Source organism: Pan troglodytes, chromosome 16 (genome assembly GCF_028858775.2).
Source record: "Pan troglodytes isolate AG18354 chromosome 16, NHGRI_mPanTro3-v2.0_pri, whole genome shotgun sequence".
NCBI classification, from domain to species: Eukaryota; Metazoa; Chordata; class Mammalia; order Primates; family Hominidae; genus Pan; species Pan troglodytes.
In genome coordinates, this window is record NC_072414.2 from 54378386 (window position 1) to 54955101 (window position 576716).

At 43.7% G+C, this 576716-nt stretch overlaps 1 protein-coding gene, 1 non-coding gene and 1 pseudogene across 17 annotated transcripts; all 3 read left to right on the top strand.

Annotated features, from left to right (window-relative positions):
• Positions 1–2667: 2667 nt before the first annotated feature.
• TLN2 (talin 2) lies at positions 2668–453131 on the top strand. Of its 16 annotated transcripts, none has more exons than XM_024349234.3 (59): positions 2668–2794; positions 65719–65861; positions 203029–203104; positions 260568–260739; positions 263386–263483; positions 265312–265441; positions 266472–266624; positions 269133–269275; positions 270957–271084; positions 287021–287084; positions 288414–288518; positions 299685–299840; positions 304640–304741; positions 306123–306199; positions 309513–309693; positions 310579–310692; positions 312934–313042; positions 313819–314027; positions 314593–314691; positions 318913–319080; positions 320330–320624; positions 323726–323892; positions 328141–328269; positions 329384–329497; positions 331572–331685; positions 334162–334296; positions 336776–336904; positions 338887–338989; positions 348702–348910; positions 350041–350160; positions 351175–351372; positions 352455–352594; positions 360159–360252; positions 362202–362291; positions 364110–364232; positions 365575–365718; positions 367337–367498; positions 373482–373622; positions 374073–374254; positions 375362–375494; positions 378103–378204; positions 382747–382917; positions 388551–388697; positions 392920–393021; positions 395547–395666; positions 404417–404563; positions 407903–408069; positions 408995–409178; positions 412139–412264; positions 412425–412541; positions 417372–417557; positions 421697–421804; positions 431293–431398; positions 432262–432386; positions 445292–445417; positions 447504–447566; positions 447658–447885; positions 450626–450751; positions 452265–453131. In XM_024349234.3, the coding sequence occupies exons 4-59, from the start codon at positions 260604–260606 to the stop codon at positions 452391–452393; spliced, it is 7674 nt and encodes a 2557-aa protein (XP_024205002.2). In that variant the 5' UTR covers positions 2668–2794; positions 65719–65861; positions 203029–203104; positions 260568–260603; the 3' UTR covers positions 452394–453131. The 16 variants fall into 16 exon arrangements, with proteins under 16 accessions (XP_024205002.2, XP_063650240.1, XP_054522963.1 ...); XM_063794170.1 differs by having other exon boundaries at positions 447658–447840; XM_054666987.2 differs by lacking the exon at positions 65719–65861 and adding an exon at positions 231737–231861 and having other exon boundaries at positions 2707–2794; positions 447658–447840.
• Positions 435845–435929, top strand: MIR190A (microRNA mir-190a). The gene has a single exon (NR_031991.1). It is a non-coding gene; the product is annotated as a microRNA mir-190a (primary transcript).
• Positions 453132–565421: 112290 nt separating the features above from the next.
• On the top strand, positions 565422–566471 carry LOC101059021 (Y-box-binding protein 1-like; annotated as a pseudogene).
• Positions 566472–576716: the final 10245 nt, after the last annotated feature.

The following is a 576716-nucleotide window of genomic DNA, read 5'->3' on the forward strand; positions in this document are numbered from 1 at the left end:
TTTAGAAATAACTCTTTTTAGGTCTAGGGAGGCATCTCAATTTCAGAAAAATTAGTAAAGGTTACTGGTAAAATTGCTTTTACTTCTACTGGGGAAATTTTTGAAAAATATAATGCTAGGACATAGAATGGTTAGTTGATTTCTCTAAAAAAACAGTAAATGGTTTTTAGAGCCCTAAGAGTGGTTAGAAAAACCAGGAGCTGTAAAATTAAGAAGTGTCCAAAGCCAATTGGTTTGAAGCTAGAACTAAAGCTGAGTTCTAGGGCTGATGTTCTTTCTCACTGGGGGAAAGAATTTAATTGACCTTGGAAAGCCACAGAATAGTGCTATCTGGCTTATTAATGCCCAAATATTCAGACACCTGCACCTCACCCTTGTGAATGCCTTAGGATTTAGCTGGAACTTTGAAAAGTAACTGAACCAAACCAAGGCTATAACTCTACAGGATCTCAGCATCCCAGAATTATGCTGACACTCCAAAAGGAGAGAGAACTTTTCAAATATCTCAGGAACTAGTAAGATAGGTAGTGAACAAATAAGGCTATTTTCATAAAGCAGATTTTTATTGAGTACTTATTAAATACTATGTGCCAGGCTCCTTCAGGCACAGAGATACAGATGAGGTTCTTGCTCTCAAGGAATGTAGCTTCTATTACTGAATGGCATCCCGCTAATGGGTAGTGGAAAAGTGTGGGGATACTTTCAGGAGGATGCATTAAGTAATGGAAAATCTTGAAATCCAGGTGTCAGAAAGATTTTGAGATGCTTGATAGGAAGCTATTGGGCCCTATGAACGGAGGACTAAGTGGAAGGGGAAAATCACTTTAGTTGCAACCATTTTTTCCTCTCCTTCTTGATGAGCCTCTTATGTAAACCTGGCATTTGGACCATAAAAATATGGTTATTCTTTGTTAGTAAACCAAGGAACAATTTAGGTGGCATTAATTTAGTGAGCTTATTACCAGGGTCATACAGAAATCAATAAACATGTACTTTTTAATCAACCCCTGAGGTGGCTTGTTGCCACCACTAGTTATTCTGTCAGACTGGTGAATGTTTAAAAAGGTGTGGTGAACAAAAATACTTTACCTGTACAATAAGAAATTGTGCCCTGCAATTTTTAGGACTTTCTCAAGTTGCCAAGTAATTGGTTCTCTCACTGTGCATTGATAATGTATACTTTGTTAGCTTTACAGTTTATTTTCTGCAATAAGTTACAAAGTTGTACCCTAAGGTTATCTTTGCTGTTATGATACAGTCCGGTTCATCAGCCTGGTTAAGGACAGGGTATTGTTCTCACAGAATGTCCAGCCTTATCCAATGTTCCAACGGACTTATTAAAAATAATTTCAATTTACAAAATCAATTCACTCTCCGGTTTATGGTGACAGCAGTTTCTTTCTCTGAGAAACACTAAAAAGTTGCCAGCAGTTCCATTTGAGTAACTGAATAGATTTGCTACCTATTTCCTGGTCCATTCTGTATTGGGATGGAAATAATGTCGTCTTTCCTTTTTTTTTTTTGTTTTGTTTGAGACAGAGTCCCGCTCTGTCATCCAGGCTGGAGTGCAGTGGTAGGATCACCGCTCATGCAGCCCCCGAGCTCCCGGGCTCAAGCGATCCTCCCACCATTCTCCCCAGTAACTGGGACTACAGGCATGCGCCCCCACACCCGGCTGATTTTTAATTTTTTTTGTAGAGATAGGGTCTCGCTATATTGCCCAGGCCGATCTTAAACTCCTTGGGCTTGAGATCTTCCTGCTTTGGCCTCCCAAAGTACTAGGAGTAAAGGGGTCATGGCTAATTCTTGTTTTTTTTAAATTACTAATGTGTCCCTTACAGATAAATAAAAAAGTAAAATTACCCACAATTCCACCAATCACTGAGAGACTTATTGGTGTTTATCTATCCAGTCTTTTCTGCCTTTCTCCATAAATCAGTTTTTAAAAACAGGACCATACGGTACATAGTGTTTTGTCTCCTCACCCCCTTGAATAACCTTCACATTGTTCCATGGTATTTACTAATAATGACTGTAAATGTAAGAGGTATATAACTGACTTTATTCAGGGCATGGCAAGCAGGAGTGAATTATTTTCTTCTTATCAACACAGCACGCCCCTACCGCCACTCATCCCTATAGTCGTTCTCTAAATTCCTAAGTGACACCTGACCAGCAAGGTTTCAGGGTCCTTGTGCTGAAAGGAGCAGGCTCGCCTGGGGTCACGGCCCTCCGCTTCGCAGCGAGACCCCACCGCCCACCACGGCCCTCCAGTTAGCCACACCTCGCTTCCCCCAGGACCGGGCCAGAGGTCCCGAGAGGGCACTCTGCGGACCTAGGGGCCCCAGCCCACAAGACGCTGTGTCCTCCAGTCATCCCCTTTACACAGCAGAGCCCCAATTCTGGGAAGCCGGGGTCACCCCGAGCCTCCCTTCCCCGTGACAGCTCGGCCGGTGCATCACTTTCCCTCGCGGACCCTTTCAGCATCACCACGCGTGGGAGGAAACCCAGGAGGGGCGCCTGAGCCTCGGTGGCGGCCCAGCCCCGGTGCCGCGCGACGCCGCGGCCGGACCGGCGCCGCGCCGTCCCCGAATGATGACGCGCTTCCTGCCCTCCCAGCGCTCGCGGGCAGTGCGCTCGCGCTCGCCCTCGGCTCTTGTTCCGCGCCCGGAGCCAGCGGCGGCGGCAGCGGCTGAGGCGGCTGCGGGAGCGGAGTGGTCGCCCAGCGCGCGGGGGGACGCGGGCTGCACTCCCGGGCAGGCGCTCTGCAATGAGACAGTAAATGCATCCCCCGGTAAGGCGCACGGCTCACTCGGGTTTTCCTCTTCCTCCAGCTGCATGCACGTTGCATGAATTTCTCGTGTCTTTTCCCTCCCCTCTCCAGAAGGAAAATGTGGGGTTTTTTTTCCTCCCTTTTGCTTCTCGTGAGTGATGCCAATGCAGGAAAAACCCGTAAAGCTCCCAGATTTGATGGTCTAGGAGGGCTTCTTGCAGGAAAATAAAAATAAAATGAAATTAATGCACCTGTCTATTGCACATGTATGTTTCACTGCACTGGACCCGGGCGCAGCGGTTTGCAAACAGCCTCGCAGCCGGCGCCAGAGAGCGGATTCCTGGCCGTGGGCAGCCGGTCCCCTCTGGGGCTCTCGCTGGGTTTCCGGTAACTGGGCTTTGAAAAGCGGCCCCGCCTGCATAGAGTGTCCCCTCGACCCCAGCCGGGCCCCCGCGGCAGAAGAGTTGGCGCTGGAGGAGCAGCTTCATTCCAGCACTGGCCGCCGGGACTCCAGCGCCACTTTGCAAACAAGTCTCCCGCCGAGGCTCTGGGCTAAGACAGCCCGCCAGTGCGGAGTTCCTTCTCCAGTGCCGGACACTCGGACCTGCCGATCCCACGACTGCCCTTTACTTGGCAATCTCGCCACGGGCGAACTGCTGGCCGCTGAGCGACGGGGGCAGTGCCGGGCCGAGAGCGGGGACAGGCTTTGCATCCAGTGCGGCTGGCCTCACACAGACTCAGCAGCTCCCTCTCCTTCCTCGGTCCCACGAGCTGAAATTTTGCGCCCATTGGAAGCTGGAGGGACCTGGAGACGAGTATTTCGGGATCCCTGAGGGGACCGAGGAACGACTTTCGAGGGCGCCATATTTTCAGTGGGTCTTGACTGCGGAGGGGAGGGGGCGAGCAGTTTCTGGGTCCCGGGGAGAGCCCCGCGCCCCAGTCGGAGAGGCCTGATCGGTTGTCGCCGGGAAAGTTTGCGCGCCGAGGCAGGCGCGGAGGCGGCCGCGCAAGGCGCGCACGACTGCTGTCCCCGCAAGGGCGCGCGGACTACAGCGCGTCGCCACGCCAGCCGGCGGGGCTTGGGAACGAGAGCCGCCGTCACGGACAGCGTGCTGGGCTTGCCGCCTTCCTCTGTCCCGCCTGGACCCGGCCTTGGGGCTCCGAGGCTCAGGGAACACGCCCCTCTTCCCCGCAGCTACCGCTGCCCGGGTGCTCAGCCGGAGCCGTGCGCTTGGCGGCGTCCCGGGGCTGGGCGCCGAGTGTAGAGCGTTCTCCCGGTGCCCGGGCTCGCCTGGGTGCTCCGAGGGGCGCGGTAGCTCACTTCCTGGGGGAGAGGAGGCGCCTTGGTTCGTGGATCGGGACCAGGGCCTGGCCTGTGGTCGCCCCGAGGCCGCCGAACAGCCTGAGCTTCCAGTCGCCTCTTTGGCTTTAGAGGCGACAGCAGTAGCGCCCGCGGCTGCGTGTTCTGCTCTCGCAGCTCGTAGAGGCGAGGAAAGGAGGGCGTTTCCAGAAGTTGGGGCTTCAGGTGACGCGTGGGGAAACTTGGATTCTTGCTGTCCTTGAAGAGCTGGGACAACTTAGGCCAGAATTCCTGTGTCTCATAGTGAAAACTTCTGGTTCTTTCCAGAAGATGAGAGAGGAATGAACTGAAGTGTTGGCGTTGTCAAAGACATAATTAAAGACGGTTGGGTAGGGATGATGTCTTGGAGAAGTGGACCCCAAAATACACGTAAATTGCCCTGGTGCTGTAAGTACCACTTACTTTTCCATTAATAATACCTGGGTGTGTTAAGTTGCGGCATTGTAAGGTTGCACGCTGACCTCCCTTCTCCAGAGCTTGGAGGCAGCGACCTCTCTAGAGTGAGGGGGAAGCGGGAGTGGGGAATCTTTACTTTTGAAATAGACTGTGACCTCTGCTTTGTGATGGGACAGGGCACGGGCGTGTTTGCCGACCTACAGACAGCCAATTGCAGGAACGTGTTCTCCTTGGAGTGTTACCGAAATGATGTCATAGTATTGAGGTTTTGTCGGCACTTCCGGTCTTCTTCACTGAAGAGGCTAGAAGGGACCACAGAAACCTCTGGGGTTGGGGGTTAGGTGTGCAGAGAGAGGGGAGAGGCTCTCCTGTGGGAGATGTGCCTGGAGATGTTAGGTGTTAGGCAGCTCTTTCCCTGATTCATTTCATGAAGCGCCTGCAACAGTGACTCCGATATGAATGTCAGCCAAGATTTTACCTACCTTGATTGCTTATTTGGGACCTTTATGCAAAATCAGAGGATGGCGGTGGGTGTGACAAGTGGCCTTGAGAGAAGAGGGATGCCTACACGAATGCCTTTTTTTTTTCATTGAGCACTAGAATAGTGGAAAACACCCAGAGCCCAAGATATATTTTTCCAAAATTAGCATAGCTGATTTAGAAGAGAAATCAGTTGCAGAAAGCCTCAATCCGTTTTAAGTTTCCAGTCTTAGAGGGAGCACCTTAATCACAGAAACAGGTCTCTTCAGATTGGGGAAGCCACTGGTTTCTTTCTGCCTTTGTAACCATTTAAGTTATCAGGGAGATTCCAAAGAATATTAGAGGGTTTCTCTTTTTGGCATTGATGTGGAGCTTCTACCTCCAAAGAGAAAGCGAACTTTTAACAACTTGACCCTGTTGAATGAGTTACTAGGGATATTCTGTACAGGCATAGGCTATATATGTGTTTTGAACTCATCTACTGCTGACTCATTCAGGTTTTTCCAAACACTGTTCCCTAGAGTATTTTAAAGTGAAATTAGGGTTTAGGAAGAGGTGAGTATGTTATTTTCTAGTCAATATCTGTCTTTTCTCTCTCAAAATTAACCTGATTTCCCCTCCTTCACCCCTCACTCCCAGAACATCATTAGTTCTCTAGAGCAGTAAAGGAAGATTACAGGTGGTGAATGATATAAATTTTTACCAACTATGCTCAGAAAAAAACTATGCATCTAAATAGGTATTTATGCATTTTAGCATTATGCTTTCTAACTATGTATATGCCACATATATTTTATACATGTTAAACCTTACATAATAAAAAAGAGAAGCTTTATTGCAAACCCTCCAATCTTTATTCCCAAGTTTACTACCTTATTATTTTTCTTTTTTTTAAATGCCTCTCTCAACAAATTGTTATACATTGTGCTTTGTTGCCTCTTGCCTGATTCTTTTTTTTTTCTTTTTTTTTTTTTTTGAGATGGAGTCTTGCTCTGTCACCTCAGCCTTCCAAGTAGCTGGGACTACAGGCACGCACCACCATGCCCAGCTAATTTTTGTATTTTTAATAGAGACAGGGTTTCACCATGTTGGCCAGGCTGGTCTTGAACTCCTGACCTCAGGTGATCCACCCGCCTCGGCCTCCCAGAGTGCTGGGATTACAGGCATGAGACACCGCACCTGGCCAACCTGATTCTTAATCATCATAACTTAATGGCTTGACCAAAATTCTTGCATTTTTTTCCTTTTAAGATTTTGTAACTTCAAAAGGTTAGAAAACGAGTATGTGTTTTGGAAAGTTGCCTGTTTACCATTCTGTCTAGTGGTGTTGTGATGTGTGTGTGGCATGTCCAGACTCTTGAGACAGTGTCTACAACTTGTGATCTGTGACATTACTGCTCCAGAACTTTTGAGTCATAATGTTTTCTTGATGATTTTGAGTGGTGGTTGGCCAGTACAGGAAGTACTCAAAAAGAGCTAAATAATTCAGTTATTTTTATTAGGTACAAAAATTTTAAAGACAAGAAGGAAAACATAATAAGCAGGCCTGGAATTACAGCTTAACATACCCACTGGTGCCTTTTTAATTACAGTACTTTCCCCAGAACTTTTTAATCGTATTACTTTTATATCTAATAAGGAGACTAGTTAAAACCTAAGCCACACATAACTATTACAAATAATAGGGATAAATGGTGGGTATGACCAGATGTTTTGCCTAAAGTTCAAAGAGTTAGGGAATGTGAACTCTGTCAGATTTCCCCTGCAGGGCCCACACCCCCTCCTCAATAACCTGGAGAAAGGCAAAGAAGTCAGGGTGGAGGAGGGGAAGATAACATGCTTAAGGTAGACCTCTCGTGTGTTGACCACCCTGACAATCTTTGGCTTGGGGCAGGTGCCATTTGAATAACAGCTGGTGGACAAGGTTGGGTACAAAATGCTTTAGTTGTGAGAGTCTTTATATGTCACCCAGAGCTATGAATTAGGACTGGGCTCATTTGCCACCCATTTCACAGTGGAGTTTCAGAGACAGTGCCAAGACCATGATTTTGTTTTTCTCTTAATCAACAATTTAATTTCAGTCAAACTGATGCTGTTCTGAAAATGTAGAACAAGGAATGAACATTTGTATTTTCTTTTTACTCTTTTAGCTGCAGTTTTAACAAACTTAATTCCCTACGTCTGTTATTCACTCATTCAGTGTATGTTTTTGAGGGTTTACCATGTACTTTATGCTGAGAAGATATCCCCTGCCCTCACAATGCCCACACATTGTGTTCCGAGGAGGTGATACTCTTTTGTACTTTGTGTATCTAGTAGCCAGGGCGGGGGTGGGGTAGAGGGTGGGGAGATGAGAATGTGATGAAATAGTAACTGAAATACAACATTATAAAAAGATGAGAAAAGGATGTGAGCAGGCAGTTCCCAGAACAAGGGATGCAAATTATTGCGTCTCTTCTTACCTTCTCTAGTGGACAGAGAAATACAAATTTAAAAACAGATATTATTTCCTGTCCATACAATTGATACATCTTTTAAAAGGTTGGTAATACTCTCTGTTCCACGGGGCAGGGTGGGAATTCTCAGACCATTGATATAAGTGTGAATTGCTACAACCTTTTGGAAAAGCAGATCATTTCTGTGAAAGTTTGGAGCACACATGCCATGTGAGCCAGCAATCCCACATTTGCAGCCTTGTTTTACATTAGGAAAAACATTGACATGTAAGGATCTGTGTGTAAGGGTGTCTGTTGTAGGATTTTTTTCAGTAAATAAACCAGAAGCAACAAATGTTCATTAGTAAAACAAATAAAATAAGGTACATCCATAGTATGGATTATTTTGTGAGGGTTGTGCATAACATAATTAAAAATAATACATAAAATAAAAGCTAGTTGCAGAGTATCATATGTATGTTGCATGACCGTATTTCTGATTTTTTATTTTTATTTTTATTTTTTTGAGATGGTGTCTCACTCAGTCGCACAGACTGGAGTGCAGTGGCTTGATGTGGGCTCACTGCAACCTCTGTCTCCTGGGTTCAAGTGATTCTCCTGCCTAGGCTTCCCGAGTAGCTGGAATTACAGGCACCCGCCACCACACCTGGCTAATTTTTGTGTTTTTAGTAGAGACGGATTTCACCATGTTTGCCAGGCTGGTCTCGAACTTCTGACCTCAAGTGATCCACCCGCCTTGGCCTCCCAAAGTGCTATGATTACAGGCATGAGCCACTGTGCCTGGCCTTATTTCTGATTTTAAAAAAGAAGCCCTATGTATATGACCTTGGAGAAAGATGTGTAAGGACACCCAAAACTTAAATATTGTTTAAGATTAGCAGTGAGGAGGGAGAGGTAATTAACTTTCTCCATGTACGCTTCAGTTGGTTGACTTGTTCAAACACGCAGGCTTTTCTATATGAAAACAAGTTAAAAAATATTTGGTTAATGGATAAGAAACTCACCAGCAACCATTTAGAAAAAAAGGCTGGGAAGTATCACGCTTACTTTCTCTGATGCCTCTCATTGTAATCTCTTATCTCTTTGGAAATTTTCAATTAATTATTTTGTAAAATCTTTGATTTCTCAACTTTTAGTAGAGTATACCTTCAGTGTAAAGGATAGCTTCAGAAAAACTGTTTCCCTCTGCCCCAGGAGGTGGTGAAAGTAAGAGCTCAGGAAAGCTCTTACAAGCACTCTCCTTTATCTTAACTTTCTCTGATCCCATGCTGAAGGAAGACCAACAGTGGCCCCTGCAGGGAGAGCTTCTGGCCAATTGAGAAGCCTTTCTTTTTTTTTTCCACTTTTAGACAGGGTCTAGCTGGAGTGCAGTGGCATGATCTTGGCTCACTGCAACCTCCACCTCCTGGGTTGAAGCAATTCTCATGCCTCAGCCTCCCAAGTAGCTGGGATTAAGGGCATGCGCCACCACTCCCAGCTAATTTTTGTGTTTTTAGTAGAGATGGGGTTTCACCATGTTGGCCAGGCTGGTCTGGAACTCCTGGGCTCAGGCAGTCCACCTTCCTCGGCCTCTCAAAATGCTGGAATTACAGGCATGAGCCACGGTGCCTGGCCTGAGAAGCCTTTCTGGATAGCAGCAGCATCTCCTCAAACTTGGTTTTCCTAATTGAGGCCCAGAGAGGGCTGGGTTGGTGTTTGAATCCAAGTCTCTTTCCATACGATCTCTGGCTTAGCTGGCTGTTCCACCTCTACCATTTTCAACCCAGCCTCCTAATGTGATTTTTGAAATCTTGTTAGAATGATGAGTTTTTGCCAGTTGCAGCTAAAGCCAACCTTTCAAAAGCATTTCACATTTTATTTTTATTTTTTATCTGAATAATATTTTTAGAGACAGGGTCTCTCTGATGCCCAGGCTGGAGTGCAGTTGTACAATCACACCTCACTACAGCCTCAAACTCCCGGGCTCAAGTGATCCTCCTGCCTCGGCCTCCTGTGAAACTGGCTACGGGAACTTGCCACCATACCTGGCTAACTTGTATTTGATATTTTTTTGTAGAGACCATGTCTCACTGTGTTGCCCAGAGTGGTCTCGAACTCCTGACCTCAAGTTATCCTCCCACCTTGACCTCCCAAAGCACTGGGATTACAGGTGTGAGCCACCACACCCTGCTCTACATTGAAAAAAGTACATACTGTGTGACTCTCTGAATCCTGATGGGAGATCCAGAATCTCAACCCACTGGAAACCAGGGCTGTGCTGCACAATTTGAAAACCATGCTTGAGATTACATCAGTGGTTCCCAAACTAAAATGCGTGCAAATCACCTGTAGGGCTTGTTAAACCCCAGATTATTGGGCCTGAGTTTCAGATTCCTTGGGTCCTTGGTGGGGTTTGATTTGCATTATTAACAAGTTTCCAGAAGAGTCTTATCTTGTGGATCACCCAGAGAGGGCTGGGCTGGTGTTTGAACCCAGGTTTCTTTCCATACGATCCCTGGCTTAGCTGGCTGTTATGCTTCTACCATTTTCAACCCAGACTCTTAATGTGATTTTTGTAATCTTGATAGAACTGATGAGTTCTATGGAGAACCACTCGTTTAGAGGAACTAGCTACCTCTCTTCCATGGGTCTTGTGCTCTTTTCCATGTTATGTTATGGATGTGATATGGTTTGGCTGTGTACCCATGCAAAATCTCATCTTGAACTGTAGTTGCCATAATCCCCACGTGTCATGGGAGGGACCTGGTGGGAAGTAATTGAACCATGGGGGTGCTATACTCATGCTATTCTCATGATAGTGAGTGAGATCTCACGAGACCTGATGGTTTCATAAGGGCCTTTTACCCGTTTGCTTGGCACTTCTCTCTCCTGCTGTCATGTGAAGAAGGATGTGTTTGCTTTCCCTTCCACCATGTTTGTAAGTTTCCTGAGGTCCCCCAACTGCCCCCTGCTCCAGCCATGCTGAACTGTGACTCAATTAAACCTGTTTCCTTTATAAATTACCCAGTCTTGGGTATGGGTAATAGAGTAAATTGGTACCGCAGAGAGTGGGGTGCTGCTATAAAGATACCTAAAAATGTGGAAGTGACATTGGAACAGTTTGGAGGGCTCAGAAGAAGACAGGAAGATGTGGGAAAGTTTGGAACTTCCCAGAGACTTGTTGAATGGTTTTGATCAAAATGCTGATAGTGATATGGACAATAAATTCTAGGCTGAGGTGGTTTCAGATGGAGATGAGGAACTTCTTGGGAACTGGAGCCAAGGTGACTCTTGCTATGCTTCAGCAAAGAGACTGGTGGCTTTTTGCCCATGCCCTAGAGATCCGTGGAACTTTGAATTTGAGAGAGATGATTTAGGGTATCTGGGGGAAGAAATTTCTAAGCAGCAGAGCATTTAGGAGGTGACAGAGCATAAAAGTTTAGAAGATTTGTAGCCTGACGCAGTAGAAAAGAAAAACCCATTTTCTGGGGAGAATTTCAAGCCAGCTGCAGAAATTTGCATAAGTAACCAGAGACCTTTGCGGCAGCCCCTCCCATCTCAGGCCCAGAGGCCTAGGAGGGAAAAATGGTTTCCTGGGCTGGGTCCAGGGCCCCCTGCTGTGTGCAACCTTGGGACTTGGTGCCCTGCATCCCAGCCGCTCCAGCAGTGGCTACAAGGGGCCAAAGTACAGCTTAGGCCATTGCTTCATAGGATGCAAACCCCAAGCCGTGGCAGCTTCCACTTGATGTTGGTCCTGCAGGTGTGCAGAAGACAAGAATTGAGGTGTGGGAACCTCTGCCTAGATTTCAGAGGCTGTATAGAAATGCCTGGATGTGCCGCTGCACTCTAGCCTGGGTGACAGAGCGAGACTTCGTCTCAAACAAAAAAAAAAAGAAAGAAATGCTTGGATGTCCAGGGAGAAGTTTGCTGCAGGGGCGGAGCCCTCATGGAGAACCTCTGCTAGGGCAGTGCAGAAGGAAAATGTGGGGTCGGAACCCCCACACAGATCCCCATTGGGGCACTGCCTAATGGAGCTCTGAGAAGAGGGCCACCATCCTCACACCCCAGAATGGTAGATCCACCAACAGCTTGCACCACATACCTGGAAAAGCTGCAGACACTCAACACCAGCCTGTGAAGCAGCTGAGAGGGAGGGTGTACACTGCAAAGCCACAGGGGTGAAGCTGTCCAAGGTCATGGGAACCCATCTGTTGCATCAGTGTAATGTGGATGTGAGACATGGAGTCAAAGGAGAGCATTTTGGAACTTTAAGGTCAAATGACTACCCTATTGGATTTTGGACTTGCATGGGGCCTGGAGCCCCTTTATTTTGGCCAATTTCTCCTATTTGGAATGAGTGTATTTAGGCAATTCCTGTACCACCTTTTATCTAGGAAGTAACTAACTTGCTTTTGATTTTACAGGCTCATAGGTGGAAGGGACTTGCCTTGTCTCAGATTAGACTTTGGACCTGGACTTTTGGGTTCATCCTGCAATGAACTAAGACTTAGGGGGACTGTTGGAAAGGCATGATTATGTTTTGAAATGTGAGGACATGAGATTTGGGAGGGGGCAGGGATGGAATGATATGGTTTGGCTGTGTCCCCACGCAAAAATCTCATCTTGTAGTTCCCATAATCCCCACAGCAGTGGGAGGTAATTGAATTATGGGGGCGGTTACCGCCATGCTGTTCTTGTGATAGTAAGTGAGATCTCACGAGATCTGATGGTTTTATGAAGGGCTTTTCCCCCTTTGCCTGGCACTTCTCTCTCCTGCTGCCATGTGAAGAAGGACATGTTTGCTTCCCCTTCTGCCGTTATTGTAAGTTTCCTCAGACCTCCCCGCCATGCTGAACTGTGACTCAATATACCTGTTTCCTTTATAAATTACCCAGTCTTGGGTATGTCCTTATAGTAGTGTGAGAATGGATTAATACAGGTGAAAGTTAGAATCTCAGTCAAGGGACATTTAATGCAATTCTGCCAATTTCCCCAAGCTGGGAAAAATTAATATTTGAGTCATGTTACTTAATTCTTGTCTGAATTTGTTGTAGATATTTGGGGATTTAATGATGTTTTATAGATAGATGTATGTTTCATCAGCAGTGAAAGTGAGAATTCATGGGTATCATTTTAAATAGTCTATAGTGAATTCTCTTGGGAAAGAGGAGATTCTGATTCCTGGTTTTTTTCATGTCATACATGCATATTCAAGATTTTATGTCATTGATTTCTTTTAATAAAATGTTGGCTACATGTGAAGGGCATTGAGAATAATATGGTGACCAGATGATAAACGTGGCATAAATTGTGTCACAATCCGATCATTCATGCATTTTTTTTGAGGAAATTAAGCGCAGTAGCCATTTATTTCAACAAATGTTTATTTCAGTGTCAGCAAAGGGGTTATGTTTCCGGATTTTATTTTATTTTTTTTTGAAGTAGGGTCTCACTCTGTCACCCAGGCTGGAGTACAGTGGTGCAATCTGGGCTCACTGCAGCCTCTGCTTCCTGGGTTCAAGCCGTTGTCCTGACTTAGCCACCCAAGTAGCTAGGATTACAGCCATGTACCACCATGCTCGGCTAATTTTTCTATTTTTAGCCGAGACAGGGTTTCACCGTGTTGCCCAGGCTGGTCTCAAACTCCTGAGCTCAAGCGATCTGCCTTCCTCGGCCTTCCAAAGGGGTTTTGTTTCTAATGATGCTTATCAGTGACACATAAGTGTTTGGCTGTCCTCTGGGACCCTCGCTTGTCTGGATGTCCTTGAGAGACTTGGATGAACCAGAGCTCAAGCAGAGTATTCCCTAAAAAGCTTTCCTTCTCACTGATCTCCTAGTTCTAAAATTTTTTAGCAGGTGAACGTTTATTCTGTTTTCAGCCACTTAGTTTTAATTTGTTTTGTTTATTTTTAGAGACAGGGTCTCGCTCTATCACCCAGGCTGGAGTGCCAGCCACTTAGTTTTAGAGCCTTGAATGTTTTTCTAGTGATTTCCTAGGTCAGCTCTAAGCAAAGCAGAATTGGTAGTGATAGTGGAGTGCAGGAAACAAAGAGACCTGGAAGGGAAATTGTCATGAAGGAGGTCATGTTTAAGTGGGGCTTTGCAGGATGGGTTTCTTCTGCAGTGTTCCTGGACCTAGCTGCACATTGGAATCACCTGGAGGTTCTGATGTAGTTGCTTTGGGATGGGGCCTGGGCATTGGTGGGTAAGTTCTCCATGTGATTCTAATGTGCAGCCAGGGTAGAGGACCACTCGTCTACAGTCCTCTGAGTCACCTTGCTTCATTCTTTGGAGATTTTAGCATCTGGCCCACAGTCCCTCCTCCCATCAATATTTTTGGTGACTTGAATATCTATATAGGTTGTCCACCCAATTCTCAACCTCTTAGTCCCTTGACCAACTCTCTTTCAGTTATCTTTTCCTCTACCCTGCTTCAGCCATCGCTCACATGGTTATCTCTAGACCACTGATTCTAGACAAGGAGGATATTTGGCAATGTCTAGAGACTTCTTTTGGCACAACTTTGGAGGAAGAAGAGATGCTACTGACATTCTAGTGAGGCTACTGAACACCCTGCAATGCACAGGACAGCCCCACACAACAAAGAATTATGCCATCCAAAATGTCAGTAGTCCCAGGGTCAAGAACCCTTACTCTAGTGTCTTTGAAGTTTTTTTTAACCCCAAGCCATAGGAGAAATATATCTTATGTGATGACCCAATACAAACACACAGATGTTTCACAAAACAGTATTTACTCTTACTGGGTATGATATACTTTCATACTTTTTGTTGTTTCATTAAAATAATAAGATGCTGTTTCTGACCCACTAAACTGATTTCACTACCTACTAAACTTGCACCCCATTATTTGAAAAATGTGGTTGTAGACCTAATCATTACTGATAACTGCACCTCCAGCAAAATCTGGACAAACTCACCAGTCTGACCGTCCCCTTTTCTCTTTTGTCTTATTGCCTCTAGTACTCGGTTCCACCTAGCTTTCACCTACAAGGGCTTCTGACCTGGTGGCCCTTTCTTTTTCATTGTTCATCATCCCTTTCTTGTCCTCCTTACCCAGCTCAGATTCTTGCATATACCCTCAACTACCTTGACCTTTCCCCGCTTTGTCTTACTGTCCTCGGAAAGAAAACCCTATCCTTGGTTAAGCCCACCCTCTGCTCACTCTCCTTCAGCTACAGGCTGATGATCCTGCCTAGAGAAAACACATATCTCTCTGCATTGTCTTGCTTTTAATTTATGGCCACAAACCTCAAGGGGACTCTTGACACTTTCAGGTCCACTATGTTTCTATACCCACTTCTCAGCTGATGACCTGGCTTATTTCACTGAGAGAAGAAGCAATTAGAAGCTACTTTCATCATCTTCCTATACTAAACTTACTAACCTACCAGCACACACGTGTGAATGAGATCCTGTCCTCTCTTGGCTTTCATACTTGCAGCTATCTCCTTTCCCTTTTGCATCATCAGTTTCTCACTCTGATGGATAGTCCCCATCAGAAACATGCAGTAGTACCTGTCATCTAAAGGAAAAAAACAGCAGGCTGGGTGCGGTCCCTCACGCGTAATCCCAGCACTTTGGGAGGCTGAGGTAGGCGGATCACGAGGTCTGGAGTTGGAGACCAGCCTGACCAACATGGTGAAACCCCGTCTCTACTAAAAACACAAAAATTGGCCGGGCATGGTGGCGTGTGCCTGTAGTCCCAGCTACTCGGGAGGCTGAGACAGGAGAATTGCTTGAACCCAGGAGGCAGAGGTTGCAGTGAGCCGAGATCGTGTGACAAAGCGAGACTCCATCTCAAAAAAAAAAAAAAGAGAGGAAAAAAAAAAATAGCAGGAAGAAAATACTCTTGACCCTGTGTCCTAGTCTGCTGTTCTTCCATTCCTCTACGTGCCCTTCATAGTAAAAATATTTGAAAGAACTGTCATACTCGCTGACACCATTTCCTGCTCTCTCATTGTTTCTTGAACTCACTCCAATCTGGCTTTTTGCCAATTTTTGTTTTTTGTTTTGCCATGTTGCCCAGGCTGGTTTCAAACTCCTGGGTTCAAGTGATCCGCCTGCCTTGGCCTCCCGAAGTGTTGGGATTACAGGCATGAGCCACTGTGCCCCTCCCAGAACCACACTTATTAAGGTAGTGGCAATACCCATGTGGTACAATCCAGTGGCTAACTCTTTAGTTGTCATCTTCTATAGGCTCTCCTCAGCATTTGGCCAGGTCATTGCTTTCTCTTTGGAACCCTTCCACTGGCTTCCATGTCACAACCTGGTTCTCCTACCCCCTGGCTTCTCCAGCTCCATGCTTCTTGCTGGATGTTTCTTCCTGGCTTAAAGTTGGGGGCGCTCTCTCACCTTTCTCTTCATTAGGAATCTCTCCAGGATCACCTCTTATGAGGTCACGCCGGCATCCCCTGGCCCCTGTTCTCAAGCTTCTTCCTTATTTTTCTATCATTTATTATTCCCTGATATTACATACAGGACTCACTTATTGTCTATCTCACTGCATCTAGAATATAAGCTCCAGAAGAGAAATCATCTCTGCCGCTGTATCCCCAAGTGCCTGCAAGAATGCCTGGCACATGATAGGTACTCGACAAAAAATTCTTAATGATTGATGAAGGAAACTTGCTGGTTAGAGGTTAGCCTTGGATGAGGGAATGGAAGTCTTTTCCAGACTTGAGCTAAGGAAGAGCGTAACGTTGAAGTGGAAAGCAGTGTCTCATGGTGCAGTATTTTTAGGTCATGTGTTGAGAGTTAGGGGTTCAAGTATTGAATGAAGAAAGCACATCCTTATTAAATACTTGTTGAGTGGTAGAAGGCACCTGCAGAGGACAGCTGGATGGAGACAAATGGTTGCAGTTCTCATCTTTATCTCTGAAGGGGGTACTTAAGCAGTCTACTTGGCAACTTTTGTCGCTGGGTTGAAGATGATAAATGGACTTGTCTGAAGTGTTTATCATGGACCTTAATGTTCTGGTGACTTGTTTTGGTGAATCACTCATCCCCAGAGTCCACTTCTTCACAGGGGGAGATGTCTCCTTCTTCTCCTAAGCATTTGAGCTCATTGGGGAGTTCACTGGGCCCTCTCTGCGCTGCTTTCAGACACCCAGGTTAAAAGATCCCCAAAGCATTCTCGTCCTGTGTTTAAATTAAATCTCCTCTTCTTTCTTCATTTGCATTGCTTCAATATAGTCCATTTAATTACTTGGCACCGCACCTAGGTCCTAGTTTCATATAAGTGAGGCTATTTCCCAAGTGTAGCCCGAGGTCATGCATGGTGGATCTTCCAAGAGGGGCGTGGATTATTCCTGGGTTTGGGAGATTACATGGAGAGTACTTTAAGAGGCTTAATTTTCTCCTTGAAGGGCTCTCTACTGGACTCAACACCTGTCACTCCTAGGCTCTCCCTGATGGAGTTAAAGGAGCTTGCCCTGTGGGTAAGACATCAGCCAAGGGCAGCCTGAGGCACGCCACAAAGCAGTTAGGTTTGGTACACCCAAGAAGACAGGACATTTAGTACACCCAGGAAGACAGGGCAGATGTCTGTGTGGGACAACTCAGTGACTCGAGGGAAGTTTACTTTTATTGTCAGTATTTATTTTATTTTAAAGAAAGGTGGTTGGAATGGTTGTAGGTGGGTGTCTCCCTTTGACAGGGAAAGAACTGAGGCTCAGAAGGGTGTGACGCTTGACAAAGCTGGCACTAGAACCCTGCTTCCTCCTTTTCTAGGGATGTGCTGTTGGAACCTGTCTGTAATTCAGGGTTGCGGTTCTTAGCCCTGGGTACGCTTCAGAATCTCTAGGGAAGCTTATTAAAACTGCTAGTTCCTAAACCCCACCTGACTCACTAAACTGAATCGGGAGCCCTAGGGAGGATCCTAGGAGGGTTTCCTGTAGAGGGTGAAGGCAGCCAGGGGACTGGGGACAGGCACCCTGCAGGGCAGATGCCTGCTGGCCATGTACACTTGACAGACCCAACTCCTTTCTGAGACACAACACCCATCTCAACTGACTGTGTCGCAGTTTGCTCCTCACTCCTGCACCGCTTCTGGTTTCTAAGACCCTGTAGGGCTCCATTTAAAATGCATACAGAAAGGGCTTTTTATTTTCTTTGGGGTAATTTAATTTTCTGGCATTTTCCCAATGTGTTTTGTCCTACTTAGGTGAGAATGAAAGCTGCATTTAGTGTGAGGAAGTCACCTCTCTGAGGGCTTTTATGAGTCCTCTTGATTAGGGTCCCTAGGTGAGGCTGAGACTGGCTCTGGGGTGGGGTTTGGGTTTAACCAGCTCTTGGAGAAGCTGGTGGGGAACCAGAAGCTGGCCTGAGTGCTGCTCTGACAGAAGGAGTAGAAGGGTACAAGCTGGCTGCGCAGGGATGGATTTTAACAGTAATAAAGGATGGTAAATTGTTGGCTGGTTTTTGCTGGTGAACTTGTCACATGTTTGAGTGCCCCGATCTTGTGACAGTAGCTATAGGCTGGAGACAGCCCAGTGGAGCCTGCAGCAATGCCTTGTCGGGCTGAGCTGCCTCTTTGATGAACCTCAGAAGTTGTTTAGATGGAGCTTTATGAATGTGCCTGGTGAAGGGCCTAGAGCAAGCCCTGGGGAATCCGAGAAGCATCAGGTGGCCGTATGCCTAACCATAGGGACAGGAGAAGGGCATTTTTCTCTTGAATTGGAAGCTGACATGATTGTATTAGTTTTCTAGAGCTGCTGTAACAAAGTACCACATACTGGGTGGCTGGGATCATAGAAATTTACTGTGTCAGTTCTGGAAGCTAGAAGTCTAAGAGCAAGGATTTATTCCTTCTGAGGACTATGAGGGGGAGCCTGTTCCATGCCTCTCTGTGTTTCTTGTAGAAGGGCATCTTCTCCCCGTCTCTTCATTGTTGTCCCTCTGATGCAGGGCAGACGAGCCCCAAAGTGGGGCTTAGTCCATGAGGGTTCTTGGCTTTGCCCAGGAAAGAATTCAAGGGCCAGCTAGAGGTAGAGGAAAACAGCTTTGGTGAAGCAGCAGTGTTACAGCTTTGGCAGTGCGACAGCTCTGTGCCTGCTCCTGCAGAGTAGCACTACCCCACAGGCAGTGTGCTGACAGTAGCAGCTCAGGGCAGTTTTGCAGTCATATTTATACCCACTTTAATAAAATGCAGATTAAGGAGTGACTTATGCAGAAATTTCTAGGGAAGGGGTAGTAACTTTTGGGTCATTGGATCATTGCATGGAAAGGGATGGTAACTCCCAGGTGTTGCCATGGCAATGGTAAATTGACATGGCATATTAGTGGGCATGTCCAACTGAAAGTTGCTTTCACCCTGGCTGTGTCTTAGCTAGTCCTCAGTCTGATCTGTAAGCCCTGTCTCCTGCTTCACCTCTATCCTGTTGTGTCTGTTTCTGTGTTCAAATTTCCACTTTTTATGAGGACAACAATCATATTGAATTAGGGACACCCTAATGATCTCATTTCAACTTGATTCTCTCTGTAAAGACCCTATCTCCAAATAAGGTCCCATTCTGAGGTTTTAGAGTATTGGACTTTAACATATTTTTTGGGATGGGGGGTACAATTCAACCTGTAACACAAATTGTCAGACTGCCTTCTGTCTCAGAATCTGCATCTGACATGGAATGCTTGTCAGTGAAGTTACCTTTAGAGGCCAAGGGACCCTAATTGTAGAATTCCCTTAAGTAAAGTCAACAAAGCCAGCAGGTGCAGAATTCCACAGTTCCCTTAATTGTGGAATTCTGCACCTGGTGATTTTGTTGATTTTACCTTTTATTAAGGCCTTGCACATTGATTACTATCATAATCCTGTGAGGTATTATTATTACTACTTTGAGGAAGCTAAGATGTAGCAAGGCTTGTATACTAAATAGTAGATAAGTTTGACTGAAGCTCAGATCTCCTCAGTATCATAGGTTTCTCCCCGTAATACCAGTGAGTCTCAAACCTTGATATGCATAAGAATCTCCTAGGCAACTCATTAAAAATACAGATTTGGGAGGCCCTGTCTGAATCAGAAGCTCAGGTTGCAACCACAGAATCCATATTTTTATTGTTTCCCCCGGATATTTCAATGCATTCAAAGATATGAGAACAAATGTACCCTATCATGGACATAATTTAGAGGGGAAAAGCCACCATCACCACCAAGTTTTCATTTGATTTTTGTTAGCTGGCTTGCGTCGGAATCCCTAGGAGATGTCATGGAAAGGTGCTTACTGGGCTGGGTGCAATGGCTCATGCCTGTAATCCCAACACTTTGGGAGGTTAAGGTGGGTGGATCACTTGAATTCAGGAGTTCAAGACCAGCCTGGCCAACATGGAGAAACCCCATCTCTACTAAAATACAAAAATTAGCTGGTGTTGTGGCGGGCGCCTATAATCCCAGCTACCTCAGAGGCTGAGGCATGAGAATCGCTTGAACCTGGGAGGCAGAGGTTATGGTGAGCTAAGATCACACCACAATACTCCAGCCTGGACAACAGAGTGAGAGAGTGAGACTCTGTCTCAAAATAAATGAATAAATAAATAAAAGAAAAAGAAAGGTGCCCACTGGAGTCGGGGGCATTTCAAACTGTAGAGCCCAAGGGGATTGTCTTCTTGTACAGTACCCCTGCCACCATAGTTGTGAGCAAGGTCTGAGCTCTTTGTCTGCCCACACCATGCTAATTGTCCCTCCGTTAGTGGAAAATAAATCTGGCTTGAACTTTCTGTGCTACACAGATGTACCTTGTACCACAGTGGAGTGGCGGGTGGGAGGTAAACTGAGAGGGTGTGGCCTTAGATAAGTCACTGTGTGCCTTATCAAAACAAGGCAAGAAAAAAAGTGATCATTAAGTATTTATTGTTATTGTTATAAAATGTGTTTGTATTAACTAAAGTGTGTTCGAGCATGCACAGTGCAGAAGAAACACCTGGATAAATTTTTTAAAACAGGCCTGCCTGGGCCCCAGCCCCAGAGATTTTCTTTTAGCAAGTCTAAGATGGGCCCCCAAAATTCTGAGCTGCTGGTCAGAGGACCACACTTAGAGCAAGCAGCCCAATATTAATGCAATATTGTCACTGTATAGTTCAGCTTTTGATATTACAATGACCGTCTCTCTGAATAATGAAACTATTTATAAGCTTTGGCCACTAGCCTGTAGATTCTAACCCATGTTCAGGACCAATATCCAAATTATTTCACCATATTAACTTTATTATAGTGATTATATAGTAAAATACATGGTTTCTTAGCTAGGGTTATGTTTCTTAGAGTGTAGTCTTTGGATCACCACCATCAGTATTACCTGTGATTAAGGTTAAGTATTGTAACTGCCCAATACCTGGAGATTTTAATTTGGTAGTCCAAATTAATTGTATGGTCCAAGAACTTGTAGTTTTCTTTTCTTCTTCTTCTTTTTCTTTTTTTTAATTTGTAGAGACTAGGTCTTGCTTTGTTGCCCAGGCTGTTCTTGAACTCCTGAGCTCAAACAATCCTCCTGCCTCGGCCTCCCAAAGTGCTGGGATTACAGGTGACAGCCAGCATGCCTGGTCCTTATTTTTACTTACTTATTTATTTTTTTTTTGGGGGGACAGGGTCTCACTCTGTCTCCCAGGCTGGAATGCAGTGGTGTGATCTCTGCTCACTGTAACCTCTGCCCTCCAGGTTCAAGCGACTCTCCTGCTTCAGCCTCCTAAGTAGCTGGGACCACAGGTGGCACCACCATGACTGACTGTTGGGGATTTTTTTTGTAGAGACTGGCCATGTCGCTTATGGCCAGTCTCTAACTCCTGAGCTCAAGCCTTCTGCCTGCCTCAGCCTCCCAAAGAGCTGGGATTACAGGTGTCAGCCACTGCGCCTTGTAGTTTTTATAATCAAAATATCCTTAGGTATACTGAAGTTTAAATGTCACTGAACTAGGGTTTGGAAATCAGTCCTGCTTATTACCAGAAGCCAGTCACACAGTAGGGTTATAAATACTGTTAGATTGTTTATATTGGCATTTGTTTCCATTTTTTTCTGGCTGTTGCAGGGTCTCATTCTGCAACAGAGATGTAATCTTAATAGATTGTTAGCTTTCTATTTGAATAACCATTCCCCTTCTCATTTTTTATAAAAGCTCATGCAATTCATTTTAAGATAGCCTTTTAAAAAGTTACGTTCATTGTCAAAGTAAATTCCTTTGGAGCATTAATAGTATGTGAAATGTATTTTAGATTTTTGGAGTTAATTCAAGGAGGCTTTGTGGTTTTAAACTGCACAGGTAGTTAGGAATGACCATGGTTGAAATATATGTATATTCTTGGACTCTGCATGCATATTTCACAAATTGGTAAATGCTTTCATATGGGAGGGGGAGGGTTGGGAGGAGATACTTTATTCATAGAAGAGATTCAGTTTTCTTGACCAGTGTAATAGATCTTGGTATTCTAAGTTCTGTGCTTTGCAGATGTTTCCACAAATGAATTTTTTCCCCCTAAAGACAAGATTTTTAGTTGTATGTTCTTCCTTCTGGGAAAATGAGGAACCTTTATTTTTAGAAATGGGAGCTAGGGCCAGGCGCAGTGGCTCACGCCTGTGATCCCAGTACTTTGGGAGGCCGAGGCGGGTGGATCACGAGGTCAGGAGTTCAAGACCAGCCTGACCAACATGGTAAAACCCCGTCTCTACTAAAAATACAAAAATTAGCCGGGCGTGGTGGTGTGCGCCTGTAATCCCAGCTACTCAGGAGGCTGAGGCGGGAGAATTGCTTGAACCCAGGAGACGGAGGTTGCACTGAGCCGAGATCACGCCATTGCACTCCACCTTGGGCGACAGAGCGAGACTCCATCTCAAAAAGAAAAAAAGGAAAAAAAAAAGGGAGCTAAAGTTAATTTTGTGTCTTTGGGTCATATATACTCACATCATTTTATATCATGTATTCTTGAAAAGTTAGAGATAAATAAAGTACTTTAAAAACTGCAGCAAGATTTACAGGCATTTGTCAAAATTTATAGAACTGTATCCCTAAAAAGGATGAATTTTACTCTACATAATTATACTTTAATAAACCTGATTTAAAAAAAAAGGTATCAGGGGAAGTTGTCACTTTAGCCATGCTTTTTGTGAATTAGTTTGCAAAGTAAAGATTCCTTTTGTGAAGCACGTATTCCCTCAAGGACCCTCTCTGTTTCATACTTGTTTGAAAACTGTTCTTTGTGCATTCTCTCCGTTAGTGCTTAGTGGGCTGGGTGGAGTGGAATTGGTGCAGGGCTACTGAGGGATGGGCGCAGCCTCTTATCCATTACTCTTAGTCATTTCTTTCTTAGAACCACATCTGGCACATGTGGGAGTTCACAGAGGTTTGGGGGATGAATTAAACCATCAGACTGATGAAGAAGCCGAGGTGCAGAGAGCGAAGGGGCTTGTTCAAGTACGGTGATAAGGTAGCGTAAGTGGGAGAAGAGTCCTTTGGTCTTCTGACTCCTAGGCCAGTGCCCTTCCACTGTGCATTCTCCAATGCATAGTGTATCTTGTAAATTCGTGTTTTATAGTTTGGGAGTCTTTTAAACCAGGGTACATCCATTTGCTTGCTGTGGTTGTGGAAGCAGCCTATTCTTGTAGAAGAGCCCTGGCTTTGGAGTCATTCATCAGTTTGGCACATCTTTTTCTGGGTGTCTACCAAGTGCATGGTGGATACAGCCTGAAACAAAACAGACCTGAGCCCTGCCCTCATGGATAGCACAGTCTGGAAGCGTATGTGTGGACCGAGGCATTAAAACAAACCAAAGAGGGATGAATGCTGCAAAGGTCACAAACATGCTGATGTGGGAACCCACCGCATAGTGGCCATAATTTAGTGTGACCTTGGACAAGTCACCTAACCACTGTAAGCCTTAGTGTCCTCATGAGTAAAACGTGTATATCATCCCCAAGTAATGAAGTTATTGCAAGGATTTAGTAGATGATGGATGTAAAACAGATAGTTCATGCTCCTGGGCACATGGTAATTAGATGTTATTCCTCCTTAGAGAGTGTGAGTAATGGGTGTGTGTGTGTGTGTGTGTGTGTGTGTGTGTGTGTGTGTGTGTGTGTGTTTTGTTCCCGTGCTGCATTGGCCCTTGTAGGCAACCTCAGGATAGAAGTTTGATATATTTTTTTTTCTTTTGGGTCATCTTAACAATGGGGAGATATATTGGAGGGCTCTGCAGGGTTTTGCCCATTGAGGTTGAGGTTGGAGCAGAGCTTTCTAGTCAGGGAGCTGAATTATGCTAACAGGTGAGCTGAGATAGTGAATGATGCCTTTAGTCCTCTTTCCATTCCTCTGGGGCTGCCAGGACTTAGGCCCTACTGACATGGTAATTTTTCAAGTATGCCAGAACTTGGAAAAGTTTGGGAGATTATTCATCTCTCAAAATGGGGGCCCTAGAAGCAGGGGCTAGGCTGTTAGATTTTAAGTTAACTAAAGAGAAAAATGGAAAGGAGACAAGGGGACCCACGGGTTGTGTGGGAACTTTAGAAGAGGGATGTGGATGAACTAGTTCAGGGTTTCCCAGACTTCTCTGATGATAAGATTCATCTGAGTACTAACTCAAAGTAAATTTACACAGCTCGCTGGGCATGCTCTGGCATATTTAACAGTTAGCCCATGTAATTCTTACCAGGGACTTTTGGGAAACACTGGGTTAGATCATAAGTCTCTTTGTCCCTGCGATTTAAAATGGGTCTGTGGACCAGCAATTTCAGCATCACCTGGAAACTTGTTGGAAATGCAGAATCTTAAGTTAATCCAGACCTACGGACTCAGAATCTTCATGTTAATCAGATCCCGAGGTGAACTTGCATGCATACTAAATTTGGGGAAAGGCTTGCCTAGAGGACTGGGACACCTGTCAACATTTGAAACCAGTAAGGTGGTGGTAACAAGGGCTGATAACCTTTTTGAGGAATTGGAAGCGATGGAGGTCTGGGATTTGAACTCAAGTTTCTGGCTCCAAATTGAGTGCTCTACTCAAATCCTCTTGAACCTGTGGTCTTTCGTCATCTCTGATGGCAGGGTGCTAGCTGTCCTTCTGTTAATGTTGACCCTGGAAGAATGATGCCCAGGGAGACAGGAGCATGTGTTTTTTGGCACGACTGGGACCACCCAAATGTGTCACAATTCTTGGCATCCATTAACTGTCAGGACACCTTCTTCCTGTCCCTGGGTAAAGACTTACATTCAAATGTAACAGTCAGCAACTTTGAGTTCTTGAAGACCTGTGGAGGTTTACATCATACCAGCAGTGGGTCCTTGAAAAAGTTGTTATATTTTTGTCCAAGGGCAGGATCAGATGGAGTACAGTTTTTCTAATGCTCCCCTAGACTCTTAAATCCTCCTTCTCTAAGCACAATGTCAGAGGAAATACCCTGCGAGGCACTTGCCAAATGGCTTGAAATAAGCGTCCGTGCACATTTCTGAAAAGACAATTAGAAGCTTATTTGAGGAACTAAAGGCCTGCTGTGCTAGACATTAGTTGGAGAGAACTCAGTGCCAATTTGGGAAACTCTCCTGGGGGCTCTTTCTCATCACAGCCCCTGTTTGGAGAAGCTGAACTAGAGAAGTGGAGAGACTGCAAGGCTTGGGAGAGTGGAGGATAGGGAGGAGGGGAAGAGGGAGCGATGTGCCCTCGAGAAAAATGAACAATGCCAATGTCTCCTCCAGGGAGAATCGAAATCTTTGCAGGTAAAATCAAGTGGAAAAGGGAAAGTCATTATAAGTTCATCAACACTTGAATTGTGTTGCTAGTTAGCACTGGTATCCTGGCCTTGGAAGACTCTTTAGCAAACTGAGCCCTCATGAGGTTAGTGCCCTGCCCAAGGTGACACATGGGGTTAGATATAAAGCCTGATCAGAATCCAGGGATCTTATTTAGTCCATGCACTGCCCCTTGTGCTCTGCTGCCTTGGAAGATGCTAAGAATGTAAAATTACAATGATTGGATCCAGATGTGCTGGCCCTGCCCCCACCCCCAAGCTAACATAGTGAGTTTTATTGCTAGTCCATCTGAAGTGTACGAGGCATAAAGATCAGGAAAGAAAAATCTCAAGCCAGTAAATATCCCTATTGTTGGGGATGCTATACCCGGCTGTTTCTCTTGGCTTGACGCGCCAGATAGAGCGACCTACGGAACACAGAACAGGGAAAACCTCTGCACTGTAAGTGGCAGGATGTTTGTGTTCAAAGTCATGGCGTGAATTTATATGCTATTGCCAAGGTCTGCAGGGACAGGTGCACATTAAGTTTTTAAAATTAAATTGTAGAAAGGCTGAAACTTTACAGCGATTCTTGTAGCATGAGTAGGGGATCTGAAAGGGCTCCAGTGCAGAGGCATGGGGTGGATAGAGGCATTTTCTGTGATGAAACACCAGATTGCTTGTGCAGAAAATCTGAAGCCTTTGACGTTTATGTTGCACAGTTCAGCAATAGATTACACATTGTCTTGGTTAAAAATGGTTTAATGTGTATGCCTATTTTATTTTTGTCCCCTAGATTGAGTTTTGAAGGCAGGAACCAAGCCCTTTATTTATCTGGCAGTCTGAGGGTATGGTAAATGATTGGAGCCATCTGGCTGCAGTGGTCAAGGGAAATTGCCTTGGGAAGTTGAACTTGAGCTAGAGGCCAAGTGCACTGAATTTTGGTGTCTTTCCATGTGGTTTTGGCTGTGGCAGCTGGGCCATTACAACTTCATAATCATATGTCATATTGGTTGAACTCAGTGAAGTGTTAGCAAAAAAAAAATATATATATATATATATATAATTTGAGAAATTAAATCCTTTTAGATGATAGTAGGAACAAGTAAGTGGTGCTTGAGGTTTAATTTGATTTGAGAATGTGGGGGAGGAGAGTGAGCCTATGCTTTGATTTCAGTCGTGGAGCACTGGTGTTCCAAGGGGATTGTGTTTGAGAACCAGTGGGCTTAATCTTGCCACTGAATCCAGTAAGAAGCTAGTTTGTCCTTCAAGTAGAGGCTGAGGTGCTGTGTTCAGCAGGCTCCTCAAAGTGTAGTCCAGGACCAGTGGCAGCAGCAGTATCACCTGGGAACTTACTACAAATGCAAATTCTCCAACCTCGCCCCCAACCTACTGAACCATACGCTCTGGGCTGGGGCTCAGGAACCGTTGTTTTAACAAGTTCTCAGGGGTGTTCTGCACACAGAGGTTTGAGAACCGCTGTCATACAGTATGTAACAGCAAAAGTGATTTGGACGTTCAGTCTAGTGGGTCATTTCCCAAAGCATTTCATGTTTGGTTGCCTGCTTGTTCTGGTAACACAAGCCAAGTTGACGGGGGTAAATAAAGTTAGATTTCCACTAGTGCTTAGTAATAATTAATGACAGCTCCAAGGTCTGGCTGGACGGAACCCTCGAGTCTACCTCCAACTTGGCTCTAAAAGCAGACTCTGGTTGTGACCCAAGGAGGAGTAAATAAAAGAATTTTTCCTGTCAAGCATGCCGTTTAAAATTTTTATTATTTATTTATTTATTTATTTATTTATTTATTTATTTATTAGTGAAATGGAGTTTCGCTCTTGCTGCCCAGGCTGGAGTGCAATGGCGTGATCTCAGCTCACTGCAACCTCTGCCTCCCAGGTTCAAGCAATTCTGCCTCAGCCCCCCGAGTAGCTGGGATTACAGGCGTGCACCACCATGCCCTGCCAATTTTTGTATTTTTAGTAGAGACAGGGTTTCACCATGTTGGCCAGGCTGGTCTCAAACTCCTGACCTCAGGTGATCTGCCCACCTCAGTTTCCCAAAGTGCTGGATTACAGGCGTGAGCCACTGTGTCAAGGATGCCTTTGATAGTCATGTTCCTGTTAGGGACAGAGATGGACAGATTTCTGGGAGGAAAGGGTAGGAGAGGTGCCCGAACTGACTGACAGCCGTGCAAGTTTCTTCTGAGGAGATGTAGCAAGTGGCAGGGCTGAGACATGGACATGGATGTTTTTCACCTGTGTTCAGCTGGCTGCATGATAGCAAAAATGTTTGATGAACATTCTGCTGCTGAAAGGACTTTTTCATTGTAACAGTTGAAACAGAGCTCTCTGTTTAAGAAACGTTTCCTGGTGGAACAAATGATTCCAACTGAAACAAACTAAATGTTGAGATAGGATTTACTTTGACTTTGAGGGGAAAGAGGACAGCTAACAGTGCCCATTCATTTAACCCCTGCTTGCCTCATTCTGGGGAAACAGCAGCCCAACAAAACAGGAGTCCCGCTCTGCTGGGGTGACCCAGAGGAAGAGGCCCGCTCCCAGGCGCTCCTGGCACAGGGAACAGTATGTTCCAAGGGTTGGGCCAGTGGGCTCACGGTCGCTGGGTCTGCTTCCTCTGTTTGGAATTTGTGGTCTTTGCAGTGTGTGAGGCTGAGAGATTGTCACTAAGCTATGTTCAGAGGTCCACGTGTCAAGTTTTAGGATCTCTGAGTTGTGGGGGGTAGCCCTCCATGTCCATGCAGTAAATCACATCATAAAACTTAAAGGGACCCTATTTTAGTTGAAGATGTAATTGGCTTAAAACTAATTTAAAGGGAGTCAGGTCTGGGTGGAAGTTGGGATGATTCTGTGAAGAATGTTGGGGAAATATAAATTGAAAACAAAGTTGGTTGGGCACGGTGGCTCATGCCTATAATCCCAGCATTTTGGGAGGCCAAAGTGGGAAGATCGCTTGAACTCAGGAGTCTGAGACCACCCAGGGGAACATGGGGAGACCCTGTCTCTACAAAAAATACAAAAATCAGCCAGGCATGGTGGCACATGCCTGTAGTCCCAGCTACTTGGGAAGCTGAGGCAGGAAGATCACTTAAGCCCGGGAGGTCAAGGCTGCATTGAGCTGTGATCACCACTGCATTCCAACCTGGATAACAGAGCAAGACTCTTATTTCAAACAATAAATAAGTAGATTAATTAATTAAAAACAAAATCCCTCTTCAGTCCAGAAAACCTCTCCACAAAGGTAGAAGAGAAAGAACCCAATCTTATTATTGGCTAAGCTTTAAGCCAGAATGTGATGTGTATCACAGGCAATCTGCTAAAGGAATTGCAGAAAGGGAAAGAAATATTGCTCTTTTGTGTAGCTAAGTAGATACAACTCATTATATTTATGTTTTCAAGATTAAATTGCTAAATTTGTCGCATCTTTGAGGCTGGAGGTAGGGTTTGCAATTTGGAGTCAGGTGACAGCTGAAGTTAGGCTCATTTCCTGCCCAGAATATAGCATTATCTTCCTTGATATTACATATCAAAGAGATGACTCTCAAGCCATGGCGAGAAAGGCTTGTTTAGCATTTGGCCTGACAGGAGCCACCTTGCCCCTTTGCCCAGAGGAGGGTGGCTTGAGTGTCTTGGAATTCGAGGCTTGCTCTGAGCTCATGAAGGCTCCTAGAAGACCGGGCTCTGCCTGCAGTAAGGGTGTTGATCTTTGATAATTACCTCCCCTTGCTGGCCTCAGGATTCTCACCTGAAAAATGAGGAGTTGGACTGGAGTGCTGTGATGCCATGGCATGGGGGCTCTGTTCCCCTCCCCATTTCCCCAAGCTGCCATTTCTCCGCTTCGTATCTCCAGAACATCCCGGCCAGCAGTTGCCCAGTGGCTCAGAAGCCTAACAGATCTATTCCGCAGATCATCGAGTTACAGAGCAGCTTTTGGAGTTGATGTTAGGGAGTGCTGTGGAGATGGCATCAGGTGTTGGGGCACCCTTTGGCAAGGTCACCTCCTCCTCCCCAAGGCATGAAGGTCTCTGGGGACGATTCTGCATCTGATAGTTGTCTAGTCCTTGCTCTTCCTATCTGGCTTATTCTGCCTCTGTAATTTTATTTAAGTCATTTAATTTGCCTGTCACCCTCTCCAGCATGCTTCCTTTAGCATCTTTGTCCCTTCTTTGCTCTCCAGTCAGAATCAGGGAAAAATCTTTGTTTCCTCATCAGCTTCATTTCTGGGCCATCTCTAGAGGAAGTGGTAAGGCTTTACATGCTTTTTAGACCAAGCGTATTATGCTTCCTCACATGCCAGAAGCAGCTTAGAAAATTGCTTTACCGTGTCCTCATTAAGGACTTTCCAAGAAACTTTGAGTTAAATGACAGTGTTCACATATAGAAATGCCCTTTCAGATACTGCTTCAGTTACTTGATTCACCCTTCAATTACTGGATCAGAAAATTGTTTTCGCTGCCTGATTCAGCCCTCCTGTGGGAACCTCATACTTTGCATCTGAGTTCAGGAAGAACTGAATCGAGTCTGCAAGGAGGTTTGTGAATTTAGAGCTAAGAAAAGCTTCTCAGGGCTACAAGCTCTGGTGGTAGAGATTACGTACTCTTCTTGACTCTCAGCCACAACAGTGCCTGTGGACCAGGGGGCATTGAAGTAGCACCATTGGAGGAATTATGCATTCACTGGGACAGAAATGTAAAAGCTAGGCTTGTCAGGCCTTCCCCTCCCTTTTACCGCTCTGGTCCCTTTTCCCATCCCACATTCACTTTCAGAGCAGGGCGTGGTTGTCCCAGTGCTTGGCTTTGCCACCTCTGGTCGCTTGCCCCCTGGTCTGTCTTAAGTTCTACTTGGTATTTAATGTAGAGAGGGTACACGTTGCTTTTCCCCTGCTTATCCTTGGATCCTGATGTGGCAAGGTGAGGAAGGAAGGGTCTCCCTGGGAATAGCTGTGGACAAGTTCCCATTGTGACTAATCTCAGATTCTGTATCTATTAAATCCACTTAATATGTCACCTACAAGATGGTAGAGACCAAATGGTTCAGTGGATGTTGTATGCTGGGTGCAGTGGTTGACCCACAGTGGGGGCTCTGGGAATCTGCCTCCCCCGCTTTCTCTTGGTGAGTCCTCCTCTCTCCCAGTTGTGCCTGGTACACTCCCACTCATCCTTAAGACACAACATTGCAATGATAGACTGTTCTAGAATCAACACAAATCCCTCATTATTTTGTCCTTTGAGTTGCTCTTATAGCTTCTGATAATTAAGAAAGGAAAGCATTTGGTGTGGAATAACTTGGAAAGAGAAATCCTTCGACCTCTGTTGTCACTGCCCAGAATGGTTATTGAACACTTGAATTGTGGCTGGTGGGACTGGGGAGCTGAATTTCTGATTTTATTTTATTCAAATTTAAAACTAGTTATTGGAAAATGTCTCACGTGTCCGTATGAAGAGAACACCAAACAGGCTTTGTGTGAGCAACAAGGCTGTTTATTTCACCTGGGTGCAGGTGGGATGAGTCCGAAAAGAGAGTCAGTAAAAGGTGGTTGGATTATCATTAGTTCTTATAGGTTTTGGGATAGGCGGTGGAGTTTGGAGCAATGTTTTGCTGGCAGGGGCTGGATCTCACAAAGTACATTCTCAAGGGTGGGGAGAATGATAAAGAACCTTCTTAAGGGTGGGGGAGATTACAAAGTACATTGATCAGTTAGGGTGGGGCAGAAGCAAATCACAGTGGTGGAATGTCATCAGTTAAGACTATTTTCACTTCTTTGTGGATCTTCGGTTGCTTCAGGCCATCTGGATGTATATATGCAGGTCACTGGGAATATGATGGCTTAGCTTGGGCTCAGAGGCCTGACAGAAAACTTTTAAGTACATTTGGAATAACTTGGGTATGTGAATCAGCTTTTTCAGCTATAAATATTATGAGATCAAAATAAAGATCAAGCACTTCCGATGAAGATTTAGCATTCAGATTGAGATATGTGCTGTAAATGTAAAACACACACCAGATTTCAAAGGCTTGGCAAACAAAAAAAGAATATAAACTATTCCACTAATTTTTATATTGGTTACATGTTGAAATGATAATATTTTAGATATATTGAGTTAAATAAAATATATTATTAAAAGTAATAAGTTCACATGTTTCTTTTTATGTTTTAAAATGTGGCTACTGGAAAATTTAAAATCACATACATGGCTCACATTATATTTCTACTGGACAGTGTTGCCTTAGGCCTTGGCCTGTCTAAAACTGGCTTAAAGGCCACAAGACAGCTGTTGGTGCTGGAAGTTCCTGGAGAGTGATGCTTTCTGGAGTCTTCCTTAGTGATCTGCCTACATTATGTATCAGAGCTGCCACTACAAATAGGAACTATTGGAGCACCCTCCTGACCTTAATACGATACCTCTGGGAGCAAGTTGGAGAGAGCACCTTTTTCTAGAAAGGTTGCACTGAAGAACCTTTGAAGAAGAAAGGTTAGAAAATTGCTTTACCTCTGAAGAAGCAGAGGTCTTTTTTTTTTTGGGGTGGGGGGAGGGGTTGGTGGGGACAGTCTTCCTCTGTCACCCAGGCTGGAGTGCATTGGCTCACTGCAGCCTCGACCTGCTGGGCTCAAGCTATCCTCCTGCGTCATCCTCCTAAGCAGCTGGGACTACAGGTGCACCCCACCAGACCTGGCTAATTTTTGTATTTTTAGTAGACCATGTAGTCCAGGCTGATCTCAAACTCCTGGGCTCAAGCGATCCTCCCACCTTGGCCTCCCAAGGTGCTGGGATTACAGGCGTGAGCCACAGTGCCCCTCCTGAACTCTATTTCTTGACAACCCAAGGGGCTCCTTATCCCTGTTAGGTTTACTTCCTCAAAGATGGGCTTCTGCCAGGGCTCTTTGAGATTCCCTGTTGATCCCACTTTGCTTTGTTCTTATTTCTTATGTTAGGACCTCAACTGAAGAACAATAACACCAATCAGCCTTATAAAACTGGGAAATTAAAAGTGCTGACTTACTTTATAGTAGACTTCCTGAAAGCTGTGTGGTCTACAATTTAATGTATTCATAGTGGAGTGGTGGGCTGGCATCAACTAATGGAATTGTATTTAAAATTTTTAAATGCTTAATTTAAAAGATAAGACTGTTTGTGTTAAATATTTTCAATAGAATTTCATGTCATTTTGGATGGTAATGATTAACCAGTCCAGATTTTTCAAGAATTGACATTATGTTAATAGGTGATTAAGAAAACATTCTTGGAGCACCCCTGTGTGTAGATATCCTACCTGCTGTATTTTTTTTTTTGAAATGGAGTGTCGCTCTGTCACCCAGGCTGGAGTACAGTGGCGTGATCTCGGCTCACTGCAAACTCTGCCTCCTGGGTTCAAGCAGTTCTTCTGCTTCAGCCTCCCGAGCAGCTGGGACTACAGGCGTGCCACCATGCTTGGCTAATTCTTGTATTTTTAGTAGAGACTGTGTGGCAGGCCAGGTCTCACTAACAACTATTTCAGTACTGAGTGGTTAAGTTAAATATTAAAAGCCAGTGACTTTATACAAAGGCTGGGATGTAGCAAAAGCCCATCAAGAGTTTTGCCTAGGCCTTTCCTGGGCCTTAAAGCATGACAAAATAAGGAAGGAATTCTTAACAGGACCCATTTAGGATTAAACAAACTTTATTGTGGGTCTGAAGAAACTCCCCAGGCCTCCACAAACAAGTTTATTGGGGGTCTGAAGGAACTCCTCAAATCTCTGTGATTTAGCAGGAGACAAGATAAGGGTAATCACCCCAGCACCTGGATCCATTTAGATTAAGTAAATTTACTGAGGCTCCAGAGAAAGGTCTTCAGGACTAATACCTTAGTTATAGATTAAAATAAGTTAATCACTTATGTCATTAGATGAATGCACACTTACACGTAGACATACATATAGTTTAGAAGGTATATAACCTCTGGAAAACTTCATACTTTTGAGTTGGTTTGGCGATAATTTCCAGGCCTTCTCTCTGTAACCAGTTATAGAGATAAAAACTCCCTTCCTCACCAGTTCATCTGCATCTTGTTACTGGTCCACGAGAAATAGCATTCCGACCCTCAGTTTGGTCTGGGAACAACGGGGTGTTTCACCATGTTGGCCATGGCTGGTCTTGAATTGCTGGCCTCAGGAGATCTGCCCGCCTTGGCCTTTCCCAGTGCTGAGATTACAGGCATGAGTCACTGCGCGCAGCCCCTACTTGGTGTTTTTTAAGCATAGAGAGGGGTGTAAAATGTCATTTTACTAGGGGGCAGGTTAACACAGCTGTACCTTTATGTACATATGAAGGAAAACAACTTGAGGTTGTATAAGGAACTTAAAATGAGTGTTGTTCGTGGAATACTATACAGCCATAAAAAAGAATGAGATCATGTCCTTTGCAGGAACACAGGTGGAGCTGGAGGCCATTATCCTTAGCAAACTAATGCAGGAACAGAAAACCAAATACCATATGTTCTCACTTATAAGTGGGGACTAAATGATGAGGACATATGGACATAGAGAGGGGAAAACACACTCTGGGGCCTATTGGAGGGTAGGGGGTGGGAGGAGGGAGAGGATCAGAGAAAATAACCCAGGCTTGATGCTGGGGTTATGAAATAGTCTGTACAGCAAACCCCTGTGACACAAGTTTACCTGTATAACAAATTTGCACATGTAACCCTGAACTTAAAAGTTAAATAAAATTACAGGGGGAAATTTCTTTTTAGCAATATTAAGTCTTCTGACTTAAGCAAGAAAAAAAAGTGAGTGTTGCTGAGGGTAGCATTAGGAGGAATTATTACTGCATTGGATAAGATTTTAGGGAATCATTCTTTGTGTCAGACTTGCCTATCGGGCCAGGTGCAGTAGCTCACACCTGTAATCCCAGCACTTTGGGAGGCCGAGGCAGGTGGATCACCTGAGGTCTGGAGTTCGAGACCAGCCTGACTGACATGGTGAAACCCCATCTGTACTAAAAATACAAAATTAGCCGGGCCTGGTGGCACATGTCTGTAATCTCTGCTACTCGGGAGGCTGAGGCAGGAGAATCAGCCATTGCACTCCAGCCTGGGCAACAAGAGCAAAACTCTGTCTCAAAAAAAAAAAAAAAAAAAAAAAAGACTTGCCTATCAAAGTGTTTTTCAAAGTGCAGTCCAGGCATCAACCCTCATCAGAGGTGAATCACCTAAGATGTTGTTTAAAGTGCAGATGTCGTGGATGGAGATAAGGCCCAGGAATGTGAATTTTTAAAACTTCTGTATTCCCTAAATGGACACACTGATGGGCACATGACTTCAGATTGTTTCTTGTGCAGAAGAATTAAAGCAGTTAGTTGCTATTAATATAAAATTATAGTTTTTACTGTATTACAGTAATTGTCTACCAAAATTATCTGAGCATTAGGCCATTTACTATGCAGCTTTTCAGACCAAGACAGAGTTGAGAGGAGCCCCGGAGGTCTCCAGATTGAAGGTACCAGGGATACCTTCTCTTAAGAGTGTCTACCCTTGGTCCTTATCCCATCTCCTGGCACTCCAGCAGCAATGCAGAAATGCCTTCCACAGGAAGGCTCCAGAACCACTCCCATCCCTCTGCCATCTTTAATCAACCCATCTTCAACTCCTCCTATGTGTGGTTTCTGGATTTTTCACCTTCTTGATTCCATCCTTTGGAGACTGGTTTTCAGTTCTGGCTGCTCAGAAACACTTGTGGAAACTCGTAAGCTGGTGATGCCTGGACCCCTCTCCTGGAGATGCTGATTTAGCTTGCCTGGAGCAGAACATGGGTGCTGTTTTTGAACACCGGTATTGGGAGACCACCCAATCACTCAGACAAGCCCACAGACAGCTTCCTTTGGAGGCCCCTGCATGGTCTGCACAGTGTAGTGCAGCCTGCAGCTGGCTTCTCCCAGGGGGAAGAGGTTATCCTGATGCTGCCCAGGATCACATTAGCTCTAGGATCACATTAGCTCTTAAAAAGTCATTGGGACCTGGTGCGGTGGCTCACGCCTGTAATCCCAGCACTTTGGGAGGCCAAGGCAGGTGGATTGCTTGAGCTCAGGGGTTCAAAACCAGCCTGGGCAACATGGCGACACCTCGTCTCTACAAAAAAATTATCTGGGCATGGTGGCGTGAGCTTGTAGTCCCAGCTACTTGGGAGGCTGAGGCAGGAGGATCACCTGAGCCTGGGAGGTCGAGGTTGTGCCATTGTACTCCAGCCCAGGTGATAGAGTGAGACCCTTTTTTAAAAAACAAAACAAAACAAAACAACAACAACAACAAAAAGTCACTGGGGAGAAGGGTATGACCTGTGTCTCCATGTTACCAGCACCTATCCCTGTACCTGACCTATAGTAGGTGTCTTGCAAATGTGCGTGAACATATGGTCACCCGAAACCACACATCTTTTTCACATGAACTGCCAGTAAAAATCATGCCTTCCCCACCTATACTGATGAAATTGATTTTTTTTTTTTTGAGATGGAGTCTTGCTCTGTTGTCCAAGCTGGAGTGCAGTGGCATGATCTCGGCTCACTGCAATATCCGTCTCCTGGGTTCAAGGAATTCTCGTGCCTCAGCCTCCCAAGTAGCTGGGATTACAGATGCCCGCCACCACACCCAGCTAACTTTTGTATTTTTGTAGAGACTGGGTTTTTCCATGTTGGCCGGGCTGGTCTTGAACTCCTGACCTCAAGTGATCCACTTATCTTGGCCTCCCAAAGTTTTGGGATTACAGGCGTGAGCAACCGTGCCCGGCCTGAAATTGATTTTTAAGACATCAAATTCAGGGCTTTAATTGACTCTGCTTTCATTTGGTAACTTTCCCTCTTTTCAAAGGCTGACCAATGTTGACGTTAATTGCAACTAGATGTAATCTGGGTAGCAAAATGGTTAGACATTAGAGCTCTGCACAGGGATCTGAATCCTGGTTCAGACATGGACTTGCTGTGAAGCATCGCATAAGTTCCTAACTGTCCATGCCTCGGTTTTTTTATTTGTAAATATGGATAATAATAGTAACTACCTCAGTGGGTTGTGGTGGGATTCAGACGTTGCATATGAGGCACATAGCGTGGAGCCTTAAGCCTAAAGATGGTAGTGATTGGGGTGGTTGTGGGGAGCCCACTCATGTCATGATTTGCCGTACCCTACGCTCCCTTTGAGGGCCATGGATGAAGCTTTTCTTAAGGGAGGCAGCTGGCATTGTGAGTGGCTGAAGAAAGGAGAAAGGAATGAGGCGCGGAGTGGTGAAGGCCTCAGGCAGGCTTGGTCCTGTCTTCCTTGAGTGAGATCTGCAGTGGGTAGGGAAGGATGGCTCTGGTGTCAGCAAACAGCAAGAACACTGTACTCGTCTGTGTACACACACCTCCACCTGCATCTCTTGCTTTCTCCTGGGACTATACCAAGCGTCTTGCTGCTGACTGCTCATTAGGCTCACCTGGGAGCTTTTAATCCACACCAGGGCCTAGCCCCGTCGCACACAAGTTGAACCTGAAACTGCCGTCCAGGCATCCCTATTTTTTTTTCCTTTTTTTTGTTTTTTTGAGATAGAGTCTTTCTCTGTCACCCAGGCTGGAGTCTAGTGGCCCAATCTTGGCTCACTGCAATCTCTGCCTCCCTGGTTCAAGCAATTCTCCTGCCTCAGCCTCCTGAGTAGCAGGGACCACAGGTGCATGCCACCATGCCTGGCTAATTTTTGTATTTTTAGTAGAGGTGGGGTTTCACCCTGTTGGCCAGGCTGGTCTTGAACTCCTGGTCTCAAATGATCTACTCACCTTGGCCTCCCACAGTGTTGGCATTACAGGCATGAGCCACCGTGCCTGGCCTTTTTTTTTTTTAAGAGATAGTCTTGCTTTGTCACCCAGCTTGGAGTGCAGTGGCCTGATCTCGGCTCACTGCAGCCTCTGCCTCCCCAATTCAAGTGATTCTCCTGCCTCAGCCTCCTGAGTAGCTGGGACCACAGGAGCCTGCCACCATGCCTGGCTAATTTTTGTATTTTTAGTAGAGGCGGGGTTATGCTGTGTTGGCCAGGCTGGTCTTGAACTCCTGGCTTCAAGTGATCCGCTTGCCTCTGCCTCCTGAAGTGCTGGGATTACAGGTTTGAGCCACTGTACCCAGCCCCTATTTGTCTTAAAAGCTTCCCAGGTGATTCTAATGTGCTGCTAGGGGATGAGCACCCCTGGGGAATACTGCCTGCGGTTGATCTCCAGCAGATTCTCTTGTGTCCTCTGAGCTCTACCTTGGGACGTGCATCCTCACAGCCCGGTAACTCCCCTTCCTGCATGGGGCCCCTTGACCTCGCCTAGCAGTTGCAGTGAGGGGCATTGACTTCAGTGGGATCCTGTCATAAGACAAAGGCTTCTTAGCATCACGGAGCTGCGTGGATTTTTATAGAGGAGGATTAGATGTTACCAGAGACCTTTACCAAGAGGACTGGGAGAATTGTATCAGCTTTTTAATATTAAAAGGGAGTGAGTCTTCCTGCTTTGGTGTTTGTCTCTTGTACTGTCATAATTGTGTTCTGTTGTATGAGTGGTATGAAAATGTTTACATAGGATGTGTCCTCCTTGGGTTTAATTTCACCTCGTGCAAGTGCTGGTACTCTAGGTTTGGAGTTTCAGCCTGCCTGCCTTCTGCAGGACTCAGTTGGTATGCAGCATGTGTGTGCATTGTTGCTTTTAGTAATAGTTGCTCAGTTAATTTACCATCATTGGTTGAGGGGAGAACCTACTTATTGCCCCACATAGAATAAATTATTCTTTGTTGAGAGCCTTCAGCCCAGACTGCATTAGAGCTGCCAGGATAAACCACCACTCTTTTGTTTGTGGTCTTCAATTTCTAAGTCCCCTTGACCTGTTAACTGCTTCATTAGTGGGTGAGGGAATGGGGAGTTGGTTATGGGAACTGCTTTTCTCCAATGCCAGGAAAGCCTCTACTAAGGTATGGCCCAGCCGTATCTCACATTTCCATGGAAGCATTTGTTCTAAGACCCTGCCTGAGGAGGGCCTTGGAGAAGCCATGGGGTGGTGTCCTAGAGGTGACTCCCACTGTCACTCCCTTGCTCCCTGCATCCTTTGAGGGGGCTGCCAAGTGCCTGTATCGAGGCTGAAAGTAGGGTAGGTACAGCCTGTAAAGGTTTATCTTTTTCCCTCTCCCCATTTCATTTCAATGTTTCAGCAGGCATTTATTAGGCCCTATACCAGACACCTTGGGAGGCAGAGAGGAGCAAAGCCGTTGCTGCCCTCCTGGGGCTGCGCCTCTAGTCTGGGAGCCAGGTCTGTACCTCAGTGCCTTGATTCTGGCTGGGAGGAGACAGACGGCTGCTGTGGGCTTTAACTGGCGGGGATTGGGATAGGGGAAAAGAGGTAATGTGGACAAGAGCCTTTTAGACCCAGACAGACCTCAGCCTGGTCCAGGTGGTGAATTCTTTGTATGGTAATGGGGACTAAGCCTCAAGTATGGAAATTTGCCTAAACTAACTGCTAGTCAGATCACTGGGGGCCCCGGGTGTGGTGGGAGCGAGCTGTTCATTCAGTTTTGTCTTTCCACTGTGGTTTCTAGTTGGTCCAAAGCTTCATGGTATTTTTTTCATTCCCTTGGCAAACATTTTTTTGGGAGGCCCTGCCTTGTGGCCAGTGCTGGGGACAGAGTTGACCACAGTGGCTGCTCTCCAGGGGCTGAGATTCCCAAGTCTCCTGGGCCAAGTGTGGTCTGGGAGCAGCTGTGTCAGAATCACTTTCTGTGCTCGTTAAAATGGCAGATTCTTTTGCCTCACCTCATGCTACTAAATCTGCATTTTTATTAGTAACAAGCCACCCAGACGGCCCCTCTCCATTTATAGCTTAAGCAAAAGGTAGAGAAGCTTTGCTCTGGTAAAGGTGACAGAAGGGGCTGGCTCAGAGATTCTTCGGGAAGCAGGGCCAGCAGAGTGTTTTGAGTGACTGGAGGTATCAGGAGCACCCCCGAAGTTATTGGCCTGGGTACTTCAGTGGCCAGCATCAGTGATGGGCAGGGAGGGTGTGCATGTTGATTTTGAGGTCTTTCTCTGCATGATATCCCTCTGGATCTTATTTTCTATTTTCATCCACAAACAGGATTTATGGGTCTGAAGAGGAGGGCTGGGATAGTGTGTGTCTCCTGGGAACTGTGGGAGTAGTTTGTGGGTCCAGCACAGATCTATGGCTGGGCACAGAAAGTTCTGTCTACTTGGGGTTACTTACTTTTATTCTCCTTGGCCTAAGCTTCTAATACCTTGTCCTTAGTCTAGTCCCTATTCTGAGGTGTCCTCCACTTGCTGAGTGACTTGGAGTGAGCCCCCCAAGTGGGACTTGAAGGTGGCAGGAAGAGGAAGGCAACGGGAGGAGGGGGCGAGGGGGTATGGAGTTGGGGTGAGAGCTGGGCAGGATTTAGCCATGTTTACCCTTGCTGGGCCTGGGGGTGGATGAGACCAGCCTGGCACTCCCACCCCTCCCCTTCCGCAGCAGCATCCCTTCCAGACTGTGACCCTCCTTTGCCCTCCAGACGATGCCCTTGGGATCTGAGTCCCTGGTGACCCTGCCATGTCTCTCTGGGGCAGTTGGCAGTTTCTGCTCCCTGGCCATGCCATGCAGACAACAAATATGTAAATTGGATTTCAGCTTTGGGGGTCTCTTCCTTGGGAAGCCTCGACTCCCTATTTGTTTCATCTTGGCTGTTGTCCTCCAAACTCTGTAGTAATTACCCAGCTTCTTACCTGAAAACTGTGAGGCTTGTTCCTAGGGCTAGGCAGTGTCAGATACGTGGAAGTCATCAATACTTCTTTGTAGAGGGACTTACGTGAGGTATATGACACGTATCTTCCTCACTCTTCTTGGAAGGTAGGATCTTTAGGGTCTGTAAGTGGGAGAAGACATCAAGACCCTCAGCCTTCTGTTCTTGAACATTCATCATTGTGCCACCACCCCCCCCTCCACAATTCTGCTGGTCTTGGGTTTCACAGTCCCAAGAAAGGAGATTGATTTATTTATTGGAAGACAAATAAGGTTTAATAGTTCATAAATGTCACCTTTCCCAGGTAGGTTTGCATTTCTTACAGGGAATTTGAGAAATTAGGTGGAAGAGTAATGGGAAGAGGGATGGAGTCGTGTTTTGCCATGGTGGCCTTAACACCGGTGACAGCTGACCTGCAACTTGAGTCCAGTTAATGCACACAGTAAAGGTTTCCAACTAGAAGCTTATTTTGTTTGTTTGTCTTTGTGGATGCACAGACATTTCCTTCTTTACTTGGTTCCTGTGGTTTGCGTTTAGTGTAGACGTAATGTTTGTCCCTCTAGAATTTATTTTAAGAATAACAGTAGGAGCAGGATTGTAAACTTGGTTCAAGGAAGAAAGCACGTGAAGCCACGTGCCTTGATCGCCCGGCCTATTAAAGCCAATTTCACTTCTTGCCCGGTGTGTCTGGAGTGGGTTGATTAAGTTTTGCTTTCCATATTCTCAGGTGAATCTCTTTAGATTCTTTCCCACAACTGAATGTGGTAAATGCTTTTGAGAAGAGGAAAAGCTCTTTTTATGAGAGTTACCTGTGCTTATTTCTCTAAAGAGATGGCATGTGAAACCTGGCAGGTACCTCTGGGAAAAGTATACTGACGCATGTGCCAGGTGTCATACGTCGTGTGTTAAAGTGTGAATTCTGAGAGTGCCACTGTAGTTTCCAGTAGGTAATGTTATAATGTGTGGTTATTAATAATATGAATTTAGTATGCAGTAATTCTTGATCCTGACTGATCTTCAAGAATCACCTGGGACGGCTTTGAATATCCAGATTTCAGAATCTCACCCAGACTCACTGACTCAGAGCTTCTGGAGTGGGACCTGGGGCCCTATTGAAAGCTTCTCTGGGGGGGACAGATATCATCAGCCTGACTTCCGTCTGGAGACCGGCCCTGGAGCAGCATGCCAATTTTGACAGGTCACCAGGCCAGAGCTTGTGGCTCTGGGCGGGAACCGGGGTTGGGGGGGCGGGGGGGTAGTGGTGAGCCCTAAGCAATCACTCTGAGGGGTGCAGTGATCTTGTGATGGTACTGTTTCAGGAAGGAGGAGGAGAAGATGCCTGGTAGCAAACTGAAGAGAGGCCTGTGTGTTTGGATGGTTCTGCCTGGGATATCTGAGTTTGCTGTTCTGGGAAGCCAGGAGGATGAACTGATTCATCGGTTGGTGAAAGCCCCTGAACCTTTCCCTTTAGGTGCTTCGAAAATCGAAAGACTTATCGTTTATGAAAAGCACATGTGTTAAGATCGTGTCTAGCCAACTCTGCATTGTGGTTTCTAGCTGGTGAGACGTCTCCCCACCCGACTTGAGACCTGTCTTGGCCAGGGTTTAGTTACCCCCTCTAATTTTTTGGCATGCTGGGTTTGTAGTTTAGCAGGGAACTTCACTCTGGCCGATGTATTTAATTGCCGGTGTGTTTTGGAGAAGCTAGAGAGAGGAAGTAGTCTGGAAGTTTTCTTTAGACATGCCAACAGGTTTGGATTAATTTTGGGTGGGAACTGGAAGATGCTGTGGCCCCTGGTCAAGGTTCCTGGGGTGGTTTGGTCATTTTTATCGTGAATTCCTAAAACATCAGGCACACCACTATCAGAAATACCAGAAACTTTCTAGAAGCAAACATAACTTAATGCTGAAGTGTTTGCATCTGTGTGTAGTTTCCTTGGCAAAGATTATTCAGGCCCATAATAATGTAATTGAGATAATATGTTTTCCTGAGAACTGTCGTGTCCTTTCAGCCTGTACGTGACTTATCCAAGATCACTGGTTAAGGTTTTTACATAACTGATATAAATGCAGAGACTTCCTGAGAGACCTGGCCCCAACTGATAAGAAAAAAGGTTTTGATTTTATGATGATTCCAATTTAGTGATATTCCTAAACTAGTTTATCCTAGTTCTCCTTTGAGTCCTCTGGAATGTATATATAAGTGTACAGATTTTAAAAAGGAAAAAATTAGGTCTTTGTGGCTATGTTTACATATTCTGAACACTTATTGGACTTCTGTTGTAAGCTAGCATTTATTGGTGTTTCAAAGGCGGAAAATTCCATTACAGTTCAATTGACTTTGGAGAACATACCAGTGTCTAGAAAGTTAAACAACTGTTTTGTGTCTTAAGTGGAAAGCAAATTTGTATGACTTTGGAAATAGTGTATCTGTCTTATTGGGCCAATCATGGTTAAATTGAAGACATGGAAACTATCAAAAACAATTACAACTGTTATTTTCTGTCCAAACTCTTCCCAGTTAGAGGAATCTTGGCCTCAATTAGAACTTTAGCTTCTGTTTTGTTCGCTAGATGTTTGTCCTCTCAATTACCCTTAATCTGGATTATTTGCGAGATAGCAATTTTTGTTAGGAGGAGGTAGCACTTGTTTGAGTTAATGATTTGCACCACATTTTTGGGGATGGTGACTTTAATACTTTAATTCTGCAGGAGTTCAGATGTATAGTGGACAGATCTCATCTCTGTTTGAGACTTAGTCAAACGAACCAATAAATATTTATTGAGCATTTACTGGTACCCTGCATTGTGCTCAAACCCCATGTCGATCATGAGTAAAGTATAAATCATGGCCCGGTATGTAAGATTGAACAGTAAGATGGTTAGAGGGAACAATCACAAGGTAATGTAGAAGTGTGAGTAATTCAGGGTAAATTGTTTGGGACAGTTACTGAGTGATACTCACTTTAGCCATTGGAGAGATCAATTTGGTCTGGAAGTCTCAAAGGCTTCCTGGAGGAGGCGAGAAAGGTGATAAACAGGAAAAGCCAAAAAAAAAAAAAAAAAGTACACAAAAACACCCAGCTCCTTCCAGGATGATAGTAATAATTTGGATGATCAAGCACAAGGGAGGATCTGAGAGACTGATACCTTGCTCTGGATTCTTGTTGAGAAATAATGACCTTGAGCTGACTTTTGAGCCCCAGGCCCACTGAGTGAGGCTTGAGGGGAAACGACTTTTAACAGGTAAACATCTCTCTGAAGGGCTCCCAGGGTTTAAGCAGAGGACTCTGCCTACCATAGTGTCCCCAGTCCTTGGTCACAAGCCTGCTGGAGCATGTGAAACTGTGTAGAGCTTTTCCCTTTGGAGAAGGGAAATATACTTACATATGTGCATATACATTAAAGTGAACATTAAAAAAAGACCTAGTTCAATAACATTTTTGAATCTGAGATGAGAGCAGCACAGCAGTAGGGATAAACAACTAATTAAGGCCGAATGTTCTCTACATATTTGTGGAATATAATTTGACTGTGCACTGATGACATGTTAAACACAAAATTAGATACTTACATAATTAGGCAATTTAAACATGTGTCATATCCCGAAGTCACCGGAACAGGTAATGGTAAATGTGACCATACTGCTTGTTTGGTTTCTCAGGGTTTGTGCCTGGAAGGATCACATGTAGCCTGAGACTCTGGAATTTTGAAACCAAACATTGACAAGTGGCTTGTTTGAATTTGGTAGTTTAAGTTTGGATGCTGAAAGAATCTTTATAGCTCAGCAAACATGGACTTGTGCAGCTTTCTTTAGCTTTCTCCATTTGGAAAAACATTCAGAAAGAAGAAAGGGAAAATGGCATCAGTCGTTCCTCAAATATATAAATAAAATAAAGGAAATTTCTAAAAATGGAAGACCAGAAACCCATGTATATTTAATTCTATGCCTCTGTGCAGCTTGGTGTAAATATTTTGTGGATTTCATCTCTACTGAACAAAATATCAGGGATACAAATGTAGAGTGGGTGAGCTCTAGGCCTTGGGCCCCGGGCATAGTCCCAGGCCCATCTCTTGCTCTGGGTCAATGGGACTTCTGGAACGCTCCTTGGAAAGGACATGTTGCTCTTTTAGCTCCTGAATGCAGACAACAAATTCACTTGTGACTCAGAATCATAGCAGGCCTCGTCCTGGTGTAATAGCAGTTGGGCTATATTCCTTCAGTGTCTCAGTGTGTGTATGTTTAATTAAATTTTTTTACTTTTTATTACTGTATCTTTATTAGATTTTTTATCGAATTTTTTATTACGTCCTCTGGAAAAGAAACACTCTGGGAAAGTAATCCTCTAATTGAAGACAAAATGACCATTTTAGTCTGTTTCATGATGCAAAACTAAATACCTGAGACTGGGCAATTTTCAAAGAACAGACATTTATTTGTCTCAGAGTTCGGGAGGCTGAGAGGTCCAAAATCAAGGTGCTGGCTTCTGGTGAGGGCCTTCTTGCTGTGTCCTCACATGGTAGAAGGGCAAAAGAGCAAATCCACTCCTGCAAGTGCTTTTATAGTGGCATTAATCCACTCATGAGGTTGGAGCTCTCTTGACCTAAACACCTCTCAACACTGTTGCATTGGGGATTGTTTCTAACATATGAATTTTGGATGGTACACAGGGTACCATATTGAGATGATGTATGTGAAGGCACTTTGAAAAGAACCAGAGGCATGCTAATGTGTGTTATGTGATTTGATTTAATTTAATTTTTAAATGTTTTGAGGTTTGGGTTCTTAGAGGTGAAGAAACTGCAGGAGGTGTTTTATGGAGCTTTTACTGTGTTCTTGGCAATTTACTAGGAGTTGTTTTGCTCCTTCGAGTACATGTATTTTGGCCATGACTAATTTAAGGTCCTTTGGTTTATGCCCTAGAATGCATATTTATAGAGTTTCTACGCCTCTTGTGAAACATGCTGACTCCAGAAAATCCCTCACATAACTGGCAGGGGAGAGAGAAGTGTCTGTGCCCTATTTTCCTACGAGCCAAGGAGAAGCCCTTGCCAGGCAGGCATGGGGAGTACTCATCCAGATGTGTTTGACATAGTTTCTGAAATAGACCACAGCATATGCCACTTGGTTTCTATTTTAAGATAGGTATGTTGACAGAGGCATTGGTCCCCAAATAGAGGGGCAGAGGGTGTGAGATGTGTACTCCTAGGGAGAGGAACTGGGTGTCTTTATTTGGTGATGTGAATTTCAACCTGAAATACAAATCATGGTGTTTTCTGGGAAGAAGACTGCAGCCCTGACAGGGCTCCAGCCTGGGCGTTTCATTCAGAGGCTCTCACCTATACCTGTTGCTGGCCACAGGGACCCAGGGGACAATCTGACACAGAAGCCTGAGGGTTTTTGCCTTGTAACTTCTTGTTGTATCTGAATTAAGTCAACTCTAAGGCTGTGGTATCCCTCTGGACTAATCGATTCCTGGTCCAGGAGGCCTGATTCCAAAGTTCTAAAACTCCATAGGGCCTGCTAAGAACCAGAGGACAAATCCCTGTACCACCTGACTGTTACCGAGGCAGATCTCTGGGGCATACCACCTCCGTTTCTAGTCTTGGTGTTAGCCAATCTCAGGTATGTGAATTCTCTATTTAATCCTCTTGACTATGGACTGTGATTGTGTTACCTGCTTGCTTCGGGTCTGCTCACAGACTGAGTTGTGTTTTCTGCTTTTGAGTCAAGGTTGTCACTCACTGTTTTTTTTCCCCCAGATGGCCTTTGTACATAAGGGCCCCTGTTCTGGTGTAAGGGATACTAATCTTATCATACCTGCCTCAGTTATTTGAAGCTTGAATGAATCAAGTCTCCTGTCCAGATTCACTTCCCTTCTTGTGGATCACTTGAGATCAGGAGTTCAAGACCAGCCTGGCCAACGTGGTGAAACCCTGCCTCTACTAAAAATACAAAAATTAGCCAGGAGTGATGGCAGGTACCTGTAATCCCAGCTACTCAGGAGGCTGAGGCAGGAGAATCACTTGAACCCAGGAGGCAGAGGTTGCAGTGAGCCAAGATCACGCCACTGCACTCCAGCCTGGGTAACAGAGCAAGATTCTGTCCCCCCCCGCCCAAAAAAAAGATTGTCTCCCTAATTTAGGCTCATCTGTCCTCTTTTCTTTTTAATACAATTTTAATTTTCAAAAAGTTAAATTTCACATGTAAAAATTTTAAAAAGTAGAGGCATGCAGTGAAAAGTAAGTTTGCTCCAATCCATCCACTAAAAACTAAGGTCTCTTCCTAAAGGCAACCACTGTTAGTGGTATTTGTATATTATCCTGGAAGTGGTCTATGTATATGTGTCTTTATGTTCTGACTCCCTTCCCCTCTGAATATATAGTATATAAGGTGTGTGTACTTATGCATCTTACTTAAAAAAAGTTAACATTGTGAGTTATATCCTATTAGATTGTATAGAATAGCCTCATTCTTTTTTAACAGCAGTTTTATATTCCATTATAGTATATTCCATTTCGTCTTTTAACTGGCTCCCTATTGACATTTGGGTCTTTTTTTTGTCTTTTGCTGATGTGTGTGCACTCTTGTGCATGCGCGCGCTCTTTCTCTTGCTTGCAAGTGTGAGTACAGCTGTGGGATAAAGTCCTAAAACGATTAAGTCAGAAAGTATGTTCATCTTTAATTTAATATTGCTAAATTGTCCTCCAAAGAAGTTGGATCATTTTTAATCATTTAACCAACAATGTATGAGAGTGCCTGTTCCCAGGAGTCCTCGCCAACACAGTGTATTGTCAGACTGCCTATATTTGCCAATCCGCTAGGTGAAAATGGAATCTCATATCACTTATGATGTGTGATGTGAGGTTGAGCATTTTCTTTTTCCTTCAACTTTTAAGTTCAGGGGAACATGTGCCGGATATCCAGGTTTGTTACATAGGTAAATGTGTGCCATGGTGGTTTGCTGCACAGATCAACCCATCACCTAGGTATTAAGCCCAGCATCCATTAGCTATTCTTCCTGATGCTCTCCTTTCCACCCCCAGACCCCAAAGTGTGTTGTTTCCCGCTATGTGTCCACGTGTTCCCATCATTCAGCTCCCACTTATCAGTGAGAACATGCAGCGTTTGGTTTTCTGTTTCTGCCTTAGTTTGCTGAGGATAACGACTTCCAGCTCCATCCATGTCCCTGCAAAGGACCAAGATCTTGTTCTTTTTTATGGCTGCATAGTATTCCATGGTGTATATGTTCCACATTTTCTTTATCCAGTCTATCATTGATGGGCATTTGGGTTGATTCCGTGTCTTTGCTATTGTGAATAGTGCTGCAGTGAACATACGCATGCATGTATCTTTATAGTACAATGATTTATATTCCTTTGGGCATATACTCAATAATGGGATTGCTGGGTCAAATGGTATTTCTGCCTCCAGATCTTTGCAGAATTGCCACACTATCTTCCGCGATGGTTGAACTAATTTACACTACCACCAACAGTGTAAAACCATTTTTCTCCGCAGAAGTTGACTGTCTTTATATGCTTGAGTCATTTTTATTTCTTTTTCTCTTCACTTTTTGTGTCTGCTGTCTGTTTGTCTATTGTGTTGTCTTTTTCTTATTGATTTGTATTTGATTTTTAAAATTATTTTTATTTATTTTTTTGAAATGGAGTTTTGCTCTTGTCACCCAGGCTGGAGTGCGATGGCGTGATCTCGGCTCACTGCAACTTCTGCCTCCCGGGTTCGAGCAACTCTCTTGCCTTAGCCTCCCAAGTAGCTGGGATTACAGGCGCCTACCACCTTGCCTGGCTGATTTTTGTATTTTTAGTAGAGATGGGGTTTTGTCATGTTGGCCTGGGTGGTCTTGAACTCCTGACCTCAGGTGATCCACCCTCCTTGGCCTCCCAAAATGCTAGGATTACAGGCGTGAGCCACCACGCCAGGCCTTGCTGTTTATGTATTATGGAAATTAGCATCTGTCACGTGCTGTGAATACTTTCCCTCATTTTGTCTTTGTCACTAGCTTTTTCACTGCACAAAATTTGTTTTATGTAGTCAAATTTATTAATCTTTATGAATTTTGGATTTTGTATCATGCTCCATGATACCACTGTTGCCTGCCTTCTCCACTCTATCAGGATGTTTCTTGTGCCTACTTGTTTCAAACTTACGTCACAAACACATTTCTCCATACTTCCCATTGCTTTCTGCATCACAGATGTCCCGCTAACCTCCTGTTTGACCTGCAGTTCTAATTCAGTTGTCTGCCTCATCATTTATTCAGTCATCCATTGATCTATTAGTTCATTGATTCCACGTTCCCTCTGAGTTCCAGGCACTGTGCTATGTGTTAAGGATACAGTGGTGCGCATCTGTCCTATGCTCAGGAGCTCATGGAAAGCATAGCCAGGCTTCCACTTAGGTGGAATTCAAACTCACAGTCCTTGGCAACTGCAGGGAGTGCTGTGCGGGAGGACCTGGTGTTCTACTCTGACCTGGGGTGAGGCAGAGGGCGATCAGGGAAGACTTCCTTGAGGGAATGTGTCCAACCCTATAGCCTGAGTGGGAGTTTGCCAGCCTTTCGTGAGCAGGTGGCAGGATGTCAGTGGAGGAGGAGGAAGAGAGCTTTCCCTACTGAGAAAGCTGCCTAGGGAAAGCCTTGCAGTGGACAGGAGCTCAATGTGTTTGAGAAACCAGTGAAGGCCAGTGTGGCTGGAGCAGGCCTATGAGAGGAGGTCTCAAGGGACTTGGAGGAATCAGGTTGTTTGAATTGTTGAAGAGTCGTGTATGGCTTGGTTATTTGCTCCATGATTCTTTGATTTCTCTTTATTTATTTATTTATTTTAGAGGCAGGGTCTCACTCTGTCACCCAGCCTGGAGTGCAGTAGCACAATCATAGCTCACTGCAGCCTCGAATTTCTGGATTCAAGGGCTCATCCTGCCTTGGCTTCTGAGTAGCTGGGACTACAAGCATGCATGCATCATCGTGCCTGGCTAATTTTTAATTTTGTTTTGTAGAGACAGGGACTAACTATGTTGCCCAGGATGGTCTCAGACTCCCAACCCCAAGTGATCCTCCCGCCTTGGCCTCCCAAAGTGTTGGGATTAAAGGCGTGAGCCACTGTGCCCAGCCCAATTGTATGATTTCTCTTTTGTATACATCCTCTAATATTTCAGTAGAATTCCCAACACATTGGTTCAATGGACTTTTTAATCACTTTGGCTTTCTTTCATTTGCACAGTTTTGTTTCATCTCTCATTGATTATGAGCCACTTGAGGAAAAATACCATCAAGGGCTCTTAAGAGGGCGTCTCCCATGTTGGTGTACAGCCTGCTAGAGGTCTAGGAATCCTTTCTGAGGAGCACATTCATCAGTAGCAGTGTATTAGGAGTTATGGGGGACACATACAAGTTTCATCTTTAGTTTTATCTCCTGGTGATTGGTGGTGGCTGCTGAGAGAGATCATGAGGCCAGGTCAGCTTCCATGGTCAAGAGTATGGTGATGGATTAATATCTGCCACACTATGGAGGTGGAAGTTACTGCCACATTGCCTCCTATGTGCCGTTTGTGATCTAGAACATTAATTATAAAGGTGATATTTCTTTTCTTTTTTGTTGTTGTTGGACTTTTTTTTTTTTTTAATTTTTTAAATTTTCTTTTTTTTTTTTTTCAGAAAGGGTCTTGCTTTGTCACCCAGGCTTGAGTGCAGTGGTGTGAACAGCTCCCTGCAGCCTTGAACTCCCAGGCTTGAGTGATTGTCCCACCTCAGCCTCCCAAGTAGCTGGGACTATAAGTATGAGCCACCACACCTGACTTTTTTTTTTTTTTTTTTTTTTTTTTGTAGACACAAGATCTCACAATGTTGCCCAGGCTGGTTGTGAACTCCTGGCCCCAAGCAGTCCTTCTCCCTCTGCCTTGTGAAGATTATAGGTGTGAGACACGACACCTGGCTGAAAGGTGCTATTTCATCCTGCCCCTAGGTGTTTGCTGGTATAGGTACATTTGGGCAAGAGTCATAATCATAGTACCTTGTGTCATCTGGAGCCATTCTTCTTACTGACATGAGCTGCTAATCCTAGCTGCCTAAGGATACTGATGCCTCTGTTTTAGCTCAGGTTTACTTTTTTCCTCTGTAAAACTGTACTTTCAAAAAACACAATGGGGGTGTGTGTGTGTGTGTGTGTGTGTCTGTCTGTCTGCCAATTGGTGCAGTGGCCTCTGCATCCTGAGCTATATTTTCCCCTTGAAATGATCAGGGTTAATAGCATCTGCAAAAATGTATTGATTAACATAGTCATGAATCATTTATGTGACAACTGGCAATGCAACGGATTGATTTACAGACTTTTGGGTGTAGGAGGAGCACCAGACATCTATGGACCATCCCCTTTCCCACTCTCGCCTCTGGTGGCAGCAGATGCACCCTGGTCCCCAAGAGCTCACTGGGGAAGGCAAGTGTTAGAGAGGATGTAGTGGGATGAGCTCAGGGCCAAACAGCATTGAGAGAACCATTACAAGCCAGCCTTGGTCAGGTAGTCAAACTTACTTCCAGGATGTCTGGCAAAGAGCCATCAGTTGCTGCTCTAGAAAGTCCACAACATGGCCTAATCCAGTAGTGGTTATTTAAGGGAAAACAGGGGCACTGGGGAGCAGCCAGAGCACATCCTTGCTTTTTGCACATTTGGCAGGATGTTTAAAGGGAGTGGGGGCTATTACACTTCTCCCTGTGGAAATATGCCATATCCTTGTTAAGTTGAAGACAGCCTTGTCTGTAAAGCTTAGACTATCTGAAAGGTCCTTTCCTATCCAAATTCCAGTCAGCCTCATTCCCCTCTGTAGATGGAAGTGCACCTTTATCTGCTGATATTTTGTTCTAAACATGTCAACCTTTAAACATTAAGGAGTTGGTGATCTCCTTACCTCTGGCCACTTGCAGCATTTATTTATCCCATACAGTTTGGTGCATAATCAGTCAGCCCATGTTGTTTACAGCGTAGCAAGTGTAAGAGGGAAGTAGGGAGGTAGGTGGGGCCAACATTCATGTTTAGGTTCAAGCCTGAGAATAAGGATGAGCACAAGGCTATTGAGACCACATAAATCCCCTGGAACAATGCCTTGTCCAGTAAATGGCACTCTGCAGAGTCAGTCCTCTTCACCCTGCCAAGTTCCCCTGTGTATGATATGCCTGGACCAGGACAGATGCTCAGGTGATCCCAAGGACCTAGGGAGGGAAGGGTCCCCTGGCTGAGCAGGCCTCAACAGTTGGATCCTTCTAGCAACAGCTGTGCTAGCACATGCTGGACTCGGATTAAAGTCATACTTCCTACTCTTAATTTCCTGTTTCTTTTGTACTTAGGATTTAATGATATGGTTGTGATTTAGATGTTGCTATCTGTAATAGGGCTTTTCTTTATTGTTGAAAAGCTAATTAGGGAAAAAGATAATTATATGTGGTTGTAAATATATGCATTATATGTTTATGCATATGTATACAGTATAATTAGAATCAAGGATAGTAAATGCCTGACCCCTGTGCCATCACTTTTTCTCTTGCTGTCATGGCAGACATTGCTAGAAGATTATGACACTTTACTATGTACCCTAGGAAAGGCAGCCACTGCCAATCGATTGGAGTTGTCACATGTGATAAAACCTATTTGTCAGCCTAGATAAAACCTGTTAATAGATTGATCCTGGGATACAGAACATTTGACCTATCTGAGCCAGTTGTTTTTTTTTTGAGATGGAGTCTTGCTCTGTTGCACAGGCTGGAGTGCAGTGGCATGATCTCAGCTCACTGCACCCTCTGCCTCCTGGGTTCAAGCGATTCTCCTGCCTCAGCCTCCCAAGTAGCTGGGACTACAGGTACCCGCCACCATGCCCGGCTAATTTTTGTATTTTTAGTAGAGACAGGGTTTAGTCATGTTGGCCAGGCTGGTCTCGAGCTCCTGACCTCAGGTGATCTGCCCGCCTTGGCCTCCCAAAGTGCTTGGATTAACAGGTGTGAGCCACTGTGCGCCTATCTTAGCCAGTTTTTATGGGTTGGGTCAGCATGCCACCAGCCTCTGGAAGACCCACAGTGAGAATAAATGTTTATTTCTGGTGAATGGCCAGTCAGTGACTCTCCGATTGTGAAAACCTCTGGCTAGTGTTAGACTTTTTCCCTTTGGGTATGCATTGTCCTATGTGAACATTGAGACTTTTGGCCTTCATTCCAGTGAGCTTACAATTTCGAAAGTTGATTTGGCTTGCAGTCAGAGGCCATTAATTAGGGGGCAAGAAGATGTTTGGTGTTTCTGTATTTCAGCTGTCTCTGGGTTAACCAGGGTCAGGGTTTTTCTAGGGACAGGAACTCCCTGTGCTGAAACAGGGGCGATGATACCATGCAAGGCAGGACTCCCAGGGCAGTGACTGGATTTTAGACAGGGCAGGATAACCTGGATGGTCTCTTCATTTACTTGGTTTAGGCACGTTTGTATTTACTCATTTTACAGGTGTTCATGAAGAACCTGCCATGTGCTGGACACTGCTGTCTATCCCAGGTTCGTTTTATACCTTGGCTAACCTGTCTCCTCGATCTCGTGGTCTTCCTGTCTTTCAAGTCTCAGTTTGGGCCTCTCACGCACTTGATTCTTTCTGCCTCTCAGAGGGAGAATGTAACTTAATGTTAGCATTTAATTAATGCTGAGTTGAAACATTGATTTATGGTATGACTTACCTCTTTAAACTCCTTGCATTTAAGATTGAGATAGAGACCAAATTTTCCCTAATTCTTACATATCTTCCCGCTCTCCTTTCTTAAGTATATGGTACAGGTTTCATTCATTGGGAGAACAGCATTGTGAACTTGGCAAGAGCATGGTCCTGGCTGCAGATCGGGAAATACAACCAAATGGCAGAGCATTTTTTCTGTAATAGACTCCTAACCTAACGGGTGGGGTGGTGTTTGTGCCAAACGCCAGGGAGGACGGTGCTGACTGTCCTCACTGTCCTCCTCTGCTTTGGTGAATGTTTCCATGGCAACCTCTGTTGCTGTTCTCTTCTACCCCTATCCCTGTCTTGCCCTTGGCTGTGGCCTCCTGGATCCCCGCAGCAGGAATTATTGACCGTCCTACTTCTACTTAGGATTGATACCTCCCTTCTAAAGTAGAGCTGTCATGGAAAGCAGCATATGATACCGGTGTACATCTCTTATCCCTTCAAAAGTTTAGCTCCTTGAGGCAGTTTCAACCATTTTTTGTATCCTCCCCGTGTGGTGCTCAGCAAATACTGAAAGCACGAATGACTGTGACAGCAAATACTGCTCTGAAGGAAGCAGTCTATGAAACAGGCTATTTCTATCCTGGAAAACGGCCTGTGGAAACAAAGCCAAGTTCTGGATATAGTCACATTGGTATATAATACATGGCTGGTTCATCAGGTGCTTTATCCATCTCCTGCCCACTTCACATTCATGCTCTGGGACAGCGTTTCCTGATGAAGCTCATTTCCTAGTGAAAATCCATCAAACTAATAATGGGTCAGGTGTGGGTAAGTGTAACGTGGTTCCAGTACAAGCAGAGATGGATTGGTCATGAAGATTAGCTTTAGGGCCCCTCACATGGAGGGATCCCTTCCAAGGCCCTGTGCTCATTTGTATTATTTACTTATCTAATATTTTTGAGACACCGTCTTGCTCTGTCACCCAGGCTGGAGTGCAGTGGCACAATCATAGCTCACTGCAGCCTCGAACTCCTGGGCTCACGTGATGTCTGCACTTCAGCCTCCTGAGTAGCTGGGAGTATAGCCACATGCAACCATGCCTGGCTTTTTAACTTGTGTGAGCTTCATGTGAACCCACCCCTGAATACAAGTAAACAGAAAACACTGAGGTAAACTAAAGATAGAAGAAACCAAGATATCATTTCCTACTCTCTTTCACAGTCACTCAACGCTCCTGACTCCATTGTCTGTTGGGGCGGGAGGACGTTCCCCACACAAAGCAATTCTCCGGCAGATTCTTCAGTGGACAGCAACTGGATGTCCTCTAATTTAACTCAATTTTTACACCATCTACCTGGAGATACAGGGTCAGATCACATAGGTTGAGGGTTTAGCCCCACAAGATTGCCCACTTCAGATGCCAGTCCCCACTGCTGGGAAAGGGAGAGGGGCCAGAGGTTAAATTGATCAGCAATGGCCAATGATGTGATCAGTCATGCCTATTTAATGAGGCCTCTATTAACAACATGAAGGACGGTTCAGACAAGCTTCCAGATGGATAAACACGTGGAGGTTCGTGGCGGGCGGTGTGCCCCCCGAGAGGGCATGGAAGCTTCACACCCTTTCCCTCATACCTCGCCCTAAGCATCTCTTCTATCTGGCTGTCCATCTTTATGCTTGGTAATGTTGTTAATAATAAAAGGGTAAAGGCAAGTGAAGTGTTTCCTTTAGTGCTGTGAGTTGTTCTAACAAATTAAGTGAACCTAAGGATGGGGTTCAGCCTGTTGGTCAGAAGCACAGGTCACAACCTGGGGCTTGTAGGGGACAGTCTTGTGGAACTGAGCCCTCCACTCCGACACCATGTCCAGGTGGATAGTGTCAGAACTGAGTTAAATTAGAGGATGTGGCCTGGTGTGTTGCCTCGTGCCTGTAATCCCAGCACTTGGGAAGGCCGAGGTGAGTGGATCACCTGAGGTCAGGGTTCCAGACTAGCCTGGCCAACATGGTGAAACCCCGTCTCTACTAAAAGTACAAAAATTAGCTGGTGTGGTGGTGCGTGCCTGTAATCCAAGCTACTCGGGAGGCTGAGGTAAGAGAATCGCTTGAACCTGGGAGGTGGAGGTTGCAGTGAGCCGAGACTACGCAGTTGCACTCCAGCCAGGGCACAGAGTGAGACTCTGTCTCAAAAAAAAAAAAAAAAATTAGAGGATACCCAGCTGGTATCTGCTGGAGAGTCACCTGGGAAACTGCTTGGTTGCTGTGTGAGGTTGCTGTGGGAGGAGAAATCCCCATACATTTTGGTGACCAGAAGTATAGTATTGAGTGTACTGTGTGAGATAATAGAAAAAAAAAAATTGTTTTTTCTTTCTCTGTATTTTAATACTCAACCTTCAAAATAAAATCAAAACAGAAACATTTTGCTGCTGTAGCAAATTACTACACATTTAGTAGCTTAAAGCAACACACATTTATTAACTTAGGTTCTAGAGTTCAGAAGTCCTAAACTCAAGTTGTCAGCAGGGCTGTGATTTTTCTGGAGGCTCTAGGAGAGAATCCATTTCTTTGCTTTTTCCAGCTTCTTGAGGCCGCCTGCAGTCCTTGGCCTAGTGGTCCTATCTTCCATCTTCCGAGCCAGCAGTGCCACATCTTCTAAGCTCTCTCTCACCTGTCCTTCCACTGTCCCACCTCCTGTCTTCTGACTTTGGTCCTCCTACCTCCCCTCTTTTCAGGACCTTTGTGATTACACGAGGTGCACCTGGATAATCCAGACTAATCTCCCCATCTCAAGATCCTCCTCAATCATGTTTGCAAAGTTCCTTTTGCCATGTAAGATACCATTCACAGGTTCTGAGGATTGGGGTGTGAATATTGTTGGGGGGCCATTGTTCACACTACTGTAGTTATAATTTTAATATTAAATTTGTTATATTCTTTGGCAATCCAGTTTAATAAATGCCTTCTGTTATCTCTTCTGATAGCAGTGTTTGGTTTTTGTGCCCTTCCTGCTTCCTTAACTGGTTCTAATATAAAACTTTAATTTGTTTTATCACCATTAACAATTTCTGTTGGACACTGACATTAATTGGCAAAAGTTCTGCATCTTTGTTATAATACTAACACTTGGGCAATAGGAACGTATTTTGGGCTATGAATGAGCTTTTTATTAAAGCTGTAAAGGAAGATTTCTTTTCCTCTTCATCAATTTGTATTCCCAGCTACCTCAAAGGAGGCCCAATCAATGTCTATTAAAATTCCTGAACTTCAAACTTTAGATTAAAGGAGCATTGGAAAGAGATTAGATGAGAGTAGGGTATGGACATTCCTCCCTCATTTTCCCTGATTTCACCTGCTGATTAGAGAATCTGAGATTCAGTCTGTAGGGTGTGTATAAAATGGGAGTCTGAGCCAGATGCAGTGGTTCATGCTTATAATCCCAGCACTTTGGGAGGCAGAGGACAGAGGATTGCTTGAGCCCATGAATTTGAGATCAACCTTGGTAACGGCGAAACCCTGTCTCTACAGAAAACAAAAAATTAGCCAGGCATGGTGATATGTGGCTGTAGTCCTAGCTACTTGGGACATTGAGGTGGGGGGATCCCTTGAGCCCATGGCAGTGAGCCATGATTGTGCCACTCTGCTCCTGCCTGGGTGACAGAGCAAGACCCTGTCTCAAAACAAATAAAGGGGAGAATTTGTTTTCTAGCAGTTCATTGATGTTAGCAGTTTATCATCCAGTCAAGAACCTTTATTGAGCACCTACCGATGTGAGCCTTGGAGGGATTTTAATAGCTAATGGTGGGGTGGAGCCGTTTGAACCTATAAAGAAGTCTGAGAAGCCAGAGAGGGAGAAGGCAGGCCAGGGAAATATTGAGGAGGAGGGTGAGGCTAGTAATTCTGGATGCTGCTTAGAGGGCAGGACGAGGAGATCTGAGAAATGGGCCTTGGTCTTCGATGATGTGAGGTCACTGGTCTCCATGGAGGTGACAAATCCCATGTGGACCATATCTTCAGATGACTTCATTCTCTGGATGCAGTGGTTTGAATCTTATGTAAGAAGTAAGTTCCATGAAGCGGCATAGGCCTTTGTCTTGGAGCTTTTGTGAATTCCCAAATTTGTGAATACTCCCATAGCATATAACTTAACCTATAAAATGGAATAATGTAGACTTTGAAGATTTTGAATTGGTCCATATGTCTGCTTTCTAAAGAACCTTCATTTCTTAGTCCTTTTGCCTTTGTCTCCATTTCCGGCACCAGCACAAGGCTGTTAGTAACTGGTGCTGTCAGTGGTTCTTCACCGCACGGTCCTGACTCACTCTTGTGTCATGAACAATGGTGAGGCGTGTTGAAGTCATTTGCTTCTAATTACTGGCTAAGGCTCTAAACTTTTTGGATGACTTACTAGAAAAAGGCAGCAAGGCAACTATTGTATTACTGCTTTTCCCATGTGTGTATTCCAAAGTGCTTTACTGAGTGCGGCAGGAGGGGTAGAAGCAGAGCCAGCTGCTGCTGGGGTGCATATGGTGTTGGATGCTGACAAAGGCATGTGGGGTTGTGCAGCATTGCCTGTCATCTGCAGTGTTGGTGCATGTGTATGTTTGGGGGTTGGTTGAGAGCCACTGGGCCTTACTGATGAACTAAAAGTACAAAGAACCACTATGCTTTAACAAAATTACAGTTATTATGTATCATAACCATGGAGTTACCAGGCAAATGCCCAGTGTCAGCTATCCAGGTCAAGTTCTGGGCAAGAGAGAGAATACCAGGCTTGGGGATACCAGGGGTCAGGGAGGCCTTACTGGCAGAATTGATCTTTAAGATAGAACTGGAGCTGTTGAAATGCCCAGGCTGCAGCACCTGCAGGTGTGACCCAGCTGACCCCAGGCCTTCAGAGCAGTCATTCTTATCCCTGCCAGTGGATAGGAATCACCTGTGGCTTTACAGTCACCTCCACCTCCACCTCCACCTTTGGAGGTCTTGAATCTGTATTAGCAAAAAACAACTCCCTTTCTCCTGCCCCCAAGCAACTCTAATGTATATGCTATATATGTTAGAGTTTATCTCATGATACTTTTATGCTGGTGGAGGAATAAGAGGTATCACAGTGTCATCAATGGAACTCTTTAGAAACAAACAGTGACTCACATGCATAATACACTGGTGCACACACACACCCTTAAGTAGCATTTGTTTGAATATAATCAAGCCTTACATAGTGTGTAAGTAAACATAAATGTAGCTGTTTGAGAAGTAAAATGCTGAAACTATTAATGTGATGTTCCAATAAAAAGTCAGTCAAGCGTCTTATTCAGCTATACAAATTACAGATGTCAGTATTAGATTTTTTTTTTTTTTTTTGAGGGTGGGTGTTGGGGGAGACAGGGTCTTGCTCTGTCACAGAGGATGGAGTGCAATGGCCCGATCACAGTTCACTGCACCCTCGACTTCCTGGGCTCAAAGAATCCTTTCACCTCAGCCTCCCAAGTATCTGGAACTACAGGCACATGCCACCACTCACGGCTAATTTTTAAATTTCTAGTAGAGATGAGGGCTCACTGTGTTGCCTAGGCTGATCTCGAACTCCTGGGCTCAAGGGATCCTCCCAAAGTGCTGGGATTACAGGCATGAGCCATCGCCTACTGGCCCTTTCTTGATATTCTTGATACTGAGCTCTGTAGTCTTTTTTTTTTGTATAAATTTATTTTTATTTTTATTTTTTTGAGACAGTCTCTCACTGTCGCCCGGGCTGGAGTGCAGTGGCTCGATCTCCGCTCACTGCAAGCTCCGCCTCCCGGGTTCACGTCATTCTCCTGGCTCAGCCTCTAGAGTAGCTGAGACTACAGGCGCCCGCCACCCACGCCCCGCTAATTTTTTAAGTAGAGACAGGGTTTCACCGTGTTAGCCAGGATGGTCTGGATCTCCTGACCTCGTGATCCGCCTGTCTCCCCAAAGTGCTGGGATTACAGGTGCGAGCCACCGCGCCCGGCTTAAGCTCTGTAGTCTTAAACTCCTAATAAGCATCTGGAATCTTCTGAGCGCTTAACTCCCATTTTAGCAGAGCTTGGGTCTTCTTTTTGTATTTTAATTCCTTGTAATTGGTATGCCTCTGTCCTACTGCCTGTGGTATTCAGATCACTAGACTACCTTAGATTCCTTTACCTGCTGGAAAACCAGCTGGAGTCTAGAAGAGTGCTTACTTAAACCACAGAAGGAACATTAGCTAGTGAGTGAGACCACTTGGGTTCTAGTCATGGTTCTACTGTTGACTTTTTTGTGACTTTGGATGATCCGTTTTACATCTCTGGACTTCAGTTTTCTTATATAAAAAAATGAATGGAACTTTACGTGATCGCTGTGATTTTAAACATTTTTTTGTATTCTAAGACACATCTGTGATTTTTACCGTTGGGTCTAATACTTTCAAATCAAACAATGTATTCAGTATCTCCACAAGGGCTGGACTGGGGGCTGTAGGGTATTCAAAGACATGTAAGTTGTGCTCCTAGCTCAAATGAATATTCTACTTAAGATAATATGTAAATACACACAGAGCTAAAGAACACAAGATTAAATAACCATTCAAACCAGACATGGCATAATTAGTTGTTAGATGAATGGAATAGATCAGCGTTTCCCAAACTCTAACGTGGATCATCAGTTCTGCAAGAAGTTAATAGGGCTTCCTGAACAAATGGGTTTTAGGTCAGTGGAGTTTAGAAAATGTTGGGTCAAACAAAATCAAACAGTTTATTTGTTAAAGGCTTCTTGGGGCCTTTAATAAATTAATCTCCATAATGAACGCATAGCTGCATAATCTTTGGTTTCCCAGACTTTGTTCAAGAAGCCTTTATTTATTTATTTATTTATTTATTTATTTAATTAGGAACTATTCACTACTTGAATGAATGCAACTTGGGAAGCTGGTATTAGTGCTAAGTGTGTTAGGAGTTTAAGGTGAGAGAGGTAGTTTCGACCTGGATGGCCAAGGAAAGTTTTACGAGGTAGTGGGTCCAGAACGTTGGGGTGGGTTGCACAGTGGGAGAGGCTGGGAGGAGCACTTGGAAACAGCATGTGGCTGAGCTGTGAGACAAGTGAATGGAATGGAGTGGTGGATGCTTCACACTTCAAAATCTCTGAGGCTCAGTCTTTCTCCTGAAAGTGCTCCTTGGACAGAGTTAACTTTACTTTTTTTTTTTTTTGAGATGGAGTCTCGCTCTGTCGCCCAGGCTGGAGTGCAATGGCGCGATCTTGCTCACTGCAAGCTCCGCCTCCCGGGTTCACGCCATTCTCCTGCCTCAGCCTCCCGAGTAGCTGGGACTGTGGGCACCCGCCACCACACCCGGCTAATTTTTTGTATTTTTAGTAGAGGCAGGGTTTCGCCGAGTTAGCCAGGATGGTCTCGATCTCCTGACCCCGTGATCTGCCCGCCTTGGCCTCCCAAAGTGCTAGGATTAGCCCGGCCCAGAGTTAACTTTTCTCCAGAGTTCCAAATCCCCAGAGGCTATGAAGGGTGCTCGGCCCCGCCCCACTCACTCTTGTGCATTTCTGGTTTTGTTCCTGCTATGTCCCATTACAAGCCAATTCCTAGGCTTGCTCAGTCTGACAGGCTACAAATGAGGTGCTCGTGACACCAGAATAGAACTTGGCTATTCCTCACTGTGAGTGGGCCAGGACTGAGCTTCCAAAGGCTGGCCAAGGGCTGGCTGCCACTGATGCAGAATCCTCCCAGGAGGAGCCCAGGAATCTGTATTTCCAACAGGCCCCAACGCCTTGGATTTAGGAGACGAACTTGGAGCAGAAGCAGCATGGCTCTGACTGGGCCCAGGGAGCCTGCATAGTGCCTCCTTACATTAGATTTCATTGGATCCTCTCAGTTGTCCTGGGGAAGGCTTGGGTGATCTATGTGCTATCGGCTCCAGTCCACAGCACTGAGGAGTGACAGGATTCCCAGTCAGGGCCTAATTCCATATAGCTGCTCTTGAACAAGTACATCCCAATGCTTTACAGAGTTAGGTAGCAGTTATTGAGTCACTTATTTGCAAATGTAGTTACAGAAATGCATGATCATATTAGAAGGGTCCAGGGAGGAAAGAGTTAGGCTTGCACTGGGCAGGCTGAATGAGCTTCACTTCTGGATTCAGTTTATTCTGTTGTGTGTTTGCTCCTCCTCCAGTACGCTCTCTGTCATGTGCTGCTTTTCTAAAACCTGTGTGGAATTATTTATTACAGAGAGATACCGGGTTTATTATTTTTAAGGGCGAGAACACTTGACATGCAGGGGGAGGGAAAGACATTGACGTTGTAATCCTGTGGTGTAGCTTATTTTTAATCACAGAGAGAAATGCTGAGGTTTGTTTTAACTGAGATACAAAATGTTAGAAATAAGCTTTGGTTGTTAGGAATAGTAATTCACAGAGCGGTCTCTAGATTCACTATGTTAGCCCAAATCTGAAGCAAGCAAGTTCTTTTAAAGCCCAACATCAGAACTCATGTACTGACCTAGTTTAAAATGTTAAAAGTGCAGCTCATCCCATCAGGAGGAAACTACTATAGAGCGTGCTCTTTGAGTTTCTCCTTTATTTGTCTAGGGGGCTTCTTTTTTCCTCAGAGAGAGGGCATTAGTTGCATAATTTTGCAGGGCAACTGGCTTCTTATTCCTTTTGCACTCCTTAGTGGTGTCTCAGCTTTGCAGTTTTAGGGGGAAATGAGCTTTGATGTGTAGTAAAAATGATAACTGATTTTAATATAAAATAGTGAATGCTGGGTATTAAACTCTTTGGCAGCAGGAGACATAACGTGTCAGAGAGCATTAGTTTTCAAAACCTGAAATGAAGTGGCTTAACTCGTCAACAGAAGCCCTGGCGATGCAGCAAGTCTTAAGAGGAGGGGACCCAAATGGATTGGTGAGTGGTATGGGGAGGGGTGTCTGGGGCTGTAATTCCTCCATGCGTACGTCTTGAAAAGTCTTCTGCATGACCCAGATCTTTAGTTTCTAGGGGAGGGTCTTTGTCAGAGTTTGGTCCTGATGCTGAAGAGCTTTCTTCCTGTTCCTCTCTCCTCTGCTAAGATCCTTGGGGCTGCAGTAGTTGCTTGATAGCCCAGTAGATGAGCTGGCAGAGGGCAGGAAAGTTTACACATTCTTGTGCAACACCTTTTGCATCAGGACTGCTCTAGTGTTGAGAATCACTGTCCTCCGAGTGCCAAATTCTCCTTTAAAAACAGGCTGATATGGTATGGTGGCTCACCTTGTAATCCCAGCACTTTGGGAGGCCGAGACAGGAGGGTTGCTTGAGCCCAGGAGTTAAAAAAATAAAAATAAAAATTGCTGGACATGGCCTGTAGTCCCAGCGACTTGGGAGGCTGAAGTGGGAGGACTGCTTGAGCCCAAGGAGGTTGAGGCTGCAGTGAGCTATGATAAAGCCACTCCATCCCAGTTTGGGTGACAGAGCCAAACCCTGTCTGAGAAAACAACAACAAAACCTTGGCCAAAGCTATGCAGAGAAAGGACAAGAGAAAGTTGGCAGGTAGCCATATTTCCAGGCTTAGCATTCACAATGAAAAGTGCATGGTTCCATGATTTTCTGTCTTTATTTTCTGAAATCATGACTACTCCCTTGCTTCCTTCTTGCTGTTTCTTCTCTGTCCTGGTTGTAAAAGAATTTGGGCTCCTGCTGGAATTCTGCCACTGTCACTCTCTTGCTCACAAACCTTCAGTAGCTCTCAGTTGCCCCCGTACCTGGACCCCAACTTACTTTCCTAATGTTTTCTGCCGTCTCCTGCAGAATCTCTCCTCTGGCTTCCAGGCTCTCTCAGCTTCCAGGCCGGCCTCTCAGTGTGTGTCTCAGTAGTCTTCACCTTGTGGCTTTTACTCATACTCCTTGCCTGAAACGTTCTTCTCCCACCAACCACTAGATCCTACCCTTGGATGGAGCATGAGCGGGGAATTATTGTTGCTTGTGCACTGGAGTGTGATACCTGAAGCCGAGCCAGGAGGCAAATCCAGAAGCTGATGGTGTATCCGAGTCACCGTGTTTGTAGAAAGCTTATCCTTTAGTTAACTTGGGCACGAGTTTAACTTGTATGTAAATACATATTCAACATAGATAGTCGCCTGTAGGAGATACAGTTGGAGATTCAGCTTTTTTTTAACCTACCATCTGTGAGTATAGCCCTACATCAAGTGGCCCCCATCGTGTGTGTATGTATGTATGTATGTATGTATGTATGTGTGTGTGTTTGAGACAGGGTCTCACTTTGTCATCTGGGCTGGAGTGCGGTGGCATGAACGCTGATCACTGCAACTTTCACCTCTTGGGCTCAAGATATCCTCCTGCCTTAGCCTCCTGAGTAGCTGAGTACTAGCTCCTGTGTGCTACTATGCCTAGCTAGCTAATATTTTAGAGATGAGATCTTGCAATATTGCCCAGGCTGCTCTCGAACTCCTGGGCTCAAGCTGTCCTTCTACCTCAGCCTCCTAAAGTGTTGGGATTATAGGCATGAGCTACCATGCCTGGTCCATATATCTATATATATATTTAGCTCAAATGTTGTTTCTCCGTTTTTGTTCTTTTAATGTATGGTCTGAGGATCCCTGCCTTTACAGTTGCCTGGAGTTCTCTCTCTTTTTTTTTTTTGGTAGAGATGAGGTCTTGCTATGTTGCCCAGGCTGGTCTTGAACTCCTGGCCTCAAGTGATTGTCCTACCTTGGCCTCTGAGAGTGCTTTAGTGGATTATAGGTGTGAGCCACTGTGCCTGACCTGCCTGGTTCTTGCTAAATTTGAAGATTCCTGGGCACTACTGCAGACCCAGAGCAGAGTCCAGGAGGGACCAGGGCACACTGTTGTGATTCTAAGGGCCGTGTGCACCACAGCCCCACTGCTAGCCCCATGTGTCTGCAGACTGCCCCATGTGTCTAGGGCATGGTGTGAGGGGCTAGTTGTGGCAGTCTCGCCAGGTCAGGGTTGGGTGGGCAAGTAAGGGCTGCTGAGGAGAATCTGGATTCTTAAGAGGGGTTGGCTGGGCTGGGCACAGTGGCTCACACTTGTAATCCCAGCACTTTGGGAGGCCGAGGCGGGTGAATCACAAGGTCAGGAGATCTAGACCATCCTGGCTAACATGGGTGAAACCCCGTCTCTACTAAAAATACAAAAAATTAGCTAGGCATGGTGGTGCGTGCCTGTAGTCCCAGTTACTCAGGAGGCGGAGGCAGGAGAATCGCTTAAACCCAGAGGCGGAAGTTGCAGTGAGCCGAGATTGTGCCATTGCGATCCAGCCTGGGCGACAGAGTGAGACTCCGTCTCAAAAAAAGAAAAGAGGAATTGGCTCCACAACCCTGATTACCTGCCAGGGATAGACCAGAACTGTGGTGAGGGAGCCTTTGCTGCTGTCCTCAACTAGCTTTTGGGCCTTGCAGAGGTCCATGGGCTTCACGAATGCTTTCTGCCTTTGACTCTGTTTTATCTTTTGATGGTACATATCAAGCCGCTAGAGTGCCCCAAGTCTTGTTTTGTGTCAAACACCCTCCAAGGCAGACGACCTGCAGTTTTAGATCGTATACTTACGTGACCTGATGCCTGCTTTGGGGTCTCCAGAGTCAAAAGGGGTGTGTGTGTGTGTACGTGTTGATATTCTTGGGCAAAGGGTGATTCTAACTGCAGAGACCATGCATACTCCAGCCCCGAGGCTTTCCTGTCGCCTGTGGAGACAAGCTTCATTGCCTGTGGGGTTCTGGTCCTGGATCATTTCTTAGAGCTGAGCATGGGGTGATGCCAAGGCCCTTGGGACGCACCAAGGGTGAAAGAACAGTGGGATTGTGAGGGTGCTTCTGCAGGGAGCCCTGAGGCCTAGACAGACAGGAGCCAGGCGGGCTTGCGAAAAGTCCATCCTAGCTGCAAACCTGCTCCTCCCTCCGCCCTGGCCTTCCTTGCATTTCATTTGTATCCTGCTGATTTGATTTCCTTTTGCATTGTGTAAGGTTCTTAGTAGATACCTATTCCATGAAGTTAGAGATGAATTAGACACAAGAGAGAGAAAGACCTGGCTAAACTGGAAATGAGAAGGAAGTCGACAGTTTAAAAACACATTATGGTAAAAATGAACATAACACGAAATTTACTACTTTAACCATTTGTAAGTGTATAGTTGAGTGGCATGAAGTACATTCACATTGCTGGGCAGCATCACCACCATCCATCTCCAGAACTCTTTCATCTTGTAAAACTGAAACTGCCCATTACTGCTTATCCTCCTTCCCTCCAGCCCTTGGCAACCACCAGTCTACTTTGTCTTTGTGATTTTTGACTACTCTAGGTACCTCAGTCAGTGGAATCATACCGCATTTGTTTTCTAAGTTCACATTTTTCTGTGTCGATACTTTAAGCCCAATAAGTTAAGAGGAGAAGGGACTTGACTTGCCTCTCCTTTGGAGGCAATCCTCCTGCTCCCTTCTGCCTGTCCTTGTTGCCCAGAGTGGCGGGGCCAATGTACTGCTTTACCTAATCCTCTGTGTAGAATGGGCTGGCAGCTGGGGGCTCTCGAAGTTTGCTTCCAGCTGTTCTTGGGATTTAGTGTTTTCTCTGGAATGAAGATGAAGCAGGGTTGCCAGATAAAATACAGGCTGCCCAGGTGAATTAAATCTCAGATAAACAGTCTATCATTTATAGATAGACTGCATGGGAAATACTTATACTGCAGAATTATCTGTGGTTTACCTGAAATTCAAGTTTAACTAGATTTGCTGCATTTTTGCTGCTAAATTTGGATGATCCAGTGGTGAACACACAATAAAGCAGCTCATTGGTAAAAGGGCATGCAGTTGGCTAGAAAGATTTCGGGAGATGGGCAGATTTGATGGTGCAGAGAGAGAGGCCATTTGGCATTGTCAACCTATTTTTTTTTTTTTTTTTTTTGGTAGAATATTAACTTGGATCCTAAAGGTAGGATTGGAAAGTAGCTGCATAGACTCCTGTCATTTGTTCTTCAGAGAAACAAGCAGCTAGTACTGGCTAATGAGAATATGATCTGCACATGGCAGGTGCCAAAAGTGTGCTCTAATACAAGGCCCTTTCTTCCTTTGCAGGTGCTGGGCTACCTGACTGCTAGCAGGGACTGAGGGAGGGCAGTTCTTGAAGAGTTACCCAGATCCAGCTGCTTATCTGCCCCTGGCCATGGTTTATGTTGTTGACTGATTGCACCAGCTGCTGAGAGGTGGTTTTATGTAGTGTGAGTAATTGAAACTTGGTTCTAAGTTTCCCTCTTGTCCCTTCCTGTTTAATGAACAGTCAGCTGTCCTCGAATTTATTTTTTGGTGGTACTTTGAATCAGCCCCCCGTGTGAGAATTCAACAAAAACGCAACTGATGCAAAGCATCTGCACTGAGTAAGTCCGGGCAGCATTGAATCCCTCTCTCTGTGTTTTCTGTGTGGCTGTTTTTCACTTACCTTCTCCCCTTTGGGTCTAGGTTCCTGTGGCTGGTTTGCTTTCTCCTCAGTGTTTTGGAGACATAAAATGATAGTTCTCAGGGTTTGCAAACAGTGTGAGCCCTTCCTGCAGCTGCCGGTGGGTAGGTGGATAAAATCAGTTTTGCTGCTATTGTCCACAGGCCAGGCCCACCCCCAGGTGCCAGTGGCTGACCCCTGGCCACCTGTGCGGGAGTGTGAGTGGCTGCCTGCTGCAAGGGCCCCTGTGGCTCAGAGGAGATGGGCACACGCTATGCTCCCTTCAGAGCAGTGGTAGACATGCTTTATTTTGGGGTTTTGAAGCCCTAGCATTTAGTGGCTCATTTTGGCCTTTTTCTTCCCCTAAGGGATTCTGTGATGTTTAATGACTCAACTCTGATTGTACTCCGGATGTTTCTTTTCCACTGATGTCAGTTTATAGAGCAGTCCTCCAGCAAATGTTTGTGTGGGCAGGAGGCAGAAAGGGAAGGAAGAGGTGAGGGGGCACTTCGGGACCCCAAGAATAGGCTTCAACTGCTGCCCCACACACCAGGGAGGCCAGGCCCTGACATTTTAATGCCCAGTGCTTTTGCTTCCAGACCCATTGGAGGGGTCTGGTTGGGGCTTGGATGAATGGGACCTGAGAGCCGTCTCCTGCAGGGCTGCTGGTTCTCTGTGAGAACTTTGGGATGCCAGGTGGGGCACCCTCATGGGGTATGGGATTATTTGTAGGTCTGGTCATTAGGGGTGGGATGTCTGGCAGATGCCTTAGAGCAAGTGTATCAAGAAGTGGGGTACAGCACAGGACCCTGTGCCCCATCCTTCCGTGAGTCCCCTTCTGGCTTGTCTCCATAGGACTTCAGCTTAACACAGGGAGTGAGGGAGAGGGCAAGAGCATGGGCAAGAGGGAGGGTTTAGTTTTGAGCAGATAGATCCAGCTCCTAGTTTGCCTTAGACCCTGGAACACTGGCTTCTTTCACTTGGCCCTTTAGAAGAGTGGCCCAGAGTAGCCTAGCAGGGACTGAACTCTTTCGGATGGCTTCCAGAGCATTGTTCCCAAGAGCCTCCCTTCTGCCGACCCTGTGACATCAGGGCAGGTGGGGAGAGAAGAGATAGACACTATCATTCCCCTAGTCCCAGGTCCCTCCACACAGCTTATTCCTCACTTTTCCTCCCCCCGGGGGGCTGACAGAGTCAAACTTGTGAAATACTGAACACAGGGGTTTTGTGGTGGGCAGTTATGTCTGTTACTAAGCACAAGGAATTTGAGCAAAGGAGGGAGAAAAATAAATAACTATTTTTAAAGGGAACCATTGTATTCAATGGACTCCTCCTTTTTGAGGGTCTGTCGTGGGCAAAAGATTGTGGTGCCTCCTGAGAGTGATACAGAGGCAGTGAGTCCCCGACTCTGCCTGCAGGAGTGTGTAGGTCAGCAATATTGCAGTTTCCAGGTGAGGAGAGAGGTGCTCGATGGAGGGGACGTGATGGGGAACTCAGGAAGGGGTTCCTGGAGGTGCACTTCAGCCGCGCCTTCAGCAATCTGCAGAATGTCAAAAAGCCAGTGGGAGAGGGTGTTCGGGATGGGAGAGACTGAATAAACCAAGACAAAAAGATGGTACAGCGCAGTGGGAGTCAGATAGCACAGGGGTTGGTTAAAGACTGGGGCACCGCAATGTATGGGGAGCAATGTTTTTGTTTGTTTTTTTGACCACTGGCCTAGTGTCGGTTGTGAGCTGTCTGTTGACTTTTAGAAAGAGTAACCTATACCTCGTTCCTACTCATCGACTTCTGCAGTTACCACTATGCCAGAGCGCCATTCTGGAAGGCCTCCAGCAACCCTTTGGTGGCCAAATCTCACAGTTTGTTCCCAGGTGCCCTGCTCGGGGCTGCCCATCACGGGTCACTGCTTATCATCCTCTAACACCCTCTCTCCCTTTTGCCTCTGGGACTCCATATGCCTTGATGGGCCCTTTTCCAGTCCCCTTCTGCTATCTCTCTTGACTCTGACACACATCTCCATTCCCCAGCGTCCTGTCCTCCGAGCCAGTACCCCTTCTCTACCGCCGCCACCTGTTCCCTGTGCCTGAGCTTTACATCTTGGCCAGGTGCAGGGCGTCTGGCTGACACTTTGCTTTTGCAGACCAGTGCAGCCAGCCCTGCTCCTGGGGGTTACGAGTCTGCAGTTGTGAACCCCAGAAACCCAAAGAACTGAAATTCAGTCCACAGACATCTATTAACCTGCTGGGTGACAGAGTAAGACTCTTAAAAAAAAAAAAAGAACCTTACTGGATCAAGCCCCCAAGGGGACAAGTGACAAGTAACAGCCCTGATCGTCCGGGGAGTACCTGCTGCTTCTCCAGCCTTCCTTTTCCAAGGGCCTCTTCACTGGAAAGCTCTGAGTCAGATCTAAATATCCAAGAAGGCCAGACTTCTTTTTGTCCTTTTCTGTAATCTGAAGCTTCTCATCTCTCTCAGCCTCCTACTTCCTAGCAATTTGACAAAAGGTGAAAAGCGTTTCATCGGCTCTTCAGAGCTGCAGCAGTAGCAGCTGCAGCCTCAGCCACAGGGAAGGTGGAGGTGCTCTTGAGTGAGTCCTCCCCACCGTTAAAAAGGCAGGGCTGGACCTGAGGGATTTATGTGTTCCCTGGGTGTGCGTCTTGTGCAGGCGACTTTGAATTTGACACCCCTGTCACATAGCCAGTGCCTGAAAACCCTGAAATGATTCTTGGTATTCAGAATTCACATTGGGTAGACTTAGGTAGTATTTATAGCATTCCCAAGACAAGTTATTGCCAAAGGAGGTAGTGACACTTCTCAGGGCCTGTGTAGGAGACACAGAGCTGAGTAGACTCTTTCTCTGGCTAATTTTAGATTCCCAGTGTTGAGGTTGGGAATGAGGGCTTGTCACATAGTTAGTATGTTTTCAGAGGCTCTGATCTCCCCGAGACTACAAGTACAAAGGCTGTGTGGCCATTTCTGTTTCCTGGGGTTTACTCTTCTATCCGTTGTCTCACTGCACAGGTTCTCCCTGGCTCTGTCTCATTCTGCTGCCCCATGGCAGAAAAGGGGGGCGGTTCAGGGCTCCTTGACATTCTGGCATTAGGCCACCAAGCTGTGGGATGGGGGAATTCAGGGTGGGGGAGAATTTGACAGTAGGGCATCGTGCCTCACAAGCTACTTTTTACAACCTGTGAATGCTTGACACACTGTTTAGTTTGCCTGTGGCCCTGTCTACCCTTGGTCAAGGGGAATCTCCCTGGGGAAGGTATTAGCTCAGGTTGCTATTGGAAAATGCTGTGGACTGGATGGCTTAAACAATAGAAATTTTTTCACGGTTCTGGAGGCTGGAAGTCTGAGATCAGGGTGCTAGCATGATTGGGTTCTGGTGAGGGCCTTCTTCCTGGTTTACAGGCAGCTGCCTTCTGGCTACGTCTTCACATGACAGAGCGAGAGAGGGAGAGCGTGCGAGCGTGCATGCACAGGCAGGCTCTCTGGCATCTCCTCTTAACAGGGCACTAACCTCATCATGAAGGCTCCACTGTCATGACCTCATCTAAACCTAATTATCTCCCTAAGGCACCAGCTCCATCCCCCTTGGGTTTAGGGCTTCAGCATAAGAGTTTGGAGGGACATGATTGAGTTCATAGCAGGGGTTCTTGGAGGTTTTTGAGCTGCAGATTCTTTAAAGCAGAGGCTGGTGACTGCAGAGGAATTGGGCCCCGTCTTCCTTGGGGGTCAGACCTCCCGTGGCAGAAGTGCCTTTTCCAGTGACCCAGGGAGAGTTCTTGCTGGGAGAGAGGGACAGCATTCTGGTGGCGAGGCAGGGAGCTGGCTGGTTTGTGTTGGGGTTTTCCACATGTCTAGATGATAAAGCCACGGCCAGCAGAGGGACTTGACAAAGGGGAGGAGTGCAAGAGGGTGCACAGGCAAAAATGCTGCACCTGCGTGGGAGCTGGTTGGCAGGCGAGGGAGTCCTGGGGGCTGGATGGAGCATGAAGTCCCATTTTGCCCAGTTCATTGCTTGGCTTCAGGTCCCCTCTCCTGTGTCACCTCCTGCCGTGAGCACCTAGAATGGATTCCTGCGGGTTTTCCTTTGTGTTGCTTGTCATGACTTATTTACCTTGTATAATTAGCCATGTTTTGGAAGTTTGGGATGGTTTGGAAGCAACTCTGCCAGAAAACTGGAAAAAAATGTTTTTCAGTTGACAACGACATGATGGTCAGGTCTGGTCAATGGTCCCTCATCCACAGTTGTTGGGCCTTGGCGTCCCTTTCCTGGGATTCTGAAGTTTTTGTATGAGTCAACAATAGAGCCTTTATTGCTGGTGGCTCTCAGAGCGCCACCTCTGCAGTGGTGTGGGCATCTCGTTGGTGGGAGTCAGGGCTTATGTAGCGATGACCAGTGGGGACAAGGCTTACTCTTGTGCCCAGGCCTTTTTTCCAGTGTCTCTCCATGCTAAGGGTCAGGCGGGGTCACTCCTCCACCCCTGCTGCCCGCCGCCTCTCCCTGATTCCTTGAGATGGGTGTTAGAAATAGTACATTTGGAGTCTCTTTCACATTGGCGACTTGGCTCCTTGTGCCTTTCCAATTTCTCATTCTGAGCTGGGCTTAATGAGAGATGGCACATTGATTACTTGTTAATAAAGAGATGTTGCTGGTTGGTCATGGTTTTTCTTTGCCATTCCTGGAGTGTCTCACAAACCTCTAGGAGGGAGAGAGATTCCTCTTGAAGATACTTGATTAAGAAGTATCTTCTTGAGGGGGCAGCCTGGGGAACATGGCGAAACCTCGTCTCTCCAAAAAAAAAAAAAAAAATTTAGCTGGGTGTCATGGTGCGCACCTATAGTCCCGGCTGCTCTGGAGGCTGAGGTGGGAGGGTCACCTGAGTCCAGGAGGTCAAGGCTACAGTGAGCCATGGTGGCACTGCTGCACTCCAACCTGGGCAACATAACGAGACTCTGTCTCAAAAAGAAAAAATAAAAAACTCAAGGATGATGCAGGGCTTGAGTGCGACTCTCCTTGCATGTCCCGGCTTACTTAATCAGCATTTCTTCCTTTTTGCATCCCTCTCCTACCTCTGCCCTCCTCTCTGGTGGCTAGAAAACCTAAGGAGGGGAGGTTATTAGTGGCTAAACCTCTATTTAGGGGTCTGCTGGTTTATGTGGCACTAGCTCTATGTGGAAAGCAGTAGACTCTATTTTTTTTTTCTTTTTTTGGAGACAGAGTCTCACTCTGTCGCCAGGCTGGAGTGTAGTGGCGCAATCTTGGCTCACTGCAACCTCCACCTCCTGGGTTCAAGTTATTCTCCTGCCTCAGCCTCCTGAGTAGCTGGGACTACAGGTTCCTGCCACCAAGCCTGGCTAATTTTTTGTATTTTTAGTAGAGACAGGGTTTCACCATGTTGGCCAGGGTGGTCTTGATCTCTTGACCTTGTGATCCACCTGCCTTGGCCTCCCAAAGTGCTGGGATTACAGGTGTGAGCCACCACGCCCGGCCTTTTTTTTTTTTTTTTTTTAAAGTAAAATGGAGATCAGTTTGCTGCTCTTTCTACCTCACAGGGCAGACATATGAATAGGATGACAAAATAAGAATGCACTTTATTTTAAAAGGGGCTGTGTCTTATAAATCAGTAACGATACCTGTATACTATTCCTCAAGCCCTGAATGTCCTAGTAAGTAAAAAATTTATGATAGAGGAAAATTTACTGGAGTTTGAGTAGGCAAGTGTGTGCATGCCTGTGTGTATGAGTGTGTGAATGAACATGTGCAGGTGTGCTAGGCAAGTGAAGTCTGAACTTCTGTTTTTCAGGTTGACAACATGCAACCAACACTTGTTTGGGCCCTTTAGTGCAAAAGAATATGCAAGCCCTTTTGCTTGCTAACTTTGAGTTGAGTCTTAGTAGGTGTCCTGGGGCAGGCTTTAGTTGTTTTTCTTTCCTCCTGCTGAATGTGATCCTGTTCCAGGGGCTTGTTCTTTGGGTCACAGTTGGCCTGGGGCCACTTAGTGTCTGAGGTCCTAAGCTTTGGAGTGAGCCAAAGCTTAGCCAAAGCGATTGCTTTGTTACTCATGTAGTTTTTTCCCCCTACCTCAGAGAGGATTTTCCCCTTGAATGATCAATTTTCATGAAATAATTTAAAAGGAAGAAATTACTAGAAAGAGGCAGCAGGTGACCCACGATTGTTACTCCCCCTCTCTGATGTGATCCAGGACCTCAACTCTGTAGGCTCTGAGCAGAGTTGCGGCTTCAGATGTCTGCCAAGGTGCTGCATCAGCCTCAGGCAGTGACATTCCTACTACCTGTTTCCATTTAAAGCCACTAATATTTATCAGGACCTATACTTTCTAGGACTGCAAAGGTGGAAGAAGATTGCAGCAGCCAGCCATGTGTCCTAGCAGGTTTCAGCTTCGGGGTGCATTTGATGTGTTCACACCTCACCTGAATAACTAGCCACATGGTTTTTTTTTTTTTTTCCTTGAGATGGAGTTTTGCTCTTGTTGCCCAGGCTGGAGTGCAATGGCATGATCTCAGCTCACCGCAACCTCCGCCCCCAGGTTCAAGCAATTCTCCTGCCTCAGCTTCCCTAGTAGCTGGGATTACAGGCATGTGCCACCACGCCTGGCTACTTTGTATTTTTAGTAGAGACGGGGTTTCTCCATGTTGGTCAGGCTGGCGTCAAACTCCCAACCTCAGGTGATCCACCCGCCTCGGCCTCCCAAAGTGCTGGGATTACAGGTGTGAGCCACCGTGCCCGGCACTAGCCACGTGGTCTTGTGTGAAGAGGCAGGTGTTGTGTGCCACTCATCCAAGGGAAGCTCTGTGTCAGGTGCCAGTCCTCATGATGGACAGGAATCTTTAGCTGGCTTTATTAAGAAAAATAAGAATTCCATGTTTATTTCAGATATGTTTTCTCTCTTTGCAATGAAGTTTTGTTGAAATAGAGCATAGAGAAATGAACACAAATCATAACTGGACGATTTGATGAATTTTCACAAACTGAACTCACCTGTGTAACCTGCATCCAGCTCAGGAAATAACCTGATCAGTATTTCAGAAGCCCCCGATACCCCTGCTGGTGCACCGCCTTCCCACAGTCATAATCTCGACTTAGTTTTACTTGTGTGTGTGTGTTTATTTTATTTTATTTTATTTTTGAGACAGAGTCTCGCTCTGTCGCCTAGGCTGGAGTACAGTGGCGCAATGTCAGCTCACTGCAACCTCTGCCTCCCAGGTTCCAGTGATTCTCCTGCCTCAGACTCCCAAGTAGCAGGGACTACAGGCACACGCTACCATGCCCGGCTAATTTTTGTATTTTTTAGTAGAGACGGGGTTTCACCATATCGGCCAGGCTGGTCTCGAACTCCCTCGTGATCCGCCTGCGTCGGCCTCCCAAAATGCTGGAATTACAGGCGTGAGCCACCGCGTCTGGCCAGTTTTGCCTGTTTTTGAACTTAGTGTAAATGGACCTGCCCAGTGTGTCCTCTTGTTTCTGGTTTTGTTCAACATGATGTTTGTGAGATTTGTCTCCATCTTCGTGTGAGTTGTGGGTCTGTCATTCTCATCGTAATATGGTACTCATTCATTTTGTTCATATTATGTACCTGTTCTTCTGTACGTAGGTATGTAGGCAGTTTCCAGACTCTGGCTGTGATGTATAGAGCAATACGAATAATGTTATTTATGTCTTCAACACGGATGGGTTTATACCTAGACGTAGTATTTAGATGTGTTTGCTTTGCTTTTCCTAGTGCATTCATTTATTGAGTAAATAGTTACTGAGCATCACTGCGGGCCGGGCTCTGGCTCAGGCCCTAGGGGTGAGAGCAGAAATAAGACAAGCAAGGTGTGTTAGAGGGAGAGGAAGCAGTTGTTTTGGATGGTCTCTAAAGAGTCGACATTTCAGCGAGGGCTTGAAGGATGAGAGCAAGGCCAACAGGTAAAAGGCGCCTACTCCATGCAAGGGGAAGAGCATGCACAGGATCACTCACAGAAATTGCTGCTGGCTCAAGAGTGGCCTGGTGAGCGCAGAGTGACCAGCTGTTGGCTAGACCCTATCCAAGCTGAGGAAGTCATGGCCTGGGACATTTAACTTCTCATTGTTGGAGTCAGGAGGAAGGGCTATATCTGTCTGTACTTTAACTAGGCCGGGCGTGGTGGCTCACGCCTGTAATCCCAGCACTTTGGGAGGCTGAGGCAGGTGGATCACAAGACCAGCCTGGCCGATATGGTGAAACCCCGTCTCTACTAAAAATACAAAATACCACTTTGGGAGGCCGAGGCGGGCGGATCACGAGGTCAGGAGATCGAGATCATCCTGGCTAACACGGTGAAACCCCGTCTCTACTAAAAATACAAAAAATTAGCCGGGCGTGGTAGCGGGCGCCTGTAGTCCCAGCTACTCGGGAGGCTGAGGCAGGAGAATGGCGTGAACCCGGGAGGCGGAGCTTGCAGTGAGCCGAGATCGCGCCACTGTACTCCAGCCTGGGCGACAGAGCGAGACTCCGTCTCAAAAAAAAAAAAAAAAAAAAAAAAAATACAAAAATTAGCCGGGCGTGGTGGCAGGTGCCTGTAGTCCCACCTACTTGGGGGCTGAGGCAGGAGAATTGCTTGAACCCGGAAGGCGGAGGTTGCAGTGAGCCGAGATTGCGCCACTGCGCTGCAGCCTGGGCCACAAAGCAAGGCTCTGTTTCAAAAACATAAATAAATAAACATAAAAAATAAATAAAAATAATAAACTAAATGATGGAAGAAGGAGCACCAGTGTGGGCTGCTTCACAGAAGCCCCCAGGAGAGGACCAGGAAACATGTACTTTGCTTTGTGCTGTCCACAGTTGGCCCCCTGCCTGGGTCTTCTGAAAGGCCCGTGGGCTGTCCACTTGAGGAAACTGGCTGGACACATTGTTAGGGCCATCTGTTTTGGAAACCAGCACTACTCTTGGGTTCCTGGTTTTTAACCAGTGATTCATCTTCCCTGGACCCTCAGGGTCCAGATTCCCAGGCTGAGAGTGTGCCAGGCATGTTAGCATCTTGGGGATGGAGGGAAGTCTGGTTAGCCAGAGGAGACCCCTGTTATTAGGAGACAAGTGAGGTAGTGCTATAGGCTGAATAATGAGCGACCAGAGCTGGAGGAAATGGCCTGGCGCTGTGGGTGTGGCTCTTGCCAGCTGGGCTCTGGGCTTCCCTTCCGGAAGCAGAACCGGTGTGGTGTGAGGCTCTGGTGGGAATGAGACCCACATGCAGGCTGGACAGCATCCTCTGGCCATTTCTCTTTCCCTCGTTCATTGCCTTGTGTCTCATCTTTAATGAAAATGCCCTTGTTAGGAAATTGTCTGGTTCTGGGGAAAATCTCTCCTGACCGCACAGCTGCCACCCCCATAGGGAGGAGGATGTGGAAGGAGACACTAAGGACAGCGCCAGACTCTCTAGAGCTCCCTCTTTGCTGAGCAGCTGGCTGATGGCCGTGGCCACGGGGGTACTTATTCCCCGTCAGAGTAGGGGCGCCTCTTGCCTTTCCCCCAACCCCCCTGCCTCTGGCAGCCCTTTTCTGAACTTCTTTGGATGTTTTTCTAGTGTATATTTTCACCCTCTAATTTTATGAGTGAGGAAAGAAGATAAAAGGCTCTTGTGTCTTTCATGAAGCTCTTGAAACTGTCCCTCTTACAGAGCAAGGCTACAGCCACCCACTGACTTCCCACTTTCTGACCGTCCCCCCACCTCTGTGTTCCCTTCTGGATCTCTTCCTCCCTTCAAAAGTCAAACTGCAGTTCTGTGTTTTGGATATGAGTGGTGAGAACCGTTGTTGTTAATTGACAGGTCTTTATTTCCTGATTGATTTCTCTATTTCACTTAGCTTGTAAATCTGAAATGATGTAGAAAGCATAAAAGTTTGATTCTAGGGAAGCCTAGCCACCAAGAAGGTACCTTGTTTCCATGTTACCTTTGTTAATGCGATGTGAGTGCATTTTTAAGAGTTAATCTGGAGAAATGTAAATGAAAACCACAATGAGATACCATCTCACGCCAGTTAGAATGGTGATCATTAAAAAGTCAGGAAACAGGCCGGCCCGGTGCCTCACGCCTGTAATCCCAGCACTTTGCGACGCCGAGATGGATGGATCACGAGGTCAGATCGAGACCATCCTGGCTAACACGGTGAAACCCCGTCTCTACTAAAAACACACAAAAAATTATCCAGGCGTGGTGGTGGGCACCAGTAGTCCCAGCTACTCGGGAGGCTGAGGTGGGAGAATGGCGTGAACCTGGGAGGCAGAGCATGCAGTGAGCTGAGATCGCGCCACTGCACTCCAGCCTGGGCAACAGAGCGAGACTCCGTCTCAAAAAAACAAACAAACAAATAAAAACCAGGAAACAACAGATGCTGGAGAGGATGTGAAGAAATAGGAATGTTTTTACACTGTTGGTGGGAATGAAATTAGTTCAACCATTGTGGAAGACAGTGTGGCAATTCCTCAAGGATCTAGAACTAGAAATAGCATTTGACCCAGCAATCCCATCACTGGGTATATGCAAAGGATTATAAATCATGCTACTATGAAGACACACACAAACGTATGTTTATTGTGGCACTATTCACAATAGCAAAGACTTGGAACCAACCCAAATGTCTATCAGTGATAGACTGGATTAAGAAAATGTGGCACATATACACCATGGAATACTATGCAGCCATAAAAAAGGATGAGTTCATGTCCTTTGCAGGGACATGGATGAAGCTGGAAACCATCATTCTCAGCAAACTATCGCAAGGACAGAAAACCAAACACTACATGTTCTCACTCATAGGTGGGAATTGAACAATGAGAACACTTGGACACAGGAAGGGGAACATCACACACTGGGGCCTGTTGTGGGATCGGGGGAGTGGGGAGGGATAGCATTAGGAGAAATACCTAACGTAAATGATGAGTTGATGGGTGCAGCAAACCAGCATAACACATGTATGCCTATATATCAAACCTGCAGATTGTGCACATGTACCCTAGAACTTAAAGTATATTTAAAAAAAAAAAAAAAAGTTAATCTGACACCTGACTTGTGAGAGGTAATTAGCCAGAAGTGTTCTTCAGTCTACTAGGGTACCCAAATACTTTTTTTGCAATTAAATAATTGCAAAAAATTTTGGTGTTGTTGGGTGATGGATCACTTTTATTCTTGTTCATGTTAGCAGCCAGCTATCGGGCATTCTTGAAGTGCTCATTTTAAATGCAAATTCTTTGCACAATTAGGAGGAAAATGAAATTGTTCTGGCTCCTAGCACTCACTCTGCATTTTTGCCATTCCTTCTGATGGCTGAGGGGAGGGCTCATGACTAAATCACTCAGCATCTTTGTACTTGCTGAGAGGAAACTTTGCCCTGGGATGTTAACCCTCTGTTGCCCATGGGCACTATGGAGGTGCATGTGTGATTACTCAGAGTTTTCAGTAGTCTTTTTTCCCCCCTTAAATGATCTTTAGATTTCCTCTCTCATTTGCTTTAATGGATAATGCATGTACTTGGGAAACTTGTGGTGAGCGCGCTTTTTTTTTTTTTTTGGTTTTTGTTTTTAAGGCAAATGAAATATGTTAAGCCCTTTAGTTCTTCTACTTGGCAGCAGCAGTATGTGCTGTTTCCTTTTAGCCTTGGAAGATTCCTCTGGTTCTCTCTCTTTGCTGGGAGTTATCGCTTACTCTCCCTTTGGCCTAGCCCCCCTATCCCAGCTTGCCACCTGGAGAATCCGTGGCTTGGTGTGTGATAATGGGATTCCTGTGCGGTGCGGCTGGGGAAGTGGTTCTGTCTCCGACTCTTTCAGAGAATGAGTGTGATGATAATTGTATGGAGGCAGTGAAAACTGTAATCCTCTCCCCTAGTCAGGCCAGTTATATTCCTTTTCCTGAATGTGAAAATTTTACATGTAAAACAGTCCCCGTGTTCTGTCGTTCTCGAAACTATCGGGTTGTGTGTGGAGGGGTTTAGCCTCTCAGCTAAGTTGTTGTCTTCCATGGAGCTGTGTAAACAGCTGGAGCCAATTGAGAAGGTTTTGGGAATGGCAAGGTGGTAGCACATTTTCTCTATCCATGAAACAATGGCTTTAATACTAAGTCTGTCCCCTAAGATGGGGTAGTGAGCTGATTTTATGGTTGCAAAGTATTATGAAAATGGAAAATTCTTACATGTACATTGAAGGCAGTTGCAGCTGTGCTGTTTTTTAATTTTATTGTAAAGCATTTTTTTCTCTTCTGCTTATGCACTTCTGCAGAGCAGAACATAGAATTGGAAATGAAGCTTCCATGTCTGTCCTTAGTTTGTTGGCTGAATAGAATCATAGGTTTTAGGATTGGAAGGAGTTTGTAGAGTCCAGGAACTCCTTGTGTCTCCTTCCTGTGGACTGGGAGGTCGCGAGGGACTGGCGTGGTGGCTGGTGATAAGGAGAAAGAAGTTGCTTTTAGCATTGCTCCCTTTTCCAGAGGAAATGAGATGGGGCTTTGAGAGAACTGGTGGGAAATGCCCCCTGATCAGGGGAGGTGTGATGAGAGGCAGCGGCTGCCAGCCTGGAGAGCAGCCGTACTTTAAGCCCTGGATAATTAATGAGTGGTTGAACTCAGTCTAGGGGTTGCAAAACCTCCGAAATAGGCCAACCTCTCTGTTTAGTGACAATGAACCAGAGACCCAGGAAGGTCCGGTGGTATGTCCAGACCGAGAAGCCTATCAGAGAACGAACTAGGACTCGTGACTTTGTTCTAGTCTTCTTCCTGCTTCCTGCATTTTAGGCTTTCTCAGTCCTCAGCACTGTTGCCATTTGGGGCTGGATGATTCTTTGTTGTGTGGGGCTGGCCTGTGCATCGTAGGGTGTTTAGCAGCATCCCTGGCCTCTCTACCCAGTAGGTGCCACTAGCATCCCCACCCCCTTTCAGGTGTGATAGCCAAAAACGTCTCCAGACATTGCCAAATGTTCCCTGTGGGGTGAAATTGCTCCTTGTTGAGAACCGTTGCTTTAGAGGACTTATGATGCCCCTGGGAATTTGTAAACACAGCTTTTATATTAGCATGATCCCTTTTCTCCTTTTGCTTTGAAATATAAAATGCACAGCTGAGATATTTAGTATTTACTGTAGCCCTTCCAGTAGGTAACACTGGCTGAAAGCCTGTTGATAGGAAAGTGGTCAACACAGTTCTGTATTAAACCGTCTTGTGTTTGGGTTGACAGTTTTCCCCTAAGGAGATTTGATTTTGGTTTTATTTTCAGGTCTGGGATGCTGATGATACTGGCTCTGACCTTGTCTCCACTAAGCAGCTTGTACTTTTAATTTTTGCAAATGGCTGTGAATGGGGACAAAGTGCCCAGTGGGTGGGGAAGTTGTCAAAATATTCCAAAAGCCAATGAGATCTCAGCATTCTGAAAGCCAGTGAAGAATTAGCCCTCCGTTTTGTGAGCCTTGCCTCAAGCTTGGGGGAGGACACTCACCAAACTAAACCTCCCTCAATATAGAGATGTGTGGGCAGATTTTAAAGTTGACCATTGCTTTATGAGTTACGGAATGGCTGTGGGTGCCTGTGAACTGGATGGATGTAAAGTGGCAAAGAGCCCTACACCAGGAGGCCGGAGTTCTGGGTTCTGTGCCTTGGCCTGCCTCCAAGTCTTTTGGTCAGGTCACCAAACGTAATTGAGCAGTAGGTTATTGTCTGTAGGAGAAGGAGAGAGACAAAATTTTTGCTTCCCAGATAGGGGTGAAGTGCTAAGTGGTGAGCCTGGATTTGTGAAACCACAGGATAAACCTAAGATATCTTATTGGAGCCTTAATTTTACTCAGGTAATATGGAAGACAAGAGATTATTTTAAGGCTGGCTGTGGTGGCTCACGCCTGTAATTCCAGCACTTTGGGAGGTCGAGGTGGGTGGATCACCTGAGGTCAGGAGTTCGAGACCAGCCCGGCCAACATGGCAAAACCTCGTCTCTACTAAAAATACAAAATTATCTGTGCATGGTGGTGCATGCCTGTAATCCCAGCTACTCGAGAGACTGAGGCAGGAGAATCGCCAAAAGGTAGAGGTTGCAGTGAGCTGAGATTGTGCCATTGCACTCCAGCCTGGGTGACAGAGTGAGACTCTGTCTCAAAAAAAAATTAGTGTGAAAAAAAGCATGCACATATTGAATAATTGCAAAATTTGCATGACATGAATTTAAGCTAGAACACAGAACTTCATAAAGGAAGGAAACCTCAGACTTGCTGTGAATGGCTTCCCTAGTGTCAGGTGGCCCACCCCTTTAGTCCTTTGTGGAGTTTTGGCCAGATAATTTTATAATCCCTGCGGGGCAGATCTCCAAAGTTCCTTCTGCATCTAAAATTTCTGGTTGGAGCAGAAAAGACACATCCTTGGCATAGTCTTGGGTAAGTTCACACACTTATCACCAGGCAGAGCCTTAGAAAGAATAAACAACAATAATAAAGGTTGTCTAGCTTTTAATAATCCAGACCCTTAAGTTTTCCTTCCGTCCTTTTGGTGTAAATTGGAAAGCTGTTGCGAAGGCTTAAATAAATTTAATATATTAAATAAATTTTTAAAATAAATTTATTAAATAAATTTCCAAAATAAATTTTGGAGCAGGCCTCATTTTGGTGTGGGACCCTCAGAGCTTAAGCATTGCCACCTAAGAGTTGACCTAAACTAGGAAATGAGCCAGAGGGTATAGCATGCTGATTTAAACTTCTTTGAAATGCCTGCAACAGAATGATGACAAGGGTGTTGGCTGTGGGGTCCGTGTGAAAGTTAAATTACTGACATCCCCCGCACAGCTGGGATTTACTAAGCTGGGGAAAGTTAAGATGTTAAGACACTCCAGCCAGTCAGTTTTCATTTCTGAAATTATTTAATGTTACAAAGGAGTTGTCGGCTGGGCGTGGTGGCTCATGCCTGTAATCCCAGCACTTTGGGAGGCCAAGGCAGGCGGATCACAGGGTCAGGAGATTGAGACCATCCTGGCCAACAAGGTGAAACCCTGTCTGTACTAAAAATACAAAAAATTAGCCGGGTGTGGTGGTGGGCGCCTGTAGTCCCAGCTACTTTGGAGGCTGAGGCAGGAGAATGGCATGAACCCGGGAGGCGGAGCTTGCAGTGAGCTGAGATTGCACCACTGCACTCCAGCCTGGGCGACAGAGCGAGACTCTGTCTCAAAAAAAAAAAAAAAAATACAAAGGAGTTGTCTTTTGATGTTGATGTTCATGACAATTCTTTAGAAATGAATGTCAAAGGCTTCAGACAGGGATGCTCATTTCCATGCTGTTTTCTTGAGAGAGATAAGGCCAGGGCCTGGCAGGTGAGCAGAAGAACACCTACGAATACAGCAATTGTCCAGAAAACGGCTGCTGTAACCATTTGTCAACAATTTACCTTATGTGAGATGACTTTTCTATGTGATGTAATAAAGATAATTTATAATGTTTTCGTGAAGGCAGGAGTAGGTGGTAGAGGGGGTTTTTCTTTGTCTTTTCTTGGCGTGTAATTGAAACAGAGCTTGGACTAAATGAGAAACATTTGTGTTGGAAAAAAGATTCCAGAAGCTTCTTGACTAGAGTCAAAAATTGCTTCCTTGTTTTATTGTGAGCATGTAAGCAGACTTCTCATCTAAGACAAGTGTTAAGAACATTACCATTTCTGTCTGTTCATGAGCAGATGCATTTTCTGACCTAGGGAACTGTCTACATTGTAGACCAGATAGCACACACAGTGAATCAGAAGACAAAGTGTGTGAGTTGATCTGTCTCAAAAGAAATACATGGCTTTTGTGTGGATTTATAAATTCAGTCCCTTTCACAATGCTGCTTACCCAAAAGCTGTTCTTTATAAAGAAAAGTGTGCCCGTGCATTTTGAAGTCCCAAGCTTTTTTAAATTGGCCCCAGAGGAATGCTGGAGTTTGCAGAGGAAGACTAGTTGTTCTGCCATTGGGAAATAGGGCCTGAATGGATGGAGCAATGTGACTGAATACTTTGTGTTGGTGGAGTGTGCAAAGAAAAACTCTCCTCTTGTTCAGGCTGCTTGTGTGCTTGGCTTGATTCTGGAGTTGGCACTCTTGAGAGCCACCCACAAGCACCCTTAAAGCACTAACACACAGACAATTCCTAAGTGGATGCCTAATGAAGGAAATATTTTAATCCCTTTGCTCTTACTGGCTCTCTTCTAGCTAAAGTCTGGTAGTTTAAAAAAGCAAAAGCCAAATTAAGAATACAGAACCCACTCCTCAATATGTCACCTTCTTCAAAAGTAAAACATCCTGGTGGATTTTGCCATCTTTCCTGAGCTCAAAATGGGCATGGCTCTTGCGTGTGGGTGTGTGTTTGTGTGGGGGTGTGTGTGTGTGAGAGAGAGCGAGAGAGAGAGCGCATGCACATGTAAGTCCAGCATTCTTCGTGATTGACTCAAAACAATAGCTTTATAGGGAAACCATTGCTAAGAGCTCAGGAAAAGTAAAGGCCTGCCAATTCCAGAAGGACAAAGGGTTTCAGCAACTAACATGGGAACAAAATGATCTCATGCCCCTTTCCCACTGAGACTGCACATAAGTGGGATCCTTCTCAAATTCTGAGGGCTCACTTATAGACACAGTCAGTGTTTCCAACCTATGGGACCCATTCGGGAGGATGGCCAAACCAGGAAACAGATTCCAGAGGTAGCTCTTTGATGTTTAACCCAGACAGTCAACCGACCCGGGCTCCTCAGCCAAGGAGGGGCTGAAACTCTTCAGTGAGGAAAACGAGACCCTGGCTTATGCTCAGGCATTAGTCACTGCATCCAATGGCGAGTTCCCTTAAGTCAAAGGCCTGGGCCAGGGCTGACAGTGGACCTTTGATAACAGCTCTGCATCTCTGGGGTGCTAGGCTGCCAAACTTGAATTCCTAGTGACTCACACTAGCTGGCCCTTCACAGGCCTCAGAGAGCACAGGCAGGAAGAGGCCACAGGCTCCAGGCCTCCTGATGCCCCTGCCCCCAGCAGCCCTAAGAGTGGCCTGGAGCAGGTGCTGGGGAGGTGAGAATGGTATGCAGTTCTCAAGTGGCAGGTGAGATCCGCATGCAGCAGCTCTGGGACAGCCCCCAGCCACTGCCTTTGTTACCCAGCGAGCCAGTGCAGGCACTGTGCTGGGAGAGAAAGGTGGGGGCATCTTTGAAGGTCTAAAAGTTTGGCGACACCTCCCTGCAGACAATAGTAGTTGTACTTTCAGTATCCTTGGAGAGAGAACATATCAAGACAAAAAGGCTATCGAGTGAATTCATATTTCATTAGTCATAGTAGGCCTTATGTACATTTTAAACGTAGCAAAATATAATTCTGGGACATTGCTAATTTGTTCTGTAGACAATACTTGACATATATATGAAGAATCTCTTGAATATCTGACACAACATGATAAAACTCCTCTATTTTGCTCCAAACTGGGGTTAGGGTGGGGGTAAAAACAAACACAAGGCTGGGCATGTGTGGCTTACACCTGTAATCCCAGCACTTTGGGAGGCTGAGGCAGGAGGATGGCTTGAGCCCAGAAGTTCCAGAAGAGCCTGAGCAACATGGTGAAACTCTGCCTCTACAAAAAATTAGCTGGGCATGATGGCGTGTGCCTGTAGTCCCAGCTACTCGGGGGACTGAGAGGTGGGAGGATCACTTGAGCCCAGGAGGTCGAGGTCGAGGCTGCAGTGAGCCGAGATCATGCCGCTGCACTCCAGCCTGGGCAACAGAACGTGATCCTCCCTCAAAACAAAACACAAAATTTTTGCCATACTTAGAGGCAGTGCTGTTTGTAAGAAGCTTTAGGTCATATATGAAGATAAGAGTATGTTTTTGAAATTATCTGTAACCTGCGTCACCTCCTGAGTTTGGGTGTGCTCCAGTGTGCTACCCCAGCCGCACCCTGTATGTGCCTTTCCTGCATCTTTGCATGGCCCTTACAGGGAAGTCCCCTCCACTGGCCCCTTCATACTGCTCTAGGATTTTCTGTTCCCTTGTCTCTGTCAGACAAGAGTTCCCTGAGGGCAAGAACTACCCTTTTCTGCTGACACCCCAGCCCCTTATCTGGGGCCTGGCACCCGAGAGAGTCATGCTATGGAGGATCTGGAGGTAACTGAGATGAAATATAACAGTTGGTTGAGGGAAGGGTGAGGTTGGCCCTTTCACATTCGGGTTTGAAAACTCAGGACTGTAATGAAGACACAAGACAAATTCAGTAGTCTTCCCAAAGGCTGCAGGCAGGTGCACAGCCTAGCCTCCCTCATCAGTCAGTCAGATGGCAGCAGGAGGATGGGGGGCAGAGGCAGAGGGATTCCTTCTTTCTAGCGCCTTTCTGCCCAGCTCGCAGTGGTGCATTTCCTGCCTCCTTTCTTCCTTCTCCCCTGCGCTTGACATTCTCCACTGCATTCAGAATAAAGTTCCAATATCTTACCTTGGGATAGGAGGCCCGTCAGACTTAGATGCTCACCCGATTTCCCCTGATTCAGCTCCTGTTCCCACCTTTCCCATGCACCCACCCCCATATGAGTCAGTCCCAAGGACTGCTGTCTGGGAATCTCCTCACCCCACCACATCCTGCATTGTATTCACCCACTTTGGGGTCTGTGTGCAAGTCATTTTTTCCAGGACCTCTCCCCACGCCACCTATCTGATAGATCTCTTTCTTCCCCCAAACCCAGCTCCCATGCTCCCAGCCTTCGAGATGACTCCTTGTGTCTTCCTCATCTTTGTCCCATGGGGAGAACCCTCATGCCAGAGGGCTCCTTCTGTGTGCCTTTCACCCACGCTAGTGTGAGTTCCTGATAGGCAGGGATGCGGCTCCCTTCGCCTCTGGACCCTAGACAGCATCCGGCACGAAGCTTAGCAAACAGTGAGGACTCAAATAGGCACTTCTCCCGTGCTTCAGCCCTGCACTGAGTATGGGGTGTGGGCCATCCAAAACTGGGTTCAAATGTTGCTTGATGTCATGGTGTCAATTTTTGGCTATTGTAACTAAAACATAATAAAAATGACAGCTTTGTTTACTAGTGAGATTTACCAAAAAAAAGTTTTTTTGGATGACATACTCTTGTTCAAATGATTAGGAAAGGAGTGTGCCTTCCTTATTTGGTCAAAATAGTAGTGGTGAGTGTGGGAAGGGTTAGGAATTGAGACACACTGATCATGCCCCTATAGCCTTTACCTATTTCTCCGACCGACGGATGACTTGAGCATTCGTTGAATGAGCAGAATTCCCCTGAGGAAGGTAAACTGACTGTGAGTGAGGTGCTTGGAGGAGGAGAGGCAAGGAAGCCAGGCCTCTGTGTGCAGCTGAGGAAGGGGGTGGCCCAGGGTTCCTCCTAAGTCTGTGGCCATGTCTGGTTCTTTGCTCCTTTCTTAGCTGTCAAAGGTGCCTTAATGAGACTGTTCCCGGTCACAGAATGTGCCACAGGAAATAGGCCTGCAGGGTGTGTAAGAGGAAAGACCAGTGGGTTTGCAGAAACCCGACACTGGCTTTTCCCAGACTGGGAGGCAGCCTCAGAGGTCAGCGTGGCATTAGCCCAGAGCACAGGACTGTCCCAGGGCGTAGACTTTTAAAAATGAAAGTGTATTTATAGATGGTGGCCCTGGGGACAGAACTTCCAACTGTTCCTTGTCAGGCCCCACCCCTTCACAGCACTGGGCTCACTTCAGTTTTATTGGTGTGTCTTAAAATGGGATTGGGAATAACACTGAGAATAATGCTTGGAGGTCCCTGTCACTAACACAAAACTGTCTTTTTTTTTTTTTTTAAGTGCTCGATTTCCATATACATACAGAAGAGTATGCAAAATGTAGGTGTAATTTAAAGAGTAACATGAACATCTGCGGAGCCAACAACCAGGTTACAAATACCTTAGAAGTCCTTCTCATCTCAACTTTTAATTTTAACTGATCTTTGCTTTTCGTAGTTGCACTACCTATGTATGCATTCCTAAACAATGTATGCTTTTGCTTATTATTCTTATTTTGAAAAATTGAGTACAAAGCACAAACCCTGTGTTTGTAAGGGAAGGTTCCTACTGAAAACTATTAAGTGAAGAATCCTAGCAGAAGCAGAGGGCTTCAATAGTTGTGTGAGCTCAAAGGTCATACTTCTCTTTCATCAGTGCTACAAGAAGCCGGTTTCCTCACTGGATCCTGCTCTTCCTGTGCATCCCTTTGTAATTAGGGTTGCCATTCACAACTGCATTTACAAAGGAGTTGTACAGGGCCAGGCATGGAGGCTCACGCCTGTAATCCCAGCACTTTGGGAGGCCGAGGCAGGTGGATCACCTGAGGTCAGGAGTTCGAGACCAGCCTGGCCAAAGTGGTGAAACCCTGTTTTTACTAAAAATACAAAAATTAGCCAGGTGTGGTGGCATGCATCTGTAACCCCAGCTACTTGGGAGGCTGAGGCAGGAAAATCGCTTGAACCCCGGAGGCGGAAGTTGCAGTGAGCCCAGACATGTGCCTTTGAGCTCCAACCTGGGTAACGAGCGAAAGTCTGTACTAAAAACAAAACAAAACAGAACAAACGAAGGAATTGTACAGCATTCAGAGAGACTTATAAAAGAGGATTCCTTTTAACATGATAATTTAGCAGGGGTCCTAAACCTGAGGTTCAGAAAAGAAATTTCAGAGGGCTCATGAATCCTTGAAACCGAAGGCATAATTGTCTCTGTGTTCTCCTTTTTGAGTGAAAGCATCTATCATTCTCAGAGGAATTTGTCATCCCTTCTCCACCCCTTTTTCACTCAATAAGAATAAGGGATAATATGGGCCAGTCTTGGTGGCACATGCCTATAATCCCAGTGCTTTGGGAGGCTGAGGTGAGAGGATTGCTTGAGCCTGGGAGTTTGAGACCAACATAGTCAGACCCTGTCTCTACAAAAAATAAAATAATAAAATAATTAGCCAGGTGTGGCAGTGCATGCCTGTAGTCCTAGCTACTCGGGAGGCTGAGATGGGAGGATCACTTGAGCCAGGAGTTTGAGGCCGCAGTGAGCTATGATTGCACCATTGTCCTCCAGCCAGGACGGGAGAGTGAGACCCTGTCTCAAAAAAGAATAAGGAATAATGTGGAGGTGATGGTAGTGTTTTGTTTTTTAAATGGACCCTGAGGCTGTTGACGATTCCTTGAAATATGTTTGGTTTGCTTGTGTCTGAGTCTTCATTGGCTTCTCACGTTTGAGAGTGAAAGGAAAATGAGCTGTAGGTTAGACTCTGGGCTGTCCCAGATGGAATCCTTGACGATGCTGTGGGTGGCCTTGCAGCCTTTGACTGTTCTCTGAAATCTGCATCTCACTCTCTTGACCCAGAGTAACTAGAATGCTAATGGAAAAAAAAAAAAAAAGTTGGACTGGTTGCTGCAGTTTCAAAACAAATGACCTCACTGCCTGAGTTCTACGCTATGCAAAAGAAACCCTAATTTTTGCCTTATAAATAATAATGGACCTTTGGGGAAATAGAGCCAAATACCCATTTAGTGAGGGTGGGGTATTTGGCTCTGTTTCCCTGAAGAATCATTTAACGATTTGTCATTGCTGAAGCTTACTCCCTAGAAACAGAATGCAACCACTGTGACACCAACTTAGTAATTATTTCCTAAGAGATATGGTAATTTAAATTTATAATGACTGACTTTCATTTCTTCAAGTTAAGAAAATAAACTTTCTATAAGCCGACTTAATGGGGACAATTTTCAGTTCTGTTCCAAAAGTGTAACAGAATTTTTGAGTTTTCTAGCTGAAGGACACCTGAGTTTTATCACGCTCCTCATTTTATAGATGAGTTGACTGAAGATCTGCAAAGTTAGGTGTGATCTGCTCGAGGTTGCATTGATGTGTCAGGGCTAACCGAAGCTAGAATGCAGGGGAAAGAGGCAACTATTTGGATGATTATATTTAAATTAATAACCCACCAACCTTTAAAATGCATGATTTTTTGTGGTCTCCAAGCATTTCCTGGGATGGTTCTGGTCTTGGGTCGGTAAACCTGATGTATGGAACAAGAGCTTTTCTTCTTGTTCTTATTCTTTATATCTCATAAATTCAGATTTTTGAAAAAAGTTTTTCGGTTTCCCTCTACAATTTTTAGATTTTCTTCCCCTGCTCAAATGTGAACAGTTCTTTCTTGAACTTTGTTTTTGACGAAAACCAGGAGTTTCAGTTTGGCTGGTGCAAGTCATTTGGGATTAAGGAGAGAGAACTGGGGGCATGGTTAAGATCTGGAACTGCAGGCTGCTTTGTCTCTTCAGTTAGGAGTCAGACAGAGTAAGAATAACATTTGTTTAGAAACAGAGTTTTATTGGAGTGGTAATTTACAGGTAAAATGTAAGCTTTATAGACTTGATTCTGCAATTCTATTCCTGGCCTTGCCGTTCCTCGCTGCTGATTTAAGGCAAGGCCTATCTTCTGAGTCTTGGCTTTTCTCATCTGTGAGAAGAGGGGCTTAGGCCTGAGTATTTCCAAGGACCCTTGGCAGCCATATGACTGGACTCCACGGTGGGATATTTGCAGAGAGGCTTCTCTGGAGCTGCTGCCTGTGGGCTGGCACCAAAACTGGAGGCAGAAGGTTCCAGCTGCGTTGCTGCACAGAGCCTCAAGAGCATGAACCAAGAGCATGAACTCAAGAGCAAGAGTGTGGCATTTTCCCCTCCTCCTGCTTTGTCACCTGAACCCCAGCAGTGTTGTTCAGTGCTGGGAGGATGTTGCTCACCTGCTGACACGGCTACCTGCACTGACACATGTCATTTGTGTCTTCTCTGCCAGTGTGCTGCTGCAGGGTGACATCTGGACTGGCCTCCTTGTCCCTCGGATGCTCGGCTGCCCAGAAGTTTCTGGATCAACTTGTTGAAAACCATGAGTAATCTTCATTTCTACTTCGCAAGCAGCTCTAGACCTGTGGCATCTCCAGCCAGGTCTGGCTGATGGACTCCTGCCCTCTGTGGCCAGCCTCTCTCACACCCAACTCCAAGAGCCTGGAAGATGGCAGCAGGGACTCCGTACGGGGCCCTTCTGTTGCCCCCAGCAGTCATAATGGTTTTGGGGCCTTCTGAATCTACCTTCTTGGAGCTACTTTGTTCCATCACCAGAGCCAAACCTACAAGTCCTGATTCTCTTCTTTGGCAGTTAGGGGAGTTTTGACCACTTTCCTACCTTTCACTTTGCTTCAGCCACAATGGCCTGCCTTTACTGGCCTTTGAGAAAGCACCCGCTTTATGGTGGCAGATGCAGGTGCCATTTTCTCTGTCCAACATCCTCTTGCCTGGCATGTACCTTCTCATCCATCATGTCTCATCCTAATGCCACCCCCTTTAGAGATGCTTATCCGACTACCTTGTTTCATTGTCTTCCTCCATCCCCAGGTATGCATCCTCTTTCTCTCTCTGATCCTTCCGTGTGTCTGTCTTTGCACTTACAACAGGTTAGATCTCTTTAGTCATTAGTAGACTGCCTATTCATCCATTCATTCAACAAATATTTCTTGAGTATTTACTATGTACCAGCAGCTGAGATAGGCACAGTCTGTGCTGTCTAGAAACTTCCAATCCATGAAGAAAGACGAGATCAAGTAAAAGCCTAAGTAAACTGTCATGCTATTTGGGCAGAGTGCTTTGTTCTAATTACTCTAAAGCATCCTGGGCATCTTGTTAAAACACAGATCCTAACTCAGTAGGTCTGGGTGGGCCTGAGAGTCTGCATTTCTAACAAGATACAGGTGATGCTGCTGCCTTCTAGACCACACTTGGAGAAGTAAGGCTGTAAGCTTTTTGATGAAAATAAGACTTGTCCTGGAGTGTGACTCTTGCCGAACTGCCTGGGTGGATGTGGGTAAAGTTACTGGAGACCCTCAGGGTTTTGTCTGGCCTTGGAGTCTCTTCCAGCTGCAGGAGACTGAGTGGTCTGAGATGTGAGCCTGATTGAACAGTAGGGGAACCTGTTACCATCACCTGCATCTATGTGCTTGTCCTCCTTAAGGTTATCATAGGTTGTAGGTTTGTCCATTGAACCCTCCCTTAAATATTGTGCTTTTCACATTCACTTGGTGGAATCCTATGGGCTCTCTCTGCAGGGTGTGTTCTGTATAAGTCAGCATTTCTGAAAATACTGCGGGTGTTTGGTTTTTAAGAGCAGACTGTATCTGCTGGGCCCATGGGGCACTTGCAGTGAGATTTTGAGAATGGAGACCATACTGGAAGCTGGCGACTGGGGCAGAAACCTTTGAGCAGGTAGAGTGAGGGCAGGTCAGATGCAGGGCACTGCTGTCAAAGGAGAGCCTTGGGTCCAAGCAGCAACTTGGCCCAAGGGTTGTGCTCCTGATACTGGCAGGTTGGGGGGTGGGGGGATGGAGGGCGGGTGCAGGGGGGGCAGAGGGGAGTGGGGCGTTGCAGGCTCAACATTGTCCAGCTGCTGCAGTGGACCTGCTCAGAAACGTTGCTTTACTTTCATAAGCAGCTAAATTGATTCTCGCCCTAAATAGTTAACAGCATTCTCGGAGTACTTCCAGTGTCCTAGGCCTTGGGCTAAGTGTGTGGCACACGTTCTTGTAACTTAACCCTCCCTGCAGCCCAGGAAGCAGGTGCAGCCTCTGATTTACAGAGGACAGGACTGAAGGAACTCACCCAGTGGGTCACACAGCGAGAGTGTGCAGTCAGGATCCAGCCTGGACTATCAGACCTCATGTGGAGTTCCTTCTCTTGCTTTTAACCCCTGCATCATGACTAGAAGTGGGATTTTACAGCTAGTGGCGAGATGGGGTCGCTTATTATTTGCATCCTAGGTTATTTGTTACTTTCTTCTTTTTACCCACCCTCAGCGTAGACCCAGATAGGACTCTCCCCTGTATGGCAACTTTAAAATGTTGCTTCTATAGCACTGTGGCTCCTTGAGGTGGGGGAGAAACTTGGACAATGTGGGGGCAGACGTGAACAGGGAAGAGAGAAAGGGTGTGTTCATTTTGGAGGCAGACTTCTTGTCTACCTCTGCCCACCTCCGCCAGGATCAACCGGAACAGCTCTCCAGGGGGACTCGATTGTTTCTGGTAGTCTGGAGAGCCAATGCCAAGACCTGGTCCTCGAGGGCTCAGGCTGGGAGGTAGGAGGTGAGGGTGGGTTAGGGGTTGATTCAGTGTGTTCTGATGACTGTTTTCTTGCCACTCAGTGGGATTTCTATGTCAAAGACAATCTCCAAGTGACCTCACTCTGGTCAGAGTTATTTCATCTATTCTATATTAGATACACAGTTCTAGTGTCTTAAGTGTTTTAAATTTTCATTAGGCTTCTCAACTTTTGGCTTCATGTATATGCTTAGTTCTGGGCTGGGCCAAGCCACCCACCAAATGCAGAATTAAGTTGAACCTACTTAGCCCGGCTTCCATGGCCAGGTATGTGTTGTAGTTCTTATGTTTTAGGCAATAGCAGATGGGAAACATGCTATCACTTTTGTGTTACAAACTCTATTCCTAAATCCATGCGTATACCCCCTTCTGGAATGCTGGGATGTCCATCTAGTGACAGGATCGAATCAGATCTTAAAAGCAGCTCCTTCTTGCTTCTTTAGACTTAGTGGGGCTAAGCTTGTCTTTCCATCTAGTCAAGCCTCTGGAGCTTGTGGGAGCTGGATTCAAATCCCAGCTCTGTAATGTGATAACCTTGTGCCTGTGTGCATTTACCTGGGCCTCAGTTTCTCATATAGGCATCAAGGACTGGTACCCTCTATTCTCTGGGCTTATTTCCTCAACAGTAAAGGCGGGAGATGATTTTATTTTGCAGAGTTGTTTCAGAGCTATGCCCTTAGACTGGTGTGTACTTACCCTGGCTACTCATCCTTCAAGGACTGTCTGAAGTGTCCCCTTCCAGTTGCATCTGGCTGATCCCCTCTAATCAAGCACTTTCCCATTGTCTGAAGCAAACTTCTTTGTCTTTATTTTTATTTTTTTGAGACAGAGTCTTTCTCTCTCACCCAGGCTGGAGTGCAGTGGCGCAATCTTGGCTCACTGCAACCTCCGCCTCCTAGGTTCAAGCAATTCTCCTGCCTCAGCCTCCTAAGTAGCTGGGGTTACTACTGGGTGGTGGCTTGCACCACCACATCTGGCTAATTTTGTATTTTTAGTAGCGACGGGGTTTTACCATGTTGGCCAGGCTGGTCTCGAATTCCTGGCCCCAAGTGATCCGCCTGCCTCAGCCTCCCAAAGTGCTGGGATTACAGGTGTGAGCCACCATGCCCGGCCTTCTTTGTCTTTAGACAGTGAGCCCCTTGAGGGCAGGGACTGTGCTTCATCCTTGTGTCCCAGGCCCAGCACAGGACTGTGAGCTCGATAAACATCTGTTAAATGAACTCAACAAAGTAATTCCCTTTTTCCATTTGCTTGCCTAAAGCCAGCTTATCTGAAGAGTTACTAATAGGCACCACTGGTGAATACTTGAGCAGACCCAGGAGTGGTGATGGTGGGCCAGTTGGTCTCCTGTCATTGCAAGCCTCCTAATGAAAAGTCAGCACATGTTTCCTTGTCTTCTGTGGACTTCAGGAGTGAAGACCTCTCTGGGGTCTTCAGTTATTTGAGTAAAAGGGGAGAGCAGGTGGGTGGAAGGTGTTGGATGAGTATCTTAAGAAGTGTCCGCTCCTTCCTCTAACTGATTTTGTTTATATATCTTATTTGTTTATTGTTGTTATTTTGAGACAGAGTCTCACTCTGTCGCCCAGGCTGGAGTGCAGCGGCGCAATCTCAGCTCACTGCGACCTCTGCCTCCTGGGTTCAAGTGATTCTCCAGCCTCAACTTCCCGAGTAGCTGGGAGTATAGGTGCCCGCCACCATGCCTGGCTAATTTTTGTATTTTTATTAGAGACAGAGTTTCACCATGTTAGCCATGGTTGACCAGGCTGATCTCGAACTCCTGGCCTCAAGTGATAACAGCCACCTCGGCCTCCCAAAGTGCTGGGATTACAGGCGTGAGCCACGGTGCCCGGCCTATATTTCTTTAAAATGTCTTCTTATTTTACAAAGTTAGAAAAGTAATTTACAACCTGTTGATATATTTAAAAATAAGACAAAGAAGTAAACATTTATAAAAAGGGAAACAGCTTTTTCCATAGTAGTCTTCATCACCCTGGTAAGCTGCCAGTGCTTCCAGTCTTCTGGTCCTGCGTTGCATGCCCTACGTTACCACACTTGGGACTCTCTTCCCTCATTGTGCCGGGATGTACTTTTTTTCTTTTTTTGAAGAAGTCACAATGTAATATAAATTTTAGATGGCCAGAGACACAAGCCCTTTCCCTTTCTGATACTGTGCTAAAGTGTTCAGACCTTTCCTGCATTGCTTTCTTTGCTTCCTGGCTCTGCCTCAAGGTGGGATTCTGTCAATCTCCCCTCATTTGAAATGTCCCCACCCCAGAGCTAGCACTATTGACAGGGCAGTTGGGATGAGGGGCACAGAAGAATTTTACCTGCAGCCTGTGGCTGAGTACCCATGCGTAACCCCATTCCAACGAACTAGTCCATTTTTTCATTTTATTACCTTGTCTGAAATTATGAGTCCATAGAGACGTCTAATCACAATTCTCTTCCTCATTTGGGATCCTGAAGGGCATGTTTCTCTTCATTAAAAAGCATGATTTTTCTAATGAAAGGAATGATTTAACTGAGAAGTTGCAAGTTGTTCTTTTTTTTTTTTCTCTTGCTGAGAGAGTCTCACCTGGCTTAAAAACAACAAACTATTAATGTTAACCACATTTGCTTTTTGTGAGAAGGAAAAATATTTTCAAGGTGGTATCAGAACTCTATATTACGTAAAACACTTGTGACCCCTTGTGTGTGGGAAAGTATGTGTATGTTTTTTATTTATTTTTTGAGACAGGTTTCAATCCATCACCCAGCTCACTGCAGTCGCAAACTCTTAGGCACAAACGATTGTCCTGCCTCAGCTTCTTGAGTAGCTGAAACTACAGGCACATGCCACCATGCCTAGCTAATTTTTTATTTTTTGTAGATACGGGGTCACACCATGGTGCCCGGGATGGTCTAGAACTCTGGGCTCACACGATCCTCTCACCTCAGTCTCCCAAAGTGCTGGGATTACAGGCGTGAGCCTCTACACCCAGCCAAGAAAGTGCTTTTTTTAAACGAAAATAATATTGTTCTGTATAATGCATTTAAAAAACTAATATGGATGTTTATTTCTTACTAATACAAATTTATCCCATATTTAAAGACTACATATTATTTTTCTTTTTCTTTCTTTCTTTCTTTTTTTTTTTTAAGACGGAGTCTCTCTCTGTTGCCAGGCTGGAGTGCAATGGCGTGATCTCAGCTCATTGCAACCTCCGCCTCCTGGGTTCAGGCGATTCTCCTGCCTCAGCCTCCTGAGTAGCTGGGATTACAGGCGCCTGCCACCATGCCTGGCTAATTTTTGTATTTTTAGTAGAGACGGGATTTCACCATGTTGGCCAGGCTGGTCTCGAACTCCTGACCTCAGGCGATCCGCCCGCCTCAGCCTCCCAAAGTTCATTATAGGAGTGAGCCACTGCACCTGGCTATTTCTTTATATTAATTCTTACATATTATTTTTATATAAAAAGATAAATTATGTAACCACTCATTCTTCCGTTCCTGGGTGTCCCCCACCCCTTGCAATATATAAAAACATATTGCATTGCACATTTCTGTAATGCCACTCTGTAGACCCTTATGGACAATTCTATAGAATTTCAAGGTCAAAGGATATGCTCCTTTAAAAATGTCCCTTTTAAAAGATGATTGAATTGGCCGGGCATGGTGGCTCGTGCCTGTAATCCCAGCACTTTGGGAGGCCGAGGCGGGTGGATCACCTGAGGTCGGGAGTTTGAGACCAGCCTGACCAACACGGAGAAACCCCGTCTCTGCTAAAAATACAAAATTAGCCAGGCATGGTGGTGCATGCCTGTAATCCCAGCTACTCAGGAGGCTGAGGCAGGAGAATCGCTTGAACCGGGGAGGCAGAGTTGTGGTGAGCCGAGATTGTGCCATTGCACTCCAGCCTGGACAACAAGAGTAAAACGCTGTCTCAAAAAAAAAAAAGGTAGAATTTACATCTCCAACCATGAGGGCCCTCATTAGCACAGAATGTTATTAATCTTTAAACTTTTTTTTGCCATTTTAAAAGCAAAATAAATACAAAAGAGTTAAAAAAAAAAATGGCTGTTTCAGATCTGAGAATTCATAGGGCTTCAAAGTCTTCCAACCCGCAGACCCAGCGGTGGCCAGGATGCAATTTCTGGTCTTGTGGTTCAGCCTTCATGGCCTCATTGTGGGGTTTCCCTGTACTTCCCCAGCCCTCCCTGAGGGTTTCTCTTTCTGCACCCCTCCTGTTCTTCTTGTATCCACGGTGCTTGGTGTTGACAGATGCTCAGGAGCGACCCCTTCTTGTGCAAGTGTGAATGAGAGCAAAGATGGGTGTCAGTGAGAGACTGCTCCTAGTCTGGGCCTACAGCAGCCTTGCCTGTCTTCCTTGCCCAGTTCCCTTCCTCTGTTCTTCCTCAGAGGGAAGCTCCTTTGCTGGCTTGCTGTGGTCATCCTGGTCTGTCTGCATTAGCTGGGATCTCTTAGGCACCAATAACTACTCTGATGTTTGTAGGAAGCACATTTCTTCATGGCAGAGTCACAGCCTTTCTCTGTCATTCTGCAGGTATCTCTGGCAGATCTTGCATTTAACAGGAATGGACAATGACTGGATTATAAAAGGCTGATAAGATTCCCTGCAGGGTGAGCTCTGCTGACCTGGCTACCCACAACAGGCTGCTTCCTTCTGTGTTGTAGCCAGCACCCTTCCTGGCCCAGTACTGTACCAAGGTACTTAGAACAGATCTCTTTCGGGCCAGAACCATTTCTAGTGCAAGTTCTTGGTTTAATTGGCTGTTTCCTTTAAAAATGATGTTCTCTATCTTTGGATGATCTCTCAGACAGCCAGCCTCTGTTTTAAGTATGTGAAATGCAAATCATCAAAAGCAATTGCTGCTCTTTTTTCTGGGTCTACCTTGGGCCGCCTTGACCTCCTTCCTCTGGAATTGCTCTCCTGGTGGGTATATTCTCTCCAGCTGTTGGTAGACATAAGAAGTAGGAGCTCCAAATAGGCTCCACTCTTAAAATGTACCATCTTGATAAAAGCTATGAGTCTTGGACATGGGTCTTATTAGTTGGGACAGTAGCTATCTCCCCCAGATGTTTTGTTCAATGGAAACATTTCAGTGATAAAAATACCTTCAAACTCCCTTCTGAGAGCAGAGGCAATCATTTAAGTAGCTCCTGCTGTGTAGCTGGAGCAAGCCACCACACCCATGGATTACATTTGGCAGTGTGTCTTTGGCCAGCTGCATGCCTCCCAGCAGATAAAAGGGCAGTGCATAGAGAAGATGTTAGGGAAAGTGGTGGGGTGGAAGTAGGGAGGAGGTGACCCTTGTGCAGCAGCTGAATTCCCAGGGTGAAGTTTGGGCCCTGCTGCCTCCAGTTTACTGTCCAGCTGCTGCTGCTGCTTGGGCCTGCAGTGCTGCGGATGACTGGGATCTGGAAGGCGGCTCTGGTGATTTGTAGGATCAGAGGAAGGACAAAAGCTGGGTCAGGGTGGGTGTGGCTGCTGGGGGTAGTTTACTGATGAAGTGAATTGGACTTGGAGACTTGAATGCTAGTGCTCTGGGCCGCTGGTGTCTGCCAATGACTTCGTCAAAACGGAGCAAATTTTATTACTAAAAAAAGAAATAATAGCGTTCTGGTGGCAAAGTATCCTATGAAACAAGAGCATATGGTACCAAGTAAGTTCAACTGAAACAGGGGTCATTCATTTTGTGAATTATCTTTAGAGATCCGCTGGTCCAAGGACCATGGTTTTTTTTTTCTTTTTTTTGAGACGGAGTCTTGCCCTGTGGCTCAGGCTGGAGCGCAATGGCGCGATCTCGGCTCACTGCAATCTCCACCTCCCCGGTTCAAGTGATTCTCCTGCCTCAGCCTCCCCGAGTAGCTGGGATTACAGGCGCCGCCACCACGCCCGGCTAATTTTATGTACCTTTTGTAGAGACAGGGTTTCACCGTGTTGGCCAGGCTGATCTTGAACTCCTGACCTCATGATCCACCTGCCTCAGCCTCCCAAACTGCTGGGATTACAGGTGGGAGCCACCACACCCGACTGGACCGAGGTTTTTCTGCTGGTGCCCCAAGGGCTTTGTGGGGCCAAGAGTGGACTCCAGGCTCCACTCACCTAACTTCTCAAAAGGGATGAAAACTTGCTCATTTCTGGTGATGGAGTAGGGTCTGCTTTAGTTTTTCATTGCTGCTGCAACAGATGACCTTAAACTTGTGACTTGAAACAACCCAAATGTATCATCTTACAATTCTCACTGGGCTGGAATCAAGTGGAGGGCTGCCTTCCTTCAGGAAGCTCCAAGGGCGAATCCATCTCTTTTGTTTTTTTCCAGCTTCTAGCGGCAACCTGCATCACTCATCTGGGGATACCATTCCTTCATCTTCAAATCCAGCTATGTGGTATCTCTCTCTGACCCTCCTTTCATCTTCACATCTCCCTTGGACCACAACTGGGAAAGGTTCTCTGCTTTTCAGGACCTTCGTGCCTACCTCGGGCACCTAGATCGTCCAGGATAATCTCCCCATCTCAAAGTCTTTAACTTGATCACCTCTGCAAAGTCCATTTTGCCATGTAAGATAACACATTCACAGGTTCTGGAGAATAGGACATGGACATTTCTGGGGACCATAGTTCTGGCTGCCACAAGGTCAGGTTTACCAGGCTTGCAGGGAGATAAGTGGCCGAAGCAGGTCCAAGGGTCAGGGCTTCAGCCCTTTCCTTTCTGCTGTTTGTTGTGCTGTTCGATGCCTGGCAGTGTGGTCTCCGTCTCAGGCTGCATCCTTCACTGCAGCTACTTTGTTCCTGGATGAGAGGCTGTGGACATGAGAACAGGAGTCATCCCTTCCCATGGGAAAAGGGCAGAAGTGTGGGGTGGGGGTAAGTGGTTGTGCTCTGAGAGCTTGACCTTGCTCTGGAATCCTTTATGGTGATTGTCAAACTAGCTTAAATGAAGTGGGTGGGGACATTCTCTTCCCTCCCCGCTCCCACTCCCCTGCTTAGTTAAATCAGGTAACCTTTTCCTACACTTCTTAGGGAGACCTCACGCTTGAAACTTGCCTCCGTTCTGAGCTCCTCACCGCTTCCTGGCTCAATCTGTGTGTCTGTCTGTAATGCCTAGGAGCTGGATCTGTATGGCTGAGTTTGGATGGGTGTCCAGTTGGCTTGGGAGTGGAGAGGGGCACCATCACCTGGGTCTGTGGGTTGGAGGATGGTGACAGATGAATTTAATATGGGGTGCTTTGCCTTATTTAACAGACGTTACTGTGGAAACACTTGGTGCAAATCGAGTGTTTTGAGCGTGTTGTTTTAAAAGACTTTAAAATGATCTCAAACTTACAGAAAAGTTGTAAAAAAAAAATACAAAGAATTTCTATATAGCATTACCTAAATTCATTAATTATAAACATTTTGCCATACTTATCATTCTCTGTATTACATACTGTTTTCTCTGACCCATTTGAAAGTTGCACCATCATGCCCCTTTGCTGCTAAATACTTTAGAAAGTCTTTCCTAAGATCAAGGACATTCCTTGTCTTCTTTTTCTTTTTTGCTAGCCTGTCCTTGCTGGCAGACATTCCTTTCATAACCACTGTTCAATTAGTAAAACCAAGGCATGTAGTACTATTATCCAGTATGCAGTTCATATCCAAATTTTGCCACTTCACACAATAATGTCCTTTATAGTAATTCTTCTCCTGCCCTAGGATTCAATCCAGGATTACGCAGATTCTGTACTCAGTTGTCATGTCTCTTTAGTCTCTTTTAATCAGGAACAGTTCCTCTGTTTTTTTGTTTTTGTTTTTGTTTTTTTTTTGCCATTCACGACGTTGACATTTTTAAAGAATACAGATTGGCTATTTGGTAGCTATTTTGGTTTGTGTGGTATTTTCTCACTATTAGATTTTCCACAATTACATCTATTTTTGTCGGGCATGCTCTATAAATTATGTTTTGCATCCTTCTCAGTCCATCACATCAGGAGGCACATGATGTCCTTTTGCCTCATTACTGGAGACATTAGCTTCAATCTCTTGGTTAATGTAGTGTTGAATTTGCATAACATAATCTATCTGTTGTACAGGAGTTGAGCATTTAAAATCAGGAGTTTAAAGAGGGCATTGTCTTCTAAAGCTGTGTCTGGTTTGCAAGGTTTTTTTTTTTTTTTAATGTATATTGGATTTTCCTAAAGTGGGCATCCTTGTTCTTTGCAGGGTCTGCTCTTCGATACAGGTAGAAGGGCTAATGTTCACAGAGAGCTCATAGTGAGGAATAAATTGCCTGAGATTTGAACACACCGTTAATCTCTGCCCTTGTAGCAACTGTGAGATCCATCCCAGAGATAGAAGCATAAATGCAGTGTTCACAGTGGGTTCCCTTTGACTATATCTAACTATCCTGGTTGCCTTGGAGTTCCTAGGAGTGGAAAAAATAGATTAGGACATGGAAAAGTCTCCTCCTAGCACATTTGACAGTTCTGTCAATGCTGAAGATGATGGTCCAGGCTGCTGTCACTGCATTTTCTTGCTTGTGAATCTCTTCTCTTCTGTCGTTGACTTATTGGGTTGATTCCGTGTGGTCAACTTGCGTGATGTGTACATACCAGGCTAGTCAGACCTGCCCTGGCTGCTCATTCACCAATTATGAGATTCCTTGTAGACGTGATTCTGAGAACTCAGGAGGCCACCATGTAGGAAAGGTGTGCTTCTTAGAGCTCTGGACGTTTTTAGTTTGATTATTGCCAGTATTATCTTGGGTCAGTGCTTCTCAAACTAATTCCAGCTTGTGAATCATTTTACAATTGAGTTGTTTACAAATGCCCAATTGTTGGGCATTTGACCTTGCTGACCCGCAGACCTATTGTTCCCACTTGTCATTATAGAAGCAAACACTTGCCGGGTGCGGTGGCTCGTGCCTGTAATCCAAGCACTTTTGGAGGCCAAGGTGGGAAGCTCACCTGAGCCCAGGAGTTCAAGACCAGCCTGGGCAACATAGGGAGATCCTGACCCTATAAAAAATAAAAACGACACTTTGGGAGGCTGAGGCAGGTGGATCATGGGGTCAGGAGATCGAAATACTACTAAAAATACAAAAAATTAGCCGGGCGTGGTGGCAGGCGCCTGTAGTCCCAGCTACTTGGGAGGCTGAGGCAGGAGAATGGCATGAACCTGGGAGGCGGAGGTTGCAGTGAGCTGAGATCGTGCCACTGCACTCCAGCCTGGGAAACAGAGTGAGACTCCGTCTCAATAAATAAATAAATAAATAAATAAATAAATAAATAAATAAAATGAAAATTTGCCAGGCATGGTGGCACGTGCCTGTAGTCCCAACTACTCAGGAGGCTGAAGTGGGAGGATCACTTGAGCCCAGGAGAGAGAGGCTGTAGTGAGCTGTGATAGCACCACTGCACCTCCAGCCTGGGCAACAAAACGAGACTCTGTCTCAAAAAAGAAGAAAAGGGAAAAAAAAGAAAACCACAAACACATGGTCACATGTAATCCACTTTAGGATTAATAGAGAAAATGGTATTTTGTAAAATGAAATAGGATAATTGGTCATACAAAAAAATAAAAGTACATTTAGGAACAACAGTGTGTCTTGACTGTCCTCCATAGTACAGTTATAAATCTGGGCAAACACGTAAAGGAGGAGGACACGGTCCCTGATCTGCCGAAGGAGTACAGATACTGGTGGGAGTAGAATGGGGACATCTCTTAAGCTGAAGAGGTCAGGAAAGGCTTAACCAAGCAGTGGGTCTGAGCTGAGCCTTGGAGACTGGAGTGAGGATGGGAATTGTTGGTAAGACAAGGGCAGTGATTATAGATTCACATTTTGTAATAAAAGTTCATCCTTGCAGACCACCAGCAGGATCCAGTGGGACTACACTGTGAGAATCACTGCAAAATGGCCAGAATTTATGTTTGTGGGAAAATCTGAGTAATTATTGAATGACTACCCAGCATTGCCAATTAAAACAAAACTTGGATGAGACCAGTCTTCCAATTCTGTCTGATGAAACATAAACGGAAAGCCTTTATAATGTAATATTACTGCCTGAGTGATTATTTTCAGAATACAATGATCAGCCAAATGGCTTCTAATTGATCTCAAAATATTTACTGAGCCTCTCAGTGTGATAATGTTCTGCTGAGTTGCTGATTTACCCCCAAAAGAAGACAGTAAGAATATGAGCATTCCAAGACCAATAAGATACACATGCCGTGAATGGTTAAATATATAAATATAGGCCAGGCGCAGTGGCTCACGCCTGTAGTCACAGCACTTTGGGAGGCCGAGGTGGGTGGATCACGAGGTCAGGAGTCCAAGACCAGCCTGGCCAATATGGTGAAACCCCGTCTCTACTAAAAATACAAAAATTAGCTGGGCATGGTGGTGCATGCCTGTAGTCCAAGCTACTTGGGAGGCTGAGGCAGGAGAATCACTTGAACCTGGCAGGGTGAGGTTGCAGTGAGTTGAGATTGTGCCGCTGCACTCCAGCCTGGGTGACAGAGCAAGACTCCGTCTCAAAAGCAAACGAAGAAAATATAAATATAGAATGCACAACTCCATGAATGACATGAAGGTATACACAGGGGTCCTCTTTTGCTCCTTTTCTTCACTTTTTCTAAAACAGTCCTTTGGTATCTTCAATGATTCATAATCTGTGAAAAACCAAACAGGTTACACAACAAACTCAGGTGCAACTTCTCAAACAGCCTAAGCACATGTGTCCCAAATAATTAAACAATTTATCTCAGAGGCACTTTTAAAAATAACACTGTGCAACCATTCCCTTCTAAGAAACCTTCCCTGAAACTTTTCATATAAACCATTAGTAATTGGTGAACTGGTAATTTCTGGATCCTGACTTTATTTTTTAACACTCTCCTTCTCCCCTCCACCCTGCCCCCAAAGCACAAATACCTCATCCTGGTGGTTTCAAAGTAAAGTCTACAAATCTTCAGTTCTCCTCCCTTTAAGGGACAGAGCCTGATGCCCTTCCCCTTAGATGTGGGTTGGATTTAGAAGTGAATCACAGTGTATAGAATCAAGTGGAAAGGATGGCATGTGATCGCAGAGACCAGGTGACAAAAGGCACCGTGTCTTCTCCTTGTTCTCTCTCGGATTGCTTCCTCTGAAAGAAGTCCGCTGCCGTATTGTGAAGGTGCTTCAGCAGCTGATGGAGAGTCCCATAAAGTGGGAAACTGCATGTTGCCCATTGTCAACAGCCATGTGAGTACCCCATGTTGGAATGGGTCCTCAGCCCTGGCAAACCTTCAGATGATTGTAGCTCCTGCCCACATTCTGAGTCCAACTCAGTGAAAGAACCACCTAGTTACGCCGCTCTCAAATTCCTGACTCATGAAGTCTGTGAGATTGTGTTTATGTGAAGGCATTGCATTCGGGGGTAATTGGTTATGCAGCACCTACAATAAATAATAGACATTAGATCTTCAGCAGTGATTTTAGCATGTTCGTAGTGAGACTCAGTAGCACTGAGACATAATCCACAGGGATTTTACTATTATAAGCATTGTTTTGAGGCTTTTAAAGTGATAGCTAATATCATGCGATAGATATATTAACCACTTCCCTCCCCTGGTGTTTATTTTAAAGGGATTCTTACTACAATTAAATTGATTTATGGATTCATTTGTTTATGAATTTTTTAAAAATTATTTGTTCTGGCAGTTGTTAATGCTTGAACTTACTTATGGGGGTTATCTCTATGTGACTTGGGATACATGTTTGTCTCTATCCTCAGAAGAATTAGCTGTGGCAGTAGGGCCTTCAGCACATCCCAAAGACAGTTGGTTGGAAACGCAAATACACTTGGGCATGTATTCCCAGAGATTGTGCTTGTGTCTAAATTGGAGTAAAAATTACAGGCAGCCTTAGGAAAATACATTTGGAGACATTCCGTCTTCCCCAAAAAGATGTTAATTATTTAATAACTCCTTATCTTACACCTTGGTATTAGCAGGAGCTTCTTGGTGTTGTGTGTGTTTTTACTTTTTAAAGACACAGCTATATGTCACTTGCTGTTCTACCTGTGGAATTTTTTGCATGAGGAAGCTGCTTTGGCCAGGTATACATCACTTTTTCTACACAAGTCCTCTGTGTTTGATACAGAAATGCTAGGTAAATGTGCTAGTGCTAGAAATGCCAGAAATAATTTCCAGGTTCCAGCAAGATTGCTTTGGGGTCATTCCCACCTTTAACACTGAACCCCCCAAATCTGAGATAGGTCTCAGTCAATTTAGGAAGTTTATTTTGCCAAAGTTAAGGGTACACACCGTTGACATAGCCTTAGGAGATCCTGATGACATGGGCCCTAGGTGGTTGGAGCACAGCTTGGTTTTATTCATTTTACAGAAACATAAGACTTCAAAATATGTAAGATGGTCAGGCGTAGTGGCTGACGCCTGTCATCCCAGCACTGTGGGAGGCCGAGGCAGGCAGATCACCTGAGGTCAGGAGTTTGAGACCAGCCTGGCCAACATGGCGAAACCCTGTCTCTACTAAAAATACAAAAATTAGCTGGGCATGGTGGCACATGCCTATAACCCCAGCTACTTGGGAGGCTGAGGCAGGAGAATCATGTTGCTTGAACCTGGGAGGTGGAGTTTGTGATGAGCCGAAATTGTGCCACTGCACTCCAGTCTGAGTGACAGAGCAAGACTCTGTCTCAAAAAAAAAAAAAAAAAAAATATACACACACACACACACACACACACACATTTATATATATAAGATGTACATTGGTACCTTCTGGAAAGGTGGGACAACTGGAAGTGGGTGGGGGCTTCCAGGTCAGAGGTAGATAAGAGACAAATGGTTGCATTATTTTGCATTTCTTATTAGCCCTTCCAAAGTAGGCAATCAGATATGCTTTTATCTCAGTGAGCAGAGGGATGAGTTTGAGTTGTTTGTCCTTTGTCCACAAGGAAACTCCTTGTGAGGGAGGTAAGTAGATAGCTTTTTTTTCTTAGTAGCTATCTTTTTTTAGGAATAGAATGGGAGGCAGTTTTGCCCTAAGCAGCTCCCAGCTTGACTTTTCCCTTTGACTTAGTGATTGGGGGGTTCCAAAATTCATTTTCCTTTCACAACTCTTACAGTGTGGTAGTGCTTGAAGTTTCATAACAGTCAGAGCAGAACCTCACTGCTTGCTTCCTGCTGAAGAGAGGAATCTCTGTCCTTCAGTGGATGATGTTTTCTGTGTTCTTGTTCAGGAATTTACAAACTAGAGGAAGCCTTATCTCACCAAGGGAAAAAAAGACAAATAATTGGCCTCTGAGAATTGGGGCAGGGAGCAGGGAGTATTAGTAGGGGCGTCTTTTTCTCTCAATTTCTGGTATATACATATGTATTTTAATAATTACTAAATGTCTAACAGAATAAATTTATGAGTAAGCTAAGTTATTCAGATGTATTTTGATAACTTATTTATTATATAAATAATATATGCTATTATAGATAAATTAGAAGATTTAGTCCAGTAAAAGAAAATAAAAACTGGCCGGACGCGGTGGCTCACGCCTGTAATCCCAGCATTTTGGGAGGCTGAGGCGGGTGGATCATGAGGTCAGGAGATCAAGACCATCCTGGCTAATATGGTGAAACTAGCCGGGTGCAGTGGCTGATGCCTATAATCCCAGCACTTTGGGACGCCAAGGCGGGTGGATCACAAGGTCAGGAGATCGAGACCATCCTGGCTAACACGGTGAAACCCCGTCTCTAATAAAAATACAAAAAAATTAGCTGGGCGTGGTGGTGAGTGCCTGTAATCTCAGCTACTCCAAGGCTGAGATGAGAATTGCCTGAATCCGGGAGGCAGAAGTTGCAGTGAGCCGAGATGGCGCCCCTGGGCGACAGAGCGAGACTCTGTCTCAAAAAAAAAAAAAAGAAAAAAAGAAAAAAACTATTCCAATAATCCCAATGTCTAGAGATAGTCTGTTTTTAAAATAATGAATTTTGCCCTATGTCAGTTTCCTTTTGTGATTTTTTTTTCAACGCATTTCCCCCCATAGATTCAGAATGTCCCAAACTGTGAAATTTATAAATTAAAATGTATAAGTAAGTTTTTATTTCCCATTCATTTATTCCAAATAATTGCCTTTTGTTATGGTAGAATTTGAGTAATCACAGAATTCTACCATAACAGATTCCACAGAATTCCATAGCAGAAAAATCTTGGTAAATCCTTGTGTCTCTAATAGTCCTTGAAAGAGGATTTTCAATGCTGCTTTGGAAAAGTGGGGTAGCCCAGGACGTTCTGGCTACTCTTCCTGCTGTCACTGACATTTGAGGACTCGGAGAGTTGTTGTGGCCTTCCTGTTAGGGGTGGAAATATTGGAGGGATTGAAAATCTGGAACTCACTAATTGCATTTGTGTTCCCTCCGGCCTTCTTTGGGGGTGCTGGGTCGGATGTTCATGGTTCAGGGAGAGACAGATGAAGGGCGTAAATCATGATCTGGGAAGTCTGGTCCCCGAACAGCTGTCTGCCAGCTGCTGCACTGGAAACTGGGCAAGTACGAGTGAGCTTTCCTCTGATGGTCTGAAATTGTCAGAAACAGCAGAGCCATGCTCCAGGTGCTTCTTGCCGGAACTGAGTTCAAATCTTGCCTCTCCCACCTAATGGCACTGACTACAGGCCAGCTATGTTGAAGCTTCTGGGTCTCAGTTTCCTCACGTGTCAAACACTGGTGACATACCCACCCCTGTAGGTTTGTTGTGTGGTGGGTGTTAACAACACACATGCCTGGCTCATAATCACTCATAAGGCCCTGTCCTCCCCTTGCTGTTGTATCATTACAATTGAGTATAGGATGGGTTTGAGCAGATTATTGTCAGGAGTGTCTATTCTAAGCTTTCGTTACAAAAGGTCCCCCAAATCCACTCAGCTTTCACGCTCTGCCACGTAGGAAGCTGGCCCAACACCATGGAGTTTCCACCCCGCCGCTTTTTTTTTTGAGATGGAGTCTCACTCTGTTGACCAGGCTGGAGTGCAGGGGCACAATCTTGGCTCACTGTAGCTTCCGCCTCCCGGGTTCAAGCGATTCTCCTGCCTTAGCCTCCCGAGTAGCTGGGACTGCAGGCACACACCACCATGCCTGGCTAGTTTTTGTATTTTTGGTAGAGACACGGTTTCACCATGTTTGCCAGGCTGGTCTCGATCTCCTGACCTCAGGTGATCCACCCACCTCGGCCTCCCAAAGTGCTGGGATTACAGGCGTGAGCCACCATTCCCGGCCGAGGTTGCCTCTTAGGTAAGTAAATAACAATCTCCTTGTCTCAAGGGAGGACACTGCTGATGAAGAGTTTTTTTTTTAGATCTGTCAAAATTATGGATACCACCCCCCTTTGTTTGGGTGATCCTAGGATTCTTTTATTTTCAAGAAGACAACTGGGAGGAAGCCATGCAGGAGACTGGCTGTGGTAGTTTTCATGTGAATTTTTATCTTCAGTGCTTTTCATGTCTTCAATTATCCAAGTACCCCAAGCCTGTGGTTTGCCTCAGTTTGGGTGGGCATAGCCAAGGGGGCTCCAGGGCCGTCCAGCCTTCACTCAAGGATGACTTTCCCTAGGCTGAGGGCAGTGGACCCTTGACAAAATTTAATTACCATCTCTGCTTATGGCTGGACCTCAGCTGGCAGGGTCTCGGGGGCTTTAAACAAAAGTATGAGCCTCTCCAGAAGTAGATTAGGGAGATTTGCATGCAGGCCAGGGATTTGTACATGGTGTTAATTCTCCTCCAGGCAGATATCTGCTTGGGAAAGGGCTGTGTGACCCTATTTAGAAAAATGGCTACACTTTGTTAACCTTTTTTCCCTTAAGAAGGAAAAATCATTAATGGCAGAAGTTCAGGCCCCAGAGGGGATTTTCTGGGTGATTCTTTGTTTCAAGAGTCATGTTTCCCCAGATGTGATTAAATTGTCCGTAACTTTTAACTCTTCCCTCCCCCATGCTTTAGTTGAAAAATAAAATCTCTGTTCATATTTCTTGCATATCATAGGCTTATGTCTCTTTCCAGCTCTATAAGTCAAGGCTAAAGATTTTTTTTTAAGGAAGAGGAAAAAAAAGACATTTATTTGAGAAGACATTTTTGTGTGTGCCCTGCTCCCACCATGCATTCATTCGGTGCTGGAAAGTGGTTAGGGGATTCTAAGCAGCCCCCTTGCTATAGCTGGACTGTGACGCTGTCCCTTACTGTCAGTCTGCTTGGCTCCTCCAGGCTTGATGCAGATGCTGCCCGCTCCCCACACAGCCCTCCTTTTTCTCTGTTCCCGGAACACTGTTTGCTTCTGTTACTGAGAAGGCAATACTGGGTAAAGGAGAACGATGCACGATGTGGAGCTGGAAGACCCAGGCCCAAAGGCAGCTTTTACCACCTCCTAGCTGTGCTACCCTGGGCCCCTGAGCCTAGAGTTCCTTCACTGCACTTGCAATTGCACTGTGCAATGCCTTCTCAGTCTCCTGGCTAGAAAATGGAACTCCTGGAGGACAGGATGTTGTTCATCCTATTATTTCCAGTCATTTATCTAGTCATTCATTTCTTTATATAATGACCCTCCTAGGACCTAAGAATAGAGAGATGAACGCGATACATGTGGTAGGAATTGTAAGTTGCTGCTGCTTTTTGTTTTTGTTTTGAGTGATCCACTGATGGTTGAGAAAGCCTAGGATCTTTCTCCCCAGAGAGAATACCACTAGAGAGGGGGCAGAACATGACCCTGCCTGTTGACCCCAACTGTGACACTTCTGAAACCAATCTTAGGAAAGCCTCTCATGGGAATGGCATTTCCAAGATTAGGGGTAAAGTGGGACCTCCCTGTTGAAAAGTTGTCCTGCCCTCTGTCAGCTAGACATGCCATAAGCAAGGGAAAGAATGACTTTTAATGACAGGGGTAGAAATTGGGAGCAAGAGGCTGAACACATGGAACAGAATTTTTTGAAGTGCCTTGTTAAATGGAAAGTAGATGTAGGAAAATTTGAAATGCTGGTATTTCAGATGGGCCCAGGCCTATCACCTATTCCACCTGGAGAGGGTATACTTATATTACTCCTTTTTCCAGAAGCAGTTTGTGTGTAAAAGCCCTAAAGGGCCACATTCCACTTGATCCCTTTTATTAACGAAATTGTACTTTGCAGCAAGGTGGGGTGTGGCCACAGAGCTCTTTAAAGATGGGAGCCTGGAGGCAGGAGGTTGGCTAATTGCATGTTGCCTTTTGGCTTCTTTCCAGTCTTTAATCATGGATGACCTCTTATCTGTAAGTTCTAGGCCAAAAAAAAAAAAACAAAAAAACCTTCTGTTTATCTTCTTTGTGTGCTTTTTATGAAGCTAAACAGATGATGATCATGATCTAAGCACTAGCTTTGGAAAGCAATTGTAGTGGATGGAAAGGGTCAGGGTGGATTCTACGCCAGATGTCAGCCTGCAGAGGCTGTGATTCCAGGCTTCACTTGGTTGAAGTGACCAGTCTGGCCAGCTTTGCTAGGCCTCCTCTTTCTGACTCACTGTTCCCATGGATCTCTGGAAGCTGCTGGTTCTTACCTGTCTACGAAGAGAAGCAGCTTATTTCCTGGGGTGAGGCATGCCCAGAGAAGATTTACTTCTCAAAAGGCCTACTTGAATGTAGTTCACAAGCCTGGCTGTGCCTCAGCATCACCCGTACAGCTTAAAAAGAAATTACACGGAACCACATCTCCTAGAGATTCCCTTTCAGATAAGGATTGGAATGTGTATTGTAAAAGAGCTCCACCCGTGACTAGGATGGGTGTCAGGACTCAAGACTGTCTACCTTCCTCACCCACACTTTGCAGAGAGTGGGCTGTGGCCCAGCAGCTTCCCGTCTTCTGGGAGCTTATCAGGAATGCAGATGCCCAGATTCTACCAGGCTTCTTGCATCAGAACCCACTGTTTAAAGGATGGAGAAGCCCTGCTCCAATATGGCATGTGGTATGATCAGTGCCTGATTGTTCCCGGAAATGGAACATTGACCTTATGCATTGATGGCTGTGGTTTACCAATACCTATGCTCCTAAGAACTGGGCCAACATCTGCATAGATCCAATTTTTAAAAATTATAATGTGAATCGTCTGTTATGGATCGCAACCAACTTCTAAGTTGCTTTGCCTTCTATTGTCCATTATACACACATCAATGGCATTCATTTAAATATACTTAATTTGTAAAATGAGCTGTGTTCTGTAGGCAGATAGGAGTATTTGTGTTCTGCCTTTATTGCATGTACACAGGCAGAGCACAGGCCTCTGCTCCTGGTGATGGTAAGTAGTCTCCATTTGTGCCTCCCTCCCCTCAGATGGAGGTAATTTCTTCCTCCTCTGGATTATGCCTGTCCCTTACCTGTGTGACTGTGATTGCACTTGCCCTGTGTGTTGGAATTTTTTGTTGACATTTCTGACACCCGTGGGAATGAGGCCCTTTTTATTCATAGCTGCATCCCCTGTGTCTAAGAGGGCATACTTAATGCATAGCAGAGATTCAATAAATGTTCGCTGAGGGAGTGGATGAATGAGTGGGGCTGATGATTGAGAACTCCCAGTATACCCTACATATGGACTTGTGTTTTCTCCATTCCTTCCTCCCCAAAATATCTGGGGCAGCATGTGAGAGTCTCTTCATTTTCTATTGGAAATTGGAGTACTTGAATCCAGAAGTTTAAATCTATGAAGGTGAAATGCGGTTAGGCTAAGTGGATGGACCCTTAGTTAGATCCTCTCTGGGTGATTTGTTTCCCCAGTGGTACTTTCCTCTGCTCCTTCTGGAACTCCAGCAGTTGCTCTTTGCCCTCCAATGGCTGCAGGATGCCTGCTTCCTCTGTGTGGGAAGAATCCTATTTCCTAATCCAGCAGGCATTTTTGTTGGTAATTCTGAAAATCGTTTCTCAGGGCTCTTTCCTAAAGTTGTGGCCACCCAGCACTGAGTTAGCCACAAATGGCTCAGTGATAGCAAAGGCCTAGTTGCAATATGATTTTTTCTCCCTGAGGATGGTTTTATGCTGAGAGATTCTACATTCAGTTTTAGTAGAACTTTAAGCAATTCATATTTGAGAAGATACATTTATAGCTCTAAATTTTTTTAAGAAGAATGATTTCCAGTGCTCGTCTGGTTCCTTTTTTCCATGGTGGGGTTTTGGCTGCTTTTATGTTATATAGCATTGTGGCTTCCCTATGCTGCTGACCAAGCATGGACAGTTTTTGCTTTGCTGTTTTAAAGCCAAGGAAAGGCCCATGCTTCCTGTCTTGAGAGATTTAACGTATGGAATTTGGCCAGGTGTGGTGGCTCACACCTGTAATCTCAGCACTTTGGGAGGCCAGTGTGGGCAGATCGCTTGAGCTCAGGAGTTCGAGACTAGCCTGGGTAACATGTTGAAACTTTTCGTACGAAAAGTACAAAAATTAGCCGTGATCATGCCACTGCACTCCAGCCTGGATGACAGAGTGAGACCCTGCCTAAAAAAAAAAAAAAGGAAAAAAAGTCTGGAATTTTATACCTGTTAAAAATATAAATAAGAATTAGATTTTTAAATTCTGAAGTAAATAACCTGGTTCTTCTTACTTAACCTGAATTTGCTAAGTATCTCTTTATGATTCTGAATGGTTAGATACTGCCAAGGCTGACCCTAAACATTTGTATAGTTTTAGTATTCGATCCTTGAGTAGTCACTGGTCAGTTCCCCAAGGGTCGACTTGCCTGTTGTTGTTTTAGTGGCTACTTGGAATCTGCCTGGAAGGCCTCCTGAGGAGTTTGTTGGAATTATGCATATACAGTAATCAGAGTTCTGAGTGTAGGCAGAAGTATCTGGATTTCCTAGAAAGTGAGGGGCTGCTGGACAGTCTCTTCATTTGCCAAGGGATATTTTAAAATAACATGCTTCTGTATCGGTGGCTGTGTTCTAGAGAGCTGGGGTCACCGTAAGTCTGATGATATCCCAGTGTCTGTCACAGGAAAGTGAGGTACATCCACGTATCTACTGACCCTCAGTATCTGGTGGGATATCTTTCCCACAAAATTTGCTTCCTAGGAGGGTTTTTTTTTCCTTACAGTTCTTTTCATATATAAATACTAATCAGTCACCAATTCATTACGTTTTAGGAACGGGAGAGTCTGTGAATGACATGAAAAATTATTAAAAGGAATTTGGCAAAACTATTAAAGGAATTTACCCACTCTAAAGAGAGCTGTACAGGGGTTATTGTTCTTGTTAAACAGAGTAGAGGTCAGTTAGTGGAATGTGGAGAGTTTAAAGTCATTGCTGACTTAATGACTAGTGAAAGACCAAGAAGATATGGTCTTTGCCACTGTACTTCTTAATGACAGAATCAAAGACTTACTGTGTGGACTTTATGGAAGTCTCTAGGAGTAAACTTGATGACAGAATTTTTTTTTTCTAGGCCATGTTTATATTTTCAATCTGTTCTTTCTGCTCCCTGGGACATTATTTTTATTTATTACAAAACATTGACTAGAGGGACTCACGCCTATAATCCCAGCACTTTGGGAGGCTGAGGTGGGAACATCACTTGAGCTCAGGAGTCCAAGATCAGCCTGGGCAACATGGCAAAACCCCGTGTCTACCAAAAAATACGAAAATTAGCCAGGCGTGGTGGTGCTCACCTGTAGTCCCAGCTACTTGGGAGACTGAGGTGGGATGATTGCTAGAGCCCAGGAGGCAGAGGTTGAGGTGAGCTGAGATTGCACCACTGCACTTCAGCCTGGGTTACACAGTGTCTCCAAAAAAATAAAATAAATAGAGAAATGGCCTGGATATGGCTTGAAACCAAGCCTCTTTTAAGCAAACATATTTTAAAACTGGGGGGAAAGGAGACAGGGCCAACATGCCAACTGATGAATGTAGTTTGCCACACTTTACCAGTCCTTAAATTAGCAAGGTTTCTTTTCTTTGTTTTTGAGACGGAGTTTCGCTCTTGTTGCCCAGGCTGGAGTGCGATGGCATGATCTTGGCTCACCACAACCTCCACCTCCCGGGTTCAAGCAATTCTCCTGCCTCAGCCTCCCGAGAGTAGCTGAGATTACAGGCATGTTCCGCCATGCCCGGCTAATTTTGTATTTTTAGTAGAGACGGAGTTTCTCCATGTAGGTCAGGCTGGTCTCGAACTCCCGACCTCAGGTGATCTGCCCGCCTGGACTTCACAAAGTGGTGGGATTACAGGCATAAGCCACCGCTCCTGGCTGCAAAGTTTCAAAGTTTCTTTAACAAAACAAAACAAACAAACAAAAAACAGTCAAAATTACAATTCAGGTGAGGGAGGAGGAGTGAAGGTCCAAAACAGATGGTGGGCGTTGGTGGTTTTCTCTTGTTTAAAATGAATGTAGGCCAGGCGCAGTGGCTCAAACCTGTAATCTCAGCACTGTGGGAGGCCAAGGCGGGCAGATCACCTGAGGTCAGGAGTTCACGACCAGCCTCGCCAACACAGTGAAACCCGGTCTTTACTAAAAAATACAAAAATTAGACGGGTGTGGTGGCGCATGCCTGTAGCCTCAGCTACTCAGGAGGCTGAGGCAGGAGAACTGCTTGAACCCAGGAGATGGAGGTTGCAGTGAGCTGGGATTGCACCATTGCACTCCAGCCTGGGTGACAAGAGTGAGACTCCATCTCAATAAATAAATAAATAAATAATAAATAAATAAATAAATAAATAAATAAAATGAATGCAGCAGGGCTTTCTGGCCCAAATTGCTCCACAAAACTTTGATTGCTAGGGAACAAATATTCATTGTCTCCAGTGTGCTCAGTACATAGGCATTGTGACTGGCCTCCATACTGCAAAACAAGAAGACACCTTTGCAGTGGATTAGAATGTTTAAACTAAGTTCCAGATGGGTCAGGCAGAGTCTAACTGGCCTTTGGACCCTTGGTGTCTAGACAAAGCCAGGCTTATAGTAGGCAAATGTAAATGGAGGCAAGGGAAGAAAGATTTCGTTAAGCAGAATTATCTGAGAAATGGCTGAGAAAAGACCCGAATATCTGCTATGGCAATCTCAAGTGACATCAATGCCCACTTGGAGTTGGGCACAATGTGAAATTCCTTCTTGAGGGAGCGCTGTTGGGAAAGGAATTTTTGCCTCAATTGGGCAACTTTTTCCTGCTATTTAATATGCATACTCTTCTTGAGCAGTTAAAGACGCAGAAGAAAGATAGTATTGTTTCAAGACAATTCTCCCAGGCTGCTCTTGGCCATCTTTTCTGAGTGTGCAGGCCCCACCACAGTCCCTGCAGCAACACAGTTTTGTTTGCTTAGAATTTGGTAACCTAAGGGGGCTTGAAGTCCCGCCAGGGCACTTCTGGTCCTCACAAATAGTGCCACTGAAAAACGCATCTTGTGCAAGTTTCGGAGCTTAGAAATATTCTGCTTAAATGTGCAATGCGCCATGGGGCATGTTATAGACCATCTCATTGAGCAAAAGATAAATGACCTTTCTCAGAAGGCTGAAGGAGCTTGGGACAGGTAAGCCTCCCTCTGTTCATTGTTTAAAAAAAGGAGGAACTTTTATCTCTACTTCTTGCTTCTACTTGGCCAAAAGAAGTGGATTGGGTCATCTTTTGGCATCAGGGCTATGCAAGTCCCTTTTGTTCCTATTTCTCCTGGGCAGGCCACATGTGTCTCTCTTTGCCTGAATTTCTCAAGCCTCCAGCTGAGGCCAAGGGCAGGGCTGGGGTGGACACTCATGACTGGCCATTGAGAACCCCCATCAATTTCATCCTTGATAGACTTGTACCAAAAGAGCGACCCTCCCACAAGGTTGCTGGATACACTTAGTTGTTTGGTTGGCTCTCAGAAAATGAAGCTTGCACTCACACTGCCCCGGGAAAACGTTAATTCCTGGTTAGGGCTTTTCATGATTCTGTCACACTTTGAATAGTAAGACCACTTGCTGTGGTGCAGAATATCTGGATTTCAGAAGTGGCTGAGAAATATTTTTTGGAAAGGAATAGTCACAATTAGAGGGACCCATCCACACTGATGTGACAGAACCTTTGGATGTTGTTTTTTCTTTAATTGGACATAGTTATATCAACAGGATTTGAAGGTGGTAGATGATTGCATGCTCTGACTAATGAAGGCTCACTGAGCTTTTCATGTCTTTTATTTAATTTTAAGTATCTATTTTGAATAATCGTGTAAGCCTTATGCCTGATTTTTGAGATGATTATTTCCAAGGTAGGGAACTAGTGAATGGGCATCATTTCCATGGAGGGTCAAATACCAAGATACTAGCTGAAAGCCAATTAAGATATAGTTTGGGCACCTTGGTATCAGTGGGTTGGATACCACTGCACGTGATATGGCTTTGTGACCTTCCTCGCTCTCTTTGTCCTAAGCCTATGATGGGCCTTATAGGAGAACTAGTCACAGGTGGCTCTACCTTTAAGAATATGCCTGTGTAATGCATGGATGATTGGAAGGCATTGCCACAAGTTTCTTCAGCTGAAGGAAGCTTTACGGAGTTGTGGGGCTTATTCTCCTTGACATGCTGCTGCTCCTTTTGTGTTTTCATTTTAAAACAAAACATGTATTGTTTTTCCTAGGGAAAGGCACAGTAGCTTGAATTTACTATATTTGACAGCTTTTCTCAAATGCTTTCAAAACATGGAGTTGCTAGAAAACAAAGGTTTGAACTGCTGACTTCCTCTTGTGAGAATATTAGTTTAGTTTTGGAGTTTTAAAATTTCTAAGGAGGAAGAATGTCTTTGTGACATATAGGACAAGCACTGGGAGGGGAGTCAGCCAGGGTGTCAAGCCTGTGCAGCTGCCTGGTGCCTGACCTGGGACAGATTGCTCTAGGCTGCAGGCATGGGGTTTATTGCCGAGGCACTGGGGCTGGTGATACGAGGGGTCTAAGTGGTGAGTTTCAGGCAGAAATCATCTGTACTCTTGACTCCAAAGCTGGTAATCATGACTGTATTGATCCATAAAGACTCATGATGTATCATCTGTGCTTGGCTTCTGGCCTGGCTAGGGGAGAGGAGACGGGGCGTCATCTGGTTCTGCATCCGGATTTGGAGATGGAATTTGAAAACACACAGGCAGGTTATGAGAACTGCCACTTGCAAGAATGCAAGTGAGTGTGAGATAGAAAGGCCCGGTGATAGATGGTCTTGGGCTTCTCTGTTTTCCTATCACCTGTGTCTCCCTTGCTTGCTCTTGTACTGTTTGGTAACAACTTTGAGGTGAGTCCTTTCCTTTTGGCTGTTAAAGAGCCCAGAGGTGGGTTGGAGGAAAACAGCTTTGTGAAGCCTGCAAGAGTTGACTTCACAGTTCCGTTTGCTGCGTTTTCAAATACTGCTTTATTAGCCACCCCCTCTTCCAAGGCCAGGTGATTTGTGCCTTATGGCCTGGCCACTCTGAGTCATAGTGCCTATATTTGTGTGGCCAGATTTCAGACTCTGCTACAACAGCGTTAACAAGTTCCCTTTATAGCCATTAAAATATATGTACATCTATTATTCTTTATTATAAAAGTAATATGTGTTCATGGTAGATAATCTGTAAATATAGAAAAATAAAAAGATAATAAAAGTCACTTACTCAGTGAAACCAATGCACCTACCCTCCTAGGAAGTGGCCATCAGTCCTGTGTCACCAGCACTAAGATCTGAACTAACCACGTGCAGATACCTGGGATCAGTAGGATTTCTTCACATCTTTGTGTGTGCTGTGTAATTATTCTACCCTGAGCTCGAATCCTCCACTTCAACTTTTAGCACTGATTTCTCCGCTTAACCCACGTATGCTTTATACACAGAGAGACTTCTTAAGTGATTAGTGATTCAGTCACTGCCACAGTCTATTAAAGCTTCTTAGGGAAGTGATTTTCCTTCTGTGGTGTGAAAAGGAAATAACAATGTCTGTCTTGCTCTTTAACCTGTCTCTTCTTGGAAATTCCCAGGCATCTTGGAAGCCATGTGTCTGCCCTTGGCTGTGCTCTGAGGACCTCCTGCAGTATGCCTGCCCCATTTCCTCTCTTGGCTCTTTGCCAGCTTGTGGCCTTTCTAGAAGGATATTGTCCTGTTGTGAATTTTCATCATCTTTATTGGTTTCTTCTCATTCCTCTCTGTTCTTTGAGCTTGTCAGAGAACCTGGAAGCCTCACTTAGCTTCTGGGAGCAGGTCCTGGAGCTGGGCTCACCCCTTCACCAGTTGTTTTTCTCTCTCCTGCCAGCCTCCCTTTGATTCTTAGTTTTCAGTGAACTGTACAGTATCAAAGACCCTGGAATCTGAAGTAGCAAAAAGAGTACCGGGATTTGGGCGCCACATCTGCCTGTTTCTTCATCTGTGCTTTTTTGAGCCTTTTAAAAAAATCAGTGGAATCAGTTCCATGTAAGGTTCATGAAAGAACTGTGTAAAATTGTAAATTATTTTGCAGAGATTTGCTGTTTTCCAGCAACTCCTCCCTTCTTGACACACAGGTAGTAGCTCTAGATTTTGTTGTTGTTCTTGTTGAACTCTGATAGGTCTCTCAAATAAAAGGAAACAGATACCGTTTTTATAGATTAGAAGACAACATTGTTAAGATGTCATCTCACCAAATTGATCTATAGGTCCACTGCATTCTCATTCACAATCCCAGAAGGGGGTGTATGTGTTTGTTTTAATAAATCAACAAGCTGATTCTAAAATTTACATGGAAATGCAAAGGGCTCAGAGTAGCCAAGTTAGTTTTGGAAAAGAACATAGTTGGAGGGCTTACACTACCTGATTTCAAGGTTTACGTCAAAGCTATAGAAAGCAAGACAGTGAGGTATTCGTGTAAGAGCAGCCATATTAGATGGATGGAACAGAATAGAATCCAGAAATAGACCCACACATGTATGATCAATGGATTTTCATCAAAGTTGCCAATGTAATTCAATGGAGAATGGTTGGGCTTTTCAACAAGTGATGCTGAAACAGTTGGGTATCCATATGGAAAAAAGTGAACCTTGATCCTTAGGTTACACCATATACAAAAATTATCTTGAAATGGATCGTAGACTTTAAGTAAAACTTCCAGTAGTTCCATTAGGCTATTTATTTATTGTTGTCAGTGCAAGGGAGGAGCCAGAGTGCTAAGTGCTGAGAGGGTAACAGGAAGAAAGGTTAACAGAAAGTAGTTGGTGGTGTGTGTGTGTGTGTGTGTGTGTGAGAGAGAGAGAGAGACTCTGGGCCATTCTAAACTCTGCCCCACTGCTCACTTTTTTGTTGGGTAATAACATTAAAAAACAGAAACATGTTTTTTTTTGTTTTTGTTTTTGTTTTTTCGAGATGGAGTCTCACTCTGTTCCCCAGGCTGGAGTGTAGTGGCGCGATCTCAGCTCACTGCAACCTCCGCCTCCCAGGTTCAAGCGATTCTCCTGCCTCAGCCTCCCGAGTAGCTGGGATTACAGGCGCCTGCCACTATGCCCAGCTAATTTTTTTGTATTTTTAGTAGAGACGGGGTTTCACTGTGTTGGCCAGGCCGGTTTCGAACTCCTGACCTTGTGATCCGCCCACCTCGGCCTCCCAAAGTGCTGGGATTACAGGCGTGAACCACTGTGCTCGGCCAAAAACATGTTTCTTACTGGTACCTTCAGAGGATAATTTTTGGTTCTCCCACCTTGCCCTCCTCTTCCTCTTATTTTGCAAGCAAATCTTACTTTAGCTTACACACTGTGCTGATGAAGAGTTGTCTTAAATCTGGCTTACATTGATTTAAACCTATTTTAAAATGTGCTAGGAAATCCTGGCATCATGTTAGTAAGCAAGGAATCCTTCTATTTAGCCAGTGTTCTTCCAGAGTTCCTGTCCTGAGTTTCTGCCCACTGGAGCCCACCTGCCCTCTAATTGGGGTCTGCAGGCGTACATCCTTGCACAGCTCTGTAATTTATCTGGTAGCCTCAGGCTGGAGTGTTTCCTGGACTTCTCAGAACTACGATGTTGGCTCTGTCTTATGCACAAATATGTTAGGTAAAATTTCAAGTCAATCTCCCTCTTCCCTGTGCTTGGTTAAGGATTGATTTGTGACATCTGTAGGGAGCAAATTAAGGAATTTACAACTGGTACATGAGGAAGGGGGAAGGAAGTTCTCCCTAAACTTAATCTGTAACATAGTTTTTGACCTTGTCTGCCTCTATGATGGGGGGCGGACGGGGAAGGGGAAGGGGAGTGTCTGCCTCTTTGGGTAGCCTGAACTTACATTAGCCAAATGTCATTGAACCTCCATGACTTGAGGCTAGTTACGTGATGGCTGAGTCAATGCCAGGTCTAAGATCATTCTTTCCTTTATTCTATTTATGGAACTAATATCAAGAGAGCATTTACTTTTTGGCAGGCATTGTTCTAGACGCGGAGAAAACAATTTTGAATAAGACTCATAAAGATCTGGCCCGAATGGAGCCTATATTCTGGGAGTACAAGTTTCCTGTTACTTTCTCTCTCGTGTCTTTCTTTAAAAGCCCAACACAAATCTAGGAAACTGTGATATCTCCAGGAAGAAGGGACCTCTCTGTCCTCTGAAATCATTTGTGTGTTGCAGGTTCCAAGAGTGTGGCAGTGGTTATAGCACATTATCTAGTGGCTGCTGGTATGAGGGTTTAGGCTACCCTCTGGGAAACTGGACTGGGTCAGACCTTTTTTGGGTGTGGTGAGGGGCAGAGAGTGAGGAGACTCTGCTATGGTGCCTTCCAAACAGGAAATGTTCAGCAAATATTTATTGAGCAAATGCATATCTGCATGAGGTAGTCACATGGGTGGTATTATAAACACCAGACTGGATTCCAGGTCTTCAGATTAACATTTGGAATTCCTAGGAACTGTGCTGAACCTGGCAAAGATGAGAGCCCTCCTGCCAGGAGATCCTTTAGTTTGTTTCTGGAGCATTCCCAATATGAAAGCTCTCCCATGGAGGTTGGGGGAGTTTTAAATTGCCAGTGTGTTTGAAACAAGCAACATTGTCTTCTGACCTTTCCCTAGGGTCTTGCATACTTTGATATGGCAGAAGCAGGCGTTGCTCTGAAGTTATAAATAACTAAGCAACTTGAGAGTTACACTCTAGGGCCCCAAGTTAAAACAGCTGATTCCACTCTTGTTGTAGAGCAGGAAACTATCTTTTCAAAATCATGTGTGAGCAGCATGGCATTCAAACAGGATATTAATCTTCCTAGAAATTTTACCAGGAAAGCAGAATGCTTCCTTTTCCTCCACCCTTATTTTTATTTTTTATTTTTGCTTATGTGTATCTGTCATTTCAGCATATGTGAAGTGAATGACAAGATATTTGTTGTTTTTACTGGTGACAGATGATAAATATCTTCATTTCTTTTTAGCTTAAAAACACTTGCTGAACTTTGGTCAGCTGATGTAAGGATTAGAAATAATTTTAAGATTATTTAATCTCGTTTTCCCCCAAAGAATTGATCCAGAAATTGGTATAAAGTCAGAAGGAGAAAAAGAAGGATGAGTTTCTAAGATAAATGTGCTCAGATAATTGCTTTTTATTAAAAGATACTGTTCTTTTTACTTCTTAGGTGTTGAAATGTCTGTTTTTAGTGAGATCGTGCTTCGAGGTTGGTTTCTCAAGACGAAGTTATCAGTCAGCACAGTTTGGGAAAGGTGGGGGTATTCTGCTATGGAATACCAAAGTCTGGTAACTGGTCATCTCATTGAGACCCCCGTGTGATGCTTGAGTTGCCCACCTCCCGCTACCGAGTCCCCATCAAGTAGGGATGTTTATACAGTGAGTCTCTTGCCCTAAGGCTGGTCCTTCTTTGGGCACCTTTGACTGAGTTTGGAGAATAATTGCTATTCTGTGGAAATTTCATCATCATAACCCAGGCAAGTGCCTGGGAGGCAGAGCACAGGTGGGTGGGGGTAAAATGCAGAGTGGGCTTTGGATATCAACTCTGTGATTTCTGTGGCCAAAGCAGAAATGCCCATGAGCTTGAGTTAGTGCAGTGAGTTAATTGCATGGTAATTAAATGCTAACATGATTGATCAGAGGAACTGTGTAATTGAAGCATAATAAAATGTGGCATGCTTAGTAAGCAATTGAGTTGTCTTCCCAAGGATGTAGGCAGTACTGGGCAGAAGCACAGATGTCTTGAACAAGCGGTACAGCGCACAGTTTTGCCCTTTTGTCTTCTGAGGAAGATGTATGGGACTCTAAGGAGTCAAATCCCACATTCCGTACCTGAGAACGAGATTCATAACTGTATGTGAGATATTCTTTATTTTGTAGTACTTTGCATACTTTTTGGTATATAGAATATTTACTTGTTATCATTGGTGAAATTTCAAGGTTTTTTTTGTTTATGGGTTTTTGGGCTTTTCTGTATGTATTCTGGAATCACCAAGAGGCTTCCATATTGAATTTTCTACAGTAGCTCTCTGAATAATCCTTAATTGATATATTTGGTAGAGATGAATGAAGATACCATTTAATCATGGTGGTAAATTTAAATATATGATGTTTCCTTCTGGATGAGTGACTATTTAAGCCCTATAGATGATTTTTAAAAATTATTTTATTTATTTATTTATTTATTTATTTATTTATTTATTTAAAGACAGAGTTTCTCTCTTGTCGCCCAGGCTGGAGTGCAGTGGTGTGATCTTGACTCACTGCAACCTTCGCCTCCCGGGTTCAAGCGATTCTCCTGCCTCAGCCTCCCAGGTAGCTGGGACTACAGGCGCGTGCCACCACACCCAGCTAATTTTTGTATTTTTAGTAGAGACGGGGTTTTACCATCTTGGCCAGGCTGGTCTCGAACTCCTGACCTTGTGATCCACCCGCCTCGGCCTCCCAAAGTGCTGGGATTACAGGCGTGAGCCACTGCACCCGGCCAAAGCCCTATAGATGATTTTTGAAACAAATTTTTCCTTTCGAAAACATCTGGACAGTTTGAAATAAAAATGACCAAATTTTCTATCAAGTTGAAAAGAAATTTAGAGAAATACGATTTATCAAATAAAAAAGGTAATACCTTGGAATGAATGAAAAAATTAGCTAAATTTTTCATAACTTAGGTAGCTGTCTTAAATTATTCTGGAAAATATGGGCCAAACTTTGAGTTGAATTTTTAGTACAGCATTTAGATTCATGTTTCTCTATTTAGATTTTTTTGTGTGTGTGTAATATTACTTTTAGAGCAGTGGAGGTCTCTACTATCCATTGTTTAATCTGTTCCTCTTGTGAATAGAATAATAATCAATTACTCCTAATCAGTATCCTTGGTATTTTTGTATATACATGTGATAGTAAGAGTTACATTTATGTGGATGAATTTACTATAAGCCAGCCTGTAATCTTAGTGTTTTACTTATTTAGCTTCCTAACATTCCTATGAGGTAGGTCCTGTTTTTATCTCCATTTTACAGATAAAGAAACTAAACTATAGAAAGCTTAAGTAAGGTGCTTAGGATCCCATAAGCCAGGAGTTGGACCAAGATGGTCTGGCTCTAGGATCTGTGATCTTAACCATTACCCTATGCTTCCTGTCTGCGTGTACTGGACATTCTGACTATGATGGCTTTGGAGTGGTTCAGGATCTTGGACTAGCTACTTCATAAAAATGGATTGGCTTATTTTCCGTAAAATGTCTTGTGTTTGTTTTGTTGTTTTGAGAAATGACCTTTGTATGTTAATACTTTAGTTTGCTAGTAGAGCCTATTTGTTTAGTCATGGCTAACAGCATTTGTTACAAGTGATTCCATTGATTGAGCTCTATTTCTGTTACTTTCTAAGTGTTTATCGTGTGATAATAAAAACATACCCAGCTGGCATCTCAAATCTGACTTAGCAAACTTTCAAGGTGTCTTCTAGCAGAATCTAGATTCCAAATAGCAGCCCAGCCTTGAGATTGAACTTCTGACACAGCAGTGTGGGTGCGAGGGTCATCCTCTCTCCTATCTTCGGCATAGCTTGCCTGGAATGCACATGCGCTGCTGAGAACGGCCCCGCCTGGTCCTCTGGTCCCCTCCTTGTAACGTCTCACTGATTACACAGAACCAGGGAGGAGAGGGGCTTTCGGGGGCTTGTCAGGTCATGGCCATCCGTGCGCCTCCTTTACAGACAGGACCACTGAAGCCAGGGGAGGCTGTTGGGCTTGCCTGAGCCACCTCCCACTTCCCTGCCTGGAACTCCCTCCCTTCGCTCTGCCTCCTAATGCCTGGGCTCCGTTGAGGTGGAGAGAATCCGGTGGCTTTGGATTCCGTGTCCACACCCAGTTGTTTCCCAGTCAGAAAAAGAAACATTTAGTTTGGGGTTTGGATAAGGATATTAGTTTCAAATTAATCCTGTACTTAAAACATTTTATTTCTGTAAGTCATGTGAAAAAAAAAATGTTTTTAGCGAATAGGGAAAGTTTTTAAGACAATTGGGATCTTCCCGGTAGTCTGTATTCTCTTCATTCTTTGTGGGGTTTGTTACTGGCAGCCTTAGTAAAGCATCTTGCAAAACGGGGGCTGGTAAGATGTGGTCCCAGTACCCTAAATGGCTCGTGTTCAGCTTCCCTTCTCATGACAGGTGCTGCCAGCCCCTTTGGGTCAGCACTGGGCACCCACCAGAGCATGCCATTTTCCTCAGGGGCCCTGGAGAAGGGTTCTGAAGTGGTGGCTCTTGGGTGGTGAACCAGAGGGTGGGGCCCTGGGCTTTGGGATCAGCTAGGCTTGGGTGTCGCTTAGTAGCTTTATGCAAATCATTTCATCATTCTGAGCTTCAGTTCCTTAAGCTGTAAAATGGTGCTTACCTTATGCAGTAGTTGAGATAATTTAGATGCTGAGATGGCATAGAAATAGGTATATGATGATAATATATGTATCATATTTAAATCTTGCCCAACACATAGTAAAACATACTACTTTGAGCTGGGCCTATGGCTTAGCATGTCATTTAATGTGTAAGTTATGGGTATTGTAATTTGGGAGCCCCTATGGAGCCTCTGTTCTTTTATCCCTACTAATTCATGCATGGTGATGTTTTGCCTGCTCCAGGGCGATGCTGTGGCAGGTGACTGAGGGTTTGCTGACCTTGCAGGAGAGACAGTGAGTGCCTGGGCACCAAGCAGTGCCCTTTCTCTGCCCTGCCTGCCCCCAGTGCCTCCAGGTCCTTGGAATGACTCTCTGAGAATTAATAGAATGTGTTTTTATGTATGTGAAAGAAGACAACCCCCAGAGAATCCAGTTACATGCTATAGAGTGATACCACATGCTCTTCCTAAGTCTAGGAAAAGAATTGTATCTGGAATGAAGTGTAAAAGTTAAGACACAAAGATTGTCCTTTGGCCCCAAGTACAATTTGAAAGCATTTTGACAAGAACGTCTTACAATATTAGTGGCTTGATTATTTATTTTGTGCTGTTCATATCTCACCCAATGCTAGGCTCTACAGCTAAGTCGTCTTTCTGTCTTCACTGTGGAGTGACCTCTAGACGTTGACCCCTCCTGTGGTTGTACTGTTTCAAGCTGTTTTGATAAGGCTGAACTAGGATGATCAGGGCATGGCAAAACAGCTATTAGCAGCACTTGTTATTAATGACATATGAACGTGGTAAAATATACGGGCTTCTGATGAGTCTATTAGTGTGTTTTTTTATGTTTAGGAATGTTTCTAAGTTGAAGAGCTGAGGAGAATATAAGAATGACTCCATACTTTTCCATGAAAATTCAACACCTGTCCTCAGAACAGCTGGGTCTAGCTCCAAATTGCCCACTGTAGTCTTGTGAAAATTTCTTTGAATTCTCCCTTTTTTTCTCAAAAATACTTGGATTTCACATTCTATCCCATAGTGCATTTTATTTGTTTTTATGTTAAAATGCTACTTTTCTTCACAAATGTTAGAGGAGGGGTGACTTGCCTGGAAGAGGTGCCATGTTCATCTTGCAGCTCCCCTACCTGCTGTAGGCCCTGGGGGAGTCTCCCTCCCTACCCCACCCCCAGCGTGAGAAGCGGAGTCCTTTCTGCCACTGACAGAGGGATGTTTCTGGAAGTAAGCGGCATGCTTCATGGAGTTCACCCCTGAATTTTGAGGATTGACCCCAATTTCCTTAGTTATTTTGAAATTTCTAGAGATTGGTATATCTAACTCAGGATGAGATCATTTATGTTTAAACCATTCTTTTGAGCTAGAGTGGAATGAGTGATCCCATTTTTCTGAATTTCTTGCCTTTAGTTAAAACAAAAATAGGTGTTTAACTTGCCTTCAGATGATCTCTTCTGGGTGTTTTTCTGAGAAGCCACTCTCAAAACCCAGCAGTAACCCTGGTCGATTTTGCACCTGTGCCTGAAATGCTCCCTTGCCGTGCCCTGGTGTCTAGTCCTGGTCAGTGCACTCAGGAGGCTTGCAAAACTGAACTCTAGTCCTAAATATTCCTCTTCCAGCACTTATTTCTTCAGTCACAAAGTTGCTTTGCCCACCCAGCTGCTGTCCTGGGTCACAGCTGGAAGCAGAAAAGTCTAAGCTTAGTATACTTTGGATGATGTTTTTTACACTTTTGCCACATGACAGACTCTAGAGCCCCTCAGCATCTTTTTGTGTGGTTTGGATCTGCCACAGGAATGGGGAATTTTAGTCTTTTAATGGTGAAATTACTACATCATTTCTTGGGCCCTCTGACTGAGCTGGTTGTCTATTCTCAGAAGAGGCTCACTTCTGGACCTCTCGGTTCAGAAATCTGCTCTCTCTTAGTGGAAAATTATTTCTCTTCCTTTCTTTGTTTAACCTTTCCCCCGTTCTGGATAACATATTGATCCTAAGTAGCATAGTAACTCTAAGAAGTCACCCAAAGTCCTACAGTAACTTAAATTGCTGTAGAGGCTACTCATAACTAAATAGACCACTCTGTCTTGCCCTTTAAGATACTTATGGTAGACTTAACAAATTTAGATGGTAATTGCTAAGAGACATGATGTGCTCTTTCCGAGTGTACATTTTCTTTCTTCTCATGGATGGTATTTGAGGTTCTGTAATGACATTAGTTTGACAGACATAGAGCCAACCATAAAAAAATTCATGGGTTACCCTTGCATTGAAGTAAGTCAGTGAAACGAGTGGCTATTTGTCCAGATGTTATTTGTCCACAGTGTGTTCCAGTTTCTTGGAAGGAGAACCATCCTACACAAATCCTCCATGCTGCTCTGCTGGTTTGGATCAGGATGTTTTGGGCATCTTCAAGACTTCCCTCTCCTGTTTGGATTGGTAACAGTGTCTGTTTCCCATTCATCTGGCCTGCAAAACTGAACTCTAGTCTTAAATCCTCCTCTTCCAGCACTTATTTCTTCAGTCACAAAATTGCTTCAAGCCTGCTTTCCTGACCTCCTGATTCAAGGATTCTAATTTCTTCTAGGTAGCTTTGATTGGTGCCCCGACCTCTAATCTCTCAATATCCCCCTTTCATGCATTCAAGTGGCAGCTGCTACATAGGCATTCCCAAGTTCTCCACTTTGCTGCAGCTGCCCTTCCTGCCTTAGGAGCCTCTGGTCATGCTGAGTCCTTCTCACAATGATGACCTAGATCCTCCATCTCTCCTGACATGGTCCAGCCACAGCCCCCTCCTTACTGCTTTGCAGGCCCTTTGCTGTGCTTTTCCTTTGCTTGCTGTGCCTGTCTACCTGTTGCCAGATGTTGAGGGCCACCTTGTTTTCCAAAGCCAGCTCCAGTGATCCCTCTTTTGTGGTCCCTACCAACACCTGCCTGCCAGGTGGGAAGTGATAGCTTTCCTGCTCAGCATCTGTGATGCGTTGTCTCTTCCTAGTGCTGGTGTCCTTTGCTTTGTGTTAGAACTTTCTGCTCTGTTGTAAATGTTGGATTTCCTTCCTGTTTCGACAAGGAAATGTCTTATAGCCTGGGGTCAGCTGGAACAGTGGAGGGAGTGTATCCCGTAACCTTGTTGACCTTTACCTTTTGCTAAGGGCAAGTCACTTAACCTCCAGTTACCCATTTATGAAATGGCCCATCATTCTTCCCCTGAAGGGTGATAGTGATGATGAAAAATGAGGTGTAACAGATACTAAAGAGCCTAGCAGAGTGTCTGGCATATGGACAACTCAGTAAATGCCAGATCCTTCTCTAGGTTTCAATCCAGATAGGGTCTAGAAGAAGTTCTACACAAAATTGGTGCTAAATAAATATTGATGGAATTGCAAACCCTTTCAGAACCTGTTTGGCATATTGCAGCTGCAGATTAAATGGTGTAAAAGCCTGTAGCCTTGTGTGTTGGAGCTATGACTCTGGCTCTGTTTCACTGATTTCTGTCTTTAGTCTAGGGCAGAGAATATTCCAGATCTCTTACAAGTTAACCCCTCCGCCCTCTACTAACCAAAGCAAAAGAAATTCTTGTCAAGGAGTTGGCAGAAACCTCAACATTAGCTTTGCTATAACTTGAAAGACACAACTTTCTACTTTTTTGTATAATATATGCGCACAGCACACACTGTACCTAGCTGCTTTACTTTGGTCACCAGTTGCTTGTTGGCTACTAGCCTAGTATGCGAACACCTCCAGCTTTTTTAGTTCTTGTTGGTAATTAATTTCCTAGAGGCTCTTATTACTTGAGAACAAAACTTTTGAATACATTATGAATGAGGTTTTACCTGATGTCATTATGTCAGTAGTATTATGAAAAAATAACCATAAAACTTTCTTCATTGTGGCAGTGATGTATAATTCTGTTGAAAAGATCAAATGTCTAATGCTCTTAAGAAAAATCCTGAGTCTCCCGTTACAAGTACGTATGGCATGTTGGGAACAAAGTTTTAATGCGGTGCTTTTTTCCCCTCTCAAAGGTCTTTTATAACCTGTTTTAGGCAGATGATCTTGTTTGATTAAGAGTGGTAATTAATTCACAGTGGTCATTAGCATGTAAATATAATGTGACCTTCACATACTGTAAGAAGAGATTTTATTTTAGCAGTTCATGGGCATTGACTTTTGACAGAGGGAAAGAAAGGGAAATTGTATCAGTTAGTTTGGTGTATTATTTCAAAACATGGAAATTAATTTTGTGTCAGGTTGTAATTGTAATTGAAGTGTTAAAAGACTTCGAGAGTGGTAAATTGCATTTAATCTCTCAGTAGTCCTTAAGTGAGTATTCAACAGTTATCTTCCTAAATAATTGGCATTGCTAATGAGAAGAGTTAAGTCAGTTTCTATCTTTACCCTGTTGGAGTGTGGAATTAACAAACTGGGAAAATGAAAACTTTCAACTTTCCCAGAAGAGAGTAAATATGCAAAATGCCATTTAAAAAAATATACCTCACTTACACCAAGGAGAGCAGAAATGTAAGTCTGGAACATTTTGTGGAGAGGAGCAGGTATGAGGCAAAAGTACAGACCTAGAAATTAAGAGCACGTGAACCTTGGAACTCCCTACACACTCTGTTTCCTTCTCTGTCAAATGAAGCTGCTTAGCTAGGAAGATCTAAGGCCCATTTTAATGCCAAGATTTTTATTATTTCTGTTTCTCTGATTTTTTTCATCTTCTATTTAAATCTATGTGGTAGATGGCTATCTTCAGTCATCCTCCCAATATAATTTTAATCCCCCCAAAAGTATATTTATCGTATCAGTTAGCTCTTGCTATTAGCTCAGACTGTGTTGGTGAGATTGATCCATGTTGTTTGCATGACTGGTTTGTTCATTTTTATTGCTGCATAGTAATCCATTGTGTGAATATACTATAATTTATCCATTTTACTGTCACTGGAAATTTGCATAGTTTCCAGACTTTGGCTACTCCAAAGAGCCAGCAAGTTGTGGTCTTGTTTTCTGGCATACCTGTGTGCAGGAATTTAAAACTTTCTCTTTCTCCTTTTCTTTGAAATGTAACTATAACAGATCCTATTATGTGTTGGATTTAGTAAACTTTGTGATGAGTGTTCTCCCTGAAGGAGAGGGCATTTCTTACTTAGATACAAGAAATTATCCTTAGGCTTATCTGTGTAGACATACTACCAGTGACTAAAGGATCACTGAAAACATGCATACAGTTTCTAGTTTTTAATTTGATCTTCATTTTAAGTGCCTTCTGTGCATGTTGGGTGTTTTTTGGTGTTTTTCACACATCTGATTTTTTTTCAGACATGTGTTTTTATATCAGACTCCAGTGAATTCTTTTGGTAGTGGACAGGTTGTAAAGTATAAATAAATCCAGCAGAACATACTTGCCATTCCTCTTGTAGGCACCCTCTGCCTGTCCTTTATGTGTGCTGGGCTTGCCCCACAGCAGCTGTGGTTGCTGGCATGTCCCGCTGTGCAGTGGCTCGCTGCTGCTGAACCCCCTATGCAACAAGATCCTGGGTGGGGAAGGGCAGCTCAGATGTGATGTGGCCAGGACTCGAAGGGAGCCAATCAAGTGTGAATTTCAAAACTGAAGACATTTGATTAGTGTGACTCTACTTTGTGGATCATCCAATGCAACCATCTCTTTTTACAGGTGGAGACCTGGGTTTAGAGAGGTCAAGTGACTTGTGCAAGTAGAAACCATGTCTTTTGCTGCCGTTTCCGTTGCAGCTTATATGAAATTATTATTTATAGTTTAGAGGGTAAGGCAGTATGAAAAGAAGACAGTGTGCTCACAATTTATTATAGTTTTTGGCAATAAGAGCTTCTAAATTAGGTCCAGAACAACATGTGAGTTTGCCTTCTTCTTTTTGCAAATGACATACAGCATCCTTTCCTCTTTGGATTATGTTTTCAGTGTTTTTATATGGGTCATAGGTTTATTTTGGTCCTAATCACATTATGCAGTTAGGAGTTTTGCTGCTCTGCCTGAAGAATTCTACATTTTACTCTATTTGTGTTGACTACAAATAAGACAAAATGTGTCTGTCAGGTGAAGGAACATATTCACTCTATGGTGTTGGTAGTGACCTATAATTATCTCAAATCTTTTGATTTCAACTTTGGGTGCATGCTTGCTTCTGGACAGCTGTTGCAGCCTTGATCCCCTCCCCTCTTGTCTCTTTTCTTCCCATGGCTGAAGGCCTGGTGGTGTCCTTCTGCCTTTGGTACCATCAGTCTCTGCCCACCCAGCTTAATTGGACAGAAGCTCTGGGGGGCAGGTGATCAATCATACCACGACTCATTTGCCTGTGCAGTCATTCTTAGTAGCTTTGCCTCATATCATTTTGAGAGCAGAAAGTTTTTTTGTAGCTGCTTGTTTAAGATTTTAGGTAGGAGGTGAGGTAATTGCATGAGGCAGAATTAGGTATTGATAAACTTGGTCCTGAGTTTTCTTGGAAAGTTGTAGGTTGACTGGAGTGGAGGGAGATGTGGGTTTCACTGGAACTATCCAGTGATGGGATTGTTCTGACTATGATGCTGTAGATTGAAGATATTGCTGCTCCGTCACCATGTGGCACCTCCTCACTGTTACTATTTCATTGAAGATCAGTGGATACGGATGAAAGAGCTAATAATATTTCAGTGGCTGATGGATGTTCTGAAGCCAAGGATGGCGAGAGGTTGCTGCTAATTCAGAGATTACCAAACCTTCGCCGTTCCTCCCACTTGGTACCTTGGAGTCCCCACTTTCTGCACCTGTGCCTTTCATCCTTTAGCCTCTTTGTCCAGTCTTACTACTCCTTAGGCTCACCCTTGTCCCTTTGTCCTCTTCCTTTTCCTTCATACCCTGAACTGCTGTTAGTAGAAAATCACAGTAAAGGTTCACACATTTGTTGTACTTGGAATAAAATGGGATGTTTCATGTTTTTGCTTGAAAAATAACTGAGTTAAATCCTTATAGATACAAACATAAAGATATCCCAAACAAAATTGTTTCTACTTTTAAGTTTGCTTGGGGGCCATGGTGGTTTACCCCCACTGCATTTGCAGAGCAGTGGAGAAAAATGAGGTGGTGATTGCTGTTTTGCAATGAACCTGAATAATTATTCCACACCCCCAATATTTTAATTTTGTACCCCTTTTGTAAACAAAAAAATGACATTGGCCAGGAGAATGAGGACTCTACTTACATTCTAATTTGTTTTTTAAAAGTCAAACACACCGCTAATGTTATAAGAGAACTGGTGCTTTGTGGCTTACCACATTACCCACTTGGAAAAACAAACATGTTAATTCTAAGGAACATACTGATTTGATGGTACAAAAGTTTCCCAGACCTGTTGGGTAAGTCTGTTTGTCTCTTTCTTTTTTTAAATGAAATAATTATGGGAGACTCTGTAGCCATGTCCCAGCTCTGCCACTTACTTAAATATCCCTGGACATATTACTTGAACTATTTAAGCCTGAATTTTCTCATAAGAAAAATGGGATTAATAATTTTACTTAGCCATAAGATTGTTGTGTGGAACGAGAGTAAAGCACTGACATCAGACTGAGCACATAGTAAATGCTCATTAAATATTAGCTAGCAGCAGTTTTTTTTTTTTTTTTTTTTTTTTTTTTGAGATTGAGTCTCACTCTGTCGCCAGGCTAGAGTACAGTGGCGTGATTTCGGCTCACTGCAACCTCCGCCTCCTGGGTTCAAGCGATTCTCCTGTCTCAGCCTCCTGAGTAGTTGGGACTACAGGCATGCGTCACCACATCCCGCTAGTTTTTGTATTTTTAGTAGAGACGGGGTTTCACCATGTTGGTCAGGCCGGTCTTGAACTCCTGACCTTGTGATCTGCCTGCCTCGGCCTCCCAAAGTGCTGGGATTATAGGCGTGAGCCATCACCAGCACATTTCTTTATAGTTATTTGTGTCGGAGGCAGGAAGGAGCCACACAGCTTGGAGAAGTAGGAGGAGCGTAGGTTTTGAAGACAAATAGACATGGGTTCAGATTTCAGCTCACTAGCAAGTTTGGTATGACTTTAAACTTGTCTGAGCCTCAGGTTTGTCAACTGAAAATTAAATTTCTATCTACTTTATCAGTGTTTTGAGGACTAAATGGGCTAGAACATGCAAAATATGGTGAACGGTGGAGAGCCATGACCTGCAATGTTTTTTTTTGTTTGTTTTTTTGAGATGGAATTTTTGCTCTGTCACCCAGGCTGGAGTGCAGTGGCGCGATCTTGGCTCTCTGCAACCTCTGCCTCCCAGCTTCAAGCAATTTTCCTACCTCAGCCTTCCCAGTAGCTGGGATTACAGGTGCCCGCCATCACACCCGGCTAATTTTTGTATTTTTAGTAAAGACAGGGTTTCACCATGTTGGCCGGGCTGGTCTCGAACTCTTGACCTTAAGTGATCCACCAGCCTCAGCCTCCCAAAGTGCAGGGATTATAGGAGTGAGCCATGGCGTCCGGCTTGCAATGTCTTTTTTAGTGTGGATTAGTGGTATAATGATTTAAGATTTATTGGGCACTTTACATGTGCCACACACAGTTCTAAGCAGGATTAGAAATATTAACTTGTTTAAACTTCACAGCAATTCTAAGAGGTAGCTACTACTATTGTTCTTATTTTATGTATAAAGAAACTGAAGTTTAAGTGGTTAAGCAACTTGCCTAGGGTCATAGACCTCTATGTTATAGAGCTGGATGAACTTGATATGAAGGTGGAGTCCACAGTATTGACCACAGATCTGGGGCTTTCAGGTGAGACAAACCCTTTCCTCCTGAGTATGCTTTTTATATAAAAGGTAGACATTTCCCCAGCAATTGAAGTTGGCCGTCTCAGTACCTTTGGGTGGGGGTAGTTAAGTACCTCTCACTTACATTGGTAAATACCTCATAAATATTAATGACAGCCCAAGTCAACTCTTGGCCTGGACCATGCTGATTTTTCTGTTAGTGTTCACACCTTTATTTTAAGCTTATCCCTGGTGGCTCATAAATGAGACACTGAGGGAATTTGTTTCCTGTGCCTTTTCAATGTAAATTATTAGCTGCAGATGATGATAGCATATTAAATAAGCTTAACCTTGGAAGCTTAGCCTCTTTGCAGAATAGAGAACTGTAAATTGAAGACTCCAGTGTTCTCTTACTTTTACAGGCTGATACAGGGTATGCCAGCTGCTAGGATTAGGCTAGGAAGCAAAAGTGATTGGTAAAGGAGAGTGGGTCTTGTCAGTGGTGTATGCAGAAGGAAGAGTATAATGTGTAGCAGCAAATTTCTGTTTGATGGTTGAGGACTATAAAATTGGCTACACAGTTTTCAGTGAAAGACATTTTCTAGAAAAGAGTGTGTTACATGCATATGAAATTGAAGTTGTATTTCTAGGAAAATATTCCTGAAACTTTAAAAAAGTTTTTTAGTTAGTGTTTGTATTACTCCGTTTTCATGCTGCTGATAAAGACATACTTGAGACTGGGTAATTTACAAAGAAAAAGAAGTTTAGTGGACTCACAGTTCCATGTGGCTGGAGAGGCCTCACAATCATGGTGGAAGGCGAAAGGCACGTCTTACGTGGCAGCAGACAAGAGACAGTGAGGACCAGGTGAAAGGGGTTTCCCCTTATAAAACCGTCAGATCTTGTGAGACTTATTCACTACCATGAGAACAGTATTGGGGAAACCACCACCATGATTCAATTTTCTGCCACCAGGTCCCTCCAACAATATGTGGGAGTTATGGGTGCTACAATTCAAGATGAGATTTGGTTAGGGACACAGCCAAACCATATCAGTGTCTAAAATCAAGTTTTGAACTAAGAGCTACAGAATGTATGCCATTTCTCTCTGGGGATCTGAAGTCTTCATTGTTGTACAGTTGTATGCCTCCCAAAGTTGTGTTTATTAATTGTCACTTCTGATGGAAAATGGCACATTTCCATCTCCGTGCTTCTTAGAAGAGCCTGCAATTTACCCCTGAAGTTTGTTGAAGGCACAGAGCTGAGTAATGTCTACATGTGTGTAAGTGTACATATATGCACAGGCATACAGCCTTTCTCTAAGGGGTTAGAAAAGATAACCTTGATAGCTTTCATTTTGAATGTGTGAGGAATACAGAATTGTGAATAGGTTTTGTTATATCTACTCCTCTGTTGGCAACGGGACACTAAGTCAACCTTTTCTTATTTCTTCTAAACGGGAAACATAACTACAGCATGGAGACCAAGGAGGTGGTTGGAAAGATGACCATATATGTTGCTAAGCGGAAAAAGTAGCATTATATTGCAGACTTAGGAGGTCCAGTATTACTTACTTAATAGTTGTTTATTTTTTTAAAGTGTATATCTGTTTTAGAAGTTCTATCTCTTAAGGGAGATAGAGCGATTTAAAAAATAATCTCTGAGGGCTATCTGTTCTTACTCAGATATTTTTTAAGGACCTTTTAATTTTTATGTACTTGTTAAATTTTTGAAAGGAGTATGTGTTTAACTCCTTACATACTTAGTCCTTGCCAGGGTGAATGGTTAAATTAGATGTGCAAAAAGCTCCACATCATTGCCTGCTGTTGGCTTGGGTGGAAGTAAGGAGAGCATACTACTTTAAGTTTTCACTTTCTTTTTTTCTTCTTACAGTGTCATTCCTTTGTCCCTCCCATAGATTGACAGGGGAGTGTGTCTGGTCCCTTGACTTCTGGGCCAAACATGCTTAAACTGCAAATCTGAAGCTTGAAGGGAAAGACGATCATAAGAATAGTTTTGTGGTGAATTGTAGATCACATCCTACCCTTCTCTTTCTCCTACCCTTCTCTTTCTCCTTTATGGCTGAATTTTTGACATCTGTGCAGTGCTGTTGAGAGCAAAGAATGGCTGGGGCTGGGGGGCCGTGAGGGTGGGGGGTACAGGGGAAAGCCCTGGAATAGGGTTAGGGTGTTGTTAACCAAAAAACCTAACTCTGTAAAATATTTAAAGAGGTTTATTCTGAACTGATATGAGTGACCATGGCCTGGGAAACAGTCTCAAGAGGTCCTGAGAAAGTGTGCCTGAGGCAGTGGAGTTTAGGGAGACAGTTCGGGGGCAAGTTACAGGTCATAAGTGGATTCAAAGATTTTCTAATTGGCAGTTGGTTGAAAGAGTTAAGCTTTGTCTGAAGACTTAAGTAGAAAGAAATGCTTGAGTTAAGATGAGGGGGGTTGTGAGGGTCAAGGTTCTTGTTTTGTTATGCAGGTGAAGCCTCCAGTTAAGCAGCCTTCAGAGAGAGATGGTAAATATCTCTTTTCTGATCTTAAAAGGTGTCAGACTCAGTTAATCTCTCCTAGATCCTAGAAAGGTCTGGCTGCATTAATGGAGATTCCCCCATGCAAATGGACATTTTCCGCATGCAAATTTCTCCCATGAAAGATGGTTTTGCAGGGCCATTTCAATATATGTCAAGGAAATATATTTTGGGGTAAAATATTTCCATTTCCTCAGTGTCTGCTCTCTGCCATGTGACGCTATACCACAGTCAGGTTGGAATTTGGTATCTTATTGCTGCAAAGAGTCTGTTTTGTCAGTCTTTGATCTCTATTTTAGTGTTAATACTGGTCGTTTTGCCTAAACTCCAAAAGGGAGCTGGTATAAAGAGGCGTGTCCAACTTCCCTTCCCATCATGGCCAGAAATTCAGTTTTTTCAGATTTCTCTGGCGTCCTCTTGGCCAGCAGGAAGACTGTTCAGTTGGTGGAGGGGCTTAGGGCTTTGTTTTTGGTTCACAGTGTGGATGCATGACTCAAGGGGTTGATGCTCAGCTCTTTGACATGTGGTGAGACCCTCAAGGGTCAAAGAAAGCAGGATGTGTCCACAGCTTGAAATAATCCCTCTTCTATTTTAGAGGGAAGATACCAATAAATAAAAAAAGAGAATCTGTGTCAGTAAATCCTTTAAAAAACATTGGGGGTGGTTTGACAAACTGTACAGTTGGTTGGTTTCTACACTTCATCCAGGATTGGTTTCTGAATAAAGTTTTGGCTGTGGTGGTCCATTCTCGTGGATGAAATACGGGTCAGCTTGCTGAAGCATTGGCACAACTGGCATATGGATAGGTCTGTGCTGAATCCTGGCTGCTAGAACAAGTACGCTGTGAGCTTTTTGCAGTTACCTGTTTCTGATGAATTTGTAGCTGAAAATCTTGTCACAGAAGTTGCTTTTCAATAGAGGTGGGTATTTCCTTGTTGTTGTTTTTTTAAAAAGCAAATTTCTGACTTGTTAACCCCCGAGGCTTTCTAAGAATGTTCTTCTGTTTGGCAGGTTTTCTTGCTGGTTTATTCTGCCTTTTCTTGTTGTATTTTTTTCTGCCCTGCAGCTGACATTTTGAGGACAGAACGACTCCCAGGCGTCAATTTCAGAGTTCAAAAACCAGAGAAGAAAATTGCATCTTCTCTCTCTCATGTGCAGTTAACTTTGACTTTGACAAAGATTCACTCACCCACTGGGATGTGAGAGAATGTTACAGAGGATTTGGAAGCTGCTAATGAAATGAGTGGTCTGCCCTGAATGTGGCTTACACACACACACACACACACTCACTCACACTCATTCACTTCCCTCTTCCCACCCCCGACAATTCTATGGATCCTAGGGCTGGGATAAGTCCTCAAAGGTTATCTATAGTTTAGATACAACTCTTGCCTGCCTTAAATATGCTTAAATATGCCAAATATTTCTCAGGACCAGAAGTTTATATAAAGTGCATCATGGCACAGCTGTTCTTACAGAGCCCCGAAGCCAGCAACAAGGGGAGATAAATTCCAGAGAGAATGAGTTAAACTGGGCAATTAAGTTGGGGAAGATAAAATGTTTAGCTGACATATGACTTAAGATTCTCAGTGAGGTATGGACATGCTGGTATTCTCCTGCACTTCTCTAACCATAAAGTTCTGGAATAAATACTTTGTACAAACCTGCCTTCCCTTCTGCCCCATACTGCTTTCTGATTAAGAGAAGGGGGTCAGAGGGCTTTAACTCTATGCTAGTGAATAGCTGTATGTCCTTAGACAAGTCCAGGACTATTTTATTAGCAGCTGGCAGCTTCAGAGCTGAACACTATGCTAACTATGTTATATGTGCTTTATATAAGGATATATAGAGAGAGAAGAAGTTGGCTGAATCTTGGAGGGAAAAGTTCACAAATCCATTGGCGTAAGTGGGAGAATTTATCCCAGTAATTGATACATCAAATGGGCAGAAAAATAAATAATAGAGAATAACTAGCTTGATCTAGTGGACACACATAGAACACAGCTTTCACAACTTGGAAAGTACATATTTTTAAAACGTGGTACATTTATGAAAAGTGACAGTGTACACACCTCAATAAATGTTAAAGAGGCAGTGTTGTGTGGGCCTCTTAAGTCAAAACCAATTAAGTTAGAAATTAAAGACAAAAGGCAACTAAATTGCACAGTGCTGTATGAATGTGAGATATGCTTTATTCCTTTCCTATATTGAACGTACCGATCCCAGCTGGGAAGAGCTCAGTCTTGGGGAGCTAACCCAGAACAGAGCAATCTGAGCAAAGCAAATTTATCCAGGTTACTAGTATTAGATGCTGCTCCTATTTCCTTTTGAGGGACCTGGGGTGAAAGGTGGTTTGTGGGAACCACTATCTGCTTCCCAGTTAGGCATTTTGTAAACATAAATCCCAATCCTTCCCTTTTCTTAGGAGGAGAGCCCTGAAAACCACCTGGAATTCTTTGTGTGTGGGAATTCTGGGCTATTCCAGCGTTCCTGTGCCCTGATAACATAGCCTTTTCAATGCTGGGAAATAAAACTGTCTTACTGGTTCATAAACTAAAATCATCAGCTTTCACAAAGCTGTGAGTAGAAACTTTGTCAACGGCAGATTTTATACTCTGAGTTTTTCTGTTAACTTAACAATTTAACAATTCTCATTCTTAGAGGGTCTTGCAGGTGTGTGCTTGTGTGTGTAGGAAGCAATTTAGGCATGGACCTGCCTCATCGGGGTGCTGAGACAGCGTGCTGTAGAGAGAAGACGCTGGGCTCAGAAGCAAGCGAGACTGTGTCCCCTGGAACAAAAGCCAGTCGTTTCTCCTTTCTGAACCTTGGATAGGACTTCAGATCCCTACCTTGAAGTAGCCTCACTACCTTGAAGTAGCCTCAGAAGGAGTAGATGAAACCACCATGAACTTTAAACAGCCCTATTTTGGCATATAGTAAATGTCAGTAAATGATACCTATTGAGATTGTCATCTGCAGCTTCATTCATTCAAATTCACAGCTTTAGAATTCAGAATCAGTTGGGCTGCCTCATACATGCATTATATGCTTGCTTTTATTCATTCCTACAGATGTTTGAGAAATAGTGGTAGGATCCGGAAGTTCATGTTGGTATCCTTTGTCCATGGTGAGTTCCCCCAGCAAATGAATAGAAGAAGAAATTTGATTGAAAGGATTTTGAAGTTGGAAACGATTTTCCTTCTTTCATTTTGCACTCAAGGGGAAAAAGGTCCATAAAGTTAGAATGATTTACCTTGAGTCATAGTTAGCTAAATAGGACAAGAGCAACATGGTGGAGCTCATCCCCATAGTCATCATGATAGCATCTCTGCATGTGAATTCATTTCACACACTCCTTTTGTAAACACTATTGCAGTCCAATTTTACATGGTGACTGTAAGGCACTTGCCCAAGGTCACACGGTTCCTTCCCTGAGCTGTGTAGCTGCAGATCTTACCCTTCTACTCAGAGCCCTGTGTGCATTGTCTCTCACATGTGTTTAATCAGTTTATTAAAGTTGATTTGCTAAGGCCATCCACGTGTCCTCAGGCAAGCTGTCATCTTCAACAAAATGAGGGTGATGTATAAAATGTTCTCTGATCTCCCTGAAATGTATACCAATCTCTTTGAGATGATTTAAAACCAGCATGGGATTAACTTGCGCATACAGATTTATGCAACTTGGTTCTGCTGAAATTTATTGGATACATCCTGCTGTTCACTTCCGAAATGGGGTCATTCACTCCTCCCCTGGGGACAGCCATACCCCACCTTCTCTAATCATACTTTCTCTGGCCATTGGCAGAACAATGTGTGAGGTTAGTACAATGTCTTTTCTGTGGTAATGTTGCAATTTAGTTTGATCTTTTTCTTGGGTATCAGAAATCGGTGAAAACATAACTGCAGTCACCCTTTTCTTGTCAATGTTGGTTTCCTCCACTTTGTTCCCTTTTATTACTCCTTCAGTAACAGGGTTCTGGATACCTTATAGAAAATAGGACATTTGCTTAGACTTGTGGGCCATTCTGTCTGTAAGGTCCCTTTAGGTAGTGAAAGGGCAGCTGGATGCTGCCCTCACCTGTTCCCCCCCCGCCCACACTGCACCCCTGCTTCTAGCTCAGGCCTCCTTAGTCAGTGTGCCCCTCATGCATCTTGCTGAGGAATTCTGGCAGTCTGTCAGAGCTCTTGGCAGTGTGCTGTGGGATCTATAACTCTGCCACCAGTGAGAACTGCTGCAAGGGAAGCTGGAAGAAGGGTAGATTAAAGACTTCAGTTTTGCATTAATGGTGCAGGTGGGGCAGGAAGGGTGGCTTGGAGTAGGCAATGATGTGGTTGGTCATGTAGATTATATATTTATTATTTTTTCTTATATGTTACATACTCAATTAACAAACTCAATAAGCAAAAGATTTAAGGGAAAAATAATTATTTCCTTTTTATTTGAGACGGAGGCTCGCTCTTTCACCCAGGCTGGAGTGAAGTGGCGCAATCTCGGCTTACTGCAAGCTCTGCCTCCCAGGTTCAAGCGATTCTCCTGCCTCAGCCTCCTGAGTAGCTGGGATTATAGGCATGTGCCACCATGCCCGGCTAATTTTTGTATTTTTAGTAGAGATGGGTTTTCACCATGTTGGCCAGGCTGGTCACTATTTCCTTTCTAATGGTGATTAAAACATTGGTACACTTCCTCTGAATGAAACCATATGAACACATACAGCCATCATTCTTGTGCACTCTGACTCAATGGTATGCGTCGCTGGAACTTCGCTTCCGCATCTCCTCACAGTCCCTTCTGAGCCCCAGTGAAGCCAGCACCGTGAGCCAATCCAGGCCCCTGGTTTGGAATGCCTAGTTAGTTACAGTCATCTCAGGGGCCCTTCCCTCAGCAGGTCAAGAGACATTCTCTGCTGGGCACGACCCCTTAGAAATCTTAAAGTTGCTCTACTTTCAGACAGAAGCAAACATTTTAAATCTCATGTTTTCTCTATCAGCTTAAGATGCTGGCCCAAAAGGATCTCCCTTAGACCCTATCCCAAGTCATCTTTATTTCCGTTTGGAAGTTGGGAAATATTTTTTATTTCCATGTGAGAGGTAATGTAGGGGTTATAGATGCCAGCCCCTGTTCTCAGGGTCCTTATCCTATGTGCCTGCAGACAAGCCATGAATACTTGGAAAGTGAAGCACTAGCATTCACAAAAGTGAGGTGTATGTTTTGATACTGTAGCATTTGTGCACATGTACCAATCTACAGTCTATACTTAGAGTCTGTATGTATAGATGTATATTTACAATACACATACATGCATCTGTAGGCAGCCACATGTTGTACCAAAGAGACATGACGTCGAGCTTCCTTTTGATGCTTGGGAAGGCCTCCAAGGGTTAAATTGTTGAGACAAGTGCCTTCAGGGATGGGTTGGATTTTGAGATTGTAGGTGAGGAGTGCATACCATAGCCAGTGGGATTGGAGAAACAGTGTCAGGTGTTTGGTGTCAAAATCCGAAGTCTTCTTTGGACTCCTCAGGGATCATTTTAGGTGGTGATGATGATGAGCGAGATTTGGCCTCTATGAGATATATGCTGGGTTCCCTTGTGGGTTTCTTGGCTGGTTGAGCTGGGACCTTTATCCTTGTATTGCTGAGGCTGGGGATAAAATTCCCAGTGCCTCTGCATCAGGAAACCATTAGCTGTATTATGCTAAAGCAAACCCTGTCTAAGGAAAAGCCCACCTGGTTTATCACCCGCTGTTGGGTGGAGGTGTTTGAGCAAGACAGGAGGGTCCCTGGCCTCTCACGTTGGTGACAGCAATATGTCACAGGCAAAAATGATGACCTCATAGCCTTAGAAATAGTGGTAAGTCATTCCCAAAGATGGACATGCCTTGGAAATTTTACAGAAAACGTCTGTCATCTCATTCCTGCAGCAAAACAAGTAGACCCTGTTTGACAGATTTTACTTCAACTGGGAATGCATGCACAATTATGTCTGTACACAGTATGGCTTTAACTTTCAATTCCAGGGCTGGGCTTTTAGCTGGTGGGTCTTGTCCACTGCCAGCCTCTTTGTCTCAAGGGGAAAGATGCTTTTGTGATGATAAAAGTACAAGATGACCATTACTGAAAGTACTATAAAAGTGGAGGAATAAAGTAGTTACTCTGAATCCTATAGCCACTAACCATTATGATAGATTTCCTCCTAGTCTTTTTCTCTGTGTATATTTAAAAGTTTATGACTTTTCCAGATTATAAAAATACATGTGGAAAATATAAAAAATACTTTAAAAAATCACATGAATATATGACTTACCCTGGAGATAACCACTGTTAACATTTTAGTGTGTTTTCTTAGTTTTAAAAATAGATGGATATGTGCATATACTTTTGTTCATTAAAATTAGTTTATTTTTATATAGTTTACTTTCTGTTAAATTTTATATTTTTCAAATATTGAGAAAGCTTATGAGGTTACTGAAGCCAAAATATAATTTAAATTGATAATTTGTTAAATGGATATGTCAAAACTTATGTAATCATTTCCTGTATTTGTCATAGTGGGAAATTATCTTAATGCTATGGTAGCCTCCAAGGACACTATCCCAGAAGTCACTAACAGAAAGGCTTACAGATCAGATTAAGGTGATTGAGTCATTCCATTGATTAAGTGAATTTAAGCATACAAGGAGAAGCAAGAGGAAGGAGACGGAGTAGGTTAACAAACTTAGGTCCATCAGGGTAGATGGACCACACTGCTTGTATCCTGGCTTGGGCATGTCCAGACTCTATGTCTGCGACACTCTGTTCCACACCAGTGGCATGGTCATGAGGGCCAGATCTGAGAATGAGCAAGGGTACTCAAGAGACAGAAGGTGCCAGGAGCCCACATACTTCCTCTGTTAGAGAAATGCAGGGGCTATGTCTGGCAAAGGTATCACTTATTGACAGCCCTTCTTGAGTGTATCCAGAGCTTGCTTTTTTTTTTTTTTTTTTTTGGCATGTCTCAGGCAAACAAGTCGGGTCAGAATGTCACCACTGGGTGGCTGATCTTGGATATCGATGAAGACTGAGCCACCACTTGGTTTTTCTATCCCTTCCAATCTGTGTTCAGACTGCATACGCTCTTCTGTCTTCATCTATGGCTGCTGTCTCTCAGCTGTGTGCTTGTTTACTTTCTGTACTTCACACACCTTAGGCGTTTCATCTGTCCCATTTGGTTTTGTTGTCTTGTTCTCTACAGCAGAGCTGAACATCCTTAAAACACACATTGCACTGGTTATTTCAACTTTTTACTCATAAGTAATACTTTAATGGAGTCTTTTCATATAAAGCTTTATTAGTATTTGGGGATGGATTATCAGAAGTGGAATTACTGAGGCTGAAGTAACATTTACAGGGCTTTTTTTGTGTGTGTGTGTGTGACAGCTTTGCTCTGTTGCCCAGGCTGGAGTGTGGTGGCATGATCATGACTCCCTGCAGCCTCGACTTCCTGGGCTCAGTTGACCCTCTTACCTCAGCATCCTGAGTAGCTGGGACTACAGGTGTGCACCACCATGCCCAGCTAATTAAAAAAATTTTTTTTTGTAGAGACCGGGTCTGTGTTGCCAGGGCTGGTCTCGAACTCCTGGGCTCAGGCAATCTTCCCACCTTGGCCTTGTGTTGGTATTACACGTGTGAGCCACTGTGCCCAGCCTTTTTAGGGCTTTTATCGTCTACTGTAAAGTAACTATTGAAGAGAGAAATAGGGGAGAACTCTTATTGCAACTTTACACTCAGGTGGTCTCTCCTGCCCCATCCCATCTCCAATCCCTGCCCCTCCCTTGCCTCTCTTGTTTTTTCTTATTTTTTTTCTCTTACTTAAAAGCTTAAAAAAAAAATAGGACAGTACATCCACAGAGGGCGGATAAGTAGGGAAAATAATTATGATTCCTACCTCTGTCTCTCAGGTACCAGTTTCCTTCCTCACAGGGAACCTTCCCTCATGGTTTATGTGTGTATTTTTAAGCACAAGTGATAGTATACCACATTTACTTTTCAGTATTTTGCTTTGTATTTTGGAAATCTTTGCACATAAGTAAATATAGGACTTCTGGTTCAGGAGATTTAAAAAATGCCTGCATAGTATTCTATCATATGGATGCACTGTAACTTATTCGCCCAGTTCCCTGTTGATGGACATACTTTGGTCTCTGATATTTTGTTATTCTTAGGCCAGGCACCAATGGCTCATACCTGTAATCCCGGCACTTTGGGAGGCTAAGGGGGGGGCGGATCACCTGAGGTCAGGAGTTCGAGACCAGCCTGACCAACATGGTGAAACCCCTTCTCTACTAAAAATACAAAAATTAGCCGGGCCTTGTGGCTTGCGCCTGTAGTCCCAGCTACTTGGGAGGCTGAGGCAGGAGAATTGCTTGAACCCGAGAGGCGCAGGTTGCAGTGAGCTGAGATGGCATCACTGCACTCCAGCCTGGGTGACAGAGCGAGACTCTATCTCAAAAAATAAATAAATATTTTGTTATTCTTAATATTGATGAACAAATAACATTTTGCGTATTTGTGAATTTATATTTAGGAGAAATTCCTAAAAGTAGAATTTTTGGGTCAAAGGAATATAAATGTATTTGTTTGTTTGTTTATTTATTGATTCATTTATTCATTCATTCATTCAAGATGGAGTCTCACTCTGTTGCCCAGCCTGGAGTGCAGTGGCACAATCTCAGCTCACCACAACCTCTGCCTTAGGGGTTCAAGTGATTTTCCTGCCCCAGCCTCCAAGTAGTTGGGATTACAGGCACGCACCACCATGCCCGGCTAATTTTTGTATTTTTAGTAGAGACAGGGTTTCACTATGTTGGCCAGGCTGGTCTCGAACTCCAGAGCTCGTGATCTGCCTGCCTCGGCCTCCCAAAGTGCTGGGATTACAGGCGTGAGCCACCATGCCTGGCCCTAGAAATACAAATTTAAAAAATGGATAGGCATTGCCTAATTTTTCTTCTTGGGGAAAAGGTGTAAGAGAAGTTCTGTTCCCAGGACTTCTGTTACCGACACTGTTGTACTTTCTGATCTTTGTCTTTCTGACACATGAAAAATAGTATCTTTTTAAATTTTGCATTTCTCTAAGTGGAGTTGAACGTTTTTTGACTTGCTTGTTGAAGAACTGTCCTATTTTCTTTTCTAACAATTATACTTCTGTGCCTTTTTTTCCTATTAGGTGGTGTTGGGGTCTATTATTCATTTGTTAGAGCTCTTAATTAAGTTAGTCCATTGTTTTAGTCGTGAATAATTTTTCCTATATCATTTGTCTTTATAGTATGTATTGCCATTCAGATTTTTTATTAGATTTAGACCCAGTATTCCCACTTTTGAGTGTTTACCCAAAAGATTTGAAGTCAGTTTATGGAGATCTCTACTCTCATGCTCATTGCAGAGCTATTCACAATAGCAAAGTTCTAGAATCAACTGAAGTCCCATCAACAGATGAATAGATAAAGAAAATATGGTGTATATTCACAGTGGAATACTATTCAGCCTTAAAAAAGAAATTTGTCATTTGCAACAACGTGGGTAGAATTGGAGAACATTATGTTAACTGAAATAAACCAGGTACAGAAAAACAAGTACCATGTGTTCTCACGTGTGGAATCCTTGATCTCATAGAAGCAGAAAGTAGAATGGTGGTTACCAGGGGCTGGGCTGGTTGGGGAGATGATGGTCAAAGGGTACGAAGGCTCAATTAGAGGAATGTCTTTTTTTTCATATGCTTTGGGTATATTGCACAGTGTGGTGAAGTGAATATAGTAAATAAGAATGTATTGGATGTTTCAAAATTTCAAAGTAAATTTCAGATATTCTCACCATAAAAATAAATATTTGAGGTATTGAATATGTTAGCCTGATTTAATTATTCCACATTGTGTTCATGACATCACATATACCCCATAAATATAGTTGTAATTTGTCAATTTAGAATTTAAAATAAAAAATTTTAAGTTTAATTCAGTCGAAGGTATCCATCTTGTCTTATGTGGCTTCTAGTTTTTGTATTATACTTGGGCCTTCCCCACTGAACCTGAAAACATGGTAGATTTTTTTCCCCCTAATACTACTATGGATTTGATGTTCATCCCCAAATCATTATCTCTGAGAGGGATGGGCTAGAAGCCTGTTTTTAGAGCCTCGGGTGAGCCTCCTGAAGCCGTCTGTTTGGGAATCATTGTCTTGTCGTTACGTGTGGGTGTCCCCCAAGTGGTGTGATCCATCATGGAAAGAAGAGTCTGAACTGCTTCAAATATCGCACACTGGGAATAATTATTTTTTTGTTTTTTTACTTTTTTCTTTTTCTCTTTTCTTTTCTTTTCTTTTTTTTTTTGTGAGACAGGTACTCACTTTGTCACCCAGGCTGGGGTGCAAAGGGGCAAACAAGGTTCACTATAGCCTTGACTTCCCAGGCTCAGGCAATCCTCCCGTCTTGGCCCCCTGAGTGGCTGGGACCACAAACACGTGCCACCATGCCTAATGTCGTGGGTTGTTTGTTTGTTTTAGGGTTTTTTGGTTTTTTTGTTTGTTCTGTTTGTTTTTTTAGTAGAGACAATGTCTTGCTATGTTGCCCAGGCTAGTCTCGAACTCCTGGCTTCAAGCAATCTGCCCACCTTGGCCTCCCAAAGTGCTGGGATTACAGGTGTGAGCCACTGCATCCAGCATTACTGGGAATAATTTGAATTTACTGAAAGTTCATGAACTTTCATCAGGCCAGTGGATTGTTTTGTGGTTCCCAGACCCAGCCAGCAGCCAGCTGCTCTCCAGAGCCCTTTACGACACGCTGCCCACTGTCCCTGTTGGCAGCCACAGTCCTGTCCTGGAAATGGGACCCAGAACAGTCCCTGCAATACTCTTGCAAGAGAGACCAGACCTTAACCTTTTTTTAGAAAAGCATTGCTCTTGCTTCACGTGACAAATGGTGATTTAGCAACAAAACCATGCCTCTCTGTTTGTTTGGTTTTTGTGAATTTGCTTCCATGGTCTGTTGAAAGGGCCTCAGCTATAGTGTTTTAGCCACAATCACTTACCTGCTGTGTGACCTTGGATAAGGATTCCACTTCCCCAGTCAGTTCTTCCTCAGAACAGTGGGAAACGAGATGCCCCACAATTATGAAGATTAAGTACTGAGTCTGATAATTTTCATGTAACTGTGTATCTAGATCAGATGGCAGTTAGCTTCAAAGTTTTATGTGTGCAGGAATTCATGGGGAAGGGGTTGTTAAACGTGGATTCTAGGCTGGGCGCGATGGCTCACACCTGTTATCCCAGCACTTTGGGAGGCCGAGACGGGCGCATCGCTTGAGGTCAGGAGTTTGAGACCAGCCTGGCCAAAGTGGTGAAACCCTGTCTCTATGAAAAATACAAAAAATAGCCAGGTGTGGTGGTGGGCACCTGTAATTCCAGCTACTTGGGAGGCTGAAGCAGGAGAATCGCTTGAACCTGGGAGGCAGAGGTTACAGTGAGCCGAGATTGTACCATTGCACTCCAGCCTCGGTGACAGAGTGAGACTCTGTCTCAAAAAAAAAAAAAAAAAAAAAAAAAAAAAAAAAAAAAAAAGTGGATTCTTGGGCCCAGGAATGGGATCATCTTCAGTGATTCTAAGGCAGGTAGCCCATGTTCCACACTTTGAGAGCCTTAAGTTAGATTCAGGGAAAGCTGGTCAGGGGGATGTTTTCCATGATGGCTCCCCCATCCCCTAACCCCTCCCTCAACAGTGATCTGTCTGTTTCTAGCTTACGTTTAGTTGTAAGAGCCCTAATTCAGGTTTTTAGACTCCAAGGATCATTATAAATATATATAATAATAGATAAGCACATCTATATAGAAGGAGAGGGAAGCAGACAGACACTAAGAGGATTAGCTGCTTTTTGTTCTGAGAGTAATTGTATTTTTCTTTCTCATCTCATGGGTTACTTAAAGAAGTGAAATTTACCCCCCATAAAAAATGCCAGGAGGGTTTGAATTATGATGGCAGGTATTTAGATGTCTTTCTTGGTGTTAGCAGATGCTAGGACCAGGGCTGTAGGCTTCCCTGGTGCTTTGGCTAAGGAGAGAAGTTGGTCTTTCTGTCCAGCAACCTGTGGGCAGCTGTGTGGAAGGGCCCCATGCAGCAAGCCCTGTGGATTACTCTGAGTCTGTGGTGTAACATGCATCCCATTTGGTAGCTTTTAGGCTCAGGTGATTGGCTGCTGTTTGCTTATGGTGTGAGCCACAGATGGTTGCCCATTGTCTTAATTAACAAGAAGCAGTCACTTGGCTCTGGGATAGGGGTTACTCCGGTGCTTCCAAATGTTAGTGTGAATATCAGTCACCAGGGGTTACAATGTGGATTCTGATTCAGCAGATCCAGTAGGAGCCTGAGGATCTGCATTTCCAACAGGCTCCCAGGTAGGGACCTTATTATCCAGGGACCTCACTTTGAGTAGCAAAGGATTAAAAGTCAGACAGATTGACCTATATTTAAAGACTGGCTCTGCCATTTCAAGCTGTGCTACCTTGTGTGACTTTGTTTACTTGTTACCTTGCTGAAGGTGTTTCTTCTTTGTATGACAGGGACAGTACAATTGAATGGGATAAAGCACCTAGCTGGACAAGTGTCAGCATTCCAACCAGACAATAGTTTATAAGATTAGAAAGAAGTAAGGAACACCAATAATTGGATGGTCACCAAAATATATCAGAGCAAATAAATTTTGAACAAATCAGGAGGCTTACCAATTGAATAGATTTTTGAAAGTACCAAAGGAAAGAGTTCAGTACGAGGTAATGCCGGTGGTCAAGATGTTTTTCCTGGTAACACATGTTTATTGTTCTTCCTGTCCTGAGACCTCCGATAAATAGTTACCTGTACAAACACTCTGTGTAAGCCAATATGATCTAGCAATCTGGTTTGCTTGGAGAGTAGAGGTTTTATGAGAATGAGATTTCTGATTCCTAGGTTTCATAATTCAATACATAGAAACTAACTTGTTTTTTGGTAAGCTTTTTTTTGGAAATAATAATTGTTATTTTGATGGAGGCATGCAAGGATATAGGAAAAAACCAAATCAGTTTCTCCTAATATCCTCTTAACAACACTCAACACAGAATACTTTGTGACCTCTGGTCACAAGGATGTGTAGGGATTTCTCCCCACATACTCACCAAGCAATTCTCCAGGGGATTGATTCTCCTGCAGACACCAGCTGAGTATCCTCTAATTCAATTCTATTTTGACACTACCTAAAGATAGTGTCAGGTCCTACAGGTTGATGGCTGAGTCCCACAAGACTACTCTCCACTTGAGATGCCAGTGGCCAGCACAGATTGTGGCCTGAGCTGCTGACTGACAGGCTATATGCTGGGGGTTCCCATGACACCCTTTTTGGACTCAATTAATTTGCTAGAACAGCTCACAGAACTCAGGGAAACATCATGGAAAATATGCATAGGGTGAAGTATGGGAGAAGGAGCTTGGAGCGTCCATGCCCACTCCGGGTGGATGCACCACCCTCCACGAACCTGCATGTGTTCAACTATCTGGAAGCTCCCAGAACCCAGTCCATGTGAGTTTTTATGGAAGCATCGTTGTGTAGGAGTGATTGGTTAAATCATTTGCCATTGATGATCAAGTCAGACTTCAGCCCCGCTCCCCTCCTCTGAGGTTGGGAGTGGGCCTGAAATCAGTCCCAACCTTCTCATCAGGTTTTGTGACCAGCCCTTATCCTGAAGCTGGCTAGGGGCCCCTGGTCATCAGTCATCTTAATAGCACACAAAGGCACTCTTACCACTCTGGAGATCCCCAGCGCTTCAGGAGCTATCTGTCAGGAAACTGGGAAGAAGACCAAATATATATTTCACAGTACTGTGAGGCAGTTGCCTCTGTTCTTTCTGCTTCTCTACACAGAATTAGGAGATGTGGGTTCTGATCCTGGCTCTTCCCCTAAGTGGCATGCGACTTCCGGGAAGTCCTGCAGCTCTGGGCCTTTGCTCTGCCTAAGCTCTGTGAGGGCACAGGGTTTGTCTGCCTTATTTGCTGCTAGGTATGGTATCATTTTGGAAACTTGAGTAGATTTTAGTGAACTTCCCTGTGTGAGTAGAAAGTAGGGTAGATGTGATTTTACTGTTTGGGAGCCACATTCCTTTGTGTTAGCTGTGTGTTAAGAACACTTGCTGTTATTCTTCCTACTGTTCTACAGGAAATTAGACGTGGCTGCCCATGGGAGTCATCTGGCACTCAAGTGCCACTGGGGCACTTCCAAAACTCAGAAACCTCCCCAGCACTCCCAGATTCTGATGTAATTGATTTGGGGTACAGCCTATGCGTCAGGATTTTTAAAACCTCCCTAGGTGATCTATGGCAGTGGTGTGGTCCTGGCTACTTGGGAGGCAGAGGCAGGAGGATTGCTTGAGCCCAGGAATTTGAGACCAGCCAGGACAGCATAGTGAGACCCTGTCTGTGTGTATACACACACACACACACACACACACACACACACAAACACACACACACACACCCCTCTCTCCAGGTAATTCTGGTATTTAGCCAAGATTGAGTATTATTGGGTTAGATAACTTGATTTTTTTTTTTTTTTTTTTTGGAGACAGTGTCTGGTTCTGTTGCCCCGGCCAGAGTGCAGTGGCACAATTGCAGCTCACTGCAACCTCTGCCTCCCAGGTTCAAGCAATTCTCCTGCCTCAGCCACTGGAGTAGATGGGATTACGGGTGCCTGCCGCCACGCCCGGCTAATTTTTGTAATTTAGTAGAGACGGGGTTGCACTATGTTGGTCAGGCTGGTCTCGAACTCCTGACCTCATGATCTGCCCGCCTCAGCCTCCCAAAGTGCTGGGATTACAGGCGTGAGCCACCGTACCTGGCCAGTATGTTTTAAAGTTATTTTAAATTTTCATACAATAACTCTTATGTGTGTGTATGAACCGTTCTCACTTTTGACAAATGCGCAAAGTCTTGTGACTGCTACCTCTCTCAACGTTTCTAACATCCAGTTTTCACAAATGTACTTTTGGAGTTTTGCTCCTTGGAATAAACATTCGGCCTTCCTTTGACATTTATTATTATTGTTACTATTATTGCTGTTACTTCCGAAATCCAGTATCTTAAATATTGTTTAAATTTCATAACTGTTTCCTAGCCCTTCTTTGCCATGTAGTTTGGAGACCCTCATAATCAGTGGTTTAGTGGTTTACAGTGTTTGCTGCACAGTAGAATCACCAGGGGATCTTTTACAGCTACAACAAATGCTCAGGCCTGGGCTTTTTTAAAGCTGCTCAGGTGTTGCTAATGGGCAGCCAGGCCTGAGAAGGATTCTCTAGGATTCCCCCAAGGCACTCACTTCCAGGTTAGAGGTCACAGGTCACAGGTCTTGTCAATTCCCTCTTCCCTTCTCTCATCCGTAGGGGCTTCTGATATCTTGCTTTTTCTTCTGTGGCACCAGTTTGGGTGCATTTTTGAAAAGAAGGAATCCAAGAAAAGGACTAATTAGTACATATTGATTATTGGAGATGGTTAAATGCTGTTAATAAATTTTTGTACTTTTGCCTACCTGCAGTGGAATCCTGCCGATCTTGACAGCACATGTGTTTTGTCTGTCCTCCCTAGGGTGTCTGAACAGCGCTGTAATAGTGTAGATGGTAGATGTGCCATCTGTGCGATGTGATATCATCTGTGGGCATGAAGGAAGAGATGCATGCCCTCTCCTTGGGCCTTGTAAAGTCAGCAGGATGCTTTCCTGACCGAGCTATTCGCAAGAATAGGTGCTTTAATGGTAATTTTTAAAGAACTGTTTTAAAAGTTTTCGTAGACATGGAATAATTGTACATGTTTATAGGATACAGAGTCATATTTTGATATGTGTCATTATCAAGTCAGGGTAATTAGCATATTCATCACCTCAAACATTTATCATTTCTTTGTGTTGGGAACATTCAAAATCTACTCTTCTAGCTACTTGAGAATATACAATAAGTTCTGGTTAACCACATTCATCCCACAGTGCTGCTGAACACTAGAACTCACTCTGTCATTGTAGTGTGTTTTTTTTTTTTTTTTTTTTTGACGGAGTCTTGCTCTGTCGCCCAGGCTGGAGTGCAGTGGCTCGATCTCAGCTCACTGCAAGCTCTGCCTCCTGGGTTCATGCCATTCCCCTGCCTCAGCCTCCCGAGTAGCTGGGACTACAGGCACCTGCCACCACGCCCGGCTAATATTTTGTATTTTTAGTAGAGACGGGGTTTCGCCGTGTTAGCCAGGATGATCTCGATCTGACCTCATGATCCGCGCACCTCTGCCTCCCAAAGTGCTGGGATTACAGGCATGAGCCACCGCGCCTGGCCTGTCATTGTAGTTTTTAAAAGGTGTTTTCTAAACAGGTGGTGTTCAAGGAAAACCTTCACCTCTAGGACTGACAAGCTCCTTGATATTTGGGGGTTGGGGTCTAATCTTCAGTAGTACTTAGTCCAGAAGCCAAACCAGTTTACCTGGAGGTCTCAGCTCCTAGAAAGTGGAGTAATGCCATAAAGTATCTAAAACACTGTAAAAAAGATGATCTTATTTGATATTTATATAACAAATCTATTTTATGGATGAAGAAACTGAGCCTCAGGGAAGGAAGTGATTTACTTGCTTAGTCCCTCAGCTGAGCTTTTCTCTTTTCTCTGCCCACAGTCTTGATTGCTCAGCCAGTGTAAGTTAGGGTTATCTGAGAGGTGGAATGATGGATGAGAACGTTAAAGGATTGTTTGAAGAGTGGGTTGGGAGGTGCAGTTGTACCAACTTCAAACCTGATTGACTTCCCTGCTCCTGTGCTCTGGGGAGTTTCTGGTCTCAATAGCCCAGTTCAAGCATCTAAACAGGGCATCCTTTCCTTTTGATAGTGTTGAGGAGGCTCCTCAGTGTCTTGCCCATTCCCTCATTCTGCCACAGTGCTCCACCTCCCACACTGTTAAGAGCAGCAGCCTTGGCTGGTCGTGGTGGCTCACGTCTGTAATCGCAGCACTTTAGGAGGCTGAGGCGGGTGGATTGCTTGAGGTCAGGAGTTCGAGACCAGCTTGGCCAATGTGGTGAAACCCCGTCTCTACTAAAAATACAAAAATTAGCTGGGCATGGTGATGGGCGCCTGTAACTCCAGCTACTCAGAGGCTGAGGTGGGAGAATTGTTTGAACCCAGGAGGCAGAGGTTGCAGTGAGCTGAGATTGCGCCACTGCACTCCAGAGTCTGGGCAACAGAGTGAGACTTTGTCATACACACACACACACACAAAAACACCAGCCTTTTCTTTGTTTTTACCATTCTAATATCCTCTCCATTCTTCCATCAAGAGCTCAAGAGTAATATAGTAATGGCCCTTGGATATTAAGCACCTACACTTCTGGCCTATTAGCCCTAATTCTTATAGGACCACTTCAAACTATTGTCATCAATACTTTGCATTGAATGCGATATAATTACCCAAGCCCTCAGAGCCTAAAGCATCAGATTGGAACTCAGCTGTGTCAGATGAATAAATTATTTTCAGGTTGTACAGCAGAAAGTTCCTTTCTGGGACATAGGTACATATAGCAACAAATTCTGTCCCTGTTGTGTAGGCTCTAGGACCCCTTTCAAACATCGTTCCTCCTTGGGTTTAGATTTGGGGTTTTAGTTTGATTTCTGAATCTACAGGATTTAATGTGCAGTTTCTAGGAGGCAAAAAGAAGTTAGTTGTACCTGTAAATTAGAATGTTAAATTCTCCCCTCTAACGTCTTTCTATGTAAGGAAGTATATATCCACTTGATAGACTCAGGCCATTTGTGAATCAATAAACCTAGGACTGTCATTCTGAAAAATTGTTACAATTTCTAAGAACAAATGGAATGCTTTAAAAAAATGTAGGGGTAAGTATATCCCATTTGATCTACTTTGGAGAGAGGGTAAGTGCTTTATTACCTGCTGATTACCATAATAAAACATCTCTGTTCTTCAGAGAAACATAAAATGTAAGAGATCTTAAAGTATAGTAGCTTACTTCTGGTAGGGGATTTAGGAGATTCAGTTGTGATTTGCAAAGGGAGAATACCCATGGAGTCTAAATTTCAGGGCCAACCACAGCAAAAACCATAGCTTACCTGCCGGCAAAGATTTGATGACTTTCTCTCCCTGCTCTTCCCTTCTCCACCCTTAGCCAAATTAGAAGCAGACATTTTAGGGAGCTTAAGCAATGAAAATCTGAGGCAGTGCTGATAGAATTGAGGCATGCTTTCTTGGAAGCATTTTCATTTTTATACAGGTAAGATGTTGGGAGTGGGAGAAGGTTGTCCTGTTACAGTAAATCATGTGTGTGCCAAGATTGAGTGGTGGGTGGGGTTGAAACCTTGGCTCGCTGTGCTGTGAATAGTCCTTAAGGTGGTGATGGTGGCATTCTCAACAAATCTGTCACCTAGTGGGCCCATGTCCAGAAAAGGACAGCATATATGATTGAAGTGATAGTGCACCTTCACTGGGAGGGGCTGTTCCAGAGATTAGAGGTCTGTAGGCAGACTAAGACAAGGGCCTGATGGAGGATGTGATTAAAGTCAGCATCCCTCTGAAAGGGCATCAGCAGAGGGAGTGCAGTTTGTCTACCAAATACCTGAGCACTGGAATTAGTGGGCATCTTGGAAACTAGAAGAAGGTAGTTCCAGTGCCTGGTGGGGCCGGGTGGGTAACCCGAGGGGCTCATTATCTCAGGTGAACCACTCGGACATTGAGCATCTACCTGGCATGAAGCACTCGTTGGGAGAGATTTCTAATGTTTAAGGAGTGCTTCTTGCTGTCTATCTGGCCATCATCTACCCTTTTCTTTGCTTTTATTTATTAAACATTAACTGAAGACATACCATGTGCCAGAAGACCATTAACTGATGACATCCAGGCCCCTTTTAGGCACAGGAGACCAAAAAAAAAAAAAAAAAAAAAAAAGACTAAAAGTCTATTTTGACTTAACTACTAAACCTCCAACTGCTCATTTTGCAGATGCATGTAAATACTTACACTACAATAAATAAATTCAAACGAACTCATCACTGTGCCCCAGGGGTCCATTAAATATAAAAAATAAAACAGGCTGGGTACAGTGGCTCACACCTGTAATCCCAGCACTTTGGGAGGCCGAGGTGGGTGGATCACCTGAGGTCAGGAGTTTGAGACCAGCCTGGCCAACATGGTGAAACCCTGTCTCTACTAAAAATACAAAAAATTCGCTGGGCATGGTGATGGGTCCTGTAATCCCAGCTACTTGGGAGGCTGAGGCAGGAGAATCGCTTGAACCCGGAAGGCAGAGGTTGCAGTGAGCCAAGATCGCACCACTGCACTCCAGCCTGGGTGACGGAGTGAGACGCCATCTTAAAATAAATAAATAAATAAACTTTTTTTTTTTTTTTTTTTTACATGAGTAAGCGTCTTGGCCTTCAAAGAGTGCTCTGTAAAACTGGGAGTGACCTAAGAACCAATTACATAAAATGAGGTATGCAGGTAGAGAGAGGTGCAGGGTGTTATGAGAATATGGACAAGCAGCCCTTTCTCTGAAGGAGGGGAGGAAAGAAGTGTTAACCATAATCTGGCCATTTTGGGACTGCGATGGGTGGTGTTGAAGAAGGCAGGAGGTGAGAAAATGCTTGCAGAAGCCAGGACCTGGACTTTGGAACTCTGAGAAGTCCAGCATAGTGGGAGTTTTAGGAGTGGTGAAGGACTTGAGAGATAAGCATGTGCCAGAATGCAATGGGCCTTTCTGCCTAGGGCAGCATTTGGATTTGATCTCGAAGGGCCTTAGTCAGGGGATTCACTGGGTCAGGATGCATGATCCGGGTGGAAAGGCAGAATTAATATACTCATGGGGAAGATCACCAGGGAGTTCAGACAGTAACAGAGCCAAGATATGCTCATATGTCCCTAATGCTTCATGGGGGCACATTGGGATCTGGAGGTATTTCCCCAGTCCAACTCAGCTCTGTTATTCCATTGAGTTTTGCTCTGGTCCCTGCTCATGACAGATCAAGAGGATGACTACCCAGGTCAGGTGAGAGTCATGTGCTTTAGGAACTAGGCTGTGAACTTCTAAAGTCAAAATAAGAAACTGACTTAAATTTTCGCGCAGGGCTGCTGAGATGACTTATATTTGGGGCTGGGGATGATGGGCGGTGGTGAAAAGTGGGTAGGTAATCAAGAGTCACCCCGAGTAGATGATTTTTATACCTGTGTTAGGGGTATGAGGTTTCACTGAACTATTCTCTCTACTTTTGTATATGTTTAAAAGGTTCCATAACAACATTAAAAATAGGAAGAATAATAGCGTCACGGATTTTCATGAGAATTAAATGAGGTAACACAAGTAAATATCCTGTATTGACTATTGCTATTATTGGCCACTGTCTTGGCTGAATTTCACCTTCCTTCCTCATTCTGTTATTTCTTGCTCTCGACTTTCTTGGCCTATTCTGTTTCCGGCCTGGAATTTGCCTTGTGGATTTTGGACAGTTTAGCTTTTCTGGTTTTGACCCTGGATGGTGCTCCCAAGGACACTGCCTGTGTATCTTCTCTGGTCCATCCTGCTCAGGGAACCACCCCTTCCAGCTCCCCAGTCGTATTGCCTACCTGGGGTCAGCCCCACTGGATTGAACCTTGTTTGCTCAGGGGTGTGTGTGTGTGTGTGTTGGAGGGGAGAGGAAGGGATTGAGATGGAAAGAGAATGAGCCACAGACAGCACACCTGACAATATCCCCCTTTATACAGTGGGTAGCTTCCTGAAATGTTTTGTGACAATTCAGTTTTCATTGCATTATATTTTTATATATAGGTGTGTATATATACAACAGTAAAGTATGTGAATCTGTGAGGCCATAGACATTATTACATGGATATTTATTGTAACTTCAAGATGTTTGTTTTCATTTTGGATGGGCCCTTGACTATCAGTGACTGTCAGCCTTTTTATGTATTTATTTTTGGCTACTCCGGCTGCTTTGCTATATTGTGGATTATTTGTGAACAAATATTTTAATATACTAGATAAAAAGACTATTTAAAGGAACCCTTGGCGAATACTTTCATAAGATGCAAAGAGTGTTTATTTAGGACTCGTTAAGTGCCAGACATTATGCTGGGCCCTTTCTTGTCCCTCACTGATCTGTAAGATAATCCTTTTGAAGTAAGTGTTATCTTCATTTTTACTTTTTCAAAATCACATGCTTAATTCAGTTGTCTTCCCTTATTTGAGGGGGTTACGTTCCATTTAGTATTTTCTTTTTTTTTGAGAGAGAGTCTCGCTCTTTCGCCCAGGCTGGAGTGCAGTGGCGGGATCTCGGCTCACTGCAAGCTGCGCCTCCCGGGTTCACGCCATTCTCCTGCCTCAGCCTCCAGAGTAGCTGGGACTACAGGCGCCTGCCACTGCACCTGGCTGATTTTTGTATTTTTTAGTAGAGACGGGGTTTCACCATGTTAGCCAGGATGGTCTCGATTTCCTGACCTCGTGATCCACCTGCCTTGGCCTCCCAAAGTGCTGGGATTACAGGTGTGAGGCATCGCGCCCGGCCCCATTTAGTATTTTCAGACCACAATTGACTGCAGGCAACTGAAACTGCAGATAACGGGAAAATACTGTATATACTAGGATCCTTTTGGTTGCAAGTAAAAGAAGACCTACCCCAGACTGATTCAAATAACAAAGATAATTTACTGGTTTTTGTGACTGAGAAGTCCAACCATGGAGTGTGTTTCAGGTATGGTTCAATCCAGGGATTCGTGTTGGTATTAGGGATCTGGTCCCTTGTCCTAGGACTGTCTTGGCTCTGCCTTCCTATGTATGTGGGCCTCACCATCATGCTGTCTTCAACTCATGGTGACAAAAACAGCCTCAGAAGATTCAGGCTTTATGAATGAACGCCACATCAACCATAGAAGAGCCAGCAACTTTGACCCAGGATTACAAGCAGAAGTCATGAAATTCACTAAGACTAGATTGACTCAAGTCATGTGTTTGCCTTAAACCAGTCATTGTGGCCAGAGAAATGGACTGGCTACAGTGACCTGGCTTGACCTAGGATATGTGACCTAGGACATATGTCAGCTTCAGAAATATAATCAAGGAGAGATTGTTTGCTAGGAGGAAATGAGTGCTGGAGAGGCCATCCACAGATGGCCACTACAGGGACAGGGCTAGGATGGGCATGTATTGCTCTCTGTCTGGCTCCAGAGCCTTTTAATTTTCCCCATAGCAGTGTTTAATAGCTTCTCTGTTGGTGCCATTCCTCAGGAAGCCTTTGGTCTTAAGTTATTCCCTAGTGGTTGCCCACATCATCAAATTGTTCAGAAACTATATTCTCAACTCTAAAACAAGGAGGTTGGACTTCATTAATTCAGCATATATTTGCTGAGTACCTACTATGCCAAGCTCTAGGACAGGGGCCGGAGATATAATTATGTGCAATGTGGACATGTCCTCTCTCCTTTTAGGGCTTATTGACTAGTAGAAGAGACAGGAATGAAAAATGATGAGACAGATGTAAGATGGAGCTCTAGGCCAGACGCGCTGGCTCACGCCTGTAATCCCAGCACTTTGGGAGGCTGAGGTGGGTGGATCACAAGGTCAAGAGATTGAGACCGTCCTGGCCAACATGGTAAATCTCGTCTCTACTAAAAATACAAAAATTAGTTGGGCGTGGTGGTGTGCGCCTGTAGTCCCAGCCACTGGGGAGGCTGAGGCAGAAGAGTTGCTTGAACCCAGAAGGCGGAGGTTGCAGTGAGCCAAGATCGCGCCACTGCACTCCAGCCTGGTGACAGAGCAAGATTCTGTCTCAAAAAAAAAAAAAAAAAAGATGGAGCTCTAATACACGCCTGGCTCTTACCCTTATCAAATAGTTAATGAATGAAATAATCACACAAATATATAATATTAAACTGTGTTAAACTGTGTTCAGGCTACAATGGGGAGCTGTGAGAGCATCTCCAGGGAGGACTGTAATAGTAAGCTGAAAACCCAGGATAGGGCCTTGGGCTATTCAGAGGCTGGGGCTGGCGTGGAGGGTAGTAGGGCCCATGAGGTCCTTTCTGGCCTTGACAGACTCTGATGTCGTCAGAATTAATGAGGCCTCGGTCCTGATCTCTGAGAGAGCTGTAAGATAAGTTAGCTATCACGCTTTGTATAATAATCATTTGTGTTCTTAGAGTGGCGAATCTCCATTTGAGCCTGCTCTTCATGTTCATCCAAATTTCGGATTCCTTAAAAATGATATTTCTTGTTTCTCCAGACCTTTTAAAAAATATTGTGGAAGGTTCTTCCCTGTAATAGGTGAGTCCTGGTTGGTCCAAGCCCAGTTCAGTGCCTCTTCCCTAGTCTCCCCCAGCCTCCCAAACTCATAGCGCCTCTTCCTCTGGGTTCGCCAACACTCGTGGTCTCTGCCTCCTGTGGGGCATCTGCTTCCTTAGCCATCTTTCTGTGGGACTTTTCCAAAAGGTTATAAGTGGTGATTACTGGAAAAGGAGGTGTGGGTTGCTCATGGATTCCTAGAATGGCTTGTCTCCACAGACACCTGGAAGAAAAACCAACAGTGTGTGTAGAAGGAAGGATCATGCTTTCCTGAAAAAACAGACAGATTCCATAGTCTTTTAAAGGTTCTAAATTGAGGCATGCTTTGGAATAGTTTTCATTTCCTGGAGACCGCTTCTAGCTTATCTGCCACTGCGCCATCCTACATTTTTTCCATCAACTCTGTCATCATCATCTACCCTTTTAAGAGAAAAATCTTTTAAAAGCAAGTGGGAGTAGACAAGCTTTTTTTTTTTCTTCCCCCCCTCTAATCACAGCCTGAAGTTTCCTTCCATTCCTAGAATGGCAGGTTCTAATGGAAGTAAGAAATGGTGTCAGGATTAGCTAACTTTATTCTTAGTTTTTTTTCCTTATCAATGCTAGTGGCAACACAGTGATTGTGTTAATAACCCCAGACTTGTGCTAAGTGGAGATTTGGGGATGACCTCACTTTTTTTTTTTTTTGAGATGGAGTCTCGCTCTGTTGCCCAAGCTGGAGCGCAGTGTCGCGATCTCGGCTCACTGCAAGCTCCACCTCCTGGGGTCACCCCATTCTCCTGCCTCAGCCTCCCAAGTAGCTGAGACTACAGGCACCTGCCACCACACCCAGCTGATTTTTTTTTTTTTTTTTTTTTGTATTTTTAGTAGAGACGGGGTTTCACTGTGTTAGCCAGGATGGTCTCGATCTCCTGACCTCATGATCTGCCCACCTCGGCCTTCCGGAGTGCTGGGATTACAGGCGTGAGCCACCGCACCCGGCTGTTATGCTTTTTCTTTTATTGACTGATGTGTACAGAAAAATTGGGGGGTGAAGAACAGTACATTTCTTAACTCTTCCAAAAATTTCTTGTTGCAATAACAAGGCACTGAAACAACACAAAAAGTCCACATTTGTCTGTTGAAGAGGAAAGAGGGAAAGAGAAAAAGGATGGAGGAAAAGGTGGGTTATCAGGCTAGGAAACATTTCCAGTGAGGCAGCATCTTTTTAACCTTGCATTTGCGTAGTGTCTCTTGAATCCAACTCTCTTTCTTTCTCTGTCTTTGTGTGTGTGTATGTGTATGTGTGTGTGTGTGTGTGTGTCACTGTGTCTCAGTGTGTTCTTTCCTGGGTTTTGTGGCAGGGTTCCAGGGATAGCAGAGCTGCAAATCTCCTGCAAATTTGCATATCCTTTTTATGCTCAAGTGAATCAATAGTGAACAATTGTTCCCTGTTCTTGGACAGCAGCCTGAAATCCATATTGCTCTGTGTGCATTGGTGAAATTTGGTAATCTCAGAACTCAGAACTCGAGCCCAACCTGGCTGAGGTGTAGTGGCAGGGCCTTATTCTGACTGGGCACTCAATAAATATTTGTCAAATGGATATCCGGAATATCAAACCAAAGTTGGGGGTGTTTGTATCCCAGACTGTTGCTGTCACTTCTTTCACCATGCTTGGGAGAGAGTGCCAGAAGAGGACTTGGCAATGTCTCAGCGTTCCAGGTCTTTGGACTGTATTTCCTTTCTGTGCTCTGCTGGTTCTGTGAAGCAGTAGAGCCAGAAATTCAGGACATGAGGTGGGGCTGGAACATTCTGGAATCTTGGAAACTTGATGAAGTGGGAGCAGCTGTTTCTGATTCTTGGGGTAAGAGCAAGTCCTCTGCTTTGACACAGTGAGGCTGGCCTGCCTGGCACAGTGTGGAGAGGGAGGTCGGCACTGATTTCTGTCTTCACTACCTCTGACCGGGGCTCTTTCCTGACCTGTTGGTGACAGAAGGAGTTGCTGCAAACCACTTGGCTTTGATGAAATCGATTCTTGCTGGAGATTTTCCTTTAAGAAGCCTCCAGACAAGTGAGCTGGGGCACGGCTAATCTTCATCTGTGTTGGGTTCTTGGAGTGGATTGAAAAGTGCTCATAGAGATATTGTGATTGGTGTTTGGTTTGCTTTTTCTCTGATTGAACAGCAACTATTTGGATTCAGCCTTTTGCTTGTGCTGTGTTAATTTTGGTATTTCATTTCTTGCTCCATAGTTGTGAACTACTAAGATGTTCTGGAAAGGCAAACCAGAAAGCTGGGAAGTGTTCTGGACTGGCTTCTCAGGAGATAGTCTTCCTGGGGGCATGTTGTCTGAAGGTTTGTTTTTTCTATCCAGTTGCAAGGACAGCATAGAGAGCCCCTCTTAGCATAAAGCCAATGAGAGTGTGAGTAGTTTATGAGGCCATCTTGGCACCATGGCCAGTGTGGAGGAAAGGCAAAATCAGTTTGGTCAGTGGCCACACAGCGAAGGCGGAGTCCTTTAGAGCAGGGGGAGCTTTGAGATCTATCTCTAGCAGCCACATGGCTTACAATAAAGCTCAACCTTGAAAGCATTTACAGACTAGAGCAATGAGGAGAACGAATCACCTGGTAGTAATGTGAGATGCAGAGGCCATGAGGAGGCATGCTGCATTTCTGTTGCCAAGCCCTTGGTCCGTAATACTGCAGTTTGTTTACAAGCCCCTGCTGATAGTCTGTGGACCTCTTGAGAACCTATTTAGGAACCAGGAAAAGACCAGCGTTAATCAGGGAGGAAAGGGGATAAAGAAGCAGTATTGAAACACTGAATCTGGCCGTTTACCAAAGAAACTGCTATTCCTTATGAAGGGAGGATTAACTGTTAATAAGCTCCCAATTATTATAGGTAAATATGTATTTGTAAAGATACCTGCTTTATTCTGTAGATCACTCATAGTGATTTTTAAAATTTTTCAGCCCTTTCATTTCTCTACTTTGTTGAAAAACATGTTCAGATACTGTTAATGTTGACCCCAACTGGGATGTCAAAATCCTTGTGCAGATAAGGGACATGTCATGCCACACATACAAAAGGATTAGACTGTCTAGGGTAGTATCAATCTTGTGGCTACGTTGACATCTTTGTGGCTTGTATGTGAACACACACACACATTTTGTCATATTCAGTGGACATAGTACTGGGTCCTGCATGACCCCTCAACTTACTCATGAGCTCCTGATCATCTCTGTGATGGGGGTAAATCCCAACCTCTGTTTATTCATGTTCCTCATTTAAATCTCACAGATGTACTCCCCGAGTGCTCGGAAGGGATCTGGAGCTACAGATATGAAAGGGGATATAAAAGACTTTGAAGATGGCTGGAGCCTATTTTTCGGTGGATGCCTTGGGCTGTGTTTTTTCATGTTTTCCATTCTGGTGTTGCCCCCAGGATGATATTTGAAAGGTGTGGATGTTTACTTTTTAGAACACAGGAGTTAGTCTTGCATCTTCCTTGGAAGGACTTCAGCAATCTGCAAATGGAAAGTAGCCTGATAAATTTCTGATCCTCATCCAGCTGTTACTGCCAGTCTGGTTGTGAAATGTGACAGGGCCGTGGCCAACTGTGTGATGTTGGAATATGTTGCCTCTGAAATTGCTGTCTATCCTCTACATTGCTATGTGAATTAAGAAGTGATCAGGAGGTCTAAATCGCATTTTGCATCTGCCTATACAGGAGTTATTGGTTTTCCATTTATCACAAGATATTCTTCCAGGGGCCCTTTGCAAGGGGTTGCAAACATATGGAGCTTCATTCCAGCCCGAGACTATGCTTGTGGAAAGATACTTAAAAGTATAAAATAGGACACAGATGACAACTAATATCGATAATGAGACAAGAAAATTATGGTCCTGGATGTCTGCCCTCGGAGGGATTAGGACTCCAGCCTGAGTCTGGAAGACCAGACCGGATTTGAAAAATGGAGAGAGCAAGGGAGGAACATTTCAGGCAGGGGAACGACACACAAATGAGGAGCTAGGAGTGGATGGAGTATGTTGGGGACAGTTATAGAGTCTTACAAAGTGGGTTTATGTATGTCCTAAGAGAATCGGGTAAAATGGGATGGAAAAGTAGGAGTGGGGTAGACATCGTAACGCTTTGGATGACAGAAACCCCAAATTGGCTTAAACAATAAAGACAATGCATTGGCTCAATAACTGGAAAAAGACCTACTTTTCAAGTTGCGCACAGGGTTCTCTAGGTGTGTCTTCCTAGGCCTAGATTTCCTGGTGCTCACCAGAAGGCAGCTAGCAGTAGCCAGGGTTCCCTGGTTGTTCCCTCACACCCATAAGCATCAAACAAAAGACCTGACATTTATTCCGCCTAACTAACATGGCAGCCAGGGGAAATGCCATGTGCTTAGAATTGGGTTCCTGTTCATCCCACAGCTAATCAGAATACGGTTGAAATTGTGCTGATTAGGTTATGCTGGTAAACATCAACCTCTGGAGCTAAGTTTGGGGCCAGATCCTGTGGCTGCTACATAGTGATTTCCCAAAGGAAAATCTATCCAGGCAGAAAGGAATGGTAGGATGGAGGGTGGATTTACAACAAAAATAATGTCGACTCAAGGATAAAATTATGGGTGGATTTGAATCCTAGGGTAAATAATCTTGAGGAATCCAAGACTTTATTCTATAGGTAGATCCACTTGGAGTTATTACTGTATCTGTCTTGGTCCTTGACAGGAGTGTGTAATGGTTTGCCACTGGTCTTAACTATATCTGCTTATGCCCAGAAAAGTTCTTTGGTAGCTAATTTGCTTTCTTATCCTCATCTGCTTTAGCTGTTTAGTAGGACTGTACATGTAGAGTCAATTAGCTGCCTTTAATTGAGACCCTACGGAGTGTAAAACATGAATGGCTTTGGAGGGAGACCTTTCCTTCTTCCTGTAGGGCTCCCTGAGAGCCATACTCCAGTTACTTAAGATTCTTCTGTTCGGTTATTCCATTTAGTCTTCCATTTGTTCACATTAACACTAATCACAAATCATGTGGGATCGCTGAAGTTTATTTATTATTATTTTAATTGAGACAGGGTTTCACTATGATGCCCAGGCTGGTTTCTAATACCTGTACCCAAGCAGTCCTCCCACCTCAGCCTCCCAAAGTGTTGGGATTACAGGTGTGAGCCACCGCCCCTGGCCACTGAAGTTTAATAGTGCCACTCAGAGGCCTGCCATGCATGCCATCCATGCATCCATCCATGCATCCATCCATGCATCCATCCATCCATCCATCCATCCATCCATCCATCCATCCATCCATCCAGTGAGTTCCTGCTATGTGCCAAGAACTCTGCTGGCCACTAGAGGCGAAATCTAGGTATGGCACATGGTCCCTACTCAAGAGCTCCAGTCTGGTTGGGGAATTTGACAAATCTACAATTTTGAATTTATGTGGTATACACTGTATGTAGTGTGCTGTGGAAGTTTAGAGAAGAGCGGTTTCTCTCAACCAAAGGTGTCAGCTGATAACATTGTTTAGTAGAAATGATGTTTAAAATGGGCTTAGGGAATTGGGTAGGGCAGGGGGCAGATGTTTAGGCAGAGGGAAACATGATAAATGAATCAAGGCCACAATGATGTCATTTCCAGGAAGCCACAGGTGTTGTTTTATAGCTAAGTCTTAAATAGCTGCGAGGTGGAGTGGAAATGCAGATTCCCAAGCCTGCCACCTGAGATTCTGATCAATCGATTGGGAATGTGGTCTGGGCAACATACTTAAATCTACACTTTCTAGCTGGTTCTGATGATGGTGATCCAAGGAGTACCAGTCTGGGGTAAGAATTCAGGTATGGGGCTGGGAGGGTTGAGGGATGAGGCTTCAAATGTAGGCTGGGGTAGAGGAAGAGCAGGAGTCTGGAGAGAGTGGTCAGAGTGGTTAAGGAAGGATGGAGGAGAGCTTCCAGGTCTGAGTGGTCAGCAGGATCTTGTAGGAAGTTAAAGGCATCAGCCAGCAGAGTATGTAATGTCCAACAGAGCATACTTACAACAGGAAATAATAGTTTAGGTTTATTTTTGCAGAGATGAGCTAAAACATATTTACAGGGGGGAAAATACCTCTCGAAATAATGACTTGGCTCTAAACTCATGCAGCCGAAAATTCAGGTTCCAAACTTCAAGTGCAATTCTTAGTCTGCAAGTCGGCCTCCCAGTTGGAAATTATTTATCTTTGTTATATTAGCTCAGTGATTTTGGAATGCTCTTGAGTAACTTTGGAGGCCACTCTACAAATTGCTTGATTCATTATTTAAAAATATGATCGATTCAAGACAGAATAAATGTTCAGAATACTGAGTATTTTTCAGTATTCAGAATAATACTGAATCCACATGGGTGGTGCATTAAAGGGGGTGTGCAGCATTTATGCAGTTAAGGATATTTGGGGGGTCACTTAAATTGGGCCTCTTTTCATAGAATTGTTAAGACATTGCAGGACATTTTAATTTCTTCCCTTAGACAGGTAACCACAAGAATCTCCTCAAACTGTTCTTGATTTATTCTGCAAACTGCTTGGAGTTCCCCATCTCATGGATGGTGTACTGTAGACTAGAGGTCCCCAGCCTTTTTGGTTTTTGTGGAAGACAATTTTTTCATGGACCAGGGGCTGCAGGAATGGTTTCAGGATGATTCAAGCACATTACCTTTATTGTGTACTTTATTTCTATTATTATTACATTGCAATATATAATGAAATAATTATATAACTCACCATAATGTAGAATCAGTGGGAGCCCTGAGCTTGTTTTCCTGAAACTAGACAGTCCCATCTGGGGTTGATGGGAGACAGTGACCGATCATCAGGCATTCAATTCTCATAAAGAGTGCACAGCCTAGGTCCCTCGCATGGGTGGTTCACAATAGGGTTTGCAGTCCTATGAGAATCTAATGCTGCCACCTGTCTGATAGGAGGCGGATCTCAGGTGGTAATGTGAGTGATGGGGAGCAGTTGTAAATACAGATGAAGCTTCGCTTGCTTGCCCACTGCTCACCTCCTACTGTGTGGCGTGGTTCCTAACAGGGCACAGACTGGTACCGGTCCATGGCCTGGGGATTGGGGACCCCTGCTGTAGACTATACTTCTTAATTCCTGTGCAAGGATGATTTTTACTTACCTGGTGTTAAGAACCAGAGTTCAGGCAGGGCGTGGTGGTTCACGCCTGTAATCTCAGCACGTTGGGAGGCCGAGACAGGCAGATCATGAGGTCAGGAGTTTGAGACCAGCCTGGCCAACATAGTGAAAGCCAATCTCTACTAAAAATACACACACACACACACACACACACAAATAGCCACATGTGGTGGCAGGCACCTGTAATCCCAGCTACTCGGGAGGCTAAGGCAGGAGAATCACTTGAACCTGGGAGATGGAGGTTGCAGTGAGCTGAGACCGTGCCATTGCACTCCAGCCTGAGCTTCAGAGCGAGACTCTGTCTCAAAAACAAAAACACCTAGATTTCTGACTGGCTCTATGTTTTACAATATTATTACCCAGCTACCATTACAAGCTCAGTGGAAATGACTCAAAAAGTCACACTTTTCAATAGAGCTTTTTACTGCTTTGTGTCTTACATTGCATTGAATTCATTAGTTAAGTTTGAGAACAAGGGGCCACCTAGCAATAAAGTATGACAGCTGCTTCATCCTTGACATTAAAATTATTTATTGTTTTAGGCTTTAGAGTGTGGGTTGATAGAAGGTACAAAAGGCACACTTAAAGACAAAACATTGACTTTATTCGTCAGTTAGCCCAGTTAATCTTGACACTGTTCGCTTTTTGAGTCAGGTACTTCTTTGTTGTCGTGGGCTGTCTTGGGCTTTGCTGGATGTTTTGCAGCATCCTGGTTGCTATCTGCTAGACCCAGTTTTGACAATCAACAGATGTCTCTAGACATTATCAAATGTCCCCTAGGGAATAAAGTAACCCCTGGTCGATAATCACTGAGTTAGCAGAGACAAGAAAGCCTTTTATGGCTATATTTTTATTCTGTTATTAATCTGTCTTTTGAGAAATTTGTTTTGACTATTAAATACATACAGTTGATTCCCATTATTCACAGATTCCATATTTGTCAATTTGCCTACTTAGTGAGATTTATTTGTAACCTACAAATTCATGTTTCAGGCATTGCTGTCATTCATTGACTTATGAAGCATGAAAAATTTGAGTTGATCAATGTGCACATTCCTAGCTGAGATCACACAAGAAAACACTCTACCCTCTTGTTTTAGCTCTCATACTGTACACAAGTGTCCTTTTTGTGATCTATTTAATGTCATGTTTTTGCATTTTTATACTTTTGGGTGATTTTGCTGTTTAAAATGAGCCCCTGGTGTAGTGCTGAAGAGCTGTCTGGTGTTCCTAAGCTCAAGAAGGCTGTGATGTGCCTTAGGGAGAAAATATGTATGTTAGATAATCTGCATTCATACATGAGTCACAGTGCTGTTGCCTGGGTTAAATGTTAGTGAATTGACAATATATTAAAGAAGCCTCTTTAAATAGAAACACACATAAAGCAATATTATGTATTGATTGGCTAACAAAAATTTTGTGATCAGAGGCTTGTAGGAACATAACCTTGTATTTCCCCTAGGAGCAGAGGTTCAGTATTTGCTAATTCAGTATTCATAGAGACTTCATAGAATATAACTACTGCAAATAATGAGAATTGACTATGTGTTTATTTTTCTAGCCTGTATGTCAGAAGCCTGCATTTTAAGGATCTCACGTGATATGTGATTAAACAAGATTGCTTTTCTTTCTAAAAAATAGTATATCCACATTATAAAAACTTTTAAAATAAATAATTGCTGAGTCAAAGGATGTCAGTATCTTTAAAGCTCCCACATACATCATGAAAAAGGTTGAACTGATTTACAGTGCCAGCTTCAGTATATCTTTGCTGGCTGGCATTATTTTGCATTTTTCATATTATTTAAGAATAATGGCAGCTGGGCACAGTGGCTCACTCCTGTAATCCCAGCACTTTGGGAGGCCGAGGCAGATGGATCATCTGTCAGGAGTTCGAGACCAGCCTGGCCAACCTGGTGAAACACCATCTCTACTAAAAATTAGCTAGGCGTGGTGGTGGGTGCCTGTAATCCCTGCTACTCAGGAGGCTGAGGCAGGAGAATCACTTGAACCCAGGAAGTGGAGGTTGCGGCGAGCCGAGATCACGCCATTGCACTCCAGTGTGGGCGACAGAGTGAGACTCCGTCTCAAAAAAAAAGAAAAACAAATGGCAAAATTGATTCATGTTAGAGAAAATTCAAATTACACAGATATATTTAAATTACAACTTAAAATCCTTTCCCCTTTTTTACTTTTTCCCACCTTTTCCCCATGAGTGTTAAGAATTTGGTACATGTAATTTTCAGGCCTTTTCAGAAAATGCACATAAAAATAAATGAATTTTTTAAATAAATGCATCTATATTAAATACCCCTAATTTAATATAGAAGGGACTGAATTTTTGCCTATTATGTGCCCTTAGCATTATGCTTTGTTATTGCATATAATTTAGGTGGAAAAATGCTTCCTTATTATTTATAAAATACTTATTAAAATGCTTAACTTGTCAAGAGAAATTATATAATGATGCTTCTGTTTAATAGCTGTGGTTTACTTTTTATGCTGTGCAATTAGCTTGGGATGCATATCTTTTAATCTAATCTTTTTTTTTTTTTTTTTTGCCAGTAGCTAGAGCTACAGAACATAACACAGATTCAGTCTTGCAGTTTTATTATTTTCTTTCACTAGACTTGACAGAGGATTTCAAGAACTCAATTTTCAGGTAGATAAGTAGTTAATGACTAGATGCAGTTGGGTAAACATTATCTAGGATCAACCAAGATGCTTAATCTAAATTATTACAACAGTTGTTTGTGGAATGAGTACAATGTGAGGAAAACACTTTAGTGTTAAAGTGATTCTCTAACCCCTGCCCCCTCACTGTGGCAGGAGAAAAGAGGATATTAAAGCTTGGTTGATGCTCATTCATGTATTTCAGGGAATATAGGGACTATTTAATAGTATGAATAGAATTTCCGTAGATAAAGATTTCCTTGATCTAGTATGAGGAAGTGAGACCTTGTACCAGCTGTTGATACCAGATATAGAATTTTAGTTGAGTTTTAAGCCCTATTTATACCAGAAAGCTGTAGTTTTAACTTAAGATGACTTAGACAATAAAAATGCTACTGGGAAAGAGATACTAAAATGTTCACAGTTTTGACTGACAGAAAAACTCAGGAGAATTGTAGAACTTTGAAATAAGTCAGATAAATCCTTTCTAGGATGATGGGACAGAGAAATTGTAAAGGTTTAGGATTACCTGTTTACTGCTTAGAAAAAAATAAAAAATACACTTTTACCAAGGCCAGTAAGAACTATTTGCTGGAACAAATGGAAAAAGCTGGATAATGCTACTGACTGAGTTAAGGGGATAAGCCACCCAGTACCCAGGCCTCGGTTTCACCTAACAAGGAGACAGGCCTCGAGCATTGGTAAGAGCCATAGGATTCTATTTTCCAGTGAGAGAGTACCACTTACATGATAACTTTGCACCTCCGTCCCAAATTCAGCACTCTAGCAAGATGCCAGGAGTTCTCCTTGCAGGTGTGGAGAAAACTTAAGGGTCTGGCAGAGATGTAGATTTAGAAAATTCATGTACACTTGCTTTGCTGTGAAAAATTCACAGAATTTTTGAAGTTTATAAATTCTATTTAGAAAGAAAAAAAAAACACCCTTCTCACTGGTTAGGAATTAGGAGATTTCTTCCCTGTGATATTCTTAGTTTACTCTTGGGGTGATTTTTGTTTGTTTACTAGTGCAGGTATTCAGATAGTCATCTGAATCCTACAGGCACACGCTTTGAAGTGCGAAGCTTTTCCTCCAGAACATCTATGGGAGAGGCCCTTAGTAGAATGTTTAAAGGAAAAATATTTCAGATAATTGTCCATGTTCCTTTCTTAATTTTATTCCTAAAAAATAACCAGCAAACTTTTTTTTACGTTACTAATTTTTCATTTGTGAATATTTATGAAAAGACTCAGTTGAAGTGTTCCTTTATATTAACCTTTTTTTGTGTGAAAAAGATTTTTGTTTATAGCATGAATGAATTCTCGCTTGCTCTGAAAGATTTAAACATTATAGAAAGCTTTAGAGTAAAAGTAATAGATTAGATTGTGTCCCTCCTCAGAAAATCCTTTGTAAATAATATCACTTTCTTGCTGTCTTTGAACTTTGTTTATGAAATATAGGTTTTAACTGTGGCGTTTGCCACACCTGTGAGCTTTTCTTTATGTCTTCTGAGTTTTGTAAATATACTTGATATTCTTTGTCTCTTTTTCTGGTAGTTTTAAAAATATTTATCTGTCTAGTCTACCTAGGATTTGTTCTTGTGTATGATAGCAGTAGAGCTGCAACTTAATTTGTATGTGGATTTTTACTTTTCCCAGTATAATGTGTCAAACAGTTTGCTCTTTTTGTGCCAGTTTTAAATATCTTTATTGTATCCTAAATATCAATGTATTTGCTTTCTATACTCTCCTGTTCTAGTGATAATAGAATATGTCTATTTTCATAATGCTGTCACTCTGTTTTTGTTACTGTAGCTTTGTACTATATTTGATTTTATGAGGATATTTCCTTTCATTATTCTTATTTTTTAAACTTTTTTTTTTTTTTTGGTCATCCTAAAGGTTTTTCTCTTCCAGTTGGACTTTAGGATTAGTTTTCTGAGTTGAGATGCTCGTTGACTTAACGTTGACTTATGTTGACTTCACAAACTGAGGAAGAATTGTTGTCTTACAATATTGAGTCTTCTCGTCTGGGAAATGGTAGTTCTCTCCATTATTAGTATCTTTTTGGTTTTTTTTAATGTCATGTAGTAAAATTTAAAATAAGATTGGTTTGACATATATGTGGGTAGGTTTATTTCTTAGGAGTTTTTTTTTCCTTTCCCCTCCTACCCTTCTTTCTATTCCTATTTGCTATTATGAGTAGAATTTTTTTAAATGCCATTTTCTTTTTTTTCTCTTCTCTTCTCTTTTTTTCCTTTCTTTTACAGGGTCTCACTTTGTCATCCAGGCTGGGGTGCAGTGGCACGATCAGGGCTCACCGCAGCCTCAACCTTCTGGGCTTGGGTGATCCTCGCACCTCAGCTTCCTGGGTAGCTGGGACTACAGGTGCACGCCACCATGCCTGGCTAATTTTTTGTACTTTTTTTTTGTAGAGATGGAGTTTTGCCATGTTGTCCAGGCTGGTCTCAAGAGATCCTCCTGCCGCAGCCTCCCACGGTGCTGGGATTACAGGTGTGAGCCACCATGTCCAGCTAAACAAATGCCATTTCCTAAATGGTTCCTGTATCTGACCATTTGTAATCCACTAGACTCTAGGCAGACAGGCATTCCATTTGCAAATATAGAAAGTTTTACTGCTACTGCCTTCTTTTGGGTACTTTATTTTGTTTTTCTGTCTGCATTGGTTAGAGGGTGAAATAAAATATTGAATAGTAATAGCAGGCATCCTTGTCTTCTTCCTGATTTTAATGGGGCACTATGTATAACTCACCATTTGTTTTCTCATTTCCATGCATTTCTGAACTTTTCTTTATAAGGAAACATTTTGATAAGAAAGTATCAAATTAACTAATCGGGAAAATATTTAAGTCAGTTTTCGTTTTTTTCAAAGGATTTGGCAGTGATATGAGATGTGCCAAGAAATAAAAAAGGTTTTATGATTGATCAAAAACAGATTCTCCTATTTGTCTCTCCTTTGAGGAATTCCCCATGTATAGGAGCATGTTAAAACATCTGAAGACTCAATGCACTACACAGAACCTCTGAGAAACCCTAGGAACACACTTTGAGCAAGGTGGTCTTATTTTTCTTCAAGGAGGATGTGAGCGGGATCAAGGGTTCTCACCAGTGTCAGTGACCCAGGCTGGGGTGGAGTCTTGGGGTATGGAAGTCATGTTCTCCAGAAGTAGATGGAGCCACCTAAGTGGGCCCTAAGAGCCAATTGGTAGGGCTGAAATTCAGAAAATCTTGACTAATTGTCAGGTCCAGAGGGTCTTTGGAGGCCGCATGGAAACAGTGAATTTAGAGATGTCACGTACCAAATATAGAAGAGGAAGAGAATGACACACAAGATGTGTGATGTGATAGTGCAGGACTCTGGCACTTTTACATGGCAGGGGTCCTTATCTGTGTTACTGAAGAGTGGGCTGGCAGAGTTAAAGCCAAAGGCTTAGAATGTAACCTCAAACCTTGTCACAACTATTCTTTCTTGCTAGTAGATTCAACTACCTGGGAACACTGCAGTGGCGTGATCTCGGCTCACTGCAACCTCCACCTCCACCTCCCGGGCTCAAGCGATTCTCCTCCCTCAGCCTCCCGAGTAGCTGGGATTACAGGCACCCGCCACTACACCCGGCTAATTTTTTATTTTTAGTAGAGACGGGGTTTCACTATGTTGGCCAGGCTGGTCTCTAACTCCTGACCTCAAGTGATCCACCCACCTTGGCCTCCCAAAGTGTTGGGATTACAGGCGTGAGCCACTGTGCCCGGCTGGGAACACTTTTATTAGGTAAACTTCAAATTACTGTGTGTACCTAAAAGCCACAAGCCCTAGTACCTTTAAATGAAAGGTTTTGCGCCGGTGGTTCTTGGAGCCCTGTGTTCTGCAGAGACGCCTCAGTGGACTGCAGGGTTGTACAGCTCCTGATCTCGTTGCCTATTTCAGCCAAAGCAGCTCTGCTTTTATGCATCTCTGTTGCTTATTGGACTTCTAAGTGGAATTATATCTGAAGAAAAGACTTTGCTAAAAAATTTGAAAGCTATCATTGTAATTCGTTTTACTAATTTAAATCGTGTTTGTATGGGTGATACTGATCTTGTCTACAAAACTGTGGACATTTTGTATCTCAACTCAATTTTGCATTTCTCAAGGAAAATTTTCTGGCATGAAGGATTTAAAAATGACTTTGTCATCCATCTGATGTAGATATTATAGGATTTCGAATGTGTAGGCATGTGTTTGGGTCAGTTGTGTGCATGTCTTATTTCCTCTAGTAAATGGTGAGCTTCTTAAGGACCTGCTTGTATCTTATTTATTTTGTTTTGCATTCCTGCTCCCACCATTACTCCTGAGCACCTACCACATATGTTCAGGATGTAGTTCCTATAGAAGAAGAAAAATCATTTTCTTCTTCAACCTTCATAGATTCTTAATTGGAACAGACCCCGTTCTTAGTTGGAACAGACCCCCTGTAACAAAAGACAGATTTAACAAGAGAAAAACCAAATTATTGACATGTATATTTTATATATACATGGAAGATACCCAGGGAATGAGTAGTTCTCAAAGAGAGGTGCCTTTGAATTCTAGCTTATATAGCATCATCAACAAAGAACAGTAGGTTTTTAGAGAAGTGACAACACTAAGGAAAAGGATTTTGAGTCCTATGGGCAGCAGCTTGGGGGAAGGTAAGTAACTGCAGATAACGGCTAGTTAGCAAAGTTTGTTCACGTAGTTCCCTCTGGTACCATCTCCAGGCAGAGAAGTGAGAAGCATCTAAAGCTGTCCGCGGTGGTTAACCTTTGTTCTCCCTGATAAAAGAGGGGCAGGATACCTTTCTTCTTTGTAAACACATGTCCTGCTTTTAGGCAGATACAGGGAGAGCAGGGAAGCTTTCCTGCATTTGCTTCTTCTTAATTGTCTTCAGCCCAATAATCCTTCATATTTTGGGGTGGCCTATTCCGGTCTCCCACATTCCTGATTCTCTTCAAACCCCTGTGAATGAACATCCACTTTCCCTTCAGCTAGTGATGTCACTGAGAAGGCAGGAGAGGAGAAATTCAGAGGGAGGAGTCCTCCAGCAGCCTGACTTCCCTCTTGACTCTCAGTGTGCAGGCGAGTTGTTAAGAGAGCTCTAAATAGCCTCTTCTGGGGATTGCTGCATTTTACTAGGATCACCGAAAATTGAGGCGGGAGAGCTTGCCAAGAAAACCTCTCCCAGTTCTGCGTGGGCTACAATCTAAGTAACTGAGGCCAGCGGATGTGGACTGAGCCTAGAGGAATTGTGGTAAGGAAGCCTTGTTTCGTGGTGGGATTATCAATGTTGTCCCCGATGTTCAGCTACACCCTTCCTACTCTTCATGGCCAAATTGGAAAGCTGGCTCTTCTAAGCAGCTTTGTTTGGCTCGCGGTGAGCTGTGCTCTTTATTCTTTAGCCAGACCATGTGCATTATATCACTAGCACTTTCTTGTGCTCGTGCCACCTATTCTGCAACTATCTAATAGAGGGTTTGGTCTTCCACACTAGCTCTGAGGTAGCACTGTTGCCATAGCACCTGACATATACTGAGTGCTTATTTTAGGCAAGGCTCTTTCGTGGCAATGGAAACCCATTCATACCAATTTGGTAAACAAGGAAGTTTCCTGTATGCTTTTGGAAACAAAGGGCCTTGGGGATCACCAGAACTGGGGACTGAGGCACTGAAGGTGCTCTCCTGGGCTCCCACATACCTGGTCCCTCTTTTGGTGGGGTGGGGGGCGGGGTGTGCTTTATCTTATTATCTAGATGAACTTGCAAGGTCATTATTACCTCCCAGTTTGCAGTAACCTTCTGTGGCTGTCCTAATCTTTGTGACTTTGTAATCTTCCAACCGCTGAACTAGAGTTCCACCAAATAGAATGGCTCAGTTACCAGGAAGAATTCCACTGGCCAGAATTGGCCTATTTGACCGAGACCACACCAGTATGAGATCCCTGGCCTGGAAATGGATTAACTGCCATAGGGTCAGGGCTCTACCCCTGCCCAGATGGCTTCGGAGAAGTGGGAAGGTAGGGCAGGTCCCTGGGGACCAAAGGCAGCTCCTTTGGGCTGGGCAGACCACAAAACACATCTCTTACATTATTTAAGTATTTGCTAGAGAAAATGATTCATCCTAATTTCCAATTCTAATACTCCGTGTTTTTTTGTTTGTTTGTTTTTTTGAGACAGAGTCACGCTCTGCCACCCAGGCTGGAGTGCGGTGGTGGTATCTTGGCTCACTGCAACCTCCACCTCCCGGGTTCAAGTGATTCTCCTGCCTCAGCCTCCCAAGTGGCAATGACCCAGGCTGGGGTGGAGTCTTGGGGTATGGAAGTCATGTTCTCTAGAAGTAGATGGAGCCACCTAAGTGGGCCCACCTAGCTGGGATTACAGGCACCCGCCACCATGCCCAGCTAATTTTTGTATTTTTAGTAGAGACAGGGTTTCATCATGTTGGCCGGGCTGGTCTCGAACTCTTGACCTCAAGTGATCCGCCCGCCTTGGCCTCCCAAAGTGCTGGGATTACAGGCGTGAGCCATCATGCCTGGCCAATACCCCATGTTTTGATGTGAAATTTTTCTGTGCCTCCTGTCTTTGGTTAAGAATTACCAGGCATTCTAAAGTATGTCTTCACCTGTCTGGACGATGCCCCTGCCCTGCTCCTCAGCCCTTCTTTGGGGGGTGGACTCTGCCTGAATTGCATAATGAAGGCTGTCAGAGAGGAGGGCAGCTCTGCAGGTGATGAGACTTGAGGACAGTGTGTCACCCCTTCCCACTCATCGAGTGTGCAGAACTGCAACCGAGGCAGCTGGAGCCAGGAGGCAACGAGGGTGCTGCAGACACAGCCTAAAGAGTGGTGCCCACTTGCGTGGCTCTTTCCAGAGGGAAAAAATGATTTGCCTCTCCATTTGTAGAGAATGTCGCTGCTTCCCATTCTTCCTCTACACAGAAGGAAAGGGAAAAGAAATCATTATTCCAAAACAAGACGGAAGAAAGAGAACTAGCCCCTTTCAGGAAAGTCAGGTTTCTGGCAGGGCTGTGCCTTGCGACTTCATTAGACCCATGTGTTATTTTGAGTGGCGGGAATAATAGGACTTGCACCTAATCAAGGAAAGGAATTCCAAACAAAAGCTTGGGTGGGGTTTCCTGGGCAGAAGCGTGATATTGTAATAAATGGGAAGCAGGGTTCTACAGTCCAATCTCTGGTCTGATTACACAAATTATAGCAAAGGGCCTGTTTTCAAAGGAATGTAACACACCCCGCCGAGGCCCCTCCTCAGCGGGTGTGTCTTCATTTCCTCAAGCTCCCTCCTTAACAGCTAACGCCTTCGTGAGAGGAGCTGAGGGCCCTATGCGGAATAATTAAGATGCCTTCTTTAGGGTCTCTGCCTTGGGGCCATTTTACAGGTGAGTTTACCTTATGCTGAAGTCCTTTAGGGACTCCTGTGGCTAACTTCTCCGCCCTTCTCTTGCATTACTGAACAGAAAGCGAGTGCAGGAGCCTGACCTTCCAGTCACAATTGCGAACATTTCCAAGCACTAATGAGCCAAGCGCTTTCTATGGAGTTGAGGAAAGCATTTAGATGAAAAGTCTCTCTCTCTCTCTCTTTTTTTTTCCGCAAAAGGTGTATCATCCCTTGCCACTGTGCCTGATCGCCTGCTGCTGTCCTTGGTCTTCAGATCCCCACCCTGGCCTCCTCTCCTTCCCTTTCCGACTCCCTGGGCCCAGCCAGTTGAGCCACTGAGGAATTCTCCCTGCTGCTTCCTCTTGCAGTATCCTGCTCCCTACCCCACTTTTTCTTTCCTTTCTTTTCCATCTTCAGATTTTAACATCCTCTCCTCACGAAAGCTCCCTGTCCTTTTCCTTCCTGGACTGTCCCTGAGTCTCTGTTAGATCCCTGGAGCACCCTGCGTTCACGTTTTGAGTTGTTATCTCACCTAGTATTAAATGATACCTTTGCTTCTTTTTCCTTTTCAACTTATAAGCTCCTCGAAGTCTAGAACTGTCCATCTTCAAATTCGCGATACCTGGCACATAATAGATACACCCGAATAGTTTGGAGATATTGTCTCTTAAACAAATGATATATTCTGATTTTATTTTTTAACTACAGCCAATTTATGCCCCATAGCAGATGTATTTCTATTATAGCCCTATCTATGTAGTATTAAAGATTTTTTTATACCATTTTGGTTTGTTTTTACCCATGTATCTTGCTGCCTTCTCTCTGTTTAACTTTAAGATTCAAGGAGCCCAGTAACTGTGCGGCAAGGCATCGTGGGACAGTTGCCTGACACCTGGCATCCTGGGTTGTGGCCCTCATCCTTCACTGGGGATGTGTTTGGGTTACTGCAGAATCTGAAGGGCAAGATGAAATCATACAGGTGCTGGTGCCTGTCTCCTCCTTGCCTGTCTGACGCAGCCTCCCTCTGCTCCCTCTTGGCTCTGCCCCTTCTGGCCTTCCTGAACATCTCTCCTCCATTTATTTATTTATTTATTTATTTCCATAGGTTTTTGGGGAACAGGTGGTGTTTGGTTACATGAATAAGTTCTTTAGTGGTGATTTCTGAGATTTTGGTGCACCCATCACCGGAGCAGTATACACTGAACCCAATTTGTAGTCTTTTATCCCTCACCCACTTCCCACCCTTTCCCCTCAAGTCCCCAAAGTCCATTGTATCGTTCTTATGCCTTTGCATCTTTGTAGCTTAGCTCCCACTTACGAGTGAGAATATATGATGTTTGGTTTTCCATTCTTGAGTTGCTTCATTTAGAATAATAGTCTCCAGTTCCATCTAGGTTGCTGCAAATGCCATTCATTCATTCCTTTTTATGGCTGAGTAGTATTCCATCACACACACACACACACACACACCCCAGTTTCTTTATCCCCTCGTTGATTGATGGGCATTTGGGCTGGTTCCATGTTTTTGCAGTTGCGAATTGTGCTGCTATAAACATGCATGTATAAGTATTTTTTTTTTGTGTAATGACTTATTTTCCTCTGAGTGGATACCCAGTAGTGGGATTGCTGGATCAAATTGTAGTTCTAATTTTAGTTGTTTAGGGAATCTCCATCCTGTTTTCCATGGTGGTTGTACTAGTTTACATTCCCACCAGCAGTGTAGAAGTGCTCCCTGTTCACCGCATCCACACCGACATCTATTATGTTTTTTATTTTTTGATTATGGCTGTTCTTGCAGGAGTAAAGTGGTATTACATTGTGGTTTTGATTTGCATTTCCCTGATCATTAGTGACGTGAGCATTTTGTTCATACGTTTGTTGGCCATTTGTATACCTTCTTTTGAAAATTGTCTATTCATGTTCTTAGCCCACTTTTTGATGGGCTTGTTTGTTTTCTTCTTGTTGATTTGAGTTGGTTGTAGATTCTGGTTATTAGTCCTTTGTCAGATGTATAGATTGTGAAGATTTTCTCCCACTCAGTGCGTTGTCTGTTTACTCAGGTGACTTCCTTTTGCCCTGCAAAAGCTCTTTAGTTTAATTAAGTCCCACCTGTTTATCTTTGTTTTTATTGCATTTGCTTTGGGGTTCTTGGTCATGAAATCCTTGCCTAAGCCAATGTCTAGAAGGTCTCCCATTCCTGTTTCTGTCGCACTTTGCACATGCTGGGCCTTGTCTCTCTCCCGTTGGGCACAGTGACCTGTCATCCTGCGAGGGTTGGCTTCACTGGCCTCCTCTGGGAAGCCTTCTGTGATTCCTTCAGCTTCCTCTGCCCTGCCATGAACTCTATGGGTGAAAGCCCCCAGTGTGCTTCACGTTTTATTGTAGTCATTTGTTTATGGGTCTCTTCTCCCACTGGATGGAAGGGGGCGGGGTTCTCAGGAAGGGAGACCTGACCTTACTCCTTTTGGTATTGCCCAGCATATAGCCAAGTGCCAGGCATGCACTAACTACTAGGTGATCCAGTAAGTTATTTGATAAGGGGCATTTTCTTCCTTAAATAATGAGTTTTTAAAAACTTAGTGGTGGTGTTTTGAGTTTTAGAATGATTGCACATGTCCTAATATAGTCAAAGTTTGGGGCTCTGCACTGTGCAACTCTGTTTTACACATGAGGGAATGGAGACTCAGAATCCTTAGCCACACAGCTTGCAGGAGGCAGGATGGTGCCTCAGCCTCAGGCCTTCAGAGTCTTCCTCTGGTGGGCTTCTCCCCAAGCAAGACAGAGTCCTGGAGACTTCATAAAAGTGTTATGCTGGCAGGAGATTGCTGATGTGCCCGTGGGGTGGAGGTAGACTGGACTCCAGGGAACAGGAACGGCTTTCAGAATTATCCCTGATAGAGCTGACCTTTTCACACATTGGTGGCAAGACTCATTTCAATCTGCAAAGTGGGAAGATTTCAGAGAATGAGAAAGGCGAGATGAAGTTCTGTGAGCACTACAGAAGGTTGTGCTGAGGTTAGCTGCACCCCTGGATTGTATACCTTATACATTTTCTTACAGATTTTACTTTTGTGGTGTTTTTCCTGTGTGCATTACTTTTCCTATGCTGTGTAAGATGTTGCATTCCCAGGCCAGGCACAGTGGCTCATGCCTGTAATCCCAGCACTTTGGGAGGTCGAGGCAGGTGGATCACTTGAGGCCAGGAGTTCGAGACCAGCCTGGCCAACATGGCAAAACCCCGTCTTTACTAAAAATACAAAAACTAGCTGGGCATGGTGTCGGGCGCCTGTACTTCCAGCTACTGGGGAAGCCGAGGCAGGAGAATCGCTTGAACCCCGGGAGGTGGAGGTTGCAGTGAGCCGAGATTGCACCACTTCACTCCTGCCTGGGTGACAGAAAAACTCCATCTCAAAAAAAAATATATATATATATACATATACATATATATATATATATATATATATATATATATATACACTGCATTCCCCCCACTGACACACTTGTACTCAGAAAAGCTTATAAATATCCCATTGTTGCCTGCATAATTCCCCCAGAGGAGGAGAGATGCATGCAGGAGCTGCTAATTTGTGCTTGTCTGCTTGCTAGAGACTCACCAGCAGCAAACCCAGACAAGCTGTTAATAAGTGTTAAACACCCCAGAGTCTGCATGCAGGGTGAAGTCCCAGCCAACACTCAAGAGACAAAAACCTTTCCCTTGAGGTAGCCTGTCTTGATTGCTATGGTGAATAAAGTTCATAAGTACCATTTTGAGAAGTATTTACGATATTCTTTTGGTACAGTAAAATTTCATTAGTTTGGGATAATGAAAGTCATCTAACTTAGAAGATATAGGGACAATTTAAAAACATTAAAGTATATACATAATAAATTGCACTAGACTGACAGATGATATTTCTAAAAGAGGTTTCTGAAATATGATCTATGACACAAATTTAAGGCATCATTGCCCAATAGAGGGATTTAGGGGATCTGTGCTAATGGATATTTAAGAGCAGCAATTAACATACCACTTCGTAATTAAGTACTCCTGGATTGCTTAAGGGGCAATGCCTGGCAACAGTTGGACCCTTCAGTTCCTTACATAGCCCAGTGTTCATCTGAATGAACTTAAAACTATTTGACTACCCTTGTTTTGCTAGGCAAACGCTTTAAACTTCCAGTTGTGGGTCTAGGCTTATCTCACATTATGAATTAATGTGGTCTACATGAAGGACATCCATCCTCCTACGTTTCAAATCAGCAAATATTTGAATGTGTGCTGTGTGCAGCAGTGTTGGTCAGCTTTCAAGTAATAAAATGTATTTCCCGCCCTCAAGAAGTTTGCAGCCCACTGTGTAGGATAGACAGAGAAACTGGCATTTGGCCCTGGCATAGCATTGTCAGGGGCCGGGCTTTGGAGTTGGATGGCTCTGCTGTTTACTAGCTGTGTGTGTGTGTGTGTGTGTGTGTGTGTTTTACCTCTTAAGCCTCAGTTTCTGCATCTGTAAAATGAGGATCATGATACGTCTTAGGGTTATTGTGAGGAAAAGCAAGGTAACCCATGTAAACTCTCAAGCATAAATGTTTGTTGTTTATCTGGTATGGCTGCTGCTGATGCAGTAAGGAAATGACTGAGATAAAGCATGGCAAATGTTCCATTAGACTAGGTATGTGTTATATCCCTGAGAACACACAGGTGTGAACAGGATAACTCCTGTTGGGGGCTTGGGGTGCGGGCAAGAGAGGCCAGTAGCTAGGGAGAAAGTTAGAAGGCTACAGATGAGCGGGACATCAGTACTTCTCTGTTTGTTCATTTGGCAAACATTTTTGAACATTTTTGGTGTGCCAGAGACTTCACCAGGCACTGGGATTATAGGAGTGACTCAGAACAGATTAAAAACCCTGTTGGAGCCTGCATTCCCAGGGAGAGAGAAGGGAAGTGCACACCCACGTGTGTAAGAACACTGAGGTGAGGGGTATAAGGCGAGTTCTAGGAATGTGGAGTAATTAAATATGGCCAGAAAGTAGAGGGATGTGCATGGGGTATAGGGGAACTGGATGACCAGGCTTAGGAGGGAAGTGAGCACATATTTGTGAAGGCCTGATGAGTCTTTCTAAAAAACCCCTGGCAGCATTGAGTAGCCACAGAAACCTTCCTTTTTTTTTTGAGATAGGGCCTTGCTGTGTTACCCAGGCTGGAGCGCAGTGGCACAAGCACAACTCACTGCAGCCCCAAACTCCTGGACTCAAGAGATGCTCTCACCTCAATCCAGGTCCTCACTGTGTTGCCCAGGCTGGTCTCAAACTCCTGGGCACAAACAGTCTTCCTGCCCCAGCCTTTCAAAGCACTGGGATTATAGGCATGATTCGCTGTGCCCAGCCCACTTTTTTTTTAAAATACATAAATATTTTTATCTGCTATCATTGTAACCCTTATTTCTTATAGAAAATATATACAGAATTAGAAAGTAAAAGCAAAATACCCATAGCCCCCACCTCTCAGGAAAAAATTTGTATTTTGACCAACTTATTTTCAGGTTCTGCCCCATGGCATTAATTTATTTCTTGAGTCGACATAGTTACGATCATAAGTACAATTTAGTTATCTGTTTTTTTCCCCACTTATTATAGAGTGAGCATTTTCTCAAATTCTTGTAAACAGTATTTTACTGGCTAAGTAGTATCCACTCGGGAGTATGAAATATGGTTGACTTAACCAGCTCTTTCTTTCGGATCATTCAGTTGTTTCCAAGACCTTATTAGCATAAAGAATGAATGTTTAGCATCTTGATTTGTGAAAGCATTTCTGCACCTGAGATTATTTCCTAGTGTTAAATCTGCAACATTGTGATTACTACTTCAAGGCAGTGGACATTTCCAAAGATGTTTGAAGTTTGGAACACATTGTCAGAGTCCTTCCCTAAAAGATTGCACTGACCGAAAAATAGTGTAAAGCTCTCTGTGTCATGAGGCACCTGGAGGCCTGGTGAGGGTGGATTTGAGCAGCAAGATGCTGGTGGGAGTAATATCCAGACAAAGCCTCCCCCAAGGTGATGGCATTGCTGAGAAAGAATGAGGGGACCAGCCAGGAGTTGTGGCTCATGCTTGTAATCCCAGCACTTTGGGAGGCCGAGGAGGGTGGATCACTTGAGGGCAGGAGTTTGAGACCAGTGTGACAAACATAGCAAAACCCCGTATCTACTAAAACTACAAAAATTACCCGGGCGTGATGGCGCGCGCCTGTAATCCCAGCTACTTGGGGGTGGGGTTGAGGAAGGAGAATTGCTTGTACCTGGGAGGTGGAGGTTGCAGTGAGCCAAGATGATGCTACTGTACTGCAGCCTGGGTGACAGAGTGAAACTCTGTCTTGGGGGAAAAGACAATGAGGGGACCTTGCTTGAATGTGAAATGTGTAGGCTTGTGGCACATCCTGAACTTCGGCCAGGCATGCTAAAGATGATGCCTTTCGGTTTAGGACCTCCAGAATTCTCTCTTACCGTTCCCCCTGTAATCTGTACCTTGTAACCATTTGCTTAAATGTCACTTTCCCCTACTGAGTTGAGTTCTCTGAGCCCACGACCACAGATATTAGCATTTTTATGTCCCTAATTAATGTTTAATTAAGGTCTATAAAATGGAGGAGGGGTGAAGGGAAAGGGGGCTGGGCATGGAGTGTGGCTTGGGCAAGGAACATGGTCCTTGTCCCAGTGTGGCTGGGGCTGGCAGGGCTGGGCAGCAGGAGGGAGTGGCAGGAGGGGAGGGGACAAACCTCCCTGCCCTGGGCGAGGTAGAGTGGAGCCCGAGCAGGCAGGGGTGGAAGATTTGACTCTCCATCGTGGCCCTGGTTTCACCACTGAGTGATCTGGGGCAAACCATCGCGTTCTGTCTATGCTTCATTTTCTTCAGGAGGGTGCCAGCAGCGGCAATCGCTTTAAATGGAACATTGAACGTTTATTTTTGGTCTATAGGTAAGAGGTACAATTTAAAGAAAAGGTAGGGAGTGATGAACTCAAACTCAGAAGACTCACAAGTAGTCCTCTTCAGAATGTTGGAAGCACGGTGCGTGGCCCATGGGGAGTGCTCAGTCTGTGTTAGCAACGGAGATGGATAATGACAGCCACTCATCAGAGGGTACCTTTCTCACTGACCAGCTGGGAATAGTGTGTTTCTTTGGGTAGTCTCTGCCCCTTGACAGATGGAAACACCTTCTCTCTTGACCCTGCCCCTGAGCTTGTCCTTTGGAAAACATCCTTGGCCTGGGCTTTTGGGGCTGGGAACACATTCCCCAGCCCTGTCCTCCTGAGCTCTCCTGCAGCTGCTGGAAGAAGCACCTGGAGGATGCCCAGCTGTGCCCTGCCCAGGTCCTTCCAGAATCTCGAGGCTAGATAACCCCAGTGTTAGAGCATGTATGAGCTTCTGAGGGCTGCTGTAACACATGACCACAGCTGGTGGCTTGTAACGACGGGAATCTATTCTCTCCCAGTTCTGGAAGCCAGAAGTCCCAAATCAGGGTGTCTATCGGGCCATGCTCCCTCCAAAGGCTCTGGGGAGAATCCTTCTCTGCCTCTTTCAGCTGCTGGTGGCTCCATGCCTTCCTCGTCTTGTGTCTGTGTCACGCCGCACTCTGCCTCTGTCTTCATACAGTCTGCCTGTTCTTTGTGTTTTTTCTCTGTCTCAGAATTCTAAGGTCGCTTCTCATTGGATTTGGGACCCACCTGTGTAATCCAGGATGCTCTCCTCTCGATATCCCTAATTACGTCTGCAAATATCATTTTCCAAAATAAGGTCACATTCACAGGTTCCAGGAATTAAGATGTAGGTATATCTTTAGTGGGGGCCACCATTCAACTCCTACAGGCCAGAGGCAGAGGTATGCTCTCATGGGAAGACCAAAGGGTCCCCTCTGGGCACCCAAGTCACAGACATTTGGCCTGACCTGGCTCTAGAGTCTCTCTTCCCTCTTAGGAGAAACTGGGAGATTCAGAAAGTTCCCCGCGGGAGGCAGGGGTTAGCCCGGCATTTGGGGCCCAGGATTGCCTGGGTGCTAGGATGGTCTTCTCAGGCACACTCTGCTACCCAGACTTTCTGGAAGCATGGCACTTTCAGCTCATGCATGAGGTTGGTGCAATCTGGAGTCGGATGTCTCTCTTTGCTTCTTGTGTAAGCAGGTGAACTCAGTGGCAGTAATTGTAGCTGTGGTTGGATTTTTGTGGTAAAGGGGAATGGCTGTGGAAAACAGAAGTTGGGTAGCACGTGAGAGAAATGTTGTGATCGTGTAGGATAGGCATGGCTGAATTTCAGTTACCAGAGTAGTTTTATAAACACTCCACATAAGTGAATGCAGACAGTTTAATTCAAATGAGAAGCTATGATTTGGTCTTTGTGGAGGTCAGATATGGGTTATACTTCAGGGTTAATAATCAAGCTTAAAGTTAATCCCTGGCTTTAAAGCTACAGTTGATGAAGCAGTAATTTTGTGTGAGTTTTCCCTTTCTGCCTTGTTCCGGTCAAGGCTGTGTTCAGTTCTCTGGTGATAACTGTCCTCTCTCTTCCTTCTTCTCTATCTCTCCTTTCCCTTTGCTTTCCCTTATGCCAGCGCTCCTCCTCTTTCCTCTTCTCAAGACTCTTCAGGGCTGTTGAAAATACTAACAAGATTGCCCTGTTGATGTGTATGTGTTTCCAAAGTGGTTTCAAAGTGGCTCCATCCAAAAGTTTAGGAAGTCTTTAGGGATTGGCCTTTCTGGACCACATTCCCCCTGCCCCACCCACGGGGAGGGTGCCAGGCGGATCCCTGGCTTGGTTCCAAGTGTGTCAACAGCCTGTTGCTTTCTAGTTCAACAAGAGGGAATAATCTTTGGTAAACATGGCCGTTGGAAAAAAGCAAATATTTGTCTTGGCAGTTGTAGTCATTCAAATATCTAGACCCTCTTGTGTTCCTGAGGGAGCTATGCCAGAAGTCATGGCATCAAATCCCACATCTGGTTAAGAAATACTGGTAAGAATAGATAAATAAAGGATGTTTGGAAGGCAATGCTCTTTCTCCTTTCTTGTCCGTCTTTCTCTTTCTTTCTTTGTCCCACTCTCTGTCTTTCCCTCCCCTCTCTGAACAAGTCTGAATATTATCTTTTCCCTAATTTTGGTTGCTTAAGCTAGTGTTTCTCAAGTTTAGCCTGTTGACATTTTGGGCCAGATCATTTTTTGTCATGTGGTGCTGTTCTGACCATCAGAGGATGTTTAGCAGCTGCCTCGGCCTCTACCCACTATGCCAGTAGCACTCGGCCCCAGTGGTGGATACCAAAAGTTTCCCCAGACAACACTGAATGTCTCCTGCATGGGAAAATTGCCCTTGGTTGAGAACCACTGGCTAAGCCAATCTTCTCCAAGGTGGTAAGCGTACTACTGGTGGCATAGTGGAAGAAGCTTCCATGCACAGGCATCTGTGTGTGTGTGTGTGTGTGTGTGTGTAGGGAGGAGTGGCAGTTGGGTTCCTTAACCTTCACACTTACTTAAGGATCACTTTCAACCCAGCTGTAGTCAGCCTGGTCATAATGTGGGTCTCACAGCAGTGAAGGCAGCTGGTGATGATCAATCAACATGATTGGCTGTTCACTTTTAGGGCATGTCTTAGCTATCTTTCTTTTCAGGCTTATTGCCATTCCTCCAGTGGTTTTAAAATGTAGATGCCAGTTGCACTGAGGGTGCTCGGGAGATGAGCCTGACACTTGGCACCTTTTGCTTGCGTTATTCCTCAGCCAGGCAGCAAAGCATGACAGGAGTCTATTGCCCATCACTCCTGCGAGTCAGTCAAACTTACTTCATGTCATCTAGGGGGACAGTGCCAAACTGTAATGTCAAGGTGACGTGCTCTTTGGGTGAATATAGTTCCTGGACCTTCTCAAGCATGACTGCACTTTTTACAGCCAGCCAGTCTTGCTTCTTTAGAAAACTTAATAGACTGTATCCCTACAGAACTGTCCGTCTACCCTTAAAACCTTACATATTTTTATCATTTTTAAAAAACATGCTTTCAGAGTTTTGAGCTTGTTGTAGTAATGTCATACTAACACAATTAAGTTAAAAACAAGGTACTTTACCTTCATGTGTTGCCTCCTGTTTGTTTTTAGTTTGTTATTGGGAATTCTAAACATCTGCAGGAGTAGAGGCAATGGTAGGCTCCCATGTACCAGCTTATCTCCAGTTTTCAATGCATGACCCATCTTGTTTTATCTAGAGTCCCCTTTCTCCATTCACTCGATTATTTTGAAATAAATCCTCAACATCACATCTTTTCATCTGTACATATTTCAGTATACAACTCTGAAGGGCTTTTTCTTAAACACAATTATAATCCCCCCAAATAAAGGAGCCACCATTACACCTAAACATTCCTCAATATTAAACATTTGTTGTATTTGGTTGATGTATCTGTTACATATCTTGTGGTCTACCCTATAAGGCCTCTTCATGTAATCAAAATCCTCAAGGGCAGGACAGACCTGGAAGTCATCTTTTGTGCCTTTGTGTCTGATGTGCTGATATGGGAGGGTGCAGAGCCTTGTCCTGGGCACCTGGCAGGAACATCGTAGATACCTGCTTTTCCTCTAATTCCCTGTTATGCTCTTCTTTCCAGGTTCTCTAGCTTGACACTGGGCATAGCACTTTCTTAAGGGCAATGCTCAACTGGTGGGTGTCCTGAATTGCTTGACAGTTCCTCCCCCTGTGCCTGCCCTTGGGAGGGCTGCTATCATTGTCACCTCCTTTTTTTTTTTTATTTTTAAATAAGACAGGGTCTTGCTCTGTTGCCCAGGCTGGAGTGCAGTGGCGCAATCATGACTCACTGTAACCTCGACCTCCTGGGAACAAGTGATCCTTCCACGTCAGCCTCCTGAGTAGCTGGGACTACAGCTGTGTGCCACCACACCCAGCTAATTTTTTGTTTTTATTTTTTGTAAAGACAGGTTCTCACTCTGTTGCCCAGGCTGGTCTCGAACTCCAGGGCTCAAGCTGTCCTCTCGCTTTGTCCTCCCAAAGTGCTGGGATTACAGGGCAGCCTTTTTCCCCCTTAGATGGAGCCTACTCTCCAGATCTACCACTCTCTGCCAAACTTTTCTATGCCAGTATCTGGCACCAGCCTGAGTTCTGGATGTACGTAAAAATGTACTAATGCTCAAAGCATTAGAGACTAAACTGAGTCCGGATCGATGCTTCCTGACACTTTCTTTGCAAGCTACCTTTGTGGCTTCTGCCTTTCCTTGCTGTTGCCCCTGCAGGCCTCTCTGGAGAGGCTGTGCCTCCTCCCACACCCCCACTGACCCTGGGTCTGGAGGCAGGATCTGTGGGCACCTGACCCCCTGTTGCATTTTGGAATCCCGCACTCTGTGCTTGTTCGCCACCCCCTCCTGCTGCGCTCTTCCTGTCTTGCCCCCATGGCTCCTCCCAGCCTTGTGCTGTCCTCCCCTGGCCAAGGCCCGGCTTCACCATGGAGCTGGTGCCGTGCTCACGGGCCTTCCCAGTTCCCACGCCTCTCTTCTCATAGCTAGTGGCTCCAGTGCCCCTGCAGGCCAACCCGTAACAACTCAGCCCCCAAGCTGACCCTTACCTGTCTGTAAAAGCCTTCCCTTCCAATCAGCATCCGGTGTTTATAACCACATCCTGAGCCAGGTGTGGTTTCCCCAGAGATGCTACCCCCTTGACATGCTCTATCCACCTTGATCACACCCCTCACCGGCTCTTTGACCTCCTCAAAACCTCCCTGCAGAACTCCTCCTTGTCTTCTCACTCTGGCAGCCACCCCTGTCTTCACTTCCTTCTTTACCTGGCTCCACTGAGAGACCTGAGCCCTGGGGAATGCAGGTATTGTGCCCCCTTCTGCCCTCCCACTGGCTCAGCCCTTGGGTGCATCATTAGAGATGGGTGCCAGCTCACATGAGGACCCACTACCTTGGCTCAGCCCTCTTCCTGCATTCATCCTTCTAGGGGCCCCAGTGAGCACACAGGTTCTTCAGGAAAAATGCAGCTCTTTACCCCTCCTCTTCGGCACCTGCTTTTCATAGAGAACCCTCCTCCTATCTTGCATGGATGACGGGTCCCGTGGGGCCATGCACCCAGCTTCCCTCCTCTCTCCCTGGCCATGTTCCAGCCTGGGGGTGGAAGAACCTGCCCATTTCCCATCTCTTCTAGAGTCTCCTTTCCCCAGGAATCCCCTTCCCTCCCTAGTGCATGGTTTCTGCCGTCCCTTTTGCTCCTTCCCTTCAGTCTACAAGTTGCCCAAATCCCTGAATTTCTTTCTTCCTTTTTCTTTTTTTTTTTAAACAACAGAAGGAACCCTCCCCAGAACACTGAGAGGGATGCATTATTATTCCTTTCTATGGATGGGGACACAGTGGCTTAGTGGGGAAATAGCTACAACTATCTGATGAAAAAGCTCACAACTATCTGATGAAAGTTGGAGGCAGGTTGGGAGCTCAGCCGCCTGACTCCCTGCACATGCCTTCAACTTTGGGTCAAAGGCGGGGAAAAGATGCAGCCCTTCCTGGATGTCCCATCTTTGGTGCAGGGTTAAGGAAGGAGCCTTGGGACCAAATGAAGTGACTGCCAGTGCAAGTCATCTGAGGCTTTAAGCTGCTTAACTCTCAACTCCTCGGTATTTTAGGTACCATCTGTCTTCCCATCTTAATTATGAATTCTCCAGGGACTGTCACTTCATTTTTTTTTTGTCTCTTAGGATGCTTTGTGCATAGTTGATGCTTAGTAATGGGCTCTTATTCATCTAGAAATTTTTTTGCCTTTAACTTCAACCTGGAAGGCTTTCAAAAAACATGATTAGCCAGGCGCGGTGGCTCAGCCTGTAATTCCAGTGCTTTGGGAGGCTGAGGTGAGAGGATCACATGTGGCCAGGAGTTTAGGACCAGCCCAAGCAACATAGCTAGACCCCGCCTCTTCAAAAATAAGGATGAAAAAATTAGCCAGGCATGGTGGTACATGCTTGTAGCTCCAGGTACTCAGGAGACTAAGGTGGGAGGAGTGTTTGAGCCCAGGTGTTTGAGGTTACAGTGAGCTATATCGCACCACTGAACTCCAGCCTGGGCAACAGGATGAGACCCTGTCTCAAAAAAAAAAAAAAAAAAAAAAAAGACTATTTCCTTGCGTGTGTGTAATGAGTATAATGAATACTTGATGTTTTTGCTTATTGAGGTATGATCATTCCAGACTTGAACTTTAGTTTGCATAAATTTTTCTATTTCTGAAATCAGGACCCATCAACACTGTATTATATGTCACAGTGCGGTTTATAATTCATGGCATTTTATAATTGAAGAAATTTGGCATTTTAGTTGTAGATATAAAAATATAAGTGTTACAGATCCTAATCCTAGCTTTTTTCTGTCTAAAAATACAGAGTCTCAGCTCACTTTCTCTGTTTATCTTGCCACTCCCTACCTCCTACAAATGTAGAGGGAGATTGCCAAAAAAATGGAGATTCTGGTGGGTTGACTTAGATGAGTGCTTCTGAAATCATCTGAAAGTTTATTATCTGTTTCAGGGCTGGGCGCAGTGGCTCATGCCTGTAATTCTAACGCTTTGGGAGGCTGAGGTGGGCAGATAGCTTGAGCCCAGGAGTTCAAGAGCAGTCTGGGCAACATGATGAAACCTCATCTCCACCAAAAATTTAAAAATTGGTCCAGAATGGTGGCATGTGCCAGTAGTCCCAGCTACTTGGGAGGCTGAGGTGAGAGGTGGGAGGATCACTTGAGCCTTGGAGGTTGAGCCTGTAGTGAGCCGAGATTGTGCCATAGCACTCCAGCGTGAGTGACAGAGCAAGACCCTATCTCCAAAAACAAACAAACAAAAAAATTATTTTCAGGCTGATAAACTTTTGCAAATTCAATAAAAATGAAATATTTGAAAAAGTAAAATACAAGCACGTTTTAAAAAATCAGAATCAGTGTAAATCACTTTGTCCAATTGCTATATAGAATTTTCTAAGTGTTTACTCTCAATTTCTGTACTTACTGTGGACCAGTTACAAACTGGTGAAGGCAGACCACCTCTTGGTAGTGTGAGCTAAATAATGGAGGTTTTACTTAATTCATCAATTTCCATGGAATCACTTAAACACACACACACACACACACACACACACACACACAAAAATTAGTCCAACTTCTTCTCAGAAGACCATTCAGAAAACACTGCTTGGAAGCACACTAAAGTCCACTGCCCTGCAGAGGTCAGGCCTGAAGGTTTGTGTGACTTAGATTTATCAGTGTTCAAGCTATAGTTTAATTCCATGTTCGTTACTTCATCCACGGAAAACCAGTGGAAAGCAAGTGAGTGGCTATTCTCCAGGTGTATGGAAAATGCCCAGCCCTCCCTGCCTTGCGGTAGAATCATGGATTTGAATATTTTCCCAACTGTGTAGAGTGAAATTTCAGTATTCCAAGTCATAAGTCAGATGTAATTTTGTCTTATTCTGTTTATTTGTGAGGTTAAAAATAGGAATTGGGAACTGCTTTTTAAAATAGCAATAGAGTGTTTTGACTCTTGGTCTGCAGGGGTCTGTGGGGTGATTATGTGATATTTTATGTTCTAAGGTAGTGGTGATTGTCTTACTAGAACATGTAAATATTTAAATCTTAGTGAGAATTGGCAGGGAATATTCAAGGAAGTATACAAAACAATTCAAAAACGAAGTCTGAGTTAATTTTTTTGTTTTAAAGTTGTGCTCGAGATCACGCCATTGCACTCCAGCCTGGGTGACAGAGTGATACCCCGTCTCAAAAAAAAAATAAAAAATAAAAAAATAAAAATAAAGCTGTGTTCAAATAATATCATTTATGGGGAGATGATATGTAACATGTTTATGCATTTGTGAAAAGGAATTAGACTCTAGAGGAGCACTGTCTACTTTGAGGGGATAGCAGTGGACCCTCAGGGGTTGCACCCTCCCCAAAGGCCCCTGCCAACCTCATAGGTTATTTTTTAGCAGGTGAGTTGGATGGGGTAGACTGGCCATCTCATCCAAGGGGCAGGGAGGGAGCACGAGAATTGCTGATACTTGCCCCATAAGTACAGAGACCCACAGAGAGACATGAGTAAGACATTGCTCTGTATTTTTTTTTTTTTTTTTTTTTTTTTTTTTTGCATTTTAAGAGACTGGAGGGGAAAAAAAGATAATGGAATGATTCCTCCCCCCCTCCCCCCCACATAAAAGAGTAATATGGAGGAAATTTGTTCCTGGAGAAGACTTTGCTGTTTGAATATATATATATTTATTCATTCTATTTTTGACAAAGAGCAAGTACGAGCTAAGTTACTCTGTGTAGAGGAGCTGATTCTGGAAACCCGAGGGAAACACTGAGAACATCAATAGGGAAGTAGAAAGTCCTAGCTGTCCCGTGAGAGCAGGGGCTCATGTAGGCAAGTGGAGTAGGATTCCTTATGTCCTGGTTTTAGCCCCAGGGAGTGAGGTCTGGGAGGGCAGGTGTCCTGCCCATGGTCACCTGGCCAGCTGTGTGCCACCAGGAATCAACTAAGGCCTGCTGTGTCTTTCCTGGGTCACCTTTATCTTACTGTGTGCAACAGGGATCAGATAGAGTAAGATGGCTGTAACTTTATTTAATGAGTAGAGAATTTGTTTTCTTAGGGAAAACAGCTTTGTTATGCTTCTTATTGTTGAAAATACTACTTTGCCGGGCGCGGTGGCTCACGCCTGTAATCCCAGCCCTTTGGGAGGCTGAGGCGGGTGGATCACCTGAGGTCGGGCATTCGAGACCAGCCTGACCAACACGGAGAAACCCCATCTCTACTAAAAATACAAAATTAGCCGGGTGTGGTGGCGCATGCCTTTAATCCCAGCTACTTTGGGAGGCTGAGGCAGGTGAATCACTTGAACCTGGGAGGCGGAGGTTGCGGTGAGCCGAGATCGCGTCATTGCACTCCAGCCTGGGCAATAAGAGCGAAACTCCATCTCAAAAACAAAACAAAACAACAAACAAAAACAAAAAACACAAACAAAAAAACTACATAAAATTCTTATATTTAAATCTGATATATGATACTTGCTTCAATATAATCTCCAGTGATTTCTGGGAAGGAATTAAATGGGGGCCTAGGATGAAATAATTTTGGCCGTGAGTTAGTAATTGTTGAAGCTGAGTGATGAGTACATAGAGGTTCTTGATGATGTTTTCTTTGTTTTGTATATATTTAACTTATAAAAATTTTTTTTATTATACTTTAAGCTCTAGGGTACATGTGCACAACGTGCAGATTTGTTACATAGGTATACATGTGCCATGTTGGTTTGCTGCACCCATCAACTCGTCATTTACATTAGGTATTTCTCCTAATGCTATCCCTCCCCCAGCCTCCTACTACCTAACAGGCCCCAGTGTGTGATGTTCCCCGTCCTGTGTCCATGTGTTCTCATTGTTCAACTCCCACCTATGAGTGAGAACATGCAGTGTTTGGTTTTCTGTCCTTGTGATAGTTTGCTGAGAATGATGGTTTCCAGCTTCATCCATGTCCCTATAAAGGACATGAACTCATCCTTTTTTATGGCTGCATAGTATTCCATGGTGTATATGTGCCGTATTTTCTTAATCCAGTCTATCACTGATGGACATTTGGGTTGGTTCCAAGTCTTTGCTATTGTGAATAGTGCCACAATAAACATTGTATGTATTTAACTTTTTTAAAAGAAAGTTTTAAACATGTATATGGTACATGACATGGTAAATAAGTTACAAAATCTCATCACCCAACAAGAACCAGAACCACCAGGAACTGGAAAACATTGTTTAATACCATTGTGCATGGTGTCTCACGCCTGTAATCTCAGCACTTTGGAAGGCTGAGGTGGGCACATCACCTGAGGTCAGGAGTTCGAGACCAGCCTGGCCAACATGGTGAAACCCCGTCTCTACTAAAAATACAAAAATTAACCAGGTGTGGTGGTGCACGACTGTAATCCCAGCTTCTCGGGAGGCTGAGGCAGGAGAATCACTTGAACCCGGGAGGTGGAGGTTGCAGTGAGTGAGATTGCGCCACTGCACCCCAGCCTGGGTGACAGAACAAGACTCCGTCTCAAAACAAACAAACAAAAACCCCCATCTCCTGCATATTCCACTTCATGAAAATGCTTTAAAGAAATACAGGAAAGGTGTGAATCCCCATCCTGCTCACAGAGATTTTATTCCAGGTAGAGAGCTGAGAGGCCGCATGTGGGGAGGGGGGAAACGTCCACATTTATTGCAGGTGTGCTGTGCTCGTGTGTCCCTCGCATCAGCTCGTGAGGGAGGCCCTGGCATTGGCCTTTTACAGGGGAGCAGAGTGAGGCGTGGAGGACTTAACTCAGTCAGGGAGCAAGGATGCCCCTGGCCTTGGGTGACCTGGTGCCAGGCTTGGTGCTGGGTGCTTGAGTATTCCTTCTCTGTGTAGTCTTAGCACCCTATGTTGTGGACTGGTGTTAGAAAGAATACAACATGATAGAATGAGTTGCCATTTTATGCAGAGAAACCTACAAAACCCACGAAAATTTAGAGAAATGCAAGAGTAGGAGGAACCACAGGGGAAAGAGCATCTTAGAAAATGGGGGCCTTGGGTTGACAGGAGGAGGGAAACAAGGCCGAGGAGAATTAATTTTCACAATATACTGAGAAGAGGAAGTACAGTTTGTTAGAAGGTGTTTTGGTTTTGCATGAAAGGTGCCATAGCGAATATGCAAAAAATCACTGGCCATGTGAGGAAAGAGAAGAGGAATTTAGCTTTTGGAGAAATATATCAGGTGGCAATTTTATGAAAACCAGCCTTCACATGGTAAGAGAGAGCAGCATAGAAAAATCACTTGGGAAAGATGAATTTTGAGGGTTACAATAACTGCTAATCAGGGCCAAGTGGTGACAGGTTCTTATTTATGGAAAGTGAGTATTCCTGATTTCCACATTATGTATCTAATTCGGTCTTGATTAGCAGAATCCTCTCAAACGACCTCGTGTTCTTGTTTGTGATACTTATCTTAGGTTGCTGGGGGCTGAGAAGACTCACAGTACACTTTGATTGTTTCTTCCTGTTGCATTTATGCTGTGGTGTGTTGGCTCACGGCATCAGGCAGCCAGGCTTTGCGGGCTGGAGGATGGAGCCAGTGTGAGTATTCATAGGAACGTGTCCCCTGAAGAGGATGCCCCTCCTTCTCCTAGCTACAGACCTGAGATACTTCATTACAGATGACAGAGTTTCCACTGGCAAGGAAAATCAGGTGAGATTCACCACTTGAGGAAGTCACATTCTCTCTCTGCATGTCCTTCAGCTGGATTGTGTCACTGTAGAAGCAGTTGCTGAGGTTACGAGCATGTAGGAATAGTCCTCGACCTAATGGTCAGGGTGGCAGTGAGAATAAAAATGGAGGAGCATGCACCCAGGGTCAGTTCTAGCAGCGTGGAGCCTTGTGTGTGCAGCACCTGTTCAACCCGAGTGCTCTGATACAGTCAAAGGATCTCTACCTGGCCAGGAGGATCCCAGATCCTCCATCGCTGCTTCCCCAGGCCAAGCCAACATGTGTCACTCTACACCTCTCCCAGGCCCTGGCCTGCAGTGGGGAGATCTCCCATAGGGAGTTCCTTGGCTTCAGTGCCTGGGTGGCATCTGCAGCACCACACCTCTTTCTCTCTGTATTTTAAAAAATATTTTATTTATTTTTAACTGGTTTTATTTTTTCGGAGCAGTTTTAGGTTTACAACAAAATTGAGTGGGAAGTACAGAGAGTTCCTTTATATCTACTATACCCATAGCTTCCCCATTACCAACATCCCATGCCAGGGTGGTACATTTGTTATAGTTGATGAACCTATATTGACAAATCATTACCACCTAAAGACCATAGTTTACCTTAGAGTTTCTCTCTTCTCCCCTCTCTCCCTCCCTCCCTCCCTCCCTCCCTCCCTCCCTTCCTTCCCAGTGTCTTGCTCTGTTGCTCAGGCTGGAGTACAGTGGCGAGATCTAGGCACAGTGCAGCCTTGACCTCCCAGGCTCAGGCAATCCTCCTACCTCAGCCTCGCGAGTAGCCGGTACTATAGGCGCATACCACCACACCCAGCTAATTTTTGTATTTTTTGTAGAGGTGGGGTTTTGCCATGTTGCCCAGGCTAGTCTCTAACTCCTGAGTTCAAGTGATCCACCTATCTTCGCCTCCCAAAGTGCTGGGATTATAGGCATGCACCACTGCACCTGGCTAGGGTTTATTCTTGGTGTTGCATGTTCTTTTGGTTTGGAAAAATGTAGAATGATACACATCCACCTTTATAGTATCATGCAAAGTAGTTTCACTGCCCAAAAAATCCTCAGTGCTGCTTATTTTTTCCTGCCTTCGCCCCTGCCCCCTGACCCCTGGCAACCACTGATTTTTTTTTTTTTTTTTTTTTTTTTTTGAGACAGAGTTTCGGTCTTGTTGCCTAGGCTGGAGTGCAATGACAGGATCTCGGCTCTCAGCAACTTCCGCCTCCCAGGTCCAAGTGATTCTCCTGCCTCAGCTTCCCAGGTAGCTGGGATTACAGGCGCCCACCACCATGCCCGGCTAATTTTTGTATATTTAGTAGAGATGGGGTTTCACCATGTTGGCCCGGATGGTCTCCTAACACCTCAAGTGATCTGCCCGCCTTGGCCTCCTAAAGTGCTGGGATTACAGGTGTGAGACACCGCGCCCGGCCCAACCAGTGATCTTTTTACTGTCTGCCTAGTGTTGCCTCTTCTAGAATGTCATCGAGTTGGAATTGTATAGTATGTAGCCTTTTCAGATTGGCTTCTTCTGTTAGTAATGTGGATTTAATTTCCTCCATGTCTTTTCATGACTTGATAGCACTTTTCTTTTTAGCACTGAATAGTATTCTATTGTGTACATGTACCTTCTTGCTCTTTTTACTGGAACCTCTCATTCTGTTTTCCCAAAAGAAAAACTCAAGTAGTTGATGAATAACACTTACCTATGGTGTTCATCAGGTTCTACTGTTGGTATTCTGTGTGGCTTTGTGCTCTTTTAAAGGGTCCAAGTTGGAATGAAAGAGAATAAGAGCACGTTTGTGCTCTTAGGGTTCAGGGATGAGGGAATAGTATACAGAGGGGAATCTTTTTGTTTCATTCTCCAATTGTTATACCGTGAAAGCCTTTGTTTGCTTTGGAGGTGAGAAAGAAGGCATAAATATAAAATAGCGTATTTCCCTAGTTGACAACAGACCAAAGAGTCGAGAAGTTTATTCACAGACCCCAGGTTTGTAGCAAAAGAGTGAATAGTGGGCCGGGTGCGGTGGCTCACACCTGTAATCCCAGCACTTTGGGAGGCCGAGGCAGGCAGATCACCTGAGATTACGAGTTCGAGACCAGCCTGGTCAACATGGCAAAACCCTGTCTCTACTAAAAATACAAAAATTAACCGGGCGTAGTGGTATGCGTCTGTAGTCCCAGCTACTCAGGAAGCTGAGGCAGGAGAATCGTTTGAACCTGGGAGGTGGAGTTTGCAGTGAGCCAAGATTGTGCCACTGCACTCCAGCCTGGGCAACAAGAGTGAAATTCTGTCTAGAAAAAAAAAAAAAAAAAAGAAAAACGTGTGAATGGTGGACTAATCACTGGGACTGAGAGAGGAAAACGAGGGCTTAAGCTGGAACCTTGAAGTCCCAGGGAGAATGATCATAGAATCAGCCAGCCATAACTTCAGTGCATGTTTATGCACGCACACACACACAGACACACACACACAGACACACACACACATTCATGCCTGACCCATTCCTGACCCTGCTGCTGTACCCCAGTTTCTTGGGGCCCCCTGTGTCTGCCCCAGTTTCTTGGAGTCACTATTTTTCAGTCATTCATTGAGCACTTAATGTGTATAAGAAACTGTGCTCTGAGCTGAGGATAAAAATATGGGAGAAGCCATAGTTCTTGCCCTGTAAGAGCTCACAGTCTGTGGCGAAATACAGACATGTAAATAGATTATTTCAACAAACTTTTGTAAGTTCAGAAATTGAGATGTGGTCAGTGAAGTCTCCTTGGAGCAGGTGGAACTTGATGGACAGCTAGATTGAATGGGGGTGTGGGCACGGCATTGTAGACATGTAAGAGTGGGCATCAAAGCCCTCTTAGGGGAAAACAGCTCAGAGGGCAGGGGATGTAAGGTGCACTGGCTTAATGGTGGTAGAGCACAGACTCCCAGGGCAGGCCAGGCAGGAGGTGAGGAAGTGGGTATCTGCAGCCCAGGAACTTGGCCTTGAGTTTGTAGGGACTGGGGACCCGACCCCAGTGACTGTGTTACCTGATTTAACCTGTTGGAGGGAAGCTGGCAAGCAGGTGGGCCTGGGAAGGCTGCCATGGTAGATCAGAGGGTAGCCCAACCAGAAGTTGAGGATTGCCAGTAGGAAAACCCTGGCCATTAACTGCTTTGTATAAGGAATTGAGGGTGGGGAAGGGTTTAGTTAATTTAATTTGCTGAATGACCAAGGAAGAGTTAGACACTTTATCCCTGCTCTTTCCTCCATTGCCTCCTTAAAAAAAAGGAAAACAAAAATTGTTTCAAATTTTTCTAAAATGCATTGCCAGATTTTGTTATAATGGAATTTAGCAAAAACATTTAAGTTTGTAATTGTCCATTTGAAGGTGTTGTAACATCTCAGGGTTATTTTAAACATTATGTTCAGAATATTAAGTGTAATTTAATAGTATAGGATATTTCTTGATACCCATATTCCATGGCCAGTTGCTTTTTTCAGGAAATCAGTGTTAAAAGCTTATTTTTGTAGAGTTGCCTTTTTCTGAAAAATGAATGCGTTTCTTTTTCCTTCCCCCAAAGGAGACCCTCTGTGTTGGTCTGACTAATTGAAATTCCTAGGCATTTGAATGTTAGTTAATTAGACTTCTATTGAAAACAATTGGCTGTAATAATGTACTGGATATCATAGTTGGTCTAGAGACAAAAAGTTTCTTCTAACCCAGAAGTCATAAAGAGAAATACTCTTTTCTCCTCTCGCCCTTCTTTTTTTGTTTTTTTTTTTTTGGATTACAAAAGATGGGAGACTATGCTGGGAAAAAAATGGGGGAGAAAACTTCTTTCAGAAAAGAGAAATAAAAAATGATTTTATTGTGAGCATTTCAAAGTCAATTTAAAATATAAAAGTGTATAAAGTATATTTTGGCCAGTTCATAAAATGAGGTAGTAGTAGCATGTTTAAGAAGAGCTTATTTATTCATTCTTAGATTCATGTCGTCAAATTGTTCAAGGCCTGGGGATATGGCTGTGTACCAAGTAGAGTTCCTGTTCTCATGGAGTTTGCATTCTAGTTACACCTATTACTAATTGATTTTTATCATAACTGTTTTTAAAATTTTAAGAGAGGAGGGTCAGTGAATTAGTGAACAATAAAGAATTCGTGGCATCTCTGTTTTTTTTTGTTGTGAAAAGCTCATAAAGACAGTGTGAATTAAAGCAGTGCAATGTGATCTCTTTTCTTGCCCTCCTAGTAAGCATATATTTTACACTACTTTGCATTGATATTGTTGGCACCATTACCTGATCACTTATATGAATTGTGCTTCATCATTTAATTGTGAATGTAGTGGTACAAAATGAGCTTTCAACAATTATTTACATAAAAGAACTAATTATAACATTATTTTTCAAAGTATTGCGTGGGACACTGGTCCCAAGACATAGACCACAAAAATAAAGGAAATCTGTGCACACATAAGGTTAGAGCTGCTTACTCATAATCAACATGAGCAAGTGAAAGCATCCAAAATATTCTGCATTGGAGAAACTCCTTAGTTTTGTTTAAACCAGCTTTTGCCCACTTTATACTGAGAATCTTTTTTGCATGTAACACTTTTTACTTCCTAGTTTGCTGGAATGCTGTTTTTAGAGCAATACAAAAGGATTTCTGGGGCTTTTCTACTAGGACTCTTTTCTCTTTGTCCTGCAAAAAGGCAACGTAGCATATTGTCATCTCTGAGGTCCTTGGGTGTTGACGCTGTCTACTTGCTCTTCATTGAGTTTCCTTTGACCCTGGCCCAACCCCCAGCCTCTAGCTGGAAAGTCAGTGCAGGGAAGCCATGAGCAGAGAATTGGGCATCTCCCCTTGGAGTCTCATATCTTCTGACCTAGCAGAGCTGGACTCTGATCATTGGGCTACACTTCAAATTATAGCATTCCCAAGACTTCAGCAAAAACAAGTAAGTCCTTGGCAAGTGGTGGAAGTTGGGACATTTTGTTTTCAAAATTGTTCCTCGGCTTCTCCCATGTCTGTGTACGGCTGCCAAAGAACTTTTGGTTTATTCGTTTGCTTCTTGGATTTTATGATTTTGAATAATTAGTAGTAAATGTGTCAAAAATTAGTGATCACTTCAAGCCATCACTTCAAGCCAAGAGTAATGCTAGTTCATCCTCAGCTAATCCTATTGGATTTTCTCTGCTTTACCTGGTCTTAGGTTATAAAAACTTTTTTTTAACTTTAGAGAGCAAAACACTTGGGCTGGGGCCCATATGAGCCCATGTTCTGATTTTTACACACATGCAGTTGATGTCAGGGCAAAGCCTGAGTGTGGTGTCGCACTGTTCCCTGCCTTTTAATGGAATTTGATGACAAATGGGTTCTTGGCTGTATGGGATCTAAAGCACATAGTGAGGGTTCAGCTGCATACATCCTGCACACTCCAGATCCCCTTCAACTTACACCCACATTCCTGTGGGGATTACGCCAAGTAAAACGAGGAAAACCAGTCTATAAAACTCTCATGGTGAAAAACTGCCAGGTATGGTCTCCATCAGATTACTTAATGGGTGTCTTTTTTCTTTAATGCTGTTGAGATGATAATATTAGGTGTATCATTTACCAAATACTTATTGGATTCCAGGCACCATGCTAAAAACTTCACGTATGCTCTCTCATTTCATCCTCACAACAGTCAAAATAGCTAAGTATGAGTATGATCATTTCTGCTCTTATGATGAGCAACCATGGACTCCGAGAGGTATATTTAAGCTTCCCTGAGGAAGTAGGAAGGGGTTGGGGATGCAGGAGCAGAGTTAAGGCCTGCATTAATGTCCTGCTGTTGGTGACAGGCATTTTAGGTGTAGCTTTTGCTGATTTTTGTTCACATCTTTCTGTGCTTCTCGGAATACTCCAGAAAAGGCGCATCATGGGAGCTGCTAAATGATTTATCGTATGTTACTCTGGAGAAGGCTACTTTAAAGCAAGTTTACTTTAAATAGCAAGCTCCTGGTCCCTTTGAAATAAGCTCCTATTTGCTTGGATAGATCTTATCCATATTCATAATAGGCATTTTAAACAGGTAGGTGTGTTTCCATTGGAGACGTGTTCTGTCTCAGCGTTCTCTAGGGACCTTGTTATGATCAGGCAATGAACGAGTTTCTAGCATGAGCTGTTTCCATCATGGCACCCCCTGAGCTGGAGCACAAGGGAGCTCAGTGACTATTGAGCATTGCTGATTGCATCAGACATATTATCTCCTTTAACCTCACAGCTGCCCTTGGCATTATTACAGAAGAGGAAACTGAGGCACAGAGAGGTTAAGGCACACCAAGCCGGATGACTAGTAAATGATCCAACCAGGATTGGACACCTTTCTCTTAACTGCTGTGCTGTTGCTTTCCCTAAATGCAACGTTTTGTCTCTTAAATCCTGATGCATCTCCGTCGCAAATGTGGACTTGTTTAGCACTAAAGGGGGTCAGAACAGAGAGGCCAGCAATTCACATTGGGTGGCCCATGTGTTGTGGGAGGGGGTGTGTTGTACTTTGGAGTCGCAGATACTTAATCTAAGTTAAGTCTCATGATTGCTCATCTCTGAAATTGGAGAGTGGTTCTTGTCTTTTGTCTAACTTCTAGGGAAATTTTGTAGGGAAGAAGGAGCTGCCAGCAGATGAAGGGGGTTAATTAGATTTGTACTTTATATCCAACATATCTATAAAAAGATTTGTGCATCTACAAGGAATTATGACTTTTTAGCCAAGTTTATAATTATGCCGTTATGAAGATACATGTATTACGTGGGACTCCTAAACTTTTACAAATAAAGCAAAATGAGAACAATAAATTTGTTTGCTAGAGATAAAGTTAATGTTATGGGCCCATTATGGGGATACATTTCTGTATTTTATAATCTCCATAGAAAACATTATTTCATATATAAATATAACCCAATAAAAATAAATCTGTGAAGTGGTTACACATGTTATAATGGAAAGTATTTTAACCACAAGAAATGGCCCATCTGTACAATTATGTCTCCTTTGTTTTTATTCTTCTTCAGAAAATCTCTTCATCAATTCCCTTGTTAGTCAGGAATGAATCTACCTGTCTCTTGAAATAGATTTTTGCCTATTTTCATAGCAGCTTTGAGCTTCTTCAGTTACTTTAGCTGTAGTACATAAACATTAGTTGAAATTGTGTGGTAAATCTTCCTTCTTATGACTACAGGATTATTGTGTTTTCAAATGGTATGGGATGATTGAGAAGATAGATGGAAAAGAGAAAGATAGATGGGATTCCGTTGGTCACAGTAACACACTCACTCTAGCTTGCATAAGTGAAAAGGGAGATTTATAAGAAGGTTATAGAGTATCTTAGGGACCCAAAGGCAGGGGTGACATGACCCTCGGAAATGAATGGCAGCTGATTTGAGGAAGGTAACTCCCTACTCAGTGTTCACTAAGAGCACATGTGTGCACGAATGTCAGTAAAGTCAGGGAGGAAAAATTGTGACAGAGAAGGAGAGTGGACATTGATGTCGTATATTCCTTAACTTCAACACGAGATTTTAAAAGTTAAGTAGCTCCATTGTATTCTTTAGAAAAATAATGATTGCTCATTTTATGAAATTTAAACATTATAAGAAGTAAAAATCATCTAACATTTTGATAACCAGAATCATAACTATTTTGATAAACATCCTTCTAGACATCTCTCTGGACATCCAAGAATACACACACACAAATGAATCATACTGCATGTGGTCATTTACCTATTTTATTCACTCAGAAGTATATAATGGATATCTTTTCATATCAATAAATATAGACCTCCAACATTGTTTTCAATGTCTATGTGGTTTACTCAACATGTCTCATATCTGTGGGCCTTGAGGGGCATTTATCCTCCTCCTTTCATAATTATAAACAATGCCATGTGTATCCATCTCCCTGCTTCCATAATTATCTACCTTGAGTGAATTCTTACAAGTATGATTGCTGAATCAAAGGGCATGCCATCTTATATGCTGACATAATCTCCCAGGTGGCTACAGAATGACGTTTCCAATTTATATTCCGTTCATGAAAGTGCCTATAACATTGGTTATTTATTGTCAGTCTTTGTCATCTTTACCAATCTGATAGGTACAAATAAGGTTTCCACTTTCTAAAATTACTTTTTTTTTTTGGAGACGGAGTCTCACTCTGCAGTCCAGGCTGGAGTGTAGTGGCGTGATCTCGGCTCACTGCAAGCTCCGCCTCCCGGGTTCACACTATTCTCCTGCCTCAGCCCCCACAGTAGCTGGGACTACAGGCGCCCACCACCACGCCTGGCTAATTTTTCGTATTTTTAGTAGAGACAGGGTTTCACCGTGTTAGCCAGGATGGTCTCGATATCCTGACCTCGTGATCCGCCCGCCTTCGCCTCCCAAAGTGCTGGGATTACAGGCGTGAGCCACCGCACCCGTCCTAAAATTACATATTTTTATTGTTAGTATAGTTGCTATCTTTTCATATGTTTCTTGCTGTTATATTTTTTAAGACATGAAAAATTTGTTAATTTGCTTTATCCATTTTGAAGGGAATATTAATTTTCTTGTTTATTTTTAAGACTGTTTTAGTCTGTTTTTGTTACTATAAAGAAATAAGGGCGCAGCGGCTCACACGTGTAATCCCAGCACTTTGGGAGAACCAGGTGGATGGATCACCTGAGGTCAGGAGTTCGAGACCAGCCTGGCCAACATAGTAAAACCCCATCTCTACTAAAAATACAAAAATTAGCTGGGTGTGGTGATGGGCACCTCCCTAGCTACACGGGAGGCTGAAGCAGGAGAGTTGCTTGGACCCGGGAGGCGGAGATAACAGTGAGCCGAGATGGCACCATTGCACGCCAGCCTGGGCAACAAGAGTGAGACTCCATCTTAAAAAAAAAAAACATATATATATACATTTTTTTCATATATATATATGAAATATACATATGAAGGCCTTTTTAAGAATGACACCAAAATATGCAACTATAAAGGACTGAGACATGTAGCTAGTAACAATTTTTTTAATCTAAAATTTTTGAATGGCAAAAATAGAGCAGAAATTTTAAAAACAATGATACTTTTGTCAAAAAATAAAATAACAAACTAGCAAATGAGTACTGGTACTCATTTGCTTTTATTTTGAGTTTATTCTTCCATAAGTAGGGAGAGAGAGATGTAGAGTTTTCTTTCCTAAATGCTAAACAACACCATTTGTTAACTAGTCTGTCATACCCACCCAGATTTGATTGCACGTACTTGGGACTGTTTCATATGAATCCTGTATCTGGATGTTTATTCTGTTTCGTAGATAACGTGTGTGTGTTCTCACACAGGCGCCTGTTCCTTTACTGTGGCTAGGCCATTTTGTTGATTTCTACAATTGATTATAGTGCTTCTCTGCTTCAAATTGGGTTTCCACGGAGCAAGTTCCCAGTGCCTTAGAGAACCAGGAGCCACATGGGAACAGCAAAATCAAGAAGGGACCACTTCACAGATGTGTTAGAGGAGCTAAATAGGAAAAAAAGAAGACAAGAGCACCTCATGTAAACTAATTTTCAAAAGAAGCGGAGTGCAATGCCTGAGATTTTTGTTTTCGACATTGAGGGAGGTGGATGTCTGTATTTGGTTTTTGTTTAAATTCAAAGCCATTAAAGCATTCCTACCACAAGGAAGAAGAAAATGTGTTTTGTCTCTCTGCCAGCAGTAACATAATTTTGGTCTTCAAAATAAGTGTCTTGGGACCTGAATTCCCTGTGGGTAAAGAAAATTCCCAGCCCATGTGTTGTGGCAGAAATTCATTGTTTCCTGAGTTATTTCCTTTCATGCTTAGTGTGGGGGAAATGACCAAATGTATAGATTGAGATTCTTTTTCAAAAACATTACTTGATTCTGATGATTGTTGCTATGATTTTAGGTGCTGCAGGAGGCTTCTCACATGCTTTGGAATATCTTCAGGGAAATCCGCTCTTAATAGAAACTGAGAATTTAAGGTAAGTCCTTTCGCAAAGATACTTTGTTCTTATCAATTGGTCAATCCCCTGCATTGGTATAGTTTTGTAAAGTGTTAAAACTGCTGTCTGTTATGCTGTCTCGTTTCATCTTCACTGTGGTTTTGCGAGGCAGGTGTGAAGAGTGCCCGGTCCTAATATTCCCATTCCTGTCTGATTTTTCCTCCTGGTAGCTTGGTGAGGTGATGGTAGGGGCCCAGAGGAGGAGCTGAGTAGCTGGGTTTTTGTTTCTTTGTTTTTTTTTTTTTTTTAATCATATTGGACCTTATAGTGTGAATTCTCATTCATTCACACTGGTTTGCTTCATAAATCTTTTCTTAGTGTGACGTGAGGGGGTAAGTGCTGGGTAAGGAATTAATGTAGAAACTTCTAGTGGTCTTTTTTTTAACTTTTAATTTCAGGGTACATGGGCAGGTTTGTTTCGTAGGTAAACGTGTCATGGGAGTTCGTTGTACAGATTATTTCATCACCCAGGTATTAAGTCTAGTATCCATTAGTTATTTTTCCTGATCCTCTCCCTCTTCCCAACCTCCATGCCCCAGAAGGCCCCAGTGTGTGTTGTTCTCCTCTCTTCCCCATTGTTTCCGTGTGTTCTCATCATTTAGCTCACATTTATAAGTGAGAATATGTGGTATTTGGTTTTCTGTTCCTGTATTAGTTTGCTGAGAATAATGGCCTCTAGCCCCATCCATCTTCCTGCAAAGGACATGATCTTGTTCTTTTTTATGGCTGCATCGTATCCCACGGTGTATATGTACCACATTTTCTTTATCTAGTCTGTCATTGATATCTCCAGTAGTCTTTGAACTGAAACTGGTTGGTGGTTCCTGGAGCCCTCCATGGTTGGGAAACAATTGTTCTAGCATGAGATAAAGTAAACTTTGGTTGTAGATTACTGTTTTCCATTTTTGGTTGTCCTGGGAGGGTTGTGTGATCCCAAGTAGTGTGTATGAAGCATCCCGGGCAGAGACACAGGGTTCTTCTGCCGGTCTTACTCGGTAGCTGTATCATGGCACACCCAGATGTATCAGTTCTGTTCCTGACCAGCTGCAGAACTTGGGACAGGTTAGTTAATCTTTGTTTCCTTCTCTTCATTTGTAAATTATGTAGATTGGTCTAACCTGGTCATGCCTCTACTTTAAAATTTTGTGGAATAGGAAAAAAAAAGTCAGGACCTATTTCTATTTTTTTTTTGGCTGTATGTAAAGAAAGTTGATGATTAAAGCTGGATAGGTGAATGAGGGTTCACTATATATTTACATACTGTTCTTTGTATTTTGTGTGTGGAATTTTTAATAATCAAAGGTTTATTTTCACAAAATAACTACCATCTACTAATATAATTTTGCCAAAGAGAAAATAATACTAAAAGAATAGGATTATTCCTAAATTTGTCCTTAGATTGTATGTATTTAGCATTATGAAAATGCTGTTTATTTCCTATGTCTTCCTCATTTCTCTGTAGTCCAGTGACTAGCAGCCATAGACTAACCAAAATTGGTCTGAGAACTGGTGTTTGGGAAATACTGGGACACATGACTGCTGAGGGCTCTTCTGCCTCTAAGACTGTACCTTCCTCTGAAGCAGGAAAGAAAGGTACTTTACCTGTACATTGCCTGTTTCCAGAAAATGCTGTGACACCTGGCATGGTCAAACTAGAGAGGTCAGAGGGCCATACAGAAGGGATTCTATTGGGAACCTTGAGTAAAAATGGCCCATTTGTGCGGACATCCAGTTTAGCTTTGAGTCACACCATGGTCAAGGTAAAGACAAAACTTGAAAGTTTTAAGTAACCTGATGGAAGTGTACAGACTCCTTCCTTCCCACCATTGTGGGGCAGCCTCTGGCCAGATGTGATCTGACAGATAAGTATCTGACTGGCATGTGGGGATGCTGAGAGCCAGGGGTGAGGCGGGTAGAATACTGGACTCCAAGGAGACCAGTGCATACCTTGGGTGTGAGGAGCTCCAGGCTGGGTGTGCAGGTCGAGGGCACAGCTCAGAGTTCCGAGCTGATGGCAATGGGATCAGGTGTGCTCAGGATGGAGAAGAGCTTTCCTGACCAGAGGACCGTCTGAGAATCCAGGGGTGGATATTGTCCTTTGAGGACCCCCAGAGGGTGCTGAGTGGTCCGATCTGGCTAAAAGACCTGGGGCACAGTGGCCAGGAAACACATCAGATCTATGCCTTTACCAAGACTTCAGATCTGAAAGGAGTGTTCTGGGTGGATTCTTAAGCCATCATCTGTGGGAAATGGAAAACTGTGCTTTCTGTTTACTTCCCCTTGGGGTATGGGGATGTGTATAAGGAGGAGGGTGGGAGGAAGACAGAGGGAATAAAGGACTGAATTATTTAGCACAGTAAAATGATGTGGGGAAGAGCAGCAATACCTGTTCCAAGAAGCCCGCACAATCCTAGCTGCTTCTGAGAGTCCTGAGAAGTTATGTGTACTCTGCGTTGATTGGAATATGGTGGTTCAGTCCTTTGGAATTGTCTCTTAGTGATTTCTGGCTTTCATTTGTCTTAATATTCTGATTTTCTGGGAAACCTAAATGAAATTTGACAGACTTACCTAGTTGTTTTCTGTTGTGTCAACTCTTGGTTTACTGCCTAATTGGTATGCTTCACATGGGTTTCCTCTACCCGGGAATGTTTATTCTCTTCCCTTTTTAGGAAAAAGCTGTATTGAACAACAAAAGAAACATTTGTTTTAAATGTATAGTAATATGAGAGATTACCTGAAGTCCTAACATGTCTGAAAGTATATAAAGTCTGAATAAATGCTAGGAGGAGCTTTTATTTTGACATAAACCAGAGGAAGGAGAATTGCTTTAAGTGATGTGGACCAGTCCAAGTCTGAATAAAAGTTAATGAATGAACAATGTAGCCAATCATTCATGCTCTTGAGTCTTTCACAAGGCTAAGACATTCTGGATGAGATCTTGTAGGGATGAGCAATTGAGAATTTGAGACGGCCACGCTTTGCAGGAATAAACATGATGCTTTAAAGAGTTACATGCATTCATGGATGTGTGTGCATGTGAGAAAAGGGTGATTGATAGATGGGGTGGGGGAATGATAAATGATTTGTTTGGCATTTTATGTAATGACTTGTGATATATTCTGGATTTGAGATTAAATGCAATATTCTGACCTTATCTCTGTGTTCCCTGAAGGCTTGTAAGAAAAATATTTTAAAATCTATTTTCAATGAAAAATATTGTTTTTGGCTCTCAGGGAATTTTTAGTTCCCACTGCTATTTAGGGAGAATTGTTGAATCTGTGAAATTCAAAGGAGGATCTTTGCAGCTCTTTGTCATTCTGTACCAGTCATTTAAGGGCTATGACGTCAGTGAAGAGAAGTTGTTCCATGCATCCATTACTTCATTAAAAATGTAACCTGTTATGCACTTTTGTCTTCCTGCCACCCTCCATTAGCTGATTCTTTGGATTATGCTTCTTGATGACTGTAGGCATCATTTGGTCTCCCACCTGCAGGCTCCCTGAGTGACTGAGAGTCCTTCTTAGCACTGTCAATCAAGATTCCTGGACCTAGGCTGCGCTCCTCACTCTGCTGTTTGTGCTTAGTAAATGTTTCAGAACAACAATAACAATTTCCAGGCTATTTTTCATAATTAAACTTACTAATCCATGGTATAATAGGGTATGCTGTTTCCATGCATTTTTGTGGCTAATTATGTTCATCAGTTAATTTCTTTCCACATTAAGAAGCCCCCCTGGAGAACTCAAGATCTGAGACTTTTCTATGTAAGAATTGATTGGATTTCATGGACTCGATGACTCTAGAATACATTTATCTGCAATTGAGTATTTTTCTATAGAACTTGAACCTTTGAAAACAATCACTTTTCTTTTTTAGCTGCGAAATTCCATACTGGGAAGATCTAAAATGGCCATTAAAGCCATTCTATTCTGTTTACAACAAATCAGAATTGGACAGCTTTCCAAATCCATAAAATAACTAGTGTACTACTTATAGAGTGTAAACATGACTTTACCAAGATTAAAATAAACACATGTAAGGCCAGCTGCAGTGCTGTCAACACACCACTATAAAGCCTGATAAACGTTGAGGAAAATCCTGCTGCTGTGATGTAAACAATGATCTTATGGAGGATCTTTTATTTAAAAAATTTAATCAAAATATTGTATGCAAATGGATAAAAATAAGAAACATCTGTATGAAACCACAAAAGACCCTGAATAGCCAAAGCAATCTAGAGCAAAAAGAACAAAGCTGGAGGCATTATACTCCCTTACCTCAAAATATGCAACAAAGTGATAGTAATCGAAACAGCATGGGTACTGGTATAAAAACAGACACATAGACCAGTGGAACAGAATAGAGAGCCCAGAAATAAATCCACACAGTTACGGTCAATTGATTTTTATTGTTGTTATTTGTTTGTTTTGGAGACAGGATCTCTCTCTGACACCCAGGCTGGAGTGCTGTGGTGAGTCATGACTCACTGCAGCCTTGACCTCCTAGGCACAAGTGATCCTTTCACTGTAGCCTCCTGAGTAGCTAGTACTACAGGCATGTGCCACCACGCCCAGCTAATTTTTAATTTTTTTGGAGAGAGAGGGTCTCTCTATGTTGCCCAGGCTGGTTTCAAACTCCTAGGCTCAAGTGATCCTCCCACCTCAGCCTCTCAAAGTGCTGGGATTACAGACGTAGCCACCATGCCCATCTCACCCACCTCAATTGATTTTTGACAACGGTACCAAGAACACACAATGGGGAAAGGGCAGTCTCTTCAATAAATAGTGTTGGGACAACTGGATATCCACATGCAGAAAAATGAAATTAGACCATATCTCACATTATATACAAAAATCAACTGAAAATGGGTGAAAGACATCTATGTAAGACCTGAAACAGTAAAACTGTTAAAAGAAAACATAAGGGAAAAGCTCTGTGACATTGGTCTGGGCAAGGATGTTTTTGGATATAAACACAAAAGTGCAGGCAATGAAAACAGAAATAGACAAATGGGATTACATTAAACTAAAGCTTCTGCAAAGCTTAGGAAACAAGAGTGAGGAGACAGCCTGCAGAATGGGAGAAAATGTTTGTAAATCATGCATCTGATAAGGGGTTACTATGCAAAATATATGAAGAACTCAAACAATAGTAAGAAAACAACCCTATTAAAAATGAGCAAAGAATCTGAATAGACATTTCTCAAAAGAAGATACACAAATGGCCAACAAGTATATGAAAAAATACTCAACATCACTAATCAGGGAAATGAAAATTAAAACCACAATGAGATAGTACCTCACACTTGTTAGGATGGCTATCATCAAAACAATGAAAGATGGGCTGGGTGTGGTGGCTCACGCCTGTATCCCAGCACTTTGGGAGGCTGAGGTGGGGGATCACTTGAGGTCAGGAATTTGAGACCAGCCTGGCCACATGGTGAAACCCCGTCTCTACTGAAAATACAAAAATTAACCAGACGTGGTGGTGGGCGCCTGTAATCCCAGCTACTTGGGAGGCTGAGCAGGAGAATCGCTTGAACCTGGGAGGTAGAGGTTGCAGTGAGCTGAGATCGCGCCATTGCACTCCAGCCTGGGTGCAGACTCCGTCTCAAAAAAAAAAAAAAAAAAAAAGGATGAAAGATAACAAGTGTTGGCGAGGATGTGGAGAAAAGGGAATGCTTGTACATCACTGGAAAGAATGTAAGTTAATATGGTCATAATGGAAAACAGATTAGAGACTCCTCAAAAAATTAAAAATAGAACTTCTACATGATCCCTTAATCCAACATGTTGAAGAGATGTCTGCACTCCTATGTTCATTGCAGCACTGTTCACAGTAGCCGGGATATGGAATCAACATAAGTGTCCATCACTGGATGAATAGATAAAGAAAATGTGGTATACATACCCAGTGAAATACTATTCAGCCTTCAAGGAAATTGTCATTTGTAGCAACATGGATGAACCTGGAGAGCATTACATTAAGTGAAATAAGGTAGGCATAGAAAGACAAATACCCGTGTTCTTAGTTACATGTGGAATCTAAAAAATTTGAACTCAGAAAAGTAGAGAGAGGTGGTTACCAGTGCTGGGGAGATGTTGTTCAAAGGATACAAAATTTCAGTTAGATATAAAGAATAAGTTCAAGAGCTCTGTTGCACAGCATGGTGACTACAGTTAATAATATATTCTTGGCCAGGCGCGGTGGCTCACGCCTGTAATCTCAGCACTTTGGGAGGCCGAGGCAGGTGGATCACGAGGTCAGGAGATCGAGACCATGGTGAAACCCCGTCTCTGCTAAAAAAATACAAAAAATTAGCCGGGCGCAGTGGCAGGCGCCTGTAGTCCCAGCTACTCCGGAGGCTGAGGCAGGAGAATGGCGTGAACCCAGGAGGCGGAGCTTGCAGTGAGCTGAGATCGCGCCCCTGCACTCCAGCCTGGGCGACAGAGCAAGACTCCATCTCAAAAAAAAAAAAAAAAAAAAGTATTCTTGAAAATTGCTCAGAGTAGATTTTAAGCGTTCTTATCACAAAAAAATACGTGAGGTAATACTTATGTTAACTAGCTTGATTTAGTCATTCTATGATATACATATTTAAAAATGACACGTTATAGCATGTTCTATAACTTTTATTTGTTAATATATTTTAAAATTTTAATTACAAAGCCGGGTGCAGTGGCTCATGACTAATCTCAGCACTTTGGGAGGCCAAAGTGAGTGGATCACCTGAGGTCAGGAGTTCGAGACCAGCCTGGCCAACATGGCAAAACCCCGTCTCTACTAAAAATACCAAAACTAGCCAGGCATGATGGTGCGTGCCTGCAGTTCCAGCTACTCTGGAGGCTGAGGCACGCGAATGGCTTGAACTTGGGAGGTAGAGGTTGCAGTGAGCTGAGATCGTGCCACTGCACTCCAGCAGCCTGGGCAACAGAGCAAGACTCTGTCTCAAAAAAAAAATAATAATAACTATGAATTTTAAGTCTAAGTATTGCATGCAAATGGCTAAAAGTAGGAAACATTACAGAAAAGCTTATAGTGAAAAGCAACAGCATCTTGCCTTCCTTCACTTATTTCTACTTCTTAGAGCAACTACTTTTTTTCCTGTAGATTGTTTTTGCTTCTTTTACGGTGGCTTCCACATGTAAAAACATGGTGCTTGCAACTCAGCTCCTCACTTTATCAATCTTAAAGGCTGTTTCATGGTAGCTTGTTGGGATGGCAGATCACGCTGTTAGTTCTCTCTAACCATCCCCATCTCCCTGCCTCCCTAAAGCTGATTCTTGCTTTCAGTCCTGCTGTTCCCCTTTGCACCCTCAGATGACACAGGCAGCCAGCCTTTTTCTTTTTCTGTCTCCTAGATACACTATTTGTTGTCTCCCACCAACATGCTCCCAGTCCAACCCCTCAATTTCAGGCAGCTGTACCTTTAATTTTATATTCTCAGTGTTTATAATACCTATATTCTGTTCTTCAATCTCACTCAGTAAAGGCTTCCATGATTTTATCTCTAGATTCTGAATGTTAAAAACCAGTAAGTGGTATTTCCTCTATTATGATTAAGTAGATGCTGTTCCCATCGGAACCTAGTTGTAGAGTGGGATTCTAATCCTCAGAGCCTGAAGTCCTCACCCTTTTGCCCCTCAGTGGAGTATGTTTAAATGGATTCCCGTTTTATACTGCAGCAGCTGTCTTGAAGCTAGCCTCCAGTTCTTCTAGGTTCTCAGTTACCCCATCGCCTCTCTCAGGAGCCCGCTTTGTTCTGGAGGTCTTGCTCTCACAGCCCGCCCTCCTTGGTCAGGACAGGTTGATCTCTAGGTACACTGCACAGGGCTCAGCAAATGCCAGTGGCCAAGGAAAGCTCGTGATTACTACAGCTTGAGCATTCCTTATCCAGACTGCTTGGGTCCAGAAGTGCTTCAGATTTCATTTTTTTTTTCCCCAGATTTTTGGAATATTTACATATACATAATGAGATGTCTTTGGGATGGGACCCAAGTCTATACATGAAGTTTATTTATGTTTTACATATACCTGATACACATAGTCTGAAGGTAATTTTATACATCATTTAAAATAATTTTGTGCGTGAGACAAAGTTTTACTGTATGTTGACTGTGACATGTCACATGAGTTCAGGTGTGGAATTTTCCACTTGTGGTGTCTTGGCAACACTCAGAAAGTTTCAGACTTTGGAACATTTCAGGTTTCAGATTTTCAGATTAGGTATGCTCAACCTGTATTGGAGAATCACCCCCACACTGTCGTGTGTTGGATGGGGCAGTGGCCTGATCCATAAAATTTGCCATCATTTATTGAGGACTTGATGTCTTAGGCACCTACATCCTTGAAGCCTGGTGTCTCTTGAAATTCTCACACAAGCCTTGTAGAACAGATGTTATCACTGACATTTCACACACAAAGAAGTTAGACCCTGGGTGGGTGACTTCTGAGACCTTTCCTGTAGTGGGAAGTGCTTCTTGGATCCTGGGGCAGGCTAAGAGCATGGTGGTCGGCTGTGTTTTATAGGTGGGAAAAGACTTCTCTGTCTCTGCCACGTCTTGCACACGTTCTTCCACAGATCTCTGTCTTTACCCCAGAAAATCACTGCTTCTCTAGCAGAGTCAGCTCTGCCTCGTTCCCAGCCTTGTCCTTGTCGTGGGTGTGCCTTATGGCCAGGAGCTCATTCTAAAGAATTCTGCTGTGCGTGGAAAGGGGAACATCCTTCTTTGCTCGATGTTCCCTTGGTGAATTTGATGGGAGAAGCTGGACCTCTTACCCAACCCTGCTGGTAAATGGGAACAGGTGTTTTATCAATGACCATTATTGTATTTCCTCATAGCCTGAAGTGTGTGTGTGTAAGTCAAGTACATTTGATTTTTTTAATGCCTCATATATTTTTGTAGTTATTTTGGAAGGAAATTTAGAAAGATAATCAACTTTTCTCTCCATTCCTGAGAGAAATGGAATTTTCTCTCAGGAATGGAGAGAAAATAGAAGTGCTCAAAGTAAATTCAGAATGGTGGTCTGAATAAATCTTTTAGTATCCTGGGATTTGTGAGTTACCTCCTATGGTAGTGACCGGATGGATGGCAGGTGCCCTGGGCGATGGGACCCGTGCACAGTGTTGGTGTCCTTCCCACTCCTCCTCACTAGACAGAACTAGAGGAAGCCTTGACCATGGAACCAGGAGTCTTTCCACAGACCTGTTACCAAAGAATTCTTCTCTGTTTTCCCCTGGAATAGCACATTGAGGATTGGGTGGCTGTGGATGGAGTTCCTCCTTGTCACCTCTGTGTCAGGCCAAGGTGGTGGCGTTAACATGTGCTGTCTCTGTGCAAATATGCTTCTTTTCCAAACATCTTGGCCAATGATGTTTATGTCCCCAAACAGGTATTGAATAAAAGGAAACATCTTTAGAGCTGGGCCTCAGTTACTTAAGGAGGAGACATTTGGCTTTAGTGAGGTCAAGTCTAAAGGGATAGAGGGGAGTCAATATTTAACCGGTTGCAGTGATGACCAAGGGTGATGTCCCACATTTAAACTTGTTAGTGATAAGCAGTCCGAGGTTACCCTACCATTAACTTACAGTGATCTCACTCTGACTTGAAATTTTTTATATTGATTGATTGTAAGGACGGGATAGAATGCTGAGCAAATAGACTTGTAATCTGTATGTGACAGCTTTTACTCTATTATACAAAGATCAGTAATCTTCACAGCTTTACAAATCCAGTGAAACCTGGATACAAATGATTTAGTGGCACAAATCTATTTGGAAAATTTAAATCTGAGGCAGACCCCAACCGTTCATCAAGAGAGGGAAACATCAGTGAAGTTTACAAAGCCTTTTTACCTGATCCTAAATATTTCCCAGATATGTTCTATATTCTTCAGTTTATTTATCTCTAAGGGATGAGGAGTGACTCAGTCTCTCCTGCAGGAGAACTTTTGGCTCTGGTCACCCAGGTGGTCCGGATGCTTGGTTCATTTGCCTTCCCTTTGGAGAGGTTGTTGCCGGCACCGAGGGTGAGCTGTGTGAACGTGGGAGTGAGCGCTTGCTGTCCCTGTTGGCCACTCTTGTCAGAAGTTTGGATTCAGAGGAGGTGGATTCAATACGGTAAACTAGGAAGGAAATAAAAATTGACCGTGGAGGATACAATGACTTGGGCGTTGTTCTGTTGTGTTTACATGTTTCCAAAAACACTGCAGTGCCGAGGGGTCTGTGGTAGATGACAAATGAGCAGAAAGAAAGTTGAGAGGAAGGAGGGGATATTGCTAGAGCGGGTAGAGCAGCTTTCCAAGAGGAGGTGGGATTTCCTGCTGAGTTGATGTGAGTTTTTGCTGCTTGTAGTTGAAAAGACTGAAAACAACAGTGGGTTATAGAGGACAGAAGTTTAGTTTTCTCTCACCTAGAATGAAGTCTTGAAGAGGGCTGTTCAGGACTGATGGGAGAGCTCACAGAGGTTGTGCAGCGACTTGGGCTCTTTCCAGGATGAGTAAAATTTTGGTGCGGTGCAGTGAAACCTTACTTGGCATGAACTAAATTCAGCACATTAGGCAAAAATTCCTTATAGACAAAATTGCTCGTGACTACCCCTTAGGAAGATGCCACATTAGAGGCCAGTATTCTGTCTCCCAGTGAGTCCAGCAAGTGGACTTTTCCTGCAGTGTTGGAGTAGCCTGCTGCTAAGCAGTTGGCCCCTGTGTTTAAGGACCATGTTTTCAACAATGGACTCAAACTCTCAGCATCAAGACAGGATCCCAAGAGGCACTGACAAGCCCAGGGCACTATAAATTCCTATATTCCCTCCCACGGTCATGTGGGCTCACATGCTCACTGAGAGGAGTGGGAATGGAACCGCCTGCCAGATTTGTTTATTCATAGTTTTAAAAAAGGAAACTTTCAAACATATTCAAAAGTGAAGAGAATTTTATAGACAACTGTGCACGTATTACCCAAGTCCAAAGATGATTAATTCTGAGCCAGTCTTTTTTCTGTCCCCTTCCCTCTTCCCACCCATTATTTTGAAGCACCTCTTTATTATTTCCTGTCACTATTTCAGTATATGTGTCAAATAGATAGAACTTAAAAATTATCTACATTATGTTATTGTGCCAAAAATGTAAAAGTTATTAATATTTTCTGAATATTATCTAATATCAAGCTAATGTTCAAATTTTCTCAATTGTCTTATTTTTTACGTTTCCTTAAATCAGGATCCAAATGAGACTTATTCATTGCAGTTAGTTAATATGTCTCTAATATTTTCGTCTTTGGGCTTCTTCTCTATCTCTCCATACCTTCTCTGACCCTTGTGATTTGTTAATGAAACTGGGTTGTTTATTTTTTAGAGCAGAGATTCTCAAACAGGGATAATTTTCCTTTCCAATCTTGGGATGTTTAGCAATATCTGGAGACATTTTTGGTTGTCACAACTGGGGGATGCTACTGACATTGAGTGGGTAGAGGCCACAGATGCTGTTAAACATGATACAACCCATGGGATACCCCCACAACAAAAATATATCTGACCCAAAATGTCAATTGTGCCAAGGTTGAGAAACCCCACTGGAGTTTTTTGTTCTACAGTCTGGATTTTGGTGGTCGGTTTCCCATTGTGCTATTTAACATGTTCCTCTCTTCCTTGTATTTTCTATGATTTCTTAGTTGAATCTCAAGGTTTGGTCAGACTCAGATCTCTTGGGGTATGTTTTTTATTTTGTTTGTTCTTTGGCAAGAATACACGTAGGCAGGCTACATATTTTCATTGAGAAACACATAGTAACTGTAGACTCTTTGTTACATTACTAGCAATTGATGATCATTGCCTATATCTCTTAATTCATTAGTGATTGCAAAATAGTGGTATTCTAATTCTATCATTCCTACTTTGTTTATATACTAGAATACTTATATAAAGAGGAACTTTATAACTTTATACTCTCATCGTTTATTTGTTCACACTGAAATTTATCTTGGAAAGTCAGGATAAATATGTTCTTTTATTTTCAAGGCAGCAGCGTCCAAAAGAGATCACTGAGACTTTATTTCTTTTTTTAGTGTAATTTAATTGATGCGTTTCAATTTAATATACTTATTGATGCTCAGATTGTCCCATATTTGGCCAGTGGAATCTAAATTGGCTCCCGAGTCCTTTAGACATGACTCATGAATTTTTTGTATTTTTGTTTACTTTCTGGTGAGATCAAATGTTACAGGATTGTCTTACCCATTTCTTGCGTCAGACTGAGATCTGCCAGTTCGTCAAGGAGCCCTGGTTTCCTTGAGTATTTAGAAGGCACAATATAGAAACAAGGCATGTTTCTTGCTACTGTATTTATCATTGTTTCTGGATACTTACAGTGGACAGAACTAGGATGTGTGTGTAGATTATTAGTTCATACTGATACTTCCATGTGAAATTCAGATGGGCAGGATTTTTACTTAGTTTCATCAGTTATATACTCTGTTCTTTCATCTGTGCCAAAAATCCAGTTCTCAGTGATACCGTCATATTTTTTCATCTGCTTTGTCTCATGCTGCATACACAACAGTATATTCGAAAGATATTTTGAATAGGCCTTCTCTCTGTGATTGCGCCACCAATTGGATACATAGTTAAGTTCATTGGTTTTTATTTTATGTTTTTAGAGGTTCTTTTTTTCAATTTCAATTTTAAATAATTATGTACAGTATTGTCAGGGATCCAGAGTCTCATCTATGAAATCTTACTCTGTAGTCTCTTAGTCCATTTGGGCTGCTATAAACGGAGTGGCCTATAAACAACAGAAATTTTATTTCTCATAGCTCTGGAGGCTGGGAATTCCAGGATCAGGGCACAGGCCGATTCAGTGTCTGGTGAGGGTGCACTTGCTGGTTTACAGATGCAGCCGCCTTGTTGTATCCTTACATGGCAGAAAGGGAAAGGCAACTCTGGGGCCTCTTTTATAAGGGCACTAATTCCACGAGAGCTGAGCCTTTATGACCTAATCACTTCCCAAAGGCCCCACCTCCAAATATCACAGTATTGGGGATAAGGTTTCAGCATATGAATTTTGGGGAAACATTCAGTCTATAGCTAGAGGTGTTTGCTTTTTTTTTTTTTAATTTTAATTTTTATTTATTTATTTTTTGAGACTGAGTCTCGCTCTGTTGCCCAGGCTGGAGTGCAGTGGCGCGATCTTGGCCCACTGCAAACTCTGCCTCCCAGGTTCATGCCATTCTCCTGCCTCAGCCTCCCAAGTAGCTGGGACTACAAGCGCCAGCCACCACGCCCGGCTAATTTTTTGCATTTTTAGTAGAGATGGGGTTTCACCGTGTTAGCCAGGACGGTCTCGATCTCCTGACTTCATGATCCACCTGCCTCGGCCTCCCACAGTGCTGGGATTACAGGCGTGAGCCACCGCACCCGGCCGAGGCGTTTGGTTTTACCCCAGTTCTCTCTCCATCCTGTTTTCTCCCACCCCATAGGTAACAATGGAAAAAATTACGGTTTATCCTTGTAGTGGTTTTTTTAAAAAATGTGTATAAGCAAATGTGTGCATACTTTTGTATTTGTATCTCCTTCCCTTCTTAGTTAAGCAAGGCATACTCTATGCACGTTTCTCTGCTCTGCTTTTTTCATTTAATTTCCCCTAATTCTTCTTCTGTAGTGGCATAGAGAGAGAGAGAGAGAGAGAGTCCTCACTCCTTTGTGTATCTGCCTCTTCCTCCATTATGTGGATTTGTTCTCCCTTATTCAACCTGTGCTGAATTGATGGACATTTGGGTAGTTTCCATCTTTTACAGTTACAAATAGCTTTGTGGAGAATAGCCTTGATACTCTTAAAATCATTATTCTTTTTTAACCTCATGGAAGTTAAATGTATATACGAGGTGACTCCTTTTGTAAAGACAAAGCAGGATGTCTACAGACTATTGGGATTGAACAGAGCTTTGGAGCAAGAAAGGAAAAGGGAGTCACGTTTGGGAGAAATAGAGAAGGACATTTCGGTGGAATCTATGTTATGTCTTCAAGTTGCAGTAAATAAGGTTTATAGGAAGGTCTGTTAGATATTTTGATGACCTGTATTGCTAGGCCAAAGGCTATGGATTTTACAATGTAGGCCAGAAGTTAGCAATCTTTTCTGGCAAAGGACTCAACTATAAATATTTGAGGCTACTGCCTATGTTGCAGCTATTCAACTCTGCTGTTGGCACACAGAAAGCAGGCATAGACAAGTCATAAATGGGCGTGGCTGTGTTCCAATGAAACTTGATTTATGGACACTGAAATCTGAATGTCATATAATTTCTATGTATCATGAAATATAATTCATTTGGGTTTTTTCCTTAACCCTTTAAAATTATAAAAACCATTCTTAGCTTTTGAGCCATAGTTTGTCAACCTGTGCTCTAGGCATTCCGGAGCCATAGAAAATTCTTGCACATATGAGGGAGCTGCTCAAAAGGGTTGTCAAGGTGGGGCATGGTGGCTCTCAACTGTAATTCAGCACTGTGGGAAGCTGAGGTGGGAGGATTACTTGAGCCTAGGAGTTCGAGACCATCCTAGGCAACAAAGTGAAACCCCATTTCTTAAAAACAAAAACAAACAAACAAAAAATACCACACACAAATTAGCTGGGGGTAGTGGGTAGTGGCATACACCTCCCGTCCCAGCCACTTGGGAGGCTGAGGTAGAAGATTTGATGGTGCAGTGAGCCATGATTGAGTCACTGCACTCCAGCCTGGGTGACAAAGTGAGACCTTGTCTTAAAAAAAAAAAAAAAAAAAAGGGTGGGGGGCGATTGTCAACAGTATATTAAAGAGAGCTTCATAAGAGGGAAGGAGCCCAGGTTCAGGAGGGTGTTGGTGGTTGCAGTGTGTAGTTGGAAGGAGGCCGTGGGAGTGGAAAGTGGATTTCTTCTCTTCGTCTTCTTCTTTTTTTTTTAAATTATTTGAGATTATGGAACTATTGGGAAGCATGGAGCTCATATTATGCGATAAGGGATTTATATTAATCTCTCAAAGCTGTGTTCTCTGATTTTCCATAGATTATACACAGACGCAAACCTACCATCCTGTAGCGTGTGGACCTAGGGCAAAATTTTCTCATTATTTGCCGCTGCCGTCGCCTCCTCCTCCTCCTCCTCCTTTCCCCCATTAAGAAACCCAAGACTGAGCCCCATCATAGGTGAACTTTTTGTATCAGCTGTCTTGTATGTCTTGTTTCTTACTACATTTGCAGGCTAACTGTTGAAAAAACAGTATTTTGTTTGTGGGAAGAAAATCAAAGGTGATGTAAATGAAAAGTGCATTTTCATATAATGGAAATTATTAGAGGAACTTTTAAAATGTCACTGCAGATTAATGCAGACAAGGAGCTGAATATATTAGAAAGTAGGTCAAATTTGCTCATGTTTATGAATGAGGTGAATTACAGTGTAGGTTTAAGTTTATAAAATTGGGCAATACTATAGTTTATATGAAATATCCTAGCCTAAATGCTATTATACTAAAATATAATTAAAATAAATTGAGTTTGTTTCCTTATCCTTTGTGTCTGAGTATTTTATACGTAACATTTTACAAATTTAATAAACTAGTAAAAGCGATGAGCTTCTTGTTGTTATTCACATTTCCTGTATTGGACACAGAATCTACTCTAGGGAATTAAAGCTGGAGTCGATTTAATCCATGGGCAAGCGAATCAGGAATCCTTGGCAGTTTGGGAGGAACAGGCTCTGGGCTGAGCTTCCGGTCTACTCCCTATCCCCAGCACCATCTTTTCCTACCAGAATCAGGGAAGTTAGGCTGTGGCTGCTGCTATGAGAGGCTGTTGAATTGAGAATCCGGTACTTGACCTGCCAGCTCAGACACACGCCTCCTCCATGAGGAGATCTTGCTTCTTGTGGATAACCGTGTGCTCTGCTTTTCTTCCTTGTGACTCGGTTGAACACCAGAGTCACCTGTAAGCCCATGTCATTGGTGTGTCTAAGTCATGTTGGACACCGTAGCAGCAAAGAGATCTGGGCAATCAATATATGATGTTTAGACCTGCAGCCTCCCCAAGCTGCAAGCGAACTACCCTTCCCATCTTCACGAAATGCCTCTTCAGATGTGCCTGGTACCACAATCAGGGGCAGAAGGGCAGTCTGTCAGAATTTCCCTTCTTTAGATACATTTCATGTGATACATTTTGATAGGCTTGTCTAGAGGTAGTAGTGTTACACCAGTGTCACTAGTTAAGTAGTGTTAGTCGATAGTGCTAGTGATGACTGATAGAACTTAATAAGAAGACAGTGTTTACCATTTCAAAAAGATTTTTTTTTTGTTTTTTGAGACGGAGTCTCACTCTGTCGCCCAGGCTGGAGTGCAGTGGTGTAATCTCGGCTCACTGCAACCTCCGCCTCCCAGGTTCAAGCAATTATCCTGCCTCAGCCTCCCACGCAGCTGGGACTATAGGCACCCACCACCATGCTTGGCTAATTTTTTTTTTTTTTTTTTGGATTTTTAGTAGAGACAGGGTTTCCCCTATTGGTCAGGCTGGTCTTGAATTCCTGACCTCAGGCGATCCGCCCACCTCAGCCTCCCGAAGCGCTGGGATTACAGGCGTGAACCACCACGCCTGGCCCCAAAAGATATTTTTTTTAGGTTGAAATTATTGTAAATAATACCAGGAAAGGAATGCCTGTGATTTAACAGTAAAAAAGTTTAGCGATGATAGAATCCAGCTAGGCCTAATAGTATTTGATTTCCCCCATGGAGGATGATGAGTCAGAACATGGTCCTGGACATCCATTACTGAAGCTTTTATTGTGCTAACCCAAGTATAAGGTCAGCGATACAGCATTCCTTCACCCCAGTATTGCTGGCTGACTTCCTAACCACCAGACACTGCCTTTTTTCATCTGGGTAAGTACAGTCATTCACAAGTAACTGGGAACAATACTTCAAATAGAAGGCCATTGATTTTGAAATTGGGCAGACTTGGGTTGAAGCCCTGACTCCTACCACTTTAATAGCTGTGTAGATTGTAGTGTCAGTCTTTCTATAGCTGTGTCATCTGCCGTGTAGTGTGGAGTGAAGTGAATAGCACCCTCCTCGCAGTGTTTGTTGTAAGGTGATGCTCAGCGCAGACTTGGCACAGAGCAAGTGCTCCACCGTGGGCCACTGTTGTTGTGTGGTCCCTATCACCACCTCCGCCGCTGCCACCATCATCATCCTCCTCCTCACCATCACCACCACCGCTGCCTGTAGTCTTCCGCCCCTTCCTCATCTCCGGATGAGTTTTCCATATGGTTGGGCCACTCATGCCTCTTCACAGCAGTAATTTTCTCGCCCGTGATCCTGGGTCCCTTGGATGTTACTTCCTTTTTGAGCTTGTGGGGCTTGCTCCTGCCCTTCAAGCACCCTTGGCTTCCTATTAGACTTTCTCTTTCCTCTGGGGAAAAGATCTCTCTTCATGCTTAATAGGCATCAGAGCAGCCTTGGGTCACAGAAGTCATGGTAGCTTTCTATTTGTCATCCTGACAACAAGGCCTCTCTGAGGCTTGAAAGGATGATGCTAGCCCGCCCGCACCACCTCCCTTCTTAATTAGATTACTGATTCCATTTCCCTGATGGTTTTAAGCTAAAACAGCTTTATTCTGTTGCCTTTGGATTATTCTTTCTTGACTCCATCTCTCCTTTGATTTGCAGCAATACCTAAAGTAAAGTGGATGACAGTAGTTGGGAGCATATTGGCTGCTATTCTTTAGCAAAGCTTCCAGAATGGGTGTATCATAATGGAGTTTAGAGGAAATATAAGGAATAATAAATGAAACGTCCAAAAGGATCCCTCCTTTCAAACTGTCATGTACCAAGTGAGTTTCTGTAGAAGGGGCCCTTTTGGTTTTTAGCTGTGATTTTGTCTTCATTCCTTAGGGTTTATTTGACCCCTGTGTGGAAAAGGCCCGATTTCCCCACTTCCCCGCTCTTTTTTGTGTGTGTGTGCACAAGTCCATGTATGTGTATGTATGCACATACACCTCTCTTTCTGAGTTCACCATCCACACACCATGGGGAGTGCACCCACACATTAGTGGAATTGAGTCATGCTGTGGCATGCAACAGCCAGCTGTGGTGTAACTGCTGCCTGCTTGACTGTGAACAAGTGTTTCCCTTCTTTGCTAATGTCTAACCTCAAGGACCTTGAATTTGAGCTGCCAATTATTTTATGCAGACTCTCTCTGACATTTTTGTTAGGCTTTTGCGAAGGACATGTGTTGTATCTTTAATACTTTGGCATATCTGAAGATTTGAGTTTGTGAAATATTAAGTTGGTCTACTACCCCCATCCCCCCACCCCACCCCTGCATCTAATTGACTCTAATTGACATTCATTTATTCAACAAACATTTATTGAGCATCTACAAAGTGCCAGGCAGTCTGCTGGATGTTGGCAGCATTGTTGGAAAAGGAAAATATGTTTATATAGTTGGTGCAGAGGGTTTAAGACAGAGAGTTAGGGTTGATAAATGGATTTTGGAATATCTAATAAGGGGTGGGGGTGGTGTTAGACTTCTCCCTAAGAATAGTGGGCATCCATTATAGGATTTAAGTGTGGTGAGCTGTAGTCAGATTTGAATTTTCAGAAGTCCACTGGCTGGGATGTGGAGAGTACACTGAAGAGCGTAAGAAGAGATGTGAGGATCCTAGCTGGGAAGCTGTTGCAGGAATTTGGGCAGGAGATGATGGGATGGCAGTGTCGTAGAGTAGGAGGAAAGCACAGGTTTGAGAGTGATTTAGGAGTTAACATTGGTGTCAAGGATGACTCTCTGTTTCTGGTGTTGGGAGGTGGGTGGATTGTGAAGTTACTGCGATCAGCGACACAGGAGGAAAGCAGGTTGGGAAGACACGGGGACAAGGGAGAGGTGATGAGTTTATTTTTGAATAAGATGAATTTGTTATGCTTGTGAAAGACCTTGGGGAGGTGGGGAGTAGACTTGGATAAGGGGTGCAAGGGAGAGATCTGGCTTCTGTGCAGAACTGGTGAATGCAAGGCCTGAGGGTACATGGGATGGACCAGGAGGAGTGGGGGACTAGGAGAGAACTTGAGGAGATTATTTCTAAACGAAGGAGAGCCTGTGGGATTAGGGGTGGAGTGGTGCTGGGGCCGGACAGAAGTCAGAGGAGGGATAAGATGGGTAATAGGAGGTCTGTTTGGGTAGAGAATTCCCGTAGGCATTGAGGCTGTGCAAGGGAGCATAGAGGCCGGGCACTAGCCTGGAGAGTTTGTGGGCTTGTGATGGTGTTGGTGGTGGGGTTACGTTAGGGATAGGTGAAGAAACAAAAATGAACGTTCCCCCTGGGCCTCCTCCCTTGTCACACTGACTGTTCTATGTTACACAGCCTTAAAAAAATACTTTAAAAGGTTTTGAAACAATCACAGACTCACAGAGAAGCTGAAAATACAGCACAAAAGAAGGTTTCTGAACCATTTGATTGTAAGTTGGTGACCTAATGCACAATCACCCACCATTTCTTTTATGTTAACAGTATTTCCTACAAAAGGATATTCTTGAACACAGCCACAGTGCAATCATCAAAATTGCTATCATCTAATTCTCAGATGCCATTCAGGTTTTACCAAATGTCCCAGCCATGTCCTTTATAATGAAAGGGTCAAGTTCAGAGTCATGTGTTGCCTTAACTTGTCTTATGCCATTAGTCTCCTTCAGGCTGGAACAGTTCACAAGCCTTTCCTTGACCTTCATAACCTTGACCCTCTTGAAGGTGAAAGGCCAGTTATTTTGTAGAGTATCCCTCAGTTGAGGTTTGTGTCTTTCCACATTCTTGAATTGAGCTGATGCGTCGTTGGCGGGAATATCACAGAAGGGATACCGTGTTCTTTTTGCACCGCATCATGTGGTGCCCAATCTAGATGTGTCCTGTTACCGATGGTGCCCACCTCCTCACTTGACGGAGGTTTGACTGAGGTGGTCTTGGCTAGCTTTTGCCTCTGGAAAGGTTATTCTCTTTGTGGAGGGGTCCTTTGAAACTATGTAGCTATCCCATCCCTCGTGAAAATTTCATTTTATTTATTCATTTATTTATACCAGTGTGGACTTATGTTTCATATTTTATTCATCAAGCTATAATGTTACTGTCATTATTTTGACCTTCGAATTGTTCTGGATTTAGCCAGTAGGCACCCTTTCAAACTATATGCTTTCAATCCATCTCCAACATTCTTTGAACAATTCTTTACTTTCTGGTGTAATAAGACCTACCAGACTCATCTTGTACTTACCCTGCTCCAGCCTTAGGAGGGGGTGCCATGGGCTCTCCCACAGAGCCCTGATTTCTTTTATTGCAAAAAAGATGATCAGAAGTCAAGATCTGAGCACTAAGTATGCTCTTTGCTATTGGATGTCGCTCATCCTAGACTACCTCAGTGGACAGAGTTAAGGAATTCCATTGATTCTTGCTATTTACAGTAATTGTTTTATTACAGTAGTTATATTCTATAAAGTATCTTCAAATACTGAATTAGCAAATAGCTCCTAGGAGAAATACAGGCTTGGGTTCCTGTAGGACTCTGGTCACAAAATTTTTGTCAGCCAGTCAGTACATAACCTTGTTTTATGTGTGTTTCTATTTAAAGATACCTTACTTAATATATATTGTTGATTCATTAACATTGAATTCATGGCCACCAGCCTGAACTAAGCTTATTTAACACATGCATTTTCTCTGTAAGACACATCACAGCCTCCTTCTGCTTAGGAACGCTAGACAGCACCTCAGCACTATGTTTAGGGGCCATTTTAAACAGCACAATCAACAAAAGGCAGAAGATGCGAAAAGCTTGGCACTAAATAAACTGTGAAACGGAGACGTTTAGGAGACTGAAACAAGAAAGCAGAGTGTTGCTGGGTGACCTCAGCTGGGAACATGCAAGCCTGGCAGCTCAAATGTTTTGCTGTTCTGCACTCGTCCATGAGGGACTGCAAACGTGCCAGGAGTATTGATTTTGGGGTCACAAGTAAATTTTAACAAGTGGATTTGCAAATACAGGATCTACAAATAATGAGGATCACCTGTGTATCTCTGTATGTGCACACTGCTGCAGGGCACACGCACGGGTGTGTCTAACTTGAAACCCGTGATTCACACCAATACTTCAGATTCCAGCTTAACACGATGGGCTTCCTTCTAATTTTTCCCTTTTCTGGGCCACCATGGCACCCCCTCCTGCATCCCTTCCTGGCACCTGCCTGATATTTTCCCACCTGATGGCTCTAAGCCTGAGTTTCTCAGTAAGGGAAGAGCCGTGGGCAAGAAGCAAGAGGGATGTGATTATGTCTTATGATGACATTTATGTTCTAGTGTGCTAACTTAAGATAGAACGATATTAACATATTTATAAAGCCTCTTTATATCCTCATAATTGAAAATAATGCAAGTGTCATCAAAATTAAGAAAAAAATGTTTAAGCTGGTGAGCCCCAATGATTGAAAAAAACTGGCTTTATGCTACTGGTTTATGGCAGTACCATGCCATCTGGGAAACAGAAGCACCTGCTGTTTTCTGTAGGCTCAGGTATGGATGCTGGGTGTCATAAGAGTGTCAGGAGTATGTCCCTGGCTGGGAGATCCTCTCTTGTTGAAGTAGCCTGTTTCCCTTGATAGACAGTAGACCCCAGAGGGCAAGGGACTGTGTCTGATTTATTCAGTACTGTGTCCCCAGGGCTTGGCATATGAAGTAACTGGTGAACATTTGGGGACTTGACCACATCCCACCAAGTGGTTGCCCAGCCTCTCTCTGAAGTCCTCTCCTTTTCCTATAGTGCCTCTTTCTTTTCAGTTTCCCTAGAATCTCCTATCCTTCCTTCCTGCAGTAAGCCTTCCAGGCCCTCACTACCCAGAGGGATCATTCTCCCACAAGTTTCTCAAGCCTTTGGAGAGATTTTATAACCTAGTAGCTAAGACCATCAGCTTTGGAGTTACCAGAGCCACATTGGGTTCCCACCTCTACCACTTACTAGCCACATGGTCAGGAGCCTGTCCTAGAACCTTTCCCCCCAGTCAGTTTAATGATCTGTAAAATGGAGATAAGAATAATGGCTATCTCATGATTTTTGTGAGGATTAAATGAAACACCATTTTGGAAGTACTTAGCAAGTGGCTGTACATAGTGTTAGCAAAGATGTCAGTGGTGTATAATTATTATTTGAGAGTGTATGTGTCATGATTTTATGTAAAGTACAATCCCTTTCCCCAACTTGTTGACTTCAAATTGGGATACAGACCTTGTTTCCTACTTCTTGCTTGTATCTAAACCGCCCCCTGACCCAGCATCTACCTGCCCACCTCAGCTTAGTTCAGTGCTTTGCAGCCAGTATTAAATATATGTTGATTTGTCATTGAACAATCTTCCTTCGCTCTACGATCCTTCTACCTGTATATCATCTTGCTAATAGAGCAGTTTCCTTCCCTTTTGTCAGAGTGCTGGGGAGGTGCTGATTATTTTTTCCATCCTTTCTTCTTTTTTGATTACGAATCAATATTCTGTATACCATGGTCAGTGTCACAGTCTGCTGCCTCTAGGAAATGTTGTTTTCGTTGCTTTCTCCTTAATGCAGGTGCTATCCTTGGTCCCTATTGTACTCTTAGGCTTTCTGTAGACAAAGAGGTGGCTGCAAAATTGCCCTCTGTTTTTACCCTTTCAGAACTATGACAACAAGCTCCCGGAAGTTTTAAAACACAACACATTGCTGACCTGGTTATCTTGTAGCCCTGGGGGTCTTTATGGTAAGGGCTTTTAGTAACTGGATTGGATTTTGTGAAACCATAGCAGTCTGAGATACAGTGGATAATGAGCCTGCTTGTTCGTGAGATTTTTTTTCTTGTTGTCACCAGAAAAGCAATTTGTTAAAAATAAGCCATGTTCTTTGAAATAATGTCCCCTCACTTCTTAGGACTGACTTCTCCACTTAATAGGTGAGATCTGCTGGATTGAGTTAATCAACATCTATTCTGTCATTGCTCTGATGATTTTATGTTACGTAGAAATGTATGAAATGAACATTTGCTCTGATGCTTTAGTGCAAAAAGATACTCCAGGGCTTATGAAATAATCTCTTTCTTAAAGATTTGTAATCCATTATCTTTGTGGTAGAACTGGAAAGGAATGCCAGAGATAGTTCACAGGATTATGTATTGTAAAACAAACAGCATTTAGGAATGTATAACTGGTAGCAGGGGATACAGGAGTAGTTAAGAGCTAGGGCAGTGTTCAGACTTCTGGGTTCAAATCCTGACCCTACCACTTCTTAAGTAGCTCAGTGACCATGGGTAATTTATTTGTCCTCAGTTTTCTTGCCTGTGAAATGGATTTGATGGTTCAATTTTAGTATCTACCCTTATGGGCTTGTTGTAGGGTATTTACAAGCTGGATGGAATACATAGAATCAGGCATATGGTAAATACTCATTAAATGTATTTTGTTCTTTTTGATCTGTTTTGCCACTTTTATTGTAATCTGTGTTACAGGGAGAGGGCAGAAATTAAAAATACACCTTTGTAATTATTTAGAATGGTCAACTTCTGTCCAGTTCCTAGAAAGTAGACAAACCTGTACTTAGTATATGTTGCATAGACAGGGGATCCCGTGTCCTACAAAACACACATAGAGCTCGTGTGGAGTAAATGGAACTCATGTACACTGCTGGTGAGAATGGAAAATGGTACAACCTCTTTGGGAAACAGTACGGCAGTTCCTTCCAAAAATTGATCATACACCTATCATGTGTCCCAGCGATTCTACTTGACATTTACCCAAGAGAAATATATAAGCTACATCCTTGCAAAGACTTTCACGTGAACGTCAAAGGCAGGCCATTGGATACATGCACTCTTTACCGTAAGCTTTATCTGTAATAACCTCAAACTACCCAAATGTCCATCCACATGTGGAAGGATCAAGAAATCATGTTATGTCCATTCAGGGAACTAAGACTAAGCATGAAAGACAAAGACAAATGATCTCTCAGCATATGCAACAAGAGGGATCAATCTCAAAATAATTATGCTAAGTAATGAAGCCAGGCCAAAAAAAAAAAAAAAGAGTGTATACTATAGAGTTCCTTTTAAATAAAATTCTGGAAAAATGCAAACTAATGATAGTGACAGGAAACAGATGAGTGATTGACAGAGGAGAGCGGAAAGCAAGAGTTGAGGGGGACCTGATTTACAAAGAGGCCTGGGAAAACTTTTGAAGCTAATGGCTGTGTTCATCATCGTGATTGTCAGGATGGTTTTACAGGTGTATACAGATTCTGAAACTTATTTGTGTTCTATAAATATGTACAGTTTATTGTATATAAATTATGACTCAAAAATGAGTGCTTTTAAAAAATCAGGCTTACTGTACAGAAAACCAATAGGTTTTGCTGTGCTGCTATAGCACAAAATTCATCAGCTGATTTCCATAAATATTTCTGAATCATTTATTAGCTATTTTGTTTTCTTTTGGAACTTGTAGTGATTTATTAGGATTTTGGGAGAACGATATGTCCAAGAGAATTTGAATTAAAAACTTTCTGTCTTCTGATCAAATCCTCTGTGGCAGGTAAGGGATTTTGTAATCACTGCATTGACTTTATAATTAGTCATTACAGCATCAACTATCCTAAAAGTTTTTGTAAACTTTCAATTTTGCTGCTTGTATATCTAAATGGCCCTCTACTCCTTTAAAAAAAATTATAGTTTTCTCACTCTTTCCTCCCTTTCCTTCTTTCTATCCCACCACCTCTCTGCTCGAAAGAACATTCACTTCTTCGTTGTAAAAGGACTGCGAAGGAAGCCACCTTTTTTGACATGACTAGACTTATAATTAGTGCTAAAATAATTGTAATTTTTATTGAGAAAAGTTAAAACTGAGAATTGTAAAAAGTTTTAACCTAAAACATAGGCATTTACGTTTTGACCTAAAAAATATGTATGTCTTCAACATATGTCTCTGAATGTGTTTCTGACGACTTCTCCGCCATCTTTCTGTCCCAATTAACTCCTGCGCTGTGGGGTGTACAGTTTTCAGTTTGAGATGGAGTTTCGCTCTGTGCAGTGGTGCTATCTTGGCTCACTGCAACCCCCGCCTCCCAGGTTCAAGCGATTCTCTAGCCTCAGCCTCCCGAGTTGCTGGGAATATAGGTGCTCACCACCACGCCTGGCTAATTTTTGTGTTTTTAGTAGAGATGGGGTTTCACCATGTTGGCCAGGTTGGTCTCGAACTCCTGACCTCAGGGGATCCGCCTGCCTCGGCCTCCCGAAGTGCTGGGATTGCAGGTGTGAGCCACCACGCCTGGCCTAGTTTGGGGTTCTTTACAGAGAAATGTGAATTTAAAAGATATTTGAAAAGTCATCTGAGAACAGGCTTCTTTATATTTAAAAAAATTCTCTCAATCTATTGACAGATGTCTGGCCCTCACCTAATTTGGCAGTAATTTTCTTTTTTAGCAATGCACACAAAGCATTGTATTGAGTTTTCATAGGAACAGCAACTCTTTCTTTTTGCACTCATACTTCTTTGGCCCATAGCATATTTAAATATGCAATTGTACAATAAATACAACTGGTCTGAACAGGTTTGAGAACACACTACTCTAGCAGGCCTACCATGTAATGGTGGGTGCAGCCCACCCACTCAGGAGTGACTTTTAATTTGGCAAATTGGTTAAGCAGAGCTTGGTTATAAGATTGTCTACTGTATATGCGTCTTGTAGGAAATCAAAACACAGCAAACTAGAAACCATTTGTAAAGCCAGATCTTAAAGACAATACAATGTACTCTTAACATTTAGGTAGATTTTCTCTTAGTCTTTTATGTTCATATGCACGTGTGTATGTATGTAGTTTATATCATTTTGTATCCTGCAAACAAAGCCGTGATGGATATCTTGGAACATAAACACTCATGTTTATCTTTATTTATTTCAGTAAATTCCTAGAAATGAAATTTTCAATCAAAGGAGTCTCATCATATTTATGACCCTTGAATAATATTGCCATATTGACTGCCAAAAATATGGTGCCTCTCTGGAGGGGAGTGTGTGGGTTTCTCCATATTTCTTGCCAGCATGGTGAGTGTTCAGACTCCTGCTAAGATGATAGAGAATATCTTGTTTGGATTTGTATTTGGAGGATAACATTTTTTTTTTGTATCTGTTTCCTTGCCGTTTGTATTTGCTCTTTTGTGAAATTTTTATTACTGTCCTCTAACAGTTTTGTATCATGATACTTGTTTTATTTTCTTAATAAGCTTTTAAGCTCTAAATGGTATCTCTTTAGCACATAGTAACCTTTTGTCATTTTCTGTAAAAATATTTTCAAAGTTTGTTGCTTATCTTCTGACTTAACTTTACCTTTTCACATTTTCTCTTGTGGAACTTCTTTGTGAGTTCGTCTTGCACTGTTTTTACTTAGGCCTTTCCCAGTGTGACTATGATACGATAGTTGGGTTATACGAATGCCCATATGAACACTGTATATGCTCTTATGTCATGTCTGTTTTATTTGTCCTGTAGAGCCCGAGGATGTAATTATTTTTGGCTTTATAAGTTGGTATTACTGTCTGGCAAACAAGTTTCCATCTTTTCAACATTTTCTTTACTATTTTCCATACATTTTCTTCTTCTTTTTTCATGTTTTGAGAGACAGGGTCTTGCCCTGTCACCCAGTCAGGAATGTAGTGGTGTGATCATGAATCGCTGCAGCCTCAACCTCCTCGCCTCAAGTGATCCTTCTGCCTCAGCCTCCCAATGTGCTGAGATCACAGGCATGTACCACTGCACCTAGCCTATTTTCTTCTGAAATAAATATCTCTAGATGGGATGTAGCCTAGGCTCCTAGTCATGGTGTGAGTTTCTCCCCAGCTTTTGTATTCAGTGGGTAATTTCACTGGGAACCTCATGTGGAGTCAGAGAGCCTTTGCTGTCTCATCTGGACATTTGTCTCTTTGCTTCTTAACATCATTATATTCAACCTTTACTTTAAAAAAGTGTTTTTGCTACTGCTTTTTAAAAACCTGGTTTGAATTGCCTCGTTAGTCTCTTATTAGAAAGCACTTGATAAATAATAATTACGTTCTCAAATGAGCAGTGCAGAGATTACATGTTCCTGCCTGTGACTGGTGTGATCCTTCCCATCTGGCCTGGCTATGACAGAGTGGAAGGTGGTGTCTGCATGCGTGTCTTCTTGCAGGATTTTCTAATAGCTCTAATAGAAAAGGAGAGACCACCGTGCAATGCACATGTCTGTAAAACATCCCTGTTGGGGTTTGGAGTTGAATGCAGGGTTTCATGGAGCTCGGATTGTTTGGACTGTCCATTAAAAATCACAGTGCTAGGCATTCTCAGGAGTGGGGTCAGTTGCTTTCCTTTTTGCCTGTCATCTTTATGCATTTGGAGAAATTGTGCAGCAGCTGACACATGTCCAAGCAGAAGGCAGAAGTTAGCTAGGCCATGTCTGTTTTGTCACCTCTGTGTTATGGGTGAGACTAGAGGGTCTGCCTGAAGATGACCACAGTGACTTTGGCATGGGCTGCTCCTGGAACCATTCCTTGGATTCCTTGGTGATCACTTTCTGGTTTTGGCATCTCAGTCTGGCCCAGTGATATTGATGTTTTACATTCCTAAAACATCAATGTTTTACATTCCTAATCTGTCATGGCAAGGCACTCACCTATCCTTGATTGCACATTTATAGGGAGCTATTAGCAGACAAGAAACACGACTGTAACAGAAGCGGGGGGTACACTGGCCACTGTCACCCCCTTTCTCCTGCCTCTGTGAGCTCCCTGTGTTGGTGGTCACCACCCTGATCAGAGATGCCATCTCACAAGGCCTCATCCCCGCTTCCACCCTGCACCTCTGACTGCTAAATCAGGTGCCGTGGCAGCATCTGTCTGTTTGAAGTGTCTCCTACACTGAATGGCTCTCTCTTGGAGTTTCTGTTCTTTTTGCTTGTCTTGAACTTCTAAATCAAATGCATAGAGGAGAAGGATGTTAGTGCTGAAGATGTAAAAGGAGGAATTTTCACCTTCTGATATTTAGGAGAAACATACTCTGTTGTATTTAAATTATGAAACCAGAAGCAGAACTGTAGTCTTCCAGTTAAAAAGTCCTTTCTGAAAAGAAAGAAGACTCTTGAAGGAAGCTGAGGTATCCAAGTGATTCATCATTCAGGCAATTCTTTTTTTTTTTTTTTTTTTTTTGTAGAGACAGAATCTCACTATGTTGCCTAGGTTGGTCTCGAACTTCTGGGCTGAAATGATCCTCCCGCTTTGGCCTCTCAACGTGTTGAGATTACAGGCAAAAGCCACCATGCCCAGTGCCTCAGGCAATTCTTGAGATATGTGTTTGGTTTCTTCAATAACAGCCAGGTGGATCATAGTGGCCCAAGACCCTAGGAAATATTTTTAGTGTTACATGTAATTTGGAATTTAGTTTGAACATTTTCTCCTATTCTTTCATCCATTTTTGTTTAGGTATTCTGTTCAACTTCAGTGACTGTTTTCTGGTACAAGATTTGTAATGTTATTTTTACCTAATTCTTCTTTTCCCACTCCACACTCTTCCACGACAGAAAGTCTGCCTGGCGGAGGACACCCGCACTTGTTACCCTGAGTTGATTCCTGAAACTTCGGACCCCTGGGTATTAACAGAGGACTCAGTGGGAGCTCCTGGTCAGAGGACTTGGATGTTGTCATTGTGAGTTGTTTGTATGTTAAAGGTTTTCTGTGTGTGTTTTGGGGAGGTGATCATGACACACAGATTTCCACTAAAGCTCTGGGTACCAGCTAGGTACGCTAATACACTGATGAGGGCCTGCGTCTCTGTCCATCCCCTGGAGGAAGGAATGACAGAGTCAACAGAGCTGAGTGAGTCAGACCTTTGACGATTTCCTTCTTAAAAATGCTTTTTGTTACTATGAAGGTGGTTGATTCCTCAAGCCTAGAGAATTTGCAGATGTGTAAGGGTTTTCTGAAGCTTTCCAGTTTGTTTCTCCTGATGTGTAGGTTTTTAGAGTGAAATATTGTACTGGAGATGTTGAAAACCTTTTCTGGCTTTAAGTGTACAGAACAAAGGTTCAGTTAGAAAATGTGCATTGTTAAAATGGCTTTCCTTCTTGAGTTGCTGTTAATGTTATAAACTAAACTCACACCATATAAACTAGTTTACGGGACTGAATACTTGTGCCTTTCATTTTTGCAGAATAAGCTGGAAAGCAAATCAGCATTTCTGTCTGTGGCCTATACTATGCCCTGTTTTCTGTTCTTAGTTTGGATTAATTTATGTTGCTTGGATGCTGAGATGTTTGATTTTTTTTTTTTTTAACTGAGCATAGCAATGAATCTAGGTTTGTTTGTTTTTTCTCAAAACAGTATATGTTGGCTACAAATCTTTCTTGGATTGGAGGTGAAAGGAGGGAGGCAGTATGCATGTTTTTTCTGAAAAATGCCATTTACTTTCCATGTTTGGCTCTGGTGACACAGCTCTGCTCTGTTAGAGAAGACTGAGGTGCTGGAGAAGCTGCTGGAGTGGGCGTGCCCATTCTCATAGCGCACCTCCAGTTTCTCTCCTTGGAGGAGCTGGCCCACACGCTCCATCCTCCAGTTTGTGAGAGCTATATAGATGGCATTCTGCATCTTGATAATTCTACAGAAAGTATTTTTAAATCAAGAGAATTCTTGTCATAAGAGTTGCACTCGATTTTTCATTAACAACTGTAGCGGGTTGAATAGTGTGACCCACCTGCCCCCCCTGCCAAAATTGTGTCTATCTAAAACCTCAGAATGTGACCTTATTTGGAAATAGTTTTTGCAGGTGTAACTAGTTAAGAATGGAGATAAGCTCATACTGGATTAGGGTGGGCCCTGAATCTGATGACTGGTGTCCTTGTAGGAAGAGGAGAGGCCACACAAACACATAGAGGAGAATGGCATGTGAAGATGGAGCCCCCCAGAAGCTGAAAGGAGAACGGAAGTATTGTTCTAGAGCCTCGGAGGGTAGCGTGGTCCCACTGAAACCTGGATTTCAGCCTTCTGGCATCTGTAGCTACGAGAGAACAAATTCCTATTGTTTTAGACACCAAGTTTGTGGTCATTTTTTTTAGCTCTGGGGTACTAATGTAACAACCAGCCCAAAATGGCAGAGACTGAAGGTCTATCTCCCATTGACCTTCAGCTTTAGGTATCCTCAGTTTATCTAGGTTTTATTTTTATTTTTAGAGATGGAGGTCTTGCTCTGTTGCCCAGGCTGGAATGCAGTGGCCTGCTTATGGCTCACTTCAGACTCAAACTCTTAGGCTCAAGCAATCCTCCCACCTCAGCTTATTGAGTAGCTGGGACTACAGCTGGGTTCCACCACACAGGCTATTTTTTTTATTTTTATTTTTTGTAGAGACAGGGTCTTACTATATTGCCGAGGCTAGTCTCAAACCCCTGGCCTCAGTTAATCTTTATCGAGGTTTTAAACTGCAATGTTTATAATCAGTGCAGTAAAAATTTCCGTGTGCAAAATGTTCCTGTGTCTGGTGCACCTTTCATTTTAATTTGGCCAATATATAAGCAAATTTACCAGCATCCTATACCACTGGAAGAAGTTTTCCGTGAAAATCTGAACCTTTGGAAATGGCCTGCCTACTGCTTTTGTTGTTGTCCAAGTGAATTCATTCATACTCTCTTTCTCTCTCTCTCCCTCCCTCCCCGCCCCACACCCTTTTCTTTCTTTCTTTTTTTTTTCTGTTGCCTAAGCTGGAGCGCAGTGGCATGAACACAGCTCGCTGTAGCCTCAACCTCCTGGGCTCAAGCAATCCTCCTACCTCAGCCTCCCTAATAGCGGGCACTACAGGAGTGTGCCACCATGCCTGGCTAATTTTGTAAAATTTTTTTGTAGGGATGAGATTTTGCTATGTTGCCCAGGTTGGTCTCAAACTCATGGGCTCAAGTGATCCTCCCACCTTGGCCTCCCAAAGTGCTGGAATTATAGATGTGAGCCACCACACCCAGCCCCAAAGTGAATTTTCAGATTCCTGAAACCTGCTTCTTTTTTTTTTTTTCGAGACGGAGCCTCACTCTGTCGCCCAGGCTGGAGTGCAGTGGCGCGATCTCAGCTCGCTGCAAGCTCCACCTCCCAGGTTCACACCATTCTCCTGCCTCAGCCTCCCGAGTAGCTGGGACTACAGGCGCCTGCCACCACGCCCGGCTAATTTTTTTATATTTTTAGTAGAGACGGGGTTTCACCATGTTAGCCAGGATGGTCTCAATCTCCTGACCTTGTGATCCGCCCACCTCGGCCTCCCAAAGTGCTGGGATTACAGGTGTGAGCCACTGTGCCCGGCCGAAACCTGCTTCTTATCGCACCTTGGGACTTAAGGAATGAACTGTGTCTCTGAAGTATTATATTTATTTGTTTACCTTTATCAGCACTCAAGGATTCAGGTTAGAGCATCAACAAAGTTGAAAACCCTGCAAAGGATGCAGGGTGATATTGTATGGCCGTGTCCTTTGGAAAGTTTACTGGGAAACATAGCATTTGGGGCACAATATGCTAGTTCACACTATTAGGGTGAATAGAAGGTAAAGTTGATACACAGATACTGAGAAGAAGAAAAACAGCATCTTTCAAATGAGAAATGATTCTCTTGGTCAATAGAGATAAATATACAGTTTCTTGGTGGCATTGATTCAGGCCCTCCAACTTTGTGCCCCCAGCCTTGTATTCTCAAATGTGTACTAGAAGTTTAAATCCAGATAAGTTCAGGTCCTCATGCTGTGAAACTAAATCGTGCAGCAGTGATATTTTCATATGAAGGGGTGGCAGAGGTACTTATATGTTTGAGAAATGTTACTGAGCTCCTGCAGTCTTGCACTTCAACGTGATGTTATTTGCCTAGATTTCTTGGAACAGGGTCCCTCTTATTTGCTGCGAAGAGCTCCCTGATTATGGCGGGATTGGCCCAATATAAATGTAACATCATTACTTCGGAGTAGTTACTAGTAGCTCTTGCATTAGCAGGTACTAAAAAGGAATGGCAAAGTGTGGGAGATTTTTCCTCACAGAATTGCTAGCTAATTCTACCAAAGGGTCCTCCCAACACAGATGGCCTCAGGACCTCAGGACATAAAACCGGTTTGGAATGGAGAATCACTCTGCTAGTGTAGATGTCATCTGTGCACATTTAGGAAAATCTTGCTGGTATCCAGTAGAAAAAAACATGCTTTCCCATCCTTCCCTGGCAGTGCCATGTATGAGCCAGGCTTTTCTTGGCCTAAAGGACTAAGCCCGGGGGTGGGGGGTGTGTTTGCAAAGGGAAACATTACCAGTTTGATTTACTCTTCAGAGTAATCCTATGCTTTGTAGGCCTTGGTATTATTAATGTGCAAATTATTATTAGTCTTAATTTGGAAACTGAGGATCAGAAAATTAAAACGACTCACTCCAGGTGATACAATGAGATAATTAGTAGAACCTTTTGAGGTACAAAAGGAAAGAAGTGGAAAAGGGTGTGAGTGTGTGTGTGTATCTGTAAAAGTTGGGGATTTTGTGGGGGATGGTTTCTCCTTTCAGCCATGTAATTGCAAATTTGGAGGGCCTCCTGTTCCAGACAAGTGGGGGAATACCCAGCACCCAATCTCCATTCAGTCCATTCTGTAGGGTGGAAACTGATGTGTGATCTGTCCTGTTATGTATTAAGCACTTGCCCCTTGATAATCATGAAGGGGACACAGAGACAGCCATGACTCTCCTCTCTGCCCTGAAACAATTTACTGTAATTAATAATATGGATTAAATAATTTTTTTACATGTATTTACTGAAAAATTTTATGTATCCTGTTCATAATTTTAAAAATGCAGATGTGGCATTTTGTAATCTGTCTTACACATACATTCACTGAGTTAAATTGCCTTATTCTTATTTAATATATACATTGATTTTGTTTTGTTTTGTGCTTGAGTCAGTGATAAAAGAGGGAAAAGCTTCCTTGGTCCTGCACTGTGTCATGGACACTCCAACTTTATCTTAATAAAATAAGATGGAGTTTGGATTTCTCTTGGGCCAGTTCTGTATCTGTAATAACACTCTAAGCTGTCGACATAACATCCATCACTGCCCAGACCAATTGCTCAGAGCCCATCGATGTTGCCCATCATCTGTCTGTGTGCCCTGCACAGCTGGCCCTGAGTGCCAGCCTGTCTTTCTTACTCCAGCTGACAGGGCTAATCAGGGTGATCAACGTGGCCTCCAGTCCTCATGGTGTAGTCACTAAGTGGATTTACTTTGCTTAATATCCATATGGAGTAACTGAATGGGCAGTGGAGATTTTAACTAAGTCCTGTGCTGGTTAATCTGTGCGGGAGTGGAAAAGAATGAAACATTACTGTATCCATATAAACAAAAGCTCTTTGGGACTGCACATCCTAAACCAAGTGTGTGTTTATAGAAAGTGTAGCACTTTAGAATTATTCTTCAGATGATTGTCTACGGCTAAGCATGAAGGGAACTATTGGTTTGACAAATGCAGGAAATCATTTGTTCTATTTTCACTGAAAATCTCACAGGTCATAAGTCAAAGAGAAAGGTAGTATCTTTTACATAGCTGATCCAGTGATCTAGTGATGGTTCCATCTACCAAAACCAACTTACATTCATCAGCATACTTTTGCAGTATTGCTGAGATAATGATTCTAAGTTCACTCTGTGGTTCTTATATGAAATCCTAGACCTTTATGGAATGAGAATGCATCGTACGTAAATTAAAGTTTAAATTGTAGCTAATCTATGTCAACACCAACTGAGATCGCCATTTGGTGTTGACAGTATTCCTGGAATTACTGTTAACATTTATTTTACCCAAAACTCAAAACATACATTTACTTCTAATCCTTTGTTTCTTAGCAAGCTGACCATTATCAGGCAGTTTTCCACTTGATCCAGAACCTATTTCCCTTTGGTTTTACTGTTTCTTTTAGGTTTATGTATTTCATTTGGAGATGAGAATAAGTCCGGTGAGATAGCAAAATATGAGAGAAAGGCATATGGACTCTTGGTTTTGGAAGATTAGTTGATTTGTCATTCCACTGAGGATTGACCCATCAAACTCACTGCTGATGTCACATCTGCCTTTAGTTGGTTTTTTGCTTTAGGTATTACTGTACTTTTTCCTTTGCTGTCAATCACATGATGGCTAGGATTCAGGATTTTCACTGTATCCTTAACTACAGAGGAGCACAGGGGATCCAATACCTCACACGGGCCTGAGGATGGACCTGCTCCAAGTGGTTTGATAATAGAGCTACACGTGAGTTTTGTATTCCACTCAGAAATAATATATTAGTGTTGTTTTTAAATGGCCAAATTAACTCTAACCTTCATGAGATCCAGGAAGATCCATGCTGTTTGGCTTGCACCTTTGCAGGCTCTTTGCATGTGGTCACATTTTTTCATATTTGTACCAAGTTTGAGAAAATTAGTCTTAGCTGGCTTGCAATATTATTTTTCTGATGGATTTAAAAGTTATGTATTACTGCCAGAAGTTCCCTGCTTCTCAGCTGATAGAGTAAACCTCCACTGCCCTTCCGACTGAATCCCATCCTAGGTCCCTACAGAAGGATGGAGTGTTCTGTCCCTGGGAAGCCTTGAAGTGGGAAGGTCTCATAGGTGATAGGACGCGTGAATGTGCTGTTTTACAGCTTTGTTTCAGAAGCTTCATCATTCATTGTTGACATTGAAAGGCATAAGATTTTCTCTTTTAGGTGCAGATAGGAAAGAAAATATCACAGAAGAGCAGAGAAGGAAGAAATAGATAAGCTTTGATGGTTTTCCTCTGCTTCTTTGTCAGGTTGTCTCAACACATTTCTCTTAAAAGCACTGGAGTGCTGAGTTAATTCCTCAGTAGTCCATTCTGTGATGTCAAAGGGGTGTGGGGGTGTCTGCATGTGTCTACGCACACAATTATGTACATAAGCACATGATGGCAGTAAGGGCAAAGAGAGTCTTGCTTTAAAAAGTAGGGTTAAAGACTAGTAACACCACATCAATGTGACAGCTACTGACCAAATAAGAAAAAAACAATGCAGCTAAGAACGATTAAGCCTGTCTTAATCAGAGGCTATTGCCTTGGTTCGCTGGAGCATGGTGACCTAAAAGCTGCTTGTACCAATAATGTCTTAGATTGCTTTCACTTTCTCTTTTTTAATTTTTATTTTTTGGCTGCCTGAGGGGAATATTGTTGTGCTTTCAGGATGACTGGAGGATGCAGGGGTGTGTGTTATTGTGCTGGAAGTCAAGGCTGATGTGAGCGTATTGGTGGGGGAAGTAGCGTGAGGACCCATCTGCAAATGTTGCTTGCATCTTGCAAACCACACAGAACTGTGGGGCTTGGTTCTTCCCTACTGAATGTGCACATGGGGCTTCAGACTATGACTCAGGCCCATGACCTACTTTTCTGGTTACTCAAGGCTGAATGAACCCTTTAGGAAAGCTTGGCCAAGGTGGAGTAATCTTGATCACCCCTGGAACTTTTCAATGCTGTGGCCTGTTGTGGAGTCCCCTCCACTAGGGTATGGTTGGGCTCTGGTGGCTGCAGTGTAAGCTGAGGATTTTTTTAGTATCAGAGACCAAATTAATTCATCCTTGTAATTGAATTAAAGGTAAGAAGGCATAGGCTGTGGTTACAGCAAGAAATATGGGGAAATGCCCTCTGCTACGAGATGGTCTTGGAGGTTTCTGCATCCATGTTGTTAGAACACGATGCTGCTCCAGAGCCAAGAGGAAGCCAGCAGCGGCTGGGAACAGTTAGGCTACTGCCTGCAGGCAAGGCCTGGGGGAGGACGGGAACTCCCGCAGCATATGTGTTGGGGGCTGAGGGTGAAGCATGGGTTGATGCCGATGGGCAGAGTGGAATTTTAAATGGAACCACCTGTCTTTTTAGAGAATAAGACTCTTTCAAATCCAGGCAATTCTGGGCTTCTGTGTTGCCAGCCTGGCTTTCAGACTGTGCTATGGTGATGTCGTTTTGCTGGAGAGGGCAGAGATCTGAGTGGGCAGAGTGGGCAGATGGGAATGGATGCTGAAGGAAGGACTGTAGGGCCCACTCCTGTGTGAGTGTGCAATAGAGGGAGACTGGGGATGTCTAGGCTGTAGGTGGGGTAGGGCCTGAGTTCCCCATGAAATCTGTCCTCAAGCACTGGGCAGATGCCACCTTCTTCCATGGGTCAAAGGGCAAGTTTGAGAGAGTCTTCCTATACCCTTGACTTCAAGCCATTCATCTTAATGACTTGCAAGCATTTGGGATTATGGCACACCTAACGATATACATGACAGATTAGCAAATATAGGTACATAGAAGACATTTTAACAGGAGCTGGTCTTGCATTTGAGGCTTTTTAAATTGTTGACTTTCAAATGATTTTATAGGTCACCAATTCTATCTTGTATTTTCTGGAGTTGTGTTCTCTGTGCTTAGGAAAATATAAACAATTATGTTTGTTGCTTTTCATCCAGTTGAACAAACAAAATAAAAACCAAAAGTAGGTATTTCAGGTTCATTTTGCCTGGAATAATCGCATAAATAGTTCACTGACATCTGCCAGGAGGTGATCTCTTGCTCCCTGGAATATTATAGTCAAAGATTCAGGCGGGCCAAAGCATTACTGACTTGAATATGGAAAATGAATTAACATGCTCACTACTGCCCTTCATTATTTTCTTCTCTAATTGTAATTATATCCTCAATCCTTTGAAACAATTGAACATAAGAACCTGAGACTGAAGTTTGCATTTTCCCTGATCTGGGAAAGCCAGCAGCAAGGATGTGCACCTAGACATGATGGCATGGGCTGCTAGAAGGCCACTCTGACATCACCTGGTCCTCACCATTTAGTTCACAAAGGAGGAACGTGAGACTCAGAGATGATAAATGCCTTGTCCAAGGGCACACAGCTCTTATTAAGGGCCCACTTATTGCTACTTGGGAGGTTACAAAAGTAAGCTTTTAGTTGGATCAGATATCTGTGTCTACTGGTGTGAGGTTGACATATGGATGAAACTGAAGATGGCATAAATTGTGTTTGCTGGATGGTGGACACAGAGGGAAGAAACTTGAGGAGTGTAGGGTTAGTTGTAGCGCAAGGACGAATACCAAGGTGTTTCCTCTTGGCAGATATCCAGTTACATTAACATAAGTATTTTAAACTCTACTCAGCTAAAATAGGATTGTGGATATATTGCCGGGGTTGCAAGGAAGGGCTAAGGTAAGTGCTCATGATAAAAGAATCAAGGAACATCTTGCTTTTTGCTTGCTTGTGCTGGCCACGCCTTTATTACACATGCCTTTTAAAATTTCATCATCACTGAAGGCTAATGCAGTTCTAGTAGTTAGGCCATTTTGTTTCTTGGCAAAAGAGAATTCTTAAGGGGATGATCCATCCTCTTGGATGTGCAGGAAGGAAGGTAGATATTAAATTTTCTATATTGTTCTGACTTTTAGTAGGGTGGAATTATACCCAAGCACCTCAGTTGCTTTCATCAGGAGATGAAGTGATAGGTGTTCCCTTTCTGTCTTGCTGTCTTTGTTGCTCCTGATGGAGGGAGTTCGTGAATTTTGGGGGCTAGCCAAAGAGGGAATTAGGTAAGTATAATCTTTATTTGTGTTTTTTACCTTATATTCAGAATGGTAACATTTAACAGTTGTAATTATCCTTGAAATAAGCAGAGATTCATCATATACAGAATTATCTTGTGAAATGTTGATTTGTGCTTCCTAGAGGCTAACACAGAAATTGAACTGCTGTGTGTGAGACACATTATTTTAAAAGTCGAAAGAGCAATACTACATGCAGGCTGAGGGTTTTTTCTCTTAGCTATACTAGAATTACCTGTATTTATTTGAGTTTTAAAAATTGATTATTATGCAGTTACATCATTAGGATTAAGTATGTTAATTTTCTTTACCTTTTCTAATTTCCCTAAATTTTCCTTTTTTTCCTTTAAGAAAGCATCTTGTTAAAACTTCCAGAATTAGTGATTTTTATTAGGCAATTTTGGGCTTGCTCGTTTTACTCTCTTAATTCTTTCCAGGTGGGGCTCATGTTCTGTTTCCTTTGCCTGTGTCATGTGCAGTTTTAGCATCGGAATTTAATCCATGAAGATTCTAATTATGCTATGAATTTCATTTTCAATAGAGGAAATTACAAAAAGGGCAAAATCACACAGGAACTGTCAACATGGGAAGCAAACATTCTCGTTTTCTAGAGTCCCAATATAGAAATCAGACTTTCATAATTGTATTGACATACATAGGTTCTTTAACTGAGAAATCTAAGATTACCAGTAATGCCAATTGATGGTTATTGCTCAATTTAAATCTCATATTGCAGTTACTTAGTCTTGGTAACAAGGTGTGGACTATAATTTTCTTTCTCCTTTACTAGTAACTCACTGTGTAATTCTGGGGTAAGGCTAAAATGGTTGTGGTTTTGAAACTATTCATGTACCTATGGGGGCTTCCCTGCCCTTTTAAAGCAGCAGATTCAGATTTCACGATGTAGGCATCCCAGGGTGACTTGCATAGGCAAAACCCCAATTTACACAATGCAAATTACACAGGAGCAGAAGTGTAATAATACTAAATGCTTAGAACATCATATATAGTAGGACTTCCATAACGTTTTGTTGAATTAAATGGAATTATTGTAAACGTGTATGAATTATAGTACAGATCATACGCTTTTTCTAAGCCTATGCTAAAATAAAGACATTTTTCATAGAAAGATCTATATTTTCAGTCTCCATTTTTGACCCTCATAATTAAGATCTAGGATTAGAAGAAGGGATGAGCATTCCTGTGTACCAAGCATGGAAAGACAATCCAGTTAATGAGACCACGCACTGGAGCAGAAGGTTGCATATTGCTGGCAAAAGCGGAACAGACAGTCCTGGCAACCTTATGGGATTTGGTCATAAAATGATACTGCACTGTACCTTCTTCCACTCTAGGAATTCCCTGTCCTGATATCTGCAGAGTTTTCCCAGATGATCCTGGAGACTTAACCTATTTGACAGCATAATTCCCAGTTTTCTATTTTATTTATCAGAAAATTTGGTAGTGGGGCTGGGCACAGTGTCTCTCACCTGTAATCCCAGCACTCTGGGAGGCCAAGGTGGGAGGTATGAGGCAGGAGGATTGCTTGAGCCCAGGAGTTTGCGACCAGCCTGGACAATGTAGTGAGATCCTGTCTCTAAAAAAAAATTAAAAAATTAGCTGGGCATAGTAGCACACACCTGTAGTCCCAGTTACTTGGGAGGCAGAGGTGGGAGGATTGCTTGAGCCCACTTGAGGCTGCAGTGAGCCATGATCACGCCACCACACTCCAGCCTGGGCCACAGAGTGAGACCCTGTTTCAAAAAATAAAAATAAAAAAGGAAATTTTGGTGGTAGACTTCATTTAGGCTCTGCCACTTCTTTGGTGTCACCAGCTTTTTGTGACCTTGGATGGAGTAAATGAGATAAACATTGTGTGTCTGGCACATAATGTGTGATCAGTACATGGTGATATCATTTCTCTGTGAGATAGTGCTTCCATGTCAGCCATCTGTGACAGTTCCCCAGGTTATACCGATTCCAACTTCATGCTTTTCCTAAGAGAAGAACCCTAAGCTGAGCTTTGGGAGGTGTCTTGGTGTTACCTACTGTGAATTTTGTTTTTAAAGCTTTTTATTTTTGACCTGCCCTTTTGTGTTGATGTCTGTTAGTTTTGTGTGCTTTTCCCCCAAATGAGGTATTTTCCAAAGTTGTCCCGACATTCCAAGGTAGGGCCATATAAGGCTAAGCCATGAGCTCTTGGAGGGTAGCAGTTTTATTTTGTTTGCAAGAGTGTGACTCAAAACATGTGTCAGTAAAGTGTTAGTTCCCTTTAGAATAATTGATATACTGATTTTACATATTTTCTGCTCATCTTTCGAAGTGTATGTTTTTGAGTACATTTTGTTTTTGGGACCCAACAAAAGGCAAATATTAAATTATTTAAAAATAAGTAGGGTAAAGCCCCAGGCAGCAGTTAAAATTGAGAGTCCTAATACATTGAAGCTTTGTGAAAATCCCTTAGAAAATACGTGAGCATTTTAAAGGTAATTGAGGGCACCATAGATCATTTTAACATCCTTTTCCCATTGTTCTTAATCTAGAGAATCTCTTCTATGTCTTTAAAGTCAGGAAATTATCTTTTTTGTTTCTTTGGTGGGGTTATTTTCGGTTTTATAGTGTATATAACGAGCTGCCAGAATGATCATTAGTAACACTGTAAAATTACATCTACTGTCACAAGTAGCCTTTCTGTAACTATTGGAAAAACTGTGGAAATATGGCACCAACTAATCATCATTTTTGCTTATTAGTAGGTTGACTATCACTTGGAAAGAGGACAGGTCATTTAGGTAAAGCCAGATTTTAGGTATCAGAAGAGAGATCCAGAAAACAGACTTGGGTTTTAGACTAGATGACTTCTAAGGTACTTACCTTCCTTAAAAGTTGTCTAGGCTAAAACCCGGTGAGAAAGTTGAGGAGGGCCACTCAGACGCTTTTGGTGCTGAATGAGGACTTGACTCCCTGATATTTTTGCTTTTAAATACATCCCACTCTGTTCCCACTGGCCCTGCAGTCATACTGGTGGGACTTAGCCCTAAGAGCACATACCTCAGAGGAGGAAAAGTGCCACAGACGTCAGGATCTCATCACAGAGGAAGGTCTGTGAGCAGCCATTCTCCAGCAGTCCGAGGCCAGGTTTGTTTTGACATTGATTTTTTTTATTTCTGTTACTGCTCTCTGGAGGTATATCACAACAAGATTTAATGAATGTTTTTTGGTCTGCGTTTATTTGATGCATGACCTGGTGATTTGAGTTCCACCGTTACCTTTTTTTTTTGGCTTTCTGATTATGTACCACATAACTAAATCAATAAAGAAGAGAATGGAGAAACAGCTCTGTTTAACATTTCAGGGGTGATGGAGTAATGCTGTCTATAAATATTTATATTTTTCTGAGAAGATGTCTTTTTCTTTTTGACATTCAGACGAGTTCACCAAGAGATTCATCACTAAAGAGGGGGAGGAGCGTGAAGGGGGAATGAAAAGACATCTTCCCCCCAGTAAATTTCTAGATGTCTTTCGAAAGATAAATAGAAAAGAAAACTTAAAAGAGTTTTTCATTTGAATAAGCCATTTTTTTTCCTAAGGCATTGAAATACTTAGCTAGCCTTTTCTCACCCAGGATAGTAACAATCAGGGGAATATGGATATATAACCAAAGGATCCCCCAAAGCAAAATAGACTCTGTTGGCTTGCAGCTTCCTATGAGTTCCGCAGCTTCTCATCCCTCCCAGGTTGCAGTCTCTCTCTCTCCTTTCTGCCTCCTCTCCTTGTCTTGACTTCAGCCTTGTCAGAGCCAAATCACTTCCTAAAGGCCCCACCTCTTAATACCGTTGTATTGGGGATTAAGTTTCAACATGAATTTTGGAGAAGACACATGCAAACCGTAACAGAGGAAGCTTGCTCAGTGGATTCCTAAGTCAAGATGGCTTCTCTTCTCTAGCACAAATAATCACTCATCCATTATTTTTTCAGGTTTGATAGTTTTCTTCCTTTCTTCCTTCCTTTCTCTTTCTTTCTCTCTCTCTCTTTCTTTCTCTTTTCTTTCTTTCTTTCTTTCTTCCTTTCCTTTCCTTTCCTTTCTTTCTTTTTCTCTCTTCTTTCACTCTCTCTCTCCCTCTCCCTTCTGTCCTCCCTCCCTCTTTCTTTCTCTTTCTTTCCTTCTTTTTCTTTCTTTTTCTTTCTTTCTCTTTCCTCCTCTCTTTCTTTCTTTCTTTCTCTCCCTCCCTCCCTCCCTTCTCCCGCTTTTTCTTCTTTCTCTTCTTTCTCTCTTTTCTTTTTGTTTTTTGGTATAGACGGGGTCTCCCTATGTTTCCCAGGCTGTTGAATTCCTGGGATCAAACCATCCTCGTGCCTCGGCTTCCCAAAGTGCTGGGATCATGGGCATGAGCCACCATGCCCGGCCTTGATAGTTTTATAGTGAGGTATTTTTTAATAGTCTCCTCTCTATAGATGATGATAAAATCTGTCAACCTCAGTTTCATCAGGAGCTGTGGTGATGTGCGAGCCCACAAGGATCACAGTAGGTACAGCCATTGGACCACTGGTAAGAGAGTGGCTCCAAAGTCTCTGTGGGCACTAGTTAGAAGTTATGTGTGCTCCCCCCGAATCTTTCATACAAACTTATTGTCACAGCTTTCTAGACAGCCCCAGCGCCTGCTTAGAGGCAGTCAATGATAATAAGTAGTTAACGGAGTACATAGTCTCATTCTGGGGACTAGTGCCCCTGTGGGGTGTGGCGTTAAAGTTGAGCAGCTCTTGCTTGTGCTGGAGGCCATTTCTGTTCTGACTAAATCTCACCTGCTTAGGTCTTGCCTGGAAAGGTCGAGAAGGCCCCAGAATAATCTTGGAGCCCTTCAGGAACCTCAAGGACTCCTAACGACCTGAACCCTTAGAGGTGTGACTTCATCCTTGAATCACTTAGATGTTGGAAGGACTTTAGTGATCAGAGTGACCTAGGCTCTTATTCCAGACTTGTCACCCTGTACTGCTTGCTACTGTCCTCCCCGAGCCCTGTGGAAGCTCTTGGAGGGCAAGGCAGGACTCCTCTCTCACAGGCAGCAGCTGATCTACTACATGGCACCCGCCAACTCTCAGTGAGAGTTGCTGTGAGAGTTTAAGCCACATAAATGCAAGACCAGCCTTATTCCATCTTGTTTATTCCCTGAAGTAATCAGCACAGTATCTTGTGCATTATAGGTTATTGATAAATGGATGTAGATTGACCTGTATCCTTCCCCTAGGCCCAGAATCTGAACCTTATCCTCTATATCCACAAAATACTGTGCCCTAGATATTTATGTCTGCATTTTGAGGTGGTTGTGCAGAATGTGGAGGGAGACACCGCAAATCTGCTTCCCATCTCTTTTTATATGATGGAGGAGCGAACTGACAAGGAAAAACACCATTTGGTTTCATCTGTATTAGAGTAACCGAAAGTGGGCTTATGTTGCTGTTGAATTTATTTATTTTAATTCCAGTATAACAAAAGCCAAAATAAAACAAACAACAAACAAAGTATAATTCTGCCACTCTAACAAAATGCTAACATAGTCTCTTCCCTACTTGGCTGGAAGCACCCTAAATTCTGTGTAGCATCAATCATACCCTATTCTCACAGATATTTTTCACAGTGCCATGTAGTTAATTTTGTTAGGTGGTGCAGCACGGTGGTATTATAGCAAGGCATGGGCCCTGGAGGCAGATATGCTCTGGTTAGAGTCCTGCTCCTGTCACTTGCTAGCTTTGCGACCTTGGGCATAATGTATACATATGCATACGCCTATGCCCTTGCCTACACCAGCACCTGCATCTATGCTTATATTTGTTTATTTGTTTTAGAGATGGTGTCTTGCTCTGTTACTCAGGCTGCAGTACGGTGATGTGATCATAGCTCACTACAGCCTTGAACTCCTGAGCTTAAACTGTCCTCCTGCCTTAGCCCCCTGAGTAGCTAGGACTGCAGGTGCACACCACCAGGCCCAGCTAGTTTTTATATTTAAAAAATTTGTGTAGAGACAGAGTCTTGCTATGTTGCCCAGGCTGGTCTCGAACTCCTGGACTCAAGCAATCCTCCCACCCCAGCCTTTGAGTCAATGGGATTTTAGGCGTGAGGCCCAGCTATGCCTCCGTTTACATATTCACACACGTTTATAATTATTCTACTGATTACCACTTACATTTAACTGTACTATTTGCCATTTTGTGTCAAAAGAACTATATTTAGGCTTATTGCACTTATTAATATCCTAATTGGGCCTATATTTAGCCTGGCTAAATAGATGAGTTTGCCAGGGCTGTCCCCTAACAAAATACCACTAACTGGGTGGCTTAAATAACAAAAATTTATTGTCTCACAGTTCTGGAGGCTGGAAGTTCAAGGTCATGGTGTTGGCAGGGTTGGTTCCCTCTGAAGGCTGTGAGGGAAGGATCTGTTCCAGGCCTCTCTTATGGCTTTTAGATTGCCATCTTCTCCTGTCCTCTTTACATCATCTTTCCTGTGTATCTGTGTCCAAATTTCTCCTTCTTATGAGGACAACGGTCAATTCGGATTATGACGTGATTGCCTCTGTAAAGGTGCCATCTTCAAATAAGGTCGCAGTCTGAAGTCCTGGGGGTTAGGACCTTAACATATGAATTTTGGAAGAAACACAATTCAGCCCATAGCAGTAAGCTAGGTGCACCGTTGGAGGACAAGATGAATATCAATTTTATAGGTTGGTGCTGACAGATGACACAAGATTGTAGCACAAATTCCCATTGATGAGGCCCCTTTCCAATTCAGGGAGTTCTTTAGTCCTGCCATTTCTTTAGGGATTCTTACCTTTTATCCCTGTCTCTCTTTGACTGGTCTGTGCATTTCTTCTGTTATTTTTCCAGCTTTATCTTAAGTTTTATATTTATTTTTGGAATTGTTTTTCAAGAATAAGTCCAGGTTGTGGAGATACAACAAACGTGACAGTATCTTAAAACAATCCTTTAAAACACTGTCCTCAACTGTGCTGTTGAGAATTCATCGTTTCATGTCATCTCTCATGGGGACATGTTTATTTCTTCCTTATGCTTTTGATGAAGTAATATGTATGTGTCCAGGCTGCAATTTGATTTGTTTTTTTGCTATTTGAAAATACAAATCTTATTCATAACTCACTGATGAAATTGGTAAGACTTTTTATCTGGCTTTATTTTATTAACTAAAGGAAAATGATACTTCATCAGCATACTTCAATTTAGTTAATATTCTTTTTGTAATTCGGTTTCGATCTGGGAGGCAGTTCTAAAAACTTGGGCTTGCAGAAAGCAGCACGTGGCTGCTCACCATGCATGTCCACATGGCTTTCTGTAGTAAAGTCTAGTCCAATCCTTCTTCTTCTGTCATTTCCACTGTTTGCAATATATTTTAAAATTTGTGTTAAACATTTACCTTTTCTCTGCCTCTTTTCTGTAAATCTAGTTTATTGTCTATGCTAGATGGTTTTTCTCCCATTCATTCCTTTGTCAATTCTGTCTCTTGGTCTGGTCCCTTGCAGCTTGAGCCCTGGATGGCAGGATGGTTCTGTGGGGTGGATTGAACTATAAAACCTGGATTGATTGTTGGCCTTCTCAGTTGTTAATGCATATTCATTTAACTAACCCATAAATCAAACAGCTGATACTTGTACATTCAGATTTCATTATTTCTTGTTGTTTTGTTATCTTCTGGGTTGTTTTGTAAAAATACTGATGATTCCTTTAACAAAAGGAAAAAATTTTAGCTTAAGAAAATAATCTGAAATAAAAACAGAAGAGGTTTCAAAAAAAATCCTTATTGCATCCTTATTTATGATAGGAAAAACTTGTAAATAGCTGATATAACCAAAAAGATACAGCTATTAAATTATGGGGCCTTATTTACAATATTATGTATTTATTAAAAACAACATAAAGAGTTTACAAGACTGTGGGGGAATATTATGTAATTAGAATGGGGAAAACTTAGGATATAGAATTATATAGAGCATATCATCTCAACTACATAAAATATGCATATATATTGGAAGGAAATGTGTCCAAATGTTAGTGGTATTTATCTTTGAGTGGGGTGGGATCAGACATGGAAGTCTAGATTCAGACAGACCTGGGTTAAACCTTCCTTTCCTCTTGTGTTTGCCTGTTACATGTAAGACATGATCTCTATTAAGCCTAATTTATCTAGGGTAAATAGGATCTCCCTTACCTAATGATTTTCCAGAATCATTAGGTAAAGTGCTTAGTTCAGTGTATGACATATAATAATGCAACAAGTGAAAGTTCAATTATTAATAAAAACCACATTATCAATAAAAAACCATTTTTCCCATTTTCCTGCATTCCTGACCCAAGCACTATATCGATTTCTCCATGTTCCCTTCCGTTTTAAACAGCACACGTTAGGAGACAGAACCCCCAGATCCGTGGCCTTGGTCGAGTTCACATGACTACTCTGTTTTGGTTGTCCTGCTTGGGCGAAGTCTAAACCTCTTAGCATGGGGTTATGTTGAGGATTCAGTGCCTTAACATAAAAAGGGCTTAGCATCAGTGCCAGGCATGTAATCACTTACATGTGTTAGCTGCTACTATATACTTAAAATTTTAAAATATATATATATGTATTAGTTTTAATTCTTACATTCAGAAGGATGGGAAAATTACAGCAAGGATTTACATAACCTGTAGAGAACTAGACTTAATGACTTCTAAGTCTAAGATCAGGGATACTGTAATAGATAGATAGATAGATAGATAGATAGATAGATAGATAGATAGATAGAGTTTAACTAAAACATTGCAAGTTTTAGGTATAAAATGGGGGTGACCTTGGAATGAGTGGTGGTAGAAAATGAGGAGCCTTTGGAAAATCCAGTTTGGTCTGTGACTGCTGGATTGGCAATGTGATGATATGCAGATGGACTTTGAGTCTACACAAATGGAAAGTTTAGTCAGGTTTCTTGGTTTGTTTCAATTCTCCAAATATATGCCAGATTTTTAGGTCCTTCTGATTTATAGTTAATAGGTTAACATAGATAAGTGGCAAGAATAGGTTTTTCATTTCTTTCCTTTTTTTCTTCAAAATTGAAGAAAATTTTGCCCAAGTCAAAAAATGTGCTGTTGCCTTTTTGAGTGATGTGTGGTGTGGGGTCTCAGCCTTTTCTTCTCTGGTCCTTGCAGGGGAAGGAAGTGGAGCTAGGAAGTGCAAGATTCTTCCATTTTTTAGGTGAAAGCAAACATGGTAATATAGGTTTGCATGGTCACTCGGCAACCCAAATCCATGCTGCTTTTAGCAGATGTCCTTCAGTGGGGGCCACACTATCTCACAATCAAATTAAGCGCAGCGTGAAGAGAGTCACTTGAGAAGGAGCTTGCGCACAGTTCTTGTCACTCATTCTTCCAGGTTCAGTCTGGAGGAAAACACTGAATGCCCTCCCTGAGCACTTGTAGAACAAAGCTTCCCCCACCCCAACCCCACGTAAAAGCCAAGTATATCTGTATCCATCACAGTGGTGTGTGCCTTAATGACAAAGCTCGTGTTGCTCAGCCTCAGCAGGAGCCTGCAGAATATGCCTTCCTGAGATTGTATAGGCTGGCCACCAAGGGTCAACGAAAACAAGTAATGGGATGAGTTATTCCCTGATATCTAGACAAATGGTAAATAATTCATAGTTCACCTGGTCTTGACCTTCACTTTTATTTTTCTTCTATTTTTTTTCTTGGAGCTGACCTTTTACATTTCTATTGTATCCATTTTTGTAAACAATCTACTTTAAATCATTTGAATAAGTTAATGTATAAAAGAATTCAAAGTCAGAGTTCAGTTTAGAGCCACCTTCTTTCTGAAGCTTGTAACAAGAGGAGGAAAATAGCAGGACTGAAAGGTAGACTCCAAGAGGACTGAAATGTATGGATGATTTATTCAGCTGTCTTGGCAACCACAGGGGAATAGTGAGATTGCTGGAGAGCTGACACAGCCTTCTTACGGTTCAACAAAAAACGACAGTATCTTCCACATACAGGCCAGGAATTCATGTATCTTCCCAGAACCTCTGTTTTTATCTGTGGAAGGGGGGTGCAAAAAAATGCAAAATCCTTTTAGCTTTCTAGCCTGTTGATCATATCCAGGGACAAGATATACATGGAAGCGCCCTGGAGCACTTCATTGCTGAGTGGTCATCAGGTGATAGCATCTCCTGTTTGTTTCACTGGTGACTCAGGCCAGGCGGGCTGGTGTTGGAGCAGGGTCGCAGCTGAGTGCTCTGAGAGTTGAGGGGAGCAGATGGATCCTTGCTTGTTGGGGCAGGGTTTAAAGACTAGTTTATGGAAGCAAAGCCGGATGCTGGGCTGACGGGTAACGGAGGACCTGGAGCAGAGGGTGGTAACATTTCAGACACACAGGCTGAAATAATTGAAGCAGTTTTGCAGGGATTGAAAAATCATCCATTTCATGAGTATCGAGGATTCTTATGATGTGCCTAGGAGATAGGAAGCGGGGTAGATGAGGCTGGGCGGTGGGTGGGGGCCTTAATCTTTGGGCTAAGCAGCTTGAACCTGATTTTCCATACATTTCAAAATGCTATGTGTCCATTAAAGATCAGCTCTAGGCAAAATCATAAAGCTGTGAGAACATAGGCGTCGGCTCCCCTCTCTTTCCGCCGGTCCTTTTTTCTTACTCCCCTGCTCACTGCCCTTTCTCCACTGTGCCAGAGTTCTAGTGTGTTCTGTAGTGCACTACCCCTTCCTCAGCAGAATTTCCTCTTAATTAGGCATCATCTTTAATAAAGGGCAGCACTCAGCTCAGTTGCCCGGAGGGTTCTGAAACTTACCATTTCTATGACAGTGATAGGCAGCAAATGCACATATCCATTTTTATAGCAAAGTTTAACTGGGGACAAATCTTTATGACCAACAATATACTTAATGATGGAATTCCAGGTGCCAGTGCCAAGAACTACCTGGCACTGGGAGGGTAGGTTGGAGGGATCCTGGGAGGGCTCTAATGAACCGTATGCGTACCCTCTCTGTTCACTGTGGCAGTGTGAGAAGGTCTGGTTGTGCTTTTCTAGCAGTGTGAACTTTGGGAAGGTCTCTTGACTTCAAGGTTTTAGTTTCTTCACCTGAAAATGGAAAATAGTATCAAAGGTCTTTTCTCATCATTCTTGTATTCCATGTTGTGGGCACTCTCTTTGGTTCTTAGTGGAGGGTAGAAATGCTGACTTCTCCCCACCCCATTCATGGATTAAATAAATATGTATTGAACCCTTCTCTGTGTCGGGTACTTTATTGTGAGCAATACACGTGGTCCTTGCCCTTGGGGAGCTTCCAGTTATTTCTGACTGATGTGGCATTGGTTCTTTTTTTGAGTTGTGTATTTGCCCAGATGGAGAACTTCATCTTGTTAGCCATGAAGTTCAGCATCTGTGGTTCCTGGAGCGGGCTGTTGTTGAGTAGACATAGCTTGGTCTGCTGGATGTTGGCCCTCTGTTCATCCTTTAGTTGTGATATTACTGTGCATAATTCCTAATGACTAATTTAGGGAAAAATCTGGTTAAATCTTTCCATGGAGTATGTATGAAGTCCACAGATATTTATTGAGCACCTACTGTATGGCGGGCACTGTGCTAGGCCTTGAAATACAGAGATGACTCCATGGATGTAGTTATTGCTCTCTGAGGCCAGCAGGGGAGATGGACTTCTAATGGCAAATGTATTCCTGACACTAGGTTATAGATCTATATATCTATATCTATATCTATATCTATATCTATATCTATATCTATATCTATATCTATCTTATTGCTGCTATATTGGGGACTGTGGTGGCCCTACAGTTTACTTAGGGATATATGGGATTTGCAAAGCAGCCCTGGGAGCCAACAACTTGGCTGGAATTTTTACTGACCTGCATGGGCTGCTGCTAAGTTCACACTTGTGGGGGTGGTTAATTATTTCTCCTTTGTTCATTTACCACTTGAGTTTTAACGATAGTCATTTCTAGTTGAAGTGTTCAAACAGTAGTCCTGGCATCTCTTGCCTCCATAAGGGAGAACTCAGGGATTCTTACATAAATGTTCTCTCTAGTTTTCTGGTCTCCCTACTCTGGCTGCAAACAGGAGCTTAGCTGTCCTGGTCCTATTCTAAGTGTCTGTTAGCCACATGGAAAAATCACATGAGCTGTGTTCATTGCTGCTTTTCCTGAGCTTACTATCGCATGGAGCGCTCTCAAGTGTAGATACCGAGACTAGGGGAGCCTCTTCACTCAGGCCCTGCCCTCTGGGTTCCCACCAGTTGGGAAGAGATAACGAGGTCCCAGTGGGTTGACAGAATTATTAGAGAGGGCCTTGGTAACTTCCAGGAAATGTGGCTCTTTGGTAAAGCTGGACTGATGGTGAGATCAAATGGGATGCCCTGCTTCCTTCCCTCCTGGTCCCTCCTTAAATTAAAGATAGCTGGCCCCCAGTGAAGGCATGACTTGACTTACCTTCCTAGATGGGGACAGATAGGCACCTGTCTGTGCCTGGCCTGCTCAGTGCCTGGAGTCTGAATGTTCAAGGCAAGCTCCAGGGTACCTGAGCCCAGACTGTCCTGCAGAGCGAGGTGGAGGGCAAGACCCTGGCTTTGGCATTTGCAGCACTTCTGGGTGGCTGTGACCCAGTGCACGGTGGGTTCTTACCTGCAGAGGAGCTACTTCTTTTCCTCTCTTGTAGAAGAGAGGTAGGGAGTGGAGAAGGGGAAGCTCTTTCTTTGGTGTTTCTTTGAGAGAGCTGAATCATTCCCGGGAGATTGAGATGTAGACACAGATGAATTATAGCAAGTACAGCCATCCAAAATTGGGCACAGAGGCCTTCCCAAGAGGTCATGGTGGAGAGTCAGTGGCTAGAGGCAGAGAGAAGAGGGGGATGGTGGCCAGCTCTTACTCTTGTAGACCTCCACGGCCCCATTGAGGTATGGTGGCCTGGCCCTCTGGTCTTGCCAGGTGGGCACAAACCCCTGCTTTACACAGGAGTGTGCAGAGCCCCCATTGTGCACCCCTAAGTTGCCCCTAGGCAGAGCTCATGAACAAGCCCCAGGGTGGAAGCTGATAGTAATGCCAGCCTTGCCCCACAGGGTGAGGGCTTTTTCCCTCTTGAATTCTTAGGTTGTGGGAACCTAAGTGACCTCCAAGAGAAATAGCCTAGGTGCTATAGGAGTTAGCTGCTTCGCACACACACTCAGCCTCACAGCTCATCCTCAGAAAGTTCTGTGTCTAGGAAAAGCATGTTGTATGACTGCGATAAGAATAAACACAGGAACTATATTTATTTATTTTTAACTTTTATTTATTTGTTTTTTTGAGACAGAGTCTCACTCTGTCGCCCAGGCTGGAGTGCAGTGGCGCGATCTTGGCTCACTGCAACCACTACCTCCCGGGTTCCAGCAATTCTCCTGCCTCAGCCTCCTGGGTGGCTGGGATTACAGGCGCCCGCCACCATGCTCGGCTAATTTTTGTATTTTTGGTAGAGATGGGATTTCACCATGTTGGCCAGGCTGGTCTCAAACTCCTGACCTCAGGTAATCTACCCACCTCAGCCTCCCAAAGTACTAGGATTACAGGCATGAGCCACTGCAGCCAGCCCACAGGAACTATATTTAAGTGAATAAAGGGCTAACTAGAAGGTGAGCTCCATGTAGACAGGAGTTGTACCTGTCTTTGCCCCCTAATGCCTGTTAGGTTATCTAGTACATAATAGATACAAAATAAACAATAAAATGATATTTGTAGCTCAGATAGTGGCCGACTCAAGTATGCTGCTTCCATTGTTTCTGCAACTCCTATGACTAATGTTATTACTAATAATAACAAGCGCAGGCCGGGTGCGGTGGCTCACACCTGTAATCCCAGCACTTTGGGAGGCCAAGGCAGGTGGATCACCTGAGGTTGGGAGTTTGAGACCAGCCTGGCCAACATGGAGAAACCCCATCTCTACTAAAAATACAAAGTTAGCCAGGCATGGTGGCACCTGCCTGTAATCCCAGCTACTCGGGAGGCTGAGGCAGGAGAATCGTTTGAACCGGCTACTCGGGAGGCAGAGGTTGCAGTGACCCGAGATTGCGCCGCTGCATTCTTGCCTGGGCTACGAGTGAAGCTCCATCTAAAAAATAAAAATAAAAAAAAAATAATAACAAGCCCTTACCTAGCCTTTTCTCTGTGCCTTTGACTCATTTAATTCTCTAGCGATCTTATAGGTAGATCTGTTATTATCTCCCATTTTGTAGAGGAGGAGACTGAGGCAGATGGCAGTTAAATGACCAGCTCAAGTCACGCAGCTGGTAAGGCAGGTGGGGTCAGGGCACCTCGTGGTCCTCCCTTACAGGCAGAGATCCAAGGGAAGGCTGCTCATCTTGACCAATGACAGGCATTTATTTTGAAGAGAAGGAGGCCTCTGCTGGAGCTGAACTTGTTTGTCTCTGGGTGAACCAGGGTGATCCTGAACAGCCTGCACTGCTACCATCATCCTGGGCTCTTTACAGCTCCCTGGGACTGAAAAGTATATTTTAAAAGGACAATGTCTGGGTTTCACCACTGGTTTCATCAGCTCCACTTCCACAAAGGAAACCACAGAAGGGTTTTGTGTTGGATCAAGCAACCTTCACACATACAATGAGGGCAGAAATGGTCAGAGTGAGACAAGATTATGAAAAGAAACACAATGCAGGTTTTATGAATTTATACCCAGTCTTTGAGTAAAGAAAAAACAAAAACAACCTTAAGATCCAATAAGATAGTAGTCATTCAAATTCGGGTAAACGAAAAATAAACAATAAGATAAAATAGAAAAAGGGATTAGACTATAACAACACTGCAAGAAATTGTACACAGATTTGGCTCTGAAGTTTCACGCAGTCAAACTAGAAGAGGAAACCTGATCAGCAATCCTAGCCTCAGTCTGCACCATGAAAATCCCGGAGAGGGGTTCGGGTGCAGAAGAGTAGACGCCAGGACCAGTTGCAGGCTTTGCTGTCCTGAAAACATCACAGTGGACAAGGAGCATAAATCTTTATCGAGGTGTGTTTTCTGAGCTGCCTCATTTTCACAGGGCTTCAGTGGATGTAGTTAAATTTCTCACAAGTGTGGAAAATACACACTCATCTTTAGTCTACATTTCTAGGTTGCTATATGTTCTAATCCTACTTTCTTTTTGTTGTTTTTGTTTGTTTGTTTGTTTTCTGTGTTTTTTGAGACAGAGTCTTGCTCTGTCACCCAGGCTGGGGTGCAGTGGCGCAATCTCTGCTCATTGCGGGTTCAGTGAGCCTCCCGGGTTCAGGCGATTCTCCTGCCTCAGCCTCCCAAGTAGCTGGGATTACAAGTGCCCACCACCACGCCCAGCTAATTTTTATATTTTTAGTAGAGACGGGGTTTCGCCATGTTGGCCAGGCTGGTCTTGAACTCCTGGCCTCAGGTGATCTGCCCAACTCGGCCTCCCAAAGTGCTGGGATTACAGGCGTGAGCCACTGCACCTGGCCTTAATCCTACTTTCTTTTTGCTGTAGGGTAAGTCATAGTACTTGATTCCAACAAGTGTCCATTTTGCCAGGTACTTATTTTGTTGTGAGCGGTGCTAGAAGCAGCTCATTGCTGTGGTTCTTGTGGGATGGTGAATAAATCCCATATGACTGGGTTTCCCTATGTCAGTGATCATCTTGGGTGAAAATAATTAAAATACCTTGTCTTTAAATATAATGTTGTAGATTACAAAGTATTGGCCTTTTAGAGACATTCCTGGGAAGTCATTTGTTGGCCTTATCTCAAGCTTGGAAAAACTAAATCTTAATAAAATGGGGAGCCAGAAGTGAGAAGGCAACCCTGGGGCCTTTTAGTCTTACACTCGTGTGCAGTGCTCTGTAAGAATGACTAGTTTGGTTCCAGGATTTTTTTTTTTTTTTTTTTGGGTATATTATGTTCCTGTGATGCTTTTTTGCAATAGTTGTTTTTGGGTGATAAAAAAAAAGTTGAGGCCACAAGTCTCATAGTGAATGTAGTATTTCTTGTCTGTTGAACACCTACCCTGAACTACCCTCCATTCCATGCCCTGCCCCCTCTTGAGATGTAAGGATGAAGAGACTGAGGAGCCAACGGGTATAGTTGGCCAAGCATTGAGTATCTATCAGGAAGCTCCTTCTGTGGGAGCAGGTTACCTCCTGCTCTCTGAAGGCAGCAGAGGGGAATTGACATGTCCAGAGGTCAAAGGCATCAGGAGGCGTGGAATTGAGCCTGCACCTCAGACTCTGCACCCAGGGTCCTTTCTGTGAACCCAGACTTAGCCACTCACCTTCTCTGCAATAGACCCGGGGCAGCCATGTGCACTTGGTGCAGAATAGAGATTATGTATGGTGAGGAAGGGCACTTAGCTGTCCTGGGACTGTCTCTAGGACTATAATAAGGTCGAAACCATGTCTATGTAGATAACTTCCCTATGGAGTTTACAGCAACCATGTGATGTGCACTTTTGGATTACCAAGTCTTAAAAGCATAAATCTGAGCTACCGCCTGTTCCTCTGCCCCCTCCTAGCATACTTGCTCAGGAGACAAGTCCATACCTGCTGGGCCACCCCTCTCTTCCATCTCTCTCCTGAACCTGCTACTCCAGGCTCTCCCCCGCGCCACCCACCGCCCCGCCCCCATCCCACTAAAGCCCTCCGATTTGCCAGATTCAGTTGCAATGTCTCAGTTGCATCCTACCTGACCTGTGACCAGCGATGGGTACATGCGATCTCTCCCTTCTGTTTGATGTGCTTTCTCCTGGGTTCTACCCTCTGTCTTTTCTCTTCCCTCACCTACCCCTGTGCCTCCTTTGCCAATTTTTTCTCATCTGCCAATTCAGAATGTTGTTCCCAGGGCTGAGTCATTACTGCTCTCCCTGACTCCCTAGGTGGTCTTTCTAGCCCCTCCCACCCAGTTCTCTCTCCATCTTTGCGTTCAATTCTATATTCCACCTCTCCACTGAATACCTCTCAAAGAAACTCACCTCCAAATCTTTGTCCCCAGCAGCCTTTCTTGACAGAGGTTTTCCTTCATGTCCTGTTTCTGCTTCTCTCCTTCCTGTCTGCTTCCCAGCTCTCTGAGCCTCTCTCCTGTGCACCTTGCGGACCCCGCAGGCCCAGGCGTCTTGCTGTGCCCTGCAGGGCTCCCTCCTTTGATTCTGCTGCCCCTTTTGGTGCTTTCTCCTTGCTCCTCTGTGTGTCTTCTGCTTCCTTCTGAGCTCCAGTGTTAGGTCCTGCTGTTACATTTGGCTCTCGCGTCCATGTCATGGCTCTCTCTTGGCTTCAGTGGAATCTCTCTCTGCATGGTTAGGGGGACCATTCATTTGCCTTTCAGAAAGCTCAGTTTTTAGCCTGGGAAGGGCAGACTTCATGCAGCAACGCTTACAACACTTCGTTTTCCGAGGGAACAGACGATATTAACCATCCCATCCTCTCTGTTGCATCCCATAAACAGCATCCATGACAGCATGGAGCTTTGTGGCTTTCCTCACTGACTCTTACCACCAGTCATGCTTATGGATTTTAGCAATTGTTGCCAGCCCCAGGAGACAGACTAGCCCATGGAATGATCTGCATCACAGCAAATTAGTCCATTTATCTCTAGAGTTTAAGTTTTATTTCCCCCAATCGGGGAGTTGCTGGGTTAACTAGGCCTATAAAGAGAGGGGTGGAGGAAGCTTTTACATATGGCTTTAAAAGTCCTCAATATTGCAGGTGGGAATTGCCAGATATTTTGAACCCCTCTGCTGTGTCAGCAATCCAGCCACTGCCTAGGCCTTAGTTAGTTAATTCAGTTTCAGGCAGATTCCCAGTGAACACTGCTGTTGTTTATTGAGAAGTGTATCCTGACCTTTCTCAACTAAGGAATAGTTTCACAATTTTCATGGCAAAATTCATTCAGAATGAAAGCAGGGGTCAGAATGACATTGCAGTTGGATGGCCTGAAAGGTTGCTTTGTGAGACCGTGTAAACCATGCCCGCATTCACCAAAGCATCTGTTGAAAAACATCTCCTGTATCCATGTGACCCAGCCACCTGTTGTTAGGACGCCAGCAATCAAGCATGCTGAGAAGCTGAGACCCTGGAGGCACTCGCTGCACTGCCTGGGCAGCCTGTTGTCCCCTCTGCCTTGTGGCCATCTTGTTGCCTCCTAGCACCTCCCTTCTTCCGTGGGAAGAAGCTGGAGTCCAGGTTTACTACCTGCAGGTTCTCTAATAAAACACAAGAAAGAGAGTGAGCTTGAAATACCTGTGGATTGATGTTAGCTGGGCTGCTCTAAGATTCTATTAGCTACTAACTATAAAGGGCCTCGTTTTGCTTGCTAGGATGACACTCAGCTGGTTCTTCAGGCACAAAGAAAAAAGCGTTTGTGATATAGGTTTCTTTCTGTCTGTCTTGTGCCCAAGGAGTATATTTGATAGAGACTGGCTTGGGTTAAGTGAGTAGGGGACAGGTAAGTTTCTGGCCATGAAATAGAGCAGGCACTGGAAATACACCGTGAGCCACCAACTCAAAGGAAAAGCACTGAGTTATTGAACTTACATTTTTAAAAGAAAGCATTTATGAACAAATTCAAACTTAACCTAAACGTGTGTCTCATCTCATCTCGTCTCGTCTCTTTTCTTTTCTTCCTTTTGTTTTTGAGACAGAGTCTTGATCTGTCGCCCAGGCTGGAGTGCAGTGGCATGATCTCAGCTCACTGCAACCTCTGTCTCCCGGGTTCAAGTGATTCTCCTGTCTCAGCCTCCCGAGTAGCTGGGATTACAGGTGTATGCCACCATGCCAGGCTAATTTTCATATTTTTAATAGAGACAGTATTTCACCATGTTGGATAGGCTGTCTCGAACTCCTGAGTTCAAGTGATCCGCCCCCCTCAGCCTCCCAAAGTGCTGGGATTACAGGCATGAGCCACTGCGCCCATCCACCTGTGTATTTTCTAAAACTATTGAACTGGACAAGAAACAAAATATCTCCATAGTTTGTCTAAATCAAATCAGAATTGAGTTGCATTTTATTCCCTTTGAGACCCCAATCACGTGAAGCTTCTTCGTACCCTTTGGGTTTAAGATTGGCCTCTCTGGCCTCATGTTGATCTTTTCTTGGGATTCTATTTTATGCACTGTGCAGGGCTGATATCATTATAGCCACTTCATTTGTGAAGAAATTGAGGCAGAGTGGCCAAAGTGACTTTCTCAGATTGACACAGGCTCTTAGTGATGGAGCTGGGCCCAGAATCCAAGGGTGGTGGAGCTTTTGTGCCAAGAGGAGCACCTGAGAGGGCTTCCCTGATTCTTCTCTGTCCCCAGGTGCTGAGAGGACCCAGGGAACTGAGGCTGTCTTTAGGACCCAGTCATAGGTGCCCAAGGCTCTCTGCCTCTTGCCTTGAGGACATTAACCCTAGAAATTCCACTCCTAGGACCTTCTCTCAGAAACCCCAAGGAGGGGGACTACTCAGAGGGAGGTGTGGTGAACATCTGGAGCTCCCTCCTCCTAAGGGGTTCTACTTGTCACCCTGTAGTAATAACTCTTAGCCAATATGCTGTTGTTGTCCTCCTTTAAATTTTTCAAAATTGATTTGTAAAATTTGTTTTGTACCTAAAGTGTTCTCTTTATTTGCTGTTTTATTCTCTTTCCATGTTTAAAGTTGATTTTAAAGTCCAGCACTTTTTTTGTTTTTTTTTTCCCCAAGACAAATTATTATCGTGAACATCAGGGTTTGTCTCTTTGTGTTTTCCAGACATTCTAAGTGAGACTGTCCACATCATCTAGGAAAATGGTGGCCCTGTCCTTAAAGATTTGTGTGCGCCACTGCAACGTGGTGAAGACCATGCAGTTTGAACCATCTACAGCTGTGTACGATGCGTGTCGAGTCATTCGGGAACGGGTGCCTGAGGCACAAACTGGGCAAGGTAGGTCATGGGTTATTTACTGGCTTCTTAAAACATGTTTGCATGTTTTTCACTTTTTTGCTAAAGAGACAGAGGCTCCAAGTGGTACACAAGCCTATTAGTGCATATGTTTCAAATGAAATACCTTCTTAGATCAGACACTACCTGCTTCCTCTGTGAGACTTGTGATTACAGTGACCATGCCCACTGCTGAGTCATCATTGTCACTGTGCCCAGCAACTTGACCCTCCCATGCATGAGGATTATGCTCTGCGGTTTACAGGTCACATTCTCATGTATCATCTCATTGTCCCAAGAAAGTGCAAATGAAGCTGCCCTAACAGTATTGGCGGTATGTGTCCTAAACCCTGTTTCCCATGCGTGAACGCTTTCCACTGCCATTGGAACCCAGGGCAGGTCTTATATTTCAAGTTTTTTTTACAGTGACTTTATAAATTTTATCTCAAACCTTAAAAAAAAAGGACATTTGTGATATATGTTTTGTTTGAAGTTTGGCTAAATCACTCATCCCCGTTAATCTGAGTTTAAACAAAAGCCACTTGTACCATTTTATTTTCCCCTTCCCTTTGTCTTCTCTCAGTTTGTCTTTTATTTAGTATTTGACAGGCAGTTGAGAAATTGGATCACTTCCAAATCAGTAAGTCTTTAGGTGAAAGTGGGATGAAGCTTATCTTAAAAATGGAAAGAATAGGCCAAGCATGGTGGCTCACACCTGTAATCCAAGCACTTTGGGAGGCCAAGGCGGGAAGATCGCTTGAACCCAGGAGTTAGAGACCAGCCTAGGCAACAGGTTGAAACCCTGTCTCTACTAAAGTCTGAAAAATTAGCTGAGTGTCGTGGTATGTGCCTGTAGTCTCAGCTACTGGGGAAGTCGAGGCAGGAAAGTAGCTTCAACCCAGGAGTTTATGGCTGCAGCAAGCCATGATCCAGCCACTGCACTCCAGCCTGGGTGACGAAGCGAGACCCTGACTCAAAAAAAAAAAAAAAAAAAGGAAGAATAAAAATCAAACATCACAACAAGGGTAATTATAAATACAAAAATATCTTCTTGAAAAGATCTGCTTCTCATAAAATTGTTTTTGGTCTAAAACGTGATGATGATGATGATGATGACGTTTTTTTTTTTTTGAGATGGAATCTCACTCTTATTGCCTAGGCTGGAGGGCAATGATGTGATCTTGGCTCACTGCAACCTCCACCTTCCGAGTTTAAGGGATTCTCCTGCCTCAGCCTCCCAAGTAGCTGAGATTACAGGTGCACGCCACCACACCCAGCTAATTTTTTGTATTTTTAGTAGAGACGGGGTTTCACCATGTTGGCCAGGATGGTCTTGAACTCCTGACCTCTGGTGATTTGCCTGCCTCGGCCTCCTAAAGTGCTGGGATTACAGACGTGAGGCACCATGCCTGGACGATTATTATTTTTTGAGACAGGGTCTCGCTCTGTCACTGAGGCTGGAGTGCAGTGGCCCCATCACACTTCACTGCGGCCTCAACCTTCCAGGCTCAAGTGATCCTCTCACCTCAGCCTCCTGAATAGATGGGACTACAGGTGCACACGCCACCACACCCAGCTAATTTTTGTATTTTTTGTAGATACAAGGTCTTGCTATGTTGCCCAGGCTGGTCTCATACTCCTGTGCCCAACTGATCCACCCACCTCTCAAAGTGCTAGGATTACAGGCGTGAGCAACTGTGCCCCCTGGCTATTAAAACATTATTTATGCTATTAGTAGTGTTTCTAGATTACTCAGAAATAAGGTTTGCTACATCCCTAACTTTACTCTTTGGTTGTCCAGTCATTTCTGGTGCCTTTACTTTTCTGTTCCCTTTTTCTGTTGTTTTTCTGTCGGATTTTTTTTTTGGTGGGGGTGGGGAGCTTGATTGCTATATAGTGCTGGTGAAGGTATAAACCTTTAAATATTTTGAAGTTGCTTTTCTAAGAAACAGCAGGAGCTCTTACCTTCATCTGGGTCTCAGAAGAAAGAGAGAAATTTTGGGGTAGGAAATGGTACTGCTCCTCTCCTGCCACCCCACCCCCTTCATACTTCCTATGTCAGATTAAGGGGTTCCTGCAGAGAACACCAAATTTAATTTTGCACCTTTTACATAATTTGTTGGTGGTCGGGGGCAGAGGCCTCATCTCACAAGGAACTCCTACCTCTCTTTTACACTGCTCAGTTGGGATGATGGAGGGGTCACTGGAGACGTAAAGGCTTCATTTGTCCCCCTTTGCCTGAGTGGCCTTGGGCATAGGTGGTCACTTCCTTAGTTTCTTCCCCGCTGTCTTGTCATTCTCCATGGGATGTTGGTCTGGTTTTTATAGCAAGGGATAGAGAACAAGCTCAAATTCAGTTAGAAAGAAATTTGGACTGCTTCTAAATTTTCCTACATTTTAGACACAACTACAGCCCACTGGTTTTAGGAAACACGGACCTTATTTGTGGGTGTTGCTTCTGCAACTCAACTCTTACTCCTCCAGATCTGCTCCAGCCCTGATGGCGGCTTGTGTTGTCAAAACGAAACATTGCTGTCTGGTGAAGGAGAACACCCACATCCTTGCTGAGTCAGCAGGCTCAGGGCCTGGAAGTCAGTGATGGCTTCATCACCACTTTGCCTTCTGTTTTTCTTCCCATTTATATTTCAGCTTCTGACTATGGACTGTTTCTTTCGGATGAAGACCCGAGGAAAGGGATTTGGCTGGAAGCGGGCAGAACACTGGATTACTACATGTTGCGGAATGGGGTATGCTGCCAATCCCAGTGCTGTTTCTTCATCCCTTTGTCCCTGGGCCTTCTTCCATAGACGCCAACACGGTTACGCTATTTTGATTCAAGGGCATCTTGTTAATAGTTCGATGCATTGTACTTTGTAAGGGCTGTTCAGGTGGTGATAGAAAATGTCAGATATCCAAATTCTTGAGATTCCATAGAAGGATTAAAGCAGTTCGAGGTTAGTATTTTAAGTAGTTTCTACTTGTCGTTGTTGGATTTGGTAATTGTGAGATAAGATACAGCATCTTACTGTAAGTATGGAAGAGATATTCCTATGCCTGGAGATGGGAAGTAAGAACAAATGAGAGGGAAAAACGAAATGTAACCCTAATGGTAGTTAGAGACTGAATATTAGTGTTTTGTTTTTGAAAAAGAAACTTCAATTTGAGATGTGAGTTTAATAATGATCAGTAGTAGTAACAGCAACAACAAAAATGGTTGTGTTATGGAAATAGGGAGAAGTAATGAGTAAAAACATATTAAACATTTTGTTCAGCTTAACCTCCAAGATACCGGGTTTTGGTATGCAGGGTGAAGTGCACCCATCAGATTGATGGGTATTGCATAAAGTAAGAGTGAAATATGTGATGCCAATTAATTTGGATAAGAAATGAATAGTTTAGTTTTAGGAAGTTCATAGTTCTAGTTTTAGGAAGTGTAGTAAACAAGTTACTTAAAAATATCCCCCAAACATGTTACCCCTGTTTGGTCTTGTCATTAATGTATTTTAACACACTCTTTTGAAAATCACGACTACTGTGATACTCCACTACTATGAAGAATGATGAGGATGCTATTTATGTCTTTCATTATTTCTAAGATATAAGGTAAAATGTATTTATAGTAAAAATTAAAAATATTTTTATATGCAAATAGTAAAGACATAGAGATAGTAAAAATTGCTTATGACAGGTTAAAAGATAATTGGAGACACACACTGCTGTCTTTTTAACAGGCAAGTAGTCACCTCCCTCTGCTAATTCTCCTTAGAGCAGATCATTCTCAGCGTTGCAGGAGGTCATACTCTACTTTCATTTCACTGAGGATGGTTTTCAGTAATTGTAAGGCATAAGTATGACTTCTTTGGGTTCAATTTCACTATCAAATTTTTAAGAAATCTTTATGAAAGCAGTTATTTAGCACTGGAGAAAAAATTGAAGGTGACTCTAGGTGACAGATATAGAATGTTCAGTACACTATTTTTTCAACATTGTGCCGTGTTTGGAATTTTTCATAAGAAAATTATTGGGAAAAAAATTGAAGATAGCCTAAGAGAATATAGATAGATTGTATATGGAAATAATGAAAGAAACCAGACTTCACAAGTTCATTAATACAATTTTAATTACTGGTCAAAACAAACAAGAAATAATCTGTATAGCTTTCAAGCCAGTAGGGGTAGGAGGGAAGAAATGCAGATATGTTGACCATTAAAATAGGAGAAGTGCAGGGCGGCTTATGGAAACAAAGTGAAAAGAAGGTATGGAATAAGATACGGTAAACACTTTTAAATATATTAGGCATCATACAGAATGTAAGTAAATGAAATGCAGCAATTAATAAACAGAGATTCTCACTGAATGGAATTTTTTTGTAAGTCCAGGTCTGTACTATCTCTAAAAGACGTAGTGGCAACAATCCCCTGAAAACTTTGAAAGGTTTTCAAAGATGTTTTAGAAGAAAGGGAAAATCAGAGTCTACTCTGATTTTTTAAAAATTCATTTTTTAAAGAAAAGTGTTCAAGTTTGTTATTTATTTTCCCCACACAGTGTGAAATTTGTATGTGGTTTGTGCTCTAGGATATTTTGGAATATAAAAAGAAACAGAGACCTCAGAAAATCCGGATGCTGGATGGATCTGTGAAGACAGTGATGGTGGATGATTCCAAGACTGTCGGGGAGCTCCTGGTCACTATTTGTAGCAGAATAGGTGAGCATTCATACACCTTCATTATGTCTTTTTGCTTAGTTTTTAATTACAGGCCTCTTCTTTTTTCCACCTGCATTTGATCTCTAGGCAACTTTGAATGTGTCTTAACACGCTGAGTTCTGCCTGATCCCCAGAGGGTGTGTCCATTCTCCCAACTTGCCAATCCATGAAACATTTGGACTTCTCACTAAGTCACAATGGAGGGCTTTCATTTCCCTCTCCAAAACAAGAAGATATTCAAATGGAAAGTCATGTGTAATTCAGCCTTCTGCCCATTGCTGCCTTCTATTCTATATGAGCACTCTAGATGTTCACTATCTCCTTGAGTACTGAACGATGACAGCCCACATGGTTATTAGATAGTCTTTCTTCTTGTGGCTTCTGTTAGTCTCCCCAGAGAACAAGTCTGCCTCCTTTCTAATGAAGCCCTTCAAATATTTGAAGAAAATAGACTTGCCTATCTTAGTTTTCTCTTCATGCAAAGGAAGCCTACTTCCTTCAGACACTTCTTGTTTGACACTGTCTTGCCTTCTTCTGCATGACCTCCTCTGTGGCGGTGTTTCCCAACAATTATTATAGATGAGAGAATTGAATGTGACATAAGTTCTACTATACACGTGACTTCTTTGGGTACGATTTCACTTACTACATTTTTAGGAAACCTTTATGAAAGGAATTACTTAGCACTGGAGATTCTGTATTGTAGTGACAATAACCCTGTGAAAATGTAGGAAGGTTTCAAAGACATTTTGGAAGAAAGAGGAAATCAGAGTCTGATTTTTTAAAAATTTGTTTTTGAAAAAAAAGTGTTCAAGTTTGTTACCTGTTTTCCCCCACAGTGTGAATATGACTTAACTAGCTGAAGCTTCTTCATTTAATTTGATGTGGCCACCTCCCTGACCCTCATATTTGTAAGGTCGTTTCTGGTTCTTTGCCACCAGGAGCTCCTTGGAATATCACAGGCCTTAGGCTGGAAGAGGTTGACAGCAGTTTAATTATTTATAATTATAACCTAATTTCCAATGTTTAGGAATAACAAATTATGAAGAATACTCCTTAATCCAAGAAACTATTGAAGAAAAGAAAGAGGAAGGAACGGGCACACTCAAAAAAGACAGGACACTGTTACGAGATGAGAGGAAAATGGAGAAGTTGAAGGCCAAGCTGCACACAGATGATGACCGTAAGTGTTTGTAGAGGAAGCATGATACAGACACACAGGCTTTGCTAAGCCTCACTTCCCTCCCACCATCCATATGACCCAGGACAGGACTTTTGATTTTTGTTTTTAAAACTCTATTTTAAAAAAGTAGGCTGGGCTCAGTGGCTCACTTCTAAAATCCCAGTATTTTGGGAGGCCAAGGCAGGTGTATTACCTGAGGTCAGGTTTGAGACCAGCCTGGCCAATATGGTGAAACCTCATCTCTACTAAAAACACACAAAAAATTAGCTGGGCGTGCTGGTGAATGCCTGTAGTCCCAGCTACTCAGGAGGCTCAGGCAGGAGAATCACTTGAACCTGGGAGGTGGAGGTTGCAGTGAGCTGAGGTCGCACCATTGCACTCCAGCCTGGGTGACAGAGTGAGACTCTGTCTCAAAAAATAAATAAATAAAAATTAAAAAAAAAAAAGTAATTGTAATACCATTTCACATCTAAAGAAATATCTTAATATCAGATATACAAATCATGTTCACATTTTCTTCATTATTGTCTAAAAATTTTTTTAATAGTGTGAACTGGGATCCAAATAAGGTTGAACAAGTTAATTAGTTAATTAATTTGTTTTACTAAGTGTCTTTCCATCTCTTTTTTTAATTGACTAATACTAATGATGTATATTTATGGGATGCATTGTGATATATCTGTGTAGACACTGAAGAAGGATTCAGTCAAGCTAATTAACATATCCATCACCTCACCAATGTATCTTTTTTTGTGGTAAGATTGTTAAAAATCTATTATTAGCATTTTTGAAATATATAATACATTATTATTAATTGTGGTCACCACTCAGTGTGATAGTGCATGTCTTTTTGCAGTTTTTGTGTATGTGAAGAAACCAGATTGTTAGCTGTACAGCATTTCATACAGTCTGGATTTTCTTCATTGCATACCTATGGTGTCATTTAACATGTTCCCCTCTCCCTTTTAATTCTTTAGATCTGGAGGCTTGAATAGATTTAAATGTTTGTGTTTATTTTAATAATGATGCTTTCTTCAGTGGTGATGTGCACTTCCATCAGGAAGTGTTTCTGGTTTTCTTTTTTGGGGGGATGTTTAACATCCATCAATGACCATTGCCTTAGACCCATTATTTCCTTAGGAGTTAAAAATAGTAATAGTTGGTTGCACGTGGTGGCTCGCGCCTGTAATTCTAGCACTTTGGGAGGCTGAGGCGGGTGGATCACTTGAGGTCAGGAGTTTGAGACCAGCCTGACCAACATGGTGAAACCCTATCTCTGCTTAAAAATACAAAAATTAGCTGGGTGTGGTGGCGCATGCCTGTAATCCCAACTATGCGGGAGACTGAGGCAGGAGAATCGCTTGAACCCGGGAGGTGGAGGTTGCAGTGAACTGAGATTGTGCCACTGCACTCCAGCCTGGGTGACAGAGCGTGACTCTGCCTCAAAAAAAAAAAAAAAAAAAAGTAACAGAATTCTGTTACTGGAAAGTCATTTTCTACAGCCACACAGTTAGTATATGGAAAAGCCAGCACGTAACCCCATGTGTCCCTAAAGCCCATGCTGTTTGCACCTTGCTGCTTGACCCTCCACTGAAAGGGTCTTAATTTATTACCCAGTCCACCTAGACTTCCTGGCCTCTTTCCTCCTTTCATTGTATTTGTTCTTGTGGCTGTATCGGGATGACATCATTATTGCCATTGTGTTTATTGATCTTCTGTGAGGCTCTCATTTCCTCTCACCCTTTCTGTGTTTTTTTTTTCTTTCTCCCTAATTTGATTTGCAGTTATATACTTCTTTCCAAGAGACTTTAGTAGAAAAATCCCAAGGATTTATTATTATGTGCAAAATACTCTCCCAGGTACTGTGGGAGATGTGGGAGACATGTTTTGTGTACTCAGGTTGCTTTTAATCTAGAGACGCTGGCGATAAGGACTTAACCCACAATGTGTTTGAAGCCCAGAGAGGAGTGTTGGAGTGAGAGCTGTGAAAAGTGTAGAGGGGAGTGGTCAAATCCTGTGCACATAGATGTGAGGACAGGGTTCTCAGAATGGCTGAGATTTAAGCTGGCCCATGGCACGGTTCTGCCAGCCCCCCTTTAGTGTTGTCTCCGCTACTCCCTCCATACTTTCATTTTCTTCCTCTTTTCTACTTGAGATCAGAGGTAACTTACTATGCTCATAGCCTCAAAATCACTTTATTAGGTGAGACTGGAGTATCTGCCCTCCACCCTGCCACCGGAGAGGCAGCGTATTATACATTCATTGTAGTGCTTTAGCTATAACTTTAGGAATGGCTGGGAATTTTCTCCCTCATTTCCGTTTTGGCTGGTCCTTTGGTAGATGTGAAATTATTTTGCAAAGCTTAAAAACCACAGTTCTAATATAAGAAATAACTATAACTAAGTATCAGAGATATAGAAATCTGCATCACACTGCTCTTTTGGTAAATTCCCTTTAATTAAGAGGAAAAATAAACACAGTTCTCTTATATGTCTTGTTGTGTTGCAGTAAATTGGCTGGATCACAGCCGAACATTCAGAGAACAAGGAGTAGATGAAAACGAAACGTTGCTGCTTAGACGGAAGTTCTTTTACTCTGATCAGAATGTAGACTCGAGAGACCCCGTGCAGCTGAACTTGCTTTATGTTCAGGTACAGTATTTACTGCTCAGACACTGAGGTTGATGAGATTGCAGGAAGCTCCTGGTTGTATCTTGTGGCGAGCAGGAGGGCGGCGCTGGCTTCTGCCACGTTTATGGCGTCGTTTCCAGCAGGCGCTGCTCGTGGGTCCCCACATGTTTGGTTGTGGTGCAGGTTGATATTCTGGATGAGCAGCTGACCATCCGGAGTAGGGTCTCCCTATGGCTTCCCAGATTGTGTCCTGGTAGCCAACACTGTGTCCCTCTCTGCCGGGCTTTGAGGGACACTTTTATTTCACTTAACTGGCTCACCATTTCAAGTGCACTAAAGGTTTCTTAGCTGGCATCTTAGAATGCAAGAGAACGTTGGTCAGAAAATCAGGACTCTCATTAACTGGAAGATATCCTCTCAATAACCTTTCATGTCTTTACCCTTAACTAATTGTTAAAACTGACAAGTCATTTAACATATCTGAGTTGCGGTTTCCCAGTATGTAAGATGTGGATTGCACTAGATTGTCCCCAAGGTTTCTTGTGGCTCAAGGAAAACATCATCCATCTTTGTCCTCTCCTACCAGCTTCCTTTCTTCCTTTCCTTCCCTCCCTCCCTTTCCTCTCGTTATTTATCCATCTATCTGCCCATAGAAATAATGTAGGGGTTGGCAAACTACAGTCATGCCTTTTGCCTGTACTTGTCAATAAAGTTGTATTGGAACACAGCTTATGTATTCAAGTATTACATATTGATAAATCCCCTTGAGGGTTATGTAATTGTTACACATATCTTCTGTGGCTGTTCTCGCATTCTGGTGACAGAACTCAGTGACAGAGACTGTGTGGCCCAGGAGGTTTGAAATGTTTACTATTTGGCCTTTAGAGAAGTTTCCTGACCCCTGAGTTAGTGGACGGAAGGATGGCATGGAAAGAGGGCTGAGAGGAAAGAAGTGGGGAGGCCAAAAGGAGAGAGATAGCAGGGCAGTGAAAAGATGCTTGTTGGCTTAAGGCTTAGAGTGATAGCTTGGAGTGTCCATCTTAGGGTGATCTGGGGGTCATTTAGAGAAAGGAAAGGCTGAAAAGGTTGGGGGGAAGCAACAGCAGTGATGGATGGAGAAACTGGGAGGAGGAGGAGTTCAGACACAACAAGCTCCCCATTTTAGGATGCATTCGCTTGTCATTTCCCCTGCTGTCTTGAGTATTGAGTTCTTGTCTGTGTGTGTGTGTGCCTATCGCCTTTCTTTCTCTTCCTCTATTACATTGGTTTTTATCTGGGGATGGGGGTTGGGTTGATTTTACCTCTAGATATTTGATTAGCTAGCTTTATGATTTAGGATTGTAAAAAGTACACTGTATTTGTCTTTTGGCCTCTTTGAAGCTGATCATTTCATATGAGTTTCCGTTGCCTCTTTTTATAATCACTTCTGCCTTTCTGGACTGTCATCAAACTTTGCTTTTGCTGTACTGGACACCTCTAATGTTTTCCATCTACAGGCCATTTTGGACAAAAGTTTGTTTTTCTTTTGCCTTAGTTTTCTCCCATGCGGTGATCATGCACTGTGTCCTGCACATGTCACCGTGGGTCGGCTGGCACTGTCCCCTGCTCCTCAGAGGGTGTACTGGGCCATGGGAATGCGTCAGTGGAGAGAACGTGTCACTGCCCGAAGCCTCTGATGCTTTTCCTTCCTCTTGTGTTTCAGGCGCGGGATGACATCCTGAATGGCTCTCACCCTGTCTCCTTCGAGAAAGCTTGTGAGTTTGGTGGATTTCAAGCCCAGATACAATTTGGACCTCATGTGGAACATAAACACAAACCTGGATTTTTAGAGTAAATGACATTTTGTTTCTCTTTTTTTCTCTTTTCTCCTGTCTTCTTTCTCTTTCACCTTTTTATTTTTGAGCTAGGTGTCTAAGATCATACCCTCATTTCAATCAGTTGTGAGAATGCTAGCTTTTCTTCCATCGAGTAGATGACCAAATTTGCAGATTTTGGGGAAAGCAAGAGAAATTCAGAAGTTTTTCTTGCTGAATAGAAATTCAGTGATCTGTGTCCCCCTCCACCCCCTTTTTTTCCTTCTACTTCGTCTTAGTGAAGAGGAAAGTAAAAACAAACAAACAAACAAAAAAACCGCTCCAGTAGGGCCAAGGTGTGGACGCCAGTGTGGGGGTTGTGGGGAGGACATGAGCTTTCCTGTAGGATGTGCCAGTCGGCATGAGATGTGTCCAGCAGGCCATTCTTGGTATTGTGCATTCATTGTATTGTTTCAAGTGTATTGCAGGGAGAGGATAACGGAGAGGCTTCTTTGGCCCTTGACCCCAGTTTCACTTTGGTGGAAAGTAGTTGGGACCAGAGTATGCCTTTGAGTAAGAAGAAAACTTAACTTTTCTTCTGGTGGCAGAGAATGCCTGGCCAATATGCTGTTTGGTCTATACTGAGTTGTTAACCCCCCAAAAAGCAAACCTCTGCCCTTGGGTTAGCGAATCCCAGGGAACCTTTACAAGGTGACGCCGTGTCCTGCAGTGTGCCACACATTGTGAGCCTGAGGCTGAGGACGGCTCTGAGCAGTTTCTACCCACCTACTTAGTTCTGTATTCTCCAAATGAGTCATACTTCCGGGTGTTCCTCAGGGCCCGCTTTTACCCCACCAGTCTGGCTTCCTTCCTTAGGAACCTCGGGAAGCTTCCCCTTCTCTTCCGCCACCTATCGAAGGCCATGTGCACAAGTTCCTTTTGCAGTTTCCACGTTCCCACCTTCTAGCCTCACAGCTGGCCCCTCAGATACAACCGACGTCATCAACCTGAGGATTATGGCCACGGATATTGAGGAATAAACACCAAGAGCTAGAGGGGCCTTGGAGGAAACAACATTTTGTTTCTGTTTCTAGAGTGACTGGTGACAAATAGAAAATGGAGGGAAGATTGATGAATTTAAAAAAATGGAAATAAAACATTTACCTATTTTTAGGCATTTGTAGCTGTGAATCTATGTCTCCCTGGTAGGAAGGCGATCCGAATGTAGCCATTCACCGGGTTCCTATATTGATGATGATGCCACCCTGGTCATTTTATTAGCTCCCTTTCTCCATAGCCCAGGGGCAACTAGTTCTGAGGACTCCCTGTGAATTGAGAACATAGTATTTTATTTGATAGATATGGAAGAAGCAGGAGAGAGAGAAGTGGCTTATTCACACTTACTTAAAGAGGTTCTCCGCAAATAGCTTCTGACTTCTAACACCGGGTTCTCATTTTCAAAGGCATTCCTGCTTTCAGTGAAAGGCAAAGTTGCCCCTTTCACTGGTCTCCCACTATGCAGCAAAGGTACTTAAAACTGGGATTACAAGGTGCTTTGGTCTATTTCCTAGTACGATGGGTCGTACCAACCAAATCATCCTGAATGTTACCGTACAGCTGACTGCCTGTGTCGAGATTACAAACTAATATCAAAGCATTGGTATTGGTCTTAAAATTAGGTCCTGCAGTTTGTGGTCCTATTGAATGCTCCACACTCACACTCCAGCAACAGTATTCTTCTCTTAATAATCTGAGACCACAAGAGTTAAGCAATTGCATTGAGTTTGTTTCTTTTTTTGTAAGATTATAATATCAAGTTTATGCCTGTAGTGGTACCTGTACCCTTATTCAGATTCCAAATTAAAATAAGGTGGTTTTGCCTGGTGGCAATTATTTTTCCTTATGAATTTGATTTACTTTTTAATTAGGCCAAATTAGGTAATGAGGCATTTTTACTTAATGTAGATATTTAATTGGGTACATTATTGCTTATACCATGCAGGTAAAACTTCTTGAGGATATAAGTCCCTTCTTAATTAAAACAAAACAGCGAGGCCACATTTTGCTGATTTGCGAGTTGGATAGTCAGGTCCTGTTTTTACCTGGGCTGTCCCTGGTGACTGGCTGGGCTCTCTTTTGCAGCCTTTATATCTTTCCCAATCTAGCTTTCATATGTGTGATCTGCTTAAACAATTTAGGGTTTTAAAATAATAATGAGAAGGTTGGACTTGTGGCGGTCATGCTGAAGATGCAACCCCCAGAAATTTCAGTTACGTAGTTTCTGAGGCAGGTACATAGGAATGTGAACAAGGGCATATCTTTTAATTTTTTGAAAATTTGCTCAGCATTTTTGCTCAAAGTTGCAATATGGACATTTTTATGAGATTCGCTTCGAACTTTCTTCAGACTTTCCAGTGATTTCTGGATTTGGTACTTTAGTGAAGGTACTCATTTAGAATAATGAAAATCATCAGAGCTTGAAAGATTTTTCAGAGTTTTCAGGGATTTAAGGATTACTTAATATATCCATCTACTTTATTGATGGGGAGAATAAGTGCTAGAGAGAGACAGGGACAAGGCCCAGAACAGTCAAGTGTGGGGAGCCAGAAAAAAGCCAGTTCTCCTAGATTGAGTCTGTTGTGCTTTATCTACATGACAGTTTTCCTCAGGTCACCTTCAAAGGGTCCTAAGAAGGGACATTTTATTGGTGCATGAAGTAAAAACAACACATAATCTAGTAATCAGGTATTTGCTTTATGCTTTTCTGTGTTGAGAAAATGCTGCAGAAAATATGCCATGTGATGTGGAATTTTGTACAACTGTGTGGGGTTCATGTGAAATTTTCTTACCTATATGTGAGCCTGGTGTTTTTCTTTAACTCATTGAGGACTTGCAGATGTGTTTTATTGTGTCAGGTACAGGGAAGATACAAGGGAGATATTATATACTAATTCCTTGCTGTTTTTGAATCTACAGTCTATGTGGCAGATAAGTATATGAAATGGTTATTATGCAGAACCAAAACTTGGCTCTGATCATTTCAACAAAGTCCAACTTTTAAACTGTATTTTAAGTGCAGGATGGTCTATTCAGGAAGTAGACTATGGAGACTACTATGGATTGTTTCTAAAAAGGTGGGAAGAGTATCATGCAAGACGCAATGTTGATTAAAGAAATTGACAAAGTAGAAGGTCAATGTAAAGAAGAATTAACTCTTAAAACAGCAACAACAAAACATAATAATGACTAATTTCTAGACCCTTAAAAACACTGTGGAAAACTTTAAGAAGTGGTCAGAGTAAAAGCCTTCTATATTTTATTGGAGAAGATGAGAGTTACTGGTAAACTTCAGCTCTTAAATCAAGTATACATGATAAAATTGAAGGTGACTCTAGGTGACAGATATAGAATGTTAGTACACTATTTTTTCAACATTGTGCCGTGTTTGGAATTTTTCATAAGAAAATTGTTGGGAAAAAAATTGAAGGTAGCCTAAGAGAATATAGATAGACTGCATATGGAAATAATGAAAGAAACCAGACTTCACAAGTTCTTTAATAAAGTTTTAATACTGGTCAAAACAAACAAGAAATAATCTGTATAGCTTTCAAGCCAGTAGGGGTAGGAGGGAAGAAATACAGATATGTTGACCATTAAAATAGGAGAAGTGCAGGGCGGCTTATGGAAACAAAGTGAAAAGAAGGTATGGAATAAGATACGGTAAACACTTTTAAATATATTAGGCATCATACAGAATGTAAGTAAATGAAATGCAGCAATAAACAGAGATTCTCATTGAATGGAATTTTTTTGTAAGTCCAGGTCTGTACTATCTCTAAAAGACACACTTTTAGAAAAAGAGCAGAGAGAATGACAGAGAAAAGTTTAAATGCATTGAAACTGATAAACCAGGAAATTTCTACTTAAATCAAAATGTAGCTGCTGGAGCAGCTACATTTGGTGTTACACAAAATAGACTGTAAGGCAAACAAAGCGTAAGTAGAGATAAAGAAGATTATAAAGACAGAAGGACTAATTTATCAGGATACTAAATAATTGCGAACCTGTATATGTGCCTAACATTGCCTTAAATGTATATAAAGGAAAAATAGACTGTATTGCAAAAATTTCAGATATGCAGTTTTAGTGAAGTAATTTAACATACTTCCCTCAGTGAATGATTAGTAGAACAAGATCAAAATAGAAGAAATAAGATATTTAAAAGAAAGTAATGAAATAGAAACCACAGAGAATCAATAAACCCAAAAGCTGGCTCTTTAAAAAACTTAATAAACCTTGGGTAAATTTGATCAAGAAAAACAAAAGCAGAAAAAGGCAAAATAAGGTTAAGGGATGTTAAAAAGCAGTTGAGAATGTGATAAACTAGGAAAATTTAGAAAAAATGGATAATTAGAAAATTGAAATAAATCTATAATCTTGAAAGAAATTGACATATCAGTTTAAAATATACCAATCAAAAAACAACAAACACTAGGCCCAGGTTATTTCAGAAAATAAAAAAGTAAAGCTCCTCACCTTAATTTGAAACTAGCAAAACTGTAATACTAAAATGAATACAGACAATAGAAAGCTTTTAAATTGAATATAGATGTCTTCCTCACAAAAGTTGATCAAATATTAACTAAGTCCAACATGACATATGTGCGTGTGTAAGTGCAAGTTATAACTAAATAGTGTTTCTTTAAAGGAGGCAAAATTCATTTATGTAACAAATAATTTGTTGAGTGCCTTCTACGGGGTAGACACTAGACACTGGAGATACAGCAGTGAAAGACACAGTCAAACATTTCTGCCCTCATGGAACTTAAATTCTAGTGCGGAAAGAAAGATGATAACTAGTAAGTAAGTAAAATACATAATATATTAATGATGATGAATGCCAAGATAAAAAGGCAGAAAGGGGGAATAGGGAGTTGGTGTATTTTAGGGATTGAGAGAGGTGTTTTTTTTTTTTTGGAGACGGAGTCTCGCTCTGTCGCCCAGGCTGGAGTGCAGTGGCGTGATCTCGGCTCACTGCAAGCTCTGCCTCCCGGGTTCACTCCATTCTCCTGCCTCAGTCTCCCGAGTAACTGGGACTACAGGTGCCTGCCACCACGCCCCGCTAGTTTTTTGTATTTTTAGTAGAGACGAGGTTTCACCGTGTTAGCCAGGATGGTCTCGATCTCCTGATCCTCCTGCCTCGGCCTCCCAAAGTGCTGGGATTACAGGCTTGAGCCACAGCGCCGGGCCTTGAGAGAGAATTTGACATTTTAGAATGGATTACCAAGAGACACGTCTTCACAGTAGAAAATTTGTTTATATAGTTTACCATGTTCGATTTTTTTTAAAAAGACTATATGATTGTCTTAATTACTGGAGAGAAAGAATTTCATAAAATAAAATAATCTTGATGACAAAGAGAAAAACTTCATGGCATGCCAGAAATTCATGAAAACCTTCTTAGTCTAAACAAGTATGATAATTAATAGTTTAATATTAATTCCCTTTTATGTCCAGAAGGATGCCTGCTCTCAGTGCTTCTTATCAACATGATACTAAATATCCTAATGAGTGTAATAAGGAAAGAAAAAGAGCTAAACCATATCAGGATTGAATAAACTGTCATTAGTTGCAGGTGATAGGATTATCTACGTAGATAATCAGTCAGTCTATAGAGAACCTTACTAGAATTAACAAGACTTTTAAGCGTGGTCTTTAGAAAAAAAAAATCAACATATAATAGCAAATAGTATTCCCATACAAATCAAAAAAGAGGAAATATAATTGAAAAAAGGGAGTTACCTTTTATAGTAGTTACAAAAAGTATAATTTACCTAGGAAGACAACTGTCCAGTGATCTCCAAGATCTCACCAATAAAATGATAAAAGTTTATTGAGGAGCATAAAAGGAAGTCTGAGTAAATGCTATGTTATTGCCATGTTAATGGGTAGGAAGACTTGTATCAGGTAAAGTACTTCTACCCAAACTTACAGATTCAGTTCAATTCCAGTCACTTACATAATAATGAGAAAACTTATTCTTAAAATGGACATCTCAATAAAGCTGTTAAAAATTAATATGAACTAGTCAAGGCTCAAGAATGGTAAAGACTAATTGAAGATATATGAAGGACTCATACAACTACCACAATTTTTTATAAAGGTAAAGTAATTAAAACACTACATTAGTATCATAAGGTGATATAGTAATTCAAAAGATTGATAAATTTACCTTTATTAAAATTAAAATATCTTATTAGGAAAAGACCTCATCAAGAATAAAGCTCCAAACTGGAAAAAGAAATTTGCATATTTGCAATGCATACTCCAAGATCAGATTAATATCTAGAAGATATTAAAAAAGAAAAATCTAAGAAAAAGATCACCCAGGATAGCAGTATATACTTTAAAGAGAAGGAAATGTAGTTGACTTATAAAGACATGAAAAGATGTTTAACTTAATAAGTGATTCAGAAAATACAAAATCAAAAGGGACAGAGCATTTCATGTCTCTCAGATGGGCATACATTTAAATGTGTGAAGGCAACCAAGGTTCTTTATAGAGGAAACAAGGTATTTCAGAATATGAATCTTTATATTTAAAAATATATACACAAAGAGAAACCGGATGTATTATTGTTTATAGACACAAGGAGATACAGGAAGATATTAAAATATCTGTGGAAACTAACTTCAAAAAAGTGGCAGCTGGGCGCGTTGGCCCACGCCTGTAATCCCAGCACTTTGGGAGGCCGAAGTGGGTGGATCACCTGAGGTTGGGAGTTCGAGACCAGCCTGACAAACATGGAGAAACCCTGTCTCTACTACAAATACAAAATTAGCTGGGCGTGATGGTGCATGCCTGTAATCCCAGCTACTCGGGAGGCTGAGGCACGAGAATCACTTGAACCTGGGAGGCGGAGGTTGCAGTGAACTGAGATATGCACCATTGTACTTCAGCCTGGGCAACAAGAGGGAAACTGTCTCAAAAAAAAAAAAAAAAAGTGGCTACCTAATAAAGAAAGGATATGGGATTTCCACTAATTCTGTAATCTCTACTTTAATAACAGAAGAGAAGTAGCAGTCATAAAGCAGATATGACAACATGTCAACATGTATTTCTCCTTGGTGGTAGGTATATACTTTATAAGGCATATACTTTTCTATAATTTGAAATGTTTCACACTCAATTTTTGTTGTTGTTGTTGTTGTTGAGACAAGGTGTCACTCTGTCACCCAGGCTGGAGTGCAGTGGCGCCATCTTAGCCTCCACCTCTCTGGTGCAAGCAGTCCCCTCACCTCAGCCTTTCAAGTAGCTGGGACTTCAGGCATGCACCATCATGCCCAGCTAACTTTTGTATGGGGTCCTAGTTTGATGCCCAAGCTGGTCTCGAACTCCTGGGTTCAAGCGATCGATCCACCCTCTTCAGCCTCCCAAAGTGCTGGGATTACAGACTTGAGACAGCACACCCAGCTCACTTAACATTTTTTTTAAAAAAGGTGGTTGCAGTAGTCTGGGCTTGAAGTGATAAAACTTATATTCACCAAAGTTGGATATTTAACACGTGGCAAAGGCAAAAGTAATAGGCACTGGAGGCCAGACAGAAAGGTTCCATGACTCTGCGTGTTACGTGAAGAAATTGTCCAAGGGCTGAGTGTGGGCAGGCAGGTCACAGGCTTAGGAAACCTCCCTCATCCTTGACTCTCACAGCCCCGCTTCCTGTTTGGGAATTCCTCGGAAGTATTTTACTGAGAAAACAAAGCAACCCAGGGTATGAATCTTTGTTGAGAAAGAATTCACAGTGGACTTGGAAATTTTCCCCCACAAACTCAAGATAATTCTACTGTCAACAAGCAAAGCTTTTGACCCAGTAGGAGGTCTTAAGCCAGTTTTTCACTTGGCCTCTGTTCAAACACATATTCCTCCTTTGGAGTTGGTCATCTGTGTGTGCTTTTGTCAGAATAATTTGGCCCTTGATTCTCTTCTTCACCACCATCCTCCCACTAAATTAAAAGTAAAGTGCAATAAAAAGCCACTTGCGTACTTCCTCCCAGTGAACTTTTGTCTTGTGTTTCTGACAGCCCGGAGCTCTCCTATCCTCTCAGTATTGGGAGGTAGTGACCATTCAATAGTGTCTGTATTGTTTCATCCTAGCTGTCTTCTGAGGTTGGTGCCTATCTCCCTAACTACTTTCAAACCAGGAACCGCTGAGGGTATCCAGCCCTGAGCTGTCTCTGAGTTCCTGGGCAGTGGCGTGTCCTTATATTAAAGGACATTTGGATTGGTTCAGGATGACAGAACTGCTGTGTGACCAAGATAGGTCTTCAAATCCAGTTCTTACGTTTCTCCCATGCTGCTGTGGTTTGAATGTGTTCTCTCCAAAATTTGGGTGTTGTCAGTGTGATAGCGCTAAGAGGTGGGGCCTCAAGACATGATTAGGTCATGAGGGCTTTTCCCTCATGACTGGGATTAAGGCCCTTAGAAAAGAGGCTTCATGCAGCATTCAGCTTGCTTGGTCTTCTGCTCCTTTGCCTTGTGAGGACACAGCCTTTCTCTCCTCTCCAGAGCATGCCACCCATACCAGACAGCTGAACCTGCCAGTGCCTTGACCTTGGACTTCCCAGCCTCCAGAACTGTGCAGAAATAAATTTTCTGTTCTTTATAATTGAATTATAAATTATAGAATTAAGTATAATTGAATATAATTAGAAGACCGGTCATTACCCAGTCTGTGGTATTCTTTTGCAGCAACACAAACTGACTAACAAGCTGTTTTCTGTTTCCACTTTTTCTTGCCACTCTAGGCGTTTCCCAGCTCACTCAGTGCTTCCCTCCACCTGTGTTAACACCTCACTTCACCAGAACTTCAGAACTTAACGGCTACACTCGGTTGCAGACATTTTGACCTTTGAGTCTGGATTCAAATCCAAGTGTGTTTGAATCTGTAATTTGAGCTTTCAGCCCACTGTGTCAGTGGTTCTCCAACTTCATCTGATCAGAATTATCTAAAGGGCTTGTTACAAGATGCTGGGCCTCACCCCCAGAGCCTCTTATCCAGCAGGTGTGGGATGAAGCCTGAACACTGGCGTTTCTTTTTCTTTTCTTTTTTTTTTTTTTTTGAGATGGAGTCTCGCTCTGTCGCCCAGGCTGGAGTGCAGTGGCGTGATCTCGGCTCACTGCAAGCTCTGTCTCCCGGATTCAGGCCATTCTCCTGCTTCAGCCTCCCGAGTAGCTGGGACTACAGGCGCCCACCACCACGCCCGGCTAATTTTTTGTATTTTTTAGTAGAGACGGGGTTTCACCATGTTAGCCAGGATGGTCTCGATCTCCTGACCTCGTGATCCGCCCGCCTTGACCTCCCAAAGTGCTGGGATTACAGGCGTGAGCCACCGTGCCTGGCGAACACTGGCATTTCTGTCACATTCCCAGGTGCTGCTGATGCTGCTGGTCCTGGGGCCACACTCTGAGAAGCTTATGTGATACCAGATTTGACATGTTGTTGTTAATCATTTGGTGATTCAACATCACAGTTGGAGTCAGGATCCTGGGTGTTCCAGCATCCTTTGGGTGATGCTGTCCCTATTGTACCTCCACCATCCCTCCCCTCTGTTCCTCTACCCTGTGCTGAGTGGATACTCTGCTGCTTTGTTTGTATGTTCATGTGGATCCCCTCCGCTCTCACAAATGAGGCGACATCCCTTGTTTTCAATTCGTATGAGCGATAACACTCATAGGTTGTAAGCCTCTCCTTTTCAAGTGATAAACACCAACTTAGAGAAACGGTGACTTCCCTGTGGTCATGCAGCGACTTTATGGCAGCCCTGGGACAGATAAGAGGCAGTTCACATTTCTCCAAATCATTGCTGCTTCCCTGTGTGCTTGTAACTTACGGTCAGACTAGGAAACATCTTTGGAACTTCTCTTTTGGAATTACTTGTAGAGGCAGCTTAAATTTTACATAAGAAAATGAGGTTCGATTATGTACACACAGTGAAATAATATTTAGCCTTAACAATGGAGATACTGCCATTTGTGACAACATGGATGGACCTAGAGGACATTATTATGTCCTCTAAGTGAAATAAGCCACACAGAGAAATGAAAATACTGTGTGATCTCACTTATGTGGAACCTTAAAACATAACAAAGAACTCAAATACATAGAAACGGTAGGAAAGTGGTTACTGAGGGTGGGGAAATGGGGAGATAGTGGTCAAAGGGTACACAGGCTCAGTTACATAGCATAAATAAGGCTAGAGGCCTAATGTTCCTTATGTACAGTGTGAGGGCTATAGTTGATAGTATTGTATACTAGAAATTTACAAAGAGTAAATTTTAGGTAATTTTACAAAGGAAATTTACAAAGAGTAAATTTTACCACACACATAGAAACTGAGATGATGGTTACATTAATTTGCTTGACTGTAGAAATTCTTTCACTATATATTATATGAAAACATCACGTTGTATTCTTTGAATATATACGATAAAATAACAAAATTGCAACTCATCCTTCAAATAGTAGAAAATGAAGTTTTGGTGACATCTGTGTTTGAATTCAGATCCTGCTCCCCTAAATGTGTTAAATTCCCCTTCCCTGATTCCACTGGCTTCTGGGCATTTCTATAAAACTCAGTGGCCACCACCTGGTCTTCATTGTCATATTCTGATTATTATTTTATTCCACAGGGTCTGAAATACTGATCACGTGGGATGTTGTTTGCCTACAGGGTAACTTGGAGGGGTCAGGGTGCGTAGTGGCCCAGAGCATGGTCCCCAGTGCCCACGGATGAGACGGCGTGTGTGCTGTGACCCTGGGCAACTTAGCATCGCTGAGCCTCAGAGTCAGTGTGTAGAATTATCTAAAGGGCTTGTTACAAGATGCCGGCTTCCCATGGCTTTTGTCAGTACTCAGTTAATCTGCTGGTGCTTGTAAAGCACCTGAAACAGGGTTTGGCCTTCAGTAAATGGCAGCTGTTTTAATTGTAGAAACTCTCTCTCAACCTGGTTTGGACTATTAGTTGGATAATCCAAAAAGTCATTTAAAATGTAGAATCATAACAGGTGACATGTACCACTTGAAACCCATTATTCTAACTTTGAACTTACACATTTGTTGCTAGTGTTTTGATGTAGGGCCAAGGTTTTTTCTTGTGTGCATCTCCTGATTGGATTTCTGCAGTGTCTTGCATGAACCATGCATAATGCATCATCTGTGAAGGAATTTAAAGACAACTATGAAGCAATCTGAGGACAGAATATCTTTAGATTTCCATGATTTTTTTCCTTTTCAGTATTTGACAGCTATCTATATGTCATTTGATACATTTTACAACTATTACCCTTAGGAAGAATGCAATAGCTCAATTTTTATACTATTTCAGCAGCTCATGGGCTCTGTCAGTGTATCATATAATCATGTGCTCTCCAGCCAGCTGCAACAAATTGGAGAACAAATACAGTGGACTTGACCAGAGCAGAAGTCAGGGTTTGTGAGAGAGGAGTCTGTTGGCTGCAAACTTTCAACCTCTCATGGATCTTACTGAGTCTGTTAGAGATTAGTGTACTAACTTTACTGGAACAGAGGATCTGCTATTATGACTGCATTCAGAAAGGGCCATGCTTAAAAGGCTGGCAGTAGGGTTTGGCGGAGAAGTGAGTTCTCAATGCACAGTTTGTAGATGGCTGCCCTTTTAAGGTGAGAACAATTTAAGGAGACAGTGGGAGGGATTTTGCTTGACCAGAACTTGCTTAATTAGGAAAATTTCCAATCAACTTTGACAGTCTGACCCATTTTTTCTCCGACAAGACTGACAGATTGCACTTGTATACATGTCCCAGATGTTAGGAACCTTCCAGAATCAGGTTTGGTAATCAAAACAACAACTGAGCTGGAACTACTGCGCTGCCGGCTGGCAGGCCTTGATGACACCCTGCCTGCTCCGTGCTGACATGGCACCCACACATGGCTGATTTACTGGGGAAAATACATGCCACACACATGCACACACTATTCATATCTTAAAATGGTTTTTAAACTCCCCACAAACCGATTCTTGAGACCTCAGGGGTAACACCTCTAGTGCACCTTCTGGTGTTGTTTTTAGTAACTCCTGAAGACTGCATAGGAGGCAGATTCGGATGGGCTGGTTTGGCGGAGTTTGAAAGAAGGGAGCTTGCTGCAGTACAGGACTTTCTTGCCAGTGGTGGTCAGCATATTCTACCTCTGCTGGTCCCCTGGACACCACCATCTGGTATTCTTCTAGTGACAGCCATTGCTCTGAGAGGGCTTGACATGGAGCCCTTTTTGGGTGCTTTTGTTAACCTTAACCACGTCTCTGTTGCTGATGGAGGAGCCAATGCCTAGAGGCTGGCAGCAACGGTTCTCTCATGATGCCACTTCCTTATTTTAAATGGGCCCCTGGAGAAAGCCTGAAGCAGCTGTGTGTTCAGGTGGACCCACTTTTGTTCTGGGAGGTCAGAGGCCCTCTGCTACTTACTCACAAGTCTTGTGCCTTCAGCTAAGTCTTTACCTCTCTGAAACTCAGCTTCCTCTTTTGTGATGTTGGTGCCGTCCAATTCTCTCTGAATCATTCATTTTTGCCCATGAAGTTGCTTAATGATAATTTTAATATCTAAACTGCTGCAGATTAGGTATTTCTTAGATCCCTCCTTCTGATGAACTTGGAATCTCTCTTTTTTTCTTATTAGTGAAATCATACAACTGTTCCTTTGTGACTGCCTTCTTTCCCTTAGCACAGTGTTTCCATGTTGTAACGTATTTCAGTACTTCCTTTAGATCCAAATGATGTTCCATTGTATGGAGAAACCACATTTTATCCGTTAGTTAATGGACTTTTGAGTTATTATCATCTTTTGGCTATCATTAATAATGCTGCTGTGAACGTTTGTGTACAAGTTTTTGTGTGGGAGTGTTCTCATTTTTTTCTGGGCATATGTCAAGGAGCAGAATTGCTGTATAATATTTTAAGGAACTACCAAACTTTTTTACAGCAGCTGTACCATTGTACATTCCCGCCAGCAGTGTATGAGGGTTCCAGTTTCTCTATGCCTTTGTCAACACTTGCTGTTGTCCATCTTTTTTATTGTAGCCATCCTCGCGGGTATGTATTGGTATCACATTGTGGTTTTTCTTTGCATTTCCCTGGTGGCTAATAATGTTGAACATACTTTCATGTGCCTATTGGCCATTTGTATCTCTTCTTTGGAGAAATGAATGTTCATGTCCTCTGCCCGTTTTTAATTGGGTGTTTGTCTTTTCATTATCAGTTAAAGGTTTTTTATATATTCTGTATATATTGTAATTTCCTCATATATAATTTGCAAATATTTTCCCCCATTCTATGGATTGTATTTTCGCTTTCTTGATGGTGGTATCTGCAATTTAAAAGTTTATAATTTTGAAATAGTCCATTTTATTTTTTTTCTTTTACTACATGTGCTTTTGGTATTGTATCTAAAAACTCTTTGCCTAAATCAAGGTTGTAAAGATTTACTCCTGTATTTTCTTCTGAGAGTTTTATAGATTTAGCTATTACATTTAGGTCTGTCATAGATTTTGAGTTAGTTCTAGTGTATAGTGTGAAGTAGGGGGTCCAATTTCTGTCTTTTGCATGTGAACATCCTGTTGTCCCAGCACCAGTTATTTAAAAAAGTATTCTTTCCCCACTGAATTGTCTTGGAACCCTTGTTGAAAATCAGTTGACTGTAAAGGTGAGGGTTAATTTCTGGACTCTCAGTTCTATTCTATTGACCTGTGTATCTGTTCTTACACCATTACTGCACTGTCTTTGTTACTATGGCTTTGTAGTAAATATATTTCTTGTATCTGTTTTAATTTATTATTATGTCCTCCTTTTCACCACTACTACCAAACTATTTATTTTTGAAGAAACTAAGTTATTTTTATAGAATTTCTTGTGTTTGGGTTTGGCTAATTGTATCCTGATGGTATCATTGAACATGCTCCCCTATTCTTCTTTTTGTAAACTGTTATTTAGATCTAGGGGCTCAATTAAATTCAGTTTCAATTATGTATTTACTTATTCTTTATTGCCAAGAATACTTCCTAGGTGGTGCTGTATACTTCCTTTTGTATCAGTTGGGAGGCATATATTATCTGGTTATCCTGCTTTGATTAATATTAAAATTGATCATTGGGTTTAGATGTTATCAAATCCATCAATCTATTAAAAAGTTCCCGATCAAGTTGTTATTTTTTTGTCTTATAGCCATTGAAATGTGCTTTGATCTATCATTTATTTCAGTAAGAGTTGTATAATGATGATTTTGGACTTCTTTTATTTTTTCTACATTTATTAGCTGTGATTCTTGCCCTCATCAACATTTAGAAACATCAGAATAAATACTTGTTTCTTTCTCCTCATTTACAGTTTTCAGTATGAGTTGGGACCTTAGCAGTCTCTTAAGGTGACCAATGATTTTTTTAAAAAATCTTTGTAGGTATGAAATATCTGTGCTTTAACTTACTGCGGTCATCCTTTTTCTGATGCTCAAATTGCCCCATCACATGGTATTAATTATATGATGTCTGGGATTTGCTTCGGAATAGTCTAGGGGAGGTCAGTGGGATGGGGAAATAGATGAGTCATGATTGGCCATGAGTTGATAACTCTCGAGGCTGGATGGATGGGTTTATTATTTTGTTCTCTCTTTTTCAATATAAAGTTTTAAATCATCCAGTTTTTGGCTAATGGGAATTCATTGATACTGGCTCCAGTATTATCTTGGTAGCTTCCTTGGTTCAAGCCACAAGAAGTCCCAGGAACATTTTATACATTTCCTGCCTCAGACCAAGAATCAGTGATTTATCTGAGACTCGCTGGTTCCTTTTAGTGGAAATGGTATTTAGAACACCACCTGGCCTAGGCACCAGGGTTGGGGGGTGGTGTGGGGGGGTTGCCACCAGGTTGTGCTTGCTCCTGGCCTTTAAAGTGGACATAGCTAGAAATTGTTTTTCAGGAAAAGAAAAATGAATCAGGTACTCAGGCCAGTATTTCTAGTTCAAATAAAAGATGCAGAATGTTTAGCCAAGTCTTTTTGCATTTTGTTTATTTGTATCTATTTTATGCTGAAAAGCTTGGTTCCTAACAGCAACCATAATTACTCATTTACTTTATCCTAATTATATGTAACATCCTACTTATATATAATGTAATATCCTAATTTAATTGTGTGTGTGTGTGTGTGTGTGTGTGTGTCTGTGTATAGACAGGAGGGAAAGTGGATGTTAATTTTAAATACTAATATTTTTACTAACAAGTCTACTATGGCTTATTTTGTCCATAATATCTTACAAGGGATATACAGTCAAAAGACTGTTTTGCAGTTACTTGACATAATTATTCTTCCTGTAGTTATGCTGTCAGCTTGATAGACGGTTTTAGTTTGCTTTAGATTTTTAGATGTTGCTTTTTTTTTTTTTTTTTTTGCAATTTCATGTGGTTCTAAAGTGAAAACTACAATAAAAGAAATAGGCAAGTTTAGTTTCCATCCTTGTTCCCTTCTCCTTGTTTTTCCCCTCTTCCATGGAGAACCATTTTTATTAGTACTAGGTTTATCTTTGTATTATTTTTTAAAAATACGTAGACAATAGAAAATAGTGTTTTTAAAATAAATATTTCCTTTGTTTCTTACAAAAGATAGCATACTAGATACTCTTGTGCTCTTTTTTTTTTTTTTTTCACTTTACAATAGATCCTGGAATTTCTTTTTTCTTTAAATATGTTAGTTTGACCTTTTCTATCATACTAGTTTTATGTCCGTGCCCTTATTCAAGTGCGTCGTAGGATATAGCAGTCTGTTATTAATTACTCTATAAAATATTGGGAGACTTAGTGAGTTAACTGTGAGTTTTATTAAATGTCTTTGCTTTGCTTCTCATCATAGAACATGATAAATGCCTTTCCTTTTTAAATGTCTCTCTCTTAGTCTGAAGGAATTCCTGCCCAAAGAATATATCAAGCAGAGAGGAGCTGAAAAGAGGATCTTTCAGGTATTGGAAATGTACAGAACTTTATTATTCTCCTCACTCCCCATCCTCATTTATTAGTGTGAGGGGGCCTCTGCGCATGGTAGTTTTATACCTCGTGCCTGTACTCTGATATAATAAATGATTAGTGACTCAAGAGTAAAGAAGCTGACAGTCCTACTTTGGGCAGATTTATTATCTTAATCCATATTTTCTTGCTAAAGGTTACCTAGCCCCTCTGAGAAAAATGTGCATACATTTAATTTCAAAGGCATTATCTTGGTAACATTGAAACAAGGTGATAGACTGTTAACATGCATTGAGGAAGGATCTACAAGTAGCCTCTTTGTCCTGAGATTTGTTTTTTGAAAGTGGAATTTGGAAATTAGTGCCGTTTAAAAATCCAGAATTATCCTAAAAGTCAGAGACTTGTCCAGTCTACGCAACCAGTAAGAAAAGCCTTAACACAAACTTTGCCATGAAACACTCTAAGGAATCCAAGATACCAAAGTCTACTTTGATCCTGAAATGTAAATATAAATTAAAATACAAATTTCCTGCGTATAAAACATTCTTTTCTCCAGTATTGTTTCTGAGTACTATCGTGTACAGGCGTGTATTTACCCTATTCTTTGGAAAACGATATATATATATATATTTTTGAGACAGAGCCAAGTCGGAGTGCAATGGGGCGATCTCAGCTCACTGCAACCTCCGTATCTCCCCCCGCCGTGTTCAAGTGATTCTTGTGCCTCAGCCTACCAAGTAGCTGGGATGACAGGCATATGCCACCACACATGGCTAATTTTTGTTTTTTCAGTAGAGAGGGGGTTTCACCATGTTGGCCAGGCTGGTCTCAAACTCCTAATCTCAAATGATCTACCCACCTTGGCCTCCCAAACTGTTGGCATTATAGGCATGAGCCACCACACCCAGCCAATACATTGTGGATGGATGTTAGAATGACACCTCTCCTGATAAGAACTTTTTCTTGGTATCATTTAAAGTCTTGGCTCTCAACCATTTGGGACGTGGAGTCCTTTGACAATGTGATTACAGTTATGGACCCTGTTCCCACCACACTGCATGTGTGCATGGATTGTCACATTTAGTTGTGAAGTAATATAGGCTCTTTGGGCTCAAACTCTGGTTTGACATCCCTGTGTTAGAACTTCCTGCATGCTCTGATCCTTGGTCAGCAGTTGCCTGTGTCATGGAGGGGTCTCAGACACAACCATCACTTAATGATCATTCCTAGCCACTTACCTCCACCACATACGGTAACTACCTCTCTCCAAGTCCACCTGCTGGCAGAGATGCAATAACTGGTCCCGACTACTGTCACTTTTGCAGGAGCATAAGAACTGCGGAGAGATGAGTGAGATAGAAGCCAAGGTCAATTACGTCAAACTTGCACGGTCCCTCCGCACATATGGCGTGTCCTTCTTCCTGGTGAAGGTGAGTTGGGCAGAATGAGGAGAGTGTTCACCTCGGCCCCTTCTTTTTTCTTTTGTTCAAGCGTTTGCTGTTAAGCCTGGTTTGTCCTGCTCACCCCCCTAGCATTTGCGGGTGGAACATCTGGCTAGTGCTGACCTGCGTTTAGCTGCCGCACAGGCATGAGGGGTATGACCTGCGGGCTGGTGAGTGAGCGCTGCTGTCCAGGAGCCCCTGGGCAGCTGGGCTTTGGCTCAGATCACTGTCAAAGCTATAAAGTCCCTGAAGGAGTGAGTTCACTTTTACTTGTTATTCCTTCTCCTGACAGTGTTTCATTTATGACTGTCAAGAGTCCTGTGGACTAAGTGAAGGCTCTTCACCACTGCAGACCAAATCGAATTCATGTGATAAATGCGATGCTTAATTTGTATACTTTAAGACAGGGCTTGGGATTTTACGGCCTTCAGATCTGTTTTCATGGGAATTGTCTGTTTTCCTACTAGAGGAAAAGAGGCGTGTCTTTGAAATTGTACCTGTGAGCAAGTCCAGGTTGGCCCTTGATGGGTGTCATCTTCACTTGACTGACAAATCCTCTGGTTATCTTTGTTACCCCTTTGCTTTTCCTAACCTCAGGAAAGTGATACGCTGTTTAGTTGTTTAACTATTAGGTTTCACAGATTTCTACTTGTTTTGCTTTGACCCCTTTGGCCTCTCGCCTGGGGCCGTGGAGAAAGCTCTAACTTACAGTCAGTCTTCTTGTGTTGCTTTCTGCAAATGGGAGCAAACCAGCTGTGTTGCGGCTGCATCCAGGGACTGAAGTAGGAAGGACAAAACTGACCAGACTAAGAAGGTGTCTTTCCCCACAGCCAAAGAGAACTGCAAAAGAAGAAGTTACGTTGTCCTCTAAGATGTTTTTCTTGACCCCACTCCTCATTGGAGCAAGCTGCCTCATTTGGAGAGAGGAGATACCAAGATGTTATGCATCAGAAAGCCATATACTGCATGCTGATTAGTTATTAATACATCAACCAAACTAGCTCTCAGTTTTACACCCAAAATCGCTGGGGCCTTTGCAATGAAGAAGGTATACATCAGTCACCTTGTTTTTAAGAAAAATAATTGAGAGGTCGAATCTTTTACATTTAGTGGCAGTTTTAAAAGATCAGTGAGTATTTAAATGGCACTGGTGCCATCTAGGTAACAGTGACTCCACTTATCAATATTAATAATAACAGCAATAATGTTTAGTAAACAGCCATCCATCAAGCTTATCTCATTCAAACCTATCAACAACCCAAGGGTAAAACTACTACTACTATCTTCTTTTGTTTTTTGGAGACGGAGTCTTGCTCTGTCGCCCAGGCCGGAGTGCAGTGGCGCAATCTTGGCTCACTGAAACCTCTGCCTCCTGGGTTCAAGCCATTCTCCTGCCTCAACCTCCCAAGTAGCTGGGACTACAGGCGCATGCTGCCACACCCGGCTGATTTTTTGTATTTTAGTAGAGACAGGGTTTCACCGTGTTGCCCAGGCTAGTCTTGAACTCCTGAGCTCAGGCAATCCGCCCACCTTGGCCTCCCAAAGTGCTAGTATTACAGGCGTGAGCCACCGCACCCTATCTTCTTGTATAAGTGAGAACACAGAGCCCCAGCTAGATCCAGTGATTCAGTGGGGGCCATAAGGCTAGTAACTGAAGAAGCCAGGACTTGAATTCACGTTTCCCTGATTCACAGATGGTGTTCCCAACCTCTAGCTGTACTGCCTTAGCCGGAGTGACCCCATTTGAGAGGTAGTCACCTGCTTCCACCGATCTAGCTTCCCATCTGTGCCCTGAACACATGGGGAGATCTGCTCATTTTAGAAGGCATGCTTTTCATTCATTATTGTGAAGGGCAACTAGTAGTAGATGAGCTCCAATGCCTTGCAGGGACAAAGATTAAACAAATTTTCATCATGTCCACTGATAATGGCATCAATTTCCATTTATTTTCTTGAGTTTCCCTGTAGTCCTTTGAGTATTAAATTCATCTCTTGCATTCAGATCATCTTCCATTAATACCATCAGGCTTCACACACAGTCAGTTTCAGTGATGTGCTAAAAAACTGTTGTGCCTCTTGCATGTAGGTCAGTAAATTTAGGATGATAAAGAACATACAGAAATCTGTAATTAGGAAGAGAAGTTGAACACCAAATTGTAGAAAAAATAAATTTGTTCTTCAGTGACAATTTGGAACCTAAGAAAAATCGGTCCATGGTCACTAGGATGATTTGAGAGAGAGCAAAGATCTTCTCATTATAGCAGGGTCTTGCAGGTTTGATCAAACCAAATCTCCTTTTACACAATTATTTAAGGCAAAACAAGAACATGATAGACTTTTTTTTTCCTTTCTTCCTTCCTCCTTCCTTCTCTCTCCCTTTCCTCTCTTTCTTTCCCTCTTTCTCTTTATTTTTTTTTAAAATTACATCTCTTTGAAGAGAAGAAAGGATTAAGAAAGTAGACAGCACTTGCAACTTTTTTTTTTTTTTTTTTTTTTTTTTTGAGACGGAGATTCACCCAGGCTAGAGTGCAATGGCACGATCTCGGCTCACCACAACCTCTGCCTCCTGTGTTCAAGCGATTCTCCTGCCTTAGCTTCCCGAGTAGCTAGGGTTACAGGCATGCACCACCATGCCCAGCTAATTCTGTATTTTTAGTAAAGATGGGGTTTCTCCATGTTGGTCAGGCTGGTCTCGAACTCCCTACCTCAGGTCATCCTCCTGCCTTGGCCTCCCAAAGTGCTGGGATTACAGGCGTGAGCCACCACGCCTGGCCAAGCACTTGCAACTTCTATATACATATTAAATATTCAAATTTTTATTAATTTTATTTTTGTTGCTTTCTACAATGTTAATAGCACATTGCTCACTCCAATGTTTTGCTCAGTGGGCCCATTAGTATGACATTTTATTTTATAATTGTTTTTAATATAATTTATGTGACCATAGTTTGCCTTATTTTAAAAGTGGTATAGCTAAAAAATTCAGGAATGAGTCAATATTAAGAATTAATGAACCTGAATCACATCAAGACTTTAAATAAGATGATATCATATAACTATTTTATATAAAGCCACTAAGGTGTTTGATAAAACTCAACATCCTTTTATTAAAAATTCTTTAAAATGCTGGAATATAAGTGTGCTTGCTCACCATGATAGAGGTTCATGAGTATCAAACCTCTCATTAGTATCATACTTAATAGAAATGCTAGAGAGAAATCTATAATAGGCTGGGCATGGTGGCTCACGCCTGTAATCCCAGCACTTTGGGAGGCCAGGGCAGGCAGATCACTTGAGATCAGGAGTTCGAGACCAGCCTGGCCAACATAGTGAAACCCCATCTTTACTAAAAATACAAAAGTTAGCTAGATGTGGTGGTGCACATCTGTAATCTCAGCTACTTGGGTGGCTGAGGCAGGAGAATCGTTTGAACCTGGGAGGCAGAGGTTGCAGTTAGCCAAAATTGCACCACTGCACTCCCACCTGGGCGATAGAGCAAGACTCTGCCTCAAAATAAATAAATAAATAAATAAATCTGTAAGAATTGAAATCAGAATAAATGTGCCCACCATCTCATTACCCTCTAACATTATTTTGGAAGTTCTGGGAAATACAGTAAAATGAGGGGAAAATCATTGCTTTAGCAAATGAAGGAACAAAATTACTATGACTTGTAGCTATGATTATTTATCCTATAACAAGATATACCAAGTCTTTTTTTTTTTTTTTTTACTTTTTACTTGGAAATTATTACAGATTCACAAGAAGCTGTAAAACTAACTCGGAATCAAAAAGTCTGATAATAACAAGTGTTGGTGAGGATATGGAAAAATTGGAACCCCCATAACCTGCTGGTGGGAATGTAAAATGGTACTGTCACTTTGGAAAACAGTCTGTCAGTTCCTCAGTTGATTAAACATAGAAATACCGTATGATCCAGCAATCCCACTTCTATGAATATATACCAAAGAAAATTGAAAGTGTATATCCACATAAAAACTTAGACAAATATGTTCACAGCAGTGTTAGCCAAAAGTAAGAAACAACACAACGCATCACCTGATGAATGGGTAGACAATTTGTGGTGTATCCTTGCAATGCAATATCATTCAGCCATAAAAAGGAATGAAGTACCGATATATGCTACAACACGGATAAACTTTGTAAATGTTATGCTAAGTGAAAGAAGCCAGTCACAAAAGACCACATACTATATGATTCCCTTTATGTGAAGTGCCCAGAAGAGGCAAGTCTATAGAGACAGAAAGAAGGTTAGTGGTTGCTTAAGAGTTTGGTGTGGGAGATAGGGGAATGATGGCTAAAGGGTTCAGGGTTCTTTTTGATGTGTTAAAAATATTCTAAAACTGACTGTGGTTTTAAAAATAACAGTAATACAGAAAGGTCGTATGTGCTCTTCATCAGGTTTCCTCCAATGCTAACAATGGTACAGTAACACAGCCTGTAGAATGACATTGATAAAATCCACAGACCTTATTCAGAGTTCACCAGCGTTACATGTACTTGTGTGTGTTTAGTTCCATGCAATTTTATCACATTTATAGATTTATGTAACCCCCACCATAATCAAGTTACTCCAGCACCATTTGTTGAAAGTGCTATTCTTCCTCCATTGAGTTACTTTTGCATCATTTTCAAAATCTAGTTCAGCACATCTATATGGGTCTATTTCTGGGTTCTCTATTTTGTTCTTGTTCAAATATGTGTCCCTCTGCTAATCACACTGTCGTGATCAACTTTAGCTATAAAGTAAGCCCTAACATCAGATAAATTCCCTTAACGTTTTTCTTCTTTTTCAAAATCATTTTAGCCGTTTTAGGTTTTTTCCTTTTCATATATACTTTCAAACAAACTTATCTATGTCTACCAAAAGGCTTGCTGTGATTTTGATAGTAATTGCATGAAATTTATAGATCAATTTGGAGATAATTGACATTTTTATTCTGTTAAGTCTTTTAACCCATAAACATGATATAGAGAGCCTCCTTGATTGCTTTCAACATTTTGTAATTTTCAGCTTATGGGTCCTGTACATGTTTTAACAATATGTACACAATCATTTTAATTTTCAGGTTTATTGTTAAATTGATTAAATTGATCAAGGAAATTGATAAGACATATGTCAACCATGTGAAATAAGCCCTTAGAGTATGTATGTAAAAATTAGCAAAACCATTTAGAGTATATGATAAAAAGAGATCACATGCAGAACAGCATCAAAAAAAAAATTGTATACCTAAGGGATACTTTTTTTTTTTTCAATAGCTTTTGGGGTGTAAGCGTTTTTTTTGTTACATGGGTGAATTATATAGCAGTGAATTATAAGATTTTAGTGCTCCTGTCACCCAAGCAGTGTACATTATACTTACTGTATAGTTTTTTATCTGTAGCCCCACTCCCACCCTTTCCCTTCTGAGTCTCTAAAGTTCATTATACCCCTGTTTGCGTTTGTGTCCTCATAACTTAACTCCCATTTATAGGTGAGAGCATATGGTTTTTGGTTTTCTGCTCCTGTGTTATTCATGTAGAATAATGGCGTCCAGCTCCATCCAAGTTGTTGCAAAGGACATTATTTTGTTCCTTTTCGTGGCTGAGTAGTATTCCATGGTGTATATATGCCACATTTTCTCTATCCACTCATTAGTTGATGGTCACTTAGGTTGGGTCCACATCTTTGGCAGTTGTCAATTGTGCTGCTATAAACGTACGTGTGCAAGTGTGTTTTTCATATAATGTCTTCTTTTCCTTTGGGTAGATACCCAGTAGTGGGATTGCTGGATCAAATGGTAGATCTACTTTTAACTTTTAAGGAATCTCTATACTGTTTTCCATAGTGGTTGTACTAATTGGGACAATAAATTTTTTAAAGACATCAGTAACAGATTTCTCAAGCCCTAAACTGAACATTGCATTAAATTGTGAAGGAATTATGCTAATGAAAGCATAATTTATGAAGTAAATTAAAAGTTAGTAATTCCACCTTCCCATTCACTACTTTTATAGGATTCTATTAGAAACTCTAAATAAGTAAATGAAATTATAATTAATTATGATATTGAACACACCTACTCAAACCACACAGCCTTGAGATCAGTCATAGATATTTTGAAAGGACTGGTTTCATGTGCTTAGAGCTGCTTACATCATATTTTCTTTTATGTCTATGAATATTTTGTCCTAATAATCGGTATTAAATTTTATGTCATTGTAATAGTGCGTGCTTGCATGTTGTAGTTGGGAAGATTGGCCTAGAATCCAGGATGGTAATTTACACCTGTGTGAGAAATAGTAGAAGCTTGTACGACCTTAGGGAGAGTACCTAAACTTTCTAAATCTCAGTTTCTTCATCTGAAAAATAGGAATAATTCCTTAAAGAGCTCTAATGAAGAGTAAGCGAGCTAATGTATGTAAACAAATGTGGTGACTGGAAAGTAAGGATATTTGATTAATTTAATTTTATTTATTAATTTTTTAGAGACACGATCTCACTCTATCACCCAGTCTGGAATGTAGTGGCGTGATCATGGCTCACTGCAGCCTCCTGAGTAACTGAGACTACAGGCACGTGCCACCACGCCCAGCTAATTTATTTTTATTTTTTCTTAGAGACGGGTCTCCTTATGTTGCTCAGTCTGGTCTTGAGCTCCTGGCTTCAAGTGATCCTCCCACCTCAGTTTCCCAAAGTGTTGGGATTGCAGGCATGAGCCACTGTATCTGGCCTGATAAATTTTAGATGATCCCAGTCACTGAACTCTTCCCACACTTCCCAAATCCCTGGCCCTAGGGGCAGATAGTAAACATTTCAGGCTTTGCCAATCATGCTACTCAACTTTGCCCCTGCAGTATGAAAGCAGCCATAGGCAAAATGTAAATGAATGGCATGGTTATGTTTCTACAAAGCTTTATTTTTGGGCTCTGAAATTTGAATTTTATGTAATTTTTCTCGCACAAAATATTCCTCTTGGTTTTTGTTTTTAATTTAAAATTGGAAAATTCATTCTTAGCTCTTGGTCCATAAAAAATAAGCCGGATTTAGCATTGGCCATAGTTTACCCTCCTCCATACAGAGCATGTCTGCGAGTCATATAATGAATTCATATGGAATAGCATTAGGCAGCAGTATTCTCAGTGGCCAGGAAATGTGCTTTGGAAAAGAAGGACTTCAGTTTGGATCCCAGCTTTGCCACTTAGTAGTTTGATCTTGGATAAGTTACCTTACCTTTCATCTCTAAGCTTCAGTTTGTTCACCTATAAAATTGTGACTTTTTATGAGGTTTAAATAAGTTAATACAGAAAAAGGGACTGCCTCATATAAATCTCCATAAATGGGAGCTGTAAATGTCTACATTCTTCCTTCTTTCATTGACTTCTTTTGCGTTTCATCATGATCTGCTACACCAAAACCCCACAAGCAACAGTAAGGCATTTCCCATGACCAGCATAAAATCTTGTTTTATTCCAGAAAATCACGTGTAACCCTTCTCACTTCCAAATTTGCCTTTGAAAATTTTTTGCAGACTTAGCCAGAGCCTTGAGGTGTTAGATTACCTGGAGAACAGACCCTCTTCTCCCCTCAACTGTAAAAACACCAGAGAGGGCATTCGGAGCATCTCAGAATCCCAAGTTCAGTCAAAATGGATTGCCAGTCACTTGCAGGGAGAGAAATGGCTAATAAACAGGGTCTTCAGGTTTGCTCTTGAGCAGCCTTTTTTTCCCATGCCCCTAAAAGAAAGAAATATACTGAAGACAGAGTAAAACACGCAAACCAGCCCTTTGGCCAAGCCAACCTAGAACTCTAGTGAGCTCAGCTGGATCATGGGGAGGACCCTTTGGGCTTGGGCCATATTGAAGTGAGGGGCCAGGAGCCAGAAGCTCAGTCCAGTTGCATTCCTCCATCCAGTTCTGGATCTCAGATGTGAGGCAGAGGTGATGCAGAATCAGGCAATCTCTACACCAGTGAAAAGAGCCTGCAGACAGCAGTCTTGATCACAGCTGGCTGCCAGGGCTGAACCCGTAGTTTTAGCTGAAATATGTTTGAAAGAGGAGGGCTTGGGTTTGTTAACGAATCCTGCCTCTCATTGGTAGAATGCCTGCCTTCTCCTGCCTCTGAGTTACACAAGCTGTAGACATTTTCAAAACAATCTAATCAGGACCATCTTGAGAGAGAAGCTTCTAGATGGCTGTCAAAAATCACAGCTACAGCTCTTTGTGTGTGTTGGTGTATGAGATAGATGGGTCTTCACTGGTGCCTGCTTTAGCCTGCTTTGTCTACTGGAGATAAAAGGAAGCTGGTCTGTGTAGTTGAAGGTCGGAAAGGAGTGGTTCGGGGGTACTGAGACTTGAGGCATAGGAAGGAAAGAGGGAGCTTTATTACCCTGTGGCCCTCCCGTCACATCCCTGTCACTGAGGCTCTAAGGCAGGTCTCTGCACCGGGGAAGACCTTGCATCACGATCACAGATCTCAGCCATTTGCTACTTTACCTTTCTCCAGCTGCTCTGCGTTTTGTGTGTAGGTGCTGAAGTAAATTTATCCCTTGATGGTGGTCTCTGTTGCCAGTTCCAGTATTTTTTGAGTTCCCTCAGCCCCTTTTCCTTAGTTGTGACCTGTTGATAGAATGTCCACTGTAAGTTGTTTGTTCACTGTGGCTTCCTCTCCCAATCTGGAATGATCCTGACAAGAATTAGGGCAATCCGTCACGATTCTGTGTTCCCGCACCCCAGAATCCCTCACTGGGGAACAGTGCAGATGGGAAAGAATGAAGGAAGCAGCTGCAAACCATATTTTATCTCCAGTCCCCTTCCTGGGTCCCAGAAGCTGGGTTTGTGCCAACCCTGTGTGACTAAATTAGCTGCCTAGAGCCTATCAACCTAAAACTCTGTGTGGCTCCTGAAGCCAAAGTAGATTAACTGACATTGTCTGCCCTGCACTGATCTCACCCCTTGTGGAACTGCCCTCTCTTTGAAAAAAATCTGACCCTTGTCAGTGTTTTTTAAGACTTGAGGTTCAGGGAGGAATATTCCCCTCCTCAGACACCCAGGTAGATTCCTCATACCATGGTGTCCTCCGTGAGGAAGCTGGGGGTGTGCGGTGACTGTCACCATCTGAGGGTTACCAGATGCCCATGGTGAGGGTGGTTGGGGGTGGGTAGGATTTGGCCTTTTCTCTTTTTGCTTCCACCAGAAGACAGTAAACTGCAGTAGACAGTCAGCTTTTGAAGTCAGAGATATTTTTGAGCTACTCAAATCTATGTTCAAATTATGGCTTTACCACTCACCACTGTTGGGTTTGGTCTCTTCACTTGCAAAGTGAAAAATGATGATACCAGTGTTTTGGAGATGCTCTGAAGATTAACAGATGGTGCTTATTAAGTATCTAGTATGTTCCAGCACTGTTTTAAGTGCCATTACCCTGTGTTGGGTGTGTGTAGACACATCCACAAATGCATAGATACTTTGTGTGAATGTATATATCTATGCCTCTGAGAATAGCAGTTTAGGTGTTGTTGCTAGGTTTCAGCAAATATGAGTTGAAAAGGTTTTCCTGACAGCCCTAAAAATACACACTTAATAGTGAAATTTTGGAAATAAGGAAAAGCATGAAAAAATAATACAAAACACATGAGATGTTCAGTGCCTTTTTCATGTAATGGACATAGGCCTATTTTTAAATTTTTATTTCCTCTAAGATTAGGCCCTATATTCTGTTTTTTAATAATATATTATGAATAATTTACTTCCATAAAACCAATTGTTTTTCTACAATATGATTTTTAATAATGGAGGGTAATCTGTTATCTGGATATATCGTAATTTATGTATCAAGTCCTGTGTTATTGAAAACTTGGATTGTTTCATCTACAGCCATACCACCCTGAATGGGCATAATGTTGTCTGAAAATTGGGTGGTTTCTAGCTTTTCACCATTATGTACTGTGGTTGAGCTTCATGTGGCATAATCTTTACACACATTTATAACTTTTTTTTTTTACTAAATTTCTCAAAGCTAGCTGTGTCAAAAGTAAGGACTTTTTAAGGGTTTGGATAGATAGTGACACATTTTCCCCCATGAAGGCTTTTGCTATCTTAAGCTTTCATCACTAGTGACCCGCTTCACATCTTCCTCAAATCTGAGTATTAATTTTAATAAGAAACCTCAGCTATTTTACGTGAAAATTTATTTGCTTATTTATTTTAAAAACATTTTCTGTTCATATTCTTCAGCAGTTATTTTGTTGATTTATGAACACATCACATAGACAGTATATGAAGTCTATTGCCATTACATTCATTGTAAATATTTATTGCCCAGTCTTTTTCATTTTTTATGAGGTTTCTTTAGCTTCTGCTCTCCTCCCCCCGGTCTATCAAAAGTATGTATATTTTGAGTTAAGCGTATTAATCGTTTCCTTTATGGCTTCTTATATTGGTGTTTTTCTTAGGAAATCATTTCTCACCCAAGGATCACAAAAATATCCACTTGGATGTTCTTCCTAAATTATTAATCTGTCTTTAATTTGTTTTGGTATGAGTGTGAGCTAGGGTTCCATTATTTTAATAGACATTACTATATCTTAAAACATTATTAAAACTAGTTATAAAATAAGTTTTAAGAATCAGTAGATATACAAAATTCCAAAACAAAGAATCCAAACAGAAATATATTTCAGAGATTTAAAAAAAAGGGCAGGAAGCTGTGTCTCCTCATAATGAGAAGATTCTACTTTGACAGAGTTTTAGTTAAGTTAATTTTAAATCTCAGATTAACCCTCGTTTGTTACTCACTGAGTTGGCCACTGGGAGTGATAGTACCTGGAATTCACCTTTGCTTCTTTTTCTCTGGATGTCTTTTCAGTTCTATCCCATCTTTCTGGCATAGTCTGTTTTTGGAGCAAGCTGCTCTCCTGAACAGGGGGCATGATTTTGTGGCTCTTTCCAGTCTTCTCATGTCTTTGTTTGAGTTCCCATGCCTTTAGTTTAATGAGTTATTCACCTAGCCTCAAAATCTTGGTTTCCCTATAGCCCTACCTGTTTTGAAACACAGTGTATGCAGGTGAAAGGTCGAAAAATCACTGATTCCCTGGCAAAGTCAGATGTTTTCAGAAGAAGAGCACTGACTCTTGGTATCTCCTGTTTCAGGAGAAGATGAAAGGCAAGAACAAGCTGGTGCCTCGCCTGCTGGGGATCACCAAAGACTCGGTGATGCGCGTGGATGAGAAGACCAAGGAAGTGCTGCAGGAGTGGCCCCTCACCACCGTCAAGCGCTGGGCAGCCTCACCCAAGAGCTTCACACTGGTAGGGACTGGCAGAGGGCAAGGAGAGTGCTAGCGTGGCCTTGGGTGATATTGTGGGGACAGGAGAAAGACCAGATTCTTGCCCATTGGGTTTCTCTGGCCTGGGAGAGCCAGCGTGGAGTGAGGAAGATGGTGCAAGCCCATGGGCAGGGAAGGGGATGGGTCCAGAAGTAAAAGAGAGGTCAGCAAGCCTGGGTTTCTTCAGGCACTACTGCTTCTCTGCACTCTACATAAGTCAGCCTCTATTTCATTATCTAGAAAAAGCCACTCACCCAGATGATTCTCAGTTCTGTGTTCCTGATGACATCCCTAGCATATACTGAAAGGAAACTTTCTAGTGCTCTGAGACACAAAGGCCCCCTCTTTGTTTTAGATGGTCCTAAGCATTGTGATTATCTTGCTGAGGAATGTTTTCCCAGCCTGCCTAGAAAGAGAGCATAGTACACAGTGGAAATAATGTGGACTTTAGGATAGTGTTATTATAGAAATCCAGTTTGTCATTTCCCAGCTGTGTGACCTTGTTCAAGTTACCTTTCCTCTCTGAGCCTTAATTTCTTCAGCTATAAAATGGTGATAGTCATACCTACAGAGCTGCTAGGATTGAATAAGATGACGATAAGATGCTTAGTATAAAATTTATGGAAAGTAGTGAGAATATGTTTGTTTCAGGTCTTCAGACCTCTGAATTCTTCCTCCTGATTTCAACATTTGTTGTTAGCAGAGTATAACTCTATGCCTTAACTGTAGCCACATTTACATGTGAAACACAATAGAGCGGGTGGTTGGTAGGGCAAGATGTGCAATAAGAAAAATCAAAAAGTGCTAGAATTTGTCAATTCGTAAGACTCTTGAAGTCTCTAGTGAATGCTTGAAATATCACCTCTTATCTATGCAAGATATCATAATAGGACATAAAAAAAAACTGTGTAAAGAAGGGGCCATGGAAGGACTCATTAGTTATCTAATTTGACTATAGATTGATAGATTCCTGCCAATTAGAAGGAATCATCAGAAAACATACCTTCTTTCCTCCTGTAGCTGTAACATTTGTGCCTGTGTGGCCCTCAAAAGATGAATGTTCATACTTAGCTGTGTCCTCATCTTCCATTGCAGGAAGTCATGGATGATTTCTAAATTAGAAAAATCAAGAAATCAATATAAACATATTATTTAGAAATACTAGAAGAAACTGCTAAAAGAGTTGAAAGTGGTTACCTTTGGAGAGGTATGTGGTAGAAAGTGAAGTTGGGAATGGGTAGGACAGGGAACAACTGTGTTTTGTTTTACATCTTGTAATACTATTGGTCTTTTTAAACTAGGTCCAAGTATTTATTGAAAACAAAAATTTATTTAAAAAATGAATAGTTATGATAACCTCATTAACCACCTCAGGCAAAAGAGAGAATAACAGTATTTTGATTAAAGCATAACGTCCCATTAAAGCCCATTATACGTAGTGATTTTTTCCTTCCTACTCCTAGCCTTTATTTAATTTCCAAGTGTTTAGAGGTTTTTCTGCTGTGTTTCTACTATTGATTTTTTAGTTTGATTCCGTTATGGTCAGAGAACATACTCTGTATGATTTCAGTCCTTTTGAAATTTTAAGGTTTGTTTTTATATCCCAGGATATCCTTTTTGGTGAGTGTTCTACGAGTATTCAAAAAGAACATATATTCTGCTATTATCATGTAAAGTGGGCTCTATAAATACCAGTTAGATCCCTATTAGTTGATGGTGGTGTTCCAGTCTTTTGAATGAATATCTTTGTTAATTTTCTGCCTGGCAGTTTTCTCAGTTGCCGAGAGTGAGGTTCTTAACAATAATTATGGATTTTTCTACTTTTTCTTTCAGCTCTCAGTTTTTGTTTCATGTAATTTGAAGCTTTGTTGTTTGATGCCTGTACATTTAAGATTCCTCTATCTTAACAGAGAAGTTGTTTTTTCCTTATGTAATGTTATTTTCTGTTAGTAATTTTTGTTTTTCTCTGAAGTCTACTGTATCTAATGTTGACATAGCCACCAATGCTTTTTATAAAACTAATGTGGGCATGATACATCTTTTTCCATCCTTTTATTTTCAACTTGCATATACTGTTATATTTGAAATGAATTCTTGTAGAGAGCATAATTAGTTGGGTTATATTTTTTAATCCATTCTATCTCAGTTTTAATTGGTATATTTACACTATATTTAAGCTAATTATTGGTATGTTAGGGCCCAAGTCTATCATTTTGTAGTTTTTCTGTTTGTCCACTTTATTTCTCTCTCTTTTTTTTTTTTTTGCCTTTTCTGTGGGTTACTTGGACACTTTTTAGAGTTTGTTTGCTTTGTGTGTTACGTTTTGAGCATATCACTTTGTGTAGTGTTCTTAGTGGTTATTTTGGATATTACCATGTCCATATGAAATTAAACACAGTCTACTGGTACTGGCTTTTCCCCCTTAAGTGTAGAAACCTTACTTCCATTTAGGTCTTTTTACCTACCCACTCCCCACACTTTTTGAGTATAATTATTTAAATATTTTTTCAGTATACACGTAAGATGGTTATTTTGTCTATAACCACATAAGATGGTGTTACAGCTTCTGCTTTGAACACAACATGTGATGAAAGAAACTCATGAGGTGAAGAACCGTCTATTACATTTCCCTTTATTTTTATCTACCCCATTGTTCTTCTTGCATTTCTAAAGTTCCCAGCCTTCTTCTGTTATCATTATGTGTTTGGAGAGCTTCCTTTAGCTATTTGTTAAGGGTACATCTGCTAGCAACAAATTGACTTTGTGTTTTCTTCCTCTGAGAATGTTATTATTTCCCCTTCATTCATGAAGGATAATTTTGCCAGGTACAGCATTTGGGATTGACAGTTCCTTTCTTTTAGTATCTGAAAAGTGTCATGCCACTTCTTTCTTACCTCCATGGTTTCTAATGATAAATTTGCTGTCATTCAAGTTGGTGCCAATTTGTAGGTAATATGTCATTTTTCTGTGGCTGTTTTTAAGATATTTTTATCTCTAGTTTTCAAAATTCTTGGTATGGGCTTCTTAAGATTTCTTCTATTTGGAGTTCACTCAGCTTCTTGAATTTGTGGGTTTAAGTCTTCACTAATTTGGGGAAGTTTTCAGTCATTATTTCTTCAGCTACTCTATTTTTATCCAACACTGTCCTCTCCTGTTACTCTGATGATATCAATGTTAGATCTTTTGTTACTCTCCTATAGGTCCCTGAAGCTCTGTTTTTTAGTTTCTTTTCTCTATATTGTTCAGATTGACTAAATTCTGTTGATCTGTTTTCAGGTTTACTGATTTTATTTTTTATTATCTCCACACTACTATTTAGTCTATTCTGTGAGTTTTAAAATTTTGGTTATTGCCTTTTTCAGTTCTATAATTTCCATTTGGTTCTTTTTTATGACTTCTGTTTCTTTGTTGGAACATTTTATTCTTTAAAATTTGCTGCAAGAGAATTTGCAATTTATTGGTGAAGCATTTTTATGATGGTTGCTTTAAAATCCTTATAATTCCAATATCTGATTTATTTCAGTATTGGCATGAGTTGATGATCTATCATTCATATTGTGGGTGTCCTGGCTCTCGATATGAATATTTATTTTTTTTAAGACATCCTAGACATCTTGGTTATTAGGAGACCTTTTTTTTTTGGAGACAGTCTCTCACGCTGTTGCCCAAGCTGGAGTGTAGTGGTGTGATCATAGCTCACCTCCTGGGCTCAAGCGATCCTCCTCCCTCAGCCTCTTGAGGAGCTGGAACTGCAGGCTCATGCCACTATGCCTGGCTAATTAAAAAAAAAAAAATTTATAGAGGTGAAGTCTCACCATGTTGCCCAGGCTGGTCTTGAACTCCTGGGCACAAGTGATCCTCTCGCCTCAACCTCCCGAAGTGGTGGGATCACAGGTATGAGCACTGTGCCCAGCCTATTAGGAGACTTTTGATCTTACTGAAATATTCTGTTTTAGCAGGTGGCCACTTTGTTCAAGTTTAGTGTGTAGTATTCTGGCCTACTTTTCAGGGCTTAAGTTGCAATGGCAGTTTTATTCTCTGAGCCCTTTCAATGCTGTTCTGGACTGATTTTTTCTTTTGACACTAAGGTTCCTGCTCAAACCCTGTTGGTTCTGTCGATGAAGGCAGAAGGCACTTCCCTGGGCTACCTGCTATTGCTGGGTGACCTTCGTTGCAGGAAGCAGAGGGCACTGGAGCTGAGTCTCTTTAAGCCACTGGCTAGAGGGCAGGGAGACACAGGGCTTTACTATTGCTGCTGCAGCAAAAGGATCAGACCATCCACCTGCCTGGGTTGTGGAATAGGACCTGGGAGGGTCTGAGGTTTCACTGCTCTGCAGCTTCCCGTGAATGTCAGCCCGGGTTGTTGAGCTGGAGTTGGAGCTCCTGACTACTTCCCCAAATTAGTCTCTCTTGGGCTCCCCTTCTCCTGGTTCTTTGACTAAAAGCATGCTTTTCAGGAACTGCTTATTGGAGGTTCCAATGTTCAGGCCTCTACAACTCTTAGTCTTGGGGGTATATGGGATAGGAAAGAAACCCAAGAACTCAACCACATTGTGGTTTTGCAAGTTCTGAGCCCCCCAGCCAGTCCATCTTCTCAGTTTTCAGAGCTCTTTTACCATTGTTGAATATTGTTGAATAAATTTTAGGATATTCATTTGTATTTAGAGAGGAGGAGCAGGGAAAATGAAGTCTATGTCATATTGTTCTAGAGCTGGACCTGCTAGCCTTTAAAATGCTGATATATCTGATTTGGCTATATTTCCTCCAATGCTGTCTTTTCAGGATTTTGGGGAGTATCAGGAAAGCTACTATTCAGTACAAACCACCGAGGGAGAGCAGATATCCCAGCTGATTGCAGGCTACATTGACATCATCCTGAAAAAGGTATTTTGTATTGATGCAAATTGGAAAAGCAAGACGGCTTTATTAAAAGGCTCGGTTTCGATGACGTGGCTACCTTGAAAAAAAAAAACCCTCTTAAATAGTACTTGAGGCCAGGCACGGTGGCTCACGCCTGTAATCCCAACACTTCGGGAGGCTGAGGTAGGCAGATCACCTGAGGTCAGGTGTTAGAGACCAGTCTGGCCAACATGGCAAAACCCCGTCTCTACTAAAAATACAAGAAAGTTAGCCGGGCGTGGTGGCAGGCGCCTGTAGTCCCAGTTACTCGGGAGATGGAGGCAGGAGAATCGCTTGAACCCGGGAGGCAGAGGTTGCAGTGAGCTGAGATCACGCCACTGTACTGCAGCCTGGGTGACAGAGCGAGATTCCATCTCAAAAAAAAACAACAAAACTTGATTTACTAATTTAATCTTTAATCACTAATTAAGTGTGAGATCTTTGACCTCAAGATGCTGTGAGAATTCCTGCTTTTTCTGCAGCACATATTTGTGTCATTTACTACCAGGCAGTGAACAATAGCATGTCACTTAGCTAATGAATGAGCCTAGCACCCCTTAGCATCTTCCTCTCCACGTAGCTGTACTGTGCTTTTCAGCCTCTGTGGAAACTTGGATTGAGGGTCTAAAAATGATCTTTGTAGTTTTCATGTTTTTTTTTTTAAACAAATGTAATGGGGTTATATGCCATAGTGGTATATAGAAAAACAGATTTCTTAAGGCTTCAAGATACAGCCCATTCAAAAAACCAAGATTTAATAGAATGTTAATATGTGCACCTTGATTTTTTACTATGTAAAATTAAAGTCTGTGCAATAAATACATGACATCTAACTATATATTAAATCATATATTTCTCTTTTTTATTATTATGCTTTTGTTCATCCATTGCTTACTAAATATTCAGTATAAAGAATTTTGAGTAAACTTCAACACTTTGACTTGTGTCCCTTCAAAATGTTTTTTTAAAGGTCCTTGTATGAAGACCTGCTGATTTTCTTTCTTTTTTTTTTTTTTTTTTTTTTTTTTTTTTTTTTTGAGACAGAGTCTCCCTCAGTCGCCCAGGCTGGAGTGCAGTGGCGCTATCTTGGCTCACTGCAGGCTCCGCCTCCCAGTTCAAGCAATTCTCCTGCCTCAGCTTCCGGTGTAGCTGGGATTACAGGCTCCTGTCACCATGCCAGGCTGATTTATGTATATATATATTTTTTATTAGAGACGGGGTCTCCCTGTGTTGACCAGGTTTGTCTCGAACTCCTGACCTCAAGTGATCTGCCCGTCTTAGCCTCCCAAAGTGCTGGGATTACAGGCGTGAGCCACCGCGCGTGGCCTGGTTTTCATTTTTGCATCTTGTTTTATTGCATTTCCAGAAACAAAGTAAAGATCGATTTGGACTAGAAGGTGATGAGGAGTCAACCATGTTAGAAGAGTCCGTTTCCCCAAAAAAGTAAGTATTCTGAAGAGTACTAGAGGACCACCTTCTCCCTAGATAGGTAGGTTTCCTCTTGCCAGCTTGGAGCCTGCTGCTCTGAAGCCTGTCACCTGGAGAAGATGACAGCAGATGATATAGTTGAATCTTCTTCAAGCATGGTCCCCAGACCAGCAGCATTGAAGTGGCAAACATCTCGTGAGGGAGGCTGAGGATTTTAGGGAAACATTGACCAAGGTGTGGCGTTTTAACTGTGTCTTTTGAGGCAGTAAGTGTTCATGAGTCCTGTTCTGCATTTCTGATCTAAATCTCATGATCAAATCATGATCATTGAGCCGTACCATCAGAAGGTCAGAGGATGAGCCTCTGTTTGATTCTGGCCCCTTTTGTGGGAGGAGGGAGTACAGCCAGTGGAGGAGTTAGGGTGAAGCAGTGCTGCATGCCACGCTTGTCTGGAGTGCTGTGAGGTAGCATAGTACAGGCGAGTGGTTAAGAATATGGACTCTTGCTGGGCTCAAATCTGGGGTCTCTGTTTCACTGTGTGGCCCTGGGAAAGTTACTAAATTCTCTTCTGGCATGAGCTTATCTATAAAATGGGGATAATGATATTACCACCTAAGTAGGTTTTATTTCCGTGGTAGTTACTAATAAAGCACATAAAACAATGCGTGGCACATAGCACTCGCTATTATAACTATCATCCTCATGATCATTGTTTTAAATTCACGGTATTCTTAATTTAGCCCCATTTATAGATGAGGAGATAGGTTTATTAAAATTAAGTAACATCTAATAAATGGCTCTTTTTGGGAAACCTATCCAGACATCCCTTTTATATTAATAGAGCAATGTAATGACTGTTCTTGTATGCTTTAGTGTGACATTTTGTCTCATCTGGAATTCCAATAACAACTCCCTATGCAAAAGGGAGGCCAAGGGTCTCAGCCAAGGAGCAACACAGGAAGAAGTGGAAGGTCTAGCGATGGGGACAATCCTGACCATTCTTCCTGCTTGCCTTGATAAGACCCCACAGTATGCTCTGGGCAGTGGAGGAGGCTACAGTGGTCCCAGGCAGGATCTATCATTCCCAGTCCACGGATAAGGAAACTGAAGCTCATGAAAGTTAGTTGAGATACACATATGTGGTAGAGTCAGGACTCAGATTCAGATCTTGCGATGTTTCCCATAGTACGCTGCTAGAAAGTTCTAGCATCTTCCAATCCATTAAACTTGCTTAGTAGTTTCTCTAATATTTTCACCCTTGCTGCCAGTTTCTCACAATTTGCTTCCTAATCACCCAAAACGTGTTTTTCCATTTGTCCCCACTGGTACGCAAGTTGGAACCAAACTTGATATGATAAGTTTCTAGTACTTGCCACCCTTGGGCAGAGCACCTTAAGTCTTTGGAATTATTCATGACCATTGGATGTAAATTAGTGAGCTAGTGCTCCCTGACAGGGTGATCTGCTTCACTTCAGAGGACTCTGCTGTGCTTTGCTTCCCATAGGAGCGGCCCAGTAAGTGTCTGAGCCCAGAGGGCTGGGACCTTCCCCTGCCTGGGATCACTGTAGCCTCCTCCACTGCCCACAGCATCACTGTGGGGTCTGATCAAGGCAAGCAGGAAGAATGGTCAGGATCGTTCCCATCGCTAGACCTTCCACTTCTTCCTGCATTGGTCCTTGGCTGAGATCTCAGAATGCAACTGACTTCTTACTGGAGCCTCCAGACCAACCTTCCCTGGTCTCTCACCACCCCACCCCTAGACTGCAGTGTTTCTCCATGGATGCCTGTTGCTTGGGATCCCCGCATTGCTATCGAGCCTTGCCCTGGGCAAGAGGGAATGATCTGTGATGGTGCGAGGGCCCTGGGACAGAGGTCCCTGTCTCTTCATGCAGCTGTACCTCCACCTTCCTTCCACCTCACAACACACACAGACCCTGTTTGTAGGTTTGTCCACTGGGCTTCTGAGGAACATATACCACACTCAGACTTTTTACCTTCAGATGATCAGCATCCTTTGCACTTATTCTTCATTCTAAGACAATATGAAGTAAAAAATGCAATTTTTTGGCTGGGCACTGTGGCTCACGCCTGTATTCCCAGCACTTTGGGAGGCTGAGGTGGGTGGTTCACCTGAGGTCAGGAGTTCGAGACCAGCCTGGCTAATATAGTGAAACCCTGTCTCTACTAAAAATACAGAAAATTAGCCAGGTGTGGTGCAGGTGCTGGTAATCCCAGCTACTTGGGAGGCTGAGGCAGGAGAATCGCTTGAACCCAGGAGGCAGAGGTTGCAGTGAGCCGAGATCACGCCACTGCACTCCAGTCTGGATGACAAGAGTGAAACTCTGTCTTAAAAAAATAAATTTTAAAAAATGCAATTTTTTCCATTAGATACCTTAAGAATCTTCCCAATATTTAGTTGAAAGCACTTGGGGAAGGTTCCAAAGCCTCACATGGTCGAGGCTCTAGAGGCGATGAAACATCCTCTGTGGTCAATGGTGGTGGACCTGAGGACCCGAGGGAGGGGAGCTAAGATGTGGGAGATTTTCCCCTAGCTTCATTTCCACATTTCCCCTTTCAAGCTAAAGATAAATGATCTGTATCTCTGATGCCTAGAATGGAACCTGGCACAAGGTTGATACTTGTTTAATGAATGTTCTTTCAGATATTATTTACCAAAAATAATATATCAACATATCAGTACATTCACTTAAAACCTGGAACATCATTATTATAGGAATCTCTGTGTTGTTGTCATTTTCTCTTCTTGAGACAGAGTCTCACTCTGTTGCCCAGGCTGGAGTACAGTGGCGCGATCATAGCTCACTGCAGCCTCGGGCTCCTGGGCTCAGGTGATCCTCTCACCTTATCCTCTTGAAGAGCTAGGACTGTAGGCATGTACCACCACTCGGGGCTGAGTTGTTGAATTTTTTGTAGAGACGAGGTCTCATTATGTTGCCCAGGCTGGTCTTGAACTCCTAACTTCAAGGAATCCTTCCCACTTGGCCTCCAAAAGGGCTGGGATTACAGGGGTGAGATACTGCACCTGGCCTTGTTTTTTAAATAACAACTAATTGCATAATACCATAAATCTATTAAGTAGATAAATTGGGAGTAATTATTTACATTACTTATCATAAAAGGATTCATCTCAGAGCTCTGCTAAGTGTTGTAATGCCACTTCTTCATTCCTGCTTCTCAGTCTGTATGTGCCTCTTTCAGTTGGCCTTCACAGCATAAAGCAGGGAACATATGTGACATCTGTGGGGTCTCCTCATTGCACTCCACGTGGGTGGTGTTCTCTCAGTGACCAAACCGCTTTTCCCGGCAGGTCCACCATCTTGCAGCAGCAGTTCAACCGGACCGGGAAGGCAGAGCACGGCTCAGTGGCGCTGCCGGCCGTGATGCGCTCGGGCTCCAGCGGGCCTGAGACCTTCAACATTGGCAGCATGCCCTCGCCACAGCAGCAGGTCATGGTTGGGCAGATGCACCGAGGCCACATGCCGCCACTGGTGAGGCTTCCTGTGCTCGTCCCCCACTCGTTAGTCTGCTGCCTCCGGCATGCAGGGTGGACACCAGCGGCAGTGATGGGCTGAGTGTTGGAACTCTCTCTATTTCCCGGCTGAACCATGCCTCGTTCAGCTGTGCATTTTTTAAATTGGATGACTCGGATCACTGCCTGTTTAGTATCGGAGGTGTCCTCTGTGACTGGAAAATTAGGGAGCTCTTAACATGACTTGTGTACAGGGACAGAACTCTGCTCCCGTGTCCTGGCAGCATCAAGCTGATTGGTCCAGATACCCCTAGGAAAGTCTGAGAAGTCGACCAGGTTTTTAGTGATTTTGAGGTTTCACGCTGGGAGTCATTGATTCCTTTCCACTGTGCTGGTCTGTCCGGCTCAGTGCCTCTCAGGCCGGCCTTGGGACTCCCTTGCTATTGTGTGAGAACTTTTCGAAAGCTCAGGAACAACACTTTTCTCTGAAAAAGTACATTGACCGTAGATTTAGATGGAGTCCTTAAGTGTCTATCAGGAAGCATTCTCATTTAACACCCACGTGTTTCCTGTGCGTGAGGAGGTCCTCAGTACTCAAAGATTGGATCACCTCAGTTCCCCAGCAAGGACTCTTCTGAGCCTTCTTGTCAGCTAATTAAGCTCTTCACACACTTCTGATTATAATCCCTCCGTGGCAATCACCTTCATTTTGTGTTCTATTAATATAATGCAGTATCTATTTCTGGCCTCCAGGTTGAAATGGGAGATGGCTGAGGCGCTTGTTGAGATGTAGCCTGGGCTGCTTTGTCTTGAGTGCAGAGTTCTGTTTTGCTTTGTTTCGCATAAAGGGCCATGTCAGTCCCAGGCGTGTGGGATGACAGCTTTGTTTCATCTGCCTTTGCAGACCTCAGCCCAGCAGGCCCTGATGGGGACCATCAACACAAGCATGCACGCTGTCCAGCAGGCCCAGGATGATCTCAGTGAGCTCGACTCGCTGCCACCTCTCGGCCAGGATATGGTAAATACTGTTCAGTGGTTTTCATGCCAAGTCTCTGTCCTGGCAGAAAGCAGGGTTATATACTCTGTCGGGATTCATCTAGGTAAATTTCTATCTCTAAGTGAAGTGGAAACCCATGATTTTTTCAGGATATTGAGTCTTTGCCTCTCAGTTGCACCCATAGGAGGAGAGAATCATAGGGTACTGCTGGCTGTTGGCAGTACCACGGGTGGGCTGAGAACTTGAACCCTAGGATCCTGTGACCTGGGTTCAAACACCAGCTCCAGTACTGGCTGTGCGAATCTGGGCTACTTGCCTTCTCTAATCCTCCACTTTGTCATCTGTAAATAGAGTTGTTATGAAGATGCAATGATCTAATCACCTGTAGAGTTCTTAGCACAGCCCCTCGCACATAGTAAGAGCTCAATAAGCATTAGCTGTTTGTTAGTTTTATCGCTACCCGTGGTTCTCAAACTGTAGCATACATCAGCATCATCTGAAGGGCCTGTTAAAATGCATGTTGCTGGATTCTCCCTCCATTTTTTTTTTTTTTTTTTTTTTGGATCTTGGGTAGGGCCTGAGATGTTGCATTTCCAGCAAGATCTCAGGTGATGCCAACGCTGCATGCCTGGGGACTGTGCTTTGAGAAGCACTGGCTTACTACCATTGAGCTTTTCAGCAAGGTAGGGTGATTAACCCAGAGATTTTCCTGTAGCTGCTGCTGCATGAAATCTTCCAACTCCTCACTGCTCAAATCGTGGTCCCAGGACCAGCAGCATTGGCAATTCCTAGAGGTCTTGTAAGAGGTGCAGAATCTTGGGCCTTCCCCAGCCTACTCAAACAGAATCTGCATTTTAGCCAAGTTCCCAGCTTCTTTGGGTGACCATTAAAGTTTGAGAAGCACCGGCTAGCGCTGTCATTCTCAACCCTGCTTTGTACGTTAGAATCATCCTAGGAACTTTAAAAACAAAGCCCAAAGCACCAGTTCTGACCAAATAAATCGATGTTGCTGTGGGTGGAGCCTGAGAATCAGTGGTTTTTATTCTCCCCAGGTGATTCTAATGGCCAGTCAGGGTTGACAACCACTGTTGTAGGACTGACTGGTGCCATCACAGGGGCCAGAACCAAGATACAGTCTGTAGCCTCATCTTGTCCTGCCAGGATAACTGCCCTCCAAGTTCTCCCAGAATGCTGAGTTTTTCATTTGCACAGTTGTGTGTGTGGAGGTTGCTGGTAAACTCAGCGCCATTTCTCCCAGGTACCCAGAAACCATAAACATTTGCTTTGGGGAACTCCAGAGTACAAACATGTATGGCAGACTCCCATATCCAGTATAATTGGTAGAGTTTTAAAATATTTAAGATTTAACATTCCTGCTTCACCAGTTTTCAAAGAATTAGAATGCCATAAATTATTTCTAGTGCTAGTCGCATCCTGAACATAGATGAGTATTTTTGGGATGTTTTGGGAAGCAGATGAGCACCTTACTGCAGGGTCATCATTATCAAGATAAATGATCATTTATTCGGTAAGTTCTGAAATGTCAGAAAATAGAGAACTTGCTATTTATAGGTTCAAATAAACATAAAGTGTAAGAGCTGGAAAGGTTTTTAAAAACCATTGAATTTCCACGGTAGAAGAAGTATAAGGCACAGGACCTGCCTATGATTTGCCCGAGGTCCTATCACCTGCTAGTGGTAGATCTGGATCCAGAACAGGGATCTCGACCCATCCCCTCATCTTACCAGGAAAGGTCTTACCGTCTACATGAGCGTGGCCCTTAGTTGTCTTTATGACAATGCACGTTGTAAGCAAGAGGCATTTCCTACATTGACAGAGAAGATGTATAAGTTGAAACACCCTCCTTCTCACCCTGCTCCCTGCAAAGCAAGGTGAAAATTAGCAACAACTATTAGTGCTAATGTGCAGTATTATGATGAAACATTGATTTTTCTCTCCTCATTCTTTTTCACTTGAATTTTTCTAAATAAGGCCACGTGGTGTTTTTCTCCCTAAGATCTTAAAAGTTAAAAACACAAACAACATAATTAACACAAGGGAGAATTTGCATGCCATTGAGTATCTCTTGCTCCTTAAGAGGCCTGTTAAGGATACTGTTTAGGATAACTTAAGGGCCGTGTCGGTGCTGGCCTCATAAGAAGACTGTAGCCAAAATGCTGGTCTGATTTTATGGTGGGGCTTCTCCGGTCTCCTGGGTAATTCTGTGCTGTGATTGTGTTGTGCCGTTGTCTGGCTTTGCAGGCATCTAGGGTATGGGTTCAGAACAAAGTCGACGAATCCAAACACGAAATCCATTCTCAAGTTGATGCTATCACGGCCGGAACGGCTTCAGTTGTTAACCTCACAGCTGGTAAGTCCCTGAGAGATTTGTGCTGCATTGGGGTTTTGTTTAAAAGCTGTGTTTTTTTTTAAATTTTAAAAAATAAGTTATCTGTTGATTGAAACAATAGACTTTATATTATGAGAGGATAGTCTAAGGCACTTTTAGTGCTGTAGGCATTTTCTCCCAGTGACCCAGGAGAGTGGTAAGGAACATCTCATTGCCTTTTGCCTGTATCATGCATCCTCATTAAAAAGCACCTATTCAGATCTTCTCACGGCTTGTCAGTGTGCCGGACATACTGCAAAGTCTACTGAGGCTACTTTCTGCCTTCTGGGCACCTACAGTTGGAAAATGGTTTTGAATGAAGAGACCTGTCATATGTGCCTTCGCCCATGTTGTCCAGCAGCGGTCTCTTCTGGCACAGTGTGGCTCCCAGCCTTTCACTGTCAGAGGAGAGCTGGGAACTTGCTTGTTTCACCCTGCAGCAGCCTTTCAGGAGCAGAGTTGACCCCCTGAGCTGCTGACAGGGGCCTAATGAAAAGGGCTGTGAGATTCCGAGACATCCTCTGGATTTTTAAAGGTGGTTGTACTCAGTATTTCAATGCATGAGGCCTCCAGGTGAAAGGACCTTTTTGAAGTCACCTTGGAGACAGGGAGCAGGCCAGCTCACTGTGCTCATGTGAAGCTTGGTGTCTGACTCCTGCAGGATGGTAGGTGAGGAACTCCTGCCAGTGTGGGGTTTTGAAAATTCTCACCAGAACCATGTGCCCTCCTTTGATGGGGATGGTTCTTTTCTGTGCCAGGTGACCCTGCAGACACTGACTACACAGCTGTGGGATGTGCGATCACCACTATTTCTTCCAACCTGACGGAGATGTCCAAGGGTGTGAAGCTATTGGCCGCCCTCATGGATGATGAGGTGGGCAGCGGGGAGGACTTGCTCAGAGCTGCCAGGACCCTCGCTGGGGCGGTGTCAGACTTGCTGAAAGCTGTGCAGCCTACTTCTGGAGAGGTAAGCTCTAGAGGCAAGCAATCACTCAGGTTCTGATGGGACAGCTGCATCCACTGGGGGACCATGGGGCTCTTGCTTCCCGAGCTGTTCCTTGCGTCTTGATGGGGTGTGTTTCTCTCTGCAGGAGTAATTGGAGTTGTGGAACTGGGTGCAGAAGCTCATCCACATTCAGGAGTGGTTGAGCTCTTAGTATAAAGGCCTCCCCCTCAAGGGTACTTGAGTAGATGCAACTCCAGGAACTTAACACACATGACTAATACACATTTAAAGGGAATATAAGTTTGCACCCTAATTTCCACAGAATGCATCGCCTTCTTACCAACTGAACAAGGCTCACTAATTGGCCATTTCAAATCCATACACCTATATTGCTGGTTTGTGAGACACTGGATGTTTCCTTGCACGGATTTCACCGGGATGTCTTCTCTCTGGCAGACCACCTGAGATTCTCACTGACAGACAAAGGGAGCAAATTCTGTGAGATTCTACTTCCTGTACTTCCATGTCTGATGGCACTGGAGGAAATGCGTTTTCTTTCCAATTAAGGTGTGTTGTTTGTTCACAGCCTCGACAGACAGTTTTGACTGCTGCTGGCAGCATCGGACAAGCCAGTGGGGATCTTCTGAGACAGATTGGAGAGAATGAGACCGATGAGCGATTCCAGGTAAGATATTTGCAGCCTTATAGTCATGGAAAGAAGTCTAAGTGATGGTCTAGACCCGAGCAGGCAGAATGTAATATTTGAAAACTAACTAAATCTTTGAGATAGTCAAGAATGCGATTGAGATGGATTATCTTGGGAGTGAGGTCTTTTTGTGTTACCAAAAAAATTTTTTTTTAATAGGAAAACTCATTTCACTGACACCATGCGTCATCATTGTAAAGCACGTATTTAGCTTTCCTGATTTTTTTTTTTTTTTTTTAAATTAGAGTCTCACTCTGTTGCCCAGGCTGGAGTGCAGTGGCGTGATCTTGGCTCATTGCAACCTCCATCTCCCGGGTTCAAGCGATTCTCCTGCCTTAACCTGAGTAGCTGGGATTACAGGTGCATGCCACCATGCCCAGCTAATTTTTGTATTTTTAGTAGAGACGGGGTTTCACTATGTTGGTCAGGCTGGTCTCGAACTTCTGACCTCGTGATCTGCCCGTCTCGGCCCCCAAAGTGCTGGGATTACAGGCGTGAACCACCGCGCCCGGCCCTGATTTTTTTTTTGTTAGTGTGCTGGACATTCTTTAATCACAAGAAGGGAGGAAATATTAATAGTGTCATGAACTCCTGGTATCTGTCACCTAACCTCTGTGATCATTAGTTCCTGGCCAGTCTTATTTTATCTGTTTAGGAGGAGGTTTTAATGGCATCATTCTTGAGTCCTCATAAACATGAAGTTTATGTTTACTTCGACACACACACACACACACACACACACACACAGAGAGAGAGAGAGAGAGAAAGAGAGAGAGAGAGGGAATTTCCTTTGTACTCAAAGGTGGTTTATTTTTTGTGTCTTATCCAAAACCACAAGCGTGGCAGGGAAGTCTTTTTTGTGACCCTTCTTTTTCAATACCAGGGACATGTGCTTGCCCTCTGGGGAGCGACTGTCACCACTGTCTGCAGTATCACCTCACTGCAGCTCAGAAAGCATCAGACATCTCTGCTCATCTGCCTCCATCCCTGTCCCTCAAAGGGTGGGGCGCAGAGGCCTGCTTCTGGGGTGGTTCAGGCTAGGATGAGCTGCTTATGTGCTGGTGGGCCAGTGCCCTTTACTCCTCCTCCTAAGTCTCTAATTTTGCAAGTAATATATAAATATATCCTAATTAAATTGTTACAGTTCTAGCCCAGGTTCTCTGAAAGATGCCCTTTTCCAAATCCTGTGTCATGTTCACTGTTTAGGAATTGTACAGAATTTCATTGGCCTTCACTTATTAAAATGTTTTTTGAATTATTAATTTATATATATAATGAAATATTTACTTAGAAGAAATCACAAAAAATTACGAACTTATATGAACTAACACCACAAATATCACCAAGTCTAGAAAAATAGCATAATGTTTTATTAACTACCTGACACTTCTAAATACCTTTTTTCCTGCATTTTTGACTTCATCTGTTTTGACCACCTCTTCATTTGGCAATGATTTTATAATATTTTATAGACGGAACAAAAAGATCGTCTGGCATTCAGGTTTCTTGCTTCATGGGTGGCAATTTTGCATGCCATTTTATCTAGAACTTCCAAATTTTATAAGCATAAGATGTGTTAGTTAAACTAATATGTGATCATGTATGTTGTGAGACATGAAACTTCAACCTTCATCCATAGATGTGTTTGTTTCTCCTTCACTCTCCACATGCCTGTGGCACTGGGCTATGGGACTCATTCATATCCTGCAATGCAATAAGACATTCAACGTACAGACATTCGTGTCATGATAGAGGGTGAATTCGTATGATGGGTGGTAGGAATATTCCTGGAAGCCATTTCTACACTGAGATGGCTGGGCATAAGTTCCCTAGAATCAAAATGAACTGCACATCAATATATTCTGCTAAACCCAAGTTAATTGTGTCCCCATTCTAATTTCCTTTTCCGTATCCCCAAACTGCCCTTGCATTGGCCTTTACTTTTTATATTAGGGCAGGTAATTATTTGTAGGCAGGTACCTATTTAGGAACTTGGTAAATATGAGATTCAGCTGCTGTTTTACTGGGCTTAATTATCTTGACGTAGTCATTTATGTTCCCCAAAAGTATTAATATTATTGTTTTCTCCAAAGTGCCAAGGAAGGTTAAGGAGAAAGTCACAATTCTTCCTTTAAACATCGCATGCAACCTTGTATTTTTTAAAAGCTTTACCTGCCTCTCCCTGCTTTAGCAGATTATTTTCATTGTGTGTGAATGTCAACCCTGCTTCCTAATGTTTGTTTCTATTCAGATGTGCAAAGGAAGCAGGTTCAGGTTCAGGGTGACAGTCCTACAGAGCCTTTGTTAGCAGGGACAGGCCAGACTTGAATGTTTTCAATTGTTTAGCTCTCTAGGTAAAGACCAGGGCAGTAAGGTGATCCTGCAACCTCCTCCAGTTATGGGTAACTGACAGTGGATTTCTTACTCTATTTTTCTGATTCTTGAGATCATATCTCAGAGCTTTTCTTGGTTTCTTAATGTACTGCATGTTCCCATAGTTAACAAAGATTTATTTTACACTGGCTATATAATAGTGGTCTTGTTGAAAATTTTGACAAAGGCCTTGTCAGCAGCTATAGCTGTAGTATGACATTCTTTTTCTAACTGTATTTTTTTGGACAAAATTAATAAGAGGAACAGGATTTCTTTAAACAATTCTAACAAAGCCCTTTAGAACAATCATGATTCTATATGACCAAATTCTGGCCCCCATCTGAAAAGATGAATTCATATCAAGTGAGGGAATACTATGACCTACTTTGGAAAGTTATTTTTAAAAATCTTTTTAATAATTTGTGACATTCAAGCTGTGTTTTCACTGAGCATTGAGATAGATGTCCAGGAATTGTAACTTTGCCATAGTGGGAGCAATTTCTAAAAGTTGTGTGGTAGACAAGTGCCAGTCAGATCCCAAAGGGATCTTCTGCTTTCAGCACCATGGGCTTTAATTATACCTTGGATAGCCAGGAAACATCACAGACCTGAGAAAGACTGGAGTAACCTGCTCCTTTAAGACCACTTAGTTTTTGTCCATTTTAAAATCAGCTTACTTGATAGATTCATGGGTTTCTGGCTTAGCTGGATTGTATCTAGTCTTTGTTCTGTGGAAAATTGTGCAGGCTGAATATTATTTCCAATGTATCTTCTCATAAAATATCTCACTGTAAAGACGCTGTGGGGTGCCCTTTACATTTAGAATCAAATGTGCTCTTTATCATCTGATGAATTAATAAAGACTTCTGACCGTATTTCCTTGAAGGGAAAAGCCTTGACATGTTTGTTCCAAATAAAAATGGCTCATATGTTTGGGAAGGCATTTCCAAGTCAAATAAACTACTTTCAGTATTAAAAGCAAAGAAGTAAATTAATTGTAACCATGGTTCTTCTTCAGGTCAAACAGATGGGTGACAAATCTGGTAGGCTCAATCAAAGGATTCTTCTTTCTGCAGGCAGAATGCCTAGTCATTGAGTTGAAGCATAAACTAGCTCCTCGCATTTTCAGTCAGACCATTTTATAGCTAGTGTATTTATATAGGCTCTCTTTCTGCTTTCTGTAATAATTTAATTCCTACCCAGAAGGCTGCAGAACACTGAGAATAACTCATGTTCAGAGCATTTCTTGGCTCTTGAGCTATAGGTATTGGTGCCAGCTATGTGTCTGTGCACATCGAATGTTGCCCTCTGGAGGTAGAGATATGGCTAAATTTCTGATGACGACTTGGATCTTTATGCAAAGTAGAAATCCAAAAGATACATTTTCAAGTTGCAGTGGGGCATGATGACTTGGAGGCCATGAATTATAACCTTCTTATGGCACATGATGTTGTGGCATCTGGATATGTTTTCAACTTCTCCTGATCTACCATATCAGCCACTCATTCAAGAGACGTGGTCAAGACTTCGTGTTAGATAAGTGCATGAATGGGAATCAGTGGTTAAAATAATAACCCTTCCCTCAAATTAACTATTTTAGATTTAAACCTATGCTACTTAATGGATGTAAGAGACTGAGTTATTAGGACACAAGTCTCCTTTTTTAATTACTTCTAAGGATAAGTTGACATTTTTAAAAAAAAAGTAAAAAAACTTCTAAAGTACTGAAGGAAAAAGATCAAATGGAATTTTAATAACGTTTATTTTCAGGCTGTGAAAGGTGATTAGAGAAAAATAAATGAATAGTCTTTGATTCCCTTTTTTTAGGATGTTTTAATGAGTTTGGCCAAAGCTGTTGCCAATGCAGCTGCCATGTTGGTACTAAAGGCAAAGAATGTTGCCCAAGTGGCCGAAGACACTGTCCTACAGAACAGGGTAATTGCTGCTGCCACCCAGTGTGCCCTCTCCACCTCCCAGCTTGTGGCATGTGCCAAGGTAAGCCAGCAGGCACCCTGGCCCTTTCTACCCAGTATTACCTGCTGTTACCTGCCTCCAGGCATTTGGTGGGTAGCAGGGGCGGAATTTGTTCAAATAGTCCGAGATTTAGAGCTTGCTTCAAGTGTCTTAAGTGATCATAGGATTTTAGCATAAGCGGTCGAATTCTGCTTTTATCATTTGTTCTTTGCCCAAGTCCTCAGGCCGTTGGTACTTTTCACTAGTTCATTTCTATATGCAAATTGCTGTGTCTCCCCTTTGGACTTCTCAGTGCATCTTTACACCTGCGCAAAAATAGTTCTTGCAATGTGTGGTACCCATTACAAATGGGTTCAGAAATAATCCACAGAGTTTATGGGAACCCTTTCTAGGCTGCACAGGGTCCGAGTGGGGATTTTAATTGTTGCCAGGGTATACACACTCTGTGTGTCATACATCACCTCATTACATCTGCCCGGTAATCCTGCAAATTCAGCACCATTATCTCTAGTTTACTGATGAGGAATCTGAGGCCCTTAGATGTTAGTAGGTTAAGGCCACAGAAGTAGTAAGTGGCAGAACTAGAGTTACAACTCAAGTCCATCTGCCTCCAAATACCCTTTCCCCTCTACTTGGCATGTGTCCTCTCGGTGATGATGCAGCAGAAGATGGGAAATGTCCGTTTCTGGAATTGATGGCCTGTCATGTTGTGTAGATCTGTGATCTGGCTTAGCTTGGCATCAATAGCCTGTGGTAAGATTTGCAGCATCGTCTCCCTCAAGCTTTCCTTGTCCACACTGCTAGAATTTACAAGGAACTGACAGAACCCCCCTGTTCTTTAAAGGACTATGAGGCAGAATTTCAGGTGTTTCTGGGAATAGAAATAGAATTCTTTTAGGTAGTCTTTGTATCCCAACTCAAAAGACTCAATTCAAAGGATCCTAAAAGGAAGGAGGTATAATTGGGAAATCTCAGAAATTTCTCTCTATGGAAGTAGGGCAGTAGTATGGACGGTCACATGTGACTAATGAAGTTATAAATTAACGGGACATGTCAAATCACAAGGATGAAGTAGAATAGCAGAGCGTGTGAGACTGAAGCAATGGTTTCATTGAATGAAATGGTCAGGTAAGTAAGAAACCAAGCAGTGGTCCTGTAAGTAAGAAACCGAGGCCCAGAGCAGGAAGGGATTTGATGGGACTGCGGGGGCACATGGAGAGGGACCAGGATTCAACCACAGTGCCCAAAACCTGTTCCTGTCTCACTTCAGGTTGTGAGCCCCACTATTAGCTCCCCTGTGTGCCAGGAGCAGCTGATTGAAGCAGGGAAGCTGGTGGACCGCTCGGTGGAGAACTGTGTCCGTGCCTGCCAGGCGGCCACTACCGATAGTGAGCTCCTGAAGCAGGTCAGCGCAGCGGCCAGCGTGGTCAGCCAGGCCCTCCATGATCTCCTGCAGCATGTGCGGCAGTTTGCCAGCCGAGGCGAGCCCATCGGCCGCTACGACCAGGCTACTGACACCATCATGTGTGTCACCGAGAGCATCTTCAGCTCCATGGGTGACGCTGGTAAGGCACTGTGCTGTGGGTGGGTGGATGGGTGGGTTTTGATGTTCCTGATGGTGGTGCTCACCCATAGGGAAGGTGAAGGCTGCCTGGATGACTGGCAAGGGCAAGTTCTCTTCAGTCTCAAAGACCTCCCCACTGAAGCTCAGAAAAAGATATAAGACTCTTCCATAGTCATGCTTACAGATTTCTACAGAGTTCACTGGGTTTTTGTTATAATGGTTAGATTTTGTTATTTTGTTAGATTTACAGTGAATCCCCTTTGTTCTGCGAATGCACGTGTTGGGTACGGTATGGCAAAGTTGGAGCAGCCACAGAAGGAAACAAGATCAAGGCTTGGAATTTAAGAAGTTTATTATACTTGCATGTCCCCTGGAGGGCTCACCACATGCCACACAGGGTCATGGGAGAGCACCGGGGTGGTCAGGAGGGAGAAGACAGAGGCAAGGGGAGGGCCTAGACCATGGCCTTTATTGGAGCTTCCTTGGGAAATGCAGGGCAGAATAAACAATTTAGGATTGGCTAGTTTAAATAATTTTGGCAGGCTCTAAATTATGGAGGTGGTGGCTAGTTACCTGGTACCTGGCCCTGGGGTGATCCACGCAGAGGAGCAGTGTCTCCTGGGTGTCTGGGCCAGATAGAGGAGGAATAGCTCTGGATTGGTTAGTTTGCATATCAAAGACACGTTCCCTGCTGAGCCTGTGCAGTCTCTAAATTGGCCAGCCCTAAGAGGACAGTTTGTCTCCAGCAAAAGGGTGTTTTCAGATTCCAAAGCATCATACCTAATATACAGTCAGTTTAAAAACATACGCAATACACCTTATTATAATCTATTGAAAAGTAAGTCTCCCCAAACCCAGCTTACCACTGTGCCATCAAAATTCCCGAAATTCGTAACCTTTTCATTTTATATATCTTAAAGACTTTTTTTTTCTTTTTTTTTTTTGAGATGGAGTCTCACCCTGTTGCCCAGGCTGGGGTGCAGTGGCATAATCTTGGCTCACTGCAACCTCCACCTCCCAGGTTCAAGAGATACTCCTGACTCAGCCTCCCAAGTAGCTGGGATTACAGGCGCCTGCCATGATGCCCGGCTAATTTTTGTATTTTTAGTAGAGAAGGGGCTTCACCATGTTGGCCAGGCTGGTCTCGAACTCCTGACCTCAGGTGATCTGCCCGCCTCAGCCTCCCAAAGTGCTGGGATTACAGGGGTGAGCCACCATGCCCAACCTGGACTTTTTTCATGTCCACCTGTATGTTAATCTTTTTAGTGGCAGCATAGTATTCTATTTTTTGTAGGTATCATAATTTAACCAATAATCTTTTAATGGACATTTAGTTTTTTTGTTGGTTAGTTCATTTTGCTTTTACAAAAATACTACAATAAGCATTCTTGTAAAAATAGTTTACTTTTCCTACGTAGGGTAAATTCTTATTGATGGAGTTGCTGGGCCAGTAGGTAGATTTTTATTTTAAATGTATTTAAGAAATTTTTCTCCAGAAAGGACCCACAATTTGCAACCCAACTAGTAATCTGTAAGAGATCTATTTTTGTGCTTCCTTACCAGCGTAGAACAATACCTTATAACGAGTTTTGGTGTTTTTAGAAAATTGTCTTGTGTTCTTCTGTATCCTTAAATAATTTAACAAGATAGGAATGCTTCACACATTTGAATTTGTTGTTGTTTGTTTGTTTTTGATAATCCTTTTATTTTGAAATACTTTTAAATTTGCAAAAAAGTTGCAGAGGAAACATGGAGAGTTCCCATATACCTTTCCCAGTTTCTCCATTTTTGACATCATCCCTAAAGGATAGCACATTTGTCAAAAACCAGGAAATTAGCATTGGTATTTTAGTGAACCACTAACTAAACTACAGACATTTTTCAGATTTCATCAGTTTTTCTGCTGATGTCCTTTTTTTTTTTTTTTTTTTTTTTTTGATGGAGTCTTGCTCTGTTGCCCAGGCTGGAGAGCAGTGACACAATCTCAGCTCACTGCAAGCTCCACCTCCCAGGTTCATGCCATTCTTCTGCCTTAGCCTCCTGAGTAGCTGGCACTACAGGCGCCCACCACCACGCCCGGCTAATTTTTTTGTGTTTTTAGTAGAGATGGGGTTTCACCCTGTTAGCCAGGATGGTCTCGATCTCCTGACCTCGTGATCCGCCCACCTCGGCCTCCCAAAGTGCTGGGATTACAGGCGTGAGCCACGGCGCCTGGCCCTGCTGATGTCCTTTTACCGTCTCGGGATCCAGTCCAGGATACCACAGTGAATTGAGCACATTTTTATTTTAGTAAAAGCTTTCTTCTTCCCCCTTTTTGTTATAGTGCTTCAGCATTCTTCTCAGATGACCTTTGCTAGAGGAAGATTTCTTGCTAGAGGAAGATTTGAATCGTTCTATTTTTTAATGTTGGTTGTTATACTCCTCCTACTTCCAGAAGGAAATTAAAATAGATTTCAGTAAAATCACAGGGACAATAAGACCAAAGAATAATGCAAGATCAAAATCAGTGCTGGGCAAAAAAGGATGAGCAGAGAGAAAATTGACAGAGAAAACTCCAGGCCAAGGCAAGTCATAGCATTTGAGCATGAAGCTAATAAGCGAAGGCCAAATGGCACACATTGAATGGATTGTGTGATATCCCTCATCTGGTGCTAGGTAACCTACACATTAATACAGAATTTAAAAGTAATTTTGTTCTGTGCCAATTCTTCAAAAAGTTTATTATAGACGCTTTTGTGTAAGTGGTTTTCAAAGTGAAGAAAGCAATGTTTTCTAAATAAGTATTTACTAATGCTAAATCCACGTAATTTTGTTCCCTGCCCTCTCTTTATAGTGTTCCTCTTTGGCTGCTTCTGTTCTGATTATGCCTCATAGTGAAAGGTTGAACCTGGATGTGTTTGGGGAGCCGCATCCTGGCAGCCGCAGGGAATATTTTCATTTTGGGTTCTAATTTGGATGCATGGCTTAGGACTAGAGCATGGAGGTTCAGTTTTTTTGCTCCCGCTTACCAGAGGAGTAGAGACAAGACTGTAGTGGCTCCTGAGGTTTTACTGACCTTTGAAAAGCAGACAAACAGACCTCATCCTCTATTCTGTCTTCTAGGTGAAATGGTGCGCCAGGCGCGGGTTCTGGCCCAAGCCACATCAGACCTCGTCAATGCCATGAGGTCAGATGCAGAAGCCGAAATCGACATGGAGAATTCGAAGAAGCTCCTGGCAGCAGCAAAACTCTTAGCTGACTCCACTGCTCGCATGGTGGAAGCTGCAAAGGTATTCTACTGGATTTGTTTGTATGAAAAGTGAACACTATTAAGTGTTAGGATTTGGAAGGTGCTTTCCAGATGGGGCATGGTCATCCGAGTGTGCATTTTTGTTTGCTTAAAACCTATATGGCTTGTAACATCTAACCCTGTTCTTGTGGCAAGGGAGGTAATGGAACATCTGAATGAAATGCTTCAGGGAAGTGGTACTGACTCAGCCATAGTAGCAAAGTGCCGTCTTTAGGGAGGCCTCTTTTTCCATTTGGTCATCACTGTTGGCTTCATTGAACGTGGTGACTAATTTAAACCTGAGATTTTTCAATAGCAAATTCATCTAAACCTATTCTCTTCCTTAATGCCTTAATGTTACTTTTGCCCTCCATTTGACTTCTCAACTATTATCAAGATTTTGCACAGTAGACTATTTCCTACTTTACAGTTCTTTAAATCCCAGTTGCAGTTTTAAATATTATAAAATGATGAGGAGTTAAGAGTTACCTTTATGCTTTTTGACAGCTGTGCTATAGCATAATGCTTACAAAACCTAGTGATTCTGAACCAGCGGTCTGATACACAGCCCCCTGTGGAACATATTAAAATGCACATGCCTCAGTTTCATCCCCAAAGATCCTGATTCACAAGGTCACTGGTAGGACTCAGTGTGTGTGTGTGTGTGTGCATGCGTGCGTGCGTGTGTTTAAGTTCTTCAGGATATTCCGATGTGCATCTCTAGGTGAGAACTGTTTTAAATGAATAAGGCTATATTTTTCTGGGTTTTTTATTGTGTACCTAGCACACATTGCTTATAGAATTAATAGAAAATGCAGATAAATGTGAAAAAAGAAAATAAAAATCACCTTCAAATTCCTGCCCTCAAAATAATATTTTAAATGTATTTCTATGCATATAAGATTCATTAAGGCCAGGCACAGTGGCTCACACCTGTAATCCCAGCACTTTTGGGAGGCCAAGACAGGTGGATCACCTGAGGTCAGGAGTTCGAGACCAACCTGGCCAACATGGTAAAACCCTGTCTCTAATAAAAACACAAAAAATTAACTGGGCATGGTGGTGTTCGCCTGCAATTCCACCTACTCGGGAGGCTGAGGCAGGAGAAAATCGTTTGAACCCAGGAGGCAGAGGTTGCAGTGAGCCAAGATTGCGCCACTGCACTCCATCCTGGGTGACAAGAGCAAACCTGCGTCTCAAAAAAAAACAAAAAACAAAAAATAGATTCATTAAGTGTCTCCACATCTTACCTCATCTCCCTGGCTTTGGGAATTGGTATCTCAACCTAATATGTGTGTTACTTCACTTAAAATGTATTGTGGGCTGGGCATGGTGGCACACGCCTGTAATCCCAGCACTTTGAGAGGCCGAGGTGGGCGGATTACCTGAGGTCAGGAGTTCAAGACCAGCCTGACTGACATGGCAAAACCCTGTCTCTACTAAAAATACAAAAATTAGCCAGGCTTGGTGGCACATGCCTGTAATCCCAGCTACTAGGGAGGCTGAGGCAGGAGAATTGCTTGAACCTGGGAGCCAGAGGTTGCAGTGAGCCGAGATCGTGCCATTGCATTCCATCCCGGGAGATACTGCAAGACTCCGTCTCAAAAAAAAAAAATGTATTGTGACACATAGTGAGCCATGTAGAGGACCTCTCCTGACTCAACTGTCCATCATATTACTTGAGGGACTGAGAGTTCTTAGAGACACCTCGTGGGTAGGGGTGAAAGAGAGACCCAGGGAGGGACAGTGTCTGAGCTTCCTTCCCTTGTCTCCTAATCCCTGTTTCAGCCAATAAGCTCTGCTATTAACCCCCTTCTTTAAGCCATATATATATATATATATGCTGTGTGTGTGTATGTGTGTGTGTGTATGTATGTATTGGGTTTTATGTAGTAGTTGAATTTTTTAAAAGGTTTTACTAGTTTACCCCACCTCTCTCAGTCTATACATAGATATTTGAGGCAATCTTAAGTTCATAAAAAATTACTTGGTAGGTTGGAAAGAACTGTAGGGTAAATCTAGTCCGTTCCTTATTTTACAAATGAAAAAAATTAAAACTCATAAAAGATGAATGCTAATGCCACATAAGCAGTATTGAGCCAGGCCAATGTGCACGGTTTTTTTTTTTCTTTTTTTTTGAGACAGAGTCTCACTCTGTCACCCAGGCTGGAGTGCAGTGGCACAGTCTTGGCTCACTGCAAGCTCTGCCTCCTGGGTTCACGCCATTCTCCTGCCTCAGCCTCCTGAGTAGCTGGGACTACAGGTGCCTGCCACCACGCCCGGCTAATTTTTTGTATTTTTAGTAGAGACAGGGTTTCCCCGTGTTAGCCAGGATGGTCTCGATCTCCTGACCTTGTGATCCGCCCGCCTCGGCCTCCCAACGTGCTGGGATTACAGGTGTGAGCCACCGCGCCCAGCCACGTTTTGTTTCTTGATGTGACTGTTTATCAGGCCAATTCACTGCATTTACCAAGTTACCAGAAACTCGTTTCTTCTAAGTATTCATGTGATTTTGGTTATTTATATTAAATGAGACAACATTAAGTGTTTCTGTAAATTCTTTTAACTTTTAGTTAAAAGTTTTCATTTTGTCTTTGTAGCAATATTTTAATTTGCTGAATTTTGTTGAAAGCTAAAGAACACGCAATGGTTAGACTTCCAAGGATTATATTTAATGTGCAGAAAAAATATATTTCATGATTAGTAACTAAGATTTCAGGCCAAAATTAGTACCCCATATCTGATACATATTCATCATAAAAAAAGACATTGCTGAGCAAGGACCCAAGGCATCCACATCAGTGTGAAGTGCAGAAGTGCTGGTTTCCAGCTGCTCAAAATACATAAAATTAGGCTGATGTGCACTTGAGACATATATAAAGGAGCAGCTTAGAAAATACCTGATGAACAGAAAAAAACAAAATGACTTTCATAAACTTGCAAAAGAATCCAAAAGTAGCCCAATCCTTTTATATGTGAAATGCAGAAATAAAAATTTTTCATTGCTAGATTATGAGAGTGGTTAAAGTTTGAAAGAATAGGAGATTCTATTCAAGAGGGTTGCCAAAAGAATTCTACCACAGCTGTTAAAACTATTCCATCCTGTATGCATTGCTATAACTTTTATAAATAGCTCAAAGAAATAGGTTCTTATAAATTGGTAAGTTTAGCAAATTGGCCACTTGGAACTCTAGACGTTTAGAAAATTGATTTTTGATAAATCGGTGTGCTGTTCTCCCTGCCTTGAGAGCAAATATTATTGCCTGAAAGCGTTCATAAGAAGAAACTCATTGATCTATAGACATCAAGCACATGTTACAAAACATTCAGGCCCTGGTGAGGGAAATCTTGATTGCTACTGTTATTGTTGTGGGAGAGGAAGGCTGGATGTGCTGTGAGCATGTTGAATTATTATAGAGTTAAAATTATATCCTTTCTCTACATTACCATTAGCCTTCCCCTGCTTCAGAATCCCACCCATCTAAATAAAATCCACTTAGATTTCTAAGACATGTTCAACTAAAAGCAACAAAGTAAAAGGGGCTGTGGGGCTGGACAAAGAAAGCATGACTGGCATATTGCCTTCCTCTTTTTCTGTCAGGTTGACGGCATTACATTTCTCTCATTAATTCAGTACATTTGGATACCATCTCGACTTTATACTAGACCTTCCAACTCTGTCTCTCTAGGAATGTAATTTCTGGGCATGGTCTTTCTTTAACAAAGTTTCCTTGGAGTGTTTTTGAATGGCATTCCCGAGCCCTCCCTCCATCCTTCCCCCTCTTCCCTCTGTCCCCACCTGAGTTGATACTGGACTCTTACCCCTTCACATTTACCTGTGCCACAGGGTATTTCAGGAGTGACATGAAGACATGTGTCATTACTGTCTCATGCCAATGAAAAGAAGATTCTCCCTGGGAGAGATGGGGAGAGGGGAGATTTAATCTTCCCATCTTTTAAACCATGGGTTTCTGTCCACAGGTTAATTTGTATGGACAACCAAGGCAATGTTCTCAAGTGTTTAATTATTACTTTGGATTTCTAACTGCTTAGCTATACAATTTTGAAACATCCCCTGGTAGGTATTTTTTGTTGCATGAGGAAACATCTTCATCATAATGATATTGCTTGTGGCATTTGACTATCCTTGCAAATGCTTTCTATTACTAAAAAAAAATAATACTGAAGGCATGAATTCAGTGATGTCTCCCGCTGGACCACTTGAAATCTTTATTTTTTGCCTTTGCAGGGGGCTGCAGCCAACCCAGAGAATGAGGACCAGCAGCAAAGGCTGAGAGAAGCTGCAGAAGGCCTCCGGGTGGCAACCAACGCAGCTGCCCAGAATGCTATTAAGAAAAAAATTGTCAACCGACTGGAGGTAAGGAAAGAGGCTGCCTTTCTGGGATGCCCATCTTAAATTGCAAAGAGTTATTTGAAAAGATAGTTGAATGAACAAGGTGTTGACAGTATAAAGAAAGCCAAGTCAAGGTTCACATCATTGTTTGAAGGTTTGAGTACTATAAAAGCATTGACTCAATTGGAAAAAACTGCTTCCGTAAGCTCGAATCCTTTCTAGCATTCAGGAATAGAATTTAGACTCTTTTCAGGAGGAACCAGATTTTTTTTTCTATCATTTAAGGATATACACATTCAAGAAGGACCTTTTGCTGAAAATATTTATATTTTGTTGGAGTCAGTGACTTTGTCAGGGCTTCCCATAGGAAATATGGACTTCAAAGACTGGAGGTGGAGATTAGGCTTGGGTGGATAGGTATAGAAGGGAGTGAAATGTATTTGTTATTTTTTGAAATAATTATTCTGAAAAAGAAAGTTGAAATAGTAATAGGCAAAAACTTTGTTTTTTTTAAAAAAAAAGTTTGTCCGACAAATGCACACAGGAGACCCTTACACTGAAATTTGAGAGTTTGGAAGATGAGACCTTTGCCTGTGTACTGAGAAGTCCCTCCATATGCAGTCTGCTATATTCTGGAAGAAAAGTAACATTGTTGTTCTTGGACAAAGACAAGAGGGTAAACACAATTAAGTGCCCTGGTTGGAAAGTCTCTGCATTTTGGAACTAAGGCTTCTGAGTGCTGAGAGAGGAGAGTCATGGGCACCAGCATTTGTGCTTGACACAGAACCATCTATGCTGCTTGTGGGAGATTTTTTTTCCCAAACATTTAGACTTGGTGCAGCTTGTCAGTGTCATTATGATCTTGGAATCATCCTTTTTGTTTTTGAGAAAAACAAATGAACTTCAAAGCTTGAGCTTTCAAGCATGCCTGTCTTTGTCACTTGTCTCAGAGGACGTCAACACAAGGAAGATAGCGTGTTGTAAGATTAGGGTCATCACTGGTTTTAAAAGGCAAAGCCTGCTCTTTGGAGTTCTTTTAGAGCAACAAACCTATCCTGACTCTGTGGTGGAAGTGACCTGTAGAACATGCATGTGTGTTGCATATGCAGACCCTGACTCATCTATCACTCCTCTGCAGGTTGCAGCCAAGCAGGCCGCAGCGGCAGCCACACAGACCATCGCCGCCTCCCAGAATGCAGCTGTTTCCAACAAGAACCCTGCGGCCCAGCAGCAGCTGGTCCAGAGTTGCAAGGTGAGGTTCCAGTGCACAGAGAGCCAGGTCAGCTGCAGATGACCCTGATAACATTAGAACACCAAGTCCCCTGGTAGTTCAGTAAAGACAGATTATCCAAGCTCCTAATCCAATTTGCCCCAGTTCCCATGTTCCAGGTGTCTACACGTCTGGTTTTTGTCCATTAAGTGGATGGCCTGTGTTTGGAAAGTGTGATTTTCTTCCAGCATTGTCTACTTTTGTCCACAATTTTCTTTTCAAGAGACTGAGCCAAAGAGGATCATTGACGAGGCCATTTTAGGGCTCTGAAATGGGAAGGAAGTGTTGAGTTTCCAGAGTGCCTTTCTTCGAGAGGCAGGACTTCAAATTCAGCCTTGCTCCCTGGAGCAGGGTTCATTTCCTGCTTTCTAATAATTGCACCTCAAGGATTTATTTCATCCCGTCTAGCCTCTGTGACTTTGTGCTTTGGTGCTTTTTGTTGTTGCTCTTTTGTCTCTATTCTTCTGACACCTGGGCCTTGATGCTAAGTTGAGGCCAGTTTACTACAAAAGGTACAGTAAACACCCTTGTTGGTTTCTCTAAGAGCCCAGGGAGTTGACTCCCCCAGGGCTCCTCTTAATGGTGGCAGACACAAAGTCCAATTGCAAAGCCACTGCCCACATGTGGGTGGCACATCTGGCTGGCATGTCCTGGAAGTGTTTGCAGCTAGCTGTGGTGGCTGGCTGGGAGGCATACCTGTCTCTGTTGGGGTTATGCGAGCCAACTGCACCCTCTCTGCTTCTTCAAATCTCTGCCAAATGATTCACATTTGTGAGGGGTGCCACTGCTCCCACTTCAGAAATGGCCTTTGCTTCTGATGGAGCCCTGTATTCCTGAATCTGGATTCTCTGAGGCCAGCCCTGCTGCTGTTGTGGACTGAATGCACTCCAGGAAGAAAAGCCTTAGCGACATAGTAGGGTCCTGGGCTGGTGTCCTTCGGTCCTGTGTGGATAGAGAAGGGGTCTTGCTGAGAGTGAGGCCTCTGCTGTGGAGGAGTTTGCCTCCTATTGGGTCCTCAGCTCAGCTGCTAGCAGGGGTGAAAACTTTCTTCTCAGGGAGCATGCGCTGCTCACATGCAGGGACATGCCACAGGATGAGTGAGACCTCTCGCCCCTCTTCTGCAGAGAGACTGAAGATACTAGGTCTTGAGTGTCACTACCAGGAAATGAAAGGATTGAGATGGAGAGGGGAGAGTGGAGCAAATGACTAGAACTAGCAGAACTGGCAGTCCTAAAGGGGGCCTGGGAAAAATTCCATGGAAATATTTTTTTTAACTTGTGCTGGAGCAGTCCTAGAAAAATATGTCACCAGGCCAGTATGCACTGGGCACCTTTATCCACAACGATGGCCACAGTGCTGTGACCTCTGAGAGCCTCATTAACCAGAGAAGGAGGTGTGGGCACAGAAAGGAAGCAGGGACAGAACACAGAGAAAGTAAAAGGCTCATCTCCCAAGGCACCGTAGGAGCCCATTACTGTACAGCAGCCCTGCCTCACAGAATGCCGTGCCTCTCTCCTTTCCCCTGGCTTTGGGCTTTCCAGTTTGAGAATGAGAAGTCCTTCTTAGAGAAAGAGGGGCCATGGCAACACAAAGGCACAGAATGTGTGCCTGCAAAGTAAGAAGCCAAAGCACTTACATGCACTGGTATCCAAGTATTTCCCTCACCTTCTGAACATGGGGCTGTACACTTCAGTTTACCACCTGTGAATCGTGTAGATCCTTTGATTCTAGGTTTGCAGTGCCAATGAACCAGATGGTGTGAGTTGCAACTAAGGAAATTCTTTTAGGCCTCATCATAGACAATCATCTTCGAAGGAATGTATTGAGACTTCCAGGAACACAGGGTAGAGTGTGTGTAGAGAAAATGCCCAGAAAATGGGATTCAGTGTTGGTAAGGGCCCAGCTGGCTTAATGTGCAGTGTCTATCCAAGGTCTGGGGCTGGCGTCCCCTGGGAGTAGATGGCACATCCAAAAAGCGCACTTGGGTCAAGTTCTAGCTTCTTTGGATGATCCCACCATTCTAGCCATGCTGTTTTTATTTCCTTGCCTTCTGCAGGCAGTGGCTGATCACATCCCTCAGCTGGTCCAGGGAGTGAGGGGGAGCCAAGCTCAAGCTGAAGACCTGAGTGCCCAGCTGGCTCTCATCATCTCCAGCCAGAACTTCCTCCAGGTAACAGGGCCGTGGTCACCTTGGGCTCACTCAGAGCCCTCTTCTGGGCACGGGCTGCCCTTTAAGGAGAGGAGTTAATGAATTCCACAGCCTCAGCTAAGTCTTTGCGGTAGGCAGGGCTTGAAGGCCTCTTCTTTACCTTTCCAGTTTCAGGAGAGGTGGGTTCAGCTTGGCAATGCAAAATGCTGATATGCAGGGAAATTGCCCTGTGGAGATGGCATGTGATCCGTTTTTCCTCAGGATTATCGTATTTATTTCTCTTCAAAGAGAAGAAAACACGTAAAATGTTGCAAGTTGTGATGAACAGCCTAGGACCAGGCATTGCTTTAGGTTTTTGTTTCCAGAGATCCTAATGCCATTGTTCATGGACCGGGAAAAGAAATGTTAAGTGCATCTTCTCCAAAGATACGATCGTTCTTTGTGGCAATTGTACAGTTAGTATTGTCAGTCTCTGTGGGGTGAAGGGTAGATTCATTTTAAGGAAAATAAACGAAAATATTAAGTTGTGGAAAAATTCCCCTTTACGTGCTTCTTATATTCAAATCTCTCTACTTTATCAGCACTTCTTCTCGACTTGTATCTCATAAGCAGTTGATATGATGAGGTGGGTCAATTCCTCATCCCTTTCTAGTTCGACTGATAGTTGTAGGACCCAGTGATACATCTATTTGGTTCATTTTTCAAGTTATATAACTCTAACATGCAGAAATAAAACATGAAAGGTTTGATATATCTCCTCATATTTTAACTACATACATATACAACACAGGTGTGTGTGTGTGTGTGTGTGTGTGTGTATTCTTTTAAATTGGTATTCATTGTATATAGGCCCTTTGTGTTTTTCATCTAACATATTATGAGTGTTTATGATTTTGAATAATCTTCTGTTATATGACTATACTCTTCATTTAACTTTTCTCTCATTATTGGACGTACAGGTTTTTAATTTTTTGCCATCATGAATAACATGTGATAAAAACCTTTATGTGCTCAAGTCTTTTCTTGAATTCCTAGAGAGAGGATTGTAAACAGCTTATTTTTATCTTTAGGACTTTGCAGATTATGACTTGGACAAGGCATTTCTCTCTTCATTTGGGAGGGGAGAGAGCCTGGAGCCGTTTGTGGGTACTGTCTCCACCCTGACAAGATTGTAGGGCATTAAGATAGAGCCGTGGAGATGTGTTCCTGGTTCCACTCTGTCCCTGCCCTTGTTTTCCCTTTTTCTTTTGTTCTTTTAACTTTGCTATTATAGATACTCAGATCTTTACGAGAAAAAGGGAAGGTTGCAAATAAATAGAAATTGAATGGACAGATCAAAAAGTTTGTACATTTTAAACTTCATGTTATAACATTGCTCTTCCAGGAGGTTGAACAAATCTAAATTTACAACTTAGCATTATATAGAGCATACTTTTAAATATATCTTTTATGAGATTGGGGATTAAACTTAAGAAAACATGTATGTTTTTGCCAGTTTGCTCTGTAAAACTATTTTTGTTTGGTTTTGCATTTCTCCGATGTTCACAATGTTAAACATTTTTCATAAGTTTCAGTTATTTTTTATTATGCAAAATTATGTTTGTGCTTTTTATATACTCATGGTAGCTTTTATAAATATTCATTAATTCTTTAAATATTAAAAATATTAACTTTTGTCCTTAATATTTATGATCTGGCCCTTGTTGGAACTTTTCTAAGTGTAGTTTTATAACATATATATTAAAAGTCTTAAAAGTATGTATGCTCTTTGATCCAGAAATTCAACTTTTAAAAATTTATACAAAGAAAATTATAAATATGTACAGAGTTAGCTGCAGAGCTGTTTATCATAGCATTGTTTATTAAATTGGAAAAAATGGAAACGTGCCCAACAATAGAGAATTGAGAAATGGCAATAGTTGCATATACTGGAATATTATATAGCTCTTTAAAAGGTAGGATATGTGAGACAAGGAGATTGTGAAATAGAGTGAACAGTGTGATCTTATTTTTGAAAAATATGTACGTGCACATAGATGTCCATTCACTGGCGAAGTTATTTTGCTTTGTGAGGTAAGGTGCGAGGTCACGTTAGCTGTTTTATTTATCTGTCTTCATTTTTCTAAGCAGTCTTTTGAGTGTACGTGAGACTCAGAATAAAGAGCTATTCTGAGAAAAACAGTGAAACCTATTTAAAAAGGAACTCTCTTTGAAATCGGTTTTAAATGAGAATTTCAAGCCACTATTCTAATTTTGCCTCCTCTACCCTCCATGACACCTCCTTTTTTTCTTTTTTTAAACATTCCTAGAAGGTACTGCCCTAGAGTATCTGGCTTGAGGTGGCAGTTTGGGAATAGGGGATGAGTTGTTTAATATTCCTTTTTTTTTTTTAGGACAAAATCAGTTCTTACTGCTGTGGAGACATCGCTGCTTAGGTCTCTCCTCTCTACCTCTTGCTGCCCAGGAGCCATCTTACTTTCTTTTCATCTCTCTATAGCCTGGAAGCAAGATGGTGTCCTCTGCCAAAGCCGCAGTGCCCACCGTGAGTGACCAGGCCGCAGCCATGCAGCTGAGCCAGTGTGCCAAGAACCTGGCCACCAGCTTGGCGGAGCTGCGTACCGCCTCGCAGAAGGCAAGTGGAGCGTGTCATAGGGGTTAACTTGTCAGGAAGGGAGCTGGGGTGGCATGGGTACCACCCAGGGCCTGAACACTGCTGAACCTATTTCTTGGCAAAGTTGTCCATTCTACTTGCATGACTATTAAAGATGCCCCTGTGGGTTGGCTTTTGTTGCATTTAGCCACTATCTCCCAGACTTAGTATTCACTTTTTGGTTTCAGATGCCTTTCGTTGAACTATTTTGAGTTGTGTACTTCCCCTCCTCCTCCTCTTTCCATATCCTGGAACAAGCAGTGGTCCATTTTTCACAAGTCTTAGGGGAGAATGGTAGTCATCAGTGTCTCAGTGCCAGCTAAATTGTAGTCCAGAATAAGTGATCATATATTCCAGGTATCATTTTGTGAACTTAATAACAAATTATATAGGCAGAAAATCTATTTTGAAGTGTCATCTTTATTATCTTTTTTGCCCTGGAATGTTTTCACTTATTGCGTGGGAGCATTCACCTTAACAAGGTCTTCAAGAGAACAGAGTTGAGAACTAAATTTCTGTCTCTGGAGCATATTAATTACCAAAGGGCCTCATTTACTACTCTGTTTGATGTGGTATTAGCATGAAGTTCTAGCATGAATTCACTTTTCTTCATTGTAGCAATCCCTTTATAGAAACAAGCAGCCTCATAAATTGGTAAGAGAAGAAGGTAGAAGTTGACTGAATTCTTAATATGAGGAGCATGCTACACTGCCAAATAAAAATATCCAGAGCTTTAGACTGTAGCCAATAAAAAAGTTATTTTGACCTGTGTTTCTCAAAGAGAGCTCGTGGTACTGTCTAAACTGGAATCACCTGGGGATGCTTATTAGAATGCACATCCCTGGGCCTTGCCTCTGAGAAACCAGATTAGAATTTCTGGTTGTAGAGCCTGAACATCTGCATTTTCACAAGCTTCTTTGCTGAGTCTGAGACACACACCAACATTGAACCACACTGCTCGAAAGCAGTGACCCCTAAAGTGGGACTCAAGCAAGACTGTCCATTGGGTACAGGAAGACACTGTGAAAATTTTTTTTTTTTTTTTGTGAAACAGGATCTTGCCCTGTTGCACAGACTGGAGTACAGTGGTGCAATCATGGCTCACTGTAACCTCAATCTGCTGAACTTAAGCGGTCTCCCACCTCAGCCACTTGAGTAGCTGGACCACTGTCATGTGCCACCACATCCAATTAATTTTTTTTGTTTGTGTTTTTTTTTAGAGATGAGATTTCATCATCTTGCCCAGGCTGGTCTTGAACTCCTGAGCTCAAGTAATCCTCCCACTTGAGCCTCCCAAAGTGTTAGGATTACAGGCGTGAGCCACTGCACCCAGCAATATTTTTTAATATGCAGCATAAGGATTAAGAGTGCAGGCTCTAATCCCAGCACTTTGGGAGGCCAAGGTGGGTGGATTGCTTGAGTCCAGGAGTTCAAGACCAGCCTGACCAACATGGTGAAACCCCATCTCTAATAAAAATACAAAAATTAGCCAGGTTGGTGGTGCATGCCTGTAGTTCCAGCTGCTCAGGAGGCTGAGGCATGAGAATCACTTGAACCCAGGAGACAAAGGTTGCAGTGTGCCAAGACCATGCCACTGCACTCCAACCTGGGCAACAGAGTGAGACTCTGTCTCCCAAAAAAATAGAAAAAAGAGTGCAGGCTCTGGAATCAGACTGTCATTGACTAATTTGGTGACCTAGACAAGTTAGTTAACCTCTCTGTGCCTCAGTTTCCTTCTTGAGTAATAGTGGCACATAGAAATCAATTAGTATTTATTTCTGCTGTTATTACTATCATCTAAAAATGGAAAGAAATGAAAATATACCAGTATTTAGTATACTGATCAATAATTACACGTTTATATAATTATATGTGCATGTGTATATTGAGGGATGTTATCAAAGCATTTGGAGATCAGTGTTATACGTGACCAAGAGATAAAGTAGTTTTCATAAATTACTAAGGGAAAAATATTTTGTAATCTTCAGTACAGAAAAGTAATGATTTATAATCTAGAAATTTGTAAAGAGAAGCAATAAAGTTGACATAGACTTGCCCCCAGAGTCCTGGGTGTGTTCATTTGTTCATTCACTGCATCTTTCCCATGACTCTGTGTACACACATGGCTGTGCTAGGTGCCCTACCTCTAGAACTCAGCCACAGTGAATAAATGATCCACTGAGTCTAAGAGGCAAGTGCATTTCAGATAAGGGTCACTTCCGGAACTCTTACTATATCCAGTTATGAAACATACCTAATTGATGGTTTAAGGAAGTTAAGAGTAAGGTTCTAACTGAGGATGATTTTGTTCTCTCAGAAAAAATACTTGCTTTCCTTGCTCCTCCTGCTGGATTTGGAGAATCACTGGGTATATCCAGAAGGGCATTTTATAAGTTGCAAAAGTTTTGGGGACACTTTTCCCAAGCAGACTGGGTATACATATTTCCAACTCTGTTGGCAGGCCCATGAAGCTTGTGGTCCGATGGAAATCGATTCAGCTCTGAATACGGTGCAGACGCTTAAGAATGAACTGCAGGATGCCAAGATGGCAGCCGTGGAGAGCCAGCTGAAGCCACTTCCAGGGGAAACGGTGAGCTGTTAGAGCCAGCTAGGGTGCGGGTGTACCTTTTGTTATGACGTTATTAAATCGTTTGTTGTTAGGGTGTTTGCTAAAGTTGCGGCATGTTGAGAAGTTTCTAATCCTGTGGTCTTTTTCTGAAAAGAATGCCCAGGGCAGCTGGAGGAACTAGGTTTGGAGTTATGAGCGCTGGATTCTACACTCAGCTGTATCATCAACTAGTTGTGCACGCGTCCCATATCTCCTCTATGTCTCAAGTATTTTATTTACGAAGTGGGTAGCAATGAGGCTATCATGATGCACATAGAAAAGATTATCAGCAGTCATTTAAAAAAAACATTTACTTAATGCAAAGCACTAGGATGGACAACGGCAAAGTGCGTCCATACAGGAAAGCCATACTGCAAATGGAATAATGGCACTAGAGGTCTACTGTGGTCATATTACCACACCTCCTGATGCTTATGTCAGAGTTTTGTTGGCTAAAACTTTACCAGTCCTCCTCATTTGTATGTACTTCCTTACATGACTGAACATTGCTAGTAAAATACCACCATGTATTAAGCACCTGTGAAGCACTGTACACACACAGTGTAGTTTATCGTGATAGTAACTTTGATGAGCAAGTTTTATTAACCCCGTTTACAGATGAGAAACACAGAGGCACAGAGTTTGTCACCGTTCTGTCCAATGTTATCTGCCAGTTAGGAGCCGAACCACGGTTTGAATTCAGATTTGCAGGACTCTAAAACCTGTGCTTTTGAGAGCTTCTGGCTCTTTGAACGAACTGAAGACTTTTAGAATGTAAAGGGGATTTCAGGCGTAGAACAATGCCTGGTACATAGAAAGCACTCAGAAAATATGTGTTAAATCAAGTTCCCCTAATAGTAAAAAAGAAGAAACTCAGGCTCAGAGAGGTTAAGTCACTTAACTGAGGTCACCCAGTTAATGACAGCGCTGGGATTGCCTCCTGGGCCCACAGCTTTGCAAAGTGGTCCGGAAGTCTCTTTGCAAAGTTCTATACCCCAGGGAGTGCAAGAGAGGCTGGCATGACATGTAATTCCATCTTTACATAGAGCATAGACTGGTCAGTTAGAATGCAGGAAAACATCATGAATTTTTAAAGAAATTGCTCTAATAAAGTCTGTATTGTGTCGTAACATATTGTTTGCTATAATGGACCAGGCTCTATGTTTATTGGAAAGCATTGCCTCTCTTGGAAAACATGTTGCAAGGTTTAAAATGCATTTGTTTTCTGATGCCTTTTTGTACTCTCGCAGTATACCTGGAAATTCTCTTCCAAAACCTCATCTAGTAATCAAATAATTATCCATACCCTAGGCCTTTACTGACTTCGTTCCCTGAATTTTTTATTCAGTTTACAAAGCAAAATAACATGCTGTTCATGGGAAGCAAGCACTGTGCCCATTTTCATAATCTCATTTACCACTCCAACCCTCTATTTCTATTGCATTTCCTTTCAGTTGGAACTCCTCAAAGTATAATGATCAAATTGAACAATGTTAATGGTCCCACATGCCAGGAAGGTGGTGCAGCTGGATGTCTGCCCACTTCCTGCCCAGCCATAATTAATTCTCGCTAAGGATTTGTTGCAGACTTTCTAAATTAGCTTCTAAAGGCATAATACTAATAGCTACCATTTGTTGAGAGCCTACATTAATTCTCTGAAAACCTTCTGAGCCTAGGTATTATGATCTCCTCAGGAAACTGAGGCTTGGAGAGGTTCAGTAATTTACTCAATCTCATGCTAGTAATTGGGAGGGGAGGGGGCATGGGGCAGGGATTTGCACCCAGATTTGTTTGTTCTAAAGCTCGGGCTCCTTCTCCTGTACCACCCTGCTGCGGCTTAGTGCCATTGGTGGGAAAGAGCTAGGGCTCAAAGTTTGATCTGCATGATTTTTCTAAATTATGCTAAGACCTCAGCAGATGTTCCTTTTCTTCTACGTTCTTTCCCTCCTTGAATATTCTTGTAGCTGGAAAAATGTGCTCAGGACCTGGGAAGCACATCCAAGGCGGTGGGCTCCTCCATGGCACAGCTGCTGACCTGTGCTGCTCAAGGCAACGAACACTACACAGGTGAGACCCACGCCCTTCATGCCGCTGTGGCCAGCTTCAGGCCACTGGGTGTAGTGGGGGAGGAGGAGGAGTTCATTCCTTTGACAATACACGTGACATTTTTCTCCCAGCAGTTCACCATATATTTTTCAAGCACCATGTGCTTGTTACCGGGCTTGATACTAAGCACACAAAAACTAATAAAATGTGATTCCCCCAAACCATTTATGGATTACCCCCATTAGACTATAAAGAAATAGTAATTGTAGACTTCCAGGTCTATCTGTGAATCCTGGAATCCCGCTAAAGTAAAGGCATAAAAAAAGGTTAAAGAGAATAAGAGATGACAACAAATAAGATGTCAATGGAATGTGTGAAAATGGAAGGAGACAGATGCGTGCTAACAGGTAGAGGCAAGTGAACAGAAAGCTGAGAGGTAGGGGAACCAGCAAGGAAGCAAGCTGAGTTGTGCTGCAGAACCCTGTGGAGTGAGGCCAGGTGCCCCTGAAGGTAGGAGACTCCTTAAACAGGAGTCTCTATAAGGAACAGATTGCACAATCATCAACTCTAAGAAAAGCAGAAAAGTTATACAATGAGGAAATGTTATTGTGGTAAGAAGTCTATACATATCTCAAATTTTAAAACCAAGAGGTTTCAGTATGAGCACATTTCTTAAAAATATATATGGAAGGAAAGCTTAAGGAATTGAGTGGCTCTAGGAGTGAGGGTGAAGAGGGGAGGAGTGGGTTATGGATCATTGCTTTTGTTATACAGTAACATGCTTGACTTCTTTTTGAAATATGCATTATTATCAAAGTATAATATATGCACAGAAGACAGCATAAATCCTAAATGGATACCTTCATAAGGTCTCACAAATTGAAAGCACCCAAGAAGCCACTACCAGGATCGAGGAATCAAAAACATCTTCAGCCTCCTGGATGCTCCCTTGTGCCCCCTCCCAATCACTGTATCCCCACTCTCCTTCCCCAGAGGTAAACGCTCATGGCTTTTAACAGCATAGATTAATTTTGCCTGTTTTTGAGCTGTAAGTAAATGGAATAATACAATATGTGCCCCTCGTGCCTAGCTGCTTTTTCTCAGCACTATGTTAGTGAGACTCATCTATGGTACATACAGTGCTTCTTGCATTTCCATTATCTCTATGGTATTATATTACATGAATATAGCTATTCTTTATGCTGTTCTTGGGCATTTGGGTTGTTTCCAAAAGACACTGCCAGGAACAAGTCCAGTCCACGTTGTTTAGTGAACATAGTAAGCATTTTCTAGCTGTGTACCTAGGAATGGATTTCCTAGGTCAGAGCTTCCCCATGTGTTCAGTACATTTCTTTCAGCAGTGTATGGAAGCTCCAGTTGTTCTGTATCCTTGTCACCGCTTTGTATCGTCAGTCTTTTAACTTTAGCCCTTTTGGTTTGTGTGCAATAGTATCACATTATGATTTTAATTTGCATTTCCCTGATGAACAGTGCCATCGAGGATCTTTTCATAGGTTTATTGGCCATTTTGTGAAGTGTGTTTGTGTCTTTTGCCCATTATTTGAAAATTGGGTTATTGTCTTTTCCTCATTTATAGGAGTTCTTTGTTACTTATATGTATTTCTTGTATATTGTGATTTGCATTTTTAGTCTCTTAAAGTGCCTTTTGATGAACAAAAGGTTTTATTTTAATATATTCCAATTTATACTTTTTTTCTTTATGGTTAGTACTTTTTGTGCCCTATTTTAAAACTTTTGCCTAAGATTAATGCAGATGTTCTCCTCTGTCGTATTCTAGAGCTTCACTGTTTGATTTTCATGTTTAGAACTTGGATCTATCTGGAATGAGTTTTATTTATGTGCAGTAGGATTCATTTAATTGTTTTTCCACATAGATATCCATTTGACCCAGCACCACTGATTGAAAAGGCTACTTTTTCCCAATGATCTTTAGTGTCACTCTGTTGTAACATAAGTGAACATGTATGTTTGGACCAGTTTGTGGTATTTGTTCTTTTCCATCGATTTAATTGCCTGTTCTTATATTAGTACTATGCTTCCCTAATTACTATATTGCAGTTTTATACTAAGTCTTAATGTTTGGTAATGCACATCCTCAACTTTGTTGGTTTTCCTCAAGTTAGTGTTGATTATTCTTGGCCTTTTCCATTTCCACATAAATTCTAAATCAGCTTGTCAATTCCTACAAAATAATAATAAAAAATACTGTTTTCTTAAGCCAGTATTTTTAAACCACTATTGGAATAACATTGAATCAATTTGGGGAGAACTGACTTCTTTATATCATTGAGTCTTCTAATATGTGAATATCCATTTATTTAGGTCTTCTTTTCTCTCAGTACAGTTTTATGGTTTTCTGCATAGAAGTCTCTGTTTTGGTTAATGTGTGCATGACATACCTTTTTTCATTCTTTTACTTTCAATTTTTCTTCATGCTTATATTTAATGGATTGGGTGTCCTCTGAGCTTGTCATTGTTCTTTGGGGAGGGCAGAGAGTATTTGGTGGTGTAACAATCTTTTTCTTTCAATTGGAGTATTTTGTCTGTTTATAGGTAGTGTAATTACTGATATGTTGGGGTTCGAGTCTATCATCTTACTATTTGTTTTCTCTGTGCCTGCCTATGGTAAGTTCCTTTTTTTCACCTTTGCTTGCCTCCTTTCAGATTCATATGCATTTTCTAAATTCTATTTCCTTCCTCTTGATTAGTTAGTTGTACATTCATTTACTATTCTTTTATGATTTCTTTAAATCTAAGTTACTCTGTTTACCTCTTCCTGCATAATGCAAGAATCTTGAGACATGTTAACTTCATTTACCTTTCTTTCAATTATTTTATTGTTGTCTTTTTTTTTGTTTTTTTTTTTGAGATGGAGTCTCATGCTGTTGTCAGGCTGGAGTGCAGTGGCACTATCTTGGCTCACTGCAACCTCTGCTTCCTGGGTTCAAGCAATTCTCCTGCCTCAGCCTCCTGCCTCAGCCTCCTAAGTGGCTGGGACTATAGGTGTTTGCCACCACACCCAGCTAATTTTTGTATTTTTAGTAGAGACAGGGTTTCACCATGTTGGCCAGGATGGTCTTGATCTTTTGACCTCGTAATCTGCCCTCCTCGGCCTCCCAAAGTGCTGGGATTACAGGTGTGAGCCACCACACCCAGCCTTATGTTTTAATTCTAGGTATATTTTCATCTCCGCAATACAGTCTCAGTATTGTTCCAGATAGTCCTTATTCATTTGGATTTCCTCCCATAGTTGCCCTTTCCATCACCCTTCGTTCCTTCTGCGTCTCCAGGAGCTTTCATTAGGGATCATTTCTCTTCTACCTGAAGAACTCCCTTCATTATTTTCCTTAGTATTAATCTACTGGTGACAAGTTCTTTCCATTTTGGTTTGTCTAAAGATGCTTTTGTTTAGCTTTTATTTTGGGTGGATAATATCACTTACACAATTTTAGGTTGGCAGTTGTTTTCTTCCAGCACTTTGGAGATGTTATTCCATTGTTGCTGGCTTCCTTTATTTCTGTTGTGAAGCTATGAAGGTAATGCGGTTTTATTTTTCCCCTTTCCTTGCTTTTTGAGTTTTTTTAGTCTTCGATTTTCCAGCAGTGTGCCTGGAGGAGTTTCCCTGCATATTTATCCTCCTTTGGGTTGCAAGTGCTCGTTGAAAATGGGATTTGTTGTCCTAGGCCAGTTTTCAAAAAATCAACCTTTGTTTCTTCAAATATTGCTTCTGTCCCATTTCCTTTCTCTTATGCTAGATCATTTCACTGTGTTTCCTACATCTTCTGTACCCTTTTCTTCTTCATAGTTTTTCTTTTCATGCTTTATTCTCAGTATCCGCTTTTGATCTATCTTCCAGTTCACTTTTCCTCTCTTTAGTGGTGTCTATTCTGCTTTCAACCCCTTCAGTTGAGATTTTAACTGTAAGTATCTTATTTTTCAGTTTTAGAATATCCATTTGATTATTTACTTATAGTTTGTGTCTCTGCTGGAATTCTGTATGTTGTCATCTAATTTCTTCAACATATTTATCACAGTTATTTAAAGTTGAAGTCCAGTATCCTAATATCTGGATAGCCTGTAGCCTGTTTTTATTGTCAGGGATTTTTTTTTTTTTTCCCACCTCTTGGTTTTTCAGCCATTGGTTTTGTCTCCTGGTGTTTTCTTTTTTTTTCTTTAAGACTGAACATTGCTATTTTAAATTGTAGAGATAGTTTGAGGCCCTGAATTATGTTTTTTTCCCTACATAGGATTACTCTTCACTTCTGGCAGGTGGATAAGATAAGGACAGATCACAATAAAAATGCAGGAACTGAGCTGATTGGAAATTGTGTGGTCTGTTTCCAGTTTACCTTTGAGGGTGTAGCCCTTGTGTGTCCCGTCTGAAAGGGTTGCTGTTTACCAGGGCTATTCTGTTTTTTTGGGCTCAGAACTATGCTTTTTCTCTTCCTAGCCCCATGAGATATCAAGAAACTTTACTCAGCTTCTTGGCAATAGGTTACAAATTAGGAAATGCCTTTAGAGAAAAAGCAATCCTAAACATTGGACTCACTCCTTCATTTCAAGATCTTGGCCCTCTTTACCTTGGTGCCTTGGTATTTCTCCAGTGTCTTCAAATAAATGTTTTATATATGTTTTCCAGAGTTTCTGTGTGGGAAGGCTGATTTTCAGTAAGTTATTCTGCCATCACTACAAGCAAAATCCTCTTTGATTTGTAAAAACTGTATACATTTATTACTTTGAAAATAAAAATTTTAATGAGCACAATAGGAACGCAAAGTTATAGTACAGTATATAAAGTACCTGCAATAATAAGAATGCAAAATTTGATCCCAATGGGAAGGTAGGGGAAATTTTCAGAGCAGAATTGACACTTAGCGAGGGCTTTGTGGATTGTTTAGGACTCCTTTAGCATTCTAGGAGGAGGAAAAGTATGATAAAATTCTTAGAAAATCATAGGGTAATATGAGAGATTTAAATTTCAAAAATGTCTACACTTTCCCGAAATCTTGCCAGCTGTTGTGTAGATGATGAAATGCATATTTAGTAGAGAAAAGACTACTTTACATGTTGCGTCATCTCATACCAATAACACCCAGGAAGACATGCTGTCTAGTTGGTGTCTGAAAAACAGCCTAGAAGTAGCCCCATTTAATTTTGGCAGGCACTGGAAGGCAGTTGCATAAGTGAGCACTGCATGTATGATGCCTTAAAGATGAGAGAAGGATGATGGAAGGAACTGAAGATGGTGAAAGTAATAGGCAAAGAGTAAGTGAGAAATAAGAGGATAACGCTGAAAAGTTAGGCCAGGGTCAGATCCTAAAGGGCCTCATAAGCTGAAATAAATGAGTTATACTTTAACTGAAGAATATGTGAACATGTTTTTCATCTGTGGACACAGTTCAGATTGCTTTTTGTATAGGTCGCCCTTCCTCCTGTGTGTAGAATAGATTGGACGGAAACAAAGTGGTAGGCAAGCAGGCTGTTGCATTAATCCAGGTAAGAGATGGTAGTGTCCTACAGTGGAGACGAAGTGGTCGATTGAAGAAGCAAAAACCCAATCGTTCTTGGTGACTGGTTAGAAGTTGGTGGAGACGGTAACATGAACGGTTCCAAGTGTTTGGCCTTAGAGCTGAGTGAAGAGTTGTATGAATCACTGGTGGGAACACAGGACCATTGGTAGGAGCAGGGGAGGTGAAGCTCAGGAATGCTGGGTTCGGCACTAAATATATTCCATTTGAAGTGCTTGGAGAATATGCAGTGAGAGCATCATTAGGCAGCTAAATCTTTGGCTCTGAAACTCAGTAGAGAAGGCTGGGCTGGATGATACAGATTTGAAAATTATTGGTAAAATGATAATGATTGGAAGTAGATAATTTTGCCAGCAGGGAGTGGTAGAGTGAGAGACAGCTTATCAGTTGTAATCCTGAAGAACCTGGCTGGTTAGGGAGGAAACTGGCAATGGAAATCTTTGAAAGAAAGAAGAACATGGAGCTGTGGAGAGGGCAGGGAAACCAGGAGAGAGGGATGTCTCTAGAGCCATAGACACAGTTGCTGCCCAGAAAGTCATGTCAAATGGGAGACTTAAGCATCCATTAGCTTTAGGAATAAGGAGGTCACTATTCTCCTTGTTGAAGGCAGTTTCAGGAAGGTTGGAGAATGGATGGGAAGCAAGGAAAGAGAGAGCGTGTGTGGAAAACTTCTCCATGGGTCTCAGTTTCCTTGTCCATAATTGAGGTGTGTGGGGTTTTCAGAAGTTGCACGTGAGCTGCCACTGGGCTGTATTCTAATGCAAGTGTGTTTCTGTTTGGCCAATGCAGTTTTCAAAATATATTTCTGTATAGCTGATTACAGTTACACATAACCCTTTGTAAATACTTTGGAACAGATAAAAGATTTGTGTCATACCTGGTCTTTGTCTTCTGAGGTTGCTATGTGGCCCAATACTGTCTGGATACACAATCCACATGAATTCTGGTAAAGAATAGCAACCATTATGTAGAATGCTACTATATTTGATATCACTTGATATGCCTATATAAGACTCTGTTACTAAGTATCATTTAAGATCCAGATGGCAAGAATACTGTGAAAGTAATCTGTGTTTTCAAAGGACTGTGGTTATAGAAACAGAAATCTGCTTTAGTATTTCACACTGGTGGTTCTGGTATTGTGGTGCACACTTTGACTACAGGAACAGTTCCATTCGGTGGGTGTCGTTTGCTTGGGGATCTGACCCTGTAGTGATGACCATTGAGAATGTTGCTGTGCGTTCAGCCATGCACCGCCATGGGTGTTCACTGGGCTTTCTGACCTCTCGTGGCCTTCTTTTGTCCTTTTGATGGTATGGCTTCCTGTTTCCAGAAACCTGATCTCTCTCAAGAAGATCCTTGATGTGCTTTGAGATTTCACAGTGAGTCCTTAGCAGAAAACACATGGGATGGACCAGGTTGTTCTTGGAATTTAGCTCTTCTGATTTCTGCGTTTTTTTAAATTGTATGAATCTATGAAAGGTTTTTCACTAAATGGGTTTTGCATAAACATGTCTTTTCTAATTACATATGATAAATGATTTACTCCTCCAAACTTACATATGACTCAGATAGAAGTGGATTCAAGAGTCCATATGACAAATGGGAAGACAAGAGGAGACGTCTAGAAATCACAGCCTAGAATCTGCAATGGTCAGAGCTAGGAACTCAGCCTCTCCTAAAACCCATGAGAAAGGGAGGCCCAGAAGGAAAAGGCAGCAGTCTAGACCACACAGCTAATCAGCAGCAGAGCCAGAGCCAGATGAGGTCTTAACTACATCTGGCGCTTTTCTGAGCAACAGCATCCTTCAACCCTGTGCCAAAAGCTTAAGCGTAAAATGGAATGACCATTCTCCTCAGATTGTTTCTCTCCTTCACCTTAGCTTTGTTTACCTTTGTGCTTTCTCTTCTGGGCTTCTCCTCTGCCATAAAAAGCACTTAGTTTAAAATTCTTTTATTCTGCCAGCTGTACTCAGAAGTGCCATGGGATAAATGATAGATTGGCAGCTTTGTCATTTACCTTGATTAGATCGTAGTTTTATATCCCAGCTGTGTGATTTACTAAATATTTACATATTAGCAAGTCTGCAGCACTGCAAACCCATCTGGTTTTATGGATCTGAGGCCTTTCACACTCTATTGTATCTCAGAGCCTCACCCTCAGTGAGGAAAAGACCACCTGCTGTGGAGGTGCTGACTCAGCTGAAGCAGTGGCTGGTAAAGACCACACTCACTGGTGCCAAGAGACCTTCCAGCTCAGTCCTGTAGAAAACAGTCATTTCAAAAGTTCAGTGCGAGAGAGACATTGATTTGCGTATTTTTCACGTAGATCTTATATGTTCTAACAAAAAGGGCTCATAGTTCTCTACCGCAAAGAGCACTATAAAGAATATTTGACCTCAAAGTGAGGAAAGCTCAGATCTAGCTCTCTTGCCACCTCTGGAAGTGTTTGTGGGCAAGATATGTCTCAGCACCAGGCTTCATCTGTGAAATTTCATGAGATGAGCTCTAGGGTAAGCTGTTCAGCGATTCTCAGGCGTTATATGTGTCCTGGCATCTCCAGTCTTCATCCTCTTCTTGGGTGTGCCAAGGACTGCGTGCCAGGTAGTAAGACTCACGTTTATTCCGCATGAGGTGGTGCTACAGCTTTAAAGGACTAGTTTATATTCATCGTTTATCACCAAATCCCATCATCTGTTTAGATGCAAATTTAAAGAGAAGGAGGCACTTCACAAAAGAGGATATCTAAATGGCCATTAAGTACATGCAAAGGTGCTCAACATCATTACCCATTAAGGACATAAAAGTTAAAACCTCATTGAGATGCAGCTACACATGCATCAGAATGATTAAATTAAAATCCGATGCTACCTGGTGTTGGCTAGGATGTAGAGCAACTGCAGTTCTTACAGATTGCCAGTGGAATGTGTAATGGTAAAGTCATTTTGGAAAACTGTTTTTGTAGTATCTTCTAAAGCTAAATATATACTTACTGTATGACCTAGCAGTTCAACTCCTAGGTTTATATCTAAGAGAAGTGATCCCATATGGCCACTTGAATATGTATATAAGAACTTTCTTGTTAGATTCATTCATAACAGCCCCAAACAGGAAACAACCCAAATGTCCATCAACAGGAGAATGGATAAACAAATATTGGCATATTTGTATAGTGGAATACTATATAGCAAGAAAAAAGAATGAACTGCCAGACATCACAACTTAACTGAATCTCACAGCATTATGGTCAGAGAAAGAAAGCCGACACAGAAGAATATATATATGTGGTTCTGTTAACATGAAGTTTAAGAACAGGTAACAGGCTGGGCGCAGTGGCTGACGCCTGTAATCCCAGCACTTTGGGAGGCCAAGGTGGGCAGATCATGAGGTCAGGAGATTGAGACCATCCTGCCTAACACAGTGAAACCCCGTCTCTACTAAAAAAAGAAAATACAAAAAAATTAGCCGGGTATGGTGGTGGGCATCTGTAGTCCCAGATACTTGGGAGGCTGAGGCAGGAGAATGGCATGAACCTGGGAGGCAGAGCTTGCAGTGAGCCAAGATCGCGCCACTGCACTCCAGCCTGGGCGACAGAGCGAGACTCTGTCTCAAAAAAAAAAAAGAACAGGTAAAAGTAGTCTAAGGTAATAGACGTTAGAATGGTGATTACTTCTGGTATGAAGGGAGCATTGACTGGCACAACTGATGGTGGATATGTGGCTGTATCCATATGTACCAATTCACGGAGCTGCACATGTAGACTTGTTCACTGTAGTGTACTGTAAGTTATACCCCAGAAAGACAATTGAGAAGAAAGGTGCTTTTAAATGGCCTCCCGCAAACGTGTGCATGAACATACCCAGGTAATTCCATCTGTGTACTCACTCCCATGCGCTTGGTGTTCTAGGTCTAGGGACAGTGGGGCAGTGGGAGCAAGGGAAGTCAGGGGGAAGAAGTCTTTAGTATTGCATTTGTTATTAATGTGTCTCTTGGTTTGGCCCAGAGCCAGGGGGATATGTTTCTGAAGCCAGCTACTTCTTTGAGAAACACAGCAATTCAAATTTTATGAAGACTAATCTGCAGCTTCCCTTCTGTGCCAGGCCCTGGTCCAGAAGCTTATTCCTAAGTAAAATGTGCCATTTAGATGGAGTCTAATTGGAAATCTGATGGACTTTTTTCCCCAGGGGTGGCTGCTAGAGAGACGGCCCAAGCTCTGAAAACACTGGCCCAGGCCGCCCGTGGAGTGGCTGCATCGACAACCGACCCCACGGCTGCCCATGCCATGTTAGATTCTGCTCGAGACGTGATGGAGGGCTCCGCCATGCTCATTCAAGAGGCCAAGCAGGCCCTGATTGCACCTGGAGATGCAGAGCGTCAACAAAGACTGGCTCAGGTGAGGCTAGGAATGAGAAATTGTGGTTGTCATGGTCATCATTAACGTGGACATGTGGTCGGGCTGTCTCCTGGGCACTTTTCCCTGATATGAACACTGACACAGCAGATGTTTTCAGAAACTTCCAAAGGTCATAACGATGCTGGCCATACATGATACTCACTTTTGTAAGTCTTGCCTAGTATTCTCCACAGTAATGTGTGATCTGCTTAATTCACAGTCAGCAGAGGGCATGGGGGCCTTTGAATTCTGTCCTTGGGAGTTTCAGAGCCAGGACATAACATGCTTGTTTTGGGCCTATGTGTGCTGAGCTATATTGCTGTTCCTTGCCAGGGAATGAGGTAGATCCGCTAGGGCTGGCCACTCAGAAGTTTTCAACCCTGGCGCTCTATGACTTCTTTAAATGATTCTTCGACTGCCTGATGGAACCAGTTAGCTAAGGAGCATCCAGGCAGAGTCCTAGACGTGGGGCTGGGAAGGAGATGGCTTAGATGAGAGGGAATGACATTCCTCACCTCCAAAGACCTTCCTTTTAATTGAGGATACCAAAGAATGCAAACAGGGAGCCACCAGACATTTCTAGGCAGCGTGAGGGCAGCTCCAGGTTGTGCTCAGAGCACCCCACTTGCCCTTGGGCAGAGTGAGGTTTGGGAGGATGGCCCCATGAGTCACTGAGCAGAAATTAACCACAGACCTTCTAATTGTGATCCAAAAAACTCAAGATCTCCTTCCACCTCGGCGACCTCAGCAGGGCTCCCAAGAAGGGGGATATTTTCATTTCTCTTGGTATAAGAAATCTTTGCTTTAGAACCTGACCTCATGCTGGAGAGTTCTATATTTGAATCACAAAACTGTGGCTTACCCTGGCTTTGGGGAGCAGGTGGGATGTGCTGTGTCACTGTGTCGGACCCTTTGCTGAGACAGAATATTAATCCCAATAAGAGGGTGGAAAACATCTTCTCTGGGACAAGGGGCCTGGATGAGGTGATGTAAGACAGGTAAGAGTGGCAGGTGGATGCTGCTGGGTTATTTCCTTATCTGTTTCAGCTCTGCATGTTTCACTGCCCATTCCTAACAAATGTGCAGAAATGTTTATACTTAAAGGTGCTTCTCTCCCTCCACGAATTCAGGTGGCTAAAGCCGTCTCACACTCCTTGAATAACTGCGTAAATTGCCTCCCTGGGCAGAAGGATGTGGACGTGGCCTTGAAGAGCATTGGGGAGTCCAGCAAGAAGCTGCTTGTGGATTCGGTGAGAGGCTCTTAGATTGAGAAAGGACACTGGGGGACTAGGCTCGCGTTAGGTGTGAGTGAAGTCTTCTTCTCTCCATGAGATCTCTGAGCAGCTAACCCTTCCTTTAGGAGTCCTGTTTTTCCCGCCAGTCTTTGTTTTCCATGTTTTGCTGTCTGATCAACAAAGTTCCCAGGTGGAGCTTTTAAAGTTTACTTTTTCTTTGAGCCCATGTTGCCATTTCCTCTTGGATCGTCCCAGTGAGACAGGCAAAGGGGTATGTGGTCACCTGTCTTCTCATCAGGACATCTCAGATAGTGACAATCAGGTGTTGGAAGGGTACATGTGTCCAAGACTCAGTGAGAGAGCGAGTAGTCTGAGGAATTTCACCTTGGGGCCTTTTCCCTTCCCTGCTTTGTGAGTCTGCTGAAGGAGGGTTTGTGCTCGTGCATCTTTATTTCTTCTCTGCACAGGTATAGAGGCAATGTATGTGGGTGATGAATAGAGTCTAGCTTAACTCCCTAGAACTTTTCACAAATGGTTATCATTCTGCTAGATGACATTTAAAAGTTATTAGCAAAGGCCACTAATATAATTGGTGGCTCTTAGTTTGGAAGAACATGATTTGAAGTTTGAGAGCATCTGCCTTTTAGTTTACAAAGCTAAAACGTAGCTTTCATCTTAACAGAGACAAAATAGGGTAGAGTTTTAGAGAATGGACCCTGGAGTCGGATTGCCTTGGTGTGGATCCTGTCTCTGCCACTTAGGAAACCTTGAGCCCCTGTAGATAGCTTACATTTTTAGATCCACAGTGTCTAGCACTGAGCAGGTGTTTGATACATTTAAATGAATGAATGGATGTATATGTTGGTGGTCAAACCTATTAATAAAATGGGCTCAGATGACTCAGAGCCTTTTAATCGTGATGACTCAAATGCATCTCTGAAGAGTCTGTCTCCCCTCCACAATACCTTCCTTTTATCCCTCCCCTGCAAAGCAGAATGTCTCATGGGGTGTGCCGTCTGTTCCCCACAGCTACCTCCAAGCACGAAGCCTTTCCAGGAAGCCCAGAGTGAACTGAACCAGGCAGCAGCTGATCTGAACCAGTCTGCTGGGGAAGTGGTCCATGCCACCCGGGGCCAGAGTGGAGAGTTGGCTGCAGCCTCTGGAAAGTTCAGTGATGATTTTGATGAATTCCTCGATGCTGGCATTGAGATGGCTGGCCAAGCTCAGGTGGGTGTGGAGGTGGTTGTCTGGAGTTGACCTTAGCCTCTCCTCTCGGATGGATAATCCATCCTTGAGACTGACTGAATAGGAAAAGGAACCTGGAAACAGGCAGGCCATGGTTGCATTCTTTTTGCTGCTTAGGAAGCTCATGCCCTCATGGGAATGGCATTCCCAAAGATGCTGTCAGCTTATGCATGAGGTGCTGTTAGTAATAAAGAATAACTTCTCCCACGATCCTCCAGCAGAATTCATAGTCTTACTATTTGGAGGGAGGGTAGGAGGAGGGAGAATGTTTAACAAAGATTAGAACAGCTCTTCAAATGTGGGATAATACAATAAAAATATATATGTATTTGAGGTTTAATGGACCATTCAGATGGTCTGTGTCTAATACAGAGTGTCAAGTGATTAAAAATTACCTCCTTCAGATGAACAGATAAACCCCTTGTTTAGAACAAGGGAGCTTGACTGGTCTGGTGTCAGCTTGCAGAGCTGTGGTTTTTTTTGTTTGTTTGTTTTTTCTGCGCTCCTTTGACCTCCCTAAAAGAGATAACCAGGGTGTATCTTCTTCTAGTATCTACAAAGAATTGTTTCTCAGATGGCAACCAGGTGAGAAATGTGTGCTTTCCCGAGTCAGGAACTTCAGGGATGCAGTCAGCTCTGAATATCGAGACAGTGCTGGTCGTTTGTGCCAGGCCGAGATGTACAGCTCCTTGACAACTCCAGCATTGTTGAGCAAGATGCTGGAATCGCTGCCTGGTCTGTGCATTGGCTCACAGCTCGCTCACTCTCCTCCCACCCTGCTCCCCGCTTAATGCCTCTAGTTGTGAGAAAAGCACAGCTCTTGGCTGACCCACTTGGGGATGGATTTCTTTCCCCGTGGCATGCATCTTGATCTGAGCATCTGTTTGGAGAAGGGTAGACACTGGTCAGTGTCTCAACGAGTTAGGCATCTGCGGGCTAGCTGGGTTTAATGTGATCTATACGGATAACCTGCCTGCGTGTCAGGATGCTGCTCCTAGCTCTCTGAATGCCTCCTTCAAGAAATGGACAGGCCCTAATTGCTCCGGCTCCTTTTGACCTTCCAGACAAAAGAAGACCAGATCCAAGTGATAGGGAACCTCAAGAATATCTCGATGGCATCCAGCAAGCTGCTGTTAGCTGCCAAGTCTCTCTCTGTAGATCCAGGAGCTCCCAATGCGAAAAATCTCCTGGCTGCAGCTGCAAGGTAGGAGTGGGACACAATGTGCTTTCGTGTGTGGTTAGACAGTGTCATTGCAGTCTGAAGATGTGCCTGACATCCTCCCACTTTTGCTGAGCAAAAGAATTGGTGCTGTCCTTAGGTCATGGGAGGTGGAGCTGAGAGTGATGGACACTCTGATATTTTATAAAACTGGCTCATTTCCATGTTCTTTCCCCACTAAAAATATCTTCTGTCTTCTCATACAGCCTTTTCAGTAGAGACTTGTTTAGACGTAAGGTCCATTTTGACTTGTAAATGCAATGAATTAAACAGATTTTTTGAAGTAGCGTTGTATCTTTCTGATTATAAAATAATATATGCTTCTTGAAACATCAGAAAATACTGAAAAGCGTAAAGATGAAAAGCAGTGCTCATCAAGTCATTCAACAGACTTTTACTGAGCACTTAACCCTGTGCCTGGCATCAGTGTTAGATTGAATGTAACATGTTGTATCTGTCACATGGGGAAGGCTCCACTTTAAGATGAGTAGGGAGGCAGTGGGAATAAATTGTTTTTGGAAATATATTAAAACATGAGTGTGAATTTTGGATGATTTGGGTGTCCTTCTTTCCTGTTGGTTTCACCCAGGGAAGTGGGTAAAACAGTATAGTTTCTGCTCCAGGGCCACAAGTTAGTTCAGTAACTAGTGGTTGAATGTGGTATGTGGAGCACTGCGGTGACAGCCCAGGGGGTTCTCATATCAACAGCCCCTCTTTCATTTTCCTGAACCCAGAGAGTAGGGTGGTCATGATTCTGTGGTGGTGCAGGCATGTTTTCTTAGCATTATTTAACATCATATTATGTATAAGAAAGCTGACAGTGGAGAGAGATTAAAAGCAGGACTATTAGGGGATAGAGAGCAATTGGAAGCCTTTTCATAATGTGCAGATTCGTGATTTTTGAAAAGCATAGCTTTGATTCTGCTTTCCTTTTTTAAACTTGGTTTTTTAAAATTTGCGTGTGTGTGTGTGTGTCTTTATGTCTCCCCTGGGAGATCATTGGCTGTTTTTTAAATTGTCGGCATCAAGAGACCTGAATTATATTCCAAGCTTTAATACTTGACTAACTCAGTCGCATTGGTCAGGTTGCTCAGCCTGTCTAAACTTTCCCATCTGCAAAGTGGGGGTATGAACTACATCATCCTTAAAGCTCTCCTTAGCTCTCAGCACATAAGATCTCATGGTACTCATGGTCCAAACATGTCCTTCCTCCCTTCTTGGCTTGTAGTGGGGTGTGTGTGTGTGTGTGTGTGTGTGTGTGTGTGTGTGTGTGTGTGTGAAGGGTTAGACACTGTCAGAGCAGTTTGCTTGCAAACCCTTGAGTTTCTTCATTTATTCCTGGAAGGTACATTTTAACTGCAAACAATAGCTAGAGCCACTAGGGGACTGGAAAATTATCTTCCCATCTCATGCTTTGTTCGTGACTGTTCTAGTAAATAAGTGACCTCCCTTGATGGTGGGAGAGATGGGAGGTGGGGTTGGGGGTGATGTCTGTTCTGTTGAGCAGCTGTTTCTGATAGAAAACCCCCTCTTGATTGTTGCTTTTTTTCCTACAAAGGAGCCTTTGGATAAGGCAACTGACATTTCCAGGTATCAGAACTCAGATGTTTTTCATTATCTTCAATTTTTTGCATCATTTCAAAATTACAGTTTCCAACTTGGAATGGCTTCACTCTCCTAAATTGTGGGAAGGAGGGGGAATGTATAAATTGCCCTTTTGAAAGCCAGATATAGAAGGAAACAGAGCCGGAAAGAATATTGCTGGTGTATGGCTCTGTGAATAGGTGCAGGCCCCCTGGTGGTGGCTTCGAAGAAAGGACATGGGGAAAAGGGGGGAAAAAAAAGCTTTCGTTGCCTTTCTGTCCTGGCTTTTAGCAGTTGACGGAGAATTCCCAGCCTGGTGATTTCATAGCCAAGTAAGCACTTAAAAATCATCACGTGAAAATGATTGTCTTGGGATGGAACTGTTGCGAGAAAACGCTGGCACATTCTCCTTGGTTTTTTGGCACATTTTGGCAAGCTTCTGCTCCCTGGGGCTGTTTCTCAGCAGAGACTCCAGCCAGGTCAAGAGGGTCAGGCAGGCTCCTCTTGGGACACAAAGCTCTGCCAGGCTGGGGTTCATTCATTCATTGTCTTATTCATTCATGTCTTCATTACATAGATTTTCATCACAGGCCTGATGTGGGTGAGGCCCAGTGCTGAGTGCACACTGTGAATAAGACAGGGCCTGTCTTATTATGTGTGTCTTTATATCTTGTGTATTTATAACCCTCATTATGTGGCCCTGGTGGAGTTAGGCAGGACTCACCACATGCTCCGCTCATTTCATCTGGGCCTAGAACAGTCCTGCATAAAAGTGCACAGGAAGCTGGGCAGAAGGGATCTGATCATCATAGTCTCAGTCCTCAGTCCTCTGTCCTCCTTGTTCTTGAGACTGTCAGGTCCTGCCTGTCCTTCCTGTGTGTATCCTCAGAGTCCCCAGAAATGCCACTGCAGGGACCCAGGCCTGGACCAACTCAGCCCTGTCCCACTCCTGTGTTAACAGTCTCAAACCCCTTATTATTTGTGGTCTCTGTGGTCCTTCTTGCTCTGGGAAGGAAAGGTTTGCTTCTGGAGAAAAGAGTAGAGGATGTCTTTTTCCTCTGTTCTTAATTCTGCTTCCGAGCCTGGGTACGTTTTTGGGACCCTACCTGTCCCCTTGGTTTTGGATGCCTAGGGGAGAGGAAGTCATTTGCTATTTAGGGCCTGGTTTGTTCATTTTCTTCCCATGTAACTGTTTGGGTTCTGGCTCTTTTCTGACAAGTTGGGTGGAGCTGGAGACCCTTTGTCACCCATTCATCAGCCTTTTTCCCCCAACCAGGGGCTGGTCAGGTGCTCCCTAAACTTAGTCAAGGAAATAGAAAGCTAGCTTGCAGTTGCCAAAACGAAGGGGGTATCCTACCTCTGAACACCTTCCCTGAATCACTGCTCACCACCACAGTCATCCTGGCCAGAAGGACTCCAGAACTGAGAAGGCTTTAAGTCCACAGCGGCCAGCATCACACCCCCGGGCCAGGTTTCAGCTGCTTTCCAGTCCACAGAGGGTGCTTCCTAGGAACTCGAGGTAGCACCTGCCCCCCTGGCTCCCCTTTGGTCTGAGGTTCTTGCTGGACGGGGCTCCTCCTGTCCCCAAAGACTGTGAAGATGGATGGTCTAGCAAGCAGCACAAACGAGAAGAGTGCATTTGCTCCGTAAACAGAAAGGTGTACAAGAGACCTTTGCTCTCTGTGGGTCTTACCTAGAATGTTTCCTTCCCTCTATCCAAATCAGGATCTCACTCAGCCCTGACTTTTCCAATTGCTTCAGTCTACATCGAGCCCTCCCTTTCAGGCAGACTCTGTGCCCCGCAGCTGAGACTTGCATTTTCTTCCGGCTCCCTGCGAGTCCCTACATACATCTGGTCCCTTGCTCAGCGATCCATCATGCCCTGCCGGGTGTCCCGCCCTGGTACTGCTTTCTTTCATCCAACTTTTTGTACCTTGTCTTCTCATTGTCTTGCCTTTTCGATTAGATTGCAAACACCTTGCCATCCTAGAGAGCCATAAAAGATTATTTTTGTTATTTTTAATTTTTTTTTTTTTTTTTTAAAGAGAGGCAGTCTTGCTGTGTTGCTCAGCGTGGTCTCGAACTCCTGGCCACAATCTCTGGAGTAGCTGGGATTATAGGCACAAACCACCATGCCCAGCTAGATGATTATTATTATGTTTTTATTTATTTTTATTTTGAGATGGAATTTCGCTCCGTCGCCCAGGCTGGAGTGCAGAGGCGCGATCTCGGCTCGCTGCAGCCTCCGCCTCCCGGGTTCAAGTGATTCTCCTGGCTCAGCCTCCCAAGTAGCTGGGATTACAGGCACATGCCACCATGCCCAGCTAATTTTTGTATTTTTAGTAGAGACGGGGTTTCACCATGTTGGCCAGGCTGGTCTCAAAACTCCTGATCTAGTGATCCACCCACCTCGGCCTCCCAAAGTGCTGGGATTCTAGGCGTGAGCCACCGTGCCCGGCCTAGATTATTTTTTAATCTCTGTGCCTTGACATAACAGGACCCTGGGAATACAGAAAGATCAGTTTCGATTTGCTCTTTTCTCCTTTCCCAGGCGCCTCTTCCCTGGAGGCAGGCAGACAGATGTCTGCTGCTGCTTTTTACCTTCTAAGCTCCTGACTGGGTGACTCGTGCTAAATAGGTAATCAGAAGCACAAAGAGGTTGATTTTCTTCTCACACTCCACCCCACTTCTGTATCTACTTAAAACTTCCAGCCAGTGCTCTCACACTTCAACTGAACCTATTCAGCATCTCTGAACACTAAATAATGTTTTACCTTAACCCTTTTTAACCATTGAAGTTGTAGATCCCAATTTTTTTAGAAACTGAGAGTAGATAGATAAGCCTAGATGAAAACACTATCTCTGTAAGGTAGCATTATGGTTATTTAGCTTTTTTGTATTTTTAAAAATGAACTTATGTAGCTTTTATCACTAAAAAAAGATTGTAAAAAAAAAAAAAGTAACTGTACTTCAGACCTATTTGGATTTACAAAGAACAGAGACCCTTCTAATTTTGGCCAGATTTTTTATGATGATGTAAATTGATTAATTTCTAATGGGGGGTAGATTTATTGAAATTTTTTTCTTTCAAAATAACATTATAAAGTCCCTTCACCTTTTAATATATGTCATTCTATCATTTTCTATGCATATATATGTTTATTTTTAGAGGGGTAGGCCCATTCTATTCTATTTTGTAAGTTTTATTTTCCTTAATCATGTAACACATATATTCATCTCTGACATTAGTAATATGCTACACACTGACTTTTAATGGGTCCCCAGGATTCCTTTGTGGGCTGTATATTTATTTAATCCTCTATTCTTGCGTATTTGAGTTGCTCCGTATTCTTTGCTCTTATAAATAGCTGCTGGGGTTTAAAACATAAATATTGTTTTTCATTGTCAAATTTACATAACTGTTTGCCTCTGGACCACTTAGCACGTATTTAGCTGTGTAATCCCGACTGTAAAATTAGTTATGGGAATTCTTGATAGCTAAATAATGCTTCTTAGTTCTGGCTCAGTATTACCCAAGCATCTCACTTAGACACACGATGCTGTGCTGGCACTTTTGTGGATTACCCAACCACAAACCCTTAGTCTGTTGGTTTTTGTCCGAAGTTTTTATTTGAAAAAAATTTTACATCTACAGAAAAGTTTAAGAGTTGAGGAAAACTGGCAGCTTTCCCACAGCTGTATATCCTCTGGATTCACCAATTATAAACACTTAGTTTTTAATGGAAGGAACTTTTATATAGCAACAAGGTTTTTTAAAAAACACAGATAAACAGGAAACACAGAGAGAATTAAGCTAAATAGAAAGTTTCTGTGATATGTGGAAATAGCACATATGTTGATATATGCCAGCCTATCTCAGAAGTGTGTCTCAAGGCCACCATCATGCAGAACAGGGTGCTGGACTCCCCAGGAGGTACTTTAAAAGCGCGCATTGAGGACTACACCCTCCGCAATCCTTGGAACTAGGGATTGTCCGGCTGTCTCCTTGTTCTTGTTTTGCTTTGCACCATAGAGAGCGCAGTGTTTCCCAGTGACACCCTAATTAAATAGTGGTCACCAAATAAATGAATCACCAGAGTCAATCTTACAAAAACTATTTTAGAATTTTTCCTATCACCCTAGCTCAATTTGAAATTGAAAGCAGTATCTCCTCATCAAATAATTAAGCCGATTGCTTTTGTACATTGGCAACATCATTTTCTGTCTAATTTGATATTCTGTGGGAAGCTGCAAAGCCAATTTAACTAATAAAATGAGGCATCTTTTATATTAGTGTTGGTGATTAACAGCAATATGTACCTATTTTATTTTTGTTTAACTTGCCAAAGCTGCAGTGGTTAGAAACTGAGTAGAATTCTGGGCCCTGCCGGAAGTGTGGACCAGTTATGACACTGCAGGAAAGAATTATGTATTTGGTTTTGGAGTCAGATAGGCATGAGTTTAAGTCTTATTTCTGCTGCTTATTTGTAGCATCCTCTTTGGGAGTTATCTCAGATTTTTCATTTATAAAATGCGTGGGTTTTCAATTTTAAGACTTAGTGTAAAGCTAGTCGTTAAGACAGTGTGGTATCGACAAAACATTGACCATGTAGATCAGTGCAACACATATCAATGGTGAAAAGATTGTCTTTTCAACAAATGGGGCTGGAACTATGGGGCTTACATATGCAAAAAAAATGTTTTAAACAACTATGAGCTATATCTTATACTATACAAAAAGTTAACTACGAATGGCCATGACTTTCAAAATTATCCATGTCATTACTTCAGACAAATTAAACAGGGGCTGCCCAGGAGGGACAGAGTCCTTGTCAATGACTTGTGCTAAATAGGTAATCAAAAGCACAAAGTGATTAATTTTCTTCTCACACTCCACCCCAATTCTGTATGTACTTATGGGCTACCTCTTAGAAACAGGTAAAGTCATATAAGAGTCCCTAGTTTATTTCTGTTAATGTTAACAAAGAAAATAGCTATTTTAATGAATAATTTTGTGGTCGCTTTTGGGAACCAGTCAATCATATAGAATTTAATGGAAGGAAGAAATTTTAAAATCATAGGCACAGTTCACTTTATATCCATGTATTTAAAAATGTACAAAATATTTTGTACATTTTTTATCTTGTTCCATGGGGTTATCTTGTTCCATGGGGACTGCTGATGAAGGGTCTTAAATAGTGCTAATATGGTCTATTTGCTTGTTGCGAATTCTTTCTTATGAATGTATTAGCTTTCTTAGGAGAACTACAGTGGACCCTTGACCAATGCAAAGGTTAGGGGCACCGACCCCTGCACAGTCAAAAATTCATGTATAGCTTTTGCTTCCCTAAACTTTACCAACAGCCTACTGTTGACTGGAAGCCTTGCTGATACCATGAACAGTTAACACATAGTTTGTATGTTGTATGTTAATGTATTATGTACTGTATTCTCGTGATAAGTTGAGCTACTAACAAAATGATAAGAGAAAATGTACTTTTCACTAAGTGGAAGTGGATCATCATAAAGGTCTTCATCCTCATACTCGTCACATTGAGTAGGCAGCGGAGGAGGAGGGGTGCATCTTGCTGTCTGAGAGGTGGCAGAGGTGGAAGAGGTGGAAGGGGAGAAAGGAGAGGTAGACACACTGGTGTAACTTTTACTGAAAAAAAACCCACCTATAAGCAGATTTGCACAGTGCATACCCATGTTGTTCAAAGGTCAACTGTATTAGGACCCCTTCCAGATCTAGCAAATGAATAATCAGAGGCGAGGTAGGATTTCTCATTCTGTCTTCCCTGGGTGTGGTTTATTTTTGGTTGTGTAGAGCCTCTGCAGAAGAGTTCTCCTGGGGACCCGAGCTGAAATAGTGAATTAATTGTATTTCTGGTGAGCCTGCAAAGCATTGTAGGGGAAATTACTGTTGATCTTTAAAAAAAAAAAAAAAATTCTGTTTCTGTCACAGAGCTGTGACAGAGAGCATCAATCAACTCATCACTCTGTGTACCCAACAAGCTCCGGGCCAGAAAGAGTGCGATAATGCCCTGCGGGAGCTCGAGGTAGGTCCCTGGGAAGGCTGCTGAGGACTTGAGAGAGGGAGTGTCTGTGTCTGTGTGTCTGTCTGTCTATGTCTGTGTCTGTTCTTTCCCTATAGGGCTAGTTTTCTCTTCTCTGTCCTTGCCTTTTATCTTTCCTCGGAGGCTGTTAAGGCCAAAGTTCCAATCCAAGTGGAAAGAAACTGAAGAGAAACTAGATTTAGTGGGATTATCATTCTTGCTTCTCCTGTTTCCAGTAGGATGAGATGTATTTTGTTAAAGGATTCTTTATTTCAAACAGGAAGAGGCCTGTGATGTTGGGTGTAGGCTGAAGATCAGCAATTGTTACCTAAAAAATATTGGAGAGATTATTCTGGAACAATGGGGAGAGAGCTAGAGGCTGAGATAGGTGTTCTTTTGAGTAAAAATGATTTTCCCATACCCTGCATCTGGGTAGGGAATATGTAAGAGGAATCCTAGGACTAACAGTACTTACACAGTCAGGATGGCTGTGGGGCCCCTAAGGGCCCAGAGCACAGTGTGGGTGCTTTTCATTTTATATTCATACTCATTTATACTTGAAAAGTTATGTATCCCCATAGAATGTGTGTGGGTAAACATAAAATCAGTGTACCTACTTGTATGTCCTAACCAATGCCGGTTATATTGAGATGCCAGACGAGTATCTCAGTAGATGTGGGTTGGTTGTCCCAAGGTACGTTCCATTTTCTGGATGATCAGCATGGGTCTGGCATGATGGGAATACCCACTGCAGCTTCTGAAGCATTTGATTGAGGCCCTGGTACTGGCACTAGGCCATTGTGCACAGCTGGAAATGAGAAGGGGATTGTTATCACAGGACCGAAGCATTCTGAAAACAGTTGAGAATGTTTCTTACATTGGCTGAATTACTACCCTATTCTGCTGTGTTCACATTTGCAAATATAAATATGTAGGTTGTTGATCTAAATGAGCTCTGTTGGCCTAGGTGCCAGTACTCCTTCCCTTATTGATATCCTTGGTTGAAAAATATGACTAGTTTAGGATTGCTGTTAATAGAACAATTTTGAATATCCAAGGAGTGGGAGGAGGTTCTTGAATGAAATGAGCTCATTCCTTACACTGCCCTCTTTCCCTCCCATCTTTAACAGCTCAGCAGTTCCCCTTCCTTCTCTCCCAGCCCCCCACCAGCCTTTGTAACTCAAATGACTGTCTTTTTGTTGGCTGTGTCCCAAAGATTGCTGGGTCCTAATGTACATTCTCACTCTCCGGGGAGGAGGTTAAATGGCTGCATCCCCAGGAAAAGTCCCTTACAAGTGGTGATCACAGTTCATTACAATGCCATGACAGAGCTAGCCATGGTTTTTGGTGGCTTAGAGACACAGAGCCAGGCCCTATACCCATGTATTTCTTTGATGAGGACCTAAACAACAAGAAACGTTTTCTATACTGTTTAAATTAAAAACAAATGAACCATCACAGTGGACAGTTTGGGGGAATTACCTTCTTTCATGCCTTCCCATTAAAATGTTCCAAAATTGGAAAAACTGAGGGTTCTTACTAGTCATGAAGAAATGAATGAATAGCCTTTTGAAATTTAAACTCCTTAGAATTATCCTGCTGAGAAGTTGTGCTAATTGACCATGCATGTATTGCCTTGTATTAATGTTCTAATATGTTTTAAATGCCATCCTTTTGTGTTTACCTTGTTTCTTCTCCTTCAAAACTGAAAACAAGAGATTCTCATCTCTGGCAAAGCTAACCAGAGACCCCCTCTCCTATAATGAGCATCGTGTTGCTAACAGGAAATCTGAAGTCATGATACCATGATCTAAATTCTCAAACATCTGAGTAAAAGTGATCATGACCAGAAACTTGTATATGGAGGGAGAGTTGATAGTTGGCAGTTGATGTTGAATTTCTTTTGCTCTATGACATTTGCTTGCTTTTTATGTTGTGTTCTTCTTCTGTAGACTGTGAAGGGGATGTTGGACAATCCTAATGAACCTGTTAGTGACCTCTCTTACTTTGACTGCATTGAGAGTGTGATGGAAAACTCCAAGGTAAGACTGCCTATGCCGTAAGTCAGAAGTTAGCATTGCTTGTCAATGTGGGGAGAAGTTTAGATGTGCCTTCTGTGCATCTGCCTGTGGCTGGTCTGCAGGGCTAGCCACATGTAGCATGAAGCCTATTTGTGGAGCCCTTTGCCCAGGAGCTTCTCAAACTTGAGGGTGCATCAGAATCACCTGGAGGGCTTGTTAAATACAGATTGCCTACCCCCAAGTTTCTGTTTCAGTAGGTCTGAGATGAAGCTGAGATTCTACATTTCTGACTGTCTCCCAGGTCCTGCCCCTGTGGTCCAGGAACCATACTTTGAGAACCATTTCCTCTCTTTTTTCACAAATGGGTCTTATTGTAAGTCAAATCGTGTATTTTCTACACCGGAACTGATTTGGAAAGTCCTTCAGTGACTTGACTTATGTGGGATCCTCTTATGTGTTCTTTTGCAGTCTATTCATGGCATGCATTCTCAAGGAGGGTGAAATTGTTTTGTTTTGTTTTGTTTTGTTTTGGTAGGACATTGGAGAGGTGTTGTAAAAAAATTAAGATAATATGATGGCTTGTTACCCTGCTCCTATCTTAACCTTACTCAACAAAATCTTATTCTTTGGCATTTGATTAGGAAAAAAAACATAAAAGGCTCCTTAGTGGAACAATAATAAAAAAAAAAACTGTTGAGAAACACTCCTCTGTAGTAATCATACCAATGTCTTTTGAGAATGCCTTCAAATCAGAAGGTGAAAATCAAATGCAAGGGAGAAGAATGGATGTCGAGCTGTTGCAATCTGGCTTTGTAGCTGAAACATGGTCACTTTTATTCTAGCGGGGAAACATCTGTGCTGGTAATGTCAAAAGGACTCTGTTTGATTTGGGCTAAAACTAGAATTTCCTCATCCAGTACCTTTTATGGAATTATGGATTGTCTAAGAGAAAGATGCATACACACTCAGATCCAAAGAAATGGTTCCTTTTTTGCAAATCCTTATGTAAACTGGATTATTTTGTATATCTAAGCAATTTTAGGGAATTTGTTCCCTTCCAAGATGGCTTATTGACAAATAGTCTCTGCTTTGGGTTCTAGACCTGGCAATACCATAGTCTCTCCACAGGGTAAAACATCCTTCAGTTCCATCATTGTTGCCAAGGAAAATATGACCAGCCCTCCTGGGGCATAATGAGGGAACACCAAATTTGCATTGGGCACCCTGTACCTGCCCATGTGACCTTCACTGTGACCTTGTACAGGATGCATGACCACTCTGGGTTGGATTCTGAACACTAAAATCTCTTTCAGCTGTGATTGTAAAGATCTCTGAAGAAAGAATACACCACACCAGTGATTTTCAAAATAAGGCAAAATTCTTACAGTATTTAGGAAACATACTTAACAAAGATCTCTATTTAAATTTTACTGTCAGTAACTAGACAAATGATATCTGGAAGGGTGAGTATCATGCTTTCTGATTATGACCTCACCTACAGCTCGATGCATATGATTTTTATATTCTGGGAACTAGTTCTCAGTTTAGACCGTTCACCCATGAGTTGCCTTTTATAGACTCTACTATATTGTCTGTGTATATTAACTCTAACTGCTTGGAATATAGATAACTTTGGGGTTATACTTTCATTGTACTTATCTGTTTGTGGAATGGAAATGATGTAATTTTCTTCCATCTCTTTTTAATCCAAATAAAGGAGAAAATGTCAAATGTTCCAAATTAAGTTGCCTTGAATATTAAAGTTGGAGTGTAGCCTCCTTTACCGCTTGGTTTGAGGCAATGCTGGATAGAGAATGTTGCTGGCCGTTTGTTTTGCAGGTTCTGGGTGAATCGATGGCGGGGATTTCACAGAATGCCAAGACCGGAGACCTCCCTGCTTTTGGGGAATGTGTGGGGATTGCATCCAAGGCTCTCTGTGGGCTGACAGAGGCCGCAGCCCAGGTAAGGGGCTGGTCCCGATGCAGCCATGTGCCCTGTGCCAGATCCCTGTGGGAGGTGTGGGGGAACTCCAGCTGCACCTCTTTCTCCAAGTACCACCACAGAAACCATGGGAAAGGCAGTGGCTTCTGTGCTGGCTGGGGCATTTACACAAAACATGAGCCAGTTACCCCCGAGGAGCAGAGCAGCCATGGGCCAGGCTGGGGAGCATGGCAAGACTCAGTACAGACCCAGCATATAGGTTCAGAGGCCAACTTTTCAATCCTTTTAAAAGTTTTTCTTATAGATGAGTTGTTTGGGGTAGAAAAATAAGCACTAAATAATTTAAATTTGCTAAGGCTTTAGAAATGCGAAACTGTTATGTCATGCTCTTTTTAGGATCAGAGAGAGAAAAAAATTAGATGCCATCATGCAGAGACATGATATGGCACATTCCTTGCCCTTCTTTGACTATCCTCTGTATTTTCAATGATGATTGACCTCCCATGACAGAAGCTTCAAAGATGTCAGCATCTACTTTAAAGCGTTCATCATTTGACAGTTACCTTGAACCTAGAAGATTTTACTGAACCACAGAGAAACATTACTAGTTTAGGGGATGAAATTATCTACCTTTATCCTTCCCCTCAGATCTCAGGAGAAATGAAATAAGATCAAAATTCCTGTGCACAGATTCATTTTTTCTCTTTTATTTGGCTGACACATCTAAACGGAGTTGCAAAGAGAAGCCCTTCCCTTGTGCCCTCTTGTCCTCTTGGGAACCAAATGCTGCCTTTTTTGTTGTTTTTTTTCTGGGCCATCTTACTCAATTACAAAGTTAAGATCCGTTCTGCTATTGAAAATACTGACCTAAGCAATAAGGACATGCTTCGGTAAGCTATGAGATGAGGAACCCTAGGACAGGGCAGGCTCCACGGTTGGCTGACCCAGCAGCTCCACACCATTAGTCTGCATGCACCCACTGTTTTCTGCCTCTCCTGTCTGCCAGCCAAAGAGTCAGCTTCATGCTGAGGCTGGGCAGCCTCGTGATCACAAGATGGCTGCCAGAGTAGTCAGGGCTGCATCCATCTTTATCCATGCCCCCAAAGAAGAATTTCTTGAGGCTCTCTCCGAAGAACAAGGACACTTTGTTCCGTGAGCCTGTGATAAACTTCTGGTATGTCAAGCTGGCATAAACCTGTTCATTATTACACCCTTATTGGTGAGCGGGATGAGATGACCTTGACCGGTTTGAACTGAGGAGTGCCTGAGTGTGACAGCTGCATGTGTAGTGCGGACCATCATCCCCAGCAGGCTCACCTAGGAGCACGGAGCCTGAGCCGTGGTTTTTCTCTTCCTTTTCTAGGCTGCATACTTGGTTGGCATCTCTGATCCAAACAGCCAGGCAGGCCACCAGGGCCTAGTGGACCCCATCCAGTTTGCCAGGGCTAACCAGGCCATCCAGATGGCATGCCAGAACTTGGTGGACCCTGGCAGCAGCCCATCACAGGTAACTATTGGGGAGGATGTAAGATTTCAAGCCCTTAAGCAGCTCCTCTAGGTAAGTTGTGGGAGACTATGAGAAATTAGTAAAGAATCTTGTTCTTTCAGAGCTTGCAAAGGTAGCTAAATGCCAGCATTGTAGATAATGACTTAGGTGGGAGCAAATATTGCAAAATATGATGAATCTGGAAATTTGTAAGTGCCTTGAAATGGGGTGCCAGAAGGCAAAAGGAGTGAAGTAATCACAGTGAGATTGACAAGGAGTCTTCATTCATTTCAGGGGACGTGCATTGAGGGCTTGTTCTGTGCTTAGCTGTAAGGGGTCAATGTGCGCAGGGCTCCATTTTCTACCCCTTGGCTCTTAATGTGTTAGGCAAAGTTTGGAAAATGCAATGACCAGGGCACGATGACAGTGCCAGGGATGTGCAAAGGAAGGTGTGATTAATTCTCCAAGGGGGCTGTCAGGGCTCACTTCACAAAAGTGACGGCACTGAACCGGGCCTCAAAGTTGGGTAGAATCTGCAGCACAGAAAGAAGCCAGAGTGACATTTGAGGAAGAGCCAGTACATGTGACATTCCATAACACCTCTCATACCTGAGTGGCACGGGGTCCCAGTCACTTATTAAAACAGTGTGTACTGCAAGGAAGGAGAAGTGGCTGGAATGGGGGTGGTGGCGGAGGCAGTCTTGTTAGTGGCATGCCCACCATCAACCTGGGGCCCACGTTCTTGAGGCAGGAGAAGGACCTGAACAAAGAAGGAAACACAAGGACCATGTGGACCTAAAGCAGCCCCGAGAGCTGGTGTATCTGGGAGTCCTTACCCATCCAGCAAGGCCAAAGGGGTGTTACCAGCCTCAGCAAAGCAGAGCAGGTGGATTCAGGAAAGCAAATGAGTTGAGGCTGGCGGGGTGGAGCCTGTGGAACTTCCTGAGCCAGACACCTCGGTAGGTGCCAGCAGCCCTCCATGGATGAGGAGGGAGCTGTTGCACCTTGATATGTATTTTTGTCATCTGGATCTGGGCTCTACAGTATGGTGGCCACTGGCTACATGTGGCTGTTAAGCACTTGAAATGGAACTAGTCCAAACTGCGATGGGTTGTAAATACGCAGTGCACACTGAATTTCAAAGACTTGGTATGATAAAAAGATTGTAAAATCTCAATATTTTTAAATTGGTTATATGATGAAATATTTTGGATATACCAAGTTAAATAGAAGAAATTATTTCATTAATTTCTCTTGTTTCTCTACTTATTTTAAAGTGACTACTAGAAAACTTAAAATTGCGTATGTGTAGACCTTGGTCTAGATGCTATACCCTGGACCTCCTATCTGGGGTTCCAAAGGCTAACTGATTACATCTCCTTTAAGACTACCTGGGGCTCAGCCTATCCCACCACTATGTCAGCACCTCCTTTTTTCTTATTCTTTCTTTATTATCTGTGCTTAAGATTTCTTGCCTTCCTCTTTCTTGGAGTGACTTTGAGGGTGGCAGAACTAGACATGCTTGTAATTACACAGGCTCTGAACATGTGAGTTGAACAGGAACCCAGGGCTGAGGACCAGGGTGGACCCCTCTGCACTGTAGCATGGGGTACCCCCAACCTAGCTCCATGCTTTGTAGGTCCTGTCAGCCGCCACAATTGTTGCCAAGCACACGTCAGCCTTGTGCAATGCCTGCCGCATCGCCTCATCCAAGACGGCCAACCCAGTAGCCAAGAGGCACTTCGTCCAGTCAGCCAAGGAAGTCGCCAACAGCACTGCCAACCTGGTGAAGACCATCAAGGTAGGTCGCTGGACTACCGGCCTTATTCAACTCTGTAACTCCTGTTCTGGAGGGGGAAGGGGAACAAGATTTAAGCTCCACTCCTCTCCTTGTCTAGTGAAGCTTAACTTCTAATTCAGTCTTATGGTTTGTGTCACTGAATAGGCATCCCTTACTAATGGAGATACTCTTCTTGTAAAACCGACAGCCTTGGGCTCTACTAACCTTTTAGATGGTGGGGAAGGAGGCCTCCCCAAATTCTGTACAGGAGGAGCTTAGGGACAGAACTCTGGTGGGAAAGGGTTGGTTATAGGGCCTCTCTTAGCACTATGCTTGCGTAGCAAATACCCTGATTTTACTTAAATGATATGTTTACTTGCAGCATTTTGGGGTGGGCTAGTAGAGGCTCTCCCATCATTGCTGAATATATCTGGACCAAGAGAGTAGGTGGAAGGAGAAGGGAATGGGAGATTGTGGAAAAATCACTTAAAACATTTTCATCATCCCTTTGATATTAATTCTGTTTATAGCTGTTTGAATGTTTTAAGTGGAGCGTCAACTTTTAAAAATAGAGCATCTGGTGTTCATTAAAAATTCACCTTTGCATTAAGGTATATGGGCATGTGGCGGGTGGGCAGGTTCACTTGCAAGAAGCAAGTGGGAATCACTAGGCTGTAGTACTTGTAGGTGGGCGATGAAGCCACAAACACAGTCTGCCCTCAGCTAGGACCAAGCAGGCAGCAGGCAGCTGACCTGTGAGAAAACAGCCACAGCCTGGACAACAGACCACAGGCAGAAGGCCCAGCACCATTGTGCCAGCTCCCTCGACAGCCCCAGCCTTCAAAGGACCATTGTCATGGGAGGCAAGATACCAGTTCTGTGTTAAACCCTGGACACCACTGAAGGGAAAGGCATTGAAGGAGTTAACACTTTTTACTTAAGGGTTTTGTATTCATTCAGATAGGAGGTTTGGCTTTGCTGCTGGGACAGTCCTAGAGTAAGAGAAGTTTTCCCAGTTCTCTCCAGAGGATAGGACACTGCACACCTCATTTTGTTTTGACTACAAAAAGCCAGTGCAATTGCATGCAGAAATCAGTCAACAGGATGACCAAGCAGAGGCAAAAGGAGAGAACACCCAGCCCAGCGCTAGTTGGAAGCTGGCAGTCAGCACATGGGGCTCGCACCCCAGTCAGCAGCTTCTTAGCTATTTAAACAAAGAGTCTTTTTTTTAGAAATGAACAAACAAAAACCCCTCCCTATTTGAAGGCAAGAGTAAGCTCAGTTGAAATTGAATAAAGCCAGTGTCCAGGTTCCCCATGATCCTGGTGGCAGGTTACCTGAATTACCATCATAGTTCACAGTAATTAGGAAGTAATAAAGCTTACATTTAAAAATGTTTATTTTGTGCTTTAGGTATGTTACTCATTCACTCCATACAACCACCCTGTGCTTATCCCCATTTTACAGATGGGAATCTGAGGCACAAAGAGGTTAAGTAACTTTACCAAGGTGACCCAGCCAGGAAGTGGTGGGGCAGAATTCAAACCCAGGCCCCAGAGCCCCTGCTTTCAGCCCTGGCATGCTGTTCACCTCTTTGGGATGGAGAGACGAAGTCATCTCTCCAGCCTGGGAAGAAAGACCTTGCTGTGTTTGCAGGGCTTGTGTGTGAGTTTGGGGAAGTAAGGGTGGAAAGAGCAATAGAGTTGACAGCAGTGACATCGTTGGTTGCTGTGTAATGAGCTTATCTCGGTTAAAATCAATCATTTTCTGGTCGTTAAAAAACATTATATTTAGATGGACCAACGGAGTAAAAACAGGAAAGACACTCTTTATTCTGTCGAAATTTCTGGAGCCCTTTCTTGTCTGCCTCTTCAGTTTTAAATCCTGACCTATCTCTATATAAAGCATCTCTGTTAAGATCTCATGTTCTTTTCAGATTCTCCTCACAGTGTCAAACCCTCTTTGCAATTCCCTGCAGCAAATGAGCTCTCGTGATGGCCTAAAAGATAGGCCTGTGCAGAACATCAGGGGAGGAATGTCGGGGGGTTGTAACGTGGAAAAGATAAAGGCCTCCGTCTCCTGGCGCACCCTGGGAACGAGGAGCAATGCAAGAGGAACAGAAATGAACGTGCTGCCCCTCCGCATGTGGAAATGGGCCTGGTTTTTCAATTCCCATCGTGTGGCAGGGTTTGCTGGGAGCCATGAGCTTTGCTTTTAATTTACTAACAGGAAAGTGGTAAAGGTCATTTCACTGTAGCACATGGTACTATATACTGAATAGATTTCCTGTTTGAAGGAATGGTTATGTGTTCTGTCAAACAGAAAAACAAATGAATATTTAATTCCCTCAGTGCTTAAGACAGCTGCCCTGATAGCTGCATATTGCTCTTAAGTTTTATGCTGCTTAGTGCTGTTTTTTTCTTTTAACCATGAGGATGTGCCCAAGCCTAAATCCCAGCTGCCACACCCTTATAGTCATGAAGAAGGGAGGGGAGCCACCAAGAGAAGCACGAGGGAGCAGGAGCAGATTACCTCACACAGTGGCTCATCGGCATCAGTCACTACTGATGGCACTCTTTAAAATCCCAGAGCAGGGCTCCACGAGAATCCATTTCTGTGTTTCTGCCTCCTGCCAGGGATGGCTGTAAATGCTGGGCATGGTAGAAGGATGCACACCCCTAACCACAGCGGCTGTCTCTCCGAGTCACCACATACGCTGTTGCCTGCCTTTTTCCCTTCATTCAGCTCATTACCTAGTCTTGAATCAGATGTGTGGAATGGAATGTTATTTTAAATGTGCAGTCACTCACATTTGGGTGCCAAGTAGAAATTATGCAACAGCAGCGTTTGTTTTTCTGAGAAGTTGAAGTTTGGCCTTGCCCCTCACAGCAGAGTTAAAGCTCGGGGTTTTTGCAATTAAGCACTTTCAGTGTGTACCACAGACACCCGATCCAGCTCTCTTTAATCGAATTTGACTTGGCTGTGAGTATGCTTTCTTGGTCATCCCTATGTTTGGATTGGGAAAGTGGTTTCTTTAGAAGGAAAAGGAAAAAGGCTCTTGGGCTTTTTACTCCTTGTTCTGTTGCCTTTGTCTAAGGTCAGCAGGAGAGAAGGGAGCCAGGAGGCTCGGTTCATTGTTTGAGGCATGCCAGTGAGTAGCAAGGTGACCTTGTCAAGTCATGTCACTTTCCAGGTGCTGGTTTTATTGTCTGGAGAATTGGGGGTTTAAGCTTAAATTGTCTTTAGGGTCCCCTCTAACCCCCAAAGTCCATGAATCTTTGATTTTGTGCATACACAGAAATTGTTTCTCCCAGATGTCCGTGGTATTTTGCTAAGGGGGAACACTTGGAGCAGGCTCCGGGTTTGGGAGTGTTCTTGTTCTGGTGGGGCCTGGAAATATGGCTAAGTAAATTTACCCTTTCATCATTATGGCTGGTATGCCAGACGTTCTGTGACATGGAAACTCTCATGCTTGCTTGAAATTTCACCATTGGGCAGCTTTGAGTATTCAGTTTACTTGAGTGGCTCTGCTGTGCCCAATGGAAGCAGAGTTCAGAAGTGAAATAATACCTGTGCAAACTATCCTTTCTGATGCCGGATGCCTTTTCTGGATAAAATAACTTGTCCTTTTTGAGAATGGAAAATGATTGATATAGCTTGCTATTCTAGTTCATGTTATTCAAGGCTTTGACCTGCAAATAGCAATGGGCTATATGTTAATATGATTTTAGGGCCTGTGCTCAAAACAAAAGCCCCAAACAAACAAACAAACAAACCCTGTCTTTATTCTAATAGTGCTGTCTGTGACACCTACACAATTAGAAAACCATTCCTTGAGATTTCCCTTGAGTTGTCATCTTTTTAGTTTGAAGAAGTTCAGCTTAGGCTTAGTGGCTTGATTGGCTGCCCTTCTTCCCAATAGACTGAGAGGTTTGTGGGAGCAGGAAGGGGAAGAGAAAAGCTTGGAGAGGTAAGAAGCAGGAAGGGCGAGCAGCACCAAGGGAAGGCTGAGCATCTCCTGTTAAGCTGGAAGTCGTGTGATCCCAGCTGAAGGGGTATGATTGGAGAAAGCCATGTAGCCACTGGTGGGGCTGGGACCTGAGTTTCTTTCACTCCAAAGTCCACTCTTGCAATCAGCTTGCTTCACTCTTTTGCCTGTGTTTGGGCCCATCTGTGTCAGGCTCCTGCTGAGTGGCACCCACCCTGCCTCTCACTGGTGTTCTCAAATTGCTCTGAAGTCTGGTAAACCCCGACCTCCAGGGATCTACCAAACTTCAGAGCGATATTAACAGTGCAACAAGATCAGAGTACCAAAGTGGTTCACTTCTACGTGGCCAGTGCCGGCAGCATAAATCAACATTTACCAGCTATGTAAGTGGTAGTGAGAAATGAGGCTTTATATGTGAGCAAGAAGTAGCCGGCGTGCAAGGGTTTCCATTGGGCCTGGAAAAATGGCAGAACTGGAGAGGTGAGGGTAGGGTCAGGGCCTGTCTGGTGGGGGAAGGGCATGAGCCAAGGCAAGCCAGGCACTATATTAGCAAAAAACAGTAAATTAGCCAGGCTTGCGGGAATTCCTCTGAAAATATTAGCATTGTGGGTATGTAATTATTGTCCCAAGCTGCCAAGGCTTGATTGGAATGTAGTTGTTATTCAGAAATCGCCTTCAAACCAACGGTGGCTGCCTCCTCTTGCTCTATTGAAAAACAGAAATGCTCCCATCTCAGATCTGCTTTGCTTGGTAATGCCAGTGCCCCTGTTTTTTTTATCCCAATTGTCTAAATTGGCTTTATATGTTGCTCATAAGGGTTAAGTTAAAAGTTTAAGTGGTCATTTAACAAGGAAATTTGCATTCTTCTGCAAACATAACTGCCTTGTCAAGTGTAGCCTTTCGCTGGGAGGGAGGGTTTCTGTCATTGGGTCACAGGCTGTAGGTTCTAACAGTCTTGATCCTGAGGAGGTAGAGTCCAGGGCTGGGAACCTCATCGAAGTGTTGACCCTCTGTGAGCAGTCTGGCATGGATCACAGGCCACATTCCTGGATCCTCATCCATCCAGACCGTAAATCAGCAATAGGCCTGATCACTCAATGCCATTGTGTTACCTGCTGTTAGTTTTTTGTTTTTGTTTTTTTAAATTATGAAGCATAAGATACATACAGAGAAAACACGTTATGTTTAGAGTTCAGTGAATTTTCTCAAGTGGAACACCCCTTGGTAACTCTAGCCAGATTAAGAAACAGAATGTTATTGACACCCAGAAGCTTTCCTTATGCTCTCTCCGGTCTTATCTGCTCTTCTAACACCCTAGATTAGGAGGGCCACCTGTGTTTGCACTTGGTACTAATGGAATTGTACAGGAGGCACCCATTTGTGGGTGGCCCGTTTTGTTAAATATGATGTTTGTGAGATTTATTTGTATGGCTGGGAGTAGTTCTCATCTATTCCTTCTCGTTAGATTCCATTGTGTTCATTTCAGAATGATGACAGTTATGCCTACCTTGCCTCCATCAGTCATTAGGGAATATCCAGGTAAAACTTAGAAAAAGTTAAAAGTACTGCTTTAAAATACAATACAGCATGTTTATTGTTTGGAAGAGAATAGATTTAATCTGAGTAAAATGAAGGCAAAGATCCCAAGGATTGTAGTCTCAAAAGTGAGGAGGAAAGTAGTCCCGCTGCATGGTCTGGTGCAGGGGGTCACGGGGCGTTGAAGAGCAGGGTGCTGTTTAAATCTGTGTCTCTGCTTCCTGGGAGTGGAAAGTTGACTGTGGAGTCAGTTGTCCTGTGAGCTACACATTTGTCTTTAATTCTCCACAACATCTAACTGGGCCCCTCTGCTTGATGGCAGGGGTCTCTTTAATCAGTTCTTACTTATTGTTTATGAAGTCACCAAACATTTTCAGTGTTCCCGTTGAACCACCTTCTTTCACTAAGAGTTGATTACTGTGGTTCAGAAATAATTTGTGCTTCTCAATTGGGCAGAATCTCCCTGTTTTCTCCCATCAGGCCCTGGATGGGGATTTCTCTGAAGACAACCGCAGTAAGTGTCGCATCGCCACCGCACCCTTGATTGAAGCTGTGGAGAACCTGACAGCGTTCGCCTCAAACCCTGAGTTTGTCAGCATTCCTGCCCAGATCAGCTCCGAGGTAGGGAGTGTTTACAGGAACATCATACTAAGGTCTTTGACTAACTTTGTGTAGCACCAAATGAGTTACTAGTTAAAACTCCAACAGCTCTCTCTGTCAACATGTAGGCTACTGTTACTCTTGTCAATGATGGCATGTGCACAGTTAGTGAAACACAATGACTACACCTCTCTTGAGAGATAACGTATATGTAGAGAACAATCTTACTGCCTAGGTTTGGGGCGATTCTTGGGATGTGTCACACTCAAAAAATGCTATTTAAGGGGCAAACATGGGCTTGAGTCCCCGCCATGCAGACCCCTGGTAATCCAGTCTTCATGGTTCCCTGCCCTCTTTGTCTCCTTCAAAGGGCAGAGGTGGTGATTTGGCAAAGAACAGGACCTATCAGGGCCCGCGTCATTCACTCATGTCTTCGACCCTGACTTTGATTTCTCTGCTGTTTGGTCTCAGGGTTCCCAGGCACAGGAACCAATCCTGGTCTCAGCCAAGACCATGCTGGAGAGTTCATCGTACCTCATTCGCACTGCACGCTCTCTGGCCATCAACCCCAAAGACCCACCCACCTGGTCTGTACTGGCTGGACATTCCCATACAGTGTCCGACTCCATCAAGAGTCTCATCACTTCTATCAGGTCAGTTTCCCATCTGGAGGTTGCTGCCAGCCTGCATCTCAGCGGGGAAGGAGGAGGATAAGCCCACCAGGCTTTTTACTTAATAGTGATATTGTTGATCATTATCATCTTTTTCTTTTCTCTTTGGGGCCGGAAGCACTGGTCACAATAGTGATTGCTAACTTAAGTACTTACCATTTACCAAATACTACTACAAGTGCTTTATCTGTGTTACTTTATTTGAACATCACAATAGTCTTATAAGGTACCACTGTCATTATTTCCATTGTACTGATGAAAAAATTTAGGCAGAAAAATTTGGGTAATATCCCCAAGGTCACCTTAAGGCCCAATGGCTGTCTAATCACTGTACTACGTTGTCCGTATCTAGGAGTTTAGTCATTGAGCACCATTGTTTATTTAGCAGGATTTGTGGTTGCATTTAGTTTGCTAATAAGACAAAGAATATTCTAGGGCCTGCAGTAACTCTGAGCATCTCTGACCTTGTCGATAGTGGGAGCCTAAAAAGACATCCCCAAGTAGATATAACATTTCTGAAGTTAACCAGTTAATACCTCGCAGCATGAAATTCATCTTCCCTTAATTATATTTTGCTTCCTAGTTGCTTTTGAAGCTCAAAACCACAGTTAACTTTATTTCTTAATGCCTTGCAAAGAAAAATTCACTGCATGTTTTAATTCCTACTGTAGCCCAGGACTTTGTGACTAGTATGCAATGTAGAAAGCATAATATGTTTGCACTGGAAGTAGTGCTGACCTTTTTTTTTTTTTTTTTTTTTTTTTTTGAGTAAGAGTCCTGTGCTTAAGCCAGTGAATAGAAAATCCAAGTCCAAATTGCTTCCTTTGCAGTTGCCTGGTATCAGCCTAAGGTGGAGGGCAGGACCATATTCTTTCCACCAGAAATAAGTAGAGTTATCTGAAGTGTTAAATTAAGGAATGCATGGGCTGTGCAGTGAGACGTTGCCAACCAGGGATCAGGGATTCCTCCTGAAAGGAGGTGACTGAGTCAGGGAGGAAGTGGACAGGGATCCTGGCCCACCAGTGCTGGAGCAGGCTGTGGGACTTGAGCCCCATGGAGGCTGTGTCCAACTTGCACTGTTCCTTCCAGGGACAAGGCCCCTGGACAGAGGGAGTGTGATTACTCCATCGATGGCATCAACCGGTGCATCCGGGACATCGAGCAGGCCTCGCTGGCCGCCGTCAGCCAGAGCCTGGCCACGAGGGACGACATCTCTGTGGAGGTAAGCTGGGAATCTGGGGGCCTGCTTAGTCGCCTCTAGGTATGTCGAAAAACCTTAGCATCAGACTTGGAGGGGTAGAGGTTGTAGGGCCAAAATGTTTCTGTTGCTGGAGTTTCACCATTAGACAGCCATTCTCTGTGGAGCCAATCTGGGAACTTTTTGGAGAGGGTAGGGCAGATGCCAAGTAGAGAAGGGTGGCTTGGGGGAAGGAATACAGGTACTGGGGTGGAAAGTTCAAAAGTAGCTGAAATTTGGAGGGAAAATATCAATATCAAGGTAATTTAGGGGTACGGTGGGTACCGTGTTTGTTTTAACACATCAGTAGAGTGGACCTAGGTATGTAAATTTTGAAGAATTCTCTGTTGTCATATTTCATCAGTGTGCTTTTTAGTTAGTTGGCCAATTCAGCATTAAACGAATGCATTTGGTCTGTTCAGAGATCAAGGATTCTGCCCTAAGTTATTCAATATCCAGCATTTGAGGACTTTGGCATCCTATTATTAATTTAAAGCCACTTTGCCCTTTCTTGCTTGTTTTTCCAAAGTTTAAAATGGAATTTTCCTGCTTTTTCCCTTTGGGTTTTTTTCTATTACCTGTCCAGAGGGTCCTGATTTTTACTTCTATCTCTACCGAAAGCACAATGCTTGACTTGCAGAAGGTGCTTAATAAACATGGATGGTCTGTTTATTGATGTTTATCTTCCTGCCACTGAATTCATTAACAATCAGCTTTTGGCCCAGAGTTAGTATTGCTCATTTTTATTAATAGAGCTGTCTATTTCGCTCCACCTTCACCCTCCTATTTCCAAAAAAAGAAGGATTAAGTTTTCTCAAACTGTGTGGGATGCCAGAATTATTCTTTTGAATCTGTTATTAAAGTCCGTATGTATATGCATGCAGACAAGGGTACCACTTGATAAATTATCACCAACTGAACAGGCCTTTCAACCGGCACCCAGATCAAGAAGCAAAGTTGAGGCCAGGCGCTGTGGCTCATGCCTGTAATCCTAGCACTTTGGGAGGCTGAGGCGGATGGATCACTTGAGATCAGGAGTTCCAGACCAGCCTGGCCAACGTGGTGAAACCCTGTCTCTACTAAAAATACAAAAATTAGCCTGGCGCAGTGGCAGTGGCCTGTAATCCCAGCTACTCGGGAGGCTGAGGCAGGAGAATTGCTTGAATGTGGGAGGCGGAGATTGCAGTGAGTGAGCCGAGATCACACTGCCGCCCTTAAGCCTGGGCAACAGAGCGAGACTCCATCTTAAAAAAAAAAAAAAAAAAGTAGCAAAGATGACCAGCACCCCAGAAGCCCCCCTCATCCCCCCATCCTTTCACCATATCCTCCTTCACCCAGTACATCTTCTGTTTTAACTCCCTCACTAGGAAGAGAACCCTTCCCCTTTAATTGCATGTGCTCCCTAATCATACACCCTATTTAATTTAACAAACCATCTGTAATAAGACAGCACTGTTGCAATATTCTTGTGTTCTTGACTATAATCACATTATGAATATGAAGATAATAAGTAATTAGCTAAATAAAACCCTTGGCCGTCTTGGAAGTTTCTCTCTGCCTGCTCCCATCTGTCTCTGTTTCTCTTTTTCCTTTTCTTTTTCTTTTTCCAGGGTTTTGTTTTCAAGTTTGCATGTTAGTCTGCTCCTCTTGTTGAGGACACTCTGCCCGCATCCCTCCCGGCCCACAGGCAGCATTGTTCTGTGGGAAAGTAGTGAAGGCTAGAGTCTCATTTCTGATGAGCAGGACATCGCTACTTTGGCGGAGTTCACTCAATTCCATGCTGGTGTGTGCAGACGTAAAACGCCCAGTGCACTGATGAATTAATCCTGTATCTATCAGTGAAGCTCGTATGAATAGTCCTACAGAGGGATCTGATCTTTCCTGCCACTGGCTAAGAATCTCCACCTTTGAATCCCCCATCCCCCACACTCTCAGAATCATCTAGATATCTTTCTCTGTCTCTTTACAGCATGATTCAATTCTTTAGGGGTGAAGAGATTAAACCATGTCTCAAACATGAGAAGAAAGGTCTTGAGGGCACCGTGTTTGATATTTGCATGCACACCACCAAACACAGTGGACTGAGATCTAAGCTGAGCATTTTCACAGTGCACTGTTTGGGAAGTAGTCCTGCTTTCCAGGAGCTAATCTCATTTTTATGTCACTCTCCCTCCTTGAGGGGTTATTAGTTCTGAGAATACAGTGACCTGGAATGTTCCCTCAGACCCCTCCATTATCTGCCTGCATTTGGAAGAAGCTGTCGTTCCTTCTTGGAAAGCCATGACTGTTCCGCATGTCTACTAATTCCATCAAGGAACCTAAAGTAAAGATACCAGTAGCATCAGTTGTCAGGGTTGACAGGAGCAAGAAGCCAGTTGCAGAAGCATCTCTCATGCCTGCTTCTTCTCTCTTTCTCGGGAGGAGTCATCACTGAGAAGGTCAGGGCAGGGTGCGGTGGCTTGATGGCACACACGCAGGCATTCTAATGTCTGCTTTGTGTGGCCTCTCTCATTTTTCAGAGGGGCCTTTTTGAATCAGTGCAGCTCTGTGGGGAGCTGTTATGTGATGAACTTGACACTTCTCTCCTTATCAGGCCCTGCAGGAGCAGCTGACTTCGGTGGTCCAGGAAATCGGACACCTTATCGATCCCATCGCCACAGCGGCTCGGGGAGAAGCAGCTCAGCTGGGACATAAGGTAATGCACACCGAGGGGATCCTGCGAGGGTGTGCGTGTTATCACAGGAGAGAGGGTTTTATTGACTTCACTGTTATCATTCCCAAAAGCCTGTGGTGCAAGTATTGTGCCTGAGTCCAGTGCTGGTTTAAGCTGCAGAAAATAACACTGAACCTCTCTCTGGCATCCTCTCCAGAAATTATCAGTTCAGGATCTATTTTTACCTAAGTTCAGAAGAAAACTTCAGTGCAGTTTTTCTGGTTGTGGCCAGAGATGTAATTTGGCATTTACAGTCATCCGTTGCAATCGACCTTTGCTGAAAGAAACCAGAGACTGAAGCAGACACTCCTAGCCTGGAGTCTGCCACCTTTGGCTGGCTGGCCAGCCAGCCCCATTCTGGTGTGTTTAAGGGTACATTATTCTTTTGTGGTTTCTAACATAGTGTCTACTCTTAGACATAATGAGGCAAAGCAGACCTCTCTGGATGACCAAACCCTCCCTAGGTGTCCACTCCAGGGGAGCCGTTCAGCTGGGGATTCATACCCACATTGTGTTCAGAGCCAAATGATATCTTGCCTGGTTGGGGTTCATTTTGCAAATTCTTCAAGGACGGTTGGCTTGTTATGCAGCCTGTGCCTCAATAAGGAGAGGCCAGAAATTGGATTTTTAACCACCTTGGGTTTCCTAGCATTTTATCAGTGCAGCTATCAGTATAGATGTACATAGGAAGAAATACAGTAGCCAAAATCTTCTTGGCAGGTATCGATTTTAGAAAATCAATATTCTTGCTTTTTCAAATTACAGAATAGCTTAAGGGCCTGCTCACCTTCCCACTGGTTCCAAGGAGGGATTTTTAAGATTTGAAATCTCAAAGGCCAGTGTCTTTCTGCCTTTGTAAGTGTGGCATATTTCATTTCTTTTTCTTTTCTTTTCTTTCTTTCTTTTTTTTTTTTTTGAGACGGAGCTTTGCTCTTGTTGCCCAGGCTGGAGTGCAGTGGTGTGATCTCAGCTCACCACAACCTCCGCCTCCCGGGTTCAATCAATTCTCCTGCCTCAGCCTCCCGAGTAGCTGGGATTACAGGCATGCACCACCATGCCCGGCTAATTTTTGTATTATTAGTAGAGACGGGGTTTCTCCGTGTTGGTCAGGCTGGTCTCAAACTCCCAACCTCAGGTGACCCACCTGCCTCGGCCTCCCAAAGTGCTGGGATTACAGGCGTGAGCCACTGCGCCCAGCTGGCATATTTCATTTCTTAGCTGAGTTTCTTTATACGGCAATTAGAAAAGGGCTTGTCCGTCTGTCTGAAGAGGTTTGCAGGGGTAGGAGAATGGTCTGGACACTGGGGCCACTGCCTATGTGCCCATAAGGGAAACTGAGTTTAGGGGAGAAGCTGGACATTTTTTCAGCAGTTACTTTTGATTCCAGAACTTTTGTAATAGAATATTTCTGGATGTCTTTGGAGGACAATACCCATGTCTCTGCGGATACTTCATTAGTATACAAGATTAATTCCTATGTTAGTGGTTAGCATCAAAAGAAGCATAATATATTTATGTCACTTGACTTATAAATTTACTCTTGGCCCTTGGGCTAATCCATCTCTTACCTTCTAAAAGAGAATTTTGGACAGAGGCAGTCGGTGCGCCCTCTATCCAGAAGAGCCATGGACTGGGAGTTCACACCCACATTTTCCCCAAGGCTTCATTGCAGTGCTTGTGTGGGGCCCCAGATCAGCAGCTTCAACAGCACCTGGGAGTGATAAGAAATGCCAATTCTCAGACCCCAACTGTGTTCATGAAGTTCTGTGGCTTAAAACAACAGAAATTTATTCTCTCATCCAAAGTCTAAAATCAGGTGGTGGCAGGGCTGTGCTCCCTCTGGAGACTGTAGAGTGGATTCCCTAGAGAATCTGTTCTTTGCTGCTTATATCTTCCTGTGGCTCCTGGCACTCCTTGACTGTCGTGCTGATCCCTGCTTCCGTAATCACATTGTCACCTGCTCTTCGGTGTCTCTTCTGTCTCATAGATGGACACTTGTTATTGGATTTAGAGCCCATCCCGGCAATTCAGGACATTCTTATTTCAAGGTCTTTAAATGCACCTGCAAACACCCTTTTTCCACATGAGATCACATTCCCAGGTTGCAGGTGCTTGAATATGGACATATCTTTTGAGGGGCCACCATTCAATCCACTGTGTCCCTAGACCTAGGAATGAACGTTATGTACCAAATACTCAAAGTTCTGTGTTATTTTAATGCATGTGCTAACCCAAGGAAGGATGTTTCCTGTTCTGTCATGTCTCAAGAACTAATGGTGTTAAAGTCCTTGCTAAGCTCCCTAAATACAGAGAAAAGCACATGCCTTCAAAAAGCTTTGCCTGTAATATGTGAGCACCTAGTACTTTACTGAGTACTTCCTATTTGGCGGTTAGCGTGGTGAAGGGCTTTCATGTACACTAATCCTCCTACCAGTCCTGATGAACTCTCAGTGCTATTATTAATCCCCATTTTACAGATAAGGAAACTGAAGTGGAGCAATTGGAACAATTAGCTAAATATTTCTCAGTAAGGAATTGGCAGGGAAGATTCAAATCCAGTGATTCTGAAGCCAGAGCTGAAGTCCTTCATGGCCCAGCCATGCTACCTTCATGGGGAAGCCGGGCTCCCATTTAGTTTTGCATTTAATTATTCTCAGCACACAGCAACCGCTGACATTTGACAGTTGCATTGATGAAACATACTTTGAAAATAATAAAATTAACCTAGAAAACATATAAGATTCTAATGCATTAAACATTTTGACTCCTCCTTTAGGACATAAAGGACCACCCTAAGCCCTCTGTCCCGATGACCCTTCAGTGCTCCATTCCCTTTGGTGGTGACACCAGTGCCCTTCCTGGGGACGAGGATGAAATCAAATGCAAGTGTGTGGAGCTGCTGCTTGTGGTTGTATAGGCTGTGCCCTCCACAAAGGCATTTGGCCGAAGTGGGAAGTAGGGACGAAAATTCAGCCCATGCTCTGCCCTGGCGTCGCTCATGTCTGCCCAAAGGACCCCTTTAAAATTCACCCAGGGGCTCCCTAAGGGCCGGGAACAGCCCTATTCACCAGGTTTGAAACCTCTCTGTAAGATAACCATAGAGGAAATAACAATGTAAAAATAAGTTTTATTGTTGGCCAATAATCATGTCTCACTATTAGCATTAATTAAGTTTTATTTTTTGGACACGTTCCCTCACCTTGCCCTAGCCACCCCCACCCCATCATCCTCCACCCTCTCCTGCTGGCCCAGTGACTGCTCATGTGAGTGGTCTTCCTGTCCACATCCCCACAACACTCATTCTTCTAACATGTGATGGGAAGGAGCGTTAAGGGAGGTGCTGGCTAAAGGTTTGATCTTAAGTTCTCTTAAAGGGCGTAATTTAGCCATTAGTCATGACCACACAGAATGAGGCATTGAACAGAAAAGTGTCATTCATGCCATTGTATTTTATCTGAGTGAGGATAGATTCTGAGAGGGGATAGATTCTGGTGTCTGAAGTGAATATAGCAAAATGTTAAGATCTCATATTCTGATGCCAGGTAGAGGGTCATCCAAACACCAAATGATAAACTTCTAAAAGTGCGGTGCTCCCACAGCAGCAGGACTGGCATCCCAATGAAAGTGAAAGAGACCACAGACTGTGGCAGCTGAGAGCCGGGGCTGTGGGGTGGGATGCTGCTGTCTCCACCTCTTAGCTGCATGAGATGGAGCATGCGTCTCAACCCCTCAAAGCCTCGGTATCTTCATGTGTATCTGCCTCTTAAAGTTGTGGAGGCTCAGTGAGGAAATGGAAGTTAAACTTTCAGCAGAGAGCCTGGCATAGGGGGTGCGCCCACTAGATGTTTGCAACACATGGCCCACAGCGCCCAGCTGGTAGGCGAGCTTTGGTGAGCGTGGATGGATATGCATGGCAGTGCCCTCCTGGAAAGAGGCCTGTGCGGAGGCAGTGGTTCCTGTCAGGATAAGCTTTTTTTGTTCTCCCAAGTTGGGCAAATCATAAACAGAGCATCTAGGCTGATGTGAAATCATTTGTGCTGTTTTTCCAAATCAAGGCTTGGTCAAAATGCTCTGGGCAAAAGGCAGTTGGGATTGGCTTCCTACAAAGCTTTTGAAGGTTTCTTTCATCTCCTGCTTTTTTCTGCTCCCCTGCTACCTTACCCTTTTCCACTCCTCCTTCCTCCTGAGTTTGTAAGATGTCTTTAGTTCTTTTAAAAGTTGTTAATTTATAGAAATTGACAGTTTGTAAAATTGAATTCAATTCTCATATCTAACTCTGGATCTTGGAATGGGTTTCTTAGCACCTCTGCCATATTTAGAGAGATGAAGAACTCCCTGGAGAAAGTAAAAACCAAGAAAGAGTCCATTAATTAGCAAGCACTTTCAGCAGTAAATTGCAGCAGATCTGCCTCTCCCTGTGAGTCAGCCGAGTCCTGTTCCCCTCCCGCGCCTGACTGTGGAGCCCCTGAAGGAGACACGTGTATTTACATGATACATCTCTGGCTTTTTTTTTTTTTTTGAAAGGTGACACAACTGGCAAGCTATTTTGAGCCCTTGATCTTAGCCGCAGTTGGTGTGGCCTCCAAGATTCTTGATCATCAGCAGCAGATGACGGTGCTGGACCAGACCAAGACTCTCGCAGAGTCTGCCTTGCAGATGTTGTATGCAGCCAAAGAAGGTGGCGGAAACCCCAAGGTATGGTCCAGGATATCGGGGATTCACTTAGGACCACTAAGAAGCCATCATGCATTCCTGCTGTAATGTGTCCTTCCAGGAGAAAACACTTCCAGTTCTTGCTGGTGGCATTTGAGCTCCCACTCTGAGATCGGAAATAATCTATTGGCCTTCCCAAGGTTCTTAGGGAGGAAATGAAGAAATGTACATAAAAGTTATTTTTTTCTTGACAGAATGTGAAGACAAGTGTCCTTGGGGAAGAAAAATGTATGGTGCGATGATTACAGGAATGAAAACTGTAATGCTTGCTGGGTCCCTGCTCAGCAGTGACACCCAGCTTGCACAGAGGAATGTTCTATTGTGCTCCAGTAAATGTCGTTTTGATTCCTAACACTTAAGAGACTGCAGTTTAATATGAAAATCTCCCATACCAGTTTGCAAGAGGGAACATTTCTTCAGCCTGTTGTGTCACCCAGCTGCTTTAAGTGGCCAAGTATGACGACAGCCTGTCATAGGTGACTTTGCACCACATTTTACTCTGAACTTGGGAACTGAAGAAGAGAGAATAGCATATGCAAAGGCATAGGTAGATTTATTAAAGGGTCATGATTTCTTCAGGAATAGTGAGTGGTCTGATCTATCTGGAACATGTAGAGCTGGGGGACCACCAGGCGGGAGGATGGACTGGGCTGCAGGGTGACAGGTCTCTTCCACATTGCGGACTTCAGTCTTTATTGTAAGTAGTGGGGAGCCATTGGCAGTTTTTAAGCAGGGGAATGGCACAACCAGTCCATATTTTAGAAACATTTAAACTGGTAGCAGTGTGAATAATGTCATGGACTTTCCTTTTCTTTTCTTTTTTTGAGATCATGTCTTACTGTATTGCCCAGGCTGGTTATGAATTCGTGGCCTCGTGCCTTCTTCCTGCCTCAGCCTCCCAAGTAGCTGGGGCCACAAGCACATGCCACCATATCTGGCTAGCCTGCTTGCTCATTTATTTACTTATTTACTTAATAAGTTAATTAGAGGTGGGGGGTCTCACTATGTTGCCCAGGCTCATCTCAAACTCCCGGCCTCAAGCAATCCTCCCCGTTTAGCCTCCCAAGTACCTGGAATTATAGGTGCAAACCACAGCACCCAGCTTGGACTTAACATTTTCTATGTTCAATGTTTTCATTCATGTACTTGGCAGTTATTAAGAGCCTCATTCTGGGGATGCTGAAATATTAAGTGCCAGCCACTGCCCTCAAGTTGTTCAGAGTCTTTTGGAAAAATAAGTTGAGTTGCTGAAGTGGTGGAATGGAGTGAGAAAAAAAAGAATACTGTTTTGACTGCGATGGAGAAACGATAGGGTGCCCTGCAGTCGTGCCAGCCCCCTTTGCACCCTCAAAGGGGTGCCTCCCCCAAACTGGAGGAGGCAGAACTTACCCTCTGACTCACTTCTGGGTTGTCTTTTCTCCAGGCTATTGACTGCCACATGTCCCCACTCCTACCTGATGGTTTCAGTACTAAGAGAATAATTCAAAGGAGGAGTTTTCTGGATTTATTTTTATTTTTTATTTTTTTGAGACAGAGTTTTGCTCTTGTTGCCCAGCCTGGAGTGCAGTGGCGCGATCTCGGCTCACTGCAACCTCCGCATCCCGGGTTCAAGTGATTCTCCTGCCTCAGCCTCCCGGGTAGCTGGTATTACAGGTGCCTGCCACCACACCCAGCTAATTTTTTGTATTTTTAGTAGAGATGGGGTTTCACCATGTTGTCCAGGCTGGTGTTGAACTCCTGACCTCAGGTGATCCATCCTCCTCAGCCTCCCAAAGTGCTGGGATTACAGGCGTGAGCCACCACACCTGACCTTTCTGGATTTTTAAGACATTAACACATCTGCTTTGAACTGTAAGTTCAGAGTTCCTGATGGAATTTTATTTTCTCTCAAGGAACCTCACAACGTCAACTTCTGCTTTCTGGTAAAGCAGAGACTGTTACCAGAAAGCTTACAGTGCTGACTGTCTGTGCTCCCAGCCATCAGAGATGGGGTCTCGCCATGTTGCCCAGGCTCATCACAAACTTCTGGCCTCAAGCAGTCCTCCCCCTTCAGCCTCCCAAGTACCTGGGATTACAGGTGCAAGCCACAACACCCAGCTTGGACTTAGTTTCCTGTGTTCCCAGCCATAGAGCACACACAGTCAGCACTGTAAGCTTTCTGGTAACAGCCTCTGCTTGAAAGTGGTGTCTAGCATAATTTTCTACCAGTGTGAAGTAGTTTTCAGTAAAGCATTAGATGATGAAGTAAAACACGATGAGTGAAGGCAAGGCAGGTGATCACTTCTGTCCCTCACTGGTCTCATTCAACCTGCTCTCTTTCTGCAAACCCTGACAGGCTTAGCCCAAAGTGTGCCTGGGATACTACAAGTCTGCTTTTTTCAACCCTTTCCTTAGAAGCCTGATGCAAAGACTTAATCACTTTGAGTGTTATTCTTTGGACACATATTTACTAGGTTTTATTTGCTGTGTGCTAGGTTTTATATATCCCTGTTTGCAGAAGAAATAAAGGTTTGTCAAATAGTTACGGGTGACTTTGATATGGTGAAAAATAGCACAAGCTTTGGGGTCAAACATAATTGGATTCAAATCCCACCTCTGCCTCTCACGAGTAAATTACTTCATTTCTTTGTTTCTGCACCTAAACAATGAAGGTAATTATGAATACCTCCCTAAGGTACTGGTAGAGACTAAATGAAATAATGTGCCTGACATAGTAGATATGTTTTTTAAAAAAGCGGCAGCCCAGAACCTGGTGTTAATGAATTACCTGCTTACCGAGGCGTTTGCAGTGTAGCCTCTCCCTCACTCCACTGAGCTCTTCTGCGGTATTCCCTACCCCGCAGAGCTCCCTTCTCCACTCATCCCCACCCCGCCCAATTCCCTTCTGCGGCATCCTTGATGGGCCCCCACAGATTCTGCCCGCAACACTCCAGCAGAAACGCAGCCCTCTCCACTGTTGGGCAGTTCTAATTATTCCTTGTTTTTCTCCCTCTACCAAAGTTGAAATCTGCTCCCCTGTGGCCTTCTCCCGTTTTTCCATACTCCTGTGATGTCTGTGCCTGCTATCCTGGGCTTTGTATTTGAAGTGCTGTAATAAAGAAACAAGGCTCCTTTGGAAGCGGACTTCAGACATGTGTCTGAAAAAGAATGGAATCTGGTTTTTCTCTTGTGTGGTGCCATGAGGAACAGTAACAAGGAACCCCTCCGGAATCTAAAATAACGACCTCATTGTTGGGCCCACCGATGCCACTTATGAGATTGCTGTCGGTGGTTTAAACAGGCCTTAATTGAGATCCAACTGTGTCTTTGGGTATCTGAAACTATTGAGCTCTACTAGCAGGTATGTGTGATTTGAGATTAGGCTGTCTGATAAAGATGAGACTTGCCTTTGGTGTTCAGAAGAAAAGGCCCTGGGTGAGGCCTGGAGTAATTGGAGGAGGCTTCATAGAAGAGGTAGACATTGAGCTGACCCTCTAAGAATCTATGAAAAACTTAACCATGAGAAGTGGAGGAGAGCAGGCCTTCTAGAGAATTCATCAGCATGAGTGGATGGGGAGGTAATTCATTTCTGGGATAGCCAAGAGCAAGGATATGCTTTTATAGATTTCAGTGACCTGGTACAGGACAAGTGTCCTTTAAATTGTTCAAGGAGTTCAAAAAGTTTTGTGATTTACTGCTGCACCCAAAATTTGCTTCTGAACCTTCCTGAGCCTGCATGAGAGTACAGATCCTTGGCAAGCGGTGCTCCTGTCTCCCCCAGAAGGTGTACTTAATTTTCATAAGAATGTGTAGAATTGCTGGCTTTTTTTTTTTTTTTTTTTTTTTGAGATGGAGTCTCGCTCTGTCGCCCAGGCTGGAGTGCTGTGGGGCGATCTCAGCTCACTGCAAGCTCCGCCTCCTGGGTTCACGCCATTCTCCTGCCTCAGCCTCCCAAGTAGCTGGGACTACAGGCGCCCGCCACCACACCTGGCTCATTTTTTGTATTTTTAGTAGAGACGGGGTTTCACTGTGTTAGCCAGGATGGTCTCGATCTCCTGACCTCGTAATCCACCTGCCTCGGCCTGAATTGCTGGCATTTTTGTGTCTGTAACAGTCATCTCATTCTAAATGAGATTTAGAGAAATATGCACCCTCCCTTTCACCTTCTGTATGAATAAAAATGTATGAGATGCTCTTTCTGGAGAGTAGGTCCAAGAGGTATCACCTTTCACACTTCTATCATCAAAATAAAGCAATCTGCACATTTTGTGTTTTACCATGTCTGTGCCATGAAATCAGCTATCAACCCAAATTACCGCTTTACTTCACTCATCCCAAAGAGAGTTCTGTGTATCCTGACACCGTTGCCTCAAGGATAACCATCCATGATCAACATATTTTCCATCTCATCAGATGTCATATTTGAATAACTTTTCTTGCTTCCTATGGCTTTTCAATTCAGACATGGCCAGTTCCTGTGGCTCACATAGCCTCTTGGAATTCTCTCGTATTTAGAAAATCACCCAATGAGTTCTCGTTTACTGCTTTCCACTGGCTTCTTTACCTTCTCATTTACCAAAGTAAAGATGCAGTATCTTGGCCTTTTGAAAGGGTCTACTTCCCCAACAAGGTGGCTCAGGGCGGCCGTAGCCACGGCATGGGTAGACCCAGTGCCTGGATGTAATGCAATTCCAACCCTGAAAACCTGACATCAGGTCAAATTTTGCAGAGCGAGGGCATGATTTCCTCCTAGACTGCCCTTATAAATGGCAAGGCGCCTGCAGCCGTATCATCCCACACTGCATAGTGTTGTTATAGTTTTCCCCATCTTACCTAGGAGGACTCCAAGCCCAGGGCCACTTACCTAGTTAGCCAGCAGTGGAGCCAGAACTAGAACCCAGGTTTGTCTGTCACCTTGGCTGTTCCGCCTGCATCTTGCTGCTACTTGAGGTATCTTTCAGGGAGCCCAGGACTGCCATTGTTTCATTGTTTTCATTCATTCATTCACTTAGCCCCTACTCTGCTTGACACAGGTGTGAAACACCTACTTCCTAATATGGTCTAAGGAATGCATGGGTACTCAGGGCTTTACCTGCAGGGCTCCATGCATTTCTCCAACCTCATGGCATATAATTTGTGACATAGTTTCAAAGCCTATTAGGCACTCTACAAATATATTTCCCTTAGAGGTACCTACATTTCTGTAATCCAGTCTTATCTTTAGACGGGGAACTGTAGTGTGTTGGGCAACTTTGAAGAGATGTACATTTATTTTAAGCACACTTTTTCATTATATTATTTTGTAAATGTATCAACTTGTATATTTAGGGACCTGTGGCATTCTCTTTTCTACAGTCCTGAACATAGTAACATATAAAATTGGTCATGTCATAAGATTTTGATATTGCAGTTTTATTTTTCCCTGATTGTAAAAAGAGATCTTTTTCTATTTGTCTTTCTGATTTTTATTTACTTTGCAAACAAATGGCCAAACATAAAGAAAGGGAAGAAATAGAATAGATTGCTGTGCTCCATTGTGGGGGTATGGTTTTATATTCTACTTTTGAAGGTTATTCTTAGAAGACTGAGCACCGCTCTCTTCTGCTTAAGGAAATGTTTCACAATTCCCTTCTCAGGCACAACACACCCATGACGCCATCACAGAGGCCGCCCAGTTGATGAAGGAAGCCGTGGACGACATCATGGTGACGCTGAACGAAGCTGCCAGTGAAGTGGGGCTGGTTGGGGGCATGGTGGACGCCATTGCAGAAGCCATGAGCAAGGTGGGCGTGGGCTCCAGGGCTCTCTACTCCCTTATCTCCCTCACCCATGGGCCTCGCGTGCTTTTCTGTAAGCTGTCAAGGCTCATAGCAGCAAGCCTCTTCTTTTCTTGAAGGTTCTAGTTAATGTACAGATATCCAGTCACATGTCCAACATATTATTCTTTATTATTAATGCATTACTTTTGTAAGCCAGTTGTGCCTTCTAATTTTACATGAAAGAAAAAGATGGACATGGAAAAGATATCATAGGTTTCCTCAATTGTAAGATGGAAATTGATTATCTACTTCATAGGGTTTGTTGTGGGGGAACAATTGCTAAAATGAAATAAAAGTGATTCCCGGCCGGGCGCGGTGGCTCACACCTGTAATCCCAGCACTTTGGGAGGCCAAGGCGGGCGGATCACCTGAGGTCGGGAGTTCGAGACCAGCCTGACCAACATGGTAAAACCCTGTTTCTACTAAAAATACAAAATTAGCCGGGCATGGTTGCGCATGCCCATAATCCCAGCTACTCAGGAGGCTGAGGCAGGAGAATCGCTTGAACCCGGGAGGCAGAGGTTGCGGTGAGCCGAGATCATGCCATTGCACTCTAGCCTGGGCAACGAGCGAAACTCTGTCAAAAAAAAAAAAAAAAAAAAAGTGATTCCCAAGTGCTAGTTTTTGGAATGGCTATTTTGGAATCATGTGGAGCTTTAAGAATGTAGATTCCTAGGCTCCACCCCCAACCCACTCAATTGGGTTACATTTTAACCCACTCTTTTTAAATGCTCCTTGTGGTTCTGATATCTAGCCAGGCACAGAAACCACTGAAATCGTATATATGCAAAAGCCCATAGTAAACTCTTGTAGGCTACAGACATATAAGAGAATATGAGTATCATTTTCTCATTTAGTGACCCATCAAATGAGTCGGATCATTAGGGTGGCATGACTGGAGACAGTTTCAACTCCGTATCTCCTGTTCTTTACCCCAAAGAATCCTTCATTAGTCATGTAAGTTTGACATTCATTAGAAAGAATGCTTGTTCATCAGCATCTAATTGCCATCCCGTGATAGCATGCCAAGAATTTTAGACATCGTCTATGTTTTGAAATGTCCATTGTCAGATGGTGAATACATTAATAAGGTTTTTCAGGATAATAAGCAGTCTTTAATTGCTAATTTAGAGAAGATTGGTTGTTCATATCTCCATGAAGAAATGATATGCTGTAACTATAATTAGAATAATTATCCTTAGGCATTATGCAGTCATTGTCAGCCTGAGAACAAACATAACAAGCCCAGGATGGAATGCTGTGTCTCCCTTTAGAGACCGCAGGCTCTACTTTGTCAAATCGTCCATCAGTTTCTGCTGTGGGCTTCTCATGCTGCAAATGTGGACATTTTGGCAGAAAATGAGTGACATTTCCCTCTTCTGCAGGCCCTTGTATAAGTCTCAGTAGATTTGTTTGGTTTTCAGGACATCAGAACACCAGAGGTTTGAAGATAAACCGTGTATCTACCCAAGCATGTTAAATAATGGAGCCCAAGGTTTCTTGGTGCAAATTAGAAATTCAAATGATAATCTTTTTCTTCTTGGGAGAAGATATTTTTCAGTACCACTCAAATGATAGGGAAGGATTCCATAAATCCTAGGAAGATGGACGTCAGATCCAAAGTCTTTCTTTGATAGCCCTATGCCTTATGCACTGTGATGGGCTGTGGACAGAGAGAGCAGGCCCTGCACCACCTGCCATTAGTGGTATAGCCTATGCTGTCTCAGCCAGAGACACATTTGATTCTTCTGGATGGGCTGGAAATAAGTCAGGTGTTACTTGATAGCAGTAATTAGGAACTGCCAGCCCACACAAGCCACAGAGGCCAAGAGCTATTCTTCCCCCCTCAGTTCTGCAAAGTATATAATTGGGGTTTCAATGTTGCCCCTAAACTCTTATCTACCCTGGCCTGACATCCAGGGCACCACACAACACCTCTTCCTCATTCCCATTCTCCCTTTGCTCAGCGTGTTGCTGGGGACTTCAAATTAAGTGATGTTTCAGGTCCTTTGGGTCCCTGTGCAGCAAGCGTTAGAAAGCTGGCATAGTCTCTCAGAATTTTGTTAATTTGGTTTAAACTCTGAGATACTATTAGACTCATTGTCTGAAATTCTCAAAGCCAGTGAATTATAGAAAAACATGAGTGTAGCCAGAGTTAATTCTAACTTGGATGTGACTCCTGACACTTTGGGGGCTTTCACTGTGGAGCTTCTCTTTGAGATTCTCTCTCGTCATCTCAGCACTAAGAGGTTTGGAGACTCACAAGTGAGTATGAAGTAATCAGCTTTCCGGGTGACCTTGGACAGGAATTCAAGCTCTCGGAACGTTGATTTCCTCATTCAGTGAGGTTGGTAGGATCCTGTGGGATTTTGTGATGTGGTATCTTTTCCTTGTTTTTGTTTCATTTTGTTTTTGGCCAAGTAAGAAAATTAAACAAAAACTGTGCTATCTACATCACGGCTGTTTTATAAAAGAAAGGTCATGTTAGCACCCACAAAAGGAGGAAGGCTGTACTCTCAGAGTAAAGGGAAGTTCTTTCGAATAAATGAAATTGAAATCCTAGTCACTACTTTGTTCTTTCTTTTCCCATTGTCCTCAGACTAGTTAAAGGTTCTTTGGCTGGTGGCCACTGGCCAAGAACTCTGAGCTGCCCTTCAGCTCCAGCATCCTGGCATGTTGGTAGTGATGTCACATCTCACATGCAAGCTCCTAGCATGTGGCCTGAGGCTTAGAAGATGTTCAGTCAGTTTACAGCAAGTGAATGAGCATGCAATTCAGTCTCCTTTGACTAGCAGGGCCCCCGTGCCGTGATGGGGATACAGCATCTATCTGCCTAATAGGGAAAGCTAAAAAAGTCTAGTATGGAGTTTGTGTTAATAGTTTGGTGAAAATTATATGCTGGGCTATGCAGCCACATCACGCATAGGCCACAGTGATGCCTTCCTTTCACTCACAGTGCAGTACATGCCTGCTCATGACATATAGCTCTCACTGAAGATACCAGCTAACATTTTCCTAATTGACCACTTGGCCGCAATCTCATCTCTGACTCTGAACTTTATGGCACAGAGCTGCCAGGGAAATCTCAAATACGTCATTGCTTACCCCAGATCCCACTGTTGTCGTCATGATTTCAAGGTTTTCTATAAAACAGATGCAGCCTCATTCCCACTGCTGTCAACAGCCCCCTCCTGTTCAGGTCAGGATGACCTCACTAGACTCACTCTGCCTGTATTCATTTCTGTTCACTTTGTCTCTTCGCCTGCAATACCATTCAGCAACCAGTGGTGATGGTGAGGATGGTGGTGGTGAAGATGGGTTGCCTGTTTCTTCATCATTGACGTTATCATCTTTATCATCAGCATCTTCATTATGGTCATTCTCTCCTCTTCCTGTATATAGTTCTTGACCAGGTGTAGTGTTGATTTTTACTGTAACCATGTGATGCCTGGAAGTTACCACTGAAGGACTAGAGATCAGAGTTTAAGTAACCAGCCCGAGGTTCATTCACAAGCCTTGGAAACACATTTTGAATACAAATCTCCTACACCAATATGTCCCCAAGCCTTCAAGGGACATAGTCCCATTGTCTCAGTTCTTCCACCCCACAGTGATCTTGCCCTTCTCTCAGTTCCTATTGCATTTATAGTCAGGTGAGCAACAACTTATTCCTAGTGCTTCTAATCCCTTCTGTTCCCCGATTGTGCTCATAAAGAACGGTTCCGTGGATAGCCATGGACTCGACCATTCCTCAGGAAGTGCTTCCTGATGGAGAGTCCGCCTCCTTTCCCACCTCATCTTCTGGCACTTTGCGCTTCCCTAGAAGTGTCAGGCTGGCTCCCGCCTCCATGTACGTGAATTCTGTTCCCTTTTCTTGGGATGCCTTTCCCACCTTTTACATGTGGCAGACTCTTTGCCTGGTAAGACTTGGCTGAAACATCACTCCTCTGGAAGGCCTCCCACTCCTCTCAGGCAAGGCTGGGAGCCTCTCCTTGCCATGTACCCTGAATGCCTTATGTGCCCTTCTGTTGAAGTCCTTATTGCACAAGTTGGGTAATTGAGTTGACACTGGGCGAAAGAATCTATGAGGCCCTCTCTGTTTTTCAGAGTTCCTAATTCTCGTAAATACAGTCTACACTTCAGCAGGCTTCTTATGACCTTTGGATTCTTTTCCTCTCCTCTGTAGCTGGATGAAGGCACTCCTCCAGAACCAAAGGGAACATTTGTCGACTATCAGACGACTGTGGTTAAATACTCCAAAGCCATTGCGGTGACAGCTCAGGAAATGGTAAGAGGGAAGAGAGCTGCCCTCCCCACTGTTGTTTGCCTTTTTATCCACTGCCGCCGCTGAGCCTGCAAATCCCAGATCTGTGTCAGAGAGAGAGCCCAGATCACTCTCTAGTCCCTCGGGGGCTCCAGCTTCTGTCCTTTATCTGTGGTCTTTCTGGCTGCCTGTGTCCAGTAGCCCCAGTCTGCTGCAGTTCTTATCTCATGAAAAAGCTGCAAGAGGGAATTAAAGATGGCTGAGACTTGGGCATGAGGACAGAGGAGCAAAGGAAGGAGAGAAAATGAAAAGACGGGGGAAAGCAGGGAATTTGTAGTTAAGGAGAAAGGGGGAGAATCTTATTCACCTCACGAAGGACTTGAGGTGTTTTTAGTAGATTAAAATAACAGTACAAGAGAAGATATTTGGGGATAAAATAGAACAGAGATGACATTATCTGATGAAATCAAGTTATAATACTTGGAAAATAAGGTATTGCCAGTCTTTCAGGCAAAATGAAACAGTATGGTTATGTAATAAGAAAAAAAAAATTCCGACAGTAGAAGGCATACAACTTTTGGAGGTAATGTTTTGGTTTGGTTTGGTTTTTGTTTTTTTGTTTGCTTGTTTGTTTTTCTAAAATGTAATGCAACTAGAACTGTATTATATAGATTCTTAGATATAAATGGCATTGAGAGATAGTGAATGCTATCTGATATGTTAAGCAGTTATACGAAAGATGACAAATGTTGTCTTCAAAGAATTGATAGGAGTCCATAGAAAAAGTTTCTCCCAACTTTTAAAGGCTCAGATGCCGTAAGATAAAAGTTCGAAAGATGCCTCTTTGATACTTGCCACATAAGCCTGGGCTGAGAAATCAATGGGCCTTCCTCGCTGAAGTGAGCAGAATGAGCCACCACGTGGTTGCTGTGCCCAGGTCCCCTCTGAGTGGTTTTGTCATGTAATCATGTGTCCACTAGGGGTTGAGCTTGGACCACAAAGTCATCCCTGGCTGCTGCCATTCATTTATGGAAACTCTGTGATTGTGCCAGGCTTGTTTAAAAGAATTCGGGCTGGGGAATGGTACACCCATCTCAGTGTTTTGTGAAAAACTGGAGCTGAGCCCAGTCTTGTCCTTCTCAGGGGAGCATGGAGGACGGATCCTAGTCCGAGCCAGCAGACTTTCAGCACAGATTCCTGTTGAGCAGGAAGCACAGTGCAGCAGCAGTCATGTTTGGGCAGCCTCACGGTGTTTCTGAAATGTCTCCAGAGCCAGGTCCTGAGCTGCCTTGGCTTGACCCTGGGTGTCCATGAGCTTAAGGAGCTGAGCCTCAGGCTGCATGGCCACTCCTGAGATAACTGGCCTGGCTCTTTGTGTGAAAGAGGCCCTTCTCACCCCGTCAGGATGCCCAGACTCCCAGTGTACCTGTTGGCAGGTCGCAGTGGAGCAGCACGTGGCAACACTCACTCTCGTGCAGCTCAGTGTGCGTTCCTTGGCGGCCACATCTCAGCCTGAAGCCTGGGACGTGTCCTTGTACACATGCCTTAGGGTGGACATTCCTGTCCTGCCTTGATGGATGGAGAGTCATTCAAAAGACATTTTAAAAGGCTGTTTAAAATCAAGGTCTTAAAAGGCCACAAAGAAAGAGACAGTATTGTTATCCAGAGCAAGAGGAGGTGGAGCAGGAGGGGAGCCCCTTGATGAGGGACAGTGACACCCGTCTGGGTGGCAGATTAAAACTGCTTTTGTGAGAATTTAGAGGTATTTTTGTCCAGAGGAAGAGGAAACACTAGAAACTAGCATGCCAGCTGCCTTAGATAATTGAGATGCATCAGTCAATGAAACAGAGAAAAATCCTGAGTATCTTCATAATAAAGGCAGAACTTGACCATGTGGGCTACACACTACTCTTAACTAAATTTGTGGCTAAAACCTTGTCATTCTTTGGCACAAATTTACTGCAAAGCTGTATCCTCTATGAGTGTTTTCCTTTAAAACACTGACTTATCCAGCACTTGTCATTCATGGTTTTCTTAACAGCCCTGTCCTCATGCCCTCTCTCACCTGGGTGGGACCTGCTTCAGGGCACCCAGAGACCAGATCAGCCCCCGACAGAAGCCTTGGCCCAGGGGTGAGAATCGCATAGGGCTTGTGCCTCCTGGGGGTTTCTAGGGGGAATTCCTCTGGTGACCCCCCAGGGCTGCGCTGGCGAGGGGCTGGCACATTCACCTGCCAGAGGGTGGGCCCTGGGCGCTGGCTCCAAGCTGCACAGCCCGAACGCTGAGCATGTGCCCACTGGGCCCGACCAGAATCTATGGCCTGAGCGGGGCCCTGCGAGGGCTCTGGCCTTTTGTGTGCAATGCAGCATGGGCTTGGCTTGAATTGCCCTCTCCAGCATCTAGCCCCAAATGCAAGGCCTGGCCTTCACCCCCTCAGGAGCTTAAAAGTGAATGAAACCCTTTGGCTTCCAGTGATATTAACACATGGTTCTCATGCGTTTCTCTGTGTGTATGTGTGTGTGTGTGTCTTGCTTGTTTTCTTTTTCCAGATGACTAAGTCGGTTACTAACCCGGAGGAGTTGGGAGGACTGGCTTCACAAATGACCAGTGACTATGGGCACCTGGCTTTCCAGGGCCAGATGGCAGCAGCCACGGCGGAACCAGAGGAGGTCTGCCACCTTAAGACCCCTATTTTAAGATGCACACACACACTGGTGCCCACTCCTGGGTATTTCTTCATAGCTTAGCTCCACTCTAGAAGGCCCCAGCCCAGTAACCAGAGCCCAGTTTATTTCCCCACCACTGCACAGCACAGGTCCAGACCAGGTAGCCCCAGGCTGTACTCAAGTCTCACTGCCCCTTATGGGGCAGACTGGCCAAGAACTGGGGCATGGGCTTTCAGACAGAAGGACTTTGTATACAATGTTCTACCAGGTCCCCTGTCCCTAGCCCTGTCACCTGTCTCTATTAGCATGCCCAAGCTTGGGACTGCCATCTTATCACTTCCTACTCCAGTTAGCACATCCCCCGCAATTATTTTTGTTTTCCATAGGTTCACAGAAGTGTTGAAAGATTCAAGTATGAAAATTAGCTATCCCCCTCCCTAGAAAGAGCTACTTTCATGAAACAAAGTCTTGCCTGAATATTCTGGGTGGCTAAGAATTGGCCCAGACATACCTCCTGTGGACTCCTTTTATTACTTCCCTGCCTTTCCTAGACCAGCTTTCCTTAGTGGCCAGTGTAGACTTGGCTTTAGAATGCCTGTACCCGTAAGAGTCTAACGGTAGCCAAAGTTGGGCCCCAAAGGCCACTTTCTAAGAGCTGCCATCTCTCATACTTCTAATGGGGTCGTCCATTGGGAAGGACACAGGTCATGTGTGGCTCCAAGGAGCTTTGTAGCATCTATATCAGTGTGAACACATAGAAGGAGTCCAGGGCTTGGGGAACCACATGGCTTCTTAGAGAAAGGAAGCCCAATTTAAAATGAAGATTAATGGAGTGGATTACAGGGACACTTGAAAGATAAAAGTAATTATATTCTGTGAAATTCAGCAAGCTGTTTATTGAGCGCAAACCCTGTTCGAGACGTTCCTAAATGAACTGAGTTGTCAAGGCAGAAGGTTGTAATTGGTCTTCTCTTCTCCTTATAGTGACAGTCACTGTCCCCAAGTAACTCAGTGCTGCTGTTTCTCCTGGGAGTCAGATCTAAGTATGTTTTTACAGAGACTCCGAGAGATATTCCAGAAATGAAGTCCCAAAACAAATCACTTTCTAATGTGTGTGGTAACAATGCATGTAAATAGGAGTACCATATATATATGTACTTGCATACATATATATCTAGCATGGGATTACTTAAGTCTATAACAGTGCCTGCATTTTGAGATATTAGAATAATTGACTAGGCTGTAGCATGAATAATTCTATTTGCAATGAGTGTGAAGTCACTACCAAGAAAAGAGAGTTATCAGATACCCACATTAAGATTCTATTGATTCTTTACACATGCCTATCATTTTTTTTTAAATAGACTCCCTGTTTTAGTAAGATCATCTAGATTTATCATTCATTTGACTAACCTATAATTTTGAACTCCATAAACAAATGTAAGGGAACTTCTGTTACAGTAAGGAAAAGTTTGCTTGGACAAAAGGAAAAGTGAGCTGGGCGTGATGGCTCACACCTATAAGCACTTTGGGAGGCCGAGGCGGACAGATCACTTGAGGTTAGGAGTTCAAGACCCAGCCTGGCCAACATGGCGTACCCCCTTGTCTACAAAAATACAAAAATTAACTGGGCGTGATGGCGTGCGCCTGTAATCCCAGCTACTTAGAAGGTTGAGCCAGGAGAATTGCTTGAACCCAGGAGGTGGAGGTTGCAGTGAGCCAAGACTGTGCACTGCCCTTTAGCCTAGGCAACAGAGTGAGACTCCATCTCAAAAAAAAAAAAAAAAAAAGGGAAGAAGTGTTTGGCAAGGGAGGTTTGGATATCTGTCCACAGAAACCTTTAAAAATGGAATCTACCACCATCTGCCTTAGGTAGTTTAACTGCTGTCTCCCTGAACTGTCTGTATGGCCCTTTCCACATGAGTTCTTGTAAGCTACCCACCCAACGTGTGAAATAAGCAGATTTTTTTTTATTACGACAGAGACCATTGAACCAAAATATAAAATAATGCCAAAACAGCAAGGAAAGAGAATGTGTTGCTAAAAGCACAACAACAGGTTACTTTGGTTATTGGCCCTGCATTTGCAGCAGCTGACGTTTTCATTAAGGTTTTCCTTTTCACTGTTACATCTTGAGATGTATTTTACATTCCAGACAGGAGAGCAGTGTGACCTGGAGTGAAAAGGAGCAGAGAGAATATAAAATTTCCAGTGGCTTGCTAAGGAAAATTCTTTGTGTACATTTGCCAGACAGATATTTGGGGAAAACTGAGAAGGTTAGGAGATCCCTGAAGCAATGTAGTTTTTTATTCCAAGATCGTGGAATTATTTGTTTACCCAAGAGGGCCCCCTATCACAGCATATGAAAATATTTATATCCAGGGGAAATAAGGAGCTGCTCCCTTCGCTGCAGTCCCACAGTCCGCTATGCAAGGTCAGCATTTTGGTCTTTTCCAGAATGTGACAATTACAGGAAAAGTCATAGCTCTGCCCTGGAACATCAAGCAGGAGCTTTATCTGCTTATTTTTCATGGAAAATTCAAGGCTTTGTTAACATCACTTTGAAAACTTCTTTCTTTGGAAAAGTTAAAAGCCTCCAGCAGCTTTGCAATTTAAGATTATTTTCCCCTTAAAAAAAGAAGAAGAAAGAACTCGAGATCCTATGAGCCACAACTTCTAAATGTAAATCCTGAGGAAAAGATTTAGCGACAACAGCTTTGTCTCTGAGGAAAATGTGCAGTAACCACTTGAAATACTGGATGCCTTAAAAGCTGGCGCAATCATTTGTTAAGCGCCTGTGGTGAGAACCACAGCCCTTTCCCCCAGATGAAATGGATGTCTGCTTTAGAATTCTCTAAAATTTTCCACCCCAAGACACACGTGCTGGAGGTGGGAAAATGATGCCCCAGTGCCATTGGACCCACTCTTTTATTAGGTTGGTGCAAAAGTAAATGCAGTTTTTGCCATTACTTTTAGTGGCAAAAACCGCAATTACTTTTATGCCAACCTAATAATAATTCTATTACCATTATCATTATTTTGAGCCGGGGTCTCACTCTGTTGCCCAGGCTGGAGTACAGTAGTGCAATCACAGCTTACTACAACCTTGAGCTCTGTCCCAGTCTTAAGCAATCCTCCCACCTCAGCCTCCCAAGTAGCTGGGACTGCAGGTGTGCGCCACCATGCCTGGTTAATTTTTATATTGACAAGGTCTCACTGTGTTGCCCAGGCTGGTCTCAACCTCCTGGACTCAAGCCATCCACCGGCCTCAGCCTCCCACGTGCTGGGATTACAGATGTGAGCCACCATGCCCAGCCACTTTTTTCTTCCATGTTTTCTATCTTTGTCAGATAAGTTCCATTCTTGCCTTTTCAACTTTCACAAGCTGTCCCAAGCAAATTATATTTGACCTGGTTTCAGATGTAGTTGTTTTTTAAGGCTTGGGGAAAACCAGTGTGTTTTGTTGTGTTTGAGGCAGTGAGGAAAGGCGATCAGGATTCCTTAGACCCCTCCAACTGGAATCAGATCCAAAACTTCATAAAGACCAGGCTTTTAACTTCCCCCAAGGCACAAAACCAGGAGATGATTTTCTCCATTTTACTTTTATTTCGACAAAAAAAGAATTGAGGGTTTTTCTTGAGTCTCAAGTAACACTTTTCTAAAGTTGCCAATTTAAAACCCCACATTTTATGTCTTTGAGCTACATTCCTTTCTAATAAACACTGGTAGTTCGTTGGATCACCCTGTGGGCTGGTCATATTTACTGAGAAGCTCACTATTGCATGGAGAAGCTTAGCATTTTTAAATTCCTTATCTTTTTTTTTTTTTTTGAGACAGAGTCTGTCGCCCAGGCTGGAGTACAGTGATGTGATCTCGGCTCACTGCAACCTCCGCCACCGAGTTCAAGCGATTCTCCTGCCTCAGCCTCCTGAGTAGCTGAGATTACAGGCACCCACCACCATGCCAGGCTGATTTTTGTATTTATAGTAGAGACGGGGTTTTGCTACGTTGTCCAGGCTGGTCTCGAACTCCTGGCCTTAAGTGATCCACACATCTCAGTCTCCCAAAGTGCTGGGATTACAGGCGTGAGCCACTGCGGCCAGTCTAAATCTCTTATCTTTTTGGATACAGACTCAAAAAATGAATTTCCTCTGTGGCTCACGCCTGTAATCCCAACACTTTGGGAGGCCGAGATGAGTGGATCACTTGAGGCCAGGAGTTCGAGACCAGCCTGGGCAACATGGCGAAACCCTGTCTCTACTACAAATACAAAAATTAGCCGGGCATGGTAGGGGGTGCCTGTAATCTCAGCTATTCAGGAGGCTGAGACAGGAGAATCGCTTGAACCTGGGTGGCGGAGGTTGCAGTGAGCCAAGATCGCACCATTGTACTCCAGCCTAGACAAAAAGAGCGAAACTCCATCTCAAAAAAAAGAAACAAAGAATTTCCTTTCAAGGATGTTCCCCTAGTAAAACAAAATGTTCTGGGAAATTGCCAGTAGACTGTCGGTTCTGTTGTCCTCTTTCATTTAAATGCGCTAGCTGTTCCATGTGCCTCTGCAAAGTAATGGTAAGAGAGTTATTATTTATCAAGTCCTACCGCATGTCAGATGCTATGATGGGCCCAATCTTGTTTCTCCTCAAAACTGCAGTGAGATAACAATCTTTTTTTCTTCCCCATTTCACAGATAAGTAAACCCAGGCTAAGGGAACTTAGTTAAACTGCCCAAGACCACACAACTACAGTCGCTAGTATGCGAGCCACTTTAAATAACTTTTTGGAATAAGCGAATGTTCCAAGTAAGTAAATAAGTTAACAAGTAAATATGTGGAGTAGCCAGGATTCAAACCCAGGTTAGTCGGGCATCACAACCCTGGCTGGCTCTCTGCACCAGTCTGCCTCCTTTTCCAGCAGTACACATTCATATGGCACTTTCATCTTTTTGAGATTTTCCACATGTACCTGTTCATTTGACCATCCCATCAGCCCCCAGAATGGGACATAGCTTCTGTCCTGTGTCACAGGGGAAGGAACAAAGGCCCCTCAAGGTTAATGGGCTCACCCAGAATGTCAGGTTCCCAAGGAGAAGGCAGAGCTGGATGAAGGTCCCTAGTCCTTTCTGCTGCCCAAAGGGGTGAAACATTGAGAACAGGGCTGGCTGGGAATCCTGAGATCCCATTCTTCCTCTTAAATTCAGCCCTCCTGGCCCATGAAGATCAGTGTCTGAAGCCTATTTCAGCTTGTCCTTGATAACCCTGCATCCCTTCCGTGTGCTGTCCAAATAGGATTGTGCAGACACACACGCAAGATACCTGTGAGGCTGAGCCTCAAGGGGGTCTCCAGGTACCTAGATGACAGTTGCGTGACTTGGCACAGCGCTGAATATGGAGGCAAAGCCCTGGGTTGACTGAGAACACCAAAGGCCTTTGCAGCTGTTGCCTCACTTATTCTCATCCGCTTGTTTTCTGGTGCTGGCCTTCCTTGGAGCTTCTTAACTGGAATTTTATTTCTGATGACCACTGGGCCAGCTGCACCATTGATCATATACAGGCTCCCTTGCTATATGCACCGTGTCACCTCCAAGAAAGGGGCCTGGCAGCAGGGCACTGGGGTATGTTTTTAGAGCGTAGCCGTTGGTGGGGGGTGGCACTAAGGGAACACAAGAGTGTTGTTGAGGATGTATCCCACCATGGATCATGTCATCCCATAGGGTTCAGGTTCAAGACAGCTCAAGAGCGGGTCCTCCCTCCCTCCCACTCTCAAGGGGATTTAAGATACAGGTGTTCGTCCCGGTGTCTTGCATTTTGCAAATAGAAAGCTCAGGCTGGACTCTGCACGGGAGCAGGAGGAGCGCACAGAGAAGTTTGAGAGCCTGGGTCTCTTCTAGCATCATGGTTTCATGCCATGTTCTTCAAAACCCACGGAGAAGGTTCTGCATGTTTGCCCCTAGTGTCACTTTTTAAACTTAATTTAACTATTGTTGAAACTGTTAGGAAAACCCGCCTTGCTGTCAACCTTTCACTCATGTGGGTGGCAGAAAGGAGCTTTTGAGTGTGGTCTTGGCCAAATGGGAACCCCTTGGGGGCCACTGGTGCTTTGCTTCAGGCTGCTGGGTAGTTTTGTGCTGATCTCAGGCTGCTGCTGCTGCATCTGCCTTGCCTGCAGTGGTCAAGAACTGGGAGGAAACTGCTCTCCTTTGCTTTCTTTATGCATGTAACAGGATTTTCTCAACACTGTGTCACCAAAGCAAAACACAGAAATAATTTGGTGGCTAAGGCTGTAACTAGCCTTCATAACCTTATCTGTAAAACTTTGATTCACTCAGTCTCATTTTTGGCTTTTTATTGGGTCAAAGATACACATTTTAACTCATAAAGGAAGAGTATACTAATAACCCATTACTGCTATCCGTTTGACATATTGAGATCCACAAGAGATTTAATTTCGAGAGGGAGAGGAAGGGTTCTGCTGCTAAGTCGAAAAATCAAAGAAGTTAGAAAAACACTGATCTACCGAGTAGAGCATCGTGCTCAGGATTAAAGACCTGGATTCTCACCTAGTTTTGCCAGGGACCAGCTGTGTGATCTTAGGCAAATCACATCACTTCTCTGGGTCTGTAAAATGGGGAGGTTGAACTGGTAAGATCTTTTTTACCTTGAAATTCTATAAATGTTTCTAACTCCATTTCCTTCTTACTTGACTTTTCCAGCAGCACTTTATCCTTTAAAGATCTGTGGTCATCACTGACCTCAGAGCCCTTGCCTCTAGATTATCTTACCCTGAAATACTTAGGTTTTAACTCTGTGGATCTGGGACACTTCAGGAGCCAGATTGTTTGAAACTTTAATGGGGTATACCCCTGCTTCAGCTTAACATTATTTTCAAACCAACAAACATGTCCAGCAAACACATATATTTAAATGACATGACATCTGTGTGGGCTGGAGTGTTTTTCCCGCCTCAGCGGCAGCCATACTACTACACCAGTCCAGATCTGTTTGCAGAGCTGCCGTGTTGTGCAGTCCAGAGGTGCTGCTGCTGTTGTATTCTGCATGGAGGTAGTCAACAAGACAGCCCTGCTTAATTATGAAATGTCTGTAGCACCCTGTGTACGAAGGTGTATAGAAGTGTATAGAAAGCACCCAAAAGAGCAGAAGCTTGGCTGGGCGTGGTGGCTCACACCTGTAATCCCAGCACTTTGGGAGGCCAAGGTGGGCGGATCACTTGAGGTGGACGGATCACCTGAGGTCAGGAGTTCGAGACCAGCCTGGCCAACATGGTGAAACCCCATCTCTACTAAAAAAAAATACAAAAATTAGCTGGGTGTTGTGGTGGCCACCTGTAATCCCAGCTACTCAGGAGGCTGAGGCAGGAGAATGCTTGGACCTGGGAGGCGGAGATTGCAGTGAGCCAAGACCACACCACTGCCCTCCAGCCTAGGTGACAGAACAAGACTCTATCTCAAAAAAAAAGAAGAAAGTGTATAGAAGACACCTAAAGAGCAGAAGCTCAACTTTGTCGATCACGAGAATATTCTACTAAATGGATTTAAAAGTTCTTTGGGCCTTTAAGGGGTTTAAAGGAAGAGAGTTTTTTCCCTAAAAACAGTGTTTCAATAATATGAGAAATAACAATTGCAGCACCCCTCATTCTCCAAAGTCACCCTTTCTTTAACTGTGACTAATGAGATGGTATTGGAAGATAGCATCCGGGGGCCAAAAATCTCCCAGGTTTTATTCACAATACCTGAGATCTTTTCATAACTATTCCTGATAGATGCTGGAAAAATAAGAGCCATAGCTTCTAGCTCTTGTAGATTCTTGAAAATAACACTGACCCATGCTTAAAGTTTTGTTTTGGTTAGGTTTGAGTTGCCTACCTGGGCTGGAAGGCAGATTATTTATGGCAGCTGTACTGATCAGACCAAAATGAAATTTGATGTGAAACAGGGCCGGAGGAATGCAAACTTCGGGGAGGTGGAAGTGGAATTTATTACACCTTAAAGGAGACAGCTGGCAGCTACTCCACAGCGGAGCCCACTTGGCCTCTCTTAGGCAAAGTACCTTTTATAATCACACAACCCAGGAGTTATTAAAAGAATGTGTGCCTGCTGAGCTTTTAGCTCTAAAAATGTACCTTTTAAAGGAAACCTCAAACCTGGCCTGATAGGAAGTCTGGGCTTGGTATGGTCGCTGTCCCCATGGGATACAGCTGGGGAAGGGGGTGTTCTGGTTGGTAAACATACCAATTTTGCAAGAATCTGAACACTTCAAAATATGCTTAATACGGAAACCACATTTTGAACCTAATTACCCTCTAGAGCTATTTTGAAGAATAAATGAAATTAAACACATTACCTGCTTAGAAGAGGCCTTGACACACAATAGGGGCTCAGTAAATGCTTGTTGAATGAATAACAGAATTATCCCACAAAGTTCCTCTAATTAACATTCTTACCAGGTGGCTGGAGGAGCAGATAAGCTATAAACCAGGAAAGATATGTATCAAGGAGGGTATCACGCTAGGACCTCAAGATACAGGCTTGCTAGGTAGAGACTGGGCATTTTACAGTCTCTCAAAAGGGAAGCAAAATCAACCAAATTCCATACTTCACCAAACACAGACTCCTAATAGGAGTGGAATTTTCCGAGCCAGGCTCCCATAGGACATAGGAGAAATTTTCCACGTAGGGAAGGCCTCGATGGCAGGGTCCATCACGCTTCTCCTTCCCCATCCTGGGCTTGCCTCCGCAGATCGGATTCCAGATTCGCACTCGTGTGCAGGACCTGGGCCACGGCTGTATCTTCCTGGTGCAGAAGGCAGGGGCCCTCCAGGTCTGCCCCACAGACAGCTACACCAAGAGGGAGCTGATTGAATGCGCCCGTGCCGTCACGGAAAAGGTAAGGAGCAGCCCTCAGTTTAGAGTCACAAGAACCTGCGCTGGCTCTCAGTGATCCGCTGTAATCAAGGACAAAAGCAGGAAACTCAGCCAAAACTAACCCAGCTGACTCAGCTGTCTCATCCTGATCTTCCCCACTGCCCAGGTTCTCCCAAAAATGGGGTGCATCAGGGAGCTGGGGTGATCATAGGCCCAGAGAATTTGAGGGCTTAGAGGGACTGTCCCATGAAGGTCACGCCCTGGCACTCCCCCTTCTTGCAGGGCTTCCCCGTAGGCAGATTGTATCAAAGTCCCCATCAGCAGCCAGGAGCCCCTGGTCAGGGGAGGCCTGGAGCCAGAGCCCTTTCCTGCAACCTCTGTTGACACCATCTTTCTTCTCAAGGAGGCTGCTGAGGGCTGAGGGCTGAGTCAGGAGGAGTGAAAATCCCTTTGGTGTAACCTCTAATTTACAGATGAGACAGTGAAGTGGGGGTGGGTTAGGCCACATGGGGCAGTGGCGTGTGCCTTTGTGGAGAAGCAGAAACCTGTCCTCGGTTTTCTGATTCTAAAGACAGTTGTTTGTAGAGAGATTCCCATGGGGTAGTGAAGAAGGCTCTAAGATCTTAGCTAAGGTACTTCAGCTTTCCACAACTTGATTTCCTCATCTGTAAAATGAGGATAAAAATATATAATATCTGACTGATAGAACTGCAAAGATTTACTGTGGTGATATGTGTAAAAGTGCCTGGTACAGTGCCAGACACACAGTTACACATGTAATAAATCTAGCTACTGTTTTCTCTAACTTTCCTCCAAACTTCTTTTTCCCCAGGCAGTTTTCCCCAGTTAACCATGCCATACTCTGAATGTTTCTTCATTCCCAAGTAGCTCTTTTATTCTCCCCCAGTATGCGAGTCTTTTGCTTTGCTTTTTGTCTCGGAATCATTTTTCAGGTCAGCTGTTTTGCAGGCTGCTTGAGGTACAGGATAAAGCATCCAGGCTTGGTGGCTTTTCCCCTTCCCTTCACTCTGGTTCATAGGACATACAGCTCTGTCCTGTTTAGAAACTTGGCAACAGACTTGAGGGGCGGGCAGGGGGGACCCTCAACTGGAAGCTGCTGCCACAGAGGCTGGTCTGTCCGTGGCCCTCCCTGAGGCCAAGCCACAGTCTGGCCTTCTCCCATAGCCCACAGGGCTGTCCAGCCTCCTGGGACTCCACAGACGAGGAAATAAATCTCTCAGCTGGAGGAAGGCATTTGCCTTCCTTTCAAAGCCCTTTCTTGTTATTGAAGTTATTCTTGCCAAGTTCCCCCATAAAAGGCCTTATAGCGGGAGCACCAGGAAGGGAGGAGAGGGGTCCGAGCTACATAGTGTTTGTAGGCATGGCCAAGCAGCTTGGTCTTCCTGAGCTGGCCTGGGCCGCTACCTGTCCCGGCTTTGGGTCCCTGATTTAGGACACCTGGAGGGATCACCAAAGGAGAGGAGGTGGCTCGTTCCTAGCAACTGGCCTTTTGACTGTTTCTTGCTGTGCGTCCCTGTCCTCTATGCCTTGTGTCTCGTTATATGCCTTGATGGTGTGTATAGTGTACCCACACACAGCCATGACTTGTCTGCCTTTGTGTCCTCAGACCCTAGTGACTAGCAGATACTCAGTAAACACCTGCTGGCTGGCACACCCTTCACAGAGGGTGGGATGCTATTTCTGGACTCTTTTTCTTTCACCTTGGCTAAGAATGTCTCTCTCCCACACACATATACAACCCTGCAGGCTTCCCATGATACTTGTCTTGGCCTTTGTCACCCATCCTCTGAGGGGCTTTCCAGAACCTGGATACCTCATTTCCCAGCCAGCTCTATGCCAGTCTGACTTGTCTTTTCCTGGTAGGACCTAGTAGCATTTAAAAGAAAGGCAGATGAGGAAGAGAAACGATTCCTTGTGGGCTGGTCTTGGAACGTGGTAGGTACCCAGGAAATGGTCCCTGTGCCTCTCCTGCCAGACTGTGTCCACAGCCTCTGCTGAGATCTCAGCAGCACGGGGGACAGAGTGTCTCATACTCCATGCCCCTTGCTGGCACGGTAACACAGTGACTCCCCTGCCCTGGTCAGCATGTTTGAAGAAATATACCTACGAAACGTTGTCAGATTCTTCTTTGGGTCGTAGTCAAGGGTAGTGGGTGTGTGCACGTAGAGGTTAATACAAAGACTCAAAGAGCCTCCAGCCACTAGCCTGACACATGCGATTTACATTGGGTGCATTGGGCCATCCTGAGGGCAAGAACGGTGTGCTGTGGCGTCCTGGGAGGCAGGGCTGTCTCTGGAAGAGGAGAGCAGGGGGAGGTGTCCGGGGCTCAGCTGTTTTGCAGGCTGCTTGAGGCACAGGATGATACATCCGTGCTTGGTGGCTTTTCCTTCTTCCTTCACTTTGGCATCTGGCGGGGCAACTAGTTCGGTGGCTGCGGGAGAGGGGCAGGAGTCGTTGCAGGCAGAGCGCAGACCCAGGGTGGAGAGGTGGGAGTGTTTGGGAAAGTCAGGAGCTGGCGGGTGTGGTGAGAGCCAGGTGAAGCGGACACATGACCAGAAACGGAGCTCAGCCAGGGGAGATTTGTAAGCAGGGTGTTAGTGTGGTCAGGTTTATGTCATAGGAAAGTATCTCGGAGCAGTGAGGGTGTACGTGATGGGTGAGGGTGACAGCACAGGATTTCTGACATGGAAGACACCCGAGTGAACTTGCTGGGCCCTCAGGGCACTGAAATGATGGTTCGGGGGTGGATGATGGCTTGCAGGAGTGTTAGAAGTGGAGAGGTCACATACACAGATCCCCTCTAGACTCCAGCCCTTCTGAACTCCATTCTGGAGAATTTCCATCCCAGCAAAGGAGTGATGAGTGTTAGCAGTGGCCTGTTCCTACTGAAAACCTAATAAAAGGGGATGTAATCGCCACACCTTTCACAGGAGCCTAATCCTTTCTCCCGTTCTGTGGTTTCAGAAACATAGTAGTAATTGAATAAATAGCATCTGCCCTCTACTGAGTACTTACTATGTGCCAAATGCCTTGCTAGACACTTTACAGATATTTTTCTTCCTACTTAATTCTCTCAACAACCCTAATAGGCCAGAAATAGTGGCCCCATTTTACAGATGAGGAAACTGAGGTTTGGAGAGGTAAAGCAGCTTTGCCTAAGGTCACAGGGCCTGTAAATGGCAAAGCTGGTATCCAGACTGAGGCTGTTGACTCCAGATGTGTGTCGTTAACCTCTAAGCTACATCAACTCCTAGGAGAGAATTCAGTATTTTCAGAATCTGCTTTTAGGTCCTGTTCTCTCCATTTCTTAGCTCCCCTCACATTCCCTTTCTGCCTACAGGTCTCCTTGGTGCTCTCGGCTCTCCAGGCCGGGAACAAAGGAACCCAGGCATGCATTACAGCCGCCACCGCTGTGTCTGGGATCATTGCCGACCTGGACACCACCATTATGTTTGCAACAGCAGGGACGCTGAATGCAGAGAACAGTGAGACCTTCGCAGACCACAGGTACGTGGGGGTCCTGGACGGGGAGAGGTTCAGGCTGGCCTGCCCCTGAAACTCATGATCGACTTGGAGACGCCACCTGGGAGCCAGAAATGTAGTTATCTGTTTTGATTTCAACAAGATGCACAAGTTGGGAAAGTGAACCATGTAATCAGAATAAGCCCCCTTTGCCAACTGTAAACACAGTGTCGTGGTTCGAGCTTTGCCTTTGACAGCCTTAAATCCAGCCTGCTACAGCAAAGGACAGATTTTAGACCTGCCACATGCTGAGCCAGAGAGCCGTTCCTCAAACTGCTGGCCAACCCCAGCAGGATTGGGAATGGCAGGGGCAGGCATATTTTACTTAAACCCTGTTTTGGGAAGATAGGGGCTCAAAGCCCCTATCTCTGCTCAGCTTGCACTCAGCCTCTCTATCTGCTGCTAGGGACCCCTGAAACCTCACCACATGTCCTACACCTTTCTTCCCCACTGCAATCCAAGGGCTGGGCTAGGGAGGCGGTTCCCAGAGCTCTGCTGTCCCTTCCCAAGCCCAGCCTCTGATCCTGAACAAGGTGCCCCAACCCATGTGTCCTCACAGTCACTAGCTATGAAGTATTTTAAGGGACAGTGGGAGCCACAGAAAAGAAGCTGACCTTTCATTGAACTGTAGGGCTTGGAAAGGGAGCCAGGTTGGTGGGCCTGACTCTTTCACTGAAGTTTTCATGTCAGTCGGCTATGTGAATGAATACTGGTTGACTTTCTTCTTCTCCCCCCAGTTTTGCATTTGTGGAAGATGAGAGTCCCTTGGTAAAGGGGGGTGTAACACAGCACTTCTCTTCTTCAAAGCCCTTTAACAAAAGCCCCATGTGAGGGATTTCTTTTCTTCTTGAAGTAATCAAGCTTTGCCCTCTGTCTCTCCCCCTCTCCCCTGCCCTCCTGGCTCTCTCAGGGAGAACATTCTCAAGACGGCCAAGGCCTTGGTAGAAGACACGAAACTACTTGTGTCAGGAGCTGCGTCCACTCCTGACAAGCTGGCCCAGGCGGCCCAGTCCTCAGCAGCCACCATCACCCAGCTCGCAGAGGTGGTCAAGCTGGGGGCAGCCAGCCTGGGCTCCGACGACCCCGAGACCCAGGTACCAGCAGGGCCCGGGGAGTGCGTCCTCCCGGTCTTCCCGTGAACGCTGCACATCGGGCCTCAGAAGAGGCCTAAGGCAGAACAGGAACTTTTGAAGTAGACAGTGTGTGTGTGAGTGTGTCTGGTTTGAGGAACGGTAGGAGGCAGTCATCCAAGCGAGATAGTGGCACAGACTGTGGTGGTGGCCATGGGGATGGAGACAAGTGGAGGGATTTGAGAAGAGTCTAGAAGGAAGGCTTGGCCTGGCCCGGTGAAGGCTGGAGCACGGCATACCTGAGGGAGGGGAAGGAGTGAAAGGCGGCTCCTTGTGGGCCAGAGCAGGGCACAGGAGCTCCCTGAAGGGAGAGCTGGTGTGGGCAGGGGGAGGTGGAGGAGATTGAAGTGCCGGAGCCACACACAGGTAGAACTAGTGAGTGCGCGTGAGCCTGCCCAGGCACGGGGCTGTGGGTTCAGCGACTGTTGCCATAGAGGTAGTGACTGCAACCACACGAGAGGAAAAGCCAGGGAGTCGGGGCAGAGCCTGGAGGAATCCAGCATTTAGGACCACTTTACCGTGCAAGTGGCACAGGAGACGGAGAAGCAGCAGCTGCTGCAGGGAGGAAAGCCGCGGGCGTCATGTTGCCAGGATGGAGTGTTTCAACCCGCCAGAGACAGAGTTAAGAAAGAGGGAAGACTGGGAACTGGTTATTGGCCTGTTCCGGTAACCATCGAGTGCCATCGAGGACATTGGTGTCCCCAGCTGCTTGTGTGGAGTGGTGGGGCAGCAGCCAGATGGGGGTGGGGAAATGAACTCAGCACCTGTAGATGGCCCAGGTGAGAACTTCGGTTCTCAAGGAAGAGAGAGAAGAACTGGAAGGCTAGGGAAGGGCCCTGTGCTTCTGTGACTTCCGCTTCTGATATTTGGCAATTTCATTGAGATTACTTGCCTGTTCCTTGGTCCCCTTCCCAGACCATTGCTCCTCAAGGACAGTCACCACAGTTTGCTCATCTTTGAAACCTGCACATGCGGCACAGCTCTTGGCACATAGTGGCTACTGGCTACTGAACAAGTACATGTTCACCTGTTGTTGAACTAACAGCCAACAAAAGTCGCTAATAAATGGATGATGCCTGTTCCCAGAGTGCAAAATTTAAAAAACAAAAACAAAACAAAAAAAAAACCTCTGTTCTCTCTGTTCCCAGAACCGTCAAATGCCAAGCACTTCAGTTTTCACTCCTTAAACCATTCTCAGTAAACTAGTCTGTCTGGACAAAACTGGTTAGAAACCCCCTGTCATTCAGTGCCCCCAGGGGATGCAGTGACTGTGCTGGTTCACTTGAGGCCACCAGCTCGTTCCCTCACGGCATGACCCTTCCCTCCCTGACAGCACCCATGAGTGGAGCACAGGTCCGAGAGGAAACATTCCTTATGCTACCATTTCGTCCTTTCTGTTGGATTTCTGATAACATCAGAGTCCAGATTGGCTGCCTTTTGGAATTCTAAGCATTCACAAAAACCTCCGCTACAGGTGGTGGGCGCCTGTAGTCCCAGCTACTCGGGAGGCTGAGGCAGGAGAATCACTTGAACCCAGGAGGTGGAGGTTGCAGTGAGCCGAGATCACGCCACTGCACTCTTAATACGTTTTCACATCTGAGATCCCAGTTTATCTTCAAAGCAATTTAATGAGGTAGATGGGGCTAGCAAGCTAATTTCACTGTGGATGAGGACCCGGGGCCACGCACACAGGCATGGCGCAGTGTGGAGGTTAAGACCGTGGCCCTCATGCTCACCAGACTCTGAATCCCAACTCTGCCACTGCTGGGCTCTGGGAGTGTGGACATAAGGGTTGTGGTTCCCACTCGAAAAGGCGGTGGCGAGGAGTAAATGAGATAATGTGTGTAGAGTGCTTGGCTCAGCGCCTGAACACTGCCCTCAGTAAAGGGAAAATGTTTTTATTATTATAGAAATAGGAGTTACTGGAGCTACTGGACTGGGAACGCTTAAATGCAGTGACCAATATTGTGTAATTCCCGTCTAGACCTGGTACTTTTCACTCTAAATCCGGCACTTTGAAAAGATGATCTGTGGTCTCTGTGAAATTAGAAAAGCAAACACAGATAATGCATCACATCCAGGTTTATGTGGGAACATACCTGCATCTTCATTCCACAAGTATTTACTGAGTACCTGCTGGCTGCTCATCCCTGTTACAAGCGTGAAACAAAGCAGAAGTCCAGGCCAAGCCTCCTGGAGCTTGCACTCAAGTTGAGGGAGAAGACAGATGATTCATAAGTGAATAAATGATAAAATAATTCCACCTACTGATAAGTGCTGTAAATAAAACGGCAACCTGACAGTTTCAGCAATTGTGGGAGTGGGCCCTTAGCTGAGGGATGGGGAAAAGCCTCTGAGGACATGACATTTGAGCTAAGGCCCAAGTGATGGAAAGAGCTGAGTCCCAGTTAGAACAATGAGCAAAGGCCCGGAACAGGAATGAGTTGAGATTTCCCATGGAGAAGAAGACAGGCTGACCTGTGTGCCTATAGCAGAGCACCTCATAGCCAGAGAGGCAGGCAGGGCTGTTGTGGGGCCTTGACAGCTGGGGTCAGGTGGGGATTTTTACTCAGTGTTCAGGGTGCCAGTTAGGAGTAAGTGGTGTTGCCTCTCTGGTGTCCTTCGTGCTGTCAGAGGCAGCTCATCGGCCAAGTTGCTGGCTAGGAGGTTTTACATAAGCTGCATGTTTACACCTGACTTCTCCGTTCTGGCTCAGCTTCAGCCTCCCCTGGGCAGCTTTTCAAAGTCCTGAGTCCTGTATCAGAATCATCAAGGGTGGCTTCCCAGGAGGTCTGCCATGCTGCAGACTTTAGACTGTCTTTCTCTCATCCCCCGTGCCCCGGCCTGCCCTCAGGCTGCATGCCTTGGTAAAGCCCACAGCTGACATCTTGACGCCTGCTCACCTGAGCTCTGTGCTCTTTCAGGTGGTTTTGATCAACGCCATCAAAGATGTGGCCAAGGCCCTTTCCGATCTCATCAGTGCTACCAAGGGAGCTGCCAGCAAGCCAGCGGACGACCCTTCCATGTACCAGCTCAAGGGGGCCGCCAAGGTAGGGTGGGGGCTCCGACTGGGGATGAGCACCTGAGTTCTCTTCTCACTTAAAGGAAGGAGAGGCATCCTTGCTCATAGCATGCGATCCAGAAGTAAAAGGAGTAGGGGCTGGACCTGAGTCACTGCACTATCTGTATTCATTCTCCCTTCCTATGCAGGTGATGGTGACCAATGTCACCTCGCTCCTCAAGACTGTAAAGGCAGTGGAGGATGAGGCCACCCGGGGCACCAGGGCGCTTGAGGCCACAATTGAATGCATAAAGCAGGAGCTTACGGTAAGGAGCCAGCAGTTACCTCCCTTGGGTACCAGAGTCCCACAGCTGACCCCAGTGAGGGCTCATTTGAGGTTTTTTACCAATGAGGTTTTACCTAAAACACCTGAACTGAGAATGCCCCTTCACCTGCCTGCTGGTAGCTTTATATAATTGAGACCCCATGTGTCACTGAGTTTGGCTGGGATTGATTTGTAATTGTAATCAAGGAGTTAATTGAAATGTATCACTTAGGACTATTCAGGTTTAGTTCCACTAAAATTATAGCACAAGATCAAAGCATTGTCAAAGATTCCTGGAAAAAGGGAAAGTCAGTATGACTGCGCTTACCTGGAGCATTAATTCTGTGAACAGTGCTTAGCCTTTCTTGATGCACATTGCTCTTGGTACCCGCACACATGCAAAATTGGAAGTCTGCCATTTGCTGTTGGAAAAGCCTAGAAGCCTTTACTTGAGACACTTCCCTTTAAAATCCAGCTTCTTTCCATTGGAGTCATCTGACCTGAGAGAAACTGACCCTGTTCTTTTCTGACTTGTTCCAGCATTGCAGAGTTGAGGACATTCTGGAGTTACTGCAATGTGGATGATATCTGCTGTTCTTAGGATCCCACAATGGTTGTGGATTGGCTCATTCTAATTCCCACAAATAGAAATATGCCAAAAAGAGTAGTTTCAAACAGATTTCTTTTTGATAGGAGGTCTGATCACAGATTCAACTTTTTTGGGAAAGAGGGATACCTGCCTTTGCTGCCAATTGTTCTGCACCTTTAAAGGGTCACCTGCAAAAGCGACCTAGAGCACTAGAAACAATAGTAGAACAATTTTGCAGGGTTTTGCTGACAGAAACTTGGGTTTTCTTGTCATATCGTTAAAGAATCTAGCCTTGATTGATGTTGCACTCAGTTCATGCTTTAAAGGAGAATCTAAAAAATACAGGAGTAACTTAAAAGCTGGTGGTGCCTTAAGTACCACTGCCTGGCACTTGCCTGGCTGCACAGGCTGGGTATTTGCTACCAAAATCTGGACACAGCTCCTTTTTTGTTATTTATTTTTCATTTTTGTGGGTACATAGTAGGTGTATATACTTAGGAGTAACGTGAGATATTTTGATATAGGCATGCAATGCATAATAATCACATCAGGATAATTGGGGTATCCATCATCTCAAGCATTTATCCTTTGTGTTACAATCCAATTATACTCTTTTAGTTATTTTTAAATGTACAATTAAATTATTTTTTACTATAGTTACCCACTGTGCTATCAAATACTAGGTCTTATTCATTCTTTCTACTTTTTGTACCCATTATCCCTCCCCACTTCCCCACCCCTGACCTCCCACCTCCGTACTACCCTTCTTAGCCTCTGGCAACCATCCTTCTACCCTCTATCTCCATGAGTTCAATTATTTTAATTTTTTCTGTCACAAATAAGTAGGAACATGCAAAGTGTGTCTTTCTGTGCCTGGCTTATTTCACTTAATGACCTCTAGTTCCATCCATGTTGTTGCTAATGATAGGATCTCATTTTTTTTTCCTATGGCTGAATAGTACTCCATTGTGTATGTGTACCACAGTAGCCAAGATTTGGAAGCAACCTAAGTGTCCATCAACAGATGAATGGACACACATATACAATGGTACACACACACACACACACACACACATATATATAATATTGAAGAGATATCTGCACTCCCATGTTTATTGCAGTTTACTTCATATATATGATCTTGGCTATTGTGAATAGTGCTGCAGTAAACATGGGAGTGCAGATATCTCTTTAATAAACTGATATCCTTTCTTTTGGGTGTATACCTAGGAGTAGGATTGCTGGATCACAAAGTAGCTCTAATTTTAGTTTTTTGAGGAATCTCCAAACTCTTCTCCATAGTGGTTGTACTAATTTACATTCCCACCCACAGTGAACAAGGGTTCCCTTTTCTCCACATCCCTGCCAGCATTTGTTATTGCCTGCCTTTTGGATATAAGCCATTTTAACTGGGGTGAAATGATATCACATTGTAGTTTTGATTTGCATTTCTCTGATGATGAATGATGTTGAGCACCCTTTCATATGCCTGTTTGCCGTTTGTATGTCTTCTTTTGAGAAATGTCTATTGAGACCCTTTGCCCTTCTTTTGATCAGATTATTATATTTTTTCCTATAGAATTGTTTGAGCTCCTTACATAGGCTAGTTATTAACCCCTTGTCAGATGTGTAGTTTGCAACTGTTTTCTCCCGTTCTGTGGGTTGATTGTTTCCTTTGCTGTGCAAAAGCTTTTTAACTTGATGTAATCCCATTTGTCTGTTTTCATCAGCTATACTATTCTGGAGTAAATGTTTTTTTCCTTCAGGACTTTAAATATGTCATGCCCCTCTCTCCTGGCCTGTAAGGCTTCCACTGAGAAGTCTGCTGCTAAGCATATTGGAGCTCCATTGTGTGTTATTTGTTTCTTTTCTCTTGCTGCTCTTGGGATCCTTTCTTATCCTTGACCTTTGGGAGTTTGATTATTAAATTCCTTGCAGTAGTCTTCTTTGGGTTAAATCTGGTTGGTCTTCTATAACCTTCTTGTACTTGGATATTGATAGCTTTCTCTAGGTTTGGGAAGTTCTCTTTGAATAAACTTTCTACCCCATCTCTTTTTCTACCTCCTTTTTAAGGCCAATAACTCTTAAATTTGTCCTTTTGAAGCTATTTTCTAGATCCTGTAGGCATGCTTCATTGTTTTCTATTCTTTTTTGTCTCCTCTATGTTTTCAAATAGCCTGTCTTCAAGCTTACTAATTATTTCTTCTATGTGATCAGTTCTGCCATTAAAAGACTCTTATGCATTCTTCAGTATATTAATTGCCATTTTCAGCTCCAGAATATCTGCTTGATTCTTTTTAATTATTTCAATTTCTTTGCTAAATTTATCTGATAGGATTCTGATTCCCTCTTTGTGTTATCTTGAATCTGAGTTTCCTCAGCACAGCTCTTTTGAATTCTTTGTCTGAAAGGTCACATATCCCCAGGGTTAGTCCCTGGTAACTTATTTAGTTGGTTCGGTGAGGTTATGTTTTCCTGGATGCTTATAGGTGTTCATTTGTGTCTAGACATTGAAGAGTTAGGTCTTTATTATAGTCTTCACAGTCTGGGCTTGTTTGTGCCTATCTTTCTTGGGAAGGCTTTCCAGGTACTCGAAAGGACTTGGATGTTATGAGCTAAGCCATATCTGCATCGGGGGGCACACCAAGCTCAGTAACACTATAGTTTTTGCAGACTCATAAAGGTACCATCTTGATGGTCTTGGATAAGATCCAGAAGAATTATCTGGATTACCAGATAATTACTTTCTCCCAAACAAATGGACTCTGTCACTCTGTGCTGAGCCTCCTGAAGCTAGGGGTGGGGTGACACAGGTACCCCTGTGAACATAGCTTCTGACATGCATAGGCAGGCCTAATGGTGGTGATCAAAGAGACTTGAAATTTGGAGCCATCCTGGGAAACTACAGACACATGGGTTATTCTAAGTATACCAGTGTTATTTAAAATTCACCCAGAGGCCAGGCGTGGCAGCGCACGCCTGTAATTCCAGCACTTTAGGAGGCTGAGGCAGGAGGATTGCTTGAGCCCAGGAGTTTGAGCCCAGCCTGGGCAACATAGGGAAACCACATCTCTACAAAAAATTAAAAAGTTAGCCAGGTGTGGTGGCCTGAACCAGTAATCCCAGCTACTCAGGAGGCTGAGGTGGAAGACTCACTTTAGCTCAGGAGGTCAAAGTTGCTGTGAGCCGGGTTGACTGGATTTTATTCTGGCTGAATAAAATTCACCCAGATCGTGGGTTTCCATGTAGCACGTGCCATGAGGGCCTCATTAGTGTGAAGGACTCTACGTGTGGCCTTCATTCCGCTGTAGCATTCAAGGGTGAAGTGGGGATTTGGGGTCTTAGACTGCTTAATTGCAGTTGCCCATTTTCAGCAGTGATGTTTGACATTGGTTGGCATTCTATGGGATGCCAACTGAGCCCACTCTTCTGCATCAGGGAAGCCTTCCTTGCTGAAACATGGTTGCCTAGGGCTGAAGACAGGGTAGCCCCACCTAGGCTAGGGGCCCTCATGTAGGGACAGAGGCACATTCAGCACATACCCAGGGTACCAATGGCTCATGTTAGAGAGCCAGAACAGATGAGCATGAAGCAGAAATGGGATATTGACTTACCATGGTGAATTTATTTCAGCCTCTCTAAAGGGGGTGGGTGGGTGGGTTGCTAAATAACTCACAGTGTCACCATGGCGCACTCGACGTGAACACCTCTGCACAATTATGCAGTTATATTTCTAAGACAGGCTAAGAATAGAAGGAACTGATGCTTCATTTCCCCCAACCTCACATCCTCTCAGAGAGAGAGAGGTGAGTCCTGAGTGATGCGGCCAGGTCAGTCCTGCCCTGAAACCAGCACTGGGACTGAGAGTTTATGGAAACTGCCAAAGCACCAGCAGGGATGGGGGAAGAGAACTATGAAGCCATACAACAACCTTTCACAGGATGGGTAGTGTGTAAATATTGGGTGTCAGTTTCTGCAGACCAACAGGTTAACACTCTAGATACGTCTCCCTCACCATATTGTTCCCGTGAATGTTTAGTGTAGGTGCAAGAGGTTTGTCCATGAGAATCTTGAAAACAAGAACCATATTACTGTACTCAAATTTCTAATTTCGCCATGTGACAGTTCCTTCCAGTTACTGGCTCAGTTTTCAGACACAAGCTACAGCCTGGTTGGAGAAGAATACATTATTTTTTTCGTTTCCTTTTTGATTTTTTTAACCTCTCTGTTTCTGACTTCCAGGTGTTCCAGTCAAAAGACGTACCTGAAAAGACATCATCACCTGAAGAATCCATAAGGATGACGAAAGGCATCACCATGGCAACAGCCAAAGCCGTGGCAGCTGGGAACTCATGTAGACAGGAGGACGTGATTGCTACTGCCAACCTGAGCCGGAAGGCCGTGTCAGATATGTTGACGGCTTGCAAGGTAAAGAGCTTGGCATGGTTTTGGATGGACAGATGATTCTCTGTCGTGACTGGGTTGCTTGGTGTAGTCTGAAAAAGGGGAGGGGCTCAGAACCTTAAACTTTGTAATAAAAATGCACACAGGGCCAGGGGTAGTGGCTCATGCCTGAAATCCCAACACTCTGGGAGCTGAGACAGGAGGATCGCTTGAGACCAGGAATTTGAGACCAGCCTGGGCAACATAGTGAGACCTCATCTCTTAAAAAAAATTTTTTTTAAGTAACCAAGTGTGGTGGTGTGTACCTGTGGTCCCAGCTACTCAGAAGAGTAGCTATGGCAGGAGGATCACTTGAGCCCAGGAGTTCAAGGCTGCAGTGAGCTATGATTATGCTGCACTCCAGCTTAGGTGACAGAGCAAAACCCTGTCCTTTAAAAAAAAAAAATGCACGCTGAATATGGCATAGGCACCAGCCTGTGGGAAATGACTCTCCAAGGCAGTTTTGTGTTTGAGAGGGGACGGAGTCAGCCTTGCTGGCCCTAATCCTCCCCCTTCTTTCTAGTTCTTCCTAAATAGGCAGGAAGCCTTCTTGCAGAGTGTGGTGGAGGCCTCTCCGAGGGTGGTGGATAGGGATTGCAGCACTTGGTTCCAGCTCCTCCAAATGGAAAATGTTTGCTCTTCCGCTGGACCCTTTCTTACCCCCATAGGTGAGCCATTGTGCACTAGGAGAGGTGTTGCCATCCCTGGTGAGGAAGTGAGTTGGAGGAATATAGCAGAACTTGGGGAGCTACTTTTCACAGTCTGTGCTAGACATCTTGGAAAAATTCCTCTGCTCCTTAGGTAGATAGTTGGAGCAACTGCCCTGAGCCTGTGCTTGGTGAGGGAGCTGTGGAGACCCAGGGCCTGGAACCTTTATTTTTGTTCTATTAGGAAAGTGAACTATAAGAGCCCCCACCCCAGGCCTTCCCCCTTCTAGGGACAGCCTTGCCCCCAGGGACTCTGGCTTCTGCTCAGCAATCAATTGATGATCCGCTGCCCTGGTGAGTGAGGGCAGAATTGAAGACCAGCTCCTACAGCGTGGGGTCTCAGGGAACAGAGCCATTCTTTGTGGTAAAGTGAGTTCTGCTGGAGTTGCTGCTGCAAGATCCAACTCTTATGGCTTCTTGGTGGCTCCTCAGAAGGAGAGGGAGGTAAGGGAGGGGGTGATGATGGAATTTGTGTGCAAGGGCCTGGCCCTGGGAGACAGTACCACATTTATGGGACCCCTGGGTGTGATGAAGGGTGGAGAGAAGAGGGTGGGTTGGAAAAGACAGGGCTGGAAAGATTCTGCTTTCACACAGGACCCAGGGCTTGCTAGGTGAGGGAGTTAGGACTCTCCCTCCTGAGGCTGCAAGTACTGGCCACTTTGATATGCTCAGTGGAGTCCACCTACCATAAGAGATAACTGCCAAAGGGGTTACATCCTCAATCAGAGAGTAAAGGCCTGCATGCATCGTGGTGTACACACACGGCATCTCAAAATTTTAGAAGAGCTGTCATATATATTCTCTCATTTGATCCCATATGAGAAAGGCGAGAGTAATTATTCTGTTTGTTACATGATGAAATGGGCTCAGAGAGAGAAGTGGCATGACCAAGGTCACGCAGCTATTTACTGTCAGAACCAGAACTGAAATTAGCTCTCCTGATTCCTCAGCCAGTCTGTTTCTGCTACTCAGGGCCTCCCAGATGTAATGTTCAAGGTCGCTATGGTTGATGCGTGACAGACGCTTTTGTCCCCAAGCTACAGACGTGAACAGGGGAAACTGAAGAGAAGAGAAACCATGATTAAATGGTCTTTTTAAAGGGAATGCAGCTCAGATTTTTAAGTCTCTTCTAACGTGTGCTCCCCTGTTTTCAGGGGAGGAGCTCAGGTAGAACAGTGTGGGTGCTATTTGCCCATCCTCAGCCCCTCTCTGTCATCTCGACCCTGGGACGCGTTATCTGGGCTTTGCAGGACAAGATAGCAGCCAGAGCTCTGAAGCCTGAATGTCAGCTTCACACACCAAAATCAGACTTGACAGGAGTCACTGCTGAGCCCTGATGCTCCTGTTAGGATAGGAGTGACTTAGCGAACTCACTAACATTTCTATTTCCCTTGATCTCCTGTATCCCTCACCCCTTTGCAAATGGAAATGAGGCCTCTGGCCGAAAGGGAGCGCAAGCAATAATGCATAGACAGGAAACCTGGGGTGCTGAGTGGTGGTCAAGATGGAAGCCTTAAATGCCAAGCAGAAGGGCCGAGTCGCCCTAGTCCAGCTCTGCCTTTTCCCTGGTTACCCTACTCAGCCCACACACGGAGGGGCAGAAAATTACATACTGGCTCATCTTAGAATGGAAGGATTACTGCAGTTCCTTAGGCAGAGAGAAAGACTTACCTAAACCCTAAGTTAATTCTCATGCATATTTCTTTCTAGTCTTACTTTCATTTGCACATCTGTATATTAGATGTAATTTTATGTCTACTATTATAATTAATGTTATAAAGCTATTTCTGTGTTGCTATATTGCTGACTTTTTAATGACTACAAAATACCCTTAATGAATATTATCTTCCCACTGTTGACAGATATTTACGCTGTCTGCATTTTTTAAAAATCATGAACTTTACTGCAGTAAACATCTTTGGGCATATCTGTTTTTATCTGTGCTTTGGATTATTTCCTTAGGCAAGATTCCTAGAAATAGAATTAGTGGGTCCAATAGTATAAGAGTTTAATTAGTGCCACATTGTTCTCCCAAAGGGTTCTACCCGGTTACAGAGCCCCCAGCAGTGCACGCAAGCACCTCAGCTCCACCTCTCCCACTCCCTACACACGGGCTTGCACATAACCTGCTGGAAGTGACTCTGAGTAGCATCCGGGCCTGTGTCTTCCCGCAGTGGTGTCTCATCAAACAGACGTGGGGCCTTGTGCCTCACCGTTCGAGGCACAGGGGTATGAGGATGAACAACAAGTGATGGTGGGTGGCTGGGAGCATGGCTTTTGGTTCCTGCCTCTGAGCCCATTAGTCCTCAGATGAGGAAAAGCTGGCTCATACATGACATGCTGGCCATGAGAATTAGCCCCACTCTGTCCAGGGACTGGGGGTAAGTCAAGTGGGGAGCCCAAGGTATTCCCATCAGCACTCACATTCCTAGGAAGAGGGGCTTGAGTGGATAAAACATGGATCCTGGTCTTTGCCCTCAGCTTTTACCTTTTATCCCAATGTGTGATTTGTGTTTGTCCTGATTAGCAGTATATTTGTAGTTTTATGTATTTCTGCAAGCCCCTCAGTTTCTTTCCAGAGGGAAGCTGTAGAAGGAAGGGGTAGGGTTGCTAGTTTTAAAAAATAAAAAATAGGATGTCCCATACTTGCTAAAAATTTTTTTTCACTGATTATCTGAAATTCAGATTTAACTGGGTGCATTTTATCTGGTGACTCTGTGAATGGGTATCCCTTCAGAAATGATGTAATCATGAATGACTCAAGTTAGCAGGTCGTAAGTACAAGAAAAAAGCTCAAGATGCTGTGTTAAGCATGTGTGCTGGTTTGTGTATCTCGACTTTTGTATAATATGAGATGAGTTATGGTGCCTCTAGGGTACTGGGGAGCTTGCTGTCTGAAGTTTCCCAGGAGCTAGAGGGCCCTGGTCACAGAGACCTCACTGACTGCAGCATGGTCAGGCCCAGGGGTGAGAGCCTGGGCTTAATTAGCCTGTGAGCAGAGAGGGGCTTTCAGGACCCCTTAAGCTGCTAAAGAGAGGCAAAGCTGACCCTAGGTCAGTACGTCTCCAGCTGTAAGCGCTGATCATGAATCTTGCCTGGATGTTTTTGTGCATGTGGAATTTTTTGCATTTCAAAAAAATGTGGGGTGGGAAAAGGAGGAACAAAGATCCAGATTGAGCTGTTTCTATCGTTTGGCCCTAGGGCACTAACAAAGTCTGCACACAGACTGCATCAGAGGGCCTGCTGTGGGCAGGTGGGAGGTGGCAGGAGGACGTAGAGGAGAGATACCTCTTCTGTCCAGGGAGTCAGGGCAGTTTCTTGAGGTCACCAGGGTTAAGGTCTCCTGCCTCTGAGTCTGGGACTGCCCAATGCTGGCTTTTCCCATGTTAAGATTTCAGCATTCCTTTCTCTCTCCAGCAAGCATCCTTCCACCCCGATGTCAGTGACGAGGTGAGAACCAGAGCCTTGCGTTTCGGGACAGAGTGCACCCTCGGCTACTTGGACCTCCTGGAGCACGTCTTGGTGGTAAGAAAGCGCATGAGTCAGGGCTGGGGAGTAGCTGTGTCCCTCTAGCTGTCCTGGCTGATTCACACTATGCTTTCCTTGGGAAGACCTCTCTCAGAGCCCTGTCCATTGCCACTGTGAGGCTGGGACTGGATTGAACTGGAATCTCCCCTGATGCACTGATCCGGCACACTGAGCTAAAAGTGCGGTCTGGACGAAGTTGCAGTTAGAATTCAGGAAAGCCCAGTTCTCTCATGCACCTAAAAGGCAGGAATAGCATGTAAAAGGAGGAGGGAGCAGAGTGAAGGACAAAGTGGGCGGGCGGCCAGTGCCAACCTGAAAAAGTATCAGGAGGTCTTGTTAGGAAACCCCCAGTACATCCTGCAAGGACATGGAAGGCTTCTGACAGAGCCATGCCAGCCTCCGTGGCAAGTGAGGGAGGCTGCCAGTGCTGCAAGTGACCCACCAGCCCTTCACAACTTCCATCCTCGAATGAATGGCTTAGATCCCATCGAGAATGACTCCCCCAGCCTAGTGTGCCTAGTGTGGAGCTGGGCTAGGAAGGCATAAGCAGAAGACACCAGGCAGGGGTGTAGATGGTCATGGCTGGTGGGCTGCCCGTGTGGGAGCCTCAGTTTGTGCAGTTCCTAAGGAGGCTTGACTCGCTACAAACCCTAAGGACCAAACCACGGAGCACCAAGAAGTAGGTACAGTGTGTATCTGTCTCTGCTGAGTTCAGGAGCCATGTTTAGAACCATGTAGGGTCTAGGGCAGGCCTCCATAGTCAGAGACACCCCCAGAAGAGCGTTGATGATGTCTCTCCTCCATCACTGCCCTTGCTCTTACCAAACCTAACAAAAGAGATCCAACAGGCCACCTTTAGATACATAATTCACATATCTAGAGGAGGAGTGCCAAGCCCTTCATTTGCTGGGCATTCTCAAGTCTTCTCATTCTGTCCTTGTGCAGCCATGAGGCTTATGGCCAACAGATTGATCTGAGACCCAGAAAGCTTGTCCCTTGGTTGAAGTCACCCATCTGTTCAGCAACAGAGCTGCATCCAAATCTCAATTCTTACTATTCCCAGCTCTGGGAATTTCACTGCCTCCTTCTTAGAAATAAATTATCTTCTGATGCTAAACATTTTAGGTCATTTAAGGGATCATTATTTTTATTCTTTATCCAGGTAACTGTGGTCAATTCTGAAGTGCATTTTTTGGGAAAGTAGCCAGTCTGGGGTCACTAACATTGAGCTCCCAAAGTCTGAACCCTTGTAAATAGAGATCAGTGTATCATATGTAGGCCAAGGAAAGACATCTTAGCCAGTCAGCATTCACAGGCAAGAGCCTCTAGCTAGACAGGTTGGGAAATAGTTAAAGTGTTCAGTCTGTAAGTGTGCCTAGCAGGAAATGGAGGTTAAAGACAGTAACACCAGCAAGGCTTTCCAAAGACCTCTTTTTCATTATGGAACAGTATATTCTGAGTCATATAGAACCTTGTTATAACTAAAAATTGGACAATAGGGTACAATCAGTAGATTTAGAAGCCTCAAGTTCAAATCCTGGTTCTGCCACATAAGTAGCTACATGGCCACTGTGTTGTCTGGGGTGCAGTTTCCTCAGACGTTAAACAGGCAGTTTATTAAGGATGAAATGAGCATGTCTGGAAACCTAGGGCTTTGTGGCCAAGCTAACATTTGCTGAATGCCTTATTAAAATCTGCCGAGTGCGGTGGCTCATGCCTGAATCCCAGCACTTTGGGAGGCTGAGGCTGGTAGATCACTTGAGGTCAGCAGTTCAAGACTAGCCTGGCCAACACTGTGAAACCCCATCTCTATTAAAAATACAAAAATTAGCCAGGCATGGTGGTGGGTGCCTGTAATCCCAGCTACTCAGGAGGCTGAGGCAGGAGAATTGCTTGAACCCAGGAGGTGGAGGTTGCAGTGAGTCAAGATCACACCACTGCACTCCAGCTTGAGTGACAAAGCAAGACTCCATCTCAATAAATAAATAAATAAATAAATAAATAAATAAATAAATAAATAAAATCTGCCACTGGGAAGGTGCCATTTCTGGCTGGTGGGTGGTACTTGCTAACGGTAGGCTTGCAGCAGCAGTGCCCTCTGCCTCCTAAATGGGAGCTCTCCCCCTATGCTCCATTTCTCCTTATTTTTTCTCTCTCGTGCTTTTGCTGTTGTCTTGTTCATTTTGGGGGAAGGGAGGAGATACAGGGATCCTCGTATTTCCATTTCACTTCTCCCCAGTTCCATTTCTTAGTTGAACCATATTTTCTCCAGCACCTGTGCAGCATTGATAATGTACGTGACATCTATGGGTCCAGGCCCTGCACACATGGGCCTCAGGTTGGCAATCTGTACCTTTGCCCTTGGTGAGTCATTTAACAAGAATGTCACTGTGTGGGGTCTGCCTCCAGCTTTATGTCTGACACATACAAAGGCCTGGATGGAAATGGAGTGAAGGTCTCCCCTTTCACTCTCCAGCAAAAATGCAGCTTATTTAGGGGAGAGGAATTCTTTCTTCGTAAGGAAGGGCAGGTGCCAGCACTTGTCTTAGGGAGAAGTGTCTCTCAGGGGAAAGGAAAATGGAGCTGTAACAGGGTCACTTCCCTGACTGCATGCCGACTCTAAACCCTATCCCAGTATCCGGGAATGAGGTGTTGGATCTGCTCAAGTGTTTCCTTTCTTGTCACTTCCCCTCTCCATGCCCACCTCGTTTGGGTGAGCAAAATAAGACAAGGCTGTCTTGTGTGTATGGTGTGCCTCTGTCCGAGGGGCGGGCAGATGGCTGGCCTCCGCCTGAGGGGAGGCCAAGAGGTCCAGGAGCTCTAGGAACATTATAGAAGGTCTAGGAACTTTCCCAGGCCACACATTCAGAGACTCCTGCCTAGTGGCCACCCAGTCGCTATGTCAACATCAGCCCTGATGGTAAGCGGCAGCTTTTTCTGTAACAGGAGGAAGGGCACTTACTGCCGGGAGACCCACCATCACAGGTCATTCAGGAGGTTTCATCTCATGGAGGCTGGAGATCGGAAGGAGGGAGAGTGACCACTACTTTCTTTGCCAGGGCCTAGGCAAGAACAGATTGCACTTTGTGGCCAGACGTGCTTCTCTGGTGACCATTGACATTTTAGTTGATTGATTTTCTGTTATGGATTCTTCCTTGTATTTTTTGTAGAATCAGGACTCTTAAATCTTGTGTGTTACAAACTTGCATGGTTGATATATCTGTTAAAAGCCTGCCAGCTGAGTTTCTTGTCCTCATTGTATACAATTATTGTCATTGTAGTTTGTAACTATGGTAGAAATATCAGTGTCCTAGTTCTCTAAGGCCATTCAGAGGTTTAGGGTAGTTGGTACTAAAATGAAATCACTAATAGGAAGAAAAGCTAAATGATAGTAAAACTATTCCTATAAAAGAAACAGAATCCATCTCATCTTTTGTGATAAGGATTTTTCCCCCTTGAGACTGAAAAGATCCAAATATATTTTAAAGATAAAATTGTCAAAAGTTAGCAACTAAGTATGAGAAGCAATGAAAAGCAAGATTAAAAGTTACCTCCAAAGTTCTCCAGCTCCAAGATTAGGATCATGGTAATGCTATTGACAGGGCAAGGCAGAAGAAAGGGAGATTTTATAGATAAATCTATAAAATTTACAATGTGCCTAAGTTTAATTAGGCACACTGTACATTTGATACATTCTCTAGATGTAAAGATGGAGGAGATATAGTTCTAGTGCTGGCAGTTGAAGGCTTTTATTCATGCATATGGGCTTTTTTTTTTTTTTGGAGACAGAGTTTTGCCCTCGTTGCCTGGGCTGGAGTGCAATGGCATGATCTTGGCTCACTGTAACCTCCACCTCCCGGGTTCAAATGATTCTCCTGCCTCAGCCTCCCAAGTAGCTGGGATTACAGGCACGAGCTACCAGGCCTAGCTAATTTTGTCTTTTTTGTAGAGATGGGGTTTCACCATGTTGGCCAGGCTGGTCCCCTAACCTCAGGTGATCTGCCCACCTTGGCCTCCCAAAGTGCTGGGATTATAGGCATGAGCCACCAGGCCTGGCCAATATGGGGTTTTATTAAGAGCATACAGTATAGACATAAAAGAATAGAGTCAAGGCTAGATCTTGAGAAAACCTGAACCAGTAGAAGACAGGAAAAAAACTGGAGAAATAATGGAAAAAAGGGGACTTCAGAAATATTCGCCTTAAGAAGGGGAATACAAGAAAAAGACTTATCATTTGGGCTTTATGGTTGATTCATTAAGCCATTGTTTATTTTATTGACTTCCTTCTATAGACCACACAAAAGAAATATAAGCTAAGCACATAATGGCCCTTGCCTTCAAGTAGCTCCTAATCCATTTATAATCTAGTTAGTCTCCCTCAGTGGTCTTGGTTGTTGTTTATAGAATGTTAAAGAGTGAAACAATCAAAGATAAAACTATCAAAAAAAAAAAAAAGAATTTTCCCCCTTGAGGGTGACAAGTGCTGATGGCTCTGACATCCAAGGATGTGAATGAAATAGCATTATGTATTTATTTATTTATTTGTTCATGTTCATATATTTTTTTCCTTAAAAAGCAAGACAGTCTTTGAAGAGTATTTTCTATTAAAAATATAGGCGGAACACAAGCCTCTGTTTCTAGGGAATTATCATAAACATATAAAAAATACAAGTTCCTGGTGAAAAATTATAGAAACCCCCACAACAGTATTCGGTCACCTAAATTGTGGTGACATTGGTCATTGTCTTAGGTCTGCTGCCAAAAATAAATTCACGTTCACACAGTTAGCTTTAACTCCTAGAAATCTGGGTTAAAATAAGGATAAGAAAGAGGAGTATTGTTTCACACTGAGAGTCCTGCAAGCCACGAGACTGACAGGCCAGTGCTGTATGAAGGTCCAACAAGAAATGAGGAAAATGAGAATGCCCAAGCCTGGGAAGTAGTGTTCATTTTCAGAGGGGATTCTAATGACAATCAGAAAATGAAAGCCAAATTGCTAATCTAGAGAAGACATCAGAATTTTGTTGAAATTCTTTTTAGGGTAGAAGAAAAGAATATCTACTAAAATTTGATTAGTTATTTGCAGGTGATAGATTTAAAAAGCAATTAAAAACTGGAGATTTTGATTCTCTCTGTCTGTCTCTCTCACACACACACACACACACTCACTCGCTCTGCCCTTCACTCTGTTCTTTGGTCTCTGCAGAAAGACTCTGTATGATCATATGACCGTGGCCTCTCCATTCTGAAAAAGAGTTGACTTAAACCAGACTGTACCTGTAGATCTTAGGGTAGTCTTCCTGAAATGCTTGAAAAATTGATCCCATTTTTAACAATTCAAGGAGAATCAGTGGAGATTCCTGAGAGCTGAAGAAAGGTCAGATAATTGTTCATTTTTTACAAAAAGGGAAAGAGAAAATTCCAGAAATCAAGGTTTAGAGAAAGTGTCCAGCAATCTGCAGAAATAAGTTGAGGTCATTTTCAGGTGGTACATGGAGAATCGGGGATCCTCTTCAGTGAGCTGCTTTTCTTAAATCTCGGCACATAAAAATATGCATGAGTTTATGGTGTCTTAGCCTTGTTCTGTTAAAATATCTAGAGCCAAGGATTCTTAGGCTTTTTTGGCTGGTTTGTATATTTTAGTTTTTCTTTGGAAAATGCTTAAATAAATACAGAAACTAATAGCAGCATCCATGTACCCATCATCTATGATTGACTAATTTTGTTAACAGTTTATCCTATTTGCTTCAGATGCTTATATTTTAAACAAACATACCAATAATAATACATTTTGTATCTGTTCCCACTCCTATTCTCTCTTTGCCTGTGTTACAGATGCCAATGACTATCATGATTTCAGCATTCTTCATCTTTTGTGGGTCATGGGCCCCTTTGAGCTAAAAGCCCGGGGTCATTTCTTGCCTTCTGCAACTGTCATCAAAGAAACATCAGCACAGACACCCAGGTTGATCCCCAAACTGTTAAGAGGAGTCACAGACCCACAAAACCTAGTTAGAACCTTTTGGTATTTAGAGACTCCAAATGGAGAACCCCCGCCTGGGGAATCCTTTAGAGAATTCAGTTAACTCTCAACAAACATAGGATCTAATTTAGACAGAGCCATCTCCCCACTGCCCCGAGAGCTGCTTTATGATGCTTTAGAGATGTCCATTTGAATGATGGTGGCCTCCTGCGTTTGCTGTTTGCTCGTTTATCATAGAGGATTTGTATTGCAGGACAAAAAAGCCGCTACTTTGCCTCTGCAACTATCACAGTTCAATATTTCTGCAAAACCAGTTTGAGATCTTTGGCAGGGCTAAAATTATCCTCGCTTCCACTGGCAGAGCTTTAATTTGGATCTGTCTGTTGTCTGCTATCAGAAATCATGTTGACTTAATGGCAGAATAAAAATAGAACTCCTCTTCTCCTCCGTTATCTAAAGCTCAGTTTCTTTATCAGGGCTGTTCCCTGTCTGAGGGCTGTCATGGTGTACACTTCTCACCGAAGGCCGTCCTTTTAGAGACAGAAGTCTTTCATCATTCCACTCTGTGGGAATGTTGGTAGAAGTTCTTCCCTTGTCTTGAGCTTAGGGGAAAATCATTCAGTCTTTTGCCATTAATTATGAGTGTCCGCACCATACCTTTAACCCTTTGCTTATTCATGCTGTGTTGGCCACTTTAGAGAAACCATTTAACAATGCCTATGGACTGCTTAGCTACTGAGATCCTGAGCCATAACTATTAATAACTTGGTAGTCGTACAGCATATATTGTTTCAGACAAATATGGTACAAGCCTTTTGCAATTAAGTGGTGACAAATGCCACCATCTAAGTCTAGAGCAGTGGTTTACAACTATGGCCACATGAGTCACCCAGGGAACTTAAAAAATTCTTAAGCCCAGGCTACACACCAGAAGAATTTTATCAGTAGCTCTTTATATATATATATATATATATATATATATATATATATATATATATATAAATTTATATAATCTCACCACAGCTCTATAAGGGAAGACTGTTGCGGTGGCGTAATAAACTGAGGCTTAGAGAGAGGATAAGTACCTGTACACAGGTACATTGATATTGACTGCTGAACCTATGCCTAACTAAATTGCCTGCCCACTGGCTGTCTTGGAAAGTAAAAGGCATTTATCCCCTTCCTTCTACTTCTCCATGGCTCTAGTGTTCTTTTGGAACTGGTCTAGGAAGCCATCATAGTAGGACTTGTCCCAATAATGTATTGGTTTGCTTTTCACTCATTAATTCATTTGTTCATTCAAAGGTCTGTGCTGAGTTCTTAATATCTGCAGAATGATATACATATATAGGCCCTAGTGTGAGAGAGTGAGAATCACAGAGCACCTGGAATCATCATGGAACAGTAGCAAATATGAAAGAAGTATAAAAGATTATAAGAGGAGGGAAGATGAGGATAGATACATGTGAAGTAATGCTCAAAGATTATTGACTAATCCATTTGTGCGTACGCATAATGTCACCTGTACACTGCCGTGTCTAGGGCTGGTCATGGTGTAACCCATTGACTCCTCTCATCGGTTTTTTTCTAAGCTTTCTTTATAGTCATGGTGCAAAGGGGTTAGTCCTGGGCTCTAAAAACCATCTTTCCAGATTCCTGAGAAAGACTGTGCTACCTGGGCAGGGGAAAGGCGTGTGGGGCACCAAGAAGGGAATTCACATTTAATGAATGTCTATTGTGTTCCAAGCATTGTGAGAAATACTCCCCATGTGTTATTCCATTCTATCTTTTTTTTTTTTTTTTTTTTTTTTGAGATGGAGTCTCACTCTGTGGTCCAGGCTGGAGTGCAGTGGTGCAATCTTGGCTCACTGCAACCTCTGTTCAGGCAGTTCTCCTGCCTCAACCTCCTGAATAGCTGGGATTAGAGGCACCCACCACCACACCCAGCTAATTTTTATATTTTTAATAGAGACGGAGCTTCACCATGTTGCCCGGGCTGGTCTCTAACTCCTGACCTCAGATGATCCACCCGCCCGAGCCTCCCAAAGTGCTGGGATTACAAGCATGAGCCACTGTGCCCGGCCTCCGTTTGATCTTTGTGCCAGCCCTGAGACATAGGCATTATCCCAGCTTTACAGATGAGAAAACGGGTTTAAAGCCAGTAATGGATAAAGCCAGGTTTGAACACAAGTTTGTTCATTTCCAAAGCTGATGCTTTGTCCCCTACTCAGAGGCTCCAAAATTGTGCAGAGATAGACAGCAGTTATACTTCTCTCCCGACTGTCTGAACATTTCTAAATCTGAAGATCACCATTGGGAAATGTGAGAAAGAGATAACAGAAAAGAGCACTGGAAGAAGAATTTCAACATGAGGAAGGGATAGGATGGTGTGCACCAGAATTTAGATCCCTGGTGGAAGATGGGGAAGAGCTCTTATCCTGTGTCATGGTTCCTTCCATTCATGGATGAGTTTGAGAAGAAATCAGCTGGGGATGTCTTAAAGGTGTTTAGGATTCTCAGTACCTTTTTTAAAATCCATAAAAAACAGAAAGCAAAAGACAATTTTTGAAAACCTTTGAACTAATTCAAAAGAGAGGGCAAATCCTCAGGACTTCTCCCAGGAGAGCTTGCAGTCAAAACTCTGGAAATGGATTGTTTTCTCAAGAATGATCCTCCTGAGCAGTTAGTTGTTGCTCACTTAGGGATTTTGTCTCAAGGACTTGAGTGGCATGTTTCCTCTGGTCCTTTATTTTGTCACAAGTACTGATTGGCCCATAGCTTGGGGCTTCTGCCTTTACTCAGCATGTTCTTTTTTTTTTTAATTTTTATTTATTTATTTATTTATTTATTTATTTTAAAGACTGACTCAATCTCTCTGGCCAAGGCTGGAGTGCAGTGATGCAACCACTGCTCACTGCAGCCTTGACCTCCTGTGCTCAAGAGATCTTCCCACCTCAGCCTCCTGAGTAGTTGGGACTACAGGTGTGTGCCACCATGCCCAGCCAATTTTTAATTTTTTTTTTTTTATTAGAGATGAGGTCTTGCTATGTTGACCAGGCTGGTCTTGAACTCCTGGGCTCAAGCAGTCCTCCCACCTCGGCCTCCCAAAGTGCTTGGATTACAGGTGTGAGCCACTGTACCCAGCCAGAATGTTCTTACAGTTTGGTTAAATTTCAGGTGCATGTGTGTGTTTTATGTACAAATAAAGGACAAATGAAGGTCCAAATAAAAAACAAGGACTTTGTCTCCTTTATGATCTTTAGGAGCTATGTCAGGAGGGACCTTAGAGGCACCACTGGTTCCCAACCTTTTATTTCTCACATGGGGAGATTGAAACCCAGTGAGTCGTAAGGGTTTTCCACAAGGCTCTGAAGTCACTTGGGACAGAGATGCAACTTAAAACCAGGCTGCCTGACTCCACATCCAGCAAGAGGAGTGTGCTTCTTTCCTGTCCCAGTGGTTACTATCCCCCTCATGCCTCTGACTTGTTCTTCACCTGTAGATTCTTCAGAAACCAACCCCAGAACTCAAGCAGCAGCTGGCCGCTTTCTCCAAGCGAGTCGCCGGCGCTGTGACAGAGCTCATCCAGGCGGCGGAAGCCATGAAAGGTAGGCTGGATTCTCACGTCTTGGTGGAGGGCAACCCTCCCAGGCAGTGCTAATACAGCAGACTGAGCAGAGGAAAAGCACAGACGGCAACGGCCTTTAGCTGGCAGATGCAGCCAGGAATACAGTGAGGACTTTCTGCAAGCAAATGGGTTTAGAGTTAACTTGAAAAAGTAACATCCTCCCTGAAGCAAGTCTTTTCTCTAGTCTTTGTATTAAGTGCTTCTGCTTAAATGGTATCCTCCACCTAGAACTACTCACTTTCCTTGGAGTCTCCCCATTTCTTTTTTGTCTGCATTTTCATTCATCAGGTTATTTATTCTCCTTCAAATAATACTTCATGTTTTGAAAATGATGCTACCTGAAAACATTGTTTGGACACCCTTTATGTTTACATAGAAGCAATCAACCCACCTGGGAAAGGTCTTCTCACCATTTTCCTTTACTTTGAATTAAGGTGAGGGGTCAGTCCTCCTGGGTTCCAGGGAGAAGAGAATGGCAAATTCCTGTGTGACGTACAGCATAGTGTAGTGTCTCCTGAGGATGCTTACTTAGATTCATGAGCTTTAAGTTCAAAGTCAGAGCAAGGCTCAAGCCTTGGTCCGTGAGATCATTTTTGAAGCTGCTTGGTGACTGCTCTGTGGAAGGGCCATACAGGCAACTGATTTAGAAAACCGGGATTCGCACCCCCACCCCCCACCCCCATCCAGATGGCCTTTATGAGAGACGGAAGGAAGGTTCCTTAGGACAATGCGGGTCAGGCTCCTGGAGCCTTCATGCATGCAAATCCAGATAGTGTTTTTAATTAAGCCAGTGCCCTGAGGTCTGCAGCTACCAAGAATCACCTTCTTTTGGACTGATTCTAGGAACAGAGTGGGTGGATCCAGAAGACCCAACTGTCGTTGCAGAAACAGAGTTACTGGGGGCTGCAGCATCCATCGAAGCTGCTGCTAAGAAGTTAGAGCAACTGAAGCCAAGAGCAAAACCAAAAGTAAGTGTTCATTTATGGTTGGCTGTCCGATGTCAGTGGGTTCTTCCAGTGGGTGGCTGTGAAATGGAGCTAGGAGTGCTGCAGGGAGCTTGGCTCCTTCCTCATGGTCAGACTAGCAAGCAGAAAACCGGATCTACCTGCCCGGCACTGCTTTAGAGTATGGGGGTAAAAAAATGGCTGATGAGTCTTTCAAGTTAACCACCCAGAAAAATTCCTCTGAGTATCCAAAGGAAGAACTGGGGCATTTGCAGTCTTGATTTAGTTCATTATCTAAAGCAGGTGTTGGATGCTTTCTGTCCGAAGTTGCTGTTACTGGAGAGGAGATTGTTAGCCTCCAATTTTCTGGTTTCTCTTTTGCTTTTTACAAAGAAATAGCACTGCTGGGAATCAGAGGGCAATGAGAACTTCAAAAGTGCACCCATTCCAGGCTTTTTCAGTATATGCTGGAGAGGATGGGTAGTTGGTATGTTTTTTCCTTCTGTGTTTGTCATGTAGATAAATGTTTAAAACTTAAGATTATAGGTATATGTGAAGAGAAATAGCCATTTAAAGGAAAGAGATACTTTTAGATTAGGCAGGAGGAAGGACACTTTCTAAATAAAAGGATGACAAGCTAGTGCTGTCTCCAGGGGCAAAGCCCCAACCCTGTTAAGCTAATACCTCCTACCCCACCTTCCATAGCTGTCTTCAGCAGGAAAATGGTAGAACCAGAGGCGGCCTGTTTTTCTTCCTATTCAAGTAAGTCCCTGGTGGTGCATGTAACTCATCTATTTCCAAGGACCCGGATATACTAGGAAATAATATTTGGCTTTTCCCCTCAAAAAAGGGCTGGATTCCACCAATTTAGTTATACCTAAAAATTTACCTATTTTTGTAAGACCAAGGGATGGAGTCTGGGCCCTGAAACAGAGCAGACCACTCAAAAGCACTGCCTGGGCCAGTGTAGTGTATGAAATAAACACAGACTGAGTCTGTTCAGCTTGGGAACATTATTAAAACCTTCGAGTGCTTAGAACCAACCTCCTAATAGTCGCTCTGGACTTGGTAAAGGCACTTAAACGTTTTCTCATCAAGATGTAACTTAAGGATTTGGGCTTCTGATTGTGGGGTTTACCAGGGCTCTCTCTGCTGGACTCTACCTGAGAGTCTTGGGTTGCCTGATACTGTCAGAGTTTTCTTAGAAACTTAAGAGCCAGGTGTGGTTGTTGGGACAACTCCATTTTCTGGTTACGCCTTTGTTTCTGCTTTGTCAGTCAAGTTAATCGTGAATGAAAAGTGTACTTAAGAGTCAACCGTTAACTAAGATTTAGAGGTTTGGTGCATAATGTTTTTCCATTTCCTTGTCTGATTTATCACGATGGCCTTTCTTGGGGAGGGCTCTGTCCGCTAATGCCGAAGCCATGTCAGTTGACACATTCGTTCTCCTGGAGAATTAGCCTGGTGCTAATTTAACATTAACACTTCACCATATTCTAAGAGCTCCCGTTTCAATGTCTTTCCCTTTGTCCTTCCGCAGGGTCCTTCTGAGCTCTTGTCTGAGTCCTGGTTTCCCCGTGTCTGGTCGTTCACTTCACGACTCCAGATGGGAAAACAAAATTATTAAAGTTCCTACCCCATAGGATTATTGTTATAATAATTAAATAAGATAGTATAAGAACACTGCCTGACATACAGTGAGACTTGGTAGATAGTAACTATATCACCATTATTATCACCATCATCACTGAAAATATGTGTCTGGGACTTACTCCCTAGGAAATGCCTGAAATAAAAATTATTCCACTGGCCCCTGAAGAAAGAAAAACAGGAAGCTCGCATTGTTCAGTTGCCAAGCATGTGCCAGGCAGTCTTCTAGGTACTTTATGGGAGTCACTCATCTGATCCTTTGAAAAAGTCCATTAGAATCAGAAGCACCAAGAGGCGAATTACCTTGCCAGGGTCCGACCACTGTCACTCAGCTGGGAGGGCTATGTATGGCCCTGGGTGGCAGTTTCAGTCCATACCAGCCCCTGTTTGCCACCCCATTGTCAGAGAAGGCTTGTCTAGTCCCACAAAGGCCATTTGTAGTTTCTGTGTGCCCTTTGAGCTACTAATCCCACCTCTGGGAATCTCTCCCGAGGAGGAAATCCAAGAGGGGAAGAAAGTTGTGTGCCTGTGAGAGGGTTGTCCCTTGCAGCCTTGTTTGTAGTGATGAGAACTTGGATGTGGACCAAGTGTCTCCTCAAAGGAATATTATGCAGCTATGAAAAATAATGGTTGCTAGGACTGTGTAGCACGAAGAAAATGCTCATGGTATAACAGAAAGGATGCAGGATTATGTACTTATTATGATTACAACTCTAAAAACTCACAGATGAAGAAAATAAGTAGGGAATGTACAAGAATGATGATGGAATTGGGATGATGGAAGGGTCTGTGTTTTAACATTTTATAAAACAAAGGTTTAAAAAATAACAGCACCTTAAAAATTAATGACTGCTGAAGTAGGCCTGTGAGGACTCCCTACAGTACTCTAGGATCATATAGCCTTGGTGTTTACATTGAGGGTTTTTACAGGAAAGCCAAGGAGTCCTTCGGCCAAGGTCAAGGTTAACATAACTGATGATGTGAATCCTTTGTTTGAGGGTTCCTACCTGAGCTCACTCCCATCGTATTAGGAAGGGTGATGGGTACTTCTAGAATGCTTCACAATGGTCTGAAGTCTTTCTCTGCCTGATGGCCAGAGGTGGATATTATCTATGAAACTGTTTTGGAAAACCTTCAACCCAAACCATAGTTTTTGTGCCTAATAGGGCACATTGCAATAACTTTTGCATGAAATATCTTCCTTGCCTTTATAAAGGAATTTATTTCCCCAATTAAAAAACAATAACAACAATCTGCACCAAAATCAGCCAGTCTTTTGAGTTTAGTCACTTCTCTCCATTCTCTCCCAAAACCTTAAAAAAATCCTCAGGGTACTGTAAGTAAACAATTGCTTATTACATCCCTATAACCCTACCCTGGTACACACACATGCCTTCAGTATAAAATGGATGTGTCTTCCTTCTGGGGAGTATTCACACTGCTTTCAGGAAGAGTTTGGGGAGGGACAGTAATTTTGTCTAAAATGCTCTGCTCACCACCGTCTCAGGTTGCCTGTTTTTAAAGGAGAATGGCTCATGGTCTATGATGATGATTCTGGTATATTTCCACCTCAGGCTCTTAAGCATCACTTTTTGCCTGGGATCTCCCAGACATGTACCGTTGAATCTGCTGTTCACCTGGGGAGATGAGAATGTCAGTGAGCGCTGGTGCATGTGCTGACAGTATTGTTAATGGCGCCGTTTCCACATCTGCAGGCAGACTTGTGCTCCAAAGACAGTTATCGGAGTTGCTGCAAAAGTGACCACCCCCTGCAGCCGTAACCTTCAATACTGTGCCTAGTCTCGAGCTCAGTCAAACCTGGATGCCTTTTCTGCAGGCCTCTGTGTGATATGTTTGATATATTAGGTTGTTATTTAATCCAACTATATATCAAACATATTCCTACAGTGTCTTGCCCTGTCTCCGGGGGTTCCTAATAAAGTTTATAAGGCAACAGGAAAGAACACGTTAAAATCACAAGTAGATTTAGAAGATGGAGCACTCATTACAATTCATGTTATCTTCCATTTCTTCTTATAGCATTTGAGACCTGTATCAGTATTACTAGATGACTTGCTTATTATAGAAACAATAAGTGTTGATGTTTCATAAGAGCCTGGGGTATTCTGTGTGGCTTAGTTTTGTGCAGTGATGAATCCTTAAGGAATTCAATATGCTTGGTGGAAAAAACGGTTCCAACCCATGTCTGTGACACAGAATAAAGGTCAGGATTATAGCCTCAAACACATCTAGATTTATGTTTCATTTTGGTCCATTTTTATCCTGATCTTCAATTTAGAAGTTCACGTCAGGGTTTCAGCAAAAATTCAAGGAGCACAGATCAGTTTTCTATAACTTCCCTTTCCACTCACAGTAACAGAATGTATAAAGCAAATCCGCCATACCAGCTGCATGGATACTGAGTCAGTGAGCTTTGTACAAACCTTGGATATAGGACTAAATATATCTCATGAAGGTAATACAATGTTGACTGAACTCTTGAATTTCCTGTTATAGGTTAACTTGTCAGTGGAGGTTGGTAATATTTAGAATAAGCCAACAATCAGAAAGTAATATCATAGCCTAATTGACTGTGGCAGGAAGTTTGGGATTATGATATAGAAAACATTTTTTCTGGTACATAACAGCCTTCTTTGGTTGGTTTTGACCTCTTCCTTATAGAAAAGCCTGTGAAGTATGTGTGAGTTCATTCTGAGTTCTCTCAACAAAATACTTTGTGAGCACTGCTTTCTGGAAAGAGAACTACTGTTCTCAATGTTTTGGAGGAGAAAAGGTGTAAGCAAATGGTTTAAACAGGTCAGTCATGAAAGCTTCCCCTTACTGTGTCTAGAAGTTATTGCCACATTGCTTACAGGTGAATGCATAGTGACAGGGTCACCAACAGCAACATCAGAGAGGTGATGACACAGGAGAGGGTCCTGTGATGTTGGAGTCCTGGCTTCTGGAGTTACACAATGGAACCTGTCTCTGGAATCCTTCTCCATTGAGAAGCGATCTGTGTGTGTCGGCAGGTGCTCTGTCAGGCGGGTTTCAAGATGCTGCCCCAATCAATCAGTCCCTCCTTCACACAGCTAGAGAACACTGGCTTTGGTTTTGAGCCCAGTTACATTGTTTGACTGAAATGGCAAATGGCCATGGAAAAGAGACAGCAAGTTATTACGAACAAAGAAAAACATGGTTTCAAAAGGACCTGCAGACGAAGCCCACTTGTTTGAATTGATGTGATTTTCTTGTTTCTTTGGGTGACTTTGTCACTGGCCAGCATGTTCTCTGTAGTGATTAATATGGTGAAGGGAAAAAGGAACCAACTGTTCAGGAAGGAGGAGGACAAATGCAGCATTTTCTGTATGGCTGCACGTGGGCTTTGAGTGGCACTCATTGGTTCCAGACCAGGAGCACACAGGGTGTGAAAAGCAAGTATGGGGCCGGGCGTGGTGGCTCACACCTGTAATCCCAGCACTTTGGGAGGCCGAGGCGGGCGGATCATTTGAGGTCAGAAGTTCGAGACCAGCCTGACCAACAGCTGGGTTTCACCCAGTATCTACTAAAAATACAATATATATATAAATATATATATAAAATATATAAATAAATATACATTATATATTATATATAATATAAATTATATATATTATATATATAAAATAAGTCAGGCATGGTGGTGCACGCCTGTAGTCCCAGCTACTCGCGAGGCTGAGAATCGCTTGAACTTGGGAGGTGGAGGTTGCCGTGAGCCGGGATCGTGCCACTGCACTCCAGCCTGGGTGACAGAGTGAGACTCGGTCTCAAAAACATAAATAAATAAGAAAAGCAAGTATGGGAGACTCCCCTCCAGGGTAGACCAGTAGGCCCTTGTCAGATCCTTCACAGACGCAGAAAGGGGGCTTAAGATGTAGGGAGTTTATCTGATACATCTTGGGAAGAACCCTGTTATCTTTTGTCTGTGCTTTCTATATCGACATTCAAGGGCCCCTTAAACAGAAATAGTGATTCAAAGATTATTTCAGTGGCGTTGCTTTCCATTTTGAACACAAAAGTAAAGCAATGGATACTATGGGAAAACTACTCCCAAGATATTCATCATGCAGGTGCGGACCTTTTCCAGCAGACACTGCATGAACTCGTGCATATTCCTCGGATGCGGAGGGTGTGGTCCCTCCCCAGTCACAGGCACAGCCATTTGGCAGTTTCTCTGCCACCCATTTTGCCTGTTTAAGGTCTCTCTGGAGCTTTCCCTGAGACAAGGCCAGCTGTCCATGCCTGGCTCTTAGCAGTTCAGTTGTTCTGGGAGGTTTACCTTTTGTTAGAACTAATAAAGGTGGCAGTCCTGAAGCCACCCCATCCATGGGTCCTCCAGAGGAGAAGCTGATCTAACCTTTGCACAGTTTGGGGCTTTGCATACAGGCTAAGGCCTCCCTCAAGGCACCTCTCAGTTCAATACCAGAAGCAAACTAGTAGCAGCCAAACTTGCAACAACAAAAAAAAGAGAAATGTGGCTGCCTGCTCCACTCCGGCTTCCAACTGGCAGGAAAATGCCTCACTCCTGTTGTGGGAGTTCTAGACACTGGCCTCCTTTTTTCCCTCAAGGACATTTAAATTAAATGCAAAATGTTCACACTTTAAAAAATATATATCCAAGAGGATTTTTTTAAAGTTTCTGATGCACTATGACCTTATTTTTAGTAGCAGGCATTCTGCGAGACTCTGAGTAATGCAGAGCAAAGCCTGAGACCCCACTGGAAAGATGACATGGGTGGTTCTTCAGTTTGTGGAGCCAGTTGTGAGAAGGGCAACCATTGTGTTTTTAGCTCTCAACAAAGCATTCCCTCAAAGTAAGTTTTCAGGGAGGGAGGCAAGCCCTTTGGCCATCTCCTATGCATGCCTTATGCTCCTTCACCTTCAAGTTCATTGGCGGAAGGAGCTGTGGGGTTGCAGGGCATAAGAAAAGGCCAAGAAAAAGACCATGGGAGGACATTCTCTTCCCCTGCCCAACACTTGCCCAGGACCTGACAAGGACAGTGAGCAGGGGAAGTGGGTAAGGACGTTGAGGAGGAGCGGGGGCAGTGGGGGATGTTGGTAAGGATATTGAGGAGGAGGTCAAGAGAGATCAGAAGAGAAAAGGTAGTTCCTGCTTATTTTAGTCACCGCCTTCTAAGAGAAGTTTAATTTGGAACTGTCCATGTCTAGGCAAAAGGACCAGGAAGGTTGAGTTGCTCCTCAAGTGACAGAAAACTGAGTAACTGATACCTGGAGAAAGGGCAGCGAAGACTCCACAGTCACATAGTCAAAGTACAGAACAGTGACTACCACCCGGATTGTCCCACTCCTGCTTGGGTGCTGAGAGAGGAGCTGGTGCCCATCTATGCTATGCTGTTTGGTACCTGACGCTTACTGATTTGTGGGTTTTACTTATAATGAATTTAGGCTGTAATCAGAAATAGCAAGAAGAATTTTTATTGGAATTATGGATACATAACAGGGTTTAGACAGAGAAACAGATTAATTTAGCCCCAAACGTGAAAAAAACAATTTTTGATAATGAAATTGCTAATGGTTTTTGAGCATCTCCTATGAGTCAGCCATGCTTTACATATACTAATCACGTGCTTGTAATGACTCCATCAGATAGGTTAGGAGGGGAAGTAGGCTTAGAAGATGAATGAATTAGTGTGAAGACCATGTTCTCAGAATCCATGAAAGGCCAAATGCCAAAAGAAACATGAGGAAAGGCTGTCCCTTTTACCTTCTCCACTTTCCGCACCACTTCCCCTACCACCACCATTTCCTCTTCCAGGGGACATATAGCTACTGAAACTTTAAACCCATCAGAGCAACATATAGGGGTCCCAAATACTCTCCCAACTGGGAAACAGGGGAAGGGAGCCAACCCAATATATAGCCTTTCCCAAGAGGGATCTCACCAGACCACTGACTTTTTAAAGGGTGAGCAAGGAAGGTCAGCATGCAGGGAAGAGGTCAACTACAGGGTACTCAGACCTTTCTAGAAGCTACCAGAAAGCCCAGGTAGGGATAAATCTGTCTTCAGCAAGAGTTGGCCAGACAGCCCAGGAAAGACGATTGCTTAGAGCTGATGGGCACCTGGCCAAATAGCCTTTTCAAATGGAGGGGAAGGGGGAAAAGAACAGTATATCAAAGGAGAAGTTAATTCAGCATGCAGCGGCAGCAACAAACACCTTCATTAGGCAGAGTAGAAGCTTAGTTTGTACATCTGTTCACTCTTTTTCCCAGTGCTGTCTTGTTACATAAGAGTGCCTCTTGGTAAAATGCCACTGTGTTTACATTTGTATGTCCATGCATGACTAAATGTCACAAACTGTGAATTCCAGTTGAAGGCTGCAAGTAGAGTGTACAAATAACAACCCACGGCCTCAAACAGGGCAGGAACCTGCTCATAGCTGTGTGTGCATCTGTCCACCAGGGCTCAGGAGTGGATGCCAATGATATGGATGCTTACTCTGTGTATTTCTCCTTCTCCTACCTTGTGCGTTGTGCTCTGGCTGAACTCTGGAACTTGGGAAATGCATTTTGAATGGATATATTCATTCAGCAAATGTTGATCATCACATGGGCTCCTCTGCCTGATTTTGTGCTAGAGAAACAAACATAGGTTGAATAAAACACAGTCTCACCCTGGAGGGGATCACAGGCTGGTAGGATTAAGTTAAATGGTGTTTGTTTTCCTGAGTCCAGGCCAGCATTTCCTACAGAGTAGTGTGTAACCACCTCTGTAAGAAATACAGATTCCTGACTCCCACCCCAGACCTACCAAAACAGCATCTGCATCTTTAACCAGATCCTCAGGTGATTCTGCAGTGAGGGCTATCCATTTATTTATTTATTTATTTATTTTTCTGTAAAATTTTTTTCTGTTTGGTTTTTGAGGGTACATAGTAGGTATATATATTTATTTATATATATATAATATATATTATATATATATAATACATGAGATGTGTTGTTACAGGCATTGTATTAGCTTGTTCTCACACAACTAATATAGACATACCCAGGACTGGGTGATACATAAAGAAAAGGTTTAATTGACTCACAGTTCCACATGGCTGGGGAGGCCTCACAATCATGGCGGAAAGCGAAGGGGAAGCAAGATACATCTTATATGGCGGCAGGCAAGCGGGCTTGTGTAGGGGAACTCCCCTTTATAAAACCAACAGATCTCATGAAACTTATTCACTATCACGAGAACAGCACAGGAAAGACCTGCCCCCATGATTCACTTACCTCCCACCAGGTCCCTCCCATGACATGTGGGGATTATGGGAGCTACAATTCAAGATGAGATTTGGGTGGGGACACAGCCAAACAATATCAGGCATGCAATGTGAAATAAGCACATCATGGAGAATGGGGTATCCATCCTCTCAAGCATTTATCCTTTGTGTTACAAACAATCCAATTACACTGTTCTAATTATTTTAAAATGTACAATTAAGTTATTGACCATAGTCACCCTGTTGTGCTGTCACATGTAGTAGGTCTTACTCTATTTTTTTGTACCCATGAACCATCCCTACCTCCCAGCCCCTCACTACCCTTCCCAGCCTCTGGGAGCAGTCCTTCTACTCTCTATGTCCATGAGTTCAATTGTTTTGATTTCTGGATCCCACAAATAAGTGGGAACATACAATGTTTGTCTTTCTGTGCCTGGCTTATTTCACTTAACGTAAGGATCTCCAGTTCTAGCCATGTGGTTGCAAATGGCAGGATCTCATTCTTTTTTATGGCTAAAGACTATCAATTTATCCAGTTTAATGAAATTGTTTTCTTAAGTTCCTTGCTTTAGCTTGATGCCAGTAGTTATAGAGAAATATAAATAGCCACATGCACAGGATTAGTCATAATCTTTAAAAGATTATTTTAGCGGGTCTTTACATGATCCAATTGCGGAAAGAATGAAAAACCCAGAAGTGAGGATTCCGTTATCCCCTTTATAAACCAGAAGGACAGATCTGACTTACCCTGGTCAGGTCAGTAACATCTCAGCTAAAGAGGACCTTAAGACACCAACCAGTTGAGCCTCTCTGGTGAGAAGGTGAGAATGAGAGCTCCGGGAGAGGGGCCAGCCTGCAGATTCTTCCCCGGAGTCACTGTGCACCATGTTGTTCTTCTTAGTCTCCCCAGTCCCTCAGCTGCAGTGGGGACTGTTCCATTAACAAATTCTGCATTTTAATTGTGATTCTTTTATTTAGGAAAGTCCTTTGAAGACCCAGCCAATTCTGTGTCCTTCCTACCTTCTCCCCTATTCCATTCTGCATGCTAATGGGAGCTGGAACTGATGGGGCACCTGGGTTTTTGACCATGTCTCCTTGGCTTGGAGAGATGCCATTTTCTCTAAGGCTAGAAGTTGTATGGTATGAGGACACATTAAGTATTGGTGTCTGATTTCAGCAGTAGAGATAGGGTGGGCAGTGCGTCTTAGTCATAAACCTGGCATACAGGAAAATAGGGACGCAGCAGTCAGAAGGCAGGTTTCATCAGGGTACTCTGCCCAAACTGTAGTATCTAACATTAGCCCTCCATCCCTGTGCCATCCCAGTCAGCCTTTCTAGGGAGAATCTCTAATACTTTCTTATCAGAGCAAATGTCTCCCAGAGATAAGAACTTCTGCTGTATCTGTTTTAAAGCATAGAGATGTTGTGGGAAGAAAAATAAAAATTTGTCAAAGAACATTACAACAATTGCCATTACCAGAAAAATCTGTGGGTGTCAAAAATATTTCCAAGTCGAATATCTATTACAAGCTTGTGTTTAAAAAAAAAAAAAAAACTCCCAGGCAGCGGAAGATGTGGGAGAGGCTCTTAAAATCAGTTGTGATGAGATGATCCTAACAGATCTACCCCTGCTAAAGACGTAGCACTTAATTTTAAAGAAATTCCACTTTTGAAAATCTTAAAATTTGGGAAATAAAAAATCTGAGAGTATTCCACACTGTAAAGTGGACTCGGGCGTGGAACCCATAGTGTAGCTGAGGACACCTGAGGCAAGAGCGTGAGAGACTTCAGGAGCCGCCATGAAGAGCTCCCACAAGCCTCCGTTTCCTCATCTGCAAAGTTTGGAGTCAAAAATTCTGTGATTTCCCTGGTGCTTTAATCTGTTATGTGCCTGACATTCTTTGGCAGAATGAATTTCCAGAAAAGCTCTTAATCTCACGGTTATTAAAATATACATTATTTATATATTTAATATATATAAATTAGAGCCTACTGTAATTTATTTGGGGACTGACTACACAAGAGTTCCTTTTATGCGAGAGTGTCTTACAATGGATCATTTCCGTATTTCAGTCACCAAATTCTATACTCCCCCAGTCCAAAATGAGTCCAGTAGAACTAAATTCATTTCTGTCCTGAATACTCTTAGAGCAAGACTTGGTCAGCAATAAGAAAGAACGCACAAGTCTGTCTCAGAACTTCTGAAATGCTACCATCATTCAGATCCATTAGAAGTGCATTGAAATTGTATTTTGATAATGTAGGTTATAAAGAAAAAGGATTAGCACCTTTCATGGTTCAAGATGTGGCATTATGAATGGAGAGCTGGAGAAGACTTGTATCCCTCCGGTCTGACGTTTCACATGGGAGCGTTAGCAAGCTGACTTTGAACCTCTGGCACAAACCATTTCTCATTGATGCCCCAAGGGGTGGCTTTGGCTAGTTAAAGTGCCTCATTTTGGAGTCAGATTTAGGTTTAGATTCTGGTTGAGATGCATCATGCTGCCACATCACCTTGGCCCAATAATCTAATCTACCTTCCTGAGCCTGGGTTTTCTCACTGTAAAAATAAGGATAAAGATAATTCCAATATACGATCTTTTTTGTGTGTGTGTGTGAGAATTAAGTCATTGTATGTAGAAGTGCCTAACAAAATACTTGGTACACAGTAGGCACTCTTAAAAATCTACTATTGTTGGCACAAAGTGTGAATGTCCGTAATGCCACTGAGTTGTACACTTAAAATTGGATAAAACGGTAAGTTTTGTGTTATATATATTTTACCACACATACAGAGAAAAGTATTGCTGGGCCTGGCCATCATCTCTCAATGCCTGAAAGGTACCACCCACATCTTCAACACTGTGTGACCTGAGGGCAGCTTAGCCAAATTGACCTAGAGTCATGGAATGTTGTCACACAGGTCTAATCTGACCACCCCCAGCAAAACTGTGATGCTCCAACCCATGAGCCTGGGACCACAGTCTTTATACTTGTCTCACTTCTCCAAAGCTTCTTTTCAACTTCCTGAGTTGTTTTAGCAGCAAAGGAGATGGTGGTGAATTTAGACCAGAACCCTAATGGTCTGATAACACCTACACAGTGGTGTCCAATGTTCTATGTTCTTCCCAAGATGGATCCCGTGCCTCGGGTGTCCGGGGGACAGAACAAGCTCCACCTTGATGTCGTGTTGCCCTGGTTTCTTTTTCACCACTGGGCAATGTGTGCTTGGTCTATAACTCTCTCAGTGCTCAGCCACAGAAATGCCAGTGCTGTTTGGCTTTGATTTTTACCCAGGAAAAAGACAGCTTTTCAGAACTGGTAGCCATCTTTCCTTTTTTTTTTTTTTTTTTTAAAGTCCATTTTTGAGGCTTAGGCTCTGGAAGAGAGTAAGTGCTATGATCTACTGTTTTGATTTTATTATTTTGGTTTCGGTTATTGATGTTGCTAAAACCATTTGAGTGTATTTTATTCACAGTGAATGTATATCTTTAAAGATTTTGTTCCAGAAAATGAGTCTGTCTGCAAATTTCCGTGGGATGTCAAGCTAACGGCTTTTTCCTTCTGGAGTTAGGGGGAAGGGGCTGCAGGTGGAGAGGCATCCTGACCTTTCTATCCTGGTATTGCTGTTGTACAACAGTGTCAGTGTATTAATACTTAACATTAGGTAAAAGGGTAAATTGTGTGTTATATATATTGTACCACACATACAAAGAAAACTATTGCTGTGCCTGGCCATTGTCTCTTAATGCCTGAAAGGTACCAGCCACATCTTCAACACTGTGTGACCCGAGGGTGGCTTAACCAAATTGACTTAAGAGTCCTGAAAGTTTGCACAGGGGACCTCTCATCTGCTTCTTGTTAAGGAACCATCCCATTTTAGGTGTGGTTTGTCAACAAAAAACAATAGGCAGGTGAAGAGCCAGGTGACCCAGCAGTAAGTAGTTTGGAAGAAAGAGCCCTTTGTGGATATGAATTGCATGTGATGCTGTTTTCTTTTGGTTATAGCAAGCGGATGAGACCCTGGACTTTGAGGAACAGATCTTGGAAGCTGCTAAATCCATTGCTGCTGCCACAAGCGCCCTGGTCAAATCGGCCTCAGCAGCCCAGAGGGAGCTGGTGGCCCAAGGAAAGGTGGGTAAAGGGGCTGACCACATGCGGGACACTCAACGTACGAGAGCCTCAGAGGGCCCAGGAAAAGAGCTACAAGCCTTTGTCCTGACCAAGGAAACACATGCAGTGCCTTCCCTCCCTGAATTGCCACTCTCTGTGCTGACCGACTGAAAACTACAGCCTTCAGACCAACAGAATAAGAGGTTTGGCTTCTGGGCCTCTCATCTGCTTCTTGTTAAGGAAAGCATCCCATTCCAGGCAGTGATTGGGGCCTGAACGAGATATTTATATTCCCACTGTACATTAGGCTACGTAAAGATGTAAACTGTCATATTTTCCTGGTGGTCCGCTCTAGAAGCACCGCATTCGGCGGCTTTTATGATACCACTTTCCAGCTCCAGAGGGTTCCGTTTGTTTTTAGGACTGTCGAGCTGAATACTGGCCAGCTTCGCAGTTAGCACTTTCCTAAGTCTGCTGGTGAACGGGCCAGTCAGATTTTAAATGTGAAATTTCTTCAGCTTTATCTCTAGTCACCCATTCCATCTACTTTAGCATAAAAGTATAGTGTTTTTTGTTTTTTTTTGAGGATTCAAAGGATTATTAGTACATTAGTAATTCTGGATATGGAACAGTCTTCCGATTTAACGTGTTCCATATGTCTTGTTATTTACATACACATGGAACCATCCTATCCACACTGGCTTTCAGAGAGCCTCTGAAATGGAGAGGCCCCACAGAAACGTGACCGTTCGTGGGTTTGGGAAATGTGGTCACCATCATTGTCATTCATTTCTGTTTGATATTAAAAGGACTTTGCTGTCAGTGTACAGATAGGTAGAGGTGAGTTGTGTCTTGACCCAAGAACTCGCAGTACAGACAGGGAGATTGTGCCTCACCATAGGCTGTGCATCTTCTTCCAGGAAGTCTTTTGTGAGCTTAGCCATGGCTTAGTCCAGTCCACATACCTTGAATTCTCTTTCTAAACCATTGTGTTGTATGTTATTCAGTATTGGTCCATGTCCGTCTCCCCACCTGGCACACAAGCTGTTCTCTCCATCCTTCCCGTTGATCCCCTGTAGAGCCAGCGGAATGCCAACCTTGTCCGTCCTGTACTCAGCAAGTTCTTGTTGGCTGGTCAACATGTAAGGACCACAGATGTGTCATTGAATGGAATATCCTATGTTTAAAAAAAAATCCTGGTTATTTCAACATTGATAAAGGGCTATGTGTCCAACACATTGCTTAGATACTAGAGAATCCAACTTGGACATGGCAGAGTCCCTATCTGTCCTCCAACGAACTTATGTGTTCAAGCATTTAAAAAATTGGTGAAGGAGGTTCAGCCAGATTTGGGTGAACTATAGTATTATAGGCAGGACCTTGGAGTTTTACCTGACATTCAGCAATCCCTGATATGGCCCTTTTATTGCTGACACACCCCCAATTTCATATTCAAATTGAGATACTCTTACCTCACCAGGCACGTCCCACAAGCTTGAAGGTATTTCCTCCTGTGGCTTCTCCCTCTGGATGTGGACAGAAAATGTTCTACTTGTTGCCATGATTTCTAAATAGAAACAGAGATCCATATTTCTCTCCCACCCCTGACAGATGGTATTTCCTTAAGACAAGGGTCTGCACTCAATTGTACCAGAGGGAGTTCCACCACACTTTTTTAACATCATCTGCCAGAAACGCAGGGTGGTTTTCAGGGTCAGTAATCGGGAGAGATTTAAATTTCTCTTAGCCCTTGAAAAGAGGAGGCCTAGTGGCTCCCACATTTGAAATGGAGAAAGCTCAGCAGAGGAGTAAGTGTAGAAAGACAGCCCCAGGCCATCATTCCTGAGCCGTTTCCCAGAAATGCAGTACCTGGAAGCTAAGTGGAGCCATTCTTAGCATTTCCTGTCGCCTCTTGGTGGCGAAACCTGCCAGGATGTGCTGTGCAATCTTGGCATGGCCTGAGTCCCACGTGAGAAAGGTTGCTCCATTCTCAGGCCTGTGCTGTTGGCAGGAGGCACCAAGCGGGGTACAAGTCTGGTTCCCGAGCAAGGTCTGGGGATGAGGGGCTGCCTGCCCTCATGGCCAATTTCTCGACTCTACTCTCTAGGTGGGCTCCATCCCTGCCAATGCTGCAGACGACGGACAGTGGTCACAGGGGCTGATTTCTGCTGTGAGTTGCCTTCTCCTTCCTCCCAGTTTGCTTTTGGGGTCCCCTGAGGGAGGTTTGGGCCTTGGGTCACTTCTCCGTTGACTGTCCCCAGGCCCGGATGGTGGCGGCTGCGACCAGCAGTCTCTGTGAGGCGGCCAATGCCTCCGTTCAGGGACACGCCAGCGAGGAGAAGCTCATCTCATCTGCCAAGCAGGTCGCCGCTTCCACGGCTCAGCTGCTGGTGGCCTGCAAGGTGAAGGCCGACCAGGATTCAGAGGCCATGAGGCGGCTACAGGTAATGGTCACTGATGCTGGTGGGAAAATACTCCTGTTGGAGCGGGTAAGTGTCACCAGAGGGGACAAGCCTCACTTCCTTGGCATGACCCACCAGGCCTTCCATCAGCCAGCCCTGTCCACGTTCCAGCCTCATCTACTGCGTGCGTCCATGCATCCTCCACTGCTGCCCCACCACGCTGCCATTCTCCTCGTGTGCCTTCTGGTCTCATGCCCTGGGGCCCTGCTCCTCGCCAGCCCAACCCAGCAGACCCCCTACTTGTCCTTTGTGACTCATCTGGGAAGCCCTCCCTGACTCCCAGGGTTTGGGCAGTTTATCCCTCCTCTGTGCTTTGAGAGCCCCTAGCCAGACCACTCAGGTTCCCATCACATGGTACCACTGTAGGTCTGTCTGTGAGCAGGTTGTGAGCCTCTTAGATGCAGGCACCACATCTTCATCTGTGCCTCTCTCATACGTTACTAACTCGGTGCCTGCTTCAGAGGAGGCCTTCAGCCAATGTCTGCTACAGAAGGGAGTAAAAGGACTGAAATTCTATGAGACTGTTGCTGTTTCCCAGAGCCCAGAGAACATGTTAGGAAGGTAACAATCAAGTCCTTCTCAGAGCAGATACATTTTCCTGATTGCTTTAATTATAAAAATATTTTAAACACAATAAAAGAAATGCTTAAATGAAAAAAATCACACGGCCCCAACATCTTCATATATCAAACGTTATCATTGCTTTCTGTTCGTTTTTATCTACATATAAAATAATTTTGTCCAGTTGTAATCATGGCGAGATACATTCTGCTTTCTTTTCACTTAACATTTTATCGTATGTAATTTTTCCTTGAAGATAAGGCTTCATTAACTTCTCTATGCAAAGCTAGCTGGCCCATTCTTCATGAGTTCCATTTTTAATGATTGCATGATATTACATCAACTGATTATGCCAGAATTTCCCTATACTTTGGACATTTTGTTTCCAATTTTCAAGATTTTTTTATTGTAAGTGTTAAAATGCAGATTGTCTGTATTGCTAAAAGTATGTTTACATCAGTCATGAAGCAAATCATAAATGGCAGAAATCTCAGAATTCTTGTTGTATTGTGAAAGGCCTAAAGTGCATTTCTGTTTTTTGGCCCTCTTGAGTCCCTCTCTGACCCACCTCCCTCACCTTTATTTGATACCGGGGATAAACCCAGGGAAAAATTGAGGAGCTGTTCGTTTGTGAATATGTGATTTCTGGGTCTGGGGGACACTTCTGAGGAAAACATCCTGAGTTAAGAGAGACCTGGTTCAAGTCCTGCTTCTGCCATTTATTAGGTGCATAATCTTATATAAATCAATCACTCAAAACTTTTCAGGGGCTTCATCTGTAAAATGGGGATAGAGCCATCCACACTGACTCTTATGAGGGTCAAATAGGAGAATGGATATGACAGTGCTTTGTTAGGTCCTAAGGATTTACACAGATAGAATGCAGCATCACTCTTGTTCCCATCATTACCGATTTAACTGGATGCTGCAATGTTATATTTGAGCCCCTTATAAATGACTCACTCAGGAGTTCCCTGGGGCTAGATGGACCTATGTGCAGATCCCAGCTGTATAACTTGCTAGCTACAAAATGTTAGGTTTCTTAACCTTGGTTTCACATCAGAAAAGTGGGCTAAAGATTTCTGACCTCATAAACCCTTTGGCAAATAAGCACATGGTGATTACTTGTCAAGTATTAATTGGTTCCCTTCCCATCCTGTGCAAGCCCTCATAGTTTGCATTGGTCACTTTAGTTCACAGACCAGATGGGGCAGTTAACTTTGAATGAGAAGAACTCTCAGCTTTCTGATGGCGAACCCTCAAGCACAAGCCTTCGACTCTGAGGGGGCGCTGGACAAGAAATACGAGAGGTTTAATGAAGCCTTAACCACTTTTAGAAGAAAATTCCAAACCTCAGCTGGCATGTCCCTGGGGACATGTTTCATGAGCATTAAAAATAAGCCAATACAGGCAATAGCCCTTAAGGAAGATCTAAGGAAGAATGAAAAGCTCTTCTTCACCTGTCTCTAGCAGTCACTCCATCTTAGAGCCTGTGGTGCTGAGACCCTAAAAGTACGAGCAAAAGGCCGTAGTTACTGTGAGGCTCCCAGCCCTTCCACAGAGGGGTAGCCCTTCATTCCCTCAAAGCCTTCAGTGAGCACCAATCATGGACAGCCACAGTGCCGCTGCTGGGGATGCAGGGATTCCGGTCACTGCCCCTGCCTTCAAGTTGCTGACTGTCCAGGAGGGAACAGCCAGCCACAAGCGTGGTAAAGGCTGCAGTGAAGCCGGCACAGCACACTCCAGGCACACAGAGGGAGAGGGTATGGGTAGAGCTAAGGGAGACAAGCGAAAGTGATGTCTGCGCCAAGTCCTCAAGTATGTGCTAAATCAGATGGAGGCAGGCGAGGTGGTTTTCCAGACCAAGGAGGCAGAACTCCGGCATGCCTCTGTTAACACACACATCACATTGCTGGGATCATTTATTAAATATTTACATAATTGTAATTCCCCTCAAAAATGAGTATTCCTTGGGGGCCACAGGCACTTTGTCTCATTCATCTGTGAGTGACCAGGTAGGTTCCAGTGTTGGTAGAATCCACGGATGGATGGACAGACAGATGGGTACTCTCTGGCTACAGAACTTGATGTTATAATTGGATAATCAATTGACTCACGGTCTCACAAACTGTACCTTCATGTTTATTCTTGCCAGGCCCAAATGGCTGTTTCTAATGATACAATGTATGTTTTGTTCACTCTCCAGGCGGCAGGAAATGCTGTGAAAAGAGCCTCAGACAATCTTGTCCGTGCAGCCCAGAAGGCAGCATTTGGCAAAGCTGATGACGACGATGTTGTAGTGAAAACCAAGTTTGTGGGGGGCATTGCTCAGGTTTGTAATTAAATCAAGAATAGTATTTACTTCCCGAGAGAGGTGTTGGGTTATAACAGAGAGACAAAAGAATAGTGACTTCAAGATGAAAGTTTATTTCTTCCTCTTGTACCAGAGATGGTGTGGTGTTTCCTTCATGTCTGAGAGCCAGATCCATCTGCCTTTCTATTTCACCATCCCTGAGATGTTACCCTTGGCCACGTGGTCCACGTTGGTTCAGTAGCCCCCTCAACTTTCCATGTGGCAGGAAGAGGGAAAGGAGGGGAGGCCATGACCCTCAGCTGCAGGCATTACGTCCTCTCAGATACCATTGGTCAGCACTTAATAATGTGCCCAACCCAGCTGCATGGGAGGCTGGACAATGTAGTATGTATTTTTTTTGAGTAGCATTTGCCTAGATAAAAATCAAGGATTCTATTGTAGAAAGGAAGAAGAGCAAAAATGGAGGACAGCAATATTATTTAAATAAAATGATGCATTTGGAGGTACTGCCCACTCCAGACATTTGGCCCTACAGAGAATGCTTTCCCTCTCCCAGAACTTTTATAAGAGCAGGTGGGATTCTGACTTATGCAGGATTGCATTCTCATGCATGGGAGTGAGGAGAAAGCTCTAGGAAGTCAGGCTTAAACTTTTTGATGTGTCTCCATCTCGTAAATCCATTTTAGGGGACTGTTTTATTTATCCGCATCAGGAGCACTGAAGTTATTCATTCCCCATGTCTGCCTTAGCTCTTCCTGAACCACGCCCTGTGTACGCCCTGTGTTTGGCTATGCACTGCATGTATTTTTACCAGAATGTGTTTCTCCATGCGCTAATTTCATGAGAAGTTTCACAGAGAAGGGGCTCTGATCAAATAAGGCTGGAGAATACTGCATTCAATAACCCTGCCCTGGTAATAATGATAGTCGTTAGCCTAGTCAAGGCTCTGGAAAGCCAGGAAAGGAACTGACTTTGCTTTTTTGAACACAACTTTCCCTTTCCACACAATACCTATCAGCAAGTCTTCCTCAGATCACACCTTGAAAGCGTGAAATAAGCATTTGAGGGCCATCTGGTGGTTCAGGGCTCCGCTTTAGCCTTGCCCATACCTGGACCGGGTCTTCCTCCACCGGCTGGGTGACTCCAGACAGTGGACGTACATTGCTCAGCTTCAGATTTCTTCTTGGAAAAACAAGACTTTCAACAGGGCATGCTTCACAGGGCAGCCCCTTCAGTGAAGGGACTGTCTACGTGGAGTGTTTGCACCAGAGCCTGGTACATAGTAAGGCTGCAGGAGATGTTTGCTGTTAAATCACAGGCCAGAACCAGCGTGTTTTCATGGCTCAGCTGGGTCATTAGTCTCAAAACCCAAACAGTGACAGAGGCTGGTCACCAGAGCTAAGAAAGCTGTTCCGGATGTGCTGCAATGTCCCACGGTCGCGGGAGCCGTGGAGCTCACATGAGCAGTGGGGTGGGCCGGAGGGTTTTCTAGAAAGTGTTAGGTCCATCCAGCTTGTTGCTTTCTTTCTAGATCATCGCCGCCCAGGAAGAAATGCTAAAGAAAGAGCGAGAACTGGAAGAAGCAAGGAAAAAACTGGCCCAAATCCGCCAGCAGCAGTATAAGTTTTTACCCACCGAGCTGAGGGAAGATGAGGGCTAAAGGTGCGAGCCCAGATGGCGAGCCCCAGGGGATGGCCCTGGCTGAACTGGACAGACAGTGTTCCTGAGAGGCTGGGCACTTAGCTGGAAACCGCCCACCTCCCCCCCGGGTGAGCCTGGAGCCCTGCGTGCTTGTTCTCACATCTCTGTCCCATCGGCACTGGCTGCATGATCGTGATGTCACACGGTACAATGTCCTACCCACAACTCCTCTGCCGCCTCCCCTCATGCCTCACCGTGTCTCAGGAGAGAGGGGTGCACGTTTCATGGACTGTTACCAACAAAGAAAAGTCAGTATTATGTTGTTCTCAGACACTTTGGCTTTTGTTGGTCCTTCTCTTAGGCCTGCTCCTGGACCTCTTTATGATATTGTAATAGGGAAAAAAATCATTGACGTCATAGAATATTCTTCTTCCTCTCAGGAGAAGACGGAAGCTGGAGTTGGACATGGTTCATAAAAGCCAGAAACACAAACTCGTGTGGACTCCGGGAGGGTGACTCAGGTCCTCCTTCCATGTCTTGAGCACTGGCTCACCCAGGGGGTGAAAAATTCCCGCCCCTGTTTGCACGCTTTCTTGTCTCCGTGTGTAAGCTCCTTGTACAACCCAGACCCATCTTGTATTTTGTGGCCCAGAAAACTGAACAATGATTTTTTTCCTCCATAGTCCAAAGGGCAGAGTTGCGGAAGGCCGTCAGGGCTTGGTGAGCAGGGGCTGTAATAAAATCTGTGGGCTCCTTACTCTGCAGAGGCTGTTTCAGTTCACACAGAGTCATCCACACAAACCCACGGCTCCCAGTTGACAGTCAGTGGAATGCTCGTCTCCTTAGCGTCCAGGGTGGGGATTCTGCTGGAATAAAGAGCTTCCTCAGTGACTCATCTTTAGGTCCCACGCTGGTTTCTATGCCTTCAGAATAGTCACAAGCCCGGATTGGAAAGGATCTGCTTACAAACCTGTCCCCTGTCCTCCAACCCAAAACGCCTTTTTTTCTGTCTTAATATCCAGAAAATCTAAATGCATCCTAAAATCAATGTGAACCTTTAACAAGATAGTTTTACTTATTATCACATAAGACATAAGATGTTTTCATTTTCTGGATGTCACACTTCCAGAATTTCATATTTTTCCCCTCTTTTCTTTCCTCTTTTCTTTTCAGAGCCCTCCCATGGGAAGGGAAGGGCTTGAATTTACCCTTAATCTGCACCTTTAGCCAAGGCAGTGCATGGAAGATGAATGGCTCGTGAGACAGAGTCTAATGCCAGGGAGCAGGAGTGTTTGAAAGAATTCATAGTGGGGGAGGTAAAAGTTAATGGAAGTACATGATTTTCAAAACTGTTAACAGTTAAAGGCACTCACCCTCCGCCTCTCTCTCTCTGGTGTGCTATCATGTCTTGGACTCCATCCACACTATAGTTTCAAAGTTCCACTGACGGGGGAAAGTTGGTGCTTTGGTCCTCCAAAGATGTCACCTTTCGACCTTGCCCGATCTTGTTTCACCAGACTCTAGCCCATGTCATGGTTTTAAAATATATAAACTTCTGACAGCTTCCCATATTTATAAGTTACTTATAAGTGCTGCACGTATTAGAATTTTTTTTTTTCAGACCAGTGAAGTTAGTTAGAGAAAAGACGCTGTAAAGGAAAAGCAAGTGAGAGTATGTGTAGGACACTGACAGTGTGTGGGCACCAGTTCTGAAGAGGAGGGGAGCTGCTGGAGCCCTAGCCTGTTGGGGAAAAGCTGGCACACTGTTGGCTCGCCCTCTTTGAGTGGAGCTGATCCAACACCTCATGCCTGCCTTGGCCGGACACTGAGAGGAGCGGCACACGTGCTTCCAGAGACACTCAGGAGTCAGACCCCAATGCTCAGAGTCACAATGTGTTAATGGCCTCCTGTAACAGGACTCTGGGGATCCCCTCTGTGGCCCAGCCCACCCTCTGCTCTTCTATGCTGTGCCCAGGGCAGCTGCCCTCTTCTGCCTGTGCCCCATCCCATCCTGGAAACCCAGGACCAAGGCAGGGGCAGGCAGCGAGTTCTTCCACCTTGCCTCAGAGTCATTTAAAATCTTTACTGCATTTGATACCAGAAAAACCTCCAGAGACAAACCAAATGCAAAGGCCTTTCCTTTATAACTCTAAAGAACAGGCATCGAAAGTTTATTTTTGTAGGAGCTATATAAATACTCACCTTTCTGGAGTCGTCCAGTGCTGGGAGCTTTGGGGAGTTTGGTTCTCAGTTATCGCCTGGTATGGTCCCAGTTTCTCATCTGTCCTTTCCTCATCCACCCTGCACATGTGTATGTGAACGGCTTCGTGGCCGGTGTGGTGGTTTCTCATTTCATAAGATAGTTGAAGGGCCATGCCTTGTCTGGATGTTATTTAATAGGCACTACTGCGGTGTCCTCAGATGGTACTGAGGGGGCCTTCTGGTCCTTCAAAGGAAAATAACACAGGCATGAGTTCATTTGGGAGTGTGAACTTTCAGAACACCTAATAAGAGAGTGGTGTCAGAGTAAAAATGGCCCCAGGTCTGGAGCATAGAAGTGTATCTCTGTGAAGAGAGAGCTGGTGTGTTGATATGTGTTTCTTCTCACACCCCTCTACTCCTCGAGGGCTTTGAATCCTTGGGCTGATTTTTGTGCCAGAAATTGCTGTTCCCGATGGCCAAAAGGGGAACTTGAACTGGATTTCAGAACTGCCCAGTGATTTGAAAATTTAGATTTTACTTGGGCCTTTCAGAAGTCTTTAGATAGGGATGCTGAGGTCATATTTAGTTAAATGAACAGCCCTTGTTTAAATTTTGCCAGTGTCCAGCCAGCTGTGGCCCTGGCCATCTGTGCAGGCAGGTTCCTCAATTCCTGGTTGGCCCTGCAGTCGGTCAACACAGTCCCTCCAGGTCGGCTGCAGAGGCAGCTGCCCAGCCTGCAGTCTCTGCACGGGCCTTAAGAAATGAGCTGCCTGTAGCCTCACGGCATATGCTTTTATCAGGGAAAACCCTTCGAGCTTCTTCTGAGTCTCACCTGCTTGCTTTCTGGCTGTCTTAGTCAGTGTGTTTACAGGCAACTAAAGCCTGTTCCTAATTTATCAAAAAATTATAACCAAAATTCACCATAGCCTAAGAGAGTAAACCCCACCTGCAAAGTGATGCCAAGGCCAAAACCTCATGAAGGAACCAGACACAGGTCAAAAGTGGTGAGCAAGCCCTGGTCTCTGCTCCTGGGGAACTCACACGCTGCCCCCCGAGGAGCCTTGGTTTCCTCCCTGGCAGATAGTCCCCAGAATCTTCTCTCCCAGCTTTGAGGTTCTGGGCTCTGGAAAGGCCTCTGGGATGCTGGCCTTAAGATCTCAGCACAGACTATCAGCATGTTCCATTCTCAGATTCCTGGAGGAAAGGTACCCTCTGTTGACCAAGGGGCTGGCTGCTTCTGAGACTTACCAAACCCAAGAAATTTGGAAACATTCCCCTCAGGCTAAAAGGCAGCGGTCCCCAGAGTTCAGAAAGCAAAAGATCTTGACAATTGTGCCAGTAGTGGCTCTGGTCCTATCTCTCCACAGTGCTGGCCTCTGCTGGGGAAGGCATCTTTCCCAAAGGTATCCCCAAGTACCATGTTGAAAATGTCCTCAGTCTGTTGCTCCATCTTTCTGAGCCTGTGCTTGGTATGTCATGTTTATGGTCACTACGGATGAGTGTGTGCAGAGTTTGGGTTGATTTTTTTAAATGCTACAAACAAGAGCTATTTCTTTTCAATAAAAAAGGTTTGGATTCGGCCTCTTCCTCTGAGCCCACCTCCCAGCCCTCCAGGGAGCATCAGTGTACCTGAGTCACTTTGTCTGCATCTCTTCATCCCACAAAACACGAGGCTGGGTCTCATTCAGCGGCCTCTCACCAGCCTTCAAGATCCAGAAGAAAACAGGAACGTTCAGCTCTGCCCTGTGTCGTGTCTAATCACATACATTAATTTATCTAACCACATAAGTTATTTTTTTTTATTTGCCAGAAATAAACCTTTAAAGGAACAAACCTGTGTGGAGGACTCATGGGAATGGGAGGAAGATGGAAAAGAAGGGGGAAGAGACTGTTTATCATGAGAGTAAAATTCCACCTTGAGGACTAGCTCCATAGTTACCAGAGGTATGTCAGGAGAGAGCACGTGTGTGTGAGTGAGTGACAGACGCAGAGCCACAGGGTGCCACAGAATTTCATGTAGCTTTGCTGACGAGTTAACTTGGAGAAACTCCAGGAGCAGGCGTCCTGGACAAGTAGCTAGGGGGCTTTTTGGCTTTACATACCGCCTCTGTCAGAAGACCGCACAGCTGAATACAGAAGTGCATATGGGATCATCTCCAATCTTGACCCAGGTCCTGGCACAGGAAGGTTAGGTTCACTTCTGACAGCTGAGGCCACAACTGCAACCCCCGGAGACTGCCAGGCCCTCCTTCCTGTTTGGAGTGGGAATTGCTGGGGGCCAGAAGTCCTTGTTTGTGGCGGGGCAGCCAGACTTAGAAAAATGTGAGGCATTTCTAATCTGCAAGAGGGGGTGTCTAAGAATCACCATCGCAACGAAGAGAGTCACTGGTGTGTCTAACAACCAATAAGAAAGATTTTTTTTCACGCTTGAAAGGATGATTTAGGATCTCTAAGCCAGTTGATAATGAAGGTTTTTATATCTTTGATTAACAAGAACAACAAAAATGAGATTGGAGCTGACCACACCCAAAATGAATGTGGGAAGCCTGAGCCGACCAGGAAGGGGTGAGAGGACTGACTCACTTAATGAGCCTCCTGGGTGTCAGCTCGGTGCTGCTGGACACCCAGAGCCCAGCCCTCGGCAGCTGTGGGGAAGGTGGTGTGGCCATTTTGCAGAGCGGCAAACCAAGACTCATGCAGAAGTGGTGTCTGCAGGAGTTCAGATCCTCTGCACACGCAGCTCAATCAGGCTGACCCATCAACTAAGACCTTAACTTAGAAGTGCCCCAGCCCCTGCTGTGTATAGGACTCTGGGGACCCGAGCCTAATTCCTGGAGGAGGTCACAGTCCGGGGAGGGCAAACATTGACCCAAGGGTGTGGGAGTAAAGGGCAGAGCCCTGAAGCTGGGAAGGATTTCCAAGAGGAGGACATTTGGCCCGACTCCTAATAAATAGGAGGTCCCCAGCAGAGAAGGGATGGGGGTGGCACTCCAGGCCGCAGGAACCGCACTTAGATAGGCCTGGGTTTCTGAAGAGGCAATTGCTTAAGGAGGTGAACAATTCCCTGAGGCCAACAAGGAGGGTAGCCAGGAGCACACCGTGAGGGGCCTTGTGTCAGGGAGGGCACTTCAGGTCCAGTCATAAGATGAATCTATCTGCAGGAGATCAGGAGAGAGATTCTGTCCAGGGAAAATGCATGATGGAAGCAGGAGATGCACTAACAAAGGTCAGCAACTGGAGAATGAATTCGGTTCCAAGGTAAAAAAAAATTCAAAGCAGGGTGAGCTGGGCCACAGAGCTGCCCAGTGGGAGAGGCTGTAGTGGGAGGGGCTGCTGCCAGAGGTAGGATGGGGGAGCCGTGTTCCATCTCTAAGTTAGCTAACACCTACCCTGCACCTACCACGTGCCAGACGTGCACCATTATCACCTTTATTCAATCCTCACAACTATACCCTGTACAACGCATGGGTGCTCTTATCTCCATTTTATAGCCAGCAAGGCTGAGGCACAGAGAGGTTAGGTAACTTGCCCAAGGCCACACAGCTAGCAGAACTGGGATCTCCCAACCACTATGTTAAGATCACCCAGCTAGTGAGTGGCAAAGCAAGGATTGAAATTCCAATTTGTTTCCAAAGCTTTTTTTTTTTTTTAAATCAAGAGCATAGGGAGAACCTCAGTCAGACCTGGCTAGTGGGATAGATATTAAGCAGGCAGACACAGGGAGAGGGAGCTGGGGGCAGACGGAACTGTGTGCATATGGCAGAGCCTGGGATGTGCTGGGGGCTCCCGGGCGAGTAGGGAAAGAGACCATAGGGGCTGGTGGGGGCTGCAGGAGAGGCCAAGTCTGCACATGTCTGGTGAGGGGAAGAAGACATTCTGAGACCACCAAGTGAGCCCGTGCTACCGAGCTTGTTCTGTAACATGCAGTCACAGAGAGCCTTGCTTTACTTTATTCCCACTGAGTGTCTCCAAAACCCTGTTTTCAGACCACAGCTCTATCCTGGGTTTAAAACCACAGCGTTCACAGGTAGTTCTGTGGTTCCGAGATCCTCCACCAGGCATTTTTATCTGAACACCTTCCACCCCAAGCAGGGCACAATTGCAGGAGTTTTGCTGCCTGAACTCCCCAAGGGGAGAAGCCCCAGCCCAGACCCTCTATGGCCAGGCTGACCTGGGGGTGGTGGGCGGAAAACCCTGCCTGTGTGGGCTGGCACCTAGGAGGGGCAGTAACAGCCTGAGCTCTTGCGGCCATATTCAGAGCCTTCTGCCTGTTTGGGCCTCTCTCAGGATAATCTGCAGCTTATTTTCAGAAAGAGAAGTTTAATTCCCTTAAGCTCACAACTAAATGTTGGAGAAATGCTTTCTGGACTCATCAGAAGGCTGACCATGTTCCACATGGGGTCCAAGACTTGGGGTAGCCCAGGGTGAGAAGGGGCCCAGAGGGAGGCGCTCAGTCCCATGCGCCCAGCACCCTGGTGTTGCAGAGGCATTTGGAAAAGCAGGAAGGGAGAGGTGCTTAGAGGCTCCGGGGCAGAGATGGGCTGGTGTCCTCTCAGCTCCCTGACTCTATGGGCATGAGAGGAGATGGAAGGAGAAGGCAAGGCACGGTTCTTCCCTCCAGAGATCTCAGACCACCCTGGAGAAGCCCATCTCCTGCAAGGAGAAATGAGAGCAATGCCAAGTTATCCAGTGTGGTGAGAGGCCGGCAGGACTCCAGCCTCAGGGGGAGTCCTTGGGAGGGTAGGACTGAGGAGGAGGTGGGCTGGAGTAGATTCTCAAAGGATGGGAAGTAGCCTAGGCTACTGAACAGAGCAGAGAGAACATTTAGGGTGTTAGGCATGCAGGCAGGAAGGAGGGATGCGGGGAAAAGACCATGCAAGGCCTAAACCTGGAGGGACAGGTAGGGACGAAGGCTGTCTGGCAGGGCCTGCACTCCTTCGAATCAGGGCTCCGTTCCAAAGGAATAAGGGACCAGGGAAGCAGGGGAAGACACGACAAACCTTTCAGGCTGGCTGCCACTCTGCCTCAGTGCTACATTCTCCATGCCTGCAAGCTCATCATCAGCTCACCTGATGGATCGGGGCATTTTGCTTGGCTACCAGCAAGCCAAATAACAGTCCTGTTCCCTGGTTTACATCCTAGAGGCACCTATGTTTGCTGATTCGATGGACCCTGACAGAGCAGTTTGCCAATCACGGAGCTTCCTGGGTTGCGTGGAGGAAAGCCCTCTGCACCCAAGTTTGCAGTCCTTGCTGTTCTGCATCCCAGGTGGTTCTGACCACAGGGGGCAGTGTGGTTCCATAGGACACCGATAGATCGGGTAGTCCTGTTTCCTGGAGAGAAAAAGGAGGTGTTTCATGGGTAAATAAGTATCAGAAATCAGGCTTTGAAAGGTAAATAGGTTAATAATTTAATAAGTCTCTATGAGACTTCTTGGAGCCTTTAAGATATTCATATGCACTGGATATCTCCAAAAGGAGCCTATAATATATGGGGTTGCCCCAATTTGGAGGCCCTTGGAGCAGTTTTTAATTTCAGTATATTTTGAGGGACAGATATTCCAAAGATCACACCCTGGGAAACGCTGCTCCCAAATCCTATTGCAATTACTGTCTCTCCTCCCCTCTTAGCATGTCACATACCCCGTCTAGTGTTACTAGGTAGTATTTCGCCTGTGCAGCAGCCTCATCTAGGTCGCAGGCAGGGATCTCATGCAGCCTCCCTAGCACCCAAAACCAAGCCCTGGACATGTAAGATATTTAATAAAGATTGATTGCCTGGGAGAAAACTTCAGACCATGCAGTTTGTAACTCGTGTTTATGACCTGCTTGGTGTCAGCTGCTTTGAACTCTGGCTGATTTGAGCTTGAACAGACTAAAAAAGCCTGTTCCCAAACAGCTACCACCCACCACAGCTGTCTTCTTCCTCCTCCCCACCTCCCCGTGGCCTTGCCATGCCACAGGGCAACATTATTGCCTAAGACTAAAATAGTTTCTCTGAAAATCGCTTTCCTAGGGTTTCCTTCCTAAAACAGCTGCAAGGAAACACAACTTGATCCTAAATATCCTGCCACCTCCTGGTAACTCTCCCCATTGTCCAGCAAAATCCAGAAGACAGGCTCCAGCTCAAAAGGAGTCGTTTGTTTGTTGAGACAGAGTCTTGCTCTGTTGCCCAGGCTGGAGTGCAATGGTGCGATCCTGGCTCACTGCAACCTCTGCCTCCCAGGTTCAAGCAATTCTCCTGCCTCAGCTTCCAGAGTTGCTGGGATTACAGGCACCCGCCACCACAGCCAGTTAATTTTTGTATTTTAGTAGAGACGGGGTTTTGTCATGTTGCCCAGGCTGGTCTCAAACTCTTGACCTCAAGCGATCCACCCACCTCAGCCTCCCAAAGTGCTGGGATTACAGGTGTAAGCCATCATGCCCCGCCAAAGGGAGTTGTTACTGAAATATTGAGAGGACCTTGGACGGTGTGAGCCAATCCCTACACAACGGTGCCCCTGGTCTGAATGCCAGTGGGATGTGAGGACCATCTGAAAAAGAAGGGAAAGGTGGAGGGGAAAGGGTACTTTAAGAAGCAGAGTTTCCTCCTGCAGCTGCATGCTCCAAAAGGGCACTTGAAATTCAACTCCCTAATCCTTCCTTCCCTTTTCTTGCCTCATGTAGTACAATGAAGTGAAAAGAACCTACAAGGGCTTTGAACGTCAGAGAGACATGACTCTGAGCAAGTCTTAGCTTTCACGCCTGTTGACAGACATTGTACTTGACTTCCCAGCATCTACTCCCCTCTGCCTATGGAGTCCAGCAATATTTGGGGGGAGTTGGCCTCAAGTCAAGGATAACACCATTCCCCCTGCTAGTGACTGGTTCTGGAATGGACATATAACCTGATTCTGGCCAAGGAGATAAGAGAAAATGTCTGCTGGAGATAAGAGGAAACACATTCTTGACAGTTTACTGAGCGGGTAATATGTATTTCTCTTTCCTACTCCCAGATTCCAAATTCCCTGCTTTTTTGGCCCACCTCACCACAAAAGCTCCATAGTTTATTCATCTAAGTTTGAATGGATGCTTCTTTGGGGGAACTGCAGGAGTTCATGGAAGAGTTTCAGAAAGGAATGAGAATGCCTCAGGAGTTGTTCTGTGATGGAAATTGGCCTGTTGTTCTGTTAATGCTACTAGAAACTTACAGCGCTTAATAAAAATCTATTCTTTTAGTAAAAAAAAAAAAAAAATTGTTCCCTTTTCTTTCACAGCTACATGAAAGCAATCTTGAAAATGTGACCAATGAAAACGGTGTTATCCTTGACTTGAGGCCAAGTCCCCAAAATATTGCTGCACTCCACAAGGCAGAGGGGAGTCGATGTTGGGAAGTCAGGCACAATGTCTATCATATATCCCCAACAGGCTCTCTCTTCCCTATCAGGAGTGAATGAAAAAGCCACTTTCTGACCACAAGCAGCACCAGCCTCATCGTGGAGCCTCCCGCAAGGATGGTGGAATGAAGGCAATCGAAGAATCTGTATCTTTGGTGGCAGTGTCGATCGGTTTGTCTAACCTAATTCTTCCAGGCTTCCCAATCACTAACCAGATACACTTCTGCCACATTTAAGCCAGCCAGAGTTTGGCTTGCAGCCAAGGTACCCTAACTAATGCCAGGTAGCAGTCGCATGGGAAAAGGCCAACAAGCATTTGACCACATACTAGGCATGCAGCGAAATTTTGTTCCGTTTTCCTTCACACCTACATGAAAGCAATCTTGAAAATGTGACCAATGAAAACCCCATTGCATCCACTTTCAAGAGTTAACTGAGCACTCGTGCCCCTAATGTGGTGCCAGACTCACAGTAGGTCTTCAACAAATGTTCACTTTTTGATGCATCTCTAGAGTGTGATGTTGGTAACACCCGGATTCCAGTATATGGCTTACTTGATGGGTATGGAAAAGGATAGCGGACTTATTACAGACAGCAGCCATCCCAGTCCTGTTTCTAGACTCTGGGATGAGCGGTCGGGGCACAGGTCTCCCCACCCCTAGTCTCCATCCCTGCTCTCTGAGAAGCTAGAGAAGTCTGTGGCCAATCACCTACACAGCAAACCATGTGAGGAATGTCTGGTATTTGGGTATGTGGTATGGTATGGGTTTGTTTTTCCTGTTCATCATCACTTAGGATGGAAATCTTTAACTATTTTGACTGGAGGCATGAGTGTGGAGCTCAGGACCCCAAGGATTGGAAGGTGGGGGAGGGCGCAGGACAGTCCTGGTTTTTTTTCTGCTCCTGGGACTAAATGGCACCATCCCTGACCTGGTGTGTTTTGCTCAGTCTCTGACTTTTCCCTGTGGCCCCACAAAAGCGTTGATTTCGAAGCAGCAGTAGCAGCAGGGGGAAGACATTTCCTCGGGCAGGGAATCACTGAAAGCTACAGAGACGAGTCTGGCAGGAAGGAGACTCAGCCCCTGCATGGCGGGGCTGGTTGTCCTTTGTGCTCAGTGTCTAAGCTCCTAAGTTCTGCACAGGGGACAGAATCTGGGCTGGAATCTGAGACCTAGGTTCTGGTTCTGGCTGGGTGATCTTGGGCAAATTTCTTTATTTCTTGGAAACTTTTTGTTTTTATGTATTAACAGGCCTTTTGCCATGACTCTGAGTCTGGATGGTGAATATCCTTGATCTTTGGCAGCTACCAATTCTTTGAGAATAAATTATATACTAGGTGCTCTACTGGGTGTTTTATGAATATTGTTATTTTCCTCATCACAGATAACATTTATTAAGTGCTTACAATATACCAGTCGACTACAGTTCCAAGGGCTATTTAAATACTGAGGTAGGGTCTAACCCCATTTTATTTTATTTTTTATTTTTATTTTTTTGAGACAGAGTCTTGCTCTGTTGCCCAGGCTGGAGTGCAGTGGCGCGATCTCGGCTTACTGCAAGCTCCGCCTCCCGGGTTCACGCAATTCTCCTGCCTCAGCCTCCCGAGTAGCTGGGACCACAAGCACCCGCCACCGCACCCAGCAAATGTTTTTGTATTTTTAGTAGAGATGGGGTTTCACCATGTTAGCCAAGATGGTCTCGATCTCCTGACCTCGTGATTCGCCCGCCTCGGCCTCCCAAAGTGCTGGGATTACAAGCATGAGCCACCATGCCCAGCAACCCCATTTTATAAATGAGGAAATGGAAGCACAATAAAATCAAATGCAACTAGAAAATTTTGTGCAACCAGGAAACAACAGATCCAAGAAGCAAACCCTGGCAGCCTGGCTCAGAATTTGTATCCTCAACCACTGTCTTCTATTATTATTTGTTATTTAATTTTTATATAACAACATTATATAAATGGAGCATTATATCCACTTTATGGCTGAGGATACTAAAACTGAGACACATCTTACAAGTCAGCCAATATGACACAGCTTTTAAAAGGTGGAGCCAAGAGCTAAACCGAGCTGTGCTATCCAAAGGTTTCCACCACCCCGGGCCACCTCTTTACAGATCAATACACCCACAGAGAGAAGACTCCAGACTCCAGGGTGACCACTGCAGCTTGGTGGATTTGATCTTGGAGGTCTCCATTTTTGTAGGCATGATGAGGATGTCAAAGTCTATTTTTCAAAAGTTAAAAACATGGCTCATACAAATATACAGTGAGCATGTGTCAAAGATTTAACTCACTAATCAAAGAACCAGCAGAATGACAAGGTTCATTTAAAAATATGTATAATATTCATCATCACTGAGAAAAAAGAATACTGCAATTAAGATAACTAAATTAGTTATGAAGTTAATTATCCTATCAGGCAGCAAAACTATAACCTTTGGGGTTGTCATCTATCCTATCAGAGAAAATTACAGCACTTCTATTCAAGAATCCAATGAGTCTCTTATAACTGAACATCTACCTGGGGTAATGTAATATCCTCATCAATAGAAAATAGATCAAAACAAAGGAATATATCCCTAGAGAACGGCAGAAGCCTCGAAAGGATCTGTGAGTGAATTCCAAGTAAGTGCGGGGTGTTCTTTCTAAACACAGGGCACTGAGCCAGTGCCCAGCCATGGCATTGTAAGCTAGAGAAGCACGATGTCTAGATGAGAAGACCAACAACAAGGTTCAAAGGGGGTGCCACCATTTTGTGTGCTTGTGCTATGCTCTCTGAGCCACAGCTTTATTTTCTGTAAGAAAGAAGATTCTGTTTTTTAATTGGGAGAACAATTCTCTCTCTTCAACCTCACAGAATTTTTGCCAGGATCAGCCAAGAGTGGACATAATAGGACTGGGTCAGTGATTGTTCTGGCTTCTGATATAAGGGAACAACCATTGGCCTCAGCCCCTGGAGGCCCCTTAACCCCTTAATGGAAAACTGTTTTTTTCCTTTTTTTTTTTTTTTTGGAGACAGAGTCTAGCTCTGTTGCCCAGGCTGGAGTGCAGTGGCACAATCACAGCTCACTGCAGCTCAACCTCCCCAGGCTCAGGTGGTCCTCCCACCTCAGCCTCCGGAGTAGCTGGGACCACAGGCACACACCACCACGCCTGGCTAATTTTTTGGTATTTTTTGTAAAGATAGGGTTTCACTGTGTTGTCCAGGCTGCTCTCAAACTCCTGAGCTCAAGCTATCTGCCTGCCTCGGCCTCCCAAAGTGTTGAGATTACAGGTGTGTGTCACTGCAGCAGGCCTGGAAAACTCTTATGTGGCAGGTGAAAAATGTGAAAGCCCTCAGCTTTCTGTGATGTTCTAGCAAACACTGGCACATCCAGAGGAACATGTGCCACTTTCGGGCCAAGCCAGCAAAATGATTACAAAAGTCTTTGAAGACCTAAGTCACATTAATGACTCAGAACTGCTGTGTTTTTGACAATGAAGCTTTGGATGGACACACTGACCCAGTGTCGTCTCACCAATCATCCCAGGGTGAGCTCAGAAGGGGACATATGTCACAGTCTTAATCAGCAATTGGCAAGTTTTTCCTTTAAAGGGCCAGATTGTAAATATTTTAGGCTTAGCAGGCCACATACAGCCTCTGTTGTTGCATTTTTTTTTAATGTGCATGTTATGGTTTTTTTTTGTTTGTTCTAACATTTTAAAAATGTAAAAGCTATCCTTGGCTCACCTGGCTGTGCAAAAATAAGCAGCGGGCTGGATTTGGCTCATGGACTGCAGATTGCAGGCCCAGGTGCTACTGGCTTATTTGCAGGTGGTGGAAATACCACAGGCTTTGGAGCTGAAACTGACTTTGAATCCTGCTGTCCTCACTTTCCAGCTGTGCGAGCTTGGACACGCCTCCTTACCCCTGAGCCTCTGTCCTAATCAGCAGAATTCTTGCATGAAATACTCGCTGCACATCTACTACCTTGCCAAGCACAAAAGCAATGCTTATGAGACTGGAATAAAATGAAAAAGATCCGGCATGGGAAAGGAATGTGGCAGAAGGCACGCCGGCTATTGCTTGAACCCTAAAGTGATTTGGGCTGCCCTGGGTGGGAGACCATGAAAAGGGCCTTCGGTTCCATGATGATAGCCTAGAATCGGATACGCTGCATGACAACATCCCAAGGACTCGAATTCAGCCCATTGGGGCTGGGTCCCGAGCACCTGTATGTTTTAAATACAGATCCTCCAGGAGTCTGCCCTGAAGCCTGGGTTTAAGAAGCCGCCAAGGAGTTTCCCACAGGTTTGTGGGTCCAGTGGCAGAGGCTCCACGTGGTCTGAAAATGGGCATTCATACAGTGGGCACGGCATCTGCCTGGGTGTCCTCATTCCCACCTGCGCCCAGCTAAGCCTGGTAACCCTCAAATCAAAGCCTTTTCCCCCAGTTTGCTAAGGGTGAAACATGTGCTCACAGCACCAGCTTAAAAGACTATTTCATGTCAAAATAATAACAAGTGTTTTTATGACAGCACAGAAATGGTACCAATAGTCATGGCCCAACATCCCATTACCACCATCACAGGGAAGAAAACTGGCATTTCGGAGTGAGAACTGATGTGAACCCATTGTCTGACGCCTGCATCTGTCCCAGCCTTGTTCACAGATGCAGATGCTGAAGCTCAGAGGCATCACCCAAGGCCCAAGGCCACAGGGTTAATAAATGATTTTGATAGAGAGAGAGAGGCCCAGCGAGTGTCCAGTGAGAATGGTTTCTCCTGTGAATTGCAGTCCCGTACAGCAAGTGCTCACCTAAGGTCATCAATAGGTTCTTGGAGACTTTGACTTTAAGAGAAGCAATAGACAGCAAGTTTCCAAATAATGTCGTTTTGTTCAGTATGATTTCATTATAACATTGATGAGGAAAAAAATTGGTTTCGTCCATCATATGTCATTTTGCTCAAAGTCACAGTTTCCAAGAACCTAATGACATTAAGTAAGGACTTACTGTGGATTTATGGACACTTTGCTTTGTGGCATTTTCTTATGGGTATAGAACAAATGTTCCATTGTTCTGACCTATACCCATAGGTCGTGTAGGTCAGAATAATGGGACATTTATGCCAAGAATTTTCAAGTGGAATTTTTTTTTAATCTTTTTGAGCTCAAGGTTCTTTAATTTAAAAAAGCAAATTCCAGCCGGGCACAGTGGCTCATGCCTGTAATCCCAGCACTTCAAGAGGCCAAGGCAGGCGGCTCACGAGGTCAGGAGATTGAGGCCATCCTGGCTAACACGGTGAAACCCCGTCTCTACTAAAAATACAAAAATTAGGCAGGCATGGTGGCATGTGTCTATAGTCCCAGCTACTCGGGAGGCTAAGGCAGGAGAATTGCTTGAACCCGGGAGGCGGAGGTTGCAGTGAGCTGAGATCGCACCACTGCACTCCAGCCTGGGTGACAGTGTGAGACTCTGTCTCAAAAAAAAAAAAAAAAAAAAAAAAATTCTCCTACTACTTGGGGCAATTCTGAGCTGGAGATGCCCAGGTGGTCACTAAATCTATGCTTTACCCAATAAATATATTCCTGAAGAGACTGAATAAAATAAAATCAATACATGATTTTAAGAGAATCTCTGGGTATGTTTTGGGTTTTTTGTTTGGGCTTTTTTTTTTTTTAATAGAAGAATCCTTCTGCAAAGAGAATAATTTGCATTTGGTTTGCAGATTTGGATTTTCTGAATTATAGTATATTGGGTTTTCTTAATTATGTCTGTGATTTAAACTACTGTGTCTCTAGTGACAGTGTCCTAAATTCCCACAGATGGCATTTACACTGTGTGAACACAGACTCTGTGGTACCTAGAAAGAAAGTAACAAGCAGCATCTCTTCAGCACCTCCGTGCCGGGCACTGCTCGAGCAATCACATACACTATTTCATTGACTCTTCACAAAAATTCTGCCACACGGGTTGTGTTGTCCCATGAGGTGCAAGCTGTTAAATACAGGAAGGGAGAGAAATGACAATTCCACCTTAGCTTTTTCTGACTCTAAGGCAAGTGCTTCTCCCAACTCAGGAAGCATGAGGTTTTCCTCATCATTGAAAAACTAAGATGGAGAAACTTCATCCTTCACCCCTCTATTCCCCAGACCAAACACCTTCAGGAAATCCAAATTGTAGGTTGACATGAAAGCATTTGATATTAACCCAGCCACCCTTTTCCACAGAGGGAGAAGAAGCTGGGTTGGACAGGCAGAGACCACAGTGAGGCTAGCCTCTCCCCAGTCAACTAGAAGCCTGGACCGGCCTCTGCCAGGCAGTGCAGGACCTGAGCCCGGGGTGGGCTGCAGCAGAGAGTGGTCTAGGTGTCCACATCCCCTACTGAGCCCTGGCACTGCCCTCTGCTCACTGAGTCTCAGCTTCCTCGTCTGTGGTGGGAACCTGCTGCCACCGCCTGCACAGCAAGGTGGCCAGAAGGGGCAGGGTCCACCCTACCCACAGTGGTGTTGGCAGGTGAGGGACCCCTCATCATTTTGACTTTCCTAATCCACGGACGCCCTCTCAGGTATGAGCACCATCCCTTCACACACACCTTGTAAACCCGGAAGGACTTTTTTTAAATAAAAATTTCATTTCCAGGCTCTTACCTGGACACACCATTCCTGGGCTCCCTGATGTGGTAAGGGCCATGGGGAGGCCAGGGCTATGCAGGGGCGGGGTGGGTGTGAGACAGCACAGGAATGCACATGGGGGCTCCCTGCTTCCCCAGAGGCCTTGCTGGCTATGAGGCTGCTCCCCGCATTCCCTCACACCCTCCCAGACCCTCTCTCAAGGCACAGAGGAGGAGAGAAGCCACTCCTGCCACCACCAGCTGCTCTTGGATACCTGAGGAATGGAAGGAGCCAGAAGCTACCTGGCCTGGACTTGGCTCCCGCCTCTGCTCCTGGCAGGCTTTGGGACACAGCAGATAACTAAGCTCTCCAAAATAGGGCACTGCCACCTCTCACCTCAAATGGCTCCAGGGAGATTAGAAGAAGATAATTAGGAGAAGGGTCTACAGATCAGTGATTTGCCAACATTGAAATGCCAGTCAGAATCACCCACAGGGTGTAACATACAGGTGCTGAATCCCCTCATCTCTGATTCAGTGAGTTTGGGGCACAGCCCAAAGAGTTTGCTTTTCCATCACATTCCCTGGTGATGCCCGTGCTGCTGGCTCACGGGCCACACGTGGAGGGTCACTGCCACAGATGACAGTTCATGTCCTGTTCCCACTCTCACTGCCACTGCCCACAGGGCTGGAAGCAGGGCCAGCTCCTGGCCAGCCTTAAGGATAGGAGGTGTCCCTAATCACAGTCTTCCCACGGCAGGCACGGGGCTGTGATGAGGACGCATGCCCTCCTCCCCTAACCACATCCTCACCCTGGCAGAGGTGCAAAATGGGTGTTAACCCTGGCAAAATGTAACCTGCTGAATGAATGCCCCAAGGAGTTTCAGAAAAATATGAATCTGGCACCTCAACCACAGAGACTGTGACTCAGCAGGTGCCAGAGTGGGCCCAGTCACCACTCTTGTTCCTAAGCACCCAGGTAGTTCCGAGGCAGGCCAGCACTGGAGAAACCCTGCTCTCTTTTTCCAGGTCTGGCCCTTGAGGCGATGGAAGAACAAAGGCCTGTAGCCTCTCAGATTGGCCTCAGCTGATGCACAAACCAGCTTCTAAGCCTCCTTAGATTCTTATGGAGTAAAGTAGGGATATAAATTAGTAAATAACAACTAAGTTAGATTGATGCTTAGCTTTTAAACCTTGAAAAAGAAACCCTCATTAGAATTCTTTTGGTCAATATTTCACTTCCAGGTTTTATTTCCAGATCCTATACTTTTTATATAATCACAGCAAATAGACAATTTAATATTCAGCCTTTGCAGTGACCATATTGCAGGCATTTCCCAGTCATTTTGTGTAATTGTTTGATGTCTCAATCCCCCTTTTTCTCTGCTCCTAGAGCAGTGCTTATCAGAGGTTTAGGTGAATAAAGACTTCATGCCAATTTCAAATGGTTCCCAAAACTCATATTTTATCTTATTGGCAATTTTCTGTGTTCCAAGGACTGTCTTAGGCACAAGTCAACGTTCACAAGTCAATTCTTCCAGTAGATACATATGACAGTGGTCTTAGAGGTGGAGGTACATGGAAACTTTCTAGATATTAAATCAGATGAGCTCATGAAACATCAACACAGTTCCTGGCTCATAGTCAGTGCTCCAGGACCCTGTGGGCCAGGCATGGGCCAGGTGCAGAAAATCCAATGATGAACAAACAGGGAGTTTGCCCTCAGGAAGCACACAGTCTGCAGGAAGATGAGTCAGGTGCGAAGAAAACAAAGAGCAAGGCATGAGCCTTACAGAGAGTAAGTGCCATGGGTGAGGCTGAAGGCATAGATCTAGATCTTTGAACTGTCTTTCCTCAAAGTTTAGAGAAAATCAGAAAATTTCTCTGCAGGCCAAATACCTCTGAGTGGGGCTGACAGGACAACTCAAGCTCCTCACAGCTCAGGGGCCCTTGCAGAAACTAGCTGCACAGAGCAGCCATGCAGACTGGAATGAATTAAACCCAGACTGTCCTGCCTGGTATGGTTCAGAGGCTTTTTGTATGCCCAATGTAGCCAGCTTGCCATACTGAGCAGAGATTTGCCCAAGAATGAATTGTAGGTACAAAGTTCTTTCTAGAAAACATATTATTGAAAAACTTTTTTTCTGAATTATATTCTGCTCAGCGTAACAGATATTATTAAATATTAGTTGACATGAGTGACTATTCTGTGTCAAAGTATAATGGTCACAGGAGTACCAGCAGGGAAATGACACTGCACTGAGAAATAACAGTTCTCACCCTTTAACATGTAACTACTAACTTTTTGGTAATAAAATCATCATAACAATAATATTTAATACAATTTCAGATTTCTTCTGGAATCTCAAAATTCAGTTGTGACTTTTGGCTTCAGCCTCAACCTTAGCCAAATATACATGTTTAACAATTTGGCCTTTTGCCAATATCCCTGATGAACATCGATGCGAAAATCCTCAATAAAATACTGGCAAACCGAATCCAGCAGCACATCGAAAAGCTTATCCACCACGATCAAGTTGGCTTCATCCCTGGGACGCAAGCCTGGTTCAACATACGCAAATCAATAAATGTAATCCATCACATAAACAGAACCAATGACAAAAACCACATGATTATCTCAATAGATGCAGAAAAGGCCTTCAACAAAATTCCACAACCCTTCATGCTAAAAAGTCTCAATAAACTAGGTATTGATGGGATGTATCTCAAAATAATAACAGCTATTTATGACAAACCCACAGCCAGTGTCATACTGAATGGAAAAAACTGGAAGCATTCCCTTTGAAAACCGGCACAAGGATGCCCTCTCTCACCACTCCTATTCAACATAGTATTGGAAGTTCTGGCCAAGACAATCAGGCAAGAGAAAGAAATAAAGGGTATTCAATTAGGAAAAGAAGAAATCAAATTGTCTCTGTTTGCAGGTGACATGATTGTATATTTAGAAAACCCCATCATCTCAGCCCAAAATCTCCTTAAGCTGATAAGCAACTTCAGCAAAGTCTCAGGATACAAAATCAATGTACAAAAATCACAAGCATTCCTATACACCAATAACAGACAAAGAGCCAAATCATGAGTGAACTCCCATTCACAATTACAAAAAAGAGAATAAAATACCTAGGAATACAACTTACAAGGGATGTGAAGGACCTCTTCAAGGGCAACTACGAGCCGCTGCTCAGTGAAATAAATGAAGACGCAAACAACTGGAAGAACATTCCATGCTCATGGATAGGAAGAGTCAATACTGTGAAAATCGCCATACTGCCCAAGGTAATTTATAGATTCATTGCTATCCCCATCAAGCTACTAATGACTTTCTTCACAGAATTGGAAAAAACTATTTTAAATTTCATATGGAAGCAAAAAAGAGCCCACATAGCCAAGACAATCCTAAGCAAAAAGAACAAAGCTGGAGGCATCACGCTGCCTGACTTCAAACTATACTCCAAGGCTACAGTAACCAAAACAGCATGGTACTGGTACAAAAACAGATATATAGACCAACGGAACAGAACAGAGGCCTCAGAAATAACACCACACATCTACAACCATCTGATCTTTGACAAACCTGACAAAAACAAGCAATGGGGAAAGGATTCCCTATTTAATAAATGGTGCTGGGAAAACTGGCTAGCCATAGGCAGAAAGCTGAAACTGGATCCCTTCCTTACACCTTACACAAAAATTAACTCAAGATGGATTAAAGACTTAAATGTAAGACCTAAAATCATAAAAACCCTAGAAGAAAACCTAGGCATTACCATTCAGAACATAGGCATGGGAAAAGACTTCATGACTAAAACACCAAAAGCAATGGCAACAAAAGCCAAAATAGATAAATGGGATCTAATTAAACTAAAGAGCTTCTGCACAGCAAAAGAAACTATCATCAGAGTGAACAGGCAACCTAGAGAATGGGAGAAAATTTTTGCAATATATCCATCTGACAAAGGGCTAATATCCAGAATCTACAAAGAACTTAAAGAAATTTACAAGAAAAAAAAACCCCATCAAACAGTGGGCAAAGGATATGAACAGACACTTCTCAAAAGAAGACATATATGCAGCCAACAGACATACGAAAAAATGCTCATCATCACTGGTCATCAGAGAAATACAAATCAAAACCACAATGAGATACCATCTCACACCAGTTAGAATGGCAATCATAAAAAAGTCAGGAAACAACAGATGCTGGAGAGGATGTGAAGAAATAGGAATGCTTTTACACTGTTGGTGGGAGTGTAAATTAGTTCAACCATTGTGGAAGACAGTGTGGTGATTCCTCAAGGATCTAGAACTAGAAATACCATTTCATCCAGCGAGCTCATTACTGGGTATATACCCAAATGATTATAAATCATGCTACTATAAAGACACCTTCACACGTATGTTTGTTGTGGAACTTTTCACAATAGCAAAGACTTGGAACCAACCCAAATGTCCATCAGTGATAGACTGGATTAAGAAAATGTGGCACATATAAACCATGGAATAATATGCAGCCATAAAAAAGGATGAGTTCATGTCCCTTGTAGGGACATGGATGTAGCTGGAAACCATCATTCTAAGCAAACTATCGCAAGGACAGAAAACCAAACACCGCATGTTCTCAATCACAGATGGGAGTTAAACAATGAGAACACATAGACACAGGGTGGGGAACATCACACACTGGGGCCTGTTGGGGGCTAGGGGAGGGATAGCATTAGGAGAAATACCTAATGTAAATGACGAGTTGATGGGTGCAACAAACCAACATGGCACATGTATACCTATGTAACAAAACTGCACATTGTGCACATGTACCCTAGAGCTTAAAGTATAATAATAATAAATAAATAATTAAACAATTTGGCCTTTTGCAATCTGGCCAACTGTATATTCAGAGCACCTCCATGCTCTTACCAGGGGAATGGGAAACAGGAGACCCTGCCTGGACTGGTTTCTGTTCCCTGACTCCTCCGCTCTTTCCTGCCTTCCTGCCTACCCCAGCCCCCAAATAAGCAATTGGGCCAAGGATGGACAAGTGTCTCAAACCAGGCTAAAGCCCTTCTGTGTAATTTTTCTAAATGGAGCCAGCAGGGAAGAACTTTTTATTTTCTTTTTTGGAAGCTGAGAGGGATTTGACCTCAGAGCTGCTTCTGAAAGCTTTGGTCCTGGGCATGCAGGAAAAATCAGGCAGGAGAGAAAAAAATGAAAGAGAATTGGTGCCCAGGATCTCAGAGCTGCCCTACCTCCCATAGCTCTTCCTTACTGGTTCTGTAAGCTAGCCCAAGGTCCTTCCAATAAATCCTCCACTTATATTGGTCTCAGTTGAATTTTTGTTGATTGTCACCAAATGAGCCCTGATGAATGTAGCTAGTACAGGGCTTAGCACAGAGCCTTGTACATGGTAAGCCTGTGATTGTTGTCAAGCATTTGTGTTCATCTGTGTCCCTAGAGTCAGAGCAGTGCCTCGCACAGGTAGGTAGTTATAAAGGTTGACCAAATCTCCTGACCAAGTCCACATAACAACCAGCTAACAACAGGATGACAGGACCAAATCTGCATATATCATTATTAACGTTGAATGTAAATGGGTTAAATGCCCCACTTAAAAAGCACAGAGTGGGAAGTTGGATAAAGAAGCAAGACCCAACTATATGCTGTCTTCGAGAAACCCATCTCAAATGCGGGAACACCCCCAGACTCAAAGTAAAGAGATGGAGAAAGATATATGAAGCAAATGGAAAATAAAAAAGAGCAGAGGTCCCTATTCTTATTTCAGACAAAACCAACTTTAAACCCACAATGATCACAAAGGACAAAGAAGGGCTTTAAATAATGATAAAGTGTTCAATTCCAAGAAGACTTAACTGTCCTGAATATATGTGCACCCAACACTGGAGCCCCAGATTCATAGAATAAGTTCTTAGAGACTTAAGACTTAGATAACCACACAGCAAAAGTGGTAGACTTCAACACCCCACTGACAGTGTTGGACAGCTGATTGAGGCAGAATACTATTAATACAAGATATTTTTGACCTAAATTTGACACTTGACCAAATAGACTTAATAGACATCTACAGAATATTCCACCCAACAAAAACCAAGATACACATTCTTTTCATCTGCACATGACACATACTCTAAAACTGACCACACCCTTAACCATAAAGCAATTCTCAACAAATTCAAAAAAATCAAAATCATACCAACCACACTTCGGACTACAGTGCAATAAAAATAGAAATCAATACCAAGATCTCTCAAAACCATACAATTAAATGGAAATTAAGCAATCTGCTTCTGAATGACTTTCGTGTAAATAATGAAATTAAGACAGAAATGAATACAGTCTTTGAAACAAATGAAAACAAAGATACAATATACCAGAATCTCACAGCTAAAGCAGTACTAAGAGGAATGTTTATAGCACTAAATGCCAACACAAGAAGTTAGAAAGGCCTCAAATAAACAAGCTAACATTACATCTAGAGGAACTGGAAAAAAGAGAGCAAACCAACTCCAAAGGTAGCAGAAGAAAAGAAATAACCAAAATCAGAGCTGAACTAAGCAAAATGGAAATGAGAAAAACCATGCAAAACACTGCTCAAAAAAATCAGAGACAACACAAACAAATAGAAAAACATTCCATGCTCTTGGATAGAAAGAATCAATGTTGTTAAAATGGCCATACTGCCCAAAGCTATTTACAGATTCAATGCTACTCCTGTCAAACTACCAATGACATTTTTCACAGAATTATAAAATATCATTCTAAAATGTATTTCAAGCCAAAAAAGAGCCCTAATAGCCAAAGCAATTCTAAGAAATAAGAACAAAGCTGGAGGCATCACACTACCTGACTTGAAACTGTATTACAGTAACTAAAACAGTATGGTACTGGTAAAAAAAACAGACACATAGGTCAATGGAATAGGTCATAGAACCCAGAATTAAAGCCATACACCTACAACCATCTGGTCTTCAACAAAGCTGACAAAAACAAGCAGTGAGGAAATGACTTCCTATTCAATAAATGCTGCTGGAATAATTGGCTAGCCATATGCAGAAGACTGAAACCGGACCCCTACATTTCACCATATACAAAAATCAAGTCAAGATAGATTAATGAGTTAAATGTAAAACCTAAAACTCTAATGACCCTAGAAGAAAATCTAGGAAATACCATCCTGGACATGAGCTGAGGCAAAGGCTTCATGATGAAGACTCCAAAAGCAACTATAACAAAAACAAAAATACCAGCCTGGGCAACATGGCAAAACCCTATCCTACAAAAAATTTAAAAATTAGCCCACCATGGTGGCATGCATCTGTAGTCCCATCTATTCAGGAGGCCGAGGTGGGAAGACTGCTTGTACCCAGGCGATTGAGGCTGCAGTGAGCCGTGATCACACCACTGCACTCCAGCCGGGTGACAGAGCGAGATCCTGTGTCAAAAAAAAAAGACAAGTGAGACCTAATTAAACTAAAGAGCTTCTGCACAGCCAAAGAAACTGTTAATATAGTAAATAGACAACCTACAAATGGGAGAAAATATTAGCAAATTTTGCATCCAACAAAAGTGTAATATCCAGAATCTATAAGGAACTCAAACAAATCAACAAACAAAAAAACAAACAACCCCATTAAAAAAATAGGCAAAGGACATGGACACCTCTCAAAAGAAGACATACATGCAGCCAACAAGCACAGAAAAAAAATACTCAATATTACTCATCATTAGAGGAATGCAAATCAAAACCACAATGAAATACCAATAATCAAAAAATAACAGATGCCAGCAAGGTTGTAGAGAAAAGGGAACGCTCATACAATGCTGGTGGGAATGTAATTAGTTCAGCCACAGTGGAAAGCAGTATGGATTTTTCTCAAATAACTTAAAATAGAACTACCATTCTACCCAGCAATTCATACCTAAAGATATATAAGTCATTCTACCATAAAGACACAAGTACATGTATGTTCACTGCAGCACTCTTCACAATAGCAAAGACATATAGTCAACCTAGATGTCCATCAGTGGTGGACTAAATAAAGAAAATGTGGTACATCTACACCATGGAATACTGTGCAGCTATAAAAAAAAAAATGAGATCATGGCCTTTGCAACAACATGGTTGGAGCTGGCGGCCATAATCCTAAGTGAATTAATGCAAGAACAGAAAATCAAATACCACATGTTCTCCCTTGTAAGTGAGAGCTAAACACTGAGTACACATGGACACAAAGAAGAGAATAAAAGACACTGGGGCCTACTTGATGGTAAAGGTGAGAGGAGGGTGAGAATTGAAAAACTACCTATTGGGTATTATACCTACATGGGTGACAGCATTATCTGTACACCAAATCCCCGTGACATGTGATTTATCCATGTAACAAACCTGCACGTGTACCCCTCGAACCTAAAATAAAAGTTGGAAGAAAAAAAATATCCTTACTAGTGAATGTGGAATAGAGCGGGATGGCCTGGAAAGTCACCAGCAGTTCTCACGCCCCATGACATAGCAGTGTTGTAGGCACTGCTGTAGTGTTGGTATGAATTTAGCTCTCAACTGGGTAACCATGGGCCTTACAAACAGAACCATCATCATACCAGAGACAGCAGTGACTAATGTTGATGGAGTACATGCTCTGTGCTTGGAACCAACTCAGGAATCAAAAAGGTTTCCAGGGCCAGGAGCGGTGGCTCATGCCTGTAATCCCAGCACTTTGGGAGGCTGAGGCAAGTGAATTACCTGAGGTCAGGAGTTTGAGACCAGGCTGGCCTATATGGTGAAATGCTGTCTCTACTAAACATCACAAAAATTAGCTGAGCATGGTGGCATGTGCCTGTAATCCCAGCTACTCGGGAGGCTGAGCAAGGAGAATTGCTTGAACCCAGGAGGCAGAGGTTGCAGTCAGCCGAGATTGCACCACTGCACTCCAGCCTGGACAATAAGAGAGAAACTCTGTCTCAGAAACAAAACAAAACAAAACAAAACAAAACAAAACAAAACAAAAAAGGCTCTCAGGGTGAAGGAAGTGGGGTCAGGACAGGGGAAAAATCATGGAAGACTTTCTGGGAAAGTTTACATATTCGTTTAACAAGTATTTACTGAATACCTGCTATGAAGATAGAAGGGTGGGGGTACTGGAAAGAGTATGGACTCAGAGTCAGGGCACCTGTCTTCATCACCCGGGCCCTGACACCCTTGTTAGGGATCTGTGAGAAGTCACCTCCCCACTCTGAGTCTCAGTCTTCCCAGCTGTGGAGAAGGTGGATGAGGTTGGCAGTTTTCACTCTGAATTTCCTTGGAGTTCAGGGTTTTTAAGAGGTTCCTAGGAGCCTCCTGGGTAGGAGTCTATGAAGAGGAGGCTAAAGGTTAGGCCTGGACCCCCACACCTGCGTCAACAGCGCTGCTTTTATCTGCTTTTTGTATTGGGGTTCCATGTATATTCCATTTGGAAAAATGTTCTGCTGCTTTAACAATGATTAAGAACAAGGCAATCTCCAGGTCCCCTCCAGCTCTACCTATCCAGCACTATCTGTGCCAGACCCTGTATTCCATGCTGGGGAAGCACGGCGCTGGAGACCCTGCCCTCCCAGAGCAGAAGCAGCAGATACAGAAGCAGGAGCGGAAGGAGCTCCCTGAACACACGGATGATGCTCTTCTGTCCCGGGAAGAATCCCTTCATGCCCCCACTCTCCTGGGGAAGGACATGTCCCCCGGGGAAGCCACAGGGTCCCAAGAAGCAGCAGCTGCTGTGGGTCAGCAATCAGGAAACCCAACCTCTAGTCCTGGCTCTGTCCCTTCCTCTCTGTGTGAATTTGGGAAGGTTGTTAAACCCCTTTGAGCCTCTGTTCTCTTGAATCATAGGCTCCTTTTGAGAATGAAATGAAAGGTGGTCATGGGACCTAACAAACAAATGCTACTGCTATTGCAAAAGAAAACTCAAGGCAGAAGAATCGATTTGAAGCTACCTAATTCCAATCTCCAGCCCTGCATCCCTGGGCCCAGCCAAGAGACACTGTGTAGTAAAACAGTGGCTGTAGGTGCACCCCAATCTTTGGTTTGAATTGCTTTATCTAAGTGTAAGTATCATTTCTTCCTAAATAAGCTCATGTGCCATGACTGGTAATGTCCCAGGCTGTCTTTCACCATCTTAGCCCTCCAGTAGCTCTGTATTGCACGCACTTGGGAGGTGGCCGCAAAATGGTTAAGAGCCAGGCTGCTCAAATCCTGCTCTGCTACCTAACAGTCTTTGTACCTTAGTTCCCTCTTGCAAGAGAGTAATGGAAATAGTACCTATGTCAGAGTGATATGGAAAATTAGATGCACAAATATGCATAAAAGGTCTAGAATGGTACCCAGCCCAAAGAAAGGGCTCAGTAGACGTTATTATTCGGCTAGTGGCACACTTTGTCTCCAGCACCTAAAGTGATACAAATGATGGCTTCAAAAATATTGGTGCAATAAATGAATAACAGCAAATGTTTTTATCTCTGCTGTAAGCGCTTTACACATATTAACTGGTGCAATCTTCATGCAACCCTGTGAGGTGCAATTTATTATTCCCATTTTATAGATGAGGAGACTGAGGCACAGAGAAGTTAATTATCTAAACTAATGTACACAGCTACTAAGTGGCAGAGCCAGGACTTGAGCCCAGGCAGCCTTTACTCTTTTATTCCCCCTAATGTTTATTAATTAGAATATTTACCAGATTATACAGCTAATGTATTCAAGGTAAAAAAAAAATTTTACAATACAAGAAAGTATCATTATAAAATATCAATTTAAATTCTACCACCCACAGGTGAGCACTTGGTCAATGTTCTTTCTGTGTGTGTGTCCTGTGTGTTTATGTGTAAGTGTAGTATTTGCACATAATAGGATCACGACATATATGCACTTTTTTCTTTATCGTGAGCACACTCATGGGTTGAATTTTGTCTCCCCCAAAATTCATATATTGAAGTCCTAACTGCCCCCCGAAATCACAAAATGTGACTATTTGGAGATAGAATCTTGACAGAGGAAATCAAGGTAAAGTGAAATCTTCAGGGTGGCCCTAATCCAGTATGACTGGTGTCCTTATAAAAAGGGGAAATGTGGAGACAGACACACAGAGGGAAGATGATATGAAAAGATGTAATGGGAAGACGGCCATCTGCAAGCCAAAGAAAGAGGCGGCTGGAAACAGATCCTTCCCCGAGAGCCCTCAGAAGGAATCGACTCTGTCAACACCTTGATCTTGGACTTGTAGGCTCCAGAACTGTGAGGCAGTAAGCTTCTATTGCTAAAACACCCAGTCTGTGATGCTATGGGCAGCCCTAGAAAATTAACACAAGTACCTTTTCAGCATTTCTTTTGGTCTCTGCTTACTTCTTGCCCCTTATCACCAAGCTCTATTCCTTTGCCCTACCCCTGGAGTCCATCCTTGGATTAAACTTTCTCCCTCATCCCTTTCCCCAATAGTGTCCTTACTCTTAACCTTTACACAAATGGATTACTTAAGCCACTCCTTCTGCACAAACTTTTTTGGACCCAACTTGGTGAAGGACCCCTGTAATTAAAAAAAAAAAAAAAAGGTCCAAATTGTCTCTAATTCCTAGTACGTCTGCTCTGGGTAATGGGGCCAGAAAGTCTTTCAGAAACTCCTACAGAGTGCCCCAGGGGGTCCACATTCTAGCCCCAACCTAGGCCTCAAGTTCCTAAGAGAAGGTGAAGATTATGGAGAAGCTTGTAAGGAAGTTATTCCCAGCTGTAATAATGAAGGAGGCGGAATGCCCATAAACTATTGTTAGCATTCCAAAAAGCCTGACGAACATCCTAGCTTCTATTCTTCATGGAACTGAATTAAGTACTAGACCAGCCAAGCAGCTGTCCAGGTCGCCAACATGTGAAAGCAATAAAACATATTGAACTAAGCAAGAAATACAGGGTGACTTAGCTCCGGCCTCCAACTCCTTATTTGGCTGGTTAAAAGTAAACGAAGTTGACAGCATTCACTGGAAAAAACAAGAAAAGAGGCCTGGTGCGGTGGCTTATGCCTGTAATCCCAGCACTTTGAGAGGCTGAAGTGGGAGGATCTCTTGAGGCCAGGAGTTTGAGACCAACCCGGGGAACATAGTGAGACCCCATCTCTGTAATAAAATAAAATAAGCCAGGCATGGTGGCACCCACACACAGTCCTAGCTACTCATGACGCTGAGGCGGGAGGATTGCTTGAACCCAGGAATTGGAGGATGCAGTGAGCCATGATAGTGCCACTGCACTCCAGCCTGGGTGACAGAGCAAGACTCTGTCTCAAGAAAAAGAAAAAGAAAATGAAAAAGAGAGCGAGCAAGAAAGGAAAGGAAATGAAATAGGAAATCGCTTCTGCTCTAATAAGACTCTGCCTAGCCTCTTGGTTGCTCAAGTGAGGAACATGTCCTGGATATGCACAGAAGCACCTGCAGCCCTCAGCTTGGCCCATCAGCAGGGACCTGGGGGGCCAGTGTCAGTCAGCTGAACACCAGAAAACCAGGAATGTGCCCATCATAGTGCCATTCCTTGGAATATTGTTATCCAGGTTTTAAATCCTGCCTTCCAGGAAGTTAGCTCAGAAAATCACAAAAGCCACCAAAAAAGAAAATTAAAACTATGAAAGTCCATTTATAAAAAGAGAGAACTTTTAAAATTCCACTAACAGACTTTTTATCTATTGCCATGGTAATAACTCTGTCCTTGGTGAGTGGATGAGTCTCATGCCATCCATGTACAAATGACAGAAAATGTACAATGAAAGACAGTTTCAAATAAGTTGAATGTATTATATATCCATTATTTTGAGCATGAAGAAAAGTATAATAAAGAAAAATAGGCAATTTGGGAGGCCAAGGTGGGTGGATCACTTGAGGCCAGGAGTTTGAGAACAGCCTGGCCAAATGGCGAAACATCATCTCTACAAAAAATACATAAATTAGCCAGGCGTGGTGGTGCGTGCCTGTAATCCCAGCTACTCGGTAGGCTGAGGCAGGAGAATGGTGTGAACCCGGGAGGCAGAGGTTGCAGTAAGCCGAGATCGCAACCCTGCACTCCAGCCTGGGCAACAGTGGGTGACTCCGTCTCAAAACAAAAAACAAAAAAAAAGAAAAGAAAAAAGAAAAATAGCATTATGTATCTCCACCCCTGTGCTATATCAATTTGGAAAGGCCTAGCAAAAGTGTATCCAAAATATATTTTAACCTAAAACTGAAAGCCAACGTATCAAAATAAATATTCAACAAAAGCCAAATATCACGATCACAGAAAACCTTCTGAGATATACAAATAAACCTGTAATTTTATTTTTAAATTTCAATTATTTTTATAATTTTATTATGAAAATCTTATTTTAGTTATTAACATGTTAAACTTTGACATGATACAGGAAAACAAATAGCACTGTCCGTTGCTGGATTGCTCCTACAGTTATTATACTGCATATTTACATTACTAAGTAGTTGTTCACTTTTAGCTGGCACATTTGATGATATCACTAACCTTTCGACTCAAGGCAATGTAATTTTGGAAAATGTTTTTCAGTAACATGTTTTTATGATTTTATGATTTTATGATAGGAAGAACAAGAGCCCACAAAGAGGTTTTATGATTTTATGATAGGAAGAACAAGAGCCTACGAAGAGGTTCACATTTTAATAACCCAAACCTGTGAACATAGTACCTAACATGGTAAAAAGGATTTTCTTTTTGATTTTGCAGTCTTCTTTTTTTTTTATTTATTTTAAGTTCAGGGGTACATGTGTAAGTTTGTTATATAGGCAAACTCATGTCACAGGGTTTTTTTGTTCAGATTATTTTATTTTTGTCACCCAGGTACTAAGCCTTGTACCCACTCGTTATTTTTTCTGCTCTTCTCCCTCTTGCCATCCTCCACTCTCCAGTAGGCCCCAGTGTGTGCTGTTCCCCTCTTTTTGTCCATGTGTTCTCATTATTTAGCGCCTACTTGTGAGAACCTGCAGTATTCCGTTTTCTGTTCCTGTGTTAGTTTGCTAAGGATAATAGCCTCCAGCTCCATCCATGTTCCCACAAAAGACATGATCTTGTTCTTTTTTATGGCTGTGTAGTATTCTGTGGTGTATATGTACCACATTTTCTTTATCCGTTCTGTCATTGGTGGGCATTTATGTTGATTCCATGTCTTTGCTATTGTGAATAGTGCTGCAAGAATATTCACGTGCATGTATCTTTATGATAGAATGAATGATTTACATTCCCCTGGGTATACACCCAGTAATGGGATTGCTGGGTCTAATGGTAGTTCTGTTTATAGCTCTTTGAGGAATCACCACACTGCTTTCCACAATGGTTGAACTAATTTACACTCCCACAAACAGTGTATGAGTGTTCCCTTGGCAAAAGGGATTTTCAAGGTGTAATTAAGATCTTGAAATGGGGAGATTATTCTGCATTAACTAAGTGAGCCTAATGTTTATAAGTGAGTGTAAACTTTATAAGGGGAAGGGAGAGGTATGGAGTCAGAGAAGGAGGTGTGACAAAAGAAGAGGTGAGAGAAAGAGGCAGGGAGAGCAATAGCGAGCGGGGTGCAGGCGGGCAGGTGGTGGGGGAATTGGTTTGAAGATACTACAGCTGGCTTTAAAGATGGAAGAAGAAGCTGAAAGCCAAGGAATGCAGGCAGCCTGCAGAAGCTGAGAAGGCAAGGAAATGGATTTTCCTCTAGAGCCTCCTGAAGAAACACAATCCTGCTAGTAACTCTGGGCTCAATAAAACCTATTTTGGACTTCTGACCTCCAGAACTGTAAGATAATAAATGTGTGTTGTTTTAAGCCACTGAATCTGTGGTTACTTTGTTACAGCAGAAATAGGGAATGAATAAAATAACTTAGGAAAATCTTTTAAAAATTTCTTATCTTTAGCTTATGAAAATGATTAGTGGTCTATAGCAATCATCCTGACAATTTAAAAGTTCAGTCTCCAGGATTCAAAACTATAAGGAGTTATCTTCTTAAAGCATTTTTACAAAAATGTGTTGTTATGAAGTTTGATGATTAAGAAGATCAAAGTGTGTTTAGAGCCCCTCATTTTTCTCTAGCATTTCTTTGTTTCATATTCTTAATATTCTTTTTTTTTTTTTTTGAGACAGGGTCTCACTCTCACTCAGGCTGGAGTGCAGTGGCACGATCTCAGCTCACTGCACCCTGGACCTCCTGGGCTCAAGTGATCCTCCCACCTCAGCATTGTGAATAGCTGGGACTACAGGTGTGTGCCACCATGCCGAGCTATTTTGTTTTTTATTTTTTTTTATAGATGGGGTCTCGCTATGTTACCCAGGCTGGTCTTGAACTCCCAAGCTCAAACGATCTGCCTGCCTTGGTCTCCCAAAGTGCTGGGATTACAGGTGTAAGCCCATGTACCTGGCTAGTATTCTTTATTATTTCTGGATTGAAGATAATTTATCATACATGTTTACATGATTTTAGATATTTTTTCCACCTTGTGAAATTTTGAGGTTGGTGGCAAAACTGACTTTCTGCTTTTAATTAATCTTTAATAAAATGTGAAGAATTTCCAAGTAGAATACATTCTTGAAATATTTTCACCCTAAAAAATTAAATAGCTAAAAATTACAGTTCTTAATGTTTAAATGCTAGTGAATAAAAAATTCTACAAAGATTAGAATTATCATGCAAATTCTTATTAATCTCTTATTAAACTTAATATTAAACTCTATAAACTTAGTAAAAAAAGACAATATTCTTTCTCAGCTAATCTAGAGATAATGCATTTTTCCTAATATTTTTATTAACTAGTTTCCTAATTTAGAAAATTTCTTTTTTGTAGAGATGGGGCCTTGCTGTGTTGCCCAGGCTGGTCTTGACCTCCTGGCCTAAAGTGATCCTCCTGCCTCGGCCTCCCTAAGTGCTGGATTAAAGGTGTGAGCCACAGCTCCTAGCCTCTAATTTTTTAAACTATGTGAATTTAATACTTGTATTTTGCATAATAGGAACAGCATTCACAATCCTCATTACATTTTGCATCATTTTACTCATACAATTACATATATTTCAAGGAGCTGTTTTTCTCCAAAGTATACATCTAGAATCCTTATCAGAATTTGAGAGGGCCAGGCATGGTGGCTCACGCTTGTAATCCCAACACTTTGGGAAGCCGAGGTGGGTGGATCACGAGGTCAGGAGATCAAGACCAGCCTGGCCAACATAGTGAAACCCTATCTCTACTAAAAATACAAAAAAGTAGCCAGGTGTGGTGGCTGGTGCCTGTAATTCCAGCTACTCAGAAGACTGAGTCAGGAGAATTGCTTGAACCCAGGAGGCGGAGTTTGCAGTGAGCCGAGATCACGCCACTGCACTCCAGCCTGGGTGACAGGGCAAGACTCTGTGTCAAAAAAAAAAAAAAAAAATTAAGAGGAAATATTCAAATAGTAACAATATATCTATATAAAAGCAGAAAATGCAAAAAAGAAAGCAAATATTACTAATAAACAGTATATATGATTGACATACTTTGTTCATACCACCACCATTATTTCATAGGCTAGCTATGATATGCAACCATGAGAGATACTATGTGTCAACTCCCTGACCTAAGCAATCACCCAAACCACAGGGGCAAGAAGCCTGGAAACAACGCTTCCCAGACTCTCTGGCTGGCAGGCTTCAGGTTAGATTCTACTCTCGCTTGTTTGGGGGATGCAGAAGAGAAGGAGAAGCCAGTGTTTGAGAGGCAGGACAGGCCAGCTCGCAGCAGCAGCAGCTGCTCCTGTGGGGTTCTGCATGGCGTTCGGGCATCTCCTTGAGAATCTCCCACTTTGATGCTGCTGGAAGCAGACACCATTCATGGCCACTTCCCCGGGATCTCTGAACTTCCAGATTTCAAAGTGGCCTTTCTGCCCTTTCTTCCCGCTGCTCTTGTGAGGTCGTGAATGCCTCTAGTTCCCTGTATTGAACCTCTCTTCCTTCTCTAAATACCTAGAGTGGCTTCTGTTTTTCTGACCAAACCCTAATACAATAACATGCACATACAGTAACAAGATCATTGATCACCCTCAGGTTCAGGGAAGACACAGTATCTTGAAGTAGGCATTTGAGTATGTGGGCTTCCAAAGGCTGAAGACAAAGCAAAGCAGATCTTGCCTAACTACCAAGGCTAAAGCCACATTCCTGTGCACCCCGATTTCTGTCCTGTCAGAGAAAGCCCACAGGTCTTCATCTGACCGTGACAAACTTCAGTGAGGCTACTCAGCCTTCATAAAAGTCAAATGTATTTGTTTTTTGTTTTGTTTGTTTTGTTTTTACCAGGATGAAATCAGCATAGTGAGGTAATAATACCGCTGGCCTGTGGGTACTTGGGCTCATGCAACATGAGAAAAACAACCATTACCAAGGCATCAAGTTGGTAGGTAGAGTCCTTCCACATGTGAAGGTGCAGCAAGTAGGGCTGGGAGTAAATGAACAATAAAATGCACCCTTTATGGTGCAAAGGGCAGGAACGCCCTGCATCAAGGAATGGGGAAACAGGGCAAGGAAGACAGCTCAGAGCCAATGAAAAGAAAACCTACTAAGCACACAGTGTTGTGCTGGTCCAGCGGTTCTCTCCATGTTTTTGGTCTTGAGACCCCTTAAAAATTATTGATGGCCCCAGACTTCTGTTTATGGATCATTATCATTTTATAAATTGAAACTGAGAATATTTTAAAAAGAAGAATACACAGCACACATCCCAACAGCTGTCAGAGCCAGTAGCCTTTGGAAACCATGAGGGTAAGAAAATGAGTAAAAAGACAAATAACATCTTGGTATTTTCATGAAAACAGTGTTGACCTCGAAGCTACCCTGAAAGGGTCTTGCGGACTCCTGGACCACACTTTGAGAGCCACCGTGCTAGGCTGTTGATTCTAGTTTAGCTCATTTCATTCTCTTAACACTGAAATGTGTGTGATTACTATACCCATTTGACAGGGGAAGAAACTAAAGATCAGAAAGGCCTAAGTAACTTGCCCTAAGTAATCTTGCAGACCAGGATTTAACCCTGCTCTCTCTGCCTCCAGAGCCTCCATTGGAACAGAGGACTTGACCATGGGAGGGCCAGGCCCAGGAGGGATTAGCTGGAGAGTCCCCAGGTGGTCACAAGGGTCCCCGCAGTGGGAAGAAGGAACCGTCCCCTCGGGAGCTGACTGGCCATGAGAAACTGCAGTACCCAGGCTTACCCCCACTGTGAAATGGGCCCGCATCCTTGACATTATGGTCTGGGAGAGGGAGGCAGCCTGAAATGGAGACCTGTCTGCCAGCGCGAGCTTTGCCATCTGCTGATGTTGAGCGCTTGGCCAGGCACCCCTAAGGGGTTGGGCTAGAGAGTGTCTTAGAGCAAAACACCATGGGGACTTCCCCCAGCCCTGAGCTCTCAGTCCTGTATCCGGACTAGAATCTCAGGGTTGTCTGGTCAGCTGAGGGTGGGAGATGGGGCTGCATAGCCTGAGAGGGAAAACAGCTCTATTCTCACTAACCCACATGGGCAAAGATCAGCCCAGAGAATCTGGGGCCTTTTCCAGGACCATAATAGGTGATTTCGCTCCAAAGCCTGCCAGTGGGAGTATCAGTTTAAATCCACCGAGAGTAAGTTTTGTATTAGAATAGCATTCCATAGCTACTGCTGGCCTTCCACTGGGGAGCCCTGTTTCCAATCTCAAAGATGTCAAACAATTTTAAAGGCACAGAAGCTCAGTTTTACCCAGCCGGGCAGGCAATGGCAGAAGGCATGTGACTGCCAGCATTCCCACAGCAAATGCACAATGCAGCTTCACAACAGCCCCTACCCCAACCCTGACCTCAGACTCTGGTCTCTATTCTGCTTCCAGCTCTAAGACGGGCTGGAGGAACAGCTGGTCCAGAAACCTGGGGTGCCCATAGCTACCCACTCAGACATTCTGTGGGGTGCATGACTGTCCACGTCCTCAGGGAGGCCTGCATTTGCTTATTTAGACACCTAGCTCCTGGGCACACTCTCTGGAATCATAGGCCACTGCCAGGTCCCCCATGCCCATGGCCACGGCATTTCCTGCCAGCCTGGCATACTCCTCATGCCACCTCCCAGGCAGGGATAGCCACCCTCTATGAGCAAAAATAACACTAACAATAGCTCGCATTGTGAGGTTCTTCCCACTGCACACTTCTCATACCCTGTCTTGCTGGAGCTTAACAAAAACTTTACAGGGTTTGCAAGTGATAGCCCATTGTCCTCCTTCTTTATAGATGAGGAAGCTGAGGCTTGGTGCATGAAACGGGGTGTCTAAGGTCACTCCATGGGAGAGCTGGCACTAGGTCCCAGGTCTCTCCGTCTCAGCCCAGGGTTCCCTCTGCTGTCTGGCATTTTTGGGGTGAGGTGCAGAGCAGAAATGGTGCAGGGCACTGAGGCTAGAAGTGTAGTGAGCCCAGGGCCCCTCTCTTGCCTTTGTCTCATCACTGGTGGCCACCAGCCATGAGTCCTCGAGGGATCATTCTCTGAGCTTAGAAACACACAAATCAGGAGTTTCAATCAGCTGAGCAATCTGTTTCATTTTAATTTTCTTTCCTAAATTTAAATTTAATTAAATATTAAATTTAAACTTAAATGGAGAGATTTAAATTTAATACTCAAATCTCTCTCTCCCTATGCCTCCTGTTCCTGGTTTCTGGAGTAAAGAGCCTGCCTTTGGCCATCTCAGGAGCATTGGTGAGTGAAGCTCATCTTTGGAATCCTTCTTGGGATGTGACCGTGGCCTCTCAGCAGGTTATTTAGCAACATGCCCGGGTGAAAGAAACCCTCCAACTTTCCAGACATAATGTAATAGGCCCTGTGTCCTCCCTTCCTGGGCTTGGGTCATGATGAAAAAGAGGGCTAACCTCACTTTTGGGACCTAAGTGAGGTTAGCCCTTGTCTTGGTAAAGCCACCTCTGGGAAGCAGCGATTTGCCCAGACCAGTGGTAAATGTTGGCGTGGTCCTACCAGGCACAGGCCTGGATGACCTCCAGGGCTCCCCGCCCCCAATTCTGCAGTGGTAGGAGGCAAGCCTTAGCACTTAACAGGCTGTTGCTGGACAAATGGGGCCCAAAGCAGGGGGTGGAGAGGGTCAGGCAGCCAGAGGGAGCCACATGAGGCCTCAACAGTGGGATCCCAGCTTGATCCAGGTGCCATCACCTCTGGCTCTTTACCCAGAGGAGTGGTGTGCAGGGAAGGAATCTCATGCAGCCTGGCTGAAGACACTGGGCTCCACAGTGAGTTGCTCTGTCAGGAAAGACCTGATACATGAGTGTCATGGAACAGTACAGAGGACCCTCCAACCAAAGTCATGATCTTGCCACTCAGGGTTGGCTGGCTGTCCCAGCAGTTACAGGATTCTGAAGTGGACTTGGGGTGGAGAAGCACTCACATGGGCGCTCAGAGATTCTTGCCTCTAGTAAAGAGGAACCTCACACGTCTATGTCCGGAGAGATTCCGCTAAGAGGCTGCTGGAGCCGCTCTCTCGGGCTGGACAGAGAGCTGATGGGTGACTCCAACCTTCCTTTGGGGGCCAGCTCCTCCCACTGCCCTGCTAGGAAAAGTCCTCGGGAAACTAAGGAAAGGCACTGTACCAAGCAAATGGCTCAGCTTTGTGCTATGAAGGCCAACCTTCCCCTTGACAGCAACTCCTCTCTTTAGACCTGTGTACTCAGCCCTCAAGCTCCCGTGGCAGTGTGAGAACAGCATGCTTTATCCTTCACTCTTGGCCGTTTGGGTGCTGGGGTCGGCAAAGGTGTAAACTGCTTCCTGCGTCACCATTTGTGAATCAGGGGCTGATGGCTCACAGGCCTAAGGTGATCAGAAGCAGGTGGGACAGCAGGTGAGTAAACAAACGGCTGCAAGAGAATGTGATCTGTCCTTCATGGAGGAGAGGACAAGGTGCTAGGAGAGTGGGGGTGGTCATGACTAATGCTGTGGGAGCAAAAGAGGCTGTGAGGGCATGATGCCACCATAGCCTGCCATGGGTACTGCCTGCTTAGAAGGCTGACAGACATCTGGGGAGGCCCGGAGAGGTAAATGGGAAGACAAGGGCTAAAAGGAGGAGTCAAAGGGCTGCCCCAACATGTTAATAACTCCTAATATGGCTCCCTGGGTGGCAGGCCTGACCCTTGCCCACTCCTGAGAGCAGATTCTCAGAATAGGCTTCTAATGAAGGTGTGGAATGAGTCAGGGTCATTGGGTGCAAGTAACAGAAACCAGTGGGCCCATGTAAGCTAAGAAGGAATCTATAGGGAAGATGTTGAGGTGTTCACAGAATTGGCAGAACTTTTTGGAGAAGCTGGGCTTGGAAAATAGATAGGAACCAAGAGAGGCTGGACAGCAGCCAGCAGGTCAAGCGCACGTCCCAGAAACACCTGCCATTGCCAGAGGTCACTTTTCAATTATCCCTGCATCTTGGCATCTTTCCTCCAAGGGTCGAAGTTTCAAATGACAGAAACATGAATCCTAACCCCCACATCTGGCTGCCAGAGGGCAGGGAGCAGGCCTTTCTGGGTCCTGGTGTCTGGGGAAGGGAGGCCTGGACGCCTTAGGGACAGACATCTGGCTTTTCTCCATGCAGCCTTGCAGTGGCTAGAGAGCTGCTGACTTTGGGGATTGGGCAGCAGTTGCCAGGAGGAAGCATCCATTCTCCGAGGGGTTTTACTCCTCCTAAACTATGGAAAAGTTCAGTAACAGCCCAGGGTTGGAGGCATCCCAGGGTCCCAGGTTGGGAGAAGGGCAGAAGTTACTTTTCTAGTTTCTGCCTTTGCTAATAACTAATTCATTTCTTTCTATGGCTTTTTGAGAAAATATCTTGTTATCATCTGTATAGACATCCTACTGTGTACAGTACAAGGTAGAGGTAGGGAAATCCTAAACAGAGCATAATGAGGACTCCTCTGTAAAGGAATTTTCATGACTGAAATGTATTAAATGCCTACTGTATGCCAGGTGCTGGGTTAAGTACACTTTTATGTGGCAGGGAGAAGAATATATTCTAAAACCTTGCTACACACTATATGTAATAACATGAAACCGAAAGCTACCCAAATGTGCACCAACACTAGAATAAATTATAATAAATTCATATATTGGAATACTGTAGTACAGCAGCATTCTTGGAGCCTGGTCTGCCCCTATGGGTCCCTGTGATCCTTTCAAGGAAGCTGCAAAATCAAACCTATTTTCATAATAATTCTAAGATATTATTTGCCTTTTCCACATTGATGTACAAAAGCAATGGTAGGTAAAACTGCAGGTGACTTAACACAGATCAAACAATAGCACTAAACAGAACTAGTAGTCATTGAATTATTCACTCCCATACATCCTCACTACAGATTTTCCAATTTCACTGAAGATTGCATCTTGACGAAGCAGTAAAAGTTATTAATTCTAGTCAGTCTCAACCCTTGAATGCATGTCTTTTTAATATTCTGTGTGACAAAATAGGGAGTTTGCATAAAGCACTTCTGCTAAATACTGAAGTACAAGGGACGTCTTGAAGAAAAGCATTTGTGTGATTGTGTGAGTTGCAAACGGAACTAGCCGCTTCCTTGTATGTGATTCTTGGTGTGCAAGTGCAGCGACTCTTGGTTTGGGATGCAATTTCTAGGTCATAGAGTATGTGGATGTTCAACTTCATGAGAAAATATCAAACTGTTCTCCAAAGGAATTATTAGACCTTTACAGTTTTTTGGCCAAATGAAATGGTCTTTCATTTTGGTCTGGATTTTTGTTTTCCTAATCATTAATGTGGCTGAATGTTCATTGGCCACACAGATTGCCTGCCACTGCTAATTTTGAATCAGCCTAGTCAGCTAATGTCACAGAATACATCAACATGAGCACAGGTGGTACTAGTCAGGGATGGGAGAGGTGGTTTACTGTGACTGTATTTAATGTGATATAAGATGCCATCAGTTATAAGATGCACCATCAGCTTAACACAGATTTACTGAAAAAAAAAGTCATATCAAATTAAACACTTTTTTTAAAACAACTAATATTGTACTGTATCAGTCCATTTCACACTGCTATAAAGAACTGCCTGAGACTGGGTAGCTTATAAAGGAAAGAGGTTTAATTGACTCACAGTTCCGCAGGAAACTTACAATTACGGCAGAAGGCGAAGGGGAAGCAAGGCATGTCAGGCATGTCATACGTGGCAGCAGGAAAGAGACAGTACGCAGGGGAAACTGCCACTTTAAAAACCATCAGATCTCTGAGAACTCCATCACTATCATGAGAACAGCATGGGGGAAACTGCCTCCATCATCTGATCACCTCCCACCACGTCCCTCCCCCGAAATGTGGGGATTACAATTCAAGATGAGATTTGGGTGAGGACACAGAGCCAAACCATATCATGCACATTTATCTGTATAATCATATAGCATTTTCTTTTTTAATATCACCATCGATTCTAAATTTTTTTCACATTTACAGTCTGAAGACTCTTCCCAGTTGAGGCAAATACTGTCATAGAAATGTAGACTTATGGAACCCGTACCCGTGAACTTGACATCCTGAGTATACTTAGTAGAGACAGTTAATATGCCAGGTTTTGCATGCATTTCCTATTTGGTTAAACTCATGGTTTCATTTTCTCTGCAACTGAATTACATATCACTGGAAATTTGAAAGTCACCCAGATACTTTTGACAGATGGATGTGCAGTATCTAGTGATAATCTTTCACAGGGCACAAATTAACCACAGCAGCCTCTCCCAGCTCTCAATTCTGCAATCTCCTTGGAAAGATTTAGCTAAGTTTGCATAGCTCAGTGATGACAACCATGTCACAACTCACTCCTCTATTTGCTGCTAGTAAATTTGGGGTGCCATCAAGTAAAAGACACAACCCAATTTCAGAAACGTTCAGAAGTGAAAGAGTGTGCATCTTATTTTTCCTCTAATTATCTAGTAATTAAATTTTAAATGTGTATATATATATGTGTGTGCATATATATAGGTGAGTGTGTGCACGTGTGTGTGTGTAAGTGTAGCCAACATTTATTAAGCATCTACCAGGTGATAACTTCCACGACTCCATGTCAGGGACTCTCCATTTATTATCGTTAATCTTTACAGTAATTTTGTGAGGTAGGTAACATCCTCATTTTAAAGGAAACTGAGGTTCAAAGGGTCAAGATAACTTGACCAAGACTCATAAGCTGCAGAATCAGAATTCAAATCTAGGTCTATCTAACTTCAAGGCCAATAACCTTTCTACCACATTATGAATCTCTTTTTTAGGTACTAAACTCCATGGGCCACTACTAGGTAAGACCTCGAATGAATTATTGCCAGCTCTGCCTGTTATGTTTCTAAGGTTGGATGCCTCCCTTTAGGAAGAGGTTACTGGCAGGGACAATGGAGAGATTTACAAAAGAGTTGAGCAATGTTAAAAATAACAACAAGGTATTTGCTCCTAATCCTGTTAAGCTCCTTTGAGTTCTGCGCAAGCTGAGAAGGGGAGGGCATGTTAATTTGCTTGCGTACAGGTGCATCTAAGGTTGCTGTTGCAATCTCCACATCTTCCAACCTTAGCCAGGGCTTGGTGTCACTTTTTCTAGTGTTCATGGGTGCAAAACCCTGATTTGTTTTATGATGATGAACAATCATACAACTGATGTGCTAATGTCAATAAGGAGGCTCAGTTTCAGCCCTGGAAATGTACTTCTTTTGATTAAGAGTGCCCTGGCCAGGCACAGTGGCTCACACCTTTAATCCCAGCACTTTGGGAGGCTAAGGCGGGTGAATCACGAGGTCAAGAGATCGAGACCATCCTGGCCAACATGGTAAAACCTCATCTCTACTAAAAATACAAAAATTAGCTGGGCCTGGTGGCGCACACATGTAGTCTCAGCTACTCAGGAGGCTGAGGCAGGAGAATCACTTGAATCCAGTAGGTGGATGTTGCAGTGAGCTGAGATCGCGCCACTGCACTCCAGCCCGGTGACAGAGCAAGACTCCGTCTCAAAAAGAAAAAAAAAAAAAAAAAAAAAAAGGTGACGTGTGGTGGTGTTGAATCAGACTCAGGGGTTTGTATTTTTTTCAGTCTCCAAATTACATACAGGTCCATTTGGAGCTTCTACAGACCTGAAGAGACCTGGGGGGTGGGGGGAGGGTTCTTTAACATCAGATACAACAACCCCTAAGCTATCTTGGACAAGTAAAAACTTGTGGGTACTCAGACTTTGCTGAAGGAGAGTGTTCTTTCATCATCCTCAAATGCATGGCTTAGTTCGGCCAGTCACAAACTTTTCATCACCAAAAACCCCATTCTATAACTTTTCCTACTGGGCCTCTTCCTATGAAGTACTTTTATCCACCAACTTGCTTGTTGGCTTTAAAAAATTCTCTATGAATCAGATATAATCAGCAGAAAAGAAATTCCAGCCAAAAGGAAAAGAACATGAGATTTTACTCAGCCTGCCAAGGGAACCTTATCTCAGGTAAAACATGATTTTCCTTAGGCTTTTTCTTGAAATGTGAAAAATAACTCCACAGTTCCACTCACTACCTTTTCAGATAAATCCTCAGGGGCCCACTGACCTGGATTTGAAACCACTGGTCTGATTTTCTCAACGCAGTTCACTTAACTTTGTGGTTGACCTCAGGACCAATCGTCACTCACTTTCTACTCCTGCCTTTCGATCAAGCCCATCTACACAGAAAACAAGGTACTATATTTCTTCAGTCCAGAGATACCCTATCAAACTTTTTCACCGAACTTTCCCCTCCCATCAGTAATTTGTGAGAGGTGTGGTTGCTCTCCATCTTCACCAGGACTTGATATTGTCATTAGAAAAAATTTTTTTAGCCATTCGAATAGGTGTGTAGTGGTTTTATTTTGCATTTTCCTAATAACTAATGATGCTAAGGATATTTTCTATGCTTAATTGCCATCTATATATGTTCTTTGGTGAGCTGCCTGTACAAATCTGTTGCCCATTTTTTTGGTTAGGTTGTTTGTTATTGAGTTTTGAGGGTTCTTTATATATTCTGAATTTAAGTTATTTGTCAAATATATCCTTTGCAAATACATTATCCTAGCCTGTGGCTTGTCTTTTCATTTCCTTAGCAGCGTCATTTACAGAGCAGGTGGCTTTAATTCTGATGAACCCTGATTCATCAATTTTTCTTTTATGGACTGTGCTTCTGATATTGTTGTATCTAAGAAATTTTTGCCTAACTCAACATCACAAAGATTTTCTCTCTTAAGCTTTCTTCCAATAGTTTTACTGTTTTAGGTTTGACATTTAGGTCTATGATGCATTTTGAGTTAATTTTTGTACAAGGTACAAAGTTAGGTACCTAGGGTATGGGCCAAGGGTCAAGATTTTTTGTTGCTACTTTTGCATATGGATATCCAATTATCCCAGCACAATCTGTTGAAAAGTCTATCCTTTCTTCATTGATTTACCATTGCATCTTTGTCAATTGACCACACCTGTGTGGGTCTATGGCTGGACTTTCTTCTCATTCCATTCACCAATACCCCTCTGTCTCGATTCATATAGGAGATGCCTATAGATGCCACCCCAAAATATGCCACTTTGGCATGAGGATTGTTGTGAGCTGAAGGCAACTGAGAAAGAGCAGATACAAGGAAAGCTCTCTGCCCTCCCCTAAAATGTGCCTAAAAACCTAAAAGCAGGACATAAGGCGTCTCCTCTCCTCCCCTCTCTACCAAGAAAGATAAAGGTTGATTACTGAAGATAACTTTAAATCCTTATCAGTCTGAAGATGGCACCAGGGGAATCTACATAACAAACTCCCATTTATTTGCCTTAAGAGATAAATATTATTAACCTCATTTTTCAAGTGAAGAAACTAAGACTCAAAGAATTTAAGAAATTTGTCTAAAATAACACAGCTTATCCCTTCCAGTGAATTTAAATCCATTATTTCTTGTCTCCAAAGTCCATGTTCTTCCCACTGCCCTAGACTGCCTGTGGTCCAAATAATTTTTAGTAGGTATCAGTCTTGCCTACGGATGAGAGACTTCTGGGGAAGCTGCTAAAAATTAAGGCTACTAGAGTTCCCCCAAGACCAACTAAATCTGAATCTCTGGGACTGGTACCTAGGCCTGGGTATTTTTCAAAAGCTCCCCACTTGATGCTGAGCAATGGTCAGGGTTGAGAACACTGGACTTACCGCTTTCCAAAAGAAGGGTCCTCCTGCCCTCACAGCGCAGTGATCCGAGATGCCTGTTCCTTGGATTTGGAAGCAATGAGCAATGAATGCTTTGCAGGAGGCAACCGCTCCATCTGCTTTAGGCCTGGGAGGCTCAGGGCTATAAAAGGCAAAGCTTTCTCCTTCATTTATTAAATGCTAGTAAATCCAAGGAGTGTGTCATGGTATTTTAGCATCAACTTATCACACATGTTTGTGCTGGCTTATGGTTGCAATCCTGATGAAAAACAGGTGTAACTCCTCAAAGCTGCTGTTAAGGACTTAATGGGTTACAAAAGGATGCTAATAAAAACGTTGGATGAGAGGAATGTTGCCATTTCAGAGGATATGGTGGAACTCTCATTTCTCAGAGGGATTTGGCCTTTGGGGGCATATTTCAAAGCAGAAAGCAAAGTTCCTTGCATCACCGTGGGAGGCAATAGCATCCTGGAGATGTGCTGTCTGGAGTAGTCTAGTGACTGAGACACAGAACCTGCTCGCTAAACTGACAGATTTAGGTCCCAGCCTCAGTTACTGGCAGGACAAAATGATCGCATTTTTAGGCTAGAGCTTACTAAAGCTTCAGGATGCCTTTTTTAGAAGTTGTCCCACCCCAGATGTGACATCTAATCTAGGTAATATTTCCTTGCATGAAATGTCCCTATAACATGAACCATATTGTTGTTGTAATTATTTTAAGCTTAGTGTTTCCCTTTATAAAGTTAAAATCCACATCTTGAAAGTTTAGAAGATGCAGAACAGTAGTCCAACATAGAGCTCATGAAAGTTTTGCATGACTAGACCACGTTAGAACTTGATATACATCACCTTATTTAATCCTCGCAAGAACTCTCATGGGGAGAAGCCTTATTTCTGTTTTCAGATGAAGACACTGAGGCTTAATGACATACAACGGTTTGCTCAGAGCTCCCAGGGAAGCAGGTGGCCTGACCCCAAAGCTCATTCTCATCCCATTACACCTCCCAGCCTTAGTACATTTTGGAATATTTCCTTATATCCTTTCTTTTGTTAAGCATTTTTATTTTTGATGTGATGTTTGGATTCCAGTTTTTTCTTTTTGAGGTGAGGGGGTCTCTCTATGTTGCCCAGGCTAGTCTTGAACTCCTGGGCTACTGGAATCCTCCTGCCTCAGCCTCCCGAGTAGCTGGGATTACCGGCATAAACCACTGCACCCAGCTTCTGGATTCCATATTTTTGAGCACATGAAAAATCCAGTTTTGCTTCCAGCTTTTTTTTTTAAGTAACTTGTGAAAGTTGTCAGAATCAAAGTGGAGTCACTTCTGTTAAAAATCCTGACAAATACAACCAGGAAGGCCATGAAGAAGGGTTCTTATGCACAAATGCCTGATAACAGGATCACAAAAGACTGCAAAAATCACAACCTCACCCAAAGACCATCACAACCTTACACATAAACACTTCTGTGAGGACAACTGCCCAGCAACTGCCTGTCCAACCTCGGAATGACACCACCTTTGTTATTGATCTTTGTAGGCAAGGATAATTATCTCAAAACAATTATGTCATCCTCCTGATTTTTCCTTTAAAAACTTTTGTCTTCCTTTACCTCTGTGAATGTCGCACAGTTTACTATGGCAGAGTATTCCATTGCAATACCTGTTCCTGAATTTCCTCTCAGAGTCTGTTATTTAGGCTGACAAACCTGTTAATAGAAGTCGTTTTCCAGTTAGTTTTTAGCCTTTGAGCATTCATTTGCCAGACGACACACGCTCTGAACACTAGGCTTTCAGGGGAGTTCCTCCCAGGTAAAGAGTTTGTCTTGGCAAACTTGGCTGTTGATCAAACTTGGTTCAAAGAGCAAATCACTCTCATGAAAGGGAGTCTGGTACTGGGGGAGCAGAAGTTGGGATGGCAGAGTCGGGGGAAATCAAGATCTCTCCTTTCCCACCAGACAGATACAAGCCAATATTTTATACACACACACACACACACACACACACACACACACGTATTTACGTATATATATACGTGTGTGTGTGTGTGTATATATATATATATATATATATTTTTTTTTTTTTTTGAGACAGAGTCTCACTCTGTTGCCCAGGCTGGAGTACAGTGGCACAATCTCGACTCACTGCAACCTTCACCTCCTGGGTTCAAGCGATTCTCCTGCCTCATCCTCCCTAGTAGCTAGAATTACAGGCCTGAGCCACCATGCCCGGTTAATTTTTGTATTTTTAGTACAGACGGGGTTTCATCATGTTGACCAGGCTGGTCTTGAACTCCTGACCTCAGGTGATCTGCCCACCTCGGCCTCCCAAAGTGCTGGGATTACAGGTGTGAGCCACCATGCCCAGCCACAAGCCAAAGCATGTTTTAGCAAACCTCCATCCTGATTGCTCATAGGAAGGGACGCTTTTAAGAAATAAGGATTTTTTTTGAGACAGGATGACATAGGAAATGAAAAGAACGCTCTTTCCACAGTGATGTGTAAACCCAGGGGGAGTCGAGGGTCTGCACTGGGTTGCTGGAAGAAATGCCCCTACCCTCCCTCCACCCTGTGGACTGAGCAGGCAAAGCCTGCTCAGAAACAGAGCAAACAAGACAGATAGAGACGGGGCTGCGAGAGACAATGGCAGGGCTGCAGGGGGCCAGGCAGGCTTGGGGTTCTGACCGCGAGGGCAAAAGCAGAGACCATGTTTGTCTTAGAACTCTCCAAAGCTATGAAAATTCAGGACATTTCCTGAGCCCACATAGTAGAGGTTGACTAATCTCTTTCATAACGTCTGTTTCAGGTTAAAGGGACAAAACCCACTTTCACATCTTTCTGGCTAAGGTCTTGCTCTGGCTTTCTTTGCTTCACAATAGAGTCATTGACCCACACTGGAGTCTGTGGGTGGGACCACAAACAGGAACATTCACACGACAGAACAAACATTTCTCCGTGCAAACTGGGATCCCTGCACTTTCAACTTAAGGGCTTGCTGATGAACGACCAGGACTTCGGGGTGATTAGCCCCAACCCTCCACCAAATGACTGTGTTTGCTTCCTTTCATATTTTGACCCCGTGCTTTTTGGCTAAAGTATAAAAGAAGAGAAATCTGAAATGTGTTCTCAAATGTTCAAAGCTCCAATTCCTGCAGAAGAGAATTTAAAACAAACCCCCCTTGGACTCTCGGCAGGAGTGGACAGCAGTATCTCTGCTTAGAAGTCTGCAGGTGAAGGACGGGCTGAGCCAGAGGAAATCTGTTTCTCATTAGAATTCTTGGCAGAGCATTTTCAGGCTCATCTGGAAAAGAGATGAGGAGAAGGACTGCCAGTGAGGTTTGTTTAATAAGCTCCTTTCTCCCCTCACACGTCTGCTGGCTTTCCCGTCCACAGGCCACCTGGGACCAGGTTTTCCAGTCCCTCTGCAGCCCCCTGCATGTGTCTGTATATAATCTGGGTATATGGCTTATAAAGTGGAGAATCCATATAAGGAAAACCCATTTCACTCTCATTTTTCTAAACGTCAAATGAAATTCTCCCTCAGACACTCTCCCTTTCACAGATGCGGTGGATATGAAGGGGAAGAGTCTGTGATAAGGATCCCTTTTATTAATTTGTGCAGAACGACAGTCTTCAAGGTGACAACTTAACCACGGATTTTATCTGAGCATCACGACATTTGCTTAAAGTAACATCTTCATTTTACAGATGGGGAAAATCAATAACAACAGCAATGAAAATACAAAACCAAACCAAAGCTGAGGCCCAGAGAGAAGAGGTGACTTACACAGTTTCACAGCCACTGGGAGTCGGAGCTGAGATGAGGAATCTGATCCCTGTCTCCCACAGTGTGCTGGAAATCAGAGCACCCCCCGGACCTCACCACGTTCTCTTTCCTGGATGTGCCAGGTCCTAGCGTAAATGCTGCTTCCGCCCAGAAACCCTCCCCGACCCAAACCCACCCTCAAGTCAGGCCTCCCTGTTGGCGCTCTATGCACGTTTTCTTTGTGGCACTTACCTGATTTTAATCAAGCTTTGTGTGATTATTTGCTTAAAGCTCCCTCTCCAGCAAGACTGTAAGCCCCCTGAGACAGAAACTGTGTCCTGTCTTGTTCATCATTGTATCTACACCACACTGCACAGTGTCTAGTCCATGATGGGCCCAAAAAAAAATATATTGTGAAATAAATGAACAAATGAATGAAAAACTGCCCAATGCAGTGGTGAAGGCTGAACATACACCAGCTTCCTTACTTCCTTGGTGAGTTAGCCAGTAAGGGATTTCCCAAGGAAATTTCTAGAGTTCTGTTGTTTCTCATTGACATTGGTTTTTTTTTTTTTTGAGACAGAGTCTCGTTCTATCTCCCAGCTCCCAGACTGGAGTGTTGTGGCGCAATCTCGGCTCACTGCAAGCTCCGCCTCCCGGGTTCATGCCATTCTCCTGCCTCAGCCTCCCAAGTAGCTGGGACCACTGGCGCCCACCACCACGCCCAGCTAATTTTTTGGATTTTTAGTAGAGATGGGGTTTCGCCATGTTAGCCAGGATGGTCTCGATCTCATGACCTCATGATCCACCCGCCTTGGCCTCCCAAAGTGCTGGGATTACAGGCGTGAGCCATCACGCCTGGCCTCATTGACATTGTATAAAAACCTTTTGCTAAACATTGAGAAACTTCCTAAGGAGTGAGAGACTGAAAGACTGAATTGTGCAGGATTTCTGCATTTTGCTGGCCTAAGAACGTAAGGGATGAATAGATCAGGAGTGCCAGCAGAAGTTAGTCTATGTCCTGTGGGTGATGTCCTGCTCCCTGTTCCAGCTATGTGTTCTAGGGGATCATCACTGCTTCCTGGGTGAGTGCATGAGGGCATGATTCAGTCTGAGTAATGGGCTAGTTCTTCCTGGCCTTGCCACCAGCCCTGTAGCCTGGGAGAGCACCAATCAAAAGATGGTTGTGGCACATATCATCCAGTTCATATGGGGAAACTGAGGCAAGTGGAGAGGACTGTTCTGGTAGTGGCAGAGCTGGAACGAGAATCCAGGGCTCCTGCCTCTTTGTCTGCTCTTCTCCCCAGCACTGTTCAATCAATCAGCCCTTGGCATGTGCTCAGTGCTGTCTATTCTATTAGGTTGGTGCAAACATAATTACAGTTTTCACTGTTACTTTAAATGGCAAAAACTGCAATTACCCACCTAATAGGTTCTGAAATGGATGTAAAAAGCCTTGAAAATTAAGCACACAAAAATTAAATACACAAAATGAGCATAGAGCATGGTCCCACCTTCCAGGAACTTACAGTTTTGGTGGAGAGTGAAACTAAATTCTTGAAACAATGATCCATGAAAGATTGCAAGTCTAGGTCATTACATGCTATGTTGTGTGCAGGGCAGACTCTAAGCACTGAGAATTCTAAGAGGTCATTTGACAATTGTGCACAACTCTATCTTGAGTGCGCCTGTGACAGTGAAGAATTTCTGCACACCAGGAAGACCTGGAGGTCGCAGTGCAGCGGCAAAGGGCACACAGCCTTTGGGGTTAGACCTCCAGGCTCTGCCGCTTCCTGCTCTGTGACCGTGGGCAGGTCCTTGAGCCTCCCTCAGACTTGATCTTCTCTTCTGTAAAATGAGATGAGAAGACAATAGAGATACTTCCTTCGTAAGGTTGTTGTGAGAATTACATTCATGTAACATTTGTCAACTACTATAAGTTGACTTGCAACAAATAGTAGTAATTATCATTAATAAAAATAAAGCTATATGAAGATAAAATGGGTTGTCTTCAGGAGATTGAGCCCCCAGTCACCAATGGTATTTCAACTCTGGCTAGAAATTATAGAAGAAATTCAATTTTAGAAGGGAGTAGCTCCTAGAACCAGATGATATTTAAGGTCTTTCCCAACACTGATCACAAGATGAATTTTGAGGACATTAGCTGGCCCTTGAGAATGCTACATGTTGGCCAAGTGGGAAGCGGGGAAGGGTGTTTCCTAGAAGATGGGAACTGTGTGAGCAGAGGCTTGCAGGAGGCACAGAGCTTGAAGCTGTTGTACTCTTATATCCCAGAACTTCATCCCACTTGTGTTTTCTGAACATGTTGTGGAGGGACTCTTTACAGCTGGTAGAGGTCCAGTCAGGGGGATTGCAGTAACTCTGAGGTCTTCCACTTGTGTGTTTCAGAATTTCATGAACCATTGAGGGCAGGGGAGTTTGTGAATTCAGCATTAATACAAAGGAGTTCTAACCACGTAAGTTCACTCCTGCTTATCAGGGTGGTTTTCTAATGGGCCTGATTTCCTTATGATCAGCTTCTGAACTCAACTGAAACAAACTTCCTCTACCCAAAACAAACCAATGAGGTCATTTTACCACCTTGCCAAGTCTCTGCACAAACCTCCACGTGGGGCAGCATAATTGGAGATGGAGCTGGTAAAGGAAAAACAATTCATCGGGAAGAGCTTGCTTTGATATTCAGATGAGTTTATAAGGTAATTTTTTTTTTTTTTACACGGAGTCTCACTCTGTCACCACGCTGGAGTGCAGTGGTGCAATCTCAGCTCACTGCAACCTCCACCTCCCGGGTTCAAGAGATTCTTCTGCCTCAGCCTCCCGAGTAGCTGGGACTACAGGCTTGCGCCACCATGCCCAGCTAATTTTTGTATTTTTAGTAGAGATGGGGTTTCACCATGTTGGCCAATATGGTGTGGATCTCTTGACCTCGTGATCTGCCTGCCTCAGCCTCCCAAAGAGCTGGGGATTACAAGCATGAGCCACTGTGCCTGGCCTATAAGGTAATTCTTAAAGTAGAAATCATAAAAGAAAACCGTGGTCACGTTCATGTACCCTAAGATCTAGCTATGTACAACTTTTATTAGCAAAATTAACAAGGGAGGGTAATGTTTCTGTATTACCCTGAAATGGAGACCTCTGCATTTCTGCCCAGGCACCCAAGAGAATGTGCTCTGGGCTTTCTGCTCAGAGAGGCTGAAAGTGATGATCACCTAATGTGCAAAGTAGCACTTAAAAAAAAACAAACTAATTGGCAACAACTTTGGATATCTTATATGCCCTCATTTCAGTTACAATTGGCTTTATGTACAGTTCAGAGGGTCTGCAGCTGGAAGGCATGGGGGGTGGTAGACTGCTTCTGCAGGCCCAGGTGAAGCCTGTGCAGATGGCGACTGTCTCACCGCCGCAAGAACCACCCCCTCGCTGCCTGCCTCGATGCCTGGGGACCTCCTGAATGAGAAGGGAAACCACACATTCTCTGTGGCATCATATACCTTTCAGACTTGTGGTTTTAATAGTTCTCTGCTATGCTGAGCTTTGTCTTTTGAAGCCACTGCCAGAGAAAATCAGCTCAGCTGCTTCTCTAGAAGGGAAGCCAGACAGAAGGTCATTACTTTCCTCACTGCCCACCACAGCCCTGTTCTCCACAGAAATGTGTCCTTCTACAACAGACAGACCCAAACTTGGCTTTCAGCAATGCTCTCAGTCTGCCTTATTCATCACTGCATCCCAAGTACCAAGCACAGTATTAAGTCCATAGTAGACATTCAAGACATACATGGGTGTGGATGGATGTTCTGTGCTGGGTGTATGTTAGTTGCACAGTGGTCAAGAAGGTGCAGTGAGTATGGCAGGTATCCGGCAGCAAGGAGGGTTGGTATGGGTTATGATTATTTATCCCACAGGGAAGCAGGTTTGCTCAAAGACAAGGTACAGGAGGAGGAGGTGAGGGCCCTGAGAACCAAGCATCCTCTCCCACAAGTCTTCCTCCGTCATCAGCAGCCAAAGGATGATCTCCTCTCCTGTCATTAATCTGGAAGTGTATAGTCTCCTCACTTGTCTAAAGGGGGCAACAGAACATTCCCTCCCTACCCCAAGGGGTGTTAGGGAGATATATGACAAGAACAAGGGGCTGCATAGATGCTGGGCTTTCCTCTGATGACAGAACCAAGCCCTCCCAAGAACTAGTGCCCAAGAGCTGCCCAGCATCCTTAAGAAATTGCACTGGGAAGGGCCAGGCAGTTAAGTGTTCACCTATCAGTCAAGGCCATCCCTTCTAAGCAACCTCATTTCCCAGTGTGCTCAGCCTCCTGGACAGTTAGAACACACACACCTAAAGTGGTACAAACTAAAGCGAGTTTCAGCGTCAGCTGCTACCTTCTCCATAGGTGGGTCTGCTTGACCAGGAGCATCAGGGAAGGGGACCCTCAATGCCCTCTTCCCTTTTGCAGATGAATACGTATGCTTGGATAAAAGGCAACCCTGAAAAACTAGGCTTTTTTTTTTTTTATTCCAAATGAGAAAATTAAACAAAGACCTTCTGGGGCCAACCTGAACATATAAACGTTTTAATAATATAGATGGAAAAGTCAAATACTACTAATGAGATACTACTAATGATTTCTTGGCTTTTTAACAAATTCTGTCAAGGGATCACTTTTCCAATCTAAAAATGCATTGATTGAGTTCCTTTGAGGGTTTTGTATGTTCCCCAAATAGTATTTTTTAGTCAAAAATAGTTATTGAAAAAACACCCTGTCATTAAGAGCCTAAGGCCACTCCTTTACTGAAGAATAATTTTAGGGAACTGGTTTATCAACAGTACCTTCAGGAAAGGTGATAATCCCTAATTACTGAAATCTTTACTTCCTTGCTAAATTAAGGATTCATGACAGAAATTCCCTGGATGCTAATAAGGCTTTTCAGAGGGCAGCTTGTATCTAGGGACCTAGCTTCTAATACATATCATGTCACTGCTGACCTCTGGGTTCTGTCTCTAGCCCATTCGATGAGTAAGGAACAGGTTTATATTTAATAGCAGCAGAAGACACCAACTTGGGCCAGAGAATTTATCTTTCTGGGATATTACTGGACTCTGCAAAATTGTATAAAAACTAATTTCTGAAGTTCCAGGCACAGAGGTATCTCCTTCTTGGTGTGCCATAGTTACTTACGAATTTTTAATTTAATCCTGGAAAGAAAATCTCTTTTCACTGGAAAGATATGGGTGGAATAACAACAATTATAATTTCCATTTATTGTGTTCTTCTTTTTATTGAATACTTATGTGTCAAGCACTATGCAAAAGACTTTACATGTATTATCTCATTTATTCCTTTCTAAAATAGTTTTTGGTATTCTTTTCATTCATTTATTTTCAATCCTGTTTTGCCAGTAACATATTTTAAAGCTATAAATATACCTCTAGGTAGTGCTTTATCTGCATCCCACAAGTGTTGGAGTAGTTTTTTTTAGTTGTTCAAACCTAAATATTTAATAATTTTTATTAAAACTTTCACTTTTATCCACAGTAAACTTAGGAGTATGTTTGTTTCTAATAGCATTCTGCATAGAAAATATGATTTCTATGCTATAAATTATTTGAAATTTCTTGAGACTCTGCTAAAATGGTCGACATGTGCTTGAAAAATATATATATTCTCTATTTTGGTGCAGGCTTCCGTATTTCTATATTGGAGCAAGTTTACTAAGTTATCTCTTCATACCTTACATATCCTTACTCTTTTTTTTATCCTTACTCTTTTTTACCTTACATATCCTTACTCTTCATATCTTACATATCCTTACTCTTTTATACATATCCTTACCCTTTTTTTTTTTTTTTTTTTTTTTTTTTTTTTTACTATTTGATCTGTTTGGTCCTGATAAAGTACATTAAAAGTATTACACTATGATAGGGATGAATGTATGAGTTAATTTAAAAAATATATTACATGGTGAATATGAATGAATCTAACTTCCCTTTATAATTTAGTCATGTTAAGTGCATACAAATTCATAAACATTATATATTCTTAATGGGATGTTGCTTTTATAACTTTATAATGTCCGTATTCTTAATAATGCTTTGGTCTTGTATTTGTCTGTTCTCACACTGCCATAAAAAACTACGGGAGACTGGGTAATGTATGAAGAAAGAGATTTAATTGACTCATAGTTATGCATGCTGTATAGGAAGCATGGCTGGGAGGCCTCAGGAAACTTACAATCATAGTGGAAGGTGAAGGAGAAGCAAGCACATCTTACCATGGCAGAGCAGGAGAGAGAGAGAGTGAGGTGGAAAGTGCTACATACTTTTAAACAACCAGATCCCATGACAACTCACTCACTATCATGAGAACAGCAAGGGGGAAATCTGCCCCCATGATCCAATCACCTCCCACCAGGGCCTTCCCCCAGCATTGGGAATTATAATTCAACATGAGATTTGGATGGGGACAAACCATATCAGGCCTTAAATTTTATGTGGTCTGATATAAATATTGTTAGTTATGTATATTAATTACATAAGGCCGCCATAACAAATTACCATAAACTGGGTGGCTTAAACCCATAGAAATTTATTTCCTCACAGTTCCAGATGCTGGAAGTCTGAAATCAAAGTGGAATCAAAGCCTGAAATTGGCAGGACCATGCTCCCTCCAAATATTCTAGGAGAGGAGACTTTCTTGTCTCTTCTAGCTCTTAGTAGCCCTAGGCATTCCTCCGTTTGTGGCAGCATAACACCAGTGTCTGCCTCCCCCATCACATGGCTGGCTTCTGTGCATCTGTGTCTCTCATCTCCTTATAAGGACACCAGCTGGGCATGGTGGCTCACGCCTGTAAACCCAGCACTTTGGGAGCCCAAGGCAGGTGGATCATGAGGTCAGGAATTCGAGACCAGCCGGGCCAACATGGTGAAATGCCGTCTCTACTAAAGATACAAAAAATCAGCTGGGCGTGGTGGGGTGCGCCTGTAATCCCAGCTACTCAAGAGGCTGAGGTAGGAGAATCGCTTGAACCCGGGAGGCGGAGGTTGCAGTGAGCCGAGATGGCGCCATTGCACTCCAGCCTGGGTGACAGGGTAAGATTACATGTCAAAAAAAAAAAAAAGGACACCAGTCATATTGGCTTAAGGGCCCGCCCTATTCCAATATGACCCCATCTTAATTTTATTACGTCTGCAATGACTCTTTTCAAATAAGGTCACATTGTGAGATACTGAGGGTTGAGACTTCAACATATCTTTTGGAGCACACAGTTTCACCCATAACAATATATATTTCATGTTTTGGTTAGCATTGAACTGGTATATCTTTTTCTAACTTTTTATTTCCAATTGTTATGGTTTTGCTTTAGGTATATCTCTTATAAACTTTGTTCATTTGTTTTATCTAATCTGAGAATGTTTCATTTGAGAGGTAATCTGTTTACATTTATTATAATGACGTATAGTTTAACTGATTCCTGCCATATTTTGTTTTCTATTTCCCACCCTTTTGTTTTGCTTTGGTTTTTCTCCTTTCCAGCTGTCTTAGTCCCCCCCCCCCCCAACACACACACACACACACACACACACAAAGCAGACTCTGAAATAATGGCTTGTCTGCAGCTTGTTTATTTTAGGAAATGATTCAAGGAATAGGAGTGGGGTGGGGGCTGGGAAGAATGAAAAAGGGATGAAGACAAAGCTGATCATCACCATAGGCAAATAGGGCTCAATCCTATTAGGGACCCTAGAGGAGGGACATGGATGCATCTTGGTCTTGTCTTCAGAGACACTAATATTGCTTTTCAAATGTGGCTGTGTCATTTTACTTTACATTTCTCTATCACATATAGAGCAGAGAGTATTTGGAGCAGAGGGCGTACATTGCAGCATGAATTTACACCACTATCCTGGCATGTCTGCATGTCTGCCATTTAACTTCTCCATCATCCTATGAGGCACTTTATCATCACTGTTTTAGAAAGGAAGAAATTGAGGCTCAGAGAGGTAAAGTAAATTGCCTGAAGTCACACAGATAAAAAGTGACAGAGCCAGAACTCAAACTCTGTTTTATCTGATTCCACAGCCATTCCTTCCAACCTTAAGCTCTACCGCCTGTGTGGTGCTGGGTGTGAGTCAGAGCTAGCCTGGGTTTACCTGAGTTGCAGGGTCACCCCTCATCGCACCCTTGTCAGTCCTCAAATAGGGGTGCAACTGTTCCATGAAAGGGAACAAAGAGACTGAGCTACTAGACACCAAGCTGTTTAGGACTGAACCCATTCCTGTCCAAACGGAAGTGATCCAGAGGGACTCTGAAAATTACAGAAGTCAAGAGATTTCATCATCTTTATTCAAAGAAAGGGGTTTGTTTGTTGATTTTTTGGATTTTTTTTTGGACCACAGCTCTATCTACTCCTTGAGGAGTATGGATTATTAAGTAAATCAGGTAATTATTGACTAAGAAGTGACGGGCCACTGCGATTGATAAATTAACCATGTCTGTTTTTCTTCTGTAGCTCACTGGAAAAGAATGTGGGGGATTTCCCCTCTTCTTCTTCAGAGGCCTTCCTGTCTTGAAGGCTAGGCTTCTCTTGCTCTGGGGGAAAGTTAAAGGCCTTTCTTTGATTTTCTAAGGGTCTGTAGACCTAACACTTACTGTTAGAGGTTGCGAGGGCTGGGGAGGGGGCCGAGGGCTAGAGGTCATTCAAGGACTGGCAGGACCCTTGGGTGCCCAGCCTCTTACCCAGGACCCCTGAGGTGCCAAGGCCTCTGGGGAGTGGCTGGGTGGGCAGTGTGCTTCTGGGGACTGGACACTTGCACTGTGGCCTTGAATTTGGAGGATGCCGTGAGCAGCAGCCTTTTACTGGTTTACCTGGGCATGGACAATGAGCCACTGGGCAGTGACCGTAACAGACCTGATGCCCTTCCCCCAAGTTTCGAGGATCCTGAGGCCTCAGAGTTCTGCATAGGAGGAGAGGAGGGGCCTTGAAAAGAGGCTGGGATTGAATTTTTCTGAGGTCCTAGTAGGTGTGGGGTCTAAGGATGATCTGATTTAGAAATTCATGAAATGTGTCATTTCTTGCCCCAAGCATTGTGGAACAACTAATACCAGTTACACTAGTGATGACCAAATCCTGCTGTAAATTGTTCTAACATATTGTGTAAAACAGGCCTTACCACTTTTGTAATCCCTTGCAAACGGCTGATCGATAACCAACACAATATAATATCCCAAGCCCTTCTTTTGGTAGAAAAAATTTCCTCTAGCCTGGTAATTTAAATTCCAAATTACCTCCAGATGATGCTATTTAAATGCCCTGTGATTAAATCTGCACCAAGTGGAGTTTCTGTGGGAAACTTCGCTGCCTCCTAGGGCATCCTGCGGTGTTTTTTAAAGGCCGGGGATCTAGAAATGCTACTCAGGGCCTCGGAATCTTTGTCTACATGACTCAGCCTTGGGGCCCCGGGCCCTGGACACTTGCCCAGAGCTGAACATTCAACTGGACGTGCCACAGGAGGAGCATGCGGGGAGCCAGGAAATATCTCCGGAATCTCACAATGCTTTCTCACCTACCCTTATTAGACCAAAGAGGCAGAGCCGCAGGGGTGGGGGCCGCGGGGCAGAGGGCAGCGCCTGCCGGGTGGGAGGGAACCTGTGTGTGCGCACACACATTGTTCACATGTCATAGTGTCTCCGTGTGTGTCTGCGTCTATGCATGTGTCTCTGTGTGTCTGGGTATTTCTGTGTGTCTGTGTGTGCATCTCTGCATGTCTTTGCATATCTGTACATGTTTCTGTGTGCGTGGGTCTGTGTCTATGTGTGTATACATCTGTTCATATTTCTCTGTGTGTCTGTCTCTATGTGGCTGTGTCTCTGCATATCTTTGCTTATCTGTACATGTTTTGGGGTGGGGGTCTGTATCTCTATGTGTCTGTGTGCCTACGTGTGTGTCTGTAAGTCTGTGTGGGTCGCTGTGTCTGTCTGTGGCTGGGAGAGGGGTCAGGAATGCTTTTGGAGTCCCTGGTTTTCTAAGAGTAGGAGGTTCATAGCAGGAGAGGGCTAACTCTTCAGTCCAGACCCCCCCTCTGGGACCTGCAGACCACCTGCAGCCCCACCCAGTGTAGCCCCTGCCCCGCGTGGCAGTCAGGAAAGAAAGCGAGGGCTGGGCGTGAACTTTGGTTAGGTTGAGATGCGTGGGGAAGAAAGCAGAAGGGAGGGTGTGTGTGGGGAGCAGACCTGCACCCTCCCGAACAGCTGGGGAGGCCAAGGCGGGGTAAGGCCCAAACCTCACTCCAAAGCTCCCAACATACAACCCAGCAGTTCCCAGTGGAAAACTTGCTGGGGTTTGCAAAGTACCCTCCTCCCCAAAACTGCATCTTTGAGCATGCACCCAGGCAAAGGCTCACACTTCTCTCTCTTCCCAACGCTGCTTTGGGAAACCCTCCTGCACCATAGAATGTGGGACAGGGACACCCTTACTTTCGAGTGCCAACTTTGGTTGGGCACTCCTCTGGACGCTTTCCATTGATCTCACTTAATGTACTTAACAGTGACCTAGGCTTTGTTATTCCTCTTTTACAAATAAGGAAACTGAGGTACAGGGAGGGGAAGCGGGTTGCTTAAGATAACAAGCTGGTGAGTGTCAGAGCTGAGGCAGAACCCAGGTGTGCTGAATTCTGGAGTCATTTTCTTACCTGACAGCCCTCTACCTCTGGATGGCCCTCTCTTTACATTTAGAAGTGTGTACAGACACACACACACACACACACACACACACACACACACACACACACACCTTAGAGCCCTTTTATAAGACACTAGAGCCTAGACAGCAAGGGTGTCCACATCATGGTAGTCTCCATTTACCATGTACATACAAAACCACAACAGAACTGTAGGTCTAGTGAAAGCCATTCTTTTACACCCTCCTCCTCTTTCCACAGATGGAAAAAGAATCGCAAATAAGCATAATGTGAAGAGCATGAGCTTTGGAATAAGCAAGCCTGGAATTACAATTTTCTTTTATTAGCTCTGTGGCTGTAACACTCAACCTTTGCAAGCTTCAGTTTCCTCGTCTGTGAAATGGAATAATAGCACTTACCACATTGGCTGTTGTATGGATTAAATGAGACCATGACTATGGATGTATGGCATTTGGTACCCAATAACCCCTCAATAATCGGCAGCTATAATTATTCATAATAATAATGGTGGTAGCAACAAACCCAGCCCAAACATCTGAAGGACCGATCACTAAAAAGAAGATGAACTCAGTCCTACAGTAACAAGAATGTGACATCTATGTTGTTGCCAAAAGTCTGGAGGAGTTGCCAGGACCAGAGAGAAGGAGGTGGTGAGGCTGGCCTGGAAGAGGGAGGGGACAGATGTCAAGGACCCCAATCTTGAGGTGGAAAGTTCTGTGATTAATCCAGATGAATGCCTCTAACCTCCAACTCTTCTGTTCTCAGAGTTTTAATGGGGCACACCGTGTGCTGGGCATTGACATAGATGGGAGAAGTATGACCTAAAATAAGGGCTGGAAGCCAAGACTGGGAGGAAGGGCAAAGGGAGCAGGCAGCCTGGCACCAGGTGCCAGTGAGGTGTCTGCTCTTTGTCCCCATCACCTGTCAGCTAAGGAATTCTGCATGTCATCAGTGCAATAAAATGTGATCACCAGAGTGAAAACCTTGTAACAGACCAGCTGTGGCTTCTCTCAACACCAGTATGTCCAAGGAGGATGCATTTTTATTGCTTTTGTGGTCTTAACAAAAAAGATTCATGAGCATTGTATAAAAGGTATATTAAAACAATTCGGTAAAAAGGATGAAAGAAAAATAGAGTGCTTGTAGATTTTTTTTCAGGACACACACACCTATACCTGTATAAAAACGTTGTATTACGGAAGCTCTCACACATACACAAAAGTAGCATGAATAGCACGTTGGACCCTGATGTACTCAAGACCCACCTTCAGCAATGGGAGTGCTGTGTTTATGAGAGTCCCAATTAAAGCAACATTGCTCTTAACATTTTCCCAATGTGTCAACAAGCTCCAGTGACCCCATAATGCAAACTTATTCAATCCCCTGATATCCAAGCACCTGAAGTTATCCCTCATCTCATTCCCCAACTGCCTCGCGCTCCTATCTGAAGTAAGAGAGAGGTAAGTTCACCAATTTGCCCTAAATTACACTGGAATCCGGGCAAGTGCATTTAACAAAGGATCTGTTCAGTAAGAGTTGAAAAAACAATAATAGCAGAAGAAGAATGAATGAGTTTTGAGCACTCACTATGTGCTATGCTGTCTTCTGAGTGCTCTCCCTGTTTTATTTCGCTGAATTCTCACCCCAAGCCTGAGCTGTATATTCTGTCTTCATCCCTGTTTTACAAATGAGGAAATCTGACACAAGCAAGCTAAACCACTTGCCCAATTTCACGCAGTTATTTAGAGGCAGGGCTAGGATTTGAACCCACACCTCCTTAACTTGATAGTCTATCTTCTTAGCCAGTACACTGGGGTGCGGTTCTGAATCAGGTGACCCCTGAAAAAAAGCCTGACACAGGCAAAATGATTCCTGCCAGAACAGGTGAGGATGAAGAAGAAAGTTGCCTTTATCAAACACTGCCGTGCAATACACAGAGACCAGGCACTGTGCTAAAGCAAAAACTGTAACCTTCCACAAAGACCATCACTACCTTACACAAAAAATATTTCATCTGCCCAGCAGCTGCCTATCCTACCCCAGACTGGCATCACTCTTGCTATTTGTTCTTTGTAGCCAAGTAAAATTATTTCAGAACAATTCTGTTTTGAAATGTCATGTCCTAACAGCCTCTTGCCATAGAGCTACAGGTCATGATTGGGAGATAATATTCGTCATCCAAACTGGTAGAGGCCCTTCCTGAATGAGTGGCTGTCCTGGCTCCTCAGTGCCAGGCTGTGGGTGGGATTGCATGCTTTTGAAAAAAATAAGTGCCTTATACGCAAGTATGCATAGAAAAAAGTCCGGAAAAACATCAACCAAATATTAGCAAGTGCCAGTGTCTGCCCACTCACAGTGGCCGGGGGAGGGCTGGTCATAGGGATTTTTCTTTTTTGCTTATCTCAATTTTTAAATTTGTTCCACCATGAATATGGATTACCTGTGTTACAGAGAGTAAAGGAAGAAAAGTTAGGAGAGGAAACAAGAAAGGAAGAAGAAAATGATACTCTAAGGTACCCCACAGCAGTCTGGGGCTGGGGTGGTAACAAAGGCAGCAGGAGGGGCCAAAGGCAGAAGCATGGGACCAAATGAGGCAGGTGGGGCCCTTGCAAAGTTGGTTCCTCTTGTGGGTGGGTGTTGGAGGGAGACAGCCCGTTCCGGTTAGGCCCAGGCTGGTTTTAAAGGTCATGGTGCGTGGGGCTCTCCCCCCATCCTCACAGGACCCTGTGGCACACGGGGTGCCCTGCAAGTCAGCCTGAGGAAAAACACACACTGCCCCAGCTCTGGTTTCCGGAGGGGCTGGGGGCGACGCGAAGCAGGTGCATGCTGACACCTCCTCCGGGGCCACGCTCATTTGGCACACCCCTAGGCTGTTTGTTCTTAAAGGCTGCATCTTTGAGACTAAAAATAACCCTCAGTTCAGCTTGGCTGTTCTTTCTCTGACCTGGTGACAGAGATGGGGGCGATGCTCCCGGCTTGGGGTGTTTTCAGCCTAGGCTGCCCTTTTCCCACCGTATTCCCTGCCCAGCCAGCCACGCTTCATCATGATCCCTTCGTTTAAAAAAAGAAAGGAAGGAAGAAAGAATGAGAGAGAGGGATTTGTAGTCTCTACCAGGTAGGAAAGTCACAAGGCCTCACTAGAATAGCAAGTCGATGCCACTAGAATAGCAAGGGAGAGATCTTGAACTAAAGTGACAACCCCTTTATCAACTAGGAAGCACCATGCAAATATGAGTTCCGCTGCAGCATGAGGTGGGATCCGAAGGGTGCCACAAGGCTGGGTTTACCCCCAAAGAGCTCCACAACTTTACACATCCACCATTAGAATTATTCCTTTCAGATTCAAAAATTGTGCCCTGTTAAAATATCTGGGAGGGTTGGTGCTGGCGATTAGAAGTGAGGCTTTCTTAGGAGGCCAGAGATCAATGCAATTTAAAAACCTTATAAATACAGGACCTCACTTCCATTCTGATCCTTATTCCTGTGCCTAAGGACCCACGGGTAGGTGTCATCAGTATCCCTCATGGAGGAGAAAACAGCCTCAGAGCTACAGTGTTGCAGAGATGCAGCTGTGATTCCAACCCACTGCTCTCCTCATTATTACCAGTCGGTGATTGGAGTAGCTGCTCAGCTCCTCAGGCCCCTGAGGAGGGGAGTGGGACAGAGCAGGGATGACTGTTGGAAGAGAACCCACCTCTAGGGGCCTATAGAAGAGGGCTGCTTACAGGCCAAAGACACACCTCACCCTTTCACAGTTTTACGGAGGGCCATCCTGCCTCACAGACAATAGGGAAGAAGGTGCTAGAGCTACAGATCCCACATGGGGGTGGCAAAAAGATTTGTCTGGAGTTCCCACCGCAATTGTTTCCTGATGCTGCCTGGAGCTCTGTGTTGAGCAATGAGGCGTGATATATTATTGTGGTCTGCCCTTGGTGCTGGGTTAGGACATGACAAGACGTGTGTTTCAAGAGTTTGCCATCCCTGCCCCGAACCACCTGTCCTCCACAGTAAGGGTAATGATGAGAGTGGCCCTCAGGGTAGGAGGGGTGGTAAACACACCACAAAAACAGATACTTCTCGCCTTGATAGCAAGACAGCTGCTCAGAAGGCCTGCTGCCTCTAGCCGACGATGTTGAACCTGAGAGAGACAGCCTTCGCACCTGGAAAATGAAGTCACGCTAATCGATGCCCATTTAGAGGCCTATGAAATGATTGCGGGAAATGCTTTAGCAGTGAGGTGTCCCACGGATCTAAGGAAACAGCGTGGACTTTCCAGCCATGTTCCACTTTGGCCACTGGTGTTTTTCAGAGTCAATGTGGAGAGGGAAGAGGATATGCAAGATGGGTAGAGGCTGCTCTAAACGTTTAAGCCACCACAGCGCTTTGGGGCTGCAGGAGGGCTCCACGTGCCCTTGACAGAGGTGGCTCTCATGGACCCTGAGAGTTTCTGGGAGGCTGGTCAAGAAAGAAGGATTACTCTTAGGTGGATGGGACAGCTTCCATAGCCCCAGAGCTTGGGCCCTTGTGGGAAAAACGGGGCTGGATAGCAGTGAGTATGGCCTAGCAGTGGCCTCTCCTACATACTACGAACTGTCGCCCCTGGCTCAGCCCAATTTCCTGCCTTCTGTCTCCAGCAGGGCCTCCTGCAGCTTAACAAGATTCCTCTTCCCTGCTTGCTCTCCTAGCACACCTACTCAGGTTTATTCCAAACTTGCCTTTCACAAGTCCCAGAACTCACTTCCTCAACCCTTGAACAGATTACCTCAGTTCGTTTTTTACAGTAAAGACAAAGGCAGAACCCCCTTGGTTTTCTTCTTTGCTCCTAAATGTGTATCTATACTCATCTCCTCTATCCTGCTATTACTGTGGAAGGTTTGTCCCCTCTTTCCCAAGGAGAGGCCCCTACCTGTATCTTCTATCCTATCTACCTGCTGCTTCTACCTTCCGCAGTACTTTCTTTCTCTTTGTCCCCCAAGGGACACTATCTTGCTATAAAGAGTGGCCCTGACCAGCCATAACAGTGTCTTGCAGTGGGGGCCTATGGAGCCACCTCCCAACACCTCCCTTCCATTCATTGCCAAATACAGTTTGTCTCTGACTTGGTGGGCTGGTTGGTTGGTTTATCGGTTGATGGATTGCTGCAAAAACTCTCCACCTTCTAGCTCCCGCCCACTCTTTGTCTGCCTGTGAAACCCAGCACAAAGGGTTCCTTATCACTAAGCCCTGGGCTCTGGCTGCCCCTGGAGTCTCCTCCCTCAGCCCACAGATTGCTTACCTGCCTTTTCCCCATGGTTCCCATGCCCTAGGTGACCTCAGACACCCAAGTGTTCTCTGAATTCTGAGCACAACTCACTTCAGAATCCACAGAATCCCAGATCTGTCACTCAAACAGAGGGTTCTCAGGCCATCACAAAGCCTGTTTCCTGTGTCAAGTGGTGATAATAATATGGAGTTATTGTAAAGACAAAATAGGATAATAAATGTAAGGTGCTTAGCACAATGCTGGATAATACTAAGTGTTCAATAGATAATAGATATTATTAATTATCTGGAAGAGCTAATACATCTGCCCATACCTCTGGTTGTGGGTAGTTCAGCACCTTATTAGACAACCATTTATTGTTGGACATCACTCTAGTTTTTAGCAAGTTTTCCCTTATTTAACAAAATCTGCCATTGTACGTAGAATGTGCAAGGGACTCTCTTAAGTGCTTTGCAAACTTTAATTGAATCCTCTTGACAACACTATGAGGTTTCCCCATTTCTGAGGAAATAAGGCACAGAGAGATTAAGTAACTTGCCCAAGGTCACAGAGTTAATAAGTGGCAGAGCCAGGAATTGAACCCAGGCAGTCTGATGCCAGAATTCTTGTGCTTAATACTATACACAGCTGCCCATTAGGTTGAGCTTCATTAAAAAGACATAAATCAACTCCTGCTCATCCCTGTGCTCTGAAGTAACACAAAGCAGTCCCCACACTTAGGTACTGCATCTTATTTACTTTTCTTTATTTGTTCACTAGTGCAATACATACAGAATATCTAGTAGATGCTGGGCAATATTATGTCCTGAGGCCCAGTGGTGACCAAGACAGACGTGGCCCCTGCTGTCACACTGCTGCCAGCACTTTACAGTGGCTGATAGTGCCTGGGACACAGCAGGAGCTCAACAGAGTTCGAAAAAATAGGGTGGGCTCTGCCTTTTGCAGAAAAGCCCCTATCCTTGGTGGCTGCAGCAATTCCTGTCTTCAGGGATTACAACAGGAACACAAAGTTTCACTAGAGGGTGCTGTTCAGTAGGGCTGCCCCCGAGGACTCAATTCTGTGCAGGAGGGGAGACTGGGAGGGGAGATTGGGAGGGCAGGTTGGGTTGTTCAGGGAAACCTTAGAAGGTTGTAGAACTAGAAGAAATCTCTCGCGTTTTAGCAAGAGGTCCTTGCTCAGTTGCGGCTCCTCTGAGGCGGTGCCAGGAGTGGGTCCCCTGACAGCCCAACACACAAATGGCCACTGACGACTGTTGGGCCCCCCAGGGAATTTCACAGGCAGTCACTAAACTCCCCCACTGGGTTCCTGACCAGCCAGTCCAGTGCTGGGCCCCCCTTCCCCATCCCCAAAGCCTCACAGGCAGGGCTGAGACCAAGGTCTGATGCTGAAGAAATTGGCTTCAGACTTGGAGCAGTTTGGAGTACACAGCCAAGATGAACTAGCATCAGTTGGCCTCACTGAGCTAAGCAGGATGGGGAGAAGGAGGGGAGCCAATGAGACAGGAAGAGTGGCCTGAGGACACGTACTTGCTTGTCATGAGGATAGAGTGTATTCTTCAACATCAGTTTCAAGCTGGGCTTGACCTCCCCGGCCCCGGCCCGGCACAGGCTACAGGGCTCCTCAGGATCTGACCCAGTCTAGCCCCACTCTCCTAGCCCACTGCCCTGGTCACACGGGTCTCCTCACAGCCCCAGGAGCACCCTGGCCCTTCCTGTCCATTCCTTCTGCTGGGAAGGCTCTTCTCTCAGAAGTTGGGGTGTCTGTTTCCTTCTCATCATCCAAGTTCCTGCCCAAAGAGGTCTTCCCTCAGCACCCTATCTCAAATGCTGTCATACCAACTCCAGCCACTCTATCCCCTTGTCCTGACTTATGTTCCTTAGAGTGGCAAAGTATAATTTTCAAAAGTTAAAAACACAGATCTCATACAAAAATAGAATAAACACATCTCAAAGATTTGTTAACTGATTAATGCAGGAACTAGTAAGATTACTTAATGTTGGTTCCAAAAGCATTTGAGAAACTGGGTGTTTAGAGACATTAAAGAGAAAACATGTTAGAATATTGCTAGGTTAGATATAAAAGTTCTTACTGTCCTACAGGATAACAAAACCATAACCTTTTGGATTATCTTTTCTATATGCTAGAAATCTACAAGTTAACATGTCACTTCCCAGTGTCTAGACCCTAATCAGATAGTAAATAGGTATGTCAAGCAAATATCCTAGAAAATTAAATAATTTTGGGGTAGTCCTGCTAAACAAAGCCCCCATATAATTTGAAAGGACATGCCATGCTTTTTTGTTGTTGTTGTTTTGATAGTTTTTCTCAACAATACCACGCATCACTGTCTGAGATTGTCTTGCATGTTTGTTTATTGTCAATCTCAAATGCCTATAAGAAAAGCTCCATAAAGGCCTAAACTCTATCTTCATGACCACTGTGTCCCCAGACTCTACTCCAGTTCCTGGTACAAAGCAGCTATTCAATAAATATATTTGTTAAATTTAAAAAAAAGACATTATATAATAAAAAGTTATGTTAATTAAAAGACAGAAAGCAGAATAGTGGTTACCAGGGCCTGAGAGAAATTATCGTTTAATGAGTTACAGCGCTTCAATTTGAGATGATGAAAAAGTTCTGAAGATGGACAGTGGTGATGGTTGCACAACAATGTGAATGAACTTAATGCCACTGATTGTAACTCAAAACAGTTAAATTGATAAATTTTATGTTATGGATACTTTACCATTAAAAAATAGTTGTATGATTATAATAGCAGCCTCTTGTGGAGTCGTTCTGTGCCAGACACTACTCTAAGCAATGTATGTATATTAAATCATGTCCTTCCTTCCTTCTCCTGTGCAATTGGCATTGTCACTATTCTTTTTTTCTTTTTTTTTTTTTATAAGTAAAGGAATGAGGTATGGAGAAGTTAAGTAACTTGCTGAAAGTCACACACCTGGTGAATGGGAGCGCTGGGATTTGAGGCCTGCAGATTGTGTTCTTAACCATGAGTACATTTATAGTGCAGATTATCTACACTGTAAGAGTTGCCAAGAAGGAGCAATCCATCTTGTCCAGAGAAGTCAAGGAAGCCTTTCTGGAGGAGTTGGAATGTGAGCAAACACCCCATCACCCAAGGGTGCCTGACCCATTGTCCTCTGCTGTGGTTGCTACACTTGACAGATTCCTGACTCCAACTCACTGACGCCAGTGCAGTCCCCCAGGCCCCACTGAGATCCCTCAGGCGTCAGTGCTGGACCAACAGGACTGTGTGCGTGCTGTGGGTGGGGACAGGAGGGTTCAGGATACAGGCACAGCCGATGGTGCCTTCCTTTGCCTTTGTTTTAGTAGTGAGTGGGTCTCATCAACCTGGGTCTTTCCCTGACCTGGAGTGGCTAAGCAACTGTAAGGGAAATTTTGCTGGTGGCACCTGTGCTCAAAAGGCTACCACCACTTCCCACTGGCCAGGCACCAGCTCCTACCACAGCAGCTTAATGCGAGTGCCCCGTGTGCTGCTGGCCCCCAAGGGACAGGGTTGGCAGGCAGCACTTCAGTGCTTCATTAGACAGACCATGCACAGCACTTGGTCCAGCCCAGTGGCCCACCAGGGGCATATGGGTGTCCAGGGCCCGAGCGACGGGTGCCGACAAGTTGCGAGGGTGGGTTTTCTTCTCTTACTTTCTGACCCAAGCCAGAAAGAAGCGATTTCACTGCAGCTGGTTCCAAATTGGAGCTCTCAAAATATTTATTCTGTTGCTGCAGCAGTTCAGCTGCACAGACCTGTCCCTGGAACATTCAGCAGACAGATCCAGCCCGTGGAGAATTCAGGGCATTCTGGGCTCCACACACATTTTAGAACAAAAGGAAAGGAGCATGGTATTAGGGAAGCAGGAGCCTAGGAGAGCCAGAGTGCCGCCATTTTAAAATCAGCTTCATCTTAAAACGAGCAAGGCACAATCCTTGCCAGTCACAACCCATGGTCATAGGATGTTTACAGCTAAGGCAGCAGCTTGGTAATGCCTGCAAGGTCAAACGCCTACAACAACAGAAGGTCCAGATGTCCCAATACCCATATCAATATATGCTTTCAGGATAATTATAGTTATGCTTTGATGTACTCACACGAAAATGTCAAAGATAGTGTTGTTTAAATCAATAGAATAATAAATTTTGTCATGCAGTCTGCTCACCCTCATGTAGTCACAGCTTAGTTTACTCTTTACATAGTTAGGACCCCCTTATAAGAAAAACTTAAAACAAAGATGGTACATTCCTCTGCTTGCTTTCTGACGATGCCCTATTCTGTAATGGAGTAGCTTTTAATAAATTTGCTTATTTCACTGCACTTTGCAACTCACCTTGAATTCTTTCCTTTGTGAAATCCAAGAACCCTCTCTCGGGGTCTGGATCAAGACCCCTTTTTTTCCAGTATCAGTGGAAGCCTGGCTTTAATTGCAAAATATATAGTATTTCTGTGTGGGCAGAGGGGAGGAAGTTTATAAGATACCCCCCGTCCTAAAAGGCAATGCACCAGCGGACTTCTCCACTGCTCCCAACTTGAAGCAGCCCACCTCCCACTGGGCTCCTTGACCAGCAAGGACTTCTTGCAGACTTGAAGAGGTCCTATTTCTGCCAGGCAAACAAAGACTCTCTAGCTCCTGAGGGAGATTTCCAACTCCCACAAGCTTCTACGCAGGGACGGTGTTAACCAAGAAGTTTCCCTGAAGCAGAGTTGGTAAAATGAAATATTTGCAGGTCAAATCCTATTTCCTGTTCTCTACTACAATGGCTGTTTCTTTAAAGTGAAAATACTCAAACAGGTGAAGAGAAAGGTTATTGTCTCTATCAATTGCGTTTGCTTAAAAAGTGGCAAATATCTTTTCAGTAGCTGGGAGGCCGAGGTGGGCAGATCACCTGAGGTCAGGAGTTCAAGACCAGCCTGGTCAACATGGGGGAAACCCTGTCTCTACTAAAAATACAAAAATTAGCTGGGCGTGGTGGTGCTCGCCTGTAATCCCAACTACTTGGGAGGCTGAGGCAGGTGAATTGCTTGAACCTAGGAGGTGGAGGTTGCAGTGCGCCAAGATCGCGCCACTGCACTCCAGCCTGGGCAAAAGAGCAAGACTCTGTCTCGAAAAATAAAAATAAAAAAATTAAACCAGCATTGCATAACATAAAGGAGAGTAAAATTCATGCTAATAATTTTACATTTTAATTTTTCTTTACTTTGAATGACATTAAGTAGCAAATTTAAAACACCAAGGCAGTTGAGAAAGAGACACTGAAAGAGAGGAAACAGCTTTACATTTTAATGAACAGTATTTTTTCCTGTTTTTTAAAGAAGAGGTCCTTTATTTGCATTTTATACCCAGCTCTGCAATGTACGTAGCCAGCTCTGAAAGCAATGCTGGTGTCAGAGCTTTGCTTGACACTTGGGCCACCCTGGGCAACGCTTTTCACCAGTTGCAGTCCCGGGTTCACAATGGAAAATGAAGATATTTCAGAGCTGTTGAGGGTTAAGGTAAGTGACTGCAAGGGCAGCTGAATGTTGCTGATTCCTCAGTAAGGACAAGGTGCCGTGCTAAGTGCTGTACTGCTTGATCTCATATCTGCCTCACAATGGCCCTACCCAGTGGGAATTACTGCCCTCTGCAGTGGATTTTGTGATCTTTCCAGCCTCCTGCAGCCACTGGCACTTTCTCTTGGCACTGTACCCCAGCTCTGTTCTGGGGAGCAATCTCTGTCCTGTTGTGTGTGGTCTTGGTAGGACTGTCTCACATCCTTTCTTAGTCAGTGAGTCATCCTTTGACCCCAAAAGGCCAGTCGGGCTGTGATATGGTTGGGCTGTGTCCCCACCCAAATCTCATCTTGAATTGTAGCTCCCATAATTCTCGCATGTTGTGGGAGGGACCCAGTGGGAGATCACTGAATCATGGGGGCAGCTTCCCCCATACTGTTCTCGTGGTAGTGAATAAGCCTCACGAGATCTAATGGTTTTATAAGGGGAAAACTCTTTCGCTTGGTTTTCATTTTCTCTCTTGTCTGCCACCATATAAGATGTGCCTTTCACCTTCCACCATGATTTTGAGGCCTCCCCAGCCACATGGAACTGAGTCCATTAAACATCTTTTTCTTTATAAATTACTCAGTCTCGGGTATGTCATTATCAGCGAGTGAAAATGGACTAACACAGGCTGTCCTCAGAGTTTAGATTCTTGACAGGACGTGATTCATCCCCACCCTTTGTAGACAGCTCCCAAGTGACCTTGGTTCAGGTCTGGCTTCTGGTACCCCTGGAGTAACTCTGCGGCCTGACGTTTCTGAGCCCCCTTTCTGAAGCCCTTCCCTTCATGCTGCGAGCCACCTGTATCCAGTTCATAAGTCCCCCTTTGTTTAAGTGAACCAGTCTGTTTCTAATGCCTGCAACCAAAAATCACCCACGGATCGTCCCGAGTTTTCAGATAAGGAAAGCAAACCCAGAGAGGTAAGTGATCCCACAGCAAGGGAGCAGCAGAGCCAGGATGTGAGCCCTGGCAAACCAGCCGTGAGCCCCTAGTGTAAGTGCGTGGTGCAGTCTCACCCAAATGTTCCTTTTTTTAAAAAAAAATTCTACCTGCCTGTGACACACTCACTGCTGTTCCGGGCTGGTTGCCTCCCTTGCCACTCAGCAGCCTCTATGTCTGTTGCCCTAAGATCACAGAGCCCCACCCTGTGGGTCCCTCACAGAAGAGGCAGGAGCTCCAGACCTGCACCCACTTTGCACCAGAGCATAGAAGCAGAGCCAGCTTCTGGCATGGAAGGCCTTGGCTGAACTGTCTTAACGTTAAATGCTATAGGATCCTCCGTCTCTTTAGGGCACCAGGAGCCCTGGAGAAAGACACAGCCCCCAGGGCTCACCCCATTCCCAGGCCCACCCCATTGGCACTCCCAGGCTGGCACCACTGTGGCTGCTAGGGCTCCAGTTGAAGGTCAGGTTCCAAGTGTGGAAGGAGAGCCACACCTGGCGGCTGCCTTGGATGATGAAGGGCATAGTCAATAGGGCCATTGCACTCGAACTCCAGGCCTTGCTGATGGTGCAAACAACGAGACTCATCCTGGGCAAGTGGACTGACTTCTGGGCCAGCCTCAGTCCTGTGTGAGGAGGTCTCATGGTCTGTCTATAACACCAGCAAAACCTGCATGTCTGCCTCCTTCCCCTCCCCATACATATTTTGTCTCCCCCTACCCTCCTTGTTTTTATAGTTGCAAATGCACCCAGCTAAATTCAGGTCCAGAGACACAGCTTTGCAACTCACAACAGGTTTCATTTTCTCTATCAAGGAAAACTAATGGCTTAAGTAAAAATGAGCATGAAGAGGATGATGACGATATCAAGATACAGACAGTGAGACGGTCCTTAAATGAGAGAATATAATTGTTGTTGTCAAATGTTGCCTCTCTCTCTCTCTCTCTCTCTCTCTGTGTGTGTGTGTGTGTGTGTGTGTGTTTATTGCAAGGAAACTTCTTGTTTCCTTGAGGAAACCCAGAGGACAGTGGAACCAATGACAGTCTCAGTGGGAGATGAGGCCACTGAGGTGCAGAGAGCTGGCATTATCCAAGGTCACTGGGCCAGCACACAGCAGAATCATGACGGAAACCCAGGTCTTGTGCCATCTGTGCCCCACCTCGGGGTGCAGCACTGCCACTGGGCTCTCAGCAAAGCCTGTGGCCAAGCCCCTTGGGCAATGCGCTTCCTAATTCCCCATGCTGGCAGCTGCGGATGACACACATTCTGTAGCATGTGCCCCCCGTCTGTGGTAAGGGGCATGTGATAAGACGCATGAGGGTGGATGTGAGCTCCAGGGGACATGGACCTCCCTAGCCTTGCCCACTGCTACGTTCCCACATCTAGAACAGTCTGGCGCATAGCAGGTGCTTCATGCATATTTATGGAGTGAATGAATGCTCGACTTCCACTCTTCCTAAACAAGACTGATAAGCTGTCCAGGCAGGAGAAGGAGTCTGCATTGAAGGAGTCTGCATTGAAGGAGCACCTTCTCCGTTGGGCAGTCCACCATGCTGATCTCATTTAATCCTCGCAAGAGCACTTGGAGGTGGGAGTAACTTTATAGGCAGAGAATCTGAGACTCAGTCTTGCTGAAGGTAATACAATTAATAAAATTAATAACTGACCAGACCGGGACTCAAACCGAGGTCTGACTGAGTCTAGGCTGTCTCCTTTCCCCACTGAGCCACACCAACCACCTTCCAAGGTCCTTAGAGTGCACGTGTTTGCGGCACTAAACCCTCTTTTATCCGCAAGGCAGCCATCTGCCTGTGGTGCTAGCTGTGCAGGCTGAGGTGATCTCTCTGCCTTATCCCAGCGTACCCTAGCTGCAAGCAGAAGAGCAATAGCTATAGCATCAGAGCTCTGGAAAGGAGTGAAGGCAAGTGTGTATGTGTGTGTGTGTGTGCATGTATGCATGTGTATATGTCAAGCCTGAATTCCAACTGGCAGGATAAATTCCCAGCACTTAGTAGGTTCTGACTATACATTAGTGGGATGAATTCACTGGACTCGTTGAATAGTATTTAGTGCTCGTAAGGAAGAACAATCCAACATTGACTATTCAGCAAAATAACAATCACCCTTCTTAATGCTATTGCACTTTTAGCTTCCGAAGTACCCACAGGTACTTTATCTATTTACCTTGGACCCAAGGAGTAGGTAAACCTTGCTCCCATGTAAACAGACAAAAAAAAGTTAAAGCAGAGAAGTTCTATGATCTGGCCAAGGACCTGGGTGGGAGCTGTTATGCTGCAGAGGCAGAGCATAGCCAGACTCTGGTATCATCAGGCCTTTCCAGCAGCCCACACTTAGCCCCCTACTCTCCTCCTCCCTTTGCATTTGGTCAGCAGACCTCTGAACCTCTGCCACAGAAGAGCTGTGAACAGACCAAAAAGTTATCTCAATTTTGTATCCTTACAGCAATCATCAACCTAAACTCATGAAACCTACTTTTACAAACAGCACTAGAAAGACAGGCTTCACAGAGAGAAGGATTACAACCTCAGGGAAATTTCCTTTCCTTTTTCTTTTTAAAATAAAAAAGCAGTTTGTTGTATGTGCACAGACTATTGTGCAGTGCTGGAAAAACCTACTTCTCCAAGGCATCCCTGGCAGAAGCTGGTTTGCAGATCTCAGGAGTGGAGGTGGGGAGAAAACCTGCAGCTGTTAATCTGCCGGCTGCCCTGCTAGAATGTGAATTGGAAACTCTAGAGGTCAAGAGGAGAACAGCTTTCTCTGAAGTTTATTCCCCAGGCAGCTAGTGTTACTCAGACAACGCTGATTGCCCTTTTGCCTGTGATGGACCGGCACCCGGCCCTGGTCCCAGATATGTGTGAGCCACTGCAAAGCAGTCTTTCAGCTTCAGCGTTAAATGCCTTTCTAAAATAATATCACTCAAATTTTATGTGCAAAGCAGCTGAGAAGAGCGGGAGGCCCAGCCATCCTTCTAGCCTACAGGTGAAAGTGTTACCATCCATGGTGTGAAACCCACTCACAGGAGTAAAAGGCCCTTGTCTATTACACTTTTCCAAGTGAGAAGAGTTCCTAGCTCGGATCTTTGGGCTGATGTAATTATGTCCCAGGTTACTTCCCCTCTTCTCCCTCCATCTTGCTGCTCTCCATAGAAAGCACAGGTTTCAATCATTACAAGGTTTGTGTTAAATGACCTCATTTTCCTGTGAGTCTGCCAAGCCCTATGCATGTCAAAGAACTGTGGGGCCAAGAATCATTTTAGAAATTATGATGCTCTTTCAAAAAGTAGGAATTTTTGCCAAAGAGGGAGGTGCAGAATGAAGGTATGGAGGAGAGATGGATGGAATAAATATTGATATTTATCTCCCCTTTGCCCTCCCCCCAACAGCCAGAAATAATGGCCCTCTCACTTATGTCTCCAGATCCCTATAGGCATTGTTGATGAAAAAAGCAAAACTCTGTAAAATATTGGAAGAGATTTATTCTGAGCCAAAGGTGAGGACCATGGACTCGTGACCACATGTGCCCAAGGCGATTGGGTTATAGCTTGGTTTTATACATTTTAGAGAGGCATAAGTCATCAGTCAATATGTATAAGGTATACATTGGTTCAGTACGGACAGATGGGACAACTCAAAGAGATGGCTTACAAGTCTTAAGTGGATGCAAAGATTTTCTGATTGGCAATTGGTTGAAAGAGTTATTACCTAAAGACCTAGAGTCAAGACAAAGGAATGTCTGGGTTAAGATAAAGGGTTATGGAGACCAAGGTTGTTACTATATAGATGAAGTCTTATAGATGGCCGCCCTGAGAGGCAATAGATGGCAAATATTTTCTATTCAGACCTTTAAATGTGCTATACTCTTAGCTAATCTCTTCAGGATCAGAAAAAGACCTGGAAAGGGAAGGGGATTTTCTACAGAATGTAAATTTCCTCCACAAGAGACAGCTTTACGGGCTGTTTCAAAATATGTCAAAAAATATATTTTGGGGTAAAATATTTTGATTTCTTTCAGGGCCTGCTGTCTGTCATGTGATGCTATACTAGAGCCAGGCTGGAATTTGGTATCTTACTGCTACAAAGAGTCTCTTTTTTTTTTTTTTTTTTTTTTTGAGACAGAGTCTCTCTCTCTTGCCAGGCTGGAGGGCAGTGCTGCGATCTTGGCTCACTGCAACCTCTGCCTCATGGGTTCAAGTGATTCCCCTGCCTCAGCCTCCTGAGTAGCTGGGACTACAGGTGTGCACCACCACGTCCGACTAATTTTTTGTGCTTTAGTAGAGACGGGGTTTCACCGTGTTGGCCAGGATGGTCTTGATCTTCTGACCTCGAGGCCACCCACCTCGGCCTCCCAAAGTGCTGGGATTACAGGCGTAAACCACTGTGCCTGGCCCTCTTTTTTCAGTCTTAAGACCTCTGTTTTTATGTTAATGCTGGTCAGTTGTGCCTGAATTCCAAAGGGAGGAGAGTATACAGAGGCATGCCCAAACCCCACAACCCACTTGCCTCAAGGCCTGAACTAGTTTTTCAGGTTGCTTTGGAATCCCTTTGGCCAAGAAAAGAGGTGCACTCAGTCAGCTGCGGGAGGGGGCTTAGAATCTTATTTTTGGTTTACAGATATTTTAGTGTCAGCACTTATTCAAGGGCTACGGCTAGCCCAACTTCAGTATACACCATTCACATTGCCAGTAGTCTAGGTCACTGGAACCTAGAGTTGTGGAGTAGATAGCCTACACAGCCATACTTAGGTGGTCTCAGTCTTATCCCATTGTGCTATCTAGCTGTTATCCTAGACTGACCCCAACTTCCACCCCTCAACTCTACCCAAGACTGTACCACTGAGCACAGGGACTGTCCAGTATGTCCTATTAATTTTGGAGGTCTACAGCTTGCTTATGCTGCTTCTATATAGTAGAGCTTCCATAAATGTTTGTGGAGTGAATTGTAGGTTAGAAGCCTTTGAAAGATTAGAAAATTACGTATGTTATCTCCTCATGTGTTTAGTAAGAATAGGCTCAGTTATGCTGTGGTTAAAAGACAACCTCTCCTTGAAAAGATCAACATTGACAAAAATTTAGCTTAATTGAGAATAGAGAAGGCTCAAATTATGAAAATCTGGAATAACACTGAAAGAAATATCACTACAGACCCTACAGAAATAAAAAGGATTGTAAAAGAATACTGTGAACAATGGTGTGCCAAAAAATTCAATAACCTAAATGAAACAAAAATTTCTAAAAATATACAAACTACCAAAACTGACTAAAAGAGAAAAAATCGAAGAGAACCTGTAAGAGATTGAATTAGCAATACATTCTTTTTTCCCCACAAAGAAAGCCCAGACCCAGATGCCTTCACTGGTGAATTCTACCAAGTACTTAGGAAGAATTAACACCAATCATTCCCAAACTCTTCCAAAAACTAGAAGAGGAGGCAACACTTCCCAACTCATTCTATGAGGCCAGTATTATCCTGATACCAAAAGCATGCAAAGACATTTATTATAATATCTCTTACAAATATAAGCACAAGCTCCTCAACAAAATATTAGCAAACCAGATCCAGCAACATATCAAAATGATTGTATCCCATGATCAAGTAAGGAGTTATCCCAGAAAAACAAGTTTGATTTGAAATACAAAAAGCAATCAAGTGAAATAAAGGACAAGATAAAAAGACAAAAACCATATGATCATCTCAATAGACAGAGAAAAAGCACTGAACAAAATCCAGCACTCTTTTGATACAGGAGATAGAAAGAAATTATTTAGGCAGATAGTAAGGGCAACAGAGTCATCAGTGGAATTTCCCTTTTAACAAAAAGCAGCCCCAAAATAATTTCCTTTCTAACAAAGAGCAGCCTGAAAAATCGAGCTGCAAACATAGATAAGCAAGCTGGAAGCTTGCACAGCTGAATGGCGGCAGCTGTGCCAATAGAACAGGGCTACCTGGAAGCCAGGTATATTCAATATGGAGGCTCCATCTTCCCTTTTCTTTGTCATCATGTGCACAGAAGCAGGCAACATGGCACTGGCCAGATAGCATTATAAAAGAATAGGTTGGAGGTGGCTAGATTTTCACTCGCTATGCAAATGGCACACCTGGTCTGACCAATCTTTCATGTGCTATGTAAATCAGACACCACCTCCTCAAGCTCATCTATAAAACCTCCTGCATGTCACCACAGATAAGAAGACCCGCTCAAGACCCCTCTCTGCAGGAGAGAGCTTTTCTCTTTCTTTTGCCTATTTAACCTCTGCTCTTAACCTCATTCCTTGCATGTCCATGTCCTTGATTTCCTTGGTGTGAAATAACAAACCTTGGGTATTTACCCCAGACAATGACACCACTTCACTTTCATGATAAAAGCAATCTACAAATTAGGAATAAAAAGAAATGTCCTCAACTTGATAAATAGCAACTATGAAAAACCCACAGCTAACATCATACTTAATAGTGAAAGACTGGGAGCTTTTCCTTTAATACCAGTAACAAGACAAGGATGTCCACTCTTGCCGCTTCTATGCAACACTGTACTGGAGGTTCTAGCCACAGCAATTGGCAAGAAAAAAAAAAATTGAAGGCATCTAGATTGGAAAGGAAGAAGTAAAACTAGTTGTATTTATAGATAACATGATCTTGTATACAGAAAATTCTAGAAATTATTAGAAACCAAGAAATTATTAGAATTATTAAATGAGTTCAAAAGGTTGTAGGATACGTGACAAAATACAAATACACACTTAAAGAAGCCTGGCCAACATGGCAAAATTCCATCTCTACTAAAAATACAAAAATTAGCTGGGCATGATGGTGCATGCCTGTAATCCCAGCTACTTGGGAGGCTGAGGAGGGAGAATCACTTGAACCCAGGGGGTGGAGGTTGCAGTGAGCCAAGATCACACCCCTGCACTCCAGCCTGAACAACAGAGCAAGACTCCATCAAAACAAACCAATCAATAAACAAAAAAGTACATTTATATATTATACATTTATACAATATACAAAAATCAATTGTATTTCTATACATTAACAAGAAACAATCTGAAAAATGAAACTAAGAAGTCAATATAACTAAAAAATTAAAAATTTATACACTGAAAATTACCAAACACCATTGAAAGAAATTAAAAAAGACTTAAATAAATAAAAAGATGTCCCATGTTCATGGATTGAAAGACTTAATATGGTTTAGATGGCATTACTCTCCAAATTGATGTACAGAGTCAATGCAATCCCTACCAAAATCTCAGCTGTCTTTTTTGTAGATGTTGCCAAGCTGATCCTAAAATTCATATGTAAAATCAAGGAATCCAAAAGTCAAAACAATCCTGAAAAAAAAAATTGGAGGACTCACACGCCCCAATTTCAAAACTTACTAGACAGCTATAGTAATCAAAATTATGTGATACTAGGATAAGAATAGAAATATAGATCAATGGAATGGAATTGAGAGCTGAGAAAGAAATAGACACATTTATGGTCAACTGATTTTTTATTAGAGAAAAAACAAACTTTTTAACAAATGGTGCTTGGTCTGGCAACTGGATATCTACATACAAAAGAGTTAAGTCAGAATCTCTATCTCACACCATATGCAGAAATTAACACAAGCTGGATCAGAGACTTAAATGTAAGAGCTAAAACCACACACTCTTATAAGAAAACATGGGAATAAATCTTCATTACCTTAGATTAAGCAACACCTTCTTAGATATGACACCAAAAGTGCAAACAACAAAAGGAAAAAACAGATTGGACTCCATAAAAATTTAAAACTTTTGTTCTTCAAAGGACATCATCAAGAACGTAAAACAACCCACAGAAGCGGAAAAAATATTTCATATATCTGATGTTTATATTCTAAATTATAAACAACTCTTACAACTCAATAAAAGGACAAATAACCCAATTAAAAATGATCAAAGGATTTAAATTAACATTTCCTCAACGAAAAGCTACAAATTGCCGATAAATATATGAAAAGATGCTCAACATCATTAGCCATCAGGGAAATGCAAATCAAAACCACAATAACATAGCACTTTACCCATTAGAATGGTAATAATTAAAAAGACAGCTATTAATATTAATAATATTAATTATTAATATTATTAATAATAAGACAGGTAATAATTAATGTTGCGGAGAAATTAGAACCGTCTTACCTGTCTGATGGGAATGTAAATGGTGCAGCTACTTTGGAATGTCTGTCAGCTTCTCAAAAGTTTAAATGCAGAGTTACTATATGACCCAGCAATTCCACTCTTAAGTGTATACCCAGGAGAATTTGAAACAAATGTCCACACGAAAATTTGTACACAAATGTTCATAGCAGCATTACTCATAATAACTAAAAGAGAGAAATAATCCAGATGACCATCAACCAGTGAATGAACAAAATACAGTATATGTAATATACAAAATGTAGTATACATGGACTATGATTCAAGAATAAAAGGGAATGAAGTGCTGATATATGCTACAATATGGATGAAACCTGAAAACATTATGCTAAGTGAAAAAAAAAAAACAGCCACAAAAGACTACTTTTTTTTTTTTTCTGAGACGGAGTCTGTCACCCAGGCTGGAGTGTAGTGGCACGATCTCAGCTCACTGCAACCTCCACCTCCTGGGTTCAAGCAATTCTCCTGCCTCAGCCTCCCGAGTAGGTGGGACTACAGGTGCCTGAAACCACACCTGGCTAATTTTCGTATTTTCAGTAGAGATAGGTTTCACCATGTTGGCCAGGCTGGTCTCGAACCCCTGACCTCAAGTGGTCAGTCTGCCTTGACCTCCAAAAGTGCTGGGATTACAGGCATGAGCCACCGCACCTGGCCCAAAAGACTACATATTATATGAAACGTCCAGAATAGGCCACATCTATAGCGACAGAAAGTAGACTAGCAGTTGCCTAGGGCTGGGAGTGGGGTGGGAGAAAATGGGAAGTGACTAGTAATAGGTTTGGGGTTTCTTTTGGGGGTGATGAAAATATCCTAAAATTAAATAGCAGTGATGGCTGCTTACACCATTAAATATACTAAAACCTACTGAAATGTATAACTTGAAAGGCTAGTTTTGTGGTATGAGAATTACATCTCAGTGAAGCTCTTCTTCAAAAAATTATTTCAAATTGTCAAAATAGCTTGTGTAAATATGTATCTGTATAAACACTGGATACCGGGAAAAGAATTTGTATTGAATATTTCTATCACTAGATGGATGGTAGGAGAATAAATACGCAAGTGTGACTAGCTCCCATCAGCCACAGATAGGAGGAAGGGAATTAAATGTATTGAGCATCTACCATGTGCCAAGCACCAGGGCAGATGCTTTCATTTAATCTTCACAGAATAACACTATTAGGTGGTACCTAGATCTATTTCACACATGAGGAAACTGAGGTGAAGGGAGTTGCTCCAGCTCTTACAGCTAGTAAAAGGCAGAGCCGGGATTTAAACTGAAGACTGTCTGACTCCCAAACCTTTTGGCACTAACCATCAGGCATAGGACATGTAAAATCTGATTAATAGTAGTGGCAAATGGTATTCTGGCTGTATTAGGGACCAGAAGAATTTTCCAAAATTATCATCGACTTTGGGATTGGCATCTGATAAAAAATGGATGAGAAGTCCAGCTGTAGCTACGATTTCTATGGTCCCTGCATGTAGCTAAATTCCCTGCCTCTTCAGGACCTAATGAAGAATTGCATTGAATCTACTAACTCCAAGCTGCTGATGTCTATTTGAGCGTTCGATGTTCTTTCTCCCATGTTAAAGCTATTCCTTAGTGTTTTCACCCTGTTGAGCAACCTGACCAGATAAGGCCCTTTAGGCACACACAAGACATAGACCAAATTCAGGCCATAGAGTAGCAGTCTGGTGGGACACAGATTCCTCATGACATAGAATTGACCTGGGTTTGAGGACACGAATGACCAAGATGATTAACTGACCCCAAGATTCATGCGGCCCTTCCATGCTGTGGAGTTGTTGCTAGGAAGTCAGGCTGTACATCTGTCTCTTTGTATCTTTGTGGAGGCACATAATGAGTTCTAGCCAGTGGACTGTGAGCAGAAGTTTGGGCAAAAAATTCTGGGGTTCTAGGAACCTAGAGTACTGCCTAGTAGCGTTACACAGGCTCTGCGTGGATGCACCTCCTTGTTCCTGGGACTATTTACCTCTTGGACAGCAGTGTGGCCAGAGGAGGGCCAAAGCAAAGCCCTCTAAGGCATGGGGCCCACATTAGGAGCTGACTTGCCCAGGGGTCAGGGGGTACTGGCCATGAAATTTCAGGTGAGGATTAATTTTCTTGCCCATGAAAATAGAGATACCATGACCTATTTTGCAGAGTTGCTTTGAGGATCAAAGGAAATACTTTATATAAAAAACCTGGTACGCAGTAGGTGCTCAGTAAATGTTCATTTTCTTTTTTGTCTCTGACCTTCCTAGTACTTCGCTGTTCTTCCCCTCCTTTCCCTTCATGACCCCTCTCACCCTCATCCCCAGCTGTGTTCTCTTTCCTTCCTCTCTAGAGCCCAGGGGTTTGGCTCGCCTGACTACAGCTGTCCTGAGGTCACTCCTCTCCCATCTTCGGCTGCAGGAAAGCTCCTTTTCCATTTAGAACATATTCTGGGGTTTTTCTGGTTTTAGGGAAGGGGAGATACTGCAGTTTACAGAATGGGTCAGAAACCTCAGATTACTCTCTTGCTTGCTAATGAGAAGGTTGAGAAAGGCTTTTGGGTCCTGGCCAAAACCTCTTGGCTTTTATGGGGCAGAAATTTGATTTCCAGTGAGATGTCAAAACATGCCACTGAGCATAACTTGCAGAGGTTTGTATTTCACTTATTTGGTTTTGAAATGAACAAAAAGCACTTCCTTTATGTTACCCTCAGCAGCTCTCAGTCTTTTGGGGACTGAGAGACCCTTGAGAGATGCTGTCAACTTCAGATCTCTTTTCTAAGCTCTCCTTTTCTTCACAAAGCCTCAGCATCTCGTCTTTGTTTCTTGTGACTTGCCCTGTCTTTATGAACGTTGTTGCTGCCCAGAGAGAGAAGTCCAGGCTTAGTTGCTTGACACTCAAGCCTGTGCCAAAGATCAGGCCTTCCCTTGGCCTGTGTCCTCACCACCCCAGGTCTTGCCTTAAGCCTTTGAAGGGGAGGTCTCTTAGAGAAAGTTTTGGTCTTAAAAAAAAATTTCAAATCTTTCTTCTCCTGCTACATCTAGTTATTGAGGAATAAAATATAATCTCCAGCACCCGAATTTATCTGTTCCTTAGTTTCACATTGTTTAGGATCAGAGTGACAGGTTCAGGAATTCTCTTTCTGGGAAGAGTGGCTGAAAAATTAAAACAATGAAGTTGCTTTCCTTATATGAAATGTTTTTCATGAGTAGGATTAACGCATGTTTTCTTCCAACTTTTACCCAATTCTACATTCATCTTGTTTTTCTATCTCAAAAAGCACTTGACTTTGAGCCAGATGTGATAGAAGCAATTCACAATCATTTCTTTATTGATTCCATTTTTGGGGGCAAATATTTACTGAGCACCTACTATGTATAAGACATTGTGTTGGGCACTGTGAAGGATGCAAAGATTGATGAGCCATGACCTCTGCTCTCAAGCTTTTAAGTCATCAATCCTGGTTTAGTTATTCTTTCTATTGAGATGTTTTGTGGCCCTGCCTTAGACTTTGAGTCTAAGTCCGTGGCTTTCTTCTAGAAGCAGAACTATGCTTATGCAATTCTTTGTACATTTGAATAAGAAAGTATTCATGTAACGAGTACTCTGTATCCAGCCCCAAGTACCCAGCACTATAGAGGTTCAAGGCAAGTTTAAGTCACGATCCTCTCTTCAATGATCTAGATAAGAAGAGAAGACAATTATTCAGCAATGTTAAGACAGATGCCTGGATGTAAACAAATACAGAATTTTATAGTCAGGTGAGTTTTAAACTTCGATAGACAAAATTTAAACTTGCCAATTATAGTATCTATGTATCTACTAAAGCTTATCATGTGTATACCCTAAGACTCAGCAATTTCAGTCCTAAATACATGCCCAATAGGACTGTGTACATATATTTATCAAAAGACACTTTGAGGAATGTTCATAACAGCACTCTTTGTAACAGCATCAGACTGGAAACTACCCAAGTGCCCTTGGCATTTGATGGAAGGGATAAGTAAATTGTGGTATAATCAAATAATGGGATACTATATAGCAATGAGAATGATCTATCTGAATATGCAATAATATAGATGAACCTCACAAAAATAATGCTTAGCTAGAGAAACCAGAAGCAAAAAAACAAAAACAAAAACAAAAAAAACCTCACATTTTTCTATTTCTAGAAAGGACAAAAACAGGCAAAAGTATTCTATGCTCTTAGAAGTCATGATAGTGGCTATTTTGGAGGGACAGAGGGATAGTGAGTGAAAGAGAGAGACAGGAGGGGACTTTCGGGGATGGGAACATTCCGTTCTTGATCTGGGAACTAACCCTATGGGTGTGTTCAATTCTGAAACTTTTTTTTGTTCGTTTTTTTGGTCTAGATATTATACTCAAGTTTTAAAGAGTCACCAATTTAAAAATTGACAGAATTCAGAATCACCAATCAAGAAGCCTGAATCTTAGAGCTGATTCTGACTGTTGATCATTGCCTTGGGCAAATCCATCTCTTTGTGCCTTGGGTTTTTCATCCATGGAGTGGTGATAAGGCTTTCTCCCTGTGTCTCACAGCTAGCTGCTTTATTATATGTAGGGAAACCTGGCAAACCAAGCAGTAGTTGTGGGGCTTCTTTGTGCAGTTTCACTGTTGATACTTAGGAGCCTGCTCTCCATTAAACTGTATTTCATGAAACCTGGCCTTTTCAATGTAAACTCTGACTTGGTCTTTGAATCCCACCTTCCTTCCACTTTGTTTATTCTCTACAGCTCCTCGGTCTCATGGAGCAGTTCCTCAATCTGAATGTTTCACCTTATGACATGATGGTATTTGGCCTCAAAATATCAAACAGAATATGGCACCCTCTGGGGATATAGAAGCTTATTTGGTTATGTTCTGGAATAACACACATATATGAATGCTAAAGCCTATGAGAGGGGTTACTGAAAAGGACCCCCTTGCCACGCCAAAGTTCAGTTCCAAGTCTGAACATGTATCTTGCACTAGATGAGAGGAATAAGTTCTAGTATTCTATAGCATTACAGGGTGACTATAATCAACAATTTATTGTATACATTTTTTTTTGAGACAGGGTCTCTCTGTCACCCAGGTGGGCATGCAAAGGCACAATCACAGCTCACTGCAGCCTGACCTCATGGGCTCAAGCGATTCTCCTGCCTCAGCCTCCTGAGTAGCTGGGACTACAGGCGCACGCCACCACATCCAACTAATTTTTGTATTTTTTGGAGAGACAGGGTTTTGCCATGTTGCCCAGGCCGGTCTTGAACTCCTAGGCTCAAGCAATCTGCCCACCTCGGCCTTCCAAAGTGCTGGGATTTATTGTATATTTTCAAATAGCTGGAAGAGCAGATATTCTCAACACAAAGAAATGATAAATGATAAATGAATATGCTAAAACCCTTATTTGATCATTACACATGTATCAAATGATGCAGTATTAATTGTATCCCATAAATATGTACAATTATTACATGTCAACTAAAAAGAATAATAATAAAAGAAAAAAAAACTGTGTCTTGCTCAAGGCTGGCCTGGCTTCCTCCTACCTTCCCTTTCCCTGCAGGCCTGTCCGACCTTGTGGGGTGGTGTCCATCTCCTGCCCAGGTCCCTCATCAGTAGCTCTGACCTCAGATCCTCCTGACCTATGTCTCTCCTTTTCCATCTGTTCTCTTCTATCAGTCCCAACAGAAGAAAACACAGAGTGCACACCTTTCACTTATCACCCGACACTTTCTGTTTTTGTTTTTTTCTTTCTTTTTGAGACGGAGTCTCACTCTGTCGCCCAGGCTGGAGTGCAGTGGCGCGATCTCGGCTCACTGTAAGCTCCGCCTCCCAAGTTCACGCCATTGTCCTGCCTCAGCCTCCCGAGTAGCTGGGACTACAGGCGCTTGCCACCATGCCCGGCTAATTTTTTATATTTTTAGTAAAGACGGGGTTTCACCATGTTAGCCAGGATGGTCTCGATCTCCTGAACTTGTGATCCGCCCGCCTTGGCCTCCCAAAGTGCTAGGATTACAAGTGTGAGCCACCGCGCCCGGCCCGCAATTTCTTTCATATGGTTTTCTTTTTCGCTATTTTACTTCACTATAATGGATTTACCCCCTAATAGTCTACTTAGGACTTCTCTAAGATGGACTACACTTCCCTTTACCAACTCTAAGCATCTACCTTCCCTCTCCTTGGAGCAAACAGAAAGGGAAGCACAGCCAGGCTGTTTCCCATTCTCAGGGCCTAGCACAGCACCTGGCACAGAGGCACTTGCAAACATTTTTCCAGATTCTGATATTGAATACACACCATGCCCACAGCCACAGGCTGAGCCCTCAGGATGTGCTCTTCCCCCCAAGACTGCTCTGTCTTCAATAGTTCATGAGAATTATCCCAACTTTATTCCATGAAGAGCTTGGTCTTATCAGAGTGAACAGGCAACCTACAAAATGGGAGAAAATTTTCCCAACCTACTCATCTGACAAAGGGCTAATATCCAGAATCTACAATGAACTCAAACAAATTTACAAGAAAAAAACAAACAACCCCATCAAAAAGTGGACAAAGGATATGAACAGACACTTCTCAAAAGAAGACATTTATGCAGCCAAAAGACACATGAAAAAATGCTCACCATCACTGGCCATCAGAGAAATGCAAATCAAAACCACAATGAGATACCATCTCACACCAGTTAGAATGGCAATCATTAAAAAATCAGGAAACAACAGGTACTGGAGAGGATGTGGAGAAATAAGAACACTTTTACACTGTTGGTGGGACGATAAACTAGTTCAACCATTGTGGAAGTCAGCGTGGCAATTCCTCAGGGATCTAGAACTAGAAATACCATTTGACCCAGCCGTCCTATTACGGGGTATATACCCAAAGGACTATAAATCATGCTGCTATAAAGACACATGCACACGTATGTTTATTGAGGCACTATTCACAATAGCAAAGACTTGGAACCAACCCAAATGTCCAACAACGATAGACTGGATTAAGAAAATGTGGCACATAGACACCATGGAATACTATGCAGCCATAAAAATGATGAGTTCATGTCCTTTGTAGGGACATGGATGAAACTGGAAATCATCATTCTCAGTAAACTCTTGCAAGGACAAAAAAACAAACACTGCATGTTCTCACTCATAGATGAGAATTGAACAATGAGAACACATGGACACAGGAAGGGGAACATCACACTCTGGGGACTGTTGTGGGGTGGGGGGAGGGGGAAGGGATAGCATTAGGAGATATACCTAATGCTAAATGACGAGTTAATGGGTGCAGCACACCAGCATGGCACATGTATACGTATGTAACTAACCTGCACATTGTGCACATGTACCCTAAAACTTAAAGTACAATAATTAAAAAAAAAAAAAAAGAGCTTGGTCTTGAATTCTGACACCACATTCCAGGCAAAGGTGCAAATGTCTTCCCCAAGCGCATCTTTGTTTCCCAGCTGTATTTTCGTTTGAACAACAGAAAGTCACAAGGTGCTATTTTAGCAGAGGAATCTTATGGAAAATAACCCCTCAGATTGATGCTCCTGTGCACTGGAAACTACAGGTTCCCATAGGGCATGGGGTGTGATTTGTTTAGAGCCGAATTGTTAAAAGCAGCAGGGTAAGGTCCGAGGATCATTCAGGTCATTCGGTTCTGTCCACCTGCCTTGAGCCAAGAATCGCTTCTGGCTCTGGCCCACGTGGGCAGCAAAGGAAGAAGCTCCAGAACTCATCTCCCCACCAGAACCAGGAGCTCATGGTCAACTCCAGGGCAATGTGGGAACGGACCCAGGAAGTTCAGTAATGCAGGGAAGAGGCAAGAAAAAGAAGTACCTTAAGCAAAGGACTCAGGACACTGGAGGCCCCCAGTCAAGGGGAACTGTTTTCACTGCTAAGATGATAAGAAATCACAACCTTAACCAGGCTAACTTACCTCTCACAGCCTCCCCTACTGCCTTTGTCTTCTTCTGCCCTCTCCTAAATGCTCCTTCTTGCCTTAAGCTTTCTGAGTGGTTCCTTTGACATTTCCACAAGGATCCCAACATGCCCACCATTGGACCCATGCCTGCCCTCAGCCTGAGCCCTCTACTGGCCTTGGCTCACCCTCTCTAGAATCACAGTCCTATCTGGCTCTCCTTCTTCATCAACCACCTGCCACCAAGGTCTGTCATCTCTACCCTTCACATGCTTCTCAAACTGGCCGTTCTCCTCATCCTGATTGCCCTCCCTTGGTGCAGACTCATCATCTCTCCATGGGCTGTTGGGATCTTCTCCAGCCTGGCCTCCTTCACTCCAGCCTCGCTCTTCTCTAAACCCGCATTACAGTGCTACCATGGTTACTTATAAAACCCCAGGTCTGACAAGTATCCCCCTGGCTTTCAAATCTTCTGTGACTTAGTCCAAACTCTTTTCTCACTACACCCTCCAGTGCAGAGCTCACTATCGTAACAGGAAAATCCTGTGTTAAAGTTTTCCATATTGCTTGCAGCTTGTTCAAGGTTTGCAGCTGGTATTACTTTTTTTTTCTTTTCCTTTTTTTTAAGGTAGCATTTCAGGCTTTTCAATTCCCATGAATTTTTTTTCAGAGTTCTCTGTCCGTCTTCTTTTTGTTTTTTCCTGAGACATCCAAGATGGAGTACAGTAGCACAATCATAGGTTACTGCAGCCTCGACCTCCTGGGGCTCAAGTGATCCTCCTGCCTCAGCCTCCCAAGTAGCTGGGAATAGAGGTACACACCACCATACCTGGTTAATTAAAAAAAAATTTTTTTTTTTTTTTTTTTTTTAGAGATAGAGTCTCACTATGTTTCCCAGCCTGGTCTTGAACTCTTGGCCTCAAGTGATCCTCCTCTGCTTTGGCCTCCCAAATTGCTGGGATTATAGGTGTGAGCCACCACACCCAGCTGCCTGTCCTCTGTATCGTAGAGTTTAAATCTGTCTTGTAGTCTGTCTGCTTTCTACTGTAATGGTTAACTAATGTTTCTTCTGTGATTCCTCAAAGCTCCTACTGATAGTTGAACTATTTCTGTATTTCTTAAAACTTTCAAATCCATGATTAAACAAATAAGAGCTCAGAATGCATAAAATTCTTTAAGTAAATATACAGTTGGAAATGCCTGTGTTTCACACAAAACATCACACAAAGTTTAAAAAAAAAACACTACACAAAGTGGGAATTCTAAGTTTAAATTCAAGAAGGTTAACTACATAAATGATCAGAAATGCATCTGATTCTTATACACAGCTCCACACTTGCCTGTCACCTCTCAGTGTCAACTTTTATAAAGTAATACACATGCTCCTCACACAACCAGTCAATGTTCTGTGTTTGTTAGGAGGAGTGATCAAATTTTAAAATGTGCCCAGATGAACTCTGAGAAAAAAAAAAGGACACCGTGCTTTACAGAGGCACATCACCGCACGGGCCCACTGAACTATACTGTTGAGTGGCTCGCTCTGGATTCTACCACTCAACCACAGAGCTTGGGCCTAGGGGGTGCTCCACAAATGCTTGGGCCATGGAGAGGGGCACGCTGAGGTTTTTACTGCCAAGCATACTGTCTCTAGCAGCAGGACCAAGCACAGCTCTCTGGAAAGAACAATTTCTCTTCCTGCTGTCACTTCAAATGTCTGGAGTCTTTCCCTAAACATCTGTGTCTCCCTTTATGGTATGCTCATTCAAAAATGTATGTTGTAAACATTTACATTCTCCAACCTGTTCCAGTACTTGCCATGAGAAATTTGGCAATGTGACCAGGTGCTTCCTTTCCTCGGTCCTAATACTACTGCCTTCCATCCTTAAGGGGAATCCTCTGGAACCCATATCTGGAGACTGCTGATCAATTCTACCCTATCTGCTCCTTCTTGAACAACATCCACACAGTCTAATCTGAAAAGCTGGCATGACAGTCCCCTGCTGGACAATATCCCTGGTGCCTGCTGCAGCGTCCGCCCACATAAGCACTCAACACATGCTTGTTGAAGGAATGAATGAACACCAACTGCACACCCCCGAGACTCAATACGTCTCATGTATGCGTCCCAACTTTCTGGCACCTTTCTTCATGGCTTAATCATGACTGGGTTAATTTGCCCCAGGCTTAGTCAGAGGCCAGACTCCAAGCCTGTGGAGGCAGGAAGGCAGAAATCCAGACTTTTGTCTGGACCATCGGACCACAACTTGCCTGTGCAATGATGGACTGCCTAACCCCTGACCTTTTTCCTCCTTATCTCTCTGTCCCTGGGGCCCATGTAGAAAAGACAAGATGCTACTATCTACAGGCAGCTGGGTCAGCAGCCTGATGTTGGGGCATATGCAGACTGATGTCATCATTTAAAGTTTCTACAGGAACCTCTCCAGACAGGAGCTGGCTCCAGGCAGGCACATTTCCGTGAAAGCTCTTGCCAAAAACCATCGCTGAAGAATGTTATGTCGAAGGCTGTAAGTGGTAGAGTAGCTCAATCAGGAGGCTGTCGTCTAGCTGAGCTGTAATCTCCTACCACAAAGTTGTCTAATACAATTTGTCGAGGCAAAGCCTAGCAGATTTAACAGGATGTGTCCATCCTCAGTCTCTGCTCAGTTCTTGGCTTCTTTCTGGTCACAGTCCCCACATACAGGGGAGCGGAACTGGTTGAGGCCCACTCCGTCATTCCTGGGCTATAAAATCAGATGCCTTTCATAAGCCCAGGCTTAACTGTAAATAGTATCAGTTTACTATTCCCTCATTGAGCACCCACTGAATGCTCAGCAAGGCTGTGAGCATGCAATGAGTCACAGCTCCTGCTCTCCTGTTTCTTGCATTGTAATGGGATTAATTGATAGTTCAATGAGCAATTATCATCTGATGATAAATGCTGTGATGAGAGAAAGGTGGGGTAGTTTTTTCCTCTTACATTGGGACATATACATGTAGAAAAGTCTATACACCATGCATACAAACAAACATAATTATTAAATGGACACCGATAAAACCATGACTGAGGTCTACATTGAGAATATTTGCCAGTTCCCCAGAAGTCCCTTGTCTACTTCTCCCTCATCAAAAGCAAATCTCACTCCACCACCTCAATGGTAACCACTTTCCTGCCTTTGTTTTACCTCCTATATATGATCCCTAAAGAATATAGCTTAATTTCACCTGCTCTAGTAATGGAGTCATCCACTAGTATTTCTTAGCACCTAACATCTTTCAAACTTATGTTTGTGAGATTCACTCATTTTGTTTTGTAGAGCTATGGCTTGTTCATTTTAATTGTTGTATAATACCCCATTATATAAGTATACTAAAATATATCTAATCAACTCTTGAGGGACATTTGTGTTGTGTCCGGTTTTTGCCTATCTTGAATAATGCTGCGGGGAACATTCTTATTCATGTATCCTGGTGCACATGTGCATGAGTTTCTGTAGACCCAGGACTGCAATTGCTGGGTCATGCAGTTTTGTGTGATTGGCATTGGTAGCTATTGCCAAACACTTTTCCATGGTGGATATATAAATTTTATATTTCCATCCTCAACATATGTGAGTTCCTATTTCTCTACATCTTTGTCTACATTTGATGCTGTCTGATTTTTGAACTTTTGCTCATCTGTTGAATGCAAAATGATATTTTGTTGAGTTTTATTTTACACATCCCTGTTCACTCATTAGGTTGAGTGGTTTGGTTGTGTATGGTTTTTTTTTCTTATGCTTCTGGGCTGTTTGGATTTCTTCTGTGAAAATGTCTATTTAATCCATTTTTTCTATTGGGTTTTTTCGCAGTGCTTCATAGTTATTTTTGTATTCTGGACATTGTTTGGTGATTACATATGGCACATGTCTTCTCTTATATTTTCATCCTATTTATGGTGTCATTTGAAGAAGTTTCTAACTGTAGTATATATTTATTAATCTTTTTCTTTAGGATTCCTGCATCTTGTGTCTAGACCAAGAAAGTTTTCTCTACCCTGAAGTCATAAAATATTTTATATTGCCTTCTAAGTACTTTTACGTTTTTCCTTTCACTTTTTAAACTTTTTCTTTTGAAATAATTATAGACTCGCAAAAAATTGCAAATTCTTCCCCCAGTTTTCCCCAATAGTGATATCTTAAATGACTGTAGTACAATATAAAAACCTGCAAATTGACATTGGTAAATATTGCTAACAAAACTTACTCAGTTTTTTTTGTTTTTTGTTTTTTGTTTTGAGACAGAGTCTCACCCTGTTGCCCAGGCTGGAGTACAGTGGCGCGCTCTGGGCTCACAGCAAGCTCTGCCTCCCAGGTTCACGCCATTCTCCTGCCTCAGCCTCCCGAGTAGCTGGGACTACAGGCGCCTGCCACCACGCCCGGCTAATTTTTTTTTTTTTTTTTGTATTTTTAGTAGAGACGTAGTTTCACCGTGTTAGCCAGGATGGTCTCGATCTCCTGACCTCGTGATCTGCCTGCCTCAGCCTCCCAACTTATTCAGTTTTTACCAGTTTCTACGTGTACTCGTGTGTGTGTGTGTGTGCGTGTGTGGTTTTTATGCAAGTTGGTGTCATGTTTAAATTTGGCTCGCATTTTTTAGTGTTTAATCAGTGGAATAGCTTTTGTGCATGATGTGAGGTAGAGATTCAGTTTATTTTCTCCCAAATGGATAACCAATTATTCTAGCATCATTTTTTGAATAGTCCATCCCTTTCCCCACTGATGTGCGATGGCTTTTTTCAAAAAAATCAAGTTTCTTGATCTGTGTAGGTTTCTTTCTGATCTCTCCATTCTATTCCATTGATCTATTTATCTATCCCTTCTTTAACATGATACTATTTTAATTACTTTATATTAATACTAAATCTTGCTATATGGCAGGATGATTTCCAAGATTGTGTTCTTCAAGAGTATACTGGCTGTGCTTGGCTTTTTTCTCTTCAATATAAATTTTAAAATAAAATTCTAGACTAAAACTTTCAAGTTTCACAAATGATCTTCTTAGGATTTTACTGAAACTGTGTTAAACTGCTTTGTGGAGAATTGACATCTTTACAATAGTGAATCTTCCTAACCAAGAATATGACTTAGCTTTAATTTATCTGCATTTTCTTTAATGCCTTTCAGTAAAGTGTTGCAACTTTATCCCTGAAGAGTCTTGCACATATTTGGTTAGGTTGACACCTAAGTATTTTGTACTTTTTTTCTTATTTTATTTCAGTTATACTTTCAAATTGAGTGTGGAAATACAGTTGAACTTTGTGTATTAATTTTTTTATTAACTTTGCTAAAATCTCATCAATTCTAATAATGTATTCATAAATTCTTCTGGTTTTTCTGAGAAGACAATCACACAACCTGCAGATCATGACAGTTTTATTTCCTCCTTTCTAATCCTTATTCTATTTCCTCTTCTTGTTTTGCTACTGTCCTGGACAAAATTGAAAAGAACTGATGATGAAACACATCCTAGCTTGAACTTGTTTGTAAAGAGAAAGCATCTGACATCTTGCCATTAAATTAATGCTCGCTGTAGGCTTTTGCAATAGCCCTGAATTAGGTTAATACATTTTCTTCTTTCCTAGATTGTTTGTTTGGTGGCCATTTCTTCTAATATCTCCAACATTCCTTTTGACATTATTTTTCTTCTAAAGCAAGTCCTTGAGAAGCTCCTTTAATAGAAAATATATTTATGGCAATCTCTCGATTTTTGTTTTTCTGAAAATTTGTTTTATTTTGCTCTTGTTCCTAAAAGTTGTATTGGTGTAAAATTCTGTCTTTTAACTTTACTGAGGTATAAACTATATATATCATAAAATTCACCCATTTGAAGTATGTGATTCAATGATTTTTAGTCAGTTTATCAAGTTATGTCACCATTACCATAATCCAGTTTTACAGCTTATATAACATCCCAGTAATATCTCTTGTACCCATTTCAAATTAACCCCCATCCTCACCGGCAAGCCCAGGCAACCCTAGTCTCTCCCGGACATTTGCCTTTCCTGGACATTTTTAAAAAATGGAATAGTATATGTGGCTTTTATGTCTGACTTCTTTCATTTAGCATTCCATTTAGTACTCCACTGTATGACTATACCTCATTTTATCCATTTGCTAACTGATGGGCTGTTGGGTTGCTTCCACTTTTCAGTCACTGATGCTATGAACATTATGCAAGTCTTTTTAAGGACGTATGTTTTTATTTCTCTTGGGTATATACTACAGAGTGGAATGTTGTGTCATGTTGCAAGTATTTGGTTGACTTTTTAAGAAACTGCCTATTTTCCAAAGTAGCTTCCTACCAGTAGCAATGTTTAAGAATTTTGATTTCTCCACATCCTTGCCCAAAGTCATTGTCTGTCTTTGATTATTGTGGGTGGATGTGAAATGGTATCTCACTGTGGTTTTGTGTTTCCTTAATACTTTTGAGCATCTTTTCATGTGCTTATTAGCCATTTGAATATCTTCTTTGGTGAAATGTCTATTCAAATCTATTGCCTTGTTTATTTTATTTTTAGAGACAGGATCTCACTCTGTCACCCAGGCTGGAACGTAGTGGAATGATCATAGCTCACTGCAGCCTTGACCTCCTGGGCTCAAGTGATCCTCCCACCTCAGCCTCCTGAGTGGCCAGGACTACAAGCATGTACCACCACACCTACTTTTTTTTTTTTTTTTTTAAGGCGACTTGGGGAGGGGGGGGGTCTCACTATGTTGACCAGGCTGGTCTTGAACTCCTGGCCTCAAGTGATCCTCCCACCTCAGCCATCAAAAGTGCTGGGATTACAAATGTGAGCCACCATACCCACCCTTTTGCCTATTTTTAAATTGTTTCTATTTTTATTAACAAGTTGTAAAAGTTCTTTGCATATTCTGGATACAAATTCTTTGTCACATATGTCATTTGTAAATAGATTTTTCCAAGTCTGTATACCTTTACAGTGAGCATATGTGCCTTAGAATTTTATCTGTACAACTCTTTATGGCTTGGATTGAAACTGCAAAAAATCCAGGGATAAATTGTGTTTGCTCTGCCAGTCACCTGGGACACTTGCATGATCCAAGATGACTTCCCCACGAAGTCTGTATTCCAGACAACAGGAAAAGGCTGAAGGGACGGCAGGACACCTTCTTTCACTGTCAGGGCAAAGGAGGAAGCTGCACACTCCCACTCACAATTCCACAGCTTAGTCACTTGGTCATATCTAGCTTTAAGGTAGGCTGGAAAATGGAGCATTCAGCTTGGTGGCTTTGTGCCCAGCTAAAAATTCTATGCAAAAGAAAAGTGATATCACACATTTGGTAAATGACAAGGACCTGCATTCAAACTCAGATCTGTATGAACCCAAAGCTGTGCTCTGTGGACTACATTAAGAAGCTAGTAGAATATTATTTTTAAATAGATTCCTAAGAATCCTCAAGTCCCCAGACAATAAGTGACCAGAGCCAGGGCCATTTTTTTTTTTTTTTGAGATGGGGTGTCACCCAGGCTGGAGTGCAGTGGCACAATCCCCACTCACTGGAACCTCTACCTCCCAGGCTCAAGTGATTCTCGTGCCTCAACCTCCCAAGTGGCTAGGATTACAGGCATGTGCCACCATGCCTGGCTAATTTTTGTATTTTTAGTAGAGATGGGGGTTTGCCATGTTGGCCAGGCTGGTCTCGAACTCATGACCTCAAGTGATCCACCCACCTCGGCCTCCCAAAGTTCTGGGATTACAGGCGTGAGCCACTGCGCCTGGCCTCAACATGGGTCTTGTTAAAGGATCATCTTCTCACTATGCCACTCTGCCTCTCTGAACTATTCCTGAAAGGGACATTTTCATGGTAATCTGGGTGACATTATAGTCATTTTGTATTTTTCTAGGGAAACAGTAGTCACCCTTCCAAATGCCATCCTCTCTCCTTTTTCCAGAGAACTAACTTTGCCCCTAGGCCCAGCAACTAGAATTTCTCCAGCCTGCTTTGTGGCACTCATCTCAATTCTGTGGCCTCCTGAGCATCCTCCGGACCGTCAGGCAGGAAAACTGGGTGTCGGCCCAGAGACATTCTGCCAGGGACAATATTTGGAGCACAACACCCCTGACAGAATGTTCACTGTGGCAGCCAGTCAGGAAATGCCACTGGCCTCAAGGCTGCACATAGAAGCATCTATTTCAGCCAGGAGGGGTGCCTGAGTATGAAAATCATTGAATTTCTTTTTCTTTCCCTTGAAGATTCTTGCAGGAGTTTGAGAACCAGCTAAGTGGGAGAACGGTCTGGTAGTTTCAAAAAGCAAGGTTTCTTTTCTCGCCTGAGTTCCCCCTTAGCTGTATTGTGGGTGTGTGCTCCGGGTTCACTTCATTTTGCTCTGTATGTCTGAAGGGTGGTTAATATCTCCCTAACCAGAAGTGACAAGTCCCATTCAGAGCTGAGCAAAAACGTTAGCGAGGTTTACTTCATGTGGGAGAAACACCGTAGAGAAAATAGCGAACAATGGAAGCTGCTTACAACTGCAAGGAAATCGCATCACATCTCTTCAAAAGAGACAGTCACACCTGTTCTTTCCACCGTTATTAGGTTGTTTGCATATTCCTAAAATCAGAGGAATTTACTTATCTCAGAGAGAAACTCTCGAATTTGAAATTGTTCATCATCCAGCAGCATACTAAAGTAAATTCTCTAAACCAGTAGACAGTAGGGGTGGGAGAAACACAAAAGAATTACAGGATGTTGTTCGATTTAACAAATATTTATTGGGTACCTACCATATGACAGGCATTATTCCAGGCGCCATATATAAAACAGCCGTTCCCTTCCAGGGAAATGTGGTTTTGTGTGAGAGATGGTCATGCCAGCAAATAATTCCAGCCAAGTGGAATGCTCTGGCAGAAGAACCAAACACCTATGGTGGGAGCCCACAGGTGAGATCCCCCAGCCCCACCCCTGGAGGTGCCTGAGCAAGGGTCGAAGGCAGGAGGGCAGAAGGAGCATTCCAGGCTTGGGTACCAGCATGGAAACAGGCAAGAGGATGTCAACATTCCTGACATGTGAAAAGGACCCTGAGTACTTCGGGGTGATTAAGTGCACAGTGTAGGAGGTTAGAGAGGGCGGGTGGCACACTGGGAAAAGTGGTTTGCTAATTTGCCTCTGTTGGCCCCTCTAGGCCTGCTCTCGGCCTTTCTCTGCCCTGCTCTGGCCCTGGAGGCTGACTTCTGTGGGCAGCAGCACCGGGGCTCCTGGGCAGCTGCCTTCCAGTTAGGTTCAGTGCCTAGAAGCGCCAGCAGCAGCTCAGATGGAGGACAGAGAGTGAGGGTGGGGTGTTTGTTCTCAACAGTCCCCAGCTCCCAACCTGCCCAGCCATAGTCTTGGCCATGGCTGCCTTCTCTGCCATGGCTCCCTCCAGGCAGCCCCTCCTTCATGGTACAGCCCTCTCCAGGCCCCAGCAACACTGCTCTTCCCTCTGGTCTCTTTAGACCCAGGGGCAGGGACTGTTTCTCACTGAACCCGACTCCTTTCACCTGACCAGCCTGTGTGTAAATAGTCCCTTCGTTAAACTCGTCCGTTGACCTTTATGAGTGAGTCATCTGTTTCCTGGCAGGACCTGGCTAATGCCAGTAGGTTGGTTAAAAATGCAAATCATGCTAAGAAGTTGCTTTTTGTTGTATTTTTGTTTTTGTTTCACAATGACAGTGGCAAACTATGTTTTTGAACTCCTAAAAATTATAAACTGAAATAAGCCAGACACAAAAGATCACATATCCTATAATTCCATTTATATGAAACATCCAGAAATGGTAAATTTATAGAGGCAGAAAGCAGAATAGTTGTTGCCTGGGCTGGGAAGTGACTACCCATGAGCATGAGGGATCTTTTAGGGTGGTTGATTGTGGTGATGATTGTACAACTCTGTCAATATATTAAACACTACTGAATTGTACACTTAAAGTGGGTAAATTTTATATGTCCAGAATACATCTATAAAGCTGTTAAGATTATAAACAAAAGGTATCAATAATAAAGTTTGGAAAAGAAAAAGGTGATATATTATCACCTATAATCCCAACACCCTAACACAACTATTATCATTTTTTCCATATTCCATTTGTATTAACTGTATTTGACAATCATGAAAACAATAACATTAGCTAACATTTACTGCATGCTTACCATAGCCGAAGTGCTGGGTTAAACATATACCACGTATTATCTTATTTAGTCCACACAACAACCAGATGAGGAAGGTAGTATTATTATTATCTATATCTTATTAATGAGAAACCTGAAACTCAGAGAGATTAACTGACTTGCTATGTAAACTTTTTTTTTTTGTAAACGTAACTTTCTACCTTGCTGTAGTCTTGTTTCTTTTTCTTTTTTTCTTTTCTTTTTTTTTTTTTTTTGAGATGGAGTTGCGCTCTTGATGCCCAGGCTGGAATGCAATGGCATGATCTCGGCTCACTGCAACATCCACCTCCCGGGTTCAAGCGATTCTCCTGCCTCAGCCTCCCAAATAGCTGGGATTACAGGCATCTACCACCACACCCGGCTAATTTTGTATTTTTAGTAGAGACAGGGTTTCTCCACGTTGGTCAGGCTGGTTTCATACTCCCAACCTCAGGTGATCCACCCACCTCGGCCTCCCAATGTGCTGGGATTATAGGCATGAGCCACCGTGCCCGGCCTCTTATTTCTTTTAATGTCTGCAAAATAGTTAATTGGGTCAGTATACTTCACAATACTTAACTCTTCCCTCATTTGTAACATGTTTCCATAAAATTATGCAATTAACATCTTCATTAGAAATAACTTTATCCATATTTATTATCTTCTTAGGATGCTTTTCTAGAAGTTGAGTCAAAGGGAGCAAGGCAATTTTAAAATTTTGGGTAGTAAAATTGGTTTCCAAAGGGCTGGGATTTATATTCCGATCTAGCAATTTTGCCCTATCCTCAGCAGCACTAGATCTGCCAAGTTTTTTAATGTTCTGCTTAATTTAGTGGATTCTTAATTCTTATTTTAATTTGCATTCATTTAACCACTAGAAAGGTTGAGGTTTTTTCTATACCAGTTGAATTTCCTCATTTGTAACTTAACTATGTGTTCTGCCCATTTGTTTATTACAAATTATTAATGATTTTCTTACTGATGTACATGAGTTTTTTTAATAAACTTATAAACCCCTCATGTTTTATCTGTTTTTCTCATTTGCCTATTTATTTTACAAATTGATTTTATATATTTTTATAAAACCAAATTGATTTCTCTTTTCCTTTGTGAATTTTCTATTGCCTCTAGACTTTCAAAGGCATCACTCTCCAAGGCTTTGATAATAACATTCAGTTATATTTTCTCTTGTGTTTTTTCTGTAGCAATCTTACATCTAAAAATAACCCATCATTTATTTTAATGTATAGTTTGTGATGTGGGCCTAAGTCTTTTTTCCCCAAACTATTATCCAACTTTTCCCATACCAAATATTATCTCCTTTCCCACTGTTTTGTGATGCTTCCTTTATCATATACTATATTCTTATAAGAGGTCCATTTTGCTCCAAAGCCACATAGTTTTAATAATCTTTGTTTGATAATATGGTTTGGTATTTGATGGGTCTAAAAATTCTCACCTGGTCATCCATGAGAGGTCAGGCCATCCCACTTAAAGGGCACCAAAAACATGGTGCTTTCCTGCCGCTCAGCACAGCACAGCACACAGGTGAGGCTGTTGATACGGTTTGGGATGGTGTATTAGTCTGTTCTCACGCTGCTAATAAGGACATGCCTTAGACTGGGTGATTTATAAAGCAAAGAGGTTTAGTTGACTCACAGTTCCACATGGCTGGGGAGGCCTCAAATTATGGCAGAAGGCAAATGAGGAGCAAAGTCACAACATACATGATGGCAGGCAAAGATAGCGTGTGCAGGGGAACTCCCATTTCTAAAACCATCAGATCTCGTGAGACTTATTCACTATCACAGGAACAGCACAGGAAAAACCTGCCCCCATGATTCAATTACCTCGCACTGGGTCCCTCCCGTGACACATGGGAATTATGGGAGCTAGAATTCAAAATGAGATTTGGGTGAGGACACAGCCAAACCGTATCAGACAGGGAGTATTCTAGAGCCCTGGGGGTGACTGAGAACCCCAAAGAGAAGAGTGGAGTTAGTAAGAAACCTGGCCCTGGGATACTCAGAACAGGGCCAGAAGAGCCTTTCAAGACAATTTTACCCAATTCCTTCAGTGTACAGAGAAGAAAACCCGACTGATGAGATTAAGCCTTTTGCCCAAACTCACAGAGGTAGGAAGTGGCAGAGCTGGGATTAGATCTGGGTCTCCTGGCTGCTGGTTGGGGGGGCTCTCTAACGTTCCCTAGGGAAGAAGGTTCATGGGAGGAGGGGACCATGTGTGCTGCAGCATCAGGGAAGGCTTCAAAATCATGAAGATGGCTTATATACAAGACACCACTTTACTCAATCCTTTCACCTGCCATCTCCATTGGCTCTCACCCCAACCCTTCCATCAGGTCCTGCGCAAAGCCTCTTAACCACATTCCCCATAACTGGCCAGGTTAACCAGCTTCCATTCTCTGCCCCAAATACAGCAGTTGATGCTCCCAGCTAGCAGCTTATCTATAATACGCCTCCACACTTCTGCTCTCCAAATGAGTAGAACATTTACCAAGAATCAATTATTCATGTTCCCAAATCTATTTATGCCTTGCCACTTACACTTGACACCATGATTATGCAATTTAACCAAAAGGAACATAAACCGAGAAAGAAGAGTGTGGAACAAAAGAAATTGTTGCTTTTTATGTCCAACACATTGCTTTAGGAAAGACTTGACAAAAGTGAATCACTAAGAAACTTGTTGAATGAGGTGTGGACGAGATAACTGTAAAAAAAAACGAGGAAGTTTGTATAAATCTAGAAGGATTCTGCACTCGAATTGCTTCAAGAGTACCTTGGATTCTCTCTTCTTCATGAAAACAGACACTGGAAATTATTAGTGTAGCTTACGGAAGACAGAAAAGTAGAATTTTCTTCACCAGTTTCTTTGAGAAAAGGCCTTTGATCCACATCAAAATAAGGCTGTATGTGTCCTGTTTTATGATTTCTCACCTTGATCAAATTTTTTGGTTAACCAACCAACTACTAGTCCCAATTATATAGGACAAGAGACCTTCCAATGATATAATTTTCATTTTCAGATGAGTTGTCCATGCTCTGAGCAGCATGTCAAACTCAGAGAGAGGCACACAGGCAGGGATGGGATACAATGGCAGCTGCAGGCATGGGATGCAGTACAGTACCACAGGAGGCATCCCATGGGATGTGGTACTATACTGCATTGGGCCCAAATTCCAGCTCCACTCTAACCAGTGGTGTGGTCTTGGGCAAATCATTTATCCTCTTTGTTGTTGTTGTGTTTGAGACAGGGTCTCGCTCTGTCACCCAGGCTGGAGTGCAGTGGTGCGATCTCAGCTCACTGCAACCTCCACCTCCCAGGCTCAAGCAATCCTCCCACCTCAGCCTCCCAATTAGCTGGGACTACAGGCAGGCACCACCACGCCCAGATAATTTTTTGTATTTTTTGCCACATTGGCCAGGCTGGTCTCAAACTCCTGAGCTCAAGCGATCTGCTGTGCCCTCCTCAGCCTCCCAAAGTGCTGGGATTACAGGCATGAGCCACCGTGCCCGGCCTCTTTTGTTCTCTTTAAGTTCAGTTTTCTCACATGTTAAATAATACCTATCTTGGATTATTGTCTAGGTGGAGGGAAATGATGTTGCCTACACCCAGCATGGTGCCAGACCCATTTGAAAATGTGAACTTCCTTGTCTGACTCTAAATGAGAAAAGGGGGATGCAATGAGCTTTGGCGGGTGGACTGGGTGTGGATAAGTGGGAAAGACAGATGGCATCCCTCCTCATCAGCAAATTCCAACTCACAGAACAAGGCAGTCTTTGGAGAGAGGCATGTGGTAAGTTATCCTAGGTACACGTTCAGACCCTGTGCCCAGGGACCAAAACAAAAGGTTCCTGGGAGCAGAATGCAAAGGACCACACTCAAGCCGAGTAAAGAGGGCTGCAGGAGTCTGCAAGAGCTGGGAGCTGCCACATGAACTTGCTTTGGGAGAAGTCCATTTGCAGGGGGTTGCACAACCTTGGAGACTGTGCTCTGTACACCTGGGAAAGCATTGTTAAGTCCTGGGACCTGTAAACTGTTTTCCCTGGTAGTTGAGCCCTGTGACTTCCCCAGCTGCTGAGTCCAGAAATGAGGAGTGCCTTGGCTTCAGTGTCAGAAGCAGCCCCACTTAGTTTCTCAGAACACATCTGTGTGGGTGTCTGACTCTGTCTCTCTACGTCTCTGTCTCTGCTTCTCTCTCTGTCTCTTGCTGTCATTCTGTCTGTGTCTGTCTCTCTGTGTGTTTCTGTGGCTGAGTCAGATGGAGGAGTCCTCATGTTTCACTGCTTAGCAGTTTTTGTCCTTCCTAGTACCCGTTCCCAGCCCACAAGATGCAGAAAGAGCTGTTGCTAGCGTGAGTTATTTTTGTCAGCTGAGTCACCACGCCAGAAAGCAAGAAATGACCCGCTTTATGTCTGCTCTGAGGAGCTGGAACCAGCTGGGATCTCTGGACCACTGAAAGCCCTGGAACATCGCCCATCTGAGCCCAGCATCCAGCCCCTAACTGGAGAGAGGCAGCCAAGGACACACTGAAAGGCCCGGCCTGTCCCACCCCTGCCATCAAGGCCTGCCCTGGTGATGAAGACTGTCAGGGGTCACCAGCTCCCATCTGCAGCCTCAGGGCTTTACTCCCTGCTGAGAGGGACTGCTGCTCATTCTGACCGTATCATGGTTAATCCTGCCCCAGTCCTTGGCTGCCTGGCCCATGAGACTGTGTTCCTTTGGGCGAGGGAGCACGCCTGTTTACAGCCCTTTGGCACATATCATAGTGGCTGGGACATAGTAGGTGGTCAATAAGCATTAGCTCTGTTCCCTTCACTGTGGCTCTGCAGGCAAGCCAGCTGCATCTCAGCTCCTCTACCTTTGGCCTCGTTCTTGCCTAAAATGCCCTCTCATTTCCTCCCTGTAGCCACATCCAACCCAGGGTCCTAGCCCTGGCCCTGTCCACACAGCCTGTCCTCCAACCCTGCAACCCCCCAAGATGCTTCCCCTCTGGACCTCACAGAACCTGCTTCCCTTCACTCCCCTGCACCTCCTGAAATCTTAGGCATATGTGGACATGCATATTTTTCTGGGAAATCTCAAAGGAGTCCTTGGCCCCCAAGAGGTTTAGAACTCCTGGGAGGGAATGGGGAAGCCTGGAAGGGTATTGAATGATACATTCCTTTGGTAAGACAGACCTGGCAGGGTACAGGGGGTTCTCTTCCATTTCTTTTGTGGGGCTTCCTCTTTGGGTGGGAAACTTTGAGGAGGCTCCAGGGCTGTGGACTGTCAGGGTGTGCTTTCCCTGTGACAGCATTCAGATAAGATGAGTAGTCTCTGTCTCTGTCTCCCTCTCTATCTGAATAACAAGGCTTGTTGTTTCTGTAGTTTTTCATTTTATTTTTCACATTCTGGACCTTTTTAAAGCAGAAATCATTTTAGCTCAGCAAGAGTTGAAATTAGAGAGAGAGTGAATCACCTGGTCTCATCTAAAGTAGATAACAAAGCTGAGTTTGGTGAGAGCTGCAGTAAGCCATTTGCTTGGACACCATGCACAGCTGCAAGAAGTGATACCTCTTGTAAATAAATCACCCACTGGCAGCCTCACCTTGGAATATTTATAAGGAAACAGACCTGGGAAGGACAAACTGTAAGTCTAGGCTGCAAAGATTATTGGAAGAAGCACTTTACAGTGTATACAGAAAGTTTGATGCTTGATCATCTACAGGAAGACAGAGGAGAAAGAAAAGAAAGCTGCCAGTTCTATTAGGCAGGGAAATGGTGTATTTCATTTTCAACGGTGGCCTGTCCTTGTGTATATCTGTGAGTCTTTCTCACTACAGGATAGGGAAACATACAGGGAGAGTCTGCCCATCCTCCTTCCTAACCTCCAAGCTTTGGCAAGCCAGCCCAGGGCAGGATGCCTACGATGCCTGAAGGGGTCCCCAGGTTTGCTCCCAAATTACGTCAAAGCCCCAATCTACACCATAGGCCACAGGAAAGCCCAGACTGGCCCCCCTTCTCTGGTTGTAATATTGATGAAGTGCTTTGGGTGAAAGAGGATCTTCCATGGAGAAGAGATACAGCTGGGCCCAGTGAAGTATCCGTGTACATTTACGTCGGTGCAGAGCCAGACGCTGCAAGTGGACTCCCAAGTTCAATGAGCACAGTGTAACCTTAAGCAAGCTGCCGCCTCTGTGAGCATGTTCCCTACCTCCACCCCTCCCGCCACTCAATTTGTCTCATCTATTAAATTAAATTCCTCCAGGGACAATGGGGAGTCACACCCCTCCCCCCAAGGAAAGCCTCAGGGCACCCCAGGAGTCTTGTGGTATGGCAGAAGGAGCACTGGGAGGGGTGTGGGGAGCACTATGCTGCGTGGCCTTGGAAAGTTGATTCAGACCTCATGGAATCCTCATCAGCCACTGTTCATTTAACAGCCATTTGTGTATTGCATGCATGTCCTATGTGCACCACTGTCATAGGGAATGGGGGTAAAATGATGCAAAAAGGAAGATCCTAATCCTCCCAGGAATCAAAAATTTGAAAGAACACACATGAGTTAGAGTACAATGAAGTACATTACTGATGGAGAGAGAGAAGGTGCTAGCAGGCTGAGTGGGAGGCAAGTCTCCCAGCCTAAGGGGAGAGGTTGTAATAGGAGGTGGTATCTCAGCTGGTTGCTAAAAGACGAGTAGAGGTGAGCCAGGCCAAAGAGAGGGATGGGAGCCGTGGCTTTCCAGGCAGAGTCCCAGAAGTGGGAAACATCATGGAGAAAATGTGAACATTTTGGTGTTGCTGATGGAAATGGCAAGAAATAAGTCTGCATCTTTAGGCAAGAACAAAATATAAAGGGCCTCCGACCTGTTCAAGAGGATTGAACCCTACATTTTCAAATGTAGCCCAGAGCATATCACTCCTCTACTCAAAGCTCTGCAGGTTTTACTCCTGTTTCCCCTGCAGTGTCCTTACAATGCCCCCCACAGACCCAACGTAGCCTGGCTTCCAGGTGCCTGTCTGACCTTATCTCCTTCCCATGTCCACCCCCATGTACCCTCTCACCATGTTCTCCCTCTCCCTCAAACCACCCAGGCAGGCCCTGCTCAGGCCCTTGGCACTGCAGTTCCCTCTGCCCTGAATGTCCCTTTTCCAGATATCTTCACGGCTCACTCCCTCACCCCCTTCAAGTCTTCTTGAAGTGTTACCTTCTCCATGAGGCTGCCCAGACCACCATGCGGCACCCTCCCGTCCTCATTCCACGCTCCTAAAGTTCCTGACCCTCTTCAGGTGTTTTCTTTCAGAGCACGTACCACCTCAACATACTGTATAATTTTCCTATGTATGTTTTTCTTGTTTATTTCTATATTTATATTCACCCAACTAGAATATAAACTTAACCAGGGCTGGTATTTTTGTCTGCCTTGTTTACCGCTCTATCCCCAGCACCTAGAACAGTGACTCGCACACAATAGGCTCTCACTAGATATTTCCTAAGTAATGAGTGACCAAGCTAGGGAACCACTGATAGGTATTAGGTGGGGGACATACTCAGATTTACAAATTAAAATCACTCTAGCTGAATAGTGTAGACTCACAATGGCTATTCTCCACTTTTTTCATCATGACCCATAGTAATACATTCATTTAAATTATGACCGTGGACACACATAAAAGTCTAACTGAAATAAGTTTCATGAAACAGTAGTTTCACTTTTCACCTTTTGCAATGTTCTGTACTCTATTCTACTCTACTCTTCTATTCTATTCTATCCCAGTCTAGTCTATGCTATTCTATTCTATCCCAGTGCAGTCTGTGCTATTCTATTCTATCCCAGTCCAGTCTGTGCTATTCTATTCTATCCCAGTCCAGTCTGTGCTATTCTATTCTATCCCAGTCCAGCCTATGCTATTGTATTCTATCCCAGTCCAGCCTAAGCTATTGTATTCTATCCCAGTCCAGCCTATGCTATTGTATTCTATCCCAGTCCAGCCTATGCCATTCTATTCTATCCCAGTCCAGCCTATGCTATTCTATTCTATCCCAGTCCAGTCTATGCCATTCTATCCTATCCCAGTCCAGCCTATGCCATTCTATTCTATCCCAGTCCAGCCTATGCCATTCTATTCTACCCCAGTCCAGCCTATGCCATTCTATTCTATCCCAGTCTAGCCTATGCCATTCTATTCTATCCCAGTCCAGCCTATGCCATTCTATTCTATCCCAGTCCAGTCTATGCCATTCTATTCTATCCCAGTCCAGCCTATGCTATTCTATTCTATCCCAGTCCAGCCTATGCTATTCTATTCTATCCCAGTCCAGCCTATGCTATTCTATTCTATCCCAGTCCAGTCTATGCTATTGTGTTCTATCCTAGTCTATGCTATTGTATTCTATCCTAGTCTATGCTACAGTATTCTATTGTATCCTAGTCTATGCTAGTCCAGCTATGCTACGCTATGGCTACTTCATTTTTTAAAAACATATAGTGGGCCAGGTGCGTGGCTCATGCCTGTAATCTCCGCACTTCAGGAGGCTGAGGCAGGCAGATAATTCGAGGCCAGGAGCTCAAGACCAGCCTGGCTGACATGGCGAAACCCCCTCTCTAATAAAAATATGAAAATTAGCTGGGCATGGTGGCATACGCCTGTAATCCCAGCTACTCAGGAGGCTGAGGCATGAGAATCGATTGAACCTGGGAGGTGGAGGTTGCAGTGAGCCGAGATCACACCATTGCACTCCAGCCTGGGCAACAGAGCAAGACAAAAAAAAAAAAAACAACAAAAAAAAAACAACAACAAAAAACCACAGCCATTGCATATAGGATACCATTTTTATTTTAAAACTAATTTTACATGTGTGCACTCACATATTGGTCAAGGCATAGAAGAGCTCTGAGGCCACACACCACACCGTTGGCCAGCCAGAGAAGCCTGCAGTGTGAGAGCAGAGGTCCCCCAACATTCAGTGGGTGGGCAGTGGGACAGGAGACATGGAGACCTGGGCAGGAATGGATGCAGAGGACCTCGGAGTGTGCAGTGTTGTGGGAACCAGGAGAGCAGAGAGTTTCAAGGTGACCAGCCAGGACATGGAGAGATGAGGAGCCCGGGAAGTGTCTGAGGAGGCAGCAAAGATAAAGTCTGAAGGGCAGGAGGCTGGAAGGCCAAGCCCCACCTGGGGACCTCTGATAAATGGGCTTTTGGGAATAGCTCTCCCAGGTGCCTCACAGCCTCAGAGGCAGTCAGGCCTCAGGCAGAAAGGCCAGCTTGCCTCCATTGTCTCCCCTACCTTCCTTCATTCTCTCTGTATTAAGTCTGTTGTCACTCTGCTAATAATGACATACCCAAGATTGGGTAACTTATAAAGGAAAGAGGTTTAATGGACTCACAGTTCCACATGGCTAGAGAGTCCTCACAATCATGGTGGAAGGCAAAGGAGGAGAAAAGTCAACGTCTTTCATGGCAGCAGGCAAGAGGGCACGTGTGGGGTAACTCTCCTTTATAAAACCATCAGATCTCGTGAGACTTATTCGCTATCATGAGAACAGCACAGAAAAAAAAACCCACCCCATGATTCAATCACCTCCCACCATGTCCCTCCCACAAAACCTGGGGATTATTGTAATTCAAGGTGAGATTTGTGTGGGGACCCAGAGCCAAACCATATCACTCTCCTATCCTCAAGCACCAGCCACCTAAGCAGCCGTGTCTCTCTCTCTCTCCCTGTAATGACTTTTGGACATGGGGTCCAAGTGGCCTCAGGACACCCCCAAAGGAAATTTCTTATTAACAAGATTCCCCCATGTGAGCTGGGCAAAGGGTGGGGAGCTGTGGCAACACCCAGGGCCAAACTGTGTGGAAATAAGAAAATGGACAGTTTCACTTTGGGTGGCGAAATATGCACAATTATCTACTCAGCTAGACACAGTCCTCACACAATTCTGGTAATAAAGAGTCTTCCATCAGCTACCCAGAGATGGGGCCCAGCTATGAGACCCCGCCTGAGGACAGAGAGAGGCTGTCTGGGAGGGAGGCGCTGAGATCTTTCCAGATAGGTGTCAAGATCTTGACAGCTTTTTAAAAAATCTTTCAGAGAAGTACAGCCTCTCCAGAATAACAAAGTAGATCGCTTGAGGGCCCATAGTGACAGAAGTAGGAGAGGGAGTGAGAGGGCTTCTGATTGTCAATGGAATAAAAGTGTTTCTATTCTCTGTTCAGCTCAGGAAAGCATCAACTCCAACAACATTCGTGAAGCCCCTGTCACCTACAAAGCAAAACAATCAGGGGCTGAGAGGGATACAGACCAGGCTTCTTCCACCCTGTACAGCACCTTTGTGCGAAATAGAAAAAGTCACCTCTTTCTCTGGGCCAACCCAGACCCTCGCCAGGGAGCAGTGGTCAGGTTACATCAGCTCCCACCAACTCCCGTTCAGCTGGGTGCTCTTGTGCAGTGTCCAACCTAAACAACCATATGCAGCATCCCCAAACACAGAGATGAATATGGCAGTGTCTTCAACTCCCAGAAGCTTATAAAACTGGTTGGCAAAGAAATGTGTATAACCGGCCGATGAACAAAAGCAGCTTGTGGGAAATGCTAAAACAGAAACGCAAATGGTGGGTCCTATTGCTAGGAAAGATTCATTCTAACACAGAAATCTGGGAAGGCTTCCTGAGGAGGTAGAATTTGAGCTGGACCCTGAAATGTTGGCAGACATGAGAGAGGAGAAAGAAGGCACAAGATTTCAAGGTGTCTTCTAGGAAGGGGACGTAGGTTGTTGGGGCTGGAGAAAACAGCCAGGAGAATGGAAAAGGGGCCTAAAGAAGATGTAGGAGTTAAGAATAAGAGTCAAATTGTGGAGCACTTCAAGTGTCTCATTGAGGTATGTGCCCTTGGAGGGAGCCAGAGAAGGTCAGAGTGGAGAACTCCCTCTCCAGCCTGGCATCCTGGGTCCTTCTCAGAAGCGGGGTTGTCGTGGAAGAGGAATTCACACTGTTGCCTTCCAAAGGTACCTCTAGCTGACATGTGCAACAGCCAAGGACGCCCATGAGTCAGGTGTCTGCAGGACCACATCATGCAGAAGGCAGCTTAAAACATTAGTGCAGACTCATCAACAGGATAAGGAGAGTCTAGAGAGCCCATCCAGGTTTATTTATCAGAGGCAGGCTCAGACAGCCCTGGCCCTACTTACTTGGTGGAGGGGACACACCTGCTCTGCCTGAGGGTCCCAGGAGACATGCACCTTCTACCAAAGGCTGAGAGAATCAAGCATGTGCTTCAAAATCCAAGAATGCAGCTCAGTCTCATGGCATCATCTGGCCCAAGTAATCCTGGTCACTAAGAGCAGGGTCTTTCTGCCTTGGCATTTCTCAATCCCAAATGCCTCAGTACTCCTCATTCTCTGCTCCTACCTTAGACAGGCAAGAATTGCAGAGGAAAAGCTCATAGCCAACTACTTTATTCTCCTGAAAAGTCTCTCCCATGATTTCTCCTACATCTTTGCTACTCAAAGTGTGATCTGCAGACCAGTAGCGTCGACATCACCTGGGAGCCTTATGGAAGTGCAGAATCTTGTGCTCTGCCCCAGACCAGTTGAGCCAGAATCTACATTTTCACAAACCCCCAGGCAATTTGTATATGTTGTATACGTTGAACTCGGAGAAGCCTGTCTTATACCATATTCTTTCCTGCTGTTCTCATAACACCCTAGCTACTCCTTCTCAGTCTTCCTTGAGGACATCTTTACCTGCCCCTTTTAATGCTGGGAGGCTCTCTGCTCTCTTCCTTCTGCTTCTGCCCTCTTCCTGGGTCATCTCAGCAACTACCATGGCTTCCAATATCATCTGCCTCTCATGGACTCCCCAGTTTATATAAACAACACAGACCACTTTTCTCGGTGCCTGACTCATAGATCCAAATACCTATGAGATGCTTCCAACAGACTCTTCAAATTTCACATGCCCATGCCGAATTCATCATCTCTCCTCCAGCCTTGCAGCCTCATCTTCCATGTTCTCTAGGTCACCCAGGCACCCATCCAGGGACTCATCCCAGCCTCCTGTGTCATCCTTAACCCCTGGGTTATTCTGCTATTAAGTCCTACCTCCTAAACAGTTTTCGATCCTGGCCCCCTCCCCCTCTATCCTCACTGCCACTGTAATATAGTCTGAATATTTGTCCCCACCTACATCTCATGTTGAAATGTGATTTCCAGTATTGGAGGTGGGTCCTGATGGGAGGTGATTGTATCGTGGGGATGGTTTAGCACCATCCTCTTGGTACTGTCCTTGTGATAATTGAGTGAGTCCTCACAAGATCTGGTCACTTAAAAGTGTGTGGCACCTCCCCGCCACACCATGCTCTCTTTCTTGCTTCCATTCTCGCCGTGTGGTGGGCCTGCTCCCTCTTTGCCTTCTGCCATGCTTAGAAGCTTCCTGAGGCCCCCCTAGAAACATATGCTGCTGTGCCTCCTGTACAGCCTGCAGAACCATGAGCCAATTAAACCCCTTTTCTTATAAATTACCTAGTCTCAGGTATTTCTCTAGGCAGCCTAGTACACACTGCCTCCACTCAGGTTGTTATCGTCCCTCTCCCAAGTTCTGCTACACGCCGACCAATTTGCCAGCACCACTATCCCCCAAGCAGCAACTCTGCCATCCAGGCTGAAGGAGGCTCTGCCATCTTGTAGCTACTGGCACTGGAACACACGGTCTCCTTGGTTGCTGCAAGGAAAGCGAATGCTGGAATATTTTGCACCAACGAAGGACACAAACCACTGGAAGAACTAACCACATGTCTCCATCTAACTGCAAGGGGTGAGGGGTGTAGGGAAGGGTGACCCTCCTATGTCACAGTCTGGAGGGAGGGAACAATTGAATATGGGTGAATACCAGAAACCTCTACCAATCATTCTCCTCTGCTGCTTTATCTCCTCTAGCCCTTATCATCTGATGTACCGTGCATTTGTTTGTTTACATACTTCTGTCCTACTTCCCCCAACCTATGGAGAATCTAAGCTTTCTGAGGGCAGATAATTCATTTTGTTTATTGCATTGCTGTATTTCTACAGCAATTGTAGTATTCTGCAACAGGGTCTGGCACTTAGTAATCACTCAAATATTTGATGAATGCCTTATTAATAAAATGAAAAAATGAATGGTCTGGGCTGTATGTGTTTACTGGGGCAAAGGTAGGGCCAATGTTGAAGGAGGAGCCTGGAAAGTAAGAAGGGGTCATACCACAAAAGGCATTATAAGCCAATATAAAGGTGATTTCATTTTATCCTATAGAGGACAGACGGCCGGGCACAGTGGCTCACACCTGTAATCCCAGCACTTTGGGAGGCCGATGCAGGCGAATCACTTGAGCCCGGGAGTTCAAGACCAGCCTGGGCAACATGGCAAAACCTTGTCTCTACAAAAAATTAGCCGAGTGTGATGGGCACCTGTAGTCCCAGCGACTTGGGGGACAGGTGGGCGGATAGCTTGAGCCTGGGAGATCAAGGCTGCAGTGAGCCGTGTTTGCACCACTGCACTGCAGCCTGGGGGACAGAGTGAGACCCTGTCTCAAAAAGAAAACTTTAAAACTGCAGAGAACCACTGGAGGGATCTTAAAAGGGAAGTGACATGTTCTAGAAGATCACTTAGGAGGCAGGTTGGAGGGAACCCGCTGAAAGCTGGGAGACTAGCAGGAAGACAACCGCTGCTGGTTTAGAGCTGGATGGTGGAATTTGTGAAGCAGGAGCAACAAGACTTGCTGAGAGATTAAATATGGGGTTTGTGAGGAGTCAAGATGACTTTAAAGGGTTTGGCGTGGGTTACTAGAAGGCTAGGAAGATGGAGTTCCATTTACTCCTCCCCAGGTAAGAAGGACTGAGGGGTGGAGAAGACCTGGGGGAAGTCCTGTAATGAGGAATTGTTTGGGACACGTGAGCTTTGACATGGCTAATCACATGCCCAGACCTTGCTAAATTGCATGCAGCTCCCTGTATAGATGTTTTTCCTCATCATTGGAATTTTGCACTGTCCCCTGACCCTGGAATAGCATTCTCTCTCTCTCTCTCTCTGTTAACTACTCCTAGCTCTGACCTCAGAATACAAATCAGAAAGAAAAGAAGCACAAGAAGATGGGGCATACTTTCCAGTTCCCACCTCCCCTGACGGCACCGAACTGTACCTGCCCTCACCCCCAAGTGGATGTAGAGGCCTCCAGGGCTGGAGGAGAGGAGTCAGCTGGGTTCCTTGCAGGCCAGGAGCAATGGATAGATGGCTGCTTGGATGGTGGACAGCCTCCAGGCAGGGCCAAGGTAGGTACCCTGTTCAAAGGCAGTCATTGCAGCCAACTCTTGTTAGCATATTACTTGTGAAATGCTTCTCTGCCTCACATGGCTTCTGCCTCTCTGCCTTCCCTGGGTTCTTGTCCCCAGCCGTGGCCTAATATGAGTGCTCCTGCCAATCTTGTTTTTATCCTGGCCCAGTTCCTCACGCCTGATATCCCTTCTGTACACCAGCCTTTTCCAGCGTAGGATAGGACTGAAAGTGATACCTCCTGTGCCATCACTCAACATGAGACAGAAGCCCAGCAGCCCTGCTGCCATGTCCTTCTGCATGAGGGAAGAATGCCAGCTAATTTAATCCAGTCCCTGGGAAATCTTCTCTGGCCCCATCCGAAATAACGTGCTGGGAAACAGTCCAAGGCCACTGTCCAGCTACAGCCTGACTCCAGCAGTGTGGGTAGGGATGTAAGTAGGTGCATAGTTAGCTGCTCTCCTGCTCCCAACTGCTACACTGGGAGGTGATTGAATGTCACCTCATGCATTAACCATGCATGGGAGAGAGCTGTGGGAGCTTCATTACCAACCCGCCCTCCTGTAGCCCCCATCCCTCCATCACAGGCCATCTGGATTGACACTTTGATTGATTATCAAGGGCTCCATTGCATCTGCTGCAGCGTCACCTGACAGAACAGGGAGGGGCTGTGTTGTACCTTACCTGTCAGTCTCTGCTGGGTGTCCCCTCTTGTGGTGCACGGGCACATCATGCTGGCATATTCAGTGGAGCCCTCATTTTATGGCCAGATGTCTCCTGCTAGGATAGCATCTGCCAACCCACAAACCCACTCCAAATCCGATAGAAGGGGTTTTGGCAAAAAGAGTTCAAATTCAGCAGTTTTGATAAACCCCCAGAGAAAAGCATCCCTGGGCTGTTTCTAAGGATGGTAAATACCCACATCAATTGGTAAATTATAAAACTCAGCCACAAAATAAAGGGCTGATGGTTTGCAGAGAAATTGGCACAGTTGGGAAAGAAAGAATACTGCCAATGATAGAGCATCCTCTTTCCAAGTATTGGTGGTAAAGAAGAAATGACAAGCTGCTGCATCCAAAGCCTTTGAAGGGAGAAGAAGAGAATTTTCCATCTTGATTTTTGGCATAGAGGGCAGTAGCCTTAAGTTTAGCAGGAGAGGAGGAAGAGGAGGGAGGCTAATATTTGTAGAGTTCATGTTTTGTGTACAGAACCTCATCAAATCTTTCCCACAGCCTTACAAAGCAGGTATTTCTGCACTCATTTGTCAGGTGAGGTAGTAAGCTCAGAGAGGTGATGTAATTTGCCCACAGCCTCACAGCTTGCATATGGCAAACCCAAGCTGTCTAATTCTGAAATCTGACCTCTCTCTACTGTTACTACATGTCCACCCTCCCCCAGGCACATTTCAGGAAAGTGGGAAACCCAAGCCTTGTTTGAAAGGATCTTAACATATTTAAACAAAATCAGAACAAGAAACTTGAGAGCAAGTGTCATTGAATAAAATTAGTTTGAATGATCTGTACTGATCTACACTTATTTAAGGGCCCCACGGGGCGTTTTATACATTCAAGTATACTTGCATATACTTGAACAGAGTTTCTTGAACAAAGATCTGCTATGCAGATGAGGAAAACCAAATTCCAAAGAGATGCTCACAAGTGGTAAGGGAAAGAACTAGACTTGTTTTTACTATGTAGATGCGTTTGTGTTCTGGTAGCATGCAAAGTCCCTCTTCGACATGTGAATATTAGTTATCAAAATGCACATTCTTATAAAAGAAACAGTCAGATGGCTTCTGCCCTAGTGGCTGTTGTTCCTCGTTCACATTCATCAGTCACAGAAGCTGGCATACTGTACAATCCTGAGGAACTAGTTATATACAATTATGCTTGTTTCAGAATAGTGTGTGTGGGGGGGGGGGAATTGGAAAAACAATGTCACATTTGGGGAATTAAATGCCCATATAATCCATTACTTTTATTAAAAATATTTCTGAGCATTTATCATTCTTAGTTTTAAATAATATGGATTCTACACCACCTGCTAGAATCTGGGCTGGATGCTTTTTATACACATTGATTTAATCTTTACAACAATAGTACAAAATAAATCATGTAATTCCTAGTGCTACAGGAAACTGAGGCCCGGCAAGTATAAGTAACTTGCCTCAAATTGCACAACTGGAAAGTTCCAGGGCCATCACTTGAACCATATCCGTTGATGTTGGACTAAGGGAACACATATTAGCACCTCATTAAGCCGGTTGACTTGCCTTGGGTGAATTGTAAGGTCTATGAACTGCCTCATGTCTATCACAGGACAATTACACCTAGTCAATGAAATGTGTTGGAGCTTTATGAGGATTAAACGTGAGCCCATGTGGAATCATATGTGAACACTGAAGTTACACATAGCCCAGGACTCCTGAGCATGTGCCTGAAGAGACATGCAAGGACGCTCATTGGAGCATTGTTTTGTAACCGCGAAAAATTTGAAGCAACCGAAATGTCCATAAGCAGGAGAATGAAGAAAGAAATCATGATGGCTGGGCACGGTGGCTCGTGCCTATAATCACAGCACTTTGGGAGACTGAGGTGGGCAGATCACTTGGAGTCAGGAGTTCGAGACCAGCCTGGCCAACCTGGTAAAACCCCATGTCGAGTTCGGTCGGTAGCGGGAGCGGAGAGCAGACCAGAGAGCCCTGAGCAGCCCCACCGCCTCCGCCGGCCTATTTACCACACACCCCAGGAGGAGCCGCAGCTGCCGCAGCCCGGCCCCAGTCGCCATCACTGCAACCATGAGCAGCGAGGCGGAGACCCAGCAGCCGCCGCCCGCCCCCGCCCTCAGCTCCACCGACACCAAGCCCGGCACTACGGGCAGCGGCGCAGGGAACGGTGTCCTGGGCGGCCTCACATCGGCGGCGCCTGCCGGCGGGGACAAGAAAGTCATCGCCAGGAAGGTTTTGGGAACAGTAAAATGGTTCAATGTAAGGAACAGATATGGTTTCATCAACAGGAATGACACCAAGGAAGATGTATTTGTACCCCAGACTGCCATAGAGAATAACCCCAGGAAGTTCCTTCCCAGGGTAGATAGGGAGACTATGGAGTTTGATGTTGTTGAAGGAGAAAAGGGTGCGGAGGCAGCACATGTTACAGGTCCTGGTGGTGTTCTAGTTCAAGGCAGTAAATATGCAGCAGACTATAACCATTATATAGACGCTATCCAGTCGTGGGGGTCCTCCACGCAATTACCAGCAAAATTACCAGAACAGTGAGAGTGGGGAAAAGAACGAGGGATCGGGGAGTGCTCCCGAAGGCCAGGCCCAACAACGCCAGCCCTACGGCAGGCAAAGGTTCCCACCTGACTCTATGCGGAGACTCTATGGGTGTCGACCACAGCATTCCAACCTGTGCAGGGAGAAGTGATGGAGGGTGCTGACAACCAGGGTGCAGGAGAACAACGTAGACCAATGAGGCAGAGTATGTATTGGGGATATAGACCACGGTTCCGCAGGGGCCCTCCTCGCCAAAGACAGCCTAGAGAGGACGGCAATGAAGAAGATAAAGAAAATCAAGGAGGTGACACCCAAGGTCAGCAGCCACCTCAACGTCGGTACCTCCGCAACTTCAATTACCGACGCAGACGCCCAGAAAACCCTAAACCACAAGATGGCAAAGAGACAAAAGCAGCAGATCCACCAGTTGAGAATTCGTCCACTCCCGAGGCTGAGCAGGGCAGGCTGAGTAAATGCCGGCTTCATCTCTACCAACATACAGTTTAGTCATCCAACAAGAAGAAATATGAAATTCCAGCAATAAGAAATGAACAAAAGATTGGAGCGGAAGTGCTTGCTTTTTGCCCGTTGACCAGAGAAGCAGAACTATCTGCCTTATCTATGCAGCATGAGGTTATTATTTTTACTAAAAACGAAAGACGTCTCTTTTTGGTAATAACAAACGTGGTTTTTTTTGTTTTGTTTTTTGTTTTTTTTTTAAAAGCCTGGTTTTTCTCAATACGCCTTTAAAGGTTTTTAAATTGTTTCATATCTGGTCAAGTTGAGATTTTTAAGAACTCCATTTTTAATTTGTAATAAAAGTTTACAACTTGATTTTTTCAAAAAAGTCAACAAACTGCAAGCACCTGTTAATAAAGGTCTTAAATAATTTTTAAAAACCCATCTATTAAAAAATCATGATTCATTCATGCAATGGAATATTATGCAGCAGATGAACTAGATCTTACAAGTATCAACATGGATAAATCTTGAATTCAAAATGCTGAGAGAAAAAATTGTGGAATGTGTGAAATATTTGTATTAGTCTGTTCTCACGCTGCTGTGAAGAAGTACCCAAGAATGGGTAATTTATAAGGAAAAGAGGTTTAATTGACTCACAGTTCCGCATTGCTGGGGAGAACTCAGGAAGCTTAGAATCATGGTGGAAGACACCTCCTCACAGGGCAGCAGGCGAGAGAATGAGTGCTAGTCAAACGGGGAAGCCCCTTATAAAACCATCAGATCTCGTGAGAACTCACTCACTATCACGAGAACAGCATGGGGGAAACGACCCCCATGATCCAATTACCTCCACCTGGTCCCACCCTTGACATGTGGGGATCATTACAATTCAAGGTGAGATTTGGGTGGGAACACAGAGCCAAATCATATCAGTATTGATGTAAATTTTAAGCACACAAAAATATTATGAATTGTTTATTGAATACACACATACCAGTAAAAGTCCTAAACTCAGATGAAAAATCTACACACCAAGTTAGAATAATCCATACCTCTGAGGAGAAGGAAGGGGGATGGAATCAGGGAAGAATACAAAGGACACTACAACTGTCTCAATAATTTTTTAAATCTAAAACAAATGTGGTAAATGTTAACATTTGTTCAGTTTAGGTGGTGGGTAGCTGGGTGTTGTGTTTTTTTGTATATGTTTAAAATAGTTCATAATTGGAGAAAAGCATCAAGTGGTAAGCAACTGTGAAACATCATTATTATAGCTATTCTTTATTGTTACTGTCACTGCCATCCAGGGACCCAGGTGACAGTGCTAACCTGGAGATGGGGACACTCATGTGGGCAAAGCTGCCTGATTTACACTCAAAAAGGATTAAATGAGGGAATATCTGCAAAGGCCTTGAGCTGTGTTTGCTTCCTTGCTCTATCCCTGCCTTAATAAATAAATTAATCCCAATAGAGACCGCAGGAATTATCTGTGAAAGAAACCATCCCAATACCCAACTAAATGAAATATTTCAATTACCTTAAATGAGATGACGTGTGTACCTGTCCCATATGTGATGTTCAATAGTGACAACTAGCCGGGTGTGGTGGCTCACGCTTGTAATCCCAGCACTTTGGGAGGCCGAAGTGGGCGTATCACTTGAGGTCAGGAGTTGAGACCAGCCTGGCCAACATGGCAAAACCCCATCTCTACCAAAAATATAAAAATTAGCTGGGCATGGTGACACGTGCCTGTAATCCCAGCTACTCAGGAGGCTGAGGCAGGAGAATTGCTTGAACCTGGGAGGCATAGGTTGCAGTGAGCCGAGATGGCGCCACTGCACTCCAGCCTGGGCGACAGAGTGAGACTGTCTGAAAAAAAAAAAAAAAAAAAAAAAAAAAAAATTACAACTATTGTTCTTCCAGGAAATTAGGCTGGGCCTAAAACAGGCATGCCATTGGCTGGGTAAAAGGCAGGTCAACTGGAACCTTATCTCATGCACTTAGCTGGCTCTCAACTTCAAGACTGTGAGGCCTCCTTGCCATACTTGGGATGTAAGAAGGGCAAGCAGAAGATAGTTTGGGGGACTTCATGCCCCTGATTGTTTTAAATCCTCACCTTCCATTTGATGTTTTAAAAAATTGCCTTTGCACCAACCTAATATTTTAGTTAATATGAGCAATGACCATGAAGCTGCTCTGCCGGCAAGCCTGAGGCCACATTGGGGATTTCAGCACAGTGATAGAAGGTAGACAGCTCAGTTATCTGTGGTGATTAGAGACCAGGAGGGGAGGGACACGGAGATCTCCAGAGGCAGAATGTTCAGAGAACAGCAGGTAGGATCTGAAGGAAGAGTGAAAGAAGGGCTTGCCAGAGGAGTGGACACATGCAGGCAGAACATGGAGGCATTCTGAATATTCCCCCTCCTGCATGCCATATACTGGCCAGATGTACTGCCAGGTGAATAAGGCACAGGAGTGATATAGATGAGCGTGGTCCAATAGAACTCTCTGTGATGATGGAACTGTTCTTTATATGGTCCAATACGGTGGCCACTAACCACATACAGCTATTGAGCCTTGGAATGTGGCTTGTGTGACTGGGAAACTGAATTTTTGCCTAATTTTAATTAACTGACATTTAAAACGTAAACAGCCACATATAACTACTGGCTCCTGGATTAGATGGCACAGGAGAGGAAACTGACCTAAGAGTTTGATGGAAGGAAAAAGGTTGGGAAAGTTCTGGAACATAAGCCACTGTCTATAGGGGGTCAGCCTTGATCAGGCACCACCGTGAGGGTTTTCTAAGCAGCTCTGGGCATCTGAGGCCAGGAGGGGAAATTCCAAAGGAAGGAAGGTGACTAAGAAGCGTGACAGCCTTGCCAGCCCAAGTTTGTCCAGAAACAACCCTCTTCATTTAGCATCTGGAATTTGACCAGGCAGATGTAGTTCCAGGGTATGAAACTGACCTCCAAACTCTGTGCAAGCTCTGGGAGGCACATTGCTGTGCAGGAAGCAATGTGACGTGACAGTGAGCACTCTTCAATGTCAGGCCCATTCTGTCTATATCATGCGGTCCCACAAGCTGGGAGAATTGCTGCTCACTCCGTTGTTTCCCTTGGTCCCTGCATGTACCTCTCAGAGAGCACCCACTCTGTGATTTCAACCCCTTCCTCCCTCCCTCCCTCCCTCCTTCCTTCCTTCCTTCCTGTTTTTCTTTCTTTTTTAAAAAAAAAGTTTTGATGCAATGAAATAGAATTGATGCACAGGTCCTAAGTTTGGGGCTGTGGGTTCTACATCCCAGCAACTGCCTCTGTCAATTGATGTGTCTGTCATCTTTGCCTAAGATTTGTGACTGTAGCTATAGGAGCCATTTTTGTTGTTGTTGTTTTCTTCTTAGACCTATACAGGGTGTAATCTGTAGGGCATCATTGAAATCAACTTGTCCAAATCCTATATGTTACATACGGAAGGACAGAAAACCCAGAGAACTAAGAGGCTCACCGCAGCTCACCTGCCCCTGAATTAGTGGAAGGTAAGGAATTAGAACCTGCAGATGACACACCCAACCCTCCCTATCCAGGAACCACCCCTTCTTGCCTAGAATGAATCCTCCATTTTTGTCAGCTCCTCACGTGTTTCCACTGCAAAGGTGTTCTTCACCCTGCCTTCAGGGATGCAGCGTAAATCCTTAGATTTCCTCACATCGTCTTCCCTCTTCATTCACCCCCCTGGGCTCCAGTGGAAATTAGGCCAAAGAAGAACCACCTTCCACTCCTGCCCTACCTCACTCTCTCCTACAACACTGATATCTAGGATAGTTCTCTCAATCTTTAATGTGCATAAGAATCTCCCTGGGATCTTGTTAAAATGCAGATGCAGACAGTAGGTCTGGCTTGAGGCCTGACATTCTGCACTTCTAACAAGACCCCAGGTGATGCTGAGGCTGCTTTGAGGAGCAAGTCTCACGCTTTGGTCCTAAGGGCTAGAGCTGAAAGGAGCTGCCAGAGGTCAGGTGCTCCAGAAGTAGAGCTAAGCCGGCAACTCCTATAGACGGGGCCCCAGAGAAACCAGTAAGATAGTCGAGGAAGTAGAATGAGGTAGAAAGGAAGCTAAGCAAAGAGCTGGCTTCAGCTAAAATCTAACCTCAGCCTGATCCACAGGTTGCTCTGGGACATAAGTGACACCACAAAGCTGTTCCAGTGTCAGCTGAGGCAAAGGAGCTAGGTTTTTGCTTCCAGCATCAGGCAGTCATTAGCTGTGAGCTGCCCCTGGGAGAAGGACATTGCCATCCCTGGATAACCTCCAGGCATTTTCAGGGTTGGCAGCTCCCACTTGGTAAAGGGCAAGCCTCCAGAGAAGTAAACAACCATGAGCCAACAGCATGCAAAACTCACAGCAGCTGGGGGCAGGTGCCCCCGCGGTAAAGAGGATCCAAGCAGGCCCCCAGCAGAATCTAGCATGAGGGCCTAAAACTCTTGCAGGCCATCTGCCCAGCCCCACTTATGCATAGCAGAGATTTTAACTTTGAAAGCTATGCATATGTACATGAAAAAACAGAATTAGAAACACCAACACAAAACTTTACAAAGGTGATCTCAGCTTGACTTTCTTGTCTTTTTCCACAACTTTCAAATTTGCTACAATTAACATACATTCTTTTTGTTGTTGTTGAGATGGGGTCTCAGTCTGTGGCCCAGGCTGAGTGCAGCAGCGCAATCGCAGCTCACTGCAGCCTTGACCTTCCTGGCTCAAGCGATCCTCCCACCTCAGCCTCCTGAGTAGGCGTGTGCTACCACGCCTGGCTAATTTTTGCATTTTTTTGTAGAGACAGGGTTTTCCCATGCTGCCCAGGCTAGTCTTGAACTCCTGGGCTCAAGTGATCCACCTACCTTGGCCTCCCAAAGTGCTAGGATTACAGGCATGAGCCACCGTGCCTGGCCAACATGTATTAACATAAACCAATCAAAGTAAATTCACTGATAGCCCAGCTCAGAATCTTATAAATATTTTTATTTTATTTAGTAACTTTTTATTGAGTGCCTATTATTACCATTTACAGTCCTATGTGATTCCAATCAACCTTCACAGTGCAATACTAATGACAGGGCACACATCTGAAATGCAATTGGTAGCAAAGAGAAATTATAGACTGTTTAGTATGGTTTTCAGTTTGAATCTACTTTTTTTCCAAGTCTTTGAAAATTGCTTATCTACATAGCCCTTTAACTGGAACAGCCCATTCATCAACCCCTGGTTTAGTGATGTGAAACGCCAAGACACAGGTCTTGGCAAAAGGGCTAACAGAACTCAGGCCCCTGACTCCTGTTGGTTCTCAAAGACCACACAGCCTGTTGGTGCCCCATGAGCAATTTCTATGGACTTCCTTCTTTGTTTGCCCTGCCTAATTAAGCAATCAAGTTAATTGAGATTAATGGCTTGCTTAATAGGGATTAATAACTTGCCAAAAATGCCCCAGGTTTGGGAACTTACAGCAGTAGTACTGCTCGTTGTAAAAGCTGGAGATGTGGTGGCCAAGCAGAGCCCAGACCCTCCGGCCTCTCTGCTCACTTCTCAGAGGGTGCCTCAGGCCTTCAGGAAGAGATGGGATACTGGGGGGAGAGGGGGATGGGGGAGGTAAAGCTGCCACATTAGATTGACCTTCAAAGGCCCTACAGCTCCTGCTCAGGCCACAGAGGCCTCCATTGCTGAGCCAGGCACCAAACCCAGTGCACGGGCATAGTCCCAGCTTGGTAGGCCTGGGCTCCTGGGCTCCTGGCGAGCCCTAAGGTGCCTTCCAGTTCCAACAGTCTCTGGGTCTCTGGGTCTCTGGGTCTCTGGGTTCTCAATCCTGGTTTCCTCTTAGAATCTCCTGGAGGGAGCTTTTTTAAAAATGCTGATGCCCCAGCCCTACCCAGAGTTTCTGATTTAATTGGTCTGGAAAGAGGGGAGATCCTTTTTATAAAAGTTCCCCAGGTGAGTCTTATGTGCAGACACTGACAATGAGATTGACGAGTTTTTTTAAAGCCCAGTCCTTTTGGTGATAAGAGTGAAAGAAAGTGGAAGGAAGGGGCCAGGCGTCGTGGCTCATGCCTGTAATCCCAGCACCTTGGGAGGCCGAGGTGGGAGGATCACCTGAAGTCAGGAGTTCGAGACCAGCCTGGCCAACATGGAGAAACCCTGTTTCTACTAAAAATACAAAAAATTAGCCAGGCATCGTGTTGCATACCTGTAATCCCAGCTACTCGGGAGGCTGAGGCAGAGAATTGCTTGAACCTGGGAGATGGAGTTTGCAGTGAGCCAAGATCATGCCACTGCACTCCAGCCTGGACAACAGAGCAAGACTCTGTCTCAAAAAAAAAAAAGGAAAGAAAGTGGAAGGAAAGAAAGAAGGGAAGGAGGGAAGAATGGAACCAGAGCCACTGATACCAAGGGGTTTCTCAGATTGAGGGGAAGAGGGAGAGGAAACAGGACAAGCACAGAAGGAAGGAAGACAGTCCACACCAAATGGCAGCTGCCTCTCTCTTGCTGTCTGTAGGCTATGGGAGGTCATGGTTGTTTCTTCTCATTCTCAGTGGAGAAAGAATCAATGGCTTGAATTTTCTGCCCAAGGAGTCGTTTTTTATCTTGGTTGATGCCCTTGAGTCTCTCAGTAGAGCCTCACAGAGGTGGGGACATTTGTCTCCTGCAGACTGTAGCCGGCCTGCACACCTCGATGCACACCTGGAAGGCTACCCCTTTGGCTTGGGGCCTCCCCTCCCCAAGTGGAGGGTTCTCTCCCTTCCCTTCCCTTCCCTCAGCTGCTCAGCCTGCAGGTCTGAAGTGGGCACAAGGGCCAGACCCCAGCGGGTGCCGGACGGGCCAGCCTCGTGATGCCTCCGGTTTTACAAGACCCTGGCCTTCTCCTCCTCTTCCCTCCCCACAAACGTCAAAGGCTTCACAAAACAAACATGGAGCTCTGGGGTCAGAGACCTCTGGCAAGAAGTTCTGGGCCCTCCTAGGTTGGGGACTGTGCTTGCAGGATTGAGCAGAATGGGGAAGGCTAGCTAGATCGCCACTAGAAAAAGCAAAGAGCTATCCACAAAAGGAAAGGGGAGAAGGGAGAGAAGTTCCCAGAGAGTGTGGGGGGATTTTGAGAGGGGGCATTGGCAGATCTTGGAGCAGCTGCCCTACTCGGATGTTGCGGAGTGGGAGCAGCTACATGGTGGCACAGAATTCTAAACATTTTGCTATGCTTGATGGATATATATAATCCCCTCAGATGTTTTTCAAAAGACAACAAACTATTCAAATTGCTTTTCAATTATGTTTGGATGTAGCTCTGCTATTACTTCTGAATGCAACACCTTGTGAATGAAAGCTACAGTGCAAACCCAGAGGCCTCGATTTATCTGAGACAAGATTATCTACCGCCAAGGCGCACGGGAGGATTGAATTGATGATGTACCTGCAAACGCCCAGTGGCACGATGCCTGGCACAAGACGGGCAGGTGTTCACTAAGTCCAGGATCTCACCACCTCCTCCCACCTCCATCCTTCCATCCACTGACCCCAGAGAGCCATACTTTAGCCTAACTGAACAGCACAGGGCATGTCTGTTTAAGGGGTAACTCTCACAGTGGGCATTTCAGGCCCTGGAAGCTGCTGGAGGTTTTGTGGGCAGCTGCCTCCTCCTAGAAAATGGCTTTGCGGTCAGTTCTGACCTGGTGGGGAGTACACTCACACCCATCAGACATCTTAGCAGAGGCTAAGGAGCAATTTACTCTGGGCGCCAACATTCCCTGGCAAGGTCAGATTCCTGATGCCCTTTTGGGGGTGTGGTCCTGCCGGTGACCTCTGTAGCTGTCCATCCGTCACCCCACACCCCGGTCCCTCACTGCTCTGGCTTTCCTACCAGGACTAGCTCTGGCCGAGCCCACAGGACTGGTGTTACAAGGAGGAAGTGGTGAGCTACCAGGAGACACTCCAGAAACGGTGTCTGTAATTGGCCTGGAGAGAGTGGCTGTCCAGATGCAGGCAATTTTGACTTTGATGTGAGCAGAATTACAAAGAATCATAAAAAGAGCCTATGATTTGGGCTGAAACCGTGCCACGGCAGTTGAGTCCCAGCCCTGCACACAGCTGCCTTCCCCTTCTGCCTGGAAGTCAGCCCTCCTGGCAGCCGCCCTCTGCCCTCTGCCTGGCCAGCCCCTGCTCCTGTTCACAGTTGCACTCAATGCCGCTTCTCCAGGAGTTGGGGCCCCGACTTGTCCTTGCTTACAGCACCCATCCCCTCCCTCAACGCACCTACCCCCCTTTCAGTTAAATTGCTTCGGGTGACTCCTCCCCTCCCTTGGTCCCCATCAGATGGAAGAGCACAAAGGCAGGGGCTGCAGCTGTCGTGTGGTGTTCACCCCAGTGTTCCAGAGCTGGCCGGGGCCGGCACGTGGTGAGCCCTCGGAGCACCTGTGTTACATGGATGAATGAAGGAAGGAAAAACGGCTGGTTTTTTAGTGGGGCTTCTTGTATAACACCAGGAATCTAGGTGTGGGAAACCTCCTTACCAGAGGAGGATCCAATTTTCGTGAACCCTGAACCTGATTAATTTGGGGGCCCCTTTGAAGAAAAAAATTTAAAAAATAATTATACTATAAATTTTACAAAAACCCATGACATAGAAGGACGTATCTAGGCCACTTCCAGGACTTAAAGTAAGACACTGTACAGCGTATGTGTCATTACTCCATCCTCGGGCTCCAGGTGAGGGCAGCCCGGCATGACTCTCAGGACGCTTCTGCCAATGGCACTGCTTTAGAGCGAAAGGCAACAGCAAAGAGAACTCCTAACCCACAAGCTCTCTCCCCTCTACCTTCCCTTTCCTGAGCCACGGCCCAGTCAATTAATTTGGGCTCTGAAGGGTGACAGGTTTGGGGATAAAAGACAAAAACCCATGGAGTCATGGGGCCCTAAGAGTCCCGCCAAACCACATCTACCTACGGTCACTGCTGCCTGACACCCATTATGAGGAACAGTGATTTCTGCACAGGCCTTAGGCCTAGCTCAGGGCTCAGCTCAGTGCTTAGAGCTCTCCTCTGCAGATCTCTGGAGCAATCTTTCTCTTTCTCTGGGCAGCTCTTTCCCCTCTAGTGCTCTGCCCTGTGAATTCTAGCCACCTTGACCTCCCTGAATTCTCAACACCGTTTTCTCAATTCAGGGAGCCCCCAGCTCTGTTTGGATTCCCCCACTGCACTGTGGCCTGCACACTCCCTCCAGACAGCAAGCTGGGATGCCTCGTTTGTGTCCCTTCTCAGGGTTCGCTGTCCTGAGCCTGTTATTTTTAATATTTTACCTGTTTTTTTTTTCTTAGTTCTTTAAGGTGGGAGAGGGTAATTCGGTTACTGTTGTTCCATTTTGGCCGATAGTAGAAATCTAGTTCACCCATATTCAGGAAATTGTCTGCCAAATACAGGTCTAGAGAACAGAGTTTGAATGTCAGTCATTCTTTTGATTAAAAGTGGTGTTTCAAAGAGAAGCGGCTAGTTCAGTTTTCACACCTTGAACAATCACACGCGTGCTTTTGCTCCAGAGCACCGCTGCAGCTCCCCACGATGCTTTCTGCATTGGTCCCTTCCGTCACATGGTGGTAGCAAGACTCCTGCTCCAGGACTGAGATTCCGTACAATTATTTTACCATTTCATCAAGGACATTCTTAACCCATTGCCTTTTTTTTTTATCTTGTGAGTGCATAGCAGCAGAGAAGAACAAGACCGCTAGTACCTTTGAGGGCTGTCTTTGATTCATGCTAAGGCACCAGCCGTTTTATACTCCCCTTTTTTGCTTTTGCACCATTGGAGTTCAAGTGTCCATGCAGCACGGTATTGTTATGAAAATAGTTTTGACCTCTCAACCCTCTGAGTCTCAGGGCTGCCCAAGGGTTTGTGGAACAGAAGGTGAGTGCCACTCAGTTGAGCTACCTTGAGTAACCCCCAGACTGCTGGCGATCTTCCTGCCTTGGCCTCCCAAAGCAATAGGATTATAGGCGTGAGCTGCCATGCCCAGCCCCTCTGTGTCATCCTTAATGCGCAACAGCTGGGTCCTGTGTACCGAGGCAGGGCCTGTCTTTGGGAAAACAACTCAAAATTACCCCATTCTTTTATGTGTGTGTGGTTTTTTTTCTTTGTTTATTGGGTTTTTAAAAAATTACTAAGTAATTCATTCTGGGAAGTAATAAATGCATTTATTTTCTTCTCTGCATTTTAATTTCCTTTCTGGATTCAAAAAAATAAAAAAAATTTAAAGTATGTGCTGAGAGCTGGTAACTATTTTCCCACTCTTACTGGAGAAAGAATAATCCCATGCAAACTTTTACACAT

Bases quoted from the DNA above. Each gene is read 5' to 3' on its own strand.
- TLN2 (XM_024349234.3), top strand. From the start codon at position 260,604: ATGGTGGCCCTGTCCTTAAAGATTTGTGTGCGCCACTGCAACGTGGTG. The intron at 310,693-312,933 runs GTAAATACTGTT...CTGGCTTTGCAG, and splicing joins CACCTCTCGGCCAGGATATG to GCATCTAGGGTATGGGTTCA. The intron at 352,595-360,158 runs GTAGGAGTGGGA...TTTCTGTCACAG, and splicing joins CTCCTGGCTGCAGCTGCAAG to AGCTGTGACAGAGAGCATCA.